The following is a 527,851-nucleotide window of genomic DNA, read 5'->3' on the forward strand; positions in this document are numbered from 1 at the left end:
AAAACCTGAAGTGGCACTGTGGCTCAGGTGGAAGAGTGCTAGTCTTGAGCTGAAAAGCTTAGGGACAGTGCCCAGGCCAAGTTCAAGCCCCACAACCGACAAAACAACAAAAACAATTAATGTTCTGGAAATGGAAGTTTTTTATTTTAGTCAGCTTTCTGTTGATGTAACAAAATAGTTGAAGCAAGTAATTTATGAAGAGAAAGGGTTCATTTTAGCCTGCAGTTCTGGATGTTTCAGTCCAAGATAGTGTTGGACTCTGAGCACCAAAACACAAAGCAAAGTGTTTGTCTCATGAGCCAGGAAGAGGAAAAGAAAAGTCTGAGGCTGGAACTAGCCAGGACAAACATAAAGGATACCTTGATACCTTGTCTCAAAAGAAAAGGGAAGAGTGCTTGCCTAGCACACAGAAGCACTTGGTTCAACCCCCAGTATTTGGGGTTCAGGAAGGGAGGAGTGAAATGGACCCCAGTCACTAGCCAGAGCAGCTAGCCCACCTGGCTGTACAGAGCCAGCTGTCTTGGCAGTCTACCTCTAACCCTAAGGCTGGCTGCATCCACTCACCAAGGACTGGAAAGTGGCTCAGCCACCAGGCTCCAGCTGGCCCTGCCAGGCCTGTCCTCACACCTCCCTGGCTGTGCTGCTCTGGGCAGGGCTGGGTTATGGAAAAAGTTAGTCCTGCAGGCTCCAACACACCTCACCCACCAAGTCCACAAAGGCTCCTTTCACATCCTCAGGGGCAAATTAAAAAAAAAAAAAAAAAAAAAACAACTGAGATTCTCCACCCAGGCCTGGGAGGTGAAATCCCAAACTTTGTCCTTGGGAGTTGGATTGCTCATCTCCTGCCCCCTTAAAGAAACAGAGAGGAAGGTACCATGGAGAAAGCCAGGGGGAGGGAGGGCGTTCCTTGCAATTCTCACTGAAACCAGGCCACAAGGACTCTCAAGGGTGGGCCTGGGCCTGCTGAGCTGTGCCCCTCCAGCCCCAGTTGACTTGGGTGGAGAAAAGAAACAGAGACAGCTCTTTTCTGGGGAAATGATTCTGGGGCAAGGCCGAGACACACAGCCAGGGCTACAGAACCCACATCCTGAGGACAGACCCCTGGACCTATCCATTCCTTTTGGGATCTCTCAGTGCCAGACCACTTGTTTGGCATCTGAGCAATTGCTGGTCGGAGAACACACTCTCCTCGTGTAAGGCTCTGGATGCCTCTATGTGTCTGTGTGAGGTCCTCAGCCATAAAATAGAGGGGGGAGGGGTATGCTTGGCGTTTTAACCTCCCAGGGGAGAAACTAGTTAGGGACTCTTCTAAAGGTTGGGGCACCTGGAGGCGCAGTACCCCACCACGACCACTAGGCGGCCTCGAGGATAAGAGATGAGTAAAGATAGCATTCAAGGGGACCATCACACCCTCAAACCCCCCCGCACATTCACAGGCCCGAGGCCTGGCTCTGTCAGGCTGAGATTTCTGTCCCGTTTGGTGGGGAGGGTCTGTCACTGTGATGGAGTCCTACTGCGTTGGCCACGTCCTGGAGGAGGACAATGATCCGCCCATGTGTCTCCCTACCTGCCAGAACAGAGCCCAGGGGGAAGAAGGGTACATTTGTGGCGGACCCCCACTTCCCGGCCACCTGCAAGGTGGGTGGAGGGCCCACCTCGCCCTCTCTCTTTTTGCTTTGCCTTCCTCTTTGCTTTTCCAGTCGGTGGCGCTGATGGAGGGGCCCAGAAGGAAGATCCTCACCTGTGGGAACCCAGCCGCTCAGCAGGTGAGCAAGCCATCCTCGGCCCCGCCCCGTCCGCCGAGCCCCGCCACGCCACGCCCCCTAATCTGCATATCTCGCCCCCCCACACTACCCGGGTTCACACCACCCACTCCTGAGCACCCAGGCCTGCTGGATCCGTCTCGGGTGCTGAGTGAGGCCCACGGCTCGCAGTCTGAACACGTCTGGGGCTGGAAAGGGGTGCACCAAATTCCTGAGCAGAACCCCAGGCTCCCGCCCATAGGTGTTCGGAGGGGGCCAGCCCTTCCCGGTGACTCACGCCCAGCCCCGGGCCGGCTGGGGGTGCAAACGCTCGCACCGGTCCTGCTGGCTGGAGAGCCGTCCGCCGGGCTGCTGGCGGCCCAGAAGCCGCCTGGCTCAGCTGCGGCGGTGTTTACTGCCTTCTGGCAGCAGTGTCCGGGCTCCGCTCGCCCCCTCCGCGGCAAGCCTTGCTGTCCTCCCTCGCTCCCAGGAGTGGGGGGACGTGGATGGGGCAAAGGGGAGCCGGACCCCTAAAAGTGGGGGGACGTGCATGGGACCTGGGGGCAAAGGTGGGGTCTGCGGGGAGGCTTGCGCGTGTGCGCGAGCGGGGGCTGTGGCCAAGTGACCTGGAATAAACCCTAGGCGACCCGGTCGGTTCCCGGCGTGCTCGCGTCCCCCCGCCGCGCCCCCGGGCCAGTTCCTGGCAAGCAGGGGTGGTCACCTGGCCCGGGCTGGAAAGAATGTCTCCGGCAGGGAGTCGGCTTCAGCGTGCTCGGGTTCCAGCTGCCGGCCCGCAGGGACACCAGCCACAAGTCCCGGCTTGCCGCGAGCGAGCGAGCGCGGGTGGCGGCGGGCCCGGGCGCGCGCCCAGGCGCGCGGCCCGCGACGGCGCGGCGGGGGGGAGGAGGGAGGAGAGGGGAGGAGGCTGCAGCCACTCAGACACACGGGAGGAAAGCCTCCCAACAACTTTAACTGTCAATCAGACTTAATGGGGTATTAAAAAATGGGGGGAGGGCGGGGAGGGGAGGAGGGAGGGAGGAGGGCAGGAGAGGGAGGGGAGGGGGGAGGGGAAGGGAGGGAGGAAGGGGGAGGGTGCCCGCTTGCTGCGCGCCGCAGCTGCCCGGGGAGCGGAGGATTGTGGCGGCCGCAGACCCAGGCGTCCGCTCCACGCGTGCTGCGCCCCGGGACCCTCTCCAAGTTGGAAAGGGCGGATCGCAGGCAGTAGATGCTAAAAGGGCGAGAGACGGAGGGGAGCCGGGATCGAGCGGCAACTCCCAGCGAGGGGCTGGCGGAGAGAGCCGGGAGGAGGAGGAGGGGAGCCGGGAGAGCGGGCGCGCGCGTTCCGAACCGGCCCGGGACCCCGGCACCCCGGACCCCGGGACCCCCGCGTCCCTGGCCCGCGCCGCCGACCCGCAGCTCGCGTCTAAGCCCTTTGCTGAGCCCGGGGGTCGCCACGCGCCCTCGGGAGCCCTTCGCGGGCTGAACTCGGGAGCGCCAAGCACTTTCATCCCCTACTTTGTTGTTTTGTTTTGTGTTGTTTTCCCCACCCGGAGAGCCGGGGTGGGTGGGGTGGCGGAGGAAGAAGCTCCACTTCCCAGTCGGCGCTTTTATTTTTTTTTTCTCTGCCTTGCACTTTGGACCCACGGGCGCGCGTGGTTGGAGCCTTTTTCCCCCCTTCCTCCCCAGCCTGAACTCTGCTCGTCCGGTAAACATTACCTGAGCGTCCCCCGCCGCGACGCGACTGCCCGGACAAGAAACTTCTTGTTCGAATCCCCACCCTCTCCGCCCGGATCTCCAGCCCGGCGCTTCGGGTTTATCTTCCCCGCTCCCGGAGGGCTCCGCTCCGGTGCCATCGCCGCCCCGCGCCTGCCCCTGCCCGGCCCCGCGCCGCGCGGGGAGGATGGTGTGGCGACGGCTGGGCGCGCTGGTGGCCTTCCCCTTGCAGCTGATCTACCTGGTGGCCAAGGCGGCCGTGGGATCGCTGCTGCCCGCCAGGCTGCGGGACCTGTCTCGGGAGAACGTGCTCATCACCGGCGGTGGGCGAGGCATCGGGCGCCAGCTAGCTCGCGAGTTCGCAGAGCGCGGCGCTAGAAAGGTACGGGGTCGGGGGTGGCGGGGGGGTGGGGGGGATGGCGGCACCGGGACAGCCGGGGGTCAAGGGGACCCGTCCTCCCTGCCTCGCGGGGTCGCCCAGGCTGCTAGGAAGGTGTGGGGAGCCCCGATCCCTGCGCCCCGCCCCGCTTCACCTTCTCTTCGCCCGCCGCCCGGGCTGCCGGCGGGGCGCGCGCGCCCCTGGGCAGAGCCGGGAGCCGCCTGCCAGCCGCGCTCGCTGTTTTCCTTGGCAACCGGCTTCGCGGCCCCCGACCGGCTGCGGCTCTGAGGACACTGGAAACGGGGTGCCGCTTTGGGGTTCGCGGGGTGAGGAGGGGGGCTCGCACGGTCTAGCCTGGCCTGAGAGCGCGAGGAGCCCAGGTGTTTGGAAATGAGGGGGAGGAAGGACTAGGACAGCCAGCAACTGATAAGGAACCCCTCACCCCTACCGACGCGCGTGTGTGCGTGTGTGTGTGTGTGAGTGAGTGTGTGCATGCACAAGCCTGTACTGGGGCTTGAGCTCACCGCTCTGCCTCATGCCCTCGCTTAGCTTTTTCTTGCCAGGCTGGTGCTCTACCACTTGAGCCACAGCTTCGCTTCTGGCTTTTGGGTGGTTCATTGGAGATTAAGGTCTCCCTGGCTTTCCCGGCTGGCCTGGCTTTCAACTGTAGTCCTCAAATCTCAGCCTCCAGGGTAGCTAGGATTACAGGCGAGATCTCCACAGCTCGTCCTTCACTTAAAAAAAAAAAAATGATGCCGACCTTGCTTGGTGAAGAGTTTGGAGAGCTGGTGCAGAGGGTGGGGAGAATAGGGAGGGTGCCCCCCCCCCCTCGCTGTCACCCAGCTCCCAATTCAGGCAGGACTGACTCACCCAGTGACAGGGCAATTGAAAGAGGGATTTGAGGCCAGCAGGCTGGGCTGGCTGGGTGAAGAGGAAGAGTGAAAACAGAGAATTAGTTTGAAATTTAAACTGTGGTGAAGGAAGGGTGGGGGGGGGGGTTGGGGGGATTGTTGAAAGGACCAGCCAAGCCAGCTGATCTGATGTGGAGCCACATACCTCTGGGATTAAGTAAATATGTACTGTTGAAAACCAAACCTGCGTGTCTTTCCAGGTTGCTTTTGTTGTGTTAAATACTGCCCTGAGATTTACAATTCCTTCGGGGTGGCTGGGACTGAGCGTGAACTTTGGAGTTTGAACTATATCAGCCAAAGCGGATGGCTGTTAACTCTTCCCTCGCTGGCCTGAGGGCCACACTGGGCGAAGTGTGGGGGGGGGGGGCTCAGCTGTCCTGGACTCCCTCGGCTCCTTGGGTGGTTTGGGACAGCTGTTTGACCTTGCAGTTGGAAGGGGAGTTGGAAAATGTTTTTAACCCTTGGACATAATGAGGGACGGGAAGAAACTTAGTCTCTCTTGATCTCTAGCACTTTCTCCATGGAAGGGTTCCAAAGCCCTTGGGGCGGGGGGGACCTGGAAGGGGGGTTCCTTGTGGACAGGATTGTTGGGGATAGCTGCGTGTGGTTCCTGAGCTGTCTGAATCTCTTGGAAACTTTCTTCTGAATCTTCCATTTGGCTCGGATCCTGAGATTTTTTTCTCTGTTCTTATGACTGGCTCAAGTAGGCTTACCAGAGGGCTGAGCCAATCTGGAAAAACTTGACTGACTGTTAACAATCCTGAGTTGATGACACGGGTGTGTATATGTGTGCGTGTGTGTGTGTGTGTGTGTGTGTGTGTGTGTGTGTGTGTAAAACAGTACAGTTTTGGCCTGAGACCCCAGGCCCCACGAGACTTGGGAGAGGCACCCTCTTCCAGAGCAATTAGAAATATGCTTTAAATTGATGGCTAAGTCTCCCCCCACCTACACCTCCCCCAAAAAAGGATCCACAGGGGCTTAAAAACTTCCACAGACACCAAAAGGATGATCACCAGGGTTCCCTGCACCTCATAAGTCTCTAGCCAATTACAGGAGCCTTTCACTTTTTGTCACTGTGGGAGGATTCAAACCCAAGTCCTGATCTACATGGGCTAGTTCCAGGACTTGGACACTGGGAGTTTCTACTCCTCCCCCCACTTCCAGGCCAGCTTGGAGTGTTTTGGAGTCCCTGTGGGCTTGAAGACAAAAGGCCAAATGTTAGGTAACTGAGTGCCTTGGGTCAGGTGTGAAGAGTGGGCTAGAGGGGGTCCTGGAGTATGAGGTGAGACCAGGGTCCCTGCAGCCTGAAGTGGTATGAGGTGTGTGGGGGGGGGATGTGGAATCACAAGGCTCCCCTCCCTTTGCCCCCCCCACTCACATACACCATGGAAGTTAGAGGCTGGGTCTGAGCACCCACTCACCCCCACCCCCCGATTTGGGGGGATTGGATCTGGAGAGGAAAACCTCAAAAAGGAGGACTATTTGAATCTCAGAGACTCAGGAGAGGCTGATAGCCCAGTTTCCCCTAAGGTCCTTGAGTTAAATGACACTTGGCACTATTCATAGCAGGCAACATGGCTGGCCCCCAAATAAGAGACACACCTACAGCCAGAATTCCAGAGGTACTCGCATGCAACTTGGTGGTGAAGGACACAAGGAGAGTGACATTTCAGATCTCCCAAGGAAAGCTAGAGTACCAGAACTGGTTAGCAAGCAGATGGTTTGTGGGAAACATATTCACTCATTCATCCCTTCATACACTGGATACATGTACTTCACACCTACTGTGTGCTTGTGTGCCTACTGTGTGCTACGTTGTTCTAACCATAGAAAACTGGTGTTCCTGAGAGAGACAGGCATGATAAGTGAGATAAACAAAATAATGGATTGGATTACAGTGACATGCTAAGGAAAAGGCAAACAGGGCAAGGGGGATAGACATGGGAAGGACTCAAATTCTAGGGAGTGACAGCTAAGGTCACTTTGAGAAGGGGACACTGAGGAAAAGTCTGAATGAACAGATAGCATGACAGGAAGGGAGTGGGTAGCGCTCTGGACAGAGGAAGGAACCAGGGCTTCCAGGAAAGATGGCGCCTTCATATTTGGGGACCTCAGCACAGCCATGGGGTGGAGCAGTGGGTGGCAGTGAAGTCAGGGCTATGGACCCCTCAGATCCACAGTCAGCTTTGCCTTTGACCCTGAGTGAAGCTGGAAGCCCTGGAGGTTTACTGTTTAGTTGGTTTACCTTGGTTCAGGTTGTACCAGTGTTGGGCCCTGGAACTCAGGGTCTGAGTGCTCTCCCTTAGCTTTTCTCTCAAGGCTGGTGCTATACCATTTGAGTCATGGCTGTGCTTTCATTTTTTTTTGCTGAAAGTTGGAGATAAGAATCCCTCAGAAGGCTGGGAGTTTGGTCTAGTGGTAGAGTGCTTGCCTAGCATCCACGAAGACCTGGGTTCAATTTTTTTGGTACCACATACATAGGAAAGCTGGAAGTGGTGCAGTGGCTCAAGTGGTAGAGCTCTACCCTTGAGAAAACCTAAGGACAGTGCTTTAGGTCCTGAGTTCAAGCCCCAGGACTGGCAATAAATAAACACTACCAAGGCATAGGAACTATTAAAGAAGATTCTGGAAGGTTACACAGGCCCACTGGGAGCTGGGCCCCCTTTCCTGGCCTTTCAGCTTTCCATAGAAGCTGCACTTTAAGCAGGCAGGGCACAGATTCTTGCCTGGTAGTGGTTGCATGCTGGTGGCGTCCTAGGTCCCTTCCACCCATCACATTCTATGCCTCAGCTGAGGGTCCTTGCAAGAGGATCACTAGTGGGACAGCGACCCGGACAGAAGAAGCCAGGGGCATCAGAGGGAGGATGCCAGAATCACTCTACCATGCACCAGTGGCTCACACCTATAATCCTAGCTACTCAGGAGGCTGAGATCTGAGGATCCACGTTCAGACAGCCCAAGCAGAAGTCCACAAAAGTTTGTCCAATGAACCAGTGAAGGGGGAGCTACTGGAGATGCGGTTCAAACAGAAGACCTCCAGCCATGGATGTGAGGGTTTGAGTTCAAGCCCACCTGTTGGCAACTGTAAAACACTGTAGGGCATCGAGTCTCTGGATGTCATTGGAATCCTTCAGCCATGATGTCCTGCCTTTATCCCGGCTCTGGGGGTCCAGGGAGCGGGAGGGAAAGCAGAGGTGCAAGTGTCCACCTTTCAGCCTGAGCTGATTCAATCCTGCCTTGAGTTCTTCTGAGTTTTAAGGATACAGAGAGCGTGGCCACTGCATGACCATGGTTGTGTGTGTGTGTGTGCATGTGTGTGCGTGTACATGTGCGTGTGTGCACGCACACACATGCATGTGTGTCGTATGTATTGGTGTGTGCGTACGTGTGTGTATATATGTACACGTGTGTGCCTATATGTACATGAGTGTGTGTGTGGTCTGTCAGTGTGCACAACTGCTGGTGGTTGTGACTGGTTTCGTACACACTGGGATTCCAGATGGGGCCGGGGCAGCATTCACAGTGATTGTGGCAACTATGACTTTGTCCCCCTGCGTGGCCACACGGAATGTCTTCTCGCTCGCTGCTCTGCCCACTCTGAGCCTGCTCAGAAGCATGTGCCACCTATGGCCCATTTCTAAGGTGCAAGTACTGTCGGGCTGCTTTGCTGGAGACCAACTTCGAACCTGGGATTCCAAACCTCAAAACCAGGGCTTGTCGTTCCAAGCAAGGGCAGAAAAGTTCTAGAGACTCAATCACCAATTCACCAGCAAAATGCCAGACTAGAGCCATGGTTTAAGTGGTAGAGGTCAGCCATGAGCAAGCAGAAGGAGCAAGCCTTAAGGCCCTGAGATCCAGAGCACCCACCGTGACCAAGCAAGCCAAGCAAGTGCAAGGACCCGAGTTCAATCCTTAGTACCAGAGGAAGAAAAGACAAATAACAGTCCGGAAGACAAAAAAAAAAAAAAAACACAGGGCTCTCCAAACGGGAAAGATAATCTATGCCTAGCCCAGCCTGCCTCAGCCAGGGTTACAGAGAGGTCAAGAGAAAAGCTGTTAAATCTGGAAGGAGTTTGATGGGATGCAGGCAGGGGCAGCTTTACCTCTACTTTGACACCATCTTTTCTTTTACTGCAGCAGGAACCGTATTTTCATAGAATCAATGGGTTGCTAGCCAAAGGATCTAGGCAAGCCCTCAGCTACCCAGGATTATTTTAAAGACCCAGCAGGCTGGCCACGCTAGGAAATAGCCCCGTAGAGCATCTTTCCTGAGCAACCAGACCAGCTCCATGAAACCTGAAGGGCCTGGATTCTCAAGACATCACCTGGGCGTCAACTGTGCACTTGGATTGCACAGGAAGGAAGAGATCATGGTGCATGACTGGAAATCTTGGGAGGCTTCTCGTAGGAGGAGATTACTCAGAAGCCTTAAAGTCTTATCTTGAAGTCTTCTGCTGGCTAGAGGAAAGAAGGAATGCTGGCTAGGAGAAGGAGTACATAAGCATTTTCAAGGGGTTCTCACAGGCTTAAACCATCCCCCTAAAACCCATCTAAGGCCCTGGAGAGGCCGCTCAGGGGGAGAGCTCTTTCTTAGTATGTGCAAGGCCTTGGGCTACATCCCTCGGGCAACAAAAATCTAACAACAACAACAAAAACACCCAAACCAAAGGGAACCATCACCCAAGTCCTTCAGATGGAAACACTGTTTCTGAAATGTGGCTTTTGCTGTGTGGGTACAGGACTTGAACTCAACGCCTCAGCTCTTTCACTCAAGGCTAGAGCTCTACCACTTGAGCCACACTTCCACTTCCAGCTGGTCAACTGGAGATAAGAGTCTTACAGACTTTCCCGCTCGGGCTGGCTTTGAACCGAGATCCTTGGATCTCAACCTCTTGAATGAGCTAGGATTGCAGGTGAGAGGCCTGCGTGCAGGGCCCAGCTTCTGAAGTGTGGTGTGGCTCTGAGCCGCCTGTGCCATGACTGTTCAAGGACAGGGCTGGAAAACCCTGAGATGTGTGTTTGTACAAGCTGGATCATGGTGCCTTCTGAGGGAGCCCATCTCCAGAAGTGGGCCAGCCTCACTTCCGTGTGGTAGCTTAGGGTTCCCTGCAGATTTTTATGTGTGTTGGGGGTAGGGCTGGGGATATCATACCTCCAGAGAAGGGACAAATGAGGCTTGAAGATGGCAATCCTTAAGTACTCTGTGTCCATCCCTCCCCTCTCCTGCTTGACCCCCTACTTGGAGCGCATGGCTAGGACACCCCCTGCTGAGCTTGTGTCTTTGCCCTGCAGGCCAGGGGCCCCTCCCACCCAGGTGCAGGGAACCCCCAGGTCCTATGTACCCTCCACCAGGCTCTCCTGCCCAGAGGTCCAGACACGTCTCCAAGGAGATCCACCAGAGTGGACTGAAGGCCTCTGCCACCTCTCCCAGCCCTGGAGCACGATCAGTGGGGCCACTGCCGCCCTACCCCCAACCTCTCCCCCCCTTCCTCCACCTCCTCGCTGTCTCTGCTCTGTACTTTTGTCTATTGGGCCAGGAGTAAAAGGCAAAGCATCTGCAGGCCTGGACTGCAGACTCACCTGGAACCATAGAAGCCCTTAGCTGTGAGCAGCCCCTCCCCACCTCTGTCAGGGGCTTTGAACTCGGAGCCTGGACACTGTCCCTGAGCTCTTTTACTCGAGGCTGGCTAGCACACTACCACTTTGACCCACAGTGCCCTTCCAGTTTTCTGGTGATTAATTGGAGATAGAGTCTCACAGTGATCCTTAGAACTCGGCCTCCTGAGTGGCTAGGATTCTAGAGATGAGCCACCGGCCCCAGCACCTCTGTGGACCTTTCTAGAAGTCTGTGGGAGGCCTCGGAGCCTGGCCATCTTCTCCTGTGCACAGGCCCCCACTCTGTTGTGAGGACCGGTGACCAGAGGCCAGCAAGGTGCCTGCGTTCCACCCCCGTGGCTGCTGAGTGCCCCTTCCCACAGCATACCACTTCCTCCATATGGGGCCTGGATCATTTTTTGCCTCCACATCCAAGTGGCTCCACTGGCAGAGGCTTGGCTCTGAGGAGACTGGTTGGCGGTTACCATGGCAACCCGGCACGCTTTGCAGGTAGTTATTGATACTTTTGCTCTTCCAAGACTGAAGAGGGCAGGAGCTTCTCATGTAGCTTTGGCCCCTGGCCCAGTATCCTGTACACAGTTGGCACTCAATAAGTGATTGGGGTCTGCATGAATGCCCAAAACACCCTTCGCAGCTCATGAGAACCAGCATTATCTAAGCACCTACTCCATGCCAAGGACCCTTTGAGGGGCTTGACATGTGGCAAGAACATAAAATCCCACAGGGCTGGACCCATGACCCCAGGGCCTGTGCTTCCTGCCAGAGGAGATTGAAGAGACCTCACAACAGTCCTAGCAGCCAGGGTGTCTCGCTGCCTCACACAACAGCAACTCCAGCCTGCCTGTGGTATGAACTCTGGGACCACAAGGGTCCAAGTCGGGCTAACACCAAGCCTTGACACTGGCTCTCACCACCACCACCCCGCTTCCTTCTCCTTATCCTCCCCCAACTTCCCTCCCACCTTGCTCCTTAGCAGACTCCTCTGCCTCTCACTCTTCCCAGTGAAGCTGGCTGTGCCCATGGGTCTCCAGTTTGCTGCCCCAGCAAGGGGAGAGCCAGCCATCTAGTACCTCCTAATGGGAAGACAGCATGGAGCTTTCCGTCACCCCAAAGACACTTCCAGAAGACCCAGGCAACCCTCCAGTTCAGTCCTGAAGACCTTATTGGGTTATTTACTGACCTCAGCAGCCAAAAGGATGGATTGGACTTTAAAAGGTTGAACAAAAATACATTGCCGGCAAAGTGGTTATCAGCAGAACTTCCTTTGAAGACTTCCAGAAGATTTAAGGGCACCATGGCCAGAACAGAAAAGAAGGCCAATCATAGTCCTGTGGCCGGCGGCCCTCTCTGGCAGGCCCTGGTAAACAGGCAGGCCAGGCTGATGCTTCAGCATCGCTGTAGTGGTAGGTGGGCATCTCCCAGTCCTCTTAAAGCTCCCATGGCCAGCACACCATGGTCTCTCTGTGGGTCCATGGCCAGTCACCATGGGGCACCCGGCCAGCGTGACCACAGAGGGCAGCCCGACTTTCATGTGGGCATCGGGCCTGCCAGACTGCTGGCCCCGCCCCGGGCTCCACCCCCAATCCTCGGGTCTCAGTCCACAGAGCCAGGCCTGCCCTGGGAGAGGCGGCAGCAGGGCCGAGACACAGGTTCAGGATGGGATGAGGCTCTGGGACACCCCCGGGACTGCTAGATGCCAGAGGTGTCTTCGGGGAGAGGAGATGCACATGTGTGTGTGGTTTCCTTTTGTGCACACACAGGGCAGGAGGCAGCTGGGAGCCCAGGAGTGAGATACTGTTAATCTAACAAAACACTAAGCTGCTCTGAGCAGAGCAGCGTGCGCGGGGCAGGACCTGAAACGGCTCCCATTTCCTTTCTTGCTTAGACCAATGTTCTCCATTTCATTTTTTGGTGTTTTTTTTTTCATAATTTTTATCAGTGTGCAGTGATTTACAAAGGGGTCTTTGTAGTGACATGTGTCCACGCAGGGGCCTGGTGAGTCCAGATCAACCTCCCCTCCCCACTGAAAACAATCCATTCTATTTTCAGACATGCAAATAAACCGCTGGGCCACATGCACCCTCCTTCTCCCTCCCCTCTCTCTGCTGCTCCCCTCCCCGCTTCCCCCCCCCTGCCCCCGTTGATCAGCATTCATTGAGCCTTTTTATGCCATCTGCATGTACAGTGTCACAATCTATTTCAGCATTATTTGCCCTCCATCATTTCCACTCCATTCCCTTCCTCTCATCTTCCTGAATAACCCCATTGTTAGAAGCATGCTGTGTGTGCACATACATAAACAGACACACTGGCATGTAGTGACACATGCGTCCTATTTAGATACAGGTGAAGATGTGCAGGTGCGTGCAGGCTCATCAACGTGTGTGCTCTTTTGGTGTGTGCTCTTCTACGTAAGAGTGGAGACATGTTTGGCTTTTCTGAGTTTAGCTTGTCTCTGTCCTCAGCATGACATGCTCCAGTTCCATCCATTCTTCTGTAAGGGGCAGGATTTGGCTTTTCTTCAGGGCTGTGTGATATTTCCTCCTTCTCCACTTTTCCATCTGTTCTTGGCCCGCTCTGCTGATCCTGTCATCCGGCTCTTGTGAATGGTGTTGTGGGATCCACAGCACACAGGTGCCTTTCTTGGATGGTCACTCACTCTTCTTCTGAAATGTGCCCAGTAGCGCTGTGGCCAGGTCGTAAGGTAGATCTGTGTATGCATGGGTGTGCCTGCACGTGCACCATTACTAGAGCTTGAACTCGGGGGCCTCAGCTGTCCTCTAGTACTGGCCTTTCACTACGCCAATTGGAGGTAAGAGTCTCACTGCTTTGTCTGTGCAGGCTCACTTCCTCAGATCTCAGCCCCCGCTCCCCCCCCCTTGGTGGCTAGGATTGCAGATTTGAGCTATTTCCAATTCCGGAGGCGTTCCCTTTGGATCTCCTTCGTGGTTGCACTAATTTATATTTCCACTCACAGTGTCTGAGAGTTCCTCTCCCCTTTCCCTCGCCCATTTTATAGATAAGAAAACTGGTTCCCAGATTTTAAATACATGCCTGAGGCCACTCAGCACTGACAGTCTCCGGATTGAGTGCTGGCTTTCTGGCCTTGCCATGTCTAGGCTAGGGTCTAAGGTGAGACTCAAGCAGTCAGGGACAGCATGAATGAACTTGGACAAGAGCAACTGAGAAAGGTTGATTTGTGTCGGGAACACAGGATAAGTCTGGCACAGCCAGAACAATGGCGTAGGACATGAAAGATGAGGGGAGTAAGCTGGAGCTTGAGTAGACCTCCTGGGACTGCAGGTGGAATCTAGACTGGACTCCCAGCCAGTGAAAGGTCACTACAAGGGTACCGAACCAGCCCTGGTTAGCAGAAACAGGGTGGGGCCTCCCAATGGAATTCTCCAATCAAGAGAGTGAAGGTCACTTTCTGCAAAGCTGGTACTAAGGAAAAGCCCCTCCCAGCCTGGCCTGGCCTGCAGGATGTGCTGACTGAGCCACTTCCTGTTGTAAAGCCTTACTTCCTGAGTCCTCCCATCCCCCACTCCCAACCCTCCAAGCCCAGGTCCTGGGTCTGACAGCTTGACGCCAGTCAACCGTGACAGCTGACCTTCCTGGTGACAGCGATTAAACCGAGTCCTAACTCCTGGCCTGGCGGGGACTTAAGCTACCTTGGCACAGCTTGCCACTCTCTCAGTCCATAAATGAGACTTCATTTATGGATGGCTTTTCTGGGACTCAGCTGTCAGGGCATGGTCCTGCACATGCAGCTTCCCAACCATTGCTGGGATAGGCAGAGGATGCTGAAAGGCAGATGATGCTGTATTAGAAGTGTATCTCCTCAAAAAAAAAAAAAAATACAACAAACAAATTAAAAAAACAAAACAAAAACCAGCTGAATTCTCCCCTCTACAGTCTGTGCTCAGTCCTACCCAGCCACAAGCCAACTGTGCTGCTCTGGTGATTTCCTCTTCCGGACTGCCCCTGCCTGTCTCTTAAATGTCTGCAGGCCCTCCTCCTCTGACGCCCCCGTGTGCCTCACGGTGAGATAACTGGCGTTTAGAAATGGCAGAACAAAGCCAGGTGTGGTGGTACATGCTTCTGGTCCCAGCACTCGGGATGCTGAGGCAGGAAGATCATGAATTCCAGGATAACCTAGGCTAGCCAGTAAGACTCGGTCTCAGAAGAACAGGAGAGATAACAGGGGAAAAGGAGAGAGGGACACAGACAGACAGACAGACAGACAGACAGACAGAAGACATACCTAGAGTTAGGGATGTCCACAGCATGACTGGGGAGCCTGGTGAGATCTCCAGCAGAGTGTGCCCCAAATGTCTGAGCCAAAAATAACAAGACAAAAACAAAACATGGGACAAGGTACCAATTGACTGACGCCTATAACCAGAGCTGAGATCTCGAGGATCATAGTTCAAGGCCAGTCCAGACAGAAGAGTTCCCTGGACTCCATCTCCAGCATGACCAGCAGTAAAAAAGCTGGGCTGAAGGCAGGACTTGAGCGGTAGAGCACCATCCAAGCATTAACAAGCAAGCAAGCTGAACTCAATGTGAGATCCTGAGTTCAAACTTGAGCACTGCCAAAACAGGGGAGCCTTTGAGGGTTTCGAGGTGAGGAGGCCGTGGACCTCCCTGCAGTCCCGGGTGGTACCCATGGCAGAGTGTAGACTTTGCCCCCAGATCTCCTACTCTCCACCCTGGCTTGTGCTGTCCTCCAGGCCTGGGGCTGTCTAGGGCACGGCTCACCCAGCATGCACAAAGGCCCTGGGTTTCATCCCAGCCCCCCCTGTTGATCCTGGTTGCACTCCAGTTAGAATGGGTTATTAATGTGAGGGGAAAGTGGTTATTTCATTCATTCCTAACACTTGTTGCCCCCTCAGCCAGGTCTGGGTTCCTGGGGTGATGGGATCCCCTGACATTCTCACCAGTGTGGTCTCAAATGATGGCAGTCTTTGTACAGACAACTTCACAGGGCGTGAGAGGGAGTGATACATATTGCCTCCCTGCATTCCAGGGGTGCTGGTGGCAGTTCTGGGGTGACCTTGGGGCTCCCTACCTCTCCCCGTACATCACAAGTCAGGAGTAATGGTGGGGGTCCACTAAGGAAGTCTGGGGGGGAGCCTCACTGGCCCAGCCTCTCACAGCAAGCTCAGAGGTCAAGCATGGGGAACAGAAAGCCTCCTGGGGTTCCCTGAGCTGTTCTGAATTCCCCAGCCCCAGCATCAGGTTTCTCACCCAGCCTTGCCACCCCAGGACATTTCTGTACACGTTTGGTCTTCCCCATGGAAGCCCAGAGAGGCCAAGTGACTCATCTGAGAGTTGCCCAGTGAATAATCAGAATAAGCAGCTCCCGAGCCCACTCCTTAGAGCCCCCACCCGCTGCTTTCCATGTGGCCCAGGCCAGGCCCAGAGCAGGGGATCCAGGCCAGAGTGGCTCTGAGTCTCCCTGGAATAAAGTGGCTGGGGGGAGGAGGGGAGTCACTCCAGCTTTGGCATCTCACCCCCATCTTCAGCTGACCCAGCAGGGAGGCCCCAGGGGAGGCAGAGGCTGGAGTCCCCCCCGGCAGAGAGGCCAACCACAGCGGGTGGAAGCTGCCTGCACCAGGCACTCTGAGGAGGAGATGGGTCTTTCTGCTGGGCCCGTGCCCACAGTCAGGCAGGAGAGAGGAGGGAGGCAGATGGTCACAGGTTAGCTAGCAGGCTGTCCGGGTGCACAGCCCCCCCCTTCCACTGCTGGCACGGATCTGGGCACCCCTCTCCCTCTTAGCACTGCCCATTCAGGCATGGTACTCCTAGCTCACTCCCACCCCTCCCCTAGCTGCCCCTTCCCACCCCCCAGTCCCCTCTGTTGCCCCAGGATCTCAGAGTCACTCATTCCTCCCAGCTCCCTGCTCCACCTCCTACCCTTTTCCTGCCAAGGGGAATCCTGGGACCCCTGTCCTCCCCACCCCAGCCCCCTTTCAGGAGGAGCGCTGCCAGGCCCCGCTAAGCTCCACGTTGGCCACATGGCCACCCCTGGGTCATAGGAGCCGCCAGCCTCGTGCTCACCCCACGTGGAGCCAGCTGGGCCTGGCTGGACCCGCTGCTCTGTTATTGGAAAGTGCTGGCTGCCAGCTAGGCGGGCATCTGGCCTGGCGCCCTCTTCCTGCAAATTAGCCTGGCCCCTGGGTGGCCTCTCCTGACCTCCCTGTCCCTGGCAGTCACCCCGGGCTCTGGGGCTCAAAGGCCCCTGGGGCATTCAAGTCCTGATCCTCCTCATCCCAGATACCCAGGATGGCCCTGGAGAGAAAGGCGCAGGCTCAGCCCAGCCACCACAGCTCAGGGACAGCCATCATGGCTTGGGCACGGCCACCACAGGCCCTGGCAGGCACAGTGGGCCACATGTGGCTGAATCTCCCTTGCCCAGCATATGGAGTCCGGCAGTCAGAACTTGCCCCATAACCCATGCCATCAGCTCCCGGCCTTGCTCCAAGTAGAAGTTAGAGTCCCACGGTGGTGTGGTGTCACTGGTGTTGTGTCATACCAGTAACACACTGGTGTCACACTGGTATCTGGCTGGCCTCCAGTTCACACAGCTCACTCCCTCCCGCCCCCATCCAAGACCTTTCTTACTTAAGCTGAAGACCTTTCTTTTTGCCAAATCAGGTCATGCCTACAGATTTCTGCCCACGTTAGAACTTGGCAGTACATTCTGTGGGTCACAGATCACCCCATTGTGCACATTGGTGAGGACTAAATTCAAGTATCAAGGGCAAAGACCAAGGAACATTGATGTGGCATGCCAGCCTGCCCATGGCAGACCCCGGGTGCCCCTGGCCCAGACACTCCGCCAGCCACCTGCCCCGCCAAGTGTTGACTTGCTGAGGTCCTGAAAGAGGCCCCAGGGGGCCTTGTCAACTCAGACCTTTTGGGGTTGGCATAGAGATACCTGAGGCTGCCCATGAACAAAACCCAGCTATTGTTGTTATTATTATTAAGAAATTGTTATTATTGTTGTTAAATACACAAAGACACACCCACACATACATACACATACACACTATGTGTGCGCACGCATGCTACTTCCCACCCAGCAAGAACATAATTGTCAGGTGACAGCTATTGAGACTATGCCCTACCTCTCCTGGACACAGACTAATGAGAACCGTGGACACTCAAGGCCTGGAGCATGTGGCTGTGATAATGGGACCTCAGGGGCAAAGGTGGCCAGGGTTTCAAGTCTGGGTAGGAGATGGCTCAAGGTGTGCCTCCTCCCCATAAATCCACTCAGAAGGTTGACTTGAGAATCAGCAGGGCCTGGGGGCTGGTTGGCTGTGCTCAGGTGATGGGCCTGTACTGAGATGGACAGGGCTATAGGGACGACATGGGAGAGGGCTCTGACACTGCCCTGCTGGATGCCACAGCTCCATTTCTGGTTTTCTAGCAGTTCATTGGAGATAAGAGTCTCACGGACTTTAGTGCCCAGGCTGGCTTTGAACCGCAATCCTCAGATCTCAGCCTCCTGAGTTGCTAGGATTGCAGGAGTGAGCTACTGAGCCTAGCTTGTTAGTATTCTTGAGTCACAGTCTTTGTATAAGGGTAAAAGGCTAACTAACGGGCTAAGTAAAGTCTGAATACTCCACACATGACTCTAAGGCTGTGTGTGTGTGTGTGTGTGTGTGTGTGTGTGTGTGTGTGTGTGTGTGTAGTATGGAAGGAGAAAACACATTTGTGAGCCAGGTGTGGTGGCTCATGCTTGTAATCCTAGCTACTAAAGAGGCTTAGCTCTGAGGATTGCGGTTCAGAGCCAGTCTGTGAGCTTCTTATCTCCAATTAACTGCTAGAAAACCAGAAATGGAGCTGTGGTTCAAGAAGTAGGGTGGCAACCTTGAGCTGAAGAGCTCAGAGACAACACCCAGGCCTAGAGTTCAAGCCCCATGACCGATCAAAAAAAGAAAGCACATCTGTGTCTTAGCATGACAGATATTAGCTGCTGCAGTCTCGTAGAGGGGATGGAAGGAGACACCAGAGGGTTCAGGACATGGAGACATTTCCACCGGGTTCTGCAGGATGCCTAGAAGTCAGCCCTTCGCATTTCACACAGAGAAGTGCAAACAGGCATTCCACCTTATGGACAGTAAGAGGCCTGCAGGAGTGCAGCCAGGGGACACAGGGACACCCAGGGGTGGCCCCGCCCAGCAGAGTCACTGTGAGTAAGTAATCCGCTGACAGCATGATCTACCGGGAAGCTTTCACTGCTTCCAGCTCCTTTGGACTTATTCCCTCTCATACAGGCAGACATCAAGAACCAAAGGCAGGGCCACTCAAGCTGAGGCCTCCCTCTACCACCTGTCACAGGAGAAGGAAGGACAGAGGCTGACCTTGGCCCCAGTGGGGACAGCAGGCCAGGGGGTATCCAGCCAGCTGACTCTCTGAGCTCTGCCCCGCACTCCTGCACGCCTCGCTCACCCTCTATGGCACTGGGTACCATGCTTGGTCTGTCAGCTGCCAGGGTCTCCACAGGGCCTGCTAGGTGGGCCTATAGCATCCTAGCCAGGGACTCTATTCCCAGGGAGGGAGGGGTACAGCAGGGGGAGCCAGTGGGTGGAGCTGCTCCTCCCAGCAGGGCCCGGGCCCTCCGTGCCATCCATCACCACAGAAACAGCATGTCCCACCAGTGTTCCAGGGCCTGTGAAACAGCCCACCAGAGACACAGACAAGCACACCCAGACTCACAGACACAGATCCACTCCGAGAAACACAGGGACTTGCACACCTTCACAGAAACACACTCACACTATGGAAACAGACAGACAAATTGGCTACCTGTGGCTCGTGCCTGTCATCCTAGCTGACATCAGAGCACCCTATTCAAAGCCAACCCAGGCAAGGAAGCCTGTGAGATTCTTCTCTCCAATGAACCTCCAAAAAAATAAAAAGAAGTAGAGCTGTGGCTCAAGCAATAGAGCTTGAATGGAACAGCTCAGGTACAACATCAAAAAGAAAAGAAAAAAACAAAACAGACACAGCCAGGCCTGTGTGCACCATCCTGAGACTTCCTTCTGCCTGACACTAAGGCCCTGTCCCCTGGCCCCCCTGCCAGCCCCCCGTCGCCAGCCCAGGACTGTACTGTGGGGCACACTGCACCTCCCTGACTCTTGGCCTATGTAGACCCCGCTGGAAATCCTCAGCCCAGAGACGCTTTTCCCTCAACACACACAGCTCCAGGATGCTGAAGGGACCATGACACCACTCGACTCCCAGGGGCCTCCCAGCCTGGGCAGGAGTGGGGAGTGGGCAGAAAGGCTGCGATGGTGCCAGGGAGACGTGGAGCCAGTCCCAGAGCCTCTCTAAAGAGCCCCAGAACTTCAGGGTGAAGCCCTCGCCTGTCCACAAGGGAGGATGGGCCACGTGCCTCCATTTCCTCTGGCACAACTCTGCCAATGGGGCCATCTTCCCCCTTCCCTGCCTACAGCTTTCTGGGCAGACCCAAAGCCCCCAGCCTCTCCATCCTTCACAAGAACCAACAAGAGTTCTTTCTTCCCAGCCCCCTTTGGATGGCATCCCATGCCCGCCTGCTTGTGCTGTGACAGCCTCAGGTTCTGGAGTGAAAGGCGTTATCCAGACTCCAAGAGGGCATTATGGTCCTCCCGCCAGCTGCACCTTACCTTCCCAAATTTCCCCTCCGCCTTGGGCTTCCCTCTTTTGATTTGACCACAACTTCCTATGACCCCCAAAGGTCCGCCTTAACAAGAGTCAGGGGATGAGATTCCCTGCATCTCAGGCTAGTTTACTCAGAAATGGGTGGGTAGAGGAGTGGATGGTTGGATAAAGGATGGTGGGTAAATGGATGGATGGATGGATGGATGAAGTAATATGGGAGAATAAAGTGAAATTTGAATGTTAGTGACTGTGGGCCAGAGATGGGGTTTGGGAGAGTTTAGTGTACTTATATCAAATTGCATTCTTGGAGAAATAACTACTTCTTCTTCTTCTTCTTCTTCTTCTTCTTCTTCTTCTTCTTCTTTTTCTTCTTCTTCTTCTTCCTCCTCCTCCTCCTCCACCTCTTCCTCCTCCTCCTCCTCCACCACCTCCTCCTCCTCCTCCTCTTCTTCTTCTTCTTCTTCTTCTTCTTCTTCTTCTTCTTCTTCTTCTTCCTCCTCCTCCTCCTCCTCCTCCTCTTCCTCCTCCTCTTCCTCTTTCTCCTCCTCCTCCTCCTTCTCTTCCTCCTCTTCTTCTTCCTCATCTGAGCCCCCTTACACTGTCCTAGATAAACCCATCCAAGTGTTTTAGTTCAACCATCAATAGTGTGTCCCCTAAAGCCTGTCTGATTGTAGTCTTTCTGCCTTATGTTTGTGATCATGGGACAAGTGTAGGCCCCTCCTTTGTAAAAAACCTTTCCTGGTTTCCAGGACTTCAAATAAACAACATAGTCAGACAGAGTGGAGGCACTCAAGCCAGTTCTAGGGGTCAAGAGAACATTCTGATTTTCTTTTTTAAAGTTTTTTTTGAAGTAAAAAAAAAAACTAATTTAGGGCCAGAAGCATGGCCTAGTGGTAGACTGCTTGCCTAGCATGCACAAAGACCCGGGTTTGATTCCTCGGTACCACGTGTATAGAAAGAGCCGGAAGTGGTGCTGTGGCTCAAGTGGTAGAGCCTTCAGAAAGCTCAAGGACAGTGCTCAGGCCCTGAGTTCAAGCCCCAGGATGGATATATATTTTTTTTTTCTGGAAACATTCCTGTTGTCTAAATTGCCCTTCTTTTTGATGGCTCTGCTCCCTGGGAACTTGAATTGTGTGAGATTTTATATATATATAATATCCTTCAAATCCAAGCCAGGTGCCAGCAGCTCACGCTGAGATTCTCGCTAGGGATGGGAAAATCTGAGCACAGACCAGGCAGAGCAGTTTAGGAAACCTCAGTGGATAGTTGGGTATATTTGGCAGGCTACTGTCATCCTAAAATAGGAGGATTGCAGTCCTTATCTCTCTCTCTCTCTCTCTCTCTCTCTCTCTCTCTCTCTCTCTCTCTCTCTCTCTCTCACACACACACACACACACACACACACACACACACACACACACACACAAAGATGCAGGGGCAACCTTCAATCTATCACACAACACCAGAATCCCGGTGTGAGCCATTTCACAGCTAAATCTGAATTGTCTCAGTGCAACTTGTGAGATTGGTTTTTGCCTTTTTTTATTATTATTTTTACCAGTTCCAGACTTTGAACTCAGAGCCTTGCACTGGATACCTTACTTGGTTGGTGTTCTAGCACCTGAGCCACAACTCTAGCTCCTTTTGTAGCTGGCCAGTTGCCAGAGCTAGCCTCAAACCTCCATCCTGCAGATCTCAGCCTCCAAAATAGCTAGAATCAGCCAAGAGCTACCTGCCCCTGGCTCATTTTGTTCTTGTTTGGTTGAACCCCCAACAGCATCTGGCCCTTGCCTTTCTGCCTCTGTCCTCAGGGCTGTTCCGTCCCTCTCTCCTCCCTCTGTGTTGATTGAGCCAACAGTAAGGGCAGTTAGTCCCACAAGTGTCTGACCCTTGGCAGGCTTCTCTTCTCAGCTTTCATTGGCCATCCATTCATAAATTTGCCCATCCCTTTGGTGCCTGCCAAAGTTACCTCCAGTGATCACCCGTCAGGTGAGGGCGTGGTTCCTTCCAGGTCCTTCTCCCATCTCTCCTCCCCACCAGCCCCCCCATCCTTCCTGATGCTGAGGTGAAGAATCTCAGCTCCAGACTTCATCGGTGAGAAGGTGGGCTCCCTCCTGACAGAACATTCTGGAATGTCTTACAGAAAATGCTCCACTATTGCTTCTAAGTCTATAGGAAACACTGGAGCAGGACCAGCAGATAGATCTCTAGCCAGAGAAATGCACGAGCAAGACTTATTTAGAACCCTGCCAGGTGCTTGATTCCCTGAGAGCTCCACAACAAAGACTTACTTGAGAGGGGCCGGCGCTGTCCCGTCTAGCAAACAGTGTTCATTTGCTTTGGGGGGGGGCAGTATTTTGGGTGCTATGAAGAATTTAGAGGAATTTAAATGACTGAATTTCTGATGGCAACTAGATGTCACTCTGGCTTGGTTCCTAAACACCAGTTGATGGGTTATTATCCTTTCCTTCTAGATTGTTCTCTGGGGCCGGACAGAGAAGTGCCTGAAGGAGACAACAGAGGAGGTTCGGCAGATGGGCACCGAGTGCCACTACTTCATCTGTGATGTGGGCAACCGAGAGGAGGTGTACCAGACGGCCAAGGCTGTCCGGGAGAAGGTGGGTGCTGGAATGGCAGGATCAGGAGATGCCCAGGGACTCCACGCTTAGGGTAGACAGCTTCTCCAGGGCACCTTCTGGAGCATTTCTCCATGAAGGGGATTACTTGCATGGGGACCAGGGATGACTTCACAACAGGAATAATAATAATAGTAATAATAATAATAATCTTTATTGTCCCCCTGGAAACAGTGAGCAATGACATTGAACCATTTTTAGTTTGGGGGGAGGACTGGGGTTTTGAATTCTCAACTTTGCACTTGCTAGGCAAGTGCTAAACCACAGGAGCCACACCTCTAGCCCCACCCCTTGGAAATTCAGACCTCAGGGGGATTCTCTCTGAGCATCAATGGCCGATGTCCTGTTGCCTCCTGGGAAAATCCTTATCCCAACTCCAGCCGTCTCTGTGGGCTGAGAGTACCACAGGGAAGTATACTGGATTTGATTATCTTCGTGTGTGTGTGTGTGTGTGTGTGTGTGTGCATTCATGTGCATGGCTGTGTGTTCACGTGTGTGTGTGTTCGTGTTCATGTATGTGCACATGGGTCCTGGGACTTGAATGTAAAGCTTTTTTACTCAAGGCTGGCCCTCTACCACCTGAGCCACAGGTCCACCTCCCACTTTTTGGTGGTTAACTCCAGCGAAGCGTCCCATGAACTTTCTGCCTGGCCTGGCTTCCGACTCTGGTCTTTAAGTGTGGGCTCTCTGAATGCGAGTGCCTGCCGCGTGGCTGGTTAAAGTGTCCTGACTCGTGATCTGTGTAAGAGCCACCTCACTTCTCATCACCCCGCCATGTCCCAGGCACATGCACCATGGCTGTCCCCAGGGCCCCCGATGTCCTGGGGGAGGCCACGAGAGGCCACAGGAGGCCATGCAGCTTCCTCAGGCCACACGATGGCCCGCTGTGGAGCTGGGCTGTGTCCCTCCAGGTGGTGCCACCAAGGCTGACAGCCGCCGTGGCCCTGGGCCCCATCCTGCCCCCAGGTGGGTGACATCACCATCCTGGTGAACAATGCCGCCGTGGTCCACGGGAAGAGCCTGATGGACAGCGACGACGACGCCCTCCTCAAGTCTCAGCACATCAACACCCTGGGCCAGTTTTGGGTAAGACCCCGAGCACGAGGGGACCTGGGACCAGGATCCAGCCAGCAGGGCTGTCCAAGGACAAGGAGGCTGATACGAGGACTGGCTGACCTGAGCGCCCTGGCCTTCCCGAGCTTCAGTCCTGGGCCTCGCCCTCAGAGGGGGTGGAGGGATTCGAATCTGCGTCTGCTCGGGGCTGACTCCTGTCCTCCCCACCCCCACCCTTCAGACCACCAAGGCCTTCTTGCCGCGCATGCTGGAGCTGCAGAATGGCCACATCGTGTGCCTCAGTTCCGTGCTGGCGCTCTCCGCCATCCCCGGCGCCATCGACTACTGCACCTCCAAGGCCTCCGCTTTTGCCTTCATGGAGAGCCTGACCCTGGGGCTGTTGGACTGTCCGGGCGTCAACGCCACCACCGTACTTCCCTTCCACACCAGCACCGAGATGTTCCAGGGCATGAGGGTCAGGTCAGCCACCTCCCCCGAGCCAGTCCACCCAGTCCACTGCATGCCTCCGCCTTGGCCTCGGGCACAGGGATCCTCCAGCAGCTAGGGTCCTGACTCTAGCTGGTGCAGAGCCCGGGGCTGAGAGCGTGCAGTGGAATGCTCCATGGAGACACAAAGAAAACAGAGTAGTAAACATGGGCCGCCTGCTGACTCAGGAGCGTGGCGGTGAGTGAGAGAAACAACGCTTTGCATGATTCCATCTGTGTGGAAGTCTAGAAGGTGCAAGACTGGCCTAGACTTCGAGGAACAGGCCAGGGAGATAGCCCCAAGGGAAACAGATAGAGATGAGGGGGGGGGGGAAACCCCAGGGAACTTTCTGGGCTCTGTGGATGTATGTCTGTCTTTCTGTCTTGTCTGTCCTGTGGCTTGAATCATGGCCTGTGCACTGTCGTTGAGCTTTGTGTAGCACTCTGCCACTTGAGCCACAGCTCCACCTCAGACTCTTTGGTGGTTGATTGGAAATAAGAGTCTCTCAGACTTTCTTGCCTAGGCTGGCTTAGAACTGTGATCCTCAGATCTCAGCCTCCTGAGTAGCTAGGGTTATAGACCTGAGCCACCAGTGCCCAACGCTTTCTGAGCTTTTATTTATTTATTTTTCCAGTCCTGGGGCTTGAACTCAGGGCCTGGGTACTGTCCTTCAGCTTTCTCAAGGCTAGACTCTTACCACTTAAGCTACAGCACCACTTCTGGCTTTTTCTATGTATGTGGTACTGAGGACTCAAACCCTGGTCTTTGTGCATGCTAAGCAAGCACTCTACCATTAGGCTAAACTCCCAGCCCCATGGGCTTTTAGAAAGTCCCCTCCCCCTCCTGGTTTGCATTAATCAAGTTGCGAGCCTTAGATTGTGCATACGTTATCACAGGTGAAGGTAAAGACACCAGAGAGGCCCAATCCTTCCCTGCCCCAGCCCCTGCAGGCCAGTGTCAGCAAGGGGAGCACGTTGCTTGGAAGCCAGGCACCTCCCCTGTCACTGGGTAACATCAGGCCTGCTGAGTTGCTGCCCCAGCCTTCCTGGCTGATCTGTTCATGGAGCCATCTTGCTGTACACCAAGTATTCAGCAAATGGCTTTGTAACAATGGATTGAAATTCCAGGCCAGTCTGGGGGGGAAAAAAAAAAAAGCCTACAAGACTCCATCTCAAGAGCAAAGTCATATGCCATCCCAACTATGGGGTAGGAGGAGAAAAACAGGAGGATCGTAGTCCAGGTATATACCTGAGCAGGAAGCAAGACCTTAACTCAAAAAGAAGCAGCACTCCAAAACTGGGGCCGAGGGGTGAGGACTAGAGGTGTGACTCAGCTGTAGAGTGCAAGCACAAGGCCCTGAGTGCAAACTCCAGTACTGTGGGACTGGTGGGGGGGAGGGGGAAATGGCTTCACCAACTTGGGTGCTACTAGCTTTCCTAGAAGACCAACTCTCCAAGAGTTTGCAAATGCATCATCACACATTCTGTATTTAGAAGACACTGTATTTATGACTTAATGACCCATGGTAGAGTTTGCCTTTTCCCCTTGAGAACTCAGTGTCTTCTTGTTTCATCTAAGTATACAAGAGATGCTCGATAATTGTGTGCTGGAGAGAAAGGGTCTGAGCAAACTATAGTTTAACTGGGTGCTCTGGAAGCCGGAGGGATGGATGCATCCCCAGCCATCACTTCTGTGTGTCTGTTTCGTCTTCGGGCATCTTTCCTCTCTACTTGAAAATGTAATTCCAGCACTCAGGAGGCTGAGGCAGGAGGATCACAAGTTAGAGGCTACGCTAGGCCACACAGTAAGACCCTGCCTCCACAAAAATTCAAGCTCCCCCTCCCTGAAGTCATTCTTCCTTACTGGTTCAGTGTCTGAGCACAAATGGCCTGAGGTAGAATCCCGGTTCTGTGTGACTTGGGGCAAGTAACTTGACTTCTCTGTGCCTTGCTTTCCTCATTTATCCAAGGGCATTTCTAGGATTTCCCAGTTTGAATGAGTGCTTGTGCAGGAATCAACTAGTTCTGCCTGCTTGTTGTTACACTCATGATGCTGAATAACCATTACCTGTGGTTGGAAAGGCAAGTCCCAAGAGCGTGGCCCAAACTCCGGGGTTTCCTACAAGAAGAGAACACAGGTTCTGTCCTGTCACCTCTTGCAGCCAGGCTGGAAGCAGACACCGATTGGTTTCCTATTCCCTTGGAGGCCTTAGTGTTTGTCTGACATATTTGGTGGTGCATTATGTTCCAGCCACACCGCGCTGCACTGGGGAGCTCGGAGCTCTGACTCACCAATCCAGAAACAGAGGCTCAGGAAGCAGTTACAGGCCGAGGCTGCATGGCTGAGCAGGCTTTACTGAGCTGGGCTCACCAGAATTCACAGCTGGGCCCATTCCTTGTGTGCCTGCTTTCTATCCGATCTGCCATGAGGGGAAAAAAATCCCACCAGCAGACACCTGAGATTGCTTCACTGGTCCCATAAGGGTCTCACCAGGGTGGATTCCCCCCCTGCCCTTCTCCTCGTAGCTGGGTCTATCTGCTGCATCCTCACGCTCTGAGAAACAGGGCTGGCTGAGGAGTCTAGACCAGCCTCCATGGAGTCCCCTCTCTGCAGACACCCAAAACTAGTCCTTCTAAAATGCCCAGCTGGCATTCTAGAAAGTGCCATTGGTACTGTAATAGGAGGGAGTGCAGGGAGGGAGCCTGGGACCGCCTGCTGCTCAGCAGACTGGGGGACTCGTTGCCCTTAATCTTCCTGGTGACACGTGGCGTCCAAGCCCCTTGTGGGATGGAGATCAGAGGCAGCAGTGCCTTCAAGCCCAGGAGGACGGGAAGAACAAAAGCCTGGCCCTCGAGCCAGCCTGCTTCACGCTTCCTCCCTCACTAGAGCCTTAGTTTCCTTATCTGGAAATTGGAGACAATATCTCTGCACAGGCCTGGCCTTCAGGGTACATCCACCTTGTGGCTGTTGAGTCAGATGCTTCTGTGTAGGCATGACAACCTCCCTGATGTCTGCTTGTCTAGTCATTCATTCATTCATTTGGAAATCCCAGGGGATACATGCTTCCTGTATTTGAATGAATGAGTCAATGAAACAATAGTCAATGAATGAATGCCAGGCAGGTATCTCCAGCAGAACACTTGCCTCTAGACAAGAATAGGACACGCTGTGAGAAGTCGTTCAGCACATTATTTGTTGAGCATCTGCTAAGTGCTGGATACTGCTAGATGCTGAGGCTTCAACAGGGAGAAAGATTAATGAGGCCTGTGGCCTTGTGGGACTTATGATATGATGGAGGACACCAGCCACTAACAAGGAACCCACCAGCTGGGCACTGGTGGTTCACACCTTGTAATCCTAGCTACTCAGAAGTCTGAGATCTGAGAATCCCAGGTAAAAGCCAGTCAGGGCAGGAAACTCTGTGCGACTATTATCTCTAATTAAACACCCGAAAACAAAAACAAGAAATGGCACTGTGGTTCAACTGGCAGAGTGCTAGCCTTGAGCAAAAAAAACTAGACGGTGGGCCATGAGTTTGGCCTAGCAGTAGAGTGCTTGCCTAGCATGCACAAAGACCCAGGTTCAGTTCCTGAGTACCGCATACATAGAAAAAGCCAGAAATGGTGTTGTGGTGCAAGTGGTAGAGCCCCAGCCTTGAGAAAGCCCAAGGATAATAAGTTCCAGCCTTGAATTCAAGCCCCAGGACTGGCACCAAAAATAAATAAATAAATAAATAAATAAAAACCCTAGTTAGTGCCCAAGTCCTAAGTTCAGGCCCCAATCAATATTGGCATGCACGCGCACACACACACTAAATCGGGAGTGGGCCAGGCCGTTGGGACAGTGGTAGGAGGCCATGGGAGAAAAGGCGTGAGATGGCAGGGACAGAGAGCTGAGTGGTGCTGAGTGGAGGGAAGGGAAAAGGAGGTCACAGCATGAGCAGGGGGCCCTGGAGGACTCTGGAAATGGGGAGCAGGAGGATGAGCTCCTTGATTTCCTTGGGGATCCCCTAAAAGATGGGAAGATCCCACGTGCAGGCCTTGGGAATTCTAGGAGGTCTGGGATGAGAGAGAATTTCACATCATCAAGGCCCTCACCCAGCAGAGGCCAGAGAGGCCCAGACGTGGGGGCCACACCAAGGCCCCTGGCAGGAGTGCAGGCCTCTACAAGGGAGACCTCCTGTGTCTGCCTGCCTTCAGGTTTCCCAACCTCTTTCCCCCGTTGAAGCCGGAGACTGTGGCCCGGAGGACAGTGGAAGCTGTGCAGCTGAATCAGGCCCTCCTCCTGCTCCCCTGGACAATGAACATCCTCATTATCTTGAAAAGGTATGAGACTGGGGGAGAAACTTGTAGGCTAGGCTCTAGCCAAACCTTCCCCCGTCCCCTGTTGGTCCCTGGTGGGAAACAGATGACCAGCTGGAAAATATGCATATTGGCTCGATTAGTCATGTCTGCCATGGGCAGGTGAATTAGTCAGTAGGGCTCGATTAGTCAGGTCTGCTGTGGGCAGGGGTATGAGAGGATACTATCTTGAGCATAGGGCAGTGGTTCTTCAACTTGGTCTCAGGAACCCGAAAGTCTTAGAAATCACTGAAGAACCCAAAAAGTGCTCTTGTTTGTCTGAGTTATACCACTATTCACTGGGTTAGAAATTAAAACTGTGGGGAGGGGTGGAGTAGGGAGGTACAGGAGTCTGGCCTAGTGGTAGAGTGCTTGCCTAGCGTGCACAAAGACCCGGCTCAATTCCTCTGGACCACATACATAGAAAAAAGCTGGCATGGTGCTGTGGCTCAAGTGGCACACCTTGAGGGGAAAAAAAACCCCCAAGAACAGTGCTCAGGTCCTGAGTTCAAGCCCAATGACTGGCAAAAATAAATAAATTAATAATAATATTTTTAAAAAACTGGGATGGGGAAAGTTTGGGTATGGTATGTGTTCATTTTGTTCATTTATAAATAGCAATAGCAGCCTGTTAAATTAATATAAATGTGGCCAAGCACTGATGATAACTTACACCTGTAATATAGCTAGCTACTCAGGAAGTTGATATTGGAAGCCAGCCCAAGCCAGAAGTCCATGAGACTTTTTTTTCGCCAGTCATGGGACTTGAACTCAGGGCCTGAGCACTGCCCTTGAGCTTTCTCAAGGCTAGCACTCTACCGCTTTTTTCTGTGTATATGGTACCAAGAATCAAACCCAGGGCTTCTGTGCATGCTAGGCGAGCACTCTGCTTCTAAGTCACAGTCCCAGCCCCCACAAGACTCTTATCTCCAATTAATCCACACATACACAACAAGCCAGAAGGGAAGGTAGAGCATCATCCTTGAGTAAAGAAAGCTAAGAGACAGTGTGAGCTCCAGTACTAGTACAAAGAAGAAGAAGAAAAAGAAGGAGGAGGAGGAGGAGGAGGAGGAGGAGGAGGAGGAGGAGGAGGAGAAAGGATGGGGGTGTTTTCCTCATTAGCAGCTTTTGTTTTTGTTTCCCTGAGATACAATCTTGCTGTGTAGCCAAGGCTCACCTTGAACATATGATCTACCTATGTCAGCCTTGGCAAGTGCAGGGATTACAGGCATGTGCCACCATGCCCAGTTCATTTATATGTTCATGTGACAAGCTCTTAAATGTTCTTTTTTTGTCAGTCACAAGCCTTGGACTCTAGGCCTGGGCGCTGTCCCTGAGCTCTTCAGCTCAAGGCTACCGCCCTACCCCTTGAGCCACAGCGCCATTTTTGGTTTTTTAGTGGTTAATTGGAGATATGAGTCTCAGGGTCTTTAGTGCCCGGGCTGGCTTGAAACCATGATTCTCAAATCTCAGCCTCCTGAGTCCCTAGGATTGCAGACATGAGCCACCACGCCCAGCAGCAGTTAAATTTTCTATAAAAAATAATAATAACTAGTCAGGAGTGATGATGTTTTACATTTTTGCAAATGCCCATGGCCCAGTTTCATTGGAGACAACCAGATTCCCATGTGAATCCCTCGTGAAGAACGAGTGGAAGCACGAAGGTCACGTGATGTCGTGTTTTATTATAAAAGCCATCTGAACTCAGAGACTCCTGAGGCCATCTCAGATACCCCACCAGTTCCCAAACCACCCTTGGTGGACCACTGTCTGCGGGAGAACTAGAGACGACCCCAGGGGGTCGGGGTGTTGAGGATTGTCGAGGTGCTCGCATCCCAGTCCCTCAGTGTTGAGGGCCGGTATAGGTGGCAGCTCCACTGCAGCGACCCCAGTCTTCCTGACAGCTTCTTCCCAGAGCCAGGAGTCTGGTCTTCCCGTGCCAGAGGCCTCACTGGCCACGATCTGGCCACGATCTGGCCAGTGAGCAGGCATCAGCTCCCTGGAAAGCCAGCTTTCCCTACCCCCTAGCTGTGGTGGCATGGAAGGAGTTGGGTATAGCTGCCCCCCCACACCCTCCCATCTTTACCTCTCCCCCTGTCCCCAGCATTCTCCCACAGGCCGCGCTGGAGGAGATCCACAGGTTTTCAGGAACCTACACCTGCATGAATACTTTCAAGGGACGAACATAGAGACGGGAAGCAGAGACTTGCTCAAGGAGTCACGGAGCAAAGGGGTCAAGGCATCTGGGCACTCACCCATGTGCCTGTCAGTAGGCACATTTCTGCAGGGGGTGAGCGGAACTGCTCAAGGAAGAATCTGGCAGCTCCCCAGGTCGGCCCCAGGACCTTGGCACAGGACTGATGGGTGTTCGCCTCCTTCTCCCAATGAGGAGACAAGAAACCAGCTAGCAGCCACCTTGACACTTTGGTACATTTCTAATTCTGTAGAGTTTATTGTTAAATGCTTATCAAATCTAATCAGCCTCAGCAGTGTGCATAGACTGTTTCCAGAAGGGTCTGCTTCCAAAAGTTCTGCCTTTCCCCTCCACTACCCTCTCACTCTCAGCTTGCACAAAACTGGTCGTACGGCAGGAATGAAAAATAAAAGAGAAAGATGGCTTTTACAAATTCCTTTGTTCAAATCATTAGCGGGCGGTCAGGAGAGAGCAAGTTCCATCACAAAACCTCATCCATCGTTTGGGCAAGTATCGGTCAGCCAGCTGCTAGGGGTGGAGGGGCAGGCAGAGGCCTAGGGGCAGAGGTCAGGACTGGAGCCAAGGCCTGGGGGCAGAAGGAGATGCCTGGCTCCTTCCCAATACCCTGGGGCGTCCCTGAAAATAGCCCCAAAGTTTGCTCCCCTCGGGCCTGTGTCGGCCCCTCGGGGTGAGCAGAGCCCATCCACCTGCACTGTCTGAAAAGCCCATGCTTAGAATTGCCAGGTGACACGAGGATCCTGAGGCTTAGAGAAATGAGGCGTAGAGAGGCCCCAAGTCCAGGAGCCCCAAGTTAGGTTCAGCCATTCACCCCCAGCCATCCAAAACATGAAACCTGGTGAACGGCAGACAGCGGAGACTTATTTGCTCCGTGCAGCTGTCGGAACATCTTGAGTGGTCTTCTGGGGTGCGGACATTGGCTTCAGGTTAAGCAGGGAGAGTCTGGGACAGTGGAGGAAGAAGAACTGCCCAGCTGCAGCAGCTGCAGGTCACAGATGACACCGGGTGACCTTGAGCTCATCAGCCTTTGACCTTGGAGGAGTTCTGGAGAATTCTGCTCCCTTTCTTCCTGGAACAGAACAGGAACAGATGTCCCTTGAGTTTTTGGCTGTTTGAATGAGGATGACAAGAAGAAGGCACAGCTGGCATGCAGGCAGCGTGCCTGTCACCCCACACGCTCCTTGCAAACCCCGCCTTTCTTGGAGCCCATGATGGTGGCAAAGTTGACTGCAGGCAGCAGAGAATCGCTCGGGTCAAAGAGCACAGCTTCAAAGTTGGAGGAGTTTGAGCTCATCCACAGGGCCCAGCAAAAGCCTCTTTTAAGTTGTCTCTTGCAGCGTCACAGTGGGGCCAGAGGCGCAGGGAGGTACAGCCCAGCACCCCAGTGGGCTGCAGGCGCTGGGGAGGCCAGAGTGGCAGAACTTGCACAGCCTGGGCCGTTGGCAGAGACTCCCCATGGGTTTCTTCTGTTGCTCTTCTGTGGCTTCAGGCCCAGTGAGCCTCGCCTGGGCCGCTGGGGACATCGGGGGAGGGGGCGCAATTCGGCCTCAGGTGAGTGGCGGGAAGCAGGCAAGGCACTTCCTGGGGAGTTGTAGAAAGGATATCCTGACTGCAGATCTGAGGCCTGCATTCGGGAATGAGTCAGACACACCATGGTGACAGGAGGGTCACAGGGATCTAACCACTGGTTACCAAGCCCTCCCCTACCCCTGCCCTCAGGTGGCCGTCAGCCTAGGGTAAGTCATGGTCCACTCATTCATGACCACCCAAAGACTTCAGGGACCCCAAAACTGGTATGTGTCCACAAGAGGTGACACCCCACCCCAGATCTCCACAGCTTCCCCCATCTTTATGACAAGAGCAGCTCCAGCACCAAGACTGAGGGCGGAAGTAGACCTGGCCAGTCTGGCACAGCCTGGGAACAAATGGCTTCTGCTTTCCCCTGATTGGCCAGCACCGCCCACGTGATTGAGCAAGCCTGCCATGTTGCTGCAGGAGGACAACATAGTATTAAACTTTAGAACAGCTGCAAGAAGGCAGGGTCATGGTGGCTCTGGGGACTGTGGTCCTGATGTCGGGGACACCTCTGAAGGGCCAGCTGCCTGCCCTTACCCCACAGCTTCCTTTCAGATGCGTCCAGGTGAGCAAATGCAGCCTCCAAGCGGGGCCGTGCTGGCCCAGGTCCAGAATCTGAAGCCAGCTCTCCCTGATGGGCAAAGCCTCTGGCTTACATCACCAGACAGTGGCGAGACACCCCACCAGGAACCACCTGTCACCTTCCTTTTTGTCCCTGAGGACGTGAATCACCAAAGCAAGGGATGTATTCCAGAAGTTTCCTTCAGGTGTATCTGCACATCCGTGACCTGCCTGGACAAGAAGGCTGTGTGTGTGCCCAGAGTGGGGACCTGTCACGCAATCTGTCATCAGTCCAGTGGGGTTGGCACCTCTCGGTGAGGAGGGAGAGATGAAGAGACCGTCTGCAGAGCCCTGGCTTTTCTGACCAGCTCTGAGCAGCCAGCAGATTTATTTCTGTGCTCATGTTCGCTGGCCTTGCTGGGGATGGAATGGAGAGCTTGCACTCAAAGGCTGCTGAGCTCTGCCTCACCCTCAGCCCTGCAAGCTCGACTCCTGGGGTTTCCATCAAATTTGATTTGGCCTGTGGGCCAGGCATGCCTCCAGGCTCCCTGGGGAACAGCCCAGCGGCCCTCCCTGGGGCCTGGGGAGCACAGATTGCCATCTTGGCTACAGAGAGACCTCTCCTTTCCCAGAGCCCTGGGGGCTTCTCCCGCTGGCAGGACCAGGCCTCTTCCCACCCCCATCCCACCCCCAGGCCAGGAGCTTTCAATCTTTTCCTGGATCTTTTCCCAGAGGAACCAGGGGAAAAGGCCTTGGGTAGATTCCCAGGAGGCTGAGTTCTGGTCCCTCTCTGGGATGCTTTGGCTGCCTGGAGGGCCCTGGGAGTGACACTGCAGAGCTAATTCTGTCCCTTTGCCTGGCATAGCAAAGGAAAGTGACAAGGCCAACCCCACAGAAGACCTGGGTCCTGGGAAATGACCCAGCTGCCATGCTTGAGGTTCCTCTCCATTCCCAAAGAAAACCAGATTTGGGGGTGGGCACTCAGCCCAGGGAGGCGCCAGACCTAAACCCCACTCTGGCCCAGAGCCAGGGGACCAGCCTCTCTGGCTTGGCCAGTGGTCAGGAATGGAGTCCTGTGGCCCTCACCACGCTACCCCACTGGGGTTGGGGGAGGGGGAGAACTTTGAGAGGCTGCTTCAAGGGCACAGCTGATGTTTGGGATAGACCAGGGTGACAGGAAGCTCCTAGGCTAACCAGAGCACCCCCCCACACACACACACAGAGCCCTGGTCAATGGAGAGAGGCCACCTCTGTCCTTGATGGAGATACAAAAGGCGCCAGTCCTAACCCAGTGAGCCTACCTGTGCCAATGCTGAGATGCAAAGAAGGGGAGACCCATCCCCCACCTGACCCCCCCAGGCCTCCCCCTTCGCCCCCTCAGGCCTCTACACACACTCAGATGTCCAGGCAATATCGACCCAGAGGAATTCTGTGCAGACACCATTTGCTTCAGGCAAATCCAGGGGACATGCACAGGACACTGGGTTTGGTCTACATTAGGGAATGCAGCCCTGTTTTCTGTGGCTCCACAGTGCACAGGCTGCCACCCTGACTGGGACACGCTGGGCCTGCAGGCTTTTCACATCGATCATCCCTTGTCCCTTCAGCCTGGGACTCTGTGTCCATCTCCTCAGCCACCACCACCTGACAATGCTGGGGCCTCGGTGGCTCAGCCTTAGTCAGGGTTTTCCTTTTGTTTGGTGGAGGAAGGGTGAGGTGGAACTTAGGTTCTGGGCCTCACCCTCTTACTTGGCATTTGAAAAAATAATTTTATTTATTGTGTTTATGTGGCACCAAGGAATCGAACCCACAGCCTCATGCATGCTAGACAAGCACTCTACCACTAAGCCACATTCCTTGCCCATTACCTGGCTTTTTTTTACTCAAACTTCGTACTCTACCACTCGAGCCACAATTCCACTTGTAGTTTTTCTGCATAATTAAAGAGTCTCATGGATGTTTCTGCCTAGGCTGGCTTTGAACCACGATCTTCAGCTTCCTGAAGTAGCTAGGATTGCAGACATTCTACCTCAGCCTTCGCTTTCATTTGTTACCCATCACCATGCTTGCCATGACAACCACAGTCACGTTTTACAGCTCCACTCGGATCTAACTCACAAGCTACAGGAGTCACCTAATAAGCTCTGCAGCCTCAAGGTGCCTAAGACATCATTCAGAATTGCACAACTCTCTATTTTAGGACATTTTCTTAGGATGGTACAGCTTAGCCATCTCCCTTGGCCAGCTAGCTCTGTCGCCCCTGGAAGCCACCGGCTCCTTTTTGCCTCCCTGGGCCATTCCTCCTCATGCAATCATGCTGAGTGGGACGTCAGAGAGGAAGACAGCAACTTCCAGCAGCACCTCTGCCACCTGGAGTTGTGTTGTGGTTTCATTTGGGTGGGAGGATAATTGGGATTTGAATTCAGGACCTCACACTTTTACTTGGCTTTTTTTTTTTTTTTTTTTTTTTTTTTGATCCTGGGGCCTCAACTCTGGGCCTGGGCGCTATCCTTCAGCTCTTCAGCTCAAGGCTACCTTTTGTGCTCGGCCTTGGCTTTGAACTGCAATCCTAAGATTTCAGCCTCCTGGGTGGCTGGGATTACAGGAATGAGCCACCAGCGCCCGGAGTCTTAAAAAAATGAATATATATGTATATACGTATATATTGTCAAGTTCTCCATGTAGGAGAATGCCTTTTGATTGCTATATAATCTTCCACAAAATGCACCGAATGCAGTTTACCTGCTGATTTTCTTCTTTTTTAAATTTAGCTGTCCAGGGATTTGAACTCAGGGCCTTGCCCTTGCTAGGCAGATGCTCTACCACCGGAACCATGACTTCCCCTCACAGCCTGTATGCATCATCATTGGTGGGCTTTGGGAGCCAGTAGGAATCCCCTGCCCAATCTGGCTGACTGGACCAGACACTCTATGAGGGCAGGGGGTAGGGTAGCCCACTGGCAGAGTGCCCAGCCTAGCCAGGATGCTTAGTGGACACCTGACATGGAAGAACGTGGAGACAGGCAGCCAACATGGCCGGCCATTTCCAGCTAAGATCTGCATCGTAGCTCAGGAATATCTTTGGCTTAACCTTAACTCCAACTTCAGCTCTTCAGCTCAAGGCTGGTGCTCTACCACTTGAGCTACAGCGCCACTTCCTATGTTCTGGTGGTTAATTGGAGATAAGAGTCTCACAGATGGCCCTGGAGTGTGGCCTAGTGGTAGAGTGCTTGCCTAGCATGCAAGAAGACCCGGGTTCCATTCCTCAGTACCACATCCATCGAAAAAGCTGGGAGTGGTGCTGTGACTCAAGTGGTAGAGCGCTAGCCTTGAGAAAAACCCAATGACAGTGCTGGCAATAAATTAATTAATTAATTAATGAGCGAGCGCACATCTGTCCCGATTCACCAGCTTCTCCGCAGGTAGACCGAGGCAGGACCACTTTCTGTGCCTAGACAGGGATCTCCTTTAAGGGCTCACTGTCTCTCAGAGGTGGACGTGGGTGGGGGTCAAGTTCTGCTTCTTCCATAGCCCAAACGTTCCTCAGACCTCTCTGTCTTTCTCTCTCTGCCTCCAGCCCTCGGCCCTGCCAGGGATAGGTACAAAGCCAATGCCCAAATGACTCCTTCAGACCAATTCCTGGGGCCATAGACAGGTGCCAGGTTTATCAGCATGCAGACACCGAGCACTAGGCAGGGGTTTGCCAGCTGCCTCGCCCTGAGACCACTTTCTTTGCCCAAGTCCCTAAGTTGGTAAGAAGGATGCAGGCACTGGAAGCCCAGCTGTCAGACACCACCGTTTCCAAGTCCTGCTGCATGCCTGCTACAAAGACACACTGCCACTGGTGTCACTGTCACCAGTAGAGCTGGGTGAGCAAGCACGCTGGGCCATTCCTGTACTCTGCTGAGTCAAAGACCAGAGAAGCATCTGGATCAAGTCCACACCCTAGTGCTAGGGCCTTGGAAAGCAAAGATGGAGCCAGTTTGTCTGGTCATTTCAGGCCAAAACTCAGGAGCTGGTGTCCTGAGAAGGAGCTGCTTTTTTCTTGAAATGCTGGTTAACTCCCTGAGTGATAGCTGGAAAGCCCAATAACTGGTTTCAGGTGGGGCTGGATCCAGGGGGCAAACACACTTTTCAGGGCATGGTCAGCACTCTGTTCCAGTTTCCCCGTTCTTCCTTTCTACATTCTTTGGGCTGACTTCTTTCCAAGACTTCTTGTTCTTATGATGGCACACTAGCTAAATCCGCTCTAGTCATTCTCTCTCTCTCTCTCTCTCTCTCTCTCTCTCTCTCTCTCTCTCTCTCTCTCTCTCTCTCTCTCTCTCTCTCTCTCTCTCTCTCTCTCTCTCTCTCCCTCTACCCCCCTCCTCCCCCTTCTTCTCCCTCTGTCTCTCCCCTTCCATCCATCTCAGTCTCTCTGTTTCTGTCTCTCCCCCCGGCCCCGCCCTCCCTCCCCAGAACTCATTCTGATTGGTTACAAGTAGCCTGGGGAGAGTCCATGTCCATATTTAAGCCAAGCACAGCAGCCAGAGGAAAGGCAGTGTTCTGGGCCAGGCCTGAGTCTGTGGCTCGTCAGTCCTTGCAGCCAAGGGAGAGAATCAGCCCACTGAAACGCACGGGCCGGGAGTCGGATGGGTGATCCCTGAAAATGAGCCAAACCTTGAAAGGGCTCTGACTGAAACAATTGCTGTTGCCAGAACGACCACGGTGAACTCACACTTGCCCTGGGACTCTCTGAGTGACAGTTGGCTGGTGCTCTGATAGCAGTCCTGGTGTCCCAGGACACTGCTCTCTCCTGACTGACACTTGGCCAGTGTGGCGACAGGCAGTTGGCAGACCCCATTCTTGACTGTTGTCCCTCCTGACCGGCTGGCAGCAGGCATCCTGGTGGGCAGTTGGTTGATCCCGTCTGTCGGTCTGTCACTGGCAGGGCTGAGGCTCTCTCAGCGTCTCTGCCATCGCCCTGCTGGAAGCAGCCTTGTACCACCATGCCCCAGCATTGGAGGGAAAATGGTAGCCGGGAAGCCAAGCTCTTCTAAAGAGCCTTTTGTCTCCACTGCCTGGCAGAGCAATTGGGCCATCTGGGGACAGTGAAGAAATTCAGGAAATGTTGGAATGGGTGGCACTGACTTAGGAGGGGTTTGTCCTCACTGAGGCTGGGCTGCGGGACGGGATCTTCGGACATGCCGCCTGCTAGGGCGAGTGTGTGAGGGGACACTGGGGCCTGGAGGAGGGGCGAGGCCAGAGCAGAAGCCGTGAGGGTCCAGCAATGGAGGAAAGGCAAGACCACAGCCACAATGACTCCCCAGAGAGGCCTTGCCCACTTCCCACTGAGAGCAAGGAAACTCGGTAATCTAGGCAGAGGAGGAGGAGGGGACTGGGCTAGAGCTGGAGGGACAAGCCCGAGAGACACATGGCAGCTGACGTCCAGATGTCAGTGGGTAGGATTCTGCTTTGTCCATGCTGTGGACTTTGTGCCACTCCACCAGGTTGAGGAATGATACCGCTCTGCTTAGAGTCTTCAGTGGCTCCTCACTTCCCACAGGAGAAAGCTGTGGCGACTCCTCTTGCTGGGAGCCAGTGGCACCTGCCTGTCATCCTAGCTACTCAGGAGGCTGAGATTTGAGGACTGAAAGTCAAAGCCAGATCCATGAGACTTTAACCACCAATGAGCCAGCAGAAAGCCAGAAGTGAAGCTGTATAGGTTGCCAGCAGTGAGTAGAAAAAGCTCAGGGACATCCCCCCAACACCTGAGTTCCAGCCCCACAACTGGCGTGCATGCACACACACACACACACACACACACACAGGTTCTTTCCAACCTGGTCTAGCCAGCAAGGGCTCCACAAATTGCACTGAATGATTTTTAGCAAGGAAGGAAGAGCATCATTCCAGGTTGGGTATCACAAGCCTCAGGCACTGAGGGCCCAGCTCGGGGAGGGGGTTGTGAGGTGACTGGGCTCTGAGAGAATCAGCAAATCCAACATAGGTGGATTCACAGTTTGAAGAAGTGTGGGGGGAATGATGGAAATCTCTGGGGAAGAAGCAGATTGCTTGGGAGGAAGGGAGACTTTGAGGGTTCTCTTGTCCCAGGCCCCCTCTCTTTGTTTCTTGCCCATCCCAAGGCGAGCAGCTTCATCCCACTGTGACATTCCGCTTCTCCATGCTTCCGAAACAAGGGAGCCAACTGAGCGTGGACAGGAGCCGTGAGCCCAAATCCACCTTTCTTCTTTTTATGTTGGTTCAGGTGTTTGTCACAGCAACAAAAAAGCCTCTCCCCAGGCAAGCATGAAAAGAAACTTCTAGTCAGGCAGCAGTAGCTCATGCCTTTAATCCTAGCTACTCAGGAGGCTGAGATAGGAGGATCAAGGTTCAAAGCCAGCCTAGACAGGAAAGAACATGAGACTCTTATCTCCAATTAGTGAGTAAAAAGCCAGAGGTGGACTGTGGCTCAAGTGGCAAAAACCAGTCAAGAACAAACAGCTGAGAGAAAGTACAAGGCCCTGAAGTCAAGCTCTGGTCCTGGCACATACAAATGTACACGAGTGCATGTATACACACACACACACACACACACACACACACACACACACACCTTGTCTAGACAAGTTTAAATAGTCTTGATTCATTCAGATTAGGGATAACATGCAGCAAAGTAAAACAACTCTAGCTGGGTGTGGTAGTTTACAACTATATTTTTAGCACTCAGAGGCAGAGGCAGGAGGATGGTAAGTTCAAGACCAGCTGGATGGCATAGTGAGGCAGCTAGTAATCTGAAGAAGGACATAAACCTTCTTTCAAGAGGATCTCATTGCTGTCAAAACAAAACATCTCCCCCCCCCACCATCCACCATGTCGTGCACGATGTATCCGGGCACACAGGGGAGGGTGGAGGCAGGGCATGTGAAGGACAGAAGGGTAGAGGCTAGAGGAAGGAGGACTTTCTTTCTTACTTTTTTTTTTCACCAGTCCTGGACCTTGAACTCAAGGCCTGAGCACTGTCCTTGGGCTTTCTCAAGGTTAGAGCTCTACCACTTGAGCCATAGCACTATTTCTGGATTTTTTCTATGTATGTGGTACTGAGGAATTGAACCTGGGTCCTGGTGCATGCTAGGCAAGCACTCTATCACCAGGCCAAACTCCCGGCCCAAAGGAGGACTTTCTTTAAGCATCAGCCGGTTTCCTCTCATTACAGGGAGCATGTCCAGGAAGGAATCTGGTGACACATGTGACGTGAGGACAGGAAGAGCTCTGTGGCACTGCTGGCGCTGGCCTGGGGCTGGAGCCGCCTCTGTTGGAGTCTGAAGGACCCTTCCAACCCCAGCACCTCTCATCAGCCCTAATCTGAGGCTCTCACCTGAGTTACAGGAAGTCACATGTGCCAAATGCTTCTCAAAGCCTGGGACCCTGCCCAGCTTGGGTTGCTACTGCCAGGCTCCCCCCCCCACTCTCCCCCCCCCCATAGTCCTTGTATCACCACCCCTTGAATCAGGACCACTGGGATGAAGAAGTGGCTGCAGCGACTCAGGGCAGTGGCCAGAAGGTCCTGGAAGGGTCAAGGGCAGATGGAAGGCCCAGAGCCCAGGGAAGGAGGCTGACCTTCCCCATAAGAACGGCTGCTCCATGTGTCTGACTCCTGCCCGAGTCCAGGATGACAGATGGCCCCCAGCTCGAAAGGTCGCCGTCTCCAGCACAGTTGTATATTTGGCAAAGGCAGCAGGCGGGGCGATTTCTGGGGCTTAGCGGATGTCTGGCCTTTGGGGGGCTGGATCTTGCCGGCAACTACTAAAGATGGGGAGAAAGCTCGGGTCATAAACAGCTGCCTGGCTGAGCGGCTGGCCTCTTCCCCCAGGCAGCCTATGGGTTCCAGGCTGCATCAAGGCCGGGGGTCCCCCTTCTGGCTGGTGGCAGCCCGGAAGCCCAGTGGGGAGGCGGGGGAGAAGGGAGAGGGGGGTCTCAGGTCTGGGTTCAGAGCAAGGTTAGCCAAATAGTGGATGAATTAAGTGAGGGAAACAGCTCCTCACACAGTGGACTTTTCCCCCAGCTAACCTGCTTCTTCCTCGTTCTTAGATCCTGGCTGCAGCCCTCAGGACTGTCACCTCTCCAGGAGATTGTCACCTGCTCTTCTTCCAACCCCAAACCATTGCCAGCTGGGCTAAGGATCTGCAGACAAAAGGCCATTCGAAATGCAGGATTCTCACCCAGCCCCAAGTTCACAGGAGGCTGGATGGCCAGATACAAGCCCCAATACTGGTGACACACACACACACACACACACACACACACACACACACACACACACACACGCACACACGGAATTTGACGTCTTGTATATCTGAGATTTTTCACCCCCAGAAATTCATCGTGGATTTTTCGGAAATGAGAACTCAGCATTGAGTTTCCTGAGGGCTGTGGAATAGGAGCAGCCCACTGCCCGGAAGGAACTTGGTCCCCAGGACGAGCCTGGAGGAGGAGGAACTGGACTCAGGGTTCCCAGAGGAAATGAACGCGGACCGCTTCTGTCCCCACCATGGCCTGCTATTTCCTGCCTCTCCTGGGGATGCACGTGACGCTGGCCGGCCTGTGATCTTGGTAGGACGAGAAGCCTGCAGAGCCCTTCACCATCACTTCTATGAAGCGGAATCCAAGCCAGCCGCCCCACTACACAACCATGTCTTGTTTCAAACCCAGCCCTGTGGAGAACTCAGCGCCCTGAGATGTGTCTCTCAGGGGGCAGTGCTGTGTAAGCTGGACACTCCCTCCTGCCTGGTCCTTGGGGTCAGAGCCTGCCTCTCACCCTATCACCCTAGACTGTGGCAGGGACCTTGGGCCTCATGTGGAAAAAATGAGAGCTTGTCTCTCCCAGCCTTCCATTTCCACAAGCCATCATACACCTTTGGTTTCCTACATGAACTGCATTTCTGTAGTAGTAGTGGTAGTTGTTTTTTGATTTTTTAGTACTGGGAGGTTGAACTTGAACCCAAGGCCTTCAGGTTGCTGAATAAATACCAGTCAGCTATATCCTGTCCCCCCAGCCCCCACTTTTTTTGGTTTGTTGTGTGCATTCTACCACCTGAGCCCCAGCTCCATCTCCAGCGTCTGCATGGTTAATTGAGTAAGAGTCTCAGAGACTTTCTTGCCTGGGCTGTTATGGAACTTCAATCCTCAGATCACAGCAGCCGGATTCCAGACAAGAGCCACCAGTGCCCAACTGTTTTTGTTTTGTGGGAGGACTCTACCTTAGCCAAGGGAAGCTGGAGGCCTCGTCAAGAGCCTGTCATGGCGGGAACAATGGGAAGCTTAAAGTAGGTGGACCAAGGTCCAAAGCATAAGGCCTGGTAGACTATGTGGAAAAAGAACCTAAAAGCAAAAGGCAAGGCTTGAGGTGCAGTATAAGTGGTAGGGTGTCCGTCACACAGATTGAAGCCCTGAATTCAAACTCCAGTATTGCCAAAAAATGTATACACACATATACACATGTATACTCATGTATGTATATACAAGCATATATGTAAATACATGAAATATAATCGTGAATGCGATTTCTGGGACAGAGCCATGTATAAACCACTCACTCTACCACCGAGCTCTACCCGACCTCCATTCAGTGGAAGTGAAGGTTGGGACATCTCCCAGAGGGACATCTCCCAGACACTGAGCGGTCTGCTCCACCCGTGTGTCACCTGAGTGGAGTGACAGGATGGAGGAGGGGAGGAGGCACTCGTGTGAACTCCTGTGACTCCTCTTCAAGAGAAACTTGTTCTCAGGGGAGGAGAAGCTCGTGGACTATAATGAGGACAAGTTCTCCAAACCAGGGGCTTCCCCCAGGGTCCATGACCTTTCTGCTTCCTATCTGTCCCACCATTCCTGGCCAGGGGCTTCCCAGAGCAGATGGTCTGTGCATGTGTTCAGTGTTTTAAAGTATTTATTTGGTATTATTCAAAACAATGGTGTCGTGACAAGGAAGAAAATGAAAAAAATCATCCACTTGCAGAGCAAGTGTACTTTTCACTTAATACTCAGATTTTTTTCACTGGGAAGATCATTCGAATGGCTTTACAAGATTTTTTTGGGTGCAGTTTAACTATTTATAGGTTCTGGAAACTTCTTTCACTTAGAGATATTTAGGTTGTTTATTATAACTCTGCATATTTTCATGAGTCATGCCCCGCCCCCTGCATCTTTTAAACCTTTTCCTTGGCATGAATTCCAACAGGTGATTAGACCTGAAGTTATTTAATGTTTTTTCCTTTATTTCTTTTCCTTTCTCCCTCTTCCCTCCCCTACTTCCTTTCTTCCCTCCCTTCCTCCCTCCCTCCCTTTCTTCCTCCCACCCACTTTCCTTCCTTTATTTTCTGCATTGCTAGGAATCAAACCCAGGCTTCCCAGATGCTAGGCAAGCACTCCGTTTCTGAGCCACATCCTAGCTTTTATCCCATTTCAATTTAAAATGAAAAACTTGAAAATTTGCAAAGCCCCCAGTAGAGAAATGAGTATACGAGTCTGGGTAAAGCTTGCCAGTGCTGGAGGTGGCCTTAAAAACACTGCCAGGGCCAGAGGGGGGCGTGTGGCATGGGGGGAGCAGGAAGGATGAAAAACATTGTTTTGCTGACTTAGTAAATATGAAATTGTCTCCCAATGTTGCCTTATTCTGCCTTTCTTTTATTATTAATGAGAATAAACGTCTCCCAATGTGATGGTTCAGAACCTGTGAACTTGGCAATGTAACTTAATCTTTGGGGCTTGATAAGCAGATAGAAACTGGAGATAAGATGGTTCCCCTTGGGTGATTGTCGTAAGTATTTTTACTTAATTTTATTAGCATACGCACATTGATAAGATATTCCAGTACACACAGTACTTACTCTGTGTGTGTGTGTGTGATGGGTTGGTACTAGAGTTTGAACTCAGGACCTCACACTTGCTATGCTAGCACTCTACCACATGAGCCACTCCACAGCACTAAAATGTAGAACTCTTAGAGAAGGCTTCAATAAATGCCAACTTCCCAACTCTAATGCAAATCATTCTTTTATGCATCAGACTCTTGTTTTTATTGTTCCTTTGGGATTTGGGGAGGACATATATTAATGGTACAAAATAATAGGCTTCATTATTACATTTTTTTAATGTTCATACTGGGGTTTGAACTCAGAGCCTAAGCATTTTCCCTTAGCTTTTTCTCTCCACCACATCTCTACTTCCAGCTTTTTGCTGGTTATTTGGAGATAGTCTCAGGGAATTTCCTGTCCAGGCTGGCTATAAACTGCAGTCCTCAGATCTCGGCCTCCTGAGTAGCTAGGATTAGAGGTGGGGAGCCACCAGTGCCCAGGTAACAAGAGCCTCTGGTGCAAGATTTTGAGGGCTTCTATAATGAACCAAACAAACCCTGTTCCTGGCAGCTCCTTGGCAGAGGCTCACTGAAGATGGGCTTACTGAGCGCCTGCTATATGCCAGGCTATGCGCTAAGGGTGGACACACCAGTGAGTTTGCTATCACTGGCACCAATACACGGAGAGGTACATTTAGCTTGTGTGATCTGTGGATGAAGAAAGTGTCCCCACGGCCACAACAGAGATGGAGCTAATTGTGCCTGGGGCTCCTCTAGTGGGGTATCAGTCAGGGACAGGACCCATGGGAAAGTGACATTCCAGGAGAGCCTAATCAAGGAGCTCTGCTGTGGCCCTGCTACTTTCTCTGACCTCAGTGGGGGCTTGGTGCCCACCATTTCGGGGCCATATCACAGGCAAGAGACATCTCCTCCAGGTAGAAGCTGGTTCCTTCCCTCCTGGGAGGCCCTGAACTCACACAGCTTGGACTTTCATGGCCATTTGGTCCCCTGGGAAGGATCCCAGCTCTGCTCAGAGTTTAGTGCACTTAGTTATACTGAGAAGACCCCCAAGGAGGAAGACTCCCCTCCAGTGCCAGCTCACTCCACGGCACCACACTGTTACTCATTAGTCTGGGGCTGCCAGGCACCGGCTTCTGCCCTCACTGGCTTCTGCCCTCACTGGCTTCTGCCTTTGCCTTCCAGGGACCTTCCTGCCCATTGCTCAGGTTTTGGGAATGGTTGCGTGGTCTTCGTGTGTGTTGGGGCCCCCAATCTATCATCACCAGCATGGTTTCACTGATCCTTAGTATCTCCAGGGGTAAGATGGAGGTTCAGTCCTAAGCTGCAAGGCTGTGGCACCAGTGGAACACTTGGTGGGACAGCTCTTGCCACCCACAGCATCTCTGTCCATCAACACAGGGGTGGATGTTGGGGAGAAAGTTAATGAAACTGAGAAGGTCAGAGAAACTGAGGCCTGCCTGATAGGGCCAGGCTTTCCAATAGAGGAAATTCAGACAAGAAATGGGTCTCGCGTCATCCCGAGAGCCCAGCTATGCTGGCATGAGTGAGATTTACCTCTGACAGGACAGACAGGGCTCAAAGGTTCGGAGAGGCCAACAGAATCACATGACGGATCCACAGAAAACTGCTGCACACAAGTTCCCAAGTCTCAGATGCTGAAGCAGGGAGCCCAGGAGGAAGAAATGTTGCACCCTAGATCTGTTTGCAAACCCCAAAGTCCCCTGCCCCATGCACCAGCCCAGAACCCTAAAAGAGCTCCCCAGCACACAGTACCCCAAAACTTGATGCTAGAGCTGGGATGTGGGTGGCAGGGAAGCAAGGCCCTGGAAACTGCCTGAAGCTCCTCCAGAGAGAGCAGAGTTGGCAATTTGGCCAGCCTGGGCTCCTTTGTCGCACAGCTGCCACCTCTAGTCGGCCACTCAATCCATCACCGGGGCGGGGGCTCCCAGCCCGGCTCCTGGCCGCTCGGCCTGGCCTGCAGTGTTGTTTTAGTCTGCCTCGGGCTGTGAGATAAACGGGGCATGAACTGGCCCCCTGGCAGGGGGTCAACCCCCTCTGCCCTCATTAAAGTGCCAATCAGGAAGAGAAATGGAGACAGGCCAGCAAGCACAGCCTGTCGCCAAGGGGCAGATCCAGGCTTCCACCCCAGCCAGCGGGGTCGGCTATGGCCCCACATCTGGCAACAACATTGCAAAGCTGTTGCTCCCTCGTCCTAGAGAGGGAACGGGAGATGGGCTCCGAGCCGCACGTCCAGTCCCCCCTGCACAGGGCGAAAGACACACGAGCCTGAGGTCGTCTGGTTTCTGCCTTGGTGACAGCTGGTGGCTGGGGCTGCACTGAGCTGAACAGCTGCCCCTGGGCACCATGTTCTGCACAGGCCACAGAGAAGGGCCAGCTTTCCAGGTGGCTGGAGTGACTGGGCCTGTGGGGATGGACGCCTTTCCCCACAAAGTGGCCTGACCACATGGCCAGTGACGTGGGCTCCTGAAGGACAAGCATGGAGCATGCTGGGCTTTTTTCAGGCTTTGATCAGGAATTGGCACAGAGTCACGTGAGGGCCAGTCCAGATATGATATGGAGGTTAGGAGCCAGAACCCCTTCTACACTAGCCACCGTGGGATCTGGCCATCACTGGTGTGGCCCTGGCAGGGATGCTTCTCCCAGAAGGAAAAGCACCCAGGCTTGGAGGATACAAAGTTCAGAAGCTGCTTAGGGTGCAGTGGGGTGGGGAAGAGCCCCCACCCCTGCAGCTCATGCAGTCATCTGAACTATTAACTGAGGCCTATAATGAGATAGAAGTGGTAGACTTAAAACCAACCACATCGGCGATTACACTCAATGTAAACAGACTAAACAATCCGGATAAAAGACAGAGACTCTCAGATGAGACACAAGAACAAGACCCATCTCTGTGCTGGTCATTAACAGCGAGCACTGAAGAATGTGAGTGTGGCTACATTCATGTCCGACACAGGAGCTTCCCAGAAACGAAGAGGGAGACATCTCCTAATGAAAGGGAGTCCATTCATCATTAAGATATAAAAGTCTTCAATGTGGCTGGGTCCACTACCCTAGCCGGCAATCCATCAAGGAAGACCCGAATCAAAAGGAGGTTTAGAACTCCACCATCTCCAGTAGAGACCGGATATTGGCAGAGCAAGCAGACCTGACAAAATTCCACAGACCTTGAAAGTCTGCAAAAAAGAATGCATGGGAGGAGGGAGTGAAGAGAGACGCCTCCATCGGCTCAAGATTTTACCTCCTTAAGGACAGCAAGAAGTTGAGCAATAGCTGGGTGGAAAACACAGTGTCAAAGGCAGCCTAAGATGTGAGCAATGAGGAAATGCAGGATAACCTGGAAGCTGCTGCTTCACAAGGGATTGGGATGAGAATACTGTGTGTATGACTTTCATATGTGTGTATGATGTGTATTTACACATACATTTAATATATCAGTGTATGATACATATGTGTGTCTATGTATAACTATATGTGTGCTATGTATATATATATACATATGACTGTGTTTTACCTTTTAAATAACATATATAGATAAAAAGCTTTTTAAGATGGGCATAGTGGTGATTCAGGCCTATCATCCTGGCAATCTCCTGAGTGCTGAGACAGAAGATGACAGAGGACTGTGAGTTCAAAGACATCTGGGCTGGAGCTGGGAGTTTGGCCTAATGGTAGAGTGATTGCCTAGCATGCACAAAGACCCGGGTTCGATTCCTTGGTACCACATACATAGAAAAAGCTCGAAGTGGTGCTGTGGCTCAAATGATAGAGCTCTAGCCTTGAGAAAGCCTAAGGACAGTGCTCAGGTCCTGAGTTCAAGGCCCAGGACTGGCAAAAAAAAGAAAGAAAAGAAAAGAAAAAAAAACTGGGCTACATAGGGAAACTTTGTCTTCAAAAGAAAAAAAAATAAGATTTTTAAACACAGATGGCAGAAGGAAGGATGAACAAATGCAGTCCTTATATTCAGTGTAAAAGGTGGACTACATAACTTGTGGGTAGGGATGTGAGAGCGAGAAGGGGAAAGTGACACTGATCGAGAAACATTATGCCCATAACCTGATTCATGGGACTGTAACCTAATAATACTTTCTTAAAGTAATTTGGTCCTGGTAAGAATCATTCTCACTTAGGCTGTTTTACATCACTCTAACAAGGTACTGAAGCAGGGTACTGAAGCTAGGAGTCGCTCTGGTTTGGCCTCTGGTAAAGACCTGGAAGAGGCAGTTGGCATCATGGTGAGGTGTGGGAGAAAGGAAGAACTCATACCAGACAGAAAGCCAGCCGGCGATGCAGGGATCAAGCTCTGGCCCACATTACAACTTGCTCTTGTTTTTCTTCTTTTCTTTTTATTTCATTTCATTTCAGACAAAGCTCTTGCTATGTAGCCTGTGTAGGGCTAGAACCAGTGACTCTCCTGCCTCAATGTTAGAAGGACAAGCTTGTGCTACCACACCCGGCAACAGGTTACTCCTGGAATGACTGGTTATTCCAGTTGTCCCACTAGAACTTTGTGGGTCCCTTGTGAGGACATGCCCCCAGTGACCTAAAGACCTTTGGCAAGTGTCTCATGTCCTGATCATTGTCTCCATAAGGACCAAGCCTCCATCAAACAAACTCTGGAGAGTGCACTAACTCTTGAGCCAAGCCCCCAGCCCTTTGGGCTTGATTTTTCAGACAGGCTCTTACACTTTCATCCAGGATTGTCTTTGAACCATGGCCTTCCTTCCTTCGCCTCCTCAGCACTAGGATGATAGGCATGTACTACCATACCTAGTGCTCATAACAGATTTTCAAGAAAAATCTCCCATAAGAGAAGCACACATTTAAACTACATTTTAAATAACTCATTGCTGCCCAATTGGTAAAATAAAAAAAAAATGGTTAGCACATTGGGTTGATAAGGATATGTGGGAATACTTTATCATTCATCTCCAGTGGCAGGACAAAATGGTATATGGAAAGTAATTTGGCAATATTATTTATCAAGATTACAAAGGCTCAAAGGATTGAGCAATTCTTCTTCTAGAACGTTGACACATCATAAAATCAGGCACGCACAAACTAATTCATTTCAGCTTTGTTTGTAGCAAGAAGTCCGGAAACAAGATAAGTGATTACCAGTAAGGTTAAATAAATATGGTTTATCTGTACAATGGAAATCACATCGTGATCCAAAATAAATAAAAAATTATTTATGTGCTGATAAGGAATGATTTCTAAGATGCATCATTAAATGAAAAAATGTAAAGTTTTTATGACAATAACAAGAGGAGAATATATAGAGCCACATGTATTTGCCAACATATATATTTGTGTGTGTGTGTGTGAGTGTGTGTGCATAAAAATACACAAGTAACAAGGGAGGGGAGGAAAAAAGATAAAGCAATCATAAAAGTAAACACAGAAGGCAGGAGGAAGCATGTAACCAATAATATAGTCTACTTCGGGTTGTCTTCCTATATACTACATTTAATCCTGTAGAGAATGTACTTCAGGAATGCCATCTTGAACATCTGAAAGGCATGGAAGGAAAGGCCAGGCCATTTACTAGACGAAGGAGGCACAGGTAAGCTGGGATGAGCCATTTTCAGGAGATAAGTTTAGAAACAATAGATGACCACTTCCGTGTTTGAGTTTGTTGATATTTTAAAGAATACATGTGGTTATAGGGCCAGGAGTTTGGCCTAGTGGCACTGTGCTTGCGTAGTATGCATGAAGATCCAGGTTCGATTCCTCCGTACCATACATAGAAAAAGCCAGAAGTGGTGCTATGGCTCAAGTGGTAGAGCTCTAGCCTTGAAAAAGCCCAAGGACAGCGCACAGGCCCTGAGTTCAAGCCCCAGGACTTCCCACCCCCCAAAATACATATGTGATTATTGTATTTTAAATATAGCTACTCATATTGTCATTTGTAAAAGCTTTCTTGAGGTGATCACAAATTACAAAGGGTCAAAGGTGTAAGGGAGTTGATTGGGAATCTTCTTTCTCCAGAGACCTCAGGTTTATGAAAGTAATTGATGTCTCCTGAAATCAACTGGTCTGTATTGAGAGGCAACAGAAAGCTGGGGTAAGGGGACCACTTATGTCCCCGCTCCCAGGCCACCGAGGACTCTAGCTACTCTGCATTTGCCCTGGCCTGCTCAATGTCCATATGTCGACATGTACAACTGTCTCTGTGTCCAGGACTTCAGCTTCTCTAGGCAGTTGGCCAGGCCCTCGATTCTGCTTGCCCTATTGCCTATCTCATATTGGTATTCAACAAACACACAGACTTCTAGAGCCCAAATAAGGAGCCATGCATGGCCCTCTGGCCTCTTTTGACCCACCCACTGGTCCCCAGTGGACCCAAAAGGTATTTCCATGAGATACCCTCAGATTTCAGGGCCAAATAGACCTGGCTAACCTTCTCTGAACCAGACAAGAACCCCCAGAGGGGAAATACCAGGGCCAGGTCTGTCATGCCAGGAAGCTGGCTCTGAGAAAATGGGGTCCCTGCTGATAGCTGCCTGTAAGCCACCATTCCTGCCACTGCTTCCTGGCAGGGCAGCCCATGGCCTTGGTATTCTGTGAGTCCCCACAAAGCTCCAGAATTAAGCAGATCCAGAACTTTCACAACCTGAGGTCAAGGAAGTTTTTCCCACCAAGAAGCACTCAAAGTGGTCACTCTCCATGGTGGCCCTTAGGGCAAAGGCTGGGGGTGCAGGGAGCCCTGGGGCAGAGAAGACATCCCACAGGGCTCTGATGAAACCCACAGTCCTACCCATGCCATGGCTGACTTGGCTCTACCCAGCCCAGGGAAGGATATCTGTGTCCTTTGACCCCATTTCCAGCAACCCACAGTCTTGGGCCGCAGCTGGCTTTTCTCCCTTAGGCAGGACAGGTGAGGAGGGAGCCAACCAGGTCAAAGGCAACCTTTCAGCCCTAGGCCAGGGCAGGTTCAGGGAACAGACCCTTCATGTTCCCTGAGGGCCAGGACCCAGATGTTGACAAAACCTTTTCTTTGCACTTCTGTAGACAGAGATGTAGATAAAGTTAGTGTCCCGGGTGGCAGCCACCAGCTTCATGGAATTCTAATGAATAATCTTGATCCAACCAGCTTTGAAGACTCAGTACAAAGGAAGAATGGAGTATAGCTTTGTCAATGTTTTGTACTGGTTACATATTAATGGAATTGTATTCTATGCAATTATATTATTAAAATTTGTTTCCCACCAGATGTGGAGGCACATGGCTGTACTCCTAGCACTTGGGAGACTGAGGTAGGAGGATCATCTGTTTGAGCCCATCCTGTCTAAAAATGCCAAAGCCAAACTTACTTTGTCTTGCTTTGCTTGTTTTTATGCTAGGGATGGGGCTTGAACTCAGGGCCTGGTTACTGTCTCTTAGCTTTTTTACTCAAGGCTGGTGTTCTACCACTTAAGCCACAGTTCTACTTCCATTTATTTTTGCTGGTTAAATGACTGCAAGGATCTCACCAAGTTTTCTGCCCCAGCTGTCTTCAAATGGTGCTACTTAGGTCTCAGCCTCATGAGTAGCTAAGATTAACAGGTATGATCCTTTTGGTGTCCAGCTTGTCTTGTTTTAAAAATAAGACTCATTAGGGAGCTAGGAGTTTGGCCTAGTGGTAGAGTGCTTGCCTAGCATGCACAAAGATCCGCGTTTGCTTCCTTGGTACCACATACAAAGAAAAAGCTGGAAGTGGTGCTGTGGCTCAAGTGGTAGCCTTGAGGAAAGCATAAGGACAGTGCTCAGGCCTTGAGTTCAAGCCCCAAGGCTGGCAATAAATAAATAAATAAAAGATTTTTAGAATATTTTAACATGACAAGACAGCTGGTGTACCCACCCACAATAGACTCTGTTGCTTAGCCTTTCTTCCTGTGGGGCTCCAGAATCGAGCTGCCAAAGGAAAGACATTTGGAATGAGCTCTAGGAGGCAAAGACAGAAGGGGTCACTCTGCTTGCAAGGCCACCTTTGGTTCCAGGCTGTGACATACAGACATGAAGGCCTAGTTGGTCCATAGTAACCTGAAGCCCATCCTCACTTCTGATACCTACCTTGCTGAAGCCAGGTCTTTGTAGCAAACTCCCACAGGACCAAACGCCAATGGCCAGATTTTAAGGGGCTTAAAACCAGGCTGGTGGCAGATGCCTGTCATCATAGTTACTCAGGAGGCTGAGATCTGAGGATCATGGTTCTAAAGTCAAATTAATTTTATCTCCAATTAATCACCAAAAATCCAGAAGTGGAACTGTGGCTCATGTAGTAGGGTACTAGCTTTGTGCAATTAAAAAGAAAAAAAAAAGCTCAAATGGCTCATGCCTGTAATCCTGGCTACTCAAGAGGCTGAGATCGGAGGATCATGGTTCCAACCCAGCCTGAGCACTAAAAAAAATCCATGAGATTCTTATCTCTAATTAATCACTAGAAAACTGGAAGTGGTGCTGTGGCTCAAGGGGTAGGGCAGTAGCCCTGAGCTGAAGAGCTCAGGGGCAGCACCCAGACCCAGAGTTCAAGTCCCACAACCAACAAAAATAAAGTTCAGGGACAGTTCTCAGGCCCTGAGTTCAAGCCCTAGGATTGGCACACACACACACACACACACACACACACACACACACACACACCTAAAAGAAAAAAATGACAGGCCTTATTTTCCACATACAGTTAAGTTTTAGACAAATTGGAACCTCTTTCCTTCACCTTTGCACCATATTTCAACACCAGGCCTGGCTTCTAAGCACTGATACCAAAACTAGCAGGTTGCTAAGCAATGGCTGTTCCCAAATGCACTGGCTCCTCTTCAGTCTCGCTCAACTTGATCTCAGGACATAGCTGCTACCTCCACCCTTTCCCCAGACACCTGTGTCCTCCCTCTGCTGCCCTCATGATTCCTCATCCTCTTGCCATTCCCAAGTTTTGAGTTCTCTCCAAGGCTGTGGCCTTCACCCACCTCTCCCTTCCTGCCTTATGTGCTGCTGTCATGTACTGCACTGTTTAAGCAAGTGCTTCTGGCTGTGTAACTGCACAGTCTGTCTCCCAGTGTTGTCCCCTGAGCCTCCTGCAGGGCCTTATGTTCAAAATGAGCCCTGTCCAGCTTTGCCCTTCCCTATGATCCTGTTGCAAGTAACCTATATGAGCCCTGGGACGGGCTGATTCAAGGTTAACTTCAAGGACATTGCCTCACCCCCTAGCTTGTCCTGTCAACACTTCTGCAGAAGTTATGAATATAGTTCATACCACTATGCTAATATAACCGTCTGATTTTCTCTTTCTCCCTCCCTCCTCCTGTCCCTTCTCTTCCCTCCCCCTGCTCTCTCCCCCTCCACACACCCATAGCTACCCCAGTAGTGGGGATAGAGATGTGTGCCACTACCACTGTGTGCAGCAATTTTCTATTTCACATGGGAACCAAATTTTGTGCTGCCTAAACAAAAAGATTATGTCACTATTCAACATGTTTGAACATGAATAAACTGCAAGTAGCCACACAGAAGGAAAGACAAAACCTAGAGAAGCATTTCATTCAAATTCTATGGCTTCGTCTTTGCAATCACTGTATCTCCCTGTTTTCTTCCAAACTGGTGCAAGTGCAGGAACACGTGGAAAAGGAGGGTTTGGAGTGGAGTTGAGTCCTGAACTGGATGGAGCAATTCCCAGGCCTCAGGACCTTCCTCTCAGCTCCAAGGTGCCAAGCTGCACCCACAACACGGGGCATCTACCCTGTGTCTGGGCATCCTCAGAAAGCATTGCCACGTAGAATACAAGATGTATTAAAGCATGCAGAATACAAATGTGCTCGTGTGAAGTTGACATATGTATTTCTGAAGCTTGGTGGGATTCAAACCCCACTAAAGGTCCCCCCCCACATAGGGGAGAACTTATCTCTACAAAACATCTGCAGATTTCAAAGACAATTGCCAAGTTCATAGTGATAATAAAAAGCAGACCTGCTTTCAGACCTTGTTTTGTTCTTGTGGTTAATTGTCTCCAGGCCAGGCATTTGTTCATTTGCCTGCACTGGAGCTACTGCTTCCCTCCCCCACCCTCAATCCCCTGGATATCACTATCTCCGGACAGCTATTCTAGTCACCCTGACCCACTCCATTCAACGCCACCCTCTCTCACTTACTATCTGCTCCTGACATCCCAACAAAACCTTTCCTTTTTAGATTTTACTTAAAAAAATTATCTTCAAGTAGTTTTGCCAAAGGGTTTCAACTCTCCATGTGCAATATATCTTGATGAGTTTCCTCTCCCACCTTTCACCCCCATCTCCCCCAACCCCTCAATTTTCCTGGTTGCATTTTCACATGTGTACCTTGAACATTATGGCCATTCAGCCTACTTGACCAGGTCCTTGCTTAGAAAACTTTGATCTCTCCTGTCCCTCCCCCATTCCCTTCCCACTTTTCACATTCTTTATGCCCCATGAAGAACCAGAGGCCTTGCCAACTCTCTTCTCCTCCCCTTCCTTCCCCTCTCCAACCCACCCTTCCCCTCTCCTTTCTGTTCTAGCCCTTCTCATCCCATGCTTGAACCCAGCTCCATGTTTACATTCAGCCAAGCCACTACCTCCTTCCTATTTCCACTAAGACAGGGTGTCGAATCTCAAACCAAACAGGTTGCAACTGGAGGTGTTCATGTATCCATTTTGCACTTTAACTAGGCTTAACAGTCAGTCAATGGACACCAGGCATAGACACCAAGTCCCTCTTGCCAGCCATCTGGGAGTCACCTCTTGCATACTCCTTTTCCCTGGATCTTCATATTCAATCAATCCCTCTGGGTCCCCTCTTCTTCCTTCCCCCCACACCCATGCTCTGCAGGTCTCTCAATCTCTCCTGCCACCACCTTAGTCTGAGTCACTGGATTATGGTAACAGGCATACTCAGAGCTCATTCCATCCTTCATCCTTGGTGCAGCCTGAGAGAGTTTTTGAGTGCCAGTCCTGGGGCTTGAAGTCAGACCTGGGCACTGTCCCTGGGCTTTGTTTTGCTCAAGGTTAGTGATTTACCACTTGAGCTACAGCTCCATTTTGGCTTTTTGGGGCTTTTTTGAGGATTAATTGGAGATAAAAGTCTCACAGACTTTTCTGCCCCAGTTGGTTTTGAACCGCAATCCTCAGATCTCAGCCTCATGAGTAGCTGGGATTACAGGCATGTGAGTCCTAGAGATATTTTTTGAGATGCCAGTCCTTTGCCCAAAACCTTCCCTAACACAGTGCATGAAGTTTGGTAGGACCCAGCCCAAGCCACCTCTCCTGCCTCATCACATGGTGGGTTCCCAGGCCCTGGTAGGACCCCAGCCTGCTGAGCATGAGCAGCTCCAGAGCCTAGGACTCCACATTCTTCTCCCTTTCCTCTCAATCTCATTCATTCTCCCCAGGCATCCTGGATATAGGTCACCATCTCCTCCTCAGGGCTGCTTTTCCCTGGCCCATTCCTGGGGATGAGTTTTGGGAAGGCTGGAGTTTGGGGAACACTTGGAGACAGGTGAGGAACATAGACAAAGCACCCCAGTCAGACTTACCTCCTATGATGCCCTGAGTCTCTACCCCACCTCTATCACTGGGATCATTCACCAGGGCTTCCATGGGTCAGCTTGGTCCAGACCCCATCCACCCATGGCCTCCAAGGACAGGGCACCAAGGAGTGCTGGCAGTTGATGAGTTAGACTGCTATACGCATGAGGTGTGACATTTTATTGACTTCTGATGGGAGTTCTGTTTGGTAAGGGCTGTGGGAGATGAAGTCTGCCTAGATGGACATGGTGCCATATGCCTGTAATCCCTACATAGGAGGCACAGGTAGAAGTTTGCAGTCTAAAGTCAGCCAAGGCAAAAAGGATAAGATTCCATATGAAAAACAGTAACACCAGCCTGAAGGGCTGAAGGAAACACTATGCCATCCAACATAAAGGCACTTGAGTATCTGAGCACTTTAGGACTTGTTGAGATCCTAGAACCAACATCCCACAAATAGCAAGGAGTAACTATTTAGAAAGCAACAATAAAGCTAAGAGTGTGGCTTAGTGGTAGAGTGCTTGCCTAGCATGAATGAAGCCATGGGTTTGATTCCTCAATACCACATAAACAGAAAAAGCCAAAAGTGGTGTTGTGACTCAAGTGGTACAGTATTAGCCTTGAACAAAGGAAGCTCAAGGACAGTGCCCTGAGTTTAAGCCCTCCAGGACTGGGGGGGAAAAAAGGTAATGGGTTGGAGTTTGGCCTACTGGTAGAGTGCTTGCCTAGCATACATGAAGACCTTGGTTCAATTCCTCAGTACCACATCCTTAGAAAAAGCTGGAAGTGGTGCTGTGGCTCAAATGACAGAGCTTTAGCTCTGAGAAAGCCCAAAGACAGTGCTCAGGCCCTAAGTTCAAGCCCCAGGACTGGCAAAAAAAAAGCTCTTAATAGGCAGATCGGCATGAAAAAACTTAGCTGGGGAGGGGGGATGTAGGAGGGGAGGGTGGGGAAAGGAAGTCTATAGGTGGGAAGGTAAACTAATACAACCACTCTGGACAGCTGACTGGAAGTTCCTTCAAAAACTAATCATGGTTCTCCCTTATGACTCAGCCATAGCACTCTTGGGCATCTACCCTGAACATCACAAGCCAGGATATACTAAAGATGCCTCCTAGCTGGGCACCAATAGCTCATGCTTATAATCCTGATCTGAGGATCATGGTTCAAAGCCAGCCCAGGCACAGAAATCTGTGAGACTCATCTCCAGTTAACCACCAAAAAATCAAAAGTGGTGCGGAAGGGCCACTCCCTCCCCACCCCACCCCCATTCTGTTTTCTTGCTCATGGCTGGAGCTCTACCTCCAGTCTGGTATTTTGCTGGTTAATTGCAGATGGGAATCTCATGGACTTTTTCCTGCCTAGTCTGGCTTTGAACCATGATCATTCAGATCTCAGCCTCCTATGTATGTACTTAGCTAGGATAACAAGCATGAGCCACTGGTGGATGGCTTACTTTTTTTTTGGGGGGGGGGGGAGACACATTTCAACAGACTAGTTCCACAAAGAGTTTCTTTTGGTCTTGACTGTTGTTCTAATTGTCTCTCAGTCAGAGAGCTGGCATGACAATTATCTCCAGACTCCTGCAGATAGGAGAGAAATGTCAACCCACATTTTCTGACCAAGCACTCTCTGGAGTTCCAGCATTCAGTTAGAAATGACCAAGCTGAGACTGAGTTCCGAAGGTTTCTTAGGAGCTTTCAAGTATCTGCTCTTTGGGTCATGGAGATGGTGTTCCAGGAACAGTAACAACCAGGCTTCCTTGGCAGTGACAGAAACCACAGTCTTGGCCTAAAGAGCAGGGGTGGGGTGAACTTGGTGGATGAAATGGAAGGTACCCATGCATACTCTTCCATGCCCTGGAGTATCTGGATGGCTCATCATCAAATAGTGCCTACCAAGGCCTTGTACTGTGACTCATACCTGTAATCCCAGCCACTCAGGAGGCAGAGATGATGGGGGAAAGCTTGTGAAATCCACCTATCTCAACTAACAAGTGGAATAGTGTAGCACAAATCTGTAACCTCAGCCAGGCAGAAGACAGGGTTATTTTTTGGTTAGGTCCAATGTTTCACTATTCCACTGATAAAGCCAGGCTGCCCAACACACCTAAGGGCATGGTCATCAACTCAAGGGGTCCTTACTGCTGCCTGACAAACACCTGTGTTTCTCTGCTTATAATCCATTATCCACTGAGATGACTCTATCTTCTCTCCTCACAGTCCCTCCTGCTCTGTATTCATTCTTGGCTGATGTCATCTAATGTCTTCCCTCCCCCTCCTCCTCTCTCAGTCTCTTCAGTATTTAGAAGTACAGGTGTTCCTTTGGAGGGATATTTCCCTTTAAAGGTGACAGATTCCTCCAGACCGTTATCCATGTTTTTAGCGACTTCATTTTTCTTTTCTTTTTGTGAACCCAGGGTGTTGTGCATCCTAAGTGCATGCACTACCACTGAGCCACCTCCCCAGACCTTTCTTCCCACATGCAGCAATCCACAGAAGCTCTTGGGAAGGTCTCCTGTGATGTCCCATGGCTGAGTCCACTATGATTTGCATCCTCCTTCTGTAGTTTATAACAGGCCCTGAGAGTGCCTGTTCTCCTGGGCTACTCCTGTCTTCCGTGGCCCTGCCCTACCTCCTCTTCATCTGTCTAGATGCTGAATGATAACAGCCATCTTGCAAAACTCAGCTGACAGCTTTGGGATGGCCAGGTGAGCAACAGTGAATCTGGAGCCACTGGAGGATGGAGCAGCTTCTGGCCACTCACTCCTGAAGCTAAGGATCCTCACGGGGGAGGGGGGTAGAAGGAGGGAGGGAGGGTACCTGGCCTGCCATGTGCTTTCCTGGGCAGAAGGCAGCAGCTGTGCTGTATTGTGAAGACTCAGCTATGTTTAGTGTCTATCACTGGTGATCTTTCTAGAATTTTTAGAACACCAAGAAACCAGAAAACACTCAGGTCTGAGAAGTCAACAATACATTTTATTCCACAGGAAGTAAAGTGGTGACTCTGATTTGAGAAGCAGGTTTACAGAGTCGGAACACACTGGTGATCATAATAGTGTTACACAGTGAAGAACCAGGTAGTTAATTTTCAGCTCATCAAGCAGCGACTATGGATTTTTGAGGCACAGATGACACTTGAAAACAACGTGGCCCAGGAGCCTTCTGAACATCAAAGGTATCTCAACGAAGCACAGGACAGCTAGGGTTGGGATGCTGGCCATTCGGGGTCAAGGAATGCTGACTACTGAAGGTTCCTCAAATCATCCATCCACTGTGCTTTCCTCAAAGGACAGCTGTGAGTGGGGGTGGGGGGACGTGGCAGGAAAATGGGTAGAACTGTCCTAGCCAAGTCTCAGACATAACCAGCTAAATGCCAATTTCAGATGAAATGGGATGTTTGAAGAGCCAGCACAAGGCCTGACTGATTGGTTCAGACCTTTGAATTTTGTTCTGACAAACCAGGAACTAATGGCAAAAGCCCTTAGACTCTTCCTGTGACCTAGCCCAGGGCTGCAGGGGAGGGAGGAGGGCTTGGGCGGCTCATGGCGGGTGCTCTCTGCCCTGCAGCCCCAGCCATCTAGTCTTTGGGTCCCTGTGCCCTTTGTAAGGCACAGATGTCAGGGTAGCAGTTGTGCCACCACAGGGAGAGGGCTGCTATTTAAAGAGCTGATTTCAGGAGAGAAGAGCAGAAGGAGGGACCTGTTCTCCTGAAGCACCAGCTGCGGGGTGACCCTGCTACCTTCACACAGTCAAGCTGAGAACCTGGCAGACTTCTCTTAAAACAGTAGCTCCTTCACCATCCAGAGAGAGAGGGCTCATGGCCCTGTGTACTCGACTCCTCGGATAGCCTCTGTGAGATGTGGCAGTGAGTTACTGATGACAAAATCCACAAGGCACCTTGTGGGTGCAGAAACCCAGGCTAGTAAGGAAGGAGGCCAGGAGGCTCACAGAAGAGCAAGTGAGAACACTGATACTATCACACTGATCCCACAGCAAGCACGAGCCAACCACCCAAACACCTGCCTACCACAGAGGCCACTTCTAGTGGTGAGATCCACTCAGTCCAGACAGGCCTCCAAGCCGCACAGTTCAAGATGGCTGTTCCTGGAAAGTACTATTTGGCTACAGCACTTATACAGAAGTTTCCTTCCTTCCTTCGTTCTCTTCCTCCACCCTTCCTCTTCCTTCCCAGGACACACACACACCAGGAGAGACTACCGGCTGAGCTTCATTCGTGTCATGGAAGGACTGGTTCATGAGTTATAATCACCAAAACCTTCCACACATCCACTGGGCCATCTCAGATCTCAGCTTCATGTGACAAGGTTCTAAAATCACAAGGAGAGTCCTTCAGAGTGAAACCCATTCTCTATTTCTCATTACCTTATTCCTTCCAGAAAGGGAGATGTGGAGAACAAGATAGGAAAAGGGAGGCTCCTCCACCAGCCTTCAGTTCTGCTTCCAGGAGGAACACTGAGATTTCACTCCTTTCCCCCCAAATTCTCTTCCTCCTTCTCCCTATCCTGGTACTGCTATTCTATCCTGTGTTCCAAAGACACATATTATAATGCCAGCCTATGCCTTCAGTAAAAGAACAAGATGGCGTATCTCCCATTGCTGGTACCTGGGAAGGAGGGCCTGAGTGCCAGGATTTCTGATTGTCTGACAGAGTTCAAAAGCATGGGCTTTCTTGTCCTTCTTTGTCAACAGAGATGGCCAGTGCTCTGATGGTCTCTGATAACGGCATCTGCTAATGCTGATGTGTATGTGTGCACATGCATGTGTGGAGGCAGGAGACAAGCTCATTCTATGTTGAGGAAAGCAGATGCATGTTGAGATTAGAAAACCGTGTGTAGATGAAGTGCTGGCTGTAAGGTGGCAAGAGGGGGCTGAGCCACTCTGCAGCCTTCTATCCTGTGGTGGCTCTGCTTCTGCTCTCCTCTCCCTGGCGTGGGGCTCCTGCCTGGGTGACCACCTGACCCCTTTCCTGTGCTTGCAAAACACGGTACTCTTCAGCTTTCACAAACCCCTTTCTACAGAGTATCCTGAATGGTATATAGTTAGTGCAATAGAAGACCCAGTATAACTTCATATTACTTTACAGGTAACAAACCTTCACGCACATCACAACCCTGCTCAGAAGCTTGTATTTACACACAGTTGTACATATTTACATGTCAACAGGGGTAATCTAAAAAGAGACTAGTCTCAGTATGTTTTCTTTGTACGTTATTCAACTGGTACCTTTAAAAAATTATTTCCCCATAATCTAGTGAATACTGTTTGCATTCAAAGCGTTCCCTGTGAGGGTTTCCTTTCCCTCGTTCCCAAGCAACACCTTTCCCCAAACCTTCTGATTCCCTCCCATTCGGGCCACGGGTCTGGGCACTGGCTCCGTTGGTCTGGGCTCTGTCTGGAGCACCTGTCCCCACTGGCCATTTTCAGGAGTCCAGTTCCAACTGTTCTTGATTTTCATTGAGTCTTAACATTAGTTGCTGTTCATAGTAAAGGCTCTTTGCATAGTTTATTTCTTGTGACAACTTGACAGCCAGGACCTCAGATTTCACATGGACCTAAAGAGGAGACAAGAATGAGCATCTGCCCTTAGCAGAAAAAAGGAACACTGCCAGAGGGGATAGGTTTGAGGATCCCCTACCCCCTGTCCGTTGCAGCAGCTCCTGTGGAAATAATATAGTTCCCCGGGGCCTGCTCTGGCTCACGAGGGTTCAAACATCTCCAGAATATCCATTTTTAATGTATTCCCTGGTGAATGTAGCCAACTCATAATCACTGGACACTTGGGGCCTATAACACGCCAGTCTGGTCGGAGGGGGTGAGGCAGTAACCCTGGGCTACACCTACGATTAAGTCTAAGGCCTGGTGGCTTATAGCACTGCCAGCTGCTCTAAAAGGGGAAACAGATCTGGGCAATCTCTCTATGAAGAGGAGCTGGAGGAGATTCTCATGTTGGGGTGCTGCTCAGACCTCACTTAGGTCAGTGACCCTAAGAAAGCCCCGTAGCCCAAATCAAGCCAGTGTATCCATGGGATGTGGGAAGGGGAGAGGGCTGCTCAGGAGAGGGGCCCAGCAGGGCCAGTGGCATTTCTGGCATTCTGGAACTCCTATCTGAAAGCAGGCAGGAGCCTCTCATGAACAGTGGCAATCATAGACATTTTAGTACTCACGAGTCCTCCACAATACTCTTTAGAACATGGTAGTTTTTATTTACAAACCCCACTGATCATGCTGCGGACTGCTTCTCAGCAGAGAATAAAAGGCATGGTTTCCATGGTTACCAGCAAACAGCACAGTATGTGCTCCATTGCTGTTTCTGACTTAAGGCACAGCAGAGGCCCCCCTCAGGAACAGAGAGCTCTGTGCCTGCCTTGGCAGTACTTCCCAAGTAGCCCAGGAGGCTCGCTCCCCAATCACATTGTGGGAGAGCGGGCACAGGTGCTCGCAGAGTGCCTGGCCCTTCCCCCTCCCTGCCTGGGTGGGAGAGTGCAAGGCTGGGGGGGGCTGCCTCCACAGAGCAGCAGAGCGGCCCCCGGACTCACCATCGGCTTCTGGTGGGACGGGCCTGGGATGGACACACCACTGCTGGTACTTGCCGCTTTCTTGGTCACCTGCACGTACACCTTCCCGTGATCTTTGGAAACGAGGCAGTGGTAGAGGTCATCGTATTTGACCTCAAGGAAAATGGCCTCTCTGTCCACATAGTCTCCACTCTTCAGGAAGTACACGGCTTTGGAGGAGATGAGCACACAGTAGCTGTCGATGTTTTCCACGGCTATGAAGCTGCACAGAAAGAGAGGGGACTCCATGGAGGCCAGGCTGTCTGCCGTGCAGGGCCAACAGAAAGGAGCACAGTGGATTCCAGGGTTTAAAGGCCTGAGCTTGGGCCCGGGTGTTCTACTTGCCACACCTCATTGCTCCGGGCCTCAGTTTTCTCCTGTAGGAGGGCTGGAGGAACCCTGCCCCAGGGCTGCTCTGAGGACTACATGCCCAGCACAGCTCCTGGCCCAGGGTGCTCCTTAAACATCAGTGAGCCGCAGCAGCCAACAGCACCAACAATGGAAACAGCTCCCTGCTCTGAGATGGGGTTTTATAGAATGGTTACTTGGCTGTAAAAATTTGGACAGTAGGTAAAAATGTGGTAAAAAGTGGAGAAAACTGTGGCAACTTTTGCTGGACAGAAAGGAAACAATGCTTTTCGGTGATAAACTGATGGAGCAGCCAGTGTATCAGAGTGAATACCGAGGCGACAAGATGTGACCGGGGGACGTTCATGGACAAAGATACTGAGAAGAAAGACATGGCTGAGGGACAACTAGGGACAGTAACATGGACATGAGAAGATGGTAGAAGCCATTGTGTTCACACACCTGTGTCCATTCCCTCCCTGATAGCACTGACAGGAGGTCACCCCATTCTGCAGGGCTGTTAGGGGTGCAGAACTCATGAGACCCTTCCGTGCTCAGAAAACTCTAGTTAGAAATCACTTTGGGGACCGAGAATTTGACCTAGTGGTAGAGTGCTTGCCTAGCATGCACAAAGATCTGAGTTCATTTCCTCAATACCACATACACAGAAAAAGCAAGAAGTGGTGCTGTGGCTCAAGTGGTAGAGTGCTAGCCCAAGAACAGTGCTCAGGCCCTGAGTTCAAGCCCGAAGATTGGCCAAAAAAAAAAAAAAATCACTTCATTGGGTAAAGTTGCAATCTTTGTAACTTTTAGTCACATCTTTTGAGCATTTTTTTCTTGGCCAGTCCTGGGCTTGGGCTCAGGGTGTGGGCACTGCCCTTGGATTTTCTCAAGGCTAGAGCTCTACCACTTGAGCCACAGCACCACTTCTGGCTTTTTTCTATGTATGTGGTACCGAGGAATCGAACCTGGGTCTTCATGCATGCTAGGCAAGCACTCTACCACTAGGCCAAACTCCTGGCCCATCTTTTAAACATTTTATGGGAAAAAAAATCCTAATGTTAAAAAAAAAATAAAACAAGAAACACACTGAGCCGGGCACCAATGGCTCATGCCTATAATCCTAGATATTCAGGAGGCTGAGATCTCAGGATCATGGCTCAAAGCTAGCCCAACCAGGAAATTCTGTAAGACATTTATATCCAATTAACTACCAAAGGGTAGGAAGTGGAGCTGTGGCTCAAGTGTTAGAGTGTCAGCCTTGAGTAAAAAAAGCTCGGGGACAGTGCCTAAGCCTTAAGTTCAAGCCCCAGGGGTCCTAGGACCAGCATACAAAATCCCTCCAAACCCCGAACAACTTCTTCCAGAGAGTTCACAGACTGAAAGTGGGGATTTATGCAGGTTAGATCCACTGCTCAGCTACAGAGTGAAGGGCAGTAACTTTGGTGGCCCCTGAACTTGCACTGACCAATCACACTGGGGCTGAGGCATCAGGAGACAAGAGAGGATAGATGACAGAACACTGGGAGCTGACAACATACTGGCTGTCAAGCACAGGTCTCTAAACCATACTTGCTCAGCCATGGAACATGGGTCCAGAAGGCGTTGGTCCTGGGTCAACAGAACCAAGGTGCTCTGAAGAGGCACATGCATGTGGGTAGAAAGCCAGCCTGCTGGTGGTCTGGCCACTTTCCCTTCAGGTCTAAGCATGGCTGGATGGACAATTGTGTACCTCTGTGTACCCTCAGCTACTCTACAGTGGTCAGCATCAGCCCCTCAAAGTTTCCCAAATGCTCTGACTTCCTCTACTTTTTGTGAGGGGGGGGCAGTTCTGAGACTTGAACTCTGGGCCCTGGCACTGTCTCTCAGCTTCTTTTGCTCAAGGCTAGCACTCTATCACTTGAGCCACAGCACCACTTCTGGCTTTTCTGTTAATGTGGTACTGAGGAATGGAACTCAGGGCTTCATGCATGCTAGCCAAGTACTCTACCACTAAGCCATATTAAGCCATACTCCCAGTCCCTCTTTCTCTTCTTCTGAATACTTCATTTGCCTTAGCCTCTCACAGTGTTGCCAACAGTGGATCTGTTCTTTGTTTGCTAGGTGAGCATTTTGGTTCTTGGTCAGAGCTCTAAGTCCTGTAAAAGAGGACTCTTGGGGGGCTGGGAGTTTGGCCTAGTGGTTAAAGTGCTTGCCTAGCATGCATGAAGACCTGGGTTCGATTCCTCAGTACCACATACATAGGAAAAAAGCTGGAAATGGTGCTATGGCTCCAGTGGTAGAGCTCTAGCCTCGAAAAAGCTCAAGGACAGCACTCAGGCCCTGAGTTCAAGCCTCAGGACTGGAAAAAAAAAAAAAAAAAGAGGTCTATCAGCCCATATCTGATAGCCTGTGATTCCCAGGTCCATACCTGCACACCCACCACTAAGTTGGCCATGCCCCGGGGATGCACTAAGTATCTGCCTGTCCCAGCTGTCATTTGCCCCATAACAAACACAAGGACGAGTACTAGCGGTTCTGGTCTAACGAGCTGGAATGTAGACTACCAAAGTCTCCTTGCCAAAATGAGAAACCCTTGGTGGTGCTCAGTTCTCAGGCCTCTTAGCTCTCTTTCCTAACACACCACCTCTGACAGCACCACCAGGAAGCTATGTCTTCCAATGAAGTGAATGGAGTCAAAACACCTGGTCCAGGAGAAAGAAGGACAGAGACAGAGAAGTGAAATGACTCCTGACACAGAAGCAGTAGCGTACTGCTGGTGGGAACTCTTGGGGAAACTAGCTCTACACTTGAGCACAGGTACTCTGACAGCCAGGGAGGCAACTCAAATGAGATCTAAAGATGGCTGCCTGCATTCATAAGCAATGTGAGAGCAGGAGTGTGCAGCACAAGTCCAGTTGGCTTTCTGGCTTCCTATCTAGGATTAGGCCTGTCATTTCCATCTATCACCCTGACCCCATGCTACTCTAGCCAGAGGGGCCAGCACTGAGTACACTGTCCATGCAGGAATAGCTTCACTAGCTTTAAAACATATGCCCTTCTCAGGGGCTGCCCTGGCTGGAGTCCTCCAGCACAGTCAAACCGTCTGGAGGGATGGCGGCACCAAGCCAGAGAAGCCAGGGAAGGCCCCAAAAGCTAGGGATGCTGGCCAAACTGCTTGCTTTCCAGGTGGCTCAGTTTGTTCAGCTCTCTGAAGAGGTGAGGCCCACATCCAGCTGCCTTTGGTTGGTATGGGAAGTCAGAGGCATCCATGGGCACACAGACTCTGAAGTAGAGAACAGTGGCTTTGTAAACCTGTCCACATCTCTGCTCTCAAGTCCAGGGGTTCCAGATCTCTACTCCCCATCACAGCCTGGAGCTGCTGCTGAGAAACACAAGTTTATACATTCACATCAAAAGGCAATCAGATCCTCGGGCATGACTCAGAGAAAAGGAACCAGCTGGTGACCCTGAAACTAGGCAGCCAACAGCTGTCTCTCCATCTTCCTTCTGATGCTTCCTGCTTCTCCTCCCCCTGCCCCCCAACCCAGACATTCTCTTCTGCCTTTCAGGTCCTCTGGATCCCCAAGCCCATGCCTGCTTCCAGGTCACTGTGTGGGCCAGGCTCTCCTTAGCCATCCTTTCTTGTGAGTCCCACAGCTCTCAGCACTCACCACAACCACAGCCCAACTACTCTTCTTCAGCTGCTCCTCCAGCCTCAGCAGCCAAATGGGCAAGAGCCAATTTCTCCTTCCTTAGATCCTGAAGTTTGTCAGCTTGACCTGTGACCATGCTAAGGCCTCCTTCCCCAGCCCCCTGGAGACTGCCCCTCCTACTTCCCTTCCCATCACTGTATGTACAGGCCACCCTACCCTTTTCCTGGGTCACTCCAACAGACTCCTAGGACTTTCTGCCTCCATTTATCTACCACATCCCTTTCTCTGCTGTCTTCAAGGTCATATTTTCAACATACACTTTTTTTAAAGTGGGACGATCTTCAAAATTTCACCACTGCCTCCTGGACAAACAGACTTAGCTTGACCACAAAGATCAGGCCTTTGGCATCTAGCCTGGGAAGTCACCACTCTAACTCTCTAGCCTGTGTTGCTTCCTTTAGGTGACATGGGCCAATCCTAGCAGATCCACCATCAGTAGACATGCTTGGTACACGTGCCTTTCTCCAGTCTCAATCTGGCACATCGTCTCCTGCAAGGCCAGGCCATTGCCACAGACCTCTGTATGAAGCCTTTCCAGGCTACCCAGGCACAAATTCATCACCTCCTCTAGTGGTCAGACTTCACAGTGATTGGGCAACAGGACGTTGGTAATAAACATGGTCAGCTTGCCCTGCTAGACCGTGGCCTTGCTGAGCACAAGGCAAATTCTCAACTTGTCTTAGTACATGGCAGGATTTAATACAGTGCAGAAAAACATCGCAAGTTCCAACAAAATTTTGCACCCAGCATCAACTTAAAGAATTCACTCCAGGGCTAGGAGTTTGGCCTAGTGGTAGAGAGCTTGCCTGGCATGCATGAAGACTGGGGTTCAATTCCTAGGTACCACATAGATAGAAAAAGCTGGAAGTGATGATGAGGCTCAAGTGGTAGGGCTCTGCCCAAGGACAGTGCTCAGGCCCTGAGCTCAGTCCCCAGGAATGGCAAAAAAAAAAAATAAAATATTCACTCCAAACTTTTGATTTTTAACTTAGTGAAAATTCAGCAAGCCACAGACTTTTATCAGAGTAGCTAAGGAATCTGAGATTGCCAATAGTTATCAATAGATTACTTTCTGGCCTGGAAAATGGAAGCTGGAACAGCAGAATACTTGCCTGGTGTGTGCAGAGTACTGGGCTCTATTCTCTGCAGTGAGAAAAGGAATGAAACAATGAAAAAAAAGACAGAAGAGGGGCCGGGAGTTTGGCCTAGTGGTTAAAGTGCTTGCCTAGCATGTGTGACAACCCGGGTTCGATTCCTTGGTACCACATACATAGAAAAAAGCCGGAAGTGGTGCTGAGGCTCAAGTGGTAGAGCTCTAGCCTTGAGAAAGTCCAAGGACAGTGCTCAGGCCCTGAGCTCAAGCCCAGGACTGGCAAAAAAAAAAAAAAAAAGACAGGAGAGAAAACAATAAAGAAGAAAAAAACAGGAGCAAGTGAATTCCATCCTATTACTCAGAAGAACTAGATCTATTGTTTTGGTTGTCACTGTATGTAAAGCGTATATTATAATTATAAGCTGTTAGAATCAATAGCATGGCTTGTGCTCAAAAAAACGCATATTCTTTCTTTCCTTTCTGTAATGTCTCAAGAAGAACGGTTAAGACACAACAAAGCATAAACACTATCCACCAAGGGGGTAGGAAAGGACACTTTGACTCTCAACTTGAATTTCTAAGCATGCATCAGAGACTACTTTTCTGCTTTTTGAAAAACTGTCTGGGGCTGAGAGTTTGGCTGGGAGTGCTTGCCTAGCATGCACAAAGACCCAGGTTCGATTCCTCGGTACCACAAACATAGAAGAAGCCAGAAATGGTGCTGTGGTTCAAGGTATAGCACTAGCCTTGAGGAAAGCCCCAGGACAGCGCTTAAGCTCAAGCCCAGGACTGGAAAAACAACAACAACAACAACAACAACAAAAAACCTGTCTGTATTAGCCAGGTGTGGTGGCTCATGCCTGTAATCCTAGCTATTCAGGAGGCTGAGATCTGAGGATCAAGGTTCAAAGCCAGCCTGGGCACTAAAAGTCCATGAGACTCATCTCCAATTAACCACTAGAAGATAGGAAGTGGCACTGTGGCTCAAGGGGTAGGGCAGTAGCCTAGAGCTGAAGAGCTCAGGGATAATGCCCAGGCCCAGAGGTTCAATCCCCACAACCGAAAAACAAACACAAAAATAAAAACAAAAACAAAAAAAACTAACAATATGCTGGGGTTGGGGGTGGGGCTTTCTGAATACAGGCTGTCTAGCAAAATGCAGAAGTGTTTTCTGTAAATTTCTCATGCTATTTGATAATATTCTTAAGTTCTTTGCTTGTAAAACTATATCTGCTAAATTTAACCAAGTATCCTAGGAGATTTAGGTAGTCACCAAAATGTTAGAACAAATACTCAAAGTAATGGGTTATTTGAGAGCATAAAATAGCCCACAGGTAATTGACTTTGAATTGTTACATTCCACCTTGAGTTTGCCAACTATATCTACAAGATCTTTAACACAGAGGCTGCTTCTCTGAGGATTCTTCTCAGTGGAAGTCAGGATGGGGTGTATCATGATTGGGCACTGTTGAGGGATCTTTTCCTTCTCACAGACCACAGACTTTCTGCCATGTTCTTCCATGGCACAGAGAATACTTTCTCTGGTCCCTTCTTTTTATAAAAGCACTAATCACATTCCTTAAGAACCTTGTTCTGAGATTCTGTTCCAGCTTCTTACCCTTACTTCTACAGACTAATAACCGATCATGTAATCCGATGAGCCCACTTCAGAAAGCAGCAGACTGGAGTAGCTTCTCAAGTCTCTTTCAAGAAAGGTCTAAACTACCCTGTACTTGGCATGAGTGGGTACCTTCGCCTTGAAACATCAAAATCAAAACAAGGACTTACTTTTCAAAATGAAAATAAGACTCTGGTCACATATGAGGCATTAGTGAGAAAGAAAATTTAATCACTCAGGCTGGGCACAAGAGGCTCATGCCTTTAAATCCTAGTTACTCAGGAAGTTGAGATCTGAGGATCATGGTTTGAAGCCAGCTTGAGCAGGAAGTCCATGGACTTGTATCCCCAATTAACCTCTGAAAAGCTGGAAGTGAAGCTATGGTTTCAAGTGGTAGAACACTAGTCTTGAACAAAAGAGCTCAGAGACGGCATCCAAGGCCCTAAGTTCAAGCCCCAGGATTGGTACAAAAATAAGCAAAAACAAAACCAAAAACCAAACCAAAACAAAAAAACCCTAGGCTGACTGCTACTTTAACATTTATTTATAACTCAGGATTCTGGCTAAAACTGAGAATTAACTAATGGTAACTTTATAACATGCCATAGAAATACCTGATTAGTTTGGAAACGAAGCCTTTCTAGCAGACCAGACCTTAATCAAGTGCCAGTAACTATCTTTTTAATAATAATTAATGAAATGAAATGAAACAAAACCAAATGCAACTTGATCTGAGAGGACAGAGCTGAAACTGCCATGGTATGGGGGACTTTGCAGGGCTTTCACTCCATCAGGAAGTAATTACACAATATTTTCCAGAAGTGAAAAGTGGGTCTAACTGGAAAAAAATGTGGAAACATTTAGTTAGAACAGTAGAACAAGGTATTAGGGACCCTTTTAAGGGGTTAACTCTGAAGGGGACTATGCAAATAATTAGGTCTTTAAACATGCTTTTAATTACAAATCTAGGATAAAAGTTGGAGGTAAAATCCCATGTTTTCTCCTGAAAACTCCTTTCTTGGAGATGACTACAGCTGAGGCTGCTTCAGAGGCACATTTACCAGCATCCCTGGTGACCTCTTTCCTGAGCCCTGGGGAAGATCAGCATCACGTGCCTCCCTCAGTGCTCACTGGGCAGATTCAACCTACAACATGTGGGGACACATGGTTTTCATCTCTCAAGTCAAAATTCATTCACGTCAATAACTATTACAAGTTCATGTGGATTTCAAGAGTGTCATGAAATCGCTCACTGATTTCACTTTGCTTCCAGTGTTTAGTTCTCCCTGGCTATGTCCTCACTGAAAGAACCCTACACAACTTTGCATTGTGGTTTTTTGTCACACACCATTCTATTACAGATGAATCTTGAGAAGACCAGAGATGGTTCAAGTTGAACAAAAGTAAGTTGGGAAAGAAATAAAAAGCAGTGCATACTAATTTATAATCTGACTTTGGGCGGGGGAGGCCTAAAAGAGTACAATGTGGACTCATGTTGATATAAATGTTTAAACTGCACCTGTCTGTCTTAATGTATTAAGTATTGTTTATCCATGCCAGGTTTTCAAGGCTTCTCCAGTGAAAGGAGCAGACAAAATTCCAACCCAGGGCTGGGAATGTGGCTTAGTGGCAGAGTGCTTGCCTAGCATGCCTGAAGCCCTGGGTTCCATTCCTCAGTACCACATAAAGAGAAAAAGCCGGAAGGAGCGCTGTGGCTCAGGTGGTATTGCTAGCCATTCTAGCAGACTATATTAGTGCCTGCTAAGAAATGACTCTCTGGATCTCTAATCTAGAGGTTCCAAGTTCATCGACAAAGTGGCATGAAAGGTAGATGATTTATTGAATCCCCAGTCCACAGGAGGAAGAATGTAAAGTCCTCCCTGGAGTAAAGCAGCATGTGCTGCGCCACCCCTGTCCCCGACCCGAGTACCAGAGCAGGGACTAGAGCTGAGGCTGTACAGTACAACAGCAGAACCTATTCATGAAGCCTGCTTCAGCTGAACCATGCTCTCCTCCCATTTGTATGTTGAAATCCTAGACTAAAGGTGTGATTAAGGTGAAAGGATCAGGGAATTGAGGCCCGGATCCCACAGATATCATGTCCTTACAACAGAGAAAACAGAGCTCTCTCTCTATGTGAGGACAGGACACTGTGTGACAGAGGCATCTGCATATCTCAATGAGGGCCCTTCCCAAAAGGGTGAGTATCTGGATTTCCATCTTTCTAGTCCAGAACTGGAAGAACACACATTTTGGTTGTCTACAGTTCTTTGTTACAACCACCCAAACAGGCTAAAAGAAATACTATCATCAAGAAATGTTCCAATTGGACTGTGAGGGGGTGGGTTGCACAAGATACTCTAGGAAGATGCTATTTTATCCAGCGAGAAATACATGAGTCCTAGATCTTACTTCCTGTATCCCGAATAAAATACTGTTTGAAGACCATCTCAGGAGCTAACCTCTGCTGGCTACTCCTCCACTGACCAGAAACATCCATAGTGTTCAGATCCTTCCTGGCTTGCTTCATGTTACAAACAAGCATTACAGAAAGAAAACTACTCTTCAAACAAAATATCTTTCTCTGGGCTGTGATTCTAATCAAGTTACAGAGTACTTCCTACTCCAAGGGTCTCTGCAGAATATACAGAAAGGTGTCACATCTACCATAGCAGCTAGGAATCATTTTATTCTGCTGAAAATATGACAAGACCCCCAGATATATAAGGCCCAGCATCGTAAGAGTAGCCAAACTAAAGAAAATCACATTTCTGAAATATTTTTGCTTTGTTTTGCTGGTGTTCTATAGTAAAAACAGGACAACAAAGTTTAAGAAGACTTTACAGGAAAATAAAAGTGCTTAAGATTAAAAATGTGTGTGTGTTTGTGTGTGTGTGTGTGTGTGTGTGTGTGTGTGTGTGTGTGTGTGTGTATGTGTGTGTGTTTGGCCAGTCTTGTGGCTTAAACTCAAGACCTAGGCATTGTCCCTGGGTTTCTTTTGCTCAAGGCCAGCACTCTACCACTTGAAGCACAGCGTCACTTCTAGCCTTTTCTGTTTATGTGGTACTGAGGAATGGAACTCGGGGCTTCATGCATGGCAGTCAAGCACTTTACCACGAAGCCACATTCCCAGTCCAAGATTCAAAATATTTCATCCATTACCTTTTGTCTTTGAGTTGTCTACACAGACAAGTCAGGTTTTAGAAACATGACAGGAAGGTCTGGCTTTGGAACAGTTTCAGAAAGACACCTTTTAGTACAGTCATGTACAAGCAGTAATGCTGATACCTGGTAAACGTTTGGAACAAGGAATCCCTTGGCCACTTCCAGGCTCTGAGTCAGACTGAGGCTCAGATCACATGAAAATTCCTCAGACTCAGTCACAAGAGGCAGCTCTGGCTCAACAGGGCTGTTCCCCCATAGCTCCTACTTACAACTCATCCTGGATGTTGTCTGTCAGTTTGAAGAGCTGCTCCTGTCCTTCTGCCTGGCTCTCAGAGTACCGAGGAAGCAGCCCCTGGGGTCCTGTGCAGCAGCGTGGTTTCCGAACTCTCTGTGCCTGTGTCCTAGAGGGGTGGCAAATAAAAGGAAACAAAGAGGTTAAGTGCCAAGGTGACAGTGACCTGAGAAGGCACTCCTTAGTGCAGAAGATGCTCCACATTCAACAGGCCCAATACACACTGTCTGTGTCCATGAGGTGCTGGAAGATACAGCTAGACTCTCTCTGCTAATGGAACCTGAACTTGAGTATTCGCAACTACCGATCTGGCTTTATTAGCCAACTTTCTTCACTCTTGGGTTCATTCCTCTGGGGAGAGGTAGTAATACCCACCTCATAGGACAGTTTTGAGGATCAACAGAGGCTGGTCTTGTGGTCACCATCTAGACTTGTACTGGGCCACACCTGCTTTTCTATTGATACCTCTAAGAGGACCATCTGTGGACTTGCAATAGGTCAGAAGATACCAGGGGCCCTAGGCCTTCATAACAACTTGCCATGCTTCGAGCTTCTTCTAAGAGGAGCTCAGGTACCTCGGTTACCATGCCTGGATAAAGGATGAGAAACGCAGTAGCCCTGTAGGAATAAGAGAAGCTCCATGGACCAGGCTCAGGCCACAGTGGGATTCTGCAGCTCCCCTGCCATAGGCCACTTGGCCATGGGCTGCCCAAAGGAATCTGCTTTGCTATGGCTTTTGGGGTCGGCGTCTGTTATCTTTTTCCACAAACCATAGACAGGGTAATTGATAAATACTTTTTGGTGTTTTCCTAGAAACAGGAGTCCATATTTGTCTTGGAAAGGCTGTGCATATTTCAGATGACTGATAAGAGTGTACTGGGTCTGTCCTTAGCCTTGTACTTATTGTACTTTTTATTATTTGTTCCTGGAACCCACTGAAGCAAAACACTTCTCTCTAGATATACCTCAAGGAGAGGAGCAGCCTTCTACACTGAGTCAGCACTTCAGAGCCACACACCAGCAGCAGTGTGGAGTTTGGCTGGCAAGGGCAAAGGGGGAAGAAACATGGAAAGAACAGTGGAACTTGCCACAGGCTCTGTGACAGGCCACCTGCAAAGCCAGTATCATTGCCAAAGTCGGGCCCAGGTCACGGTCTGCTCCACTTAGACATGGTGCCTAAAGGACAGTCCTGCACCTGGTCAAAGCCCCTGGTAACTTTCCAAAAGTTCACTGACAGGGTTCCTTGGACCTGTTCACAGTGTCTTTCAGGGGTAAGGTAGAGACTGATGTGTACTATGGGAATGGACAGGAAAAGCCAAGCTTCATTTGCATCACACATTCACATATGCCCACTGTGCCTGGCTTCAATTCCTTCTTCAAGAGTCAGGCCTATCGTCACCTTCTTGACTCCTAATTCCTGATGGAAAGCGGGGGGGGGGGGGGGGAGAGAACAGCTGGTGGAAACACTTCAAAACTGCTGCATGAAGGATGCCAGCAAGCCACCACACCCAAGGGTCCCATGGGAAGGGGTTCTGGTATTCTTCTCCAGATAGCCTGCTTGGTGAGTCACCTGACCCAAGTAGTCTCACTGGCCTCTTATCTATGAGGCTCCTGGAAGAGGTTTCTTGAGTGTCATACAGAAATCAAAAGGCTGCTCCAATAAAAACATGTATGATGGGGCCACATTCCTGTCCCCTTCTATAAGATCTGATTTAAATTCCTCACATCTCCCCAACCAGCTTCAATCCATAGTTAACACCCACCAACTGTGCCAACTCTATGAGGAGGAGGAAAAGGAATCAGATGAACATGCACTAATGTATCTGTAGGTGTAAGTCTAGTCAGAGAGCCACTAAGAAAAGGTGATATGCAAACTTGAGTGGAAAGTTTAAAGACTAGAGATTTGAAAGCTACCAGTTGTCATTAAGGCAAAAAGCAAATCAGTTGACTTTTTTCTTCCTACAGAAAAGTCAAGGGTATCTGTCTTGTCTGCTGAGTAAAGAAAGGCACGTGAAAGAAATCATCTTTGTCCTTACAAGACACTTGTGTTCATGTGAGAGAAAATTTACTGGGCTAGGAATGTGGCTTAGTGGTAGAGTGATTGTCTAGCATGCATAAAGACCTGGGTTTGATTCCTCAGTACTTCATAAACAGGAAAATCCAGAAGGGGCGCTGTGGTTCAAATGGTAGCACTGAGAAGCTCAAGGATAGAGCCCAGGCCCTGAGTTCAAGCCCTAGGACTGGCAAAAAAGTAAAATAAAGGAAAGGGCCCGGCACCCATGTGATGGGATATAAGGCAGCCTGAGAAGCAAGGTGGCCTGAAACTGCTTCTGAGTTTCTGGGTTAATATTTCACTAGGACAATGTGAGGAACAACCCACTCCCCATCCCCAATCCACAAGCTTCTAGCTATTTCTTGACTTGGTGGCTTCCCCTCAGGTCTTCCTCAAATTTTATCTTCTCTCTCAATATATTATCTTCTATTCTGTGATCTACAAACACACAGAAAAATCAGAGACTAGGAAAGCAGAGTAGCTTTCTCTTTGTTATCTGTTTTCTCACCAGGCTGAACACTACCTCTTATTTCTGAGGCCCTCCCTTGCTGAGCCGCCAAATACCAGCTGGGACACTACTCAATATGAGGGACTCACAGTGGCAGTCAAAGCCTGCTTTTTATGTCAATACACAAGAAACAAGAGCTAAATTTGGCTATGAAAGAACATAATGCTCTACTATAAGTATTTTTATTTTTATTTTTAGTGCATATACTTACTTGAACTCATGGCTCTACCATTGAGCTACACTTTCATTTCTGACTTTTTTTTTGGTGAATTGGAAATGAGTCTCATGAATTTGTCTGAATGGGCTGGCTTTGAACTGTGAACCTCAGATCTCAGCTTCCTAAGTACTTAGGATTACAGGCATGAGCTATCAGCAACCAGCTTTCTACTATGGTGGAAACATAAACAAGGAATAATTTATTCACACTCTTGATACAAGTAGAAAGTGAGCAGAAGGCTAGTTTAAAGCAACTGCCACATTCATTGGCAGTGCCTGCAAAACTAGTTTTTCGTTTCAACTAAAACTCACCTGAAAGTTCAACTTCTCAGATCAAGGTTGGTTGGCTACACGTATAGGGTGGTGCTTTAAGTGACCAGGCTTAAATTTAAACCCAAAAAAATCAAAGAATTTACTGACAACCACCAGTTCCTGTTTCCAAACTTCCCAAGCCAACGGTTTATAAAAGTGACATTCACTATGAGACATAATTGTTTGGAGTCACAGGCTATGAATCCAAATGGTGGTCACAACTATGTAACAGTCCCTAAACTTGCTCATGAGCTATGACCCAGGAATATGGGGTGCCATTTTTCTGTGACTGACTGCTCCAATACCATGCACGTTCCAGGGAGTATCTGAGCACATGAACAGCAATGCCTCCATTACCCAGCCCCACTCCCATTTTATCCAGATGTTGAGGCTAGACTGATTGTTATCCTCAATTCAGGGCCCACTAGAATCCCTAGCCTCTCCTATGAAGCCACTCCTGCTCCACCCCACCACTGCACTGTTGACCACAGTGATGTCCTGTGGTTTCCTGTTGTACAGCTGAGTTCTTCCTCTTCCTGAGGCAGCTGTGGTGCTGAACTCGTGTTTATCATCCTGTGATATTTTTCTTACACAGTCTTATCACACTTTAGAGTATGCTCTACCACATTCTTGTTACAATCTTTAGTTGTTTCAGGCTTTTAAAAATGGATATCACTAGCCTTATTTTACATCACAAACCATAGCCAAACCTCCCAACAAGGAGACAGGCAGGTTGGATCTCCAAAACCAGGAAGTGAGCACTGGGCCATGAGGTAGGCCTTTTACCCTTGATGTGAGGTGCCCCACAGCATATGAGGGCACTTTTTTTTTTCATTGTCCTGTGGTTGAGCTCAGGGTCTGAGCACTGTCCTTGGACTTTCTCAAGGCTAGAGCTCTGCCACTTGAGCCTCAGAAACACTTTTGGCTTTTTCTATGTATGTGGTACTGAGGAATCAAACCCGTGTCTTCGTGCATGCTAGGCAAGCACTCCACCACTAGGCTAAACTCCAAGCTGTGAGAGCACCTTGTAATAGTAGCTCTAAATGGCTTTTTCAGTGAGGCAGAATATGAACATGTAGGAATTATTATTTGTTTACTTCCTTGTTAGTGAATTTTATCAAAATGAGCGAAAACTACTCTATCAGATACCTACTTACAACTCACGTTGTCATGCCAATTTATTAGCTCCTTAATTTTTCATTTGTCTCTATTGCTAGCAGCAGAAATGTATTCTGATGTATTAGGGAAACTTTGTATTTGTAATTATCTCCATAATATTGGGGAAAAATGTGTATTTTGATTTTTCTTTCTCCCAGTCTACGGATAACACAGGAAGCTGGAAATATTTTATGTAAGACAAAAGCATACATGCAGAAGAATAAAATTCTAGAACTGAGAAAAAAAATGGATACCACTGCCATATTGCTCAGACTGGGTGTTTTTTCGTCTGCAGCTAGAGTTCCTCTGCTGTGCTTGTTCTTATTACCTACTATGTGATTATTCCATGAGTTATCTCCCTCTCTGTAGGGGGCATGCAGGTTATCTCTAGGTTTTGCTATTACAAATGATGATGCTATGAACATTTCTTTCTTTCTTTTTTTTTTTTTTTGCCAGTCCTGGGCTTGAGCTCAGGGCCTGAGCACTGTCCTTGGACTTTTTCAAGGCTAGAGCTCTGCCACTTGAGCCTCAGCACCACTTCTGGCTTTTTTCTATGTATGTGGTACCGAGGAATTGAACCCGGGTCTTCATGCATGCTAGGCAAGCACTTTAACCACTAGGCCAAACTCCCGGCCCTGCTATGAACATTTCTATGTATGTCTTCTAGGGAGCACTGAATAGATGGGTGCGTGTGCGCACATATTTGTCTGTGTATATGGCATTTACTGGATTGTGGAATATGAAAACTCACCTAACATGATCATTTCACTTGAAACGTGGCCAGTATAACACAAATTTAAACTCAATATAAATGACATTCACGTTACCCCGTGGGCAACCTGCTGCTTAAATAGGTAATAACACAGCATCCCACTGCTTTTCTCCCTCCATCTTCTCCTTTTGCCCGAAAGGAGTAAAAACCAGTGGAGTAGCTGTGGGTCCCCCCACTAGAAGTTCAGCATGAAGAGCAAGGTCCAAATCACTCGCTCCAGCTCCCTACTCTGTGCCAGCCTCTGTCTCTTTTGTGATTCTGCTTGCTTCTTTTTTTGTGGCCACCTGCACTGCTACAGTGTGCTACCACTTAGGTGGAGTCTTGGTGTGACCACCTGGGGTAAGGGACCTTTCATTACACAAGAGGTAAGAAGCACATTTCCTTCCCCCTCAGTTACCTGTGTCCCTTACTACAACATGAAGGTAAGTTTAAGCACAAGTCTGTTCAGTATACATGCAGGAACTCTGCCTCCATAAGCTTTTGTCTAGCCAAAGGTCTGTGGTGTATTTAATTGCTGCCAGCTGGGGGTTGTCGGCCATTTTAAGCCCTCAGCTGCTGTGGTTTATAAATTTCACAGTGTATAGGAAGAAGCAGTCCTTCCAGTCAACCAGCTAATCCAAAATGTCAGCACCAAAAGAACTTGAGCTTTGAACTCCATGACAATGTCAGGGAGGCGGCAATACAGCAGGGATGACTCTTCCCTGGAGAAGGGGCTACACATACAGTGGCTGATACACCACAGATACCCACCCAGAGAGAGAGGGCCAGGCTGTCTGCATATGGCTGCTGCTAGACAGACACTGCAAGCCCCTGAACCAAAGATCAGAGCAATGAAAACAATTTGTGTCATTTTACTTTAAGCAACAATAATTCCAAACAAGGTGACAGGAGAGATAGAACCAGTTCCTCTTGGTTGATCTTGCCTTTCAGCCTGAGGGTCAGCAGCTGGCCACCCGTGATTTGTTCTTTACTTCTATGATGAGTAGCTGTGTCACAGTTCTGTTAGTTGAAGACAGATGTTGTACAAACATCTGTACTGCTACAAGACTTATGTAGGGATAGGTCTGTCATGGCCAATGTCCATCAACCAAGTGATGTCCACAAACCATTAGTAGAAGAGTAGAAAGTATGTGAAGCCCATGGCTTCCTACCTAGCACAGAAAGATGTTTATGTGTGTTTTCATCAAGAATCCTAGATTGTGCTTAATTGAGCACAAATAATTAGGGAACAAAATTTCATCTATTTGCCCTCTTCAAATACTGTTTACTGGGAGTTAGGGGGAGGGAAATGGGGACAAAAACATGAGAAAGGGAAGCAATGTTTGTGAAGTAATGCACCTTCTACCTGGCAAATATAAGGTAACCCTTCTATTAATTACAATAAAAATTTATATTAAAGATACTGTTTACTGACAATAGCTATAAGAAACCAAGTTTTTTTTTTTAATTTTATTTTTTTGCCAGTCCTGAAGCTTGAACTCAGATCCTGGGCACTGTCCCTGAGCTAGCACTCTACCACTTGAGCCACAGTACCACTTCCAGCTTTTTCTGTTTATGTGGTACTGAGGAATGGAACCCAGGGCTTCATGCATCCTAGGCATATCTCTGGTTCCAAAGGTTCTTGACTGAATGATTTAATCAAACATTTGTCATTGCTCTAAATGGAGCTAAATAATCTACTTAACCAAGACTCTTGGCATTAGAGTGTATGATTTAGTTAAAATGTTCTGATGTCCAGTGAATTACCCTATTTGAAAGTCTTCAAAATTCACAAGCCAGGAGCTGTGTCTGGAGTTTAACCAGTAGTCATCTCCTCTCTGCCTCATGCATTCACTTTCAAAAATTGCATGGAAAGATGTTCCTTCTCCACAAACTTTATTCCATTCAGAGCAAATTGGGATCAAGTAAACTTTTAGAGGATGAAGGCTGTTCAAGTTTAGGTTTCCACCAGCATTCCTCCCTGTGGTTCTGAGACAGAAACCTACCTTCAAGAACCTATTCATTCATAACGACTGAGCTCTGGCTATGCTAAGTCTTGGAACTGGGAACATTATACCAAGCTTTTGCTAGGACAATTTGGATTTTGGACAAAAAAAAAATTGGGAAGAAAGAAACTATGCCAGTAATCACATTACTGAGAGGAAATTAATGAGTAAAGAGCCAAGCTAAGATAGCTAGAAACACAAAACAGCTTCTGTTCCCTACCTCCACCCCCATCCTATGTGCCTTTCCTGAGACACCATCAACATAGGCTGGTGCTAGGCCTTGAGGTAGACAGGGGTAAGTCAAGTATCTAGGTAGCTGGTTGGGATTCAGGGGCGGCAATGCCATTGCAGCACAGTAGCACAGAAGAGACGGCTTGACACAATGAGCCAGGTCACCTGCGGTGGAAGAGTGGTTCCACCACCTACAAACAACTTCCTCGTTCATAAAACAGATTATTACAAGCAGTAAATAAGTTGATATGTATATCATGCTTAGAGTAAGGGCTGATATGTAGAGGTACTCAATAAAAGATCATCTATTACTAAAAGCACATCTGCTGAGGGTACCGCAGGTGTATAAGAAATGGCCAGAGTCCATAACAGGCCAGGGTATAACATACAACTACTCTCACTAAAGCACCTTGCTTTTCCTTTTGCTTCCTGTTAGCATCCTGTCTACTTCTCCTTGGAGTCCTGCAGGCATATATGTAACAGCACATAAAATCCCACATTGTACTGTTGTCACTGGAAATACAGAACAAATGCTGATTCAAGAAACAATTAGAAATCCAATGTATATTGTTAGGTTTTTAGTCAGCTGACATGCAGCAGCAGAGACCAAATTCTCTGGTCAGGGCGTGGGATTCAGTGGGATTCACACCTGACTTGTTTATAGGGGTCAAGACTTCCTGTAATCTCACACATGTTATGGGGACCCAGGACATTGTAACTGTGACAGCTGGTAGGACTTATGCCAGCAGATATGCTATTGGGATTTAAATTCTAAGACAAAGCCACTTCAGAGTTGTTGGTTTTTTTCCCTGAGAAAACTGCCTCAGGAGTGAGACTACCTGCTAATTAGGCTGGTGAGGAAGGCCAGGCCAGAATCCCAGCACAGTGTTAACATTCCAGTGACTACACAGCACAAGCCTTAGATTTCTTGACCTTTCATCCATTTGCCTCCATTCTGAGGATGCTTTGCTTCAACAGACAAAAAAATGGGACACTTTGTAACTGTAAGGTTTAGTTGCATTCTAACCATGATTTTCTGAATTAGAGTTCAGTGCCTATAGGAATACTGCAAGCCATGGTCAAGCTCTATACTCACCTGCCACCTCTAATGCTAATCCCAACATAGCAAACATAGGCTCACAGACACAATTTCTGGTAAATGTGGTTTTATAGCTGTTAGGTACATATGTCAACAATAATAAACTCATTAAATAACATAAGCTAAGGGTCAGGAGTGTAGCCTAGTGGTAGAGTGCTTGCCTGGCATATACGAAACTCTGGTGCATGCTGTGGCTCAACTGGTAGAATACTAGCCTTGAGAAAGCTCAAGGACAGTGCCCAGTCTCTGAGTTCAAGCCCCAGGACTGGCAAAATCATAATAATATTAATAATTATTATTAATAATAATATCTAAGATACTTCCAGATTAATTTCTAGGAAATGATTACATAATTTCTTCTAACTTATCTACCTTCTCCCAAAAATTTCTCCCTCTCCCTCTCTCCCTCCCTCCCCCTCCCTCCCTCCCTCCCTCCCTCCCTCCCTCCCTCCCTCCCTCCCTCCCTCTCTCTCTCTCTCTCTCTCTCTCTCTCTCTCTCTCTCTCTCTCTCTCTCTCTCTTTCTCTTCTCCCAGCCCCAGTCCTGGGCCTGGACATTGTCCCTAAGCTCCTTTTGCTCAAAGTTAGCACTCTACCACTTCAGTTACAGCACTACATCTGGCTTTTTCTGTGATTAACTGGAGGTAAGAGTCTCATGGACTTTCCTGCCCAGGCTGGCTTTGAACTGTGATCCTCAGATAGCTAGGATTATAGGCGAGAGCCACTGGTACCCAGCAAATTGCTCTCTTTTAAGAGAAGAGAGGCAATTCAGGATCAGGTTGATGGGGAGAATAATAGAAGCTTCAGGAAAGAAGAAAACAGAACAATTCCCCAGCAAAGTAAAAATCAATGAGTAAACTGCCAAATCCCCAACTGGGACACCCATCAAGTAAGTGGAAATATAGCTTGTGCTTGGTTTGGTAATACTGAGGTGAAATGTGAGATGTGTGCAGTACACAGTAGGACACATAAAAGTGAACTGTTACTATTGTTATGCCAACTTAAAAAATATACAAATGAGAAAACGCAGGATTTAAAATTTTATCTTGACTAAGCATGGGGCAAAGACTTGCTGGATCTGTCAAAGGGCGCTCCAGAGCAATCCACAGAGTGCTAGATCTGTGTGTCTTTCCTAGGGTACCAGTGCCTATAACCCTGCCCTATCTAGCTCTTATTTCTTAAAGGATTTCTTTTTAAAGAGGGACTAGAGCCAATCACCTAGCAACTTAGTAAACTATACTTGATATCAAACACAAAGACTCAGAATTAATAGTCTTAGAACACTGTCATTAATTAATTCACCATAGCAAGGGGGTTATAAAATATTTGTGGTGGTAAAGCACTTTCTCTAAATGCAGTTTGCTAGGTAATCTTGTTACATACAACCAGTGCACAAGGAACTGCCCCAAGGCACCTTCCTAGGACCCCTTTCATGGAAGGACCAAGCAGACACGACAACCCTGAAGGGGTAGAGTAAGCTCTGTGATTAGTATGCTTTCACTTTTTCAAGACCTGTGGCCTACTAAGCTCAGAGGTTCCACACATAGTTTTATTATCAAATGAAGGGCTGAGATATAGCTCAGTGGCAGGGAGCTGGCCTTGTATGCTCAAGACTCTGGGTTCCATCCTCCATGAAAAAGACCAAAAATCAGATGAGAGGTGGAAGGTGAGGTGGGAAAAGAGAAAGGGGAAGTGGGAGAAGATGCTTTAAGAAAGAACACTGAAGGGCTGGGAGTTTGGCCTAGTAATAGAGTGCTTGTCTAGCATGCATGAAGACCCGGGTTCGATTCCTCGGTACCACATACACAGAAAAAAGCCAGAAATGGTGCTCTGAGGCTCAAGTGGTAGAGCTCTAGCCTTGAGAAAGTCCAAGGACAGTGCTCAGGCCCTGAGCTCAAGCCCAGGACTGGCAAAAAAAAAAAAAAAGAAAAAAGAAAAGAGAGAACACTGAAATGGAGAGCGATGGGAACAAAAGTTTATGCTCAGGTGCCATGTTCTTGTATTCAGCAGGATCTGTCTCAGCCCTTGAAGCTGAACTGTAGGTGGTAGAGAAAGATACTGAAGGAGGGTCATATGTTCTGAATGAACCCCACCAGACTGGGAAAATGTGGGGAATGCTGAATGGAAGCTGCATTGCTGCTCCCTGGCTTCCAAAGTGCCTGACCTAGACACACATATGTGATGAATAATAGATGGAGACTACTGGATCTTGGGCAGGGAGACTGGGGAAAGGGAGAGCCAGCTTGAGCCAGAGGAAGGCTGGAAGTTCGTTATAGCCCAGGAACTCCTGGAGCACAGGAATGCTGACCATTCCATAGTGGGGAACACAAGGAAGCTCCTGACCCGGGTCATGTGCTCCCAGAGGACGCTAGTGGCCTTAGGAGAACGTGCACTGTTTGCACTTTTCCAGGAAGTAAAAGAACAGTGGGCTTGGAATCCTGGCAGTTACTCTGGGCCTGAGTCCCCGCAGAGAGCTGAATGCTGTGTTGACACACAGCCCATGAATGGCTCAGAATCTTGTAACCCAGTGATGGATGCTTTGCACTCAAGTCCAAAGAGAAGATCTTCAGAGGGCACTATGTGGCTTGCACTATTTCAGGCCCGGGTTTTAGGTTCTTTTGACATAGAAACATAGGAAAGTCAATCAGTCACTTCTTAAGTCTTCATCTTCCTTCTAATGATAATTCTTCAAAATGAATGAATGATCATTCTTCAAAAGTCTACAGTCAAACTTTCTCAAAAGCCAGGGCTGCCTCTAACCAACTGGTCCCTCTAAAACAATCCCCTCAAAATATACATTAACCTGACTCTAGCTCATCAACCTAATGCCCACAAGAGTATCTTGACTCCTCTTCATTTTGGCTCTTGCTACTGTGCAGGGTGTAAGACAAGGAGAATGTCCATGTCTGTGCCTGAATGGAGACTGAGCTCCCTAGTGCTCTTTCTGCCCAGTAACAAAGCAGAATGTGAGTGCACAATGCAATACCCCTTAGTTCCTTTATGAAAGCTACTTTCTGCCTGGTGCCAGGGCATTCCACCTGGTGACAGAAGATTATTCTTTATTTGGCGATGAAATTGGTCAAGCTGCCTTTTAATTATGTGCTGCCAGTATTAACATGAACTGGACTGACTGTCATAGCCCATCAACCCTTGGCCAACTGTTTTATTTGGTCTGGATGGCAAACAACATTCCACACTACTGGATTTTTTTCTTCCAGATCCCCAGTGGCCCCATCAGCCCCTAAACCTTTTAAAAAATTACAATCTGTTCTGCTGTCTTGAGTTACATTCTGTAAATAATAAGCAACACTGATGAAATGTAAAAAGCTGAAAAAGCTGAAAAGTAGAAAGATCGGCAGTATGTCCCACATCTGTGTCACATTAAACATGCACTCCACTGACTTGTTGATTTCTCCATAATCAGTACCCAAGGGTGATGTGGGCCACAGGGCTCTGGTGTCTCACGCCAGATCAGGGTTCAGAGTCACCAGATGCAAGCAAGGAGGGGATACTGGTGGCATGGGAAGGTAGAGATTCCTAGTTCACTCTGTAGATGATTCTTGGCTGTCTGGTTTGTCTGTTTTGGATTGTGTAGGTCATTGTTGTGGCCAGTCCATGGGAGAATCAGGCCACAAGGGAACCAGGTCCTGAGAGAACCCACAACAGAACCAACCCTCTCCATAGTCCTTAGCTGCTCAAGCTGAGCCAGCAGTGGTTGAACTAAATAACAGGTGTTTTTTTGTTATTTTTTTGTTTGTTTGTTTTTTTGGTGCCAGTCCTGGGCTTGAGCTCAGGACCTGAGCACTGACCTTGGACTTTCTCAAGGCTAGAGCTCTACCACCTTAGCCTCAGTACCACTTCTAGCTTTTTTCTATGTATGTGGTACCAAGGAATTGAACCCGGGTCTTCTTGCATGCTAGGCAAGCACTCTACCACTAGGCCAAACTCCCAGCCCCTAAATAACAGGTTTTAATGACAAAATGTCTCCTTTGAAAGAGTTGACTCCTTATACATTAAAATGACTACAAGATAAAAATAGAATGGAAGGAAACTAATAAAGTCCATTTGGTAAAAGCTTAGAGGGCACTGGAGATGATCATTGCTGTCAGGTAAAATTTGACCTATATTTATCCAAGTACTTCACCAAGCATGTGTGCGTGTGCATCTGCACGGACGTGCGTGCGTGTGTGCACGCACGCGCGCGCGCACACACACACACACACGCACGCACGCACGCACGCACGCGCACACGCATATTCTATTTAGAAAAAACTGACAGAGGGATCCAGGAGTGTGGCCTAGTGGTAGAGTGCTTGCCTAGCATGCAAGAAGACCCGGGTTCAATTCCTAGGTACCATATATATAGAAAAAAAGCCAGAAGTGGTGCTGAGGCTCAAGTGGTGGAGCTCTAGCCTTGAGAAAGTCCAAGGACAGTGCTCAGACCCTGAGCTCAAACCCAGGATTGGCAAAACAAAACAAAACAACTGACAGAACATGAACAAAGTCATCATGTTTTAAACTCATAGCATCATACAGATCCCAGAATGATTGTAAGGCTCCATTATGGTTTTCTTTTTTTTTTTTTAAACAAAAAAGCCCAACAAAAATAAAAGCAGATTCAGATTCAACAGAGAGGCATAGGTGAGCCTCTGGGGACATTCCACACAGAAACAGTGCATCTTGGTGCACTACCACTCCCACTAGCTCTTGCCACTGCATTCTTCCATTGGCCCTGGGTAAGAGATTACCAGACTAGGCATTACCAAGGATAACTGTTGGCCCACCAAGGGCCACAGCACATCTCTGGTGCAGCATGCATTCTAAGGGGACTACATATTGAGTAAACTAATCCTCACACTGTCTTTTTTGAGGGTGTGTTAACAAGTATTATTTAATTTTATGGATGAAGACAATATCTTAGATAGATTCCCAAGACTATTTAGCTGGTAAGTGGTAACACCAAACCTGATCTTGAGTCTTTTCATTTACTTGGACTCAAACTCACTGAACAAACTGAGCTAGGTCTTCTTGACACTATAAAGGGTACCAAAGAAGGCAATACTGAGAGGTTTATATCCCAATTTGGTTTATGTTCTTAAGCTTAGACCATGTGAATGATGGAGGATATGAGCTCTGTGAAGAGATCAGTGGTTTCCCAGAAGGCATTGCCTCATGGCTGGAAGAAACCATGGATAAACTAACACTAAGGCATAAGAGGAAACAAACAGTAAGATAAAAGCTAGGCAACAAGTTACACCATACATCCAAAACATCCGCCCACAGCCAGCCACTATGGCATGACCCAAGTGCTAAGGCACTGGAATAGGACCTACCAGGTGACTAACCAGGCTTAACAATACCTGGAAGAAGTTTCTCACATGGATGAGAAACTGACTAAATGACCACTGTTGGAAACAGTGAGACCAAAATAGGATGAGAACAAACAAAAACAAATACACTAAAAAGAAACACATACTGACATCAGAGGTTTGAAAAGGATTGGGGCAAAGAATGTGCATAGGAATTCATAAAAGGAGAAATATAAATAGCCAGCTGAAATGTAAAAAGTTGATTTATGCTCCTAACTATCAAGGCAATGCAGGTAGTTAAACATTGAAACATTCAGCTCTCTTCCAGTGGCAAAGACTTAAAGGATTAATGATATCTTGTTCTTACTGTAGCATCTGGTCCATAGAAGCTACCTAATAAACTCATGACTGAGTTCCCAATGAATGAAGAGCAGAGCTGGCAGAAGCTAGAGACAGGGTCTTTTCTCAAGCCTTGGAAGTATAGCACAAATTATGTCAACCTCCTAGCAGGCAATTTGCAATTTGTGAACACATACCCCTAAATCCAGAAATCATATTTTTAGGGATTTATCCTAAAGAGAGGAATTATGTAAGTCTGAAAAGGCATGTAGAAGATGCTTGTAATAGCAAAAAGGAAAAAAAAATCCATCATCTGGGAACTAGGTAAGCATATTATGCAATCTTTGCAATTTAACATTACATAAACATTAAAACAGCTTACTTTTGGAGTAGAAGGATGTTTTTGAAATCATTATTAAGTGGAAAAAAGTATGAGGGCCAGGAGTTTGGCCTAGTGGTAGAGTACTTGCCTAGCACATACAAAGACCCGGGTTTGATTCCTTGGCACCATATACATAGAAAAAAGCCAGAAGTGGTGCTGAGTTCAAGTGGTAGAGCTCTAGCCTTGAGAAAGTCCAAGGACAGTGCTCAGGTGCTGAGCACAAGCCCAGGACTGGGGAAAAAAAAATTTGATATCAATTTGTGTTTGGGGATGGGGGTATAGTTCAAAGGCAGAACAGGGGCTTTGCATGTTTGAGGCTCTAGACCCACTCTCAAGCACCAGACACATGCAAAAATAACGGTGCTCCCATTCATGAGATCATATATATATATATATATATATACACACATATTATATATGCCTGTGCATATACACATATACATGTACACAGGGTGATCTCTGGTAAACTTACTAATATTAATCTTTTGGTGATTATTGGGGGTATTGAGTCCTCTTTATTTTATTGGGAAAAGGGGGAATAATAGTTATCTACTATAGTGACTTGCTGTAAGGCTTACAGAGACAACTGGAGCAAAGTTTTTGGAGCACCACCCATATACTGTATGGGTTTTCCCAATACTTTATTTTTTACATATTTTTTTAAACTTAAAACAATAAGACTATTAAAAAAAAAACCACAGTGACTCAGGAAGCATTCAAGCACAAACGCCAAAATGTCTGTCGTACATTTATAATGAAACCATGTTCACCACATATTATGCACAGCATGTGCAACCAGAGTTGTCTGAATGGTCAAGCTATCAGCAATGGCTTTCTGCTGCATTGGTGGGCGGAGGGATAGAAACTTCTCAAGGGGAGTGAGCCACAAAGTGACCACTATTACCCATGAGCCTCCTCCTTCAAGTCTATGGCCTAGCTGGGCCTACTCTACCCTGAAGGTGGCAAGGACAACTATGGATAGGTCATCTGTAGGACTCCTTCTCTGCCTAGAGACCTTACTTTTTCAGCCTTGTCATGCTTTAAACTCCGAATGGCAGGAATATATCTACTCTTGCTTGCTGTAGTCAGAGTTCAGAGCAACATGCCTTGATGGACAAGTGGGAGGTGCTGGCATGGCATACAGGGACCCAGGCCACTTACTCTTTTCTCCCTCCAGGGCCCAAAGCAAGACATGAATGGCAAGTGGGTAATGGAAGAATGGGTAAAAGAAAAACAGCCTGCCTCCAGCTTGCCCCACTGCCCTCCCACTAACACAGGGAGGGAGGCCATCTGGAACTGGTTTGAGGCTCTCCAGCTGCAGAGCCAGGAGACTGAAGGGCTTACAGACTGTCCCTTCTGATTCTCATCAGGGTGAAGTACAATTTGGAAGACAAGCTGGTTCAGAGACCAAATCAACTTTGCTTTGAAATAGTCCCCTTTTCCCACCCCGTTTGAAAGCAGAATTAATGGTCCAGGTGGTAGGAGATCAAAACAATGAAAGAAAGGACTTGGGTCACCTCAGGTGCATTTATGGCCTCCACAAAGATCAGCCGCACCCTGTGGATCAGAGTTGACACCAAACTTTCACAGCACATGTCCTCCTAGGAAACAAAACCAACAAGACTGAATCTGTTTAAATCATTGAACTGGGTGGCTGGCCTCTACAGTACCTCATATTCAAAATATGGGAAGGATTTGTTGGGAGCCAGGGAGAAGGGGCGAAGATGCTAGATCCTGCCAGACAGATGGGGTGAGAACCGCCCCCCACAACCCCACGAAATCTACTGCCAAGTACTGCTTTCACACACCTTGTACCTTTCTAACTGGTTCCCTGTGCATGGCTGCACAGCACACAGGTCAGAGGCATCAGCAGGTTATTCCTCCTTCCCAGGCCTCCCTGTGCCTCAGGGAAAAGCAGGTGCAGCCAGGAGTCTACCCACTTCTCTTCTTACAAAGGACACAAAATTTCTGCTCTAACTGGGTTTCTTTCTTCTTCTGGACCCAGGGGCAGAAGGCAGACAGTGATGCCAGCCAGCACTGACTGTACAAGGACCAACTTCCTTGGGGAGGAGGGAAGCAGGCAAGCATGGAGCAACCCCGATTTGGACAAAGGACAGTGACTCATGAAGGAGGCCAGAACTGATTCTTCAGATGCAACTTGTCCGAAGGATTGCTAGATCTAGGGAAGCAGGGCCCAGGATTCCTTCTGCAGGTTACATAAAGCCTTGGGAACTTTCTAGTGTTCTTTCTACCTTAAGGTTTCTGGAGATAAGAATCTCCATAAATTCTAGTTGGCAAAGCATCTGGCTAACTCATGGCATTTTCGGTCACTGTTAAACAGAACCCAAGAAATTCAAAGAGCAGCAGAATTTCTTCATATAATTTGACCTTAACTACACGATGAGGGAACAGCCCAAATGATGCAATACACAACAAAGAAGCACCCAAAATTTGGGTTTAGCAATCATTTAGTGGAATCCAGATGGTAAGTTATCTCCACTCTAGACACTACAAGAGCCTACTACCTATTACCAACCCTAATGCTGTCCATTAGCTTTTTTGCTCAAAACTAGCACTCTACTGCTTGAACCACAGCCCCATTTCTGGCTTTTTGGTAGTTTTTATTAGTGATAAGAGTCTCATGGACTTCCTTACCCAGGCTAGTCTCAATTCATATCCTTCAGATCTCAGTCTCCTGAGTTGCTAGGATTACAGGCGTGATCCACCAGTGCCCAGCTAATTGTAGGCTTTTTAAGCACCTTGACCAGGAAGCGTAACTAACAATATCCAACAGGCTCAGGGCTGGCCGGCCACCCTGTCTTCTCACCCTTCTAAAAGCTTTTTGTTCAAGCACCATAGAACCAAGGTAAATAGAAGCCATCCCTAGCCCCCAAGAGGGAAGATCAGAGCATGCTGAGTCTTACTACTGAGGCTTTCCTGTGCCAGCTGGATACTAGTTGAAAGTCCCAGGTGGCCAGCAGATAAGAAAGATGGCCTTGGGTGGAGGGTAGAGCCAGAAAGCACCACTGTTTTGTGAAACTGGCAAGGTTTGAGCTTAGGAAATGACAGTGGTACAGCACGTGGGGAGGATCAGAGGTAGCACAGCTCCAGGGCACAGAGCTCAGTGCCAGGTTCTCCAAAGGCCTGAGTACCTTGTGCTCAGATGCACTGCTGTTCCCAAAGAATCCTCTGGTCCTGAATCCTTCCAAACTTCCTAGCTTCACTGTGTCCTCTTTGGCAAGTTTATGGGAAGCTGATAGAGATGAAGAAGGGCAGTACCTTTTTCACACCATGAGGGATAAAGTTACCCCAACCTGCACTTGGGTCTTGTCTTTCCCCAAATAAATTGTGGTTATCAGAATTAGTCTCAACGCTACTGCTCATGTACAGGAACCCAAAGGAGGCAGAAGTAAGGCCTGGTACAACACCTCAGGTTTGACCCCAGGTTTGACTCCCACTCTTTGGTGGGAGAGTCCAGATGCAGTGTCTTGTCATCCTCACCTGCTTTGTGCTCACACTCCGGGAATCAAATTCTGGTTCCCATACCACCAGAGCATCCATCTACCTGATGTGTCTAGTCCACTGTGAACAAGCAGTACTCTGGAAAGGACAGGAGCATGTCTCACTATATGACAGGACAAGGCACCCAAAGGTCCCCTGTATAGCCAGGGTTCATGGATAAGCTAGAATACTGTTAAGCCACTTTCCTCCAAGGCTCCTCTGAATACAAGCAGTCTTTTCCTTCTGATACACTCATGCTAAATCTTTGTCTGAGCTGGAGGTGGTGTCCTCTCTGAGACCCTGGCCTATTTCCTCATGCCATTCCTGATGAACAGTCCCTTGGGGCTGCCTGCCTGTGACAGGAAGAACACTGGGATACCAGCCTTCTACCAACTCTGTTTTAGCTGGAGGCTCAGCTGTGGACAACCAGAGGACAAGGCCATTTACAGCCTGAGGTGGCTGGGTGGCAGGGAAGGGAGCTGGGACTACCCTGAGCCCCACCCCTCAACCAGACAGCTCACCCAAGTGCCACCAAGCATGGCCTCCTGGGAGATGGGTAGGTTTCCTGTTGTGTCAGCCTGTTTCCTTAAGCAACATTATACTGCAAACAGAGTGGCTTGGAAGCAAGCACATGGTGTCCCGTTTCAGGGCTGGCTGTGGGGGTGGGGGTAGGGACAGGGGATATGGAGGGAGGAAGGCAGACTGTCTTGCAGCTCAGGAGGGAATATCCCAGCACTGCGACCCCCTTGAGTCAGTGTTCCTTCCCTCTGCCCTGCCCTGAGAAGCCGCTGGAGGAACAGGAGAGCGAGGGCCTCCCTCAGTCACCTTGGATGGGCAAGTTCTGAATGGCAGCTGGGTCTATTACAAGCAGTGTGAGAGGGTTAAGCAGGCTGGCCTCAACTCTTTATAAACTTTTGCCCTGTGGATATGTACTCATTGGCGGCAGTACAAGACTAGAGCTGTATTACACGCCTTAACGATATGGTTCAACTGTCGGTCAGGCTTGGGCCTGGCACCAGGCCAGACCGCAATCAATGGGACACAGAGCCTCCCCCTTTCAGATCATCACGAAGGCTCATATTATCTCCTTTTCGTCGTGCTGGTTAAATTTATGGAGCAGAACCCTGAAGCCGCATTCCTCGGCTTGGCCGGCCCACGCGGCCCTCCCTCCCTTTGTTCCATACTGTAAGCGAGCCGTGCTCCTGAGCACTGCAGGGTTGTTAGTTCAGGCCCTGACTGTTTGCTCATGACTGAACTGAAGAGAGTTCAGTGGAAGGGCAAAAGGACAGCCCGAGTGTGAACCCCATCCCAGCAGGCCCTGGGCCCCTATATATAGGCCTGGAGCCATACTTGAATGGACGCCTTCACTTTGTTCTTACAAAAGCAAACCTTCAGTCTGCTCCCTGACAAACTTCCCATAAAACCCTACCACACAGGTCCTCACGGATGGCACCTCCACTTGAACTCAAGAGCTCTCTGGGGGCCTTAGTGTCACTGAGATAGTAGAAGAAGATATTTCTACTGCCATCTTCGATTCTTCCCAGTTCCAAGAAAGATAGGAACACAAACACTGACTACTAGCTGTCCCTGGTTTTAATATAGACAAAACAAGTTTTTTGAGCCATGGCCATCGAAGTGGGACATGAGCAGTGTGTGTGCATGTGTGTGTGTATATATATAAGAAAGGTATCTATGTGGCACTTAGGCTTTAGAGTTTACCTCTCAAAGAGGGCACTCCTAACCTAGCTAGAGTGGCCCATCTTTAGCTCTCCATAGACAATGCATAGGTGCCACGTAGGGAAGCCCACCATGCTGGAAATGCATCTGGGCTCTCTTACTGGTTAGCCAAGAACCCACAATTTCTCGTGTACATCTGCTGTTATTGGTAGTTCACCTAGATAATGAAGCCTCTGGACTGAATGTTGCGAATCTGGAATGGTTACTAGAATTTTTCTAACCAACGTCCAAGCATAACAGAGTAGGAAAAACAGGGAGAAAATGAAACAAAGCCAAAAGCAAACCAAAGACATGATAAGCCCAGGCAGGAAGCCTCTGAGGGAGCCACTGCAGCCTTCACCAACATCTTCCCACCAAGCCAGTCTTTAGCCTTCTTGACACAGCCCTAGGCAAGGGCCTGAGTTTGTCTAAAAATAAATATAGACTCACATCAGTGACTGCATACCACAGGCGCTTTTCACTTCCCGGTAGAGGTCAGCTTCTTAAGTGTGTCTAGGAGAGTGAGTGGTCTGTTTCTGCTTCAATCCGAAGCTGCAGAGCTGGACTTCCCTGCTGTAGTAACCCACGTATTTCTGAATGGAGTTTCAAATGTGTTCTCACATTTACCTCACACAGTTTATCTATGTGCTGATGTTTTAAGTTAGTTTTGTCTTTCCAAAACCTAAAGTATCTTTTTTGAGGGTAGATGGGAAGAACCATGGAGCAAAATCACAGAAAATGGAGTCCTTCTTGTCTATGGTTTTCTTGGGTATATTCTTTATTCTGGTTAGTTAAAAATGAAGTATGAAAGAGAACCACTTAAGACAGAAAACAGACAAGAAAAAAATAGGCTCATTTAGGAAATTCTCAAGTGAAATGTATAATGACTCTAGTTATTTATATACAAGGTCAGAGTTCAGTTAGCTCCAGTAACAGCCATACCTCATTGGACCCAGAGCTGATGCTCAGTCGCACAGGCTCTGGCAACGTACATAAGTAAACCAGGCTCATTTGGTGTCAGGGTGTAACGCGAGGGGGCTTGAGAAAGTATGGGTTGAGCCACTGTGAGCCCCAATGGAACAATATCTCTGATATATTAAAATTTGGAAAACTGGTCCTACTATTGAGAATGATACTCTGCCTAGGTTCAGCACAGACTTTGAGAACTTAAAAAGAGTGACCTCAATTTCCCCAACTTCCTGTGGAGCCTTTTCTCTCTCAGATCACTTTTATGACAATATTCCAGGAACATATAATCATAAGTATATAAGGAAGTCAGATTCTAAAAATGTAGGGGCACAAGTTTCCTACCAAGTAGATGTTTCCAGAGCTGTCCACACATCTACACCTGGTGTGTGCTGCCCTTTCCATGAGCTATACTGCTATTGACCCTAGCACTGTGGACAGGGCTGCTGTAAGTGCTGATCTGACATGGGCTGGCAAACTAGGAGGAAATATGTTTGGAATTTGCTTTCTAACACCACATATAGCCATCCTTGTTCAAAATGCCTTTCCAGGTCTTTGTTTTCACACTGACTTCCTGACTAGTAGCTCAAAAGAAGTAAGAATATTGAAGTACCTCCACAGGGAGGGAGCATGTGGGAGTGGACCATTTACTACAGGTTCCCTGGATGTGATATTTTATGTAGGTTGCAGTCACAGAGTCCGCCTATGGGAGCTAGCTGGCTATGCCTGGGCTGTTCTGCAGTTGTCCTAGGTGTGTATAGGGGGAGGGCTGAAGCAGTGACAGGCAGACATGGCCAGTGACTCAACCTCTTTGGGGGATTGGATGTAACCAATGTGAATGGTGTTATATCCAATTGGGGATAGGACTAGAATCACAAGCTTCTAAGAACACAAGTGCAATACAGCCTCTGACTAGCCTGTTGCCTTTCTATTTTTCAAAAACATTATCAGCGGGGCCGGAGCGAGCGGGGCCGGAACGAGCGGGGCCAGAAAGAGAAGGGGGCCAAAAAAACAAAAACAAAAACAAAAACAAAAACATTATCATATTTCCCAATGTCCACATGGACTTCCTTTGCAGTGTCCAGCTTTACCCTTCCTTGCCCCATCGTGGCAGAGCCAGTCTTAGCAATAGCCCCACTATGATGCTTCTCCAGCAAGTTTTGCAACTAAGGTTCAATATGCCACACACACATACATAAACACGTGATCAGGACAAGGCTGACCTCCTCCTTCTTGGCTAGTGGGGAGAATGACCCAAGGAGGGGATAAAAGTGATCTATACAAATCTATGAAGAAAAGTAATAATATCAGGACTGGAGTCAGAGTTCTGGTCTTGATTCCCAATCCTGATCTACTACCAGGACACTAGGCTGTTGCCAGTACCCAATGGGAACATCTAGATCAGGTGTTCTGGTCAGATATTTCCATCAAGGAGGAACTGATCTTACCCTGTGGAATGCTGTCACCTTAGCATAGTAAATCACAATGATGTCCAAACTATTTAGTTCCCTCACAACATAAAACCCCCATGAGTCCTATCCTGAAACTTAAACTAGAAAAACAAAAACAAAACAACAGAATTCTGTAGTACATTCGACTGTGAGTCTAGAGTACTCTGTATTTACTACGTGGTCCAGAAAAGTGCCTGGTCATTTCATTTACCCATCTTCATCCAGAATTTCCTAGGAGGTTCAAAGGTAACAGGGATGAACTTTCTAGGAGCAGGACAACTTAAAAAAAATACATTAAGAAGTAAACAATAATTGAGGGAATGTGCATTTTTGTGTGTGTGTGGGTCATGGGGCTTGAACACTGTTCTGGGTACTGAACCTGAGCTTTTCAACTCAAGGCTACTGTCCTACCCCTGGGCCTAGGTATTGTCCCTGAGCTATTTCTTAGGGCAAGGCTACCGCCCTACCCTTGAGCTAAGCCCTACTTCATGTTTTCTAAAGGTAAATTAAAGATAAGAGTCTCAGGTCCTTTTGTGCTCAAGCTGGCTTTGAACCTTGATCCTCAGATCTCAGCCTCCTGAGTAGTTAAGATTACGGGCATGAGCCACCTCGCCTGGTGAATGTGCATTTTTCAAAGGCTCAAAAATGTACTATACTAGTCTAAGACTGTTGCTAGAAATCACAGCAAAAAGGCTGCTTAATGAAAAGGATGTTCAAAAGAGCCCATCATAACAAGCTAAAAATGAAAAACCCTCAGTACTGAACTTAAGAGTACTTTTATGTTTGTTTTTAAACATACATAGGGGACCTTAGCCTACAAGAAAATGTTATTGTGGGGCTCTCTCAGCAGGAGTTAGGCAGATAAGCCATCAATAGTATCACAGCTTCACTGCAGAGGAATCTGTACAATTTAAATAGTTTAAGCAACAATGAGTCAGGGACCGTCACACGTCTGGAAAATATAACCATTTTTGAAGAATGCTTTCCAAACCACGTAATGCTGCTTTTAAAGCTGTTTATCAAAAGAGCCGGATGAGCAACAGTGGCCTGAAACAGTCTGTCAGCTGTTACAGGTCTCACGCTCCATCCTAATTTCCGAAAGCACTCCATCACTCTTGGTTGCCCTACCCTCGGCAGACAACAGATGCCAGTGTTTGGAGACATTCGCTACATAACTTTTTCTGACAAACCTGGCTCCAGGACAGATTTCCATGTCATGTGGGGCCTTGGCTGAACTCTGCTCGAACCCAGAGGCATCTCATTTACAGCAGACACTAACCATAGTTTGGGATCACCTGTTCTACACAAGTGGGTTCAGAGCAGGTTCACAGCTTCTGCACACCTTGTACAGTGGGTTCCTGGCACACAGGATGAGAGTGCAGAAGAGTTCCTTCAGCCAGCAGTTTCACCTAGGTCTGCAGGCCTGACTGAACTGTCAATTCTGTGTGAGAGAAGGGGAGGGACAAACCCAGCAAAGCATAAGAGCTGCCTGTCTGGCAGGCAACATGATTTAGGATAGGGTTTCAGTACTAGCGACATAACCCTTGGTTAACTTCTGCTCAAACTTGATATTAAGGGAAAATACTGACAGATACTATTTTGCTAGCCCTCACTACATATCCCATGCCTAGCTGAGTACTTTATATACCTTGTATAATTTAACTCACATAACCACCGACTGTGGAAGGCGTTATCTTATTCCATAGGAGTCAAAGGAATCTCACTTCAGATCAAGCCATGGGGTGCCCCTGGCCATGGCTCAAAAAGACAAGGTATGGGGATCCACAGTGCCTAGCAGTATAAGTAGAAGCCACACAGGGCCAGGGGTCTCTTCTGATCCTGATCATCACATCTTCCTTCAGCACTGGGGAAGAGCCATGATTTTATGTTACTTCCACATCTCTTTCTGAAATAAGGGCTTCTTTTTGAAGAAAGACCTCTTGCCCTTGGAGTGTCAAGATAAGAAAACTTTCGGCAACTTTTTTTGGAAGCTACAAAACACCCATCAGCACCCAGGATCTAAGTACAGTCACTCACCAGCTACTGGCCCCTTTTATGGTTCAAGGCAGGGTGGTGACAGGGCCATGTCACTACCATTGGGTGTGCTGTTTCTTTCATGTTCCTGGGATCTGACAAGAACCTTCTACAACCTGTTTCTTTACAACACACAGAAAAGAAGATTAACGACCAATACTAGCCTCAAAGCTGGGGTCAGGACTGGCAACAACTTCTTACTACATACATTCTTCATCATTTTGGGGATAAACAGGCTACACACACCCTAAGTAGTCGCTGTCCCAGAGTTGCTGCAATGCTTAAATGAGATAATATGGGGTAAACCACCCAGAACCACGCCTGGGTCATAGTAAAGGCTTTTAAAATGTCATAAAAGTCATTGTAACAGAAATAATGGCTACATATTTCAGAAAAAGCAAGCCAAATCAGAAGTGGAGGGGAAAGGACAGTAAGAAAGATGGATGAATTTGTGAAAAGTCTAATTATGAGACTTCCAATTATATATGATAAATCTAGTCCAGAGACCCCTCTAAAGTGAAAGCAAAAGGATATAATAGTGTGAATACAAAAAGAAGGAATGTCAACAATATTTTCAAAACTGAAAAGCAGATAGACATGTGGAACTGAAATGTAAGTCTGAGGGAGTGAAGCCAAGAGCAGGGAACTGATTATCATGGCAGAATTTGCTAGATTTCAAAATCACAGCATCTCCCAAGAGCCTAAAAGGCCTGGGCATACAGGAAGAACAGGGAGGTGTGTGTGTATGAATGGAAAAAGCAGGAAGATTTGGTAAAGTCCACATGAGAAGCAGTTACATGTGCAGGTCTCTCTCTGACCTCCATCAGGCCTGCTCAACAGAACCAACAGCAGGCCTCACCTACCAATCCACAGGAGAGCAGGAAATTGTTTAGGCCTCATCTTTTTTTTTTTTTTTTTTTTTTTGGTCAGTCATGGAGCTTGCCCTGAGCTCTTCAACTCAAAGCTAGTGCTCTACTACTTTTGAGCCACAGCGCCACTTCTGATTTCTTGGTGGTTAATTGGAGATAAGAGTCTCATGGACTTTTGTGCCCAGGCTGGCTTTGAACAGAGATCCACTGATCTTAGCCCTCTCAGTAGCTAGGATTGCAGGCCTGAGCCACCAGTGCCTAACCAAACCTCATCTTTAAAGAAGACAGAATACACACTGAAGACTCCCATCTGAGGACTATCTCTAATCAGGAAAGAAAGAGATCAAAACAGAATAGAACTAGGACAACAGCTGTACAGATGATCTGGAATGCGGGCTCACAGCCTCCGCACAGCACTAACAGAAGTTTAGGGAGAATTCCCAAGAAAAAAAAAACAAAACTGATTATTATCTAAGCCTTTTTTAAACATACCAGGAGGGTTTATGGGTAAATCAGTAATCAGCAGATAAAGACCTTTTTTTTTTTTTTTGCCAGTCCTGGGCTTGAGCTCAGGGCCTCAGCACTGTCCTTGGACTTTCTCAAGGCTAGAACTCTACCACTTGAGCCTCAGCACCACTTCCGGCTTTTTTCTAGGTATGTGGTACCAAGGAATCGAACCCAGGTCTTCATGCATGCTAGGCAAGCACTTTAACCACTAGGCCAAACTCCCGGCCCTTTTTTTCCTTTTTCTTTTTGTGGGTCATGGGGCTTGAACTCTGGACCTGGCACTGTCCCTGAGCTCTTCAGCTCAAGGCTACCGTTCCACCCCGAGAGCCACAGGGTCACTTCCCATTTCTTAGAGATTAATTGGAGATAAGAGTCATTCCCTTACTCTCTTTAGTCCCCGGGGCTGGCTTTGAACCACGATCCTCAGATCTCAGCCTCTGAGTAGCTAGGATTACAGGCGTGAGCCACCGTGCCCAGCCAGCTCAGATACTTTTTTTGGTCAGTTGTGGGGCTTGAACTCTGGACCTGGGTGCTGTCCCTGAGCTCTTCAGCTCAAGGCCGGTGCTCTACCACTTGAACTACTCTCCATTTTCTGGTGGTTAATTGGAGAGGAGAGTCTCACAGACTTTCGTGCCTGGGCTGGCTTTGAATCGTGGTTGTGGTTCTGGGTACCTAGGATTATAGGCGTGAGCCACCAGTGCCTGGTTAGAGACTTTTTTTTTTAAATAAGAAAAATAACTTACTACTTCTGCCCTACAAAATAACTTGAAAGTCAAAACACATTCAAGGGTAAGTTAGGAAATATGAATACAAAAAAAGCAAGAGAAAATAATACTAAAGTTACTGAGCCAAAAAGCCCAAAGACACACAGTGTTAGTAATCTATGTGGCTTAATTATTTATATAACCATACTAATATAAGAAATGAATACTTACAATGTAAAAAAAGATGATGTAACTACTGAAAACAGGAGAGAGGGACACACATGTATAGTACAGTGAATGAGGTGGACCATGACACATTGATTGGTCTAGAATTGTGGGAGCTAATACCTCCATACAGAAGGTGTTGCCCTCAGCAGTAGCCAATCAGGGACAGGGAAAAGGAGGCAAGGGATGGCAGTTTTAGGTAGTTGGACACAGAAAGCCATCGGTTTTAAAAATGTTAACATATATTTACTTTAATAAAATAAAACTTAAGGGCTGGGAATGTGGCTTAGTGATAGAGTGCCTAGCCTACATGATGCCCTGGATTTGATTCTTCAGTACTACATATACAGAAAAGGCCTGAAAATGGTGCACTGTGGTTCTAGTGGTAGTGTTAGCCTTGAGCAAAAGAAGCTCAGGGACAGTGCCCAAGCCCTGAGTCCAAACCCCCAAGAATAATAATAATAATAAATTAAAAAATAACATTTAACTTGAGAAGATAATAAATTTTTGTTATGGAAAAATGATTCAGACTAAAAGTCATTTTTTTAAAAAAACATCATTCCTATCAATGATAAAGTCGATACAACTTACTGAACACATACAAGGTATGAAGAGTAACTAAAGAGATCAAAGAGTCACTAGTTAATTTTATAAACAATTTGTAAAACCATTGTGATTTTGTTTTGATGGAGTTATGATAGGCTTGGTAAAGGAGTGGGAAAAACACTTAGACACACTCCCACAGATATGCAATTTTATTTATTTTTTATTGTCATTTGTGGGGCTTGAACAGCCTGGGTGCTGTCCCTAAGCTATTATGCTCAAGGCTAGTTCTCTGCCACTTTGAGCCACAATGCCATTTCTGATTTTCTGGTTGTTAACTGGAGATAAGACTCTCACAGACTTTCCTGTCTAAGCTGGCTTTGAATCAGGATCCTTAGGTCTCAGCCCCCTAAGTAACTGGATTATAGGCATGAGCCACTGGTGCCCAACTTTATTATTATTATTATTATTATTATTATTATTATTATTATTATTTTGCCAGTCCTGGGCTTGAGCTCAGGGCCTGATCCCTATCCTTGATTTTCTCAAGGCTAGAGCTCTACCACTTGAGTCACAGTACCACTTCTGGCTTTTTTCTATGTATATGGTACCGAGGAATCGAACCCAGCATGCTGGGCAAGCACTCTACCACTAGGCCGAACTCCCGGCCGCTATTATTATTATTATTATTATTTTAACAAACAGTAAATGAAATCACTAATAGCACATAAAGAGGTTTTAGAGATTTTGCTTCAATGAACTTACAAGAATGGCTTAAGAACATTAATGCAAAACCCAAATAACCAGGTGATGCACTAGAACTTGCCTAGAAGACTGCAAAGCAGTTTGGGGTCAATTACTGTAATATTCTCAAGTATCTATTGGATACACACAGTCCAGGAGGAGTTCAACTATTAAGGCAGTCAATCAATCTCTACTCTCACCTTTCTTATACTTAAATGAAAACCACAAGTTAAGAATGGGCTAACCTGAATTAATCAGAGTCCCGACAGCTCAAACTAAAACACAAAAACTCTTCAGGTGTTTGCATCTCTCCCATAAGGGATAGAAAAGCACTTTCTATGGCAGTCTGGCCTGTAATGCAGTCGGAGGTAGGCAGGTACCAGCTATTACTCACCCTCATTATGCTGCTGGGGTCAGTGGGTAAAGTTTTAGAAAGCAGTTGAGTTCTGCCCTGTCCACCCAGCTGCACTCAGCATCTTCAGTGGACTCTAGCCAGGCGTCCTGGGACCCACACTCCTCATTAGGAGAGGTGAGGTTTTACTCTAATTCCTCTTTGAAGTTTTCTGTGGTCCCTGGGATTTTACGATCCAGCTTGGGTCACTCCTGCCATTACCAATGTTTGAAGTCTGTTTGGGGAAACTGCATTAGGAGCTATCTCCGCTGTTAACACAGAACTGCCTCATAAAAACAGCTTTCCACCAGGAGTTCAAAGGAGCCTATCCAAATACTGTGGGCTGCTCCTGCTCTACCAACTTTTCTAGGGCAGAGCTGAAGTTTGGACAAGGCAACTCTGATACAGATACACTGACTCCAGTACCTGAAAGGTAGACATTGCAAAGGCAACCCAGGGGCATTCAGGCAAGATGGACTGTACACTTCCAAGCAACTGGCTCAGCACTCACCTGCCACTGAAGTTAAAATTTATTGGGACGGCAGGTTAAGGTGAAGGACTAAATTAGGGAAATTATTGTAAGAGGTCTTTCTGGCATGTGATAAAATCTTTCCAATTGTTCCTTGAAGAAACCCAGTAAAAGTCAGGAGCAAACCCGGAGGGCTGACAACTGTTGGCAGGGAGCCAAAGTGAAGCAGAAGCATCACATTACAGTGGCTCCTCCAGCCTAATCCAGATTAATCCACCATCACTGATAGGCACTATTAATCAGCAAGACGATGGATCATCACTATATCTTCACACACAAGAGCTTGTCAAGGAAATTAACCAGGTACAGGTGTATCTGTCGCCAGTAGCAAGTTTGCAGAGTCACCAAAGGTGAGAGGAGGGGCACTGTTTCACATTTTTTGCAAATCTCCAAGTTTTCATAGAGAACAGCTGTCTTCTCTTGTCTGCCTCTACATTCTGACTGTGGCAGAGCCACATAATGTGCAGATTCTCAAAAAGTCCATTGTGTATGACATTAGGGAATACTGGTATTAAAACTGCTATATATAATAGAATATATAATATATAACACATATTATATATATAATATTTGTGTGTGTGTGTATGAGTCTGAATATATGAACATGGAAAATAGGTTTGAAGTTATAGACCTAGGATTCCCCAGAGGTCTATAGATTAAAGTTCAAGACCCTCTGTTGTAGAAGGCTTCAAATGTACAAATTTTGTACTAGTTAGAAAATTATTTCCCTGATGTTATACAAGCCCAACGTAATGCTTGTTTCTGGTACAAAGTGTTAGAATAAAAATGTTTTTCCAACTCAGCTGGTCAAGGTAGCTCATGTTTATAATCCCGATTTCTTGGAGATTGAAAGGCTGGCCATTCAAAGCAAGTTGGGGCAAAAAGTCACAGAGACTACATTTAGATCAATGCAGCTGCCAGTTATAGTCATGGGTACCTATCATCCCAGCTATGCCAGAGGCCATAATAGGAAGATCACAGTCTGAGGCTAGCTCCAGGCAAAAACATGAGACCTGATTCAAAAAGTAACTGAAGCTCAAAAGGTCCATAGCTCAAGTAGCAAAGCACCTGCCTAGCAAATGTGAATGAAGCCTAAGCTCAAATCCTAGTACAGAAAAAAAAAAAGTTTTACTAATCCAATATTGTATTTCTCCTACTTGATAGATTAGCGAGGAATTTAGCAAGAATCTATCTTTGGCCAGCATTTGGGAGGGAAGATAAGGAAAGGAATACAAAGGAAGGGGCGGGTTGGTTGTAAGTTCACTGTGTGCATATATGGAAACATTACAGTTTGACCCCCTCATATTACATGTTAACTCAAAACTAAAATGAAGAAAGGCATTCCATAGATGGGAAGCAGGTAAAGGTGATTATAGCAACCAAATCTACCTTTCCTCCGTCAAAGCTGACAAGCCTTACTTGTAATGCAATACTAAATCTTTAATTCTCCAGTCGGCAGCAGGGAATTATCTTACAGTGTGCAGCTGGAAGCAGGGAGCAGGGGCTTTCTACTGGAACCTGGACCTTCTGGACCCTCTCTTTAAGGATTCCCTACAATAGTGCTGTAAGGAACCACTACCAACACACAGTAGTCATCAGACCCTAGAGAAAATGAAGCCCCTTGCCTTTGCAGGAGGTCCATAGGTGGTACAAGGCCTTGTACCCTCGCCTATACACAAAAATGTTCATTTTTCTCAGGGGGGAACTATGAACAACAGTTTTGCTTGAAGTTCAAGCCCCAGATCTCAATGTGCATATTATGTATCTAAGATTAAGTGTCACACTTAGATTTAAAAAACTGATTAGAGAACTGGATGTGGTGGCTCACACCTGCAATCCTAGCTTCTCAGGAGGCTGAGATCTGAGGATCAGGGTTCAAAACCAGCCCGGGCACTACAAAGCCTGTGAGACTCTTCACTCCAATTAATCACCAGAAAACCAGAAGTGGCACTATGGCTCAAGGGGTAGGGTAATACCCTTGAGCTTGAAGAGTTCACAGACAATGCCCAGGCCCAGATCTAGGACTTCAAAGTTCCACAACCCACAGAAACAAACACATAAAACCAAACAAAAAAGACTGATTAGCGGGAACTACAGACTTAGAATGACTAGATATTTTCACTTTTAGGTGGCAGAACTGTCATAGTTTCTATTCTATTTTCGTTGTTCAAGGACTTGCTAGATGCAATACAGGGACTGGATTTCAAAGATTTGTTGCCCTAGACTCTCATGATTTTTACTTTTAGGAGGAAGACTATGATGTTTCCATAAATCCAGTCATCTCTGCATGCCAAAAATGGCAAAAATTAGATGCTCTCCTGTCTAGAAATGATTATAATGTACCATGACCAAAAAAGTGTTCCCCCTCAACAGATAATCTTGCATAAAAATGAATCATGGGATTTCAGAAATGGAAAGGCGTTTCTCAAACACGTGTGTGCACGAACACATACTCTGCATTTCTTTTTTCAGCAGCAGATTTGAGCTTTCTCTAAGTTATGCTATAAAATGGATGGCTTTGTCTGGGGCCTTCTGAGTGAAAGTATAGTTGAACAAGAGGGAGGAAATCTGTCTCAGAAAACAGAATTTCTCTGCTTGTGCTCCTGTGAGAGAATTTTAACTTATAAGGCATGAAGACCTGTTAAAGATGTTTTTTAAAAATATCTTAGCCTGCAATTCCCTCTACATGATTTCAGACACAAGACAGTCACTGTCATTAATATGACTTCTGTGGTTTCTTCACTGACCTGTCATTTTCTTATTCCCCAGGCCACCTGCACCCCTTTTTTGGAAAGACTTGGTCTGGCAAGAACAGAAGTGAGGCTGCTTGGCTCTCAGCTTACACACAAAATGAGCAGAAGACAGATAAAGGAATGACTACTATATCCTGTGTCCCTGTGGACAACAGAAAAGACAGGACCATCCCTTCCCATCAGCTGGATACAGGCTAGTACATACACCTAAACACACACACACACACACACACACACACACACACACACACACACACACACACAAACACATATGTGCACAAAGATGAACAGTCTCAGTGTCAACCCCAGAAAAAGCAACTGCTAGTCATCTTTACCAACACTCATACATATACCACAGCGTCCATGTCTATAGAAACCACTGGAAGGTATACAGCCTGGAGTACTTACACCAGTGTGGTTAGCAATTAAAAATATTTTCTTAAAATAAATGGAATAAAGTCAAGAACCAGTGGCTTATGCCAGTAATCCTACCTACTCAGAAGGCTGAGATCTGAGGATCACGGTTCAAAGCCAGCCTAGACAGGACAGTCCCTGAGACTATCATCTCCAATGAACTATCAAAAAGCCAGAAGTGGAACTGTGGTTCAAGTGGCAGAGTGCTAGCCTTGAGCAAAAAAGCTCAGGAACAACACCTAGGTCCCAAGTTAAACCATAGGACCAACACTAAATACATACATAAATGTATGCATATATACCATACATACATATACAAATAAACATGGAATAATATATAAGGTGCATTCACAATTTTAAGAAAAAATAAGAACTTTCAAAGAAATATTGGACATTCAGTGTGCACCAAAACATGGCTCCCAGTCTACCTTCCTTTTCCTGAAAGGGAATATTATGGGAAAACCGAGAGCACTGATGTTTTGTTTTGTTTTCACTTGTGGGACTTTAGCTCAGGGCCTGGGTACCATACCTAAGCTCTTTTTGCTCAAGGCTCACATTCTACCACTTTTGAACCACAACACCACTTCCAGTTTTCTGGTAGTTAATTCCAGGTAAGAGTCTCACAGATTGCCCAGGCTGGCTTTGAACTGTATTCCTCAGATCTCAGCCCGAGTAGCTAGGATTACAGATATGAGCTACCAACACCCAGCAGCACTAATGTGTTACCTCTGGAAGTTCAGAGGTAAATTCTGCCAATGTGCTTTGTATAATAGTGACTATAACACAAAGACACTTTCAGGACTGAATGATGTAAAGCTAAATTGCATGTTGGCATGGAGGAGTTGACAGGAACATCTCTCCTAACTTTTCCTTGCTGCCTTCCTTCTTGGTAACAGTCAGGCTCTGGTGACCCAAAAAGGTCTCAGCTCCATTTCTTCTGAGAGTCAATGGGACAGTATAAAAATCATACCAAGGGCTGGGAGTATGGCCTATGGTAGAGTGCTTGCCTAGCATGCACGAAGCCCTGGGTTCAATTCCTTGGTACCATATACATAGAAAAAAGCCAGAGTGGTGCTGTGGCTCAAGTGGTAGAGCTCTAGCCTTGAGAAAATCCAAGGACAGTGCTCATGCCCTGAGCCCAAGCCCAGGACTGGCAAAAAACGCAAAAAAACAAAAAACATACTGAAAAGTGCTTTTCCTTAAGAAAATCCACTTCAGTTCCTCATCCATGAGGCCAATAAAAGTTTCATTAAACAAATCGGGCAGTGTCATGGGAGTTTTTTCTGAAAAAATACTCCCTGTAAACCTCTTCTGTAAAATGAATTCTAAAACTCCCAAGCAACAGCCATTTCTATCTACATGCACAGTACAGGGTCCTGGGATTCCAGAACGTTATCAGTCCTGATGGCTATATTCTTAAACATTGATCTGTCATCATCCTTCAACTTCCCTCTTCCTCCTTATCTAACCTAAATATTAAGGTAAGCTCAACACTCTGGGCTTTACTAAATTAGTTTAAATGTTTCAAGTGCTGCCAATTCTTATTTCTCCTGCCTTTTGGGGTCCGGACTCAAAAGATGAAGAAATGTTTTCGAGGAAATGAAACTTCTGGGCCCCATTTCATAAATTCTCGTCTGCTTCTTTCTTAGTATGCTGTGTACCCCAAAGTCTGTAACAGATGGAAGAGAAACAAGCCAGCGGCCTGGCCAGTCCCACAGTCTTCTTTTCCGAGGCAGAGCTGTTTTGGCCATGAAATGGCCGCTCCTGAGTCCCTGCAGCTTTCTGCCAGGAGATTTTTTTCCCAATGCCCAAACAGGGTACCAGCACCACCCTCATGCTGGGCCTTCACCCTGCTCACTTGGTGTGCTAGCAGGGTAGCACGCTTTTCTACAAGGTGTCAATGGCACCACAAGGGTGACTGCATCTGTGCCACTTTCATAAACTTTACTTGGGAACAGACAAATGTGGCCCAATACACGTAGACTGGAAGCAACCTGAGCCAGCAGAACGCTGCCTTGGAAAAAGCTTCCTGTTTCAGTTCCAAACCACACATACTTGTACAGTTAACAAATGCAGTAGGGGATATTGGTCCACAACATCCTTGTGGGGGCCAAAGGCTCTGCTGTCCTCCGCCCTCTTCTCCCCTACCCCCACTTGCCTTCCTAAGGACTAGGAGCCTCCATGCAAACACTGGAAGCAAGTTAGGTGACTGGAGGTGGAAAATGTCCACACACTCCAACAAGAATTGGGAAGTATTTTCATCTGAAAGAACATAAGGAAGGGGGTTCCCTATAAATACTATCATGCTCAAGTAAACACAAAAAGGAACCAGGCTTTCCTGTAAAGCTACTATTCAGATGGATTACTGGAAGGAGTATTCTTTCTCAGTTTTATGGCATGCTTTGCTATCATCTGCTTAAAATTTGGGTCATTTAAAACATAAAATGCTAAGATCTAAGCCTTCATTTGGATGAAATCTGACAAAGGAAGCAGAGAGCCTCTTCCAAGAGTAGACTCAGAGGCAGAACTCTTGGATTCTTGGGTTCTATTCCTGGCGTGGTCCCCGGGCTCAGGTCAGTCCTCGGTCAGAGTCTCACTTCTAATCCCTTCAAATCATTTGTTAGTCTCTGTTGTCTAAACAGTGGGGGAAACCCTGAGTAACACCCCTGGCTCCTATTCAATGGGCCAGGATGGCTGGAGATAGTTATATCTCACTTCCAAGAAACTGAGATTTACCCTTGGTAGAACCCCGGATGCTCCTACGAGAGCAACAGTGTCATCCCAGCCAATCTTGGAGACTCAGAAGAAACATTTCCTCACCAGCTCTGAGAACCCCAACTAACACTGTCCTTCCTTCTGAAAGTTCTTCACAGTACTCATATTAAAAATAATTCTGGTTAGGCTTCAAACCCCTGAGAGATAGAATTAAAACACAGGTATACTAATCTCCGATTTAGAGATGAAAAGAACTGAGGCTCAGATAGGCTAAGAGATTTAACAAGGGTCCAAAGCTAATAAATACAGTCTGACCTACTGTTTTCCTGGTCAAGTGCATTTTTCTGTCTAACACATGGCTCCTTGTAACCTGGACAAATGCTATTGCCTATCCTTTCAAAAGGTAAGACTGATTGCTGCTTCAGTGTCACAAGATACTGTAATCCACCCAGATCCAATTAGCAGGATCTGGATGGTGCCCCACCTACCCCTCTGGGACCGGCTGCCATGCTCTTGCTGGCATCTCCAGGAACTTCATGCCCTCCTTGGAGCCCAAATGTTCCTCACTCAGCCCTGCAGTCTGTTTCAGGGCAGACAGCTGTCTGTTCAGGGAATATGTCATTCAACTGTGGCTGCACTATCCCAGGCCTAAGGATGTGCAAGTCCTTCATGGCCATACTGTTCCAGGCCTGTGTACTTAAGAGGCAAGTCATATCACTCTTCTGGATTCAATCTACATGGAAAAGGAAAGCCACATGAACTGTGACAACCAATGGTCAATTGTCAGTGTCTCAACAGTCACAGTAAGCTATGGCTACACAGGAAGCAAGTCAATGAGGACATGACCTTTGTGACCTAGACCCTGATGGAAGTTAAGGTGATAGGATGGAAGAACCAGAGGGAAGAAAATGTGCTGGTCGTGCAGTCAAATCCTGTCAAGGTTCAGCATATAAAAGGGAACCTGATGCATACGAGATAACTCCAAATGAGGGGCAGCCAGGCATGGTTGTGGCCAGAGTTAAAGTCTAGTGTGCTGTGGCTTAGTCTGGTTCTGCCATCTCCAACAGAATGTGTGGGTACTAACCTGTCACACATAATTCTCTGAATTGTCTTGTCCTCATCTATAAATAAAGCTGAAGGATTAAATGGGTATACTCGGGAGATTATACCTTTTTTTTTTTGCCAAGTTTAAAAAAAAATTATTTTATTTTGTATTTTATTTTTTTTTCAGTCCTGGGGCTTGAACTCAGGGCTTGGGCATTGTCTTTGGGCTTTCTCAAGGTCAGCGCTCTGCCACTTGAGCCACAGCACCACTTCTGACTTTTCTATAATATGTGGTATCAAGGAATCAAACCTGGGTCTTTGTGCATGCTAGGCAAGCACTCTACCACTAGGCCAAACTCCCAGCCCAAATTTTGTATTTACTTGTTACCTTAAGGAAATATTAGAGGAAGACTTCCTGGGCTTTGAGTAAAAATAAAAAACTAAACTGGAATATCTGGTGACTATAACTGTAACCCCTCTAAACATTACAATAAAAAATTAAATAAATAAATAAATGAATAATAATAAACTAACTGGGAGCTAGTTGTCAGAGGATCATTCCTATAATCTTAGCTACTCAGGAGGCTGAGATGTAACAATCAAGGTTTGAACTAGTTTAGGCAGATAAATACTTGACAACCCCGTGACAACCCCGTGTGTGTGTGTGTGTGTGTGTGTGTGTGTGTGTGTGTGTTGCTACTGGGTGCATTAAAGCTTTGAATTTAAGCCAAGTATGCGAGTACACACACATATACACGTGAACACACACATACATAAAATAACTGGAAATAGTTTGTTTTTGTTTTTGTTTTTTTTTTTTGCCAGTCCTGGGCTTGGGCTCAGGGCTTGAACACTGTCCTTGGACTTTCTCAAGGCTAGAGCTCTACCACTTGAGCCTCAGCACCACTTCCGGCTTTTTGCTATGTATGTGGGGTACCGAGGAATCGAACCCGGGTCTTCATGCATGCTAGGCAAGCATTCTACCACTAGGCCAAACTCCCAGCCCTGGAAATAGTTTTAAAGCCTTCCTACTGTCAGTCCTTCCTCCCTCATGCAAAATGCCTCAACAAATACTCAGGATCTGCCTCAGCTCTGTATTTAAGAATGTAATACAACTCAAGTAAACTCTACCGACTCTTTACAACAGCAGCTTGCAGACAGGAAACATTCTGGAGCACACATTGTGACCCATCTGCAGTAACTTGTCATTGGTGAGTTTTTGCGCAGGAGACAAATGGATTCGCTTTAACTGGGGCTAGCTAATTTCACTTTGAACCCCACTGCAGGAGCGATAGGGAGTGGACATGGCCCAGAGGGGGCACTCTAAAAAGGCTCATTGCTTCGCACGGGGATGTGCACTGACCAGGCAAGCAGCAAAATCCCTGTAAATTCCTGAGCTAGACAGGACAGCGGACTTGCCCAGTGAACTCCAGTTTGACTAAGTCTGGCCTGGCTGGGAAAGGTAACATTCACTGAATCATTTGCTGATACACATCTCCAATTGGTCCTTCTTAGGCCACTAAACAAATAGCTACATTAAAATGGCTGGGTTCTGTGGAATTTGGAGCAAGGGCTTTGATTTCCAGTCTAGGCTGTGTCAAGACAACATACCACAGAGAACTGCCAACTTGCTTCAGAGGTGGAAGCAGCTCTTTTCTTTTCTTTCTTTCTTTTTTTAAGTAAATAAATTCAGGGGCTGGCTGATGCTTTTAAGTGGACAAAAGCTAAGAAGAAACGACCCATGTAGTATACTACAGGAATCCAGAACTTTAAGGTGGGCCTAGGGGAACCACCAGCCTAAAATCTTTGAGTGCATGGAGGTAAGGGAGGAAAGGGCACCTATCCATTCAGCTTGGTGAACAGGGGACTATTCAAATGATAAAAATCTATTCCTGTTTTCCTTTTTTCCCTTTTCTTTTCTTTTTTTTTTTTTTGCCTGTCATGGGGCTTGAACTCTGGGCTTAGGTGCTGTCCCTAGCTCTTCAGCTCAAGGCTAGTACTCTGCCTCTTGAGCCATGGCACCACTTCCAGTTTTCTGGTAGTTAATTGGAGGTAAGAGTCTTATAGACTTTTGTGCCTGGGCTGACTTTGAACTGCAATCCTCAGATCTCAGCCTCCTGAGTAGCTAAGATTACAGGCATGAGCCACCCAGCCTATTTCTATTTTTCTAGTGAAAAAGAATAAACATAGTATAATTTTCTCTCTCTCAATATACATGGATACATCTGCCTATATGTACAGACATACATAGCATACACAGATAAATCGAAATCACATGAAGTATGTGATTAACCCATCAGTATGGAAGCAGTCCAGACCTGAGGCAAACCTACTTGTGCCATGACCACTGACCTGGGGCCACTGAGTGTGGCTGTGTCTCTCACTGCCTGGGCTGTTTCAGAAGCAAAGTCCAGGGCACCTGCCACTGGCTTGGTCACAGTGCCAACCAGTCCTTTCCCGAGGCCAGATATGAAGCCACTGACACCCCCTTCTGTCTTCACACCTTCTACAGTCGAGGTTATAACACTGGTCAGTCCACCAATGATACCTAGTAAAAAAGACAAGGAAGGCCTACTGTAATCTATACAAGGGCACAAGTATGGATTCAACATCAAACCCTTCACCTGTAACGATGAGTTCAACAGTGGTCTGTTCATGTTTGTGCTAATCAGGACAGTGGACTTGCCCAAGAAATCCAGAGTCAGAAGGTACATTATTATGCAAGTGTTCTTGGGTTAAGCAAAAGCAAAGAAAAGGCTGGGATGCAAACCAGGACCATTTTTTTTTTTTTAAATTCTGAGGGTAGACAGCATATAATATAGAATAGCAAGGATGCAAAGAGTGGATTAAATCAACAGGAGATGAGAAAATAGGGTCCTCTTAAACTGGATTTTTATGAACTATAAGGCTAAATATATGTTTTTAGTTTTCCAAGGACACTACAATCAACCAATGCTACCCAACATCTAAAAAGGAGTAGCACACTTCATGCCTTGGCAAGAACAGGAATCAGCAACTACTGTAAATAATGAAGCCTTTATGAAGGCACCTCTAAAAGCTTCCAGAGCTAACTGGATCCCTCAGGGGGTCAGTTCAAAGGACCAACCAAAGACATTATAAACATTCTGAAAGTTGATAGCAATGGCTGAAAACAGCCTCCAGAGTGGCCAGGCATTGGCGAAGGCTGAAGTCACAGCACTGCAGGGAAGAGGAAGGCCCTGTCCTGGGAGCCTTTTCAGGACTTGGGCCAGAGACACTCACAGGATGTTTACCCTCAGACAGTGGGGGTGTTAGGAAGCTCTCTGGACTCTTCAGCTCTAGTGAGACAAATTGGTAAAGGAAACTCCTTGGGTGAGAATGTACAAACAATTCGCAATGGGTTTTTTTTTCTTTTCTTTTCTTTTTCACTTTGTGGTCCATTTGCTTCAATAAGGTGATAGCTTTTCCCCAATCTTTTGAACAAGGTTCTTGACAGAACAGACACAAAATAGGAGTTCAGACCAGGACCTGAGAGACCTGGCATCAAGCCCAGATCAAACACAACTCATTTTACACATAGGAGATTGAATGGATTTTGGTTCTTATTTTCATTTAAAGGTATTTTCTTCCCAAGGGAAGAATCTCACTGTAGGCTACTGCCTTGATGTAATTCAGGGATCAAAGGGTTATCTTTGGCTGAGATGAGGTCACAGGTTCTGGGCCTCAGAGTGGCCTAACTGGCTCCTGGAGAGGCTGTGCACATGATCTGAATGATGCTTGGTTGGTGGTGATATTATACCTTGAACAAACCAGCCAACTTAACATATGGCTGTGTTCATTTAAGAAGTAAGGCCAGCTATGCCTTCTCTCCATATCCCAAGGAAGCTGGATAGCTGATGGCAATTAGATAAGGTTTATCACGTTTATATTTATTAAAAAGTTACTCTACTGTCATTACAGTAATAAAGCATGATAGGGGGAGGGGTAGAGCATTTACCTGGCATGCACAAAGCCCTGTGTTTGATCTCTAGCACTGAAAAAATATGCATATATGTAAGTAATATGCATATGTACATGCATATGCATAGACATTAAATCAGCCAAACTTTACGTATAGCTGATGTTCCCTTGGAAACCGATTCCTTCACAGTTGAGCAGCCTGAGGAAGAGCAAAGACATCTGGATAGACACTCCTACTGGGAAAGCTGATGAACAAATCCTCGTAATAAACACTGCATCCTAAGCCCAATACAGATTTTTCATGATCAATATTCCTTCTTCCTCTAAATACAGATAATTACAACTGGTCAGTCTTGATAGGACATTGATAGCTACAGACGATTCCAAGGGATCTGGCAGAAATAGTTCAACTTACTAACCATTACTAGCATGGGCTAGATGCTCATGCTTGAGGTCTTGTGTGAGGTACTAAAGTATAAAGGTGATTTTTTTTTTTTTTTGCCAGTCCTGGGGCTTGAACTCAGGGCCTGTGCACTGTCCTTGGACACTTTTTGCTAAGGCTAGTCCTCTGCCACTTAAGCCACAACACCACTTCCAGCTTTTTCTGTGTATGTGGTACTGAGGAATCGAACCCAGGGCTTCAAGCATGGTAGGCGAGCACTTTATCACTAGGCTATATTCTCAGCCCATAAAGGTAAATTTGAAATGACCTTTCTGCTCTCAAGATGTTTACATTCTATCAGAGAAAGCACATAACAGACATACTCAACCAGACTCTCACTGCGTTCTAGCATTCATTCTAACTGGGACAATGAAGCTGGGAAATGTCAGTTGAGTTTGGACTCACAGGTTGAGTAGGACTTTGACAGGCAAGGAAGTGAGGCAGAGAGGAGGGCAGAAAGACCTCTGTGTGTCTAGGATTCTGACTGGAAAAATCAGCTGGGTTTATATCTCAAAGAACCTTGAATGTCACTCTTAGAAGCTGTTGAAAACAATGAGGTGACGAGGCAGATGAGTTAGAATTCAAAAAAATTCAGAAATGACACATTACCTATGTCTTTTAGACACATGGTGATGTGCACTTACAAAAGACACCCAAACATCAAGTCCACCAGTGCAGCAGCCAACTGTGTATTTGAATGCATTTGAAAGGAACAAATAGTAAGCAAAATGCAGAGTCTTGAAGCAGCAATTCCAGATTCTGGGAGGGGGACTAAGTGATAATACCTGGTGTCACCTTGGGAAGTCAGGGAATAAGAAAGGACTGCAACACACACACCATCCACCAAAGGAATGAACACTTCTACAGACTGTCATATTCCTGCTGCAAGGAGGATCATATGAGAGCTTGGAAGGCTATCAGCACACCAAGATACCAAGTCAAAATTTCTCTGGACAGGCTGGGAATGTGGCTCAGTGCCAATGAGGTCCTCGGGTCAATTTCTTAGTACCACATAAACAGACAAACAAAAATAATAAAAAAACATATAAAAGATTTCTCCAGCCAGGGACTATTTTCTCCTTGCATTCAGATGAGTGCAAAGGTATTTATGAGGGACAGTGTCCTAAGAGCCTTTTTCCTTGGCCCAGGAACAGGTGACTTACCATGAGCCAGGCCATGAATGCCAGCCACAAGGTGCTCCCCACTGGTCGCTGCATGGTATCTGATGTATTCCCGCTCTGACTGATGGCGGTTGTCCATAGTCTTCCCCAGGCCATCTGACAATGTCCCTGCAAACTGGAATGAATTAAAGACAAAAGACTCTTAGAATCCCAGAGCTACTGCTGCTTCTTTTTTTTTTTTTTTGCCAGTCCTGGGCTTGAACTCAGGGCCTGAGCACTATCCTTGTACTTTCTCGTGGTACCAAGGAATTGAACCTGGGTCTTCGTGCATGCTAGGCAAGCACTCTACCACTAGGCCAAACTCCCCCCCCCCCCCCGCTTTTTTAAAATAAACATCTTCCCTTGCTCTTAGCCAGGACTCAGTAAATACCAACTATAAAGACAGATTAATTGCTGAATTACCCTGTCAGGCCCAGAAGAGTGGCTCTCAAACATTAGACAGATACAATGTGTGGGTGGCTGACTAGGAGAAGCAAGACTGGCAAAGGAACTATTAAAACTTTAGGTGTTTACACTAAATTAAATTTACATTGAGAATCTCTGATGCAAGTATATACCTCTAAAATTTGCAACTTTTTGAATACTGACTTGACACCATAATGGAAAACTCCACACCTGATGTGAGGGGTTGGCTGCAGTCAGCACACAGGTGAACATTGGAGAATTATATAAAATTACCTTTGGGCTATGTGTATAAGGAATAAAAGTGAATTTCATGTTTAACCTTGGGTTCCCTCCCCCAGGATATCTCACTACACACATGCAAATATTCTCAAAGCCCTAAATCCCTGAAAGCTGAAAGACTTTCTGCTGTCAAACAATTTAGATTAAGTGCATCTAACCTATAGTACTGCTAATTTACCGAACAATTGAAAGTATAGCAAAATAGCACTGGGGGAGAAGAGGAGAGATTAGAGATTCTTGTTTTGGCTTTTTTTTTTTTTTAATTTTAATTTTTTTTTTTTTTGCCAGTTGTGGGGCTTGATACTCAGGGCCTGAGCACTGTACTTGGATTTTTCTCAAAGCTAGAGCTCTACCACTTGAGCTACAGCACCACTTTCAGCTTTTTTTTTTCTTCTATGTTTGTGGTACTGAGGAACTGAACCTGGGTCTTCATGCATGCTAGACAAGCATTCTACCACTAGGCCAAACTCTTGGCTGAGATTAGGGATTCTTTGGTAGTAAAAACAGGCAATATTTCAGATTACTGCTTTAGAGTTTGCTATCAAAGTTGGAGGCTAAGGTTATAGCTCAGTGGAAAAGCTCACTGGAGGACCTGGATTCTATCCTCACCACTAGAGGGAAACAACAACAACAACAACAACAACAACAACAACGCACCTGTCCAATGCACTGCCTTCTTTCACTCAGTCAACAATTACCAAGTGTCTAGTAGGTGCCCAGCCCCATTTGTCAAACAGAAAGCAGGAAGTAAATGGAAAGATGAACAGGTCAGGTCCTCTTTCAGAGGAGCAGGTGGTTTGCACCCGTGAATTCAAATACAGACCCATTGTACCCCACAAATCAGAGGATTTGATTTATCCTGATATACTTTAACCAGAGAAGCTGTCTCATTCATCAAAGCTGGATAAAAGGGACATAAAACTCTGTTTTGTCACAAGACAATCTGAAAAGGTTTAAAGTGACAGTTAATAAACCACAGGGTACTTATCCTCATCATTCAAGCATAAAAAGAGAAGGATATCAAATATATAATTAACCTTCTCAGGAAGGACCTACCAAAACAAGTGGTTTAAGTGCCAATGACCCGGGACTAACCTTTTAGAAACCTCACAGGAATGCTATTTAGATATAAAGCTCAATGGAAAGACTGAGGCACACAGCCTGCCTGGAGGGCCCAGAGCACTGGGTAGCCTACCATCTGGGAGCTCATTTCACTCTGCTTTTGCAGGGGTGAGGGTACAGGACAGATCAAATCTGCCCTGGAAACCATCAATCCTGAGGTTTCATGATCCTATTGACAGGTAAATTCTAGACACAGTAGGGCAAGAGGAAAAAACAGCAATGCTGTGAATAGCAGCTGGGGCTCAGCTCTCCCACTCGGCCCAGTGTTTTTACTCTCTAGGGCTCTGATTGCAGGTCTTTTTGGAAATTTCATCCCTATCATGTTTCTTTTTCCTTATATTTTCTATCACTCTCAGTTTAATTAGAGAATTGTAGTTAGTGAAAATTAATTTTACAAATTCCTTCGGACAATAAGAAGTACCAGGGGACACTGCAAAGCTTTAGTCTGAGATACCATCTGAGAACCACCAGAGTATATCAGGCCATGAGCTCTGACATCAGACTATATGAACTCCAGTCCTCCTGGACTTCTGGGGGATCTAGGCTAAGGCTATAAGCTGGGCACTCTACCTCTGTGCCTCCCTCTACATTGGCATGTAGCTGGAAGGATCAGCAACAGTGCTGCATTGGTCTGATATCCACTTAGCATTCTTACTATTTAGCATCTATTCAGGAGGCCAAGGATATCCTGGACACCTTCACTCTACACCCCAAGTTACTTTGTGAACAAGGCACGGGGACAGGTATGCAGCTTTTTGGACAATTAGTATTGCTTAGCTATTAGTCCAAAGAAAGACATCTATACTGCTAAAGAAAGCCTTTGGAAGGTTTACAATCATGGTCAGTTGTACTAGGATTTAACATTTTTAAATCCCATGCTTTCTAGCAGATGAATACCAGCCTCCAAAGTGAGTTTTTAGTTGTAAGGTTAATTCCCCAAATCCTTTCCAGTTCTGACAGTGGACAGTGCGTGATGGATGACCAAAGATAGGATGACTATGAAGCCCACACTCTGGGCCTAGAACAGATTTAGGTACCAATGAGGATTCAGTCAAATACCAGCCTTGGATCCTGTTTTCAGTAAGCTGGCAATCTCATTGCAAGGATACCAATTAACACATGAAACAACCAGCACCAAGAAACCAGAATGCAACTTCAAGCACTCAAGAATCCAGAAGGGAAATGTGGTCTGCATTTTGGAAAGGGTCAAAAAGTTCCTCCTATGTTCTGGAATTATGTAGGCTGCCAGTGTTCTTCGCAATGCGTCTGCCCCTCCCACCACCTCAGAGGTAGTGAGATTCAGTGCCATGCCTGTCTCCACCTCAAGAGGCCCATGGGCTCCCAGGCTACCTCCAGAGTCTTGTTCAGACCTTTCTGATTGCTCTTAAGTCTAACTTTAGTTGGACTTCCCAGGATAATATATCCTGGGAAGAAAAGGGACCTTTGACCTATTTCTGGTAGAAAAAGTTAAAAATGCCATAATACTTTTCTCCCTCAAGAAAATATGGAGGGCCAGGAGTTTGGCCTAGCAGGCATGAAGCCCTGGGTTCAATTCCTCAGTACCACATGCACAGAAAAAGCCAGAAATGGTGCTGTGGCTCAAGTGACAGAGCACTAGCCTTGAGAAGAAGTACTCAAAGACAGTGCCCAGGCCCTGAGGTCAAGCCCCATGACACGAGAGAGCGAGAGCGAGAGAGAGCATGTGTGAGGGAGAGGGAGAGGGAGAGGGGGAGAGGGAGAGAGGGGGAGAAGGAGAGAAGGAGAGAGGGAGAGAGGGAGAGAGGGAGAGAGGGAGAGAGGGAGAGAGGGAGAGAGGGAGAATATGGAGACATAATCTAGGCAGAGTACCCAGTGTGACTCCCTGTTTGAGATGTCTATCAGATATTAAAACAGTTTAATATCTGAGGATTACTAGAGAGGCTATGCTGAAAGCTTCATTGCTAACCAGGTCTGCTCCAGTACCCACCAACCACTGGTTGCTGGTGTCCTATACAAAGGCCACTTACTGGTCCAAGAATGAGTGAGGTGACATCAGAGGTCACTCTTCCCTCTAAATACTAGATTCTTCCATACGCTTCTCATGTGCCTGGATATTTTTTTTTTCCCCCAGAGACACTGTCTTAGTATGTAGCCTAGACTGGTCACCCTCTTGCCTAGGCCTCCTGAGCAGGTGGGATCGCAGGTCTGTGTCACTGAACCTGGTTAAGAACCTTACCTTTGCATCGAAAGTTGTCTATACCTAGCTCAAATTAGTGTTCTCATTTCTCTGTGTGAAGTATAAACACTACTTGTGCAAGCTAGCCAGACTAGTTCTTTGTCACTTGTGAATAAAAAGTAAAAGATGCAGAAACAGGCAATCATTGTCCAAGTCGTTCCCCTAGAAAGGCAGCTTTAAGAATGAAAACTTAGGATGTTGCAATCTGTGACCCATCCAAATGCTACCAGGTCCTACTGAGGAAGATGTTTTATAAGGACTAAACCAAAGCCAGAGAGCTGACAGCAACAGTGGTCAAAGTGGGGCCTTGGAATAGCCCACTAAGTTCTGAGCACAGAAGCACATGAGATACTTGAGATACTTGTGTAGCCATCTTTAATCCCACCTCTCATTGTTCATCCCACAGGCAGGTAAGGTAAATTATATCCAGGTCTTACTTCTTCTCCCCAGAGATGGCATGAGCACATCTAGAGTCCAGAGGAGGGGTCTCAGAGTTCCACCTTGTGGGTGCCCCCATGGCCTTGTTGAGAGACATGGAGGCCGAGAAACATCATTTCATCCATCTCTTGAACCATGAAGATAATCAGAAAGAACAGAGACACCCACAAGACTAGAATGTCACAAGGACAGTGATTTCAATCATCCAGACATTCTCATTCTAAACCCCCAAGTTGTCTTGTGAATAAAGTTTGTTTGACTGGGGAGATGTGAATTCTACAGCCATTAGAAAAAAGGTTGAAAATTATCAGGACCTGAGGCATGCATGACTCAGCTACACAGCTGGCTGTGATGTAGCATCCATCAAATGTGGACTCCCACATGGGGCCAGGCTAATGACTGGCATGTAGAGTATGAAGTGGACTGTGCCACCTGCACCCAGGATCTCATTCCAGAGGGATGTATGAGGTGCAACTGGAAGATTCTCACATGTGACTTCAAGTTTGGAATAGAACGCTTAATACCTGTGAGATTGTGGACAAAGCTTAAATCTTTGTGGGCTTCTTTTTCCATTTCTTCCAGGGGGAAATAAAAACATTACTTCCCAGCAAGGGTACTACAAGAACTGGGGAGTATACGCACAAGCACTCAGCAAAGAGCAAATTATATAAGAGATGGTGAACAGTGCTGAATTGTCTGAACTGCGAAACAGGATTGCTGGATGTCACAGGGCGTGGCGGCAGCTGGCATGGGGCTACCTCAGTGGGGAAACTGTCTGCAGAAGGGAGGGGAGATACTATACTTTGGGGAGGGGATATACTATGCTGGCAACAGAAAGGTAACTGGCAAGTAATTTGGAGATAATTTGTTCCTCTGCTGGTTTTAATCAATACCTCCACATAAGAAGGCCATTTGCAGAGCTAAGCCAATCTAACTCACCATGTAGCGAGCTCAAGTCCACAAAATACGTTAACAGCTTTAAGTGAACTGTTCTAGCTAAGACAAAAGGGACCAAGGGACAGAATGTCCTATGAAGCCTGCTGTTGCCCTTGCAAAGGCAATGATTTTCTACCCCTTTCACTGAAGGAAGCTCAACTCTTGCCACATTTTGTGAATTCTGGCCACAATCCAAAGCCATTACATTCTATAAAGCATTATTTTCATCAATGGGGTCAAAACCTCAGAAGTACTTTGAGATGCCAGTTCTTTTGAACAACTAACACATACTGTGTGTCAATACCCACTTCCAAAAATAATCTTTGTCTGTACAAATGGAAACACTGCAAAATAGCCTGACTTGGGCTGTAAATGGCTTATTTTATAAAACAGAAATTTAAGTAGATGTTGGAATGGTGCAAGGGAAAAAATTCTCCACGTCCCTCTATTCTGTCCTGTCAGTTTTCCTGATCTTTCCTGCTACTCAGCAAGCATGGGAAGGCAAAGGTACACAGCCAGTGTAATAGGAGCCTGAACTTGAGCTTCTCCCCTTTCCCTGGGTTCTTCTTTCATAATTATTTACCTAATGGGAATTTCCTCTTGCCTATCCTTTCCCCACTGAATACTTGCTTGTGACAGTACCTTTTTTTGTCACATAGGGCAGATGGTGACCAGAGTTCACAGAAAGAGGCACAAGTGCAGGACTCTGTGGTTCGAGGGAAGACGTTTCTATTCACTCAAGTACAATGTCACATAGCTGGAGTCTCAGCTATCAGCAAAGCTCCAACTCCACCTGGCACTGCCTGCAACAAGCTATGCTAGAACATGTATAATCATGTTGTCCACAACTATCTGTTGTGCCTTGTGGCTGGCATGAACCTTGTGCAGTGCCATGACAAAACAGGCAAAGGGGGAAATGTTAAATCTCTCTGCCACTTATGAACTGTAAATCCTGGTGGAAGCTACTTACCTTGCTGGGCCTCGGTTTACCTATCTGTGAGAAGCAGGCCCTTTGTACCTGAGGGTTGCTTGGAGTTCAAGAAGTCATTAAGGGAGAATGTCTGACTTGTACAAGTTTCTCAGGAACAGTTTGAGACTTAAATTGAGTCACAGCTGAGCACCAGTGGCTCACACCAGTAATCTCAGCTATACCAGAGGCTGAGACCTAGAGGATCATGGTTCAAAGCCAGCCCAAGCAAAAAAAATCTGTGAGACTCCCTCTCCAGTTTACCATCAAAATACCAGACTGGAGGTATAGTTCAGCCATATGCAAGCAAGCTAAGCAAGATGTCTTGAGTTTAAGCATTAGTACCAAAACAAAACAAAATCTTCAAATATTTATAATATGTATTTAAATATACTGGTTGCCAGCAGGAAAATCTGAGCCATATTGAGACATAAGTCATTTCCAAACTAAAGCCTTCACTATGTCCTTCTGTTTTTGGTTTTTTTTTGCCAGTCCTGGGTTTGAGCTCAGGGCCTGAGCACTGTCCTTGGACTTGGACTTTCTCAAGGCTAGAGCTCTACCACTTGAGCCTCAGCACCACTTCTGGCTTTTTTCTATGTATGTGGTACCAAGGAATCAAACCCGGGTCTTCATGCATGCTAGGCAAGCACTCTACCACTAGGTCCAATTCCCGGCCCCTGTCCTTCTGTTTGACATTGTTAACATATCCACAATTAAAAGTTATTCTAAGGGCTCGGGTAAAGCACCTATAACAAACATGAAGACCCGACTTTAAACCCTAGTACTACCAAGAAAAAAATATTTTGTGTCTTTTCTCAACACTGAGGAATGATTTTGCAATATTTATTAACAAGGGAGAGTTGAAGGGAAATGTGACTCAGGGATGGTGAGAGAAGTGAAGGGAGGGTGGTATTAAGAAAAGAAGACATAGAAAAAGTGAGGGTTAGAGGGGTGGAGGGGGAACAACCGAACAAAAACAAAAATAGCATTTGTAGATCCCAGATTCCTACCTACTAGAAGTGGAGCCAGTGGTCTATTTTCAGTTCTACCTGCAGCCATTAAGGCAGAGTCCAGGCAGGGGAACCCAGAATAAGAGTAATAAAGAATAATACAAACAAAAATAAATGTTAGCTGGGACTGACACTCTGCTGTAGAAACATCCCTAAGCCAACGACCTTGTTGTTTTTTGTTTCCTTTCCACTCTCTTAGTCCCTGAAGATCTAGAAGCCCTGCTGCCCTAGGCACGATGTTGCCATTTCAAGACCAACACTTATCAGGCCACAGACACGCCTTTTCTTTTAAGAAACAAAGTTTTCCACAGCTACCCAGTTTTATCTCAGCACACAAGGTCTAAACATACACAATGAAGTTCTGCCTCAAGACTATTCTGGGTCTGAACTAGTCTGAGACACATGCCTGCTGAACTGGCAAGTCTCTCTTGCTGTTCTGCAACTGTGACCCAGTTATGAACTCAGATGTTGTTTCAGATTAATCCGGAAGCTCAGAGTGGTTGGAAGCACTTCCATAATAGGATTTTGCTTTTTCTTTAAAAAGGCCTGGTAGAGTTTGCCATAAAGCTAAAAGCACAGAAACTAGCACAGAAACAGATACAGACTCTACAAGACTGCTTTTGCACAGCAGACAGTCACGGCTCAGCCAGATTCTCTGCGTTTTCTACATGTCAAGAGGTATCTTCAACCTCTGGCCAGCTTCCTTGTTTAGTTTCAGTGGTATTCTCTACAGCAGAAAAAGTGGTTGTATGGAAGCTGCCAGGCCCCTGCTTATGTTCTGCTGGGACCCCCACAAAGCCTGGGGCAGGGCTCTAAACAGTCTGTGTGTGCCAGCCCCAGGTTTGTCACATGGATAAGGTTTGTCAGTCAGCACAAATGGTTTATGCTGACATCAACCCAGGAGCTAGATTATGACTGAGAAAAGCCTCCCTTTGAAGTGGGCACACCACAATGCTGACATGGAGGGGGTATCTCATCCACTCCCAGAGAATGAACCAGGAAAGGCAGAACCCAAAACCACCTCTGTCACTAGTATTAACTGAGTGAATTAGGTGTGAAAAACTCTTTTTAAGACCATCTTTGTCCATGAGACAGATAGAACACTACCAGTTATAGAAAGACCTTAGCCAGAAATGTCCTTGAACACACACACACACATCCACAAAGCCACGTGTGAATGCAAAAGCTGATAGCCACAATCCATTGTTTCTTCTAATCTCCACCCCTCCCCACCTCATATGAAACCTGCACCTCAGTCTAAAGTACAAGAATCACCTCAAATCAAGCCCACTCTGGAACAAAAGAGAGATAAATATGTCAATTATCCATAGACAAAAATCTCAAAATACAGAACTTTAGAAATGAAACAGAACATTCCTCAATGGAAAAGAAGTGTAAGCTTATCACCATCCTAGTCACAAGGGCTCCATTCTTGAGAAGAACATTGTATTTCAAAAGAATGTTCTCTCTAATGCCAAAAGCCTGGGAAGCAAGGAGGGCAGTCAAAGGTGACAGTCGAGCAAAGCTTTCTGCCTGAGTCAGTTCACCTGCAAGGTCACATGGGTTGAAATGATCTGATGAGGTTTTCAGGGAAGAAGAGGTTGATGGGTCCCAGGATCTGGGGATCCAGTATTACAGCCTCGTTGGTCCTCTTAGGAGAATACTGGCCCAGAGTTTGCATGTCAACCCCTGTTGTATGTCAAAGAATGTAAAAGCAAAGACTTAACTGAGTGCTTCATTTTTGGAACCTAGTACTGTTTGTCATGCTAGACCATAATGTATGTATAGAAAATGTTACCTGGGCTGGAAGTTTGGCCTAGTGGAAAAAATGCTTGCCTCGGGTGGGAGGAGGAAATGAGGACAAAAACATGAGAAAGGGTAGCAATGTTTATGAAGCAATGCACCTTCTATCTATCAAATAAAATGCAACCCTTCTATTAATTACAATAAAAGCATTCTTTTAAAAAGAATGCTTGTCTAGCATGCATAAAGACCCAGGTTCGATTCCTTGGTACCACATACATAGAAAGAAAAAAAAAGCTGGAAGTGGTGCTGTGGCTCAAGTGGTAGAGCTCTAGCCTTGAGAAAAAAAAACAACCGAAGGACAGTGCTCAGGCCCTGAGTCCACCCCCCCCCAAAATGTTACCTATGACTTTTGCAAATGTTTTATATATGTGGGTAAGAAATTATATCTTTCACACAGTGAAAACAGACAGATTGACAGACAAAAACCTTGGCAGCTTTCCACACACTGGGTTTGGGTGGGAATTAAGAAGACCTGACTCACTTTATGTGCCTAGAGTTCAAAATCAGCAGACTGTGACCACCTGCTATGGAGCCTCACAGATTGACCACACTGGGCCTCTCCGGCCAGGATGGCTCTGTCTATGCTTAGTCATGGATAGCCTTGGTTCTTTCCTTAACCAGATCCTATACCCAGACACAGTAGAATTTCCCGCCAAAAGCTGGAGCCATCAAACCAAGGGTCCTTGATAGAACAAGAAGAGATCTGGGGCCGGGAGTCTGGCCTAGGGGTTAAAGCGCTTGCCTAGCATGCATGAAGACCCAGGTTCGATTCCTCAGTACTACAAACATAGAAAAAAGTCAGAAGTGGTGCTGAGGCTCAAGCGGTAGAGCTCTAGCCTTGAGAAAGTCCAAGGACAGTGCTCAGGCCCTGAGCTCAAGCCCAGGACTGGCAAAAAAAAAAAAAAGAAAGAAAGAAGAGATCTTTGAGCAGGGCATATAGATCCTGGAGTGGCAGGCAGAAAGAAGTGGAAAGGCAGAAAGAAGAGAAATAGCTGGCTTGACTTCAACTGTGCTGTTATTCATAATTTAGAGCTCAGCAGGTAAAGTGGTTGCCATTGATCCCCAAGTCACATTTTGGGAAATTATTTGAGCCACTTACCAGCCATCAAAGTATTTGATTATTTTTTAATTTTTTTTTTTTTGTCAGTTGTGGGGCTTGAACTCAGGGTCTGGGCACTGTCTCTGACAGTTTTGTTCACAACTAGCACTCTACCACTGAGCTACAGCTCCACTTCCAGTTTTCTAGGAGTTGGTTAGAGATCAAATAAGAGCCTCCTCAGTCTAGCTGATCCTTAGCTCTCAGCCACCTAAATAGCTAGGACTACAACGCATGAGTCACGGCACCCAGCTTGATTTCTTTTCAAACATATAGCTAAACTTAAAGTTGAGAGCATAATATACAATGAGCAGATTACTCAGAGGAATGTTTCATGGCTTTCATGCTAACTTTCTGTGTTCCATCCATGCATTCCACTTAGTTTTTCTCTGGAAATTCCTCATTTCCCACTTCTACTCAAGGATTGGCATTTCATTTTTCATAGCTGGATTAAATAAGGGGACACTTGCTCTGAATTATTCTGCAATGTTTAGATAAAGACAAGGAAGGCTTTGTGGATTTCTTAAAGCCTTAACACCTTGTTTTCCCAGAACCACAGTTCTGGATAGAATCTGTCTAGCTATTGGGGTGGGAGACAGGCTGGGTCCTTAACTCCAGTAAATACATGTTGAGCTGTTTTCATATGTGGTAAAGAATTAGTTTCCTGGACAAATCTGGTAGAATGGCTATCAGGCTGGAGACTATCCTTGGCTTTCTTAGCACATCTTCTGTGTGCCAAACCACATCATAAAAAAAAGGGAAAATTTCTGGCTGACTACTTACAGCTCTGAATTTGGTAGTGTTAAAAGAATTATAATTTCTCAAATTGGAAATTTTCAAATTTTTTGAAACGTCAAATTTTGGGTTTTCAATGGAAAGCACAGTACAAGGATTGCTTCCCTAGTTCCTAGCATAGAACCTGGAGTTTTTAGCTGTCTATATACATACAGTTGTCAACTACTTGGATAGCATCAATAAATAGTAGACTTGTTAATATGAGGTAAAACTTTTCTCATAAGTCTATATTTAGATGAGCATATAGACCTAGAACAAAGTTAAAATGCCTTCACTAAGTGTTTCAGAACTGGCTAGAAGCACTGACTGCTTCTCAGTATCTTGCTTTGGCCTGGATTGTGTAGCATCTACATAAGAGTTAATTATACAAAAGATACTATAGGAAAAGACTTTAAACTGACTCAAATTCTCCTTTAAAAATGTAGACTTACACAGTTAATTCCTGCAAAATGATTTTACAGAGAGGTCCAGACTAGGCAGAGTGCAGCTTTTTTGCACCCGGGCTAAGAACCTGGGCTCTTAATCAATTAGCCCAGTTCTCTTCCTGCTCTTGAACAGACTGCTAGACTTCTTTGAACGTCAAGGACCTCTTTAAAAAGTAGCAGTTAGGAGGAATATTGTGAAAATTAGATAAGTCAGCTTCTGTGAACACTCAGAATGATACCTTATGATGCCGTCAATATTAGTTATTATCTTTCAAAAACATACGTTATTTAGGACTGAACTCAGGGACTAACACCTGCTACACAAGCACTCTGGTACTAAGCTACACCCTCAAGTTCAGCATGTGCCATTTTAAAAGATACCCATGTAGTTATGAGGTTAAACTCAAGACTGGGATTAGAAGGAAGGCTCCAATCATGAGTGAAAAAGCCAAGGAAGAATATGAAGCCTTGAATTTAAACCCCAGTATCAATACCAATCAACCAACTCAATGAACAAAAAGACCTTCAATGGTACAACAAGTACAGTATCTAGTCTATGTTTTCTGTACAGTATCTACTCTATGTTTCATGCTGAGGAATAAATACAACTAACATATAAACACATATAGTATGACTATTCTAACTCTCCACATGGTCCAATTACTACATTGTATACAATGGAAAATCAGCTTGATAGTGAACAAACAGCTGGGGTAGCTTTGGCAACAAATTATGGGAGACAAAAGCCAAGGAAATACAAATTTAACATTGTTGTTGCTCCTTATCAGAACACATGAAAAGCCAGATATGCCACAGTCCAAGATGAAGGAAACAGGTTGTTGACTTCTGATTGGAATTTCCTTGGACTGTTACCATGTAGTACAGATTAATCTAAATGTTTCTCTGCACACAGACAAACTTATGTGAATTATAACAGAAAGATATAATAATGGCTTGTGTGGGAGCAAAGCTGCCTTTCAAAAATGTATCATTATCAGGCAGAATAAGAAAATCCCACATATTTGAAAGCACCCAGTACCCAAGGACTATAAATAAGTTACTTCATTGTTTATTGGGGGAGCAGAAATTAATAGCCTAAGCTAAAAGACCCAAAAGGAGCAGGTAATGCATGATTTTCATGTGGCTGAGGTATGACCAGAAGATGTAGGGTTTGTTGTTGTTGTTTGGTAGATCATGCGGCTTGAACTCTGGCAGACCTGGGCGCTGTCCCTGAGCTCATCAGCTCAAGGCTAGAACTCTACCACAGGCCACTGCCAGTTTTCTGATGGGTCGTCTCATGAATTTTAGTGCCTGAGCTGGCTTTGAACTGCAATCCTCAGATCACATCTTCCTGAGTAGCTAGGATTATAGCCGTGAGCCACCTGTGTCTGGCAAGATGTAGTTTTTAAATTGGAACTACCTGGTGCTTTCCGGTCATTTCAGACCATAACATCAAGTCACATCACCTGTAGCTACAATCCCAAAGTACACACAGTAGGTCAGGTTATTCCTCCCTGAGAAACCCTCTGCAGCTGGCAGTTAGATTTTGCAAGCAAAGAGGAGAAACCTGGAACATATCCATGTAGGTACTTATTGTCCAGATGTGTCCAGGCTGAGGAACCTCCAAAATTCAAGCCACTGGCCCTTCGAATTTAAACAAGTTGTTTCCAGGGGAAATGAAGCAGGTTTATCTTTAATGGCATATGGAAACCCATAAAACAATGAATAGGGGGCAATTAAAAAATAGCAAATACAGCACAAAACAAAATGGATGACAATTCAAAATTAGAAAAAATGTTAAGACTAGTTGTTTACTGGTTTTCTTTTTTGTCATTGTTGTTTGTTTGTTTGTTTTTGTCGGTCATGGGACTTGGACTCTAGGCTTGGGTGCTGTCCCTGAGCTCTTCAGCTCAAAGCTATAGCCCTACTCCTTGAGCCACAGTGCCACTTCCGGTTTTTTGGTGGTTAATCGGGGATAAGAGTCTCACGGACTTTTTAGTGCCCAGACTAGCTCTGAACATCAATCCTCAGATCTCAGCCTCCTGATTAGCTAGGATTATAGGAGTGAGCTACCACACCTGGCTGTTTTCCTGTTTTAAGGAACAAGAATGTGCTGGAAATTTGGGTAATATACTCCAAAGGTTTCTTCCTCTACCTATGTGTGTATACACATAGATGTGCATGTACATGCACACACACATTTCTACTCCTGATAGCTGGTAGGTTCCCAGGAGGGGTCCTCAAAACATCCTGACACAGGGAGGCCAGGCAGACCTACAGGGACAGCCACAGCGGGTCCCAAGCAGACGTTATTAGCAGATCGCAGAGCCCCAGCTACCCTTATCTCTGCAGATGCCAGAGGAGTTTGGTACCTTCCCTCCAGCCCTCCTGGGAAGCCAGCCCAGCAGGTGCCCATTGGCAATAGTTTTGTGTTACAGGCCTGAATGAATGATCCCCGCAGGAGCCGACTGTTTTCACAGACAGAGAGGCAGTCAAAAGTCCACCGCGTGAACTTGGAATGACCCCAGCTGCAGAGTCACTGGCGGGTTCATCTGGAGGGCAGGCACGCTTTGTTAAACAACTAATACTCTTCACAGATAACTTTCGGAAAAAGCAAAAGTGTTAACTCTTTGCAACCATGCTCTGACAAAACACCTCCACTGTTGGAGGGGCTGGGAAGAGGTGGGGGGAGGCAGTTTGAATCCAAATGAGGATCCTGAGACAGACCTGGGAGAGGGGTCAGGACTGTCACCATTAGGCCTGCTGTTTTGGCAGTGTTCTGAATTAATATGAAGAGACAAAATGTGATGGGTTTGGGGCACCTATCTGCTAAAGACAGCTTGGACTGATAGCAACAGCCCTCAGTTTGGCCAAATCCATGCGAAACCACAGCAAGGGAGTAACCTTGAGTTAGCCTGCTCTGGCTCATTCTGCCCCCACACCGGCATGGGCACAGACACGCCAGAGCCCTCCAGCCTTCCAGAAACTTACATGCAGCCAGCAAAAAGCAAACTACACTGTAAACTGAATAGACTCATTACCAGCAGCTCAGGCAGCTCCTTATTAGAAGTTGGATTCAGAAAAGGCCTGGAGTTCAGATCAGTTTATTTTGCCCAGCACAAAATCAGGCTTCCTGGACAGCAGGCAAGTGAACAGGTCCCTATCACAGCAGGTACTGAGGGGGCAGCAGCCTCCCCTCCCAGTAATGGGTCACTGCCAAGGTCCCCGTCTCTTTCTTCTGAGCTTTCCACACTGTAGAGATCTAATGTACTATCCGTTGTGCTACATGGCCTGCTTCACAGACTTTACAAGGAACCCAATGACAACAATTACAATGACAAAACGTAGATGAACATAAGAACATTCAAAGAAACCCTTAAAATTCATTTTAACCAATAGTTACACTCATTCTGGCACCAGAGTTCTCACTCTGCTTCATCACTAACTGCCCTTGATCTCCAATCACAGAGGGATATACTAGGTGGACATTTTTTTGGGGGGGAGGGGGAGGGAGGTCTTGCTTTGTTTTCAAGGAGGCACAGGGTTTGCACAGGTTTATTGGCTGGATGATCCTGCTGAAAAGCTAGTGTCAGGAGATGCCTCAAAGGAGCCCCACTTCTCTCTCCTAGCAGGTGAGATGACCCCTACACAAAACAAAACAGATCATTTCAAGGTGTTTCCCATCCCATGCACAGTGCTGGGGGGTTAGACACCAAGAGGACTATGACTTAGTCCCTTGTTCTCTGGAGCTGTCATGTGGGAGGAAAAGATTTGCAAACAGATGAAAATCTACACAAAGGATGCTGAGCAATGTCCCCATCAGCAGTGACCCCACTATTTTTTTCTCTCCTTCTCTTCTGAAGGACCAGCCTACCAGCAGTTCAAGGACAACCTGTGCCCTATTCTTTAAAACATATTGTGACAAAGGAGAGAGCAGGTCTCTGGTCTGTCAGTCACTTACATTCTGATAAGGTTAACAGCTGATATTGACCCTCTTTCCCATGCCTGCTATCTTCAACATGTTGAGGAAAATCTCAGCTGTACGAAGGTCAGGGTCTGGGAAGAGTGACTACCGTGTTCCACGGGGTTAAGTGACAAGACTCCTTAGGAAGCAATGCACTTTGTGTGGAAAGGCAAGTTAGTCTTACAAAAACAAGGCTTCTCACTAAACTCAAATTTATTTTGTAGCTAAAACCAGCTAATATTTCAGTGAACCCAGAGTAATGTTTTACACTTTACGAGTGCTCTGTGGTGGTCCATAAATATCATCTGTTCATGCCATCTGACAAAACCAAACAGGCAAGCAACACGCCTTTGCTCTGTAATTAAGAGATTCATGCACCCAAATGAAAATTTAGAGCCACTCTTCACACGTGCAGCACAACTGCAAGAAGGAGAAGGCACTCTAGGAAGCTAGACTTTCCAAAGCTGTCAGCCTATGTGAGATGCTCTTCTGACTCCTTTAAGAGGGCTTTGTTTGGCCAGGTAAGAGAAAAAGGTGTTTAGTGGTGGGAGACCTACTCCAACACTGACTGCCTGATCTTGGCAAAACCATTTAACTCATATGATTTGCTTTCCCATCACCAGAAGGAAAGTGATGACCGCAACAGGCCTCTCACCCCACAGGGTTAAGGACAGCTATATGATCCCACAGACATGAAAGTGCTCTAGCTTCCAGGGGAAAGTGGCAAATGGTCTATGGCAAAGAGCCTGGGGCTGGCAGAGCCCTAGGTCTCAACCTTTCCACTAAGCTCCTATCTGATAGTAAGGAAGCCAACAGCCTATACTGTGACTCAACCTCTACATCTGGGAAAATAACTGACTCTTTCATGGAGAAGTTTGTGAAGAGCAAATACTAATAGGAACAACCCAGAAAGTTTAAAATTTTTACAAAACCACATGGAGTCATTAGTACCTCTTATAACTTCAGTACAATCCTTGCATGTTTCCACATTACCAATAAAGAGAAAATCCCACTGGCCATAATGTCTTTTCTCAAACATTAGAAATGTAACAAAACGGGCTAGGTAGCATGTTCTACAAAAATTTCTCTTCAGAGATGATATTAGAAGCTAATGCCTCAAAATTAATGTTTCATTAATATAATGACTAGACAACTAGCTTTTGTAATTTCTCTTCCCGCTTTTTCCTGATTTCACCCAGGAAGGAGTCTCCTAGCTTCTCAGCTTAATCTCCACCTTCTTTACACCTAACAAGAAACTTTCCTCTCAGAAATGGCATAGGAGGCCCCCCACAAGTTCTGGAAGAAGGAAGTTAGGCATTATATTTCCTCTGTACTGTTAGTGAAAGTATAAGGCACCCCTGCCTTTCCTCACCAGTCACTTGAGGCCTCATGCCATCATGTCAGGACCTGCTGGGCCTCCCTATGACCGAGGCCTGGACACACTATCATAGCTATGGAGAATAGCAGGGAAAAGGCCAATCTGTTAGCTCTGGTAGTATCTGCCCTTTCCTTCAATGGTTTCTCTTAATTGGAATCCCCTCTTTCTCCAATACTGTAAAAATTACTTCCTCCTGTAGGGTCCATGATGCTACTCATCATAGTTAACATGATCCACTAGCATCTAAGAGAGAAAGCCACAATTCTCTCTACTCTGTTTTCCATAGTCCACTCTGCGAGGAAGGATGTACACATGACACAGACAGTAGAGCGCAACCATTCAAAGATGATGCCCATTTCTGTAGTGTAAGGGAAGGGCAAAGAAGTCATGTCTAGCAAAGTTCCAGAAGTAGGAGGCCCAGAAACAAATCCAAAAGAAGCTTCTTCAGTTTGGCAATGATTTCCCTCCACCAGGCCTGTTTATCCACTTGCATAAGGATGACAGTGGTGTACTACCAATAACATCTGATTGCCTGGAACTTATATAAAAGACCAAATACAAATGCCTCATCAAGAACTACTAATCAAGATAGTTAAGTGGTTTTATTCTTACAACATTCCAATTAGGAATGATTAAACTCTAATAGCTTACCCATATTCTCCTTTTCTCCAAGAAGGAAACCATACAACAAGTCAACAGCACTAGCCATAAAACATGCAGAGTAACAGATTGTTTGCAACATTTTCCACCTGGCTTCTTCATTGACGCAGTGAAGCTCTGAAGCTCTGAAAGCCATCTGCTTGAGAAACTAAGAGCAAATGTCTACAAAAAATCTGAAAAGCTGTAGAAGGGCCTAGAGGGAAGAGTGAGAGGAAAGAACAGGACTATTGGAGAGAATAAGTTTATTTTCTGACACTAATTGATAATGGTATTCTTAGACATTCATCTCTAAAAACTCAGTTATTTGAAAATAACATACTAGTTGCTCAGAAATGTTTCAGATGGTTAAGTGGAGGAAAATGGCTTGAAGAAGTTATAACTCAATACAAATCCAAAGAAGGGGGGTTCCAGGGAAGAGAGCTTTGGTCTGCTAGTGGGCAGAGCCAGAGCAGTGGCGTGGGGGTGCACAAATTCCACATGATTCAAATGTGACCTAATCTTAAGCAACATAAATGAAGGAATCACTGACAGTTCATTCAAATACTTTAGCGGCAAGCATTTGTAGTTGGAAAGAACAAACTCTTCCCATCATTTCTTCCCTCTTCAATTCTTCTATACTAGTCTAGGGATTCCTAGATGGAAATTCTGGAAGTTACAATAGGAAAAAGCCATATCCCAAAGCTTAAGACAACGAAGTTCAACTTGAGAATGAATGGAAAACTCTGAGATTCACTATAATGCTGTCTTCAATAGCTTAATGTTAGCTTCTACAAGAGAATGGCAGAGGATTATGCCTGAGAAACACTGCTGTAGAGGAAGAACTAGCAGCTAACTCCCAAATTCACTTTTTTTCCCCTAAAATTTCAGGTTAGGTTATAAGCATTCATTTTGATCACTTATACAGCAGGACACTTCCATTCCTTAAGGGACTGTGTGATGATTAAATGATACAGTGAATGTAAAGTCCCATACTTCACACAGAGTATATAACCAGTGAGGGCTTCCTCTTCACACCCCTTACTGATTTTTAAACATGCTGGCCAAGAGATATTTCTTTAAAACAGAGATTAGAAGAAGTAAGAGAAGGAAGAGAGAACTAAAAGAAAGTACAGAATCTTCTAAACACATGAGTGTATGGATCCTTTACTGCCAAGAATTAAAATTTGATCTGTTCTCAGATATTCACAAAAATAGATTAAAGTTTACTTCATGTGCCGTAATACTTTGGGGAAGGACAAAGAGTGAAATGGAAGTGGGGGGGCGGGATACACTACTGTCTCCTGGGGGTAACCAGCCATCCCAAGGAAAGCTTGAACTAAACATATTTACACTTGGGTAGAAAACCACAACTTTGCCGGAGATACAATTCCTTTGGTCCCTACATAGTTTCCACCATGTAGATGAAGTTGGGAGAGATGAAGCAAATTCTTCTGAAACACACCATGGTTAGCTCTAAAAATGTAACTTCAGAACCCTGCTTTTCACTAAAGTTCTATTAGGAAATGAAAACAAGTTTCAAACATTTTCAGTCCTTCTGTTTCTGTTAGTGGTAGTATGCTTCATCTCTTCCTTGAGGCCACTTGGTTAGGCAGAAGGAGAGAAAAGCCAAAGCCTGTGATCATTTGTGATTTTCATGCCACTATTCCCCTCCTACCAAAATATTTCTATTGCAAAGGATGGGTCAATCAGCATAAAACTTTTTCATCTACTCAAAGAATCCAGACTAAGGAAATCATTTTAGTCTTCTAGATTATTAGAGGAAAATAAACACTCTGGTCCCAAACACTTGAGTCATTTCTTTATATATGACTTGGCTATACCTTCTCTTGACTGGAATATAAATCCCTCAGATGATTTATTTAGGATCAAAGTCTTTTTTGAAAACAGAAAATCAACATTTTGTAAGGGACAGATCACTGTCTAAAGTGAATTTCATCTAACCTAAAGTTGTGTGCCAACTTAAAAATACTAAAACCCCAATGCTGATGAGAAGGCAACCACCTAGTTCTTGCTCATAGATACATGGAAAAGCTATCATGGGATAATCACCTCAACAAGAAAATGGAGCAGTCATACATAATGACAAAAACAGATACAAGTCATAAATCGCCTTCAGAATCCATGCAGGCATTTATGCAGTGCATTTTTTTGTGCAAAGATACAACTTTCGCCTTGGATAAATAGTGCTTTAGTCTTGTCTGAGACTTATAAATACACGGCCTGCAAAATACATAAACAAATGCTATTCCTTAAACAACAGGCAGATGGACACCCTTGCCCTCAACAAGGTCGCAGTATATATGACAGGAATCTGGCTAATGGCAGGGGCTGGCTCAGAATCTCTGAGTGCAGGGAAAGGATTGCTGTGATGTTTCAAAACTAGTTTCCTGAGCAAAGGGCCATGGGGAAGTTCTCTTGGAAGGGAAATGGCTCATTCACACACTGATGCCCAAACAGAGAGAGAAGTGGGAGAAAACATTACCTGCAATCCTAGCTAGACTTCATATGGAAGTATCAAAATACTTTCTCCTTCTCTACTTTCTCCTATTATCTTCTTCCATTATCTTCAGTTTTCCTAAAATCCTTAAAAATTGGAATTGTTCTCTTCTGTTCAGTTTTGTTTTTGAAACAGGGTCTTGCTGTGCAGCCCAGGCTGGCTCTGCACTCACCATCCTCTTGCCTCAGCCTCTCTGGCACTGGGACTGTGGTGACTCACCACAACTGGCTAGTGTAAACTGTTTTATTTTTATCATTCTTATTGTTATTGTTGTTTTCCAGTCCTGGGGCTTAAATTCAGGACCTGGACACTGTTCTTGAACACATTTTACTCAAAGCCAGTGCTCTGTCACTTGAGCCACAGCACTACTTCTGGCTTTTTCTGTATATGTGGTACCAAGAAATTGAACCCAGGGCTTTGTGCATGCGAGACGAGCATTCCACCACTAGGCTTTAGCCCCCGTTTTTCTGTTTTAATACATGTAAACATATGTCTTGGATAAATCTTTCAGTTAGTGATGGTATTCAGGAGGGCAGCCAAAAGAGACTGGAGGTACTCTTCCAGGAGAGTCAGGTCTTCTAGGGGATGGTAGAAAGTCACCTCACCTCACCTCTGTGAATTGGGGTTTCTTCACATATTGGGGCTACTAATGTCTAAGGTTATCATGTCATTCATCTGGCCAGATGATCATACATGATTAAAGCCACATTTACAGGCATCAGGTCCTACTGCCTATGAAGGAAATAATGATGGTCATTGTCACTCCAACACAAATGTCACACAATCATCACCATCTTCTGAGGCCTGCTTTGAGGCAAGGAGGACAAAACAGTATTCAGCTTCCCAGCTAACAAAATGATATCAAATATTAAGCCTCTGGTAGAAAGTTCACAGTTATTAATATTTCATATTCTTGGAAGAAGATAAGGAAAAAAGTCTCACGTACACAAAAGAATAAAACTTCAAGTAAGAGGAAAACAGGAAGGCCTTTAGAATTAGCTGGACTTATACAACGTCCATCCATGTCATTTCTAGTTGTGTGATCTTGAAAATGCTATTTAATCTAAGTCTGACCATAGAGATGAATGAGTGAAGAGGCTCTCACTAGGCCTGGCAAGCAAGCAGTCCAGTGAGTGTTCTAAATGCGTACCCTTGCCAACATGCAACATGGTATGTGTTCTAGCTCTGCCCTTATGCCTTTTCCTACCCATGCTGTTGGTTCCAACAAATACTACAAAGTGATTAGGGTATTTCCAATTCTTGTCAGATAAAACTGTTTTAAAATTAAAAAGTGATGGCTAAATAACACAGAATGAAACATATTTACTAAAAACCAACAAAAAATTCCATCACCTTAATAAAAATTTAGACCTACAGAGTTTGTACTGGGAAAAGTGAACCAACCTGGTAGAAATTAATTGTACAAAGCAAAAGAGCAAAAGTTAACATGAAGCAAATAATGAAGAAGGAATTCTGATTTCTACAAACAACGACTAACAAGGGTGACAATAACAGTAGCCAACAACAGTGAAAATGATTAAAGTATCTGCAGTTAGGACCCTAGTCAAAGGATACCTGGCATAGCAAGCAACAGTGCACTTTCTTCCCTTTTGGAAGACCAGGTGGCAGTGGTAAAAAACAAACACTAAGCTTCTATAGGAGTAGCAGAGAATGTTACCATTAGCTCTATTAAGATCTAAGGCTCTCTTAGATGGAAAATAAGTTTTGTTGATAATATCTATGTAGTTTTCCTGTAGGTATATAAAAATATTACCCAACTGTCATAGATAGCAGTGAAATTAAGAGTATATATAAGAGCAAATTTTCTCATAAGGATGGGGGAGTTCTTTCTAATCCTCTGGCTTGGAATCAAATTAGAAGGTCTTACAGATATTCATGTGACCTGGAAAAAATTCATGAGGCAGGAAAATCCCAGTTTCCTAAAGAAACCACATTCCTATAAGGATCTGACTGACAATAGTGCCATGACCTCAGGAGTGAGGTCTGTTGAGATTCCACTGTGGGTCACAGTCCAGTTTCCTTGCCAGGCAGAGCAATCGTAGGCTAAAATGTTTACAACTTGACCTTGCCAGGCAAAGAGGTCATGAGCCAGATGTTTACAACTTGGGGCTAACCCTGAAGTCACATCACTTCAGTTTTGGAATCCACAAGTTGATTTCTGGGACTGAGCTATGAGAAGGGAAAGCATGAGAAATACTGGGGACAAAAGGGCATAGGTTACTTTTTTGAGATCAATGTTAGATAAATTAAATGATAGAAATGAAGTGAGAAATTCCAGAAGTAGCCACAACCTGAAATTGATTTTGTGCTATGAGTAGTACATATTAATATCCATATTCTATGAAGGTCTACAACCTTCTCTTTTGTCTGTTTTCCTCAAACAGCCTCTCACTGTATAGCCCAGGCTGGCCTCAAACTTGCTCTGCAGTCTGGACTGGCCTTGAACTTGCCTTCCTCCTACCTGTGCCTCCCTGATGCTGAGATTTCCAGAGTTTGCTATCAAGATTTAATTTCTGTAGCCTTGTTAAGTAACAAAATAAATCCCCTTTAACTTCCCAATGGATTCTCATCTGCCCATATTTTCTTTGTTCTTCCCATGAGGGGGACAGGTAGAATTTCTACCACTTTCTCACAGATTTAAAAACCAAGACAGGGGCCCGGAGTTTGGCCTAGTGGTAGAGTACTTGCCTAGCATGCACGAAGACCCGGGTCTGATTCCTCGGTACCACATACGTAGAAAAAAGCCAGAAGTGGTACTGAGGCTCAAGTGGTAGAGCTCTAGCCTTGAGAAAGTCCAAGGACAGGGCTCATGCCTTGAGATCAAGCTCAGGACTGGCAAAACAAAACAAAACAAAACAAAAAACCCCAAGACAAATCCTCAAGACAAACAGAGGAAAATATTATTTAAAAGTAGGAATGGAATTACAGCTTGCTATTCTATTAATCCCAAATTTCTCTCGTTGCCCCTAAATAATGAGTTGTGTATGACCTTTCAGAGGGATGAATAACCCTGATAATTCAATTGAAACTATAAACCCTCACCCCAAAGACACATGCACACACACACCCCATATTTATAATTAATGTAAGAGGTTATAGAATCTCTCCACTCTACTCAGAGCCATCAAGAAAGGAAAAAGCACTTTGGTCCTTGAAGCAAGGACCAAGAGCTGGTTGGCTGAGGCTCAGCAAGGATAGGCTGTCTCCCTGCCCTTTTTAATCACTGGAATACTCCCCACAGGCCAAAAGTTGATTACTGTGGTCATCTGCACTTCCTTCAACTCCCCTTGTGTACACAGAGAAGCAAACAAAACATTCCCCCAAAAGGGACATTAAGGGTCTGGTTTCAACCCACAAAATTACTAGGAAATAGAGAACTCCAGTTCAACCACATACACAGAAGCAAAGATAACAGGGATGGGTGTTTAGCTGACAGAACCAACTTTTGGGACTACCATTTCCATTGGGAAGTAGTAATTTTAAGTTTCCCTGCTTTTTCATCTTAGGGGTATATGGACTAATTTTTATAGCAAATCTAAGGTTCTAGCTATCAAAATAAAATTATGAAGCCTGTGGCTCCAAATCTGATGAACTTACAAAAGGCAAGAAAAATAAGTGAATGACCACAATCGGGACAAGGTTTCCACTCAAGGAGATTCAGGCCCTGAAAAGCCCCTTATGCATTATGCATTATAACAATATAAATCATGAGATCCAAGACAGTACATTAACCCTGTCATCAGCCTTGCAGATCTGGGGGTGAGGACACAGACAACAGACTCTGCCCCTTTTTCTACCTAAGCTGTACTATCATGCTAAGCCTCATGAGTCAAGTAGTTTCCCATGGAAAAAGAACAAGTGAGACCTCCAAAAAGAGGAAGGATAAAGGCCTGTTCTTTCATCAGGGAATAGAGATTGCAAGGCAACCACAAGATAGCAACAGCATCTTCAATCTCATCTAGAAGGTTAGGTTCAGAAGTTTCCAAACAGCCAAACTGGCCCAAATAAGGTTTGAGTCTCCTACTGCCAGTGCTCACTAGTGTGTCCCGGGAGCTCGAGTGTGGAGGTCAGTGTTATAGATGAAGCAAGTACTACTCTCTGCCTAGATTGTTCAGGGTTTTCATGATGTCCTTCCCCTGTCCTCCTACAACAAGCCTGTAAAGTAGCTATGTGTCTAGTCCAGGTTGAGGTAAAATATACCACTAGTACATTGGCCTTTATACTAAAGCCCAGAGAGATAAAAGGAAAGAAATTAAATAATTAAGGAGCTTTTTCTACATTAATTAGAATTTAATATCATTAACAAAGTCTAATAAAGTCTTTATGCTGAGTAGTTACAACTAAACATTTAAACACACCTGTTTACATCAAGCTCAACAGCTATGAGTTCAAAAGCAACCTAAGGTCTGAGCAGCTGCTACACTATTCTACATGGTAGTAGGATTACGACTGAAGGCAACACCAGAAAAGAATCAAGGCAGAAACATGCAGTCTTTTAGATTTTTGGATCTGAGTTTAACTGTTTCCAAACTGTGTTTTGTTAATTGTCTTTTGCTTCTACTTGTCACCCTTTTTCCACAAGCAAGATTTCCCTATTTTGAATCACTTTTGGACTGGCTCAACAACACTGTATAGTCTTAAAGAAACTGACATGAGATAGGACTATCTAGTACCTGCTCCTGGGGTAAACTCCTAATGTACCCCTATGTCTATAGGTAGAGCCACTCTCACTGCCCAGTGGCCCACAGTGCAAGTACCCACGGGAACAGGCAAGGCTTACAGGTGCGTTCTCATGCATCACTCACTTATGAAAAGTCAATCTCCACATGCAAAGACTGGAGCAGAAGGAGGCGGAGGGAAACAATCTTCTTTCTTTCTTTCCTTTTTTTTTTTGCCAGTCCTGAGGCTTGAACTCAGGGCCTGGGCACTGTCTTTGGGATTTCTCAAGGCTAGAGCTCTACCATTTGAGTCACACCACCACTTCTGGCCTTTTCTGTGTATGTGGTACTGAGGAACTGAACCGAGGCCTTCATGTGTGCTAGGCAAGCACTTTACCACCACTAGGCCAAACTCCTGGCCAGGAAACAGTCTTTTGAGACTTCTGTACATGGTCCAACACCCTCTCCTTCCCCAGCTTCACACACAGCACCACTTCTGTTGGAACACTAACAATGGACCATCAAAATGTTCATTTAGTAAGACTAGAAAGAACCAAGATGTGAAGAAGCTGCAAAGCATGAATTATCCTACTGTCCTTCTCTTGCTAGACTCACAGGACATAAAGGGCCATGACACTATGAAGCTAAGTTTCATTTTGGACTTTCGCTATAAGATGCAGACTTTAAACAGTAAAAGACACAACTGGATTTCATGTTGTTGGGCTTCTGTTTTTGCTTGATTTGGTTCTAGAGAAGGAATCTCTAGACAAATACTCTACCAATGAGCCACACCCCCACTCCTAAAACTTCATGTTTAAAAAGCCAGTTCGGTCTGGTGCCAGTGACTCCACCCTGTAATTCAAGCTACTCAAGGCTGAGATCTGAGAATCTTGGTTTGAAGTCAGCATGGGCAGGAAAGCCCACAAGACTCTTTATCTCCAATTAACCACCAAAAAGTCAAAAGTGGAGCAGTGGCTCAGTGGTAGAGCAGGAACTTTGAGCAAAACAGCTAAGTATAGAGAGTATCCAAGCCCCAATTTGAAGCCCCATTTCTGGTACAAAGAAAAAAAAAAGCAAGCTCATTTTACTGATACTGTGAAAGTTGTATAATGCCATTGTCAGGAGGCCACTACAGGGATCTAGATGAGAGGGGCACAAGGCCTGTCAAAGGAAGTAGGAAAGAAAGGGAAGAAGAATGGCTTAGGAAGGGAGGGGTCTGGGAACAAGTTACTGGAGGGGAGGGAGAAAGACAAGGCATATAGGAAAGGAAACAAAGGCCTTAAGTACAGCTTCTCACAGTCAATTAACCACCAAAGAATCCACCATGCAGTCAAGGACTCTCAGTTAAGTCTATCACTGTAGATTTGATCACTTCCACTTCCTTACCTTGGCAGCTGAGTTTGACACCCCATGTGTAACATTTCTGATAAGGCCTCCAACATTTCCATATTTTATCAGCCCAGTAACCCCTTCAGAAACATCATTCAGAAGCCCCATGGGATTGCCAAGAAAATCTACTGATCCCAAGATTCGAGCTGCCTGGCTGAGGAGTTCCTGTGAAATGGAGAGGGGGAGAAAAATCATATCAGCACCAGTGTATGAGCACAGAGACCAATTCTCAACAAGAAGTCATAAGTCTATTTGTCCTCCATTCCCATTACTGCCAACAAGGACACTGTAACCATCAACTGCAGATACCTCCTGTCTTTCCCAGACTCTACCTCAACTTCTCCCACTGCACCAACACCAGAGACTGCTTTCAATATATTCAGAGCTACTTAGCAAAGCCAGTCAGAAGAACAGAGCTATAGAATGGAAGGTTCTTTCTAAGTATTTACTAGTCTCTACAGCATACCATCCCTCCTCTCTGTTAAGAGACAATCAGGAAGCCGGGGCAGTGGCTCATACCTGTAATTCTAGCTACTCAGGAGACTAAGTTCTGAGGATCTAGGTTCAAAGCCAGCCAAGGCATGAAAGTCCATGAGACTCTTATCTCCAATTAACCACCAGAAAAATGGAAGTGATGCTGTGGCTCAAGTGGTAAAGCGATAGCCTTGAAATGAAGAGCTCAGGGACAGCACCCAAGCCCAGAGTTCAAGTCCCACGACCCCGACAAAAAAAAAAAAAAAAAAGGAGGAACAACCCTTTATATCTTTTTTTTTTGCCAGTCCTGGGGCTTGAACTCAGGGCCTGAGCTCTGTCCTTGGGCTTTCGCAAGGCTAGATCTCTACCACTTGAGCTATATAGCACCATCTCCAGCTTTTTTCTATCTATATGGTACCAAGGAATCAAACCTGGATCTTTGTGCATGCTAGGCAAGCACTCTACCACTAGGCCAAACTCCTGACCCCTATATCTTAATGTTGAAAGCTAACAAATATGATATAATCTTAACTATTCATCAATGACTATATCTTGGCTTTATGTTTTGGTCTGTGCAATCTATAATAAATACAAATGGAAAATGTTTAACTTAATAAAAATAATTTTCAAGTTCAACTCAAGGAAAGGAACTCACAGGCTCTTAGAACACTGATATTGTTTATTTATCAAGCGCACATCTGGTAAATAAAGACTTCACGGTATTCTGTGTTATTATTAAACATCAACTGAACCATGAAAAATGTATCTAACCTAGTAGAAGCTTGAGAATGGCTCTAACAAGACAAACAGCTCGTAAGTCATGTCAGGTGTCTTAAGGGGTTTCATGACACAAATGAGCTTCACTGGACATGACCTGATCTATAAATGGGGTCTGCAGTAGTAATATCTCAGTAACAAAGATGCCTAAACAAGCAAAACAAGCACTCTGCTTATGGCCCCACTGAGCACTTATCTAAAGCTCACCTCCTGGAAATGTTTGAGGATGTCATTGATGATAAACTCCTTGGTCTCATAAGGATGGACCCGAGTGAACGGGTCCAGATTAATTACAGCATCTTCAAATCTAATCAGTGGGAATCCCAAAGTGCTTTTTAGGGCCTAGTCAGAGAAGAAATAAAATGACACATTTTAGCATGTGACAGTCTTCTAAATCCATGAAAGCTATAAATCATGTCAACCTGGATTTCCCCTACAACTGCAAAAGGAAAATATGAAGGAAAAAAATACAAGCACATATCACTCAAAGTCACATATACTACCCAGAAACTGAACCTAGAACAAATCATATTAAGAGAAGCCAGGTACAGAGAGACAAATGGCACATGCTTTCTTTCATATGCAGAAGCCAGATCTAAAATACAACTATGAATAATAGGATACACAGGACTTAATGCACTTATACTCTAATAAATTGACTAATGATGGTATACTCAGGACAGGAGTTAGAGGCAGAATTTCCCTAAACAATTGAAGTACTGTTTTTCAAAGCAAAAACTAGGAAGTAGAAACCTGTTTTCAGGGGGTATGCAAAAGGGGAAGTAGAGGGAGGAAGGGTCAGTAAATGCAGTCATTATATTCAAAGTACAGAATGTAAAAAAAAAAAAAAATGAACTATGTAACTCACAGCCGGTGACAGGAGGGAGAAGATGGGGGAGAATGAAGGAAGGGTGATATTGGCCAAGAAACACTGTACTCATAACCACAACTATTAATTAAAAACAATAATAATTTTTTAAACTATAACAAAAAAAGAGAAATAAACACTGTTGGCTTCATGGTATGTTTCTTTTTTAGTCTAAATTTCATTTTTTACTTTCTTGTATGTACCACACATAAAGAATATAAAATAGTCAAATGCATAGCTCAGTGATTTCCACCCCTCCCCAAATGAACACAAACTTAACCTCAGCCTAGGTCATACTCCTACACTGTAGGCAGTACCCTCCCACTTGCAGATGCCTAGTCACTGCTCCTTCCCTCTCTCCTTCCCTCTCTCCTTCCCTCCCTCAGAACATCTAGAAGCATAGACTGGGTTTTCCTGCTTTGAAGTTCAGATAAGTGGAATCACTGATTTGTATTTTGCTGTGGGCTCTTTACAGGAAGTATGAAATATAGCAGCAAGATTTACAATGCTGCTACAATTGCTGCAGTTTATTTGTACTACAGTTTAATATTCCATTGTATGAATAAGACCCAAATTATTCCATCACTATTACAGATTAAAAGTTGGGCTGGGAGCAGTGGCTCACGCCTATAATCCTAGCTACTAAGGAGGCTGAGATCTGAGGATCAAGGTTCAAAGCCAGCCTGGGCACAAAAGGACCTGACACTCTTATCTCCAATTAACTTCTAGAAAACAGAAGTGGGGTTTGGCTCAAGGGTAGGGTGGTAGCCTTGAGATGAAGAGCTCAGGGACAGTACCCAGGCCCCATGACCCCCCCCACACACAAAAAACAAACAGTTGGGTCACTTCAATTTTTATTTTATTCTAATTTTTGCTATTATGAACAATGTTACCATGAAAATTCTTAGACCTGTTTTTGGGCTATGATCAGCCCAACTATTAATTCACAGAATTGTGAACAAATAGAAGTTATTATTTTAAACTTTCAAGTTCTGGGGTAGTTGGTGTTTTCTTAATGCTATGGGGAATGATATCCATCAAGAGCTCTGGTAACTTGTGATTGAATGAAATAGTCTGTATGAAAATTTACAGAAAATTTGATCGAATCTGTCTGGCAGGTATAATAAGATGAATGCTATGATTTACCCAGGGCTTGGATTTTCTCAAGCTGGGATATAGCCTTTCTTGTAAATCCTGGTCTATTTTAGTTGTTCCATGTTCTTAAACCTCTCCACTGAATAGCAATACCATTCCTCCAATTTTAACAACCCCAGTCAAACTGTAGATGGTTGAGAATGCAGCTCAATGGTAGAGTCCTTGCCTAGCATGCACCTGGCACTGGATTCAGTTCCCAACATTGCCCCCCCACCCCCCAAAAAAACCTTGCTCAAATATCTATTAATCTGCCTGCCTTCCTAACTATCGAAAGTAGCAAATGGCTTAAGAAATAAAGCAATTCGAGCTGGATTCTATTTAGCAGCTGGTTGCCACTTGGTATCTTATCCTTTCTCCCTCCACCACTTACACATCAGAAAATGTCTCAAAAGAAAAATACACATTGGACCCTGAGAGTTTTTCTCCTCTCATAAATCTTGGACCCTCAAGTATGGTTGTCTTGTGGCTTTCCAATGGCTTCAAATATGCTTTAAAATTATTTTAAATGTAGCTTTTCTTGAAGTTCTCAGCTGGTTTGGCTATAAGCTCATTACAATTTCTAGACCTGACTCTATATTCTGATCACATTTTATTTAACATGCTAAGTATGTTGGTGTGTTTAGAAGATATACCATCTACTCTTCTTTACTGAATATTGAAATCATTCATTCATGCTAAGGCTATCAGTAAATCTCTATCCAGTCAGAATTTATCCTTATGGAGAGTATTAAGAATACAACTACTCTCGCCAATCTTGGGGCTTGAACTCAGGGCCTGAGCACTGTCCTTGGGCTTTCTCAAGGCTAGAGCACTACCTCTTGAGCTACAGCATTACTTCCAGCTTTTTTTTATTATGTATGTGGTACTGAGGAACCAAACCCATGCCTTCAAGCATGCTAGCTAGGTAATCCTGGCCCCATCACTCATCTCTTCTTAATCTTTTTGTGTGGGTTTCATAGGCTGCCCTTTGGAATAACAATACATTTAATTGGAATTTAATTATAAAAGGAGGGATGAAGCTGGGCACGGTGGCTCATGTCTGTAATCCTAGCTACTCAGGAGGCTAAGATTTGAGGATCACAGTTCAAAACCAGCTTGGGCATTAAAGCTCATAAGACTCCAATTAACTACAAGAAAAGGGAAAGTGGGACTATGGCTCCAGGGGTAAGGTGGTAGCCTTGAGCTGAAGATCTCAGGGACAGCATTCATACAGAAAAAGACAATCAGCTGATGAATTTGACAATGTAAAAATGTCTTGCCTAAGTGAATACATACACATACAAAGCAAAATAGAGATAAAGGAGGAAAAATGTGGAACAATACACCTGTAACTATCATCAAAGACAGAGCTTTCACCAAAAGCTTGGAAAATTAGAAAAGACACCAGGTAACTCGATAGAAAAATGGACAAATGATAGACCCACAAAGTTCAGAGAAAAGACATGGCTTTTTTTTTTTCTTCCTGTCAGTATTGGGGCTTGAATATAGGGTCTAGGTGCTATCCCTGAGACCCTTTGTACTCAAGGCTAGTGCTCTACCACTTGAGCCACATCATCACTTCTAGGTTTTCCTAAGTAGTTTATTGGAGATATGAATCTCACAAACTTTCCTGCCTAGGTTGGCTTTGAACTGTGATCCTCAGATTTCAGCCTCTTGAGTGGCTAGGATTATAGACATAAGCTACTGGCATCCAGTCAACATGACTCTTTAACAGGGGTTAGAAGATATAAAATAGAAGCCATAAGCAACAACCTACTCAGTAGAAGGCATGGAAGCCAAAAGACTTTATTATTTCTCCTCAAAAGTTTCTGTTATCCAGGGCCGGGAGTTTAGCCTACTGGTAGAGTGCTTGGCCTATCATTCACAAAGACTCGGGTTCAATTCCTCGGTACCACATACAAAGGAAAAAGGCAGAAATGGTACTATGGCTCAAGTGGTAGAACTCTAGCCTTGAGAAAGCCCAAGGACAGTGCTCAGGCCCTGAGTTCAAGGCCTAGGACTAGCCAAAAAAAAAAAAAAAAAAAAAAACCCAAAACCAAAAACAAAAAACCTTTTTGTTATCCATTCTCTCAGGCCCCCTACCCTGGTGGTGAGTGATCAACATGCTCCCGATTTTCCTCCTCTCACTGATGGAGAAATTGAGGCCTAGCAAGGTGACCTGCCTTGCTCTGAGCCACAGGAACAGCACTGGGAGAGTCAGGGACTGACAGTCATCAGTTCAGCACTTTGTCTTACCAGAATAATGAAGCATCACTTTCATCTCAGAAAATAGGAAGTGTAAATGAGTAAAGGCTTAAGCAACTTCCTTGTTTTGATCAAATATTGAAGTAGCAGCACATGCAGTAGCACACACTGCTCCACCAAGCTTGCGACCTGTGCTAAATTGCCAAGGCTTCCAGCAGATACCATTCTCTTTCTCAATAACTAAGGGGCTTTGTCTGGATCAAAAAAGTATCCTGGCCCTTAAGTAAAAAAACCATCCTTGCCTAGTTATTTACTGCTTTGGGACTTCTCGTACTCCAAAAGGCTGTGATACCGCCTACTGGTATGAATTATTCTGCCATCTTCAGGCTGATCTGGTCAAAGTGGAAGCGAGGAGGAAAAAAAAGAAAGGTCCAAACAAGGCTTTTTCTTATAACCAAATGACTAATCAAATACAGTAGTAGACAACGTGGATGCTTATTTACTCAAGTAGCAGACAGTGTCCTGTTATAAAACCAAGACAGGAGAAAGCAATCCTGTGCTCCCTAAATCCTTGATAAAAAATAGCAAACTGCCTAACCCTAGACAAAAACTGAGGAAGCCTTCCAGAAACACTGTAGAGTAAAAAAGAAATACCTGTCCACAAGGTCTCAGATCACAAGCTATTCCCTGGGCCAGGTCCTTTTGTTTCTTAGTTTATCCCACACTAAACAAAACTGTCTGGAATTCATTCTTTAAAGGTTTATTTATGGTGCATAGAGACTGTTTATGTGAAGTAGGGTATTTGCCTATTTCCCTCTTGGGACAGTGTTTAAAACTACAGGGATATTTCCTTCTCTGGCACTTTCTGAAATACAATTAACAATACTGGATCTTTTTTCCTTTTAACAAATCTGGTTTTTATTTAGGGAGGGGAAGGGAAAAGTAAAGGGTCTGAAGTTTCCCAACAAATTATTTCAAGCCTTTGAGAAGACAGTTTTAGGCTTTTTAAATAGTGTCTTTGTTTGAAAATCCCCCTTACCCCCACCCTCTCTCCAACCATTAAAATGTGGGTTTTCTTCCAAACTAGATTGCTCAATTAAAGCCCTTCTTTTGTAATACCCCAATGCCTCAAATGGGAAAGGGACTGCTGTAGGCCACCTTGTGAAACCTTTTAAGAGCTCCTGGCCTCTTTTGATCTTTAAAAAAACTAAAAACACACCTAGAAGCTACCTGGCATTTCTGCTAGCCACTGTCTTGGGATAAAGATGGCAAGGCCAAGTGGGGGAGGGTGCTGGACTTCTAGCACTACATTTGTGAAATGTAACTACTACCTCCCCCTCCTTCAATCAGAGCCAGGGATCCAATTGAGACAGCAGATGTGAAACTGCATTGAGGCCCTCTGAACAGACACTATATCTGGCAACAATGTACCCTCAGTGTAAACCTGGAGAGGCTCCCCTCGGAGATTGCTGACAGCCTATCCTGGCTGGGAATCAGGAGAATGGAGATAATTATTCCTTCACTACCAAAGACAGGGTTACCTTTTAGTCAGACTCCTGTGATTCCTGCTCTGGGAGAGGACTCCATTTCCAAAGCACATACTTTGTTATTATAGATTCATCAAAAAGAGCTTATTGCCCTTTCTAAGAGTGACTAATGAAGATATTACTCTGTTAGGAAACTCTGAATAAATGACATTATCTTATGAGTCTTAGACTTCACTAGAAAAGCTGAAGACACAGTGAAATGATGACTTTCCATAAGCCAAGATTTAAACTCTGAAGGTTAACTAAATTCCCAGGACCTTGCTTAAAGCACTAACCCCCCCTCTCCCGCAAAGACCCTTTCCTCTCTTTCTATGACTGTGCCAGGTAATTTGTTTAACAATGATTTGAAAATGTTCCTTTAAAGTATTGCCAGGTTGAGACAGTCTACCTAAAGAATTCAGCGTGTTGCATGCACATGTGCAGAGACAGAGAGAGAAAGAGAAAGAAAGAGACAGAGACAGAGACAGAGAGAGAGAGAGAGAGAGAGAGAGAGAGAGAGAGAGAGACAGAGACAGAGAGAGACAGAGAGAGACAGAGAGAGACAGAGAGAGACAGAGAGAGACAGAGAGAGAAAGAGACAATAACACAAAACTGGGCTACAGCCACCACCCTGATTTTGTCAGTCTGGGGAAGACTTCTGCTATAAGTAATCTGAAAGGAGTAGTTAAGTGTCTGTTTTGTAGTAAAATGATTTAAAAAACAAGACACCCTCAACTTGCAGGAAATGCTTAGCAGTGGTTTGCTGGGTGAGTGCCAAGTGTTCTGGGGAGAATTCTTTATCAAACCAACCCATTGCAAAGGGTCACATAAGTCAAGTGGATACTTGTGGATATTAGCAAGACAGTGGTTTCCCATGGTTTTCCCCATACGCCCATGCAAATCATTAGGCTCTCCAGTCTCCTGGGAAACATGAAATTAAAGCAGATGTGGCAGCCAGGGCAAGGAGAGAGGGCACCAACACATGATCCATCCTCAGGATGGTTCTTCTGGTCTGTCCCAGCAGCCCAGCTGTTGATCACTGAATCCACTGCAGTCTTCACGCCTGCCCTGCCCTTCTCCAAATATGATCTGATGCTGACCAGACCACTGTCTCATTACCTGTAGGTCTATTTTAGAAGCCGTGAGCTGGCAGACCATGGACCACATGAGGCCCACACATGTGTTTTGTTAGGCCCACCAGATTTTTTAAAAAGTACGAAACTTAAATTGGTTGCCAACATTTAAAAATCAGGAGATTCCACATAAAAATATCCAGATTTCCGGCTTCTCTTTAAAAATCTGAAGATCTGGCAACCCTGGGTTCACATTCTACTATGACATTATGGCTGGAGCTGAACCATACACTGACCCTGCGCTCGGCGCGTACATGGTCCCTATAATGCCCCCCTTGCTGTCCAGTATCTGCAGACACTTCACACTGCCACTCCAGACTTACTACTTTCTTGCTCAGATCTCTAGCTGTTCCTGTTCAGAGAGAGGAAGACCATGTTACAGCCTATAACAGGAGGTAACACAGGCAGTGGGCAAGAGTTTAGACAGTACTGCAAAGAGGACTTGATGACTATCTTCAAGTACAACAAGAATTGAGCTGGAAGCAATGGATGAAAGCTCTAGACTCAGAGTCAAACTAATGTTTACCTTGATCCACTCCTGTCCCATAACTGTCTCACTAAGCAGGCATACAGAACAGTATGCTGAGATTCAGTTTTCCTGTCTGTCCAGAAAGAGCAGCACTGTGATTCTTCATGGTCTAGGGGTTAGGGAAATACACTGGAAAACAATGTAGCTATCCAAGAGGCTTGCATTTGAATCTCAGTCCCCTCCCTTGCTTAAAATATACTTTGTGTTGAAAATGAAGATGGTATTCAGGCCATTTCTGTCACATTCATATCAAGATGGTCTGCATGAGTGGTACACACCTTGATGCTATGGTAGGCAAAGTCACATCCCAGTGAACAAAATTGGCAGAACTTCTAGTCATAACCACCCAAGAAAAGATGAGAGAACTAGGAAAGTGAGAAGTTCTTGAGCACAAAGGAAGATCTTACATTCATCCTGGTTCTTCTCCCAAGACTGGGAGACTTTTAGACAAGAGGCTTTTATCTCTCCCGAGGAGCTACACAGAAAACAATTCTGTTTATTCTCTTTAGTTACTCCTTGATCTTCTCCAAAGCCATATTCATACATTAAGCAAAAAGACTAATATAGTATCCATCAACAGAGCACCTGGAAAAAAGAAATAGATAAGCCAGGTGTTGGTGGTCCACACCTGCGATCTTAGCTACTCAGGAGGCTGAGCTCTAAGGATCATGGTTCAAAGGTTCAAAGTCAGTCTGGGCAGGAAAGTTAATGAGACTCATCTCCTTAATCACCAAAAAAGCCAGAAATGAGCAGCACTATGGCTCCAAGTGGTACAGTGCTAACCTTGAGCACAAAAACTCAGCAACTGTGCCCAGAGTTCAAGTTTCAGTACTAGCATGCATGCGCATACGCACACTCACACACACAGAGGGAGGGAGGGAGGGAGGGAGGGAGGGAGGGAGGGAGGGAGGGAGGGAGGGAGGGAGGGAAAGCTCAAATACCGAATGTTGATGCTACACAGAAAAAGTGATGAGCAACATATTGATGGTTTCTAAGGAAAAGTCACTCTTGAGAATGAGCACTGGTGTCAACTCACCTTAAGATCCAATGGCAGCTTATTGGAAGTAAACACACTTAGTTTGATCTGGGGAATGCTGATCTTGAGATTTTCAAAGTAGTATCGAGTTGGTGTTCCACCGTGCTCAACTGTTTTCTCATGGAGGTTTTCATCATATTTTTCCACCTCTGGAACAAATGTAGCACGCAACAAAATAACAACACCGGAAATGTTACATGATTTCATGTACTTATATTCCCACTGGAAAACTTCACTGATAAACATGCTGACATTTTTCTAAGTTTAGTTTTTGAAGGATCAATAATATGCACAGCTTCCTGACGGTGTTTCTTTGTAAAAGCAGAGGGTCTATTTATATTTTTTATCACTATACTACATTTGTGCGTTCTTTTTTTTTTTCATTCTTTATTGTCTTTAAATAGTTGTACAAAAGAGTTGTCATTTAACAAAGCAGTTTATTAATACAATATATCTTCATCAACGTTGTCCCTATTAACATTCCATTAGACTACTAACAGTCTACTAGAAAGTAGACTACCTTAATACTTTAACCTGTGACTCTATGCCACCTGGCAGATCACATCTATGGGAGAAATAATTCAAGTGAGAACCAAAGGTCAGGTGTTTCCTGGCCACAGGCTTTCTAGAATTAGTGCTTGTTTTGATTTATGTTGATTTTGATATAGTTTTGATATAATCCAGATTATCTCAATATAGTTTACAGTATGATCCAAATAAGAATCTGGAGTACAATACAGCTAACCATAATAAATACTATTGTCAATTAAATAATGAGTCTGAATCAAACAATGCCTATATGACACAATCTGAAAAGAACTGGGTTGAAGATCTGGGGACCTGGCTCAAGTGATAGAGCTCCTGACTAGCAGGGAGCCCCTACTGAGTTCAAACCCAGAATGTTAAAAAACAAAACAAAACAAGAAAACTAACCAAAATAACTGCAGAGGCCACTAAAAACTGACATAGCAACAAGTAACACCATACAAAACTGTAGGCATTGAGCCCAGCATAGTGGCTTATCTTATCTCCAATTAACCACCAAAAAACCAAAAGTGGCGCTGTGGCTCAAGGGGTAGGGCAGTAGCCTTGAGCTGAAGAGCTCAGGGACAGCGCCCAGGCCAGAGTTCAAGCCCCATAACCAGAAAACAAAACAAAACAAAACAAAAAAACTGTAGGAATTGGTTTCAAAAGGATACTCTAGGAAGATTTCTTTACTCGCTATTATGGAAGGAAAAAGAAGGGACATGGACTCAAACAGCAATATGTATGCTCTTTGTGCCTGATGCTGTACTCATCTCCATTTAGGCAGATGCTTTTCTTTGGCTTTCTATGCCTCAGAAAGTCCACACATCTCTACTTAGCAAACAAATTCATGTTAACAGTTAATACCACAACTATCACCAACTCTACTTGCTGCTATCTGTGCTCAGGAAACAACAGGCTAATAAAAGGCACACAAGGACTTTATTACAGTAAAAATCTACCATAGCACATTTCATAAGAACTCTGCAAGAGCAAACTGTAAGAAAACTTACAAAAAAAAAAAAAAAGCATGACCAATCAAACTTGAAGTCAAGCTTCTCTTCTCAGGCAGGTACCAACTTAGAAAGGGTAACTAACTGGCAGGCTTTCAAGTAGCTGCCTGAATATAAATAAACACTGGAGTTCTAACTCAGAGTAGTAAATACAGTTTAACAGACAAGACCTTGCTCATGTCCCAAATACTCTTTATTTTCCATTTTCTATCTTCGTTTCTCTTTTTACAGTTCCAAGGGACTAAATCCATGGGACTAAAGCACATGCTTTATCACTGAGCAAAACCCTCAGCCAATCTCAAATAGTCTTAAAGCTTAATTTTAAATCTACGATATAAAGAACAGAAATATTTTCCTTTGCAGTCTGTGTGTGTGTATATATATATATATATATATATATATATATATATATATATATATACATGCATACATACACTGCCAGTGATTCCTTTTTTCTTTAGCCAATATAGGCAGGCAATCATAAAAGTCTCATCATTTCTTCAGGCTCAATATTTGTTTTAGGCTTCAAAAGGCTGAACACTGACTCCTTTCTAAGCTACATATACAGCCCAGAAAAATCTACCAGGAAAACAAGCCATGTTGAGGAATCAGAAATAGAGACAACTGAATTATCTCTGTGGTACTGGTACAAACCCCAGTTTCCTGCTAGCTCCATGGCTCCTCTCGATAATGAAGAAAATAAATAGAAACCTTTGTAATCCTATTAAGGCAAAGGGTATGGATGTCTAAGGTCCCAGAGCTGGGGCTAGCTAATTCATTTTCTCAAAGAAACCAAAGGAACTGCCGAAGGGATTTCTGATTCTTGGCACTGAGTCTGTTTAATAAACAAAGGTTAGGAAACAAAGTGGTTTGCTAGATGACTAACGTAATTTCTGTTATCCTAGAGGAGATGAATCAAAAATGCAAAGCACAGAGAACTAGTGTGCTGCTTCCCAGAGGCTTACCACTGGACATTCCAGGATATCCGAGACCCTCGGGAACTACCTTGTTCATGAACATTAACTCTAGACAACAGGCAGTCTTAGGGAACAGCTGAAATGCTAACTTTGGCTTCCTAGCTCAAGCTATGAGGTGGAAAGGGGATTGGCAGGCATCCAGGGGCTACCTATTTATTTTACAAACATGAAAACATATCATCCATAGAGCATTCAAATTTACCTGACTCTGCCTGATCGTAGCCAAAGAAACTCAGCAGCTTCAGCAGAAGTTTCTCCTCAATCTGCACTGTGAATCTCTGAGCTGTGACCATCAGATGCTAGAGAGAAACAAACTCTAGGTAATAGGGTGAACATTGGAAGAACTTTTGTATATGCCATTGAGAAAGCCCCATAATCATAGCTACTATAATCATAGCCACTCAGAAAGCTGAGGCAGTAGGGCATTTGAGACCACTTTTGGGAACAGCCCAAGCAGCACAATGAGACCTTGTATCAAAAGGGGGGCTTAGGGGAATGGATCGTCAGGAGCCAGTGGTTCTTGCCTGTAATCTTAGTTATTTAGGAGGCTGAGATCTGAGGGATCATAGTTTGGAGCCATCCTGGGCAAGAAAATCTAAGATACTCTTATCTTCAATTAACCAGCAAAAGGCCAGAAGTACAACTGTGGCTCAAGTGGTAGGGTACTAGCCTTAAGCAAAAAACACTAAGGCATAGCTCCCAAGCCCTAAATGCAAGCTCCATTACCAGTAAACAAAAAGGTGAAGGGGAGGAGGAGCTAAACATATGACATGGCTTCTTTTCTTGTGTCATTTGATGATAGTGCCATTTTCTTTTTCTGGCTTTTCTCTATGTGTCACAACTAACCAAAAACTCTAGAAGGTGTTTAGCAGCTGTACTGCTGCTTCACTCCCAGAAACCTGGTCCCATTAGTCAAGGTAAAGCTTCAGATGTACATCATGGGTCACTGAGTGGCACTCTGCTCAGATCCATGGCAGCCTGATTGGGGCTACATGATGAGGTGTGTGGCTAAGGCTGCAGACAGGTGTGTGTATAATCCCATCAACACTGGTGTGACAAGAGACCAGAAGGAAGGCTCCCACTCTGGTGGAGTCTGCTGCTGTCACAGCTGGCTTAAGCATAGGAACCTCTTCAAGGCAGATAGCTTGTCACTCCTGAACTACCTGGATTCATTCAGTAAGCAGTGTGACAGCTCAGAGAGCGAATGCCTGCCCCAAGGTCACACCCATCATCCTTTTTTTTCAGTATCTTTGAACCACTCCATTTATAACACCCACTCTTGAAAATGCTATACTTCGTTACACAGACTCTGGCTCTTGTGGGCTCATACACTACCAAACTGCAAGATTACTGAAAATACAACTAAGGATACAAAATAACGAGAAAAGGAGTTTCTGCACATTTCCTAAATAGTCTATTAGTAACTCAACTCTACAGAACTATCTCCAGATAAAGCTGCAGTGCTGGTTGCAGCCTCGCGGTCCTCCCGGCTCACCTTGTAGATGTTAGTCAGTGCACTCTTGCTGGGGAACTTCACTGCATTCACCTGCACAGCAGGGCCAGTCTCAATGACCTCGTTCTCATTGCTCAGGGGGGTCACATAGAGCATGAAGGGCTGAGTGGTACCAATGAGCTGGTTATCCACCTACCATATGAAAAGGAAGCATGAAAAGATCACACCTGTAATCCTAGCTACTCAGGAGGCTGAGATATGAGGATCCAGGTTCAAGGCCAGGTCAAGCAGGGAAGTCCATAAGACTCTTATCTCCAATTAACCACCAGGAAAAAGGAAGTGGTGCTGTGACTCAATAGAGTGCTGGCCTGAAGCAAAAAGGCTCAGAGTGGCTCTGAGTTCAAGCCCCGTAGGGTAGTGGGGAGGGGGAAAATCATCAAAACCAGACTCAGCAAGTACCATGTCCATTCTACTAACTTGGCTACAACCAGAAAAACCTATTATCTCAGAAGAACAGATCCAATAACAGCAATGGGAAGAACCCTGGAACCTCTATTTCATTACTTCATTATCTTATTACCTCATTACCTCATTAGGTGATGTACTCATGAGAATAGATTCAGAATTTACTCATCCAAAGCATAAGTACGTGAGTAACACAAATAAACATTAGCTCAAATTGTTCTACAACAGTCACATATTCCATATATTATGTTGTACATGACAGGTATATACACACTTCATGTCTCAATTTATAATATCACAGAATTTAAAATAAAAATAAAATGCTATGTTAAGTACTGTGCTAGTTAACTCAGATGTATGATCTCATATGACACATGAGATCTGTGGTAACAGATCTACTAAACTTGGGTTCGAGCGCAGTGATCATTCCACAGAGGAGATGCTGAGGAGAGGTCTTGCTCAGGCTGACCAGTGACAGAACCAGTACTGAACCCAGTATGTGTAGTTTCTCTCTGACTCCAACGAAAACTCTTGAACCAGTAGCTCAAGGGCCTACCAAAGGCACATCTTTTCCATATCTATATATAGCTATATATCTATATCTATATATATCTATATATATCTATATAGATATAGATATATAGATATATATATATAAATAATTTTTTTTTTTTTTGCCAGTCCTGGGCTTGAGCTCAGGGCTTGAGCACTGTCCTTGGACTTTCTCAAGGCTAGCACTCTACCACTTGAGCCTCAGCACCACTTCCGGCTTTTTGCTATGTATGTGGGGTACCAAGGAATCGAACCCGGGTCTTTGTGCATGCTAGGCAAGCACTCTACCACTAGGCCAAACTCCCGGCCCCTAATTTTTTTTTTTTTTTTGCAGTCCTGGGTTTAAGCTCAGGGCCTGAGCACTGTCCTTGGACTTTCTCAAGGCTAGAGCTCTATCACTTGAGCCTCAGCACCACTTCTGGCTTTTTTCTATGTATGTGGTACCGAGGAATCGAACCTGGGTCTTCATGCATGCTAGGCAAGCACTCTACCACTAGGCCAAATTCCGGGCATCTTTTCCCATTATAAAGTAAGCTTCCCTCTCAGGATGCCAGGATTAAGTCCACAGCTTTAGGGGAGCCACTGCTGCCTCATTCAAGCAGCAGCACAGAGAGGACTAGGCTGCCCTTGGACACCTAACAAGTCCAGAGGGCCTGCTGTAGGAGGGATAACATCAGCTGCTTCTCACTAGATAGAGATCCATCTGGGAAGAGGCAAGTGAGATCAAGCTTGGCTTGACTGATACCTCTAAAAGATCATCAGTATACTTTGAATACCTCCTAGAGGAAGTTCATACCTACAGGCAAACTACCTAGAGGTGATAGGTATCATTTCTCTTAAAGAAAAGCTTTTACTTGGTCACATCATGGTCGCCAGCGAGTGGAAGATCTGGGATTCAAATATACACACAATCTCTGCAGTCAAATCTTTGACCCTCTCCCTTACATTCCTGGGCTCTACTTCTCCAGTCCAGCAGACGGTGCTCACTCTCAGAAAGCAAGGCTAGAACAGATACCTTTTCCTACCTGCACACAGGCTTCTGTTTTCTATCTCAAAAAAGTATTTCTCATGGACACGCAGTGGCTCATGCCCGTAATCATTGCTACTCAGGAGGCTGAAATCTGAGGATCACAGTTTAAAGCCAGCCCAGTCACTGAAGTCTGTGAGAGTCTTATCTCCAATCAAACACCAGAAAACCAGAAGTAGCACTGTGGCTCAATGGGTAGAGCCTAACCTTGAGCTGAAGAGCTCAGGGACAGGGCCCAGGCCCAGAGTTCAAGCCCCACAACTGAGGATCAAGAAGGAAATCTCATTAGAGTCATCTCTAATTAACCACCAAAAAGCCAAAAACAAAGCTGTGGCTCAAGTGGTAGAGCTCTAGCCCTGAGCACAATGTTCAGGGATAGCACCCAGGCTCTGAGTTCAAACCCCAGGATCACATAAACAAACAAGTATTATTTCACTGCCAGGCTTATAGTCTCCTCTCCCAGTGCCATGGCCTGGACAGTTCTCAAGGGGGAAAGAAAACTAAGCTAACTATAGGACTCACTTTTTTTATTTCCCACCTGATAGGGGTCTCTGTTGTTATGGTCTGATGCCCACTATTCTGAAGCTCTCGCTTCCTTATTCTGCCTGGGATTTAGGTCTGTTTCAGGTGGGATAGTAAATGCAGTACCTGCTGCCCCATGCTTACTAGAAGTGGAAGCCCAGTTACCCTCCTGTGCCTCCCTACCATAAACCGTAAGCCCTCCAAGGACAGTTACAGTTCTGGGCACTTCTGCTCTTTTCTCTCAGTAAGGCAAAAAAAACATGAGGTACTGAATACCAGTGGATCACACCTGTAACCCTAGCTTCTTAGGAGGCTGAGATCTGAGGATCATAGTTCAAAGCCAGCCTGGGAAGGAGTCTATAAGACTCTTATCTCCAAAGCTGGAAGTGGAGCTGTGGCTCAAGTGGTGGAACACTAGCCTTGAGCTAAAAGGAACCCCAGGACTGACCAAAAAAAAAAAAAAGAGAGAGAAAGAAACAAAGAAAACAAATAACAAAAAACACCCCAAGGCACTTCCTGCCACCCTCACTGAACTGTACAAGTTATTTATGTCCCACTACTGGATTTGAAATAGAATCAATTTTTAAAATGAGGGTGAAAACAACCACTTCACAGAATGACTTGGGGGAGGTCTTAGGTATTCCTTTATAGCATTTAAGTTTTTAGAATACTGAATTAAATCTGTTGGATTGATAGTGTGCCAACAAGATGCTCACCTGTACATCCTGAATGCTGAGTTCAAGCATGTGGCTGGTTGCCAGCTGGGTGTAGTGAACATTGATTCCTGTAAGACTTGCAAAGACCAGCTCTTCAGGAACTTTATTAATTAAGGATAAGCCAATTCCACCTTCTAATTTCACAAGCACCTGAAAAGGAATCAAAATATGGCCCACTGGTAGTTTTAAACCAAGTTCCTCGTACAGGAGTACAAGGAAATGAATGAGTGGAGTCAAGTCCCTCTACTTTTCACCTCTGAGCAGATGAAAGCTAGTGAAACTAGAGAATCTCATGAAGCGCCTCTTGGGCTCCACTGCCCTCATCTCACTAGAAGACTTTCCCCCCCCGCCCCAATGTCGGTTCCCCACCCAAGGGCAAAATGACCAAGAGTATAACAACACATAACCAGAGCACTGAGTACAGGTACTCTGAAGAACAAGAGGATAATGAGAATCTTTCTATTTGGGATGCAAGTTCAATGCATTTCCCTAACATCTGACATGGCGCTTTATACACAGGCATTTGAATTAAAAAAATATATAAAAAACAAAGAATGATTATCAGGTATATCTCATCCTCCTCCTCTTTAAGCTTTTCTGTCTCTCCTCAATATTCAGGGGGAAGAAAGATGTCAGAGTCAGCTGGAGAAAAAAAAATCTCATGTTTTCTTAAGTCTCTATCTTAAATCTATTTAAATCCTATTTAAATTCAAACCATCTAGCTTCTTTTTTGTCATCTTACTTTAGCACCATTTGTTCCATTCTGATTCCACATTAACTTTAGCTGTCATTTACACAATATATGCTCACATTCATACTGTGATAAATCAGTGAAGCATAACCCTACTTGGAATTCATACAGGGCAGAAAGAAACCAGAAAACCATAGTGCAGAACCCTCAGCAAATCAATGATCAAGAAAACGCATTTATCAGAAGTAGTGCTGTGGCACAAATGGTACAGTGCTTTCCTTGAGGAAAACAAGCTCAGGGATAATGCCCACACCCAGGGTTCAAGCCCTAGGACCAGACCCTCCCCTCCCCACAACATGTACACACAGAAAAGAAAGAAAACGAATCTACACTTAGAACTTACTTCCAATTCCTGCTCTGTCTCTGAACTCTTTAATTTCTGTAGCTCTTGTTCACTGACAGGAAGTTCATCTACTTCATATGATGACCGCTCACTTTTCCGATGACAGAAATCTGTTATCTGAAGTCAAACAAAACACCATGGAAAGAGGGCCACACTTCTACAAGGAAATCCATTCTAACTCATGATGGCTATCAAACAGCACTTCAGGCCCAAGAAGTCAATGGTTTCCAAGTACCATTAAGAAAGCTTTGCACACTCATGATGCAAGGTACTTCTGAGAGGCAAACTCTCCAGCCGAACACCTCGAGAGCAAAGCATGGCATTCAGACATTTGCAGTATATCAAGAACTACAGCTCGAACATTTTACCATTCTCCTCACTGGCTAAGGTGGATTTGGCATCCATCCTTGACTTCTTCCTCTTTCCTGACTCAGTCAACCACTAAATCAAATTGTACTCCTAAATAAGCCTCAACCTCTGTTTTCTCACCATCTTCCTCTCACCCATTCCTTGCAGTTATTTACTTCAACTCAGGCCTCCACCTCTCAAGTATAAAACTAAGCTGCATTTCTCTATCTCAAGTTTTGCCCAACTCCAGTTCTTCACATTTCAGCCAAGAGTTATCTAAAACACATTCTGATAGTGCTTAACACTGCCTCCAGATTGCCTAAGAAAATCAGTACATCTTTAGTGTTAGTCTCAGGCTGTTCATAATCTGGCCAGTGCTCTAGCCTTATTCCTTATCATATTTTATGTGCCAGGTGGGCTAAGGACCAGTCTCTCACCAGTGGGCCTTCATTCATCAACAATACCATCTAATTCATTGATTGTCTACCTGTCTTCCACAATGTATGGTCTAAGCAGGAATTTCATCTGTTTGTTGGCCTATGCTCAATACCTAGAACTGTACCTGATTCAAATAGCAATAACTACTGAGAATACGCTCATGATGGGCATGGAGCCACACCACCTTTCCTTCCCCTTTGGATAATCCTCACAGTTAATCCAGAGTCCTCAGCTTAAGCAGTACTTTCAGGAAGCTCTCTCAACCTCTAAATCCACAAACACCTATCATCCTATCTTACTCATCTAATACAACATTTCAATTGTCTGAATCCTGACAGTTTTGTTCCTAAGTGCAAATTACTTAAATATCCACATAATTATTATCTGATTCTTACTCTTTTTTAAGATTTTAATTACATTTTGGTTATATTTTATTGTGCATACTTCAGTTCCTACTTAGGACATAGATCAGTCCTCATATTATGGGTAAAGATACCATGTCCTCATATCTAGTATAAACATGTTCACCGGATTACTGTTGAGGACTGGCCACAGGGAGAAGGGGAGGGCAAACCATCACCTGGAGTGCTCTTGTTGGTCCATCCGGAATGACTCTGATAGACAACATTCCCGAACCAGGCCTCATTTTTTGGTTAATGAATTGTTGTTCAGGTGGAACTGGCCCTAAAAGCTCCATAGATGTATCAGGACCAAGAACGACTTCAGCTCCATCAAATAATCCAGAAAGTCCTCCTTTGGTCTAAAAGACATCAGAGTCCAGACACATAAGAAAAGGCAAAGGAATGGTCTTTGAACATGCTATCTGAAACGGGGTACTGAATTCAAATTCTCTTCTGGAGAGTCATAAATAATGGAGAGCAAAGTATCGATTATTTGATCAAATTATAAAGAGTAAAGTTATGTAAGTATGATGGGAACTTATGCTGCATGAATTTGGGGACTAACATACCCAAGGACAGTGAGAAGTAATTCCATGAAGAGAATCTTCTGGCTTTATCCTACCTTGTAATGAATTCCAGCCATTTAAGGAAGAAAGTTTCAAAATAAAGTAACCAAAGCCAGTTTTGAGTATTCTCATAATGTTAAGAACCTTAAAAATTCCAAAAATAAAACTACTACTATCATCCAGTTTTCTAATAAGTATCTAATTCTAGAGTTAAAAAAAAAAGCTGCTTGGGTCAGGTACTGAGAAATACACAGCTATAATCCCAACTATTAGGGAACACAGGTATTCAAGGACAGTGTGGGGAAAAAATTAGCAAGATCCCCATTTCAACAAATAAGCTGGGCATGGTAGCAGATGCCTGCAATCAGGAGACACAGGTGTAAGAATCATAGTCTCGGACTGGTGTAGGGAAAAAGCAAGACCATGATAAAAAATAACACAAAGTAGCCAGACCCTGGTGGCTCACTCTTGTGATCCTAGCTACTCAAGAGACTATGATCTGAGGACCACAGTTCAAACCAGCCCAGGAAGGAAAGTCCATGAGACTTTTATCTCCAGAAAACCAGAAGTGGTACTGTAGCTCACAGCGGTAGAGTGCTAGCCTTGAGTGAAAGAGTTCAGGGAAAGTCCCCCAAGTTCAAACCCCACAACTGAAAATGAACAAAAAATCAGTAACAAAATAACACAAAGCAAACAGGGCCCAATTAGGCCGATGGCTGGACAACCAACCCAAACAGTCAAAAGCCACTGCCTCTTTTAATATGTAATTCAATGCTAGGCACACATCACTGGATGCCATCTGTTCAGATGGAAAGTACATTCTTGCTGTATATCTCACATGAAAGAGAGGACTACAGGGACGTCTGGGAGACAGTGCCTTCAGCCAGAGGACAAACACAATCCAAATGTGAATCCTCTTTGTTAAGTTTTCAATACTGAATAGTAAGAATGAAACTGTGAGGTGGGTTTGCAGGGCAGGTTTCAGTACAGAGAAGGCCTTTTATGACTGCTGTAAGTTTACAAAGTACATACACAATCTAATAAGGGCAGGGCCAGAAAATGTTTTAATGTCTTCAATTACTTCATTCAGCATAATAAGATTGAAACAAGCTTATTTCCCTAACCAAAACACACTCTGGCTTGCTGAATACTGTGATTATGGGGTCATCCGCAAGCAGAGAAATGATGAAATAGACTCAAGAAACAACAAACATCAGAAAGGGATTTGGGGGAAGAGAATGCTCCGAGAGAATTGGAATTACATGGGCCTTAGAAAAAAACTAAAGTCAGGGTCAGACCCGGAACCCACCAATTATAACAAGCCCATTTTTGCCTCTAGAAGTCTGAACTGTATTGCTAATTGAAAATCACAAATCCATTCCAGATGTGTGCTTCATATAAGTCAGCAGCTTGCCTTTGATGAAAAAGCTCAGGGCAATAGAGATAAAGAAAATAAATCTCACCAAATAGCAGTACAGGCTCCTCACAGTGCCCACTGCCCTGAACTAACATCTGCTCTATGAAGGACTGTTTGGTTCTACCAGAGACCAGCTCTCTATCAAATATTCAGTCTCTGGTAAAGTCTAGGCTGGACAGAAGTTCATATACTGTCACATGTGTTATACTACCATATGCTCAAACCTCTGAGCCACCTTCCTATCCACTCATCTCAAATCCATGGCTCTGTCCCAGAGTGAAGCCAGAAAGGGTAGAAAAGCTAAAACTCTTGGTAATTTTTCCAACATATATTTGTTTATAAAGTAACTAGAGTTTATTATGAAATAGATTAGTTAGGTTAGGACACAGGAATTTGTTTAGCGGTCTTGACTGGAACGTTTGTAACAATCCAGTGCTTATTTGGATCCCATGAAGAGTGGAGAAATAACCAATGTTAAAACATGCACAGGCCATACTGCTCACCAGCTCCTGCAACACTTCACAAAACACTGTTGCAGCTTTACACGAACTTCAGGGATCTAAAGCTAATCCATCTAACTTCCAATTGCGCTTTGAGTTGATGGTTTCCTTTTCTTCATTTAAAAAGCAAATAGGTGCCACACACTGGTAGCTCATGCCTATAATCCTAGCTACTTAGAAAGCTGAGATTTGAGGATTATGGTACAAAGCAGAAAAATCTCTGAGACCCTTATTTCCAATTACCAGGAAAAAAGCTAGAAGTAGAGCTAGCTATGACTCAAGTGGTAGAGCACCAGATTTGAGTTTAAAAACAAAAACAAAGAAAAAAGGCTAAAGGACAACACCTAGAGGTCAGGAGTTTGGCCTAATGGTAGAGTACCTGCCTAGCTTCATGAAGACCGAGGTTCACTTCCTCGATACCACATACACAGGAAAAAAAAAAAAAGGACAGCACTCAGGCCCTGAGTTCAGTATTGATGCCCCAGGACTGGTACCTAGCATATGAGAGAGAAAACATCCAGAGAAACAAAGAGGGGTGGGGGAGGCCCATCATCCTTCTGAACATATTTGTTATAAATCATTTTCAAGACTACTTCCCAAGTAAGTAGCACACAGGTACACAAAATCTTCTTCAATGGTCTTTAATAAAAATGGACAATAGGCCAGGCGCAGTGGCTCACGCCTATAATCCTAGCTACTCAGGAGGCTGAAATCTGAAGATCAAGGTTCAAAGCCAGCCCAGGCACACAAGGACCTGAGACCCTTATCTCCAATTAACCTCTAAAAAAATGGGGAACTGGTGCTGTGGCTCAAGGGTAGGGCCGTAGCCTTGAGCTGAAGAGCTCAAAGACAGTGTCCAGGCCCAGAGTTCAAGCCCCATAACCAACAAAAAAATTTTTTTTAATTTAAAAAAATGAAACAATAGCTGCTACTAATGGCTCAGGAGGCAGATTTCAACATGAGGCCAGTGGGGGGAGGGTGGGTGAGGAACCAAAAAACTTCAAGAGACTTTCATCTCAACCAATACCTTGAACAGTGGTATGTGCCTGTCATCTCAGATATAACAGGAAGCATAAATAGAAGGATCACTGTTGAAGTAAAAAGCAAGACTCTACCTCAAAATTAACCAAAGCATGCTAGAAGTATGGATTGAACAGTATTGTGCCTTGGTTTCAAAGAAGGCTCAACCCCTGCGTACTTCAACTGACCTGGACCACTAAGCCATGCAGGCCACAGGTCAGTTTTCCTTCTCGGAAATTCCATGTCTGGGTGGTGCTTCGCCTGCGGTCTGGCTTACGTAGCATCAGTGGCTCATACCTGCAGAGAGACAATCATTAAGTCCTCTGGGCAAATAGCTCAGGCCTGAAGAGAAGCGATAGGTCAGGCCTTACTCCTCTACCACCTAAAGCTGTCTGCCCTTAACATCTAAAGGGCAAGTTACCCATGATCACACAGAGATCAGGCATCTCTCACTGGAAGAACAGGGCAGATCAGAGGAGGTGTGACACAGAGCTGACATTCTCTCAATCACAACTAATCCTGCAATAGTAGGACATCTGCTGAACAGATCGAGAATCTTGGCAACAGCCAATTTTTTGCCTTTTTTTTTTGTCTACTGTTTTGACTTGTCTTTTTGGAAGTAAATAAAGTATAAACTAAAAATAAATACACATATTTTATGAAAAAATAAGACATAAGCAAATAAAAATAACTTGCTCAAACTTAAAAAGCTGACTTAAATCTAGAGTTAGTCATAAAAACACACCTAAAGAGTTACTTATTAATTTCTCTCAAAATATTTTAAAATGAGAAGAAAGGTATAAAAACGTATTATAAAAGGTAGACTAGAAGTTTGGGAGAAAATATTTGCTTTCTGTAACATTTTATTATTTGAAATTTCTTACCATTTCATGGATACTGTCATAAAAACTTCAAAATATTAGGGTTGAGAGTATGGCCTGGTGGTAAAGTGCTTGCCTAGCATGCATGAAGCCCTGGGTTCAATTTCTTGGTACCCCATACACAGAAAAAGCTGGAAGTGGTGCTTTGGCTCAAGTGGTAGAGCACTAGCCTTGAGAAAGCTCAAGGACAGTGCCCTGGCCCTGAATAAGTTAAAGCCCCAGGACTGGCAAATAAACAAACAAACCAATAATTAAATATATTAAATTAAAAGCCCAACACTCACTCAGGTCTGAGAATTTGACAGGCTTCTCTCACTATGGAAAAAAATTATATATCTATATCTATATCTATATCTATCTATCTATCTATCTGTCTATCTATCTATGTATCTATTTATCTATCTGTCTATCTATATTGACATTTGGGCCGGGAGTGTAACCTAGTGGTTGGATTACTGGGTACCACATACACAGAAAAAGCCAGAGGTGGTTCTGTGGCTCAAGTGGTAAAGTGCTAGCCTTGAGAAAGCCCAAGGACAAAGCCCAGGCCCTGATTTCAAGCCCCAGGGCTAGCCAAAAAAAGGAAACAATTACATCAACAACAACAACAACAAAATATTTGCCAAGTATATTTGGCAAACAGGAGGGCTCATGTCTGTAACCCTAGCTATTACAGTGATGGAAACTGGGAGAATTGCAATTCAAAGCCAACTGGGCAAAAAGTTCTCAAGACCTCCTATCAATGATCAAGATAGGCATAGCGGTTCATACTTGTGATCCCAGCTATGCCAGAAGCTGTAGGTTTGTGAGTCATGGTCAAGACTAGCCTGGATAGAAAACATGAAACTGTTTCTCTCTCCCTCTCTCCCTCTCCCCCTCTCTCTCTCTCTCTCTCTCTCTCTCTCTCTCTGTGTGTGTGTGTGTGTGCGCGCGCGCGCGCCTGAGAGGGGCTTGGGCTCAGAGTCTGGGTGCTTTCCCTGAGGTTTTTAGCTCCAGGCTGACACTCTACCACTTGAGCCACAGCTCCATTTCTGGCTTTATGGTAGTTAACTAGAGATAAGAATCTCACAGATTTTCCTCCCTAGACTGACTTCAAACCATGGTCCTCAGATCTCAGCCTCCTGAGTAATTAGCATTACAGTTGTAAGCCACCAGCGCCCCACTCAAGTCTCTATCTTTAAAAAAATAATAACAATATGAGATACCCAAGGGACAGCAAAGGAGATTTTATTGTTACAGTATCTCACTTTGTTATCTGATATATTGAATTTATTTGTATTTGGTTATTTGAAACTTGATAGGGAAGGGGGGAAAACCAATACAGGGAGTGGGTGGTGGGTGGGGGGAGGGTAATGGGTACCAAGACATGTGAAAGGGTATCAATGTATGTAAATTAATGCACCTTCTATCTGGCAAATATCATGTAACCCTTTTATTAATTATAATAAAAAAATAACAAATAAATAAAGAACCCTAAAAAGCAAAAAAGGCTGAGATATGGTTCATGTTCTGCAAAAACCAAGACTAATTTTCATGAAGATTTTCAGGAAGAAAAAAAAAAAAGATTTTCCCAAGTATGAATTTAAAGCAATGCCTGGATCATACCTGTTGTCCGTCACTGCCGCAAGCCCAGCAATATCAAGGATGGCAGAACTCTCAGTAGAGCGCGTGGCTGAGGGCTTGTTGGGATTGTGAGGAACAGCAGAGCCCTCATGCGCCAACATTCCTGTCCCTGTCATCCTCCAGAGCTGAGAACGCTTTCCTGGCTCCTGTTAAGCGATACACACAGAGATGGAGAAACATCAGGGGTGGCCATAGCTAGCTCCTCGCTCAAGAAATTCCTTGGAGGGCAGAAGAAGTTCTCAAGTAGAATTGTAGACAATTTCTACATCATATAAATGGTTAATCAAAACTTTCATCACTATACATCCTTAGATGCACTTAGGATGAACTTTTTCTTTATTTTGCACCCAGCTATGCGCAGTTGCATCTTAAGGACAGTGGCTTTGTTTGCTGGATGCCCACTGTATAGCCCCACCAGAGCATCACACACTTTGGGCTCTACAACTCATTCACATGCTACCCATGTGCTGTTCTGGCATTTTATATTCCTTTTTTGTTGTTGGTTCTGAGTGCTGAGGATCAAACCCTCACACATGTCAGCACTGAGCTACATCCTGCATTCTATGTTCTATCATATAGAAATGTCAATATGAGATCCAGCAACAGAACTCATAAGCTGACAGACCTTGAACAAACTGCTGAATCTCTTTTTCCTTCTAACCATTTCTCTGAGTTAGGACCAAGAAAGACAGAAGTCTGCAGGGCTGTGCATGTGCTGTGGGTAGAGAATTGCAATGGTTCCAGACATTAGAAATCTGTCAAGAGCAGTGTAAAAGAAGCCAAACCAACTGTAACAAGCAATGGTACCTCCAAGTATGGCATCACTTTGGGTAACAGACACATTTCCTAGGTTTTGTTTTTTAATTTTCTGATTGAAATTACGCTCAGGCTTCAGGAACACATTCCACAGGGTGACATACTTCAGATGATGCACTGATGGTCATCCCCTGAAAGCAGATTCTGCTCCTGTGTTCCTCACCCACTGCCATCTTCTACTTTCAACTAGTTATGAACTTCCTGGCCCAAATTCTATTGCCTTCCTCTCCAAATCTAAGGCTTCTGGCAGAAACATTCACCAGAAAACAATGTCGAACTGTTATCTTTCTATTTTTTATGCTGATCTACTAGAGAAGAAATTTGCCTGTGTGATATTTTTGTTTAGAAATTTAATTTTTGCTTAGGATAGGGAAGCATAAAGATGAAAAAAAACGAAAAACACAAACTACAAATTCAAGAATTAATTCATCCAAAAAGGACATTAAGGATAAGTAAAAAAAAGTTTGGCCTACTTACATCAGGTGTTAGGACACAGCAGAAAAGGAGAGCTGAAGACTTCTGTCTATGCCCTGTGCCTGTTACATGCCTGCCCTGTACCTTAAGTAAGTAAAGCCCACCCAGATTTCCATTTCCTCAACTGTCAGACATTCTGGACTCTTACCTTCTTCTTCAGAATGACTCTTTGTGTCTTTGGCGAGACATCTAAGACGAGTTCTGCACAAGTGATGGCCTTATTGGAAGCTACAGGCCTTCCCTTTCCTTCCTGCAAACTAAGATTAAATAAATGAGCATGTGTACACACACACACACACACACACACACACACACACACACATATACACAAAGTTGTGAGCAAGAGCACAAAATCTAATAAGGAAGGAAATTTTTGGCAAACACCTATAATCTCAGCACTCAGAAGGCTGAAGCAGGAGGATCTGAAGTTTGAGGCAAGATTGGGCCATATAAAAAGGGAAGGGGGAAAAAAAGAAAAAAAAACTAAAAATCTATAGTATAGAACACTCCTTCGTAAGAAAATACATTTATAAGCTGGGCACAGTGGCTCACACCTGTAATCCTAGCTACTCAGGAGGCTGAGATCGGGAGGATGAGGTTCAAAGCCAGCCCGGGCACTCTAAAGACTATGAGACTCTTATCTCCAATTACCCACTAGAAAACAGGACTAGACACTGTGGCTTCAGGGGTAGGGCAATAGCCTTGAGCTGAAGAGCTCAGGGACTACAACTAAGCCTAAGGGTAGGACAGTAACCTTGAGCTGAAGAGTTCAGAGACACCACCCAGGCCCAGAGTTCAAGCCCCACAACCAACCCCCCAAAAATAAAGAAAATACATTTATCCTCTCCAGATAATTCCAGTGGATAAAAGATTCCAGTTATAAAAGAATGACTAAACTAATTTTAAAGCCCCCAAGAAATATACAAAAATCAAAAATCAAGGCAGACATCCCAAGGGACCAGAGCTCTACTCTGTCAGAATATCAGCATCATTGCTTCAGAAAGTCTTGGCAGGAAATCAGGGGTCCTTTCAGGATAAAAAGAAATCATTACTCTCCAATTCAATTCTGTTGTGTTTCACAGTGGCTGAAAAATCCTAAACCCTCTGAATGTTGCAGCCTAGCTATATTTTAGAATATTTGGGTGAAATTTTTCACTTACCCTTATAATCATAAGAAGTATTGATCAGTTTAGCTAAAAATTAGACTTACAGCCAAGTGCTAAGTCTTACACCTGTAATCATAGTTACTTGAGAGGCTGAGAGTGAAAAGAAGTCTAATGAAAAGTTCACTAGATTTCATCTTGAAAATAAGACTGGAGGTGTTTCTCAAGTGGTAAAGCACCAGCTAAGCAAAAATGAGGCCCTGAGTTCAAACCCTAGTCAAAAAAAAAATGCTTTCATAAGACCAAAAGCCTAGGCAACCAAAAGAAAAAAGTTAGATAAATTAGATTTCATCAAAATAAAACTTGTTCTTCAAATAATACCATCAAGAAGATAGACAATTCATACAACAAAACTACTTGTAAACCATGTATATGTCATATATAACTATTTACAAATTGTCAGGTATTAGATTACATAAAGAATTCTTACACTTCAATTTTAAGATGAGTAATGAATTTCTCCATAGAAGACATTTTTCCATAGAAGATACACACATGACTTACAAGCACATGCAAAGATGTTCAAAATCATTAATTAAGAAATATAAAACCTATATGTTAAACAAGGGGGAAAATAAAGAAAGAACAAAGGCTGGGTGTGGTGATGCACCCCTGTAGTCCCAGCCTCAATAGTCCCATTAAAGGAGAGACAGAAATAAGATTTGTGGCTAGCTTGGGTTAAATTAATGCAAGACCCCATATGAAAAACAAACTAAGCCCTCCACTGGGACTCCTTACTTAAAGAGCTGAGTTAACTGCTGACATTTACAGACAGGAACAAACATGGCTAGTAACCAGACTTACAACGGGCTTTTTAGGGATTAACTGTAAGCCCATCATACTGTTAAGTACCACAATCTCTAAAATCTCTAAAAAAACAAACTACCAGACATTGGCACAATCATAACATGAGAAATGTTGCAGCCCCAACATTAATTACCCATGGGAAATATAGTAGACAGGGAAAGAGCTTGGCTACAATGCCACTACTGGCAGTAACAACTCTCCTCCAGGCAGATAAGGGCAATAAGAAGGTAAAGAGATGATTCTGCTGGCTAGGCCAAAGAGATGAGCATCTCATTCCCACAAAAAATTACTTACCACATTTTAGAAAGGAACATGACATGAATTAAGATTCAGCAATAACCTCATAAGAGTTGTTAAGAATGAGGATGGATTAATGGGGGAAACCCCTATAAAATGAGAAAGTTTTGCCTCTCTGGACAAATTTTAAGCTAGCAAAAACCAAAGATTTAGACCCAAACGACCTTGCAAGCTAAACTCAGAGCTGAGGATCTCATAACGAATGCAGAAATGGTCCTCCATACTATGGTTTCTTGAGAAAACACTTTACGAAATTTAAAACCCATTAGAAATAGGAACCGGTGCTTTAACATGAACAATAATGTAATTCTGAATTACCCTGAAAATGTGTATGTAGCAGCAATGTAAATGAAATTTTCATAATAGAGCTGCCGATTATCCTGGAAATCATTCATGTTGCAGCTAATCTCAGAGGAGCCAGCCCCCTTCACAGTCAGAGTGATGAAGGCTGGCAGGGTAGGCTCATCCCAGGCATAATCCAGCGATGTCCTGGGCTTTACTTCAGTCCGCAGCCTGGGTTCCACTACACCATGTTGAGTGAAAACAACAGGGACCTATGGAAATAAGGGTAAAGGACAAAGGGACACTGATTCAGAATGATGGTGTCACTGCAAAGTGAGTCGGGCATCTGAGGTTCCAGCTCTGATCCTTCCCAAATGAATCCACACAGGGAATAACTCCCAGTGAGGGTTCCATCATACCTTCTCAAATGCTCTTTTAAAAAAAAAAAAAAAGAATTTATTAACATTGATTTTTACATCATATTTCAAATGCCATGTTTAACAAATGAGTATTCAAGAAGGGAATCTCTATATACAATCACTGGCACTTAGTTTTTAGAACATAATCAAAATTAGGCTAAGGGTTTGTATATCACAGATACATATTAATCTACGTAATAAAACATTATGTCTATAGAGTCATAGGTTTTTATGTCTATGTAGCTGTGTTTATATTTCCAATACCATGTCCATAGCATTGGGTATGCAAATATTGAGTCCTCACTCTTGTACTGTTTGGATCTAATAGCCACATATTAAAGATACCATGCGCCTTTTGTTCCTTTGGTCTTGTCTCACTCAATTTGTTTTTGTTTTTATAAGGGGGAGGGTAGTTTGAATTTAGGGGTTTGAATTTAGCCATTTCTCCAGCCCATTTTAATTTCTTGTTCAGATAGGGTCTCGTGCTTTTGCCTTGACACACCTTGTACTGCAATCTTCTTATCTCCATCTTTCAAGCAGCTGAGATTACAGGCTACAAATGACCTTCTCATTGGAAAGGTATTTCCAATTACTCAGGAGGAAGAGATTGCATGAATTGCATTCTGAGGCCAGTAAAGGCAAAAGTTAGCTAGACTCATAAAACACCTACACATGATGGCATACTCTAGTGGTCCCAGCTACTCAGGAGACAAAGGTAGGAAGATCACAGTCTAAAGCCAGCCAGGTGAAAGCATAACACCACATCTTAAAACCCAACTAAAAAAAACAAAAGGACTAGTCTAGGAGCGTAGCTTAGTGGTAGAGTGCTTACCTAGCATGCACAAATCCCTGGGTTCAACATACACAGAAAAAGCCAGAAGTGATGCTGTAGCTCAAGTGGTAGAGCACTAGCCCTGGACAGTATCCAGGCCCTGAGTTCAAGCCCTACGACTGGGGGGGGGGGGGGCAAAAGGACTGTGGGTATGGCTCAAGTAGGAGTGTTTGCCCAGCAAGTCCAAGTCCCAAAATTCAATCTCTCACACCACCACAAAAATGAAGAGCAGCAGCAAAAACTTCAGCCAAAATATTCCAGGGAAGCAGTTCTATCCTTCCATTTGGCCACATGTGGTGAGGTACAGTTATTCAAAGGAGTAATTCAAAACAGAATCTAAGCCAGATGCCAGCATCTTACATATGCAATCCTAGCTACTCAGGAGGCTGAGATATGAGGAGTGTGGTTCAAAGTTATCCCAAACAGGTTAAGTCCATGAGATTCTTATCTCCAATTAGCCACTTGAGCTATGGCTCAAGTGGTAGTGCTCTAGATTTGAGCAAACACTCAAGGATAAAACCCAGACCATGAGTTCGAGCTGCAGGACCAGCACACACACACACACACACACACACACACACACACACACACACACACACACACACACACACACACAAATAAAGCTTCCTTTGAGTGTGTTACCCCATTATCCCACCCTCTCACACAGGAAGCAGTCCACTGGCTCTCAATGACATCTGGTACCTTAGAAAAGTTGTCGATACGGAAAGGAGGGGGTAACTGGTCAGTGTCACTAAAGGAGATTCTGTATGTAGCTCCTCTCAGGGTGATTTCCACTCGCAGGAAGAAGCACTTTCCCAGGGTATCCCTGCACAACACAGAGGCAAAGGAGGCAATGTTATAAGGAAGAAACAAGTACAATCTGTTTTTTCCTTGTGCTTTGCATAATAACCACATTGTTCTGTGTACCCCAATCAATACCATGAAACCTCCAGCCTACTATACATTACTTTAATCAAACTGAAAAAGTAGAAACTAATAACAGGATGGTGATTTTCTATCCCTTCAACATTTAACTGGTATCCTTCTATAAAGAACTGTGAGGCTAGGCACTAGTGGCTCACACCTATAATCCTAGCTACTCTTGAGGCTGAGATCTGAGAATCACAGTTAAAAGCCAGCCCAGGCACAGAAAGTCCATGAGACTGACTCATCTCCAATTAACCACCAGAAAATCAGGAGTGGTGCTGTGGCTAAAGTGGTAGAGATAGCCTTTAGTTGAAGAGTTCAGAGAAAGCACCCAGGCCCAGGGGTAGGGTGGTAGCCTTGAGCTGAAAAGCTCAGGGACAGTGCCCAGCCCAGAGTTCATACCCCACAATCAACAGAAGAAGGAGGAGGAGAAGTCAGAGAGGAGGAGGAGGAAGAAGAGGAGGAGGAGATGATAAATATACATTAGTTGGCATCAGTGACTCATTCCTGTAAGCCTAGTTACTCAGGAAGCTGAGATCTGAGGACAGGTAGTGGATCATTGTGCCTAGTTGCAGTTCTACAAACTGAAAACAGTTCTGAAGATTATCTGTACAGCAATGTGAATATATTTATAATAATGAATTGTATTCTTAATCTATTTTAGCATAATTTTAAAAGTTTCCTTTAGACTGGGAGTGTAGACTAGTGTAGAATGCATGCCTAGCATGCCTGAAGCCCTGGGTTCGATTCCTCAGTACCACATAGTGGTAGAGTGGTAGTCTTGAGAAAGCTCAAGGTCAGTGTACAGGACCTGAGTTCAAGCCCCAGGTCTAGGAAAAAAAAGTTTTAGCTAGGCATAGTGATAGACTACCTATAATATTAGCTGCCTGGGAGACTGTGTAGGTGGCTCACTTGAGCCTAGAAGTTCAAGGTCAAACTAGGCAACATAGGAAGAAAGCCCTACATACACATACACATACACATACACATACACATATACACATACACACACTCACATACACACATACACACACACACACACACGCCCCTCGCAATCTCAAAAAAAGCACAATTACTTTTTAAACATTTATTAATTTATTTTTTCGTCAGTTATAAGGTTTAAACTCTGGGCCTGGGTACTATCCCTGAGCTCTTCAGCTCAAGGCTAGTGCTCTACCACTTTGTGCCACAGTACCACTTCTGGTTTTCTGGTGGTTAATTGGAGATAAGAGTCTCACAGATTTTGGTGACCAGGCTGGCTTACCATGATCCTCAGATTTCAGCCTCCTGAGTAGCTAAGATTACAGGCTGAGAGTTAAGATAACTGGCACTTGGCTAACTTATTTTTTATTTTTTGGGCCAGTCCTGGGGCTTGTACTCAAGGCTTGGGCACTGTTCTTGGACACTTTTTGTTGTTCAAGGCTAGCTCTCTGCCTCTTGAGCAACAGTGCTACATCCAGCTTTTTCTGTGTATGTGGTACTAAGGAATTTGTGCAGGCTAGGTGAGCACTCTACCACTAGGCTACACTGCCAGCCCTAAATTATTTTTTAAAACAACATTTGATTAAAGTAATGAGGTAGGGTAGGTAGATGAAGAGACAAGGAAATACTTATTTTTAATAAATATAAAAAAGGGATAGACTCAGAAAGTTGAAAGCAGAAAGCAACTGCAAAAGCAGTTGTCCCTCCATTTAAACACAAAGTTACAAAAACTGGGAGACCTAGAAGGGGCTACCTAGCTATCTTAAATATGCCCTGTCCTTTGAAATAGTAAAATTCTGGCACCTCTGTAAAATGGATTAGCAAAAAGGAAGTCCTCAAGCTCACCTCTGTCCCTGTGATTCAGGTAGGCTTGGAATCTATACTTGACAACAATGAGCAGTCCCTGTCTTGATTGTGTGTTGCTAGAGGACATGGCCACAAGCAATACACCAGCTCAGAAAGAACACAGGCAAAAGGTAACAGTTTCCATTTGGAGTCTGACTCCCATTTCCCGGATGGGGAGTAGGAAATATTTCTCTTCTTTTCCATTTCTCCCTATTTTAATCCTGCTTTATCAAACTAAAACTGCCACCTTGTGAAACTTGCTTTTGTAAGATACCCTGAAACGCTTTTCACATGTGGATTTCTAAGACCTGATATTATATGGAACTTGGGAAGCTAAGAGAACCTTCATCTACTCATCTGTAACTGTAGGAAGAAAGATTAAGTCATTGTTGGCTAGATGACTTAATTATTCTAGCAAGGACCTGAGGGTCACTGGCAGGATAACGAAAGCCAGACAATTTACTAACAACATCAAGTTAGAGAAGAGTGTACCAATGCTAAGAATAGACAAAAATATTTGTAATTGTGGGACCATCTAAACACAGACAGAATTTCCAGAGATGCAGGCAAGCATGCTATGAGCACATTGCTGCCCCTTGGACTTACTCCCTTGTAGACCACAGAATGTTACTCAACAGTCTTGACTGCTAACAACCCCTTTAACTCATTCCATCAAAGTGCTCACTCTTCTCTAGATTTTTAAGCTATAACGATATCATCAGAGCCAGAAATACTTCAGCCAACTTTACAAAGAACAGAATGGGCTTGTTATTTACATTATTACATCTCAAACAGGACTTTTTGTTTCTATGTCAAGCCTTGAACTTACCTCATGTTGATATGGAAGGAATTATTCTTGTTGACTTCAAAGCCTCCAGACCAAATACAGTTGGGAACATCCATCAATCTGACACATAATAGCTGATCATAGTCATTGCGAGGCCAGTGGAACACCACACTGGAACCAGGCAGGGTGGAAATGTAACCCTCAGGATTGGCTGTTCCCTAAAACATACAGAACCACTGGCTTTAATCAACAAGGCAATACTCAGCTGAGTTCTGACGCTGAGCCTTACCTTCTGTCAGGAACTATTTGGGTTACATCATAACTCACAATCTTGATGAGACATGACATTAAAATTCACTTTTGATACTAAGTAAGCACTGGCCATTCTTCAAAACCAAACTACTTACCTGTCCCCTGGCAAACTCCCTTTGTGCAAATGCGAGCTTGTGAGATGACTTGTTATCTAACAGGTAACGGGGTGCAAAGATGACCATACAGGTATCAATATATCGGCCTCGGCCTTTCTTAACATCAATACCTAGAAATAACAAGAGCCATTTGCATGAATTACTCGTAAGACAGTAAATTTTTGGTCCACCAAAAATAAACAGGTATTATAATAAGCTTCTCTGAGAAAACAATAACATCACCAGTGAAGATATAGAGCCTTTCAAGAATGTGATATAAATGGCAAATGTATGCAAAGTTCAGTACTATTCTTTTTCCAATTTGGGTCTAAAACGTCTCAGGGACAACATCAATAATCCCTGAATTATTGCCTCTTCACAGAATATGAATCATTATAATAGCAACTAAAATATACAAGTGATCAGCCACATATACCTAATATTTACATTTATGAAACTAAGATAATTTCATATAATGCATTCATATTTACACATGAACACAAACTGTCCTAGAGAACCTGCCTTTGGCAGGATGTGGTAGGAACTGAGGAGCATTTAGTTGGATTTGTTCTAACTGAATTCAAACTACTTCTTTAGTACTTTCTTTAGTCCAATGTCCAAGATTTTTTCTCAATCACAATACAACAAAACAAGTCTTTAAAAAATACTATAGACTGAAAAAATAATAAAACAGAAAGAAATCTCAAAACAAGTTCCAAGTGAAAAAAATGAAGTAGCACTGAATTGCCTTTAAAAATTTGATGACACCTTTTTAAAACCACAAAATGTGGGATAAATCATCCATTCATTCAGACAATACAGGTAGCAACTATATTGAAAGCATTGGCTTGAGGTCCAGCTATATAACAATAAAAGCATCTGTAATAGAAGTAGTAAACATATCCTTTCACTGGCTTGTAATAAATAAAGACTTTATATTTCATCCTCAAAACTTTGAGCTACAAATTTAATTATGTCTATTACACAGAGGAAACAAAGGCACGGGGTGTTATATAACAGAGCTAGTAGACGGTATGGCTGGGATTCAAACCAGGTACCTGCCTATAGCCAGCATCTCCATTAAGCTTTTCATACTTTGATAGGACATATAGGTATACAAAAGATTCCAGCTGAGTGGTCAAATCTAGAGAAAACCATAAAAATGAAAGAATTTGCCTTTCTATAGGATAATCAGATACTCCGATTTTCTAATACAATCCCAGTTGTCAATTCCAATGCATAATGTACTTGTACTGGCTTAGAAATTCTGGTGTTCCTTTACTATAGCTTGAAAATACTTGAAAGACTGAGCAAATCACAAAAACATGTATCCCTGAAGCTCTTTTGAAAAGGAGAAGATATGATAGGAGAAGATCACAACCCAAAGGCTGGTTCCAAATAAATGTATGAGACCTTATCTGGAAAAATAACTAAAGCAGATTGGACAGGGCTCAAGTGGTACAGTAAATAATTAGCAAAGGCCACGGTGCTAGAACTGGCCAAAAAAAAAAAAAAAAAAAAATCCCAGGGTACATAATCCTAGCATATAGGTCTACATGATCACTGCATATTTTTTATCTGTTTGTATAGATACCTTCACTGAAGGAATTTCAGGGTCCTTAGTACTAGCTGCTTAAAAAGGAACAGGTTCTATTCCTCACCTTTGCCTACCCAAAGATGAGAAAATGTAGATTATCTACAGTTTGAATAGTGAATAAAGTTTATTACTTTTTATGTTGTGTGTGTGTGTGTGTATTTCCCTTTCCCCAGTCCTAGGGCTTGAACTCAGGTCCTGGGCACTGTCACTGAGTTTTTGTTATTTTTAAACTAAGTTCTACCAGTTAAATCATACCTCTACTTCTGGCTTTTTGTGGGTTAACTAGAGATAAGAATTGCATAGACTTTCCTGCCCAGGCTGGCTTTGAACAGCAATCCTCAGGATCGCAGTTTCCTGAGTAGCTAAGGTTACAGCATCCAGCTAAAGTTTATTTCTTTAAAGTATCTTAATGCCCACTATAGGAATACAGATACAAATCCATTTTTGAAATTTTTGAAAAGGCTAAGATATATGTAGGAAGATCATGGCCCAAAATTGTGAAACTCTATCTGAAAAATAACTAAGGCCAAAAAGGCCCAGGGGAGTACCTCAAGTCCTTTTACAGCAGGACTACTGCTATGTGCACTGTCCAATACCACACCTGCCTACTAATGAAACATGGCTATTCACATTTAATTTTATGAAATGACTGCATCCCTCCATCACACCACCACACTTCTCAGAAGCTGGGGCTGGGAATGTGGCTCAGGGATTGAATGCTTGCCTAACATGCATGAAGCCCTGGGTTTGATTCCTCAATACCACATAAACAGAAAAAAACAGAAGTGGCACTGTGATTCAAGTGGTCAAACTCTAGCCTGAGCAAAAGAAGACAGTGCCCAGTCCCTAAGTTCAAGCCCTAGGACTGGCAAAAACAAAACAAAACAACTCAGTAGCTGTGCATGGCTTGTAATTATATGTGGGAGGGTGACACTAGAACTCCATCATCACAGGACAACATAACTCTAGTATTTCAATGCTTAAGAACCTTGAAAAAAAGAGGGATACACTGCTAATATTTTAATCCTAAGGCATCTATAAGTCAGATAGGTTCTACAAGTGTTCTCAGAGGCCCTGTCTGTCTCTGGGCTACCTCAAGAGGCTGAGTTCAGGGACCTCTAATGACTACAATACAGAGTGCATTTTTTAATATATTTTACTTCATATTCACAGGTCACCATCCTGCTTCTAACTCACTCCTCCTCTCTGCATGTAGGCAAGTCATTTCATTTTCTACTTTAGTTTCAGAGAGAACAATGTTTACTCTCTTAGGGTTTACAAATGTTAATGAAATGTTAATGGTGAAGAGAAATCATCTCCTGAAAAACAAGCATTCAAACCAAACTGATGCCATCCTGAGTCACCAAGTTCAAAAAGGGCAGTGTTTAAGTGGCTCCTCCAATCTCTAGGAAAATAGGTATGTGTTAAAATCAATGCATGTAGCCAGGGCAAAATGCTTGACTAGCATATTTGTTCAAGCCTGAGGTCAGTGGACAACAGTTCTGACCTTCCCACTGCCCCACAGGTAACCCACCAATGTTATAGATCAGCCCTGGGCGGTTTCCTTGCTGGATGACTTTCAAAGCTCGGACACCACTACCACCATCCAGGGAGAAGCCCTGACACCAGCCCGGCATGCCTTCCGGATGAATCCCCTTTCCGATTCTCATCGTGCAGCTGTGGGGCAGAAAAGCGAACATGTATACATTCATTCACAAGAAATCATATCTACCTGCTCTAACTAGGCAACACTATCACCCAGACTGACTATCACCCAGTTGCATCCCTGATACAAACACTAAGAGAATTAATCAGTGTCAAAACAATTCCTGGAGGTAGCCACAGTCCACAGTATGTACAATACTCTGGCATTTACAACTGAACATTTTAGAAGAAAACCCCAGAATTTTATGGGCATAACACATGAGGAAAATGCTACCATTTCCATTCTTTCCCTGAATAATCAAGGAAAAAAACCTTTGAAGAAGAAAAAAAAAAAAAAAAACCTGAGAAAGACAAATAAGGAAATGAATCTGATGATGTGATGAATCGCTTCCAAGGACTGACTCAATCCCAATGGCAAAGTACTATTGAATTGTCTGGTGTCTTATCTGATTGGACTCACAAAACGTAACTCCTAATCATGTACTCTAGCTCTATCACTAATAAGCAATGTAACCTTGAGCCAGTAGCTCTCTGAGCTTCAATTTCTTCATGTTAAGATATTACAATATTTCCTGTCCTACCCCAAACCACTGGAAAGCTGGGGAGGATGAGATAGTCTACATGCAAACACTTTGGGAAGTGGGAATTCCATGGATAACTTGTGACAAATGTTAAGTCCTAGATCTACAATGGCCAACAATTGTTTAAGGAACAGTAAGGCTGAGGTACTGACCATACCAGTGGCTAGCTGTGTCCCCAACACTGTTTAGGCTGCAGTCATCCCTGCTAAACACATCTGCACCACTGAAGTTCAGCACTCGGACGCATTTCTGCTAAGCTTTCAGCAGAATTGTCTATATAACAGTACGGGGTCTTCTCAATGCTAAGACACTCACTTACTTTTGGATTGGGGTTAAATTAAAAAACCCCATAAAGAGCAAAATGCCAAAACTAAGAACAAAAGAGAATTAATGTTCTACTATACCTTAAAAGAACCTGTCATCTAACCTCCACAATATTTGGTTTTCCCTGCTGTAAGCATGCAGTGACATTTTTCCGGATGTGTAACTGTCTACTCTGGATTTCAAAATCTTCCACAAACAGCTCTGACTGGAACGGTGAGGCTGAAAAGCAGCCTATGTGCTTCCTAATGCTAGCTCTGCAGTACTAAAAGCTTCAGCAGATGGGAAACTACAGAGGAGGAGTGCCAGGTTTCTCTTCATGAATACAGCTACTTCAACACATACTAAATAAAACTAACTTTTATTATACATGACTTAGTCTCAGTATCAAATAACACAAATTAGATGTAGGAAAAAAATCCTATTATGTCATGATTCTGTCCTATGACAAGTCAAAACTGTGATCTATAGATTGCTTCTATTTCCATGGATAAGTTATAGCCATGTCCAAATTTTCCTTCTCCAGGAGCTGATTCCCCCTTCCCGGAAATTACTATACTCACAGGTTTGGCTGTTCTTTATCAGCATAGCAGAATAAGAGAGGACTCAGGCTCCTGGCCAACTCATGTTCCTCAAACTGGCCTGCAGCATCCGTCTTTGCATTGTCCTGTCTGAAGATCAGTGGTAACCCTTTAGGAAGGAGGAGGAAAAGTTTATATCATCCCACCCAGTCTGCCCATAAAAGATTAAAATGGAAAAAGGATGAAAAATCTTCATGGGGGATCATAGAGATAATGGAGGTTATCCAGTGGGCCCCCACCCACTGCCTAAAAGACCAGTTCTGACTATGGTGAAGCATGCACAAGGAGTTTAGAAGCTCACACTATTGACGTAATCTGCTTATGTTAGCTCTATTTAGGAAGGACATACTCAGATTACATCTGAACTCCCATAACCACGGCCAAAGGCCATTTGGACAGACAGCCTCAGTACATACCTGTTTTGTTAATAAGCCAATATGGGGCAGAAATGAAGATCTTTAAGGACCCTTCTGCTCGACACACAATCCGGATGGTAAGGTTCAACTGCCGCCGGCTGACATCATAGAGTCGCATTCTCACCATATAGTTTTGGGTCCCAGGGGGAATGAGCAATTCCTTACAAAGGGGAAAGTTCTCCAATGACACCCCTAAAAAAGGTTTAAGCTTATTATCTTTGTGGATTGGCCATGGAGTTGTATTAAAAAAAAAATAGCTGGGGGGGGAGGGTAATGGGTACCAAGACATGTGAAAGGGTATCAATGTATGTGAATTAATGCACCTTCTATCTGGCAAATATCATGTAACCCTTTTACTAATTACAATAAAAAAAAGAAAATAAATAAATAAATAAATAAAATAGCTGAAGGAAAACTAAATTGAATTCTTTTTAGAAAAATTTCTGAGGATCTAACTGGTAAATATTTCAAAGGTCACTTTTCCCAAGCTGGAGTAAAGAATAAGTATGAAGCAAATCAGACAGCCTGGATGTCTCATCCTAAAGTTTACGCTGTATAGTGACTGTATTATTTATAAAGCCCATTCACAAGTCCTAAATTCTAATCCTAGAATTCCAAAAAAGCTACCAAAAGGAATTATGATGATACATTTGCTACCTCATAACCCCTGGGCTTACTGCTTGAAACACAGCAAAGTAAACATAGGTTCTACAGCCAAACTATTTGTTCACAACCCCAGTTTGCCTTATCATCTAGTTGGAGTGCAGCAAAGTGTTTTAACTTTCCTAGGCCTGTGGAATGTGACACTAATTCTATCTATATGGCAGGATTGTGAGAAGAAGAGATGTCCCAGATACAGATGATGTCAAAGACTAGGAACACTGGTGAAAAAACACGTACATTCACATGGGACTCAGTAACTGCTTGAAAAAAATATCAGAAAACTGCTTAAATACCAAAGACCCATTGACTTTAGAATAAGCAAATACCATTGCACTACTTTTCTAAATTAAGTTCAAGGACTTATATAGTCACTGAAATGTCACCTTGACATTATGGGACATTATGTAAAATGGGGACAACCCCAGGTCTCTGCTGGGCAAATCAAACAAGACAATACAGTGAAAGCACTTGTGCACTGTATCTCTTACTGCTTCAATGCAGATGATGACAGTCCTCTGCCACCAAACATAAAATACTCCTGAAAGTGCTTAAAATACAGTTCTGGACCTTGACTTCATTCACTCTTACAACTCAAAATTACTTGATGCATTCAACATTCTAACTTCCATTTCACAAATAACTACGGCTGTAAGGATCCCATAAGATCATGTGTATGCAAACATGTGGCTCATAACTAGGGTATAGTGAGTACTCAGCAAATGTTTACCCTTTCCCTCATAGGAGATACATAGGACCTTACTCACACCACAGCTAAGGAAAGCACACAGTTTGAAAAGTTGCACTGGGGCTGGAAATGTGGCTAGTATGCATGAGGCCCTGGGTTCAGTTCCTCAGTACCACATAAACAAAAAATTTAATTTAAAAAAATTTTAAAAAAGAAAGCATGCACTGACTTCCTATGATCATATCGTATGAGCCTTTTAAAAAAGGTGGGGGAGGGGAGTGCTCCAAGCTAAGTGTGATATCTCACCTTTCCAATTCTTGAAAAAGCACATAATACTGGTGTGCATCTATTATCCCAGCTACTAGGAAGTATAACTAAGAAGATAGAGATCCAAATAGGGGATACACTAGGCCTCCTTGGCACAGGTCGAAACTTTCTTAATAAGGACCAAGAATCACAACAAATCAGAGAAAGGCTGGATAAGTGGGACTGCATTAAACTGCGGAGCTTTTGTATGGCAAAGGACATAGCTAGTAAATTAAGTAGGAAGCCTACAGAGTGGGAGAAGATCTTCACCAACCAAACAATGGACAAAGGCCTCATATCTAAAATATATCAACAACTCAAAAAATTGAATCACTCCAAAACTAACCTCCAAAGTAACAACCATTCCATTAAAAAAATGGGCCAAAGACTTAAAGAGAGTCTTCTCTGAAGAAGAAACAAAAATGGCCTATAGACACATGAAGAAATGCTCAACATCTCTGGTCATAAAAGAAATGCAAATCAAAACAACTCTAAGATTCCACCTCACTCCAGCTAGAATGGCCAGGATCAGGAAAACGAATGACAACAGATGTTGGAGGGGATGTGGCCAGGAGGGATCACTACTACACTGTTGGTGGGAGTGCAAACTCGTTCAACTACTATGGAAAGCAGTGTGGCAGTGCCTCAAAAGGCTAAACATAGAACTTCCCTATGACCCAGCAATCCCACTACTTGGCATTTACCCAACCATCCAGAAACAAGGACATACTAAACCCACTAGCACAACAATGTTCATTGCAGCACTATTCACCATAGTGAAGATATGGAACCAACCTAGATGTCCCTCAGTTGATGAGTGGATCAACAAGTTGTGGTATTTGTACACAATGGAATTCTATGCTGCTGTCAGAAAGAATGACATTGCCCCATTTGTTAGGAAATGGAAAGACTTAGAAAAAATCATATTAAGTGAAGTAAGCCAGACTCAAAGGAACTTAGGCTCAATGGTTTCCCTCATTCGTCATAATCAGTAGAAACCTTGGGCTCTCCTAGCAGAGATTTGCAATAGAGCAAAATCTTGATACATAAGGACATATAATGTGAAGCTAATTGAAAGGACTTCCAGGATAGTGAAACAAAAGCCATATAATGAATGATTGTTGTCCTTAATGTACTATGTTGTCTCTCATCTCCTTTGCTGTCCCTTGGTTATCTCATATTGGTATAGTATCTCACTTTGTTATCTGATATATTGAATTTATTTGTATTGGGATATTTGAAATTTGATAGGGAAGGGGGGAAAACCAAGATGGGTGGGGGGTGTGTGGGGGGGGGGGAAACGGGTACCAAGACATGTGAAAGGGTATCAATGTATGTGAATTAATGCACCTTCTATCTGGCAAATATCATGTAACCCTTTTATTAATTACAATAAAAAATATTTAAAAAAAAGAAGAAGATAGAGATCCAGGAAAAAGGCAGGATCCTATACCAAAGAAAAAATATCAAAAGCAAAAAATACTCAAGAGGTTGACCACCTACCCATAAAGAACAAGGCCCTGACCATGAATCCCAATACAAACAAAAAGAGGAAAGACGAAGCAAGTTAGGTGTTTCCTTTGGAAACCCTTGGTTTGTTCAACTTGTTCTTTTAAACTGCATAATTGTTTTAAATGGCTCTTTGAGAGCAGGATGTCCACAGAAATGATATTGTCACAGGATTACTACAAATGAACTTATGCTGACAGCCTTACCTAGTTCAATATTTTGGGATGTATCTGCTGTATGAAGAGCTACTTCTTTGCCAGGCTTTAGGGTCCCATTAATGGGCATTCCTTTTACATAAAAGTCCAGTTCACAAGGCAACAAGTTGCAGATTACCACAGTTGGCAAGAGATAAATGGTATGCCCAGGCTGCCTGAAAATCTGTTTGGCACTATCAGAAAATATGTTGGATGGCATGTAATCAGGATAATTTTCTTTTTTGATAGCCACACAAAACCTATGAAGACAAAATAGTGCATAAATCATTAAATTACATTAAAATGGTATAATGTCAGTAAAATATTTGTACTTTTTAACCCAAATGCATCTATACAACAAGTATTACAGATTTATAATGGTCTGTTTGATGAATTTTGGCAATTACACACTCATCTATAACACCACTCAAAGCAAACTATAAAATCTTTCACTCCAAAAAGCTCCATGATGTCCTTTTCCATATCAGGCAACCACTTTCAACTAGTTATGTCTGTTCTCAAACTGCTTATAGCAAATTTGCATTTTTCTTTTTTTCTTTCTTTTTTTTTTTCCCCCAGTTGTGCAACGTGAACTCTGGGCCTGGGCACTGTCCCTGAGTTCTTCAGCTCAAAGCTCCCGCCCTACCCCTTGAGCCACAGGCCACTTCCAGTTTTCTGGTGGTTAACTGGAGATAAGAGTCTCAAAGACTTTTGTGCCCGAGCTGGCTTTGAACCTCGATCCTCAGATCTCAGCCTCCTGAATAGCTAAGATTACAGGCATGAACCACCAGCACCAGGCTTCAGATTTGCATTTTTCTAATCAATGATTATGGATATCTTTTCATTTGACTAATTAAAATTTGTATATTTTCTACTGTAAATAGTTCAGATCTTTTTCCTATTTCTATTAGGTGCATTTTATTGTTGATTTGAAGTTCTACATAAAAATTCTTAAATGGGCCAGGAGTTTGGCCTAGTGGTTAAAGTGCTTGCCTAGCATGCATGAAGACCTGGGTTCGATTCCTCGGTACCACATATATAGAAAAAAGCCGGAAGTGGTGCTGAGGCTCAAGTGGTAGAGCTCTAGCCCTGAGAAAGTCCAAGGACAGTGCTCAGGCCCTGAACTCAAGCCCAGGACTGGCAAAAAAAAAAAAAAAAAACACTTAAATGTACATAAACATAAACATGTTTATTTTCTTTTTTTTAACCTTTTATATAGGTGGGTCTCTTGTTCATTACAAAACGGTGCTGCCATTTTCATTGTTACTATTGGTATCTTTTTTTTATTGTCAGAATAATGTATAGAGGGGTTATAGCTACATTCATCAGGTAGTAGGTACATACTTCTCACACACTGATACCACTGCTCATGTTTTTGTCCCAGTTTCTCTCCTCCTTCCCCTCCTTGTTTATATATTCTCAACTCTGTAGCTTATCTATTCCTTTCCTTACTTCAATTCACTAATAAACCAAAACTTTTAATTTCTTAATTTTTTCCCCTATAGTCTTTGGTACTTTTTGTATTGTTTTACATGGTTCTTAGTTTCACATTTAGGTCTATGATCTATCTTAGATTAAATTCTGCAAATGCAGCCAGGCGCCAGTGGCTCATGCATATAAGCCTAGTTATCCAGGACAGTAAGATGTGAGGATCATGGTTTAAAGCCAGCCTGGGCAAGAAAGATGCCATTTCCAATTAACCACATCAAGCCAGAAGTAGAATTGTGGCTTAAGTGGTAGAAAGCAAGTCTCAAGCAAAAAAGCTCAGAGATAACACCTGGGCTTTGAGTTCAAGCTCTAGAACCAGCACACAATTGTTTTTCTTGTTGTGGTGGTGGTGGTGTTATTGCTTTGTTTTGTTTTCACACAATTGTTTTTGCAAATACAATGAGAGAGGAGTTGAAGTGTTTGTTTTCATAGGGCTAGTCCGTACCAGCAATGCTTATTGGGAAAACTCCTTGTTCTACTATATTAACCTCAAATCTTAACAGAAAACCCTTTTGAATCTCACTGATCTACATTTCTGTCTTTATACCAATAACACATAACAGTGGCTATATACACTGTCTTAAAAACAAGTTTTGTGGGCTGGGAGTTTGGCCTAGTGGGTAGAGTGCTTGCCTAGCATGCATGAAGACCCGGGTTCGATTCCTCAGTACCACATACATAGAAAAAAAGCTGGAAATGGTGCTGAGGCTCAAGTGGTAGAGCTCTAACCTTGAGAAAGTCCAAGGACACTGCTCAGGCCCTGAGCTCAAGCCCAGAACTGGGGGGGGGAGAACAGGTTTTGTAAGTCCTCTAGTTTTGTTCTTTTTTTTTTTTTTTTTTGCCAGTCCTGGGCTTTGGCTCAGGGCCTGAGCACTGTCCTTGGACTTTCTCAAGGCTAGAGCTCTACCACTTGAGCCTCAGCACCACTTCCGGCATTTTTCTATGTATGTGGTACCGAGGAATCGAACCCGGGTCTTCATGCATGCTAGGCAAGCACTTTAACTACTAGGCCAAACTCCCGGCCCCTAGTTTTGTTCTTTTTGAGATGATATTGAATAGTCTGAATTCCTGGTTTCCATATAAACATACAAATTAGTTCCTCTATTTCTTCAAGGCAGCCTACTAAAGTTTTGACAGAGATGGTATTACATCTTGAGATCATTCCTTGAGAATATATATTCTGAGCCAGGAATAGTGTTGCATGCCTATAATCCTAGTACTTGGGAAGCTACCACAGGAAGATCTCAAGGTCAAGGCCATCCTAGGCTATATATCAAGTTCTAGGCCAGCCTAGGCTATTTATCAAGACTCTGTGAAAAGGCAAATGGTACATGACAATGTCAATGTCACTGAGGCATAATACATACCTGAAGAATCTGCTTTTCTCTGTATCCATCGAGTGGCACTCTCGTTTGCTGCTACTAACCTCTGTCGGCTTCACTACATTGGTCCAATGTATTGGAGTCTTACAGAAGAACACGCCAAATCCTTTGGGCCGGGCCTGCAGCCGCCAAGAGGTAAGGTGTAAAGGCACGGCAAATGCATCACCTGGCATGATGGCAGGAAGCACCACTGGCTCTGCACAGAAATAGAGGTCAGCACTCAGATGACAGCTTTCTTCCCCAACACACTACCTCAGGATAAAAAATAGGGGCTAGCACTCAGGAGACCACAAACCCATTTCAAACAAAAATAAGTGTCAGCACTTAGGAGATGGTTCTCCTCCACAAAACACTGCTCAAAAAGAAGAGTCAGCCCACTACCCAAACACTAACTATCTCGGGAAAAATAACTGACTGGGTATACTGACTGCTTGGGGACATGCCCACTGGAACAGTCAAGGCTAGTGTCAACAAATATCCACACTTGAGACAACGCGTACTATCTGGGGCTGATGGGCTGTCCAGTCGTAGTTCCATTGGCGTTTCTAATCTGTTCCGCACAATGAGGGCTGACCGGACAGTGATCACTTTCCGTGCGCTGCCTTCCATAGTCACAGCAAAGACTACTCGGACAGGTGGAAGGGCAGAGAACTGTGAAAGAGAAACAGAAACAAACTAGCTGTGCTTCCACAAAAACACACAGACTACAACAAGGTCACCAGAAGAACAGAAAGCAAAATCATTATTGCTACCACAGCTCATTAGAAAAATTATCATTCAACCCTAAAACAATTGGGCTCTAAAGAAAGCAAATTAATAATACTAATAATAATAAAAAAAAAAACCAGCCACGCAAGAGTGGTGACACATGTATAATTCCAGCATCAAGAAGGCTGAGAAAAGAGGGTTTCAAGTTCCAAGCCACCCTGGGCAACATAACAAGACTGTCTCAGTAAAACAAAACCTCTAAAAAAGCCAATAATCCCAGTCAAATCTAAAAGGTGTTAAAAAAAACAGATGTAACATCATAAAGTATTTTACACACACACACACACACACACACACACACACACACACACACACACACTCATTCCTAGACTTCTGGACATATTATAAAGTAATGCACCTACAACCTGATGAATGTAACTGTAACCCCTCTATACATTATCCCAACAATAAAATAAAATAAATTTAAAAAACAGAATTTCACCTAAGACTGGCAATAACCTATCCAATTTTCCAAATATTCTTTATATACAATGTCCTCAGATTCCCACACATGAGGCCTTGTGTGGAAACTTTAGACTTGTTTTCAACATTACTGGAGAACAAAAATAATAATCAACTCAAGCAAGGAAAATTAGAAACACTGAAGTAGGACTTTGCAAGACATTAAATGATTTAACTCCTATGGCATTTTCCTACAAGATTTGAGAAAACATTTCTAAACACAAACAATGGTCTGGGCCAGTAAGAGTTGTCTGTGTGGGTATGACTTTCACAGAACACTGAACTTCTTTTCTCTAAGCATCACTCAACCTATTCTATAGGCCCATGAACTGCTCATTGCCATAACCATATAAAGACTAACATTTTTATTACAAAAGAACTTTAAAAATAAACTTCTCTTCATAGTATCCTTCCAGCATCTGTTCAATACTCACTCTTTCATAAACAAGATATCAGGTTTCAGAAACTCAAAACAACAAGGGCAAATTATTTATTTTTGGTCTTAGGTTATAGCTACTATTATTATTTTAGGTCTAGATTTGGGAAATGAGAGAACATGTTATATATATCCTCCTGAACCTGGCTTATCTTACTCAAAATGATATCCAGTTTCATATATTTTCCTTCAGATGATCTAATTTTATTCTTCAGGCCTGAATAATGCTCCATTGTGATACATACATTCCATCCATCACCTGTTGAGTACCTAGGATGTTTTCATAGCTTGTCTATTACAAATAGCACTTCATAAATATGGATATGCAAGGGGTCTTCAGGGCATTTCTTTGGATATATGCCAAAGAGTGGCATAGCACAATAATATAGTAGTTTTTTGTCTTGTGAGAAACCTCCATTCTGTTTTCTATCAACACAATCTAAGGGTTCCTTTGTTCCTATAGCCTCATCAGCATTTATTGTTTATTTTTAGGCCAGTTCTAGAGTTTGAACTCAGGGCCTGCGCACTGTCCCTGAGCCACTTTTTGCTCAACACTACCACTCTACCACTTGAGCACCACAGCACCACTTCTGGCATTTTTTGCTTATGTGGTACTGAGGAATTAAATCCAAGGCGTCATGCATCCAAGGCAAGCACTCTACCACTAGGCCACATTCCAGCCCCTAGTTTTTTTCTTTCATGATGATATAGCCATCCCAACTGGGGTTAGAGGGAAATTCAGTACTGTCTTGACTTACACTTTACTTATGGCTAAGGATATTGAACATTTCTTTATGTGTCTACTAGCTATTTGTATTTCTTTTGAAGGATCCATTCAATTCACTTGTCTGTTTATTAACTGAATTATTTGTTCTGGTATTTAATTTTCTTAGCTCTTCATATGTTCTGGGTATTAATCCTTTGATGAATAATTTTCAAAGATTCTTTCCCCCAATCTGTAAACTGATTCTTCCTTCTGGTTATTGTTTCCTTTGATATGTTGAAGACTTTTTTTTATATTTTTTATTGTAATTAATAAAAGGGTTACATGATATTTGCCAGATAGAAGGTACATTAATTCACATACATTGATACCCTTTCACATGTCTTGGTCCCCATTACCCTCCCCCACACCCCCACCCCTCATCTTGTTTTCCCCCCTTCTCTATCCAATTTCAAATAACCAAATACAAATATATCCAATATATCAGATAACAAAGTGAGATACTGTAACAATATGATATAACCAAAGGACAGCAAAAGAGATGAGAAATAAGATAGTACATAAAGGACAAGTTGATGAGTGGATCAACAAGATGTGGTATCTGTACACAATGGAATTCTATGCTGCTATCAGAAAAAACGACATTGACCCATTTGTTAGGAAATGGAAAGTCTTAGAAAAAATCATATTAAGTGAAGTAAGCCAGACTCAAAGGAACTTAGGCTCAATGGTTTCCCTCATTTGTCATAATCTGTAGAAACCTTGGGCTCTACTAGCAGAGATTTGCAATAGAGCAAAACCTTGATACATAAGGCCATTTAGTATGAAGCTAATTGAAATGACCTACAGGATATTGAAACAAAAGCCATATAAAGACCTATTATCTTCTTTCATTTGATTTTTGCAAAAGATGAGACATAGAGATCTAAGTTTTAGTCATCTACCAAGGGTTGTTGAGTTTTCCTAACATGAGAGTACAAAATTGGTTATAGAGTTAACATGTATACTTTTTAGTAAACTGAAATATCTAGTTCTAAGGTTTTTAGGGACATTATCATGAGGGATATTGAATTTTATCAAAGATTTTTTTATCATGTGATTTTTGTCCTTTATTCTGTTTAGATGCTGTATTATGTTTATTAACTTGCATACACTAAATCATCATTGCATATCTAAAATTAAACTTGATCCAGTGTATGATCTTGTGAATGTGTTACTGAAATCAGTTTTCAAGTATTTTATCGGAAATTTTATATCTCAGAGCAAATTAGTCTCTAACTTCTATTTTTGTTGCGTCCTTGTCCAGTTTGATATCAGGGTAATAACTAGCTTGACAGAATAAGTTTGGTAACATCCCTTCCCTTCTATTCATAGAAGAACTGGAGAGGTATTGGTGGTCATCTTTTTGATGTGGGAGGAAAGAAGTCAGTCCTGGGACTTGAATTTGGAGCATAGGCAATGTCCCTGAGTTTTTGCCACTTAACAGTTTTCTGCTGGTTAACTGGAGATAAGAATCTCAAGACTTTTCTCCCTGGGTTGGCTCTGAACAGCGATCCTCAGATCTCAGCCTCCTGAGTAGCCAGGATTACAGTCATGAGCCATGGACCCCAGCCTGGGTTCATCCTTTCCCCCCCCATTTTTTTTTTCTTTCAAGAAATAGAAGATATCTATCTGGTCTTGGGCTTTTTTTTTTTTCATTAGACAATTCCTTATTACTGCTCCAATTTCACTGCTCATTAGAGAACAGTTTAGATGGCTTATATCCTCTTCACTCAATTTGGTAGGTCCTACATACCTAGAAATTGGACATTCCAGTTTACTAGAACATATTTTGGAAGTACTCTTCAATGATCCTCTGAATTTCACTAAGTATCTGTTGTGATATTCCCTTTTTCATCTCTAATTTTATTGATTTGGGTCTTCCCTCTATTTCTTTCAGTTACTTTGGCTAAGAGTTTGTCCATCTTGTTTATAGTATATTTTTAAAGAACCAACTCTTTTCGCTGGTTATCAGTCTTTTACTTACCATTTCAATCCCCCCCCATCTTTCAAATTTTATTCCTATATACTAACTTTGGGTTTTACTTGTTCTTTTTTTTCCTAAGAATTTGAAATGTCTATAGGGTCCTTTATTTCAAATCTCTTTTTTTAAAAAACATCACAATAAACTTTCCTCCTAACATTGCCCTTGCTTGTATCCAAACATTCTGTTGTGTTTTCATATTCACTCGATTGTAGGAAAATTTTCTAATAATCATTACAAGCATATTGTTCAAATAGGTGCCAGTGGTTCATGCCTGAAATCCTAGCTACCTGGGAGATTAAATCTGAGGATCACAGTTTGAAACTAGCCTAGGTAGGAAAGTCCATGACTCTTCTCCAATCCATCAAAAACCTTGAAGTATAGCTGTGGCTCAAGCAGTACCACCCTTGAACTCAAAAGCTCAGTGATAGCACTTGGGCTCTGAGGACTTTGTGTGCGTGCGTGTGTGCGTGTGTGTGTGTGGTTGTGTGTGTGCGCACGCAAATGTGTGCGCTTGTGTACATATATATATATACATATATATGTATATTTCTTCTGCTCCATGTATTTGAGCATTTTTCTGTAATTGCTCTTGCTGTTAATTTCTTGCTTTATCCCATTGTAGTATGCTAAAATACAACACATTATTTCAATTCTTTTCAATTGTTAAGTCTTATTTATGTCCTAAAATAGGATCTATTTTAGAAAAAAGTTCCATGGCTGCTGGAGCTGCTGGGTAGACTAGTTCACAAATGTCTGTTAAGTTCTACAATATTCTATAGTCCATAATGTCTACTGAATCTAGTGTTATTTTTCTTTGTGATTTGTGGACTTCGTGTTTGAATGATCTATTGGTGAGAATAGGATATTAAAGTCACCCTATACACTGCACTGGGGTGAATTTGTGTTTTTATGGCAACCAGTGTTTGTTGTATAAAACTGGGTGTAACATTTGGTATGGTATGCTTAAAACTATTACCTCTTCTTAATATTGTTCCCTTTATGTATACGAAATAATTTTCTTTCTTTTTTTCCCTATTCCTGGGGCCTGAACTCAGGGCCTGGGCACTGTCCTTGAACTATCTCAAAGCTAGTACTCTACCACTCAAGCCACAGCACCATTTCCAGCTTTTTGTACCTGTGGTTCTGAGGCATCGAAACCCAGGGTTTCATACATACTAGGCAAGCATTCTACCATTAGGCCACACTCCAGGCCCCGTGAAATAATTTTTGATTCATCTAATTTTGGTTTGAATTCTTCTTTTTCAGATAGGAGCAGAGCTGCCTCATGCCTGCTTTCAAACTCCATTTGCTCATATTTTTCCAGCCAGGTGCTGGTGGTTCATGCTTGTAATCCTAGCTGCTCAGGTGGCTGAGATCTGAGGATCATGCTTCAAAGTCAGCCCAGGCAGGAAAGGGCATGTAACTTTGTGAATCTCTTGTCTCCAATTAACAACCAGAAAACCAGAAAGGGCGCTATGGCTCAAGAGGTAGGGAAGTAACCTTGAGTTAAAGAGCTCAGGGACAGCACCCAGGCCGAGAGTTCAAGCCCCACCATCTTTTCATTTGTCTTTGCCTGTGAGGTGTGGTTCTATAGGCAACAAATGGTTGAATCCTATTTTTCAATCTAATCCACTGATTTATATTTTTTGATATGGAGAATTGAGACTATTAACATTCCATTTATTACTAAAAAATAATTTCTGTCATTTTGGAATTCCATATTAATTAAATGATTCTTCCCTAATCACTTTTGTTGTTGTTGTTTCTTTTTTTGGCCAATCTAGGGGCTTGAACTCAGGGCCTAGACACTGCCCCGGGCTTCTTTGGCTCAAGGCTAGCACTTTACTACTTGAGCCACAGCACCACTTCCAATTTCTCTATTTATGTGGTATTGAGAGATCGAACTCAGGGCTTCATGCATGCTAGACAAGCATTCTACCACTAAGCCACATCACCAAAGAAAGCACTCCTTTTTTTTTCCCCTCGTAATCCTCATTTGCTTAGCTACCTGTCTAGTAAAATTTATTTTTCCCCATATTTCCTTAGTTGTGTTTATCTTTTTTTCTGTGTACAGGATTTCTTTAGGTATTTTTGTAGTATACATCTTCATGTCATGAATTCCTCTCATTTCTGTTCATCATGAGAAGTTTCTGTTTATTATTTAATTATAAAGGAGAAGTTTGCTGGACACAGTAATGGTGGGAGGAGGTATTTTATTTCATTCTATGGTCTCCTTGTTGTTTGAGTGTTTGTTGAGAAATGTGCTAATGTTCTCAGGCTGTATCTTAAAATGTGCTTTGGTACTTTTCTCTTGCAGTTTTCAATATTCTTCCCTTGTATGTTAAGTTAAAGCTTTAAGAACAATATGATATGGAAAGCATATGACTTGTTTGTTTGTACTTGGGAAAATTTTCTGCTACTGCATTACTTAATGTTTTCCATGCCTTTATTTTGTATTTTTTCTACTCCTTCTATGTCTATGATTCCTGTGTTCAGTCTCTTTTTCTTGATTGGTTGTGGGGCTTGAACTCAGGGACTGGATGCTTTCCTTGAGGTCTTTCACTCAAGGATAATACTCGACCACTTTGAGCCACAATTCCATTTCCAGTTTTTGAGTAGTTAATTGGAGACAAGAGTCTCACAGGGACTTTTCTGTCCAGGCTGGCTTCAAACTACAATCTCAGACTCCTGAGTAGCTAGGATTACAGGTGTAAGCCACCAGAGCCTGACTGTGTTTAAGTCTTTTAATGGTGTCTCAAAAGTCTTGCATGTTCTGTTTGTATTTTTAGATTATTTTTCCTTATCTAGATGTTTTCATTCATCCATGTTGTCTTCAGAACACGGTATTCTATCTTCAATTTCATTTAGTTTGGGATCTGTCTTAGCTCAGGTTTCACCTGATTTTATTTGACTTGTTGAGCTTTTCATCTCCAAAATTTCAATTTAACTTCTTATTCACAATTTCTATAACTTTACTGAATTCTACATTCATATCCTGAATTGCCTTACTAATTTCATTCAGCCAATTCATTCATGAATTTTTGTGTCATCTTTAATTATACTTATCAATCTTATAATCATCCTTCTGAATTCTTTGTCTGGGATATCATCCATTTCACTTTCATTAAAATTCATGCTCATCAGGGCCGGGAGTTTGGGCTAGTGGTAGAGTGCTTGCCTAGCACTCTACTGGGGTTCGGTACCACATACATAGAAAAAAAAAAAGCTGGAAGTGGTGCTGTGGTTCAAGTGGTAGAGCTCTAGCCTTGAGAAAAAGTCCAAGGAGTGCTCAGGCCCTGAGTTCAAGCCCCAGGACTAGCAAAAAAAAAAATTATGCTCATCAACTTGTCTTTTGAAAGGTATGCCACACATATCTATATGGACATAGAGATCTAGATAGAGATAGAGAGATAGAGATAAAGATAGAGAGAGATGAGATAGAGATATCTTGAATTTTTACACTAGAATTTGAAAATCTGAGGCCAAGTTGTCAGTTTTTAGGTGGAACCATCTATAGACTTTCAGTTCAACTTTTCTCAATATTCAGATAAGACTGTGCAGCATCAGGGTTAAGGTGTAATTTCACTACTAGACTACAGGTTACAACTTACCTACATGTTCAGGAGAATAGGCCTGATTCCCAGTACCACTTAGAGATAGAGAAACTATACAGAGTCTCTTGTAGCTCCTAGTATACAGCTTGATGCTATGTGATATGAAGGGTGAAGCTGGTAGGTTGTCCACTTCTGTGCTTTTGTCATTTCAGAAGCTTCTCTACTTTATATACAAGCAGCTTTTGCTGGCTACAAGAAGGTCTGCAGACTACGGACTAGACAAGTTTTCACTTGCTCTACAGGTTCCCTAGTTTGTGCTTCAAGTAACTACAAGCATCCAAGTCAAGGAATGTACCCCAAACGATTCAGATAGCAAGAGAAGCGATCACAGCTCTGAGCTCTGTATTGCTGAAAGAGAACTGAGAGACTAAGGCACTTTCCTGCCAGTCTTAGTGCCCAGAAGTTCACTACCCTACGGGAAGCAGGAGCCTAGGGACATCAAATCATACAGTTTGTAGATAGTGGGCTTGGAACTGTCAGTCACACATGACAACAAACTCATGCAACTAGCAGATGGCTCCTGGGGGGTACTCGGTGCTTTCAGAACCCATCCAATAGTATATCACACTGTGAGCAGGCACTTGTATTTCAACCATGACCTCACATCCAAATATGATTTTCTGATGAGCTTTTAGAGGGGCACTACCCTAAGTCTACAACATCATCAAAGCCCAAGTCTCCACTGGTCCTAAAAGCCCTCTCTAATCAAGGCTGATGACATCTACATAGTGCTGTGTCCAGACTGGCCTGAAATTTCACATTTCAAAACTTAAAATCCTCATTGTGAAGAAATTACAAATAAAAGCTTGGCAATTTTTTAAATATCACCATGCCATGTTCCTAAAACCAATTCAGGGCAGGTGGAATACAGAATCTCACCATTTGTTCTTCTTGTAACATGGGCCCAATGTATGAAATGCGTAAGATTTACATGACGTGGGGCCGGGAGTATGGCCTAGTAGTAGAGTGCTCGCCTAGGATGCATGAAGCCCTAGGTTCTATTCTTTGGTACCACATACACAGAAAAAGCCAGAAGAGGCACTGTATCTGTTTGGGTCAATTTCTGTTTTTAACTTTGAAAGAAAAGAGATATTGGGCCAAATTACTTTCCAATTCTTCACTACAATATTCAGTAGCATGTAAAAGGAAAAATACTTCCTTACAAGTTTTTAGAAAAGGAAGATGATCATTAATAGACAAGGACAGAGATAAATACCAATTATATGTATTCCATAATTCCCCTGATCATCAAGAAACATATATTTAATAAACACAGCAACAACAGGCAGTTATACTCACATAAACTTGGGGATGTATAATATTTGTTCTGCTGCTTGGGCTGCCAATCTAAGAAAGATTCAAAGTCAAAGGGTTAGCAAATCTAAGATAAAAGGCATATTTTTCTTTTTATAATAAGAATCATTAAATTCAATAATGATATGACTTGCTTAGGAGGATGGTATTTGGTATTTCAGGTAAAGTATATCTACTACAAAGATAAAACATCACTTCTTAAAAGATTTGAAGAACATGATATTCACTTTACAACCCTTCAGTTTGTGAACATCTCTCTAAGACAGGGCCAGGAGTTTGGCATAGCGGTAGAGTGCTTGCCTAGCATGCATGAAGATCTGGGTTCGATTCCTCGGTAACACATATAGGAAAAAGCTGGAAGTGGTGCTGAGGCTCAAGTGGTAGAGCTTTAGCCTTGAAAAATCCCAAAGACAGTGCTCAGGCCCTGAACTCAAGCCCAGGACTGGCACACAAAAAAATAAATAAATAAAAAATCTCTAGGACACATCAATGCAATGCAATGGAAAGGCATCTATGGGAAAAACTGAACTCTTATTGCTTGACATGAATTTATTGAGAAGTAATTTGAAAGGAAGAGCTAGTTTTTTTGTTTTTATTTTTCTTTCAGACAGTATAAATACTAGACTGCAACCATGAAAAAGAAAAGCTATAAAACTGCTTTCTGCACAAGTATTTTCCATAAGAAAAATCACATTATTCACAAACTACAGTTTCTCCCTCCTCATGGGCTCTCCCTAAATGAGCACAATTACCCAATGCAATAAAAATATCAGGAAAAAGCACCTATGGCAACTACATCAACATTCACCTCCACACAGCCAATAGGGAAGCCACCTACAACCCTCTCCACTGGCCCTGCACTCAAGACTGCAGACTGGGGTAACACTAGGGTAACAGTACACAAATACAGGCTAGCCAAAACTAAAGGCAATGGACATCTCCCTTCGTACCTTAAAGAAGTATTTGGGGCAGGGCATGGTGCTCATGCCTGTAATCCCAGCTATTAAGGATGTAGAGATCAGAAGAATCATGGTCCAAGGCTAGCCCAGGCAAAAAGTTAACTGTGACAGTATCTCAACAAGTAAGGTAGACATGAGGGGCCAGATACAGAAGACTATAGCCAGGAGTACCAGTGCAAGCTAGACTTATTTTTAAAAAGATAAATAATAAAGCAAAAAGGGTTTGAGGTAGGCTCAAGTGTCTGTCAGTAGGTTGCCTAGCAAACAAAAAGCCTTAAGTTCAAACCCTGGTGCTAGCCAAAAAGCAAACAAACATGATTTGGGGACAAGGAACTGAAAAGATCATGGAATCACATTGTAAGAAATATAAACAGCATATAAATTAGGAAGTTTAACATGATGTTAAATAGTCAATGTAAAGGCTCTCTGAATTCACAGGATCTGCATCCACAATTCAACCAACTCCATCTAGACAACGTACTATGCAGTGAGGCCTATGATAGTTACATGTGACCTGAACATATACTCTTTGTTTCCGGTCCTTATTTCCTAAACAATGCAAAAACCATTTACCTAGCATCTACCCAGGTATTGTAAGTAATCTGAAGAAAACTGGATGATGTGTGTAGTTTATACACAAACATTGTATCATATAATGTAAAGGTTCTGAACATCTGAGCGGTTTAATACAGGGAAATGGTTGGAGTCCTGGAACCCATGCTCCAAGGATGCTGAGAGGTGACAATATTTGCGAACTAGTAATAGCCAATCACACCATCTACTTATAAAGTGCACCTGCCAGGTGAGCTGATGTGTTTCTGCCAGTATTACATCTGTTTTCACCAAAATTAACCATATGGATGCCTATGGCTTAGCCAACATAATGTGAAGTCTTCTTTGTCCAACTAGCAGAAGCATTATATTAAAAAAAAAAAAAACCCAGTAAGACTATTTAATTTAGGTAAAATTATTATAGACTTAACTATCTCACAGCCTGGCTCATAGTGGGTGAGATCACAACAAAGCTGTACCAATAATCACTCATTCCACAACCACTCACTGTAGAGGAAGATGAATTTTTATCTGGTGCTGCATATCGGAAAAAGGTCCCAACTTTGTCCACAGACACTGGGCTTACTTGCTCCCAGCCATTTACTCTGACTTGCAGCTGATGGATCCGTAGGTCATGGGTATGTCTGTCAGGAAGAACACAGACAGAGAAATCACAGTGTCAAAGGGAAGGAAAATGGAACAAAGATTTCAATATGTTGTGCTATATGATATAAAAAGCCAGTCAGCTAAATTGTTTGGTGATCATCTAATATAGGGGAAAATCAAGAGAAAAGTTGAACTGGGCTGGGCTTTATGTTTATGGCACAAATTGAAAGGTCTGGAGAATCCACACAAGGGGGACAACTTGCCCTCTCCCGTATAAGCCATGAAGTCCTGTACACTTGTAGGTTTGCTCCTTCCAGCTCCCCCCCCCCCCCCCCGGCAACCTTCATAAACTAATGGTACTAGTGAAGCCATTTCACTGCAGTGGCAAAAATGTGCTAGCAAATGAATCATACAGCCATACTACATACATTCATACGTACACACATATATATACACACACATACATATATACATCTATACATATATAGTTTTTCTCCTTGGTTGCTTTGAATATCCTACTTCTCTCAGAACCACATCTAGTAGTTTGGCTCTAGCTCTACTTGACTGGAGACCAGTAAACAGACAGAACCCTCAGTTTCACAGCTGAAATTGGAGCAGAAGGCAGTGGGCAGAACAGAAGGAACAGGAGGAAATTGCACATTTAATTCTATTTTAGATTTACCTAATTCAAGCCAGAAGTCTAAAACAAGGAACTGAATTTGAGGCTGACAGGAAAGTAGGGGGTAGGGAAGAAAAGCATGAAAGGCATGGAGTGGGTTCAGAGTGCCAAGGGAGGAATATGCCAAAAGAGCCATTGATGTTGATGAATGCAAGCAGAACGGTGGGACCTGAAGTGGGTTACAGAGCATTAAAACGTAAAACAGAAATAACAAGGAAGTCAAGCCTTTTCCAGACAGAGGCAGTGCTTATTCAGAGCCACTGAATTCAGTATTATAGCTCTCCAAGAACTATATGACTATGTCGGAGGAAAAAACTGTATTTCCAAAAGTGGCCACCAGGAAAATGTCCCCAGAACAGCAGTCTCCCTTCACCCCTGTGCTGGGGCTAGAACCTAGGGCCTTATATATGCTAGGCAAGCACCCTACCACTAAGCTACATCCCCAGACCAGGATTTTTACTTTTAGCAGGTTTTTCCCCCCGTGTAAAACCCAGAAACCCATACACTCCACAATTCTTGCAGAGGAAAAAGTGCCTAGCATGGGAGAGGCCCGCAAAGACGTTAGCACCAGGAGAGCAGCATGTACCTAACAAGGCAGGAATCAATCTCTTCATTCCATTTCAACCTGAAAGCCATCAGAAGCTCCAATAACCTCTTCACCTATCTGACTTCTACGTCAGCCTATTCATATCAGAAAATAGTTCTTCCACTTTAAAATGTGTGTAAATGATGAGATACTTCAACACTTTATTAGACATCCTAGTCTCATTTACCATACACAGAATGTTTTATCCCTTTGGTGGGCTATTTCAGGGGTGCATTAGCCTGTGGTTCCTCTTAGTGAACTACACTTACATGGATCAGAATTTCTTAGGATTTTAGCCAGACGCGATGGCTTACGCCTGTAATTCTAGCTACTCAGGAGACTGAGATCTGAGGATCGCAGTTCAAAGCCAGCCTAAGCATTAAAGTCCATGAGACTCTTATTTCCAATTAGCCACCAGAAAACTGGAAGTGGCACTGTGGCTCAAGGGGTGGTAGCCTTGAGCTTGGAGAGCTCAGGGACAGCGCCCAGGCCCAGAGTTCAAGTCCCACAACCAATAATAAATAAATAAATAAATAGTTTCTTGGGGTTTTATGCTGGTCCTAGGGTTTGAACTCAGGGCCTGAGCACTATCCCTAAGCATCTTCTCCCCCCCCGCCCCGCAACCCCCTGCCAGTCCTGGGGCTTGAACTCAGGGCCTAAACACTATCCTTAGGCTTTTTCAAGGCTACTGCTCTACCACCTGAGCCACAGCATCACTTCAGGCTTTTTCTGTATATGTGGTTCAAGGAATCTCTACCACTAGGCCATGCTCCTGGCCTCTCCCTGAACTTCTTTTGCTTAGGGCTAGCACTCTACCACTTGAGTTACAGCACCACTGCCAGCTTTTCTAAGTTGTTTATTGGAGATAAACAACGAGCTCAGGCTGGCTTTGAACTCAGATCTGTGATCCTCAGATCTCAGCCTCCTGAGTAGGATTATAGGCATGAGCCACTGGAACTTGGAGGTTGGATCAGAATTTCTTTCTTACCACAAGTGGTTCTACTTCTAGAGATTTTCCACCTACTACAATGATATATGGCATAAAAGTACTCTAGGTTTCAGTTAACATGCTGTGAGAACCTTGGAGAATAACATGTCACATATGCATCACAGATACCAGGCCAGGATGTAATAAACTTAAATGCCACCATATGTCTAGGCTTACATGTTTTGTAAAGCATACAGCTCATCCCTTCATACATTACATGAATGAATAATAAAGTAATTTTTCCCAAGATAACAAGGCAGCCTACCTTTAAAAAAAGAAATAGCAATCTTCAAAACACCTTTTACAAATAAAATATTGACATCATTAATAAGTAAAAAGGCAAAATGCAAGGAATAATTTTTCCATTTTAATTTTTAAAGATAAAGAATAAACAAGCATTCGTTTGTTACCTGTGTCGTAACTTCCCTCTGGCTTCAAATTCAAAGGGAATCTCTTCACCAGTGAGGACTTCTCGCCACTCACTAACATTGTGTGTATCATCCAGAAATGCTCCGTTCCCTTCTGGAACCATCCCTGGACTCCCACTGTGAGACAGTGCTGCCCTGGAAGCAAATCACATACTAATAATCAGCTATGTCTTGTTCATTCTCCCCACAAGAACGCTATGCTAAGGAGCAGCCTTAGAATAGATGCACAGCATCAAAGAGGCCAGTGACTATTATCTCATAATTAGTCACCACTTACCTCAAGTTTTAGAAATAGCCAAAAGCTGGTTCTGGGCATGGTCATGGGCATCTCTAAGGCCAACACTCAGAAGGTGAAGCAGGAAGAGCTTGAGTTAAAAGCGCAACAAAGAAAGACTATCTCCATTTACCCCCAATTTTGTTGGTCATGGTGGTCATGGGGCTTAAACTTGTGGCCTGGGCACTGTCTCTAAGCTTTTTCACTCAAGGCTGGCACTCTACTTCTTTGAGCGACAGCTCTACTTCCGGTTTTCTGATGGTTAATTGAAGAAAAGAGTCTCATAGACTTTCCTGCCAATGTTGGATTCAAATTGCAATCCTCAGATCTCAGCCTCCTGAGTAGCTAGGATTATAGATGTGAGCATCAAGTGCCCAGCTAATTTTTTTTGTCTTAAAAAGACCCAGGTTCAATTCCTAGTACCATATATATATATATATATATATATATATATATATATATGCTGGAAGTGGTGTATTGTGGCTAAGGGGTAGAGCGCTAGCCTTGAGGAAAGCCCAAGGACAGTGCTCAGGCCCTAAGATCAAGCCCACAACTGGCAAAAAAAAAAAGAAGGAAAGGAAAGGGAAAGAGAGAAAGGGAAAGGGAAAGAAAAGAGGAAAGAGTGAAAGGGAAAGGAAAGAGGAAAGGAAAGGAAAAAGGAAAGGAAAGGAAAGGAAAGGAAAGGAAAGGAAAGGAAAGGAAAAAGGAAAGGAGAAAGGAAAGGAAAGGAAAGGAAAGGAAAGGAAAGGAAAGGAAAGGAAAAGAAAAGAAAAGAAAAGAAAAGAAAAGAAAAGAAAAGAAGAGAAATAGCTGAACCAGGTACCAATGGCTCACATCTGTAATCCTAGCTACTCAGAAGGCTGGAATCTGAGGATTGAAGTTCAAAGCCAGCCTGGGGCTGTCTTTCTACCTTAGTAGCTATGTCTTTTTCTGTGCAGAAACTTTTTTTTTAGCAAGTCTCATTTGTCAAGTCTCTCTCTAATCTATTGTGACCCTGGGATTCTGTTCAAGAAGTTTTTGCCTGTGTCCATCAGTTCCAGTGTCTCTCCTACTCTGTCATGTAGCAGTTCAGAGTTTCAGGTCTGATATTGAGGTCTTTGATCCATTTTGAATTAATGTTCATGCATGGGAAAAGGGTGGGATCAATTTTTAGTTTTCTGCATGCTCAGTTTTCCCAGCACCAATAATTAAAGAGGCTGTGTTTATTCCACTCTATATCTCTGGCTCCTTTGTCGAATATAAGCTCACTATAAGTACGTGGTTTTATTTCTGGATCTTCTATTCTGTTCCATTGACCTTCTGGTCTATTTTTATGCCAATACCATCCTGGTTTTGTTATTATGGCTTTAGATGAGTTTGAAGTCTGGTATTGTAATACCACCTGCATTGCTCTTTTTGCCTAGAATTGCTTTGGCTATTGTAGGTCTTTTGTTGTTCCATATGAACCTTTGGATTACGACCTCAACTTCAGTAAAGAATGACCCTGGGCTTTGTATGGGGAGGGGATTGCGTTGAAACTGTATATCAATTTTGGCAGTATTCACAATTTTGGCTATTTTCACAATGTTGAGTCTCCCTATCCATGAGCATGGGATGTCTTTTCATTTCCTGATATCCAATCTGATTTCTTTCTTTAGGCTTTTATTGTTTTCATTAAATAATTCCTTTACATCCTTAATTAAATTAATTCCTACATCTTTTATTCTTTTGAGGGGTATTGCAAATGGGATCATTTTCTTGATTTCTCCTTCTGTTTACATTGGAGTACAGAAGCTCCTGACAATTTTTTTTTTTTTTTTTTTTTTTGGCCAGGCCTGGGGCTTGAACTCAGAGCCTGTGCACTGTCCTTGGGCTTTCCTCAAGGCTAGAGCTCTATCACTTGAGCCACAGCACCACTTCTGGCTTTTCTATGTATGTGGTACCAAGGAATCCAACCTGGGTCTTCGTGCATGCTAGGCAAGCACTCTACCACTAGGCCAAACTCCCAGCCCCAAGGCTACTGACTTTTGAAGGTTGATTTTGTATCCTGACACTTTGCCAATGTGGTTTATTAGTTCTAAGAGTTTGGAAGTGGAATTTATTGGGTCTTTCAGGTATAGCATCATGTCATCTGCGAATAGGCATAGTTTAATTTCCTCTTTCCCTATGTGAATCCCTTTGATGTACTTCTCTTGCTTTTTTACTCTGCACAGCCAGCCCTGGGAATGAAAGTCCATGAGACTCTTATCTCTTACTAGCCACCAGGAAACCAGAAGTGGCTCTGTGATTCAAAGTGGTAAAACACTAGCCTTGAGCTCAAGAGCTCAAGGACAGTGCCCAGGCCCAGAATTCATGACCAACAACAACAAAAAAGAAAATAGCTGACCATGGTCCTACCTAGTCACTTGCCTCCATCAGGGCAGCATGGCATGTGTAAATTACAGCGTGACTCTCTAAAGGAGCCTCTGAGTGAGTAACCAGTTTCCCTGACCAGCGGTTGAACAGAAGTACTTCTCTTCCACAGCAATCATGCTTGAGGCAAGAGAAATTAAATTTCAAATCAGCTGACTTTGTTACTTGTTTCATATACCCAGGCTCAAGCCGAGGTCACTGTGTATTTGAACAGCAGTTGTCACAAAAGGTTCTCACTGAACTCATTTGGAGTCACAGTATGTTTTAGAAATCAAGGTATTATTTAGGCGTGACAGGGTGGAGGACATTTTCACAACCGTCTTAGAAGAAAAATATAAAATGGTAAACAACTACATCTAGCTTTAAAAAGAGGGGTAGGGAGAGTAGCTTATTAGAAGTGTGCTAGCCTAATATGCAATGAAGCCCTGGATTCAATTCCTCAGAATCATATAGACAAAAAAGGCTGGAAGCGGTGCTATGGCTCAAGTGTTAAGAGCACTAGGCTTGAGCAAAAAAAGCTCAGGAACAGAACCCCGGCCCTGAGTTCAAGCCCCAGGATTGACAAAAAGTACACTGAAATCATGATTGACTGGTTCACACATAGGACCAACTCCTATGACTGGATTCTAGACAGATTCAGAAATTCCTATCTGTCTCAGTAAAAAAGGAAAATTATTAATTCAATTATAATCCCGGGGCCTCAATAAAGGCCACCTTGCTCTGGTGACAGAGATGGCTCTGGGAGACAGTCTGAGTGATCCTTACCTGGTGGGTGTGGTGGTCAGTGTGGCAAACCACAGCGTACACCCTGTGTGGTTCCTCAGAGCAAAGGGAATAAAGGGCTGCCGGCGTTTGGGGGTTTTCACCTCTGCTATGAGAAAAAGAACAAGGCTGTTAACATCTGCCTCCATCTGCATGGCAGAGACCATCCCCATACCAGTGCACAGGGTCCACTGCTGACTCTTGTGCAAGTAGGCTGAAGGCAGAGAGAGGGAACAACCACAAGTCAGTGAACAGGGTAAATGAAAGCTCCATGCATTTGCTAGCAGCTGTAGGGCATCTGTCCTCCCACAGAATCAACCCCATGTGTCCCACAGCAACCACAGGTCTAACTGCTCAGAACAGGGCATCCAGACATGGTCTGACTAAAACAAGAAAGATACTGAAATGGACTACTGCTTTCAAGAAATATACTCTAAATAGGTAACCCAAATTGTAGCACCATGTACCATATGCACTTATTTAGTTTTTCAAAAAGTCTTTCCGTAAGGAAGTCTCTTTTTATAGAATGCATATTAATTTTTTTTAAAATCCCTCATCACTCTCTTAGGATGATAGCTGGATTTTTCTCTCTGGAAAATCAGGAATATATTATCCCAAGTTTTCTTAAATGAAGTTTTTGCTCATTTTTAGCATAGGCATCACAACCAGCACAATAAGGTGAGCAAATATGGACAAAAGAACAAAATACATGGCATAGCTTCACCAACCAGCTCAGACCTGGGAAACTGCAGAGAATAAACAACCAATACAAAACTATACGCAACCCAACTCCAGAAAAAAGGTGACTTAACTATAAACCCTGCAAGAAGTCCAAAGAAGGCTCTCTGGTACCTAGGCTGCCTTCAGACTAATCTGCAGGCCCTTCTGGCTGAGTGCCTATATCACCTCCAATGCTACACAAAGCATGCAGGAGGCAGAGGCAAGACAAGAGTGGGAAGGCTCCTGGGTGGTTGGCACAACACACACAGCCATTGCCAACCCAGCACCCAGCCCGGTTCACTCTGTATCCGACCTGAAAGCACAAAGACAGCCTGAGAAAGACTTCAAGGTCAATGGTCTGCACCAGGGCAAAAAATGACATCTAGAGAGGCAGTAAACACTGACAAGGGTGGGCACTGGGGCAAAGCTAGGGTCAGCCTGGAGGGTGGTGTGCTGCCCACTGACAAAACACAACAGCAAAGAGCCCTGCTGTGATCATGCCTGCCTTTCAATTGGCAATGGCTTTCTCTGCTGCTTTTGTATCTTCTACAGTTCTTACACGTTTACACTGTGAAACTCACAGCAAGTCCCACTGGTACCACCAGTGGCTGAGGGAGACCTAAGACAGCCATAAACTATGAAGGTGAGCAGTCTCCTATGTGTCCCCATAGTTTTGTGGGGCTACTTCCCCAGGAGATATCCCCAGCACTATGCCTATTCTCATACCAGTAGCTTCACATAGTGATGCTCATTAACTAGAAAATGAAGGAGTAGCAAAGCAAGAGGAATAAAACACCCATGAGCAGTCCACTGGGTAACCAGTATTCATGCAGCACTGTAGAAAGCACCACCTGCCATAGGAGCAAAGAGACAAAGGCCAGGAGGAAAAGGTCCAGATGTGCCTTCATATCCACTGGGGGCAACATTGCCAGCCTCCATTTGCAAACTTGACTTAAGAAGACCAGGTATCAGGTGACTGTGATCACTTTGTTTGTAGGGGTCCATAAGGGCATCTACAAGCACACATCTTTAGAATTTCAGAGCATGGCAGCACACTGCTCAAGTCCCTTCACTCTCCGTGTTGACCAAATGTAACAGTACAGGCATTAATCACCCACTTCTCTGAGGAGAAAACTACAGAGCATGCACATGAATCTAGACCGAACATTAGAGAATAAAACTGACACTAACTGTACCAGGATTCAAATAAACAGGGTCCTTTGGCTTTAGCCTATATCAGAGAGAAAATTCCCAAATCCATTAAAGATAGCATTATTTCCTGATGTCTTAAAACAAAATCAGCTTTCCATGATCAAATTGAGTATCTCTATGAGTTAAGATAACGTAAAGTTCTTTTACAAAATGGTTCAGCCTCAAATGGCTCCAGCTGAGGAAGTTTCTACAGCTTGGATTTGTTTCCTTGTGTAGTTTGCCAACTGTAAGACTACAATTTACATACTATAGAGCCTCTCAGTCTATCAGAACGGATCTGGTTTATAAATGATAAGAAATACATAAAGCCTCAGGTCTGCTACAGCAGAAAAGTACAGAGAAGCTCAGGTTTGTTCACGAACAAATGAAGATAAGAGCCCTCCCTCAAAGATCTAACCCAATAATAGCTTCCAGGAAAACCAAAACCAAACCCAGCATGGAAAGATACTCACATGCTGTTGTTGTAGTAGCTGTGTGTTTGTTTTGTTTTGTTTTTTAATATAAGATCTTACTATGTTGCCCAAGCTGGTGCTGAACTCACAATCCTCCTGCATCAGCCTCCCACATGTTGGGACTACAGGTATGTACCACCATATTGGGTTCAAATGCCTTTTTATATTACGGATCATGAGTCATGATCCAAACTAGTCACACACAAGCATCAATCACTAAGATTAAATGGTGCTCTATAAAACAAAAGAAGACAGGAGCACCTTGGCACTGTAGTTCCCCAATCACCAATCAAATTCTCAAGAAACCCTAAAAGGTAAGGAATACAAAATTAAAAAAAAATCTCCCCACCCTACTTTTTGTACTGGAGTTTGAACTCAAAGCCTTGCATTTGCTAGGTTGGCACTCTGCCACTTAAACAAGCCCTCCAATCCTTTAGTCATTTTTCAGATAGTCTTCTCGAATTTTTTTTTTTTTTTTGGCCTGGGCCTAGCCTTGGACCACAGTCTACCACACATCTGGGGAAGACTTTGATCTGTGAGATTATACCTGCCCTGAGAATTGTTTGTTTGTTTGTTTTCCTGTCTTCTAGGTTTTTAAAGCCACATCTAAAGAAATTAACACTTCTAGTTATTCACTGGGAAACTTTTTCTGATTAGTATTCCTCCTATTTTATAGACCCCCTGCATTCCTAACAATAAATACTCACTGGGTACAGAGAATTAGCAGCACTAGTTGACAGACTATGGTGCTTTTCCATCTACATGCTTAATTGGCTTTGGTATTTCTGCACCATATACTGTAGAATTTACTCCATTTACAAAATTAAGGGAGATAGAAGACAACTCTTCTGATATAATAAAGCACCACTCTATTCGTTGTTTGAAAGTGTTCTTTCATGCTATGTTACCATTCAGTTCTGATCAACAAAAGTAATTGACATTCAAGGCAGTTCTTAAAGCAAGAAAATGAAGCAAGCCCTCGCTTGGCTATACTGTACCTCTAGCATAGATCTGGTGCTCTAGGTTAGTCAGACTGGCTGTACTCCTAGTTCTAAGGTAGACAAGGGGAAGGCCTGGTAGACAGGAAAGACAAAGTTAGAGGGTAAGAATAAATATAGTGAATAAGACTCACCTCCAAACAAACAAAAAAAAAAACACAAATAAAGAACATTACAAAAATTGCAAGCATCATGCAGGTGCAGGATAATTCTTCATGTGCTTACTAAAAGCAGAGAACGTTCTTAACAAAATGAGCACATTTGTTACACTGCCTTTGATGATGACGACTGTGCCAAAGCAGCAAGCTGCTCTTTTTCAAAACATATTAAACATTCTCTACAGCAGAATAACTAGCCTTCTGAGGATTTTTTTAATTTAAAAGCATTTCCTTAACTGGCACAGAAAAGCTACAGAAACAAATCAGTATGGTTTTTTAAGGGAGGTTGTCCCACTCAAGGTAGAAAAAACCTAAGAGCAGTAGAATCCTGGTCCCAGGGCCTTGCCCACTTTAGGAAGAGTCAGTCTGGGTTCCATTAAACCATCTCTAAGGATTTATCTCATCAGACTGTTTAAATTCTAAGTTGAACATGAACTTTCTCACAGCACATTCTAAGTGTAATATTTTCATAAAGTGATTTAGAATATAAAAGTAACCCATTCAATGAAGTTCATTGCCATCCAGGTTTACCCAGAGAATCTTAGCTTTTAATAAAGTAGGCCCACAATTATGTAAAAGTGAGATACTATCCCTGCCAAAGAAACAGCACAAGAGAGAAATCAGCAGTTCCTTAGGCTGAGTTTCATACTAAGGGATACTCAAGAGGCTGGTCTGAATAAGAAGCACAACTTGGGACTGAATATGACAAAATATTCAAATAAGATCTCAAAGTTTATGATCAGTTCAGCAAGGTTGAAGCCAACAGACAGAAGCTCAATAACCATTTTTGTGGCTCTATTAAAAATATTATGATCTTGGCCTACTCAAAGAATATAATCCTAAAATTTCCACAAAGACACTTAGAAACTTAGATTTATTTAGTCATGTGTGATTAAAAAGATGTATCACAGGTATATCAGGCAGAAACCTTTTATTAGCACTGGTATTACACAGTGACCAGGCAGCTTATTAACTACAGAAGGGTGAGAGACAGGGGAGCATGTCCTTTACTCCCTTCTTAAAGATCAAATCTTCCTCATGTTTGTACAGACTCTTTACTTAAGATACCTCTACATAAATAACATTTTTCAGAGACACCTTGGACATATTACATATCACAAAGATTACTTAGCATCTTCTGGATAGACTGCTAGGTTTCATGACATACAAACGGGGAAGACTGGAGTAAAAACCAGAGCTAAAAGGCCCTCGCTCCTAAGCAACAACCTCAGGACTCAGAACAGCCTGCTAGAAGTAGAGGGTTTGCATATACACCCTGAGGAGAGCCGAACCAGAACAAATACTTTAGACACTAAGAAAGCCCATTTTCCCATGACATGTTTGCATACCAGATGGAATATTTAAGTATTCATGAGCTATGTGAAGTCCAGCCAAGCTTCCCCAAAGAAACCACACTGAAAGAGTTGGAGCTGAGTAGAATTTGGATGACAATGGCTTGTGGAACAACTAAGACCATGCAGTTGTCCATCACAATTTCCCCCTTTCTGAGGAATACAGAGCTCCATGGTAAGGCACTAAATAAGGAAAGAAAACATCATCCAGGGAACAAACTGGAGAACAAACTGACTCCTCTTTCCTCAAAAGGCTGGATATTCAATTCCTTTATACTATATGAACAATATAGGGCCTCTCTTTTAAAAATGTTTTTCCACATGGGATTCTTCCCTTCCTCTTTTCAAGAAAACATACAAACCTTCTATTGCTAGCTTTCGACGTTAGAAAAGATGTCTTTAAAATCTAGTTTAAAAAATAATCCCATTAACTGGAAAAAAAAATCTGCTAAGGAAAACATAGACCAAACAACAGCTGATCTTGACATAGTCTCAGTATACCAGCTCAACTGCAACAGCACCAGATTGTAGGAATTTCAGGTTGCAGATCCTTTCTCCTCAACATAGATGGAACTAGAGCCCATATTAAAAATTCCATTGATTGTGCCAGAAAACTCTCTTGCAAAGACTAAAACAGAACAACAAAAGACAATTTCCCATAAATTTCTCCAAAAAGAAGGGTGGTTCTATGTGAATTTTTCAGTGAAGCATTGTATTGTGGTCAACAGTGATTCAGACAGACCTGGCAGGTAAAAATCTTACTTTGTCCAAAGCATGGAGGATCCACTGAAGAGCCCATCCATTCTTCTGACTTGGCAGAATCCATTTCCTTGTCTTCTTTACAATAATCTGCCATCCATGATTCCTTGGTACTTATATACTGATCTACAAAAGAAAAAAATCCACAAAAATAGTAAGAAAAGACGTAGAGAAGATTGAAAGTTCACATCAAATAATTTCAATTTAGCTTTTTTTGAGTGCCCCCTACATGCTAGACCTATGGTTGATACTGAGATGGTGTGTGCCCTGGAGAAACACACATCTACATAGAAGAAATTAGTGTGAACAAAACAAATACCACGACAAAAACAAAGTTAAATGGGGCTAAAACAAAGATGGCTAAACAAAGATGCCCCAGTGGCACAGAAGAGGTAAGATTTACTGTTTTGGCAGAAGTGAAGGAATATATACTAAAATCCAGAGAAGACTTCAGAGAGGTAAAGATTCAAACCTTTGTTCTGAGTCTGAAAGAACGAATAGCTCAGCAATGGCCAATGAGATTAAAAATGGAGTGACAAGCTAGACACAAGCTAGGCTCACATCCTAATCTGAGCTACTCAGAAGACTGAGATCTAAGGATCAAAGTTCAAAGCCAGCCCAGGCAGGAAAGTCTATGAGAGTTGTCTCTAATCAATCACTAAGTAGCTGGAAATGGCTGTGGCTCAAGTGGTGGAATGCCAGCATTGAGCAAAAAAAGCTAAGAGATGGCACCCCAGCCCTGAGTTCAAACCCCAGGACCACCACAAATTAAAAAAAAAAAAAAAAAAAAGAGTGACAGTCTAGGGATTCACATAGGCAAGGATTCCGTGAAAGTGTATGTCCAGTGTAACTATTGTTACTACAACATGTTGGGGTGGAGACAATGTAGAAAAATCTAGAAAGAAAGTGACTTAGTTTGTGAAGAACACATCATGACAAGGGAAAAAGTTTGGAAACTGAGAGATCAGTCAGAAAGCTTCTAAAGAATAATTAAACCCACGAGGCTGAAATCCAGCTGCAATTTTCCATGAGCAGATTTATTTTTGGAGAGAACTGTAAGGGGAACAGTAGGTTAAGAAAATAATTCTGATACACCACACCTGAGTGAAGATCTTTTATACTTGGAACAAGAAAGAGTGGTTTCCAGTTTCAATCCCAACACATGCCACAGCTAAGATTTATTTAAACACTAAGCAATATTTACGGTTTCAGAACACTATTAGAAATAAGAAAACTGGATTTAAAAAAAAAGCTTATCAAGGACAAAAAAATCTTCTAGAAGAGATATTTATCAGAAATACTAACAAAAGTACTTCTGAGGTAAACTCTTATTTGCTTGTTTTTTATTTTTTGGCTTCCCAAGACAAAATTTCACTTTCACTACAGATCCCAGGCTAGCCTGGAACTTGTTATGTAGCCTGGACCAGACTCAAACTCATAATCCTCCTAGACTCAACCTCTGAGGTGCTAGGACTGCAAACATACAATAATTTTGGTAGACTTTCAAAAACCTTCAACAATCAAAAGTTACAAGCAAAACTATCAAAATTATCTCATTTAGATTAGCAAATTATGAGGAAAAAAGTAGTCAAAATATACAGTTTAGAAGAACTGTAAGGTTACTTTACTATTACTTGGGTAATTTTTATTTCCTTATTTTTTGTTTTTGTATTTTTTTTTTAAGATTTTACTTATTTCACTCTACCACTAAGCCACATTCCCAGCTCCCTGCCCCATCCCCCCAGCCCCAACCCCACCCTACCCCGCCACCCCTTTTTTTGAGACAAGGTCTTGCTATGTAGTCCAGGCTAGCCTCAAACACTCAATTCTCCAGTCTTAGCCTCCCAAGCGCAGGGATTACAAACACGAACTACATGTGATGATCATGGGAATATTAACTTTAAAGCAAACTGGTGGTGAAATCTGATTTACCTAAAACAGTGCTTTTAAATCTTGGAGACCAAAAAATTTAAGAGTTTCATTCCACTATCCACTCTTCCCTTTGTTTTGACAAGGATAAAGCAGTGATATTCTAACAGTCTTAATGAACACACACTGAGGTCACTGTTTGCCCTGGTGTGCACCACTCACAGATGACATATTCTATTACCAAAAGCAGATTATGCAAATCACCAAACCAAACTGAGGGTGAGTGTTCATAGTAAGTGGTCATGCTACATGAGAATAGGAGAATGTTAATCTGCTTTTAAGTGACAGAAACACAAACAATGGAACCTTCTTGTTCACCATCAAACTCAGGAATGCACATTTAAGAGTCACCACAGGAACTTTCAGAACACAACTCATTAGTCTGGTACCCCTTAGACAAGTCATTTCCAGAGTTAAGTAAGCATGGCATTGATGGGCAACAACATAGGCACCTTGCTTTGCTATCAAGACACATTCAAAACCACACGAGAAAGATCACTCTGTGACTAGCCTGAGAAAAATAAATGTCATCTTGCTTCCAGGGCATTTAGTGACCCAAGAACCAGGGACTGTGAAGAAAAAGTGAAGCAAGCCACTTATGGTTCCCAAGGAGTCTCAACTCTTGGAGACCTGGCATGGGATGCCAACTCTAAAAATGGGGTTGAAAGGATTCCTGAGTCTAAGGTTCACTGGGAAAGAAACAATGATGATTGATGATGCAAGGCATAGAGCCAAGCATTTGCTTACCTAATATAATCTTCTAAACCAAGGAATTGTGTACAGAAAAAAAAACAGCTTGTGACAGGCAACTTTCCACTCACCGATCAGTACAGAAGTGATATTGATATCCAAACGGGGTTTGGCCTTGGCCTCCAGCTTTAGTCGCCGGGGATGGAGACGACTAGCTGCCTGCTGTTGCCAGGATACAGAGCATGGCCATGGCTCAATAAATGGCTCCCAGCCTACAGGAAACAGGAAGTAAGAGATCTGTTCAGCAAATACCAAAGGTTTACAGAGAAACAATATTGACAAGTGCTCAGCAAGAACATACCAAAGCATTCTAGCTCACTTTCTCAAAAAAAGCCCCCCCTCTTGCCAGGTACCAGTGGCTCATGTCTATAATCCTACCTACTCAGGAGGCTGAGATCTGATGATGATTTGAAGCCATCTCAGGCAGGAAAGTCTGTGAGATTCTTATCTCCAATTAACACCTGGAAAAACTAGCGGCACTTTGGCTCAAAGTCGTAGAGTGCCAGCCTTGAGCGGAAAAAGCTCAGAGATAGCACCCAGGCCCTGAGTTCAAGCTCCACGACTGACAAAAAAAAAAAAAGCTCCACTTCTGTCTGCAGATCACCTTACAGATGTCAGCACTATTATAGACATAAGTGGACCAGCATAACTCCCATTATGGTCTCCTCTGTATTACAGAGCAGACAGCCCCTGTTCTTGAGCCACTCAAGTTGGCAAACTTCAGTAGTGATTACATTTGGCTCTTCTGGTAACGCAAACAAATCTATTGATTGAATAAATAGATAAATATGGATTCTCATAAGCTTAACTTTCTCAATGCTTTTCATCTTAAATTATTATATGTACAAAGGAATTTAAACAATTTCTACAGCTTGAAGAAAACACAAAAATTTGTTTATACCAATGATTCCATATAAGAAATAGAAAATTACAAGTTCCCTTGAAGGCCCTAAATGCCATTCCCCCATCTACTTTCTGTAGCCCTCTGCTTCAACCTGTTTAAGTCTGCTAAATGTATCCCACCAAAGGCTTAGGGTTGGAAATAGAGTCCCCAGTGTGGTAAGTGAGAGGTAGGAGGACTGAATTTGAGGTCCTTAGAGCATTTAGGGCATACCCTTAAAAGAGAGTAACAAAATTCTTAAAATAACCCTAAGCTAATTCTTTTAAGAATGAGTTGTTCCAAAAGGTTGAGCCTGGTCCATGTGCTGCTCATGGCTTCCTGTGTCACTGTGTGGTCTCTGAATACCACATGCACCTTTACCATAAAGCCAGTTGTCACAGGCCTTCTCTAGAGGCAAAAAGAAAAAAAGGGAGGGGGGGGGAAAGGGAGAACGGGAGATTTGGACAGACTTCCAGACTCCAATCCCATGAGCTAAATAAGTCTCCTTTCTTTATAAAGTAGCCTATTTCAGGAATTTTGTTTCAGGAATGAATAATAGACTAATATAAGAGGAAAAAAACCTGAAAATGCCTTTCAGTAATACCTAGGTTTCACATTTCTAGAAAAACTTTGCTCCGATCAATTATGTTTTGCTTTAGGGAGTAGTAAAAGAAAGAAAACCAAAACACAGTAATGTTTCCATATCTCTGTTTTGAATCCAATAGATCCAACAGAAAATGAGGAGGTAAGAGATTAAATGTGGTCATGGACATAAAAATTCTCTTGAAATTTAGTCATAATTAATACCAAACAAATTCTTCACCACTAAGCAACATAAAGTTCTAGAATGAACAAATAGCTGGGCTGGTGGCTCACATTTGTAATCCTGGCTTCTCAAAAAGTTAAGATCTGAGACTCTTAGCTCAAAGGCCAGTTTATGTAGAAAATTCCTCAAGATTCTATCTCCCAAATAACCAGTAAATGGTTATTCTGCAGGTATGACTCAAGTGATAGAGCACCAGCCTTGAGCAAGCAAGCTGAGTAAGTACAGGCCTTAGGTTCAAACACCAGTGCTGCCCCAAACTAAAAGAGAACAGTGAAAGCTTCTGTTTTCAGAAAACAGAAAATCTTTGTTCTGTGATTTAAGTATTAATTTGCTTTTAATCTTCTCTGTTTCATCTCACCCTGGCTCTACCTTTTCCTCATATAAAATGTATGTGGCAATGGGCCCAGGCAAACATTTAAATTTATTTTTAAACTCTACAATAACATGTGCTTTATTTTACCTGACAGAGCACGGTTATAATAATCCCCAGAAAGTGTGAAGTGGGCGTAGCCTTCAGGGCTGGTCCTCACATGCTGAAGAAAATTCAGACCTGCAATGAAAGCAAACCTTACTGTAGCAGCAGAGCAGAAGTAACCAAAACTCGTCTTTGTAAGCAGATCACATTCAAGCTAAAACTGAGAGCCCTACAAAAAAAGTATATAAAATTATGTTATTCTGGCCATTGTGCATTTAATCAATTTTAAGTTTTTAAAAAATACTGCATGAGGGGCCAGGAGTTTGGCCTAGTGGTAGAGTGTTTGCCTAGCATGTACAAAGACCCAGGTTCGATTCCTCGGTACCACATACAGAGAAAAAATCTGGAAGTGGTGCTGTGGCTCAAGTGGTAGAGCTCTAGCCTTGAGAAAGCCCAAGGACTGTGCTCAGGCCCTGAGTTCATAGCCCAGGACTGGCAAAAAAAAAAAAATAATAAAAAAAAAAAAAAAAAAATATATATATATATATATATATATATATATATATATATATATATTGTCAAGCATGTGTGAAGGCCTGGCTTCGACTCCCAGAACCACAAAAGAGAAAGAAAAAGCAGAGCTAAAGTCCAGAACTAACTTTGTACACAAGGAAATTGGAAGGTAAAAGTACTGATAGATTTTCACTGCTGTCCTTGACTGCCTCATCCTAACTTCTTACAGGGCCTGCAGGAAGGCCACAGCACTCTACCATGGCTACAAAGTTAGTGGCGGCCCTCCAGAGGAGACACAAAGGGAAGCTCCTAACAGAATTTGTATTTTTAAATTTTTATTTTATCCTCACAAGAGAGACAAATTAGAAGCACTGTTTGTCATCTTTTAAATGTCTTTAGTAACAGACTTCACTATAATACTGGTACATCAAAGGTAAGCAAATGGAGAGCTCAGTTTTATTTAAAGCTATTAATATAAATTTTATCAATGGCAATTTCTATTCTTCTTCAGCTACAGACTACAGGCAAGTAAATAAAAATTTCTAGGAAAATATACAGAATGAAAGACATGTAAAATTATATACCCAGGGTATTTTTTATTTTTGTTTTGCTTTGGGTTTTTTTGCAAGTGCCAGAGCTTGAACTCAGGACCTGAGCACTGTCCTTGGGTTTTCTCAAAGCTAGAGCTCTACCACCTGAGCCACAGCACCACTTTCAGCTTTTTCTATGTATGTGGTACTGGGGAATCAAACCAGGGTCTTGGTGCAAGCACTCAACCACCAGGTCAAACTCCCAGCAATATACCCAAGTTTTATCCATATTAAGTAGAGGAGAGCAAGAATAAATTTTAAAGGGGGACAGGATAATGGCATTTGCTGGGAAGTGGATGAAGCTAGAGCGAATCATGTTGAGTGAAATAAGTCAAGACCAAAGGAACAAAAGGCGCATAGTCTCCTTGATGTGTGGATATTAGATCCAAACAGTACAAGAGCGATGACTCAATATTTGGGTACCCAAGGTTATGGACATGGTCTTGGAGATATAAACCTAACTACAGAGACATAAAAATCTATGATGGGCTATATACTCTATAGACATAATGCTTTATTACATAGATTAATATGTATCTATGACATACAAACCCTCTGTTTAATTTTAATTATGTTCTAAAACCTAAGTGCCAATGATTGTATATAGAGATCATCTTCTTGAATACTTGTTTGTTAAACATGCTATTTGAAATATGATGTAAAAATCAATGTTAATAAATTCTTTAATTAAAAAAAAAATTTTAAAGAGGGGGGGCAGGGACCAGGAGTTTGGTCTAGTGGTAGAGTGCTTGTCCAGCATGCACCAAGATCCAGGTTCGATTCCTCAGTACCACATACATAGAAAAAAAAAGCTGGAAGTGGTGCTGAGGCTCAAGTGGTAGAGCTCTAGCCTTGAGAAATTCCAAGGACAGCATTCAGGCCCTGAACTCAAGCCCAAGACTGTCGAAAAAAAAAAAGGGGGGGGGGGGGGGGCAGAAAGGGATGACATTGTCCAAAATGAAAAACACTCTTTACCTGACTTACATAATTGTAACCTTCTGTACATTACCTTTACAGTAACAACTGTAAAAAATAAAAAATAAAAACTTTTTTTTTTTTTTGCCAGTCTCAAGGTTTGAACTCAGGGCCTGAGCACTGTCCTTGGACTTTCTTTTTTTTTTTTTTTTTTTTTTTTTTTTGCCAGTCCTGGGCTTGAGCTCAGGGCCTGAGCACTGTCCTTGGACTTTCTCAAGGCTAGAGCTCTACCACTTGAGCCTCAGCACCACTTCCGGCTTTTTTCTATGTATGTGGTACCGAGGAATCGAACCCGGGTCTTCATGCATGCTAGGCAAGCACTTTAACCACTAGGCCAAGCTCCCGGCCCCTCCTTGGACTTTCTTAAAGCTAGAGTTCTACCACTTGAGCCACAGCACCATATCTGGCTTTTTTTTTTTTTTTTTTTTATGTAGATGGTACCGAGGAATCGAAACAGGGTCTTTGTGCATGCTAGGTAAGCACTCTACTAGTAGGCCAAACTCCTGGCCCTGTAAAGTTTTTAAGAAGGGGTCAGGTTCGGTAATAAAGCACCTAACCTAACATGTGCAAGGCCCTAGGTTCAATCCCTAGCACCTAAAAATAAATAAAAGTGAAGAAGACAGGCCTAAATAATCCAGCTACCACTGAACTGTTCTCAAGGTGCCTGTGAGCCAGGACAGCACTCACGGGAGAAGGTCAGCTCAGCAAGAGGCACATCACAGTCCATGCAGTCGTCAATGAGGCAGATGCACACATTCTCCGCTTTGATCTCCACTCCAGATATACGTGGGGCAGCCACAGCTCCCAGACTATCTCGGCTGCTGGAGGTCAGGGAAAGAGACTTCAGAGGCTCCGCATTCTTGAATAACCAACTTGCTGCCTTTTTTAACTGACCTTCAAAGAAATTAGAAGATGAACAATTTTATCAATTCCACAGCTACCCTGGCAACTCACAGATAAAACAGAGAAACCAAGTTTTGTAGGGACCTATTGGGCAACCCAGGACAGCTTTGATCCCAGAGATATTCTTAAGATTTAAGAAGGAGGGCTTAAGACCAAATGGGTCTATAATCCTACCTACTCAAGAGGCTAAGAGCTAAGGATCATGGTCCAAAGCAAGCCTGAACAAGAAAGTCCAAGACTCTCACTTCCAATAAACTTACTCAGAAAAAGCTGTAAGTGGTGCTGTGGCTCAAGTGGCAGAGCACTAGCCTTGAGCACAAAGAGGTTCAGGAACAGAGCCCAGACCCTGAGTTCAAGCCCCAGGGCTGGCAAAAAAAAAAAAGGGGGGGTGGGGGTAAAGAGAGAGGGGGAGGGGGAGAGAGAAAGAGAAAGGGAGAGAGGGGGAGGGAGAAAGAGAAGGAGGAAGAGAGATGGAGGGAAAGAGAGGGGGAGAGAGAGGGGAGAGAGGGAGAGAGGGAGAGAGGGAGAGAGGGAGAGAGGGAGAGAGAGGGAGAGAGAGGGAGAGAGAGGGAGAGAGAGGGAGAGAGAGGGAGAGAGAGGGAGAGAGAGGGAGAGAGAGGGAGAGAGAGGAAGAGAGGGAGAGAAAGACCAGTATGATACTAGGAATAGAACAGGGAAAGCAGGAAATGGGAAAGGAAAGGAAAAGAGGGGAAGAAGAACAGGAAGGAAAAGGAAGACATAGTATAGTACAGTGTAAGTGGTTATAGGCATGGTTATGGAGCAGGTAGCCTAGTTCTAAATCGTAGTTTTTGAACTTAAGTTGTTGGGTTGGGAGAGTTGCTTTTTTTTTTAATCTGTGTCCATGGCACTTACAGGACTGATATGAATAGGAAACAAACAAGTTCCTGTCCAGTTCTCAGCCTAAAGCCTGGAATGTAATAAAGGCTCTTTTGAACAGTGGCTATTATAGCTTTTACTATTAATGGAACTAGTAAGTAGCTAAGTTTAAAAAAAAACAAAAAACAGAAATCCTAAAAACTCATTAGAACTTACAAAAATAATAAGCCGGGTGGGGTGCCTCACACCTGTAATCCTAGCTACTCAGGAGGTTAGCCTTGTCACTAAAGTCCTAAGACTCTTATCTCCAATTAAATTCTAGAAAACCAGAAGTGGCGCTGAGCTCCAGGTATAGGGCAGTAACCTTGAGCTGAAGAGCTCAGGGACAATGCCCAGGCCCAAGGGTAAGGCAGAAGTCTTGAGTTAAAGAGCTCAGGGGACAGCACCCAGGCCTAGGGTTCAAGCCCCACGACTGACCAAAAAAATAAAAATTAGAATAAAAATGGTAATAACAATAATAAATAAAAGTCTACTGGGAGACTGGGTGCCAGTAGCTCATGCCTGTAATCCTAGCTACAGGCAGGAAAGTCTGACACTTTTATCTCCAATAAACTGGCAAAAAGCCAGAAATGAAGTGGTGGCTCAAGTAGTTGAGCAAAAAAAGCTCAGGGATAGTGTTCAGGCTTTGATTTTAAGTCCCAGAACCAATACAAAACAAAACTTTTAATTATTAAAGAAAAAGTAAACAGCAAAGGAAAAATAGACATTAAGAGGTATAGAATTGGGGCCTGGAATGTGGCCTAGTAGTAGAGTACTTGCCAAGCATGCACAAAGCCCTGGGTTCAATTTCTTGATGCCACATACATAGAAAAAGCCGGAAGTGGTACTATGGGTCAAGTGGGTAGAGTGCTAGCTTTGAGAAAGCTCAAGTTTAGTGCCCAGGCCCTGAGTGCAAGCTCCAGGAATGACCCCTCCCCCCCCAAAAAAAACAAGTATAAAATTAATTTATCCAAAAAGCAATGGTGACTATGTAAAAAGGAACAAGATAGGAAGTGGCACTGTGGCTCAAAGGGTAGAGCATTAGCCTTGAGCTGAAGAACTCAAGGACAATGCTGGGGACCCAGAGTTCAAGTCCCACGACCAACAAAGAAAAAAAGAAAAAAAAAGAACAAGATAACTAGTCTACCCTAATTTTTTTTTCAGGACAAAAAACGTGATGGTTGATACAAACCTTTAGGTAAAGAGACAAACCCTTTCTTTCTTTCTTTCTTTCTTTCTTTCTTTCTTTCTTTCTTTCTTTCTTTCTTGGGTTGGTCGTGGGACTTGAACTCTGGGCCTGGGCACTGTCCCTGAGCTCTTCAGCTCAAGGCTAACATCCTACCTGTTGAGCCATAGCACCACTTCCAAGAGACAACAACCATTTCTACACAACAGGCTGGAATGTAACCTAGATATAATCTTTCTAGAAAGCCTTTTGTCAGTGAAAAATCTGAAAATGTTTTTTTCATTCTTTAACCTAATATTTATAACATTAAGTCCTTCCCTAAGAAAATACTCCAAAATGTAGACACAAGTTCACACCAAAAAAGAAAATAATATTGTGTATATAATATTGAAAGAATATGAAACAAGTGGGCTGGGGGAATGGCACAGTGGTAGAAAGCCTGCCTAGCATGCATGAGGCCTGGGTTCATTGCCCAGCAAGAAAAGGGAAAAAAGTGAACAATGGTTAAAATTATCATCCATAAAGTCATTATAAAAAAGAATAGTGGCCAGGTGCGGTGGCTCACACCTGTAATCCTAGCTACTCAGGAGGCTGAGATCTGAGGATTGAGGTTCAAAGCCAGTCCAGGCACTAAAGACTTTGAGACTCTCATTTCCAATTAACCACTAGAAAACCAGAAATGATGGCTCCAGGGGTGGGGTGGTAGCCTAGAACTGAAGAGCTCAGAGACAACGCCCAGGCCCAGGGATAGGGCAGTAGCATTGAGCTGAAGAGCTCAGGGATAGCGTCCAGGAGAGTTCAAGCCCCACTGACTGACCAAAAAAAATAGTGTTTATAAGTAATTTCAGTGTGCTGATACAGTATTAAGTATGTCATGATAAAAATATAATTTCATAAAGAATTATTTAAAAGGCACTCAAATTATACTTACAAAATCAGTCTCTGCTACCCAGTGAACCTAAAACCACAAGATTACGAAACCCTTTACTGCAGTGCAATCTCCAGCTAACTAAGCGCTGACCCTGTGACATCTGCAGTCCGAGGTACAACAGCAGAATTCAGCACAGATTTGTCCCTTTTTCACTGTTTTATGAATGGAAGACTTGCTCTTGGTATGGGAACAGAGGAGGGTGTGGAAGGAAGTATACTGACAAGATAAAACAACAGCTAAAGGGAAAACAGTGTCAAATTACCTTGGCATACCAAAAGGGCCTTGCGGCAATCATCCATGCTGAAGCCCAGCTCCTGAAGTCTAGCCAGCTGTAACTCTAGGAAATAATTTTATGTAAATTAATCAATAGTCCAATGTAGGAATAAAAGAAATTCAGAGGTGCTGAGTAAAGCACTCATTTCTCAAGGCTCCAACACAGTCCTCCATCAGGCACGAACATCTGGAGTTTCATTTCCTCATGGTGACTATGGTTTTAAAAGCTTAAACCTAAAATGTAGTACTATTAAAATAACTTTGGAGGGAAATTCTCAAAGTTTAAAACTAACCTTGGGAAATTACTTAAGTCTGAAAGAAATCATAAGAGAAAATATTTAAACAGCATTTACAATGTTATGTTTGTTTCTTAATTTAAAAATATATATCAGTCATATTTATGATTTACAATTTTAATTAAAGAAATAATTTGACTCTGAAACATTTGATTATACTAAATAAAATCTAAAAACCTAAAAAGCAGCGGGATTGGGGAAACTGAGAGGCTTACAACTAATTGGCCACGTACCCAAGACAGGATCTAAGGTGTGTCTTCTCCCTTCTCTGGCTTCCTCTGCACCTCGAGAAGTTCCTGAAGGGTAACTGCTAACAGAGTCGGCTTCCAAGACTGAGGAGTCTGGCACTGCTGCACTTGCTTGCTCTGGGATAGATTTTGCAATAGCCAGAAACAGCTGGACATCATTATAGGACAGCCTGATGTCCAGGGCTTGTAACTGGATCTAGCAAAATACAAAAAGTTTTCATTTTTTAATTACATCTTGTTCTGCAAGCACACCTCATACAGACATAATTCTTATTTCAAGTTCTAAACATCTAGCAGATACAAAGATCAAGTCAGGTGCCAGTAGCTCATGCCTATAAACCTAGCTACTCAGGATGTTGATATCTGAAGATAGAGGTTCAAAACTAGCCCAGGCGTGTAAGTCTGTGAGACTCTTTATCTCCAACTAACCAAAGTGGTAGGTACAGTGCTAGCCTTGTGCAGAAGAGCTCAAAGAGAGCACCCAGGCCTAGAGTTCAAGCCCAAGACCAAAATAAATAAATAAATAAAAGATTACAAAGATCACCAGGCACAGGTGGCTCACACCTGTAACCCTAGCTACTCAGGAGGTTGGGATCTGAGGATTTCGATTTGAAGCCAGCCTGGGGCAGGAAAGTCTGTGACACTCTTATCTCCATTAAAAAATGTAGAGCTGTGGCTTAGTGGTAGAGCATTAGCCTTGAGCAAAAAAACTCAGGGACAATGCCCTAGGACCAGCACAAAAAAAAAAAAAAAAAAAAAGGAAGGGTGGGGATTACAAAGATCTTGAAGTTAAACAAATAATCATTAGGTTAGATATCTCAACTGTAAGATAAAATGCGCAAAAACTGTACCAAATTTTAAAATACTAAGTTAAGATAATGATTGGAGCAATTACTGCTACTGCAGGCTATTTCCCTACTTTAGTCACTAAAGCACAGGATCATCGAATGAACAACTCCAAGAAAAACAAGACTACTTACTGGCAACTTTTTGTTATTCTATCCTTCATGGACCTATTTAATTTTTTAAATCTCTGAAATCTCTAAAATGAACTAACCCCAAAACTTGATGTCTTTTTACTTTACACACAAGCTTGTATGACCAAGTTTGCTACTAATACTTTCTGACATTCATTCTTCCTCAAAAACAAGGAACACAACTCCCCAGACCCTGTGAGCAGGTGACTTTGGACTTGAATCATGACTCAGTCACTTACTTTTCATGAGATGCCACTAAGATTGAAAATCAACATGACTTTTCGCTTTTAATCTCCTGTGATTCAAAGACACTAAGTATATCTCTTCCCCACCCCACCCCCAACCAGAGAAACAGAAACACATTTTAAAGCCTCCTCTGCTTGGCTTCACCTCTGATCTTCCTCACCTCCCCAAACACCTCTCCATTCTTCCTTTGATTTCACTCTGACTTGGCTTTTTGACTTGGGAATGCTCTCCCTCTCCTCTCTGCTAATCTACCTCTGCATCCTACCCTTCAGCTGAACTTCTCTGACCCTGTGCACCACCCACAAGGAATATTCCGAGTTTAAGTTCTACTTCCTATAAACTTGCATAGAACTTCAAGATGACAGCAAGCAATTAAAAGGTCTTTTATCTTCCCCAAGATTCCAAGATCCTAGACAATATGCTATTTATTTTTTATCTGCTTCAGTAACTAAAATGGTGCTAGGCTGTGAATAAGCAAGGATAGCTTACTCAAGAGGTGTTTTTTTTTTCTTCATTACCTCTAGGACAGGTGGGAAATCCTCACTATTGAAGGCATCCATCAATCCAGAACTGTTCTGATAAGAAGAATTCCCCACCAGCTCCACTTGGATTTGTACTGGATCAATGATTGAAAGAGCCGTATCCTGTTCATTCCCTAATCGGCATGAGAACACCTAGGCAATGAAATGCAATACAGTGAGGATTACTATTTGACTTAGAAAAGGTCCCAACTACCAACATAAAAGGACAACCTCAGGAGCATTGTGTTATTGTCAGGTGCATCACAACTGTTTGCAGATCCCTGTGAGGACACAGACACTCCCACTCATTGCTGGGAGCATGGACAAAGTTCACCAGAGAAAAGGGCAGTTGTCAACACATCCAAACAACATCAAAGACCACACACTCTTTAACCCAATCATCCCACTTCTCTAGTAACTGAGGAAATAATGCAAAAGAGAGAACATTTCATAAAAACATTTTTTATAGTTAAAAAAATAAGCAACTGGGATTATATCAAATCTTCTCAATGGAGTACTGTCACCATTTAACAATGGAAAGTAGTGGCTACCAGGCCAGGTTCCTACCAGAGCTCAGGTCCCACTGTCTTCCCCAACTACTGTGCTTCCCATAGTAGATTGAGGTTTTATGTGTAACAGTAAAAGGCCTGGTTTTGGCTAAGGTTAGCCAATGAACAATTCTTCAAATGTTTCTCACATATTTTTCTGGTTTGATTTCTTACACACACACACACTTTTAATCAATACTGAGTATATTTTTTCAGGTTGATCAGCAAGTTACATAAAGGTGTGTTGGTATGTACATTACTCTGTTCTCATTTGAGCTGAAAGAAATATGATGTACAATGGGCATTGAGTAAGGATCAAGTTGTCTTCTAAACATTTTAATGTGTATTCATTCATATTAATCTCATGGTGAGTTCAAAGCTCACTGTTTTAGTTTTTTAGAGAGATAAGTCTCACCCTGTAGCCTAGGCTAGCCTGGAATACTTGATCCTTCAGCCTTAGCTTCTTCAGTGCTAGGATACACCCATATACTACCATGCCAGGCCACAAAGTTTTTTTAAACATGATCACATCTGATTGTAGATTCTTTATTCTGTTTTGCTAATCAATAAAGTAGATAAAAAATAAAAAGATCATGTGAAATATAGGAAGAGAGTTACAATACAGATTATGTGAATATACAGCCTAGCCAAAATAATATTGCTTAGTAAGATATGGGTGGCACATTCCTATGATCCTAACATTGAGGAGATTAAGGTGAAAGGATCTTATGTTTGAGGCCAACTTGGGGTATATGGTGAGTCACAGATCAGCCTGGGCTACACAGTAAGACGCTGTCTCAAAAAAATTATAATATTCATTATTAATTATTATCATTATTATAGTATGACTTTCCTTTAAGGAAAAAAACACAGCAAAATTTTTATACTTCCTAATTTTGTAATTAAAAATATATTCATTATTAAAGCTGAATGAAAGGCACACAGGGTCCATCACATTATCTTGTGTACTTTGTCTAAGCCCTGAAATGTTCCAGCATGACAAAATAACAAATAATTTCACTAGTGAGCAGACAGAAGGAAGTGAGAAAGGGGGTCCATCCCAGGACCAGAGTAAACTATGTGTTGAGAGAAGAACAGGTGAAAGAAAAAAGGCCCCAAGCTTGATCAAAAACAAGTGACACCAATGTTGTTTGCCACATTCAAAACTAACACATTGTACTTTATAAATTCTGTCCTATGACCTATCAAAGAGACCTCAGAATTCCACTCCAACTGTGCCGCCAAAATAACAAGACTGAAAGAATTCCCAAGAATCTCAAATATTTTGCCATGTAGTTTTTCTAAGACTTCGGAACAGCAAAGTTTCATTTTCCTTTTTCCTTCAGGGGCTTCTGTTACACAAAACCCAACTGTATCTGACAGTTCATTAATCAATCACCAAGATTTCCAGTCAAAGCTGGCACTGTGGTGGCCTGGTCAGCAGATGAATTGCTATTTCACACTGCCCCAGCATGTAGTTCCTTGCTCCTTAACTAAGATTTCTTTCCAGTACAGAAACAAGTGGTCAAGAAATAAAATCTCCACATTTTATTCTGCCATTTTTGCTATATTCAGCCTCTGAGCAATACCAATGGAGAAAAGAAGACACAAAATAATCGGTGATAGGGCTAGGAATGTGAATCAGAGTACATTATTTGCCTACTGTGATCACCAACACAGCAGGAAAAACAAAAACAAAACAATAAAAACAATAAGAAAAATCCAATCATAAAGGGAAAAGAACCCCAGAGCCAGTATACACAGTGTAATAACAGGAATATTAGCTGGGATCAGATACTTAAGAATATGCAAGAGACATGATCTGCCATGTTTCCCCTCACCTCCACAAGAAAGGGTAGTTCTTGTTCAATATCACATAAAGAAATGTCCAGATTACAAAAGATACCCTGCTACAAATTATCTCCTTAAAGATATCCTATCACTACCCTTCAGGTCATACATGGCTCTCTAGTTGCTCTTTTATAGATCAGAAATCCTGGAATAGAATATATAACATGCTTAGCAGCTATTCTAAACAGGTTTGCCTCCACTACTGCCAAGTACAGCTGGCTCTTCACAGGACTGGGCTTGGTGTGAGGAAAGGAGATAGGGGCAATGAGGATCACAGTCTTTCCTGCACAGACTCACCAGGGAGGAAACCTGAACTAGACATTCAACACAGGGCCTGACAGGAATAGGGACTAGAATGGTGTCCTTTAATTCCTGAGGAAGGGAGGCAGTATAGCCCCTCTGCATGTTCACAGTGGAGTAATCTAGTAGAGGTGACAAGAAAGGGAAGGTTAGAGGGAGGGGTCCTCTCACTCTATAAATTGTAAGAGATGAGGAAGCAAAATTTTTTCCAGATGCTTCTCTCTTGAGTCTAGCAGATAGTGTTGTGACCAACACACAGACTGCTTACCTCAATGCCAAACAAGCTTCCTGAAAAGGGGCGGTCAATGAAGCGGGGCTTGTAGGTGAGCACTGTGGTGCCTTTCAGAATAATGGCGTTGGTATCAAAGCAGGACACATCTTCAACCACCACAAACTCAGTACCTGGAAAGGACAACATGGTCAGTCAAGGTCAAGCTAGAAGACTGAAAATAGCAGGCAGCCAAAAGGAAGGAGCATAAAATCACCACATGAGAACACTGACCAGACAGAGACTTGGTCTCCAGATAGCTGCCTACATTCTGCTCACTATCATTTTGTACAAACCTGTTTCTGGTCAGGTGCAATTGAGCCATCAGAGCACTATCCTGGCAGGAAAGACTGAGATGCAGTTTCCCTTGTTAGCATATACATTTAAGATAGAGGGATAACTGCATTTTCCTGGGAGGCCTAACAGATACATTACCAAAAGATGGTTTAAAACTTTAGGTAACAGACTCAGATAACAACCATTGGTCAGGCTGTCTAAGGCACTACAATAGCTTCTCTATAAGTGATGTAGACCCAAATGAAGTAAGAATGTAGTAATAAGATTTTTTAACATTAGTAGTACAACCCACTTTCAACTCATTTGTAGAGCAGAAAGGTCAAACTCTCAATTACAATGTTTTTACCAAAACTCTATGTATGGGCCAAGCTTTTATAACTGAATCCATTTAAAATGTATCCTGTTAACCAGTTTCATGAGAACAACTAGGGAGTAGGTAGAGGATATCACAAATCTAATAGTAAACAGCTAAACACATAGAAATGTTCCAGAAGAGCCTAATTATTAGTAAAAGCCATAGTACACTCTTCTAAAGGAAAATATCTCTTTTGGTAAGAATAGTTCATTCCCTTTTTACCTTCAAAACTAAGATTTTTCACATACTAAAATTGTAAGGCACATCTGTGGGGGTCTTGAAGATTAAACTAAAAAATTAAACCAGATTTTATATTAGGAAAAATTATCCTTGGCCAAGGAGCTGCTCAGACTGGATAATTGCACCAGGGAGGTGGAGGGGATAAGACACGCCCACAGCCTTCGATGGGTCTTGCTGCCCATGTCTGAAAATGGAGATCAAGAATCTTGACACTTGTGGGTCTGTAAAAGATGCATATGAGTGAGTCCTCTCATCCAGAAGTAAGAGGAACCAAGAAACCATCCTGTAAAACAAGCATGGAGCTAACATCCAAGCTAAGCATTCTTGTATGACAGATAATCACCTGTTACATTAACCTTGACCTCCAGGTGCCTTTCATTGGACACAGGAAGGGAAGACCGCTTAGTAACCACTCCACTTTTAACAGTTTTGGGAACTACAACAGATTCGCTGCTAGAGTTTCGATGCCGAAAAGGAGTAACATTTTGTTTCTTAATGTCACTGGGAGTGTAGAGAAAATCATGGACCAACAACAGCCAGTCAAATATGAGAAAAACACGGAGGTTGTTGAGAACTACTGTGAAACAGGAAGAATCCTTTGTTGATCTAAAAGAAAGAAGAGGGAGAGAAATAAAAATCAGAAGTTTAATACTTGAACAGTCTGCAAATGCATTACTCAGTTTGAGCAGGCAATATTCCAAGGTGTTGTAGGTTTGGGGCTTGTTTCCTTTTCTTTTTTTTAAGGCAGGTTATCTCAGGCTAATCTCCAACTCCTGGGCTCAAGCAATCCTCCTGCCTCAGGTGGGACTATAAACACATATCACCATGCCTGCCTTTATTCCAGTATTTCTTATGCTGACAGTCCAAGCACCAATAAACTCTGAACACTAGTTTAAAAACACATAGAGGAGTCTACTGTCATTTCCTACATGGGAAATGTTTTTCTCTTTTTGCCTTCATCTCCTCAATTTATCTTTTATTCCTAAAATAAATCCTTGCTAAATTTCTAAAAACCCACACAGGTAGTATATGCCTTCTTGAAGTTAACATTTTTTTTAATCAAGAGGTATACTAGAAGAAAGAAGTCCAGCATAGGCCAGAGATTTCAACTAACATGACTGCCAGAAGAGACACACCTGGCAGTGTCTGCAGACATTTCTGAGTGTCAAGATGAGGTAAGGTGGAGGCCAGGGATGCTCCTAACCTATCCCACAAAAACACAGGAGAGTCTCATAACAAGAAATGATTTGACTCACAATGTCAACACAGAGGAAGTACTCCTAATCTAAAATGCACATCTGAAACTGAAAGCATGTGGATTTTAGAATTTATTTATTTGTAGGTCATGGGACTTGTACTCTGGGCCTGGGCACTGTCCCTGAGTTCTTCAGCTCAAAGCTACTGCCCTAACCCTGGACCTGAATGTTGTTCCTGAGCTCTTCAGCTCAAGGCTACCACCCTAACCCTGGAGCCACAGCCCCACTTCCTATTTTTTAGTGGTTAATTGGAGATAAGAGTCTCAAGTTCTTTAGTGCCAGGGCTGGCTTTGAACCTTGATCCTCAGATCTCAGCCTTCTAAGTAGCTAGGATTACAGGCATGAGCCACCTCGCCTGGCTGGATTTTTGGAACAGAGATTCTTTACTGGCAAAATCATGCAAATATGTTACAGAACCTGAAACACAGGTTCTGGCCCCAAGCATTTCAGATAGGAGACTACCAACCTGCAGGGCTGAGACTAAAATTGCTGGTGTAGTATCAGGAGTGCAGGCTTTGAAGTCTGCCACTCACATGTGCTACCCTGGGTAAGTCATCAACCTGTGTACTCACTCACAAATGGGAAATCCTACTATTGTAAGGGAAGAACCACTGACATACAGCAAGTGTCAGATAAATGTGGGCATCTCTTTGTCCCTGTGTCTGTGTCTCTGTCTCTAACTCTGCCTCTTTCTCCCTACCCCTCATGTCTAGCAATACGTTTTAATAAACACCAAGTTTATGCACTATACTAGATAGTTCACCTGGCTGAAAGTGACCTGAGCCTCCATCATTTAGACTAAGAAGGAAAACAAATGGGATGGCATTTGTGTTGGCTCAATTCCTGAGGCACCCTAGTTGTGGAACTGGGGTAGGGGAGGATAGGGGACACAAAACTTGTAATACAGTTCTCATTACTCCAATTTCCATACTTAAATGCAAACCAAAGAAGGACCCTCAGGCCTGGCCTCAAACTATGGCGTCCTCAGGGTTGGGCTTGCAGTTTCCTGAACCCAGTCCCCTGCCGTATTTGGAAAAGGCTGAGTGAGCATTGTTTCTTAGGCTGATTTCTCCAGTCTCTGCTTTGTCTTAATACTGGCTCACCGCCTCTAGTAAAAGGGCAAGATGATGTTTGTCTCTGTACAGACACGGCATCTGTCACAGAAACAAATCCTTTCGTAATGGAGAAAAAATGTTGCTCTCAGTAAAAATTTTCCACCCCATTTTGAACATAGATTGTCAGAGCTCGGCACTAACTGGAAAGTCACAGTGTGTCAGATCCCTTTTCTGGAAAATATTTCAAGCCTTTAAACACTGTGAAGTGATTTATATTTGACATACAAAATCCCAACAGAAGAGTAATTCTTCTTGAGACACGGAAAGCGTTCAGAAGTTCCAATCAAGAGAACAGTTTACGCCTCTCACTAACAATGGTACTTCTGTTAAGAGTCAGGCTAAGACTTATTATTGGGGACTACAAGAAATTATATACCTTTAGAATATGAACAGAATAATATTTCAAGACTGTGCATTAAAATCATGAGGTGGGAGGCAACTAGCCAATAGTTTAGGAAATTAAGATCTGTAATAATAAAGCACATGGAAAAAAGTTGTCTCAGCAGATGGACCAAATATATGCAAGTCTCCTATTCCAACAACTACCTTCCAGCAAGGAGCCACCACTCTATATCCTGTCATATGGCTGCAATCCAACAATTGTCAGGTAGGCCTCAAGCTTTAGAAAAACTAAAGTCAGGCCCAGGTTCGAATTCTACCTACTGGCCTTTCAGGCAGTGTGATCTCACAGCAGGCACACACCACACCCTTCTCTGCTGTGCTCCTCTGCATCAGTAAAGGGGGAAAGTCGGCCTACTTTGCAGATTTGAGAGGACCCAGCAGGAGGCTACCACTAACATTCCTATTACTGAACTTGTTTTTTTTTTTCCTGCCAGTTCTCAGGCTTGATCTCAGGGCCTGGTCACTATCCTTGGGCTTTCTAAAGGCTAGTGCTCTACCACTTGAGCCACAACATCACTTCTGGATTTTTCTGTGTATGTGGTACCAAGGAATCAAACACAAGAGCTTCATGCATGCTAGGCAAGTACTCTACCACTAGGTCACACTCCCAGCCTCTATTACTGAACTTTTAGATAAACATTCCTATAAAAGCTTAAGCGTTTCCTTGACACCTCTTAAAGGCATACAGAGAAATCATGACTTCCCTACCTGCCCCCCCCCAAAAAAACTATAAACTCTGAGGAATTCTGAATAACACATTGACATGTCAGTCACACAAACATATAAACACAGTAATTCAAAGCAACAGGGGGGGGGGTGAGACTGATTTGGAATATATTGTAAACATGTATGGAAAGGTAACAATGAAATCTCTCTCTATATCCCATGTAAGCTAATATAAAAAAATACATATATGTCATAATCATCTTGATTATCTTTTTTTTCTTTTTTGAGAGGCTTTTACTTAGTGGCTTATGACATAAAATACTAAGACAATGGAAATGACATAGAATCAAGAGCTGCTGGGGGAGGCGGCTCATGCCTGTAATTCTGGCTACTCAGGAGGCTGAGATCCGAAGATCAAGGTTCAATGCCAGCCTGGGCACAAAAGGACCTGAGACTCTTATCTCCAGTAAACCTCTAGAAAATGGGAAGTGAGGCTTGGCTCAAGGGTTGGGTGGTAGCCTTGAACTAAAGAGCTCAGGGACAGTGCCCAGGCCCAGTTCAAGCCCCCCCCCCCCACACACACACACACACAATCTGAAGAGCTATTTTTGTTTTGGGTTTATTTGTTTGTTTGTTGTGGGCCTTGAACACACACACACACACACACACACACACACACAATCTGAAGAGCTATTTTTGTTTTGGGTTTATTTGTTTGTTTGTTGTGGGCCTTGAACACACACACACAATCTGAAGAGCTCTTTTTGTTTTGGGTTTATTTGTTTGTTTGTTGTGGGCCTTGAACAGTGGGCCTGGTGCTGTCCCTGATCTCTCCAGCTCAAGATTATCTCCCTACCCCTTGAGCCACAGCCCTACTTCCTGAAGAGCTCCTTTTAGATCTTCATTTCAGGACTTCTTGAGGTCAGACTTGATTCTTTAGTTTGCAGATCTAGCTCACTTAATCATAAAGGCTCATAAAATATAAAATAGCACAAGTAATATCAGTAATAATAATAACAGCAACAAAACAACAACAGTTTCTATGGGTACCAAGCAATAAACCAACCAGACCATTTTATTCTTACCCTTACCCAATGAAGTAGAAACAGTTTTTTTCTTCTTTTGTTTATTAGTTTTGGTTTTGTGTTTTTGTCTTTTGCCAATCCTGGGGCTTGAACTCCTGGGTGATATCCCAGAGGTTTTTGCTCAAAGCTGGTGCTCTACCACTCAAGCCACTCTACATCAGGGTTTTTGTAGTTAAATAGTGATAAAGAATCTCACAGACTTTCCTGTGAAGGCTGGCTTCAAACCAAAATCTTCAGATCTCAGCCTAGTGAGTAGCTGGAATTACAGATGTGAGCTACCAGCACTCAGTCTGTTTGTTAGTTTTTAAGTAAAAGAGAAAATTGAATCTCAAAGAAGCTAAGTAGGAACTGGAGGCATGGCTCAAATGGTGAAACACTCTTCAAGAGAGAAAAGGCTGAGCAAGAGCATGAGGTCCTGAGTTCAAGCCCCAGTACCGGCATTACATGCACATGTACACATGCGCGCACGCGCACGCACACACACGCACGTGCGCGCGCACACGCGCGCGCGCACACACACACACACAATTATATCTCAGTCAAAGACATTAGATAATTTGTGCAAAAATACATAGCTAGAAAGAAGAATATCATGGGTCAGAGCCATGGTCTGTCAAATTCCAAAATATATGCTGTTTCCATAATTAGTGGTGCCTCTCATAATACCACAGAGAAAACATATTGTAATTCAAAAAGGTAAAAATGTTGTATTTGTGGAAAAGTAAGTTAGAAGGACTGAAGAGGTAAGTATTCACATCAAAACCACTACTAATTATAAAGCAAACATTTTTGTTTTGTTTTGTTTCTTAAACCAACCTAATTCTTCCTTCCTCAAGTCATTTTACAAATTAAAGTTTACAAGGAGGTTGGTTTTAAGGATGGGGTTCAATTTGAAACTAAATTTTTTTAAGGCAACAGAGACATCTTTTGGCCACTCAACTAAACTGCAAGAATGAGCCACTATTCCTTTGCTGCTGAAAAAAGCCCACATGGACTTGGCCTGCTGGCCACGAAAGGAAATGTCACCAGAAAGAAAGGTGAAGCATATGGTTCCACTACCTGAAATGAAGCTCAATCTGGATGGACCCCTGGGTGGTGCTGCTGTTCTTGGAAGGCTGAAAGATACAACTGAACACGTTGCTGGTGCCGGGGCTCGTCTTCTGCCCAGCATAGCGGGTATCGAAGGCCATCATGGAATGGGAAACCAAGTTAATAGACTTGGTCTGGTTGGAAAAACTTTCATAGAGCAGTTTACATTTCTTGAAATCAAATCTAAAAAGGAAAAAGCAAACAGAAACATTCAAATAATTCTAGTTTACAAAATTATTTAAGTTTAAGATAACAATAATGGCCAGCTACCAAAGAACAAGCAGTGATTTAAAAAGGAAAAAAATCCAAAAACTACATGTTTGCAGAAAACCTGCCTTATCAGAGAAGCCACTCCCCTCTCCCTTTTTCCTTTATAGAAGCAGACGCAAGAATATTCTACTTGGCTCCCAGTTGAAATTGATAAATAAGTATACCTTAGAACTAGAATCATCTGTACAGTTATTCTTATGGATAATTAAACATAAAACAGACTGAATGGCACTTCATTCAATTCACAGAGCAATGTATGAAATTCTGTGTGTTTGCTGAGGTGTATACATGCTAGAGTCAACAACTCATTCAAGTGGTTTGATATTTGGAGTATGTCTAAATCTGAGCATGCATCTTAAACAGCTCATGAAGAAATAGTTTAAGAAGCAGCAAAAGGTGATTCTTGGAAGAAATTTTGAAATCTTCAATTTGATCTAATATGGACATGTTAATCTTACAGAACCTTTCATATTGCACTAATTTATTAAAGCAACTATGTATTGGATTTTGCAACTTAAAACTAAGAGGCACAATGGACTTCTTTAAAATATTTTACTTGATTATATACATAAACGTTTTTTCAGAATTCACATGTGATCTCTATTGAACTTTTAAATGGTCATGACTTGTGTTCATGTGAACATTTGTGTTTTTTAACCTGTTTATCTACACTTATAGATCTCCTCAGTAATATTTGAGTTGCTTTCTGTTTGCATTTTTTGGTTGTGCATGCAGAATGTGCATTGATGCCTGTGACCTTAGGTTTATTAAAGGCTGGATTTATTCGGGCAGTATTAGAAAATTTATCATGAGTCAAGAGATAGTCTTGAGAATTTTAATAGGGCCAAAACAGAGTGGTGATTAAAACAAAAAAGATTGTAATGATGTGGAGCTTCTACATGAAGTTAGTGAGAAACAAGGTTTATTTCCTCTTAGGAAAATGGGCAGCTCTCTATGGTCTAATATGTATTTTTAATGTTAATCCTGACAGTTCACCAAATAGCTAGTCATGGAGAATGTAGGCAATTAACATCCCTCCAGGAATGGTTCCTACTTGTATATTATTTGGTTTCTTTTACTTACCTGCTTAAATACTTGAATAAACCATTCACCAGTTTTAATCTTATTTTAACCCTTTCAGATAAAATAATCTACATTCTTGACAGTGGCACAGAAGCTTTTCAGCATTACTGTTTTTAGTGTGCTGATAAAAACTGACAACATGGTTTTCTTTACTTAGACAAACTAATGTAATTTTTACCTTATTTATCTGTATGAAATTTCAGCAGTTAATTTGAACATTTATTTATATGATGTTTGTACTTTTAGGTCTTTAATACAGTGTTTCTACCTCTCATTTGTAACTGTATGCATTATTCTTGAAACTAGGTAAAACTCACTGAATCGTTGTCCTTTTTATTATTGCCTCTGTATAAATGTATATTAAGGTAAAATAAAACTGACAGTGTTTCTTGGTTACAGTTGGGTCCATATTCAGTGGCTTATTATGCCAGATACTCCCTTAGTAAGTAAGACTGAAAACTTGGTCATTCATATCTTTTGCCCTGACTTAGGATTTAAGGCTCTCAGTGACTGTCAAACAGGCTCTCACAAGCTTAGACTGTTCAGTAATGATCTCTCCCCTCTTGCATTAATAATATTGTATTTTGTGTAATATTTTAAGAGTTTATAGTGTGATTTTATTCTTGTTATCTCAGCTGTTCCTCCAAGCAGGTAGGTTTATTCTGCCCTCTCCTCTTTTATTTTTTTAAGTGAGACAGGTTCAAAGACAGTATGACTGATCTGAAGTCAGGAACTAGGCAAGTGGTAAAAAGTCACTTTTATAATCCCAGATTCATTCTTCTTCCTCTTGTATAACAAAGGTGTTGTGGTAGGTGGTGCGTGTACAACAATGAAGTCTCAGCAGCAGAGAACAAACTGTAAATTCATGGGTTCTGATTATATATCCATTATCAAGGCTAATGGTTTTAAGAGATTTTTGCCTTGATTATAGCAATAATAAACAAGTGCTTCATGTTTCAAAAAAAAAAAAAAAAAACAATAATGGCCAGGAGTTTGGCCTAGTGATAGAATGCTTGCCTAACATGCATGACCCAGGCTCAATTCCTTAGTACCACATACATAGAAAAAGCTGGAAGTGGTGCTGCAGCTCAAGTGGTAGAGCTCTAGCCTTGAGAAAGCCCAAGGACAGTACTCAGGCCCTGGGTTCAAGCCCAGAACCGACCACCCCCCACATACACACACACACAAAAAGGTAACAATAACAAAATCAACATATGTAAATAATTATTGAAGGAAAATGGCCAGGAGTGTGGTCTAATAGTACAGTGCTTACCTAGCATGAACAAAGCCCTGGGTTCAATTCTTGGGTACTACCCACACAGAAAAAGCCAGAAGTGGTGCTGTAGCTCAAGTGTAGAGCGCTAGCTTTGAAGAAAGTTCAAGGACAGTGCCCAGGTCCTGAGTTCAAGGCCCAGGACTGGCCAAAAAAAAAAAAAAAAAGAGGAGGAGAAAGAGAAAGTAGAGGAAGAGGAGAAGGGGAAAAATGGGAGGAAGGGGAGGAGAGGAAAGAAGAAGAATGAGCAAGGAGAAGGGGAGGGAAAGGGGGGAGGGGAAGGAGAGGGAGGAGGGGCAGGGAGAAGGGGAGAGGGAGACCCAAGTTGGTTTCAAAATAGGTTTTGTGGCACTGTAGCTCACATCTCATTTTTTTTAGCTCCAGAGAGATGAACTTGTTCATAGGAACTGAATAACAATGCCCCTAAATTATCTTATTCTTAATTCACTATCATTCTCATTTCCCATGAGAACTCGAAGAAGGCTGCATACTTGACATAATCTCCAACATATGTCAAGGATCTTTTCTAGTTTGCTTGGATGTTTTTCAAGTATGCCCAGATTTGTGCATATGATTGTTGTACTTGGCTGGGCACAGTGGCTAATACCTACAATCCTAGTTACCTGGACAACAGATCAGGAGGATTACAGTTTCAGGCTAGCTCAGGCAAAAAGTTCTTGAGATCACAGGTCAGCAAAAGTCAGAAGCAGTAGTACATGCTTGTTAGCCAGCTATAGTTCTCTGCTGGTGTGATCATTCTGTAGCTCCAACATGTGCCAGAGTGTTTACTGCCACCTGAGCCCATTCAAGGGCTCTGATTTTGTTATCTGTCATGTTAATGCTCTATCAGCCAGGCATAGCATGTTTATAATCCCAGTAACTCAAGACACTAAAGTGGGGGTGGAGGGTGGGAAGAGTAGGCATGGGGAATTGCTTACAAAGCCTAGGAGTTCAAGGCTACCCTAGGCAATATAGCAAGACTATATATCAAAATAATAGAACAAAATAAAATAATGTCATTCTGAGTGACTAAAGGAGAAAAGCAACCTGACACCCAGGATGAGCACCTAGCTTAAGGAAGAAACACTGTTATCTGGGGCTAATACTACAGCATAACCTAATATATGCTGGCTGTGGATTTAAACCTTTAAGAAAGTCCTCTGGGATGAAACTCAGTGACAGACAGTACAAACAAGACCTTGGGAATCATCCCCAGCACTGCAAAAAAAGAAAAGACAAACCAAGAAGCACTGGCACACCTGATCCATGTGGGCCACCCCTGATGCACCATGTGCTCTTTCCTAATGCAGACAATATGATGACATCACAGAATTAGAGTCATACCTGGCTAGGGACCCAGTGCCTTCTTTTCCTTTTGGATCTTTGAGCTCCAGGCTTACATTTACCATATCAATGAGGAAGCACATGCAAGTGTACACTTCTCCACTCAGAACAGTCTGCAAAAAGAAAATACTCATTAATATAGAGACCATGAGGGGCCGGGAGTTTGGCCTACTGGTTAAAGTGCTTGCCTAGCATGCATGAAGACCCGGGTTCGATTCCTCGGTACCACATACATAGAAAAAAAAAGCCAGAAGTGGTGCTGAGGCTCAAGTGGTAGAGCTCTAACCTTGAGAAAGTCCAAGGACAGTGCTCAGGCCCTGAGACTGGCAAAAAAAAAATATATAGAGAGAGAGACCATGATACCACCTAAAAATGGACTATAGATCAAGAAGTATAGTTCATTTCTGTGCTGCCTAGAAAAGGACTCCAGGTGAATATGAGGAATTACACAAAGGTTAATAATCAGCTGAGCCCATAGGAGCCACAGAACATGAGGCCTCACTCACATGAATTCTTGGATCTTGTAAATCATAAGGTCGCATAAACTCCTCTATGGGCTCTCCAAGGTTGTTCTCCAATAAGCCTCGGATCAGCTTGTATTTGTACAGATCCAGGGAACAGTGAACTGAGGAAAGATTGCCATGGATAGATATGTCTGGAACAGCATGACTTATTTCTCTAAGAAAAAGAAAAAAGTTCACTTCACTAACTTAACTCATAACTACTTTAGCTCACACCTAAACATAAGAGCTAAAATGTACCACTTAATTTATTAACCAGTTAATTTCTAATTTTCAATGTAAAAAAAAGTCATATATCTACAAATAAAGCAAGTAGGTATGATTGGGTATCATGCTTCAACTACAAAAAGACTCCCCAAATCAAATATATACTAAATGAGTTGGGGGGCATATCTTAATGGAAGAGGACATACCTCGCATGTGTTCAATCCCTGGCACTACATGTATATACACATACAAATATGTAACATGAGCTAACCAACTAGCCTATTTCATAAGGGAAATCTCATGGGATTCAGGAATAACTTGAATATTACATTTTGAAAAACAGTAAGGAAAAATGCCAAACTCCTAACTCTTCAGACTCAGTAACTAAAAAAGAAACAAGTAGTTCCTATTATGTGCAGATAAGATATTAACTAGGAAGAAATCTAAACAGATTATTCATCCTAGCTGGGATGAATAAAAGTAGACTTGAATATACCCAGGACTGAAGTAAATGTATACCTCATGCCAACCCCAAAGACCTTGCTCTGCCCTTTGTGAAGTGGCATCATGGATTTAAGGGGAAAGAGAAGTCTTATTTTGGGAAGATGATGAGGCACAGTGGTAAGAGTGCTTGCCTAGCATGTGTGAGGCCTTTGGTGTGATTCCCAGTACCACAAAAAAAAATAAACAAATACATAAATAAAAAGTACATACAGTGAAGTTTTAAAAGACTGATGATGTAAACAATAAGGGAAACTGGAAAGCATTATCAAGAGCCTTGCCAGCTCCTGCTCTGAGGGAGCAAGCTGGGTGCTCAGCACCACCTTCCAACAAGGCTAACAGCACATCTGTCTGCTCATACACACTGATGGAAAAGGCAAAGAGTTTACATAAGCAGAGAGACAAGGCTTTTTTTTTTTTTTTTTAAAGTACTGCTTGGAAAGAAAACAAAGTGCTCAATTTCCAAATAATGAAGTTCTGCATTAGCTGAATAAACCAGGAAAATCAAATATAGCTCATGCCAACCATAACTGAATGCCAGCCAGGGAGCACTTGAATAACAAATTCAAGTGAAATGCAAACATCCCAGTGAGGGTGGCTATACTGCAGCATTAATCCAGAGAGAAGCTAAAAATGTGGCATGAAGTGACTTCTCCAAACAGGAACTGGGAAAGGAGTGGCCAAAGAGAGCAAGTGACAAGACTGTTTCTCAAAATGGCACCAATACAAAGCTCCTTCTTTGCTATGTAGCCACACCTCACTTTCCCTTTTAAGTTGGGATACAAAATATGGCTGCCTTTTCCTAAACCCATGCCCTACACTGTGTAGACAGCAGTCCTCCTTCCTGGGCATTGCCCGGGAGGAAGGCTCCCAGAGGCCCTGAGCACTGACCCTGAGAGCCAGATTCTCCGCTCTCAGGTAGGATCTAGGAATGCTCGCTTTCAACAAATTTCCCAGGCAAATATGGAACTAATGAGAAGGAAGGAATGTTCTTAGCTACAGGAAGAAGAATCTGTGTTTTGAGGCCAACTAGGAGGGTAAATTGGAGCCAGTCCTTAGTCCATGGTGAATCATTAATAGCAAGTCCAAAATCAACTATATTTGGAACACAAAATGAAAATGCTCACCTCCTCTGGAATACTTTACCTACCCCCTTTATCTCCCTATTACCACCCAAATCCATGTCCCCTTTTCTCTATTCCAAGGCATTTGTATACTCTTGTACAAAGTTTCTATCACTGAACCAAACCCAAATAGAGCCATCCATGTACCTTCCTCATCATCTATGTACATCTCTCTACAAAACATAAATCCCACGAGGGCAGTTTTCTCTTCCTCAAGGCAGTCCTTATACCCACACATGGTTCCACTTAATACTTGCAGAGGCAAGGAAATGAGGGAATATTTATGCTCTTCCTGACTAGTCTTAACAGCACTGATTCCTAAGTAATTAAGTCTACTTGTAGTAGCCAGGCACTGGTGGCTCATGCCTGTAATTCTAGTTACTCAGGAGGCTGAGATGTGAGGATCATGGTTCAAAATCAGCCCAGGCACAAAAGTCTGTGAGACTCTTTATCTATAATAAACCACCAGAAAACTGGAAGTGGCACTATGGCTCAAGTAGTGAGCGCTAGCCTTGAGCTGAAGAGCTCAAGGACAGCACCCAGGCCTAGAGTTCAAGCCCCATGACCGACATTAAAAAAAAAAGTATACTTGTAATAAACACTTATTCAGATCAAATACTCACTTGTCCAAATTTCTTTCTACCTGCAACTTCAGTCTACAGGGCTCAGTTAAGAGGCTTCCTCCTGTCTGTCGCACAAAATAGGAGGGAAAGACCAGATCTCCACTACTTTCCTCTGAGGCTTTCGAGTATTCACGTGGACATCTCTCTGCAGCAAAGATGTCCATGTCCTGTAGATCTACAACAATGCAGTCCAGCAGGCAGACATGGTCTTCTATGAACACCCAGAGAAAGAGACAAAAAAAAATTGAATCTAAAAGGAATGGGTCTGAATGAAATTAAAGAGTAAAGTTGGTTCTATCTTTGAAAAAGATTTAAAACATCCTGCTTTCCTCTGTCCTTCACTATTCTAGAAGTATAGAAGTCCATAAAATGACCTCCCCAAGCTAAGTTCTGTTTGTTCAGCATGTCCTACTGTAGCAGACTACAGGTGTTATATGCTATCAGTAGCTCATGGCTGGCCCGAGACACAGAGATAGAGTAAGATGAAAACTGGATTTGTGTGTAGCTCCTCTCTAGAGACAGTACTACCCAAAGATTACAAATTGTCCCCATAGCATAATGGTTTTTTGTTGCTGTTGCTGTTTTGCCAATCTGGGGGCTTGGGCACTGTTCCTCTCTGGGTTCAAGGATAGTACTCTGCCACTTGAGACAGAGTACCACCTCAGCTTCTTCTGAGTAGTTTATTGGAGTTTTCTGGCTTCAAACCATAATGCTCAGATCTCGGCCTCCTGAGTAGCTAGAATTACAGGCGTGAGCCACTGGCACCCAACATAATTTTCACTTTTTTTCAAATGCTACAATTAGCTGATTCCACTCCACGGAGCAAATCTACCTCCTTAACTCTCACTGTGATACTGTGGCTCAAATGGAAGTATGCTAAAGAGCTCATGGACAGAGCCCAGGCCCAGAGTTTAAGCCCAACAACCACCAAAAAAAAAAAAAAAAAAGAAAGGAAGCAAGCACATGGGGAGAACGGGAGGGTGGTGAGAGAGAAGAGGGGAGGGGGAAGGAGAAAAGAAGAGAGGAAGGGAAGAAGGGTAGGAGGGAGGCAGGCAGGCAGGCAGGCTGGAAGGCAAGCAAGCCATCTCACTGCTGGCCCCTGTCCACAGAGTGAATCCCCCTCAGCCTTCTGGAAAGATCTCATGAGTATCCTGCTTCATTATGCATTTCTCCTCTTTTACCTGGACTACTGGAACTGTGGCCAGCAAATGGTGTGGCTGGCTGTGCTCGCTGCTTAGTGAAGCCACTGAGTACACACTCACTCTTCAGGCTGCCCATACCCATTCCAGCAGAAGTCGTCATAAACAGCCCTGGTGACTGGGGTGCCTTGGGGTCCTCTGTGCTTGTAGTTTTTCTCATATTGTGTTTGGGTGTACCAACTGGGGAAGCTGAAGGCACAGATTCCTGGAAGGGACAAAATAAAACCAGAATGGAAGAATGGGATGACAATATCTTTACCTTTATTTTTTTCAATGTCTGAGACCGGAGCTCAAACTGTACCTGACACTTTGGTTCACTGGTTAGCCCTTTACTAACTAAGCCACGCCTCCAACCCAAGTGACAATATCTTTACTGTCACAGAAGTCCTGTCCCAGTCCCTAGATCTTTCCTGCCTTCAGAGTCCAGCTCCTATAAACAAGAGAACAGTAAGGCCATAGAACTGCCTACTACAAGATCTTGTGAAGATGCCACAGGGAAACCAGGACCTGATGAAAACTACTGTGGTACTGCAGGAACATAATAGCTTAAGAGCAAATCTGATTGCTTCAGGTCATTTCATTTAGGTAGCAATCAACAAAAGCACATTTCTCAGCCATGTAATATATTGGTGGCTTAAGAGGGCACACTATTGTTACAAGAAAATGTATTTGGTAGGGCTGGGAGTTTGGTGTAACGGTAGAGTGCTTGCCCAGCACACACAAAGACCTGGGTTCGATTCCTCAGTACCACATACCTAGAAAAAGCCAGAAATGGCGCTAGCCTTGGAAAGCCCAAGGATAGTGCTCAGACCCTGAGTTCAAGACCCAGGACTGGCGAAAGAAAAAGAAAATGTACCTGGTAGAATTTAGTCATGGTAATTAATGTGTTTATTAATTAATTGACTCTACAGAAATCCTACAGGGTTTATATTTTTCATCTCTACGGAAATGAAACAAAATGGAAAACAAGCAGATCGGCCTTTCTATTCTGTTCTGTTCAAGGGCATGAAAAATAACAAGGGCTAATGCAGAATAAAACAGATTGTGGGGGCTGGGAGTTTGGCCTAGTGGTAGAGTGCTTGCCTAGCATGCACAGAGACCTATGTTCAATTCCTAGGTATCATATACATAGTAAAAAGCCAGAAGTGGTGCTGAAGCTCAAGTGGTAGTGCTCTAGCCTTGAGAAAGTCCAAGGACAGTGCTCAGGCCCTGAGCTCAAGCCCAAGACTAGCAAAAAAAAAAAAAAAAAATAGATTGTGCATTTCCAAATTTCCAATGAAAAGATTAGACTCTTACATAGTGCTTTCAGATAATTACTAACACAGAAAACACTGTTTCACCAGAATGAACCAAAATTGGTTGTTAATTCTCCCCAGTGTCCTTACCCATCTTTGCTATATCTCTATATGGCCTCTACATCCTGACAGTACCCAGACAGCATCCAGATGGTCCCAGGTAGCCATGTGACATTGGGAGGCCTAAGAACATGGGTTCTCCTGGCAGCATTGCCCCAGAGCTTTCCTGCGTTCAGCATTGAAGAAGCACTTATCTTGATTAGTAAAAGAAACCATTTCTTATTTCTTGAAATTTTTATTTTCTAAAAGGCAGATTACTAGATAAATGCTATCCTTTAAGCATTTCAATATTAAAATCTTCCTTCTTTGCTCAGTTTAAACTCCTGAGTGTTGGCCTGTAGTTTATCTCTATATCCTCTCTACAAGTAATTTAAATAAATCAATGGCTTGGGTTTGATGACGTGAAGCTTTTCAAAGACTCAGTAGTTATGGTTTAAGTGCAAGCTATGATTGAGAAAAACGAAAGGCAAGAATACAGAAAAAATTCAAACCTGAACTTATCAAGACATGGGTTTATATAAAACTGCCACAAACAGGAATCCTGGAACTTGAGGACAAATAAGCTCTGTTCGAGGTTTGAAATCAAGAGAATTCTGTAGCTAATGGAACATACTAGAACACACTGGACACACTTCGCTACTAGGCAAGTACAATAAAACCCAAAAGATGAAAGTAGAGAAGAAGGCCATTTCTCACTGTGTGGAGACCCTGATCATTGGGTGACTACAGGTGGGAAGGTAAACCTCACAAGTATGTTTATCAGATTGCAAATAAATGCTTGAACAAACACCACACTCCAAATAGCCCTTATGGAATTCTATAGAACCACCACTGCTATGTAACAAGGCAGTTTTCCAAGGATTTAAGGAAATAAAATAAGATCACTAAAAAGCAATGCCCAAGGCTAAAAACATTCTTCTTCACAGATCTTTAAAAAAAAAGCTTCTCAGCCAGGAGCAGGTGACTTACACCTATAATGCTAGCTACTAAGGAAGCTGAGATCTGAGGATTGCAGTTCGAAGTCCCCTGGGCAGTCTATAAGACTCTTATTTCCAATAAACTACTCAGAAGTTAGAAGTGGCACTATGGCTCAAGTGGTAGAGAACTAACCTTGAGCACAAAATGGCTCAGGGAGAGTGCCCAAGCCCCAAGTTCAAGTCCCAGGACAGGGGACAGGAGGTGGGGTGGGTGAAGAAGAGCTTCTCAGCTAGAAACCAATGGCTCACACTTGTAATCTTAGCTACCGAGGAAGCTGAGTTCTGAAGATCTTGGGCAGCAAAGTTCATGAGACCTTTATCTTCCATTAACTACCAAAAAATTAAAAAAAAAAAAAAAAAAAAAAAGCGGAGCTGTGGCTCAAGTACTAGAGAGGGACAGGGCCCAGGCCCAGAGTGCAAGCCCCAGAAACAGCACCAAAAGAGAGAGAGAGAGAGAGAGAGAGAGAGAGAGAGAGAGAGAGAGAGAGAGAGAGGGAGAGAGGGAGGGAGGGAGGGAGGGAGGGAGGGAGGGAGGGAGGGAGGGAGAGGGAGAGAGGGAGAGAGAGGGCGGGGGGGGGGGAGGGAGGGAGCTTCTCTACATAGTAGGGCATGCGCAAAAACAAAAACATAGGTAATACAGCAGGCTCTCCAAAGTACGGACATCCTTTAACAAGTTGTTCAATTTCCTTTGTAAGCACACATGACTATGAACTGACTGCTCATAAAATCCCATAAGGTTTTTTAGAAGAATCAGGATATAAAACCCACATTATACCTTGAAAGGAAAGCAATTCTTGTACACACTGTCACTTAAAATCAAATCCTCAAAAGTAAACAGAAAGAAAATTTTTCATTCAAATTATACAAAGTATGTGTTATTAAATGGCATAACTACAGAAACCCTTAAGCAAAAATCTTGGAATATTTTGATAATTCTTTCTAGGCTAATTGCAGAGTATGCCCATATATAGATAGATATGATATAGAAAGTCATTCTATTACCTTTTTCGGAAGGGGAGAGAAACAGAAAGAAGACTGCTGAGCTTTCTCTGGCTATAGGTGATCCCTTCAAAAACATCTGGCCTGTAAACTGACTCCAGTATGGTCTATAAAGGGGTGGATTTCCATGAGGGTGACCCCTCCGAATAATTTACTGACAGTTTAACAAAAACAATATTAGAAGCTGATATCTGGTCTATGGACAGTGATTATTACAGGAAGGGGACAGACAAGTAGCCAGGGAGGAGGGTAGACAGATGTAGTCATACTATTCCTTCTGTGTATGTGAAAATGGAACCAGGGAAGGTGAGGGACATGCTAGTGTTGAGATAGATAGGAAAATGATGGCAGGGTGATAGATCGAGATACACTGTACACAGAAAGTGACATGTTGAAGTAAAACCCCTTTGTACAACTATTTAAAGATAATTTTCTTAAAGAATAAAAAAGCTGAGTGCTGGTGGCTGATGCCTATAATCCTAGGTACTCAGGAGGCTGAGAACTAAGGATCGCAGTTCCATGCCAGCCTAGGCAGGAAAGTCCTCAAAACTCATCTCCAATTAACCACCAAAAATCTGGAAGTGGAGCTATGGCTCAAAGTGGTAAAGTGCTAGCCTTGAGTAAAAAGGCTAGGGACAGTGTCCAGGTCCTGAGTTCAAGCCAAATACCAACCAAAAAACAATTTTTAAAAATTGGCCTGTCCTCAAAATAAACATTTCATCACAAACAAATAAATTCAACGTCTAAGTATATGATTAGAAAGCTGAAACTTTCAGTCATAGTGCTTAAGACTCCCAAGAAAGAAGAGAGGCTAAAATTAAGTTCAATCACCAATAGCCAATGACTTAATAGGTAATGTCTATATAATGGATCTTCCATTATAAACCCTAAATGATGAGTTTAGAAAAATATTGGGGGTTGGGGCTGGGAGTTTGGCCTAGTGGTAGAGTACTTGCCTAGCATGTACGAAGACCCAGGTTCGATTCCTTGGTACCACATACTTAGAAAAAGCCAGAAGTGGTGCTGAGGCTCAAGTGGTAGAGCTCTAGCCTTGAGAAAGATCCAAGGACAGTGCTCAAGCCCTGAGCTTAAGCCCAAGACTAGCAAAAAAAAAGAAAAAGAAAAAGAAAAATATTGGGGTGGTAAGATGCATCCCAATAGGTTATAAGAAAAAAAAGTATCAGGTAATTTACACCTGCAAAAATGTTATGTATGACTATATTGTTAAGATAAATGCCTTTGGGTAAACCTTGAGCCAAAGGTTTTCCTCTGAAAAGTCATATAATGTAAAGAGCTGACAGTACTAAAGGAAAGATTTTCAATACAGAACATTCTATAGAAAGTGGGGGGTCAGTTCCATTGTCTGTTTGCTAAAATGAGTATCCGCATGCATCTACTTCCACTTAAAAGGTTCAAGCAATAAAATATCCAAAGCAAAACTCAAGCCATAAACCCCACAAAATGAACAGCAGGTGTGAGTCCTCTCTGAACAGCAAGTTAAATTTCCAACCGGTGCCCAGAGACAGAACTGAAAAGGGCAAAAGGTGTATGCTCACCTTGTCTTGCAGGGAAAAGGTCCCAGCAGATCCAGCAAAGAGAAATTTGTTCTTTACTTTCAGCTTCCCCAAATTCGCTACAATCAGATTATTTGATCTGGAACTCTCTGGGATGAGGAGGACAGGAGCACCAGCCTCAATATCCAGGAGAACCCGTGAACAGCGCTGAGCCTGGTCTCTCACCTAAGAATGAAGAACAACTCAGAAACTCATTCATGATTTGACTTTATAATTAAATAACGACAGCTTCACCAAATTTTCATGAATTTTACAACCAAAACTACACAAAATTTACTCTATGACCACTTTAGTATAAATGAAAAATCAGTAACAAAAGGATCATGAACATATTTCTAAAAAATCTGTGTCACAAGCTGATAAATGTTAAAAATCCATGAAGCAATTTTAAAATAATGTCTTAAAAAGATGTACAGAGCCGGGCAAAGTGGTTCACACCTGTAATCCTAGCTAATCAGGAAGCTGAGATCTGAAGGTCAAGGTTCAAAGCCAGCCCAGGCACAAAAGGAGCTGAGAATCTTATCTCCTATTAACTTTTAGAAAAGGGGAAGTGGGGCTTGGCTCAAGGGTAGGACCATAGCCTAGAGCTGAAGAGCTCAGAAACAATGCCCAGGCCCCAAGGTAGGGCAGTAGCCTTGGGCTGAAGAGCTCAGGGACAGCGCCCAGGCCCAGAGTTCAAGCCCCAAGACTTCCCCCCCTTTCTCCCCCCCCACCAAAAAAATATTTTTAAATATTTTAAATATTTTTAAATATTTGTAACTAAAACTTGGATAATAACCAATAAACTGATTTTGTGATTATAAGCTATTTTTATAAAAGAAAAAAGGATGCTACTGAAACAAAAAAGCCATGCATGGTAACATATGCTGTAACTCCAGCTACACAGATGTTTTAGACAGGAAACCATAGTACCAAGCCAGCCCAAGGCTGTTTAAAAATAATTTAAAGCAAAACAAGTTGGAGGTATAACTCAAGTGGCAGAATGCCTGCCTAGTAAGTATAAGAACCTACTATCAGAGGGTAGAGCACATGAAAGAAGGTCTTCAGCTCTTTCAGTAACTATATAAATAGGCAGAATTAAAGGTTCTTAGAGGACTGGCTTTTCCTCCAAGTCCACATTGTTCACAGTAGGACTATAGTCATTGACCCTCTACTAGATTCATGCAATTGACACAGCAAAACAAAAACATAAAAGACTCAATTGTCAATTCTGCTTACCTCAGGAAGGTATATATGGCTAATTACTCAATAATAACAAATATCCCACTTTCTAATCCACAAAGTCCTCACAAGATTGATTGATTAAAACCACATATGTAAAAATAATTATTTAAGTATATATAAAATTCTAACATGGTATTTAGCAGAGCTAATTTTTAAAGTTTCAAAATTATCTATAGCTTTGATACACAATATCAATGTAGGGATAACTCTAAACAGAAGTCTAAAGGGGAAGAAACAAAATGTCTACATAAGGATGCTCCTAGGGTAGGGACAGTAGCCTCAGCACTTGGGAGGCTAATGAACCAGGATCCCAAGTTTGAGAACAGGCTGGGCCACACAGTGAGAGCCTATAACAAAAAAAGATAATCATTGCTGAGTGTGGTGACTCACACCTATAATCCTAGCTACTCAGGAGGCTAAGATCTGAGGATCGTGACTCAAAGCCAATTCAGGCAAGAAAGTCCATGAGACTCTTATTGCCAATAAACAACTCAGAAAAAGTTGCAAGTGACACTGTGACTCAGTGCTACCTTTGAGCCAAAGCAGAGGGACAGCACCCAGGCACAGAATTTAAGCGCTAAGACTGGGGATGGGGGAAACATAATCATTGAAAATACTCCTCATAAGAATGGGGAAAAAAATGAAATCAACTTAAACATCAAAAATTGAAGCCAAGTCTGATTGCTCAACTTTGTGTTCCTAGCTACTTAGAAAATAAAGATATGAAAATCACAGAGGCCAAACCTAGGCTAAAAGAAGTTCAAGAGACTCCATTTCAATCAATGGCCAGTCTAGTGGTGCACAAGTGTTACTCTAGCTATGGGATAAATATAGGCATGAGAATCCCTGCGTAGGCCAGCTTAGACATACAGTGAGACCTTGCCTTGAAAATGAGCAACATAAAAGAGGCTGGAGGTATAGGACAATCAGAAGACTGCTTCCCAGCAAGCATAGAGCCTGAGTCCAATCCATAGTACAGCCAAAAATAATTAACTAGTGAAATTTAAGGTTAGGCCCAGTGATGAGCCTATAGTCCCAATATTCAAAATGAATGAGCATTCAAGGATGCCATGGAAGATTTTAATCTATTTGGGAATACATCCTAACAGTCTAAGAGAAGTGCCAATCTGACGTTCAAAAAGGACTCAGAACTGTTATTCCAGTTTCCTTCATCATTTTCACAGAAAGTTAGACTTCAAATGTAATTAAAATAGGATACAATAACAAGAAGTAACACCTTCCCAGTACAATATGATTTTAGTATGTCACCTATTAGCAAACACATTGGTAGTTATAAATTACCTTCACATTTATAAGTAAGATTTTCCAGATTTGCCTCTGGTGGCTTAAAATTCCTATTGAAGTTGGAAAAGCAACCTAAAGCCCTGACACTACCCACCGTCTGGCCCTCAATTGCAGCTCGCTGGCGCCCCAAGACATCCTGCAGCTGAGTGAAGTGCTGAATAAAGGCCACCACCTCAGCCTGGAAGCGCTGGGTGTGCACATACTGCACTGAGGCCATTTGCAGGCTCACACGAATGTCATGTTCTCTCCGAAGCAGAGGGTCAGCTTGTCCATACCTAGGAATCAAGACAGAAATGAGACTCAGCATCAAGGCACAAGTTAATACTGAAGAAAAACTGGGTCGAATGAGAGGCTTCTCTAGAAAATAGCTCTGACTGATAAAATGGAAAACTCTAAAGCTTCTGCAAAGCACCAAGAACAGTAATGTAAAAGCCTCCTTGGTGTCCAGTACACAGGGCTACAACAGGCAGATCTGGGTCTTGACTCCTGAATGCACTCAGAGGTCCTCAGATCTTAGTCTCCTGAGTAGCTAGGATTACAAGTGTAAGCCACCAGCACCCAACAAGTGATCAATCTTAATTCTAAAATTCTATTTCATTTTTTACCCTTCAGCACCAGGGATTTAACTCGGGACCTCCAGCAAGTGCTCTATCACCAAAATTATCATTAGAAGGCTAGGAATGTGGCTTAGTGGTAGAGTACTTGCCTACCATGCATGATTCCTCAGTGCCACATAAACAGAAAAAAAACAGAAGTGGCACTGTGGCTCAAGTAGTAGAGTACTAGCCTTGAACAAAAGAAGCTCAGGGACAGTGCCCAGATGCTGAGTTCAAGCACCAGGACTAGCAAAAAAAGAAAAAAAGAAAAAAGAAAAAAAAAACATGAAAAAAAGAAAAAACAAAAGCAGCAATAGAGGCTTAAAATGGATGTATGATAATACTAAATGACTGCAAGGTATGGGGGGTTTGGGGAGTTTCTCTGTGTGTATGTGTGTGTGTGTGTGTGTGTGTATACACACACATATGCGCATATACACAAATACATGCACTTTGAACGCAGGATTTCACCTATGATAGGCAAGTGCTCTACCACTGAGCCTGTATTTCCAGCCTACAGACATGGGCTGAATCAGTTTTTGTCAGCCATGACTGAACACGAGCACATGAAGAGTGGAAGTCAGGAAGACTGCTGAACACTGTCTTAAACCAGTCTAGTCAGAATATTCAAAAGGGCCACAACACCATCATCTGAAACTGTCTTCTGAGAAAAATATTATTTAATAAGGAGACAGGCCTAAAGGTACCCTTTAAATTCTTTTTCTCTAAAAGAGAAGAAGGCCGGGAGTATGGCCTAGTGGTAGAGTGCTTGCTTAGCAAGTACGAAGCCCTGGGTTCAATTCCTTGGTACCCACACACACAGAAAAAGCCAGAAGTAGTGCTATGACTCAAATGGTAGGACACTAGCCTGGAGAAAGCCCCAGGCCTTGAGTTCAAGCCCCATGAATGGCAAAAAAAAAAAAGTGGGGGAGGATTCAATATAAATAGTACTTATAAATATGAAAACCTATACTCTAGTTTGCTTCTCACCACCAACAGTGTTCTCAGACTGGAATCACTCCAAAACTTAGAGCTACTGGAAATTTCATCCCCTCATTGTTTATAAAGGGAAACCAAAATACAGATGTTAAGTGAGCCATCTCAGGTCACAGAGCAAGTCCATGAACACTAGCATGACAGCCCAGAGCATGTAACAATCAGAAATTTTTCTCCAGAGTTTATGATGTCAAGTCATCCATTACAATACTGATCCCCATTAATGAATTTAATATAAACAGGACTCCTCACAACCTGATCTAATTTTATCAAAATACATAATTTTCTTAAATTTGTCTTATTGTTTAACTAATGGAAGTTTTAAACAGAATCCATTAGAACAAACTATCGAGAGAAAAGATGGTTTTGTTTTTTTTTTTTACTTAAAAATCTGGAAGATGAGTGCTTCTTCTCCACTGGTGGTGAACCGTTCTCTGTAGAACTCTCCATGGGAAGTTAGGTCACTCAGAGACAGACTCCCGATGCTGCCCTGCAAGGCTAGGTCTCCCTCTAGTGGTGGGAAAATTACATGTTAACACAACACACACCTTTAATACCACGGATTAAAAACAGCCAGGCGCAGTGGCTCATGCCTATAATCCCATCTACTTAGTAGGCTGAGATGTGAGGTTCATGGTTCAAAGCCAGCCTGGGCACTAAAGTCTACGGGTCTCTTATCTCCAATTAACCACTAGAAAACAGGAAGTGGGGCTGTAGCTCAGGGGGTAGGGTGGTAGCCTTGAACTGAAGAGCTCAGGAACAGGGCCCAATCCCCCCACAAAAAAAAAAAAAAAAAAAAACTGATGTACATATAACTTTCACTTTTTTCATTTTTTTCTTGGAAAGTACTAGGATTTTAATTCAGGGGCTTGCGTTTTGACTCAGATTTTTCCCCTCATAGTTTGTTAGTGCTTTGCCATTAAGTCATACCTTTAGACCAGCATTTTACTGGTTGACTGAAGATAAAAATGTCCAGGACTTTTCTACCTGATCTGGCTTTGAACCACAATCTCAGATCCCAGGCTTCTGAATGGCTAGGATCACTTTCTTTTGCCTGGTGCCAGTCCCAGGGCTTGAACTCAGGGCCTGGGAGCTGTCCCTAACATTTTTTGCTCAAAGCTAACACTCTACCACTTAAGCCACAGCTCCACTTCTGGCTTTTTTTGGGTACTTGAGATAAGAATCTCACAGACTTCTGTTAGCAAGCTTGCTTCAAACTGCAATCCTCAGATCTCAGCCTTCTGAGTAGCGAAGATTACAAGTATAAGCCACTAGTACCCAGATAGATTTCACTTTCTAATTAATGTCAGAAGGAAAGTTTAATATTCTAAAGCAGACACACACACACACACACACACACACACACACACACACACACACACACACACACACAAGCTAGATAAGATATACACAATATTGGATTGAACTCTGGGCTTGTACTTCATCAGTAAGTGCTCTACCAAATTAAACCACACCTGGGCAGGGAGTTTGGCTTAGTGGTAGAGTGCTTGCCTAGCATGCACGAAGACCAGGGTTCAATTCCTCAGTACCAAATACATAGAAAAAAGCCAGAAGTGGTGCTATGGCTCAAGTGGTAGAGCGCTAGACTTAAGAAAGCCCAAGGACAGCGCCCAAGCCTGAGTTCAAGCCCCAGAACTGGCAAAAAAAAAAAAATTTAATGCATTACTTTAAAGAATATCTATGTCCAAGTTCAAAAGGAACTGAACTAATACAGTAATATCATATATTAACCATTACAAGGTAAGAATTAATGTAAATGCATTTGCAAGGAACAAATATGACAGAAATATGAGTTAGAACAATAAACTAGGCATTAGTAAAACATGATAAGTTCTATTAATTATACTATGAATAAACTAAAGGAGGAAATGTCAGAAATGTGTCAGCTATTCAAACAATGTTAATTGGGTTTTAGAATGATTTAAGATAAAAGAATAAAATCAGTGAGGTTGACAGACACAGGAGAAGTCTTGAGAGGAGTGAGATGGCAGGGGTGAAGCCCCTGGATGGCAGAGAGAAGAAAGAGAGGATGATAGGGCACATGTAACCAGAGCATAAACCTAAGATGGATCAATCTTAGCACTGTGGATACTGAAAAGAATATTCTGAACTGCTTTCATAAAACAAAATTTATCATAATTATTACAGAAGACAGGTGCCAGTAGCTCAGGCCTGTAATCCTAGCTTACTCAGGAAACTGAGTTCTAAGGATTGCAGTTCGAAGCCAGCACAGGCAGGAAAGTCTATGAGGTTCTTATTCCAATTAATCACCAAAAAGTTTAGACATGGAGGTGTGGTGCAAGTAGTAGAGCATTAGCAAAAAAGCACAAGGACTGTGCCCTGAGTTCAAGCCCTAGGAGTCACACACATATACCTGTACACGTGTGTACACACACACACACACACGCACACGTAGCCACTCAAAAGTTGAGATCTGAAAGATCACAGTTCAAAGCCAGTCTAGTAAGAAAAGTCTGGAAAAACTCCATCACCAAAATAAGTATCAAATAAAGCAGAATGGAGGTGTGGTTCAAGTAGTAGAGCATTAGCCATGAGTGAGAAAGCAAACAAAGTGAGTCAGCAAGCAGGAAGCAGTGAATTCAAGCTCTGGTACCAGCAGACACACAAAAAAATACAGATGCCTGGGCCCATTCCAACTATCAGATTCTGGGGATAGAGGTGGGAAAAGGCAGGGGAGGAGGCAGTGCCAAGCTCCCACATTCTTTAACAAGCTATCCAAACAATTCTTATCCACAAACTAGTATTTGGGGACCAAATACAAACCAACTTCAATCCAGCCACCCACTCACACCCCACTGAGCATGTGAAGACAATTAGACTTATGTAGAATGTTCAAATACTTCCCAAATCATACAAGTTTGATTCTCTCCCTCCCCAGCCCTCTGCTTACCAATCATTTCCAGGTGTGCTACTAATTTGGAAACATTTGCTTTAGCAAGCTCACTGGTGGTCTTATTGAGCACAAGGGAGAGTGAATGAACCTAGGAACACAGCAGATGAAAGAAGGAAATTATTACTGGGGGGGTCAAGAGGTGTCTGTCAGAGAAACAACAGAACAAAATCAAGAATGGTACAGAAAGGCCTGAGAAGGAGAAGAAAAACTTTGCATTATGCTGGCTGCATTCTAGCCCAGTCAAGACAGGGACCCAGAGCTGAGAAAGGGGGGCCTACATACCAGGTTCCATAGAATCTTTTCTCCACTTCCCTCACCTTTTATTAGTGAGGCTGGGCATTGTAAAACAACTTGGCCCATGTTTGTATACACTGATAATATACTTGGATATTATACTGCAGTAGCTCAAACACATTTGTGAACTCCACTCTAAAATCTGTCAAAGCCAGATGATGAAAATGTCTTAGAAGGGCCGGGAGTTTGGCCTAGTGGTTAAAGTGCTTGCCTAGCATGCATGAAGACCCAGGTTCGATTCCTTGGTATCACATACATAGAAAAAAAGCCGGAAGTGGTGCTGAGGCTCAAGTGGTAGAGCTCTAGCCTTGAGAAAACCCAAGGACAGTGCTCAGGCCCTGAGCTCAAGCCCAGGACTGGCAAAAAAGAAAAAAAAGAAAAAAGAAAAAAAAGAAAATGTCTTAGAATCCCTCCTAGTGCCTTTGAATAAGTATTTAACACACTGTGCCATCAACAGGGACCTTATCTAAAAACACAAGCAAAGGTTCTTCTTTCCTAAGGACAACTACATGCAGAAGAAAAGCCAAACCCTGTGTCTCAGAAACAACAGTTACTAACAACTCAGTTGAGTATAGATCTGGCAAACTTTTCTGCCTTAGCTGGCTTTAAGCCACAATCCTCCTGACCTTAGTCTCCAAAGCAATTAGTTGAGTAGCTGACAGAATTCACACATCTGTCAGACTAGCTAAAGGCTGGAGGCATAGCTCAAGCATTAAAGCACCTGCCTAGCAAGGACAAGGCCCTAAGCTCAAAACTTGGCACCATAAAAAAAAATAAAATAATTAAAAAAAAAAAAGAAAGGAATGAAGTTTTATAAACCATTCACTTCACTTCTCTACAGTCTACCAATAAAAAGGTATTTCTGGAATAATCAGGAAAATCTGACTGTGGACTGTTAAAGTGTTATATAATAACAAAACATTTTTGTTTAATATAGCCGGATGGAACAATATACTGTAGTAATGTAAGAAAATGTCTATTGTGTTCCAGAAATGAAACTAAAAAATGTCAAAGGGCCGGCCGGGAGTATGGCCTAGTAATAGAGTGCTTGCCTAGCATGCACAAAGCCCTGGGTTCAATTCCTCAGTGCTAAACACAGAGAAAAAAACTGCAAATGGTGCTGTGCTCAAGTGGTAGAGCATTAGCCTTGAGAAAGCCCAAGGATAATGCCCAGGCCCTGTGTTCAAGCTCCAGGACTGGTGAGAGAAAGGGAGAGAGAGAAAGAGAGAGGTAGAGAGGTACAGGTAGAGAGGGAGAAAGGGGAAGAGGGAGAGAGAGGGAGAGGGGGAGATGGGGGGGAGAGAGAGAGAGAGAGAGAGAGAGAGAGAGAGAGAGAAAAGGAGAGAGAGAGAGGGAGGGGGGAGGGAGAGAGAAAAGGAGAAGGAGAGAGGGAGGGGGAGGGAGACGGAGGGAGGGAGGAAGGCGGAGAGAGGGGGGGGGGTTTCAAACATTTTACTAGGCCAGGAGTGTGGCCTAGTGATAGAGTGCTTGCCTAGTATACATGAATCTCTTGGTTCAATTTCTCGGTACCATATACACAGAAAAAGCAGGAAGCGGTGTTGTGGCTCAAGGGGTAGAGCACTAGCCTTGAGAAAGCTTAAGGACAGTGCCCAAGCCTAAGTTCAAGCCCCAGGACTGGCAAAAAAAAAAAAAAAAAAGAATGAGCAGATGTGATGACGTATAGGGCTGTGTTTGGGGAACTCATTCATTATGCTATTTTCTCTAATGTGTATGAGACTCTTCACAATAAAAATGGTTTTCAAAACCCCTTACTACAAAAAGTACATTATTGGCCTAGTGGTAGAGTGCTTGTCTAGCATGCATGAACACCCAGGTTTGAATCCTTGGTATCACATACATAGAAAAAGCCGGAAGTGGCACTGTGGCTCAAGTAGCAGGGTGCTAGCTTTGAAGAAAAAGCCCAAGGACAGTGTTTAGGCCCTGAGTTCAAGCCCCAGGACCAGCCAAAAAAAAAAGAGTACATTGTTAAGAGGCATTCATCACCACTGAGGTCTCTGCAGAGCCCCTTTGAAGCACTTTCCACTCCTCAGCTTGGGCCACCACAATAACAAAATCAGTTATAAGCACATCAAATCCAAACCAAGAAGGACTAAGGCTTGGCTATTTCCATTCATCCCTGGACCTGGGGACCAAGCCCTAGATCACAACACCGTCATGCTGGCTCTTTCTCATCTCTGTCCTACATCTCTTCCCCCTTTTGAGGAGAGGCCCACTGAAGACAATAGCACCGCAAAGAACATGACTCTCCTCCCCAATTTCTCTTCAGCAGTGAGTACAGATCCATACACACAAAGACCCTCATTCCCCAGATACACAAATGTTGTCAGTTGCTGTAGTTACAACAGGCCTGGGTACCCTCAAATGATCACCTCAGTCTAACTACTTTCATGTCTTACTGTTTCATCACACAACAAAGATCATAAACCCAAGTGCTGTCTCTTATAACTGTACAGAAGCATTTACTTACAGTAAGTACCAAGGAGAAGTTACAAGTACGGTAATCCTGGAGGTAGCAAGCTAGCACTCTACCACTTGAGACACAGCTCACTTCTTGCTTTTTGGTGGTTAATTGGAGGTAAGAGGCTCATGGGCTTTCCTGTTCAAGATGGCTTCAAACCACAATCCTCAGATCTCAGCCATCTGAGTAGCTAGGACTACAGGCATTAGCCACCAGCATCCAGCTTTTCTCAGACATTTATATCCACCTTTAATAGGACACCTAGAAGACTAACTAGTTCCCTGCCAACAAAAAGTATTTTCCAGAATAAATGTAAAATACTCACATTTAAATAAGCACACTAAAATTTACTTTTAGGAGTTAAGGGAGCCTAGGAGAACAAATACCTTGAGATCCAGCTTGGTATTGACAGGGTCCTGAAGTTCAGACTCCATTACAAAGCTAGATTCTGACTTTACATTTTGTACAACATCCTCAGGTGGCACCTTCATTGCATGGTTGTCTGCAGTAGAGCCAATTCCAAAAAAATCCAGTATCACCACCCAGGTCTGCAGGGTGATCAGCACATCCAAGCAGTTAAAATCAACATCAATGCTCCGGTTAACTCGACTGTAACTGGAAGAGAATTCCGGATGCTTCTTATCCACCAGGAATATGTTGATGTGGACCAAGGAATCATCAAATTGACTCTTCCCAGCATGGACCTTGGGTCCGTCTACTGTTGGGGAAGGAGGGGGAGTTATAGGGCAGTCCTTGTCCTTGACTTCCTTCTGCATCTTCCGGGACACAGAGGTGGGCCTCTGGTACAACTGGAAGACGTTAGGTGCTTCTTCCATGTGGGAAGGCAGAGACCGAGGCATGTCGGGATACTCCACATTGGATACAGAAGGACAAGACTGAGAGAGATACTCTTTCTGTGCTAGGCTTGATGGCTTAGGAGCTCCTCGAGACACCATTAGGTTCTTATATTTGGAGTCTGGATTCTTTTCCAGTAAGTCTTCCATCAGAAGAGAGCGCAGGGCAATCTGAATGGATAAGGTATGAGGATGGTCTTTACTGAACTCTACCTCAAAATCCTGAAACTTTAAGCTCACAAGACCTTGGGCTCCCAAAGTCAGATCTGCACTCAGCTGTACCTGGAGCTCTGATATACAGAAATTGGCTTGAATCTGAGTGAAGGCCTTGGCTTCCTTCAAAGACAAGGACTTCTGGGAGGCACTAGAAAGGCTGGAATGGCTGAACAGCCCATTCTCCTTCCTATCAACAGCAGGTTCTCCACAGGTACTGAGGGTAGGCAGAGGAGAATTAGGGCAAGGGGAGGAGGGAGCACTAGCTGGAAACTTATTCAGATCTTCACTGTATACCAGGTTGTCCAGCGTTTGCAATACCTGCTCATACACGTGCTTGGCTAACACCACCTGCAGGCAAGGGAACAATTCAATTAGTCCACAGCTATCATTAACTCACTCCCCCTCCATCTCCAGCTGCTACTTCTGTGTCCCAGGAGGCTTTAAGATAGTAGATAATAAAGTCTTTTGTTTCTTTTCTGATTGCACTTCATTCTGTCCTTCTATTCACAGAGGCCTCCCACAGTACAAGGTCATGTTCAGTAAGTGCTGACTTCATACCTGCATCAGCAAAGTCACCCCAATCACAAAAATGAGGTGAGTACTGCAAAAGGCCTAGTGTGGGCATGCCAGGAGTCTGGGCTTCTAAAATTGGCTAACCATTACCCATCAGAACAACACAGGATGCTTAGTACTTTTTAAACAATAATGATGAAAAACTGTGATTGTTTAAGGTTTATACTTTCTCTTTCTCTCTGACTCTGTCTCATTAACTGCTAATTAAATTATCACATCAAAGTTCAACAGTGGAATAGAGCATTACATGAATGGCTGACAAGGAGTTTGACAAGGGTGGATCAGGCTCTTGCCACCCACACACATCAGCAATTGCGGCATCACTAGGAGATACAGACATTACATGTCTCCTGACATAACGTAGGATGGGTGCACAGAACCACCTTTGAAATATTCTAGCCAAAAATGAGACAAAATCCAATTAAGCCTGAAGAGTTCACAGGAAATACAAGGCCCAAGTTAAGTGACACACAAACAGCTAGCCCAGGACTTGAGACATATTCCAGGGTACCTGACCTCATTTCCACAATAAAACAACGGCATGGAAGCAAAGAGAAACTCAATTAACAGAAATTCTGGCATTCAAATGCAATATATCAATCTCTTTGGATCATGATTTAAACCAACCAAAGGGGAACACATTTTTAAGGTAATCAAATGAACTATCTAAAAATGGATTCAAACTTAAAAGATATCATAGAATTGTCATTAATTCAGAAAGGCATGCTAGTACCATTGCAGTTATGTGGACAAACACACAGACTTTGCTGAGGTACTTCCCAAAATATACCATGATGAATATAATATGAAATCTGGGCTCAGCCTTAAAATATCTCATTTCAGTGACAGAGCACTCCTCTGATGTATGTCAAGGCCCTGGCCCACCTCAGCACCACCACTCCATTCCCTTGATGAAAGACAGATCAAACAATATGGTAATCCCTAGGCAATGGTGATGAGGAATAACAAGCACATAGGCCTTCTGTGCTGCTATATGTTTACATCTTTCATAATAAAGTGATTTAAAGAATTAAATCTTGGGCTGGGAGTATGGCCTAATGGTAGAGTGCTAACCTAGCATGCATGAGGCCCTGGGTTTGATTTCCTGGAATCACATACACAGAAAATGCCAGAAGTGGTGCCGTGGATCAAGTGGCAGAGTACTAGCCTTGAGCAAAAAGTTTCCAAGGACAATGCCCAGGCCCTGAGTTCAAGCCTCAGGACTGGGGAAAAAAAAAAAAAAGAATTAAACCTTAGCCAGGTGCTGGTAGCTCATGCCTGTAATCCTAGCATCTCAGGAGGTTAAGCTCTATGGAATGTGTTTCAAAACCAGACAGGGCAGGAAAGTCCATAAGACTCTTATCTCCATTAACCACCAGAAGTAGAGCTATATTCAAAGTGGTAGAGTGCTAGTATTGAGCAAAAGAGCACAGAGATAGCATTCAGGCCCTGTGTTCAAGCCCCATAACCAAAAAAAAAAAAAAAAAAAACAGGTCAACAGACCTAGATACCCAGTGGCTCTCTCCTGTAATCCTAGCTACTCAGGAGGTTCAGATCTGGGGATCAAGGTTCAAAGCCTGACTGGGAGGACAAATACAAGAGATTCTTATCTCCAATTAACTAGCCAAAAGACAGAAATGGAAGTATGGCACACTTTGTAGAATGCCATTCTTGAGCATAAAAGTTAAGGGGCGGCATCCAGTCCCCCAGTTCAAGCCCCACCAGTACCAATAAAAAAAGAAAAAGAAAAAAGGAGGTTGGGGTTTGGATGTGTGACTCACATGTTACCACACCAGACAAAGAACAAAAGGATCAGATACCAAGTTCAAGTGCTGATTTGGGGATGGGGGAGCATGGAGTGGGCACACAAGAGGAGTCAACAAATTGCTTTGAGACAAGGGAAGAAGGGTAGGGAGAGTGACAGAGGGGGTGAAATTTAAAAGAATATAGTATAAATATGTGGAATGTAATCCATGATAATACCTATCACTTGCTTGATTCAGGAAGAAAAAATAACTATGGTAACTACTAAATAAGACAAATTTGGCCTGAGCAGGAAGAATTAGGGGAAGTTTTCTCACCTACAAAACCTCAACCTAGGACCTCCTGAAAGCAACAGGCTCACGTGTTGTGTTAGCCACACACCCAGGTACCCTGGAGCAACTGCTAGACAGACAAGTGACTACTTAAGAGACCCAGACTAGAGTCCACTGTCTTAAGACCCTGCTTGTCTTTGTTTTTATAATGTAATGTTCTTTGCTCTGGAGAAGTGAGAAAGAACTATTTCTTTTGAAGAAGAAAGCTTGTGACATATAGCACACATATAGCACACACATACACAAGTTCCTATTCTGGTCCAATCAACTTCAGAAAACAAAGACCAATTCTCCTTCTAAAGATTCTATCAAAGCGGGTGTGATGGCTCATGCATGTAATCCTAGCTACTCAGGAGGCTGAGATCTGAAGATCGAGGTTCAAGGCCAGCCTGGGCACTAAAGACCATGGGACTCTTATCTCCAATTACCTACTAGAAAACTGGAGAGGCACTGTGACTCCAGCGGTAGGGTGGTGGCCTCGAGGTGAAAAGCTCAAGGACAATGCCCAGGCCAGGGGTAGAGCGGTAGCCTTGAGCTAAAGAGTTCAGGGACAGGGCCAGACCCAGGTCAAGTCAACCCATGAACACAGAAAGAAAGAAAGAAAGAAAGAAAGAAAGAAAGAAAGAAAGAAAGAAAGAAAGAAAGAAAGAGAGAAAGAGAGAAAGAGAGAAAGAGAGAAAGAGAGAAAGAGAGAAAGAGAGAAAGAGAGAAAGAGAGAAAGAGAGAAAGAGAGAAAGAGAGAAAGAGAGAAAGAGAGAAAGAGAGAAAGAGAGAAAGAGAGGAAAGAGAGAAAGAGAGAAAGAGAGAAAGAGAGAAAGAGAGAGAAAGAGAGAAAGAGAGAAAGAGAGAAGAGAGAAAGGAAGAAAGGAAGAAAGGAAGAAAGGAAGAAAGGAAGAAAGAAAGGAGGGAGGGAGAGAGGGAGGGAGGGGGAGGGAGGGGGAAGGGGAGGGGGAGGGGGAGGGGGAGAGGGGAGGGGGGAGAGGGAGGGGGAGGGGGGAGGGGGAGAGGGGAGGGGGAGAGGGAGGGGGAGAGGGGAGGGGGAGAGGGAGGGGGAGGAGGGAGGGACAGAAGGAGAGGGGAGGGGGAGGGGGGAGGGAGAGGGAGAGGGGGAGAGGGAGAGGGAGAGAAAGAAAGAGAGAAAGAAAGAAAGAAAGAAAGAAAAGAAAGAAAGAAAGAAAGAAAGATTGATTCTATCAATAGCTCAGATAAGTATGTTTTTCAGGCTAGACCAAAACTATCCAAAGGGACAATATCATATCTTCCTGTCAATGACAGTCTTTGACAAAGAAGAAGAAGAAGGAGAAGGAGAAGAAGAAGAAGAAGGGTTATTCCTTATTTCTGAATGACAACAGAACTAGGGATCTGCCTTCATACAACTCACACCAACTTCATATGATAAAACCACAGTAAAAGGTTCCAAGTTTACTGGAATAAGCTATCAAATACATAGTAATAATGTTCCCTTGAAACCATGTATCTTTCCTTCTAATATTTAATTACACAAATGTGTAGCAAATTAAAAGTCAAACATATTTATGTTAGATAAATGTAAGTACAGGTTGAGCCAGGCACAGTGGACCACGCCTGTAATCCCAGCTACTCAGGAGGCTGAGATCTGAGCATCGAGGTTCAAAGCCAGCCTGGACACAAAAGAACCTGAGACTCTTATCTCTAATTAATCTCTAGAAAAATGGGAAGTGGGGCTTGGCTCAAGAGTAGGGCAGTAGCCTTGAGCTGAAGAGCTCAGGGACAAGGCCCAAGCTAAGTTCAAGCCCCAAAAATCTGGAACTTCCCACAAGTTCATACAACACATCAAAAGTTACTTCCAATTTCTGATTTTCAGACTAAGGATGCTCACCTAAAGAAATTTTTACAAAAATTTCAAAATCCACAAGGTACAAAAATCAGATTCTGGTCTCATGCCAGACTTGGTGTCTCACACTTCCAATCTTAGCTGCTCAAAGGGCATAAGAGGATCACTATTCAAAGCCAGTAAGTCAATGGGTATTTACCTGAACTGGATTGACAAATTTTCCTTCAATCTTCATGATGCTAGAGGTCTCCAGGTCATCTGGACTAAGGGAAAAAGTCAATTCCGATTCTCTCTCTATGGGGATTTTCTCCAGTTTAAACTGAATGGTAGTGTTATTCAATATGTGAAAAGCTGAGAGGAGAGAGAAGAAATGAAACTATAAACACTAATATCTACTACATTATCAATGATATCATTAATTAGTATCACGAATTTAAAACAAAGAGTCCAGGAGCTCAACTAGAACCAGAGGGCAGGCTGGCCAATACCTAGGGGTCTATGACTGAGACCAAACTACCAATAATTGTCAGGGAGGGAGGGAGAGAGGGAGAGGGAAAAGAGAAAGAAAGGGGGGGGGCGGAGTTTGGCCTAGTGGTAAAGTGCTTGACTAGCACGCACGAAGACAGGGTTGATTCCGCAGCACCACATACATAGAAAAAAGTGGGAAGTGGTGCTGTGGCTCAAGGGGTAGAGCTCTAGCCTTGAGAAAGTCCAAGGATAGTGCTCAGGCCTTGAGCTAAAGCCCAGGACTGGCAGGGGGGGAAAAAAAGGAGGGAGGGAGGGAGACAGAGAAGGACAGGGAAAGAAGGAAATGGGGAGAGAGGAAAAGGGGAGAGAAAGGAAGGGAAGGAGCGGGAGGAAAGAAGGAAGGGGAAATTATAGTGACATGCTCTATTTCAAAGTTTCAGAATAGGGTATGATAAGCAGTTGGGCATGGTAGTGCACACCTATAACTCCAGCTGCTCAAGAGGCATATCTTGGGAAGCCTGAAGTTCAGCTCAGGAAAAAAGTTAACAAAATGCCATCTCATCTAACAGATGGGCATTATAGTACATACCTATAATCCAGACTATGGGATTTCTTTATCAGTAAGTAAGCCATGCTTTCAGGTGAGTAAGTAAACTCACCTGAGTTCTCTGCATGTCAAGACTAAGAGACTTGACCGCTTGTATTCAGCAGATCAGATCCAGAATGCAAATCCAAAAGTTCATTCCTAGAACCCCTGGCCAACCCACCACAGAAGATGGCTGAACAGCAAAAGGAAAACATTGTACATAGACAAAATGCTGTCCTCTATTTATGTTTACCTCTTAGCTATCCTAGACTATGCTTAACTAGTTAAGATTCACAATTTAGAACAACATGGATATGATGAATCAATTTAACCAGCACCTTCACAGAGTGCATCTCCTGCAGTACCTATCGGTGAGTAGCACTAGAGAAACAAAATATTTACTTTGCAAATATGACATTGAATGGCTAAGGATGAAGAAAAATGTACCAACCCACTCAGAAGCATGATACTGAAGTTCTGAGTTCCTCAAATATGACCTGGGTCATATTTGTGTGGGTGTGTGGGTGGGGGGGTGTTCATGTAACTTGAACTCAGGGCTTGAGCACTGTCCCTGAGCAGTTCTGCTCAAGGATAGTACCTTATCACTTACAGCTTTTTGCCAGATAACTGGAAATAGGAGGCCCATAAACTGTTCTGCCCAGACTGGCTTTGAATTGAAATCTTCAAACCTCAGCCTCCTAAGCAACTAAGATTACAAGTATGAGCTATGGGCACCTGACTAAAAACAGCTTTTGTTGCTATTTTTAACAAACTACTGCATGAGTTGTGTTTTGAACCTTGCAACTGAATCAAATAGATGCCTGTTGCTCCTCACCTTGACCTCTATGCAAAGATTCAAAAAAATCATGTCTGGTGAAATATGCTTCCTCCTGGCTGTTGGCGCTGGCAGACCCAGAGGATGGGCAACATGTCCGACTGACTTCTGAACTGGCGCCATCTCTGTTGGTCAACTGGGTGCAATTCAAAGAATACAACTTAATGTCTTTGATATCCACCTGCAAACGGTCACTTCTGGATTCGTCATCTCCAGCCACGAAATTCTGGATGAATATCTGTCCTAGGTGTCCCACCAGTAACTCAGGGCTCCCAGGCTTCCGGGGAATGGAGACAACTGGAGATTCAATGTTGATGTTCAAGATGAGCTTCACTGTGTCCAAGTGAGGCGAGGCGAGACCAAACCCATGTACCTCGTCCTCCTCTAGGATAAAGGGCTCCCTGGTCTTCCTTGGCATTTCAAAGAGAGACACCATCTCACTGTACTCGGCTGTCTTGGTAGCTAAGACGGTGGTGACTTTGGTGGCTGCACTTTTCAGCATACTTCGAAAATTTTCTTCCAGTTCATCCATGGATAGTGTCAACTCCTTCAAGAACTTGGCAGAATGGTTGTAATGCAAGGAAGCCATCTTCAGGTTGAGAAAACATTCCTGCTTGGATTTCTCAACAAACGTGAAACTTAAAGCTTCAGTCAAGGCTGCATCTTCCGCTCTGACAAACACAGACTCAAAGTAGCCGATGTCGCTAATGATATTTTCATAGCCCACAGAATTCCCAATGCTGACAACGTACTGGTTCTTAACATTTTCTTGTGTCAGGTCCATAAGCTGCAAACAGCCCAGAGAGCCATTCATGTCAAACGCGCTGCCCATCGACACGTTAACCTTGGTGCCTCCTATGCTCGCCGTAGCAATTTTCCGGCCATATTTGTCCCCATTTGCCATCCCCACTGTCCGGAGGAGCAGCAGGTTAAGCCTGTGGATCTCCACCGCAACCTCCGTGTTCTGTTCATAGGTAGATTGGTAAGCTCCTTGCTCACTAAAGTTTCTTTCCAAATCAGTCATTAAAGGCTGGGGACTCAAATCATCTTTCTCCTTGGGGAAGGATTTTTGAAGGAAACCAATCAGCTCCACAATTGTCTCTGGATTTAAGATAATATCCAAGTTGTTTACCTGCAGAGAAACCACTTGAAGTGTGCTGTCTAAGCTCATGGATGGGCACTCGGAACTCACAAACTGATACTCTAGCTTAATGAGGGACTCTTGCTCTTTGGTGAGAATCTTTTCCAGGGAAACACTCATGGCTGATCGGTCATTCACAGACGCCATATCTGTAACCGTGTGAGATCCAGAAACAGGAGATTGGGCCCTGCTGTCCCGCAGGCTTCCCGTGGGAATATCAAAGCTCAAGTTCTTATGAGACGCCATCAAAAGATCAAAATCAGCACCATAGGTCTGCATGGTGTCCACCAGGAGCAAACCATGCACAGTGAGGGAGACTTCGGCATCATAAGGCCTCTTCACAAAGTGAGCATTGGTGCCAAATACCTTGAGCACAGAAATGTAGCGGCCATTGCTCTCCACACCAAGCTGCATACAGTTAACTTTAAATTCAGCCAGGAGGAGCTGTGACTCTACCAGAACCTCACGTGTATGTTGCTCCAGCATCACAATGCTCTGGGTTAAGTTCATTACTGAGTCCTGCAGGCTTCCCCGCTGTCCTTCTTGGGGGAAAATCTTCTCTTTGATCTGAGTATCCGAAGTCTTCATTTCTGGTGTGGTGAGGAGAGCAAAGCAGTTCTTCAGGGCAGATATCTTATCTTCGTTGATGTGGATTTTTAAGTCTGGCAAGTTGCCTGACAGCACAGCCCCTGGGTATTTGGGGTCTGAGGTATAAATTAGCCTTCGTTCTAACTGTAGATGAACATTGAATTTCTCTACCACGTGGGTGGGTCCCACATCAATGTCCTGCACGTGCTTCCAGTTGTCTTTCACTCGTCCCACCATGATCTGCAGGTCCATGAAGGACAAGGAGTACCGCTCATACATCTTGGTACTCATTAAATGGGCCTGAAGCTGCTCCTCACTGAACTCCACTCCAGAAAAGGGAGGTGTTTTCTCTCCATTGCTGTTGCTTGTCTCTGGTGGTGGGGTACTGGGAGGCGTGGCCAGAGGGGTCTTATACTCATCATCACTAAACTGATTGTCTTCAGAGGCTAACCTGTCCCCACTCTTCCTCCTGGTGTCATCTGCAGGGGAGAAAAACAAGAAGACTCCAAGTCTATGTCTGTTATTTCCTCTTGCCCAACTCTATAAATCATGAATAATGCCTTCACCCAGCCCCAATGAGGAAATTTTAAAAAAAGGATAAAGTCCAATATCTGCCATTTGTGCAATTATGTTTGAAGACAAAACAGAAAAAAAATGATTGTGAGTAAAGCTGGATTCCCAGTGCTGCCATCTGTTGTCAGCATACTCTCAGCCTCAGAGCACTGTCTGACTATATGTTTTCCTCTCTATACATATTTCGTACTTTTCCCTTTGCCTCAGTGTTCATTCTCTTTTCCCCATCAAAAGCAAAGAAGAGAGGTATCATCTGTTTTGTTCAATATAGCAGCCAGAGCTCAGACCCAAGTTTAGTGAGCAAAAATACTCGATGTAAAACTTAAATTTAAAATCCAACTGCTTCAGCCTCTTAAGGGATTGCAGGCATGTGCCACCATGCTCAGCTAAACTATCTGTTTTAAAATGAGAACTACATAATAATAAAGCTATCGATTTAAAAGTAACAGGTAAACTTTTGCTAAGCTTTCATTGATGCACAGACAATGCACATGGTCTGGTTTCATGGCCTCACTCCAGCACTAACCTTGGCTATTGGTCAACAGCATTCTTCCTAGATCCACAACAACTAAAACAGGATTCTTGAACTTGAAATCATCAGGAAATATCACCTGAGGAGCAGAAATATCTAGCCGCACAGACCATCGTTTGCTTTCTTCCTGTAAGAATGAAATACAAGTCAGTAACCTTGTTGCCATCTGATGTACAACACAGCCTTCCTGAAACCCCAACCAGGCACCGAGGGTTCCAGTCCCTGAGATTGCACTCAAGTGCTGGAGGATTGCAACCATTACCACAGGCAAATGTCTAAAGTGGAGGTAAGAATTAGCAAATCATCGATTTGGGCTGTTGTTGGTCCTTTGGTTAATGATCCATGGCTTAAGAAATATTTATTCCTAGGCCGGGAGTTTGGCCTAGTGGTAGAGTGCTTGCCTAGCATACACAAAGAAATATTTATTCCTAGGCCAGTAGTGTGGTCTAGTGGTAGAGTGCTTGCCTAGCATGCATGAAGCCCTGGGTTCAATTCCTTGGTACCACATAAGCAGAAAAAGCCAGAAGTAGTGTTGTGGCTCAAGTGGTAAAGCACTAGCCTTGAAAAAGCTCAAGGACAGTGCCCAGGCCCTGAGTTCAAGCCCCCGGACTGTGGGGGGAAGAAAGGGGAAGAACACTTAATACTTAGCTGGGCACTGGTGGTTCATGTCTACAATCCTACCTACTGAGGAGGCTGAGATCTAAGCGTCACAGTTCAAAGCCAGTCCTAGCAGAAAAGTCCCTGTGAGACCCTTATCCCCAATTAACTCAAAAACTGGAAATGGAGCTGTGGCTCAAAATGGGAAGAGCACTAGATTTGAGCAGCACCCAGGCCCTGAGTTCAGACCCCACAATCAAAAAAAAAAAAAAAAAAAAAAAAGACTAATACTTCATAAAAGTCAAATCAGAGTTGAAATCCAAATATTTCTACTTACTCATGGATGTTGGTAAGCATGAACTTTCATGACAAAACATCTTGGGGAATAACACTGGTTTTGATGTTTGAAATACAAATAATATACCGACATGGATTTGGTAATGGTTTTCCTTGTAACTGAAATTAACCTCAATTTATGTGGCAAAAGTTCGTTTCTGAATCCCTTTTTGACTAATAACAAGAGGACATACAATTTGTGTATGTGTACACACACACACACACACACACACACACACATGAAACCAGACTAGATCTCCATTCCACACACAAACCGCAGCATTCTACTCTGTGTACAAGGACTGCCCTCCCCAGCTCTGGACTACCACATTCCTGGCCACTCCATCTACTGCTGCATCTTGGCAGCACACTACTTCTCACTGTCAGAAACTAGACTGTATTGATGACTTTCTTCTCCTTGTCTAGAATGTCCCATCGGTACCCATCATAAGCTGGGACAGAAGTGAACATCACTGTAGTTGCTGACCTTCTCAAACCATGAGTAAGACAAAAAGGGGAAGCTCTGATGTGAAATATTCATAGAATACCCATTCTAGAAAATGGCACACAGACAAGTGACTGGCATCTGACCTGCTCCGTCATTCATCTTTTTTATTAAACCTTCTGTGTTAAAGACTTGACATTTCTATGTTATGCTAGCTGATCTAGCTGATAAGGAGGTCTTTATTTTAGTTCCCTAAATTGGTGTCATTGATATGAGCAAGTCTGTCTACAGCAAGCAATGAACTGTCAGGAAAATGCTTGACATTTCTCCAGGCCCTGACAGTATTATGTGAGGCACTTACAATGAAGTCCCCCACTAGTAACCGGTCCAGGGTTTGTCGGATCTCTGCCTTGGTCTGCATCTTCAGCTTGTTATACTGTCTTCGAGCTGCTTCAGCCACTCTCAATTCAAGTTCTGACTGATAACCAAAACCTGTAAAATTGGAGCAAGGACAAAATTCGAGAAGCCTCCAGCAGCTCTGCACAAAAAACACTGTGATGGCTCTTCTCACCAAGACTTTCCACCACAGCTTTAAAAAAAAAAAAAGTAATGAAACACCTGTGACTCCAAATGACCAAACATAAACAGGAGCACAGGAACAAGGCATGATGGGTAGCAAAACCATAGGACCAAGGAGGAACAAGAGGGAAGGGAATTAGTAAAATTCCTTGAACCATTTTCTAGAATATTCCAAACCATTATATATTAAAACCTTACAGAGCAAGAAAAGGCAAAAGTGGACTAAAGGACAGTTCTCACTTTTTACAACAGAAAGAACAGAATTTTGAAGGAAATGCCTCTATATTCTAACAAGGATAGCTGCTATTTACATGAAGTCTCCAGTGCTGGACAAAAGACTAAAAATTTAGTGTTACATTTCAGGGAAGGAGAACACTGTCACAGGCAGGAAGGAGCCCATTTGTGAAAAGTCTTTTCAGTCTGTCGGTAGAGGGTTTTTTTTCCCATACATATCATTTCTTTGAAAACAAAGGGAGCATCAGTGATATTAAGGATTTTGTAGTATTACATACTACATCAAACAAGTAAAAGAGACCCATGTTGCTGTGGCCTAAAATGATATGATATCCTTTAGCATTCCTCCTTTGTTCACCAGGGAATCACCACTATAATGGAATGTAGCACATGAAATACTCCCCACTAAATGGACACAAGGACACTGAGGCCCAGGAGAAGATAGCATCCCAGATTCTGAGGACAGCCCTACCCACCTATTTGCTGGTCTCTTCTACCATTCTTAGACCATTCAAAGGCTTTATAACATTATCTAGAATATCAGAAATGTCAAGATTTTTTTTTTAAGTAACGTAAGATCAAGCAAACAAAAAATTTAACCTGAGGTATGAACCTTTCCCTTGTAGAAAAAGTCTGCCACTTTTTTAATAGCTTGAGGATTGTAGATGATGTTCAGAGGCCTCGTGCTGACATTTAGCCGCCTCTCAAAATGACTGTGTGCTGGATTTCTCTCATACAGCATCTCAAAAACTGGGTTGTCTGGGTCTGTAGCTAAAAGAAAGAACAGAAGAAAGAAAAATGGGACACAGCAAAAACAATCACTTTATTCTTATCAGTGCTGTGAGAAATTCTGTGAAAAAGACATTTTCTTTATTATTTTCCAATCAGTACAAAATTATGCAACTTTTTAAAAGAGATCCTAATAAGGATTGGCTCTTAATTTGGAACAGGAATCATTAAGGATGGGCTACTGTACTGCACTGCTCTAAAATGGAAAAAACACTCAGAGGCCCAGCAAGGCTGTCGTAATTATATACAAGTTAAAGGTAGCACCTGGCTGCCTCCATGGACCCAAAGACAAACCACTTTACTCAAAGCAGAAAACATTCCCTCTTTTACATATGATCTGGAATATAAGAGTGTTCTGAAGGAGCTTTAAGAACATAGGATAAATTACCAGGGTATTGGTCACTTCTGTCTGCAGATGTAGTTTGGAGACCAAAAGATTGTGAGACTCTGCCAACTTCTTTTTGCTGTTAAACATTAAAAAAAAAAATGCATCAATGAGAAGGCAAGAGGGGATGGTGCACTATAGATATGTACTCTCACCCTTCAGTGTGGAACGGACTAAAACTCACTTCACACCAGATTAGTGACTACTCAGAAACTTATTCAACTTTGTGCTTTTTTCCAAACCTGGTAGGGCCAAGACTCTTTCTTCCCAGAGATCAAAATGCTACTTGACACTCAGCATATCTAACAAACTGTTAAACGAAATTTAAACCAAGAATGGCCTCTCATCTTCTAAACAATCCCCATCTCCCTAAAACAAAAAATTATGGACAGGTAAATGGTTATTGAACCATTTGAACCATACCCCAGACAACTTTGTAAGATTAAAGATCTCATATTAATTAAATGGGGGGGGCATGTAAGTAATATAGAGGGGAGGAGGAAGAGGGAAAGAGAAAGATTAGGGCCAGGCAGTTGTGGCTCACACCTGTAATCCTAGCTATTCAGGAGGCTGAAATCTGAGGATCTAGGTTTGAAGTCAGCACAGACAGAAAAGTCCATAAGATTCATCTCTAATTTAACATCAGGAAATAAAGCTGGAAGCAGAACTGTCGCTTAATTGGTAGAGTATTATATAGCCTTGACCAAAAAAAGAAAACCTCAGGGACAACACCTAAGCCCTGAGTTCAAGTCCCAGGACCAGCACACACACACACACACACACACACACACACACACTAGCCACACTGAGAAAAAAATCTGGACAGTAATCCTAGCTATTCAAGAAGCTGAGCTCCAAGAGTATCAGTTCAAAACCAGCCAGAGCAGAAAGTCTGTGGAACACTTATCTGCAATTAACTAGCTAAAAAATGGAAGTAGAAGTATGGCACTCAAGTGGTAATTTCATCAGTCTTGGGCAGAAAAAACAAATGAGAGTACAAAGCCCAGGATTCAAATCCTAGTACCAGCACAGAAAAAAATTAAATATGAAAGGAAGGAAGGAAGGAAGGAAGGAAGGAAGGAAGGAAGGAAGGAAGGAAGGAAGGAAGGAAGGAAGGAAGAAGAAAGGAGAAGGAAAGAAGGGAGGGAAAGAGGGAGGGAGGGAGGGAAGTTCCGTTTATCAGTGACACTGGGATGTCACTTAATTGAGAGAATGACAGCCTAGCAAGCATGAGGCCCCTGAGTTCAATCCCTAGCACTGGAAAAAAGAAAAAGAATTAAATTACCCCTAATAATGAATAGAGGTGAAAATGCATAAAAATGGTTTGCTACAAAACAAATTTAAACATTGACCTTAAAATGCAGAAAACACTGGTGCTTACAGCATTCTCTTTCAAAACAGATTCATAACTATCCCATGGTGACATCAACACAGAGAAGAGACAATGCCACAGACCTCATTAATATTTGTTCTCCAACAAATTCAAGAAAGTACCTAGCCCCAGTCTGTCCATCTCAAGGTGATCACATGTCAGAATAAATCAGGTTAATATTAGTTTGTTGCCCTATAACGCATAGCTCACTAAACCCACAGGGGCTGGTCACACTGCAATACACACCGGATTAGGAAACACCAGAAGAGGAAACATGGTTCCTTCCGTGGCCAGGTCTCGGAGGAACAGTGCACCCAACCGGACTAAAAGCAAGGAAGAATTTCTTCGAGGAAGAGATTCTGCCAAGAGTTTTACATCTACAAAAGATAAATATAAGCAATGATATGAGGCCTTTTGACCATGATGCTTATGTTTCCAAAAACATCAGATATTGTTTTATAGAGTACTAGTGGATACTGTCAACTACTTTAGGGAACCAGAACAGTAACAAAAAACAAAAACAAAAACAAAAAAACACCTATATACATGACTACATAAACATAAACCAACTAATAGAAATTTTCAGGAAAAATTATTTTAGAACAGAGCCTTCACAATTTTAAGTTCCAGCAACCTGTTTGTTCACATTAAGTTTATGAAAGTTCAACTCTCTAACAAATAGCCTTGTTTTCCCCCAGCCCTAGGGCTTGAACTCTGGATCTGGGCACTGACTGAGCTTCTTTTGCTCAAAGCTACCACTCTACCACTTAAGCCACAGCACCACTTCCAGTTTTTGTTTTTGTTTTTGTTTTTTTTTGGGGGGGTGTTATTGTTGTTGTTTTGTTTTTGCCAGTCCTGGGGCTTCAACTCAGGGGCTGAGCACTGTTCTTGGGCTTTCTCAAGGCTAGAGCTGTACCACTTGAGCGACAGCGAAACCATTTCTGGCTTTTTCTATGTATGTGGTACCCAGGAATCAAACTAGGGTCTTCATGCATGCTAGGCAAGCACTCTACCACTAGGCCAAACTCCTGGGCCACTAGTTTTTTTCTTTATAGTTTATTGAAGATAAGAGTCTCACTGACTTTCCTGCTGGGGCTAACTTTGAACCATGATCCTCAGATCTCAGCCTTCTGAGTAGCTAGGATTACGGGTATCACCACTGATGCATAGTGGCTGCTGCTGCTTCTTTTTTTTTTTTTTTTTTTTTTTTTGTGGGTCATGGGGCTTGAACTCTGAGCCTGGGCACTGTCCCTGAGCTCTTCAGCTCAAGGCTACTGCCCTACCCTTAGGCCTGGGCGTTGTTGATGAGCTCTTCAGCTCAAGGCTACCACCGTACCCTTGAGCTTCCCTTTTCCTAGTGTTTAATTGGAGATAACAGTTTCCAGGTCTTTAGTGACCAAGCTGTCTTTGAATTACGATCCTCAGATCTCAGCCTCCTCAGTAACTAGGATTAGAGGTGTGAGCCACTGTGCCTGGCTTTTTTTTAAAAAACCCTATTAAACCATAAAACAGAAACTCAGAAATGCTACTGTTCTGTAGCACGCACCGGTGACTCATTTAGTCACATTCTCAGGTATAGTTACCTACTTACAAACGTGCTTTTACCAACCCCAAAATCAGTACTCATGGTACTTTTTTGGCCATTCAGAAGGAAAGATTCAAACAATATTGAGTCACTAAACATAATCATTCCAAAGTGAGTTCAAAGCAGACAGTGTTCTGCCCCCCTGGGATAGCTGTCATGCTGATCTATTTGGAGTGCTGGGTTTGTATATTTTTGGCCTGTTTCTTTTGTTCAGAATTTTGCCATTTTCAGTAGAGTGCCATTTTCAGTGGAGCTGGAAGTATAGCTCAGGGACAGAGCTCTTTCCTAGAATGTACATGAGATCCAGCCCCATAACTACTAGATAGATAAATAAATAGGCCAATGTACTGCTGGAGCCCAGGGAGGCTGTAATGTGCATACACAGATTAGCTTTACATAGGAACATTCAATTAGCTTTGTTCAGGCAGGAGTGACATGACAGCGCTGCAGGATCTGAGTTCAAACCTGATGAATCAGCAACAGATATATATATATAGATATATATATAGATATATATACATATATAAATGATACCTTCAAACACAAACTCACATTAAAAAATAATAATAATAAAACTAATCATGTTCTGGTTGGTATATGACTGTTATGACCAGGGGCTCACAGGACGCCAACCCTGCATTTTCTCTCGGCACAGTCGTGTATCAGTGTTTGTGATAACTTTCTAACTACAGCTTTGACAGATGGGAAGAATCAACTGGAAGCAGGAAGAGCAGCTAGCTCCTCCCAGCAGTACCTGAAAACTCCAGTTGCATAAACGCGCTTTCATCCACTTGAGGTGCTCCTTGTTCCTTGTGTAGCAGAGTCACTGTACCCCGCTGCAGCTGTAAATTCAGTTTGGCAAAGATGTGATCTCGCTTTGTGTATGTATTCATACATGAGGCATCTGCAGTGGGGTCAAAAAACTCCTCCGTGCCTACAAGGCAAGAACAGACTTGGAGAGAAAACATGGAAGAACAGAGCAAGCATAATCTGCTATACTGGGGCTACTGAACCATATTTCTTCTTATAGAAAGAAAGCTAAAGACAACAGAAGACTAGTTTATTTGCTAATATAAGATGACCTTGTCAACTTATGATCAAACCAAAAAGTGCAATAAGATACAATACAAGATAATGCTGTCCAACAGAGAAGTGTTCTATGTTTAGGGTCACTGCGGGGAGTGGCTACTGACCCTGTGTGACTATTAATCATACATGGCATATGGCTAATGTGCAATGAAGAAACTGGGTTTTCAGTTTTATTTAACTTTATTTAAGTAGACTTTTTGTGGTTGTGTATCACATTGAGCAGCTCAGTTTTAAAGAAAACCTCCATGACCCAGGACCTGATTATGAACACCTAGAGTAAACAAAGGTACATTTTAAAAAGTCTCAAATTTAAAGGCTTGCTGGCATCTTCCTATCACTAGAAGCTCCACATTTAGGTGAGCCTTTCATTCTATATATACGACAAGATACATTTTATCTATAGACTCTGCAGTGTTTTATAAGTCCTATAAAAAAAAATTTGACTATCTAGATAGGAAACACTTTACTTTTTCACAGGAAAAAAAAAGCAACTTAGTTAGAAATATGAAAATGACAACTAAATTAAAATCACTGGACGGCAAAAGGATCTAAATTTTCCTTTATCTTCTTTTTTTTTTTTTTTTTTTTTTGCCAGTCCTGGGCTTGAGCTCAGGGCCTGAGCGCTGTCCTTGGACTTTCTCAAGGCTAGCACTCTACCACTTGAGCCTCAGCACCATTTCCGGCTTTTGTCTATGTATGTGGTACCAAGGAATCGAACCTGGGTCTTCGTGCATGCTAGGCAAGCACTTTAACCACTAGGCCAAACTCCCGGCCCCTTTTCCTTTATCTTCTAAAGCTTGGGCAACTGTTTACATGGGTCTCATCTTTTCTTCAGATCTAGAATTTTAGCCTGGAGTTAAGCAAACACATGCTTTAATTTCTCTCATCACTCCAGTCTGTCTGTCTGTCTTTCTTTCTTTCTTTTTTGTGCCTGTCCTGGGGCTTGAATTCAGGGCCTAGGCACTGTCCCTGGACTTCTTTTGCTCAAGGCTAGCACTCTACCACTTGAGCCACAGTGCCACTTAATGCTTTTTCTGTATAAGGAGTCGAACCCAGGGTTTCATGCATATTAGGCAAGCACTCTACCACTAGACCACATTCTTAGCACACAGCTTCACTTTTAACTCTTCAGATGATCGACACTACTTTTACAGAATGGTTTTGCTACTATATCTTTGATTTAAGTTAAAAAAATAACAAAGCTGAGTGTGGTGGCTCACACCTGTAATCCTAGCTACTCAGAAGGCTGAGATCTGAGGATCGCAGTTCAAAGCCAGCCTGGGCACTATACACTGTGAGACTCTTATCTCCAATTAATCACTAGAAAACAGGAAGTGGGGCTGAGGGTCTCTGGGTAGAGTGGTAGCCTTGAGCTGAAGAACTCAGGGACAACACCCAGGCCCAGGGTATGGTGGTATCCTTAAGCTGAAGAGCTCAGAGACAGGGCCCAGGCCCAGGGCTCAAGCCCCATGAACCCCCGCACCCTCCCCCCCTCAAAAAAACACCTTAATATCTTCTGGTACTGGTCACTTTCTGGTTCTGACCATGGCAGCCTACCAAATAGATTTCCCAAGTCACCAACTAAATTATGCAGACACATGACTTTTTGGCTTCCCTTTTTCCATCCAAGGCCAACAGTCTACTTTCACCATGGGACAACAACAGAAGGTATGACACTGCCCCTCTGTACCCATCCCTTTTAAGATTAAAAGGGACAAAAAATTTTAGGGAGGAAATGAGGCAGGATACACAAATGAGACAAAGAAATTGTACTATTTTTAACAAATATTAAGAGGGCTAGACTCAGAAGTTAAAATTAGGAAGTAAACTAAAAAGGGCAGATCAACTCTTCTCTCACCAACCCACCCCCTTTTTTTTTTGCCAGTCCTGGGGGGGGCTCGAACTCAGGGCCCAGTCACTGTCCCTGAGCTTTCTCAAGACTAGTGCTCTACCAATTGGGCCACAGCATCACTTCTGGCTTTTTTCTGTGGTAACCAACAATCAAACCCAGGGCTTCATACATGCTAAATAAGCACTCTACCACTAAGCCCTACTCCCGGCCCACAAACTCCCTTTTTAAGAGTGCATTACTAGGAGACAGAGTAACAGCCACAATGTGCTTTTCCCTTAGAAATGGTTTTTTAAAAAAATCTGGAACTCCTCTTGAGCTGAAAGAATGAAAGGACATAGCTAACCAGATCTTCTGGGGAGGAGGGCGGGGTGTCTAGAAAGTGAGACACACCTATCTTAACCAACCAAAACTACCATCAGGAAACAAGTGACTGACATAAATTACCCAGATCAAAAAGTATAAAAGCAGGGCCTGGTGTTTGACCTAGCAGTAGACTAACATGCACAACAAAGCCCTGGGTTAACACACACACACACACACACACAGAAAAAACTGGATGTAGTACTATGGCTTAAGTGGTAGAGCACTAGCCTTGAGAAAGCTCAATGACAGTACTCAAGCCCTGAGTTCAAGCCCCAGGACTAGCAAAAAAAAAACAAAAAACGCTATAAAAGCCACAGATGAGAGCTGCTATTTTGCGTCTAATTCCTGTTACCTGCATGAAGAACATGAAATGTTTTTCATTTCTCCCTAACTCTATTATACTAATAAACAAAACCTTACTAAAATTTGAAAAGAAAAAAAAAGTACCTCTTGACTGGTATTCAAACTTTTGAGTTTCAGAAGAGGTGCTGTGGCTCAAGGGGTAGGTCAGTAGTCGTGAGCAGAAGAGCCCAGGGACAGTGCCCAGGCCCAAAGTTCAAGCCCCACAACCAACAAAAAAAAAAAAAAAAAGAAAAAAAGAAAAAAGAAACAAAGAAAGAAAAAGAAAACTTTTGAGTTTAAAATTTGTGAACATTCTTAAATTTAACTGGCTGACAATAGCTGTCCCTCAAATCGTCTCAAAACTATGCATACAGTGTTCCTATTTATTCATGGAGTTGTAAATAGAACCTCTTTGATTACAAATATTTCTTCTCTCTGCCTCATAAACATGAAACAAACTGTTTTCCAAATGTCTCCTTTGTTTAATTTGAAAACAACCCTGGGCTACTCCCTCTACTATAGCAAGGGAGAAGCCTAGGCCAGCATACCCAGGATCTCTTCAGGGGTCCACTGCTCATGGGGCTCAGCCGACAGTCCTTCCACTGCTTTCCCCTCAGGGCTCTGCTGCCCATACCAGCCGCCCCAGCCAGGAAACCAGGACTGCAGGTACTGCAGCATCCCACTGCCTCCGCTGGCATCGGGGTCCCCAGGAGAGGTTCCTGGAGAGTCAAACTGAGGCTCCCGTAGACTCTGTATGATCACAAAGGAGAAATGTGAGCACCGGAGGACAGAAAAAGCTGTGATGTGGCCAGGCCCTGGTGGCTCACTCCTGTAATCCTAGCTGAGATTTGAGGATCACAGTTCAAAGCCAGGCAGTGCAGAATCTCAAATAAATTACTCAGAGAAAGCCAGAAGTAGTGCTGTGACTCAAGTGGTAGAGCACTAGCCTTGAGCAAAAAGAAGCTCAGGGACAGTGCCCAGGCCCTGAGTTCAAGCCCCAGGACCACCAACAGCAACAACAAATATGTTAAATATCACCATCTGTCCCAGGCCGAAGCAGAAGCTATTCCAAATTCAAGCACTCAAGATTCCTCACCTCTGCTAGTTCTTCCTGCTTGTAAAATCGATCATGAACCAGTTCTCGAAGAATCTTCAATTCCTCAAAGCTCTGTTCTTCCTCAATCCGACAGATTTCTTCCTATTTGGGTGAAAGCAAAACAAACAATGCAAACATTGGTGCTTTGGAAAACTGGACACTCTCACACATAGCCAAGGAGCCAACTGCCTGGACACTTCACTAATGAGGACCCAGAAGACAAGTAGTTCCGTGACTGCTGCTGCTATCCTCAACTTGATTTTCCTGTAATTCAACAGATTGCATTGGTCTCTACAACTACACAAGAAGAAAGGCCACAGAACAGTGGGTCCACACACTGCCACAATATCCAGTCCTGAATACAGCACCCATGCTGTCAACAAAGAACTTCCTCTACCTCAGCTCAGACAATCAGAGGAGCAGTGTATCACTGTTGCTGCCTGAAGATGGGGAATGTGAGGGTCAAGCATACACAGTAAGTGTGCACTCCCTTTCTAGCTCCTTCATGCTTCCTATGGCATACTACCAATGATGTGGTCATTAATAAAGAGCTAGTTAGTGAATAAAGAGCAATGATAACCAGCCACTTGCCAAGTTAGAAAAGAAGTAGAACTAGTCATCCAGAACTGGTTTTTGTACCCTAATACTAAAAAAAGATTATCAGGCTTACTTGGCCACCTTGGTGGCAATTCATATTTTCTCTCCTGCCATGTCTGTCTTTACCCTTAAGAAAATTATCCAAACCTAATGTCCAATTGATTCCATCCTTCTCACAGGTCCCTGTGTCAATACCATGCCTGACACTGAAGACAAAGCCATTAACTGAGTAAGAAACTTGGTGTTGACAGGAAAGGTAAACACCCCATGGGATGAAGTACTACTGCATGTTAACAACACATGGTGGGTACGTTCTTCCCTGAAGGGACAGTATTGGAAGGCTCCACTAAAGAAACGATTTGCTAAAAGATACTACCTGAGCTCTGGGAGTTTGGCCTAGTGGTTAAAGTGCTTGCCTAGCATGCACAAAGACCTGGGTTTGATTAAGTGGTGCTGAGGCTTAGGTGGTAGAGCTCTAGCCTTGAAAAAGTCCAAGGACAGTGCTCAGACCCTGAGCTCAAGCCCAGGACTGGCAAAAAAAAAAAAAAAAGATACTACCTGAGTCAAAGTTTTAGGGATGGCCTAAAGTGCCACTTAAAAACTGACATTTGCTGGATGCGGTGGCTCACGCCTGTAGTCCTCAGGATACTGAAGATACTCAGGAGACTGAGAACTGAGGATCATGGTTCAAAGCCAGCCCGGGCACAAAAGTCCGTGAGATTCTTATCTCCAATTAACCACCAGAAAACGGCAAGTGGTGCTGTAGTGGTAGAGCACTAGCTGAAGTGCTCAGGGATAGCACCCAGGCCCAGAGTTCAAACCCCACAACTGATAAAAAGAAAAAGAAAAAACAAAAACAAAAAAAAAAAACAAAACGATATTTATGAAAACGAAACAAATCTACAGAACAAAGCAATCACCTGCCATCCTCTAAGAGATAACAGGCAAACACATCAGGGGAAGGGACAGACCCTCAAGGACTCTAGCAGAAGTGGTTCTGGGGTATCTAGCCCACAGGTAATTAAAATGTGGGTTTGCCTGTACCATCCACAGCATCCAGTATTCTGCTTCACCTCCATCATCAAAAATCCAAGATCAGCAAACTCAACTGCGATTAGGAAAAATGTAGATCAAAGTTCAGAGGGTTAGTTACAAACTTATTTAGAACTAGGATCAGAATTTGAAGAGACACCAGTGACTACAGGAAATTTTCCCTAGACCCGGCACAAAGAACTAGAAAGGAGTATGATCAAAAAGGGCTGGTAGCCACCTTTTCCTCCCTATCCCAGAGCCTGGTTCTTCTGGGAACAGACAGTGAAGGATGCTTCTGGCCAAGGTGAGACTAGTGACCTTCTTCTAAAATCCTCCCACCCTACTAAAGCCAGCTCAATCTGGCAAAAAGATACAGCTTGGACTTATTTCTTCACAGATCCCAATTTCTTCAGTTTCTGAGAGAACATCATCCTTTGAATGTAAACAAGAAACAGAGCAGTCTACTCACCTTGTCATCTGCAGATAGAACATTTCCTTTTAATTTGCTAAAATACTTGTCCGTGTAAAATACAGCATCATGGGCACGGCGCAACAGGAAGTCCCAGGTGCAGCGCTTCCTCTGCTCTCTGATCTCATACAAGTTAGCATTCAGAGCAAAATACCACCATTCTCGGCAGCTGCAATGATGCACAACAATGCAATGCATTACTTCTCACAATACACTCCAGCCACCACTCCAGGGTAACCCACATAATACCTTCCTTTTGTTTCTGACTTTGTTTTTTGTTTTGTCAGTTGTCAGGCTTGAACTCAGGGCCTAGGCTCTGAACCTGGCTTTTCTACTCAAGACTAGCCCCCTACAACATTGAACCACAGTGTTATTTCTGGTTTTCCCAGTGGATAATTGGAGATAAGAGTCTCAAGGACTTTCCTTCCTAGGCAGGCTTCAACCTGCCATTCTCAGATCTCAGCCTCTAGAGTAGCAAGGATTACAGGCATGAGCCACTGGGACCCTCCTTTTCTGATACATCTTCCTCTCATAAGATATGACTGATAAGATATCAGCCATATCTTATCAGCCATCTGGAGTGTCTTAGGGTCATTATATTATTAAGCTAAACCCAGTATGTAGGGAAATTAAATCTGCTGCTGAAGAGATTACCACTTGCATATCAATAACAACACAGGACTCAACAGGCTTGTACTACCACAGGATTAGCCTGCTCCTGAGAAAATCAAGCACTGACTATAAGGTTACTGTCATCTTGAGATAGTTACCAAGGATTTTACCACCACAGATGTTTAGAATATACATTTTAAATACGTTTTAAGGGCAAGTGTTGTTGACTCAAATCTGTAATCCCAGCTACTTGAGGGACAGAGATCAAGAGGACTATAGTTCAAGGACAGCCCAGGGAAAAAAGTTTACAAGACCTCTTCTTAACCCACTGTTAGATACAGTGACATATACCTGTCATCCTAACTACCTGAAAGACTGAGATCAAAAGGATCATGATTCCAGTTCACCCCAGGTAAGAAAGTATGAGAGACTGTCAGGGGCTCAAGGCTCGCACCTGTAACCCAGCTACTCAGGAGACTGAGATCTGAGGATTGAGGTTCAATGCCAGCCCAGGTACGAAAATCCATGAGACTTTTTTTTTTTCCCGCCATTCCTGGGGCTTGAACTCAGGGCCTGAGCACTGTCCTTGGGCTTTCTCAAGGCTAGTGCTCCACCATTTGAGCCACAGAGCCACTTTGGGCTTTTTCTGTGTATGTACTACCAAGGAATTGAACCCAGGGCTTCATACACGCTAAGCAAGTATTCTACCCTACACCACATTCACTGCCACTCTGTGAGACTCTTATCTACAATTAACCATCAGAAAACTGGAAGTAGCACTGTGGCTCAAGTGGTAGAATGCTAGCCTTGAGCTGAAGAGCTCAGAGACAGTGCCCAGGCCCAGAGTTCAAGCCCCACAACTTAGGGCAAAATAAATAACCAGTGGGAAAAAAGAACTGGATCTGTGGTTCAGTGGTAGAGCATCTGCCTAGAAAGTATGAGGCACTGAATTCAAACTCAGTACCTCAAAAATAAATCAAAATCAATAATGACATTTTATGGCCCTTAAACATTATTTCTATGACCCAAGGGTCATTCATGTGGTTTAAAATTTAACCTACTGTACCAAAGTTAAGCCGATTTGTATCTTTAATACAGGTAAAGGGTGATGAGACACATCTGTAGTCTATGGAAAAACAAAGGTGCTACAAAGGGTGCTTTATATAGAGCACAGGTACATCCTTACTTCTTGGACACTGCCACCTTGGGCTTCCACTTTCGGAACTTCACCTGCCTCTCCTTCCGCTCCAGCTCCTTGAGGAATCCCATGATTTGCCGGTACTGAAGCTTTGTATTAGAAATTAAGAGATACTGTGTTAGAATAAATACATTTGGCCTGGAGCTGGTAGCTCATGCCTGTAATGCTAGCCATTCAGGAGGCTGAGAAGTCTGTGAGACCCGTTCCCGCAATGAATCACAGAAAAGCCAGATGTAGTGCTATGGCTCACATTATAGGGAATTAGCCTTGAACAAAAAGAGCCCAGGGATAGCACCTAGGCCCAGGCCCAGAGTTCAAGGCCCAGAACCAGCCAAAAAAAAAAAAACAGAAGGAGAAGAATATTTGATTCTTTCACTAAGACCTATCCAAAAGGATAATTTGTATTAGTCAATTTGCTAATTTCAAATCCAGTGCAAAACATCTGTAGAGGGGGGCAAAACTCTCTGAATACTGTCATGTACTTACATTTACTCTCATGTTCTCTGCTTGGTACTTTAAATCATGAAATTAATCTGAGATGACATCAATTTATGTATAACTGAAAATGGGTTTGTACTGGATGTCCAAGACCCACACCTATAATCCTAAACTATTCAGAAGGCTGAGATCCAAGGATTTCAATTCAAAGCCAGCCCAAGCAAGAAATTCTGTGAAACCCTTATATCATATATCATATATATTTTTTTCTTCTTCTTTAAATTATTTTTAAACCAGAAGTGAAATTGTGGCTCAAGTGGTAAAGAGCTAGTCTTGAGCAAAAAAAAACGAACTGCACCTAGGTCCCAGGTTTAAGTCCATTGACCAGCACCCAAAAAGAAAAGAAAAGAAAGTGTGTTTTGCAACTAATATAATTTTGAACTGAAGGGAACCAGACCCCAGCCCATGCTTCCTGCCAAGGACGCCACTAAGTAGCCAGACCACCATTAACATTTCATTACACCCAGTAAACTGTCTAGCAGGAGCCTGAGCCAGAGTTACCTGAGACAACTTCAAGGGAATGGTCTCTAACTGAATGTCACATTCGATTCGGGGCGTGTGCCGGGATCTCAGCGGCTCCTTGGAGCAGTTTCTCTTCAAGAGGGCAGATGCACAGACAGGCTCTAGGACGTAGTGGTGACTGCGGCTCTCCATGCTCCTGGCCATGGCCTCCTGCATGTCAAGGGAACATACGCTCTGATCAACTGGCCTTCTTTCTTCCTATTATTCAACACAGTCAAGCTAAGCCACAAGCTATGTCCTAACAGCAAATGTTATCTAATTCCAGCATGTTATATCAGAAGCCACAAATAGGATAAAATTATACTCTAAAGCTCCCTAATATTTTTTTACATGTTACTTACATATAATGAATTCACATGGTTTAAAAACTTGAAAGGTAGCTGGGTACCAGTAATTCTAGCTACTCAGGAGGCTCAGATTTGATGACCCAGGTTCAAAGTCAGCCCCCAGGTAGGGGCCCCAGGTTATATCCAATTAACTTCTTTAAAAAAAAAAAAAAAAAAGGTCGGGACTTTGGCCTAGTGGTTAAAGTGCTTGCCTAGCATGCATGAAGACCCGGGTTCGATTCCTCGGTACCACATACATAGATAAAAGCCAGAAGTGGTGCTGAGGCTCAAGTGGTAGAGCTCTAGCCTTGAGAAAGTCCAAGGACAGTGCTCAGGCACTGAGCTCAAGCCCAGGACTGGCAAAAAAAAAAAAAAAAAAAAGTGGGGCTGGGAGTTTGGCCTAGTGGTAGAGTGCTTGCCTAGCATGCAAGAAGACCCGGGTTTGATTCCTTGGTATCACATATACAGAAAAAAGCTGAAGTGGTGCTGTGGCTCAAGTGGTACAGCACTAGCCTTGAGGAAAGCCTAAGGACAGTGGTCAGGCCCTGAGTTCAAGCCCCAGGATTGGCAAAAGAAAGAGAGAAAGAAAGAGAAAAAGTGGCGTTGTAGCTCAAGTGATAGAGTGCTTGACTAGGACACAAAGAAAATAAGAGGTAGGCCCTGAGTTATAGACACTGAACCAGGGAAAAAAAAAATTTTAAGGTGAGAGCCAGCTGCATGGCAAATGGAGACAGGAGGAAACAGTTCAAGGCTAGCCTGAGGCAAAAGCTCTTGGGAGGGATGGGGGGGGAACAAAACTGATCTGGGGATGTGGCTGTGGCTCAAGTGGTAGAGCATAAGAGCAAACCCCTGAGTTCAAACTCGAGTGTGGTTAAAAACAAAAAATTATATTAAATTTAAAAACCTACTCTCATTTTCAGCTACCCACCCACTTGCCCTCACTAAATTTAAAAACCTACTCTCATCTTCAGTTACCCATTTGTCCTCCCTAGAGGCAACCAATGGGCCCATCAGCTGCTCAGACCTCCACCAGAGGTAGTGTGTATGTACTTGGGAAAATTTGTAATGTTCTGTTTTCTTGCACAAATGCTATAAAAGCTGTTTCATCTTTTTTCTGTTTAATGCTTAATACTACATCTTAAGAAACTATCAGGCCGGGAGTTTGGCCTAGTGGTAGAGTGCTTGCCTAGCATGCACAAATACCCGGGTTCGAGTCCTTGGTACCACATACATAGAAAAAAGCCGGAAGTGGTGCTGTGGCTCAAGTAGTAGAGCTCTAGCCTTGACAAAGTCCAAGGACAGTGCTCAGGCCCTGAGCCCAAGCACAAGACTGGCAAAAAAAAAAAACAAAGAAAGAAAGAAATAAACTATCATATATTCATCATAAAAACTTTACTAGCACTGGGCATGATGGCTCATGCCTATAATCCTAACTACTCAGGAGGCTGAGATCTGAGGATCTCAGTTCAAAGCCAACCTAGGCACAAAAGTCCGTGAGACTCTTATCTCCAATTAATCACCAGAAAACTGGAAATGGCGCTGTGCTCAAGGGGTAGGGTGATAGCTCAGGGACAATGCTCAGACCCAGAGTTCAAGTCACACAATCAGCAACAACAACAACAAAAACTTCAATAGCTACATAAGCTTCTACTATCTATATAGTAGAAAATTCAGTTCAAATCCTACGACTGACAAAACAAAAACAAACAAAAAAAAAAACGTATATACATACAAAATTCATTTGATCAAATTAGCAAAACCAAAAGCATTCTGTACAACAGCCTGCAAACCAAGGACAACCTTGAGTGGAGTTTTGAAAAGTGCATCTACTTTCTCCACTTCACTTAAATGTCTATAGCTCTTTTACAAAATGATTAAACTAAGTATTGCTATCCTTCACAAAGATTACTTTATATCTAATTCATAACTTTTTTTTTTTTTGCCAGTCCTGGGCTTGAACTCAGGGCCTGAGCACTGTCCTTAGATTTTCTCAAGGCTAGAGCTCTACCACTTGAACCTCAGCACCACTTCCAGCTTTTTTCTATGCATGTGGTACCAAGGAATCGAACCCAGGTCTTCGTGCATGCTAGGCACGCACTCTACCACTAGGCCAAACTCCCGGCCCCTAATTTATAACTTTCTAATAGCTCTTAAAAGAATATGGGGGGGCGGGAGTTTGGCCTAGTGGTTAAAGTGCGTGCCTAGCATGCATGAAGACCCGGGTTTGATTCCTCTGTACCACATACATAGAAAAAAAGCCGGAAGTGGTGCTGAGGCTCAAGTGGTAGAGCTCTAGCCTTGAGAAGATCCAAGGACAGTGCTCAGGCCCTGAGCTCAAGCCCAGGACTGGCAAAAAAAAAAAAAAAAAAGAATATGGGGCCGGGAGTTTGGCCTAGTGGCTAAAGTGCTTGCCTAGCATGCATGAAGACCCGGGTTCGATTCCTCGGTACCACATATATAGAAAAAAGCCGGAAGTGGTGCTGAGGCTCAAGTGGTAGAGCTCTAGCCTTGAGAAAGTCCAAGGACAGTGCTCAGGCCCTGAGCTCAAGCCCAGGACTGGCAAAAAAAAAAAAAAAAAAATCACTAGAAGTGATTTTTCATCACAAAATAAGGCAGCAGAGATCTCTTCAAGAACGAGATCACATGGTGGTCAAGAGAACAGATAACTGTAAAATGCCATAAGTAGAATACTACATGGAATTAAGAAGCAGTAAACTAGCCAGGTGCCAGAAGTTCATGCCTGTAATCCTAGCTGATCAGGAGGCTCAGATATGAGCATCACAGTTTGAAGCCAGTCTGGGAAGATAGTGAGCATCTTATCTCCAATTAAGCATCAAAAGAGCCAGAACCAGAAGTGGAGTTGTGGTTCAAGTGGTAGAGTGCTAGGCTTAAGCAAAAGAAGCTCAAGAATAGCACCTAAACTCTGAAGTGAACTCAATCTTGAGTCCCAAGACTGGTACACACATGCATGCATGCATACACACACACACACACACACACACACACAGAAGCAATAAACTAGCATCATAAACACACCTTAAAAGCTTAACTTTGAGTAGAAAAAAAGATATTTAGATACAATATTTTTCAAAGTTCCAGACAAAACAAAAACATGAGGCAAAAACACTTGAGAGTAGATGCTGGTGAGGAAGAGGGGGATAGGACCCACTTCAGAAGACAACCAGCAAGGTAGCAATCTACAACACTATGCTACAAGGTTCTCTTGCAAAGCCCCAACCATCCAACCATACCTGTAACTCCGCCTGAGGCAAATCCCCCAGTAAAGTGCAATCGACATCCCAATAGATGCTGAACTCAGCCACATCTAATTGCTTTTTCCGCATTAATTTATGTACCTGAGATAAGAAAAATAGGAGAGAAAGTAGATGATTATCTTCAGTCTTGAGTATATATGCATTCTTCCAACAAACTATGTGTGAAATATCATGTGTCAGGTATTTGGCAAGGTGCTGGAGGTATCAAACTGAACTACAACATGGCTTTGCTCTTACAGACTTTAAAAATCTAACCATCAGGGAATATAAACATAAAAAATAATAGCATAGGAGCAGCACAAGAATAATATACAAGAGAGACCAGGAGTTTGGCCTAGTGGTACAGTGCTTGCCTAGCATGCAGGAAGACTAGGGTTCGATTCCTCGGTACCACATACATAGAAAAAAGCTGGAAGTGGTGCTGTGGCTCAAGTAGTAGATCTCTAGCCTTGAGAAAGTCCAAGGACAGTGCTCAGGCCCTGAGCCCAAGCCCAGGATGAACAAAAAAAAAAAGAAAAGAAAAGAAAAGAATAATATAAAGGATGCTGTGAGCAAACAAAACTACCACTGTGCAGATGATATCAAAGCACATGCAAGCTTCACATAAATGCTGTGTGAGAAAAGACCGAGCTGACACAAAGGCCTCCTGTCTTCAGAGGATGGTGAATAGATCTGTGTAACCACAGCCCTAGATAACAAGAGGCGACAGTACTGATGCAAGTGTATGGATAAATATTTGGCCTAGGGAGTTACTTAAGTAGTAAAGAAAATAGCTTGGAATGTTACGAAGTATTTTGGATCATTTTCTATTCCTCACCTCCTTCCTCCCACAATAAGAAAAGTTATCATCAAAGCAGCTGGTGCTGGTGGCTCACACTTGTAATCCTAACTACTCAGAAAGCTGATATATGAGGGTGGAAGTTCAAAGCCAGCCTGGGCAGAAAAGTCTTACCTCCAATAAACTACTCAAAAAAGCCACTTAAGTAACACTGTGACTTAAGTTATAGAGTGCTATCCTTGAACACTCAGGGCCATGAGTTCAATCCTCAGGAACAGCAAAAAAATAAATAAATAACCAAAGCAAAAAGGATTGGAAGTTATGACTCAAATGGCAGAGCACCTGCCTAGCAAGCTTAGGACTTCAGTTAATATAATACTGCCAAAAGAAAGAAGACGGTTGCAGGAAAAATCAGCAAGCCATTTTAATCAATTGGACATGGATGATGAAAAATAAATGGAAAGGACTTCTAGAAGTTGGTGCAGGATAAAAACACACCATGGAGCAGGAAGGCAAGCTTTGTCTTTAAAGAGCCAGGGTCTTACTCTACCATTAGAGCACAAGCACCCCCATAATATTAATGAGTACAGCTGGGGTCCAATCAGACTGGTTTACAATAACAGATGGGAGGGAGCACATGAAGCTGGGGGTGAGGCAGGCCATCCTTCCAGCTACTGCTCTACACCTGATCTTCCTAGTACCACTTCATCTCTCTGCAAGATCTTCCATTGCAACATGAAGTTAATTGTGAGTGAAAACAAAGGAGAAGACCTGAGAAGATGGCTTAGTGGTAGAGTGCCTAGCATGCATGAAGCCCTGGGTTCAATTCCTCAATACCACATACACAGAAAAGACTGGAAGTGGCACTATGTGGCTCAAGTGGTAGAGTACTAGTCTTAGGCAAAAGAAGCTTAGAGACAGTGACTGAGTTTAATTCCCAGGACTGGCAAAAAAAAAAAAAAAAACTAAGGAAAATTAAAGGCATTAAACATGTAAAGCACTAAGGATAGTACCCAGCACATAAAATGCCTCAAAAGCTATTTGTTGATTGTCTTAAACATAAAAACTATAAGATGCAACTATTTTGGGCCAGGTTGCTACACTGAACACCAGTGGACCAATCCAAAAATGAACAGGGAGTTGAGGCCAGGAGTTTGGCCTAGTGGTAGAGTGCTTGCCTGTCTGTTCTCCTGTATCTTTTATAATTAACGTGAGTTCTGCAAATCAGCCTGGCAACGTATCAAATCTGGCAACAAGTCACAGAAAGTGTGACAGAAGCACAACTGAAGTCTTATGAATGGTATTTGAACTGGTAGTGATCTTCTGGGCCTGAATGTTAACTTTTAGGACTTTTACTAACTCTGGTCAGTGTCAGAACCATTTAGCAAAAGACAAGTTAAGCATGGTGGGACATGTCTGAAATCCTAGCACTCAGGAGGATCTCAAGTTCAAGGCCAGCCTAGCCTAGAAGACCCTATCTCTGGGGGGAAAAAGGGCGAAAGGGTGAAGTTTTATAAAAACGCTACAGAGGCATCCCATAATTAGTTTAAGAATTGTGAATATGAACAATCAAAAAGATATACAACTGAAGATATGGAAAACATCAACATCACAGGTGGCAGCTGGAACTATGAAAAAGTAACATACAAGAAAATCAACAAGGAAACCCCTTCTATGCCTCAGTTTCTTTGTGTACAAAAGGAAAGGTCCATAGCCAAAGGCTGGAGAATTTTAACTGCTTCCCTTTTTCAGCAAATGAGTTGTATTATCCATAGACAAGAGATGTACACCCCACACTCCATTCTGACATAGCCTAAGTGAAGAGAGGCAGAGCCCCAGCTCCCAGACCTTTGCTTTCTCCCCAGCTTGTACACAAACTTCATACTCACAGGCTCATTCACAGCATTCTGCATGGACACATTCTTAATGCATACGCCAAAGGCAAAGGGATGAGAAGGATTGGTCACACCATCTTCAAAGCGTAAATGGACATCTTGAATTTTTAGCTGCAAAAGGGAGAGAAAAGAAAACAGATACCTGCTGCAGGTGAAACACTACAGGTAGCAGCTGAAACTCCCCTCTACCCGCCCACTCCAGTCACAAAAGTAAATCACAGAAAGCTTTTTTTGTTTGTTTTTTTCTGGGTCATGGAGCTTGAACTCGGCCTGGGCACTGTGCCTGAGCTCTTCAGCTCAAGGCTACCACCCTACCCCTAGAACCACAGCACCACTTCCCATTTTTTAGAGATTAATTGGAGATAAGAGTCTTAGGTCCTTTTGTGCCCAGGCCAGCTTTGAACCCTCCTGAGTAGCTAGGGGTAAGCCACAGTGCCCAGGGAGGGGGGGGCTTGAACTCTGGGCCTGGACACTGTCCCTGAGCAGCTCAAGGTTATCGCTCTATCACTTGAACCACAGCACCACTTCTGGTTTTTTGGTGGTTAATTGGATATAGAGTCTCATAGACTTTCATGCCCAGGCTGGCTTTGAACCGCAATCCTCAGATCTCAGCCTCCTGAATAGGTAGGATTACAGGCATGAGCCACTGGCAACCGGCTAACAGAAAGCCTTTTATACAAACCGAACGCACATATATTCATATGCTAAAAGTCCTTAAGAGAGCTGTCATCACAAACAGCACATGTATGGCAGGTCTTTGTGACTAGTGTTGTCTCAAAAAAAAAAAAAATCTACCCACTCAGGAGGCTGAGGCAGAAAGAGGCTCTTGTTCAAAACCAATCTAAGTTATATATCAAGACCCCATTTCACATATCAAAAATAAATAAATAAATAAAGTAAAAAGGGAGTAAGAGGCCAAGATTTTGAACTCACACAATGACAGTTGCTGGAGGGGTTATGGAGAAAAAGGAACCCTACTGCACTGCTGGTGGGAATGCAGACTAATTCAGCCACTCTGGAAAGCAGTGTGGAGGTTCCTTAAAGAACTGAAAATAGATCTTCCCTATGATCCCGCCATACCACTTCTGGGTATCTATCCTGAACAGCATGACCCAGGATATTATAAAGACACCTGCTCAGCTATGTTCATCTCTGCACTATTCACAATAGCCAGGCGATGGAAACAACCCAGATGCCCTACTGCAGATGAATGGATACAGAAAATGTGGTATATATACACAATGGAATTCTACATAGCCAACAGACAAGATAAAATAATGGCATTCGCAGGGAAGTGGATGAATCTAGAGCGAATCATGTTGAGTGAGACAAGTCAAGACCAAGGGAACAAAAGACGCATGGTATCCTTGATATGTGGTTATTAAATCCAAAGTGTACAACAGCGAGGACTCAGTAACTGCATCCCAAAGCAATGGACATGGTAATGGAAATACAAACATAACTATATAGACAATAAAACCTATGACTCTAAAATCATAATGTTTTATTTCATAAACTGATATGTTTCTATGACATACAAACCTTTAGCCTAATTTTGATTAAGTTCTAAAGACTAAGTCCCAGAGAATGTAATTAGAGATTTCCTCCTTGAACAACTGTTTGTTAAACTTGTCATTTAAAATATGATGTAAACATAAGCCATATAATTAATCATTGTTGTTCTTAAGGTACTATGTTGTCTCTCATCACTTCTACTGTCCCTTGGTTATCTCATATTGTTACACTATCTCACTTTGTTACATGATATGTCGGATATAATTGTATTTGGTTATCTGAAATTGGATAGGGAAGGGGGGGAGCAAGATGAGGGGTGGGGGGGAGGGAAATGGGGACCATGTGAAAGGGTATCAATGTGTGGGAATTAAGGCACCATTTATCTGGCAAATATCATGTAACCCTTCTATTAATTACAATAAAAAATATATTTTAAAAAAAAAGGAGTAAGAGGAAGCTACAATACTTTCAGGAAATCATTTCAGAAGATAACAAAAATATTTCACAGTCACAGATAACAAACAGGTCCTGTGCCTCTTGTTCAACTTGGTTTCTGTGGCCCCATATCTAATTCCAAGAATATCAGCAAAGAGTATAAACTTTCTATATATCTACATATGTATATTTATCCTTGACACTATGGTGGGCTAAAGCAAAGATATTCTACTTCAAGAATTAAAAAAATAGTTACAGGCAGGGAGTTTGGCCTAGTGGTAGAGTTCTTGCCTAGCATGCATGAAGACCCGGGTTCAATTCCTTGGTACCACATACATAGAAAAGAAAAAAAAAGCTGAAAGTGGTGCTGAGGCTCAAGTGGTAGAGCTCTAGCCTTGAGAAAGTTCAAGGACAATGCTCAGACCCTGAGCTCAAGCCCAGGACTGGCAAAAAAAAAAAAAAAAATAGTTACAGTCAAGAGCTGGTACTGGGCACAGTGCCTCACGCCTGTAATCCTAGCTACTCAGGAAGCTGAGATCTGAGTGTCAAGGCTCACAGTCAGCCAAGGCAATACAAAGACAAGAGACTCTTATCTCCAATTAATCAATAGAAAATGGGAAATGTGGCTGTGGCTCAAGGGTAGGGCGGTAGCCTTAGCTGAAGAGCTCAAGGACAGCATACAAACCAAAGTTCAAGCCCCAGGGCCCTTCCCCTCCCCCCCAAAAAAGAGCTGGTGACTCACGCCTATAGTCCTAGCTACTCAGAGGCTGAAATTTAAAAATCGCTGTTCAAAGTCAGCCTGGGCAGGAAAGTCAAACTGGAAGTAGAGCTGTGGCTCAAAATGGTAGAGTACTAGTCTTGAGCAGAAAGGCTCAGGAACAGTATTCAGGCCCTGAATTCAAGCCCTACAACCAAAAAAATGCAAACGAACAATGGTAATGGAGGGACCGGTGATGGAATGTGTACTAAGCAGCTCCATTCCCAGCACAGGGAGAGGGATGGAGGGAGAATGGGATAAATATGGCCAATATACATATGTAAAAAAGACGCAAATCAAAACAACTATGATGGTTATATTAGAGATTTGGCTATTATCAAAAGAGACAATACAAGTGCTGATGAGGCTATGGAGAAATTTCCTATACATTTCTGATGAAACTGTTTTGATAATCAATTCTGATCATCCATTGACTGGATTGACAAATACCCAGGACACCCAGTAAGACATACCTGAGTGTGTCTGTGATAGTGCTCCCACACAGTAGGTCATGAGGACTCTGGCCTGAAAAATGGGTTAATCCCTTGACAGATCATGATATGGTGGTATTATTGGACATGGTAGAAGAGAAGGGGCAGGCCTAACTAAAGGAAGTAGCTAGGGGTTTGGCCTGGATCCTCTATCTTGCTCTGGCCCCTTCTTATTCACTTTCTTTGCTTCCTATTTTCCTTCCTTGCTTCCTGTACAGAGGAGTAGGTAGCCTCAATCCATGCTTCCATTACCATGACGCCCAGCCTCACCACAAGGTTGATGGACTGACACTATGAGCCAAAATACAACCTTACTCCCTCAGGTTTTTTGTCAGGTATTTAGATCAGCAAAACCATTTTTCTAAAGATCAGAAGTTGCTAGGATTGGGCTAGGAATGTTGCTTAGCGGTAGAGTGCTTACCTAGCACACATGAAGCCCTGGGTTTGATTCCTCAGTAATACATAAACAGAAAAAGTTGGCAGTGGCACTGTGACTCAAGTGATAGAGTGCTAGCCTTGAGCAAAATAAGCTCAAGGACAATGCCCAGTCCCTAAGTTCAAGCCTGAGGACTGACCAAAAAAAAAAAAAAAAAAGTTGCAAGGATGACCTAATGTATTTATCAAGCAACAAATAAGCACTACTATTTTAAGTCTTTTACCCATTTCCTCCATGGGGATTAGGAAGTGTTTCTCTTCTCCACTTCTCTATGTTGACTCTTACTGAAATAAATCCTTGATAAGACTTTCAGAATAAATAAATAAAAGCCTATAACAATAGATAACTTTCTGAAACAGAATTCAAAGCAGTCATCTGAAATGTACCAATCCTTTTGCCAATGTTATATAAGTGTGAAACCATCAACCTCTGTGTTTTGGGGGTATGGAGAATACCTTAAACTCATTAGACCTGGGTTGCCTTGACACTACAAAAAGACATTGGGCTGGGCCAGTGGCTCATGCCTGTAATCCTAGCTACTCAGGAGGCTGAGATCTGAAGATCAAGCTTCAAAGCCAGCCCAGGCACAAAAGGACCTGAGACTTTTATCTCCAATTAACCACTAGAAAACGGAAAGTGGGGCTTGGCTCAAAGGCAGGGTGGTAGCTTTGGGCTAAAGAGGTCAGGGACAGCGCCCGGGGCCGAGTTCAAGCCCCAGGACCCACCAAAAAAAAAAAAAGACACTGGAAGTCAAGAGCATGTGCTAACTTTCATGACATCCATGAAAATGAGCATGGCTCCTGATTTGATTTTCGAAGGCAAAGCCAAACTTTAACTACAGTAGAAAACATGGCAAACAATCCTAGCACTGGACCTCATAAACTGCCTGACACCAGGTACAGTGGTGAGAGGTTACACACCTTAGTGCACTGCCCATAATTTACTATGTAATACATAGACATCATGTCCCCAACCTCTCATTTTTACAGATGAAGAGACTGAAATCAGGGGAGCTAAATGATTTGAACTGGAAGCACAATCATGAAGGCTTAGGTAACCTGGCTTCTGAGGAGACATGTCCTTTAGCAATATTCAAAAAGCAAGTGCTGTTTAAGGGCTGGGAGTTTGACCTAGTGGTAGAGTGCTTGCCTAACTTGCACAAAGACTGGAGTTCCAATTCCTCAGTACCATATACATAGAAAAAAGCCTGAAGTGGTACTGAGACTCAGTGGTAGAGCTCTAGCCTTGTGAAAGTCCAAGGACAGTGCTCAGACCCTGAGCTCAAGCCCAGGACTGGCAAGGAAGGAAGGAAGGAAGGAAGGAAGGAAGGAAGGAAGGAAGGAAGGAAGGAAGGAAGGAAGGAAGGAAGGAAGGAAGGAAGGGCTGTTTAGAGAAATGGAAGGGCTGTTTAGAGAAATGGAAGTGAAACAAACTCCTACACACATCAGCTGAAACAAGAAAAACCTGCATCTGCACCAGAGCCCAGGACTTGCTTTTCAGGTTTTCCCTGTGGCAAGGCCTCCAAAACCAACACCTTCACTGAGTTAACCCATAAGAAACAAGGAAGCTTTTTGCTTGAGTAAGACACATCTGAACTTGAAAAATCCCTTTCATGTTGATGCTTCATGAAGTTCAACAGGACTCACTTCAATGTTCTCCACAATGCTCGTAACCACTGAGGCCGTCACTGAATACCAGTAGGACTCCCCTTTCTGTTGGCGTTCGTTCTGCAAGGGAAAGGGCCACCACGGTCAACACACCCCAGTGCTAAGACACTTGAAACATCACCACAACTGCCCCCATGATAAAAGCTCTGTGCCTTGCCTTCCATTTCTCCTCCAAGGCTTGGAGCAGTGCTTTCTTGCGTTCCCTTTCCAACAGCTTCTCCTTTTCATCATTGAAGTCCTGTATTTTCTCAGGGGCTCCAATTAAGTGAAGGCTAGAGATGGAGATGACCCAAGGGTCCACATGTGGGCGGTAAAAGGGGATCTGAAGGGTCACTTTCCCAATTAAGCCTGGGAGGAGAGAGAAAGTCTTGTTAAATGTTTGTACACCTTTTAGCTCTATTTCTTCAAACTTTCCTAGTTCACTTTAAGGAGCATGTATTACTTTTCTTTTTTGTTTGTTTTGACAGTACTGGGATTTGAATTCAAGGCCTTGGACTTAGAAGGCAGATACTTAGCCCAGTGCCAGTGGCTAACACCTGTATTCCTAGCTACTCAAAAGACTGAGATCTAAATTTTCCTGGGCAGAAAAATTCTGACACTCTTACAGCTAATTAACCAGGAAAAAGCTAGAAATAAAGGTGTGATTCACCTTTACTTGTAGAATGCCAATCTTGAGCAAAAAAGCCTAAACGAGTGCAAGGTCCTGAGTTTATGGCCCAGTATCCACACACATATACATTAAAAAAAAAAAAAAAAAGGCAGATACTTGGGGCCCAGGGTGTGACCTAGTAGTAGCATGCGCAAAGCCCTGGGTCCAATGAAATAGTGGAGGTGTGTTACAATGTGAGTCACAGGGACCAGCCACTCTCTATTTTATTATTTTTTTTTAATTTAGTTATTTATTGCCAGTCCTGGAGCTTAAACTCAGGGGCCTGGACACTATCCTGGGACACTTTTTGCTCAAGGCTAATACTCTGGCACGTGAGCCACAGCACCACTTCCAGCTTTTTCTGTGTACATGGTCCCAGGGAATCAAACCCAGGGCTTCATGCATGCTAGGGAAGCATGCTACCACTAGGCCAAACTCCCAGCCTTTTTTTGTTTTAATTTAAAAAACTAACAAGAGGTAGCCAGACACTGATGGCTCATGCCTGTACTCCTAACTAATCAGGAAGCTGAGATCTGAGGATCATGGTTCAAAGCCAGCCTGGGCACTAAAGACCATGAGACTCTTATCTCCAATTAACCACCAGAAAACCTCAGCCTTGAGCTGAGGAGCTCAGGGACAACGCTCAGGCCCTGAGTTCAAGCCCTAGGACTGATTTAAAAAAAAAAAAAAAAAACTAACAAGAGGGACCTGGACTGTGGCCTAGTGGTAGAGTACCTGCCTAGCATGTACAAAGCCTTGGGTTCTATTCCTCAGTATCACATACACAGTAAAAGCCATAGGTGGTATTGTAGCTCAAGTGGTAGAGCGCTAGCCTTGAAAAAAGCTCAAGAACAGTACCCAGGCCTTAAGTTCAAGCCAAGGACTGGCAAAAAAAAAAAAAAACTAAAAAATTTAAAAACTAGGGGCCGGGAGTTTGGCCTAGTGGTTAAAGTGTTTGCCTAGCATGCATGAAGACCCGGGTTCGATTCCTCGGTACCACATACATAGAAAAAAAGCCGGAAGTGGTGCTGAGGCTCAAGTGGTAGAGCTCTAGCCTTGAGAAAGTCCAAGGACAGTGCTCAGGCCCTGAGCTCAAGCCCAGGACTGGCAAAAAAAAAAACAAAAAAAATTTTAAAACTAACAGGGGCTTGGAAGTAGCTCAGTGGCAAAGCACTTGCCTAGCAAGTACAATGTACTGGGTTCAATCCCCAATACCAAAAGGCTGAAAAAAGAAAATATATATAGAAAGATATATAGATAAGATAGATAGATATGTACATATAGTTTAAAAAACAAATGGGCTAGGAATGTGGCTTAGTGGTAGAGTGCTTACCAAGCATGCATGAAGCCCTGGGTTCAATTCCTCAGTACCACATAAACAGAAAAGGCCAGAAGTGGCACTGTGGCTCAAGTGATAGAATGCTAGCTTTTAGCCAAAGAAGTTCAAGGACAGTACCAGGCCCTGAATTCAAGCCCCAGTACTGCAAAAAAAAAAAATTAAACTGAAGTTTTTTAAAAAAAAGAAAACAGGCAGCAAATTGAGTGTGGTGGTATACACCTGTACTCACATGACTTGGGAAGCTGAGATAGATCCAGACTAGTCTGGAATACATAGTAAAAACTCTAACAAATAGATAAGGGGGGCACAGGGCACTGAAGGCTCATGCCTGTAATCCTAGCTACTCAGGAGGCTGAGATCTGAGGATCATAGTTCAAAACAAGTCAGGTAGGAAAGTTTGTGAGACTCATCTCCAATTAGCCACCAGAAAAACAGAAGTGACTCTGCTTAAAATGGCAGAACACTCATCTTGATCAGGAAAGCTCAAGGACTGAACCCAGACCCTGAGATCAAGCCCTACATACCAACAAAACGAAAAGAATGGACTTTCCAGCTGTGGTGGCTCATGTCTGTAATCCTGGCTCACTATACCACCTAGGCTAGCCTGGAATTCACCAAGCTCCTACCTCACTCAGCCTCCCAAATAGCGCTAGATTACAAGTCTGAACAACTGTACTCAGCTCTTCAAAGACTCCTAGGTTGACAGACTAGTAATAGGTAATTTGTTCAAGGGCATCCAGCCAGAGTGGCAGAAACAATATAAACCCAAACATACTGTTCCAGAACCCATGTCTTGGGCAAAACTCTGTCAGTACTATCAAAATGAGTCTCTGAGAAAATAAACCTCTTATGTCTAGAACTGAGACCCCCTCGTATCACCACTTAAAGAGTACTTACTATATATGCAGGCTTCCTCAGAGATCTGATTTAATAAGTCTTGGAACCCCCACCCAACACTTCAGGTTATCCTGACATAGGCAGCCCAGAGGCCACACTGCTCTAAACTCTGTTTCTTATCCTTCTGTTCTTGGTCACAGAGCTACAAGTCTCTGTCTCCATGTCCCTAATATCATGAGACCCAAAACATTCTGCCCCTCCTTCAATTCTACATACCAGCTTTGACTTCAAATGGTAATTCCAGTTCTTTCAGGGCATCTTTCTTTAATGGGAGGTTTTCTAATTCAACAGCACCTGAAAACAAAAGAGCATCATAAAAGTCATCCAACCAGTATCTTTTTTTTTTTTTTTGGTGGGTCATGAGGCTTGGTCTCTGGGGCTGAGCACTGTCCCTGAGCTCTTCAGCTCAAAGCAACTACCCTACCCTTGAGCCACAGACCCACTTCCTGTTTTCCAGTGATTAACTGAAGATAAGAGTCTCATGGTCTTTAGTGCTTGGGCTGGCTTTGAACCTTGATCCCCAGATCTCAGCCTCCTGTGTAGCTAGGATTATAGGAATGAGCCACCACGCCCAGCCCAACCAATATCTTAAGTGCCCACTGTGTGCACAACACTGAAGAAAGCTGGAGAAGACTATGGGCAAGAATGCCACCAACATATGTTTTATCTGTCGCACTGCATCCCTGACCACCCATTCTGAACTGTACATGTCAGCTGGAGCTCACCAGCCTTCTAGAGTTGAAGGCTCAAACTTTCTAAAACAGGCTAGATGGCTTTATATGGTGCCTACTTCACAGACTCTCTTGTTTCTCTCCTTATCCCACCCCTCCTCTGCCTTCCATCCCACTTCTTTTTTTTTTTTTTTTTTTTTTTTTTTTTTGCCAGTCCTGGGCTTGAGCTCAGGGCCTGAGCACTGTCCTTGGACTTTCTCAAGGCTAGAGCTCTACCACTTGAGCCTCAGCACCACTTCTGGCTTTTTTGTACATATGTGATACCAAGGAATCGAACCCGGGTCTTCGTGCATGCTAGGTAAGCACTTTAACCACTAGGCCAAACTCCCGGCCCTCCATCCCACTTCTTGACACAAGTTTCAATATATTGCCCAAGCTGGACTCAAGAACCCTTCTTAAGTAGGTGGGCTACAGGTGTGCAGCAGTGTGCAGCAGATATTTGAAATGTAAAAAGCCATCCTGAACCAGCAAGTAAGACTTGGCCTAATGGCCAGTTTGCAGACTCACAAACACATACACAATTTAGGCTAACATGTCCTACAGGACTATGAACATCTAACTTCACTAGGATAAGAAGCAGGATCCTAAGCCCCACCCCACACGCACACCAAATCAGAATCTCTAGGATTAAACAGGTATCTGCCACTTTTAACAAACAACTCCTACCCTCAACCTTCCCTTCACCCTACTCCACAAAAAAAAAAAAAAAAAAAAAAAAAAAAAAAAAAATCAGCTGGGCACAGTGGCTCACACCTGTAATCCTAGCTACTCAGGACACTGAGATCTGAGGATCTAGGTTAAAAGCCAGTCTGGACACTAAAGTGCATGAGACTCTTTTTTTTTTTTTTTTTGCCAGTCCTGGGCTTGAGCTCAGGGCCTGAGCACTGTCCTTGGACTTTCTCAAGGCTAGAGCTCTACCACTTGAGCCTCAGCACCACTTCCGGCTTTTTTCTATGTATGTGGTACCGAGGAATCGAACCTGGGTCTTCATGCATGCTAGGCAAGCACTTTAACCACTAGGCCAAACTCCCGGCCCCAGTGCATGAGACTCTTATCTCCAATCAACCACTAGAAAACCAGAAGTGGCGCTGCGGATCAAGGGGTACAAGAGGTAGGGTGGTAGCTTTGAGCTTAAGAGCGCAGGGACAGCACCCACACCCAGAGTTCAAGCCCCACAACCGACCAAAAAAAAAAAAAAAGAGTATGGCACACAGAACATTTGAGAGCCCATGAACTAAATAAAACTTATCACCAAAAGGAACTGTGCTAGCTCAAGCCTGTAATCCAGGCTACTCTAGATAGAGGCAGGAGGATCATGAGTTTTAAAGCCAGCCTCAGGAAATTAGTGAGATCCTATCTCAAAACCAAGCAAAGGAAAACAAACAAAAGGGCCAATAGTATTGCTTATAAGGTCCTGAGTTCAATCCCCAGTACCACAAAGGAAAAAAACAATAGAGCTGATCACTGGTGGCTAAGCCTGTAATTGTTGCTATTTAAGAGTCTGAGATCTGTGGTTTGAAGCAAATCCATGCAGAAAAGTTCCCATGAGACTCTTCTCTCCAATTAATCATCCAAAAATCACAAGTAGCACTGTGGCTCAAGTGGTAGAATGCTAGCCTTGCACACAAAGAGGCCCAGGGACAGTTCCCAGGTCCTGAGTTCAAGCCCCACAATCAACAAAAAAAGAAAGAAAAGTGTATTCTTCCTTCCAGAGACTGCCTGTACATGTTCTCTTCTACACCTCCATTCTGAAGCATAACAACTGACCAGAAAGACAAGGCAGGACCAGGAGTACTGCTCAGAGTCCTGTTCAGATCCACCTTCATGATGACTTAAACCCAGAAATGCACAGACCAGGGGACAGGCAGAGGTTATTTTCTGCTAGTTTGGACCTGAAATGTTCCCTGATACTATATGTTAAGGGCTTGGTCCTGGCACATGGTGCCTCTAAGAGGTGGTAGAACCTTTAAATAATGGATTATAGTAGAGGGCACGCTCTCATAGGGAATACTAGGACCAGGGGCCTTTCTTGTCTCCATCACCCAGATGCCATTGCATGGACAAGCTTCCTCCACTAAGCTGTTATGTCCTCTACTAGGCACTTCCACTTTTTTTTCTTGCTGGTCATGGGACTTGAACTCTAGGCCTGGGGGCTATCCCTGAGCTCTTCAGCTCAAGGCTACCGCCCTACCCTTGAGCTATAGCACCACTTGCAGTTTTCTGGTAGTTAAATGGAGATAAGAGTCTCAGGACTTTAGTGCCTGGACTGGCTTTGAACTACTCAGCCTCCTGAGTAGCTAGAATTACAGGCCTAAGCCACTGCGCCTAACATTTCCATTATTATATCCTGTCTTGTCACAGGGCCAGAGGCAACAAGACCAAGGAACCATGGGCTGAAGCTCTGAAATTGACTCTAGTTAAACCTTTCCTTTTTTTTTAGATCTACTTTTAATTTTATTTTATTTTATTTTTTATTGTAATTAATAAAAGGGTTACATGATATTTGCCAGATAGAAGGTGCATTAATTCACATACACTGATACCCTTTCACATGTCTTGGTACCCATTACCCTCCCCCCCACCACCCCCACCCATCTTGGTTTTCCCCCCTTCCCTATCAAATTTCAAATAACCAAATACCTTTCCTCTTTTTATGTTGATTATTTCAGATATTTTATCACAGTAATGGAAACTGACTAACATTCTTTCCCAGTCATGCAAGCTATTCATTCACACATGCATACTAAGCTCAACTAAGAACAGGACACTGAACTAGTCACAGAGAACTTGAGAGAAGGCAAGGTTCTCAGCCCCAAATTGCTGGAGGCAGCTACTATTTTTTGGTCAGTCCTGAGGCTTGAACTCAGAGCCTGGGGCACTTTCTTTCACTCAAGGCTAGGGCTCTACCACTAGAACCACAGTACCTACTTCTGGTTCTCTGACGGTTAGCTGGAACTAAGATTCTGGGCTGGCTTTAAACTATGTTCCTCAGATCTCAACCTCTTGAGTAGCTAGGATTACAGATATGAGCCACCAGTGTCCAGCAAGACAAGAAAAAAATCCAAGTACACAACTGGTACTGAGATTTGAACTTGAGGCCTGGGCTGGCTTGCTTGCTCAGGTAGCACTCTGCTACCTGAACCACATCTCTAGCTCAACCTTCTGCTGGTTATTTTGGAGATGGATCACACAGATTTTTCTGCCCAAGCTGGCCTCAAACCTTAATGCCCCACATCTCAGCCTCCTGAGTATCTAGAATTATAGGTATGAGCAACTGGTGCCTTGAGCTGAAGATCTCAGGGATAATGCCCAGGCCCAGGGGTAGGTCAGTAGCCTTGAACTGAAGGCCCAGTTCAAGACCCATGACCCACAAAAAATTTAAAAAAAAAAACCACAAAGGGGCAACTGGATCTTTGACCTTACAAATACAGTCATGTCAAAGATCAAAGTTCGGATTGCTTGCCATGTCACAGGCAGCCTCTACTTTCTGCCCTGATCCAGTCCACATATGAAAGCTGGAGCACACTGGTGTTAAAGTAGTAAGCACAGCTGCCTTTGAAATATGAAGGCTTTCCCCCTCACTCCAGACTTCATTCTCCCTTGAGTGTGGTGATATACCCCAGGCCACCCACCAAAATCCTTTTAAGCCCACTCAAAAACTATTCTAATAGCTTTGCCCGGGGCCTGTGGACAGACAGAAAAGCACCCCTTCTGTGTACCCCTCTGCACAGTGATTCTATTACTAGGGTAACATCACAGATGGTTGTATAATTTGCCTCACCAATAGGGTAGCAGCTCTCTGAGGGCAGAAACTGAATTAAGAATTCCCACCACCCTGTCACTAGGGAGATCTCACCATACTACATGCCAACATTATTTTGTTTCTTCCCCTCCATTCCTGGTCCCCTTTCTTCCTCTCCCTTCCTTGCCTTTTCCCTCCCTTCTTGCTTCCCTTCTTTTCTCTTCCCTTTCCCTCCCTTCTCTCCCTTCACCCTCTCTTCTGTCTCCTCACCCTGCCTCCTCTTTTCCATCAGTTTTTAGCACAAAGCCTTGCCCTCAGCCAGGGGCTGAGTAAATATCTGCCCCATGTCTAAACATAGCCAGCTCTTATACTCGCAAGGCTTGGCTCGTACACTGGCTTCAGTATGTCTGGGACCATTAAAGAGCAACCAGACATGAACTTGATACTACTTCTGCACTTTGGACACAACCTCTTCACCTTAGCTTTCCCCTTAACTTCTTTCCAAGGATGGGAAGAAAAGAAGAAAAGCAGTGTTTTGTTCCCAAAACACTGTAAAGGCATAGGGAGGGGCAACCATCACTGACCCACAGCCTATCACAGCCAAAATTTGCCTAGGTGACAGAGTCATGAATTCTTGGAAAGCAATGCTTTTGGAGACATGGTAACCACTGTACTCTATCTTCACACCATACCAATAGGTCATGGCTACTTCTTTCTACCGGCCTGTCCTGCCCACTGGCTACACATCAGGACTCTTATGCTTCTGTTAGATCAGGCCTCCTCTCCACCTCCTGTGATTGTGTGCCCCCACAGTGAATGTTAAAGCGTCCCATTTTGAAATGGACCAAGTCTATTTAAATGAAAACAAGGAGAACAATGCTACAATTCTATAATCCTATAATCCTAGGAGGCTCACACCTGTAATCCCAGCTATTCAGGAGGCTGAGATCTGAGGATCTCGGTTCAAAGCCAGCCTGGGCGACTCATCTCCAATTAACCACTAGAAAACTGTAAGTGGCGATGTGGCTCAGGAGGTAGGGTGGTAGCTATGAGCTGAAGAGCTCAGGGACAGCACTCAGGCCCAGAGTTCAAGCCCCCCCCCCCAAAAAAGTGAGAGCACAAGGCCCTAAATTCAAGCTTCAGTAGTAGCACGCGCGCACGCACACACACACACACACACACACACACACACACACACGGAAAAAGCATTTATTACTAAGCTGTGTTTGTCAGTAAAAGCAAAAATGTCTCAAAGTGGAGATACTTTACTAAGCAAGAGCTCAAATAACTCAATCAAATTTTGGGGGGGGTCATGGGGCTTGAACTCTGGCCTAGGCACTGTTCCTAAATTCTTCAGCTCAAGGCTACCACCCTTGAGCAAAAGCCCTCACTTCCCATTTTTTAAGATTAATTGGAGATAAGAGTGGCTTTGTGGCTTTGTAGGCTTTGTATTGCCCGGGCTGGCTTAGTACCTTGATCCTCAAATCTCAGCCTCCTGAGTAGCTAGGATTACAGGCATGAGCCACCACACCCGGCTCAAATATTTTTAAACTACCACTAGGTACCTATTACATACCAGCAAGCTAAGATGGTTAAATGTTTCATTTGATTCTTACAGCAATTCTGTAAAGGTATATTATTGCCCTTTTTCTAAAGAAACAGAGGAACAGGATTTCAATATTAGCTATTACTCACACAGTTACCCATAATGATAAAACTGTATTTGAAGCCAAAGCCAATGGCATTTTCACTACACAGTAGCTGCCTCCATAAGGCTTCCAAAAAAACTAACTAGGAGCTAGTTGTGATGGCAGAAAAATGAAGAGATAAAGGCTAGCCTGGGGTATATAGCCAGACCCTATTTCTCTCCTTCCTTAACACCCTCACAAAAAAAACTAACTAAAGTTAAGCATAGTCCCCAACCATATGCACATACCACAGGAGTGGTGGTGCATGCCTGAAAGTCTAGCACTTGAAGGTAAAGCAAGAGGCTCAGGAGTTTAGAGGCAACCTTAGCATATGCAGCAAGTTTCACACCAGCCTAGACTATTTAGCAAAATTCTATCCCAAAAAACAAAGCTGCAAGTAACATGAATTGTCTTGTACTAACCACCACTGTTAGAAGGGAAAACATGTATTTAAGTATATTATACATGTATTTCAGTATAAAGCCATGTAAACGTAAGTTCTCATTCTCAATGTAATGAAATAGGTTTAGTAATAGAAATGTTATGTGCCAAACCATTGTTTTTCAAAAAAGAAATATGTGTACTCACCTTTGAGAAGGGCAACGGAAAGCTGGTCAGTGTTCAGATTATTGACATACTTCCCCAAATAGGTATTGAGAACCCAGGCTACGAGACCTTCCAACATGACTACTTCCTCAGGAAAAATTGCTTAAGATTCAGGGATCATTCTTTATTTCTCTTTCTCATGGTCACAGAATCTAAATAAATAAATAAGTAAATAAATGAATGGGGGCAGAGATAATCAATAAAACAAACAAACAAACAGACCAGAAGGTTTCCTAAAAGCTGAATTCCAACTCTACCTGGCTGTAGGTAGATACATGGTGAGCCAAACTTACAGGAGATGGAGAAGAAGCATTGTTAGATTCCCTGTCCCAACATGGAGAACCAAATCAAGAGACCTATGTTTTTCTGTAGCTGTAAGGAATAGTCTCTGAGAAATTAAGTAAGGTACCTGCTATTGGAAGCCGTGTGTCTTTTCACGGTAACTGTTCACTGAATAGCTGGCTTTTAGGTCTCACCTCAATATTAAGTTTTCATGGGGATAGGATTTAGCAAGGATGAAGACATACCATGGCTTTAGAGTCTTCTATACTTTGTGTGTGTGTGTGTGTGTGTGTGTGTGTGTGTGTGTGTGTGTGTGTGTGTGTGTTAGTTCTTAGGCACTGTCCCTGAGCTTTTTTGCTCAAGGATAGCATTCTACCATCTGAGCCACAGTTTCTCTTCGAGCTATTTTGGTGGTTAATTGGAAATAAGAGTCTCACAGACTTTCTTGTCTAAGTTGGCTCTGACCCCTGCAACCCTCAGATCTAGCCCCCTGACTAGTTAGGATTACAACTGTGAGTCACTGGCACCCAGAACTTCTATGGTATCTTTTTAGTAGAGACTATGAAAACAGCTCACCATCCTATAATGTATAAGACAGCCCACTTCCAAATGATGCAACCACAGGTCAACAGAATCAATGTGAATCCTAATGAAGATGAAAGCAAAATGCTCTAAGACATACAAATGAAATTCATATTCTACAACAATTTTATTAATATTTTTCTTAGTTAGGTTTTACATATTTGTTCATTGGGATCATTAAAATCATAAGTGGGCCAGGTACTGATTGCTCATGCCTATAATTCCAGCTACTCAAGAAGGCGAAATCCAATGAATCTTAGATTGAACCCAGCCAAAATAACTAGCAAAAAGCCAGGTTGGAGAAGTGGCTTGCTTAAGTGGTAGAACTCCAAGCAAGAAGTAAATAAGCAAGTAAATAACATGCTTGCATATAGGAGTTACTACCCACCCACCCCCAAAAAAAGAAAGCATGTAAATGAGAGGAAGAAAGCCGTGCTTCATCTACTAACTTTAATGTCCTAGACTAGTGTTATTGGTACCTGGACGTCAGATGATACTGACACAACAAGCCATTTTAACAATGACAAACATCAGAAATTCTATGATTACACCTCAGAATATAGATTCAATACTCAATTGCTACTGACTGTTACCAGGATTGCCAAAAATGTATTCGAGGACTGGGAAATGTGGCTTAGTGGTAGACTGCTTGCCTAGCATGCATGAAGCCCTGGGTTCAATTCTTCAGTATCACATAAGTATAAAAAGCCAGAAATGGCACTGTGGCCCAGAGACAATGCCCAGACCCTGAGTTCAAGCCCCAGGACTGGAGAAAAAAAACACATTCAATCACTTTTTCCACACCCTTACATTTTTTTCAAACATAAACACATATTTAGTAAAAACTGAAGCAACTGAGGAAAAACTCTGATTAGCAACTAAGAGTCAATTTGAGTTAATCCAAGTGAATACATTTATGATACTTTAGAAAATAACTATAAAGCTTTTGCCTAAGGTTAAACAGATGGTTTTTGGTATTACAAAAGGCTAACAGACGACAATCTGAGACATATTTTAAGTGGGTTCTCTGATCCCTCCAGTAGTAAATCCCAGTTAGAACCTTGGGTGCTAATCTTGCTCTGAGCCAACCGTGCTGGTCATCAGACACCACACCAGACTTTCCAGACTGGCAATGGCATTTGTCCCATTAGGAATCTAGCTTATTTTCAGGATCCTTTCCAAGGACTTTGCTCCACCTCTAGTGATTCATCTTTGTGCCAGAGGATATACTCATCCCAAGAGAAAGTCTGACTCCAGGAAAAGGGCCAAAACACAGTAAGTTACCTCAATCTCTAGAAAACATTTGACTTTTGACAGTAGCAACGTGCATTTCCTGGCAAGATTAATTTTTGGTCAACAATAAGTTATTATTTTTTAAAGGATTTGATAAATTACCTGCCTAATTTTTTTTCCAAAGGAATCCACAAGTGATTCCTGAGTTACTTGGTTAAAGTAGTTGGAAGAACAAATTACAATCCTTTCACATAATCTGAGTAAAAGAAACATTCCTCGATTGTACTTTTAGCCAGGTAAATCTATGAAAGCAAAACATGGAAGTGACTAGTAGCCCACACACACAGGCAAAGCGCCAGTTAGAGTACTCTTTTATTTTTGTTGTACTTCTGTTAATTTCAGCCCTAAACACCAGCTCTCCCTCAAACGTCAACTACAGATGCTCTCCCAGTCAAGGGACAAACTCTCATTTTGTACACACACCTTGAGGCCCTACCATGCTTTACCCCTGGAAAGGGAAAGAATGCAAAGTACAAATCAAAAAAGATAGGATTCTCCTGGTGAGACACTCAAGTCAGTAAATTGAGGCCCAAGGTAGAAAGCGTCCATTAACTTGGCTAAGCATCCAGACCCGCCTGGAGGCCTTTCAAGGATTCCCTCAAGGAATCGGGTTTCAGGGAGGGCTGCCAGACTGGCTAGGATCCCAGTGAGTTCACACTCGGGGGCCGCTGCACCGCACGAACCCCCCGCCCCTCTGCCTCCATCCCCAGTGGGACAGGTGACACCGGGGATGCTCAGGGCTCGCTCCGTCCCCGGGCTGGCTCACAGCCCGCCGGCGATGACCTTGAGCCAGGCCCCGCCCCCGGAGCCCGCCCCGCCCAGGGGGACGTCAGACCCCGGCACCCGGCGCTCCTCCCCGGGCGGCTGGAGCCCGGCGCGGCGGGCCGGTGCCGGGGGGCTCGCAGGCTCCGGGCGCACGGGGAACGCGCTGCTGAGCCCTTCAGCTGGGCACCCGGAAAAGGCTCTCCTGCTCACACCCCAAGTCGTTCGCTCCAGGGGACGGGGACCCCACTCCGCCGAGAGCCCGGACGCCAAGGCTCCGGGAGGGGGTCCCCGGCGGGCGGGCGCCCGCGCCCCAGGCCCCCGAGGCGGCCTCAGGACTCGGCCGACACCCGCGGGGGTGCAGACCGGGCTTCGCACACCGAGGCTCGGACGAGAGACCAGAACCGGCGCTCCCTTCCCGCGGGCGCCGGGCTGCGGGGACCCGGGGACGGCGCGGGGGCTGAGTGGGCGCCGGGGGCCCCGGGAGCTCGGGCAGCCCGGAGCCAGAGCCCGGGGCGCCCGCCGAGACTCGGGGTCGGGGGCCCCCGCGAGGGCGGCGGCCCGGGCCGAGGGGTCGCGGCGTCTCCCGGGCTCCCGGGACGCCGGGGTCCCGGGCCCGCCGCGCCGCCCTCCCTGAGGTGGACGCGGCCACCGCCGGCCGGGACAGAGCCGCGGCGACCCCCGGCCCCGCCCGGCCCCTACCTGTCGGTGTCCCGGCCGCTCGACCCTTCCTGTCGGTGCCCCCGCTGCCCGTCGCCTGTCGCCCGCCGCCCGCCGCCCGCCGCCCGCCACGGCCCGGCACTGCGCGGCGCTTCCTCTCCGCCGCTCCTCAATGGCGCAGGCCGGAGCGCTCGACTCGACCAATCGAGTGGCGACGCGCGGGCGCCTGGGCAGCCGAGCGCCGAGTCATCGAGGAAGCGCCCCCTGGCGCTGGCCGCCGGCCCTGCGGGGGCTGAAAGCTCAAATTGCCCCACCAACCGGCAGCCACATTACAGCCAAAGCAGCTGGGGAAACTGAGCCCCAGGAAAAGGGCTACTGGGATCCGGTGCAGACTGTGTTAGAACCCAGGATTCTTCGAGCGACAACGCCCTCCATCGGTACAGGCGAGCTGGAATTCAATTACGCCTTTTTCTGCTTAAGGTGGTTTCCCCTGTTCTTCCAGTAAAACCTTTATCAGTAATCTGGGCGCTGTAGCTCACCTCTGTACTCCCAGCTACTACGGGGGCTGAGATCTGAAGATCGTCGTTGGAAACCAGCCCAGGCAGAAAAGTCTATGAGACGCTATGTCCATTTAACCACCGAAAAAGCTGGAAATGGAGCAAACTGTGGCAAAAGTGGTAGAGCACTAGTCTGGAGGGAAGGGGTAAAACTAAACTCAGAAACAGCACCAAGGTCCAGAGTTCAAGCACCAGAACGAGCATCAAACACACACACACACACACACACACACACACACACACACACACACACACACACACACAATCTCGGGATCCTGAAGCAGGATTATGAGTTCAAGGCCTGCCTGGGCTTACAGTCAGAACTCATCTCAAAACACCACCACCACCTGAATAACAAGCCTTCCTACCAATCCACACCAAGGTCTTACTGGATTTGCTCTCTCCTCTTTCCCATGCCCACTCTGTCTCAGTGAGCTGAATTCAGTTCCTGTCTCAAGGCCTTTGAGTTTGCCTTTTTTCTTTATTGAGGATGCTATTCCGCTAGATAAGCACTGTCCAAGAGAAATGCAGCACAAATTTCCATGAATTGAATAGGAATACAGGTTTGGTTTTGTTGTTCCATTGTGTTTTGGGCACCGGGTTTCATAGCCCAAGCTGGCCTCAAGCTTGGGATCCTTCTATTTCCACCTGAGTGCTGCAATTACAGGCATGTACCACCATGACTGCTTTCACATAGGTACTTTTCTGTTTCCTAGTTGATACATTCAAAGTGAGATGTAGTTGGGAGATGGAACCCAGTGGTAGAGACCTCACCTAGCACATACTAGACCCTATACCAAGGAAAGAGACAGACAGACAAAGAAAGAAAAGGCAAAGTTATTTTTACTCTGCAGTTAAATCCCAAAATACGATTACAACATAAAGCTCTCAAGAAAAAAAAAGGTTTTTTGTCAGTTCTAAGAATCAAATCCAAGGACTCATTCATTGCTAGGCACTCTACTATTTGAGCTATACTCAGACTCCTTTGAGGTTTTCATTTTTGTTGTTGTTCATTTCGGTTTTGAGAGTCTTACAACCAACTTTGTTTGCCCGGGCTGACCTTGAACTCAAGATCTTTCTGCCTCTGCCTGTGCCTCTGGAGTAGGCACCACCATGACCAGAAAAAAGAAAAAGGAATATATTAGGATTGTTTTGTTTTGCTTGTGGGGTGTTTTGGTTGTTTTGAGGCTTGAACACAGGGCTTAAGGGGCTGTCCCTGAGCTCGTTTTTGCTCACGGCTAGTGCTTGACCACTTTGAGCCACAGTGCCACTTCTGGTTTTCTGACGCGTAATTGGATTAAGAATCTAGGAGACTTTCTTCCCTGGATTTGCTTTGAACCTCAATTCTCGTATCACAGCCTCCTGAGTAGCTAGGATTATAGAAGTGAGCCACCGGCACCTGGCTAGGATTGTTTCGTAATACATTTTTTAAATCCAGGAATAACTTACACTTATTGCATAGCCACAGCCCCAGTACTTAACAGCCCCATGTGACCAAAGGCTGCAGTATAGCTCTGGACATTCAAACTCTATCAGAGGCCTAGCTTCATAGGGGACTTTACCACCATCTCAAGGTCATAAATTCAGTTGGTTGTTTTGTTTTGTTTTTGTTTTTTCTTTTACTGTGGGTTATGGGGCTTGAAAGGCCTAGGTGCTGTCCCTGAGCTCTTGAGCTCAAGGCTACCGCCCTACCCCTTGAGCCACAGCCCCACTTCCCGTTTACTAGAAGTTAATTAGAGATGAGTCTCAGGTCCTTTTGTGCCCTGGCTGGCTTTGAACCTTGATACTCAGATCTCAGCCCCCTGAGTAGCTAGGATGACAGGTGTAAGACACCACACCTAGCTTCAGTTGTGTTTTCTTCATAGAACCCAAAGCTGCCAGGAGCCAGTAGCTCACACTTATAATCCCAGCTATTCAAGAGGATCTGAGGATCGTGATTTGAAGCCAGCACAGGCAGGAAACTGTGAGACTTTCCAATTAATCATACAAAAAAATTGGAAGTAATGCTGTGGCTCGAGTGGTAGAATGCTAGCCATGAACAAAAGAGCCCAGGGACAGTGCCAGGCCCAGAAGAAAAAAAAATAAAGATCCAGTGCTGCCTGAGATTGTTGTACATATTTGTTTATACATCCATCAGAATTCCTCAAAAAGCAGAGAATTTTACCTTCTTCATAAATTTTCTTCAACATCTAAACATTGCCTAGCACACAACAGGCTCAATCATGTGTTATGACCAATGACTGAATAGATGAACACAAGCACACTTTGCTCTTGCAGAATCCCAGGAAGAGCAAGAGCAGCCCGGGAGGCTCCTGATGAGGGCTGGAGTAATGCATCTGCTATAATTCTCTACCTTCATAACGTGGAGCTAATGCTCATATTGGTGGGCTGGCTCGCTCCTGAATTCCTGGGACATGGGATCCACCACCTAGAATCTCAAAGCCAGGTCCTTTACGAGCCACAGTGTAAGAACATCTTAGCCTCTTCCAGCAGTGGCTAGGCAGTCCCTCAGAGCTAAATTCCAGAATTTTTTTTTGGTGGGTCATGAGGCTTGAACTTGGCCTGGGTGCTCTCTCTGAGCAATTCAGCTCAAGGCTACACCCTACTCCTGAGCCTGGGCGTTGTCCCTGAACTCTTCAGCTCAAGGCTACTCCCCTATCTCTGAGCCAAGCCCCACTTCCTGTTTTCTAGAGGTTATTTGGAGATAAGAGTCTCAGGTCCTTTTGTGCCCAGGATGGCACAAAAGTATTGAACCTCAATACTCAGATCTCAGCCTCCTGAATAGCTAGAATTACAGGCATGAGCCACTGCACCTGAAATTCCAGATTATTTAACACAAGAATATAACTATACCTGGAAGCAGTGTTGAAAATGTAAAACCTTTGCTATGTCACAGTTCACTTATTGCAGCTTCACTGTATCATGGGTTTTAAAACATATATTCATATAAATATATATATAATTCTGTATCACAGACTTTTTGCTGTATCATAGGATTTTATAGTATATAGGCATTTGCATATTTGTGATTTTCATTATTTTTGCCTAAAAATTTAAAACATGTTAATTAAGGTTAATAAGAGAAGTGAAAGGTTAATAGGGAAAAAAGGGTTTATAAAGCCTTAAAATATATATAACTAGAGCCAGGAGCATGGTCTAGTTGTAGAGTGCTTGCATAGCATGCATGAAGCTCTGGGCTCAATTTCTCAGTACCACATACATAGAAAAAGCTGAAAGTCATGCTGTGGCTCAAGTGGTAGAGCCTTGAGACAGTCCAAGGATACTGTGTGTGTGTGTGTGTGTGTGTGTGTGTGTGTGTGTGTATAAAATAAATATAAGGATGCTACTTGTGAATTTTCACCTATTGCAGGAGTCTCTGGAACATAATTCCCATGATATGTGAGGGATTTCTGTATAACCAGGCATGTGGCTGCCTGGACTCCTCTATAGTACCAGCAATTTAGAAGACTAAGGAAGAAGGATCACTTAATCCAGCCTAGACAACATCAGAAAAACCCCCATCTTGAAACTAGAACTCAGGCACTGGTAGCTCATGCCTGTGATCCTAGTTACTCAAGAGGCTGAGATCTGAGGATTGAAGTTGGAAACCAGCCCAGATAAAATAATTCATGAGATTCTATCCCAATTGGTCAGCAAAATGTTAGACAGGAGGGGCCGGGAGTTTGACCTAGTGGTAGAGTGCTTGCCTAGCATGCATGAAGACCATGATTCAATTCCTCAGTACCACATACATAGAAAAAACTGGAAGTGGTGCTGTGGCTCAAGTGGTAGAGCTCTAGCCTTGAGAAAGCCCAAGGACAGTGCTCAGGCCTTGAGTTTAAGCCCCAGGAATGGCAAAATATATATCAGACAGCAGGCATGGCTCAAGTAATAGACCACTAGCTGTGAGCAAACAGCTGAGCCATTCAGCCATGAATTAGTCATGATATGAACATATAGTTAAGTTTTTCTTTGGTTAATACATAGATGTCTAGGAAACTGAAGGCACAGATACTTCTTGGCAGAATATTGTCTAGCTTATTTGCTTGTTTTATGCCTGTACTGGGGCTAGATCTCAGGACTTTATGCTTTCATTCAATTTTTTGCTCATGGCAACCATGTGATTGGAGAATTGAAACAAAGGGTGTGTGAGGGGGGTAAGTACTTTCACTCAGGGACTGGGTTGTTATCTCTTAGCTTTCTCTTCTCAAAGCTGGCACACTACCATTTGAGCCATGCCATGCCTCCACTTCCAGCTTTTTGATAATTGGAGACAAAAGTCTCACGGACTTTCCTGCCCCAGCTGGCTAGGAACCATGATCCTCAGATCTCAACCTTCTGAGTACCAGCAATACAGGTATAAGCCACCAGTATCCAACCTTAACCATGGTTAAACATTTTGAATCCCAGATCCATAGCCTGAAGAAGAATGGCACTGTCACATGGAGAGAAAGACAAAGGGACAAAAAGCAGACCCCAAGGCAGGAATGGTATCTCCCACATGGAGGCTGAGGATAGAGGTGAGGGAGGATATTCACACTGCTTCTGTTGAAGTTTCATTGGCTTCCTTCATATATATATATATATATATATATATATATATATATATATATATACACATATATATATATAATATAATATGACTCTATCACTAAGCTACATTCCCAGCCCCTCAGTGGCTTTCTTATGAACTTCTAAGGCTCTGATTATCACAAGCCTCTGGTAGCACACAGCTAGGTTCAGTCACCACCAGTTCAGATAAGCTCCAACTATCAAGCCTAGCCAGGCCTCAGTCTGTCCTCCTCTATAGTGCCTGGCCTGTGGGGCAGAGTGAGGTGACCTAATATGACTTTCCCAGCTCTTAAGCCATGCCATGTCTAGGTCACTTCCCATGCTCCTTAGGCCACTATCCCCAGCCCAGGTCCTGCCCCCTTCCCCAAAATGGCTGCTCCCTTGCAAACTAGCAAGAGCTACCTCTCTGTCTGTCCTTCCTCCTTGCTCTGCATTTCCTCTATGCACTGAGCATACCCTGCCCACCTTGCAGCCTGCCATGTATTTCTCTACACAGCTCCTCTTGGCAAGTGACTTGATTGGGAGGCAAAAACAGGAGGATCAAAGTTCAAGACCAACCCCAGCAAAGTTAGTGAAACCCTACTTCAAAAACAAAGTCAGGCCCTGTAATCCTAGCTCCTCAGGAAGCTGAGATCTGAACATCACAGAGGACTGCGAATGTGGTTTCACGGTAGAGTGCTTGCCTAGCATGCACAAAGCCCTGGGTTCAATTCCTCAGTACCACAAAAACAGAAATAGCCATAAGTGATGCTGTGGCTTAAGTGGTAGAGCCTTGAGAAAGTCCAAGGACGGTGCTCAGGCCTAAGTTCAAGCCCAAGGACTGTCCAAAACAAAACAAAACAAAACAAACCTGAAGTGAAGCCATGCTCATGTAGTAGAGTGCTAGCCTTGAGCAAAAAGGTCAGGGACAGCATCCAAGCCCTGAGTTCAAGCCCCAAGACTGACACACGCGCGCACACACACACACACACACACACACACACACACACACACACACACACACACACACACACACAAACCAAGTCAGGCGTGGTGTTGAATGCATGAAATCTCAGCAACTCAGTAGGTGGAGGTAGGAAGATTCAGGTCTGTGACTTGGTCAGGCAAAAGAAACAAGGTGTTATCTGAAAAACATGCTTTTTAGCAGCAACCCCTGGGAAATAAGACAGCAGAGAGGCCGGGCCATGCTGTCCTTGTCCCACAGCACTCTCTAGCAACTCTCACTGAATGATTCTGAAATCAAAACGAATATAGTTGGCTTCTTCTGTCCTGCCTCACCCAGGGGCACAGGCCCAGCTGGCTTTACCCAGTGTGAGAATGGTATGCAGAGAGGAAATGGAACCATTAGCCAAGGCACAGGGTGTAGGGCATGGGGGTTAAAGGTCCAGAGAGCCATCCAGCTGCAGGTACCAGGGAGGGAAGAAGACCAGAAGTCATCCGGCGGGGGGCCAGTGAGATGCCTCACATTTTTATGATGGTCTGTTTCTCAGGAATGTCTGTAGATGACATCCCACGGGCAAGCCCACCTGCTGCCAGTGTGAGTGGTTTCCCGGAACCCAAGCCAACACACTCCATCCACTCCTTCATGACCTCTTCTGTTCTGTGTTCAGCGCTTTTCACAGGACAGCTGACTGGATGTGATAGAAATTCTAACCACCACCATAGCATTTGTTTTCTTTTTTTAGACAAAGTGTTTATTTTTATTATTTTTTTTTGGTAGAACTGGGGATGGAAACTCAAAAGGCTTGCTCAAATCTCTACCATCTCTCTCTCTCTCATACACACACACACACACACACACACATTCCAGCCCCTTTTGACCTTGGATGTTTTCAAGGTAGGATCTTACTTTATACCTCCTTCTCACTCTTCTCGATGTTGTTGGGTGGACTGGGTATGACAGGTATGCTTTGTCACACCCAGTCATTGGTTGAGATGGAGTCTCCTGAGCTATAACAACTGAACTGGCTTGGAACTGTGAAACCCTGATCTCCTGTGTGGCTAAGATTACAAGTTTGAGCCACCATGCCCAGCTTACATGTTTTGTTTGTTTGCCAGTCCTGGGACTTGAATTCAGGGCCTGAGCACCATCCTTGGGCTTTCTCGAGGCTAGAGCTGTTTGAGCCACAGCACCACTTCCAGCTTTTTTCTATGTATGTGGTACTGAGGAATCACACCTGGGTCTTCATGCATGCTAGGCAAGCCCTCTACCATTGGGCCACACCCCCAGCCCCTGCTTAAATATTTTACAGACAGTCTGGTGGAGTGAGGGTGAAGACAGGAGGTCCAGGAACCAAGCACCTGGGTGGGTGGTCTCCTCCACACAGTTTTCGAGATCATCCAGAACTACGGCGGTCATGTACAGTGAGGAGGAGTATGCAGACAGAAAGCCAAATGTCCGCTGAACAAAAGTGGCAGCCAAGGCTTTAAAGTCTGTATTCCACTTGGGACATTACCCTGCTTTTGTTGCCAAGTTAGAGGCATGGGAAGAGGTCTTTTTTTCCCCCTACTTTCCGTCTCTTAGTTCTCCTGCTTATGGCTTCTAAAGGCTAATGCTGGCACCACAAACTGCACAGTGACCATCCCAGGAATTAGACCTGTGTGTCCTTCTGAAGGACCAGGGATGACAAACAATGCCCCGCAGGCCTCCTAGCAGGGTACAATGCATGTACATGTACATGTACATGTCTCACTGCTATAAGTAAGCCTAACTCCCTCTTCCTGACAAAATATTCTGCAAAATTGCTGGTTCACACCTACAACCCTAGCTGCTCAGGATGTTAAGATCTGAGAGCTATACTTCAAAACCAGTCTAGACACAAATCTGAGAGACTATCACCAATTTACCTGCAAAAAGAAAGAAAGAAAGAAAGAAAGAAAGAAAGAAAGAAAGAAAGAAAGAAAGAAAGAAAGCAAGCAAGCAAGCAAGCTGGAAGTGGCTCCGGTGGCAGAGGGCCATCCTTGAATGAAAAAAGCCAAGTGACAGCATGAGGCCCTGAATTCAACTCCCAGTACCAAAATAACAACAACAACAATAACACTGTGATTTGGAGTTTGGAGATGATAAGGAGTTGGAAACTCATCCGTAAAGTCCCTTGAGATAGGGTCAAGATTTAAGCTCTAACTGGCAAAGCATTTATAAGAAGAACCTAATTAAAAGTTAGAATTAAAAAGAATGATTGAAGGGCCGGGAGTTTGGCCTAGTGGTAGAGTACTTGTCTAGCATGCACAGAGACCCGGGTTTAATTCCTTGGTACCACATACATAGAAAAAAGCCGGAAGTGGCTAAGGCTCAAGTGGTAGAGCTCTAGTCTTGAGGAAATCCAAGGACAGTGCTCAGGCCCTGAGCTCAAGCCCAGGAATGGCAAAAAAAAAAAAAAAAAAGAATGATTGACTTTTAAATATCTAAAAAATGCTCAAGACTTGGGAAGTGGTAGAGATCACTGTTTGAGGCCAGCAGAGGTTGAGACTCCTGACACCGGGGGCAGTGATTATGCCTGCCACCCAGGGACACAGAGAAGCACACAGAGCAGGACTGCAGTCCAGGCTGCACAGGCATACAGCAAGAAAGACACTATTTCCAAAGTAAGCAACACAAAAAGCGGTTGGCAAAGGAGCTCATGTGGTAGAGCACAAGGCCCTGAGTTAAAACCCCAGTGCAGGCAAATCAACCCCAAATGCGACCTCAACTCTCAAGTCCAGAAGGACCATTGTGTAATGTCTTTCAGTAAACTTTGCTCAGCCACAGTCATGTCCAGAAACACGCTGAAGTAGGGGAGAGATAAGCCTCACATCTGGCAGTCTTAATTCCATTACACTTTCATGCTCAGTAATGGTGATAATAAGCTATCAGCTAAAAATAAATTTTACAAAGCAAATAATAATAATAATAGTAATAATAATAATTAACTTCTTAGCCAGGCACTGGTGGATCATACCTGTAATCCAGAGCTATACTCAGGAGTCTAAGGTCAAAGCCAGCCCAGGCATTAAAGTCTGCGAGACTCTTTATCTCTAATTAACCAAAGCGGGGGTGGGGGCGGGGAAGCAGGAAATGGAGCTGTGGCTCAAGTAGTAGAGTGCTAGCCTTAAGCATCCAGTCCCTGAATTCAAGTCCAACACCAGCGCATGCTCACGTGTGTGTGTGTGTGTGTGCGCACACACACACACACACACACACACACACACGGAGCCAAACGTCGGTAAATACGCCTATAATCTTGCCACTCAAGAGGGTAAGATCTGGTTTAGAGCCAGCCCAAGCAGAAAACTCCATGGGATTCTTAGCTCCAATTAACTACCCCAAAACCAAAAAGGCCAGTAGAGTTGTGGCTCAAGTTGTAGAGCTACAGCCTTGAGTGAAAAAAGCTAAGGGACAGGGGCCGGGAGTTTGGCCTAGTGGTTAAAGTGCTTGCCTTGCATGCATGAAGACCCGGGTTCGATTCCTCGGTACCACATACATAGAAAAAAGCCGGAAGTGGTGCTGAGGCTCAAGTGGTAGAGCTCTAGCCTTGAGAAAGTCCAAGGACAGTGCTCAGGCCCTGAGCGCAAGCCCAGGACTGGCAAAAAAAAAAAAAAAAAAAGCTAAGGGACAGTATTCAGGCACTGAGTTCAAGCACATCCCAATACTGGCATAACACACACACACACACACACACACACACACACACACACACACACTAACTGGGCATGAAGGCGCAAGCCCGTAATGCCAACAGTATGGAGACTGAGACAAGAGGATTGACAGCTTAAGGCTAGCTTGGGTCACATTGTAAGTTCAAGACCAGAATAGACTACATAGTAAGACCTTGTGCCAAACAAACACACACACAAGCACGAGCACACACACACACACACACACACACCCCTTTGTCTCCAACCCCCTCCTACCCTTTGTTCTGGGAAACTCCTGCTCATCCTTCAGGAATGCTTGTGAAGTCACCTCTAGAGCCCTGCCATGCCCCCTCTCTGCCTCTTCTGTGCTCCTGGAGCCCTGGTCCATCCTGGCTTCCAGGACTGGATCTCATGAGCACTGCTGTCACGCAGGACCTCCTGGAGGCAGAGAGTCTTGCTCTCCTGTGAGGAGACTGCTTGTGAAAGGCAGTCCTGCAGAATCCCCACCTCCATATAAGCAGGCTGAGGAAGAGATCTGGCCTACCTGAGAGTAGGAGCAAGGTGTATGCAAGGTGTATTTGGGCTGGCTGGCTGGCTGACCGGTCCTGACCAGAGAGGGGCGACAGGGCTACTCGGCCCCCAGCCAGTACAGCTGTCATGGGAAGTCCTTTGGGGATAGTTACACCTCAGTCCTGCTGGGCTGCACTAACCATCCCCAGCTCTCCTCACACAAATTTGGTGGCAGGACAGCAGGCCAGTGGACCAACTCAGACCCCAGAAAAGCCAAGGACCAATGTGTACAACAAACAAAATTTATTTATAAGCAGAAATGCTGTCCAGCCTCCAGTGCAAACTCTCATTGTCTTGGAATCAACACAAGCAGGGAAAATTGAGGCCACACCCAGAGTCTTTCCATTGCATGGTTCCCTTGTTCTGCTCAGTAATCCCAGAGCCCCAAAGTACTTCCAGAACTGGCCACCAGGGGGCACACACACCCCACTGCCACAAGGTCCAAAGGCAGGCAAGTGCAAAACCCTGATTCTCTAAAGTAGAAGTCCTTGTCTTCATGCTTGGGGCCATCATTCTGCAGACAAGTTCCATGAACAAGGGATCAGTCCAAGTACCTGAGATTGGACAGGGCCCCCAACCCCTTCTTTCCAGGTTGGCCAAATCTGTAGGTAAAAATCACTGGTTTCAGCCACTTCTGGATTGGCCACTTAACTTGACAGGGTGGGCTGGGCAGACCCACAACACACAACACACAACACACAACACAGTCACAAACTAGCTATCCACTTCTCTCATTCAGTACCAGAATGGCTCTGCACCTCCCCTGGGGCCAGAGAGATGGGGAGCAGGAGGGAGCAATGCTGCTCCAGAGAAGGAAGGAAGGTCCAGGCTGAGGTAGGTGGAGAAAGATGAGTGCAGGGCCTCGGACCTCTCCCATGGAGGCCAGTCCCTGCGAGGATGAGGTGTGGCCAGGGTGTGGTCAGCAGACGGTCACTGAGGGCTGGAGTCGGGGTACCCAGAGTGAAGGTCCATACAAACCGGGCAGACAGCACGCAGGTTGGTGGTGTGTGGTTCCATCGGCTGGCTTCCCATCCCTGCCCTGTGGGCAGCAGTACTGGGCAAAGTTGCCTGCCTGTGCCCTCTGGGCACCTTTCACACCAAAGTTTGAAAGGACAAGCCAGAAGTGAAGATTTGGAGTCCTGAGCAAACTTGAGGGAGCTCCTGATCCTACAGGGGTGTGCCTCCTACACACTCCCATAGGGGACAGTCAGGGGTCCCAGCATTCAGGGGGAAACAGTCCTTCCTCCTGGGTGTCACAGAGTCCCTCTCCCCACCAAGAGCCCCTGAACCCAAGTTCGCACGCCCAAGGAGGGGTACTCACAGAGGGCCAAGGAACTGGGCTCGGAAAGAGCCTCAGTGCCCTGGCAGAAGGGAAGCTAGGAGGAACGGGGGCTCCTTTGTAGGACTGTCCTGCTGGGGGGCGTGAGCCAGCTCTGGGTGACACGCTGTACCAGCCTGGTTAGCTGTCCTTTGTACCGGCCTCAGGCACACCAAGAGGCAGGGGCTTCTCCTCTGAGCTCTGCAGCAGCGTCTCTGGGGTCTCTGTCTGGGAATGGAAGGAGCACTCTTCCTTGGAGAAGGGGACCTGCTCATCCGCCACCTCCGGGGAGTCTGCCGCGTTGGCATCTGCGTCCCCCACCGTGGTACTGGCTTGGGAAGAGCACCTTGAGCCATGTTCCGAGCTGCCACAGACATTCACGATGCAGGTGACTTTAACCTGCGTCCCGTGGCCACTGGGGGACTCTGAAAAGCATAGATGGGAAGGGTGTCAGTCCAGGAGGAAGCTGGAGTAGAGGGCAGGTGTTTTTGCATCCTACTTTGTGCCCAAGGGCAAATTAAGACATGGGAAAGAGTGAGGAGGAGACAGGAACCCAGATTCTAGCCCATTCCTGCTGGGCACATGTGCTTTGTGTGCCTCAGTTGCTTCATCAGCCAAAGAACAGCACCCCAGCTTTACAAAGCTCATGCATTTCAGAGTTGACAGGGAGCACTTAGTTAAAGCAGATGAAAGCACGTTAAGAAAGAGCTTACAGAGGACCTGAGTGGAAGCAGTGGCAAAGCCCAGACCTTCTGGGGCAGCCTGGGGCCCAGCCCACCTCCTGACTCCCTCCCAGAACTTGGAGAGGAGAGCCTGGGGAAGATTGGAGCTGGCCAATCTGCCGGGCCCACAGCAGCTTCCCAAGGGCCAGGAAGTCATTTGTACACCAGGCTTCCACAACACCCAAATTCACCCAAGGTTCCCCAGCGCAGCTTCTGCAATCATGGAGGGACTGTGGGGGCGGGTAGGGCCCAGCTCTGGGCTGTCACATGCCCACAGTAGAGACAGATGTCAGGGTGGGAGGGGACCGGGGAGAGCAGAGTAATGTGAGGCCAAGGAGCAAGTGAGGTATGCTGGGGAGGAGGAGTGGAGAAAGGGCAGAGCCTCTGGGGGCAGGCAGAGGCCTGTGTAACACGGTGCCAGGGGCTAAGAAGGCAGAACAAATCAGAGTTTATATGGGCACATTCATTCATTCACTCATTCATTCATTCCATAAGCATACTGTAGGGACATCTGCTCTGCTTCAGGCACTGGCCCAGGCCCTGGAACACAGTCTTTCAGCCTGGCAGGACATTTCCCTGAGGAGGGTGTGGTTTGAGAGGAAAACAGAAGTGGAAAGCAGTGTGTCAGCTTCTACATGGACTCACCTAGTAGGTGTGCAGCAGCCAGAGGGGAGTGGGCACAGCAGCAGGGGCAGAGAGGCATGGGGCTGCAGAGGGATTGGGGGTGTGGTGGTGGCTGGGCTATCAGCCCAGGAGACTGTCAGGTGCCCAGCAGAGCACAGTTTACTCATCTCTCACCAGCCCTGCCAAAGAGGTGCCATGACTCATCTGCAGGTGAGGAAATTGAGGCTCTGTGAGGTTAAGAAGCCTGCTGGAGCTGGGCGCTGATGGTTCATGCCTGTCATCCTAGCTCCGTAGGAAGCTGAGCTCTGAGGATCATGGTTCTAAGCCAGCTCAGGAAGGAAAGTCTGAAGAGACTCTTACCTCCAGTAACCAAGAAAAAGCTGGAAATGGAGGTCAGTTCAAGTAGTAGAACACCAGCCTTGAGCAAAAAAGCTAAGGGACAGCACTCAGGCTCTGAGTTCAAGCCCTAGGACTGGGACACACACCTGCATTCCTAGCTACTCCAAAGGCTCAGTTCTGAGGATCATGGTTGAAAGCCAGCTTGGGCAGGAAAGTCCATGAGGCTCTTATCTCCAATTAATCACACGCAAAAAAAGCTTGAGGTAACACTGTAGCTCCAATGAGGAAGAGTGCCCAGGCCCAGAGTTCAAGGCCCAGGACTAGCAAAAAAGAAAGCAGAGGGGCAATGTTGGCTCAAGTGGTAAAGTTCTAGCCTTGAGCAAAAGAAACTGAAGGACAGCATTCAGGCCCTAAGTTCAAGCCCTGGAACTGGCACATATACCCACTGCCTCCTCCCCAAAAAAGGAAGGAATGCCCGCGCCCACAATTGGCCAGGGCATTGACTTTCAACTTGATGTTAGTGGGAGAGTGATGTGCTGCCTGTGCCCTATGCTTAGAATGTTGGCGGTGGATCTTTTCAGGGGGTAGTGCCACACCACAGGGTGCTCTACCACGATACTGGCCAAGAGTGGGAGCCTCGGCTCCCACTGAGCTTCAGGACCACCAAGGAAACTCGAGGTCCTGAACGGGCCACGCTTCCAGGGGCAGGTAGGCACCATGTATATTTCTCTCCTAGGAGTCTTTTCAACCTCCAATGGATTTATTGTGATGAGCCCTCCGGCCCCCCACCATCCTCAGTCCGAGCTACCTCTCACCTGAGCACCTGGAACTGGCCGAGGCTTCCCTGGGCCCTGCGGCCTTGTCTGTGGCTGGTTTCTGTGCTTGGTGCCTGGTAGGTATCCCCTTGTCCAGCACGCTGGCCGAGCTCTCCAGGGAGCTGCTGCTGGAGCTGGGGGCTGTGGTCAGCAGGTGCTGCTGCTCCTTTTCAGCAGGCAAGTGAGGCTGGGAGGACGAGAGAGAGCAGTCAGCATCCCAGCCCCTGCTCGCCACCTTTGCCATCCAAGCTTCACAGTTCACATGATGCATCTGCCCATGCCACACATTTCTGAGGCGTGTGATTCCCCATGGCTTGGGGTCTCAGAGCAGCCCCCAGCTGCCTTGTGGGAGCCTGAGCTTCAGGAGGGACAGGGCTACTCAGCCTCATTCATGTAGCAGGAAGTGGAAGAAAAGTGACTTGCCTAAAGTCGCCTCAGTCCTGGGAGAATGGCCAAAAGCATGGATTCTGGATCCAGACACTTGAGGATAAATCTTGACTCTATCATTCACTTGCTGTGTGACCTTGGCCAAGTTACCTAACTTTTCTGTGCCTCCTAAAAAGGGAGTTAGTAATCTATGCCATAGGGTATAGATAGAGATTTACCTCTCTACCACTTGAGCCATTGCACCACTTCCAGCCTTTTCTAAGTAGTTTATTGGAGATAGGAATTTCATGGATTTTGCTGCCTGGCTTCAAACCAGAATCCTTAGATCTAGCTTCCTGAGTGGCTAGGATTACAGGTGTGAGCCACCAGCTCACCCAGCTAAACCAGAGAGATTTACCAAATGCCCAAGGCAGTGCCTTTTAGTATAAACATAGGAAATCCCACACAGGAGTTTGTTCGGTGAGAAGGAGACAAAGCACTGTCACATACAACCTGAGAACTGAGAATAGTTTTCTTGTTTCTAGTTGTTTGCTTGTTTTGTGCTGATAATGAGGCTTGAACTCAGGGCCTGCCTGGGTACTGTCCCCTAGCTTTTTTAGTCAAGCTGGTTCCCTACCACTTGAGCCATGACAAGATTCAAGACCATCTGCTCACACTGACTAGACAGGGGCCCAGGGTCTCCTTTGAGGCTCTGGGTGACCAGAGAAAGAAAAAAGATGGCTGCATCTTGACCCTGGACTTTCAGGGTGAGCATGATCCACGGAGTAAATGGATCTGCTGGTGGGTCATGCCTCATGTGGTGGGGGCAGGTGAGAGAGGCAGAAGCTCAGCATTTGCTACAGAGATGGCTTCAGGGTCCCACCCTCCATGAGCTAAGACCCCTGGCTTTCCTCCAGTGTGTGGGATACAACTCCAGCTGGGGAAGGCCGGAGGGGCAGAGATGCCACCAGCCAATCACTGTAGCCCGAGTCCTGGCCCCACCCACCACGTGTGGTGGCCTCATCCAGGGCTGAGCTCTGTTCTCTGAGACCTGCCCCACAAGATCATGGAAACTCAGAGCAGCTGAGTCCTGTGTGTAGAATCACACAGGACTGATCATGGAGAGAGCAGGAGGAACCCAGACCAGTATGCTAGAACTTCAGGCTGCCCACAGCACCCTCTTGCTCCCCTTACTGCCTGGCAGGCCGGGTCCTCCAGTTCAGAGTGATGGAGGACATTCCAAGTTCATAGCCAGAACTGGACCACAGGCCAGCCCCCCCGCCCCCCCCCCCCCAGCCTGGAGAGGGGAAGAGCATCCAAATGTCAAGATCATAACCTCTAGAGAAGGGGCTTTTCTGGCCGGGCCCAACCCTACTGCTGGTGGCTATAGCCAGGCAGAACAGAAATTCTCAAAGGTCACAAATGCTACCTTCCCCAGGAGTCACAAAGTTTAGATGCCACCAGTGTCTTGTTCTCTTAGCCCCATTAGGGGGGAGCAATGAGGAGGCTCATGTAAAACAGGACCCAGTCCAGGTACTGGTGGGTCCTCTATAATTGTAGCTACTCAGCAGGAGGCAGAGATCCAGAGGATGACGGATCGAGGCCAGCCTGCAAGAACCAACCACAACAGAAAACAAAACAAAAACTGGCTATGGCAGTGCACAGGACTGGTGGTCCAATAGGATTGGAATCCAGATATAGGCAAAGGTGCAAGAACTTACCAACAACACCCATGCCCTGAGTTCAAGCCCCAGGATGAACACATAGAGAAAGGGGAGGGGGGAGAGGGAGAGGGAGAGAGAGAGAGAGAAGAAAGGATGGAGGGAAGAAAGAATGAAGGAAGGAAGGGAGGGGAAAGAAGAAGAGAAGAGAAGCGAGAGAGAGAGAGAGAGAGAGAGAGAGAGAGAGAGAGAGAGAGAGAGAGAGAGAGAGAGAGAGAGAGGGAGGGAGGGAGGGAGGAAAAGCCGGACTGGAGGAATAGTAGCTCAAATGGTAGCGCATCAGCCATAAACAGAAAAGTTGAGTGAGAATATGAGGCCCAGAGTTCAAGCCCCTTTGCCAACACACACATAAAAGATAACCAGAGGGTCTGGGAATATGGTTTAGTGGTAGAGTGCTTGCCTAGGATGCACAAAGACCCAGGTTCAATTCCTCAGTACCACATACACAGAAAAAGCCAGAGGTGGCCCTGTGGCTCAAGTGGTAGAGTGCTATTCATGAGCAAAAGGAGCTCAGAGACAGTGTCCAAGCCCTGAATTCAAACCCTGGGACTGGCAAAAAAAAAAAAAAGTACAAAGAGGGCTAAAGGTGTGGTTCAAGTGGTAGAGTATCTACCTAGCAAGCACAAAGCCCTGAGTTCAAATCCCTTACCTCAAAAAAAATCCCCAAACTGCAAGATCCCAGCAAGATCCAGCTCATCTATCTGTCCTAGCTTCCTGCCCAAACCCTAAACGGAGCAGAGAGCTTCACAGAGAAGCTGACTCCTGCAGGTCTGTGTGTATGTGTGTGTGCTGCATACATAAGTGCGCGCATGTGTGTGTGTGTGTGTGTAGGCTGAAGGCATGTGCACTTGCACATACACATCTTTGAGTGTACAGCCATACATCTGTGCTTGAGAGTGGCAGTGTTCAGGGTAGTGGGACACTCGTAGGTGTGTGCCCTAGGCTTCCCCCATCAACTGTGCCACCTTTGGGAAGTTACTTAACTTTTCTGGGCCATAGATCATGGGCTGTGAAATTGAGTTCAACGACCAATCACCTGGCGGGTGTATTATAGCAAGGCCAGGAGCATAAACAACATTGCCCAACATAGCACTGCATCTGTTAAGTCCCTGACAAAGGCTCACACTGGTTGCTAGCTTGAACTCCTGCATGAGCATGTACAGGGGTGGTGTGGGCAAGGCCACACGTGTGCATGTGCTGCTATACTCCACAAGCAAGCTCCCAGCCCCTTCCCTGTTTCCCTTTCCCTGTGAGTAGATGCCTTTGGGTCCCTGCCGGTCCCACCCAGCTGCCCACTCTGCCCCCCTCCACACTCAGAGACTGGGTGGCTCCACTGTGTGAATGCAAGCTCAGCAAAGGGAAGAGGAAGTGGGGGCCAAGGGGCCACACCCAGAACTTCCCAGGCCACTGATGGGGCAGCAGTTGGCTAAGAAAGAGTGGGTGACTTGGGAGTAAGGGGAGGAACTCTTAGATGCCACCAGGCAGCACCAAGGAACTGAAGTGGACACAAAGTGGGGGGCAGGGAGGGTGAGAAACACTGAAATACCCTAGAGCAGAGCAAAGGTGCTGGGGCGGTGTGGCCTGGGGCAGGTCACGTTCCCTCTCTGAAATCAGAAGATGAAACCAGCCTGTCTGATTTCAAAAGCCTTATGGGAACCTGGGACCCAGGGCCACGCAGGGCTCAGCACACCTCCCCAGCCTGGATGGACACAGAATCCTGGACAGACCCAGAAAACTGGCTGCCGTAGCTGTTTGACTTAAAGGCAGCTGGAGTTTGGGGCGGGGGCAGCAGGACACTCACCACCTTGGCTTCTTTTGGTAGGCAGAAAAGCTTCTCTAGGAAGACAAGAGAGGGGACAGGTCAGCGAGTGGGCCTCCTGTGGCCACTCTGTTCTAACAGGAGAGTGATGTGAGCCTGAGCCGACTTTGTGGGGCGAGCCTAGCTTTGGGGAGCAGTCACCAGGCACGATGCCCAGAAGACCCTCCAGGTCTCTAGCTCCTCTCTCCTCCCCTCCCCTCTGTCCACCTCTGGGCAGCCATCAACCTGCCCACCCACCTCCCTGCACTCCTCCAACCTCTGCCTCTTCCTCAAGAGGGATCCCCACATCCTGTGCCACCCTCACCTTCTAGCACCCCCACTAAGGAAGTGCCCTGTGCCTCAGGCTCCCAGCTACCCCCCCCCCCCAAAGCAGAGACTGTGCTAGACTCCCTGGAGTCCCCAAATGCGATAAAGGAAGCAGGGAAGGAAACATACTTTTCTTCTGGGTCAGAATGACACAGTTCACCAGTCCCACCAGCAGCAGACCCAGGGCCGTCACCCCCACAATCAGTCCTAAGAGGAAAAAATGTACATGGAATTCCTCCCTCCATCCTGGCATCATGCCCAAGGCAGCTGGAGGTGTCACAGGGAGGGGTGAGCCTAGGCCCAAGGCTCTCAAATTGAATGACAAGTTTAACCTCCGCTGGCCACATTTGGCTTGAGGCCACCAGTTACATAGACACTTCTGGCTTGGTGCCATCAATCCGCCCCCAACAGAGATCACCAGAAGTCAACCAGGTCCGGAAGGCTGATTGTCAGCCTATGGTGCCACCAGAAACAGTGAGCAGGACCCAGCTTGTCCCACCCAGGAATTCTAGTCTCCATGATGGCATGAGATTTGGGGGAGGAGTTCTGTCCACTGCCCGCAGTGGACACAGCAGCATCTGAACACGGGAAGGGAGTGTGGAAGGAAGGAGGAAGGGAGAAAAGAGAAGAGGAAGAAGGGAAAGAGGGAGAAAGGGAGGGAGGGAGGGAAGGAATGGAGGGTGGGAGGGAGGGAGGGAGATAACGCCTGGCCCTGGAGGCTCATGCCTGTATCCTAATTACTCAGGAGGCTGAGACCTGAAGATTAAGGTTCAGAACTAGCCTGGGCAGAAAAGTGCAGGAAAGTTTTATTTCCAATTAAATACCAAAAAGCCATAAATATAGCTGTGGCTCAAATAGTAGAGTACCAGCCTTGGGGGAAAAAAAAAAAAAAAGAGCGCACGAGGTCCTGAATTCAAGCTCTCTACTGCTAGTACAAAGAGAGGTGGGGAGCTGAGTGGAGGGTGGAGAGAAAAGAAGGAAAAGGGTAGAAAGGGAGACAGGAAGATAGGGGAAGGAAAAAAGAAAAAAGAGGAAAGGAGAAAAAGAAGGAAAGAGGGACCGAAGAAAGAGGAAAGCTGGGCGCTGGCGGCTTACACTTGAAATCCTAGCTACTAAAGAGGCTGAAATCTGTGGATCACAGTTTGAAGCCAGCCCAGGTGGAAAAGTCTTATCTCCAAAAAGTCAGGAGTGGATGTATGGTTCAAAGCACCAGCCTTGAGCAAGAAAGAAAGCTCAAGGACAGAGCACAGGCCCTGAATACCCCAAACCACAAAAAGGAGGGAGGAAGGAAAGGGGAGGGATGAAGGAAGGGGAATGAGACAGAGGGAGGGACCCTCCTGACTTACCAATGGGAAGAGAGATGCTGGTTCTGCTTGATTCCACTGGGGGCCTGGTGTCATGGGGGAAGAGTTGGGAGGTGCTGGCCACCGGGCTGGGTGCTGTCCTGGGCTCCACAGTCTGGGGCCCCAAGGTCAGGGGCTGGGATGTGTGGTCTGCCTTTGGGCCTGCGCTCAGGGTGGAGAACAGGCAGATGGCATCCATGCTTGCATTGCCAGGGACAGCCAAGACGCCACAACTGGAGGAGAAGGAGGCTTGGTCAGGAGGACGGGGGCATTGGCATGGGAGAGTGGGTGGCCTGTATGGTCCCTCCTGTCTCCAGATTCTCCTCCCTGAGAGACAAGGCTACCTCTGCTCACGGCACCTGCGCCTGCCCCAGGACCCTTGCGCCACCCCTAGAGAAACCAGCTTTAGCAATATTGGTGGGCAGGCTACTCCCCCTAAACCCTCCGCCTCAGCTCTTCAGAGCCAAGGGCTCAGCACTCACACACGGTGGGGCCTGCAAGTGTCTGTGGATGAAATGGTGTTGGAGAATGTCCCGGGGGAGCAAGGGGTACATAAGATGTTTGCATTCGCAGTTCCTTCAAGAGAAAGAAAAAAGCTTGTTGACAACGCCAGCACCCCCAGAGCCATGGGCCTGTCACTTCTGTTTGTACCGCTGTGCTGAAGCACACACGCATGTTCACACAACCCCTACACACATGAACACGTGCACACACATGCACACAGGGCTGGTCTCTAAGCTATGCAGTCACCATCTCCTCAGTTCCCAGCAGCTTTGGACTTAGTTCGGTCCATATCTAGGCCCTGGTAGACAGACAGTAGGCACCTAATCAGGTAATTGGCAGAGAGTATGGAAGGCAAGTGGGTAGACAGATGCGCCTCTGGTGATGGCTGGTCAGTATCCTAACACTGGAGAACCCCGGGGTTCATACCTTTCCTGGCCACGCCATAGCCGGGGCCACACTTGCGCAGTGGCATGCACTGCCGGCAGTTGAGGGGCTTCCCCAGCATGCAGTACCAGCCCGGCCTGCAGGTACAGGCCTGGTTCCGCTCCCGGGTGCAAGCTTGAATTTCGATCTGGTCTGGAGAAGTAAAAGGTCAGCCAGGCTCATTCCTGTCTCCACAGTGACAGTTCCAGCCTCCTGGCCAGCCTCCTCTCAGCTCTGGGCCATAGGGCTATAGCCACAGGGTCAGTGGAAAGCATCAGAGTATGGGGTGATGGCAGGGAGGAGAACGCAAGGAGGAGGCTGGCAGCGGGAGGCCTTGTTTCTCTCCGTCACTCACCAGGGCTGCAGGGTGCATTGCAACTCATGCACGTGGAGAGTGAATTCCAGAGCCTGGTGTAGGTGCTGTTTTCACAGTCTGCACATATGGTGTCGATGGTCTCCGTACAGAAATGTCTCACATGCTGGCCTAGAAAGCAAGCACCGGAGGCTCAGCAGGACAGAGCTTCTCCCAGGACCCTGGTTCAGCCAGGCGTCCATAGTTCCCAAGTTCATTGGAGGAAACCCATGGCACAGTTCCAACTCTCCCAGGGGTGCCTCACATCTGGCAGGCCCCAGCCATCTCTCCACCCCCACCTCTGAGACCCCCCCCCACAGCAGTCAATAATATTTTAGTAAAATTTCGCTTGGGGCTCCTTTCTTCTTGACAACTGGTAGTGATTTTCTATTTAGGGGTAGGAACTTCAGGGAAAAGGAGGTGGTGAGAAAGTAGTCCCTGCCAGATGCTAGTGATTTATGATTGTAATCCTAGCTACTCAGGAGGCTGGGATCTGAGGATCGTGGCTTGAAGCCAGCCTGGGCAGAAAACTCAGTAAGACTCTTAACTCCAATAAACTACTCTGAAAAAAACCAGAAACAGTACTGTTGCTCAAGTGGTGGAGACTAGCCTTGAGCAAAAGAAGCTTAGGGAGAGCACCCAGGCCCTGAGTTCAAGCCTCAGGATTCAAAAAAAAAAAAAAAAGATTCTTATGGGCCATGTGTTCTACACACATCCAAGCTACTGGCCCAGGAGCTTCCAGACTCTTATAGAATAAAATCTGAATTCCTTGCCATGGGCCCTTTCTATCCTTATCTCTCAAACTCCTCTTCACTCACACTGAGACAAACACACTGATCTGGCTATTCCTCCAGCTTCCAAAATCTCTCACTCCAGTGCTTTTGTGCTTACTGGCATGCTTCTCCATCCATCTAGATTTGTACAGCTTGCAGCTTGCTCCTTTACTTCTTGTAGGGCTTAGCCCAAATATCACCTGCTCAGAGATGCCTCTCCCGGGCCACACACATAAAATAGCATACCCTGCCTCACTGCGACTTTTTTTCCCAGCATTTTCTGGCAGGTAGGGCCACACAGCTATTAGAGATGTGCCTCCATGAGAGAAGGCCAAGGATCTGTGCATCCTGAACTCTGTACAGTCCCAGCACTGGAACACACACTAAGTGCTTTATAGATACAGAGTGGTTGTGTGAATGTAGCTGGAGGGATAGAGTCTGGAAGCAGCTACATGTAGAATGGGTACAGTATATTATATATTCACCATTTAATTATATGCTGAGCACCTATTATGCGTCAGGCACATGCCATGTGCTGGGAAGTCAATGGAAGCCATAGTCTCACTCCTAGAGGAGCACATAGTAGGACAGAGGTGCTAGGCAGCAACTATACACATCATGCAAAAATGAGCTGTCATGGGGCCAGGAGTTTGGCCTAGTGGTAGAGTGCTTGCCTAGCATGCACAAAGACCCGGGTTCGATTCCTCGGTACCACATACATTGAAAAAAGCTGGAAGTGGTGCTGAGGCTCAATAGGTAGAGTACTAATCCTTGAGAAAGTCCAAGGATAATGCTCAGGCCCTGAGCCCAAGCCCAGGAATGGCAAAAAAAGAAAAGAAAAAAAAAATGAGCTGCCAGGGGCACAGAGTACTCAAAGAAGACATGCAACCCAGCTGGGCAGTGTAGGGCAGGGAAGGGGAACGGGTAAGTGAGATTGAAAGACTAAGTGGAGTTATCAGAGAAACAGAAGTATGCCAGATGGAGGGGGCAGCCGTGCAGAGGTCCAGAAGCAAGAGCCAGCACAGGCTGTATAAAGCGTGCCACGGACTGAGTTGAGAGAGAACCAAAGGTCACAGGTCAGCCCTGCCCTGGATCCCTCCAGGACCCCAGCACTGCCCCTCACCAGGTGGGCACATGCTACAGCACTTCCGGGCCGTGTTGTCAAAGTATTCTTTCAGCTGGCACATGCTTCCAGGTTCCGGGATGTAGGGCATCAAAGTCACCTGTCAGGAGGAAGGCAAGTCAGCCATGTGCATTGTAGCCCCTGGACACGACAGCTCAGACACCAGGCCAGTCCTGTCAATGTCTACCCTCTTCCTGCTAGATGGAACTTGCTTTTTTTTTCTTTTTCTTTTTGTGGGTCATGGGGCTTGAACTTCGGGCCTGGGCACTGTCCCTGAGTTCTTCAGCCCAAGTACAGCCCTACCCCTTGAGCCACAGCCCCACTTCCCCTTTTCTAGTGATTAATTGGAGATAAGAGTTCCGTTGTCTTTAATGCCCAGGCCGGCTTTGAATCTCGATCCTCAGATCTCAGCCTCCTGAGTAGCTAGGATTACAGGCGTGAGCCACTGCACTCAGTTGAAGCTTTTCTTTTTGAGCACGGAGGGGGTCAGGGAAAGGAGTATCCAATTCTTTCTTTCTCTCTTCCCCTCTCTCTCTTCCCCTCTCTCTCTTCCGTGCTCTCGCGCGCGCGCTCTCTCTCTCTCTCTCTCTCTCTCTCTCTCTCTCTCTCTCTCTCTCTCTCTCTCTCTCTCTCTCTCTCTCTCTCTCTCTCTCTCCTTTTTGCCAGTCCTGGGGCTTGAAATCAGGGCCTAGGTACTGTCCTTGGGCTTTCTCAAGGCTAGTGCCCTACCGCTTGAGCCACAGCACCACTTGTGGCTTTTTCTGTGTATGGGGTACTGAGGAATCGAACCCAGGGCTTCATGCATGCTAGGCAAGCACTCTACCACTAGGCCACTCTCCCAGCCCTCTGAGATTCTCTTTTGCCTCCTTGCCTCCCTCCTCAGTCTAGCCTGCTCATGTCCACAGGTGGAAGCACTGAGCTGGGAGTAGACTGACTGGCCCAGGCTTCCCAGCATGACTGGGGGCGGATTTGGGCTCTGAAGCTGCCCAAATGGCAGTGAGTTGGCCACATTAACCCAAGTCCTGGGCACAAAGCTAACCTCTGCCCAGGGAGCCAGCGATGCAGGTCATTGCCAACCTTGCAGTCTCAAATGCGTATCATCCCAGGGGCCTCAGGAAATCGGCATCGGCCGTAGCAGAGCATGGCAAACTTTCTGGGTCACTTACTGCCTAGAGGAGCTGAAGTTCTAAGGGCTTCAGTGGACCCAGCCAGTGAAAGACATTGTCCACACTGAGATCCCTGTTACCAGAAGGGTGCTTGTCCTCAGAGGCTGCTAATTGGGGCACAGGGGTTCTCCAGCTGTCTTCTGGCCTTAAGATGGGACAGACTGATACACTCCCTCACCAGGAGCTTGGCCAGGCAAGTTGACTCAGAACCCTTTGGCCTCTTTGGGTCCTGCCCCTTCTGGCTGCCCCACCCCTTCCTCTGAGAGTCCTCCCCTGTCAATCACAGACATAGAAATACCAGCCTCAGGCTCTTTGACTTCAGTCATGTGACCCCAGGGAGACTTCACTACAGCCTGACAAGGAAGGACTCCTCACCACAGGTCTACAATGGATCAGGAAGCAGGAAGCCTATGCTCAAGAGCCAGTAAATGATAGAAAAATCCCAAGCCTGTCTGACTGCTCATGATTTCAATGTCTATGCTGTGGGCCTCCATGAAGTGTGAGCAAAGTGCTGGGCGTGATGGCTCACGCCTTTAATCCTAGCTACTCAGGAGGCTGAGATCTGAGGATCATGGTTCAAAACCAGCCCAGGCACTAAAAAGTCCATGAAACTCTTATCTCCAATTAACCACCAAAAAACTGGCACTGTGGCTGAAGGGGTAGGGTGGTGGCCTTGAGCTGAAGAGTTCAGGAACAATGCCCACATTAGAGTTCAAGTCCCACCACTGACAAAAAAGGAAAAAAAAGAAAAGAAAAAAGAGTGAGCAAAGCAGGAAAGAAAGAGGAGAGAAGAGGGTGGGAAGCATGGCTCAGTGCAATGGTAGAATATCTGCCTAGCAAGAATAAGGTTCTAACAAATCCCAGTGCCACCAAAAGTCAAAAAAGGGAGGGGAGACAAATCAACATCTCTAACATAGACATCTGGAATGAGACACAGAGTCTCCTCTCTCTCCACTAGAATGTAGAACACTACAATGCCAGTTCCAGAACTCCTGGCCACACACCCCTGCCTGAGCTCCATCCTTCCTTCAAAAGATGACTGGTCCCTTCTGAGACAAGCATGAATGAGCCACCATCTCCAGGCTGTAAGCACACTCAAGAGTTGCCATGCTCCTCCACAGACAAATAGGGGCTTGTGTGTGTTTACACATGCAAAGAAGAGGATGTACACACAGCCCCAATGCACACAGACGTCACCCCGAGATGACCGGGGTCGTGATAGGAGCTGGCTCATGCCCCATTATCCAGACAGCTGCAATCACATGGCCATAATAAATGTTTGGTGAAGGAATGACTCAAATGTTTATTGAAGGAATATCATCCTCTCCCTGAAAAAGGGTAGAGAGGCAGGAAGACAAAGTTTCGATTCCTCATTCTACCACTCACCCACTATGAGGCCACTGGAAAGTGTCTCAACCTTTCTAGACTTCAGTCAGTCCCAATACATGGTGACAGTAAAGATATTCAAATACCTAATAGCTGGCATAACGTGGGTACTGTCCAGTTACCATAGACAACAGCTAGAAAGAAACCAGTCAGGGGGCAGAGAGAGTAGCCTAGTGGTAGAGTGCATGCCTAGCAAGCACAAAGCCCTGGGTTTGATTCCTTGGTGCCACATACACAAAAAAAAACCAGAGTGGTGCTGTGGCTCAAGTGGTAGAGTGCTAGCCTTGAGCGCAGGGAGGTTCAGGGACAGTGTCCAGGCCCTGAGTTCAAGCCCCAAGACTGCCAAACAAACAAACGAAAAAGCCAGTCAGAAACCAAGTGCTATTGGCTCATGCCTAAAATCTCAGATCTCTCAGGAGATCTGAAAATTTGCAGTTTGAAGCCATCCCAGGTAGATAAATCCAAGACACTCTTTTTTGGGGGAGGGAAGGGAGTAGGTGTAGGGGGAGTCAGTTATGGGGCTTGAACTCTGGACATGGGCCCTGTCCCTGGGCTCTTCAGCTCAAGGCTAGCGCTCTGCCACTTGAACCACAGCACCACTTTCTCCAAGACACCCTTCTTTGTAGTTGTTAGTTGTGAGACTTGAACTCAGGGCCTGGGTGCTGTCCTTGAGCTCTTTTGCTTAGGGCTAACACTTCACCACTTTAAACCGCAGCTCCATTTCCAGTTTTCTGCTGGTTAATTGGAGATAAGAATCTCACAGATTTTCCTACTGTGGTCCTCAGATCTTAGCCTCCTGGGAAGCTAGGATTACATGTGTGAGCCACCAGTGCCCAGCCCAAAACACTTTAATATCCAATTAACTGCCAAAACAAAGACCCCAGAAATGGAAGTGTGACTCAAGCAGCAGAGCACTAGCCTTGAGCAGAAAAAGCCAAGCAAAAGCATGACGCCCTGAGTTCAAGCCCCAGTAGTAGCATGCACACAAGCAAACACACAAACACACACTCACATACACAAAACAAGCCAATCAGGTCTGGCAGCTACAACACTGGGCACCACCAGTCTCTCTGGACCTGGCCAATTGCCATGGTCCCTGTGGGAGGCTCTTCTCTTACTTTCCCTCCCCCTCCCAGCATTGGGAACTATTACTGCAGCAGGTGACACAGGCAGCCTGTCTGTCTCCCCTGCCTGTCTCCTCTGCAGGCAGCACTGACTGCTCTGATGCTTTTCTGTCCAGCTTGTATCCTATCAGGGAAGGAATGCTGAGCAATGCCAAGCTACACAGGGGCTTTGTTCCAGTGTCACTTCTGGCAAAGGTGGGGTTCTGACCTGAGCACCTAAACCTGGCTGCACTTGCCATCTGGCCTCTCTGAGGCCACCCCTGCCCTGGTCAGTCAGCTCTGGCAGGGTCTAAGAAGATGTAACACCCAGAGTCTAAAAGAACAATCGAAACTCCTCGCAGACCATAAAGTCCCACTTACACGCACACACTCACACATGTGCCTAAATGTGTGCACAAGTGCACTTGCACTCAGTATTCCTCTCCCAATCCAATACCAAAGACAGCTCTCACGCACCCCATACCAAAGGACACTGCCTAAGCCAAGCACAGGGGCGCACGCTTGAAATCCCAGCACTTGGGAGGTTGAGGCAAAAGGATCATGAGTTCAAAGTTAGCTTGGATTGTATAGCACAGCCTGTTCAACAACCTAAAGCAAACAAGAATCAGATCCATCACCCCTAACCAGTGGGTGGGACCTCAACTGCCTTTACCCAAGGTCCTGGGGTTGTTGCTCTCCACCCTGGGGAGGTGGGGGGGGGGGTGCCTCAGGATCCAGGAGGATGTGCCACTAAAAAGGAAAACAGCAAGGAACTTTCCCCAGGGGTCTAAAACACTGTTGCCAAGCAGAATCTGATCATTTGACTCTGTGGATAAAGCCAGATGACCTGGGAAGGGCCAGGGAAGGGCCCCACAAAGGAGGGTTGGTGTGGGGAAGCTATGCCCCATAACCACAGGACCTTCATAATACCTTCCATAGACATTAACTGCTACACAAAGGGCCTGGTCATCCCCCCACCCTACACACACACACACACAGCCCCCAGACAAATTGGGCCTCTCGGCAGCCTTTTCCTCAAGTGCCCTGGACAGTGGAACCAGGTGGGTGGCTCCAGTGAGCTGAGAGAAGTCTGGCTGGGGGTGGGGACAGGGTTTCCCGGCAGGGTTGGGCCTGAGCAGCAGCGGATGGGAAAGGGCTGATGGGAAAGGGCTGTCCGTGCCGGGCCAAGTTGCTCCGGGAGGCAGCAGCTGGACCCCCCTCCAACCTCCTCCCTCCAAAGTGCCTTCTGATCCCAGGATCATTTGAATAAGCTCCCCCCATCTTCCTCACGTTGTTTGGTATAGCAGAGGGGGTCAGTCCTCCCTTCAATCTCCAGGCTTGTTTATCCTTTTGGGTAGAGGAAAAAAAAAAAAACACTAAACCACTACTCTTGTCATGGCCAAACAATGAGGAACAGAAAGCCCCTAGGCGGAACAGAACAAAAGGTCACAACTCCCCTTCTTCCCCCAGCAAGCAAGGCTCTCCAGAGCAAAGGCTGAACTGGAACTGTGGCTAAGTGGCATAGCAAGGAAGCAAGCAAGATAAGGGGGACTCAGAGGTCCCCACAGTGTGCCGATGGCCTCTGGGAAATGCAGGGCTAGGGAGGCCTCTGGGAAATAGAGGGCCTCCAGTGATTTGTTTTGAATTAGACAAGCTCAGGCTGACACCCCACCCACCCTATAGGGGATGTGAGTCTAAAAGGAGGAAGTTAAGATGGACAAAACTTGACTCACTCAGCACTTTTTTTTTTTTTTTTTGCCAGTCCTGAGGCTTGAACTCAGGGCTTGAATACTGTCCTTGGGCTTTCTCAAGGCTAGAGCTCTACCACTTGAGCCACAGTGCCACTTCTGGCTTTTTCTATGTACATGGTACTAAGGAATCAAACCCAGGTCTTTGTATGTGGTAGGCAAGTACAGGTCTGTTTTTCCAAACATGGGGCCTAGATGAAAAATCAAAAATCATGGGCAAAGTGACACACCCCCTGAACAGGTGGCAATTTCTGATCCCATGGGGAGGGAACTTGGGGGAAAAAAAAGCATATAGATGAGAGCTATGTGGTTAGAAAAGACAAACAGGTAGATAGTTTTCAGAGAAAGGATGAATGGATGAGAAATGACAATGATAATGGTAGTGATGATGATGAAAATGACACAGTCTAGGGTTGGTGATAGGTAGATAGACATAAATAGATGGATGGATGATAATGGATGAAAGGAAATAAGGAACAAAGTTATCCCTGAATCTGCTAGGTGCCAGTGGCTCACCCCTGTAATCCTAGCTATCAGGAGGCTGATACCTGAGGATCATGGTTCAAAGCTAGCCCTAAAAGTAAAGTCCTTGAGACTCTGATTTCCAATGAACTATTAAAAAAAAAAAAAAAAGCCAGAAGTGGAGCTGTGGCTCAAGCGGCGGAGTGCCAGCCTTTGCTCAGGGACAGCACCCAAGCCCTGAGTTCAAGCTCAGGACTGGCACAAAAAAAAAAAAAAAAAAAAGGACTAAGGCTAAGAGGAACCCAAGGAGGGGGCATTGAGTCCCTTCTGCTTTTATGAACAGACCATGAAAGATCAGCCTGGGCAAAGAGGGAGAAGAGAGATGCTCCCCAGCTCCATGCGTAGTTTCATAGCTTTCCCAAGTCTCAGAGATCCCCTTAGATGCCAGCAGCCTGGGGAAATGGGCACAGGGCCAGCCTCCCAGGGAGCTCCCTGCACCTAGATCTGCCAGCTGAGGCAGGCAGGGGACAGCATTGTGAGCGACAGCCAGATAAAGAGAAAACAGCCCTGGATAAGCACTATGGGAACAAAGGTGCTGAACCCTGGAGCAGACTCACCCAGAGGACAGGGCCTCTCCCTTGTGAGGGGGCAGTGAATCAATCAGATGTCACAACAGCAGAGGCTCTAAATGGAGGACCCCAGGAGCCTCTATCGGGACACTGATTAACAGGTCTCCTAGCTCTCTTACACTGAGAAGTCTATACTCACATCCTGATCTTCTTCTTCCTCCTTCTCCTCTTTCTTTGCCTGGGGCAGATGTTCCAGCTGTGGGTACAGGCAGAAACATCTGCCCAAGGATCCCAGGACCCCCAACACAGCTGGAAGGCATCTTTAAGCAATAGAGAAACCACAACATTTACATAACAGATTCCAGAGCCCTGGGGCATGACAGGAGGTAGCAGAAGCATTTGAGTCTTGACCTTAGGGCTGCACCCCCATGCCCTGTGGGGGTACAGCCACATGGGGCCAGGCCATCACAGCCATGCCACACACAGCAAGGCCTGTCTGCCATCAGAGACAAACAGCATCACGTCAGGAAGGGCCCACCACATCACAGGTGGCTCCTGACACGTCCTACCCCACCCCACCAGCTGCCGCCTGTGATGTTGCTTTAGATGTGAGTGGGCCAGACAGGAAGCCCAGGCTGGGATCCGGTTCTGTAGCTTTGTGCTACAGATGCTGGGGTACAGGCCTTACAACTAAGTAAACCTCAGTCTAACAACAGAGAATGCCCTAGCCCCCTATCTCTGCTCCTCCGTCCCCTCCTTGAAGCCAGTTACTCTCCTTAACACCAGCCACTCTCACTAGCAATTTGCAGAGAGACCAAAGCCACCTTCCAACATCCAAGACTGAATGCAGCTCCTTAGAACCTTCCAGCAGCTTAGCACTGGTGGCTCACACCTGTAATCCCAACTACTCAGGATGCTGAGATCTCAGGTTCTTGATTCAAAGCCAGCCTGGGCAGAAAAAAATCCTTGAGACTTTTGTTGTTGGCAAGACTTTTCTTGTTGTTGTTGGCTGTGGGGCTTGAACTCAGAGCTTGGGTGTTGTCCCTGAGCCTCTTTGTACTCAAGGTTAGAGATCTACCACTTGAGCCACAGTGCCACCTGTGGTTTTTGAGTAATTAATTGGAAGTAAGAGTTTCATGAGGACTTTTCTTCCCAGGCTGGCTTTGAACCACAATCCTCAGATTTCAGTCTTCTGAGTAGCTAGGATTATAGGCATGAACCACTGGCACCAGACTTTCCCTGAGACTTTTATTTCCAACTAACCAACAAAAAACTAAAACATGGAGGTGTGGCTCAAGTAATAGAACACTAGTGATGAGCAGAAAAAGTCAAGTGAGACCAGAAGGGTGGCCTAGGTAGAGTACTTGCCTAGCATGCACAAAGCCCTGGGTTCAATTCCTCGGTACCACATACACAGAAAAAGCTGGAAGTGGTGCTATGGTTCAAGTGGCGGAGCTTTAGCCTTGAGCAAAAAGTGTCCAAGGACAGTGCTCAGGCCCTGAGTTCAAGCCCCAGGACTGGCAAAAAAAAAAAAGGAAAAAGAAAAAGTCAAGTGAGAATAAGAAGACCTGAATTAAAGCCCCAGTACACACACACACACACACACACACATACACAACCTTCCTTCTCCCTGCCTCAGGCAGCACAGCCTCCTTAGTGGAGTTCCTGGGCAAGAGGTGCCTGGTCAATAGTTATTCTGCCTCTCTGTCCTCAACTCCCCTGATATCCGGCCTCCTCTGTGCCCTGTCACCTGTTGATGTCTGCCCAACCCTTTCTTCCACCATCATTTCCCTGAGTCCTCCGAAACCTGGACAGGGTCACAAGTCCTTCTTGGGAGCTCCCGTGACGAGCTGCCTGGGTTACCTCTTGACTCCATACATTCCTCCCTCTAGGGATCACACATTCGCCATGCTCTATTGTAATCTCATCTTCTAGCCAATATGGAGCTAGAATCCCAGCCCTGCCATCCTCTCACCTCCATTTTATTATCTGTAAGCAAGACAGAGCCATGTGTTGGTGGCTCACACCTGTAAGCTACTCAGGAGGCTGAGATCTCAAGACCTGAGTTTAAAGCCAGCCTGGGAAGACAAATCCAAGAGACTCTTACCAGCAATTAATCAGCAAAAAGTCAGAAATAGGCAGGCACTTGTGGCTCACACTTGCAAGCCTCGCTGCTTTAGGAGGCTGAGATCTGAGGATCATAGTACAAAACCAGTCCATGCAGGAAAGTCTATGAGTCTCTTATCTCCAGTTAACCACCTAAAAAACCAGAAGTAGAATTGTAGCTCAAAGTGGTAGAGTGCTATCCTTGAGCAAAAAACACTAAGGGACAGCACCAAGCCTTGAGTTCAAGCCCCACAAACAACAACAGCAATAACAAGTGTCAGAAATGGGGCTGGGAAGGAGGCTTAGTGGTAGAGTGCTTGCCTACCACTAAGAGTGCTGAAGCCTTGGGCTTGATTCCTCAGTACCACATACACAGAAAAAGCTAGAAGTGGGGCCGGGGCTCAAGTGGCAGAATGCTAGCCTTAGGCAAAAGAAGCTCAAGGACAATTCCCACACCCTGAGTTCAAGCCCTAGGAATGGCCAAAAAAAAAAAAAAAAAAGAAGTCAGAAATGGGGTCTCTGGATTTTAAAGCTGGATTGGTGAGGTCCTTGCTAATCTGGCTAGGGATGGGACAGATGGGGTTCGGAGGCTGGTGACCCATCCTGGAATGGATGGAGGCTGAGCTCAGACCAGGTCACAGACCCCAGGCCCCTCTTTGCCCTTCTTTCTCCTTGTTTCTTCCTGCAGCCTTGGCCCTCCCCCACGAAGGCCACCTCCAAACAGACTCGCAGAGGTCTCAATTCCCTGAATCCGCAGCCATAGCAGCTTGACTGCATCAAGGCCCAGGTCAGGTCAGGCTGAGACCAAGGCCAAGCCAGAAACAATACCCTGGGGGTTGGCATTCAAGGACCCAGCACTCTGGAGCAAGAGTCACCCTGTGCTGTCACTGTCTCCATGGAACACAGCTGTTCACTAGGCTGAGTGTTTCTCCAGGGCCCAAGAATCAGACCTCCGGCCCCTTCCAGACAGGCTGGCCAGCCTGGATATTCTGATTGCTGCAAGTGGACATGTGCGCAGCTCAAGTGGCACAAAAGCTAAGAGAGAGTGGCAGGCCTGGAGTTGATGCCTCAGCACAGGCATACGCACACGCATGCGTGCATACACACACACACACACACACACACACAGATTCACTGTGCACACTTCCTCCTCTTCCCTCCAGAGCTCCAAACCACAGCAGTGTCACCGTCGGTTGTGACGTCACAAGGCGTCACTATGGAAAAAGGCTGTGGGTAACAGGGTGGGGGTGGGAGTGTGGCAGGGCTGCTACAGAGGAGACAAACCAACTACCCCACGCACAACCACAGCCATGGGGCAGGTGACCGTGCCAGTGACATGACAAAGTCTCTCTGTGCTCAAGGAGTACTTCAGACTGTTGGTTCTGCCATGGACATGACAGCGCACACTGCCCCTGCATCTGGGAAAGGGTCTAGCTGCAGGCCTATGAGAAGGGCTAAGGGACACAGCAGCAAGGCCCTGGGAGCCCCAGGGCCCCAGCTCTGCCTGTGGCTTTGGTTGTTGCAGCAGCTTCTCATGAGCAAACTGACCGCCACCAAGTCTTGCTCCCTCTAGGACCCAAGCAGGGAAATAATTCCAGCCAAAGCAAGTGACACTGGAGTGAGCAAGATGATATGCTGGTGGCAAAAGCCATTAGCTCCCCTTCCTGGGGAGACCTGAAGCCCCAGCCCCACCTTGCTATCAAGCACACTCAGAGCGGCCCTGTTCCAGTCATGCATTCACAGGCAGTGATGTCTCAGCCCAGGGATTTAATGTCACAAAGCAAACCGAGCCAGTGATCTCTACTCTTCTAACACCCAGATCTTCTTCAGGGTCACTTTGTCCTTCCTGAAAGTCACTTGGGGACAGCTCCAAAGAACCACAGGGCTTCCCCTCCCCCACAGGGTGGCAGGTCATAGAGCCCTAGCTCCACTGAGGCTAGAGATGGAACAGGTTTAGAGACCACCTGGACCCTGGTGCACCCATCATGCAGATCGGCAAACTAAAGTTTTCTGTATTTCATCAAAGGCACCCTCCTCACCCCAAAATGACATACAGCACCTCTGCAAGGTATGGAGGCAATGACTGTGTGGGAGCTGAAGCCAGGCCATACGGCAGGTAACAGGACAGGCCAGGTCAGGGCACACTGGGTGGGGCAGGAAGCCAGCAGGAAAAGGCAGGTAGGAAGGAAGTTTTTCGTGGGATGCTGGGCAGGAATTCTGGGAAACTGAAGACTTGCCACCCAAGATCCAGGACCTCATGGCTCCCAGACAGAGAATCTGAGCCCACTGTGGTACCAGCCTTAGCCTCATGCCCACAAACCTGCCAGCTATCTGGGCAGCTTCCTTGTAACCTATAAAGTACTTTTAGCCCCAGAAACATGCAGTGAGATGGCCATGAATCCATTTTACATAGCAATGCATTGGGATGGGGAGTAGAGAGGGTGGGGGCCTGCCATCTTGTACAGCACAGTGAGTTGATGTGTGTGGCCTGGGTCCTGCCCCATAGAAGCTCTGCTGGCCTGACAGAACAGGAGCCTGTCTGGAACTGGAAGCTACAACATGTATCTGCATGCCATCTCACCTCATGGACCTCTCCCTGCCCCAACCCTGGCTTGGCTCCTGGCTTGCTTCTGCATAAACTGCATGCCCACTGAGGCCTGAGTCGCCTCCAGTAGACAGCTTGTCAAGAGCCAGAGTAGAGTAGGCACATGGAGATGTGAGTACTTTGGGGAGAGGACTCTGGTCTCTGCTGACCTCCTACAACATGAAGAAAAACCAGAGGAATGCCTTGAGAGACAGGCAAGAAAGAACCCAGCCAGCCCCCTTCTGAGTCCTCATCTATAAAATCAGGTCAGGCACCAGTTACTGGCTACTCAGGAGGCTGAGATCTGAGGATCATAGTTTGAAACCAGCCTAGACAAGAAAGTTCACAAGACTCTTATCTCCACTTAATTACCTAAAAGCCAAAAGTGGAGCTGTGGCTCAAGTAGTAGAGCACCAGCCTTGAGCAAAGAAAGCTAAGGGACAGTGTCCAGACCCTGAGTTCAAGCTTAATACTAGCGCGCGCGCGCACACACACACACACACACACACACACACACACACACACACACACACACAAATTAGGTCATTATAAAGGTCAAAAAATTTAATTTATTTTTTCCAGTCCTAGGGCTTAATGAACTCAGGACCTGGGTGCTGTCCCTGAGCTTTTTTATGCTCAAGGCGCTTGAGCCACAGTGCCACTTCTGGCTTTTTCTGTTTATGCGGTGCTGGGAAATCAAATCCAGGGCTCCATGCCTTGTAGGCAGGCACTCTACCATGAAGCCACATTCCCAGCCCTCAAATAAAAAAAATTTGGAAGCTGGATACCGGTGGCTTACGCCTGTAATCCTAGCTACTCAGGAGGCTGGGATCTGAGGATAAAAGTTCAAAGCCAGCCCTGGCACAAAAGGACCTGAGACACTGATCTCCAATTAACCTCTAGAAAAAGGGAAGGGTGGCTTGGCTCAAGGGTGGTAGCCTTGAGCTGAAGAGCCCAGGGACAGCACCTAGGCCAAGTTCTAGCCCCATGACCATCCCCCCCCCCACACACAAATGGTATTTGTTCAAGTTCTTTTTTGGAGGAAAGAGGGGGTGGTATTGGGATTTGAACTCATGGCCATATGCTCTACCATTTATGCCACTCCCTTTATTCCTTTTTTGCTTTCATTATTTTAAAAATAAGGTCTTTTTTTGGGGGGGGGGTCAGTCATGGGGCTTGAACTCTGGGCCTGGCTGCTATCCCTGAGCTCTTCAGCTCAAGGCTAGCGCTCTACCACTTGAGCCACAGTGCCACTTCCCGTTTCCTGATGGTTAATTGGAGATAGGAATCTGACAAACTTTAGTACCTGTACTGGTTTTGAACTGTGATCCTCAGATCTCAGCCTCCTAAGTAGCTAGGGCTATAGGTGTGAGCCACTGGCACCTGGCATAAGGTCTTATTCCCCCTTCCCCTCAATGGTCTGGCCCACAATCTTCTTTATGCCTCCCACATAGCTGGGGTGACAGGCACACACCACCTCATTCAGCTATTTACTAGCTGAACTTGTGAACTTTTTGCCTGAGCTAACATCAAATCTCCATCCTCCAAATGTCAGCCTCCCAAGTAATTTAGATCACTGTACCCAGCTTGTTCAAGCTCCTTTGAAAACCCATTCTGTAGCAGGGAGTGATTCTATGACCAGGAGCTCCCATTCCTCACTATCTGACTGTCAGAAGTGAAGTGAGTACATAGAGGCCAGTGACACTGCCTGTGACATGCACTTCAGGGGAGCAAGAGCAGCTCGTAGGTAGCTATTATAGGCTACATAGTACACAGAGCAGAAGGATACAAAGGGATGAGTGAAATCAGGAGATGTCACTAGAGGAGCATTCAAGGCACAAGAAGAAAGTGGTGCAAAGGTCCTGAGGCCATGTGTATGTATGGCATGTTTACAAAAGAAAAGCAGCCAGCTGGGCATAACACTGAGGATTAAGTGGACAGACAGACAGACATAGCGCTGAGTAAACATCATACACACATACTACTGTGAGCAGCAAACTATTCCCATCCTCTGTAAGCACCCTAGCTTCTTCTCTGAGAAGCACTGGTGGGAAGGGCCATGAGGGGACACTCAGTCCTGGGCAGGAACAGCGGCTCTTGAAAGCCACTGGGCCAGGGCCCCAAGGTCCACACAACACTAATTTGGCTCAGGTCCCAAGGGGACTTGGGGCAGAGGGTGGGTTGGAAAGGTCTGGATTAGCTAGCAGTAGTGTGGCTCCATCAGAGGGCACCCAGCCTGCCCTCATTGACATTCATAAATGAATGAATGAATGAATGAACAATGTGGTCCACATTAGCTGGCAAGCAGAGCTGGGGGAAGGGGCAAACACCCAACTTCGCTGAGTCCCCACTTAGAGATGGGACAACTGCAGGCATGGGGAAAGTGTAGGAAAAGAGCTTTAGGTCAGGTGGAACCACATTCAAACCCTACCCTCTCACCACCCCCAGCCCCACAGCCTCAGGAAATGGCATGACCTCTCTGGACCCTTCCCACATCTCAGCAGGAACCACCCACCTTGTAGAAGCTGCTAGTAAGAGGTTACAGCTCAACTCTGTGGCAGAGTGTCTAGCACAGCTCCTGACACAACACGTAGGTGGTCCCAAACCTCAGGGCTATGTGCTGCTACCCAAGAGGAGGAGGAGGAACCCACAGTCCTGGTTTTCGGGACCCTTCTATGCATTGACACAACTAGATTTAACAAAAGAATGCATCCAGGCACTGGTACCTCACATCTGTAACCCTAGCTACCCAGGAGGCCTGAGATTTGAGGATGCCATTCATGAGACACTTAACTCTAGTTAGTTAGCCACCAAAAAAAGCCAGAAGTGGAGCTATGACTCAAGGCTTAGAGCACCAGCCTTGAGCAGAAAAAAGCTAAGGGACAAGCTCCAGGCGGCTGGGACAGGGCAGCTAACAGTTCATGGCAATACTCTAGGCGGCGAGAGTCAGAGAAGACTGGGCTGGTCAGAAAGGGAAGGAAGTGGAGAAGAATCCCTCAAGCAAGTCTAGAACTCCTTCCCGGGGTCCCTCAGAGTCCTGTCCTGCCCATCCCCTTGCCCTGTTACCATGCCATCAAGGCTGGCCCAGGCAGACCCAGGCTCCCTCCAAAGCCAGCACCCGTGGTATAACCTGCAGTCAGGTGGGGCTTTACAACTGCCCACATCTACACTCATTCAGCTCCGGTTTAGTTTACCTCCGACTGTCCCAACCCCCTCCCCACCCCACCCCCAGCACCCACTGTGAGTGAGTCAGTTCAGCCCTTGACAACTGGACTCCTGGGCCTTTGAGTGAGTGAGTCACGTCTTGTCACCACAGCCAATGCCACCTCCCATGTTCCTCCCTTCCACATGGGTCAGCCATGAGATGCCCGTGAAGAGCTCCTCCAATTTCCTGAAACGTGACTTCTCTGGGCCTCAGTTTCTCTTCTCTGTGAAAGAGGGCGATGCTATCTTACCAGACAGTGAGGCCGTGCAAAGGGCAGGATCTGCTCCCTTTGCAAGAATCAACCCCTGCTATCGTGGAGGGTGAGGTGACTACTGAGAATTTTCTGGGGCTCCCTGGCCAGCATGTCGTCCTGCTCAGTAACTTCCCTCAGCTCCACGGTTCCCAGAGCCCACAGAAAACAGGCCCGGAGGCGGCGGCCACTGTCCGCCTCAGGAGGGAACGGGGCCCCGTCGGGTGCTCACGACACCCCAGGCGCCCGGCTCTCGAGAGCGGGCGGGGGCCAGCGCCCTGCCCAGCCCCTCCCCGCAAAGATAAGCGGGGGTCCTGAGCCCAGCGGGGTTCTCCCAGCCCCAGTACCCCAGCCAGGCTCGTGGGGAAACCGCGCCGGCCCGGGCTGCGGACACACCCGCGTCCCACCCGGACGCACGCGTGCGCAGCCCGGTGCCCGGCGGGTCCCGGCGGCGCGGCCACGGACCGCGACTCGGCGCCCCAGCCCCCAGGTCCGTTGTGGCCCGGGGGGGGCGCGGGTGGGGGACACCATGGCACCGGAGGGCGGGGCGCAATGGCCGGCTGCGCGCCCCCTTCTACCCGCCCCCCCAGGCTGTCCGAGTCACCCACCTGGGCGGGCACGCCGTGCGCCGCAGCCCAGAGCTGCAGGCCGACGACCAGCGCGGCCCAGGCGGCGTCGGCGCGCACCATGGTCCGGGTGCCCGGGCTCGAGGACTGGCGGCTCCCGCGTCCCTGACTGAAAGCGAAAGCCTGAGGCAGCTGCAAGCCTAGAGCCCGCGGCGGGCGGGGGCGGGGCGAGGGGCGGGGCGGGGCTGGGGAGTGGGCGGGGCTGCGAGGTCGAGGGCGGGGCCCACGACCGCGGACACGCCCCCTGCCCGTCCTAGCCTCCAGCGGCGGGCCTCCGGGCGTTTCCACCCGGGCTCTCCTTCATCTGAGCCTGGAGCTGCTTCCCACGCCTTCTCCCGGCCACGACACGCACTGACTCGACCTCCACTACCTTTCTCCTCCCCTCTACCCGCCCTACCTAGGGCAAGAGGAACGCCCTGGGGACAGGCGCCCACCTGGAGTGTGGCCACCGCAGGCTGGGCCTCTCCACCTGCTCTGCCTCCACTTCCTCTTCCTGTCTCTCATCAGCTTAATCAGCTCCCCTGGGGGGGTAGGACACTAATTTGCCCCAAAGTTGACACCCACTCTGGGGATTGACATGTACTAGATCACTCACTCAGATCCTAGAGCCAGACCACCTGAGTGTGAGTCTCTGCACAAGTCATGGGGTTATTCTGAAGATATACCTACTGTATGTGTGTGTGTGCTTAGAGTCAACATCTCTGAAATACGTTTGTGTCCATATTGGATGTGAATTCTTGCTCTTGCTTAGCTTTTTCTTGGCACTCTACCTCTGAACCACAGCTCCACTTTTTGGCTTTTTGCTCATTAATTGGAGAAAATAAGAGTCTCATGGACAGGCTTCATAGCCTGCTGCTTAAATCTCAGCCTCCTGAATAGCTAGACCTGAGGCACCAGTACCCAGCTTTCTGATGTATAATGTAATGTATTGGCTATTCATGCTGGTTTTCATTTGTCTTTAAGTATTCATGCAGCCCTTCAGATGAACAGATCTTGCCTGTTCTCCTCTCTGAAAGGAGAGGAGATGGCAGGTAAACTGAGGCTATGAGAAAAAGCCACACAGGAAGCTAGCAGTCCCAGGGACACTGGCTTTCAGGCCAAGGCCAGGAGGGCTGATTTCCCAGGGATTGACTTCTTTGCTGAGCAGGGGCTCTAGCTGCCCCCATCCCCTCTCAGGACCAGGGCCATCCCCAGTGCCAGAGCCAGCCCTGAGTGACCAGACATATTCCTCTAACATACGGGACATTTATCCCTCGCCCCCACGTAACCCCATCTCCTCACTGAAGGCTGCTAAAGAGGTACAGGGAGACCTTCTCTGGGCCACCAATCCCCATGAGAGTGGCCACAAGGATGGTATTTCTAGATGTAGAGTGAGAAACTGGGAAGTGGCCCCTTGGGAGGTGGAAAATCCCACCTGCTGACCAGGAACTTGGGGAACCACCTGGTTTCCAGGAGTTTCTACAACATGAGCTAGAATTGCTGAAACTTTAACCCTGCAGGGAAGGACAGCCACAAACACGTACACACATTGCTTCTGGCTCTCGTGGAACCATTTTAGAGGAGCCTTTGGCTCCTAAGGGAAAGCCAAAGGCCACGAATGAGGGGCTACCTGGTAGAAGCAAGACACAACGCAACACATCCTTAGATGTCTGCCCACCCACCTCCAACCCAGTGGGTCTACCTAATTCGCCCCTCCAGCCAGTGGATGGCACCCTCAGGAACTTCAACCCTAGGAGTCTCCTGCCATGAGTTCCTTCCTTTCATCCATTCTCTGTTATTTATAATGCATAACCACAGGCTGGGTAGGTTTGGACTTGGGGCTTCCTGTTGTCTTGCTTCCTGGTGTGGCTGGTACTGTACCACTTGAGCCATACTTCCAGCCCAGTCTTTTGGTTGTTAGTGTTTTGTTTTGTTTTCATCTCCTGGAGTTCATTTCCATAACCTTTTCTCCCCCCACCCTCTCTCTCTCTCCAGTCCTGGGGCTTAAACTCAGGGCCTGAGCACTGTCCTGGGACAAGGCTAGTGCTCTACCACTTAGGCCACAGCACCACTTCCACCTTTTTCTGTTTATGTGGTGCTAAGGAATCAAACCCACCCCCAAGAGACATCTTTTGAGAAACTGTCCTGAGGTTGTGGCAGGTGCTGTGGGTTAGGTGGTTTGCACAGTTTAATTGTGCTGTGCTGGGCAGGGCAGCTTCCACTACTTGGGTGGGCTTTCTGCAGTGTTCTTGTCCCTACCCCCATAGTTCTCAGAATCTGCCACAAAGCCTGCTTCTTCTGGCCTGGCCCCCAGAGGCCCAGGGCACCCTTTCCTGCAGCTTCTCAAAGGAGGCCCCCTCATATTTCTCTATCCAGCAGTCCCCGGAGCAAGCCATCTCTCTGTTCCAGGGTCCCCCTTATTTTAGCTCGGACGACCCCTTGGTGACTCACATCCTAGAATCACTGAGCAGGAAAGAGAATCTGGTGTCTGCCAGGGCCTTCCAACTGTCACCTGCAGCCACCCTCTTTCCACCTGCCTTCTTGCTTGCTGCAACTCAGGCTCAGTTGGTCATTCCACACTGGGGCCTGAGGCACTGGGTGCAGAAATACTCAGCCATTCGTGTCAACTCCTTCCAAAGCAAAGAGGATCCCAGGAGGGCAGATTCCATCTTCCCCCTCCCCCACCCCCCCAAAAAAAGCCTGAGAGAGAACCCTGTTGTTTTGAAAAGGACCAGAGAGACTGCAAGCTCTCACCTACCCAAACCTCTGGGTATCTCTTCCAGGGATCCAGCCCTCCAATGACCCTTAAACTTACTGAAAAAGACTTTCAAGAGGGGCTGGCTAAGACTCAGGACAATCTCCATTCTTTCTCTGTATGAGGCCTCACTTACCAGGCAGGCACTCTTCCACTTGAGCTGTCGTCCCAGGCCTTTTTGGTTTCTTCAGACAGGGTCTCACACTAACTTTTCCTAGCTGGCCTAGAACCACAATCATCCTGTTTCTACCTCCTGAGACTTGCAAGTGGGTACTTCCTTAATTCCCCTTTTCCTTCATTCCTTCCCTCTCCTTCTCTTTGTCTCTCTTCTCCTCCTCTTCTTCCCTCCCATCCCTCTCCTTTTTCAAAATCAGGAGCACCTGCATTCCTAACACGCACCTATGTCCAGTGCTAACACTGAATCGTCCTTTCTCACTGCCCTCACCTGAGTTGTTTCTCTCTAACTCATTTTCTTCCTTCATGTGTAAATGAATGCATATCCCAGGAATGCATCCTGGCTTCACCCCACTGAAGATGGAAAAATACAATACTGGGCACCATGGCTCACACCTGTTATCCTAGCAACTCAGGAGGCTGAGATTTAAGGAACAAAATTTCAAGTCAGAGAAGACAGAAAATTCCATGAAACTCCAAAAAAGCCACAAGTGGAGCAGAGTGGCTCAAGCAAAAAAGTTCAAGGACAGCACCCAGGCCCTGAGTACAAACCTCAGGACTGGCACAAGCACGCATGCACTCACACACACACACACACACCTACACACACACACACACACACACACACCACAAATCATGTCTACACTGAGCATAGATACATTTTTATCACTATTGCTCAACATACAATTATTCATATAACATTCACACTATATTCAGTATTAGAATGCTTTAAAGTATACAGGAGGAATATGCAAATACAGTGCAAATTTACATAAGACATTAAGCATCCATAGGTTTGGGTGTCAGGGGAAGGGTCTCCTGCAGTCATTCCCCAGTTGATTACCACGTGGTGACTGTACTATGTTCTCCACCTTCTCTCCCCCCCACCCCACCCCCATCAGTGGTGCTTCTGAGAACTTTCTGAGCTGACTTCTGCTGTGTGGGGCTGAGCTCTGTGCTACCCTGCTCATCTTGTTTCCCTGTGTCCTTGTCCCAAACTTCTAGGTGTTTTCATTGTCTAGCCATGGCCATGCATCTGTCCCCAGGCACAGGATGACAGTTTTTCTAGGTGGTAAACCTAGAAAGTAGAACAGGCAGGTGCAGGGAGGGGAAGGGGTGTGTTTCATTTTCACAAAGTCCTGACAACTCCTCTCCCACGGGGCTGCACCCGGATATGGCAGGCGGTGCAGCAGACTGCATGCTCAGTTTGGCTTTCCTTTTATAGACCTCAAAGCCTCTCTCTCTCTCTCTCTCTCTCTCTCTCTCTCTCTCTCTCTCTCTCTCTCTCTCTCTCTCTCTCTCCTCGCTCTGCCTCTCTGTCTCTCTCTTTCTGTCTCTCTGTCTCTGTCTCTCTCTCTTTCACTCTCTCTCTCTCCCAGCCTCTCTGTCCTGGTAGGCTGGCAGGAAGATGTGTCCCTCACCCTGCTCCCTCTCACCTCTCATTTGATCATGATCCCTAGTGGTAGGAAAATAGAAGAAACAGTCCAGGCTGGCTTTGAACCACCATCCTCAGATCCTCAGATCTCAGCCTCCTGAATAGCTAGGCTTGCAGGTGTGAGCCACTGTGCCCGGCTAGGTGAGGACTATTTACTGAGATAGAGCAGCAGCGAGGGACACAGCCTTCCCATGAGCTTGGAGACTGTGTGTCCAAGCTGGAACAGGAGCTGGGTTTTATGAGGTCTGAGCAAGGAGGCACAGGTGAATGCAAGATCAAGGGAGATGGGGGAGTTTCAGCTGGGCCCATGATGGAATGTTTACAGCTAGATTTAGATATATTGCCCTGCTGGAGTCAGTCTGTGCTTATGCCTGGTATCTGTGTGCACCTAGGAAAACATGGTGGGAGTCATTCCCCTAGGTATTTCACAATTCTGTGGGTGGTCTCAACACAGAAATCTTTCTCTGAGTAATCTTTGCCTCTGGTCTTGTGGAGGAATGTCAGGTACAGAGGGCCAGGTGAATCATAATTCTCCTATGTTGCTATACCAGGCTCCAGGACTTTGGGTTTAGTTTAGGTTGTGCTAGGAGCCAACTCAGAACCTTCTAACTTGCTAAACACCTCCTGTACCACTGATCCACACTCCTGTCCCTCAGGGTCTCCTTTAATTTTCATCCCATCTCATCTCTCATCCTCATCCCTGCAGCTTCCTGTGTCCCAGTGGGGGCTGTGGGTGTGGGCCCCAGGATCCTTGCATTTCCATATCAATTTCACCAATGCTGCCTCAAATTCCTCCAGGGTGTTCAGGCCAGTCCTGAATACGTGCACGCGCACGCACGCGCGCACGCACGCGCGCGCACACACACACACACCTCCTAGCCACTATAGACTTCCCCTAAGGCACACTCAGCCCTGTTCAGCCCCTTTGTTGGGTGCGAAGTGGAAGGCAGTTATTTCATTTGCATTTCTCTGCACATTCGTGGGGCTAAGCCCCTCTCCATTATTTCTTAGTCATCCGCGGTTTCCTCTTCTGTGAACTGCTGGCTCACAGTCTTTCATTGTACTTTTATTATTTCCTGTCTTCTTGTAGTTTTGCAAGCATTCCTTGTATAGTCTAGATATTAATCCCTTGTTGATTTTTGATATCACTAATACTTCTTCCCTCCTGCCATTTGTGTGGAACCCTTGTTTATAGTGTTCTTCATTGCTTTTCAAAAAAAAAAAATCCCAAGTTGGGGGTTGGTGGCACACACTTGTAATCCTAACTATTCAGGAGGCTGACATCTAAGGAATGAGGTTCAAAGCCAGTCCAGGCAGGAAAGTCCACAAGACTCTTATCTCCAGTAAACTGTTCAAAAAGAAACTGGAAGTAGAGCTGTAGTTCAAGTGGTAGAGCACTAGCTTTGTACAAAAGAAGCTCAGAGGGGCCGGGAGTTTGGCCTAGTGGTTAAAGTGCTTGCCTAGCATGCATGAAGACCCGGGTTCGATTCCTCGGTACCACATACATAGATAAAAGCCAGAAGTGGTGCTGAGGCTCAAGTGGTAGAGCTCTAGCCTTGAGAAAGCCCAAGGACAGTGCTCAGGCCCTGAGCTCAAGCCAAGGACTGGGAAAAAAAAAAAAGAAAAAAGAAAAAAGAAGCTCAGAGACAGCACCCAGGCCCTGAGTTCATACCACAGGCCAGAACAAAAAAAAAAAAAAATTCTCAATTTTAATGTGGTCAAATTCAACTTTTTTTTTTTTTTTTTTTGCCAGTCCTGGGGCATGAACTCAATACTGGGCACTGTCCTTGAGGCTTCTCAAGGCTACTACTCTACCACTTGAGCCACAGCATCACTTCCAGCTTTTTGTATGGTGTATGTGGTACCAAGGAATGGAACCCAGAGCTTCCTGCATGCTAGGCAAGCACTCTACCACTAGGCCACACTCCCAGTCCAAATTCTTTTTTGCTATTGTTTTGGATTAGAGTTAAAAGGCCTTGCCCTACTTATAGATGATGAAGATATTTTTCTGTATTTTCTTTCATTAGCCTTGTTTACCTTTTATATCTAGATCTTTCATAATTCTGGATTATTTATAATCATCTAAAAACCCATATTTTTTTTTCTTTTTTCTTTCTTCCTTTTGGTGCCAGTAGTGGGACTTGAATTCAGAGCCTGGCACTGTTACCTGGCTTTCATGCTCAAGTCTGGTGCTCTACCACTTGAGCTACATTTCCACTTGCAGCTTTTTGCTAGTTAGCTGGAGATAAGTCTTCTGGATATGTCTCCCCTGGGCTGGCTTTGAACAGGGGTTCTCAGATCTTAGCCTTAAGAGTAGCTGGGATAATAGCCCTGAGCCATTGGCGCCTGACTTCCTATTTTCTTTCTTACCCTATGGCTAAAGGAGCCACCCTTTCTTCATTTATCCTAAATAACAAGGGTTTATTTCTAAATGACTGCCTCTGTTCATTTTATTCTTGGACTAGTTCCATTTAGCTTTCATTAGTAAGCTTTCATTAGTAGAGCTTTCTAGATTATCTAGTCTAGTAGAGTGTATTTCCCAACTGAGATTTAACTTGAGATGTCACCATACTGACAATAAATCTAGGGGACAATAATTGCACCATGGCTCTCCCCAATCCATGAACATACTTCACCATTTCTTCTGCACTTCCCCCATATTTTTTTTTTCTTTGCCAGTCCTGGGGCTTGAACTCAGGACCTGGGCACTAACCCTGAGCTACTTTTACTCAAGGATAGCACTCTACCACTAAGCCATATCCCCAGCCCCTCCCCCATCTTTTTTTCATATCTATTTTCATTTTTCCTTTGGATGCTTGGATATAGCAGGAGGAAAGGAATGTCTCTGTAAATCTTCATCTCTATCGCTGGGACCCGCCCATTCTCATCACCTAGATAACTGCTAGAATCTAGGGCAGCTGGATGATAAGGCCTGAGAGGCCTGATGTATAAAGTATTTCAAACAACACACCCGAGTCCACAGCCAGTAGAATGAGGACACTAATCTAAAACTAATCTCTTTCTAGCCAGTCTCTTTGTCAGCCAAAGTTGGCTTGGTGCAGTGCTTTCCAGAAAATAGAGATGGAGAACTTGGGTTCTTTGCATACCCAGGACCAGGCTTCCCACTGGACCAGGGAAGGGCTGAGCTCCTGGCCCGTTTTGTTTGGTGGATGTAAATTCTGTGTGATCTCACCCACCGGCCTCTCCTCCATGTTTCTGCATCTGTACCTCTGAAAGCAATACGCTCCATGAGGCTACAAGGCCAGGGAGTCATAAACCCCATGTCATCTCCAGGCCAAGCCCTCTGGTTGCCTTGCACAATTCCCTCAGCCCACAAGCCAGCATGTTTTTTTCCCTATTAGTAAGGCCTCAACTCAGAGCCAGAACAGCTAGACAGCTAGGAGACAGTGGATGGAATGTGGAGGCCAGGCTGGACACGAGGTAGCTGTGGACCCATGTTCCTCTGGGGAACACAACGTGAGTCCTAGCCTTGATTCATCCCTGGCGCAGGGAGCACGTCATGCTGACGTCACCGACCTCATTTCCCCAGGAGGAAGAAGAAATAAGCAATATTTCCCCAGGTTCCATTTCCCAGTCTTCACTCAGGCAGATATTGATGAGTCTGTGTCTGATAGAACCCTGGCCAGAGCTGGGCAAAGTGACTCAGCAGGCCCAGTGCAGACCTATTAAATACTTCCTGTATGCCAGGCAGAGCTGCCCCCTCTCAGTCCATAGAGAAGTCCCAATCCTATACCCAAGAACCTTTAGTTCTTAGAGACCAGGGAGTATTTCATCCTCCAAGAGGCCCAGCAAAAGAGGCTGAGAAAGCCATCATGTCCTAATTCAGTCCATCTCTTGATATATGACCTTGATCTTGAACAAATCCCCTGACCCTTCAAAGCCTCTGATCACTACACTGTACCAGGCAGGCATACAGCTTCTGAATTTCAGGGATGTGAAAGTCCACAGAGCCAGGCACCTAGCAGGTGTTCAATAAATGTAGTCTGGGAACCTGATACCTTCCCAGAGTAGAACCCTAAATCTCCTGGGGTGCCGGGTAGGGCTTCCCTGACAGCGTTTTTTTTTTTTCCCTCCCCTTCATCAGAAGAAATCCCCCTTGAGTCCTGGGATCCCCCAGAACTCTATCAGGAAGCCAACATAACTTCCCACTGCATGCCTGCCCCCTTCCCTGTACCTGAGGACAAATCTTACCCAGGAAATCATAAAAATCATAAATCATATCTCTCTCTCTCTCTCTCTCTCTCTCTCTCTCTCTCTCTCTCTCTCTTCTTTAGAAACAGATTGTCAGACACATTCATTATAAAACATCTGCAGCAGGACTGGAAGTACGGGCTAGCAGTAGAGTGCTTGCCTAGCATTCATGAAGCCCATACCAATTCTTTGGTACCACATACATAGAAGCCTGACGTGGTGCTGTGGCTCAAGTGGTAGAGTGCTAGCCTTGAGAAAGCCCAGGGACAGTGCCCAGGCCCTGAGTTCAAGCTCCAGAACTGGCAAAAAAAAAAAAAAAGTAAATAAAACATCTGCAGCAGTTGTTCACTTCTTCCCACCCCACCCATTCCTCCTTCTCCATGCCCTAGCCATGCCCCCAGCCTGCCCCACCTCTGCCCCATCCACACCTATGTGTCACCATGTGACTACTACCAACTAATATTTCAAATACTTTGGCTGTCACGTTTTTGGGAGAAGGCTGAATGCCAGCACCCAGGTTACATAGTCTGTGCCTTATAAATATTTATCTATTTTTTGTGCCAATACTGGAGCTTGAACTCAGGATCTTGTGCTCTCACTTAGCTTTTTCACTTGTTTTGTTCATGGCTGGTGCTCTGCCACATGAGCCACACCTCCACTTCTAGGTTGCCACTGGCTAAACAGAGGTAAGAGTCTCACGAATTTGTTATGCCTAGGCTGGCTTTGAACTTTGATTGTCAGATGTCAGCCTTCTGAGTAGCTAGGATTACAAGTTGTTTTGTCAGTCCTGGGGCTTGAACGCTGGGCCTGGGCATTGTCCCCGAGCTCTTCAGCTCAGAGCTAGTGTTCTACCATTTGAGCCACAACACCACTTCCAGTTTTCTGGTGGTTAATTAGAGATAAGAGTCTCACAGACTTCTGTGCTCAGGCTGGCTTTGAACTGTGATCCTTAGATCTCAGACTCCTGAGTAGCTAGGATTACAGTCGTGAGCCACTGGAGTCCAGGTTACCACTATTTTATTTAACTAGTTAAGGTATGAACATCGTTCCAGCATTTTTTTTAACCAATCCTGGGGCTAGAACTCAGAGCCTGGGCACTGTCCTTGTGCTTTCTCAAGGTTAGAGCTCTACCACTTGAGCTACAGTGCTACTTCTGGCTTTTTCTATGTATGTGGTACGAGGAATGGAACCTGGGTCTTCACACCTGCAAGCACTCTACCACTAGGCCAAACTCCTGGTCCCTGGTCCAGCATCTTTCTTTTGGAATCGGTTCACTGGGCACCTGGGTTAGAAGCCATATGCGAAGATCAGGAAGAGCCCAGAGTGACCACTTAACAGCTGTGTGACCTTGGCAGAGTGACTTAACTCCTCTGTGCCTTGGTTTCCTCACCTGAAGCACAGGGTACTGAGAGTAACCACTTCCCTGGGCCCCTGAGGTTTATAGTAGATGGTACAGAAGCCTCAAGAACATGTTATTCTTATCTTTGCCTTCCTTCTGAACAGGCCACTTCCTGGATGGCAGAGATGGAGCCCTTTCACACTTCTTGCCAGTCTGGCTCAGAAGGGCAGGGTGGTCCTCGAGGAAATGTGGTGAGGGTCCCTGGCCCTAGAGGTCCTGGTTCATCTTGTGGGTGACCAGTGCACACAGAGGGTCTTCCACCCAGACCCAGAGCTTTCCAGACAAGCTGAGTATATGGGTATTTCCCCAGTGCAGTGTGATCACGTACAAAACCTGCTCTTGCCTAATGTGCTTGCAGCTCTGAGACTTCCTGACCAGACTCTGCAGCCCTCCTGGGGCCCCTTCCTGCCCTGGGAGGTGCCAGTTCCTGCCATCCTCCTTGGGGAGACCAACCAGGACCTCTGAGGGCCCATCTACCTCTTGAAAAACCTAAGGGTGCCTCCAGTGGTCTCCTACCAGCCAGCCTTGGGCTCCAACTCTGCCAAACTCCAAGCTCCCTGGGGGGCCTCACTATGTAGAGCACACACACTCGAGACAGAAAGCCTAGCATCTAAATCCCGTCCAGGAGACCTTGGCATTGCACAGGTTTACCTAGCTTCCTTGGGCCGGTCAAAATCTTTGAGAAACAAACGGGGAAGCAATATACAAAGGATTCAACGTAACGCTTGATATTTGCCAGGCACAGATGGCTCATGCCTGTAAATCATAGCTACCTGGAAGGCTGAGAATGGAAGCATCACAGTTAGAGGCAGCTCTTGTGGAAAAGCTCACTCCTGAGACTTTTGTCCCCAGCAAGGGTTGTGTGTGAAGGATTGACTCCTGCCTTAATCCCCCAGGCCAAGCAAAACACCAGGTATGCGCCTAGGTACTTGTCCTCAAGCAAGTCACTCTAGACCTTGAAGAAGCTGAAAGGCCCCTCACCCCAGGCGTAACATTCCATTCTGGGCCTGGCCAAGGGCACTGCCCTTGGCACCCAAGAGATCCTAGCCTAATTTTTATTTTCGTGTTTTTTTTTTTTTTTTTTTTTTTTGTGCCAGTCCTGGGCTTGAGCTCAGGGCCTGAGCACTGTCCTTGGACTTTCTCAAGGCTAGAGCTCTACCACTTGAGCCTCAGCACCACTTCCGGCTTTTTTCTATGTATGTGGTACCGAGGAATCAAACCCGGGTCTTCGTGCATGCTAGGCAAACACTTTAACCACTAGGCCAAACTCCCAGCCCCTAATTTTTATTTTCTACTTCCTCGTTAAGACCCATATAAGACTGATCCCAAATCCACTCCCTCACACAACCTCCAATCCTGTGGGAAAGGTGCTGCCCCTAACTGTTCTTCAATAAATTGTCCTTTCCTGTGCAAAGAAGCCTACTGTGGGTAGATCATGGCTCAGGTAGACACCTGGGTAAGAAGGCAGATCCTAGGCTGAGACTCACCAGTGGAAAACAGGACTGGAAGTGAGACTGTGCCAGGGTGGCACATAGAGACCCTGAATTCAAACTCCAGCACACCCCCTACACACACACACACACACCCTTGACATTTGTCTGTCATCAAAACCAGAGGTCTAAGTTCCCTTCCTACCAGTCTGGGTCTTGCTCCCACTTAACCAAGAGAATAAGGCAAAATTGTGTTCTTGAGGTGTTGAAGGCTTCCAGCTTCCCAGAGACTTTTCCCTATGGTTTCTGCTCTCCTGGACTTCACTGGAAAATTGCGGAAAGAGACTGGCCACATGCTCAGGTTAATGGAGTGCTGGTGTCTCTTGCCTATAATCCCAGCTACTCATCAGGCTGAGATTTGCGGATCACAGTTTGAAGGCAGACTTGGTAGAAAAGTCTGTGAGACACTTACCTCTAATTAATCTCCAAAAATGCCAGAAGTGGAACTTTGGCTCAAGTGGTAGAGCACCAGTCTTGTGTGAGTGAAAAAAAATCAAATGAAGCCTGCTGTCAGTGACTCACAGCTGTAATCCTAGCTACTCAAGAGGCTGAGATCTGAGGATCATGGTTCAAAGCCAGACCGGGCTGTGAAAATCTCATCTCCAATAAACTACTCAATAAAGAAGAAAAGTGGTGCTGTGATTCAAGTGGTAGAGTGCGAGCCTTTCCCAAAAGCAACTCAGGTGCCAGCCTTGGCACCAACCTAAAAGGAATGCTTTTCTAGGGGAATGAAGTTGGCCCTCTCACGCAGGAGGGGAAATCTTCAGAGGAAGGGGCCATCCTTTTGTTTGCTTGCTTTTTTTCTCCCCTCTCTCTTTTCTTGTTTTGTCAGTGACTGGTTAGGGAAGGCTTGTGACCTGCCACTATAGACAGATAGCCCTGTTTGACAGATAGGAACCTCACAGCTATGGTGTGAACCTGGTGTGTCTTTTCCAAGTCTCATGCTGAAATTCGACTGCTGGCTGGTGTGAGATGGCACCTCAAAGATGTGTGGGGGCTACTAATGGTCTCAGGAATGAGTTCTTGCTCTCTCAGGCCAGGGCTAGTTACCTGGGGAGGGGGCCACCTCCTGTTTATCCTCCCTGTGTGCCCACCTTCTCTTCCTTTTTCCCACTTGAAACATTATGAAACCCATATCAGAGGCTGCCACCCAGTCTTTGACTTCCAAGCTGCTAGAAGCAGGAGCCAGAATAAATAAACAGTTTTTCCTCATAAATCACCCAGCCTTGGGCATACTGTTGTCAAAGCAACATAAAACCACCTCAGGAGCTCACAAATGATCAAGTTGGCTGGCTTGTGAATGGCAGAGCTGGGATTTAAACCTGTTCTTGCTGGAGAAGAGGCCTGTGAAGAACGACAGTAGATTGGCCCTGTCCCAGCAGCTTCACACCTTCTCAGCTTAGCACTCAGTACCTGGTGAGCAGGGTACAGGTGACACAGACCCCGTCATGGATACTCAGGCTTTACTGCTGGGAAGGAGGGTGGAGATGGAGAGACTGAGGTTGTCACTCTGAGGAATCAGCCCTTTGGTCCAGTTTAGGGTCTGGGACCAGGCCTTGGAGCTTCTAGAAAACATGACATAGCAGACCTGACAAAACTGCTTTGGGAAACAATGGTTTTATTTTGAAGGTGAGCGCTGATTGCTTGCTGTCCTTATCTCCTACAACTGCTCAGGAAGGGGGACAAGGGTTCTTTACAGCCTGCGAATTGCTCCCCAGAGGAGCAGAGGCTTGTCCATCTGTTATGACCACTTGGTAGGTAGTAGCTGGGGCAGTGGCCCAGATGAGGAGGGCAGAGTACTCCTGGAATGGGCAGGGTCTGTCTTTAACCCTTAGTGGCCATTCCCTATCGGGGAGTCCAGGCTAGCTAGGGAAGGAGGGAGGGAAGTTGTGGAAGACTCCAGGGTAGCCCTGAACTGTGTTAAGCGACACCAGGAATTCCTGCCGCTCATAAGAAGCCCAGAGATCATACAGCCCTCAGTCCTCTCCTGCTTTCCAAGATGCAGGTCTTTTATGCTAACTGGAAAAAGGAGGTTGCTGCCCAGCAAAACCCAGAGGGAATGCAACTCTGAAAAGGCCCAGGAACTGTCCATAATACCATCAGCAGCCTGATGACCCGAGTGGTAGCTACAGGCGAAGAACCTGCCTGGATGGATAAGGAAGAGCCAGGGGGTCTCCCACTCCTGTCCTTGATTGTGGGTATGGGCAGTGGGGTGAGCAGAAGCAATCCATGCCCTGGCAGAGGAGGCTCCCCCACCTTCCTGCTCAGAGGTTTTCAAACCCTCACTTTCCAGTTCTAATCCTTCATTGTTAAAGGAGACCTTATGGATTTTCAGAGTAGCAAAAGTTTTGAAGGAGGGGGGTCGTGAGTTTGGCCTAGTGGTAGAGTGCTTTCCTGGCATGTCAAAGACCCTGGTTCGATTCCTCAGCACACACATAGGAAAAGCTGGAAGTGGTGCTGTGATAGGGTTCTAGCCTTAAGAAAACCCAAGAACAGTGCTCAGGCTCTGGGCTCAAGCCCAAGACTGGCAAAAAAAAAAAAAAAAGTTTTGAAGGAGGCTAGACACTGGTAGTTCATGTCTGTAATCTTAGCTGCTTAAGAGGGTGAGATCTGAGGATTGTGATTCGAAGCCAGCACAGTCAGGAAAGTCCTTGAGACTCTTATCTCTAACTGACCACTAAACTGTGGCTCAAAGTGGTAGAGCACTAGCCTTGAGCAAAAATTCTCAGGGACAGTGCCCAGGTCCCAAGTTCAAGCCCCATAACCAAAAAAAAAGTGTTGAAGGGCAAGGTGCTGGCTTACATCTGTACTCTGAGCTACAGGAGCCCAGGAGGCTGAGATCTAAAGATCAAAGTTCAAAGCCAGACCGGGGCAGACAAAGCCTCAAGACTTATCTCCAGTTAACCATCAAAAATCCAGAAGTGAAGGCATGGCTCAAATGATACAGCACCAGTCTTGAGCAAAAAAGCCACCCAAGAGTATAAGGTCCTGAGTTCAAGTCCCAATACCAGCATTAAAAAAAAATCAAAGTGGTGATATGTCACTGGAGAAGAAAGTATCTTTTTCTGTTCAAATGTGTGGCAGGTGATCACCTTGTCACACACCTCCATCATTCAAGAGGCTGAGGCTGGAGGATTGAGAGTTGAAGGCCAGACTGGGCTACATAGCAAGAGCTCATCTCACAAACAATAGAGGGAATCTGTGGCAATGCCCTCCAGTCAAGGATGACAACCCACACTGCTCAGCAGGAATGTGGTGTCCCCTGCTCATCACGTCACAGCTGTGGGGATACGATTTGTTCTCAGTGCTGGCACAAGGCAAATGGGTAAATATCATTTGAGCTACTCATGCCTTTTCTGGCCTTTGTCCATCCAGGTCCTGGTGAAACCACTTCTTACAATGCCCTAGCCACAACAACTTTCCCCCGAACAGCTGGGTGGTTTCACAAGTAACTGACCTCGTGATTCCCGACTCAGTTCCTCTGGAGAATGAGTCCGAGAGCTAGAGCACAACCCAGCTCCCAGGTCTAAGCCCTCAGGTAAGGCCAGCTCTTCTCTCACGGCCAGCTGCAGACTGCAACATGTCATCCATCACTTGTTTGTTAGAAGAGGTCAAGAGGCCAGGTATCTGTGGCTCACGCCTGTAGTCCCAGCTACTAAGGAGGCTGAGATCTGAGAATCACGGTTAGAGGTTAGGCCAGGGAGCAACAAGGCTGGATGTCTTTGTGAGAGGACGGGGGATTGCTTTCCAATATTCATACAACCTGGTCAGGCTGCAGGACTGAGGGTCTGTGACTTGAAAGCTACAGATGTAAGGATGACACCGTTTCAATCTCAGGGCCCAGCAGGAGGCGCCACTGTGCATTCAAAGATCCCATGCAAGTCTGTTCCCCCATCATTGTGTGGGGAACAAGCCTTGGGGCCAAGCAGGATAAGCTGACTTCCAGCAGCTATAGGTTCTCTTGACATGTGGCTTGAAAAATGTCAGATGTTCTGAGACCAGAGAAGTGATCCTGGGTCCAGCACAGGGATGGTGGAGTGGGATGGGTGGGTGGGGAGCCGGGCTGGGTCTGGAAGGATGCAGAGTGCCCACCATGAGGCCTCCAACCTCTCACTGCCCTCTGGACTCAGAAGAGGCCTCAAAGCCTGACTCCTTACCCATCCTGGCCATGTTTACAGTAACTGGGGGCTGATGACACACCAGCAAGGCCCAGTGGCTGTCACCTCCGAGGCTCAGGGAGAGAGAAGAGGCCGCAGGGGAGCCAGCAAGGAACATGGAGCCAATCTCACAGCTTCTCCTTTGGTGGGTGCTGCTTCTGACCATGAGTTCCTGGTGTCAGGCAGGAACACAAGCCAGGATGCTCACCCTGGTCCATCACTAGGTACCAGATTCAGTTCAAGCCCTGGTGGCCTCTGACCTCCGACCTGGAGGGGCGCCCAGCTGCCTGGGCCTCACTTCCCAGAGGCGGTCATAGGCCAGGAGTCCTCCCTCCCTTCCTCCTCCACGGAGAACATGACGTCCTCGCAGCTGCCCAGGGGCGGCTCTGTCTCCTGCTCCGGGTAGTGAGGTACATGGTCTACTTCTAGCTCTGCCTCCAGCTCAGGCTCCCCAGGTCCCCCTAGACCTCGGCTCTCAGGTACCTCAGTCTTCACGGTCCCCACAATCACCGTGTCGGCCTTCATGATGTAGATTTTCTCTGCAAGGCAAGAGAAAATGGGGGAGCCAGTTCAGGCAGACCCAATGGGCTGGACACACCCTGCACAGGTCTGGGCCCTGCTAATTAATAAGCAACTGCATTGTAGGGACTTCTGGAGTGGCCTTTCCACAGAGGGAGCCTGCAGGCCCAGACAGCTACACTGCCTGAGAAGCCGGGAAGGGAAAAGCCTGGACTTGGGCCAGGGTAGCTGGCTCTGTCCAGCAGGCCCAGTGCCAGCAGCTCAGGCTCAGATCAGGGTCTGGCTCCCAGCTGTCCCAGGCTCTGAAGATGGAATGAGGAAATTCAAGAGGGAACTTGAGAGCAAGACTTGGGTGGGGTCTCCCGCCTCTCTGGGTAACCCAGTTTCACCCCTGAGATTCAGGAACCTCAAAAAAGATTCTCATAGAGCCCTGGTACCCTCAACCTCATTGCTTAATATCAGCTTGTCAGGGGTGTGTGTGTGTGTGTGTGTGTGTGTGTTTGCGTGTTACCCCAGTATTGGGGCTTGAACTTAGTCCTTGAATGCTGTTCCTGGCTTTTTCACTCAAAGCTGGTGCTCTACCACTTGAGCCATACCTCCACTTCTGGTTTTTTTATAAGTGCCAGTCTTCAGGTTTGAACTGAGGACCTGGGCTCTGTCCCCAAGTTTTTGTGCTCAAGACTAGTGCTCTGTCATTTGAACCACAGCTGCACTTCTGGCTTTTTGGTGGTTAATTCGAAATAAAAAATCTGGGAGACTTTCCTACCCTAGCTAGTTTTGAACCATGATCCTCAGATTTCAGCCTTTTGAGTAGCTAAGATTACAGGCGTGAGTTACTACCATATGGCTCACTTCCCGTTTTCTAGTTGTTAATTGGAGCCTCAGCCCCTGGAACAGCTAGGATTACAGACAGGTGTGAGCCACTGGCTTGCAGCTTGTCTATGGCCTTTCATTTGGTTGGTTGGTTGGTTTTATTCCAGTATTGGGCTTTGTACTCTTGCTTCACCTTTCCTGCTCAAGGCTGGCTGGCACTGCTCTGCTTCAGCCGCACCTCTACTTCTGACCTTTCACTGAATAATTGGGGATAAGAGTCTTAACAGACTTTGTTCTCCAGGGAAGCTTCCAGCTGCAGTCCTCAGACTTCAGCCTCCTGAGCAGCTAGGATTATCGACACCCTAGGGAAACAGAGAATTACTAGAAAGGACAGAGAGAACTGGAAAGAACAGGGGGACAGAGCCAGGCACCGGTGGCTCACGCCTGTCATCCTAGCTACTCAGGAGGCTGAGATCTGAGGATTGAGGTTCAAAGCCAGGCTGGGCATGAAAGTCCATGACACTCTTATCTCCAATTAACCACCAAAAAACCAGAAGTGGTGCTGTAGCTCAAGGGGTAGGGTGGTAGCCTTGAGCTAAAGAGCTCAGGGACAGTGACCAGGCCAAGAGTTCAAGTCCCACAACTGACGACAAAAAAAAAAAAACAGTGGGACAAGTTGTGTCTCCCAAGATCTACCCCACAGGAGCAGAAGCTTAGGCCCATACCCCATTGAGGCCATGGCCCGGATCTGGAGTCATTCAATGGGGTTAGGCATAGCGAAGATAGAAGGCAGAGGTGAGGGGTGAAGGGTCCCCAGGCTATGACACAGTCCGGGAGAAAACAGAGGAAAGACAGATGAGAGGAGGGGAGATGTGCGGAGGAAAAGGGCTTGCACCTTGGCTGGCCCAACCCCACTGTGGGCATATCCTGAGGCTGCCCCAGGTGTCTGGGTCTGGCAGGAGTGAGGAGGGCAGGGAATTGGGTACTGGTTGAAAACTAGCAGAGGCTGCTCCCTTGGGACAGTGTCCAGGCCAGGAGTCACCCATGTCCTGGTTTCCTGGGGGACCTCCGAAACATTCCCTGCCCAGCCTTGGGGGGGGCACCATCCGGCTGGTGGCAGGCCAGTGCCACTGAATGGAGTTGGAGCTGGTGTGGGGCCCCTTCTCCCCACACTTCCAGGGCCTCACCCCGAGTTCCTGGCAGTGCCCCGAGCCTGCAGTCAAAACACTCCAATTAAGACTTCCCAGGAAACTGGCAGGCGTCTCTGGTGGTATTTCCTCAGGAGGCTTTTCAAACAAAATTTACTTCAAGTTGCAATTCCGGAAAGGTGTTCAAAGGCAAGCCGCCCTGGCCAGAGAACTGGGCAGAACAATTACAGGGCCCCTGGTGCGGTGGGGAAGTGGGGGGAGGAGGACTCCCAGCCAAGTTGAGTTGGGGAGGAGTGGGGACACTGGGTAGGGAAAGCCTGGGGTGTCAAGATGCATAGATGAGGGGTATCTGGCCACCTGGTTGGCTGCAGAGTGGAGAGGGCAAGGAAGGCTCCCTGGAGGAGGAGGCACTGAACACACCTGGAATTTACTAGCCTCAAGGGTAAGGACTTGGTTGTTTTAGGCCAGGAAGTGGCTCCTGTAGAAGAAGCTTCGTCATGAGGGAAGGATCTAAAAATTAGAGAAGCTTCTGGTAAGTGAGAGAGTGGACAGGTACAGTGGGAGGCAGGAGCCAGCCATGACCCACCTTGAATGGCAGACCTAAGGGCCAGGCAGAGGGGGGCAGCCAGCAGCCAGTGAGACTCAGATGCCAGGGAGACTCACCCAGAGAGAAGTAAAGGAGGGTCCACAATCACAGCAGGCACACACCCGATTTCGGGTCCCCTTCTTGCTCTGCTTGACCCAGAAGTCCCCTGTCCTTCCTCCCCCTCCTCCTCTTCCTCCCTGCACCAGAGGCAGGCGCACAGGACCTCACAGTATATATGGTCTCCCTCCCTTCTGGGGGTCCTAATTGGGGGTCTGTACCAATCCACCAGTAACTAAGAGGCTTTCCTTTCCTTTCCCTGGTGCCTTACACTCACTTTCAAATAAACCTTGCCTCTACTCCCCCACTTTCTCTGCCTCCTATTTCTTTATTTGGCCTGGAATCCTACATATCACCCTAAGGGTAATGGGGGTTTGAAGACGCGGTGGAATGTGGATGGGTTTAGATCTTACAGAAAACCTCTGGTTGGCTGGGAGTTTGGCCTAGTGGTTAAAGTGCTTGCCTAGCATGCATGAAGACCCGGGTTCAATTCCTTGGTACCACATACATAGCAAAAAGCCAGAAGTGGTGCTGAGGCTCAAGTGGTGCAGCTCTAGCCTTGAGAAAGTCCAAGGACAGTGCTCAGGCCCTGAGCCCAAGCCCAGGACTGGCAAATTAAAAAAAGAAAAAGAAAAAGAAAACCTCTGGTTGTACCAGGCTGGCAAGAGGCGGGGCCCACGGAGCCACAGCAGACGCCCATCCTGCTGGGGGCAGCTGGGCCTGTGGTGCCCTTGTGGATGCCATGATAGGGAAACAAGGAGAGAGGTGCCAGGTACCAGCCCATCTTCCTCCAGTCCCCAGGGTCCAGGGGCCCCTCACTGAATACCAGCAGGTGCTAGGCTGTTTCTTGACCTAGCTCTGTGGCACCCTCCTGTCACCATCCTGCCTCCACAGGCATGTGGGGGACCCCGAGACCTTAGGCTTCCTACTCAGGGCCCAGAATCCTGGTCCCCTACCTCTCACCAGCCTCACCAGAGACCCCCAGACAGGGTGACTCACCAATCCTGTTGTTCGTGTGCTCTGTGGACACTCGGGGCTCCGGAGGGTCCCTGGGCACAGAGGGCCCTTCCACCAGGCTGGTGTCCAGCAGTGGCAGGCTCTCCGGGCAGACCGCCCCTACAGGGGTGCTCAGCTCCACGGGTGGGGGGCCGGGTGCGCTCAGTGAACCTGGGCCAGGCTCTGCCACCAATATTCTTGACTCCTGTGGATAGGGAGTGGAAACTGAGGCAGGGAACCCCAACTCCTCTCTAGCCTCCAAAGAGGGAAGTCCTCCTTTATTCATCTCTCTGGCCCCAAGTGAGTTTCCTCTCTGCTTCAAAGCTGCCATGAGTCACTCTGGGCTTCCCAGCCTAGATCAACAACCTGAGGCACCCATGTGCCTTCTTTCTCTTTCTTTCTTTTTCTTTCTTTCTTTCTTTTTCTTTCTCCTTCCTTCCTTCTTTCCTTCCTTCTTTTTTGGCACCAGATCTGAGGTTTGACAAACTCAGGGTCTAGGCACTCTCCCTGAGTTTCTTTGCTCAAGGAAGGCTAGCACTGTACCACTTGAGCCATAGCTCCATTTCCAGCTTTTTGGTGTTTAATTGCGATAAGAGTCTTACAGACTTTGTCCTATATGGGCTAGCTTTGAAATGTGATCCTCAGATCAAGAAGACCAGGCATGAGCCACCGGCACCCAGCTTCTGGGGGATTTTCTCAATACTAGGATTTGAACCTAGGTCTTCATACTTGCCGGGTGAACACGCTACCACTCGGGCCAAGTCCCAAGCCCACATCCATTGCTTTTAATTTGGGCTTCATAACGACAGTGGTCAACATCCCATGTAGCATTTCGCACGTGCTCAGCCCTGTTCTAAGACACTAATATGCTGATGTACACAACTACCCAGGAAGGTCTCCTTTACAGATGGGGAAACTGAAGCACAGGGAAGTAGAGTGAGTTGTTCAGGGACAGTAAGTGTCTGGCCAGGATCTAAATGCTGGCAACCTTCAAGACCTATCTTAACTTTCCTATGACAACTTCCTGGGATAGAAGCCACCATATGTTTAAAATAAAAAAAAAAAAAGCAAGGAAACTGGGATCATGGCCTAGAGGTAGAGTACTTACCTAGCAAGCACACAGATCCAGGTTCCTCAGTACCACATACATAGAAAAAGCTAGAAGTGGTGCTGTGGCTTAAGTGGTAGAGCTCTAGCCTTGAGAAAGCCCAAGGACGGTGCTCAGGTCTTGAGTTCAAGCACCAGGACTGGGAAAAATAAAGCAGACCCTAGACTGTAATCCTAGCTACAAAGGGGGAGGCTGAGATCCGGGGATCATTGTTCCAAGTGATTTCTGGTAGGAAACTCCCTGAGGGTCTCATCTCCAGCTGACCTCCAAAATGCTGGAAATGGGGCCAGGAGTTTGGCCTAGTGGTAGAGTGCTTGCCTTGCATGCATGAAGACCCGGGTTCAATTCCTCGGTACCACATACATAGAAAAAAAAAAGCTGGAAGTGGTGCTGAGGCTCAAGTGTTAGAGCTCTAGTCTTGAGAAAGTCCAAGGACAGTGCTCAGGCCCTGAGCTCAAGCCCAGGACTGGCAAAAAATAAAAATAAAAAAATGCTGGAAATGGAGCTGTGGCTCAAGCAGTAGAGACTAGCCTTGAGGAAGAAAGCTCAAGGGCAACATCCAGGCCTGAGTTCAAGCCCCAAGACTGAAAAAAATCATTATAGGAAACTTTCTTCATGTATAGAATACTGGAATGCTTCAATTAAAAGCAAGCTGGGTAGGGGAGTGGAGGATGTGGCTTAGTGGTAGAGTGCTTGCCTAGCATGCATGAAGCCCTGGGTTTGATTCCTCAGCACCACATAAACAGAAAAAGCTGGAAGTAGTGCTGTGGCTCAAGTGGTAGAGTGCTAGCCTTGAGCACAGAGAGGCTCAAGGAAAGTGCCTAGGCCCTAAGTTCAAGCTCTAGGACTGGCAAAAAAAAAAAAGGCAAGCTTAGCACTTGTGGCTTCCATACCTGTTATCCTAGCTACTCAAGAGGCTGAGACTTGAGGATCAAAGTTTGAAGCCAGCCTGCATAGGAAAGTCCGTAAGAATCTTATCTCCAGTTAACCACTAGAAAACCAGAAGTGGCACTATGGTTCAAAGTGATAGAGCACTAGCCAAAACAAAAAAAAAAAAAAAAAGGAAGAAAGAAAGAAAGAAAAGGAAGAAATGAACGGTTTGGGCTAGCCAAGTAACTCAAATGGTAGAACACCCACATAACTAGCATGAGGCCCTGAGTTCAAACCCTAGTACTGCCAAAAAACAAACACAGGAAAAAAATGTTTTTAAAGGAAGAGAAAAGAAAGAAAGAGTATGTAATGGAAGATTTGATCAACGGAAAAGAAAAAAAAACCCCACAGAGAATGAGCCGCAAGAACCTGTCACACGCAGGTGTCCTGCCTTGCACCTCCCTCAGCTGAGGACAGCGCACTGCCCTGTTCCCATGTGCCCCTGTGAAGCTGGGCACTGGGCAGGCTACCAGTTCAAGCTCCAGGAGGACCCAGAGCAGGGCCTCCAATGTGGATGGGTGGCTGTAGTGTTTATAGAGCCCCTGGCCCTGCACCTGGCATAGGGTGGGTACTTCCCCGGGCATGAGGGATGCAGGTGACCCACACACAAGGAGGCAGCTCAGGGGACCTCCGACTTGTTTGGGCTGGAAGGACTCTCTGAAAAAACTTCTAGGAAACACACACACATGCACGCGCACACGCACGCGCACACACACACACACACACACGTCCTTTCTAGGGACCAATGGGTGCTTAATACTTAATGCCAATACTGGGGCTTGATCTTGAGGTCTGGGTTCTGTCCCTTAGCTTTTTCATTCAAGGCTGGGTGCTCTACCACCTGAGCCATAGCTCCATTTCTAGATTTATGCTGGTTAATGAGAGACAAGAGTCTCCCAGGCTTTCCTGCCCCCCAGGCTAGTTTCTAATCTTGATCCTCAGATCTTAGCTTCCTGTGTAAGAGGGGTGAGACCCAAGCATCCAGCCTGGGACTGTTTATCATAATTTGTGCTTTTTGATTTGCTATCCAGCTTCATAGATGAGCGCTATTTGTGGAATAAAAGAGAAAATGAGAAACTATATTATTCAGACTTCTTCTTAGCCAGATATAGGCCCCAAATGCTCAGAGGAAAAGCTGTCAGTAAACCTTTCTGGAAATCCCCTCTGGCTGAGCCAGGAGCTGGACACAATTGTGCGGTAGGCTTCCCCACAGAGGGCTAAGGCCCTTGGGGCCCCAAGCCAAGCCACTGGGCTCATAGCTTCCTGCAGGGGCAATTCTGGGCACTGGGGGAAGGAAAAGGACAGGGTGCCCAGCCCCCTCTCCCCCTCCCCCAGTAGCCTTGAAAACACAGATCTAAAAGGAATGGAGTCAGACTCAGGGATGCGGAGGGTACTTACTGACAGAGTCCTGACAGGTCTGGAATCTGTAAAATAAAGTAAAATAAAATAACATTTAAAAGGCAGAAGAGTAGAAATTCATCAAGGATCTAGAGACTTCTGCCCTACCCCACTCTACATGCTGGCAGATGGCTCCCCAGGACTGCAGGTGGACTGAGGGGAGGCCCAGGGTCACGTGGTCTGCAGAACAGTTAAAGGTCTGAACATCAGTAACCCTGGGCTCGGGGCTCCCCCACCCCAAGTTTAGTCCACATGGGGCAGCAGAAGAAAGAAATCATGTCTCTTTCCCGTCACTCTCAACTTTCACTGTGTCTAGGCAGCTAGCACCCTGGATCTCTCCTAGCCCCCAAACACATGCAAAGCCTTGTTCAGAGACTGGAGGCTCCCCTCGGGAGAGCCCAGAGCACCCCTCATTCCTCCCTGGGGGCTTCAAGGCACTGACTGAGCTGGTGATGGGTGCTCAGATTGTTCAGGCTGCAGCCCTCAGTCCCTGCCCACAATCACACCTGGCTGGCTCTTCCATACAGGCCACCCCTTTTTACAGGCCCAGGAGGTGTGGATGCCATGATTCTCAGGGCAGAACCTTTATCTTGCTCACCTCAGCCCCACAGCTGTGACTAGCACCCATATGTCACTGTTCCCTCCTATCAAATAGGGGCTGCAGCTCCGGAGCTCATGTGGGCATTTACCATGGGCCAGGCCCTGGTGGCTCATACCTGTAATCCAAGCTACTCAGGAGGCTGAGATCTGAGGATTATGGTTCAAAATTTCATGAAATTTTTTCTGCTTAGGGCTAGCTTCAGATCATGATCCTCAGATCTGCCTGGTCTGGGACACTGTAACCTTTAAGGAGATCCAGCCTCTGTGGACAAGGCATGCATATTGTTTAGGCAAATTGCTAGAGGCAACTGACAGGCCAGCTAAGCAGTTTCTAGAATGTGCTTGGTTTCTCACAGCTCACGGAACTGGTGGCCCTGAATCCTAGCAGACACATTCTCTGCAGACTGATCAAGCAACCAGATAAAATGCCACACTGACTGCACTGTGGTGTGAACACACTATATGTATATGCACTCTTGGTGGCTTGAGAAGAACTCAGTACTCAGTACTTGTCATTCACCACTCAGTTTGTAACGTGAGCTCATAGTAGTCACAAGTATTTGCAGAAGACAGAATGATGCCAGGAAAAACCAAAAAACAAAAAACCAACCCAGACATTCACACAAAATGCCAAGACTGAGTCTGAATTTAACAAAAGTATCTTGGCAAATGTCTCAGCTCAGAAGTTCTGGCCTGTTCCTCTGAGGTGGCCACTAAGGGGACTCCCAGGACAGAGCTTCCAGAGACCCTCCCTCCCTGGCCTGGAACAAGTTTAGAAATGGTGTAGAGCAGCTAACTGTCCAGTTCTGTCTACAACCAACTACTAGTTGTGGAAGTAGTCAGGGGTGTGTGTGTGTGTGTGTGTGTGTGTGTGTGTGTGTGTGTATGTGTCTGTATGTGTGTGTGTGTGTGAAGGTACAGAGGCAGACACTGGTGGCTCATACCTGTAATCCTAGCTACTCAGGAGGCTGAGATCTGAGGATTCCAGGACAGGAAAATACATGAGACTCTTAACCTCTAATGAACCACCAAAAATGCCAGAAGTAGAGCTTTGGCTCAAGTAGTAGAGCGATAACCTTGAACATAAAATCTCAGGGATGGCACCCAGGTCTTGAGTTCAAGCTCCAGGACCAGCACACATATTTAAAACTGTCAAGAGCAGGCCAGGAGTTTGGCCTAGTGGTAGAGTGCTTGCCTAGCATGCACGAAGACCCAGGTTCAATTCCTCGGTACCACATGCCTAGAAAAAAGCTAGAAGTGGTGCTGAGGCTCAAGTGGTAGAGTTCTAGCCTTGAGAAAGTCCAAGGACAGTGCTCAGGCCCTGAGCTTAAGGCCCAGGACTGGCAAAAAAAAAAAAAAAAACAAAAACTGTCAAGAGCAACCAGGAGTTTGGCCTAGTGGTAGAATGCTTGCCTAGCATGCATGAAGCCCTGGGTTCGCTTCCTAGGTACCACACACACAGAAAAAAGCTAGAAGTGGTACTGACTAGAGTGCTAAGCCTCGAAGAAAGCCCAAGTACAATGCTCAAGCCCTAGGACTGGCAAAAACAAACAAACAAAAAACCCAAAACTATCAAGGGCTAGGACACTCCTTGCACACAGTAAGGCCTAGCAAAACCCAGGGTGCCAACAGCATGACATTCCATCACAGAAGGAAGAAAACCAGCATTGGAATCACAGAAAGGTGAAAAGAAGGATCTAGAAAATTCTGTTCCCATCCCAAACCAAAAATACTTTGATAACAATCCAAAACAAATCTCACCAAGCGCGGAGGTCAGATTGCTTCAGGGCTTTTCCCTTCAAATTGTTGCTTCAGCCTGCTCCTTTAGTTTTTTGGAATAACTGCAATCTTACTGGAAACGCACCCTGTACCCTAGGGGTCGGAGTTTAGGACACACTGAACGTGGGTGACTCTGGGTTAAGTATGTGGTTGCCCTGAAGGCAGGGTGCACTCAGTGCTGGTATATGGTTCAAAGCTCTGTCCCTTCCATTTCTGTCACTCTCACCTCTCAGAGCCATCCTCTCCTAGCTGGAATATTCATCCTCGCTATTGAGGATAGAGGATTACCATTGAAAACCAGGCCAGGGAAGAAAAAAAAAATCCCTAAGATTCTTATCTCCAATAACCAGCAAAAAGCCAAAAGTGGTGGCATGTTTAAGTGGTAGAACACCAAGTTTAAGCAAAAATGCTAAGCAAGAGCTCCTGCTCCTGAATTCAAGCCCCAGTATCAGCATGGGGTTAAAATATAAAAAAGAAATCTGGGGGCCAGGAGTTTGGCCTAGTGGTAGAGTGCTTGCCTAGTATGCACGAAGACCCGGGTTCGATTCCTCGATACCACATACATAGCAAAAAGCCAGAAGTGGTGCTGTGGCTCAAGTGGTAGAGCCCTAGCCTTGAGAAAATCCAGGGACAGTGCTTAGGCCCTGAGCCCAAGCCCAGGACTGGCAAGAAAGAAAGAAAGAAGGAAAGAAAAAAAGAAAGGAAGGAAGGAAGAAAGGAAGGAAGGAAGGAAGGAAGAAATCTGTTACATGCTAGAGTTGTAGCTCATCCCTGTAATCTTAGCTACCTGGGAGGCAGAGATCAGGAGGGTTACAGGTGAAAGCCAGCCCAGGCAAAGTTTACAAGATCCCACATCAGGTAATAAAAGGCAGAGTGCAGTGGTGCACACCTGTTATAAAAGCTCCACAACAAGTGCAAACAGGAGGATCACAGTCCAGGCTAATCCAGGCATCAATTTGAAAGCCTATTCAAAAAAATAGAAAAATAAGGGCTGAGGTGTGGCTCAGATGACAGAGCCTCTGTCTAGCCAGCACAAGGCCCTTGGAGCTCTTAGCTAAAGGCTAGTACTCTACCACTTTTCTTTTTTTTTTTTTTTTGCCAGTCTCAGGGCTTGAACTCCGGGCCTGAGTGCCATCCTTGAGCATTCTCAAGGCTAGAGCTCTATGACTTGAGCCACAGCACCATTTCCAGCTTTTCCTATGTATGTGGTACCAAGGAATGAACTCAGGGCTTTGTGCATGCTAGGCAAGCATCCTACCACTAGGCCATACTCCTGCCCACAGCACCACTTCCAGTAATGGCTAGCCATTACTGAGGGGAAGAGGGCCAGCCTGCAACGCCTTACTCAAGTATTCTACAAACAGAGCACCAGGAAAGGAAAGCACAAGGAAACCTTGAGAGGAAGAGACCAGAACAACTTCTGGAGTCTTCCACCAAAGACAACACAACCCAAGTGTGCCCACAAGGAAATGTCAAACACAAAAACAGGCGCATCAGGTGGCCAGCTGGGTCTTCCGCCTCCCAGAGAGGAGGTTTGGAAAGCCTTGAATCTCAGTCTCCTAAGGTGCTAGGATTACAGGCCATGCCAAGGAGGGCATAGCCCTATTGCTTGCTAAACACATGGCATGGCCAGTGACTTTGCCTTCCGTGCCTCAGGCTGCTTATCTGTGAAATGGGGACAAGTGTAGAAGACCCAGCATCATAAGCACAGCATACATCAAGCAAGATCCTGCATGTGCTGCACAAACAGCTACCACCTAGGTGGTGGGCAGGGGGCCAGAGCCAACACGGCACAGGTGGTGAGTATCTCATGGCACCCCTGCAGACCAGGGCTCCCTGGCTCAGGAACGAGAGCTCTCCCCAGGGAGGTCTCATAGGAGAAGTGGGGAAGGGACGCCATGGAACCAGATGCTGGTCACCTTATCTTTTTCTTTTTTTTCTTTTTCCAGTCCTTGGGCTTGAACTCAGAGCCTGGGCACTGTCCCTGAGCTTCTTTTTGTTCAGGGCTAGCACTCTACCACTTGAGCCACAACACCACCTCCAGCTTTTTCTGTGTATGCGGTACTGAGGAATGGAACCCAGGGCTTCATGCCTGCTAGGCGAGCACTTTACCACTAGGTCATATTCCCAGCCCATGGTCACCTGATGTTTACAGCTGGGACATTTGTCTGAAAGCTCAAGGGAGCCAGGATAATGTGTGCTCAGACAGAGCAGCAATCAACCATGGCGGACCCTTTGTGCCCCACTGACAGGGCATCTGCCCTGTTCGACCCAGGACTACCCTGTGCTTGCTCACCCAGGCTGCAACCTTCCTCCCCTCAAGCCTAAAGTCCATATCACAAGGCATGAGGATGACAAACTGGCCAGGCTGGCATGCTCAACACCTGTCCCTCAAAGGTCCAATCTCTTCGGATGGGTACCAGTACTGGGACGTGAATGCAGTCCCTGAGCACTTTTGCTCAAGGATGGCGCGCTACCACCTGAGCCGTTCCTCCACTTATGGCTTTTTTTGGTGGTTAACCGGAGATAAGAACCTCACAGACTTTTCTGCCCATGTTGGCTTCAAACTGGGATCTTCAGATCTCAGCCTCCCAAATAGCTAAGATTACTACCATCCCGCTTCAGGACCAGTCTCTTAAAGGAACTGCTTTCTGTCTTTATTTTTGTAATAAAACTGCTTTTATGAAGGTTTACAGGAAGAAAAAAAAAACTGACAGCAATGGAAAGTCAAATATTAGAGAATGTCAAGAAAGCAGGCCCTGGTTTCAATGAGATGGGGCGCCTGCTGCCAGCTCATGGAAACAGGCCTGAACGCTCTCAAAACACAAAAACCCCCTTGTACAGGGAACACACTTGTGAAACTCTCCCTGTTCAAAACACGCCCTGGCAGCCTGGGTTTTCTATGTCCAGGTCAACAGCCAACCTACCACCAGGCTCTCTGCGGGGCCTGGGGGCATCAGGAGCCCACTGGGCACAGAGGTGGAGGACAGGGCTTTAGGAAGGAGGGAGGGAAGGACAGAGGTAGCTCTTGACAATAATAGCAGCTGGGCAATTTCCCCAAGAAGCATCATTGGGCTGGCTGCTTCCTGACCCCAAGGGGCATGGGGAGGAGTCAATATATCTCTAACGGGAGGCAGCCTTGAAAAGGCCTTATAGTCCTAGCACATAGTAGATGCTTAACAAGTGGAGTGCTCTGTAGACTTGGCCCCATGGTTTTTTGTTTGTTTTTGTATGTGAGCGTGTGTGTGTGTGTGTGTGTGTGTGTGTGCGCACGCGCACGTGTGCACGTGTTTGTGCCAACAATGGGGTTTGAAGTCAGGTTCTCCTGGTGTCACTCAGCTTTTTCATTTAAGGTGGGTGCTCTACCACTTGAGCTAGACCTCTACATTTAACATTTTGCTGACTAAAGTGGAAATAAGAGTCTCATAGATAGAGCCAGGCACTGATGGCTCACACCTGTAATCCTATCTGAGGATGAAGCCAGCCTGGACAGAAAAGTCTGTGACAATATTTTCTCCAGTTAACCAGCCTAAAGCCAGAAGTGGAGCTGTGGGGCTCAAGGCTCCGGGACAGCACCAAGGCTCTAAATTCAAGCACTAGGACTGGCAAAAAAAAAAAATAAATAAGTCTCACAGTCTTTCCTGCCGGGGCTGGCTTTGAACTTCTATCCTCAGATCTCGGCCCCCTGAGCTACCCAGGCCTGGCCTAGTCTTAAATTGCATGGGGAGAGGGTCCTAGGCCCAGGATGACTGGGTACAGCTGGTAAGGGGCTCAAAACCACCTGGGACACGGATGATCTAGACTCCTCATAAGGATGAAAACCGTTGGCCAGTCATCAACAGACACTACTTCCTGGGTGCTGCCCAAGGACAGGCTCCTCCCCCTACAGAGGTGGGGGAGGGGCAATGAGACAGACTGTGCTTCCCAGGTCTGCCCGGATTACACTACATGCAACCTTCAGAGTAAGTCCCATCATCTGAAGGAAACTGAGTCACAGAGGCATTAAAAAAACAAACAACCAACCCTAAAGGTCCTGGGGTTGGTAGGTGGCAAAAGCTGGGGTCGCATGCCTTCCACCCTACCCCCTTTCCTCTGCCCCATACTGAGCAGCCAGGTAGTGGTAGAGAGGGTGAGAGGAGCAAGAGAGAGGAGAGATAGGAAGAAGAGGAGGGATGACAGGAAGGAGGGAGAAAGCAGAGGAAGGAAGGCACTAGAGGACCCCAGTCCTGTGAGGAGGGAGTACAGAGAGGGATGGATTTCCTGCCACCTCCCCACCACTGGGCCCCCTGAAGCTTCACACACAGCACGCTCCAGGTAAGGGCCACACCCAGGGCCCAGGGCGCATGTCCGCCCAGCCTTTAGACTGCTGGCCACTTACCCACAAGCTCCAGCTTGGGTCGGAAGGTCTGGGCAGGGAAGCAGAGGTGCAGCTCTGTAAGGAGACAAGGAGGAGGGCTGGGGTCGGAGCACAGGGGGTGCACTGGCAGGGATCTAGTCAGTGGCCACAGAGTGGCCATTCCCCGCCCCCCCACCCCCTGCCTTCTACTCACTCTGCCCAATCCGCCTCCGACAGGCCCTGCGATGACACAAGAGGAGGAAGCCAGAGCCAAGGGCCACCAGCAGCACGGTGACCACCCAGAACAACACAGGCCCTGCAACACAGAGTAGGGGCCGGGAGGACAGAGCAGCAGCTGGGTCAGGAACAGCTCTCCTCACTCACACCATCAGCATTCCAAGGACCCCTCTCCCCACCATGCTCACTCAACACACTGTCCCCCGAGAACCCACACAGTTTTCTCCTTCAGTGCTAGGAATGGGACTCAAGGCCTCACCTTGATCAGCTTACTCAGATCGTGCTGTACTCCCTGAGCCGCAACTCCAATCCAGCTTGTTTTTGGAGGGGTGGGGGGGGGAATCATGGGGCTTGAACTCAGCCTGGGCACTGTCCCTGAGCTCTTCAGCTCAAGGCTACCTCCCTACCCTTGAGCCAAACCTGTTTTCTAGAGGTTAATTGGAGATAAGAGTCTCAGGTCCTTTTGTGCCTGGGCTGGCTTTGAACCTTGATCCTCCTGAGTAGCCAACAGGTGTGAGCACTGTACTGGTGCTTCAGCTCAGGGCCTTGCTTTCTTGCTTGTTTTTCACTTTTCTTTTTCCTTCTCAAGACTGGCACTCTACCATTCAAGCTGTAGTTTACCAATTTTTTACTGTAATCCAAGCTACTCAGGAGGCGGAGATCTGAGAATTGTGATCAAAGCCAGCCTAGGCATGGAAATCTGTGAGACTCATCTCCAGTTAACCACCGGAAAAACCAGAAGTGGTGCTGTAGTTCAAAGTGGTAGCACATTAGACTTGAACTCAGTGACAGTGCCCAGGCCTAAAGTTCAAGCACCATCACACACACACACACACAGGGTCGGGAGTGTGGCCTCGTGGTAGAGTACTTGCTTAGCATGCGGGAAGCCCCTGGGTTTGATTCCTTGGTACCACATTCCTTAACACCACATACTCAGAAAAAGCCATGGGTCGGGAGTGTGGCCTAGTGGTACAGTGCTTACCTAGCATGCATAAAGCCCCTGGGTTTGATTCCTTGGTACCATTGACACAAAAAAAAGCCAGAAATGGTGCTGTGGCTGAAATGGTAGAGAACTAGCCTTCAGAAAGCTCAAGGACAGTGCCCAGGCCTTGAGTTCAAGCCCCAGGACTGGCCAAAAAAGAAAATAGAACCTCTTATCCCATATTGTTACAGTATTTCACCTTGTTATCTGATATATTGTATATATGCTTATTTAGTTATTTGAAATCGGATAGGGAAGGGGGGAAAACAAGATGAGGGGTGGGGGGAGGGAAATGGAGACCAAGACATGAGAAAGGGTATCAATGTCTGTGAAGTAATGCACCTTCTATCTGGTCAATATCATGTAACCCTTCTATTAATTACAATAAAAATATATGGAAAAAAAGAAAACAGAACCTCTGGAACCAGCCATTGGAGGTTCACACCAATAATCCCAGCTACTTAGGAGGCAAAGATCTGAGAATTGCAGTTCAAAGCCAGCTCAGGTAAGGAAATACACGAGACTCCTATTTCCAATTAACCAACAGACAACTGGAAGTGGCACTGTGGCTCAAAGTGGATTTAGGTGTAGGGTGTGTGTGGCTGATTCAGCAGCTTTTCTCACAGGGTTTGGGCCACGGTGTGAGGCTGGATGACCTGAGCACTACTGCCACCTAGTGACAGCAACTGACAACTGCCGGTGCTAGGGGAATGATGGGTACCACAGCTCCCCAACATACAGGATGATGTACTGGCCACCTACCACACACACTGCACAGCCTCTGTGCTTCCATCTTACAGCCGAGAAAAATGGAGGCTCAGAGGAATTAAACACCAAACTGAGATCATGAGGTCATTCAATAAATACATTCTCAGTGGTAATTAGAAACCAGTGGGAGGTGATCAGAACCTGGATCCAGAATGGGTTTCCGGGTGGAGGGGAGAAACACAGTCCTGCTGGTCTTCGAGTCCAGCAGGGGGCTCAGGGTGGCGGCTGTGCTGCAGGGAAAGAAGCCCAAAGCAGGAGTGACCATCAAGATAGAAAAGCAGGGCGCATGCCCTGAGATAATACTTCTACAGAGATTGCAAGACAAGGCCTGGCAACCCATGACAAAGACAGGAACTGGGGCTTTCTGGCTTTCCCAATCCTATAGGCACATAGCTGGAAACACATTCCCCAAAATGACCCATGGGCCCTTCTAAGAACACAGCTCCTCCACCCCAGGTTGCTGCAGGCAGAAGACAGGGGGCTGGGTGTCACCTGGAAGGTGCCTTGCTGTCGTCTGGAGGGGTCCTCGAGGGAAGTGGATCCATGGTTGTGTCTCTCTCAGCCACACCTGCAAGGGGGATGGGAGCATCTTCAAACCAGTGCCAAGCAGCTGGAGTTTTCAGGAGAGACACAGCCGAGACAGGGGGCTGTTTGTACAGCAGGACTTCTGCAACTGTAGTTGAAATGATAAGGCTTTTCTTTCAAGAGATCAAAGCAGAGACGCTGTGGCCATCCAAGAAGGGGAGCTGAGCCCCCAGACCTTCTAGTTTAAGAGCAACCTGAAACCTCCTGGTGTTTAAAACGCCGCCTGTGGTGTGGCATCGCTGATTCCCACCTGTTATCTGAGATACTCAAGAGGATGAGGACTGAGGAGCAGGGTTCAGAGACGTCCCCGGCAGATAAACCCACGAAGCTCTGCTCTCCAATGAGCCAGCAGAAAGTCAGAAGTAGAGGTATGGCTCAAGTGCTAGAGCTCCAACTTTTTAGTGAAAAAAAAAAGCCAAGCAAGAGCTTGAGGCCCTGAGTTCAAGGCCTTAATGATACCTAAAATCATTGTCTTTGAACTTCAATTTTTTTTTGTCACTTGTGGGCGCTGTCCTTGAGCTCTTCAAGGCTAGTGCTCTACCACATTGAGCCTCAGCTCCACTTCCGGTTTTCTGGTAGTTAATTGGAGATGAGTCTTGTGAATTATTCCTGCCTGGACTGGCTTTGAATGCGATTCTCAGATCTCAGCCTCCTGCGTAGCTAGGATGGCAAGCGTGAGCCATCAGCGTCCACAGTTGGAAACAACCCAGATGCTCCATGTACTCATCCATCAGACGGTGACCATGTTAGGAAAATCTCCATGGCTGATATGAAGGCTTGGAGCATGCCAGTGTCTACACTAGATCCTGCATGCTTCTGAGGGCACCACAGGGCTCAGAGTGGCCCTGACTTGTTCTGCTGAGAGACTGGCAAGAAGCCAATAGTGCTAGAGCAAGAACACCTCCTTCCTCCCCCAGAGGTCTCCAGCGCCCTCTACTGGCCAGTGCGCATACCACGTGCACACATACAAACGCATTGCAAACACGCTTTGACGTCCACCCCTTTAACATGGGGCAGGTACAGAGCAGGTGAATTCAGAGAGGGCAACAGATGGATGGAATGTGCACTTCTAGAAGTAGTTTCCTGTTCCCTGATTTCACCTCCATTTGCCCAGCCTTCTGTGTCCACCGTACAGAGAGAATGATGTCTTCTGTTTCTCTGTGGACATGTGTGATGTGTAGGCACCCTGCCTCCTCCTTCAGAGGGCCAGGTTTTCCTTACAAATCTAAAGATCTTTGACTCTCACTCATGCTTCAGTCAAGAGGCTTGCTTGCTTCCTCACAGCTGTCCTCTACCACTCAAGCCACACCCCCAGCCCTGCTTTTTGCTGGCTAGTTGTAATGGTATCTTATAGGTTTTTCGGCCCAGACTGGCTTTGAAACTTGATCCTCAGGACCTCAGCCTCCTGAGCAGCTAGCATTACAAATGTGAGCCACCAGTGCCTGGCTCACTCCTACTTGAGAAGTATGAAATCTGCTGAGGATGCCGGTCTTTGGGAAGTGGCTTTCTTAGTAGCTCTTCTTCATGGTGGGTCTTCTTCTTAGGCTCTCTGAAGGGAGTGAGAGCTGGAAGGTTTGTAGTCACAGTGGCAGCTCCAGGCTGGTAGCTGCTTTTCACCCTAGATATCTGTCCAGTGTCATTAGCTGGTCAGCTATTGTACCAGTCCTGCAGAAGGACCGGTGTCCATGCCCTGCCATGGTCTCAGGATCCCACCTGGGCTTCTCAGTATGCACCTACAATCCCCCTTCACACCTTCATATCACATAAGCCCCCAGGCCTGTCTGTGGGTGACCCCAGCACTTGTGAGCAGGGACCTTTACTTTCCTCTAAAGCCTCATGGAACAACTGGGTGACCATTCCTCTACTTGTACCCCTTGTTCTCAATCTTCTATAACTTTGTGGAAATTCTCATCCTCGTGAGCCCATTCTTCCCTATCCCTCCCAGAATAAATGGTTTATACATTTCTATTACCATCCAATAAAGCAATCTTGCAAAAGAAATCAAGACTGGGCCAGCCCAATCATTTCAGGAAAATTAATTCGTTTTTTCAGGGGGTCATTACAAGGTCATTACATGACAAGACCTTATGCTCACTTGTCTTGCTTGCTCAGCTAGTGCTCTTCCACCTAGACATGCCTCCCCGTCCAGCTTTTTGCTGGTTATTTTGAAGGTGGAGTCTCATGGACTTTTCTGTAGGCTAGCTTCCATCTGCAACCCTTCAGATCTCAGCCTCCTGGGTAACTAGGATGATAGGCATGAGCCACTGGTGCTAGGCTGAAGAATTTGGTTTAAAAATCATCAGAGATGGGCGCGGTGGCTCACGCCTGTAATCCTAGCTACTCAGAAGGCGGAGATCTGAGGACTGTGATTCAAAGCCAGCTCAGGCACTAAAAAGTCTATAAGAAGGGCCAGGAGTTTGGCCTAGTGGTAGATGGCTTACCTAGCATGCACAAAGACCCTGGTTTGATTCCTCGGTACCACATACATAGAAAAAAGCCAGAAGTGGTGCTGAGGCTCAAGTGGTAGAGCTCTAGCCTTGAGGAAGCCCAAGGACAGTGCTCAGGCCCTGAGCCCAAGCCCAGGACTGGCTCAAAAAAGTCTATGGGACTCTTATTTCCAATTAACCACTAGAAAACCAGAAGTGAAGCTGTGGTTCAAGGGGTAGGGCAGTAGCCTTGAGTTGAAGAGTTCAAGGACAACACCCAGGCCCAGAATTCAAAGTCCCATGACTGACGGGGAAAAAAAAAATCATCAGAAGTGGGACTAGTAACATGGCCTAGTAGTAGAGTGCCTGGCTAGCATGCACCAAACCCTAGGTTAGCCTCCTCAGTATCACATACACAGAAAAAGCCAGAAGTGACGTTGCGGCTGAAGTGGTAGAGTGCTAGCCTTGAGAAAGCCCAAGGACAGTGCTTAGGCCCTGAGTTCAAGCCCCAGGACTAACAAAAAAATCTTGAGATGTAAGCCAGGCGCTAGTGGCTCATGCCTGTAATCCTAGCTACTCAGGAGGCTGAGCTGTGAGGATCATGGTTCAAAAGCCAGCCAGGCACAAAAATCCATGAGACTCTTATCGCCAAATTAACCACCAGAAAACCAGAAGTGTCACTGCAGCTCAAAGCAATAGAGCATTAACCATGAGCTGAAGAGCTGAGGGACAGCACCCAGGCCCAGAGTTCAAGCCCCACAACTGACCAGAAAATAAAAACAAAAATAAAAATCATCAGAAACTAGGGCTGAGGACATGGCTTAAGTGGTAGACCACCCATCTCCCTGATAAACATGAGCCCTCAAATCCCAATATGCAATATGCAAGAAGAAAGCAGAAGAAGAGGGGGAAGAGGGGGAAGGAGAAGAGGAAGAGGAGGAAAACAGAGGGGGAAGGAGAAGAGGAAGAGGAGGAAAACTAAGAGGGAGGAGGAGGAGAAGGAGGAGGAGGAGGAGGAGGAGGAGGAGGAGGAGAAGAAGAAGAAGAAGAAGAAGAAGAAGAAGAAGAAGAAGAAGAAGAAGAAGCAGAAGAAGAAACAGAAGAAGAAACAGAAGAAGAAGACAATGACAAACAGAAACAAATATCGCCAGACTCCCAACAAAATGCCAGCTCTGTGTTTTACTCCACTCACAAGTTCAAGCTGCTACTCCATGAACAAAGCAAAGCCAAAGCTGGCCTAGGGGCAGCAAGGCTGTTGAGAGGAGGGTCCAGCAGCAGGGCTACGCCCTGTGTAACTGGGCAGGGGAAGGACCGCTCACCCTGCACTTTGACAAGCATCCCTGGTGCAGACAGGGCAGAAGGGGCAACGCAGGTCCCGAAGGCTGAGCAGCAGCCTGCCCCATTCAGGAAGTTACCAGACTCACACTAGCTTCTGCAGCCAACAGGCCCTGCTGCAATATGGAGGGTCCCAAAGAAGGAGACAGAGAAGCTGGGGCCCATCACCCTGGCAACGGCCTTACCTTCCACATCCCAAAGCCCCTGTGCCACAGGCAGAGCCCAAACTGCAGCCCAGAGAGGGAAGGAAATGGCCAGGCCACACAGGAGGACATGAGGGCGCCGAGGCTCACACACGTCATTCTAGCTGTTCAGGAGGCTGAGATCTGAGGATCACAGTTCAGAGCCAACTCTTGGCAGACAAATCCTGGAGACTCCAATTAACCAAAAACAAGGGCAGGTGTGGCTCAAGTGGTAGCATGCCAGCCTTAAGCAAAAATGCTAGGCCATAGTGGTTAAAGTGCTTGCCTAGCATGCATGAAGACCCGGGTTCGATTCCTCGGTACCACATACATAGAAAAAAGCCGGAAGTGGTGCTGAGGCTCAAGTGGTAGAGCTCTAGCCTTGAGAAAGTCCAAGGACAGTGCTCAGGCCCTGTGTGCTCAAGCCCAGGACTGGCAAAAAAAAAAAAAATGCTAGGCCAGAAGGCAAGGCCTGGGTTCAAGCCCCAGTACCAAAAATAAAACCTAAGAAGGAAGAGAGAAAGAGAGTCCTAATTCACGTTTGTGTGCGTGCGTGAGTGCGCGCGTGCGTTGGTCCTGAGGCTTGAACTCAGTGCCTGGGTGCTGTCCTGAAGCTCTTTTGCTCAGGCTAGCACTCTACCACTTTGGGCCACAGCGCCATTTTCAGTTTTCTGAGAGTGAACTGGAAATAAGAGTCTCAAGGACTTTCTTGCCCTGACTGGCTTTGAACCAAATCCTCAGATCTCAGCTTCTTAAGTACCTATGATTACAGTGAGCCACTCATGTCCAGATGAACTTTCTCACCCAAGGCTAGTGCTCTACTACTTGAGCCACACCTCCACTTCCGGCTTTTTGGTGGTTAATTGGACATAACAGTCTCATGAGTTTTCCTACCTACACTGACGTCAAACCAGGATCTTCAGATCTCAACCTCCTGCGCAGCAAAGATTTCATGTGTGAGCCACTGTTGCCTGGCCAAGATTTGCTTTTCTTAATCATGAGAGCCATAGAAACAGACACAAGAAAGAAGAAATAGAAACAAGCCAAATGTCCAAAACCTGCTTAGACAAGACAAGCTCCATTCTGCCAGTCATGGGAGAGATGGAAAGAAGAGATCCGAGCTTGACCCTGTACCAGGGAGCTGGGCAGCTCTCTATAGGCATGGGCAGGGGCCACCCATTCTGCCACAAAGCACCCTGAATAAAGGGCAGGGACAGTACCACCACACCTGCCCCGGGGCCCAGTCCCCTAGAGTCTTAGAAATGTAGAGAACTGGGGCCAGGAGTTGGGCCTAGTGGTAGAGTGTTTGCCTAACATGCATGAAGACCTGGGTTCAATTCCTCAGTACCACCTACATAGAAAAAGCCAGAAGTGGTGCTATGGCTCAAATGACAGAGCTCTAACCTTGAGAAAGCCCAAGGACAGTGCTCAGGCCCTGAGTTCAAGCCCCAAGACTGGCAGAAAGAAAGAAACAAAGAAAGAAAGAGAAAGAAAAAGAAAGAAAGAAAGAAAGAAAAAAAAAAGAAAGAAAGAAAAAAAGAAAGAAAGAAAGATTGAGAACAAACTGACTAGAACTAACTGTTCAAGAAAGAAAGAGAAAAACAAAAGAAAGACTGAGAACTAACAAGCTGACTAGAACTAGCTGTTCCGGAGGCTAAGATCTGAGGACTGCAGTTTGAAGCCAGTCCAGGCAGGAAAATCCCAGAGACTCTTTTCTCCAGTAAACTACCAAAATGCCAGAAATGGAGCAGTGGTTCAAGTGGCAGAAGTGCTGACTTTGAGCAAAAAGAAGCTCAGGGACAACATCTAGGTCCTGAGTTCAAACCCCAGGACCGGCACCAAAACATGAAAGGAAAGAAAAGAGATGCTGAGAACTGAATGAAAACTTTCTGAGCCCCAGGAACTCTGCCCTGGACCTTCTTCCATCCCCACTGTGACATGGCAGTCCCTGTCCCTCAATGCCTTATCACCCCAACCGTGACCACCTGTGGTTGCCACTGCCCGGGGAGACAGCCGTGGACTGGGGACATTACCTGGATGGGGACTGGGAGTCCTTGAGAGACCAGAAGTCCCTCCCAGCCTGAGGGCGCTGCTCCCCTTGAGATGAGAGGTCCCAGACATGGTCTGAGGAGCAGAGCTGTGGGAAGAGAAGCCAGGGATGAGGCTGTTGAGTCCTGATGGGGTGGGGACTGTGCTCATGGATCACCATTTCTATGGGGACGGCACCCCAGAACATCTTCTATCTCCGTCCCTACACAGAGACCTGGGAATAAGAGCTATATTTGCTAGGCCTCTGGGAAAGCATTCGGGGTCCAATGATGGAGCCGTACCCTGCCCTCAACACCTGCTGACCCCAACCGCAGCCAGAGCCAGGCTGTACCTTGCACATACTATGAGGGAGGGCAGATAGGAGGGGACAAGAAGAGAGGGGAGGTTGGGTGTCACCTGGTGGGGGTCTTGTAGTGCTGTGGGCTGGTGTCACTGGGGTCAGGGAGAGAGGGAGGCTGCTGGCAGACAGTGTCCTTCTCTGCTGTGCCTGGGGAGGATAAAAGGTGGCTTCAGATTCAGAGCTGGCATCAGGGAGCCCGGAACAGAACAGTTACCACTCCAAGCCAGAGTCATGGGAGGAGCCGAGTTTCTCCCCATCACAGCCTCTGTGACCAGGGGCAGGGACTAGCTGCAGCCCCCTCTCAGAGGCACCAGGGGACCAAGCTGGACTAGCCCCCCACCATTCCCCTCCAGCCACCACTGACCTGCTCAGGGATAAACATCGCTCAAGTCACACCTGGCACATTTTCCTTACCAAGTCAGCTGAGCCAGGAGCTGATAGCTCATGCCTGGTATCCTAGCTACTTAGGAGTCTGTGATCTGCGGATTGAGGTTCAAAGCCAGCCCAGACAGAAAAGCCTGTGAGACCCTCATCTCCAATACCTGGAGCACCAAAACAAGTTCTATGCTCTCATTTTACAGGTGGAGACAGGCCCAAGGGGTAGTGTAGGGAGCAGAACTCACAAATAAAAAACCTTGCAAAGTTCCAGGGAGCTGAGGTTCTTGTGGGTGGGGGGGAGAGTCATGGGGTTTGAACTTGACCTGGCACTGTCCCTGAGCTCTTCAGCTCAAGCCTAGTGCCCTACCCTTGAGCTAAGCCCCACTTTCCAGTTTTCTAGAGGTTAATTGGAGATAAGAGTCTCAGGTCCTTTTATGCCCAGCTGGCTTTGAACCCTGATCCTCAGATCTCAGCCTTCTGAGTAGCTAGGATTACAGGTGTAAGCCATTGCCCGGCAGATCTGAGGTTCTGACCAGAGCTTTCCACTCAGTCCCCACCCTGCCAGGCACAAGGTTTTGGGTGCCTCCTGGTGAGTGTTATTCTGTGATCAGGAGCAGCTGGGGGTGGCGGGGTGACCCCACCCAGCCTAAGCTCTACTCAGCTTTCTGTGGGAACAGCTTCTCCATCTGGTACTGATCTGATAGTTTGGGTGTGGCAGTGATATGTCGGGGGGCACACTGAGCAAATCTAGACAGGGTTAAATATCCACAAGTGCTGTGTGTGTGCAGCCACGGGCGGGAGGTGGGCTGACTTCCAGGATGGGGAAGGCCCCTTAAGGAAGCAGTACTGGAACACAGAATGCATAGGATTAACTAACTGAATGGCAAAGGAAGAGAGTCCCTGACAGCAGAAACTGTGTGTACAAAAATCCTGTGGCAGGGAGAAGCAGGCACATCTGTGTGCTGGGAAAAGCAGATCCAGGGGAGCCAGAGAGTAAAGAATGGGTGTGAGAGCTGAGTCTGGACCCAGGAAGGGCCTGATTCCAGGAAGATTGCGTGGATACAACTCTCCTAATCCTCCTATCAAAGACTGCCAACAGGGTGGTGGTGGGGAGGGAAATGGGGACCAAGACATGAGAAAGGGTATCAATGTATGTGAAGTAATGCACCCTCTATCTGGTGAATACAATGTAACCCTTCTATTAATTATAATAAAAAATATGGAAACAAAAATGACTGCCAATGGCCTGGACTTCATGTACCAAATAAGCTAAGGGAGCCTCTGGCTCCCAGCTACTCAGGAGGCTGAAATCTGGAGGATGAAGTTCAAGTCCAGCTGTGTAGAAAAGTCTGGGAGATTCGTTTGTTTGTTTTTGTGGGTCTGGGCCTGGGTGCTGTCCCTGAGCTCTTAGACTCAAGGCTGGCACCCTACCCCTGGAGGTAAGCGTTTCAGCCTCCTGATAGCTGGGGTTACAGGTGCTTCACCGTGCCCAGCTTAAGTCTGGGAGATTCTATCTCCAAGATGACCAGCAAAAAGCAAGGCTAGGGGACATAGGTTAGAGGCAGAGAACCAGCTGACCACGCTGGAGGTCCTAAGTTCAAACCCCACTACTGCAAAAACAACTAAAACAGGAGACTCTGATAGGTGAAGGAAAGAAGCCATGTAGGGACTTGGAAACTTGCAGGGTGACAGGGTGACACACTGGTAACTCTCCAAATATTTTCTTTGCTTCCTGAGTGCCAGTAGCGGAAGCTGCTGCAGTATGCCAAGCAAGGGCATGCGGGTATGAGTGGATGAATGTGCATACGAGTGTGTGTGTGTGTCCACGTGTGCTGTACGCTGTGTGTGCACAAGGTGTGCGAGTGTGGCAGAGAGACAGGGGATAGAATGAAACAAACTTGGCAAAAGGAGTCACTTAGGACTGGGGAGGGCTGGCTGTGGGGAGGGAAGGAAGGGAAGTTGAGGAAGTGAGGTCCAGAAGAAGGTGGGGCTGTGCTGGTCCTTTCCTTCTCTGTGACCTTAGTCCTATCCCTGGCATCCATAACAATCAACATCCCACCTTGAACCCCCAGGACAGAGACGGGAGCTTCTCTCTCAGTGTGTGTATGGCGGGGGGAGGCGTGCAGGCAGAACTGACTCAGGGCACAGGAGGGGCAACATGGGGCCTGGGTGCTGAGCTTGCTTGGGGCTCACCTGGGAACTGGACCACCATCCCTGCAGAGCACACTGAGTGGGGCCAGCAGCGGGCACAGGAGTTGGCAGCAGACGTTAAACAGAACATGCCAGGGCGGCACTCGCAGATCCGGGAGGAGTTTCCAGAGCACGGTGCCTTTTCCACAAGGTCATCTGAAGGACACCAATGGGAAAGACAGAGGTCAGGGAGAGACATACAAGAACTCAAGAGCTGCCTGGCCTTCTGGTGGGCAGGGCACCTGGACACTAAGGCCTTCTTTTAAGTATACCGGGTATTTCTAAACTTCAGCCCTTATCCCTGGCAAAAACAAAAGTGAAGCTAAAAATGAGCTAATACAGACTGGGTGTGGTGGCTCCTGCCCGCAATCCCAACTACTTGGAAACCAAGTGGCTCTGGGCCAACCTGGAGGGAAAAAAAAGTTAGGGAAACCCACCCTTCCCCAATAAATAAGCCGAGGGCCAGGAGTTTGGCCTAGTGGTAGAGTGCTTGCCTATTATTCAAAAAGCCTTGAGTCCTTTCCTTGGTACCACATACATAAAAAAAGCTGGAAGTGGTGCTGTGGTATAGTCTTGAGAAAAGCCCAAGGACAGTGCTCAGGCCCTGAGTTCAAGCCCCAGGACTGGAAAAACAAGCAAACAAATAATTAAAATGAATAAATAAATAAGCCAAGCATGGTGCAGCCCAAGCCACATGGGAGGGACAAGGTCCAAGTCCAGCCCTGGGCAAAAGGAGGAAAATATTTCTTTTTGCCAATCCTGGGGCTTGAACTCAGGGCCTGGGCCCTGACCTTGGACACTTGTTGCTCAAGGATAGCACCCTGCCACTTGAGCCACAGCACCATGTCTGGCTTTTTCTGAGGAATGGAACCCAGGGCTTCATGCTAGGCAAGCACTCTACCACTAGGCTATGCTCCCAGACAAAAAAAAAAAAAAGAGGGAAATCTTATCCAAAAGATAACTAAAGCCAAAGGACTGGCTCAAATTGGAGCATGTCATCTAGAAAGTACACAGCTCTGAGTTCAAATCCCAGTATTATTTTTAAAAAAATATATATATATATCAAAATATAAAAATTAATCAGCACAAGTGAATGAATGAATGCTCCCAACTAGGCAGAAAACCATGGGAAGTGAAGAACATACTGCTAATACAACAAAAGGCAGTCTGTGATTCCCCATGCCCACAATGCTAAGAGGGAGGCAGACAGAATTCCCCAAGAGTCCTGTTCCATTTTTCTGGAAACTAAAACTGGAAAGCAAAAAACCAACCAACCAACCAACCAAAACCACAAACCACCCGGGCATGGTGGCTCACGTCTGTAATCCTAGCTTCTTAGAAGGCTGAGATCTAAGGATCACAGTTCAAAGCCAGCCCGGGGAAAGAAAGTTCATGAGACTCTTATCTCCAGTGAATCATCAAAAAAAGTTAGAAGAAGAGCCATGGTTCAAGTGGTAGAGTACCAGCCTTGACCAAAAAAAAAAAAAAGCTCAGGGACAGTACCTAGGCCCTTGAGAACCAGTAAAAAGAAAAAGAAAAGGGGCCAGGAGTTTGGCCTAGTGGTAGAGTGCTTACCTAGCACGCCCAAAGACCTAGGTTTGATTCCTTGGTGCCATATACATAGAAAAGCCAGAAGTAGTGCTGTTGCTCAAGTGGTAGAGCGCTAGCCTTGAGGAAAAAGCCCAAGGACAGTGCTCAGGCCCTGAGTTCAAGCCCCAAAAAAACAAAAAAGAAAGAAAAACAATCAAGTCTACTCCTTTTATTTTAATGCACAAAGGATCTGAATAGACATTTGTCCAAAGACACACCAACAGCCAACAAACACCTGAAAAGATGTCACCATCATTAGCCACAAGGGAAATACAAATCAAAGCTGCACTGAGATACCACTTCCTACCCACCCACAGGGATGGCTAAATTAAAGAGATAGTAACAAATATTCATGACTGCTATAATTTGATTCCTGAATGTTCCCCAAGGCCTTGTGTGGCAGGCCTGGTCATTGGCCTGTGGTACTATTGGTTGGTCGTAGAACCTTTAAGTGGGTGGGGCTAATGAGAGAAAGTTAGGTCATTGGGGACGTGGCCTAAGAGGGAATATTAGGTCTATAGCTCCTTCCTGTTTACTCTCTGCTTCCTGGCTGCCATGTGGGAAACAGGTTTCCTCCTCCATTTGCTCTTCCCATGAAGCACTGAGCTGTCATGGCTCAAAGCAATGGAGCTTTGGGCTGGAACCTCTGAAAACATGAATCAGTCTTTTCTCTCTATAAATCAGTTATTCCAGTCACCTTGTTTGTCATCATGGTAGAAAACTTGTTTAGTGTTAGACAATGTAGGGAACTGGGAGCCCTGAGATGCGTTAGTGGGAGTGGATATGGCAGTTCCTCAGATAGTACATACCCAGCTACCTATGGTCCAGCAAATGAACTCCCAAGCACACAACCCAGAGAACTGAGACCGTGGGAACCTGAGGACCTGGGCAGGAAAAGCCACAGTGCCATTCGCCATATCCCAGAGTGGAAGCAACCTGGAGTTATCTGTTGACACATGGGTAAACAAGTATAGATCTGCACAGCTCCAGGAAAACCCTGTGTAGAAGACCCCATGGTGAGATTCTAAGGCTAAAGAAAGGCAGACACATTGAGTACTGCACAGGGCACCAGTGATGGGGATTCTCAGATTGCTGTCCAAGATAGCAGCCAGACCAGAAGTGATTTCATCTAAGCTACAATATACCAGTGAGGCTAACAGCAAAGCCCCTGGGAGCCAGGGAGCAGTCAGAAAGCTGCACTCACCATTGTTGTCAGGGGGTGTGTGTGTATGTGCAGATCAAGAGCCTTGAACTCAGGGTCTGGGCATTGTCCCTTGGCTTTTTTGCTCAAGGCTCGTACTCTACCACTTGAGCCACAGCTCTATTTCCAGCTTTTTTTGGTGGTTCATTGGAGAGAAGATTCTCATAAGCTTTCTTGCCCAGATTGGCTTTCAACTATGATTCTCAGCTCTCAGCCTCCTAAGTAGCCAGGATTACAGGTGATCTACCAATTCCCGGTTCTTGTTTTTTCTTTCTTTCTTTTTTATACTAATATTGGGGCTTAAACTCAGGGTCTCCAGTTCCCATTTGGCTCTTTCTGTTCAAGACTGGCACTCTACCACTTGAGCCACTGCTGTACTTCCAGCTTTTCGCTAGTTAATTGGAGATAAAAGTCTCACAGACTTTACTGCTTGGCCTGGCTTCAAACCAGGATCCTCACATCTCAGGCTCCTGAATAACTAGTAAGGACTACAAGCATGAACCACGAGGGCTAAGGACCAGCCCTGAGTTCAAGCCTCACCATAGACAACAAGAAAAGAAAGAGGAAGGGGGCCAGGAGTTTGTCCTGGTGGTAGAGTGCTTGCATAGCATACATGAAGACCAGGGTTTGATTCCTCGGTACCACATGCACAGAAAAAGTCAGAAGTGGTGCTGTGGCTCAAGTGGTAGAGCTCTAGACTTGAGAAAGCCCAATGACAGTGCTCAAGCCCTAAGGTCAAGCCCCAAGGCTGGCAAAGAAAGAAAAAGAAAGAAAGAAAGAAAGAGAGAGAGAGAGAGAGAGAGAGAGAGAGAGAGAGAGAGAGAGAGAGAGAGAGAGAGAAAGAAAGAGAGAGAGAGAGAGAAAAGAGGAAGGAAAAAAGAAAAAGTAAAGGAGGGCTCGGAAGGGGTTTATTGGTACAGTGCATGCATGCACGAAGCCCTGGGTTCAATTCCTTAGTACCACATACACAGAAAAAGCCAGAAGTGGTGCTGTAGCTCAAGTGGCAGAGTACTACCATTGAGCAAAAGAAGCTCAGGGACAGTGCCCAGACCTTGAGTTCAAACCCCAGAACTGGCAGAAAAAAAAAATCTATTATTTATTCATCTTAGAAACTACTGGGCAGAGGTCCCTGGGGAACAGCTCCTTACCTCTCAAACAGCTGACACAGGCTGTGCAGCGGCCCGCCTCATTCAGGTAGTAATCAGGCTCGCACTGCTTCCTGCAATCAGCAGACTGTGGGCAGGACTTCGTTGAGGACCACCCTGGGAAAAGAAGCAGAGAAGTTGCAGGCTGGGCCACTAAGGCACAGACCTTGCCCCACCTTGTCCTTCCTGTCATTATTCTTGGCAAGGATCCTGTTCTCAGCAGGAATGGAGTTGGGGATCAACTGGAGAGCCCTGAGGACCTTATTAGCCCAGGCTGATGGAACCTAGGCAGGAAAGTCTGTGAAACTATTTTTTTTGGGGGGGGGGGGCACGGGGCTTGAGCTCTGGGTCTAGATGCCCTCCCTGAGCTCTTCAGCTCAAGGCTACCATCCTACCCTTGAGCCATTGCACTAACTGAAGATAAGAGCGCTAATTGAAGAAGTCTGAGCTTGTCAAACTCAAAGATCTTCTGACTTTCTTCTTCCCCTAACTCGACCACCTACAACCATGCCAACCCAGGAACACTGATAGCAGAGGGCAGACAAAATGTCACAAATTTCCCTACAAGACTAAAGGAGGGGGTTTTGGTTTTCCTCTGTGGCTTGCCTGGAAGCATGGGGTCAATAAAACTCCAGCAAAAAGGCCCCACCCACCAAGCAGGCCTGGGTTGCTTGGCACTGGGCCTGGGGAGGGGAAGATGGAGGGGGAGGGGAGAGGAAGAGAGGCCACTCCCTCCCTAAGTCTCAGCTCAGTGGAGAGCGCTGGGCTGGGAGGGGACAGGGAGGACCGGAAAGAAATAGAAAGCAGGAGATTTTTCCCCTGTGGCTGGTATAAATATTTTTCTTTACAAGCACTTTTTTTTCTCAAGTGCCTATCCTGGCGCTTGAACTCAGGGTCTGGATGCTTTCCCTGATTTTTGTGCTCAAGGCTACTACTCTATTCTTGAGCCACAGCTCCACTTTCAGCTTTTTGGTGGTTAACTGGAGGTAAGAGACTCCTGGACTTTGCTGCATGAGCTGGCGTTGTACTGAAATTCTTTGATATCAGCCTTCTGAGTAGCTAGGATTACAGGCACGAGTTACTGGCACCAGACTGCTCATTGTATTTCTTGTTAGATATGCCAGCACCTAGAGTGTACTCTCCTTTACTAATAAACTTTATATTCTCAATTTCCTTCCATCCTGAAATTGTGTAACTCTGTGTGTGTGTGTGTGTGTGTGTTGGTACCAAGGCTTGAACTCAGGGCCATGTGCTCTCGGCTTTTTTCATTCATGACTGATGCTCTATCACTTGAGCCACAGCTCTACTTCTGGCTTTTTTCTGATTAATTGAAGATAAGAATCTCAAAGACTTTTCTGCCCAGGCTGGCTTTGAACCGTGCTCCTCAGAGCTCAGCCTCTTGAGTAGCAAGAATTACAGAGTCACTGGTACCAACATTCCTAAAATCCTCGTTTATGACAATGTCATAAACTCAGCCTAAGGTCCAAACAAGGAGCCTCCCTCCTGGGCTCTTCTTATAGACATCACCGGAATCCACGACTTTGGGAATAGTCCTTAGAAACCTGTAGCCAATCACATTGACTTCTGGCTCCATTGTCCTCCCCACACACCCTAATCAAAACCTGAGGACCAACACCCTGCCATGTCCCAACTCCAGCTCCCTTCTCACCCGATGGACAGCGGTAACAGCACTGCCCCAAAGCCTGGTCATAGTAGAAGCTGGGATTTCCGGCACAAGTGGTCTTCAAGGGTTGCTCCTGGAGGGTCAGAGAAGCTGGTGAGAAACCAGACAGATCCTAGACACCTCCCCAACCCCCAGACTCTACAGCCCCACAGACCTAGCATCCACCACTGTCAAGGCCAAGCCTGAGATTTGGCTCACATTACAGAAGATAAATCAGGTTGAGAACTTTGTGTGTATGTGTGTGTGAGTGTAAGTGTGTATGCAAATACTGAGGCTTGAACTCATGGCCTGTGTGCTGCCCTTAGCATTTTTGCTCAAGGCTAGCACTCTACCATAGCTCTACTTATAGCTTTTTGGTAGTTTTTAATTGGAGATAATCTCAAACCAGGCTTGGTGGCTCACAACTGTAATCCTAGCTACTCAGGAGGCTGAGATCTGAGGATTGGGTGTACAGCCAGCCCGGGCACTAAAGTCTGTGAGACTCTTCTCTCTAATTGGCCACCAAAAAACCCAGAGTAGCACTGATTGAGCTGAAGAGCTCAGGGACAGCGCCCAGGCCCAGAGAACCCCACAACAGGGGAAAAAAAAAAAACGGCTAGAAGTTTGTCCCAGTGGTAGAGTATTTGCCTAGCATGCATGAAGAGCTGGGTTTGATTCCTCAGTACGATATACATAGAAAAAGCTAGAAGTGGTGGCATGGCTCGTGGTAGAGCTCTAGCCTTGACAAAGCCCAAGGACAGTGCTCAGACCCAGGACTGGTTAAAAATAAAAGAATCTCAGACTTTACCTGGGCTGGCTTCAACCATGATCCTAAGATCTCAGCCTCCTGAGTAGCTAGAATCACAGGTGTGAGCCATAGCTCCTGGATTACTTTATTTATTTTTTAAAATTGGTTGTGGAGCTTAAGCTCTGGGCCTAAATGCTGTCCCCAAGCTCTTCAGTTCAAGGCTAGTGCTCTACCACTTGCGCCACAGTGCCACTTCCAGTTTTACGGTAATTAAGTGGAGATACAAAGCTCATGGACTTTTGTGCTGGGCTGGCTTTAAACCTCGATTCTCAGATCTCAACCTCCTGAGTAGCTAGGATTACAGGCGTGAGCCACCGGCGCCCAGCTTCCTGGCTTCATGGCTTAAAGTAGTTGCACAAAAGGGTTTCAGGGGCCTGGGAGCCTAGTGGTAGAGTGCTTAGCTAGCATGCATGAAGCCCTGGGTTCAATTCCTCGGTACCACTTACACAGAAAAACCCAGAAGTGGTGCTGTGGCTCAAGTGGTAACCTTGAGAAAGCCCAAGGACAAGTGCTCAAGCCCTGAGTTCAAGCCCCAGGACTGGTAAAACACTTGAGCCACAGAGACACTTTTGGCTTTTTGTCTGGTACTGGGGAATTGAACCTAGGGCTTCATGCATGCTAGGCAAGCACTCTACCACTAGGCCACACTCCCAGGCCTGCAATGCATCTTGAGCAATGCCACCCCTTCCATCTTTTTCTACCCTCCCCTCTTCCATCCTGACCCTCAAGTTACGTGGTTCAGGCATCACATAACGTACCTTTGCCTACCCTTCCACCTCCGTCCAACTGCCCCCACTGGCCTTGACCACCCCTCAGCTCTTTGCTTTGAGACAAAGTCTCATTGTTGCTCAGGCTGATATGTTCCATCTAAGAGATGTCTACTTGGCTGGTGCTGGTGGCTCACACCTGTAATCCTACCTACTCAAGAGGCTAAGATCTGGGGATGGCAGTTCAAAGCCAGCCTAAGCAGGAAAATCTCTGAGACCCTTATCTCCAACTAACTACCAAAAAAATGGAAGTAGCACTGTGGCTCACTGGCAGAGTGTGCTAGCCTTGAGCAAAAATGCTCAGGGACAACGCCCAGGCCCCATGACTGAGAACAAAAGAGATGTCTCCTATAAATCACGCTGAGGTGAGCACTGGTGGCTCATGCCTGTAATCCTAGCTACTCAGGAGGCTGAGATCTGAGGATCTTGGTTCAAAGCCAGCCCAGGCAGTAAAGTCCATGAGACTCTAATTTCCAATTAATCACCAAAATCCAGAATTAAGAGTAGAGTGCTAGCCTTGAGTAAAAAAGTTAAGGGACAGCATCCAAGTGAGCCCTGGCCCTGGCGTCCACGCACACACGCTTGCACACACATGCATGTATATACACCTGCACACACGTACATACACATGCATGCATATACACCTGCACACACGTACATACACATGCATGCATATACACCTGCACACACGTACATACACATGCACGTATACACACTGAAATACGTAAAGGGGGTAAAGGTTAAAATGCTTTTTAGCTAACTTCCAAATTAATATACATATTGAGAGAGAGACAGAGAGACAACAAACCACAAATGAAATGATGGCACGTTAAGGTTTCCAGTGCTCTGCGGGTAGGTGGCAGGTCCAACTAGGTGTCTGTGGCTGGCCACTAGAGGTGCCATCTTCCTGCTGTCCCTAGGGGCAGTGACTCTCTGCTGCCCCTGTCCTTTTCAGCCCCACCAAAGAAGAAATAAAGAACTGGAGGTCCTCACTTCCGTGTGGGATTTATGGAGGGAGGGGACAGGCCCCCTCGCCCCCCAAAGGGGCTGAGCTTTGGAGCCTCTAGCCCTTCCCAGAGCTGTAGGTAGGGCCTAGGTGTGAGCAGGGGCTCACAGCTCAGCCTCAGACCCCGTGTCCCTCCCCTGCCTCCTGCCACACAGCCACAAGGGGACTCACTTTGCCTATAATGCTGTCGCCTTATAAGTGTTCCCAAAATGGGTTCAACTTAGTGTGCACACACTGGGGTAGGACTGGGCGCAAGGACAGTCACTGAATCCAGCACTCCCCTCAGGAACCCTACTCACAGCCCTCTTCAAAACCACATTTGCTCAGGATCTGACTGCAGCCAGCTGACCCTTGACCCCTACCCAAGGGGTTTTTCACCCAGAACTCCCCTGTGGAGATGTCACTGCTGGGAGAGAAAGCCCACCTTTTCAGGATACCTATGCCCCACAAACCAGAGCGGGGCCTCCGGGTTCTGAGCCTCACCCCGACAGCCCTCTCTGTGGTCACCAAAACGGGCCCAAGGCCCAGAACCCCACACACCTCCCAGCCCTGTCCTGAGGTCTCCCTAGGTGTCACGCTGACCCCAGTACTGGGTCCTCTTCCTGCCCTAAGGGCCCTTCTTCGGTTCACCCTGTCTTTTGGCAGAGATCATGGCGTCTACGGCAACTGGAGGATTTAAACTTCAGAACTTCCACCACCCACCGCCCCCACTGCACGGCTGGACAGGCCACCAGCACTCGTTGCCCCTAACAAAGACAAACGCAGCTGGCTCTTGGCTGTGGCACCTACCTGGCAGGAAAGAGGGATCAGAACGGGAGGAGTGGGTGGGGGGAGCCCAGGGACTGGAGGGGGGCTTTTGGGTGGGGTTTCCCCCAGCAGGTTCAAGTGGAGCGAGGTGTGAGCAGAGCACAGGGCTGCTGTGCTCCATCAAGATGAAAGGAAACCCGGCGTCTCTAGGCCTTCTATGTGTAGGTTAGTTTGGTTTTCCCTATTAGACCTGGTAAATTTCACTTTCAAAAAGTCCCACCTGGTCTCCACCAGTAGAAGGAAAAAATAAAATAAAACAGGCTAGGCCTCACCTGTGGAGGCCAGGGGCTGGGTGGGGAGGTCAAAAGTCAAAAGCAAATTCCCCAAAGAGTCCAGAGCGGGGCCCAGTCAAGGTGAGGCCGTCCTCTCTCATCACAGCATTTCACTCTCGCCCTCGGCCTTCGGTTCCTCAAGAGGAAGCACAACGCCATGTTGGCTGGGACCTTGCTAGAAATAACACCAGGCCCCACTCCAGCCTGACTAATTGAAGGTTTTGGGAATGAGAGCTGGTGTTTAAACGAGCAACTCGAGGAGCCCGGGCACGCTTTAAAGTTCAGGAAATACTAGAAAGAAGTGTCAAAGCTGGATGCAGTGCCTCTCACCTGTAATGTCAGCTTCTAAGGAGAATGAGATCTGGAGGACCACAGTTCAGAGCTAGCCCTGGTCAAAAAGCTGGTAACTCCAATGAGCCAACAAAAAAGCTAAGCTGGAGGCATGGCTTGGGTGGTAAAGTGCCAGCCATAAGGCCCTAAGTTTAAATCCCAGAACTAGAAGAAAAAAAAATTTGCTTCAGGTGGGGAAGTTACCAAACCTGCCTGAACCTTGTTACAAGCAGGATTTGACGCCATTTGCACACAGTTTTCACCACCAAACTGCTTACTGAGGCGGGGGTAGAACGCTGCATGGAGGGCTTTGAGACTCCGGCCCCCCTCCAGAGCCGCTGCTGCTTGAGCTGTTTGCCTGCCTCTGGCTCCCACCTGCCACTGGTTCTGTGTCACCTGCGTTTTACCCCAAATCTGCCAGTTTATCCACTGTCCACCTGGAAGTGATCCTGACTGGCTAAGAGTCTCCTCTCCAATTAACCACCAAAAATCCGGAAACTGAGCTGTGGCTCAAGTGGTAGAGTGCCATCCTTGAGCCAAAAAAAAAAATCAAAGGAAGAATGTGAAGTCCTGAGTTTAAATCCTAGTATTAGCACACGTGCACAGGCACGCACATGTACACACACACACAATGCAAAAGGGAGGTAGAAAAGAGACTCAGGAGAGTTGGGAAATGAAGTATGAAAGCGACAGGGACAAGATCATTTCTATCTATCCTGGGCTTTCAGTGATGAAGACAGAGGGAAAGGCCTGTGCTGAGGAAGCCAGGTCACCTCCAAAAGTGGAAAAGGCAAGAAGTAGAGTCTGACCAGGCACTAGTGGCTCACACCTGTAATCCTAGCTGCTCAGGAGGCTGGGATCTGAGGATCACAGTTGAATGCCAGTCAGGGCAGGAAAGTCCATGAGATTCTTATTTCCAATGAACCACCAGAAAACTGGAAGTAGCACAGTGGCTCAAGGTGGTAGAGCCCTAAGCAAAAGGGTTCAGGGAAAGCACCCAAGGCCAGAGTTCAAGCCCCACAACCAACAAAACAACAACAACAAAAACAGATTCTGTCCCACCCACACTTCCAATGAAACCGTCCCTGCTGGCATTTTGGTTTTAGCCCAGTGATAATCACTTTGGACTTACGTATCATGGAAGAAGAAGGAAGTAACTTAGAGTTGGGCATGGTCGTGCATACTGTAATCCAGCCCTGGGGAAGCGGAGGCAGGAGGACTAAGAACCGAGGGGCAACCCAGACAACATAGCACACCCCGTCTCAGAGCGGGAGAAAAGGACTTTATATTGTTTGAAGCAGTTAAACCTGCAGGTTATGACATTTACGATAGAAACCAACAGGAGGACAAAGAAGAACCTGAGGATCTACTGGGGAATGGAGATCATTTTAAGTTTGTCCCCCAAAAAGAAGTGAGGTCCTCAGAGTAGGCGCTTCCAAAGAAAAGGCCTAATGCAAGGTCACTGGGGTGTCACCCGATAGGGATTATTGTAGCTTTTTTTTTTTTTTTCAGTTGGTCATGGGGCTTGAACTCAGGGCCTGGGCACTATCCCTGAGCTCTTTTGCTAAAGGATAGCACTCTACCGCTTTGAGCCACAGTGCCACTTCCAGTTTTCTGGTGGTTTTTTGGAGAAAAGAGTCTTTCTTGCCTGGGCTGTATTTGAATTTGGATCCTCAGGTCTCAGCCTCCTGAATAGCTAGGATTACAGTTGTGGACCACCAACATGTAGCTAATGTAGTTCTGTGTAGGCCCCTGGCTAGATCCCCAGAGAGCAAGGCTGAGTCCTGAATATCCCTGGCTTCCTGTCTTGCCACATCCTCTCTCCTGCACATTCTGGCCATGATGACATCTGCCATATTGTGGCTCAGCCAAGTGGGGAGAAAGACTCACAAGGACCAGGTGAGGCCCTCCAATTTTATACTTTCTTCTTCTAAAACTGAATGAAAACAACCTCTTTGCTTTATAAAGTGTCCAGATTCATGCATTTTGTTACCACAGCAACAAAATAACATGAATATGGCCCTCTTCCAGAAATGACACATGAGCCAGGCCCCGGCACTGGAGGCCATATACCAGCCAGGTGAAACCAGCTGGTTACGTTTCATGAGGGTGGCTCCCATAACAGGCCCATTAGAGATACACAATTTTAAAAAAGGTGGGGGGGGCGGCACTGGGAGTTTGGCCTAGTGGTAGAGTGCTTGCCTAGCATGCACAAAGACCCAGGTTTGATTCCTCAGTACCACATACACAGAAAAAGCCAGAAGTGGTGCTGTGGCTCAAGTGGTAGAGCTCTAGCCTTGAAGGAAGCCGAAGGATAGTGCTCAGGCCCTGAGTTCAAGCCCCAGGACTGGAAAAAACAAAAACAAAAACAACTTAAGGTGTACTTAACTGCTCTGTGTCATCCAATGCTTCTGACTGCAGAAAACAAAACAAAGCAAAAGAAAAAAATGCATGAGGGATTGTAGGAGGTCTTAATTTTCAATTGCTGGACATATCAGAGCCACATCCATCCATCTATCTATCTATCTATCTATCTATCTATCTATCTACCTATCTGTGGTACTGGGGTTTTAACTCAATGCCTGTCATTTAGTCAAAGTTCTACCACTTGGGAGCCAGATCCCTAGCCCTTCTTGTTTTCGTTTGTTTTTTCGAACATGACCTTCCACTCTGGGCCCTGACTAGCCTCAGACTGCAAACCTCCTACCTCTCCTCTCAAGTAGCCGGGATCATGGCTGTGCACCTCCATATTCCTCCTTCCACTCCCTCCCTCCCCTCTCTGCCCCTTCCATCATGAAATGACCATGGAGAAGATGCTCAGTATCCCAGGACCCAGTGCCCCCTCCTGGGACCTGGGCTTCCTAGGCTTCCCAGGCTCCATACACAAGTCCTGTCCTCCACTCCCAGTTTGCCTCTCCCTTGGACCACCGCAAGGGCTGGCTTCCTGCTCCCCACTTGTCCACAGCAGATGTGATGGCACTTTTCTGGTACTGCCCACCTCCTTCCCTGCCTCGCCATCCTTCAGGCTCCCTGCCCAGCCCTCCCTGTTCCCCAAGTACCTCAGGAACCTGACTCCCCAGGCTGGATGCTCTTCTGCTTCTTTTCCTTCCGGTGTGTGACCATGTCCAGAAGCTGTTCTGTTTCCCCACCCAGGGTATTGGCCTGTCTGTCTGTCTGTCTGTCTTTCTCACCATCAGGCAGTATTTCTAGATGCTGCCACTAACAAATATCAGTTTGGTGGAGACCAATGACCCTGTGTACGCGTGCCTACAGCATCCAGAACACCCCATGGCATACTGTCAGTGCTCAACAAATGTGTGTGGAATGGACTGGTAAGAGCAGACCGAGGAGGGGCTGCAAGCCCAGGCCATTTGGGAGAGTGCATGTTGGAAGAAAGGGCATGAGATTCCTGGGTACAGGCCCACAGCCCTGGGGAAGACTTCTTCTGAGGAAGGGACAGTGGGGAGACTTGCTTCCAGAAAATGCAGTGGCTCAGTGCTTAGTGACTCACACCGGGAAGCCTAAAAATCACCAGCCTGGGCAAAAAGCTGTGATACTTTTTTTTTGGGGGGTGGGGTCAGTCATGGGGCTTGAACTCTGGGCCTGGGCTCTGTCCCTGAGCTCTTCAGCTCAAGGCTACCACCCTACCCCTGGAGCCTCAGTGTCACTTCTGGTTTTCTAGTAAAATGGAGATAAGAGTCTCGTCTGCTTTAGTGCCTGGGCTGGCTCTGAATGGAGATCCTCAGATCTCAGCCTCCTGAGTAGCTGGGATTGCAGGTGTGAGCCACTGGGCCAGGTCTGTGACACTTTTATTTCCAGTTAACCACTGAAAAGCTGGAAGTGGAGCTCAAGCCCCAGTATAGACACACACACACACACACACACACACATGAATCACAGGTACCCAGAAGCCCGCGGAGGTCAGTTATGAGTGGGAGCCTTGGCCACTTCCAGTAAAGAGGCCCTGGCCCTAGCAGGGCTGTTCTCAGGCTGAGTAATAAGACACCCCACTGCCACCCCCCCTGCTCCAGGGAGCTCCTGACACCCCAGCCTGGTCTCCACCACAGTGAGTAGTCACTGCTCTTTGGGGTTTTGTTTGGGGTTTCTGGACAAGTTTTTTCTTTCGGCCACTCCTTGGGCTGTGCTTATGTGCTACCGAGGAATCGAACCCTGATCTTCGTGCATGCTAGGCAAGCACTCTACCGCTAAGTCAAACTCCCGGCCCTTCTGGGCAAGTGTTCAGGAGGAAATTCCAAGCCAAACCCCAGGCCTGCAGAGCCCCGCCCCAGGCTCCACCCCCTGAGCTCTAAGCCCCGCCCCCAGGGTCCCTGCACTTCCACACCTCTCTGGCGCCGCAGCCCCTGGCCCGCCCGCTGACTCCGAAGCCACGCCCTTAGAGCCCCGCCCTCCCGCCCGCTGACCCCCGAAGCCACGCCCACAGAGCCCCGCCCCCTCTCGCTGACCCCCGAAGCCACGCCCATAGAGCCCCGCCCGCCGTTATGAAAATTCCAATCAAGCTGGAGTTGAGGGGAGGGGAAGCTGGGATTAGAGGAATTCTAAATTAACAGAAGTCTCTAGAAGGAAGACTCCCCTCCCCGCCCCGCCCTAGGGTCCCTGGGTGAAGTGGATGGCCCTGGGGGAAAGTCACTCTTGTCTCTGGATGTGCACCACCGGGATCCTGATAACATGACAAAAATAGGGGACAATTCTTCCTCAGAAAAGAAGGCGCTTCTTGCAAAATGGGAGACTTCTGGAGGTGTGTGTGTGCCAGTACCAGGGCACTTTCATTGGCTTTTTCTTCAAAGCTGGCACTCTACCACTTGAGCCACAGCTCCACTCCCAGCTTTTTGCTAGTTAACTGGAGATAAGAGGATTTTTTGTTGTTGTCTGTCTGGGTCTGGGCACTGTCCCTAGGCAGCTCAAGGCTACCCCCCTACCCCTCCAGCCACAGCCCCATTTCCAGCCTGGGCAGGAAGTGGGGCTTGAACTCTGGGCCTGGGCACTGTCCCTGAGCTCAGCAGCTCAAAGCTACTGCCTTACCCCTCCAGCCACAGCCCCATTTCTCATTTTCTAGTGATTAATTGGAGATAAGAATCTCAGGTTCTTTAGTGTCTGGGCTGGCTTTGAATTAGGAACTTGGGCACTTTTCCTGAGCTCTTTTGCCCAAGGCTAGCACTTTACCACCATGAGCAACAGCACCATGGTTGGTTTTCTGGCAACCCCACTCCCAGCTTTTTGCTGGTTAACTGGAGACAAGAGGCTCTGAGAATTTGTCTGCCAAGGCTGGCTTCCAGCCTTGATCCTCGATCTCAGGCTCCTGAGTAGCTAGGGTTACAGGCGTGAGCCACGGTGCCTCGCTAGAGGTTTTTTTTTTTCCTAAGACTTAAATTCAAATTCTGACTTGAGTTTATTTTAACTATGATTACTTTATTACTAAACCTTCACCTGGAAAACCAAAGGGAGAAGAGACTGCACCATGCTGGGCAGGCAACTCTGCCCAAACACCACCTAGACCTTTACCCAGTAGGGGTGTTCAGCTTCTTATTCAATCAGAAAATAAAATGAAAACAAGTTATCTCCCTTTTTCCCTGGCCACAAAACAGAAGCTCCTGGAAGGCGATCTGGTCCTAGCTTTTATTCCAAAGAAATGAACAAATAAAAAGCTGTGGTGGGGCCGGGAGTTTGGCTGGGAGTGCTTGCCTAGCATACATGAAGACCTAGGTTCGATTCCTGGGTACCACATACATAGAAAGAAGCCAGAAGTAGTGCTGAGGCTCAAGTGGTAGAGCTCTAGCCTTGAGGAAGTCCAAGGACAGTGCTCAGGCCCTGAGCTCAAGCCCAGGACTGGCAAAATAAATAAATAAAAATAAAAATAAAATAAAAAATTTGCGGTGGGAGCTTCAACTCAAATTCACGGGCACACAGACCGGCCCTTCCCAGCATCCATTCTGCCTGGACTGTTTCCCCTGCAGAGCTGGGCTCTGGCTGCTTTGCCAGTTCCTGTTGAATAGCTGTATGGCTGTGTCTCTCCCCCTGCCAGCTGCTCACCTTCTTGGCTGCTAGAAGGTACCAAGTTTTCCTAGTTCAATTCCCAAACTCGTGCCACCACAGCCCAGCCTCCAGGAACAAACACCCACCACAGGCCCCAGGACACTCAGCCACATCCCACTAGCACCTGGCCGCCCTAACACTGTCCCCTCTCCCCTCCTCTCACACCCGGCCACGGTCCAGCAGGCGGACAGCTTAGGGACCCCGGGCAAGCAGCGATCAGAGCCGGGCAGAGGCAGACTCCATCCTTCCGATCAAGGCAGGGCCCACCTCTCCTGCACAGGACCCCACCAGCCTCATCTGCTCTGGGGGACCCCAGACAGGCCCTCAGTTCCACCAGCATGAAGGAAGGAGTCCCCCAACCTGCCCGCTCGGGCGCACCTCCCCGCTTTGGGCCGTCACCCCGGCCCCCTGCGCCCCAGACCCACTCTCCGGACGCCGCCCGGGCTGCGGCCACCCCTTACCTGTGGCAAGGCCTGGAGCGTGCCCAGCAGCAGCAGTGGCACGGCGGGGGAGAGGGCTGGCATCTCCAGCGGGACGGACGCCGGGCAGGGCCGGCGGCCCGCGCCCACGTGCCGTGCGCTCCGGGCCCGGGCAGCGGAGCCGCCCCGCCGCCGGCCCGCCGCGGTGAAGTCACCGCAGAGGGGCGGTCCACCTGCGGCTCCCCGCTCCCGCCGGCCGCGCGGAGGAGGCGAGCACGTGCGGAGCCCAGAGGTGCCGAGAGCCAGGCGCCCCGCGACACTCCCCGGGGCGGGTCCAACGCCCGCCCCCCACTGGGGCGGGAAGAGCCTCCCGGCCCCGACGGGAGGTGGGGCTCCCGGGGTGCCTGGGGTCCTGAGGCCCCAGCTCCACCTCCACCAGCCCACGGAGGAGTGGGACCGAGCAGCGTTCCGCTCCCACACCATGGGTAACCTGCACTTGTGTGCCAACCGTGGAAGAGACTAGGGAGTCTGGAGAGTGTGAGAACGCAGCCACATCCACCCATGCCCATTCATAAATACCGCGGAGGAATGACGCTGGGGGTGGGTGGGAGGCCGGAGGCTGGCCACCAGGCTGGATCGGTGGACGGCTGGGTGATGCAGGGAAGGAAGGAGGGAGGGATGCTGGATGGGTGGATGGGTGGATGGGAAGGAGAATGGAGAGATACGTAAATGGACGTATGGGCAGGTGAATGGTTGGAGAGATGGATGTGTGGAGGGTGGATGAATGGATGGATAAGGTAGGTGATAGATGAATGATGGGTGGATGGATAGATGGTGGCTATGGATGGATAAATGGATAGAGGGGTGGACAGGCAGAGGGAGAGATGGATGAATGGAGGGATGGATTGATACATGGTGAAGTGGACATATGAATGGATGGACAGATGGATGGATGGATGGATGGATGGAATAGATAGATGAGTGGACAGACTCAAGGACAAAACAGAGAATGTTCTTACCAATCCCTGCCTGCTGAGGCATTCTATCTGGAAGAGAAGAGGTAACTGATCTCTTGCCTAAAAGCAAAAAGCTCTGAGAATTTTATTCTGATTAGTTTCTCCTCTGGATGAAGCTGCTATACCTTTCCAGAGTTCCCCATGCCATAGCTTTTCTCCTTGTTTCTTTCATTCTGCCTTCCATGCACATTTATTTATCATCCCCTGGGTAGACAACAGGCAGAGAAAACAGCCACACCCACCCATGCCCATTCATAAATACTGCCAAAAAATTACTCTATGGGTGGGTGAAGAGTTGGGGGGCTGGCTGGCTGGCTGGTATGTCTTCAGACTTGGAAAGGAAGACTGAGGAAGGGGAAGCAGCTCCTCACAGACTCTCTAAAGAGGTCCCATTGCTTTCCTGAGCCCAGTTGCTCGAGCATCTTCTGCCTTAAGGCACAGTCATCTCCCACCAGAACCCTCCTGGCTAGCTCTCGGCAACTGACCACCCTCACCTGTCATCCTGAGCTTCCTTTCCAAAGAGCCACTGGGGCCTTGACCCTGCAGTGACCACAGAGCTCAGCTGCCCATGACAGCCATAGAGCCAGGTAGGGGTAGAGCAGCCCAGGATGCTGGCTTGCTCACCTGACTTTATAGAGTCTCCTACCATAGAAGAACTGGTGATCAGAATAAACAAGCACTTGTGAAACACCCAGAACAAAACAACAACATCAAAATAGCTTACGAAAGGGGAAATACAAACAAAAACTGATTACAAGTTAAGTTTAATCTCTCTAGCAATCGAAGACATGCAAATTAAAGTAAATCTTCCATATTTTTTATACCTATTAGATCATCAAAGGTTTTTTTTCTATTTATAAAAGCAATTTGGGGCAGGGGAATCAAGCCCTTTTATTCTGGTAAAGCCAGAATACTCATTTTTAGTCTGCTAGCAAATGTTTCCAGAAAGCAGTACAGCAATTCTTGGCAAAAGCAAAAAAAAAAAAGTTTACAACTTGTGGCTCAATTGTTTTACCAGTAAAGAAAAACCAAGGGGGGGGGAGAGAGAGAGAGAGAGAGAGAAAGAGAGAGAGAGAGAGAGAGAGAGAGAGAGAGAGAGAGAGAGAGAGAGAGAGAATATATATACATATATATTTATATATAAACACAGTAGTGTTTCCTAAACTGTTATCTATCCAAGTTGGAAATGCCATTGATATAAGGAAAGAAAGGAAATTGAGGTCTGTCTGTCCCACACTAAAAATAATAATTCTGGCGATGGCCACATGTCTAACCCAGGTTACTCAGAAGGTAGAGAAAAGAAGACTAAGGCTCAAGGCCAGTCTAGGGAAGGGAAAAAAATGTCATCCACCCTATCTTATAGAACAAGCTGTCTGTGATTCACACCTGTAATTCCAGCTATTCAGGAGGAGGTAGAGATGGGGGAATCTCTATGCAAAGTCAGCCCGTGCAAAAGCATGAGACCCTACCTGGAAATTAACCAAAGAGGTTTTTTTTTTCTGTTGGTTGAAGGAGTTGAAGTCTCCAGTACTGGCAAAAGTAGTGGTGGTGGTGGTGGTGGTGGTGATGGTGGTGGTGGTGGTGGTGATGGTGGTGATGGTGATGGTGGTGGTGGTGGTGGTGGTGATGGTGGTGGTGGTGGTGGTGGTGGTGGTGGTGGTGGTGGTAAGCCAAGTGCCGGTGGTTCACGCCTGTTACCCTAGCTACTCAGGAGACTGAGATGATGATCCTGGTTCAAAGCCAGCCCAAGCACAAAAGTCTGTGAGACTCTTACCTCCAGTGAACTACTAGAAAACCAGATGTGGCGCTGAGGCTCCAAGCGGTAGAGTGCTACCCCCTGAGCAAAAAAGCTTAGAGACAGCACCCAGCCTAGAGTTCAAGCCCCACGGCCGATAAAAGAGAGAAAACAAGTATTCATAACTGATGCTGCTTCTGAAGATATCGTAAACATTTCTCTCCCTCCTATCAAGCGCGCAGGCTTGAATCTGCACAGATCCTACTTTCGCACCCTTTCTGCAGACGTAGAAGTGAGCCCGGCAGTGAGAGAGTCCATAGAGAACCAAGTCCCACAGTGCTCAGGGCCACCTTTGCTCTCTCCCCCACCTTTGATGCTGCACAACAGGCCAGGGCTGCTGTGCACCTCTGCCCACCTCCACCCTCCACTCACACAACACAGCCAGTTCCTGACTCCCTTTCACCCCTCCCTACCCCCCCCAGGTGTGCTAGCTCTTCACACTGTCCCTGTGCTTCTTTTGTGCAAGGTTGGTGCTCTACCACTTGAGTCACAGCCCCACTTCCACCTTCTGCCAATTGACTGCAGGTAAGAGTCTCAAGAACTTGCTAGGGCTGGCTTCAAACTGGGATCCTCCAGGCTCAGCCTCCTGAGTAGCTAGGATTACAGGAATGAGCTACCAGCACCTGGCTAGTTGTCTTAATTTCGACGTTCCTTGTAGCTTTCCAGGTACTGGCCCTCCACCAGCCTTCTTCCCAGTCAAAGTGAGTGTTAATATCTGTACTTTTTTTTTTTTTTCAATGCCTCAATTCTAGAACTGATCTTATTGTGTTAAGACCATAACCAATGGCGGTGCGGCCGTACTGCCTGAGAAAGCATGGCACTTGGCATGTGTCAGGGTGCCCCAGCTCTCATCTCCAAGACACACTAGTGACAGAGGCCCTGGGTGTCTCCAGCAGGCTCCAGGCAGTTTGTGAAGTCCCAAACCAGGTGTGAAAGTGCTTTGAAGAGTGGGAGGGGAAGTCCCTTAGGGTCTGCCACCCTGGGCCAGGCTGCTGCTCCCAAGTCCAGAGACGCTCTGCAGGCCAGGCTGGGAGGGCCATGCATACGAGACTGAGTGCAGCGAGCACACATCCTGTTCTCAGCAGTAGCTGAGATGAGGAGCTGGCACTGGGGGATGGGAGGAAGCCCTCCCAAGGGGACAGAAATCGTGTCACCAATGAGATGCTGAACAAGACACACAGGTCCCGACAAGGCTCAGGAAATTCAGGGACTTCCCCTACCAGCTGGGAACCCCAGCCTCAAATGGCCCCAAAATACCCTTTGCAAATAGAACTGCTTTTTGGACTCAGGCAGAAGCAGGCAGATAAGAGGCTGGAACTGGAGAGAAAAACACAGTGGTTCTGTTCTTAGGAACTTCTTTGAACTCCTTCCGGGGACGGGCCTTCTCTCAGTCACCACTGGCCCCAGCTGGACCATGTGTCAGGCTGCCTCCAATGCATTCCCCCTGCTTTCTGGTTTGGGGGTCCCCTAAAGGTCCTCAGAGTGACACTGTGGGAGCTGATGGGGGACTTTAAAACATCGGGTGACTCATACTATAATACTAGACGCTCAGCGGTCTGAGCTGGAAGGACCATGGTTTGAGGCCATGAGGAAAGTCCATGTATTTTTATTATTTATTTATCGCCAGTCCTGGGGCTTGAATTCAGGGTCTGAGCTCTGTCCTTGGGCTTTCCTCAAAGCTAGCGCCCTATCACTTAGGCCACAGCACCACTTCCAGCTTTTCTATGTATATGGTATCACCGAGGAATCCACCCTGGGTCTTCATGCATGCTAGGCAAGCACTCTACCACTAGGCCAAAACTCCTGGCCCAAGACCATGTATTTTTTAAGTCTCTAATTAATTAGTCAAACACCAGAAGGGGAGCTGTGGCTCAAGTGGTAGAGCACCGGCCTTGAGAGGAAAAAAAGCAAAAGGACAGCACCCAGGCCCCAAGTTCAAGCCCCAGTACTACACACACAAAAAGAAGTACGACCTAGAGCGAGAGAGGACCTAGAGTAATGGGGACAGCCCTCCTCACTGTGGAACCCCAGTCTCTCTCTCGAGTCCAGTTCCATTCACAGGTGCTCTGGCCGCTCAGCTCAAATGAACGCACGCACACCTGTCCCAGGCTTGGCACCTCTCTGTGGTGGGGAGGGGGAGGCTAAGAGGCCCCTGGGCTGGCTGACACTTGGCCCGCTTCACAGCTAACATGCCAAGCGTTCTTGCTATATACTAGACTCTTGGTGACACATTCAATCCTGGCACCAAAATTTTAAGTCCGTATTGCCATCCCCACTTTATAAATAAAGGACAAAGGCAAGCTCAGAGTCATCAGGTAACTTAACTGAGATCACACCACAGAGAGAGGCAGAGCTGGGATTCAGTCCCAACTGTGTCTAACCTTCACACCCATGGTGTTGTAGCTCTGGCCCAGGAGAATGAGCACAAGGGGAGGAGTCCTGCTTGGCCTGTGTGGCTGTTAGCAAGTCATTTTTCCTCTGACTTAAAATGACAGTAAGTACTTATCAGGCAGTTTCTGTGGGTGGCTCTGACTCAGGCTCCCCCAAAGGTGGTAGTCAAGCTATGAGCAGCTCTGACTGGAGCTGGGAGCATCTACTTCCCAGAGCTGCACTCGAACTGTGGGCCGAACATGTCCCCCCTCTCCAGACAACAAGACAGAGCCACCAGGCCACATCGCCCGTGTCCCACCCTCAGATATCACACTGTGCCACCTCTAATGCCCCACTGTTCCCAGATCAGGAGGGGCTGCTCCTGGATGCCAGGGGCCCAGGACTTGGCTTTCCTCACTGCCACAAATGGCCTGTGGAGGGTCCTCAAGTAAACAATGGTTTTCTTGGAAAGATTTGGGACATACAAAGGAAGAGAACTATGAAGGGGCCCAGGACAGTGACTCATACCTACTATAATACAGAGACAGGAAGATCAAAGTTCAAGGCCAGCCCTAGACAAAGTTAGCACCAGAAGACTCTATCTGAAAAAGCAAAAAGGCGGGGGGCATAGCTTATATGGGTAGAGTGTCTGCCTAGCAAGCACAAGGCCCTGAGCTCAAACTCCACACACACACACACACACACACACACACACACACACACACACACACACGGGAAGGCCACTCTCCCCATCCCCTAGGCCTCCACATTATCCTTAGCCCTTAGTGCCCAGGACCACAGCAAAAATGCTGAGGAAGTCTGGCTTCCCTTTCCTGGTTACAGGACAACCCCATTCCAACCAGGGGGTGATTCACGCGAGGGCTTGAGGGACTGTGGCCAGCTCACAGGAAAGAACCTGAGGCTGGGGTCTTCCCAGAGCCCTTATGAGAGTCAGGCGGGTGTCCCTGACCCCTCCCCTTTGACCCCCCAACATGAACTATCCTGCTAGCCACAGCCGTGGTGCCCCTGTAGAAGGAAGGCCAAGGTGGGGCTTGGCTGCAAGACCTCAACAGCCCTGATCTTCCTCTACCTCTATTCTTAGGAGTATGAGACTTGAACACAGCACACAGCTCCAAGGGCCCAAAGCTGAGATTTCCCCTCAAGGGATCCCTGGTTTGCCCAGACTCCCAGCTCAGCAGAGCTGCTGGGGGTTGGAGTTGAGTCATTCAGCCACTCAGGAAACCAAGCCTGGTTGCGTTTTAATCACGGACTCAGAGGTATCAAGCATAAAAAAGAAACAGTCAACTGCGGCTGGGGACGGCTCAGTCCCATGGGTGTGGCCCTGCAGGGCCCTGGGCCCGGGTCCTCTCCAGCAGGGTCTTTCTTCTCCTTCCAGGGAGCTCTGTCCCCTGGCTACAGAGGGAAAACAGATAGGGAGAAGGAAGGAGGCTGGCCTCACTCGTGTGTGTGTGTGTGTGTGTGTGTGTGTGTGTGTGTGTGTGTGTGTGTGTGCATGTGCAAGTCCTGGCTTGAACTCAGAACCTGGATACTGTCCTTGAGCTTTTTTGCTCAGAGTTAGTGTTCTACCACTTGAGCCACAGCTCCATTCCCAGCTATTTGGTGATTAACTGGGAATAAAAGTCTCATGGACTTTACTGTGCAGGCTGGTTTCAAACCATGATCCTCAGATCTCTGAGTAGCCAGTATTACAGGCATGAGTTAGCATGTGCCCCGCTTCTGCTGGCCTCTGGACAGGAAACAGGACAGGGATTTGCCAATGGACTGGGAAAAGCCATAGCAGAACACATTTAACAGGCACAACAGCCTGGCCAAGGGGCCTCATAGCCCTGGTTGCCAGGGGACTTGCCCTCGACTCAGAGCCTCTGGTGTGAAAGAATGTGCTGTCTGGGAATCAGCCTATATTTCTGTTATCCATTGTCCTCCTGCGGCAGGAAGATCTGGACCTCCAAGATCCTGCCCTAGAGAGACTGAAGGATCTAAAGGATTCTGTCTTCAAATCATATTGACAACTCAGAACATTCAAGACACCAGCTCACTAGTCCTGAAGTACCACCACCGAGTTAAGTTACTGAGGTCTCCCTTAATATGGAGTCATTTCTGGGGAAACCACACACTCAGCCACTGGCAGGCGTCAGCACTCCACACAGGCTATTTTCTCAGAAGAACCTTTTTAGAGAAAAGGCCAGAAAATCCTAACAGTCACCTGCCCAGTGAGTGTGGGCCAAGTGCTTGTGTTCAGATCTGAGCTTGTTGCCTCAGTCAAGCAAAGCCATTTGATCTTGGCCCCTGTAGTGATCCCCACCGACCTCCTATCTGTTCCTGCTTCCACCAGCCTTGTCCCTGCCACCGGGCCTTTCTACCTGCTGATTCTTCCATTTCTTCCACCTGAAAGCTGTCTTCAAACCCCTGCTGTAATCCTAGCTACTCAGGAGGCTGACATCAGAGGATCACAGCTTGAAACCAGCCCAGGCAGAAAAGTCTGTGAGGTTCTTATCTTCAATTAAGCAGCAAAAAGGTGTGGCTCAAGTGGTAGTACACCCGCCTTGCTTGAGAAAACTATGGGACAGTGCCTAGGCCCTGAGTTCAAGACCAAGTAGCACGCACCCGTACACATACATACATACCCACAGACACACACAAAACATATGCCAAAACTCATATACTCTAAATAGGACAGGTTTATTGTGTAACAATTATTCCTTAATAAAGCAATATTCAAACACAGTTTGCCAAGCTGCTCCTTCTCATCCCCTCCGCCCCCACTACCAAGGGACCTTCTGTTCCCCATCCCCCACTCTGATGTCACCTGTCCATCTCCTCATAAGAGTCCCATTATTATCGTGGGCCTGTGGCCCCCTTTCCCTGAGGATGAGATGCCTCGGACCTGGGCCTGCAGGCGCTTGGCACAAGGCCATCCTTGCATGACGGACAGCACACCAAGAGCATTGCAGACTTGAGTCCTGCCTTCCATCTCCCACCCGGCTACACAGTAGAGGCCGGAAGGGCAGACAAGGCAGCAAGGGCGGAAGTCTTAGGTGCGCACCTCTGAACCTCTGGGAGCGCCGAGGCGGGCCGCGTGCCAGGCGCATGTGCAGCTGGTCACTCAGAAACCCCCGCCGGGCTTCCCCTCCACGGGCGGCAGGGCCTGCTCTGCCCGCCCGGCCAGCTCTGCCAGCCCGGCCAGCGCCGAGACGCCCAGCCAGAGATCCTGGAGATGGCCCCCATTTTGTCTTAAGCAGGGTCCAGCTCTCAGAAAGTCATCAGGTCTGGGGGGAGGAGGGAATTTTATTTTTGTTTTTGCAGCTCCTGGGGCTGGAACTCTGGGCCTGAACATCGTCCTGGAGCTCCTTTTGCTCAAGGTTGGCGCTCTACCACTTGAGCCACAGCACCACTTCTGTTTTTTTCTGCGATTTTTTTTTTGGAGATAAAAGCCTCACAATCTTTCTATCCCAGCTGGCTATGTACTGCAGTCCTGCATCTCAGCCTCCCCAGTAGCTAGGATATACAGGCAAGAGCCACCGGAGCCTGGCAAAACCCAACAGTTTTCACTCATCATCTCCATTAACAGGGCAGGATGTCACCAGCTCCTGCTTGCACCAAATGGGAGCTCTGAGCCTGAGAGGTGGAATGGGGCTGCTAGGGCTATACCTGACTGCAAGGCCCTGCCCCAGTCCACTGGGACTCGCAGGTCAAAGTCACACTAAGGTATCTGCTTTGGGGAAGGGAAGGGGAATCACAGAAACAATTGGTGGGACAAAGGGTAAACCAACACAAGGGTGATACTCACTAGACACCAAAAGAAATGTACTCATTACCTTCCTTATGTAACTGTAACCCCTCTGTACATCACCTTTGCAATAAAATTTGAATTAAAAACAAACAGATCACACAATTTCATTAGCTTTGGATCATCTGACTTCTCAGAGCCATCACCCAGAAAGCAGAATCCCAGCCCTGAGCTTCAGATTCCAATGCATCCCCCACCCCTCATGCATGGCTGTCCTAGTGGCTCAGGCCTGCACAAGGAACCAGAGACCTCCCAGCTGGGGAGGAGCGAGGGACTGAGCCCAGAAAACTTAACTGTGGGGGTTCATGGGGATGAGATCTGAGGATCATCATTCAAACCAGCTTGGGAAAAAAACAAACCAAAAAAACCCCATCCAACTCTTACCTTCCATGAACCAGCGAAAAGTAAGAAGTACTAGTAGAGATGGCACAAGTGGTAGAGTGCCAACCTTAAACAGAAAAAGCTAAGCAGGAACTTGAGGCCCTGAGTTCAAGCCCTAGTACTAGAACAAAAATGGGAGGAGGAGGGAGAAAAGAAAAAAGCAGCACTCCAGTGACTCATGCCTGTAGTCCTACCTATTCAGGAGGCTGAGAGATGAGGATTGTGGTTCAAAGCCAGCCTGGGCATGAAAATCTATGAGACTCTTATCTCTAATTAACCACCAGAAAACTGGAAGTGGTTCTGTGGCAAGAGCACTAGCCTTGAGCTGAAGAGCTCAGAAACAGTGTCCAGGTCCTGAGTTCAAGTCCCACCACTGACAAAAAAAATGGAGTAGATTGTGGGTGTAAAACTGAGAGCGCAAGCAGCATGACTGGCAGAGCCCTGAGGCAGTGTGCTGGGGCCCGGGCACCAGGAAGGCTGGCTGCCTGCCTCCAGCTGGGCCAGGAAGGTGACTGACCTGGTGAGGGCCACCTAACCTCCCTGTGGTGGGATGGGTAGTCAGGGAGGGCTTCTCTGAGGAGGGAGCAGCCTGAGGCAGAACAAGGACAAGCACAGTTGAGGGGACTTCCAGCAACTCCAGAAGGCCCTGATGTCATCGCCAGGCAAGGGGACAGAGTTCAAGGGCAGACCAACAGTTCAAGGGCCAGGCCAGGCTGCTTAATCAGCAGCTGAAAGCAGGGAGGCTGTGCCTGCAGGCAGCCCAATCAGACTGAGAAAAGGAGATGGCTAAGAAATAGCGGTCGTGAATCATCTCACTCCTGACTCAGAGCCCCGCTCCCCTGCCCAGGAGGGGCCCCCCAATTTCAAAATGACCAGGTCAGCCCGCAGGGCCCCTTGCTGGGAGGGGACAAAGGGCTGCATATCCAGTGTGGCAAGGCAGTTTATTTCTGCAGCATCTGGTCCCCATCTTCCCCAGGACTCAGATGAGAACAAGCAGCACCCAAAAACTGTGTGTGTGTGTGTGTGTGTGTGTGTGTGTGTGTGTGTGTGTGTGTGCGCGCGCGCGTGCACGTGCTAGTGCATGCTGGTTCTGGGGTTTGAACTCAATGTCTGGGCACTGTCCCTGAGCTTTTCTTTGCTCGAGGCTATCTCTCTACCACTGGAGCTATAGCTCCACCTGGGATCATGGTGATCAACTGGTGATTAGTCTCTCATGGACTTTCCTGCCCAAGCTGGCTTTGAATCTCCATCCCAGCCTCTTGAGTAGCTAGGATGACAGGTGTTAACCATTGATTCTCAGCTCCAGAAAAATTTTTACACAATGAATGCTTCCAGTTAAAAAGAAATAAAAGCTTTGGACTAATACCAATAGGATGTAGCAATGAAATGTAGTTGGAGTATGCAGATTGATTGAACAAAAGAAGTATACGAGGGGCCGGGAGTTTGGCCTAGTGGTAGAGTGCTTGCCTAGCATGCACGAAGGCCCAGATTCGATTCCTAGGTACCACATACATAGAAGAAAAAAAGCCAGAAATGGTGCTGTGGTTCAAGTAGTAGAGCTCTAGCCTTGAGAGAGCCCAAGGACAGTGCTCAGGCCCTGAGGCAGAATACTATCTGTGGATAGAGAAAGCCAACTGAGAGCATAAGGCCACGAGTTCATGTCCCAATACTAGCACACATGCACATACACATGTGCACACACACATGAACCTAAGACCTGAAATCTGTACTCTGAAAAGCTTGTGGCCTTGAGCATTTTGGATGAGGGATTTTTTTTTTTTTTTTTTTTTTTTTTTTTTTTGCCAGTCCTGGGGCTTGAATTCAGGACTGGGCACTGTCCTTGAGTTTTTTCAAGGCTAGCATCCTACCACTTGAGCCACACCACTACTTCTGGCTTTTTCTGTGTATGTGGTACTGAGGAATTGAACCCAGGACTTCCTGTATGCAGGCAAGTACTCTACCACTAGGCCACACTCCCAGCCCCTAGATGAAGGATTCGTAATGCAGTGGCTATTTACCAGGGCTGTGAAACAAATAGACTGGGTAGTCTCACAACAGAAATCTATTTTCTCACAACTTGGAAGCTGGAGTTCCAGGAGCAGATGCTGGCGAGTTTGGGATTCTCCCCGGGATGCTACCCTTGACTCCTCACCTGGACCCCCAGTGTACATTCTTTTTTTTTTTTTTTTTTTTTGCCAGTCCTGGGCTTGAGCTCAGGGCCTGAGCACTGTCCTTGGACTTTCTCAAGGCTAGAGCTCTACCACTTGAGCCTCAGCACCACTTCCGGCTTTTTTCTATGTATGTGGTACCGAGGAATCGAACCCAGGTCTTCATGCATGCTAGGCAAGCACTTTAACCACTAGGCCAAATTCCCGGCCCTCCAGTGTACATTCTTTTTGTGTGCATTCCTGCATCCTTCCTTCTGCTGCTGGCTCTTCCTGACCTCTTTGAGCTCAGGGCATGAGCACTTTGGGCTTTCTCAAGGCTAGAGCTCTACCACTTGAGCTATAGCACCACTTCTGGCTTTTTTTTTTTTTTTTAATATATATGTATGTGGTACCAAGGAATCAAACCCAGGTCTTTGTGCATGCTAGGCAAGCACTTTACCACTAGGCCAAGCTCCCAGCCCCATTACCACTTTTTAAATGGCTTTTTCCAAATATGGCCACATTGGAGGTTAGGGGCTCAATTCAGTCTATAACACCCCTTTGTTTCACAGCCCATTTTATAGATAGGAAACTGAGTTAAGAAGGGACTTGTCCAGGTGCATATGAGGAGGAGAAAGTGTCTGGAGATGTAGCTCAGCAGTGAAGCACTAATCTACATGCGCGAGGCCCTGGGTTTAAGCCTCGACACTGGGGAAGGAGGTGGGAGGAAGGAAGGGGAGAGGGGAAGGGAGGGCTCATTTTCCTGCTGTCCCTAGAATAACACTTCTCCATGGCTTTTTCCCAACCCCTTATCATCCAGAAGGAAGAAGGAAGCCTGGGGTCTGGGATCTAAAGATCTGTCAGCAGGTGACATCTTTGTTCCAGAGCTGTCCTGGTATGCATGCCTGTCACCCTCTCCCCCACTCTCTGTAAGGCAATAGAGCTTCTTGATGGCCAGCAAAAGCAACACTAGACTCGAACTCAGTTCAGCACCCCACACACAGTATCAAGACGGAGCTATCAACACCACAGGGAGACCCCCAGACCTGATGGTAGCAGAAGGAAGGCCATCTGGGACCCCAGGTGGCACTGCTCTGGGGTAGCTCTATGATCAGCTGGTGAACCCAAGTGCCCTTTCAGCTCGCATCAGAACTCTGTGGTGCACACACCTCTCAGATGTGACACATGGGGTGCTTGGGGCCTGTCCTGTGACGTCACCTCTGGCCCTGAGACCACTTCCTCCCCACCTTCCACGCCCAAACCGTGGGGTACACTGGGGCTGGCCAGCAGAAGTCATTCCTGGGCCTTTCCCAGGCCCCGTGGGGCCAAGTGGGGAGGCAGATGGTGGCCTGGGAGGTTGGGGTTCGAGTGACAGCCACAGGCGCTGCTAAAACCACAAGAGAGAAAGACCGAAAAAATCCTCAGCAGTCAGAATGAAAAGTGAGACTGAGAGAAACCCAGTGACAGCCTGGTGGCGGCCCCTGCGGGTCCCAGTGACTCAGACCTGGGGCCACAGTGACAAGGATGGTGCCTCTGTGGCACGTGTGTGTGTTACCTGTGTGCGTGCACGGCTCAGAAACATCAGGGATGGCATTGTTAGAGCATGTTTGCATGTACACAGACGTGCAAGTGGACAGGGTGAGTGTGCAATGAGGGTGTACCCTGGGCTGTGAGTGCCCTGTCTGGGATAGATATGCACATGGAAGGCTGGTGAGTGTAGTGGTTAGGTTTTGTGTGAGGCTGGTGTAATACAAAGGACCCCGCCCCCACCAACCTCACAGCAATGGGAACAATGACACCCCATCAGGGATGACCAGGGACCAGACAGGCCTGCTGAGCAGCCACCCATGGAAAATATGCATCTAGCTCAGCACCAACCCCAGGAGGAAAGAAAAATTGGGCAAGTGGACGAGATGGTCTGAGTTCAAATCCTGGCTTAGTCAATAACTAGCTATGTGGCCTTAGGCAAGTCAAATAAATCCTTCTTACCTCCTCAGATGGTTTTGGGGTTCAATGTGGAGCTCTCAGACTAGTGCCTGACATGTGGTAGGCACCATTTATCTTTCTTGTGAAGGAAGAAAGGAGGAAGGCAAGTAAAAAAGGAATGAAAGAAGGATAAGGGGGGGGGGGGCTGGGTGTTTGGCCTAGTGGTAGAGTGCTTGCCTAGCGTGCACGAAGACCCAGGTTCGATTCCTCGGTACCACATACGTAGAAAAAAGCCAGAAGTGGCGCTGAGGCTCAAGTGGTAGAGCTCTAGCCTTGAGAAAGTCCAAGGACAGTGCTCAGGCCCTGAGCTCAAGCCCAGGACTGGCAAAAAAAAAAAAAAAAGATAAAGGGCAGGAAGGGGAAAACGAAGGAAAGAAGGAAAGTCTGGAAGGCCCAGGCCCCTCTGGACTGGGAGGTTAAACCTCAAGTGTGCCAGGACGAACAAACCAAGTCCCAGTTTGTAGGAGAAGGGTGTCCAGGTGTGTGTGGCATGGAAGCTGGCACTGGCAAGTAAGAAGACAAGGCCCAGGGCAGGACCTGCATCTGGAGGACTCGGGGGGAGGTGGTAGACGCCTTGGCTCCGACCCCTCACCACCTCTCCAGTGGCAGGAGCCTGGTGTCAGGGTGCTGGGCTGCCATGACTAACACTAGAGGTGGGGGGTCTCCAGTACAAGGCTGGAGGCTCAGAGCCCACAGCTTCCGAGGCCTCTGCCTTAGGCTTGCAAATGGCTATCTTTCCTGTGTCCCCAGTGGTCATCCTTGTCCCAGGAGAGCTCCGTGTGCCAATTCCCTTCTTTTTTTTTTCTGGTCTGCTGTGGAGCTTCAACTCTGGGCCTGGACACTGTTCCTGAGCCCTTTCATTCAAGGCTAGTGTCTACCACTTGGAGTCACAGCGTCACTCTGGTTTTCTGGTGGTTAATCAGGGATAAGAGTCTCATGGGGCCTGGAGTTTGGCCTAGTGGTAGAGTGCTTGCCTAGCATGCAGGAAGACCAAGGTTTAATTCCTCAGTACCACATACATAGAAAAAGCCAAAAGTAGTGCTGTGGCTCAGGTGGTAGAGTGCTATCCTTGAGAAAGCCCCAGGACTGACAAAAATTAAATAAGTAAAAGAAAAAAAAACAAAGTACTGGGGAGTTTCAATTCCCTTCCCCCTTCATACATATTTCTTTTACCCCACTAATACAGTAACATATTATTCAACCTAACACATATGAGAGATAAGGAAACAGTGCTAATTATTAATGCCGGGGAGAGACCCCTGAGCGGGTCTCCAGTGCACTGCTCAACCTTGTTTCCTTATCTCTCCTTCCCAAGGCTTGGGCTCACTCACACCTTCCAGGACCAAGCTGGAGATGGGCCCAGGGGCGGCACATGGCTCAGGGCCATGGAGGAGTCCCGGTGATGGACTCCAGCTTTATGGACAGAGCCCTGGAGGCCCCCAGCCAGGAGCAGCCAGCTAGGCCAGGACACTCGGACACAGAGGGCCCCAGGACAAATTAGTCAACGTGGGGGAACAGGAGGTGCGGAGTTTTATTTACAAATGGATCATGGAACCCCTCCTCATCCTGAGGCCACGGGGCGGGGGGGGGGGGTGCCGCCTGTGAGGACTGGGCCTGGCCACCTGGTGGATGTGCCCTCCTCCTCCGGCTTTTGCCAGGGGCCCTGTGGTACCTAGGGTTCTGACCAGATGGGAGTGGAGTCTGGGCCTCGCAGGGTCTAGAAATGAATGGGGAGAGGTCAGAGGGCACTGTATGGGGGCAGGTTGTGCCCAGTCCCCGGCCTCAGCCCCCGCCCCCTGAGTCTTGGAGCCAGGGTTATCATGGAGGGCACAGGGTAGATGATGATATGGGGGTGGACGAGGCCCTTTGCATGTCTTCTCCCTGCACTCAGACCCTTCCCTCCCAGGGCACCTGAAGGTCCATACCAGGCAGGAAGGGGTGGTGGCTGATGACAATGTCCGATGATGGCCCTTGGAAGAGATGGAGGACCAGAGATCCAGGCTCTTAGGAGCTGAACTTCGCTCAGACTTGGGAGGGAGGGAGTCCCAGCCCAGTAGACAGTGCTATGGAGACAAGGGAGGGACCCCTGGGCTACTTGGGTGCTCCTGGGCGCTTCCTTGTGCCCGTGCTCTACCCTGGTCACCCAGCACCTGAGTGGCACTTCACAGAGCCCTCTGTACCCAAGGATGCGCCTTATGATCAGCCAGGGCCAATGCCTTCCCTTCTCCCCGGCCCCAGCAGCCTGCCCTCATCTGGGGGGTGTCCTCGCCTCCCACTGCAACCAGGAAATGTGGGGAGGCTGTCTCACCAATTTTCATGGTGGGAGTGTAAGGATTTGGGTTCAAATCCAGCCCTCCCACCAGCCCTGCCTGTTCCCTGTGTGGGGGGTGGGGCCAAGACTGGGACCCAACTTGAGGGTGAAGGTGGACACTCATCCAGGGCAGCGGAGGGCAGGGTCGCCCACCTGCTCCAGGCCTCAGCCCCGCATGGGTGAGGAGAGCATGGGAGGGTCAGTATCGGAGCCTGGCTAGACTCTGGGCCTCCCTGGGCTTGCTCACCCTGGGCAGGGCCAACGTGTCAGAGGAGTCGTAGCTCTTCCGCCGATGGATGTGGTACTTGTGCGGAGGATCCAGGATGGACAGCGGGACGCTCACCCTGTGCAGGGGTGTAGGGAGGACACGGTGGGGGAGAGCCCAACCTGCTGCTCCTCCCCTCTCAAAAGCAGCAGGACTCTGTCCATCTCCTTTATAATAACAATCGTGATAATAATTTTTAAAAGCAGCAGAGTGCAGCTCTGGCCACTCACCTGACCAGTGCGGGCTCTAGCAGGGTCTCAGGGCCCCGCTGGTCCCGTGGAGTCCCACATAGGCGGCAGGGGGCACCGGGATCCACAGGTACCGGGAACAGACGCCGGTTGAGGCGGTAGCAGTAAACACCTGAAGCCCCAAGAGCAAGTTCCCTGACCAGGGGCCTGGGGCAGGGGCTCGGGGCTGTGTGCATGCACACAGGCCACCAGCTTTCTAGGAAGCAAGGGCCCTTCCTTCTCCTTCTGGAACCCATGAAGCCCACGGCTGTGGCTGTGGAGTAACCCCTTCCAGGGTTCCAGAGCCAGCCAGTGGGCTCAGCCAGCTGTGACAGCTGCAGGTCACACAGGCAGGCCCCATCTCCATCCCTGCCAGGAGGATCCCACACCCCAGGATTTCCCTTGAGGCCCCCAACAACTGAGAGTCCTCCCAAGACCTCGACAAAGGGAGCTGGGCCAGGGCAGGGTGAGGCTCGGCTGTCTGGCCTGGCAGAATTGGACACTCACAATGGTGGTCATTGTCCATGCTGTCCCCTTGCAGGCCTTGGAACTGCCTTCTGGGAGAGGAGAGCACTGAGCAGGCAGGCAGGCAGGCAGCAGAGCAACCCAGCCCCCCGCCCCGCCCACCCCGGCCTGCCACTGCTCACTCGGTGTAGCCTTGAATACATTCTTCCTTGTTGGCTTCCCGGAACTTCTGCAGCGTGGAGAAGAAACCCTCAGATTCACTGGTGGTGGGGGAGGTGCTATCCAGAGACTCCGGCGTGGGCAAAACACCAGGAGCTGAAGGGCCAAGGCCACTGACTGAGGGATGAGGACACAAAATCCTGGTAACTGGTGGGCCTTGCATGATTGCAGCTTTGCTTAGCACAGGTCTGCTCTGCTGCTCCTAATTATCAGGGGACACAGTTCTTGCAGGGCCTGTCCCATAGGCCAAGCATTATTCTGTAAGCTAGATGACGAACTCCTTTTCTTAATGTAGTCACGTTCTACATGAGGACAGGCGACACGTGCCTGTAATCAGCACTCAGGGGGCTGAAGCAGATGGGTGCTGGTGGCTGAAGTCTGCAGGATCACTCATACAACCACTCAGGAGGCTGAGATCTGAGGAGCATGACAGAAAAGTCTTTTTTTTTTTTTTCCCCCTGTCCTGGGCTTGGGCGCAGGGCCTGAGCACTGTCCTTGGGTTTTCTCAAGGCTAGAGCTCTACCACTTGAGCCACAGCACCACTTCTGGCTTCTTTCTATGTGTGTCGTAATGAGGAATTGAACCCGGGTCTTCGCACATGCTAAGCAAGCACTCTACCACTAGGCCAAACTCCCAGCCCCATAGAAAAGTCTAACTTTTAATGTGGTCCTCGTAAGACCTTGGTCAGCTCCTACAAGGGTAAGTCCTTACAAAAAGAACAAGTCTGGCCTTAAGCTCTCCTGCTTCCACTCTGGCCATATGGCTGCCCTCTCTCTCTTGCACATGCCACAGCCACAAAGGCGACCTGCTGGACTGTGATGTGGCCACAGAGCTGCAGCAAGGCCAACCAGATGCTGGCACCAAGCTCTGAAACCTTTAAACAAACTTCATTTCTTTATGAAGATCCCAGCCTCAAGTCACTGGTTAGGGAAAAGAAGACAACTATGGCAATGTTGAGAAGCCAGGATACTCAAGTCTGGAATTCAGGGGACAGATGTGAGCTGGAAGAACAAGAGATAAAAGTGGGGACCGAGGGCCACACACCAGGGGCTTGTGCCTGTAATTCTAGCCATTCACAAGTCTGAGCTGGAAGTGTTGACCCATGACATGACACACATAGAAAGGCCTATCATTGCAACTGAGCCCTGAATGCCAAGGCCCTGAGGTAGTCAAAAGAACACCTGCTTCAGTAACGGGCAAAGAGGCCAGTGAGGCTGGAAAAAAGAGGTGGGATAGTCAGAGGCCAGACAAACCAGATAGCAGAGGTCAGGTGGTAGTTTGTACATCTAAGGATTTTGGAATTTATAGTATGTGCTGGGGAAACCCTAGGGACATCTGAGAAGGGAAGTACTGTGACCTTGTTCCCACATTTAAAACTTGAAAGCCAGGCTGGGCACTGCCATCCTAGCTACTCAGGAGGCTGAGATCTGAGGATCACGGTTCAAAGCCAGCCTGGGCACCAAAGTCCATGAGACTCTTATCTCCAATTAACCAGCCAAAAACCAGAAATGGCGCTGTGGTTCAAGTAGTAGAGCATAGCCTTCAGCTGAAGAGCTCAAGGAAAGCGCCTGGAGTTCAAGCCCCAAAGACCCGACAAAAACAAACAAGAACCAAAAAAACCTTTGAGGGCCAGGAGTTTGGCCTAGTGGTAAAATACGTGCCCAGCATGCCCAAAGTACCACATATATAGAAAAAGCTGGAATTGGTGTTATAGGCTCAAGTGGTAGAGCTCTGGCCTTGAGAAAACCCAAGAACAGTGCACAGGCCCTGAATTCAAGCCCAGGACTGACAACACCCCTCCCCCCCCCAAAAAAAACCCCAAAACCTTTGAAGCCTAGTGAGGTGGCTCACGTCTATAATTCTAGCTATTCAGGAGGCTGAGATCTAAGGATCAAGGTTCAAAGCCAGCCCGGGCAGGAAAGTCCATGAGACTCTTATCTCCAATTAACCACCAGAAAACCAGAAATGGCTCAAAGTGGTAGAGTGCTAGCTTTGAGAAAGCTCAAGGTCAGTGCCCAGGCCCTGAGTCCAAGCCCCAGGATGGGAGGAGGGGGGAACAAAATAGACCTATAAACCATTCTTATGAACCGACCACAAGTGCCTATCTCTGAAGAGGGTAAATTAATATGCCAGAAAAACATCTGCCTATTTGTTTATTGTAGCATTGTTCACAAGAGCCAAATGACAGAATCAGCTTTATTGTACAACAGATGAATGGTTAAAGAATGTATGAAGTCAGGCTCTAGTGGCTCATGTCTGTAACTGTAGCTACTGAGGAGACTGAGATCCAAGGATCCCAGTTCAAAACCATCCTGGGGAGTAAAGTCCATGAAACTCCTATCTCCAATTTATCACTATATATATATATAATATATATATAATTTATATTTATATATTTAGAACCTGAGTCTAACTGAAGGACTACTTAAGAAGAGACAGAGGAAGAAGGGAGAAAGAAAGATAGAAGGCAGCTATATATGGAAACCTCATAAAGAGCCTCAATAAAAGTTGATCAAGTGTGGGTTGGGAGAGAGGAAAAAAAAACACAGCCTCTGTTGAGGGATGGTTACTAGCAAGAGAGGGTCAGGCTGACCCAAAGAGTACAGTACTAACTGATGCATATTTGAAATAAATATGGTCGAAATGGATGAATTTGGTCAAAACAGACTGTCACATGTCAAAAATAGAAGGGAATCTGTTGAAATCATTTTAGGAAAGATGGGGAGAGCAAGGAAGAATGACAGAGAGGGTGAGACTGACTTAAATAATATACACGACCACTTGACTATAGACATGAGTAGAAATGTCACCATGAACCCCATATGGCTAATGGGCACACACGTGTATGCATGCATACACACACACAACCACAGAGGAATGAAAGCAGTTCTGAGGACTGGGGTGTGAAATATGGTCAGGAGAGTGTTTACTGGGTTTCAGTACTACAAGATGGAAAGGGTCTAGCAGTGACCAATGGTGACAACACTGTATGATAACATTAATGTCTCAATGCCACCAAACTATGGCTTTTTTTTTTTTTTTTTTTGGTGCTGGTCCTAGGGCTTGAACTCAGGGCCTAGGTACTGTCCCTGGGTTCTTTTAAACAAGGACAGCAATCTACAACTTGAGCTACAACTCTACTTCTAGCTTTTTTGGTGTTAGAGTCTCATGGACTCGGCTGCCTGAGCTGGCTTTGAACCCTAATTTTCCGATCCCAGCCTCCTGAGTAGGTAGGATTACAGCCACCAGCGCCTGACTTTAACTGTACACTTTAAAATGGTCAAAATGGGCTGGCAGAGTGGCTCAAGTGGGACAGCTCCTGCTTAGCAAGCATAAGAACCTGAGTTCAAATCCTATTATCACCCAAGGAAGAAGACTGGAGTGGCAGATGTTGCTCTGTGAGAATTTTAGCAGAGCGGGTAGTAACAGGGCAGAGGGGCTGGGAGGAAGGGTGGCTGGGAGTCTGCTGAGGTGGCTAGGGTGAGAACTGGGCATCAAAGTGAAGAGATGGCCCAAGTGGAGTCACAGAGCAGTCAATAGCAGCTCAAGATACAGCAGCCCTGACACCGCCTGGGCCTGTGGCTAGTTTAACACAGGCCACGTGCTCTGGCTGGCTAAGAAAGGCCTTACCTGCATTGCAGTCACAGCCCAGGTATGGCTGGGGGCGCCAACTTCTCTCAGGTACTGCAGGCCCCTGGCTGAAGGTCACTGTGGGCTGGAGGAGGCCAAAAGGGTAAGGACTAGGACAGCAGATGCAATCCAGGGGATACACTGCCTCAGGAGAACAAGGAAGCTATTCTAACTCTAATCCCGGGGCTCAGCTGATGGGTCAAGAACCAGAAGATGAAGATTTGTCCAGTTTTTCTTTTTTCCTTCCCTGCTGGCCATGGGGCTTGAACTCAGGGCTGGGTGCTGTCCCTGAGCTTTATTGCTCAAGGCTAGCGCCCTATCACTTTGACTCACAGAGCCAACTCTTGATTTCTTTCTGGTGGTTAACTGGAGATAAAAGTCTCCCAGACTTCTGTGCCTAGGCTGACTTTGAACCTCAGTCCTCAGATCTCGGCCTGCTGAGTAGCTATGGTTATAGAATGTGAGCCACTGGAACTCCTCTGTGGCCCTAGGGTTTTTTGTTGTTGTTTTGTTTTGTTTTTGTGGGTCAGGAACTTGAGCTCAGCCTGGACGCTGTCCCAGAGCTCTTCAGCTCAAGGCTACTGCCCTACCCTTGGGCCAAGCCCCATTTCCCATTTTCTAGAGGTTAATTGGAGATAAGAGTCTCAGGTCCTTTTGTGCCTGGGCCGGCTCTGAACCTTGATCCTCAGATCTCAGCCACCTGTGGCCCTAGTTTTCATGTGAGACTTTGCCAGTACAATGAGCCCATCATCTTTTCACTCCCTGTGCTACCTGCAAAAATAATATTCCTCACCTCCTGATGCCACTTATGACACTTCCATAAAACCTCTCTCTCACAGGGGCCACTGACCAGGAGTTCATACCTCTGTCGGATAGGAAAACTAAGGGTGGATGCTCAAATTTTATTTATTCATTTTTTATTTATGCCAGGCCTGGGCACTGTCCTTGGACACATTTTACCTAAGGCTAGTGCTCTGCCACTTGAGCCACAGCGCCACTTCTAGTTTTTCTGTGTACGTGGTACCGAGGAATCAAACCCAGGGCTTCATGGATCTAGGTGAGCACTCTACCACTAAGCTATGCTCTCAGCCCCATAGATGCCCAGATCTCTGTTACCTTGGATGGCTTGCTCCGTCCGGACCTGGGGGGCCATGCCTTAGTGGGCCTCAGGATTCCTGACCCTGCTAAAGGTGCTGATTCCTTCAGTTCACTGGGAACGGGCAAGGAAGCTGGTATGCCCAGAGATTCTGAGTATTGATACTTGGCAGGTGGAAGAGAGGCCACACTGGAGCTGGTGCTGCCAAGCCAGGCTCTATGGCAGGGGTCATCTCCAGAGGTGTCTTCTATGTCCCCTTCTTGCCCTCTGTCCTGTGAGCAGGAGGTGCTGGGGAAGGCTAAGGAAGAATCTGGATACATCGAGGTCCCTGAGTTGCAGCTTCTGGGAGAGCCCAGGCCTGACTGGAAAGGAGAAGCCAGGTCACTGCAGGGTGGCCCAGCCAGCACCCACCTGCCTGCACAGGCACCGGGGCAGGGTCCCCATCTTGTCTCTGTAGTGTCCCTCAGCCCAGTCCCCTCCCAAGATCTATATAAAATGAGTGTGTTGGGCAACACACTCAGGTGATCCTGGCCACCACCCTGAGGCCCCTCCTCCACCCCCTAGTGTTCCCGTGGTAGCCACTCACCTTTGCAAAGGCCTTGGCCACTGAACGATGTACAGCTTCCTGCCCAACCCGTAGCTGCTTCAGTAGCTCCACGTTGGCCAGCCGAAGCTGCTCGAGGTCTTCGGTCCCTCCCAGGCTGGGCTCAGCGCCCAGCTCCCACCTAGACATTGGTGACCCCTCACTGTAGGTACTGGGGGATGGGTCCTACCTCGAGTCAACATGGCATTATGAAGACTGGGGTGGGCACCTTGGTGGCAAAGGCCCAGATTCAAACTCCCTGCTGGAATTGCAGCCGTGGTCAAATTACATAATTTCTCTGTGTGTATTTCTTTCACCTGTTGAGCAAGGTAGCAGTAACAACCTTACAGACTGTCCTAAGTTTTTAAAGAGACAGGAGTGTCTGGGCATCAGTGGCTCACACCTGTAATCCTAGCTACTCTGGAGGCTGAGATCTCAGGAACACAGTTTGAAGTCAGCCAGGCAGGAAAGTATATGAGATTCCAATTAACCACTAAAATCTGGAAGTGGAACTGTGACTCAACTGGTAAAGCACTAGCCTTGAGCTTAAAAGTTAAAGGACAGTGCCCAGCTGGCTGGCACGCACGCGTGTGTGTACACACACACACACCCCAAGCAGGAGTGCTAAGTCACACAGAAAACACATCTTTATTGCTAAACGGGAATCTGGCCCCCTCCAAAGAACAACTTTCCCCCAAGGCCTTGTCTAGAGCATTAAGACTCCCTGACTTCCGGAGCAGTCAGTGTCAGTCTGCAAATGCTCATGAACTTTCAGGTTCCTAAGGGATTCCTAACCCTCCCTCCTTCCCCACTTCCTGCCTCCTTCTCCATTTTGGGGACTGGTTACTGTTCTTGACTTAGCGCCGGTGCTGAAGTTCGATAGGCGTGCACTACACCCTCAGCCTAAGTCCAGAGAGGTTTGTCGCCTGCCCGAGTCAACCAGACAGCAAATGGCAAGAGCAGGACTGGAAGCCGGGGTTCCGGAGGCCAGGAAAACCTTTCCCTGCAGCGTGGGGAGGAACCGGGGAGGCCTTCCCGGCTCGGGGCCAAGGGATTTCTGGGCGGGGAACGGCAGGGCCAGACGCCCAGCCCCACCTTCGCCCGGCCCGGAGTCCGGGCCACACCCGCCCAGCCCCAGGGTCCCCGCCAGCACCGCGCCGCGCTCGGGAAGACCGACCCGGGCGCGGAGGCCAGAGAAGGTGGCGAACGGAGGACAGGGCAGCAGCGGTCACGGGGCAAAGCTGGGACCCCGGACCCGGGAAGAGGGGTCGCACGTGGGACTCCCCACCCCGCCCCCTCCCTCCCAGCGGCCGCCGCACTCACCGCCCGGAAGCCACCGGACGCTCGGGCAGGCGCCGCCCGCTCCGCGCCGCTCGGGTCCCCCTCGCCCCGCCCCAGGGCGAGGCCTCCCCGCGGCCTCTCTGATTGGTCACTGGGGAGGAGCGCTGACGCCTGGCGGGTGTTACCCTGAGTCTAGGAAGGGCCGTTTCAATTTGGGGGCGGGGCCAACGGCATCTCCACAGCTGATTGGACGCGAGGTCCCCTTTCGGGATGGGCGGAGCCCGGAGGAGCGGGTTTTGATTGGTCAGCGGCGTTCGCCGCGAGGCGGCGGCAGTTTTGGCCTGGGAAGCTCCGTGTTGCCACGGGCGGGAGCGCTTCTGTGTACGTGTGCTCAAGGCTTTAGGGAAGGCTACTTTGTTTCTGGAAGTATTCAAGCGAGGCACCAGGAGGAGGCTGTAAGAGGAGAATAAAAACCGCCTACAACCCACTCTGGTGGGCACTTGCCTGGCGCTTCCCGCGGGCCTGTGCATGTGCATGAAGGCCAGAACGGCCCCATTTTACACGACAGCAGCAAAAGGCATTTTAAAATCAATCTCCCATCCCTACCACCACCTCCAGGTGTTAGGATTCAAGTTAGTCTATTTCTCCTCTGAGCCGCCAGGAGGTTCCTCAAAAGACTAAACACTGACCTTCCCTATGACCCAGTCACACCGCTCCCGGACATCTACCCTGAATATCATGAGCCAGGGCACCATAAAGACACCTGCACCGCCATGCTCAGTGCTGCACTAGTCACCACAGCTGAGCCTTGGAAACAGCCCAGATGCTCCACAACAGATGAGTGGGTCAAAAAATGCAATACCTGGCCGGGAGTTTGGCCTAGTGGTTAAAGTGCTTGCCTAGCATGCACGAAGACCCAGGTTCGATTCCTCGGTACCACATACATAGAAAAAGCCAGAAGTGGTGGTTCAGGGTAGAACACTAGCCTTGATGAAAGTCCAAGGACAGTGCTCAGGCCCTGAGCTCAAGCCCCGGACTGGCAAAAAAAATAAAAATTAAAAAAAAATGCGATACCTATGCCCAGTGGAGTTTTACACAGCCATTAGAAAAAGATTATGTCATTTGCAGGGAAATGGATGCAACTAGAACAAATCACGTTAAGTGAGGTAACCCAAGACCAGAGAGACAAACAGTGCATGTTTGCCCTGATATGCAGAAGTTAGATCTAAAATGGACTGTGATATGTGACAAATTATACAGGATTCTAAATACACACAGATGAAGAGGATAGAAGAGAAACACAAAGACACAATGCCTGTATGTCTCTCCATATTTATATAAAGTAATATATATATATTCTAAAATGAACTCCAAGATATGGAAACAAAGTTTTTTTTTCAGCTTTTAGTACTTGATAACTCTGCCTTCTTTACCTTATATATGATGCATTAATGTGTATCCTTTCAGGAGTGCGGCGGGCACAGAACTCAAGGAAAAGGGGTGAAGAGTACAGCAGTGGAGCTCACTGGACACTGACAAATGTGAACTATATACAACTGGTGGGTGGAGACAGGAGGGAGCGACTGGGAGTGAGGGGACAGAAGACAGTATACGAAAGGAAATACACTCATTACCTGACTCATCTAATGGCAATCCCTCTGTACATCATCTCTGTCATAGCAATAAATTAATCTTTTAAAGATATACCTATGCACAAGTTTCCAAGAGCACTTGGTAACTCTGCCCTGCCCCCTGATGACAGAGGGCTGATACTGACCTGGCATATGCTTCAGGGCCATTCAAGCAAGATTTTTACAAAGTTCTGTCTCTTGTGCCAAATGTAGGCCCAGATGCCTGGAATAACAGGGAAGGATGGTGGCAAAAGCAGCAGAACATCTGCTTAGCAAGCCTGAGGTTTTGAGTTCAAACCACAGTACTATTATCTTTAAAAAGGCAATAAACCCAAAATTAGGGTTTTCCTGGGACATACACATCAAGCAGGGGATAACAGAGAAGAAACATGCTATTTATGACTTTTTAATGGAGCCCAGGCTTCCCCCATGGTGGGAATGTTGGGGAAGGAAAGCAAACTAGCAACAGGGTGGTTGTAGTTGACCTTCCAAGGTGACAACTCAGCCAACTTGGAAGGAGAGAGTGAATCAGAGTGGCTGCAGCAGAAGTCAGCAGACCAGCCAGGGAAAAGGGCAGGGGCTTTACACAGCATGTGCTTAATAAAGCCAAGGGACCAGAAGGAACTGTGTGGGAAACCAGGAGAGTGGGGTGAGGGCTGTCATGGGGGACTCAGGCCACAGAACTGGGAGAAGGAACATGAGCTGAGCTCTAGGTACTAAGGCCACCTTGGGCTACTGCCCAGAAACATTGTAGAGGGCAGAGGAGGGCAGGGGTCTGCCCAGGGTGGTGAAGTGAGCAAAGGCCAGGGTCTAGGAAGACCTAGGAGACCGGAATGATGGATGACAGGAGGCCCTCCTTGTCTACTGTAGCCTGGGCATCTAGGAGGATGAGGCTGGGCTGGGAGCCTCTGACACAGTGGAGTAGGCAGGCAGGGGTGGTGCCTCAAAGGGGACAGGTGAGCAGGGGCAGAGAACCCACTTCCCAGGGCCCTTCAAAAGAAAAGGGGGTGAGAAGGTGGTCCCAGCAAATTCTCAGAAGGCAAACTGGGACAGAGGATCTGCAGGACTCCATCTGGGAGTCCTGGCCTCTGTAGGTGAGGTGGGCATTTGTTTTCAGGCTGGGCGGCCAGGTGCCAGTGGGCTCACACAGGGTTCCAACTGGGTTTTATTTTACTTTCCAATATTATCAGCAATGGTACAGGAGTAATTCAGACACATAGATCACCTTACATACGCCAAAGGGAAAACTCACTGCGTCAAATAGGTCTTGTGCTCCAGGAAGTGAACATAAAAACAGCAAAGTCAGCAGCGATAAATCAAAGTGCCTTGAGCCACACACTTCTCTCAGAAACCATCTCTCATGTGGTAGTACAAACTTCATTTCCCTTACTGTAGAAGAAGCTCAAAATTTCACTCAGTCCCAATGGGCTACACTGAAAACAAATTCATTTTTATTCTAAATAGTTTTGCTTTTCAAAAAGAACACAAATTCTTTGGGACTGTGTGACACTGATTCTCCTAACATGCTTCAAGGTGACCCCATCGGCCCAGGCTGGCACACTCACCCTTCATAATCCCACGTGATGACAAGCAAAGCAGGTGGCAAGAGCAGTCCTCTGGGACTACTGCCACCTCCCGCACTCGGGACCCACTGTGGGTCTCTTTTAGGAAGGAGGTAAGCTCTTGTCTCAGCAGTCGCTCTGCTCGGCCTCTTCTCCAAAAGCTCATCTTTCTGGGATGGTGTACACTGGCAACTAGAACCTTCCCCCTTTAGACCAGTGGCAATTCCAAAACATTTCTCAAAGTCAATATGAGGCCCAGTATATCCGAAGAGGCTGCGAACTCGTGAGGGTAAAAGGCGGGTGGGTGGGAGAATGGGGGCTGGGTTCCCCAAGCTGTGTGGCTGTCATTTGCAGTCACCAGCACAGAGAACCAGTGGCCAAGGGTAGCTTGAAGCAAGGTGGGGATGCAAACTAGCAGGTGGGATGGGGGCTCTCAGGCCCACAAACCTCTCAGCACAAGTCTGCTGGAGGCCCTATTCTGTATTAACTACATTCCCCAGCCATCCTGGGCAGGGACTCCTGCCCCAACCTGATGCCCAGTCTCCATCTTCCACCATCCCTCCTACTACATGCTTTAACCGCTTGACTCAAAGCAGCCTTCACCAGGCTGAGGGCTGAAACCAGAACGAGGGACACAATGGCAAGAAGTCCCTTCTCCTTCGCGGTAATCCCCTCCCCAGCTCTGACAGTACCACCTGCTCTGACACCCAACAACGCCCCCTCCTCTGAGCTCCTTCCACTACTCTGGTCCCCTCAGGCACATGTCCTTATCAAGACAGAGCACTGAAGCTGAAGCCGGCCACACAATACAAGTTACAGTCCTGCCAGATGAGCCTTGCTGGAACTAGGTCGGATGCTTCTGGAAAGGAAGTTCAGTCACTCCAACGTAGCCTCTGGGTTCTGTGCACTGAGGTGCAAGGTGGGCAGATTTGTATGAGTGGAGAAGGTAGGGGTGTGTGTCTGATCCCCTGAAGGGCAGGGCTGATAGCTGAGATCCCTCATCTTCAATGAAGGGACCCTGAAAGCAGAGAAGGGCCTTGCCACGACTCCTTGATATATGCTCTCTGCTTGATGATACATCTCTCCTTTGGGGTGGGAGACAGAGGGTCTTCCTGCAACAGCAGGCCAGGGGCTGGGAGTAATTGGTGAAGGATTCAAAACAGCAAGAGACAGTGGGTGCTTTCTTCCTCTCCAGTAGTGGCCAGGGACTCAGGCACATGCCCTGGGGGCCGAAAGCTCCGTGGGTGGGTGGCCCCGCCCCCAATGCCCACTATCTGCTGGGCTGCAGGTACTGGTGTGTGAACATGTTGAGTTCGCTGTCCAGCCAGCCAGCTTTATTCCTGAAAAGACATGGTTACTTGGTACCAGACCATCCAGGCCAGGTCACGCCAGCACCCTCTGCCACAGGCCCTTCTAAGGATACTCTGGTAGCCCCTCTCCCTACCTCACCCCCATCCCCAGCCTGGGCTCTGTCCCTGAGCTTCTTTTGATGTACACAGCCACAGCTCCACCTCCAGTGTTTTTGGTAATTTATTGGAGATAAGAGTCTCATGGACTTTCCTGCCTCAGCTGGATTTAAACCATGAACTTCAGATCTCGGTCTCCTGAGTACCTAAGTAGTTATGGTTACAGCATATAGATGTTTTGTTTTATTTTGGTTTTTGGTGCCAATACTAGGATACGAAATCAGGGCTTTCTTGTTTGGCTTTTTCTTGTCTTTTTTTTTTTTTGTGTGCCCATCCTGGTGCTTGAACTTAAATGAAGACTGCCTGTCCCTAAGCTTTTGTGCTCAATGCTAGCATTCTGCCACTTGGGCCATAGCCCCACATTCCCCATGTTTGGCTTTTTAGAGGCTGACTGGAGAGAAGAATCTCATAGACTTTTCTGCCGGTGTTGGCTTTGAATTGTGATCCTAAGATCTCTGCCTCCTGAACAGCTAGGATTACAAAGCATCCACGCCTGGCTGCCTTGGCTTTTTCACTCAAGGCTAGCCCTCCACTATTTTTTGCTGGCTAACTAAAGATTAAAGTCTCAAAGACTTTTCTGTCCAGATGGGCTTCAAACCAAAACCCCCAGACTTCAGCCTTTGAGTAGCCAGGCTTACTTGTATGAGCCACCAATGCCCAGCTTCCAGTGGTCATGACCCTCTTTATCCCCTTTTACAGATGAGGAAAAGAAAGACTCATGTCTGTTTTCCTGAAGTCCAGGGGCAAGTCCGCACAGGAAGCCAGCTTTACTGCATGACAAGTGCAGACTGGGCACCAGCTCACAGTGCTGCCACAAGCAAGCAGCAGCAGAGCAGTCTCCCCAGAGTGCCCCTGGGAGGGGGATGTCTGCCTGGACAATGAAGGAAAAGTCTGCCAATCTGATGGGGGCTGCAGCTGACACCCTTTGGCTCTGGCCGCTGGGGGCCTCTGACATCAGAAGCAAGACAGGAAGTACAGATGCCCACGTACTGATGTGATCATGCTTTCATCCACAAACCTGCAGCAGTGGCTGTCGTGAAATCCTACTCCCACCTCACAGGTAAGGACAATGAGACACTGGAGCTGCGGAAGTGCTGGACTGGAAGCCAGGTCCCCACCCCTCCCACTCATGTTCTTCCCAGCAAAGTGGTGATGGAAGCTCTGTGCATCCAGAGCTTCTGTGCTCCAGTCCCATCCCTGTGGGTGGACATAGTGCTTTCTGGCCTCAGAGAGAAACTGGACAAGGTATGGGCAGTGGGTCCAGAACAGAGCCTGCTGGTACCAAGTGCACATGTGCTCCACATCCCCTGTGCCATTTTTCATGGTTTGTCTTCCTGTTCCTCAGGGCTGGTGAACACGGAGCAAGATAGCACAGGTACGGCGCTAGGGCTGCATGGCCTGGGCCTACTTTGCCCCTAACTACAAGCTCACAAGGGCCATGTAGATGTGTCCTGCTGAGCTTCCAGTGGTGGCACTACCTGTCCCCATAACTCTCTGACCAGTATCTGCCAAGTAAGCTCAAGTCCGCCCAGAGATACAGGTGTCTACTTTCAAGACACAAGACAGCAGGTGAGCCCCGAGCTCCTGGGCTGCAACCTGGGCCTGCTGCTCACGCCCTCTAAGCCAGCCTCACCTGAGCAATTTCGCTTTGCTCTGGAGTGAATCAAGAACTTCAATTTTCTTGTTCATGGCAGCAATCTCCTGCTCCAGGTTTTCCCGAGTGACATCAACTTGCTGGCATAGATGTGCAAATGTCCCAGACAATTCCCTGAGGGAGACAAAGAGCTGAGCGTGTGGCTTTTTAGGCAGGTTACCTTCAGGGCCAATCTATCCAGAGCAGGGCCTGCCACAGCCCAGCAGCAGCTCCTCCCTGCACACCAGACCTGCTTTGGGTCATTTACTTCGCCTGCTGAAATGCTGAACCCTGACCCCAGCCCAGCGGGGCATGAAGTGAGGGGACAAGGCACTACCCTCCAAATTTCATCTGTGTCCTATTCTGAACGGGGAGACCCCAACGAGACAGCACCTGGCCCAAACACCTGGAGAGATAAATGAAAAGGTAGGCTGACGTGGCCGGCGGAGGAGCAGGATGGAGCACAGATTGGGGAATGGGTCCCTCAACTCACAGGGTACCATTGTTTTTTTTTGGTTGGTTAGTTGTGGGGCTTGAATTCTGGGCCTGGGCACTGTCCCTGAGCCCTTCAGATCAAGGCTATGGTTCTACCACTTGAACCACAGCATCACTTCTGGTTTTCTGGTGATTAATTAGAGATAAGAGTCTCACAGACTTTTGTGCCTGGGCTGGTTTTGAACCGCATACCTCCGATCTCAGCCTCCTGAGTAGCTAGGAGTACAGGTGTGAGCCACCAGCACCCAGCTATGAGTAGGTTTCAATCTAAGATTTCACTGCTGCAGTCACAGCCCAGGACCCCTCAAGGGCCTTTAAAACCACATTCTAGGCATGTGCCTCCTCTTCCTGTTTCTCCCCCTTGGGGAATTGGGACTTAACTGGGTTCAGACCCAGGACACTAGGTGGTCTGAGACCCCTACTCCCATCCCCAACTTCAAAGCTGATAAGGCCCAGGACCCAAAATGCCTTGGACCCTGTGGTTCCCATGTTTGGCAGGAAAGGGACTCAGGTGACCCCACCTAGAAAAGCATCCTCCCTTGGGACCAGGGCCACTCACTGCTGGACTTGGTGGCTGCAGTTGGAGCCGGTATAGCTGATGATGAGCTGCAGCTTCTCGCTGGCATACTCAACAAACTGGCGTTTGAATGCCCTCTCCTTGGCCTTGGTGGTCCAGGTCAGACGCTCATAGACATAGAGGAGGCCATACAGCCCAAAGGAGAGGGCGATGAGCCGCCAGCCCACTGCCTTCCACACCTGCAGAGAGTCAAAGTCAACTGGGAACAGAGGATCTCTGTGACCCACCCCTGTCCCCTTGGGCCTATCACTCCCAGGACTGCCCCAGAGCTTCAACCAAGGAGATCCTCTCTTCATATCTCCTTTGATCCCATGGAGGCCAAGGGGGCGAGGACTATCTCTAGTTGAAAACTAGGGAATCTGGGTGTTGGCCATGAGACATGATGTATGCCAAGTGTGGGTTAAGACCAAAGCTGTGAGCTAGGTAAGCAGGTCTGCATTGTCTTGCAGTGCTGGGACTAGGACCCAGGGCTTCATGCATCCTTGATCACAAAGCTACAACACTAGTCCTGCTGGCACTCCACTCTGTGACAACCACCAGCAGCTCCTGCTTCAGGAGCTGGCTGGTCACAGAGCTTAGAGCTGGGCGTCGAAGTATGTCCTGCCCATCATCTGGCTAGGTGACTTCAGGCTACTTTCTTTCTTTTCTTTTTTTGCCAGTCCTGGGCCTTATAACTCAGGGCCTAAGTCCTGTCCTTGGGTTTTCTCAAGGGTAGTGCTCTACCACTTGAGCCATAGCACCACTTCCAACTTTTTCTATGTATGTGGTACTGAGGAATCGAACCCGGGTCTTCATGCATGCTACTTTACTACGAGGCCAAACTCCCTTCATGAGTGGACCCTTCAGGCCACTTCAGGCCACATAAGTTTCCTTGTTAACCTAAGAGACATGGCAGGGGACTAGGAGTTTGGCCTAGTGGTAGAGTGCTTACCTAGCATGCACAAAGACCCAGGTTCGATTCCTCAATATCACATACATAGAAAAAGTTGGAAGTGGTACTGTGGCTCAAGTGGTAGAGCTCTAGCCTTGAGAAAGCCCAAGGACAGTGCTCAGGCCCTGAGCTCAAACCCAAGACTGGCCAAAAAAAAAAAAAAAAAAAAGGAAGAGACATGGCAGGGTCATGTGGATGGACACATACAGTGAAGAGCTCCATAAGCATTGAGTGTCAGTGTCTCAGCTCATGGCAGCTGTCATGTCTGCTAAATGGAACTAGAGCATGTGCGACCTGTGGCCTGAGGGTGGGGCTGTGCACAGGACAGTCACGCTCTACCACCAATCCACCTGTTAACATGCACATATCAAGAAAAGCTCAGGTCTCAGGGCTTTCAGAGTCATGTCTTCTGTCAGGACATGGGGAGATCTGCAGTGAACTGCAGGGGCAGCCTGCTCCCAAGGCCTTGGGGTAAAAAGTGGGGCGAGGCCTAAGGCTCAGCATGGCTGCTTTTCCACTTAAGCCCCATGTGTGCATTTAACAAGCCACCACAGGTGTTCCTCATCTGGAGAATAGGAGCAGTGCTGAGCTTCCTTTGACAGTCCATGCCTGTCAGAGAGCTGAGGTCCCCAGAGGGCCATCTCCAGCATGGGGGCCTGGCGTTCCCAGCCTGGCCCTGCTCCCTTCCTGAACAGGAGTTCACTCACCACTCCTCCAACCACAAGGATGCCCATGGAGGTCCTGGATGTGAGAGAGGCCAAGCCGGTAACCATGGAGACCATGAGTTCCTCCTGGGTGAGCGAGCCCTGTGGCAGTGGGGGCATGCTGGGGTTGGCAGGCGTCAGGGGCACAGGACGCTGAACCTGGGAGAGAGGCAGCAAAGGGTGAGAAAGATATGGCAGGTTTCTGGTTCAAATGAACCCGCAGACAGCCACGAGGCCAGGGGAGACAGGACAGAAGGAGAGAATGAGCCAAGCACTGACTGTAATCCTGCTACTCGAGAGGCTGAGATCTGAGGATCACTGTTCAAAGGCAGTCCATGCAGGAAAGTCTGTGAGATCTTTTCTCCAATTAACCACCAAAAAAGCTGGCTCCAGAGGTAGAGGACTAGCCTTGAGCATAAAACTTCAAGGACAGTACTTAGGTCTTGAGTTCAAGCCTCGAGACCAGCAAACACACATATACACAAAAAGTGGTACTGAGGATTGAGCCTGGGGCATTACACATGTAGGGCAAACATTTTACCAATTTAAGCCATACCCACTTTTTTTTTTTGTCAGTTGTGAGGTTTGAACTCTGGGCCTGGGTGCTGTTCCTGAGCTCTTCAGCTCAAGGCTATCACTCTACCACCTGAGCCACAGCACCACTTCTGATTTTCTGGTTGTTAACTATAGATAAGAGTTTCATGGATTTTAGTGCCTGGGCTGGCTTTGAATCACAATCCTCAGATCTCAGCTTCCTGAGTAGCTAGGATTAATGACGTGAGCCATGGCGCCCAGCTCCCATTTTTTAAAAAAATGTTTTTTTAAGTATTCAGTTACTTTAAAATTAGAAAAACAACTCAGCTCACATTTGTAATTAGAGTAAGTCTAGGCTGAGCTATGGCAATCATATGGCTGTGGCCACACAGAGGCCCACAAGGCCACCACGGTCTGCTCTGGGGCCCGCATAATACAACAGAGTACAACAGAGCGCGTGTCTGCTGGCAGGGGACAGCCTGACCTCCCTCAGGGCCCCAGGGGGAGGAATGCTGCTTGCCTGGTCATTGTAGCCCATCAAGGCCCGACGGCTGTTCTTGGGGCCCAGGAACCTATTCACCAACATGGTCCATCCCAGAGAGAAGTGGAACTCTATGTCCTCCTGAAAGTCAGCACACAGCTTGTCACAGTTCAGATCGTAGCTGAGGGAGAAGCACTGGCGAGGGACCAGCATGTCTATCTGATTCCGCATAGACACAGGAAGGAGGGGCTTCAAGCCATCTGTCAGGGACACAAGTGGGGAGGGAGCACATCAGCCAGGCCTGGGCCACACCAGTGCCACACCACAGCAACAGTGGCCCTGCCGCTGCTGCCAGAGATGCTGAAGCCACGCTGCAACAAGTGGGCCTACGGGACAGCCTCACTGTGTCAGGCCTGCCAGCTCTCCCAAGAGCTATGCAACCCAGGGCACCAACCTGCCAACACTCGGGCCTCGTGTACCCGCAAGACCAGGCTGAAAGCCCTCCGCCTGTGAGGACCCATGGGGCAACCCGGGATGGTTTCTCCACTCTATGCATAGAATGAGCTCGGGACACACCCAGACCTCATGGGTGCAACGTGAAATCATCACGGAAGGTAACATCTGACCCCAGGCAGTCCCAGCGGTCCAAGTCCCCAGCTCTCCTGTGCACTGACCTATCATGTCCTGCTGCATGGTCTGTAGGGAGCTGGTGATGGCTGTGGAGCAGCGGTCAGACATGTTTCGGCCCAGCCCTTCCTCTATGTGGCGATGCAGTTCCTGCAGCAAAACAAGGAGGTTAAGAGAAGTAGCAACAGTCTCCCAGGAATTCCTTCTGTGAGTTAAAGGATGAGGAGGCAAGAGGCTGGCCAGCCAGGTCCACCAAGGGGGCCCAGGAATCTACCTCCATGGCTGGGGCCCTGACACAAGCTAGCCCGGGACACGTCTGTATAGTGACTCTGACCAACAAAGAATTCCAAGAACTGACTCACGTTTTTCCTCCTCCTCCTCCTCTTATTTTATTTATTTATTTATTTATTTTTGTGGGTCATGGGGCTTAAACTAGGCCTTGGTGCTGTCCCTAAGCTATTCAGTTCAAGGCTACCACCCTACCCTTGAGCTAAGCCCCACTTCCCGTTTTCTTTTCTTTCTTTTTTTCTTTGTTTTTTTTTTTTTTTTTTTGGTCAGTCCTGGGCTTGAGCTCAGGGCCTGAGTCCTGTCCCTGGACTTTCTCAAGGCTAGAGCTCTACCACTTGGGCCTTAGCACCAGTCCCAGCTTTTTTCTATGTATATGGTACCAAGGAATTGAACCCAGGTCTTCGTGCATGCTAGGCAAGCACTCTACCACTAGGAAAAACTCCCAGCCCCCCCACTTCCTGTTTTCTAGCAGTTAATTGAAGATAAGAGTCTTAGGTCCTTTTGTGCCCAGGCTGGCTTTGAACCTTGATCCTCAGATCTCAGCCTCCTGAGTAGCTAGGATTACAAGCATGAGCTACCACATCTGGCACACATTCTTTTTTTATCCTGCTAGTCCTGGAGCTTGAACACAGCATCTGGGCACTGTCCCTGACCTTCTTTCACTCTATCATTTGAGCCACAGTGCCACTTGTGGCTTTTTCTGTTTATGTGGTACTAAGAAATCCAACCCAGGGCTTCATGCATGCTAGGCAAGCACTCTACGATTAAGCCACATTCCCAGCCCCTGACTCACATTCTTATAAACCTTGAGAACCACAGGAGAGGGGTGGAAATCCATCTGGTATTCGTCCACCAGCACAGAGAGGCGCCTGATCTCCTCGGCCATTGCTGTCGACACCTACAGCCAAAGGAAGCACTGTTAGCAGTCCTGCAGCAGGAGACGATAAGAGTCTCCTTTGCTGCAAGCAGAAGTCTCTTCTGCTCACCTAGGGAACCAAAGCTTTAGAGGCAGAAGGATCTGAGCAACATTCAGCTGACCCACAGTAGAGGCCCAGAGGACAGGCCCTCACCCAGCTCCCTGTCCCATGATGGGACAATGGAAGCCAAGGAGAAGCTCTGTATTCCTGAAACAAAGCTGCCCCTTCCCTCCAAAAAGCTCTGAAGGTTCCTACCACAGAGATCTTACTTGCCATCTTTCCAGCATCTTGGACTCAACCCTGTGACCAAATGTTCCCACAGTGCCTCCTTGTTTCTCACCTGTCTTTCTACTTCCTCCGTAATCTGCTTAATTCGAAGTTTATAGTCTTGAGCCAAGAGCTCCAGCTGTTTGTCGATAAACCTCAGCCGCTCTTGCCGTTCTTCACGCATTTCCAGGCAGTAAACCCTGAGAGCCAAGAGTGCTGGTCAGAAGACCTGTGGTACCTGATGAGCAAGCAGGGTCGCTGGGAACCCCCTTAACCCACCATGGTCCTGCTGGGGGCAGGCTCCCCACGAGAACCCCAGGTACCCCTTCTCCTTCTGGGAGGGAGGGAAACAAGGTAGTGAGAAGAAGGAAAAAGTTCCTCCAACTAATATGGGAGAAAGAATGTCCTATCTTTTTACCATCAGGAAATGGAAGGGCACTACTATCTACCCGACACCTGGGAACCATGGAACTGTGGAAGGGGAAGCTAACAGGCCGTGCTCAGGTAAGGTGAGAATAGCTGCTCCCAAGACCAACAAAGTCAACTGAAGGTGCACCGCCACTTAGGCACACAGTTGTGTATCTAGGAAGCAGCCTTAGAAAGCCTTACAGAGGGACACAAAGGGACCCACACATGTCCACTGTGTGGGGTTTGCAGCACTAGGAAAAGCAGGATATAAAGACTTTCTTAGGAAGCTGAGCACCACTGGCTCACACCTGGAATCCTAGTTCCTTAGGAAGTTAAGGTCTAAGGATTGAAGTTCAAAGCCAGCTGGGACAGAAAAGTCCATGAGACTTTTTTTTTTTTTTTTTTTGGCCAGTACTGGGGCTTGAACTCAGGGCCTGGGCATTGTCCCTGGGCTTTGCTCTACCACGTGAGTCACAGAACCACTTTTGGCTTTTTCTGTGTATGTGTTGTTGAGGAATTGAACCTGGGCTTTTTGCATGCTAGGAGAGCACTCTACCACTAGACCACGCTCCTGGTCTCCATGAGACTCTTAACTCCAGTTAACCTCCAAAAGCCAAAAGTAGAGATATGGCTCAAGTGACAGAGCTCCAATCTTGAGAGAAAAACTAAGGGAGACTCAGTTCAAGTCCCAGTAGTGGCATGAAAAAATGTCTTACAAATGTGCTCAGGTTGTGTAAGCCTGTAATCCCAGCACTCAGAGGGCTCTGACAGGAGGATTGTGAGTTCCAGGCCCATCTGAACTTTCAGCAAGAACATATCTCCAAAATAAAAATAAGTAAATAGGGGGTGGGAGGAGGGAAAAGGAGACAAAAACATGAGAAGGGTTATCAATGTGTGAGAAGTAATGTACCTACTATCTGGCAAATATAACTGTAACCCCTTTATACATTACAATAATATAAAAATAAATAAATAAATAAATAAAAATTTTAAAGTGCGGGGCTTGAAAATGGCTGCAATAATCCACAAGATGAGGACTGGAGTTCTCTACCACAGGTGCAGCTCTGCCTAGGCCAGCAGGGTGATCATGCACATGGGGTACCCCTCCTTGTCAGGCTGTCTACCTTCCTCTGACATGGCCTGGGTGTACCAAGGCAGGGTAACACACAGCCATCTTCCAGCACATGGGCTCTTACCGCTGCTCCTGAGCTGAAATGTGTAAGGAGTCCATGATGAAGCGAACGGCCTCTGCAATCTGCTTGGCCCGGACTGTGTGCTGCTCAAACTTGGTCTTTACTGCTGATTGGGAGATGCATTCCTAGACAACACAGGGGTGCAGAGGAGGAAGATATCAAGAGGACCTATGCCACAGGCCAGGCTCTGGCTTTTACTGCCAAGGACCTGGCCAGTGAGACATTGGAAGACATGGAATTGCCCACACCAGAATCACAGGCTTACCTCAAATCTTCTCTCAAAATTCTGAAACTCAAACATCCTCACTTGAAAACCTTCAGCAAGAGCGCCCCCTAAGAGAATTGCATGGAGTTAGCTAGGAAATAGCTTGGCAGGAGAGGAAAATGAAATCTCAGAGCCACACCCAGCAAGCACTGCCCAGACAGAAGGGGCCTCACACCCAGCTCAACTCATTCCATCCCTGGGAAATTCCCAATGCCTGACTCAGCGGAGACCCAGCGTCTGGAACCTCAGGGAAGCAGAGGGCTCTCCGCAGTGTGTTTACCTCCTTCTGGCATGCCCTGGGCTTTCTGGATCCTGGCATTGAGCACTTCCTTGGCAGACACAAAGAAGATGCGGTCCCCGGCCTGGGCTCGATCGACCACACCCAGCTCATCCACCAGGAAGCTGGTGCAGCGTTCCATGTGCTGCCGCCGCACCTGAAGCCCAAGCAGAGTATGACTAGAGGGGACAGGGACTCCTGCTGAAGCCCATAGCCCCCACCCATTTATTTTATTTTATTTGCATTCCTGTGAGTTTGAAGTTACTAAGCAGGTGCTCTACCACTTGAGCCATGCCCTTCAAGTCCCTTGGCTTTATTTTCTGAGATATAGGGCCTGCCTGGACTGTGATCTTCCTATTTATGCAGCTGGAATGACAAGTGTGTGCACACACCACTGCATCTAGCTTTTTATTGGATGAGATGGAGTCTTGCAAACTTTTTGACTGGGCTGGCTTCCAATAACAATCCACGTGAGCTCTGCATCCAAAGTAGCTAGGAATATGGGTATAAGCTACGGTGCCAGTTTTTTTTTTTTTTTTAATGGACAATATATTCACATGGTTCAATACTCACAAGGCATGAGCACACACACACACACACAAAGTGAAAGGTCACTCCTCTGCTCTCTAACACCAGGAACTGATGTGAGGAGTGAGAGGTGGAGGGGCAGGTTGTGGCATAGACGCCTCTGAAAAAGTCTACATGTGGGTTCTACACTGTCAAGCAAACTCCTTCCAGGGCCTGTTTCAGACAGAATGAGTACCTCAGAAAAGCTCTGATGCCCTAGACTGTTCAGAGAACTCAGGGTCAACCACTTTCTGTAGACACACCCCACATAGGAGCTTTGAAGTTCCCCCACGAGTCTACTCCCTGCGCCACCAGACGGTGAGAAATGGGCTCACCATCAGCCAGAACACGCTGGATACAGTCAATCCAATCTCCTAGCCTTTTCCTTTCACTTCACACAGTTGAGAGTTAAGAAGCAGTATTCTCCACCCCTCCTGTAAGCTTTTCTCTTGAAGTCTTTCTAAAGCTGAGCCAATTCTGTATGTAATCATGTTTTATGAAACAAAATGAGCGCCTACCCCAACAAAGACACAGGCTAGGGATGCTCTTCAGGCTAAGTAGAAGAGGGGAAGGCAGAAAGGGGGGTTTAAGGTGAAGGGGGGAAAACACTGCAGGGACACTGAGGAGTCCAGCCACCACACTAGTTCACAGAAGCCACCAGATCCAATGTCGAACGAGGTACCCACCTCCTCCATGTACTCAGGCTCAGAGGCAGATGCATCCCAGCGGTTGTTCAGGATAAAGATGTTGGGGCGGGAGAGGCGCTCACTTACTTTGTGGAAGAACTGCTTCTCCTAGAGGGTGACAAGACCTCAGTGGAGGGGGACATGCCAGGTAGCTGCCACCCCGCCAAAGCTAGCCACCACCCCTCCAGGCACATGGGGACGTAAGTAACAAGTTACCGTCTGCATGAGTGTGGACTCTGAGTTGGCCACCAGCACAAACACATCAGCGTCCAGGCAAAACTTGTCAATCCAGCTATCCAGCTCAGTGGTAACATCAATTCCAGGGCTACAGGTGACAGGAGTAAACCAACACTGTCATTCAGGGATCAGCCCTCTATTATTACTACAAACAGCCCTGGGGCCTGGGACCTAGCTGGATGAGAAGGGTATGGAAGGGACGTAGGCCTGCTTGGTCCATGTTGAGGCATTCTTACTTCTTGTCTCATGTCACTCCAGATTACTTGCAAATGGGAGTATTTGGTGACTTGCATCTATCACTTCTACACAAAAGTAACAACTTATACTTTTGTGTGAAGGATAGCCAATGTAAGTAAATGCTACTGTGCTGTATTTCTTGATGTGGTCATAAAGTGCTTACAAAGCAGGGACACAAGTGTTCCTGAAAGAAGAATAACAGCCAGGCATGGGAGGACATGCCTATAATCACAGCTACATAGGAGGCTGAGATCTAGAGGACTGCAGTTCAAAGTCAGTCTAAGCAGAAAAGTCTGAAAGACTCCCATCTCCAAAATAACCAGCAGAAAGCTATGCTAGAGGCATGGCTCAGTTGGTAGAATACCAGATGAACAAGCAAGCTAAAGCAGAGCAAGGGCAAGACCCTGAGTCCAAATCCTGGTACTGGGGGAGGGGGGGAGAAGGAGGGGGAGGATATAAATACAAAGGCTTGAAAGAATGTCTCAAGTGCTAGATTATCTGCCTTGCAAGGAGGAGGACTACCTTAGGTCTGATCCATAGCAACACACACACACACACACACACACACACACACACACACACGCACACACGCACACACGCACACACACACACAGTGTCCACCACCAAATGCCCTCCCACAAGACAAAGCACCCAGGCTGGAGATCAGGGATGGGACTAGGAGCCCTTCCTGCTCTGAACCCCAGCATCCCACTCCAGGGACAGCTGCAGGGCACCAATGCTGGAGAGTATGATGAGGACACAGGGAGAAATGAGGATTCAGGAGGATCTAGTTGAGTCATCTGAGAGGCAACAATATGCAAGCCAAAGCAAAGGCAGAACCCAGGGGACTCAAACCTGGAGCACAGTGCCCCAGGAAAAAGACTCCTGCCCTCTCACCTGTCCATCAGCACCAGATCATCTTTCAGCAGCGGGCACTTGGAGTTGGGCCACATCACACTCACAAGGCTACCAGCGTGCAGCTGCTCATCTTGGTGCAAGGCGTGGGCCAGCTGGTTCACAGTCTGATGGGGGAGGGCAGAGAGCAGGCTGAGGAAGAGCCACCCGCCAGAGGTCCCATGCCATCTGCCATGCACAGCACAACCCCAACTGTCTACTCTGTGGTAGCTGCCCACCTGATTATTCTTTTTATTTCACATACAGCTACGAGCTGGGAGCTGTCAAGAAGAACCCACTTCGGGCTGGGCACTGGTGGCTCTGTAACCTCAGCTACAGATTTGAGAATAGAGGTTGAAGCCTAGGTAGGAAAGTCTGTGAGACTCTTTCCAATTAAGCACCAAAGAAGCACCAAAAATCTGTGACTCAAGTGGCAGAGTGTTAGCCTTGAGTAAAACAGCTCAGGAACAGCACCCAGGCCAAAGAAAAAGAACCCACTTCATTCCCCTTTGAAAGCTTCCTTCTAGTATTACTGAGGCTGAATTTGTTCTGCATTGGTTTGATTTTCTTCATTTTTTTCTTTTCTCTCCCTCTCTCCACCCCCCCCCCCCCCCCTCTCTCTCTCTCTCTCTCTCTCTCTCTCTCTCTCTCTCTCTCTCTCTCTCTCTCTCTTTTTCTCTCTCTTTCTTGAGTTTCATTTGCTCAAGGCCAGTACTCTACCACCTGAGCCACAGCACCACTTCCAGCTTTTTCTGTGTATGTGGTACTGAGGAATGGAACCCGGGGCTTTATGTATGCTAGGCAAGCACTCTACCACTAAGCCACATTCCCAGCTCCATATTATTTCCTAATGAATCAAAATGAGCACCTGGCCCCAAAGGGGAGCTGACTGAATGTGCTGCCTATCAAAAAACAACAACAGCAACAAAACTGTGTCAGCCTTGGCTGGCATGGCAGAATTCCAGAGTGAATAAGGAACTTATCTCCTGGCAGCGTCCCAAGGAAGACCAGCGTGCACCCGCCTCCCTGTGCAGTCAGTGCTCAATGGATTAGCCTGCTTGGCCTCAGCAGGCCAACACAGCTGGACCTGTGACCCTCCCCCACTCTCTCACATCCTCCATAGAGCAGGTGGAGGCAGGGAAAGGCAGGAAGGAGCTGGTGCCCCTACCAGGTGGGTATGCTGCTTGCTCCCAGGCCAGGCTTGAAGCCCCTGGCACCCACCTTGACACTCTTCTTCTCCTCTGAGCCCTCTGTGAGGAGGAAGGCATCGTGGCCATCTGTGCCCCCCACCCGCAGGAAGCAGTTGGTGGTATGACCAATCCCAGAAGGCAGCACTTTGTCCCAGAGCATGGCGTTGATCACGGTGCTCTTCCCATTGCTCGTCCTAGGAGGAAGAAGAGCAGTCAGCACACGTGGGCTTCCGCAGGCCACACCTCTGCTCTCCACAACGCCACCAGTGCCCGGAGAGCACAGAGAGGAGGGCTCCTGCTTATGAAGGTGCCCAGGCAAATGTCCCTCAGCCTGAGCTGGTGCTGTGCCCCGGCTGATCACTTCAGAATGCTCGGCCAGGGCTCCTGCAGTGCAGCATCAGCTCAGCCTTGCAGCTGCCCTTGAATCAGCCACCAGCCTGCAGTAGCTGGCATGGAGACTGCTACCTCCAAGTACAGCCCACTCTTCCCCAAACTTTACTGAACTTTTACCCCCTGGCCTCCAGCCCTCCCTGAACCCCACCCCTCCCTGAACCATGACCCTCCCTGGAACCCCACTCTGGACTAACTTCCTATTAGCCCCCCCCCAACATGAAGTAATCTATTTTCAGGATGTAGAACAGAACCTAAGGATCATGGAAATCACCCTGAGATAGAAGAGGACAAGGGACCAGGAGAAGAATCTGAACTGAAGTAAGCAGGAAAAGAGTCCTGTAAATGGTCCAGATGGCTGAAACAGACAGATGCCATGTAACACTGAAGCACCAGGTCCTAGGAAATTCACTGCATTATGTGGTCATGAAGAATACAGAATTGCAATGGGGTTCAACTCCTGCTAGCTGTGGTCCCAGTGCTCAAGCTGAGTGAACCTCCCTGAGCCAGGAATCGAAGACAGCCTGCTCAACACAGTGAAAGCCCATCTCAAAACCCACAGGGAAATGGGAGCGGTAGTCCTCACTACCCACTATGTTGAACATGAACTATACAACTTGCGAATGAGGCCAGGCGCCAGTGACTCACACCTGTAATCCTAGCTCCTCAGGAGGCTGAGATCTGAGGATCACAGGTCAAAGCCAGACTGGGAAGGAAAGTCTAGTGAGACTTATATCTTCAATTAACTACCAGAAAACTGGAAGTGGTGCTGTGGCTCAAAGTGATAGAGCACTAGCCTTGAGCAAAAGAGCTCAGGGACAGAGCCCAAGCCTCTAATTCAAGCCCCATGACAAAACACACACACACACACACACACACACACACACACACACACACACACACACACACACCCCAAAACACAACTTGTGAGCGGGGGCAGGAGAGAAAAACTGGGATAAAGCAGGGAATGGGTAATATTGTCCCAAATGGAATGTACTCATTACCTGACTAATGTAATTGTAATCCCTCTATACATCACCTTTATAATAACAATTTAAAAAAAAAAAAAAGGTGGGGAGTTTGGTCGAATGATAGACTTCTTATCTAGCATGCATGAAGACCGGGGTTTGATTCTTCAGCACCACATACACAGAAAAAGCCAGAAGTGGTGCTGTGGCCCAAGTGGTAGAACTCTAGCCTTGAGAAAGCCCAAGGACAGTGCTCAGGCCCCAGGACTGACAAAACAAATAATAATAATAAAATAAAATAAATAAGGATAAGCCAGGAGCTGGTGGCTCATGCCTACAATCCTAGCTACTCAAGAAGTTGAGATCTGAGGATCACAACTCAAAGCCAGACTGGACAAAAAAGTCCCCATGAGACTCTTATCTCCAATTAACTACTCAAAAACCTGAAGCAGCGCTTATAGCTCAAGTGGTAAAACACTAGCCTTAAGCACAAAGAGGCTCAGAGACAGTACCCAGGCCCTGAGTTCAAGCCCCACAACTGACAAAAAAATAATTAAACATTTTTAAAATTCCATGTGGAATGTCACTTCACACCAGTAGCACAGGAAAACTCAGAAGGCTGACACCTGAGGACTGATATTCAAAGCCAGTCTAGGCAGACAAATTCTTGAGAATATCTTCAATTAACCAGCAAGTAAACCGAACTTGAGGTGTGGCTAAACTGGTAGAACATTAGTCCTGAGTGAAAAAGCCAAGCAAGAACAAGTCTTGAGTTCAAGCTGGATCTAGTAAAAGTGTACACACACACTATCAAAAACCTCATCTCAGGGTGAGGAAAGAAAGAAGCAAACTCAAGTCTCAGCTTCTCAAGGAGCTATTATGTCTTCCCTTTCGTTTTCTTTTTCTTTGAAACAGCATTTCATGTGTAACTCATGTTGGCTTAGAACTCACGATCCTCTGTGTCATTGTCCTGCTTCTGCCTGTCTCCAGTGTGAAAATTACAAATGCATGACACCTCATTTCTCTTTGTTTCCTTTTTTAAAAATCAAGATTGCACATGTAAAATAAAACATGCAACTAGTTGTCTTTGAGTCTGTCTCCCTCTCCCCCCGTTGGTACCAGGGTTTGAACTCAAGGCCTCACCTCATGGTTTCCATCAGTTACTGTTTACAGCTAATGGTTACCACTTAAAGCCACTCCTGAGCCCAGCATTTTCTTTAGGACTTTTCTGCTGGGCTAGCTTTGAATCAGATCCTTCAGGTCTCAGCCTCCCAAATAGCTACAGGTGTGCGCCACCAGTGCACAGATAGTTTATTTCTCTTAACAAGCTGATCCAGCTTCTTGCTAAGCATACCATATTTCTATCTTCTTTTCTTTGCCAGTCCTGGAGCTTGAACTCAGGCCTGGGCACTGTTCTTGAGCTTTGGCAAGGCTAGTGCTCTACCACATGAGCTACAACGCCACTTCTGGCTTTTTCTGTGTATATGATACCAAGGAATTGAACCCATGGCTTCGTGCATGCTAGGCAAGAACTCTACCACTAGGTCATATTCCCAGCCCCCCTGTTTCATTCTTTATGGCTGAATAATATTCCATTGTGTATATATACATACACATTATCTTTATCCATTCATCTGCTGATGAGTCACAGCTGGTTTTCATATTTTGGCTACTATGAAAAGGGATAGATACAGTAAATATGGGTGTGTGGATGCCTCTCCTGTATTCTCAGTGATTCCTTCAGAGGAGTGGTATAGCTGGACCATGTGACAGTTTTAATTTTAGTTTTGAAGACCCTCCAGACCCTGATTTCCATAACGGTGGGATTAGCTCTCACCAACCATGTATAAGGGCTGCCCCTGTCCCACAGAGGGGCTCCCTCCCCTGGGCTGCTCCCTCCCTCCCAGCCAGGAAGAAACCCTGAGCTCCTCCAGGACTCACCGGCCAAAAAAAGCCACTTTCATGTGCCGCCGAGCCAGCACCTCACTGATGCCCCTCACTCTAGACAGGTAGCCTTTGACGTCCAGCACCTGTTCCTCTGTGGTCACCGGGTCCAGTTCTGCATTCCTATAAGTATCTGGAGGCAGAGAGGAAAGTGGGTTACTGGAAGTCACAACAGTTCCATGATCACAAGCCTGGAGAGGCCACCTGAACCCCAAGTCTGCCTCTGTGGTGCCAGCTGTCACTGCGCTGGAGCTCTGCTCTCAACTGTGGCCAAGATGTAGCCAGCGAAGAACGGGGCTGGGGAATAGCCTGGATCCCATGATGGTGGTGGCTGCCTCCTAGCCATGTGATACCAGGAAAAATGAGTGTTTGCAGGTTTTGGTTTCTCACCCCCAGAACAGATATCACAGCGGCTTCTACTTCACATGACAAACTCAAAGGCCCCGCAGCGGGTCTGAGCGGTGGAGTGAGAGCTGCCCCTTGGCTGAGTAGCCCAGTCACTTGTCAGGCATGGTCTCATAGTGTTCAGGGCACAATCAGTTACTGGCAGAAGCAGGATTTGAACCAGGCATCCTGGCTGTGGAATCTGGGCTCCTAATCATTTTGTGTCACTTCACCAGGTCCTTCCTGACTGGGCCCTCCTGGCCTCTTCCATCCACTTTCTTCCCCTCCTGGCCTCACTTATCACACTCTCACTCCAAGCCTGCCAGCTCCTCACCCTCTGGGCTTTGACCATGAAGCAATCTGGCTCACTCCCACTTGGCCTCAGGATTGTGGAGCCCAGAAGCCCTCCCTGACTACACCCCACCTGAGAAGAGTAGGCCCACCTTGTCAGTGTACCCACAGCACACTGTACTTCTCCTTTCCCCTCTAAACACTTCCCTTTGTATGGCTTGGCTGTCTAGCTCGCCTGTGTGTACCCCACAAGGGCTGATTGAGCCATCCCAGCACCAGACAAGAACACCAATGCTAGCTCCACGAATGGGTGTGTGGATCACTGCCACCTTCCCACTGGCCTCACAGGGAACAGCTAGGAACCCTTACAGAAGCAAGCCCCAGGCAAGGTCCTAGCCTGCATCAGCAAGGCTTCACCTGAACACACTCTTACAAACACCAGAGTGGCAGGCCCCAGCCTGGAGAATGCTCCTTAGGCATGCAGAGTATGTCAGGGGGCATGTTAGAAGCCAATGAGCTAGTACCATGATAGGACGTGGCTAAGCCAACGCCCAGCATACCAACACTCCTCCCATACACAGGTGGGGATATGGGAATCGCCTGGGCAATGCCCCTGGGAGGAGATTGGCCACGGGACATGTGAGCCAGGGCCAGCAGGTGACCCCCCTCTCACTTTCTGCCCAGGTGGGAAGCAGGCCCTTCCCTCTCATCCCCTCCTCGGAGCAACTGCAAATATACTCAGGCTTGCTTTGCCCTTTCCATCCCTGTGACCAATAAGCAAGAACCTCAGAATGTCCCAGGGGGAAATTACGACACAAGTGTGTTTGTCCACAGCGTCATCTAAGGAAGTGACTCAGGCCCTCACAGAGGTTGGACTGGGCTCTAGGAGACTACAAGCCAGGCCACCAGTGTGGCCTAGTGGTAGAGTGCTTGCCTAGCATGCACAAAGCTCTGGGTTGGATTCCTCAGTACCACATACACAGAAAAAACAAGAAGTGGTGCTGTGGCTCAAGTGGCCTTGAGAAAGCTCAAGAACCATGCCCAGGCCCTGAGTTCAAGCTCCAAGACTGGCAAAGAAAAAAAGGGAAAAAAAATATGAGGCTGAGAGCCTAAATGGCTTGCTCTGCATACGGAATCCTAGCACAGGGCCACACAGAGCACAGCCACTGCTCATTCAACCTCAAACCATATACCACTAAAAGTCAACAGATACTTAAGGAACACTCTTAAATCAAGCCCCACACAGAGGGAAGGACACAGACTGGTGAATGAAACTAGGCATCGATTTTTTTTTTTTTTTACAGGAACTCCAATATAGCAGCCTGGCCATGTAAGGCGATGAGAAGTTAAGAGGCCCTAACTGAAAGCAGGCTTTCCTTGCTGACAGAGCAAAGATGAGAGACTGGGCTCAAATTAGTAACAAGCAGAAAAGGAATGGGGGCATAGCTTCCTATTTGTAGTTCTATCAACAATCTAAAAATAGCAGAGAAGGCTCCCAGCCTGCCTGGGATAACCAACACTTGAAGCACTTGGTATTATGGCAGCCAGACCTGGGCCGAAGATGTGGGCCATGGAGGTAGAGACACCTGGGGAAGCCAGCTTGTCACTCCTGAGGTATCGGCTCTCAAACCTGAATCCACTGCCTTCTAGATGGAAATAGGATCCACCTACCCTTCATGACCAAATCAATACACATACATGGAAGTCTTAATTCTTTTTTTTTTTTTTTTGCCAGTCCTAGAACTTGAACTCGGGGCCTAGACACTGTCCCTGAGCTTCTTTTGCTCAGAGCCAGGACTGTACAACTTGAGACACAGCACTACTTTCGGCCTTTTCTGTTTATATGGGACTGATGAATCGAACCCAGGGCTTCATGTATGCTAGGCAACACTCTACCACTATGCCACATTCCCAGGCCAGAAGTCTTCATTCTTTTTTTTTTCGCCATTCCTGGGCTTGAGCTCAGGGCCTGAGCACTGTCCTTGGACTTTCTCAAGGCTATTGCTCTACCACTTGAGCCTTGGCACCACTTCCGGCTTTTTTCTACGTATGTGGTACCGAGGAATCGAACCCGGATCTTTGTGCATGCTAGGCAAGCACTCTACCACTAGGCCAAACTCCCAGCCCGGAAGTCTTCATTCTTAATAAGCTATACTTGTGTCCTCCTCTTGGGCCAATCTCCTTGAGCCCAATCCACAGAGTTCCAAGCACAGAGCACAGCTAAGGGTGACAAGCTGCCCGAGCATGAGCTCCCCAAAGGCCCAACGGGGCCTGGCTGGGCAGGTGACTATCTTACCTTCAAGGAAGGTGGCACTCTCCTGGATGTAGGCTCCCAGCTGCTCAAAGATGCCATTGATCTTCTTCTTGGCAGTAACAAAGTGCTTCAGTGGGGACGCGTTCACCTCAGCCATGTGTCTCTTGTCCTTCTTGACTGTGACGATGGAGTTGCACCGGGAGAAGAGCAGGGACATTGCGCTGCAAGGAGAGACTGTGTAAGGCCCAGAGACTCTCCTGCCCTATATGGGGCTTTTCTAGGGGCATGGCAGGGATGAGAGAAAGAACCAGGACCAGTCTGGCTCCCCCGAGAACACAGGGCCCTCTAAGCCTTGCTCAGGTAAGACCCAATGTGTCACAAGGAGGTCTCAGGACACTTGGCCCAGTCTTCCTGTCACACCTGTGGGCACACAAGCACCTGGAACCAAAGCCTTGAGTTCAGCTCTACTGCTGGCAATTCCTTGCCTGCTCAACAGGGCCCAACACCTCACAAAGAGACGAGGAGGAATTACAGGTAACACGTAGAAAAGATCTGACTTATCTCCCATCTACCATCCATGTAAGGAGAAGCACCAGACAGCAAAAACAAAGTGACACCACCATCTTCCCAATACTCTGCTGCCCCGGAGCACAGCGGCCCTAGTTCTAAACGGGCTTGGCATTGGTATCTTTTAGCAGAGCTTACGTGCACTGTTGAAACTAAAGGAAAAAAAAGAAAAACCACGATGACCATTTGGGAGGGGAGTGGCTAGCACTTTAACCACTTGAGCCACAGATCCACTTCAGACTTTTTGCTGGTCAACTGGAGAACAGTCTTTCAGATTTGTCTGCCCAAGCTGACTTTGAATCACCATACTCAGATTTCAGCCTCCTGAGTAGCTACGATTATAGGCCACCAGACTGCAGCCCATAGCTGCCATTTTGTAATGAGCACTGTTCACATTTTGTTTATGGAGTCTCTCATTTATGTGTGTCTCTTGCCTTTTTTTTTTTTTTTGCCAATCTTGGGGCCTGAACACTGTCCCTGAACTTTTGTATTCAAGGCTAGTGCTCTACCACTTAAGCCACAATTCCACTTCCAGCTTTTTGGTATTTCACCGGAGGTAAGATTCACGTGGACTTTCCCACTCAGGCTGGTTTTTAACTGCTCCTCAGTTCTCAACCTCCTGAATAGCTAGGATTATAAGCATGATCAACAGCACCCAGCTTCTTGTTTTCTTTTATCACTGACTTGATTACAACATTCTACATACCTTTAGTCAACGGTAATGAGGACAGACATAGAAAGAGGGTATGGCTGGGAACACTGGCCCCTAAAAGTAGAATCCTGCCTTGTCCTCCTCAGAGTTCCAACCACAAAGAACGCTATCTCCCCAGCACAGTCTGCAGACCCTGGGAAGGGAAAAGGGAAAGGCTCCTCGCTGGACGCCTTAGGCGCATGTGCAGCCGTTGTGTGGCAAGTCCTCACCCTCCCTAGTCACCGCATCTCAGTGCCACTGGCCCCTGCTACACTTATCTCCAGCTGAGAAACAAGAAGGTGTTATTCATAAGCAATCACAGGAGAAACTTTCAAAGGTTGCAGAACAAAGCCTTGAGAGGCAGACAGAAAGCGCATCCAGAAAAAGCCTATCGACTGAATGCCAGAACTGATGCTCAGGAATCAACCTCCTTAGGTGGGCAGACAGAAAACTCCACACGGAGATGCTACGGTAAGCATGCTCAAACCCACTCTTTCTCCTGCAGTTACAGTCCCCATTTGCTTCCCCTCTCCTCCTCCAGTGAACATCACAACTATGAGAAGTGTCTTAACCAAGAAGACAGCAAGGCCCTGAGCAAAGGCACCAGGAATAGAATGACTCTTCAGCTCCTCTCAGTCAGAAAAGAAGAATCACTGAGATCAGGGGTCACGGGGGAAACAAAAGGGTTTGGGATGGACAGCATATCATGGATCTGAGAATGAGGCAGAGCTGGGTGCAAGTCAGGATTGTCCTCTTCATGGGCTGTATGAACTTCAGCAGGTGATTTCACCTCAGAGCCTTGGTTTCTTCATGCGTACAAGTAGAAAGCAACATTCTGAGCACACAATGAGAGCCCAGAGGTACCTTCAGATGGCTTAAACCAACAATAATAATAAACTCCACAAGCAAGATCACAGGATGTTCCCCCACCAACATCAGCCTTCAGGGAAGGCAAAGGCACAAACCCACCACTCTCCTACCTGTTGCCAGGAGACCGGCAGTGCCCAGACCTGCAAATGACTTGCTTGCAGGAAACAAGTTTCCTGAGAGCAAGCAGGCTTTTTGAAGCAAGTGCTTCTAAGTCTGATCATTGCCTTCAAGCTCCAAGGACACAAACACAGAAGCACTAGTGTTCCAAGTGTGAGAGTCAAGGGCATGCGCACTAGTGAAAGCTTGGTTATAGGTTACAGAGTTACAGGTTACAGGCCTGCTGGGCATTCAGCCCATCCAGGAACTACTCTGCCCTCACACTACCCGCCATGCACTCCACCACACGAAAGCTGCCAGTGATGTCTTTATGTTGTCAGACTTTTTTTCCTCTGGCCTGCCATATTCCGAAACTGAGGTTCTGCATTTAATCCTGCTTTCTGCCTGGAATCCTCTCTCTTTTTTCACCCACTAGGTCCAGTCATACTCAAGTGAGCTCAATTGTCACCCACTCCACACAGGACACACAACCTTACCTTTTTTTTTTTTTTTTTAAATCATACCCTACGTCCCTACAGAAACCTACAGAGCCTCCAGAGAGCCAGTCATAGCCAGAGTTCTGGGGTAAGTACAAACTCCCTAGGGGGAGCCATCTCACACCTGCCATTCCTGAACACACAAACTCACTTTTTCCTACAAAGCAGTTTCCTGCTAAGTTATTTGATGAGTCAAGAGTTAAAACTGAATCCCTCCAAAGAGCAACTAGATATATACAAACGCACAAAGTTACAAAATACAAAAGCCACAACTGGGCCCCACTATCTCAAGGCTTTGCCTGCCTGGCTCTCCACTCTCCCAGAGTGGTGAGAGGCAGCGGGCTTCCTGTGCCTGTTCTGGAAAGCCCTCATAGGCCCCAGGGCAGCACAGGGCTGACCACAAGCACACGGGGCCTGTCCCCTAGACACAGCTGAGGCAGAGGGCCCAGTTCCAACATAGTTACACACTAGTTGACACACTGAAGCATCTGTGTCAGCCTCGAGGTGCTTTGAGACCCTGGCTTCAGAGCATTTTCAGAGACATTTTCCGAAATGGACACAAGCTCACTGGGTGCACCCACAGTTCCACAGTATAAAGTCAATGTAAAGCACAACATGCCACCAAACCTCTCCACGGGCACACGGGAACACAATAAATGCTTGGGAAGAGATTTAAAAACAGAGTAGCCAGTTTAAAAACTGAGTGACCATATTTGATCCGCACTGAACAAACATATTCAATAAAGACACTTATCTTCTCGGTAACAAGCTTTAAAATTCTGAATCCTATTTGGGAAAAGTTCATCTATTCTGGGGAGCAGTCCCAATGATTATTAGCCTTAGCCTGGAAACAAACTGAAACAGAACAGAAGCTGCTAGTGCTACTCCAGTTGATCAGAAGCTTTGCCTCAACCTAGGCTATTTATTAGTTGAGGAGTATTAAGTATTTGGGGGTACAGGCAGAGCAGTAATGCAATGCACTACCAGGTGTGTTTGGATCCCAAGCAGTGTCCCGGAATCCACATCACCTCCTTACCCAGTTTTATGTACAGCCAACTCCTAGCAGGGAAAATAAAACGGATCCACGGATCGTCTGCTGGCACAACTGGAACAGAGGAGATGCTGAGAAATTGAAACAAAAGAGTATACAGGGTAAAGGGGCAGGGCAGACTCTTAGAAGAGCTGTGATAAAGAGCCAACCTCTGCTGGGTAAAGAAGGGGAGGAGAACCAGTGCAGCAGAGAAACAGATAAGGGAGAAAGAGAGACTAATGCCTCAGGAAGCCCAGGAGATGCTGGCCACTTTCTCAACTGTCTACCAACAGGCTTTCAGTGGTTACTGAATGCCTGTAGGAGTGGAGAAGACGTACAGTAGTTTTCTAATTTTTTTTTTCAACAGTTTGGAAGCACCAGCTCTCAGCAACAAGGACCTCATGAGGACCCCTCCAAGAGACCTGGCATCCAAGGACAGAGGCAAGAGCATGGGCCTTCTAACTCAACCAGATCCAGTAAACACTTACTTTTTTTTGGATGGTAAGAAACCTTCACAGGGTGGGCATTGTGCACATGGCTGGAGTCAAAAAGATGGAAAGAAGTTGATTTCTCCTCTGTGCTGTTTCAGATTGTGGTTGGCTCGTGATTGTGTTGACTCCACCTGTCTCGGTGTATAGGAAATTAAAAGAGGTCAACAGAAGGGGCAAAAGAAATCAAGTTATGCACAGCAAGTCTAATCAGGTTTTAAAGCCAAACAAACTCATCCCCGAGGGAAGCTTACTCATCGAGGCACTGGGAAAACAACCCAAAGGTGTAGGAACAACCCTGGGTGTGTACAAACACATGTTTAACCATGTGCTGGTGCAAGGCTTTAGGGAGGGAGGTCCCCTGCAGGGGCCCAGGCCAAGGCACACAGAAAGCCAGGAAAGAGCTGGAGGTCCCAGAACCAGGGCAAGGCCTGGGCTTGGTTAGTGGTGAACAGCCAAAAAGAGATGGGAAGGGTGACTGGAGGAAGCAAATTGGAACCGACTGAACGCCAGAGGGTCCCATGAAGAATCTTCATTCTCTATTCTAAGGGACGATCAGAGCCCTCTTCTGGGAGGAGGGAAAGAGATGATGGAGAATCAAAGGAAGACAGCAGCTTTGTCTTTCCACATCCCCCGAGCGTCACGGTGGTCATCATTTTCTGTGCTAGGCCCCAGGGTTAGGGCTGAACAGGGACAGTCCCTGTCCCCAAGGGCCTTACAGTGCAGGGTAGGGGAAGACAGGATGGATGCAGTGGGCGTCCAACGTGGGGAAGGGCAGGGCTCTCGGGCAGTGAGCAGAGACATGGAGGCAGGGCAAAGAAGGGGGAAAAGATGAAAAACGAGTAGGAGACCGGGGCAGGGATGCGGCTGTGACTGCAGGGAAGCGAGGGCGACGGGGCTTCCTGGGACCCCAGGCCCCGGTGCGGCGACCCGCCCCTCCTCCGGGCCGCCGAGGGCCCCAGGCTAGGGCCGGAGCGTGGGGAGGACACCCGTCTGACCTTCTCCGGAGGCCCCGGGTCCCCAGAGTCCCACCCGCCCAGGCCGGGCTGCTCAGGACTCTCCAGGTCGAGGCTGGCCGGTCCCACCATCCCGGCTCGCTCGCCCTCTCACCTTCACCTTCCCGGCCTTGCGGCGGCCATCACACCCACTACGTCACTTGCGAGCGCCTCCCTGGGGAGAGGCCGGGGGCGGGGCCGGCGGGCGCGCGCGCGCGCGTCACCGGCCGCTGCAGTGTGGCTGCTTCGCCTAGGTAAAGCCGGGAGATTCCGAGATCCGGCAGTTCACCCCGACTCCTCCTTATCTTAAGGTCCCGTGGCTCCGCGCTTCGAAATGCGCCTCGGTGATCCGGTTCACCGCGTCCCGAGTCGATGACGTACAACACGCAGTGCAAGGTGGGAGTTGTAGTTTGGGCCGGCGTCTGCCAGGGCGGGGCAGGGCGGGGCGGGGCGGAGCCTGGAGCTGTCAAAGTGTAAAAGACAAGGGCAAGAATGAGAGAGTTCGTTGATTGCCCCTAAACACCTGATCCCGGGGCATCTGCCAGCACTGGAATGCAGACTTGTATTTGATCGTTTTAGAGAAGCACCCTCCACCTGGTTAAGTGCCGTGACTCATCTGGGGAGCCTGAGGCAGGTTGCCCTTGACTTGCCTTTGAGGAAGTTCCAACAGCAATAAGCACGCTTCAGGCTCCTAAATGTCAGCCACTGAACTGGGCACCACCTATCCATCTTTGTTTGTTTGCTTGCCAGCCCTGGGGCTTGAACTCGGGGCCTCGGCACTGACCCTGAATTTCTTGTGCTCAAGGCTAGCACTCTACCACTTGAGCCACAGCACTACTTCCAGCTTTTTCTGTTTATGTGGTACTGAGGAATCAAACTCAGGCTTCACGCATGCTAGGCAAACACTCTACCACTAAGCCACATTCCCAGCCGTACTTGAACCTCCGCAACGGTTCAGGAGGGGAGGTAATCCCAGCTCAGGTGTCAGTCACTGGCCCCTCATTATTGCTAGACAGCAGGATACAAAGGAGACAGCCTCTGCAGGAAGGGTTCCAGCCAGGGCCCTCCCTGCAATACCAGCCACCCGCCAGCTGCTTAAGGCTACCCAGCCTCTCAACTTTGGCTAGGGAAAACAGATGTGCTCAAGATGCAGTATGAACATTGGAAAGCTTCTTGCTACTATTTTTATACTGATGACATGTTGGAATAATACTTGGTGTGGTGTAACAAGGAGTGGAGACAAAAGGAGAGAGGAAAGGTGGGGAAATGCAGTCATTCAATGCACAGTCGTGTTTAATGTAATAAGGAGTGACTTGGGGGATGAGAGGAGTGGGGAAAATGGAGGAGAATGATAGAAATGGTGATATTAATCAAGGTGCATTGTATTACCAATGGTGGTGGGTCTCACCTTTAATACTAGCTTCTCAAAAGACTGAGATCTGAGGATCAAGGTTCAGAGCCAGCCTGGACAGGAATTAATGAGTAGAAAGTGAGCTATGGTTCAAACTGGCAGAACACTCATCTTGAGTGAAAAAGATCAGGGCACCACCCAGGCTCTCAGTTCAAGCCTCGTGACTGGAAAAAAAAAGGTGGCTGTTTTCTATTTAGGACTTTAAGATTTTATAAATGGCTCACATTTTATTTGTCATTTTTTAGCTTTACAGCCAAGATCTCCTTAAGAAGCCTAGTGGTTAACAATGGTTCTCAGGCCTCTACTAACTCAACTCTGGCCACAGCTCAGGAGGCAACTCAATACTCCAGGGACCAGCCTGCTTATCCTCCTCTCAAGGCACCAGTGTCTGATTGTTTGGAACATCTGACTGTAGACTGTGATGCCACATCCAGTCTCCACCTCAGGGTGTAGCCCAGGTCCTTGGGTTGAACTGTGCACTGGGGACTGAATTACAAGCTGCCAGGAACTGTCCTTGATTGTTTGGGCTCCCCAAGGGATTCTCCGAGGGCAGGAACTTTCCATTTCTCTTTTCCAAAAAAAAAAAAACATTTCCTCAACTTCTGTCCACTTCCTCCTATGTGGGGGCGGGAGGTGGTTACTGAGGCTTGAACTCAGCGTCTGGGTGCTGTACCTTAGCTTTTTCACTCAAGGCTGGCCCTCTATCAAGCAAGCCATGCCTCCAGCCCAGGTTTTGCTGGTTATTTTGGAGATAGAGTGTGGCTCTGAACCAGGTCTTTGCCTTCAGAGTCATTGGGATTACAGGCATGAACCACACCATTGCTCAGCTTGACAATAATTTTGACCAAGCACAGCCAGAAGAAAAAGACATTCAAACATATCGACTTTTAATTCCCACAAATCACAAAGCGTAGTTGATGTGAAGAACTCCAAAAAGCCAATCCCGTGTCACCATGAGTTGTTTAAATCGTTGTTGGGGCTGGGAAGGTGGCTTCGTGGTAGAGTGCTTGTCTTGCATGCATGAAACCCTGGATTCAATTGCTCAGTACCACATACACAGAAAAAGCTGGAAGTGGTGCTGTGGCTCAAGCAGCCGAGTATTAGCTTTGAGCAAAAGAAGCTTAGGGATAGTGCCCAGGCCCTGAGTTCCAGCCCCAGTAGTGGCAATAAATAAATAATAAATAATTGTGATCTGCTGTTTCTCTGCCCTTAATTTTGGTCTCTTCAAAAGTATACGATAGGAACCGGGAGTTTGGCCGAGTGGTTAAAGTGCTTGCCTAGCATGCATGAAGACCCAGGTTCTATTCCTCGGTACCACATACATAGAAAAAAGCCGGAAGTGGTGCTGAGGCTCAAGTGGTAGAGCTCTAGCCTTGAGAAAGTCCAAGGACAGTGCTCAGGCCCTGAGCTCAAGCCCAGTACTGGCAAAAAAAAAAAGGACACGATAATAAAATGAAGCTGAAACACATACTATAAAGGGGGGCAGTAGAGGGGAGAACAGAAAGACGGACACAGGAGTGGAAGGATAAAGAATAAGCAAATAGTCATTATATGCAATGTACTTTATATAAACAACAACACAACTTAAAGGTATGAATGGAATGGGGGAAGATGAGGGAAAAATATGGACAGGGTGACATTGATCAAGTCACACTGTACTCATAACCTGACTTGTGGAGTTGAAACCCCTTTGTACACTACTTAATTGAAAAAATACATTAAAAAAAAAGCAAATGGCGCCCAACAAGCAGGGTAAAAAGGGAAGTGCTTAACTGGGCATGATGGCTTACATCTGTAAATCCTACTCAGGAGGCTGAAATCTGAGAAGGTTTAAAGCCAGCTTGGGCAGAAAAGTGGAAGAACCCATCACAAATTAACCAGTAAACTATCAGAAGAGGGGGTATGGCAAGTGGTAGAGCACCAGCCTTGATAGAAAATGCTAAGGGACAGTGCCCAGGCCCTGGGTTCAAGTCCTAGTTTGGGGATGCGTGGGTATGCCCACTCACATGGAAACAGTAAATGTGCTTAATTTGAATAATGAAATATTAGAAGTCAGCGGTGGTGTATTTTCAAGACAAAACATTTGGTTCTGAATGGAAAATTATCTATGACTACTTGCATAGTCACATGTGGACATGACAAGAGTCCATACATTGGAAAGCCCTGTAGATAAACAGGAACAATTAGAAGGGAGTTGATTAACAGGAAGAATAAACAGCAATAAAATGAGAAACTGGGTAGAAATTGTATATATGCCAGGAAGCATAAAACCTTCCCACCACAAAAGCACAAAGGTGGGGTGGAAAATTCTAAAATGCATCAAGCTTCAAGAAGGACCTGAATTCAAATTACCCAGAAGGCAATGTGACTTAGTCAAGGTCTGGGAAAGAATCCCATAGTGTTCAGGCCAATGAGGAACTAGAGAAGGACTCTCCATGCACTAGGGATCGTTTGTCCTAATCTCACGGTGTATGCCTGCCACCAAACACCCAATCTTGCAAAATCATCATGAAACTCTTGGGATTGTTTGTTTTGTGGGTCGGGGGCTTGAACTCGGCTTAGGGGCTGCCTCTGAGCTCTTCAGCTCAAGGCTACTGCCCTACCCTGGACCCAAACCCACTTTCCATTTTCTAGTGATTAATTGGAGATAAGAGTCTCAGGTCCTTTTGTACCCGGGCTGGCTTTGAACCTTGAAATTCAGATCTCAGCCTTCAGAGTAGTTAGGATTACAGATGCAAGCCACTGCACCTGGTGAAACTCTTGTTTTTGCTGCCCCTTCCTGCCTCCATCCTTAGAGCTTGGATGGGTGTGTTTCTCACATACCATGAAATTTTTACATCTGTTGAAAGGCAGCCTATTTTCAGGTTGGATAGTGTTATTTTTGCTAGTCCTGGGGCTTGAACTCAGAGCCTGGGTACTGTCTTTGGACACATTTTGTTCAAGGCTAGCACTCTGCTACTTGAGCCACAGTCCCACTTCTGGCTTTTTCTGTGTATGTGGTACTAAGGAATCGAACCCAGGGTTTCACACATGCTAGGCGAGCACTCTACCACTAGGCTACACTCCCGGCCATGGATAGTGTTATTTAAAATTAAAAGAAAAAATTCCACGCTGGGCACCAGTGATCACATCTGTAACTCAGTTGGGATTACAGGCATGAGCCACCAGCACCTGGCTTCACCTCATCTTATTCTTAAGGTTACTGTGCCATTTATCAGTCCACAAAAACTATATTTAGATTTCTGTCCCTGTCCCACCCTCCACTACCGACTAACCAGTACCCTGACAGCATCATACTGTTGTGTGACCTTTGGCCAATTACGTGTCCTGGGTCTGCTTTCTCATCTGTAAAAAGTAAGTAAGGTGGCCATCAGTTGCTCAGACCCATAATCCTAGTTACTCAGGAAGTTGAGATCTTAGGATGGTGGTTCAAAGCCAGCCTGAGCAAGGAAGTCTGAAGCTCTTATGGCCAACAATTAATCATCAAAAAGTAATAAGTGGAGGTGTAGCTCAAGTGGTAGAGCAGTAGCCTTAAGCACAAAAGTTCAGGAATGGGGCCAGTTTGCCCTAGCGGTAGAGTGCTTGCTTAGCATGCACGAAGACCCAGCTTCGATTCCTCGTACCACATACCTACAAAAGCCAGAAGTGGGCCGGGGGTGGTGGCTCATGCCTGTAATCCTCACTATTCAGGAGGCTGAGATCTGAGGAGCAAGGACAGACAGCCTGGGTACAAAAGGACCTAAGACTCTGTCAATTAACCTCTAGAAAATGGGAAGTGGAGCTTGGCTCAGGGGTAGGGTGGTAGCCTTGAGCTGAAGAGCTCCGGGACTACCCCCAGGTGGAGTTCAAGCCCCACAAAAAAAAAAATAATAATAATAATAAAGGCCAAGTGGCTCAAGTGGTAGAGCCTTGAGGAAAGCTCAAGGACAGTGCTCAGTCTCTGAGTGCAGTCCCCAGGACTGGCCAAAAAAAAAAAAAGTTCAGGAATGATACTCAGGTCCTGAGTTCAAGCCCCAGGATTGGCATCCAAAAATGAAAATAAATAGCCTTTGTTCCAGAGGTCCATGTGCTAAGAACTGTGCCACCTCCACCTCCAGCAAGGGCTGGGCAGATGTTAGCTCTTATTATTAATAGATAACCTGAAGGATAGGATGGGGTGGAGGTCCCAGTTCTGTCTCTTCTCCCATGTTCACAGTTACTGGTAAGGCCGTCAGCCAGGGTTCTAGAGGGGAGATGATTCAGGTCTTCCCTGATAAGCACATGGGTGGCCTGACTCACAGCGAGGGTTCTGGAATGCACCCACGCTGTGGAGGTCATGTGATACTGGGTTTGGGAATCAGGCTCTGACACCTGCCCAGACAGGTGCACACACCTCCCAACTTAGTGTTTTGAACAACCTTTAATAGAACTCTCATGTCTCTGTTCTTCCTCCTGAGGTCAGGGGACAGGGTTACCCAGTGCAGTGTGGACAGCTCACTCCTCTCCCCAGCAAGGATCAAATACAGGATCAAACCGTGACAATGGATGCTCTTCTTGTCCCCCAGAAGGAAGTCTGAGCCACTGTCTCCAAGAGACAATATTGTGCTCTTGTGCTCTCAGGATGGGAGCCCGGCAGAAAGGGCTTCTGTGGTCCTGGGCTCAGAGGCGCCTGCATTTTCCATGAGATACAGGTCTCTGTGGAAGCTGGAAGCGGAAGCCAGTGGAGCAGCAGGAAGTTCTGCCTCCAGCATGGCTTCTGCCTGTGGAGTCTCTCTGGAGAGCTCTGGGAGCCTTCTGCTCAAGTCTGTCCTCACGGGAGAGGCAGAAGAAGTGAAGTGTGTATTCCAGGAAGGTGGTTGGGGAGGATTAAAGTGATCAGTCTCCCAGCGCTGGGCAGGAGACCACAGAAAGGCTCCCAGCCTCAGAGCTGGGCTCTGTCTCTGGCCTGTGCCAAATCCTTCCATCTGGCAGTTCTGAAAGCAACAGTCATTCAAGAGCCTGGACCAAGGCTGGACCAAGATTCCTGGGACCACGAGGCCCTAGGGGCTGCTAAGTAGTGGTGGTCTGCAGAGGAAAGACCCAAGGGAGTGAGCCTGCCAGTTAGGGATCAACAAATGACACGGCGATGTAGCGGGTTCCCCGGGTGGTGGGGAGCCCCTCGTGGTAGTGAGTGAGCCGTCCTGGGTGCATGAGGGCCCAGCCCTTCCGTGGGGCTCGGATGGAGCAGTTGTAACGCAGGAAGCGACAGCCACCACCCTGGAAGACAGGAGTCCATCAGTGCGCTTGTAAGGCTGGGCCTTTCTCAGCTTTGTTATCTATTCTGTTCTCTGGCCTTGGAGGGACTGGGGGGGACTGCTGTCAGCCAGGGACTAACCAAAGGCTAAGACCTGTACTGTGAATGTGACCAATGGAGCCTCAATTTCCCTTCTGTAACCCTGCAGGGTTGTGAAGAGCTTAGGGCTAGACTGGAGTGTGGCTCAGTGGTAGGAGGGCTTGGTTAGCATGCAGAAGGACATGGGTTTAATCCCCAGCTGAATGAAGGAAGAAATGAGTAAATAAGCAAGTTAATCTTTTTTTTTTTGGCCCAAGACCAGGACTCAAATTTACTATCTGATGCTTGCTTTTTACTCAGTGGCGGGCACTCTACCACTTAAACCACCTCAATCCTAATTAAAAGGAAAGTGCTTAAGCCAGGCGCCAGTGGTTCATGCCTGTAATTTTAGCTGCTCAAGAGGCTGAGACTTGGAAGATTGTGGTTTGAAGAGAGCCTGGGGATGAAAAGTTGAAGAAGTTCCATCTCCAAATTAATCAGCAAAAATGCCAAACTGGAGGTATGGCTCAAGTGGTAGAGCACAAGCCAAACAAGAGAAAGAAAGAAAAAAAGGAAGAAAAAAAGAAGCACAAAATCCTGAGTTCAAGCTCCAGTATAGGTACAAAATGATAAGCTGGTAGCTCATGGTTGTAATTATAGCTACTCGGGAGGCTGAGATCTGAGGATCACACTTCAAAGCTAGCTCAATCAGGAAAATCCATCTCTTATCTTCAATTAACCACCAAAAGTGGTAGAGTGCTAGCCTTAAGCAAAGAGAGCTCCAGGACAGTGCTCAGGCACTGAGTTCAAGCCCCATGATAGGCACAAAATAAAATAAAAAGAGCTTACTTATTCAATTGTACCTCAGACACTGTTTTGTGGGTGTCTTAGATACCCCGGGCTCCCCCACACTAGATGACAATAGTACCCTCCCAGCAGTGACAACTCCAGGGGACATTACCAATGTTCCCCTGGCTTAGGGGCAAAAATCTCTCCCAGTTGAGATGCTCAGCTCAGAGCAACAGCTGATATACACAAGCTCTCCCAAGTTCTCAGCTGCTCTAAGGGTGTCCATTGGGCTGTTTGAGCCAAGTCCAAAACTAGACACTTAAGGAGGAAATGGAGGCACAGCCGGCTCCCTAACGGGCCATATGCAGGGACCCCAGAACTGGTTCTGCCCCACCTGGTGCTCTTCCCCAGCTCCTTGGCTCAGCCCAGGCCCGTGCCCACATCCAGGCCAGCAGCACCCCACCACGCCCCAAGCAGCCTGCCTTCCTGAGGAAAACCCCAGGCTGTCCACCCCAGTGGCAGGCACTCCTTCGGTGCTTATCGGGCTTCCTGTGAGCAAAGCTCTGGGTGAACTCATTTGTTCTCCTAACTCCGAAGACATGAAAAGACAGAAGCGCAGTCAACCACTGAAAAACCAGAGGTCGGGGCCGGGAGTTTGGCCTAGTGGTGGAGTGCCTGCCTAGCATGCACGAAGACCCGGGTTCGATTCCTCGGCACCACATACATAGAAAAAAGCCGGAAGTGGTGTTGAGGCTCAAGTGGTAGAGCTCTAGCCTTGAGAAAGTCCAAGGACAGTGCTCAGGCCCTGAGCTCAAGCCCAGGACTGTCGCAAAAAAAAAAAAAAAACAGAGGTGGATGTGTGGGTTCAAGCGGTAGAGTACCAGCCTTGAGTGAAAAACCTAAGGAATCGGGCCCAGGCTCTGAGTTCAAGTCCTAGTACATGCATATGGGGCTGACACAGTAGAAGGGAGAATCTAGAATCAGGCACTTTGGTCTGGAACCTTTTTGGAGTTTGTGTTTGCTACCTTTAGAGTCCTTCCCTCCTGATAAATTACGCCCTGGTCCCACCTGCCAGGAAGCCCATCCTGTGTACCTAGTACTTCTTTTCTCAGGCTTTCTAGCCCTGTCCCAGAGTCTGAGCCTTTCTGCCATCATCACCTGTGTGCTACTTACCAGCCAGCCTCAGTCCTCCCTCTGGCCCACTCCCCCACCTCCCCTTCCCCCCACCTCTACCAATCCCGGGCAGGCCCTGCTCACCTCATAGTCCTCCCCGACCCGGTTCAGGGCGATATTGATGGTGAAGGTGGAGGCATCGTGGTGTGGCATCAGCGAGGGCTGCTCATCAGGCTTGTATCGGACAACAAAGGCCAAGTCGAACTGGGCCTGTGTCAGGGCAGGGAACAGGGCACCTCTGTCAGGAGAGGCCTCAGAGGACCAGGATGGGCAGAAGGTAGCAGCAGGAACATCAACCCCCAAAAGAAACAGCCCAGCCATAGAAAAGGTTCTCAGAAAGAAAACAATCTGGGGACCGGGAGTTTGGCCTAGTGGTTAAAGTGCTTGCCTAGCATGCATGAAGACCCGGGTTCGATTCCTTGGTACCACATACATAGAAAAAAGCTGGAAGTGGTGCTGAGGCTCAAGTGGTAGAGCTCTAGCCTTGAGAAAGTCCAAGGACAGTGCTCAGGCCCTGAGCCCAAGCCCAGGTCTGGTGGGTTGGAAAGGCAGTAGAGAAGTAGAAAGAAAGGGAAGAAGAAAGGAAAGGTAGGGAGAGAAGCAGGAATGAATGAACCTAATCCTCAAGACCCTTTTGAGCAACTACTGCTTCCCTGAGGACGGGGTTTAGGCAAACCTGAGCAGGTATGTAGAGAAAGGCACATGAATAAAGAAGTGAAGTCTGTGACAGGAAGAAAGACGGAGGCTCAGAGCACAGATAGACCACTGGCAGCACTGGAGAGACAGCTTGCATGTCTGATGGACAGGCATAGGAGCCATGGAGTCAAACCAGACAGGATTCAAAAGAAGTGTGTGTGGTCATAGACCAGAGCAACTTACTGGGATCATGGATACCTCCCCAGACCCCTCCCCCAAAGCCCCGCCCCCAGGCTCCACCCAGCATGCTGGGAGAACCAATTTGCTTAAGGCCCAAGTTCCAGCCCTCTTCTCAAAACCAGGCCTGGTCCCCCCTATCCTGCTCCCTCCAGAGGCTCCTGACTGCAGCCCAGGCACACGTACCCTGGTGTAGTACCCGGGGTAGAGCTTCTCCGTCAGGGGAGCAATGTACTCCACTAGGAACTTGTGCCACTCCCGCTCGAAGTTGATCTGGTTCATGTGGATGTCGATGGTGGGCACGTTTTCATAGCCACCCTGGATCCGGTTGTCCTGGAAGTGACCACACACAGCGTGGCAGGCAGCAGTCTATGACAGCTTCCGAAACCCCGTGTCCTGGGACACAGGCACCAGAGCCCTCCCCTAAAGCCGACCGTGGGACTGAACTGAACTGCATTGCATTACATGGGGTTTTATGGAGAGCTTTTGCTGGAGTCATTATAGCCCTGATTCATTCATCAAATGAGAGGATAGCCTAGATGGGCCACGTCAGTCAGATGGTTCTTTCCTGTTTTTTATTTGTACCAGTACTAGGGCTTGAACTCAGGACTTGGGCATTGTTCCTTATCTGTTTCCACTCAAGGCTGAGGCTCTATCACTTAAGCCACAGCTCGACTTTCAGCTTTTTGGTGGCTGAACCTAAAAGGATCCAAGGACATGGACTTTCCTGCTCCAACTGGCTTTGACTCACAATCATCAGATATCAGTTTCCTGAGAGGCTAGGATTACAGGTATGAGCCCCCAGCCCAAGGCTTTGGGTGAGCTTGCTTTTTTTTTTTTTTTTTTGCCAATCCCGAGGCTTGAATTCTAGGCAGTGCCTGGGCACTGTCCCTGAGCCTCTGTGCTCAAAGCCAGCACTCTACTACTTGAGCCACAGTACCACTTCTGGCTGTTTATGTGGTACTGAGGAATCGAACCCAGGGCTTCATGCATGCTAGGCAAGCACTCTACCACTAAAGCCACATTCTCAGCCCTCTGCTACAGCACAAAGCCCAGTTAAGCAGGGCCTCAGATCCCTGACCCACAGAAGCCCAGAGATAACAAATGGTTTTAGTTTTGGTGGTAGAGATGGACTCTACTTGCAAGGCTAAGCAAGAGCTCCATCACTGAGCTCCCCCGTTCCTGAGGGCTGTTTTAAGCCACTGAGCCTGTGGTCACTTGTACACTGTAAAAACTAGCGCAGAGCCCCACAGGAGGCTCAGGCACTGAGGTCCTCAGTTCTCTAAAGCTTGAAGAACTCATGAACATTGCAGCTACCCTATTTCCTGGCATCTGGAGACTTGCTGTGCCACCAAAACGAATGGATCAGGTAGGTGCACAGAAACACGGTTAATCCAGCTGACAGGTCCAATGGTGCCCAGTCTACGGCACATAGGACTTTGAAAAGTAAGTGTGTAGTGTGTGTGCCGGGTGCAGGTGGTTCACACACCTGTCATCCTAGCTCCTGAAAACTGTCTGGGTCGCTAAAAGAGCCCAGATTGGTGGCATGGGGTAGATGGGTAATGTCCCTACAGGCCCCCAACCCCAGTGTCTGGAGGGTCTACCTTGTTGTCACCCAGGGACCACTGGCCATAGTGCTCCATCTCCTCCACCAGTTCATCACAGGCCGCCTCCGTGAAGATGGGGAACCAGTACACATCAGGGCAAGGCTGGGAACAGGGAGGGCTCAGTCACAGCACCGCCCGCTCTTCAGGGGTGGCACCCCCTGCCTGCCCTCCCCACACTGAGAGTGCTTCTGGGAAGCAGGGGCTCAGTGGATGCTGTGTGGACTGAGAGAACTGTTGAAGGCAGAGCTCAGACGGTATCACTCAGCCCAGCTGGCAGAGCCACCAGCGTCACCAGCAGGAAAGGAAGGCGCATGCTCAGGGAGGAGGCTGCAGGCACAGAGAGGATTCACCCACAGGTCCACTCGGGGATATCCCCCCTCACGCTGCTCCACAGAAGGGACCTGAGGTCCTCAGAGCCCCTGCAAGCCTCAGTGATAAACTACCAATAGGACAACAGAGCCACCTCCCCACCTCTTTTTGTGGTGGTGGTTGTTGTTGCATCAATACTGGGGCTTGAACTCAGGGCCTCGGGCTGTCCCCTAGTTTTTTGCTCAAGGTTGGTACTCTACCACTTGAGCCATGGCTCTACTTTAAGCTTCTTGCTGGTTTATTGGAGATGGACAGTCTCACAGGCTTTCTTCCCCGGTGTGGCATTGAACTGTGATCCCTAGATGTAAGCTGCTTGAGAAGCTAGGATGACAGGTGGAGCCACCAGGGCCTCACCCGCTCATTCCTCTTGCTCCATGTACTGCCAGAGTGGACCCCACTTCCCCGTGGCAGCAGTGCAGAGGACTCCGCGGTCCTTACCGTCTCCACCAGCTTTCCCTCCAGGGCCTTGGTGTAATTCTCATGGATGTACTTTTCCTTCCAGTCCTGCAGGAAGGGAAAGCGGGTTGGGGATGTGAGTGGATATGACCATGCTTGGGGTAAATGGGTGCTCACCTGGGCCCACTGAAGGTGTGAGCTGTCCACACACATATGCACATGTATGCTGGTGTATTGTGTGTCTGTGCTGGTATATACAGGTGCTCACATCGGCTGCAAACTTCTAACGCCCTGATGCGTCCTGCCGTCTCCTCCTACCTCCATACAATGCCCTCAGAAGGCAGGGTGGGGTGACACCCATGTTAGAGCTATGAGTCCCCAAAAGTTGAGAGGCGGCAGTCACAGCTGATGCCAGGGCGCCTGGTCCCCCACTAGATGGTGCTGTCTCTGTGCCCACCCATCACAATTCTTCCCTGGTTATGGAGGGAGAGGGCAGGAGACCCACAGACCCGTGGGCTCCCTCCCCTCCCTCCCCTCCTCACCTGTCCCCAGCATCCAAGATCTCACCTCGGGGTTGCTGAACACCTCCCAGAGATCGCTGTGGAGATGGGTGGTCTGGTAGTTATCCAGGGAGAGCAGGTGGCCAAAGGAGTGCCGGTTGGTCAGGAACATAAACACTTCCTGGAAAGAGCAGCCCAGGGATGGAGAGGGCTCTCCTGGAGAAGGCCCTTCCCACCTCACCCCTATAGCCTGTGGGTGGAGAGGGCCCTCCTCACCTCACCTGTACAATCAGTGGATGGAGAGGGCCCTCCTTACCTCACCTCTACAGCCCATGGATGGAGAGGGCCCTCCTCACCTCACCCCTGCAGCCCGTAAATGGAGAAGGCCCTGCCCACACACCACTAGCCTGCTCCATCACCAGATTCAAGTGCAGATTCCCAGCACCTGGCTCTCCCAGCACAGGAAATGAGATCAGGGAAAGTGTCTAGAAGACTGCACAGATAAGGGAAGAATAGGCTTGTGCTCTTCTCTCTCCCCGCTCTCTTTTTTGCCAGTCCTGGGGCTTGAACTCAGGGCCTGGGCAAGGTCCTTGGACACTTGTTTGCCTAAGGGTAGTGCTCTACCACTTGAGCCCTTCCTGCATGCTAGGCAAGCACTCTACCACTAGACTATGCTCCCAACCCTGCTCTTCTCTTCTTTTTGATTATTTCAGTGCTAAGGATTGAACCCAGGCAGGGCCTCATGCATGCTGAACAAGCTCTGATCTTGAAGTTTTGGTCACAGAAGAAAATCTTAGTATAATATCCTATTATAAAGAAAAGAAAAAAGGAAAAGCAGGGGCCAAGAGTGTAGCCTGTGGTAGAGTGCTTGCCTAGCATGCAGGAAGACCTGGGTTTGATTCCTTGGTACCACATACAGAGAAAAAAGGCAGAAGTGGTGCGGTGGCTTAAGTGATGGAGCACTGCCTGGAGAAAGCCTACGGATAGTGACTAAGCCTTGAGTTCAAGCCCCAGGACTGGCAAAAACAAACAAACAGTGGCTCACACCTGTAATCCTAGCTAGTCAGGAGGCTGAGATCTGAGGATCACAGTTCAAAGCCAGCCTGGGCAGGAAAGTCCGTGAGATTCTTATCTCCGATTAAGCACCAGAAAACCAGAAGTGGAGCTGTGGCTCAAAGAGTAGAGCAGTGGCCTTAAGCAGAAGAGCTCAGGGACAGTGTCTAGGCCAGAGTTCAGGCAACATGAGACAGAGTGCAGAGTCAGAGTAAGGTGCAACCAGGAAGCAGATGCGTGGAAACTGGGTCCACTCACTGGTCCCGGCACCCCTGAGGACCAGCTCCACCCAGCTCCAGCGGGGACACGGCAGCCCACCAGGCAGGACAGAGCCAGGGCCCCACTCACCTGCTGCCGGATGTTGGCGCAGAAGGCCATGTCGGCATCCAGCTTGCTATGGTGGAACAGGTCCTTATGCTGCAGCTCCGCCCGCAGGGCGCTGCCCTTGATCAGGTAGACATTGGAGATGTAGGGCACGTTCCATACGCCACTGAGGGGCAGAGGGGAGAATGTAGAGTCACAGGCTGGCAGGTACAGACGCAGGCTAGGAGGACTGGTTTCAGAGTGACAGCATTCTCCCACCCCAGACAGCTGGGCCTTGGACAAGTATCAGGAAGTCCTTCTGTATGTCTAACTAGAGTGTTCCTTGGTTGAAGTTCAGCAGAAATGGGGAGGTAACCAGGACAGGCATGTTGGGAAGGGAGGTCCCACTGGCCAGGAGTGAAGACAGAAAAGGACAGCCCCCTGGCGCAGGTACTCACACTCTCCGGCCCTGCACGATGTCCACGTAGTCCTCAGAGCGGGCATAGTAGCCATCCGCACTCAATGCCCCCCAGAAGTTGGACCAGAGTCTCCCGTGGCGGGTCATGAGTGGGGCAATGACATTCCTGAAAAAGGAAGCCGCTCAGAGAAACTGCACATAGAGCTGGGCTCAGGGAGGGGCAGGGGCCTGGCGCCTTCCTGCAGGGGGTCTCCGTAGGCTTGATCATCAGGGGAGGGGGACACCATTTGTGATCAGCCCTCACTGTCAGGGTGAGGACCCCACAGCCCAAAAGACATGAGAGGAAGCAGAGAGAAACAGGGGCTTCCTGGGCCTGCCCCTTCCTTCCCTGCTTCCCTCCCCTCCAGACCCCACAGCCCAGGCCTCCCTAGTGGGAGTGGGGTGGGGCTGCCCTATCCGTTCCCTTCCACCAGCAGTGGGAACAGGGCTGGCTTACTTGTTCTGTTCAATCAGCAGCCGCAGGCTGTCCACCTCGGTCAGGGCCACGTCAGCATCCACGCTAAAGTAGTAGGTGCAGGTGCGGTCCTGGCGGCAGAGGTCACTGTAAAGAAAGAGCCACTGAGGTTGGCTGCTGCCCACATCTGTCACCATGGTTTGGCTTCACACACTAGCTGAGGAGCCCGGGAGAGGCCCGCATAGCCCCAGTGCAGGCTGGGATCTTGGAGGTCCCGCCTGTGCCGCCATCTAAGCCCGAGCTCCTGTTCTCACACGAAGACCTACAGCTTAACAAAGGACAAACACTAGTTCTTCGAAGAGTGCAGGTCACCACAGGCCCCTCAGACACTGCATGGGATGGGTATAGGACCAGTGGAGAGCCATGGGTCACCTGAACTATGAATCTGGTATTGAAGTTTGAGCTAGTTTCAAGCTTATGACAACTTGTTCAGCTGGCACTCTACCACTGGAACCATGCTTTCAGCCTATTTTGGCACAGTTCTGTGGTAGATCACTTAGGTTCCATTCCAAGCAGTGCCAAAATAAATACAGAAATAAAAACGCATATCAGCCAAGCACCAGTGTTCTCACGCCTGTTATCCTAACTACACGAGAGGCTGAGATCTGGAGGATCATAGTTTGAGGCCAGCCTGGACAGAAGAGTCTGTAAGCCTCCATCTCCAAAATACTTAGCAAAAAACCTGGCTGGGCGCATGGCCCAAGGGGCAGAGTACTAGCTGAACAATCAAGTCAAGCTAGAGAAAGTAAACAAATGAAAAAGCAGTTCTGGGACCAGGAGTGTAGCCTAGTGGTAGACTGCCGGCCTAGAACGCATGAAGCCCTGGGTTTGATCCCTCAGTCCCACATACACAGAAATAGCCAGAAGTGGTGCTGTGGCTCAAGGGGTATAGCACTGCCCTTGAGAAATCCTAAGGATAGTGCCCAGGCCCTGTAATCCCAGCTACTCAGGAGGCTGAAGCCTGAGGATCATGATTCAAAGCCAGCCCAGGCACTAAAGACCATAAGACTCTTATTTCCAATTAACCACTAGGCTCAAGGGGTAGTGGTAGCAATAAACTAAAGGGCTCAGGGACACCGCCCAGGACCAGGGGTAGGGCAGTAGGAAGAGCTCAGGGACAGCACCCAAGCCCAGAGTTCAAGCCCCACAATTGACACAAAAAAAAAGTATTCCCTTTTGCTCCCCTGGTTCAGAGCTTAACAAATGATGCCTGGCCCAGAATTGCCCACTGTCTGGTTTTGTATAGCCAGTGAGCTAAAAACAGCTGAGAATGACTTTCCATCCTTAAATGACAGAGGGAGAGAGTAAGAGCACATGAAAATGATGCCTTCCTCTGAGCAGCTTCAATTTCAGTGTCTGTAAATACAGCTTTGCTGGACCTCAGCCAAACTCATTCATTCTGTATCATTTGGGGCTGCCTTCCAGCTTCAGCCGTGGCTGCAGAGGCACAAAGCTGAACTACAGATTTACTTATGTCCTATCTTTCACAAGAAGTTTGTCAATCCGGAATCTGGACCCCAAAAATTTCTTCTACAGTCAACACAAATTATTTGCATCTGTTGGATGCTAGGTTGGCTCACATCTGTAATGCCAGCTTGTCAGGAGGCTGAGGTCTGAGGACCACAGTTCAAAGCCAGCCCAGGCAGGAAAGTGAGACTCTTAGGTCCAAGGAACCACCAGAAAATCAGAAGTGGTACTGTGGCTTCAAGTGGTAGATGGTTAGCCTTGAGCAAAAGAGCTCAGGGACAGCGCCCAATCCCTGAGTCCAAGCCCCACATAAGACAAAGAAACAGAATTTATGTTCATCCTTTCTAGTTTTCAGGTAGTACTGGACTTTGAACTCAGAGCCTTGTGATTCCTAGGTTGAATCTATCACTACAGCTGTGCCTCCAGCCCTGACTGTCTGGTGATTTTTAGGATAACATCTCATTTCTAGCTCAGACACACTTCTGAGCTGCAACCCAACTACTTTAAGCTTCTCATTGTTTCTAGGATCATAGAGGTAAGCGTTCTGGAAAGTGCTCTTGGGCTAACCAAAGTATGTACCACTGCATCCAGTTCTCTGTGAGACATGGGGTCTTTTAGCCTTTTCTGTCTCAATTCAATCCTCCCAATCTTAGCTTCCCACAGAAGTAAAAAGCACACATCGCTGTTCTCAGCTATAGGTTGAGAAGGGGTCTCTGGAACTTTTCTGCCTGCGCTGGCCTCAAACCTTCACCCTCCTACTCTCAGTCTCCTAAGTAGCTAGGATGATAGGGTCACCAGCACCTGGCTTTTTCTTTTGAATAATAAAGGTAAGAAACAGAGTTTGTTTCTGTCCACCTTTACCGACTCCAGCCCTTCCTCTTCCCTTAACTGACTGCCTCTTCTGTGTTGTTCGGTGTGCCAGTACTAGGGATTGAACTCAGAGCCTAAAGCTCCCTCCCTTGGTTTTTGCTCAGGGCTGGAGGTCTACCACGTGAACCACACCTTCACTCCTGGTTTTTTGTTAGTTGGAGATAAAGTCTCTCGGATCTGCTTGGGCTGGCTTCGAACCGGGATCCTCAGATCTCAGCCTCCTCAGTAGCCAGGATTACAGGTATGTGCCACCAGTGCTGCCATGGCTTCTTCATTTGCTTCTTGAATCAAATGCTCAGCCTGCCCTGGAGTCCTGAGCCCGTGGGGTAGAGACCACTTCCCCCCAGTGGACAGATGGGGTCTGTGAGGCCCAGAGAGGGGCGGACTGGAGGAGACCTCAGGACCTTGTGCAATCCTGTCTTCTGCCTGCCACAGTCAAACTCCCCACCACCACCAGCCAAAGGAACCCCACCCCCACTTACGCGCCCATGTTCCTGGCATCCGCGCTGGCCATGCGTACCTCGGGGCCCACCAGTTTCACAGACTGGTACTCATCCCCATGCTCTGCCAGGAACTGTTCCACCTGGGCCCTGTGGTGCTGCTCCTGAGGGGGAAGGGGGAGGGAAAGGTGAGGCGGAGGGCAGAGGTCCCATCCCCCCATAGACCGCAACCAGGCTTCACCTCTGGAATGTTCCAGACCTCTGCCCAGTGCCTTTTCCTGGCCATCCTTTGACCAAACCAGGCCCTACAGGCCTCTCAGAGCCCCCAACCCTGCAAACCCCACATCCAGAGAGTCTATTGACCCTAAAGGTCTGGGTGTGACTCCAGTGTGTTGTGTACGTGTGCACATGCAAGTCCTAGGGCTTGAATTCAGGGTTCCTTTGCTTTTTCACTCAAGGGTCCTGCTTTTACCACTTGAACTACAGCTCAACTTCTACCTTTACCTGGAGATAAGAGTCTCTAACACCGGTGGCTCACAGCTGTAATTCTAACTACTCAGGAGGCTGAGATCGGAGGATCACGGTTCAAAGCCAGCCTGGCCATGAAAGTCAGTGAGACTCTTTTTTTTTTTTTTTTTGTGGGTTAAAGGGCTTGAACTGAGTCTGGTCACTGTCCTTGAACTCTTCAGCTCAAGGCTACTGTCATACTCCTGCGTCTGGGTGTTGTCCCTGAGCTCTTCAGCTAAAACCACCCTACCCTTGAGCCAAGCCTCATTTCCCATTTTCTCGAGGCTCATTGGAGATAAAGTCCCAGGTCCTGGGCTGGGAGTTTGGCCTAGTGGTAGAGTGCTTGCCTAGTATGCACAAAGACCCAGGTTCAATTCCTCAGTACCACATAAATAGAAAAAAGCTAGAAGTGGTGCTGCGGCTCAAGTGGTAGAGCTCTAGCCTTGAGAAAAGTCCAAGGACAGTGCTCAGGCCCTGAGTTCAAGCCCCACACCTGGCCAAAAAAAAAAAAGTCCTAGGCCTAGGTCCTTTTGTGCCAGGGCTGGCTTTGAACCTTGATCCTCAGATCTCAGCCTCCTGAGTAGCTAGGATTATAGGCGTGAGCCACCACACCGAGCTCCAAGACTCTTATCTCCAATTAACCACCAGAAAACCAGAAGTGGTACTATGGCTTAGAAGTGCAATCCTCGGATCTCAGTTCACTGAGTAGCTAGGATCACAGGCTTGAGCCACTGATGCTGGATTGAAACACACACACACACCCCCTCCAGTGCTGGAATGACAGGGGTGCACATCACACTTAGAGACTACTGGCCCCCAGCGATATTTAGGCCTATGCCATGGTCACACAGCCAAAAGAAGCAGTGGTGCTGAGAGTCAAGCCACACCAGTCTGGCTCCGGAATCAACCTAGTGATTTGGAGATTGAGTTCACCACTCTACATGGCCCAGGCAAATGTTCTCCAGTTGGACCCTCAGAGCTGCCACCTTACAGAGCTGAGCCCTTAAACAAGGCCACCCCCAAAGGCCCTAGAACACCAGCCACTCACGTGGTTGTGGATAAAAAGCCGCATCTGTTTCCGGGGGTAGTGGAGGCGCAGAAGTCGCTGGAAAAACAGGGACAGGAACGGCGTGGGCTGCTCAATGAACACACCAACCAGGACCACGGGCAGGGCTTCATCCTGTGAGAGCCGGGCCGGGCAGGGCACATGAGCTCAGTGGGCTCAGCCACTGCACTCCGGAGCCCCAAGTGTGACCCCGGGGGAGCCACAGCCACAAGCAGGAACAGTGGCCTCAGAAAGACCAGAGTCTGGGCGCCTCAGTGCCAAGCCCTGTGCAGTTGGGCAGGGGAGGGGCTGTCAGGGCACAATGGAGGTTGCCCAGAGAGGGAGCGGTGGCAACCCAGGCTCAGAGGGGGTGGGAGGTGGCGTTCTATTGAGGGAGCCTCCTGTGGTGTTCAGGATGGGCTGGGGAGAATGATGGCTCCTGGAATGGGGTGGGGACACAGGGGCTGCAAGAGCCAGAAGGAAGAACCCAAAACTTAGGCACATGGAAGATCAGAGCCTGGAGAATCTAGGGGGGCTTTCCTGAGGAGACACTTGAAGGGAGAACAAAGGAGATAGACCCCAGACGGGAAGGTGACCTCGTTTTCTCCCATCAGAGATGGTCTATTCAGATATTCAGAACAGTCTATTCAGAACCACCCATCCTCTTCCTTCACCTCTAGGAACTGTACCCGAAGGTCCCCTAGGTGGACAGCCTCACCCCAATTCCCTTGAGGCTGCGCAGGCCCTCCTCACACACAGTGCAGCCCGTCTCGAAGGTCCAGAAGCGTGGGATGTAGTTGCCAAGGTAGTTCAGCTGCAGCTGTGAGAAGTCATGGGGTTAGGAGCTGACCCTGCCCATTCCCAGCTGCTAGGCCCATCTCCATCTGGATTGGACAGGAGCAGGCCCCACCCACTCCTAGCCACTAGGCCCATCTCCATCTGGATTGGACAGGAGCAGGCCCCACCCACTCCTTACCTCCAGGCCCATCTCCACCTGTATTGGACCAGAGCTGGCACCACCCTGCCCACTCCCAACCACCAGGCGCAGCGATCTCCCCTAGGAGACATCTACCCTATGAAATAGCTGTGCCTTCTTGGAGGGAGAAATGGGGATGGCTGCTTTATCAGGCATTAGTGGGCCCAGGCATCTCCCTACCTTGGTGGGGCCATTGCCATGGATCAGGACCGGGAGGGTGTCATAGGCCAGGTTCCGTGCTCGCACATGGCCCATTTCAAACTTGAGTACCACTTCATCTAAGGGTCAAGAAAGCCCAGCCCAGAGTCAGGCAGGGATGCAAGCCTGGGGTTGACGGTCAGTGAGCAGACTATGGCCTTGGGCAGGGTCACTTGACCCCCTCTGAGCCTCGGTTTCCCCATCTGTGCAGGGGAGTGTCCCAGAGGGACCCTCTCACTTATGCTCTGACCCCATCAGTCAGTATATGAGAAAATAGGTAGGGAAGCAGGGAACATAAGCTCACTCAGGAACCTGAGATCTGAGGACCACCGTCCTGAGCCAGGCCAAGCGGAGAAATCTGTAAGATTCTTCTCTCCAGTTAACCACCAAAAAACCAAACGTGGAGCTGTGGCTCAAGTGGTAAAGAGTGAAAAAGCTAAAGGGCAGTAGCCACGCCCCAAGTTTAATCCCTAGAACTGACACCAAAAAAGAAAGACAGAAGAAAAGACAGCAGAGAAGAAATGGCTTTAGGAACTGCACAGCTGTTAGGAGGAGACTTTTCCTGGGGAGAACCCCCCCCATGCAAGGACCTCTAGTGACCCCACTTCTCTAGCATGGCCCATGAACCCCAGAAGCCCCAGGCAAAAAGGGGAAGATGTCTCTGCATTTTTCTGGGAGAGGAGCCAGCACGTCATCAGATTCTAAAAGAAGCCGTATGAGCCACCAGTGGGCTGGTTCCCATCATGTTTGTTAAGATGGGAAATTGAGGCCCCGGAGTCAGATGAAGGTGACGTGCTAGGGTCACCGGGAAATGTAGCAAAGCAGCACCACGGCCAGCCAGGACATGAGGCTCAGCTCCAAGGTTTGTGGCCTCAAGACAAGCGGCCACTCTGGATCATAAGTTATCTACCAACTCTTCCCTGCCTCTGTCCCCACCACCAGCCCAGGAATCCTTCATCAGAAGATAAGAGGGCTGCAGACGGTGGAGAGGCCCACCTGTATGGACATGGTAGTAGAACAGGGCAGGGGGTCTGGTGTCTGTTATGGACCACCCAGCTTCTCCTAGGCTCAACAGGCCCCTGCCCTACCTCCCAGGCTCTGCCCCCACGATGTCCAGATGGGCAGGAGATTGACAGTTTCCCATCAGAAGGACCAGGGAAGATCCTTCCTGGGTCTCCTGTTAGCCTCAGGCCCTGACTGGAACTCCCTTTTCTGGTGGCCCATAACAGGTTCTGCCTCCTTCTACAGCCCACCTCAGATGCTGCCTTCTGTAGCCTTGCCTATCTCAGGCTCCACCCCCTTCAGCCCATTCCAGGCTCCGCCTCCTTCTACCAGCCTGGAAACTCTTACCCCTCCTACAAGAGGCTGCTTACCCAAAGCCCCATCCAGATTCTGGAAGATTCGGCAGCGGTGGTCCAAGGTGATATTGATCTGCTCCTGCAGAACAAGGGCACCAAGTTGCAGCAGGGACAGGTTAAGGACAGGGAGGCTGGGCCCCAGAACCCACTGCGTGGGAAGTCTGTCCCCATGTTCTGCCTTGCTGCATCAGGGCAGCCTGGAGCACTGAGAAAACCAGCCAGTATCCAAGGTCCTGGGATCTATGGGTCTAGTGGCAATATTCAGAGAGCCAAGAATTTCGGGACCAGAAGAAAACTAAGGAAGCAGTGGGTTCACACCACAATAATACCACACACACACACACACACACACACACACACTCACTTATAAAGCACTTTACCTAAGGACCAGCGACATATGACACACATACGTTTTTGTGTGTGTGCCTTCGAGTCCTGGGGCTTGAACTGAGGAACTAGGCACTGTCCCTGAGCTTTTGTGCTCAAAGCTTGTGCTCTACCAAGACTTTAACCACAGCTCCTCTTTCAGATTTTTTTCTTTTTTTTTTGGCCAGTCCTGGGGCTTGAACTCAGGGCTGGAGCACTGTCCTTGAGCTTTCTCAAAGCTAGAGCTCTACCACTTGAGCCACACCACCATTTCTGGCTTTTTCTATGTATGTGGTACTGAGAATGGAACCCTGGTCATCATGCATGCTAGGCAGGCACTCTACCACTAGGCCAAACTCTTGGTCCTCTTTCAGCTTTTTTGGTGGTTACTTGACAATAAGAATCTCATGGACTTCCTACCCAGGCTGGCTTCAAATCATGATCCTCAGATCTCAGCCTCCATAGCAGATCTAATTAACTAGCAAAAAGCTGAAAGTAGAGATGTGGCTCAAGTGGCGGAGTATTAGCTTTGAGTGAAAAACCAAGGAAGAGTTTGAGGCCCTAAGTTTAAGCCCCAGGACTGATATAAAAAGAAAAACAGTGATCAGTGGATGTCTTGTTCATAAGCCTCCTGGTGTACAGAAGATTTTTTTTACAACAGCCTAAATAGATTAAAAAAGCAACCAGCCAGCAATGCAGGGGTTCAAAGCCCCAGGGAACTGTCCCCTAGCCGGTGAGATCCAGGGTCAGGATTTTCCAGAATCCTTTCCTCAGCCCACCTCCTCTTACCCTCTTCTCTGGGTCCAAGAAGATCTTGGTGTAAAAGAGCTGGTCACTGTCGCTGTCCTGGCCGTCCCATTCAGCCACCATTTTGCTGAGGCTGGAGGCATAGCCAATGAAGCCTGGGGAGGGAGGACACAGAGATGGACAGCTAAAACAGGGCCCCCTCCCTTTCTTGCCCCTCCCCTTCTTCATCTACAGATCCTGCTTCCTGTCAAATCATGCCAGTCAGTGTCATCAGTGAACACAAAACTGTACTCATGCAATGCTGAGAACCCTAGAGGTGGTGAATAATGGGTCAGACCAGGAGCCCTTAGAAAACACAAGGGATTGATAGGGTCCTGGCTTGAAGCACCTTGTAGACAAAGTTTTGAGAAATGTAGTCTAGGAAGACAGAGGCTGAACTCAAACCACAGCGCGTTCTGGGGAACTGAGCATTGGAAAATGGGCAAAGTCCACCCAGGTTCCCTGGCTAGGGAGACAAAGACAAGAACAACAAGACATGTGACCCCTGGCTAGGGCAAAGGCCAGAACAAGGGCAGGGCAGCCCAAGCGGATGGTGCCAATGCTGGGCCAGTAAGACACATGGCTAGCAGGGCAGGGCCTCCTTTGGAAGGGACAGATTCTGGGGGAAACCCTCCATTCAGGAGAAAACCAGAGTGCTCAGTGCAGCCTGAATCCTTTCAGAGCCACTTGGCGGCCAGACAGAACTGGGAGAGGTTGAGGACAGAGGCTAACAGGGCAAGCAGAATATAAATATAAATCACTGGGCACTGTGGAGCACACACCTGTAGTCCTAGCTACTCAGGAAGCTGAGATCGGAGGATCAAGGTTCAAAGCCAGACTGGGCAGACTCTTATCTCCAATTAACAACCAAAAAGACAAGAGTGGAGATGTGGCTCAAGCAGTCGAGGCCTTGAGTGCAAAAACTAAGGGCCAGGTCTGGGAACCTGGCCTAGTGGTAGAGTGCTTGCCTAGCATGGGAAGCCCTGGGTTTGATTCCTTGGTATCTCATACACAGAAAAAAGCTGGAAGTGGTGCTGTGACTCAAGTGGTAGAGAGCTAGTCTTGAGAAAGCCCAAGGACAGTACCCAGGCCCTGAGTTCAAGGCCCATATTGGCACAAAAGAGAGAGGGAGAGGGAGAAGGGGAGGAGGAAAGAGGGAAAGAAGGAGAGAGGGAGAGGGAGAGAGAGAGAGAAAGAGAGAGGGGGGGGGGAAGCTGGAAGTGGTGATGTGGCTCAAGTGGTAGATCTCTAGCCTAAAGAAACCCAAGGCCCGGAGTTCAAGCCCCAGGACTGGAGTCAAAAAAAAAACAACGGAGGAGGAGGCGGAAGAAGAATAAAGGTGGAGAAAACAGAAAGGAGGAGGAAGGAGGAAGAAGGTAGAAGGAAGAGGAAAGAGGAGGGAGAGGAAGGAGGAGGAGGAGGAAGGAAGGGGAAGGAAGGAGAAGGATTGAGGAGAAACAATACAAGTAAAAAATGCCAGGAGCCCGCGAGGATGAGGCCTGGGGGGGGTAGGTGTGGCCCACAGGGCGGATGCTGGAAATCTTTCTGAAGATTCAGGGGATTTTGAAGCAGGAATGTGATCCACAGTGGACACAACGTGGGAGAAGACCAGGCATGAGGCAGAGAACTCCACTCCTTCCGTTTCAGCAGCCGCTAGAAGAGGTGACAGGGACTCCCCAATAGTGGGGGTAGGTTGGGGATCTCAATTTGAGATCTGTGAAGTACTGGGGTTGTCACCAAGGGGGCTCTTCCCCAAAGCAGCCACCAGCTGGCCGCCTGTGCTCTGTGCCTGACCTCTCACCTCCGGAGCCCAGGAACCTCTTGCCATCAGGGGCCACCGGGTACTTGACCTCCAGCCTGCGGTCTGGGTAGATGAGCTCCTCCGCAGAGAAGACCACCTGGCTCTTGGCTTGCCGGAACTTCTTCAGGAGCTCCCGAGGCCCAGAAGCAAACACCACATCATAGCTATAGTCAGAATGCAGGAAGAGTATAGACTCACTGATAGAGATACACACACACACACACACACGTGCACATGCAACAGTCACACAACAGTCTCTAGCCTGCTAGAGCCTGCTGTGTTTTTTGCTTTGTTTTATTTTGGTTTTTGCCAGTCTGGGGCCTTGAACTCAGAGCCTGAGCACTGTCCTTGGGCTTTCTCAAGGCTAGAGCGCCACCATTTGAGCCAAAGCACCACTTCCAGCTTTTTTCTATGTATGTGGAACTGAGGAATTGAACCTGGGTCTTAGTGCATGCGAAGCAAGCACTCCACCACTAGGCCAAACTCCCGGCCTCTCGAGCCTGCTGTTTTCTCCACCCAAGACAGAAAGATGGTCTCAATGACTACATCTTTGTTACACTCAACACATGGCTTTTGCCAAATACTGAGAAGCCTAGCTCCTCAAAAGGCTGAGATCTGAGGATGGTGGTTCAAAGCCAGGGCAAGAAAATCCATGAGACTTTTACCTCCAATTAACCAGCAAAATGCTGGATTGGAGGCATGGCCGAAGTGGTAGAGCACCAGCCTTGAGGGAAAATACAAAGCTTAGGGATAGCGCTTAGACCCTGAGTTGAAGCCTCAGGACTGGCACCCAAAACAACAACAATAACAACAACAACAACAACAACAACAACAAAACAAGCCATCAACCTGTCTGTGAAGAGAATGACCAGGTCCTTCTTGTCCTCAAGTTGCTCCAGAGCTTTCCTCAGCAACCGAACCTTCTGCCCACCACCTGCTGATGTCTTCTCCACATTCCAGTCCTCCCCAAGGCCCAACACCTGGAGACAAAAGCCTCTTAATGTCAGCTTTTGTTAAAGAATTACTTTTCCACTCCCCACCTGGACAGTGGACATCTTAGCTTCTGATTCTCCCATATCTCGGGCTACCTCTGTAGATAAGTTAAGGATCTTACACTATAAAGCTGACTTGGTGCCCAAGACTGTCACATGACCCAGCCTGGCCAATCAGAATGCCCTATCTTTCCTGTCCTGCCCACAGCTAGGTCTAAGCATGAGACCCAACCAGAACTTATCAAACTTGTCCCTGGGACTCTTCTTTCACTGTTTTGTGGAGATTTCTGTGGCTGGTGATCTGACCACAATGTGGACAGAGCATGCCTGTAAAGGAAAATAAGCAGAATTCCTAGAGATACAAAGCCTGAGCCCTGATCTCCTGAAACCCTAGACCTAGCTATACCGCGAGCAACCTTCTGCTCTTTAGCACCCACTCATGTGAACAATATGCTTTTCCTTCTGGACCCACCACTCTATCCCCAGTGCCAAACACTCACAACAGGAGCTAAGTGGAGGAATGCCTCCCCACAGGGCTAAGCCTGCACACGGAGGATACCAGGCCCATATCCTCAGTGGACTAGGCATGCTCCTTTACAACAGTGGTTTACAAGGAAAGTCTCCACAACACTCCTGACTTTTTTGTTGGTAATTTATGAGCGGTAAGAGGCTCACAGACTTTCCTGCCTGGGCTGACTTCAAACCAGGATCCTCAGATCTCAGCCTCCTGAGGAGCTAGGATGACAAGTGCGAGCCACCAGAGCCTGGCTTCACATCCCCCTCTTGCTCTCCTCCTAGGACTTGCTCATGCAAGTTCACCGTGCCGGACTTCCAGAAGCTTCCCTGTGACCCTGCTAGGTCCATGTCAGGAGCCCAGGATGTGGGGGAATAAAGGATAATAGCTTCCGGGTACCCTCTCTCCTCAGTCTCTGTCTTGCCTAGGAAGTAGCTTACCTGGATCTTATAGTTAAAGAACTGGGCTGAGCGCTTGAAGCGACGGAACCCCTCAGTCTCCTTGGTAGCCACCGTGAGAACTAAAAGGTTATCTGTGGACAGAGAAGGGGAGGGAAGATGGAAATGAGGAGGCAGGTAGGCAGGATCCTGCCAGCAGTGACCTATCAAATCCTGGCAGGACAGGTGGTGTCTGGAGGTTTCTCAGCAGGTTAATGATGGCACTGGGTCCCTCGGGGGTTCTTCCACCCTGGTAACTGTCGTGTCAAATCACTGCCCACAGAAGAGGTGTTCTGTACCCTGTCCTGTGGGGCTGAGTCTCTAGATTTATGGGGCTCAGGCTTTGCATGGAGAAGAGGGAAAGATTCTGATCTCCGGGAATTCTCTGGGCAAATCCAAGCACAGAGGTCAATTTTTCCCATGTCTGCATCCACAGCATTCATTACTAACCTAGCATCTCCAGCATCTCCATTCCTGTAGTCAGAGTAGACATCGCTAATCCACTCCAACAATCTTCCCACAAGTCTAGAATGGCCCTAGATTTCCCAAGAGAGTAGATTAGGCTGGGCTGGTTCAGAGCTGACGCTGGCTTGAAATCCTTCCATCCATCAACTCCTGCTCTTTTGGCCAGATCAGCTGTTGCTACTTGGGGAGGGAGGGTGGTATTTGTCATGGGACTTCAACTTAGGGCCTTGTACCCCCCTTGACTTTTTTTTCCCTCAAAACTTCCAATCTACCACTTGAGCCACAACTCCATTTTGGCTTTTTGTGGCTGTTCTGCCAGTCCTGGGGCTTGAACTCGGGGCCTGAGTACTGTCCTTGAGATTTCTCAAGGCTGGTGCTTTTCCACTTGAGCCACTGCACCACTTTCAGCTTTTTCTGTGCATGTGGTACCGAGGAAGTGAATCTAGGGCTTTGTACCAATAGGCTACACTCCCAGCCCATTTCTGGCTTTTTGCTGGTTAATTAGAAATAAGAGCCTCACAAATATCTGTCCAGGCTGGATTGCAACCATGATTCTTACATCATGAATTAACAAGGGAGCAGCAGGGATAACGCTCATGCTCTGAAGTGTAGTGTTCCCACTACAACAGAACCTTCTAGAAGCACTCTCCAGAAACATCTGTGGAAGCTGGAAAGTCTAGTGCTGGTCTTGTCTGTTTAGAACTGCAGCTCTGCCTGGTTTTTCACTTTGTTTTGTTTTTGTGGGTCATAGGGCTTGAACTTGGCCTGACACTGTCCCTGAGCTCTTCAGCTCAAGGCTACCGCCCTACCCCTGAACCAAGCCCCACTTCTCGTTTTCTAGAGGTTCATTGGAGATAAGAGTCTCAGGTCCTTTTGTGCCCAGGCTGGCTTTGAACCTTGATTCTCAGATCTCAGCCTCCTGAGTAGCTAGGATGACAGGCGTGAGCCACTCTTATCAACTGTGTAAACAGGGGCAAATCCCAAGCCTCCCCAAGGCTCAGTTTCCCCCTTGTGAAGTAGGGTTAGTGAAGAACCGTCTTCTGGGCTGCTGGACCGGGTGTGAAAGTCCGCGTTTGGCGCATGCTAAGAGGCAGCACAAGAGGCCAGCGCCTCCTTTGGCACTCAAGGACATCAGGCTAGGTGCCATGCTTCTGTAACCTCTTCCTTCCACTCTTCCACCCTTGTCATTGGAGCTTCCTCCTTCTCTCCATGGCTCCCTCTGTGTCCTTTTTTTGTCTAACCTTCTTCTAGGACTCAGGGCTAATAACAATGTCAGTCCTTCCCTGCCACCAACTCCCTGGCTTCTGAGCCTCAGGGACAATAGCACTCAGTTTGCTGCAAAGAGCCTTAGTTCCCTCAGAGCCTAGGACCACCGCCCAACACACACACACACACACACACACCACACACACACCACCCACACACACTCTTCTCCAGGGGAAGAGACCCAACCAATAACCAGCCCAGAGACACATAGATAAGACCCTCCCTTCCTCCACCCCAGGATCTCAAGAGTCCCAGCTAGAACAAAGGGGACTAGCTGGCCAGAGTTGGCAGAAGCTGGGCAGTGGTGGGCCCTCTTCAGAGCAGGGGGCTGGCGCCAGGCAGCCCAGCAGGAATTGGCAGGACCAGTGCTGGCTCAGAACCTGGGCGAGGGGGAGTGATACCCTAGGCAGGTGGAGAAGGAAAACCCTTGCCCTCCTGACCACAAGGGCCAGGAAAGAAAAGGCCTATTCACATCTGGGACAAGAATCCCCCACAGCTTCTGCCAGGTTGGTTGTTTCTCCCTAGAAGCAGAACCCCAGCCACTAGTTGAGGCCCTGTGGCCAAAAAAGGGGCTGCTGGGGACAGGAAAGGTGTCGTATTTCATGGCTGAAAAAAGCTAATATAAGCCTCTGTGTGTGTGTGTGTGTGTGTGTGTGTGTGTGTGTGTGTGTGTGTGTGTGTGTGTGTATTGCCAGGTGGCCAGGGAGGGGGAAAGACAAAGAGACTGTGTGTCTCAGCCTCCATTCCTGCTTTCAAGTAACAGAGGCAATAATGCATGTAATTCCCTTATAGTAAATAATTGCTTTCTGCATGTCACATGCTACTGCACTTTACATACACACACATACTCTCTCTCTCTCTCTCTCTCTCTCTCTCTCTCTCTCTCTCTCTCTCTCTCTTTCTCTCTCTCTCTCTCTCTCTCTCTCAATTGGAGCCAGAATCAGAATGGTGTGTAACTTTCCCCCATGAGAGAAGAAGTCACAATACGAGGATTTGTGGCAGACCCCAAATCTTCTCTGAATGTGACAGAATGTGACAGTGGTTAGGCAACCTGCTGGAAGGCATGCCATCCCTCATACCCCCATCTGTCTCAGGAAGCTGTCTAACTGGGCTGGAAGAGAAACCCCTGGCTAAGCACACTCCCACACTCAGTGTTCCCCTCTCTAACCAGTCTCCTCCGCTTTCTCTGCTCTGTCAGGGCCCTAACAAATCTTGGGTTCCTTGAGCCATGCAATGGCTGAGTCTGGCCAAGGATCCAGCCTAGTGGGTCTCAAACCTGCTAGCACCCTCTGAATGCTGATGGCTTGCATCTGTAATCTTAGCTACTCAAGGGGCTGGGATCTGAGGCTCCAAACCAGCCTGGGAAGGAAAGAAAGTCAATGAGATTCCTATCTCCGAGTAACCATCAAAAGCCACTAGCCTTGAGCAAAAAAGCTCTAAGACAATACTCAGGCCCTGAGTTCAGACCCCAGGACAGGCACAAAAAAAAAAAAAAAGAAAGAAAGAAAGAAAGAAAGAAAGAAGGAGAAAAAGAAAAAAAGAGTCTTGCAGATTTGTTTTGTCAGGTTGGTTCTGGACTGTGATCCTCAGATCTCAGCCACCCAAGTAACTAGGATGACAGTCTAAGCCACCAGCACCTGGCTTTATCACTACATGTAAACCCTGGGAGGGAAGTAGTACTTTTATTGCCCTTTCCCTTCTTTTTGCCTCTACCAGAGTTTGAACTCAGAGCCTCACACCTGCTCAGCTTGTCTGCTTGGCTAGCACTCTACCACTTGAGCCATGCCCTGAAGTCCAGCATTTTGCTGCCTTTCCTGCCTGGGCTGGCTTCAAACTGTAATCTCACCCTCCTAATAGGATCACAGGTTGAGCCATTGGTTCTGCCTTTTTTCCTCCTTCTATAGGTAGGGAAACTGAGTCACTAAGACACTAATTACCTGCCTAAGATCACAGATCTTAGAGTAAGAAAGGAATTGTTGGCTCGTCTTTCACGTGCCTACACTCTCAACCTCATGGCTTTCTGAGTGAGTACCAATATCGAAGACTCAGCCAAGGATGGAATGCACTTTCTGGGGCTTTTCCAGGTCTCCCCAGAGTGGGCACCTCACTCCAGTCAGTTGGGAAAACCTTTTCCCACTCTCCTGTCTGTCCTAGCAGAGCTCTGGGCAGCGTGCAGGGTGTCAACGTGGAAGATTGGAAGATTTGGTTTCCCAGCTCCAGAGCCCGCCCACCTGCTTTTGACTGCTCTGCCAGACACCCTGGGATCCAGGCCAGGGCCAACGTGGGCCTAGACCCAGAGAACGCAAACCTCTTCACCTACTGCCCCAAGTTCTGCAATGATTTCCCCAAATCGATGAACCCCTGGGCCAGGGTCAATGGAAACAAAGGAGATGGCAGGGCAGGGTGTGAAGCTCCCTTTATACTCAGTTTCCCCATCCACACTTGGGATCATAAGGGTAACAGTATCTTCCTCCAGACTCTTTTTTTTTTTTTTTTTTTTTGAGGGGGTGCCAGTCCTGGGGCTTTGAAGATAGGGCCTGAGCACTGTCCCTGAGTACTTTTCTGCTCAAGACTAATGTTTTACCACTTGAGCCACTCTTCCATTTCTGGCTTTTTGGTGGTTAATTGGAAATAAGTCTCAAAGACTTTCCTGCCTTGGCTGGCTTTGAACCTGGATAATCAGATCTCAGCCTCCTGAGGTGTGAGCTGTTCAGGTGAGAGGCTGGACACATATACACACTCAGGTGGGTCTGGAGGAGGAAAAGGGAGCTTCTCCAAGCAGTATTTCCAAACAAAATCCTCTGGGCAGAGGTGGGATCCAGCAGGGATAGGCTGAGGGTAAATGATGCCACTCCAGCCAGCAATAGCAGAGACAGATGTGCAATCATTCAGGGCCTCCCCTTCCCATCTACAAAATGAGCCTCGTGAGTCTGTGTGGGGCCAGGTGTCTACGGTAGTTCAAGCATCGTCCAGACGACTATGAGTTCCAAGCCAGACCAGGAAAAGTTACTAGCATTCTCAAAAACAAAACTAAGCTGGGTGTCAGTGACTCGTGAATATAAAACCTAGCTACTTAGAAGGCTGAGATCTGAAGATTAAGGTTGGACGCCATAATCCTAGCTATTCAAGAGGCTGAGATCTGAGGATTGCAGCTCAAAGCCAGCCCCGGCAGGAAAGCCCATGAGACATCTCTAATTAACTACCAGAAAATTGATAGTGGCATTGTGGCTCAAAGTAGTAGAATGCTAGCCTTGGGCAGGAAAGCCCAGGGACAATGTCCAGGCTCTGAGTTCAAGCCCCAGGACTGGCATGCCCGTGTGCACACACACGCATGCACACGCATGCACACACACACACACACACACACACACACACACACACAAAGGCAGGACTGTCCCTGGTCTGCAGGTAGAGATCAACCAAGTTGAGCAACGTGGTTTCAATCACACAGACAAATTGAAAGTGGACCTGTGGCTTGGTGGAGTGGTTACCTGAGTTCAGTTAACATACCTAAGGTTTGATCCCAACATTTCATCTCTCTCTTTGTCTCTGTCTGTCACTTTCACTTACACACACACATACACACCCCTCTCAACTTGAAGTAATAACCTGTCATTAATACTTCCTTGCCTATGACGTTTACCCCAGCTACCTCAGCATCATCCTGACTCCAGCCTCCTTCATCCAACCGGCTGCCCTTCTCTGCTAGTGACAGGGCACCTGAAGCCCTGTCATGGTTTTATCCATCTCTGACTCACCTGTCTGGGCTTCATCATGGGCAGCTGCAGTTTCTCTCCTGGGTTGGTCTGGGGTGAAGGGGACCCACATCAGCAGAAGCAGGGGAAGCCAGGCCCAAGAGAGGAAAAACAAGGTATATTATAGGGCTCTGGGCTCCTGGCCAGTTACACTCCCAGCCCACTGCTGGGTGTTGGGACCCATGCATTTTCACAGATTTCTTTGACCTGTCTTTGCTGCATGGCAGTGGACTGGGTCCAGGAGAGAAAAGGTCCCATCTCCAATGGGCCTGGCATTGAGCCAGGCTCTGGAAGCCCACAAGATCTTTTCAGGCTAGGGTACCTAGTCTCTTTTCGTTGTTGTTCTGTACTGGTCCTGGGGTTTGAACTCAGAGCTTAGGCACTGTCCCTGAGCTTCCTTTGCTCAAGGCTAGCGCTCTACCACTTGAGTCACAACTCCACAACTTCTGGCTTTTTTTTGGGGGGGGGGGTAGTTCAGTGGAGATAAGAGACACACAGACTTCCTTTCCCAGACTGGCTTCAAACCACAATCCTCAGATCTCAGTCTCCTCAGTAGCTAGGATTACAGGAGTGAGCCTCTGGCACCGGGCTAGGACACTTGGTATTGTAGAGACTGAGTACTGTTGGCAGCCAAGTGACCTTCAATACAGTCTACCACAAAGGAGGAATCTAATAAATGCTGGTTCCCAGCCCTTTTGCCCCAAGGACCACAAGGCCCGGTTCTTTCTACTACTCCAGACCCCATACCCCACTGGCTCACGGGCCCTCCCGACCCTCCCAGGAGAGTGGCCCAAGGGGAACAGACACTGCAGAGGTTGTGGCCAGTCTGGCTCTGCTTCTCTGTGATGTCCATTTTGCCCTCCCTTGGGGTTTTCCAGTGCCGGTCCAGCTGCTGTGGGGGTGGCCTGCTTAGGAAAGGGCAGGGCTGGGAAGACAGGAACACCTTCTCGGGAACTCAAAAAAACACTTGCAGTAGGACAGAGCTGGACCAGGAGTCCAGCCCACCTCAGGCTATCTCTAACCAGGGATAGACAGCCCTGGGCAATCGATTCCTCTGGCTGGGCCTCAGTTTCCTCCTGTGTAAAGTGGAAAAGGACAGGCAGAGAGGACTGGATGGAACTTGGAACTTTTCCACCATGCCTTCCCAACATTGCTCCCCACCCCACCAGGCCTGTCACCCATCCTTAAATGTGATTCGACCTGATGATACTGAGCTGGGAGGGGGAGTGAACCCTGTTCCAAGGCCCTGAAGCTGTGGGACTCTGGATAAATTGACAGTGGAGCCTCAGAGGGCCAAGCTGGAAAAGTAGGGTTACCAGAAGGATGGCACTCGGGAGTGATTCACAGTGGAGCCCCCAACAAGGAGCCGCCATCGGCTGTTACTGGGAATGGTGTGATGATCGATTATTGGCCGAATTCAATGGGGTCCTGGGCTGACACGTGGGATCCCAGGGGCAGGGAGGGATCCCAGGGCCCAGTGAGGGGACCCAGCCCCCTCCCCCCTCTCCTCCCTCCCCCCTCCCCCGCCCTCCGTCCGGGTGCAGAGCCCTAGGGCCCGACCCCCGGCTCCCCCACCCTCGCCGCCAGCCCTGCGCCCCCCCCCGCCGGCCTCCCGCGTCCCCCACCCAGCCACCCCGCGCCCCCCGGCCCCGCCAGCTCCGTGCGCCCCCGGCCCCCGCTCCGCGCGCCCCCCGGCTCCCGCCCCGGGCCTCCCGCGCCCCCCTCACCCTCGGGCTTGGCGCCGTCCTTGGCGTGCACCAGGAGCAGCCAGCCCAGCGGGGCCAGGAGCAGCAGGGCCCGCATCGCCGGTCCGGACGCGATCCACCCCGCCATCCGCCGGCGCGGCGCTTCTCCGGGGCTGGAAACTTCGCGACTGGGCGGGCGGCCGCTGCCACGCACCGGCCCCGCCCCGGGGGCGGCGCCCCGCGCCCCGGCCCGCCCGCCGCCGCCGCCGCCTCCCCGCGCCCCGGCCCGCCCGCCGCCGCCGCCGCCTCCCCGCGCCCCGGCCCGCCCGCCGCCGCCGCCTTCCCCCGTCTGTTTTCTTGCCTTCCTCTTCCTTTTCTGTGCGGGTCCTGGGGCTCGGACTCGCGGCCCAGGCGCCGTCCCTGGGCTTCTTCGCTCAGGGCTGGCGCGCTGCCACTTGAGCCACAGCGCCCTCCGGGCGGCTCTTCGGAGACCGGGGTCCCCGCGATCCCCAGATCTCAGCCTCCCAAGTAGCTAGGATGACAGGCGTGAGCCACTGACACCCCCCCCCCCAGCCCATGGATGCCTCCTGGGTTACCTAGGCAGTGGAGACAATGCCAGAGAAATGCTGGGATGTTCAAAGATGCTGCATCTATTATTTAGACAGATAATTTATACTATTTCTAGGTAATTTTAATTTTCTTCTTCCTTTTTTTTTTTTTGCCAGTCCTGGGCTTGAGCTCAGGGCATGAGCACTGTCCTTGGACTTTCTCAAGGCTACAGCTCTACCACTTGAGCCTCAGGGCCACTTCTGGCTTTTTTCTATGTATGTGGTACCGTGGAATGGAGCCCGGGTCTTCATGCATGCTAGGCAAGCACTGTACCACTAGGCCAAATTCCCAGCACCATTCCTTTTCTTATTCTTAATGTTTCACAGTGAATGGTCTCTATCTGAACAGCTACAACAAAACCAGCACGTGCTAGTTTTAGAAGCAGTGCCATCTCTGGGAATCTGGGGGTTCCTGTCTTTGTGAGATCTGCTCACTCTACAGATGGCAGAAGCCATGCCCAGAGGGAACCAGCAAGACGCTCTAGGTCACACCCCAAGTAAAAGGAACAGACTTGTATGAGCCTGACTCTCAGCTGGGAGCCCCACTGAGACTTATGCAGCTGGTGACAAAACTTGATGCCAAAAGCCACCGGATGTTTTTCAATGAGGAGGATGCAGGCTGAGGTTTCAACTCCTTGAAGAGAAAGCAAAGGCAGGAATGAGCAGAGAAGGAACCATTCCATTTCCAAATCTCTCTCTTACTCCATGTTCATTACCCAGTGTGTTAGGCAATATTGCACTAACTTGCAAAATGAGGAGACTGGGACTCAGAGAAGGGAAGCAATCTGCCTGAGGTCACAGAGCTGATGCAGATGTGTGTTTCTGCTACTGGGGCTTGATCTCAGGGTTTTTATACTGTCACTTAAGCTTTTCTTGGGGAAGGCTGGTGGCCCTCTGCTATTGGAGCCACAACTCCATTTCTTTTTGGTGTTTAATCCCAGAGAAGAGTCTCTGGGATTTGTCTGGGTCTTCACATCTCAATCTTCAACTGCTAGGATTATAGATAGTTATAAAGCCACTGGTGCTGGGCTGAACCCAGTTCTAACTAATTTGCTAGAGTCTAAGGAGAATCTTGGCAGTGATATAGATAGAAAGATGTCCTGGCTGGGTGCTGGTGGCTCATGCCTGTAATTCTAGCTACTCAGGAGGGTAAGATCTAGGATTGCGGTTCGAAGCCAGCCTGGATAGAAAAGTTCCTGTGAGACTCTTATCTCCAATTAACCACCAGAAAACCCTAAGTGAAGCTGTGGCTCCAACTAGTTGAGCACTAGTGGTAAGCAAAAGGCTCAGGGATAGCTCTCAGGCCCAAAGTTCAAGCCTCAGATCAACAAAAGAAAGAAAAGAAAAAGAAAAAGAGAGACAGGGAGTGTGGCCTAGTGTTTAGAGTGCTTGCCTAGCATGCACCAAGACCCACCTGGGTTTGATTCCTAGGTACCACATTCATAGAAAAAGCTGAAAGTGGTGCTGAGGCTCAAGTGGTAGAGCTCTAGCCTTGAGAAAGCCCAAGAGCAGTGCTCAGACCCTGAGTTCAAGCCCCAGGACTGGCCAAAAAAAAAAAAAAAGAAAGAAAGAAAAAAATCCTTGAGCAAGTTGTAAAGCAGGGAGGAATCAATTCTGGAGGCCACCAGCTTCTGAAAGATATTTGCTTGGGGGAAGCCCACTCTCCCTCCCTTTGGTGTCTGTTTCCTGTTTGCTGGAACTTGAACTTGGTCCAAGCTTCATCCTGAAGGCCTGTCTCTTTAACCAGCAGTGGCTGCCACCCAGACTTCACTCCCTGTACGTGCAACACGTGCTGTGCACAGTTAAAGGCACAGGGCTTTACTGGGAAGGTGACCAGACAGCCAGGCGGGCCTAGAGGCAGCTTTCCTGAGCCATAGAGGCTTTTCGTGTCTTCAGCCCCTTATATTACTCATTTCCTCTGTGGGCTTAAGGGCCACAGCCTCAGTGAGGTGGACACTGTTCCACCTCTCACTGCCACATAGCCCCACTAATAATGACAGTAGAATTTAAAGATGCAAATATATACATATGTTAAAATTTCCTTCTCTTCCTCCTCCTCCTCCCCCTCTTCCTCCTCCTCTTTTTGCAGGTATTATGTTTTGAATTCAGAGCCTGAGCACTGTCCCTTTGCTTTTTCCACTCAAGGCTGGCGCTCTACCATTTGAGCCACAACTCTACTTTAGGTTTTTGGTGCTTAATTGGAGATTAGACTCTCATGTACTTTTCTACCCAGACTGGCTTCAAACCAAACTCCTCAGAATTCAGCTTGGTGAGTAGCTAGGAATACCAGCTTGAAGCACTAGCATCCAGCTGGATGATAATCTTTCAAAATGGCAAACTCTCCTGGGTCTGCTCCCAGTCCACAAAAAGCCACCGCAGATGACTGTTTAATTTTCAGCCAAACTGTGAATCCCTGTCTGGCTGTTGGAATGTCCAGAAGCCAATGTGGAAACAATTGACCATTGTCTGTCCCTGAGCTGAAATCAATTTTTTTTTCTCAAGATACAGAGCAAAATTCTTTTTTCTTTCTTCCCTTCTTTCCTTTTCTTCCCTTCTGATTTTCTTTATTTACCATTTACAACTTAAAGGCCTTTCAGAGTATGAAACTTTCGTGTCATATATATATTTTTTTTATTTTTATTTTTTGCCAGTCCTGGGCTTAAGCTCAGGGTCTGAGCACTGTCCTTGGGCTTTCTCAAGGCTAGAACTCTACAACTTGAGCCTCAGCACAATTTTCGGCTTTTTTTTATGTATGTGGTACCGAGGAATCGAACCCAGGTCTTCATGCATGCTAGGCAAGCACGCTACCACTAAGCCAAACTCCCAGCCCCTGTCGTATGTTCTTTAATAACTTAAAAGTCACATGTATCTGGAAATGAATAGTTCTGAGCTGGATTTGTGCCCCCAGTCTGGGGTACTTGAAGCCAGACAGGTCTGGAAACGTTGTCAACAAAACTTTTCCTAGGAGGTCCAGTTCCCAGTGGTTACTTTTTCTTTGATTTTACTTTTTCCCCCCCTCAATCTCAGTAAATATGATTTTTAACTGTATTTTTTTTTTGTCTTTTCTTTTTTGGCACTGGGGATCGAACCCAGGATGTTGCACTTGCTAGGCAAGCGCTTTGCCACTGAGCTACATCTCAGCCCAGTAAATATGATTTTTATAGAAACTATAATGAATTTTAAAAATTACTCTTTAGGCTGTTGAATCCATCACTTTGTAAATGAGGCCCAACATGTGTTCAGTTTGGCTAGCTCTGTGATTTACTTACTCCTTTTATTTTTTTTATTATTATAAACGTGATATATAGAGAGTTTAATGACATAAGTCATATAATGAGTGGATTTTTTTTCTTTTTTTTTTACTGATCATAGGGCTTGAGCTCTGGGCTTGGACACTGTCCCAGAGCTCCTTTTAGCTCAAGACTAGTTAGTGCTCTATTGCTTGTCTAGCATGGATGAAGTCCAGAGTTCAATTCCTTGGTATCAAATACACAGAAAAAAGTCAGAAGTGGTTCTGTGAATCAAGTGGTATATAGTCCTCGCCTTGAGAAAGCTCAAGGACAGTTCCCAGGCCCTGAGTTCAAGCCTCAGCACTGGGGGAAAAAAAGTCTCAAGGACTTTCCAGCTCTGTCAGGCTTCATACCTAGATCCTTAGATCCTAGCCTCCGGAGTAGCTGGGATTGTAGGCATGAGCCACCCGTGGGTATATGTTGTGAGCATTAAATAGGGTGAAAATATTAGCATGATGGACATAATAAATATCATATGAAAATGGTATATGATGAATATATTGTGGAATGCTAAACGAATATGATATAAAATAGTGATATAATGATATGAGAAGAGTAAATGAAATACAGTAATGAAATGAAACTAAAAAATAAATACAAACTTGTACCTAAAGGCTTACAGACATGGCAGATAAAAATGATGTAAGGAGGGCCGGGAGTTTGGCCTAGTGGTTAAAGTGCTTGCCTAGCATGCATGAAGACCCGGGTTCGATTCCTCAGTACCACATACATAGAGAAAAGCCAAAAGTGGTGCTGAGGCTCAAGTGGCAGAGCTCTAGCCTTGAGAAAATCCAAGGACAGTGCTCAGGCCCTGAGCTCAAGCCCAGGACTGGCAAAAAAAAAAAAAAAATGATGTAAGGACACATATGACTGTAAGCATAGGAATGGTCAGCAGAATAGACAGAGCAAGCAATTAGCACATCTTTGGGCACCACTGACCAAAGAGTGTAACCAATCCAGGCCAAGCAAGGACCAAGGCGTAACCAATCCAAATCAAGCACAAAGGAGTTTGGGCCAGAAAGGAGCAGGCCAAGGACCACATAAACCAAGGACCCAGAATGAAGGACGGCACTTCTGCTGGCCTTAACCCAGACTGCGGTTGGAGGATCTTTGGCCATGCAGAAGCTGCTCCTTGCCCGAGAAGACCGACGAGGCAGGACCGGGAGCTGCGTCTAACATCTGAAGGGCCCTGGATGTGGGGGAGGTGAGTGCAGCGGGCGGGCTGGATAGGCAGATTAGGATTAGGCAAGTTAGGACTAGAAGACAGGAACTAGAATACAGTGTCGACTCTGCTAAGCCATGTGAAATCCATAAACTATGCTGCATCGTATTACGAATTACTTCGTCTGCTGATGACAGTATATTTCTATATGGACAATGTCACCCCTTCTCTGCTCTCTCCCAGTATTTTTTAAAACATGAGAGGGGAATGAGGGAACAGAGGGAACAGAGGACACTGAATGGAAGGAGATGACACTGAATGGAAGGAGATGTCATGGTAACTCCTCTATACATCAGCACCTGTATAACAATCAAGTCGGTTTGGGGTTTTTTTGTTGTTGTTGTTTTGTTTTGTTTTTTGTCAATTTCCAGGTCTGAGCACTGTCCTTGGGCTTTCTCAAGGCTAGAGCTCTACCACTTGAGCCTCAGCACCACTTCTGGCTTTTTCTATATATGTGGTACCAAGGAATCGAACCCGGGTCTTCATGCACGCTAGGCAAGCACTTTAACCACTAGGCCAAACTCCCGGCCCCTCGGCTTCTAATTTTTAACAAGAAATTTGCAACGCTCCCCGGTCGGAAGCCAGCGGCCCAGCCCGTGCAGTTGGGCCCCGCCCCCATTGCGTTGACCCCGCCCCGGCGTGGCTCCGCCTCCCGCGTTCAGACAGTCCCGCCCCCGCCCGCCCCTTTCCCTATCTGTCGTAAAAGACTCGGCGGCGCTTTACGGCCGGCGTCGTCTGACGGCGGGGAGGCGACCGGGAAGGAGGGGGAGGAAGCGCCGGTGGCGGCGGCTGAGGGGTCTGGGGCGGGCGTCGCGGTGGGCGCGGCGGTCGGGGCCGCAGGAGTGAGGCGGGGGCGGCGGGCCCGGCGGCCGCCCCCGCGCCGTCGCCCGCACCCGGCGGCCCGATGTGGCTGCAGCAGCGGCTGAAGGGACTGCCGGGACTGCTGTCGAGCAGCTGGGCCCGCCGCCTGCTCGGCCTGCTCGGCCTCCTGCTGCTGCTGTGGCTCGCGGGCTCCGGGACGCGGCGCGCGGCGGGCGGCCTGCGCCTGCCGCCCTGGGCCCGCGGCGAGCCGGGCGCCGCCGAGCCCGCCGCCTGCCTGGAGGCGTCCACGCGCGCCTGGCGCGGCCTGCGGGCGCGCGGCGAGGCTGCGGCCCTGGGCCCCGGCGTGCCGGCCCTGGTGGGCAACGGCTTCCTGGCCCTGGACACGCTCGCCAACCGGCTGTGGGTGACCCCCGGGGAGCGGGAGCCCGCCGTGGCCCCGGACTTCGTCCCCTTCGTGCAGCTGCGCCCGGTGAACGTGCTGGCCGAGGCCGGAGAGGCCGTGCTGCTGCTGCGGGAGGGGCTGCTGCGCCGGGTGCGCTGCCTGCAGCTGGGGACCCCGGGGTCCGGACCTGCGGCCGCGGGTCCGGGACCTGCCTCGGCCTCTGGCCTCGCCTCGGGGTCGGGCCGTGACTGCGTGCTGCTGCAGGAGGACTTTCTGGCCCATCGGGGCAGACCCCACGTGTATGTGCAGCGCATCCAGCTCAACAACCCCACGGAACGCGTGGCCGCGCTGCAGACTGTGGGGCCCACCGACGGCCCTGGCCCCAAGGCCTTCACCAGTACCCTGGAGAAGGCCGGAGATCACCAGTTCCTCCTCTACTCGGGCCGCTCCACGCCCCTGCCCTCGGGGATGGTGCACCTGGTGGTGGTGGCCGCCAAGAAACTCGTGAACCTGCTGCAGGTGGCTCCCAAGACGCAGCTGGATGAGACCGTGCTGTGGGTGGTGCACGTCTCCGGCCCCATCAGCCCCCAGGTGCTCAAAAGCAAGGCAGCTAAAGAGCTCAGGGCTCTGCAGGACTTGGCCCGGAAGGAGATGCTGGAGCTCTTGGAGATGCCCTCTTCGCAACTGCTGCAGGACCACCAGCACCTTTGGGCCCAGCTGTTCAGCCCAGGTGAGGGGGGGTTGGGGCTTGGAGGTTGCACTCGGTCTGCCAGATGCCCTCTCTAGAGGTGACACTGAAGATGTCCCTTGAGCTTGGTGCTTGATTGGGCCCTTGGTTCTCTGCTGAATGACTTAGGAGCTATGAGACTTGGGATTCAGGTCTCTGGGCCTGCATTTAGTGACAGTATATTTAGTAACATCTACCGGAAGACTCTAATGAGATTGATAGGACAAAGTGAGAGGGAAGGTCAAGTCTTGCTACTTGGTTCTGGGTTAATTTGGGGTTATTAATGCTAATTTGAGCAGGTAGAGTTTTTTTTGTAGGGTCAGTTCAGAAACGTAAAAGCAAGCCAGGTGCCTCTTAGTGATTTACATTTGACAGTTAGCTACTCAGGAGGTTGAGATCTGAGTATTGCAGTTCAAAGCCAGCCTGGGCAGAAGAATCCATGAGACTCTTACCTCCAGTGAATCACTAAGTTTCTTTCCTCCTCCCCCCAAAAAAATCAAAAACAAAAGCACCCAAACCCAGAAATGGAATTGTGGCTCAAATTGGTAGAGTGCCAATTGTGAGCAGAAAAAGGTAATGGAGAGATAGCACCCACTCCTGAGTTCAAGCCCCTGTACCAGCACAAAGAAGGAGGAGGAGGAGGAGAAGGAGAACAACAACAGCTAGCACTCAAGGGGATCCCCAGGTTGTCTCCTCAGCCGCAGGACAGACTTGGCTGGTGTGCCTGGCCGATCACCATGTGCCCTGTGCTAGCCAAAGTTCTCTCCTGGGAAGGTTTAAGAAAAGGGAGTCATCTTCACAGTGAGCATGGGGTTTTGCTTTCCTGCATCATCTTACATTGATGTTCAGGGACTTTACTCAGCAGGTATTTTTCAAATGCTCCGCTTGATCCTGTTCTGTGGAGACCGGGGAGGAGGGGTGCAGTGAGTAAAGCACAGTTCTTGGAGCTTTAGACAGCTCTAGAATTGTGAGGGAAGGGGGCAGTGGGTTGCAGCTAACCCCAAGGGACTCCTCCAGTGCAGAGACAACAGCTGAGACCCAAGCGACGTGAAGTAGCTAGCCATGAGATGGGGAGAGGGTGTGCAGGCTGGGTACTGTGCAGGATGGGAGCCGGTTAGGCGGAGTAGGGGGCAGCTGGTGAGAAATGCCAGGGTGGCAGTAGTACCTCGAAGTCCTTGGTCAGAGCTGTGAGTTTTACTCTAAGGATGGGAAGCAGATTGGGGGTGTGAGATTCCCCTGGCTGCTGTGTGGAGGGACAATAGTGGACAAAAGCAGGCAGGTAAGAGGGATTTGAAAGAGCCCAGGTGAGAGAAGAGGTGGCTGGGACCAGGGTTGTCACCTTGGAGAAGGAAAGAGGTGGGTGGATGGTGATACTTTTCTTGGACCTGAAAGGTAACTCCCAGCTTGTGGGTGTGAGCAGGTGCTTGAGAAAACCTGGCACTTGGTTTGAGGCTGAAAGAGTTCAAAACATGTCAAAATGCCTGCCAGCTGTCCAGGTGACAACCAAGAGGGTGGCTAGCCACATGTGTGTAGAATTCATTCAAAGTTGGTAGATCTCTGTATGCTGTCCAACATGTGTGCACATATGTTTGTGTGTCTGTTACCCGAATTCCTACAGATGTGGCATTAAAGGCTACAGCAGTGGAGAGGCGGGGCTGGCAGGAAGCCCAGAGTGTTGGAATGGGACTTCTGGTTTTAGGCCTGTGGGCCGTTGGTCGTGTTAGACAGGCAGGATGATTTCATCCCGTGCTGGAGGGAGATGGGAACTGCTGTTCCCATCACTGAGGCCTGGCCCCCGCTCCCCCACTGCCTCTGACCTGCAGCCTCTGTGACACCCCAGGTGTGGAGATGAAGAAGATCACTGATGCCCACACGCCATCCGGCCTGACAGTCAACCTGACACTGTACTACATGCTGTCCTGCTCACCAGCTCCGCTGCTCAGCCCGACCCTGAGTCACAGGGAGCGAGACCAGATGGAGTCCACGCTCAACTATGAAGACCACTGCTTCAGCGGCCACGCCACCATGCACGCCGAGAACCTGTGGCCCAGCCAGCTGTCCTCAGCCCAGCAGATCCTTCAGCTCTCTGACCTGTGGAAGCTGACCCTCCAAAAGCGTGGCTGCAAGGGGCTGGTGAAGGTGGGCGCGCCGGGCATCCTGCAGGGCATGGTGCTCAGCTTTGGGGGGCTGCAGTTCACCGAGAACCACCTGCAGTTCCAGGCCGACCCTGATGTGTTGCACAACAGCTATGCGCTGCACGGCATCCGCTACAAGAACGACCACATCGACCTGGCTGTGCTGCTGGACGCTGAGGGCAAGCCCTACCTGCACGTGTCCGTGGAGTCCCGAGGCCAGCCCAGCAAGATCTACGCGTGTGAGGCAGGCTGTCTGCATGACCCCGTGGAGCTGACCTCGGCACCTGGTGGCCACACGTTTTCGGTCATGGTGACCCAGCCCATCACGCCCCTGCTGTACCTCTCCACCGACCTCATGCACCTGCAGGACCTGCGGCACACGCTGCACCTCAAGGCCATCCTGGCCCATGACGAGCACATGGCCCAACAGGACCCCGGGCTGCCCTTTCTCTTCTGGTTCAGCGTGGCCTCCCTCATCACTCTCTTCCATCTCTTTCTCTTCAAGCTCATCTACAACGAGTACTGCGGGCCTGGAGCCAAGCCCCTCTTCAGGAGCAAGGTAGGACACCCTCCTAGCACTCCTGCAGAAATAAAGAGGCTTCCATTAGCTCAGTTCTGTGTCCAGGAAAGGTGGCCTGACTGAGGGCAGGAATGGGGCGGCCTTCCTAGCCATTCCTGACTCTTTCAAGGATTAAGTTTTTTGAGAGGACATGAGAAAGTAATTCGTAGCAGGGCTGTCCTCCAGTTTACAGGGGAGAAGTTGGAGGCGGGTGACTATCTTGTCCAAGCTAAGGTCGTGAGGTCATCACAGTAGAGCAGAGGCTAATCTAAACCCTGGCTTGGGATCCAAAGTCTCCCATACCAGAGGCTCCAGGTATAAGATGTTTGTGAAATCTGGGTCAAGAGTTACCTGATACTGGGGCTGGGAGTTTGGCCTAGTGGTAGAGTGCTTGCCTAGCATGCACGAAGACCCAGATTCGATTCCTTGATACCAAATACATAGAAAAAGCTGGAACTGGTGTGGTGGCTCAAGTGGTAGAGCTCTAGCCTTGAGAAAGCCCAAGAACAGTGCTCAGGCTCTGAGTTCAAGCTCCAGGACTGGCAAAAAAAAAAAAAAATAAGTTACCTGAATGATACTGGTTGCATGTGGCTTATATCTGTAATCCTAGCTACTCAGGAGGCTGAGATCTTAGGATCTGGGCACGAAAGTCTGAGACTCTTATCTCCATTTAACCACAAGAAAACTGGAAGTGGCACTGAGGCTTAAGTGGTAGAGTGGTAGCCTTGAGCTGAAGAACTCAGGGACAGCACCCAGACTTCAAGCCCCATGACCAACCGAAAAAAAAAAAAAATTAGAGCTGTGGCTCAAGTGGCAGTGGGCTATCCTTGAGTGAAAAAGTAACACAAGTGTGTGCGCATGCGTGTGTGTGTGTGTGTGTGTGTGTGCGTGTGTGCGCACGTGTGTGGTGAGGGGGTTGAGGGGGATACCACTGGCCCACATCTGTAATCCTAACTACTTGAGGCTAAGATCTGAGGATTGTGGTTCAAAGTCAGCCAGGGCAGGAAAATCCGTAAGACTGTTTCCAATTAACCACCAGAAAACTGGAAGTGGAGCTGTGGCTCAAAGTGGTAGAGCACCAGCCTTGAGCAGAAGAGCTCAGGGACAGCGCCCGGCCCTGAGTTTAAGCCCTGTGACCAACAACAACAACAAAAGAGAGAGGTGTGCAAATGTAGGCATGTGGCTCAAGTAGTAAAGGTGCTTGACTAAGATGCCCTAGACTGTAGGTTCAAACACCAGTACCACCAAAAAACAAACAAAACCCCAAACCCATACCAGTGTGTATGTTGGCATACCTGGGAAAGATGACAAATTGGATGCCAGCCAGGACTGCGTTACCTGACTCGTCTGCAAAAGCTGTGGAGGAGCCTTCCCTAGCTGGCCACCTCACACCCAGCCTTACTAGAAAAGGTCCTCATTGGTGGTGTGGGACCCCCATTCCTGCCTGTGCAAGCCACGTCAGCGGGGGACTGACACATGGCCCCCCTCACCCTCAAGCTGGGCTGTGCCACAACAGCCTGCGAGGCCACAAGGCAGTAAGTCCAGTCTAATTCTGGCCTGGTCCTGGGCCAGGGTGAGGCCAGCCAGCAGGGCTTTCTCGGTAGCCAGCCCCCATTATGTTTCGTCTTTTTTTTTGTAGGTCACAGGGCTTGACTCAGGGTGTGGGTACTTTCAGTGAACTCGTCTGCTCAAGGCTAATGCTCTACCTCTTCCAGCCACAGCTCCACTTCAGGTTTGCTGGTGATTAATTGGAGATTGGAGGCAAGAGCCTCACAGACGTTCCTGCCTGGGCTGGCTTTGAACTGCCATCCTCAGATCTCAACCTTCTGCGCAGCTAGGATGATAGGCATGAGCCGCTCTGCCCGGCTCCCTTGTGTTTCTTCATGGCCCCGGGCTGGCGGTGATCAGTGACGTTAATTTGTTAATTTGTTTCGTTAACTGTACAGGAAGACCCCAGTGTCTGAGGGAACTGTGAGTCCTGCCCTCAGCTGCCATTTGCACAAGACACCCAGCACAGGGCATCCTGCCGCTGCTGCGTGAACAGGAACTCGGGAAGCACCCACCCTCTGTGCCTTGTGGGGGACTGTGAGGCGGAAGCATTGGAGATGAGTTTGCACTGGAGCGGGGCGGGGCCAGCCGACTTCTGTAAGCTTTCCACTCAATAAAATGAACCCATATGGAAAATACTTGAAATTAAGCTCACTCCTCCCCCCCTTCTTCTGTCCCAGGAAATAGGCCGTGTTTTGAAAGACTCCTTTAGGAAAACTTGTGTTTTTTTCCTAACTTAAATGTGTTTTTTTCTTGAATTTCTAATTTATTTTTGTGGAGGTTTCTCTGGATGGCTTTCACATCCACGTTAGAGGGTGATGAGTGTTAGCAGTGACATCTGAGCCGTGTCCCTCCAGTGGCACCGGAGGCCCTACGCCGCCAGTCCTGGGGTTGGGCCTTGGCCCTGTCCTGCCAGGGTCCCTTGTGACCAGGAGTTTCGATCACCTCCTATCATGCACTTGCAGGGTCTGTGGGTTTGTACTTTCCAGCTTTGGGGGTGTTTGACTTTCTAGCAATGGATGATTGTTGGTTTTGAAATACCAAAGCTTTTTTTTGTTCTGTTTTTAAATAAATACCTTTCAAACTTTCTTTAGTGCTTGGTGTGTGTGTAACAGCCCTGGACCCCTTCGTCACCCACTCCCTGTCATGGCAATATGGGAATTCAGAAGCAGGACACACCCCCTCGCCCCATGAAGATTCTGACCCCTGTCTTCTGTCCCTTTTCAGAGGAGCCATTTCTGGGCTGGTGGGGTGTTGGCATGGCCCCTCCTTCCCAGCTCCAAGCGGATTTTTCTAGGCATGGGGCAGCCATAGGAAATACTAAGCAGGCTCCCCTCTCAGGGGAAGGGGGCTATCCATTCCAGGGGCAAACATGGGGTGAGCCCGACCTGGCAGCCCCTGATGCAGTGGTCCTACATCCCAGGCCTTTCTTAAGCCCTGACTTAGGGAGCCCAATCTGCTCCCTGAGGAGCTGCTGGTCTGGCTCTGGACAGGAAGTGAGGAGCATAAACAGGTACGCCAGGCTCTCCTGTTCCCTGTGGTCTAGTCCTCAGCCCTCCCACTGCAGAGGTGACATGGGTCTCACAAACGCACACCTGTTGAGGCTGGCCCGCCCCTCTCCGGGCCTGGGAATTTCAGGGGCGCAGCAGGGTTGTTTACAGTGTGACATATAAGCTGCCACACACCAGTAACCACCGAGTAGGGCTCCAGCTCTCTGTTGAACTTGGAACTCAGCCTGCAGGCTCCCACGGTTGTGACGATGAACCTGTCTTGAGTGCATAAGAAATAATGAAATGGCTGAGCTTTTTTGTGTATGCGTGTGCAGCTACTGAGGCTTGAACTGTCCCTTTACCCCTCAAGGCTGGTGCTCCACCAGTTAAGCTATGGCTCTCCTCCTAGCCTTTCTGGTGGTTAATTAGAGATAAAAGTTTCACACATTTAACTGCCCTGGTTGGCTTCAAACAGATCCTTAAATCTTAGCTTCCTGAGCAGCTAAGATTGCAGACATGAGCTACCTGTGCCTGAATTTTTTTTTAAAGCACTTTGAACTTGAGCTACATCTCTCTCTCTTTTTTTTTTTTCTTTCCCCAGAGGTCTCAGTCTCTGTCTTGCCTGTGGCAGTCTTGGATTGCAGTCCTACTCGTCATGCTTATCATGAGTAGGGTTATAGGTCCATTCCAACACACCTGTGTTATTTGTTATCGTGTTATCTCCCTTCTTGCTGAGCTGAACTTGAAACTATCCTAGTCTCTCCTCCCTATATAATGGGTTACAGATGTCAGCTACCATGCCTAGTTTGAAAAAATAAAAAGCTGATTTGTGGGACTTGAACTGAGGGCCTTGGGGCTGGTCCTGAGCTTTTTCTCTTCAAGGCTGATACTCTACCACTTGGAGCCACAGCTTCATTTCTGGTTTTCTGGAAGTTAATTGGAGATAAGGGTCTCATGGACTTTCTTGCCATGGTAGGCTTTGAACCAGGATCCTCACATTTCAGTTGGTGAAAGTCTAAGGGCAGACTCCTAGAGCAGCTGGGTGAGCTATCTCTGCATTGCTAATCACCATGAGGAGCTGGAGCAGCAGTAAGGATGTGTAGGATTGCAAAGAGACAGGATGGGGCTGGGAGTTTGGTCTAGTGGTAGAGTGCTTGCCTAGTATGCATCAAGACCCAGGTTTGATTCCGACATACCACATACATAGAAAAAGCCAAAAGTGGTGCTGTGGCTCAAGTGGTAGAGCTCTAGCCTTGAGAAAGCCCAAGAACAGTGCTCAGGCCCTGAGCTCAAGTCTGGGACTGGCAAAGTTGGGGGTGGGGGAGGCAAGTGTTTGCTTGTCAGGAACCACATCTGTAAGGGAAGGTGAGCTCAATTATCCCCAGCTCTGATCTCTAAGGGCAAGGGGTAGCTGGCTCCCATTCACAGCAATGGCAACATTAGAGGTAATGACAGGCCCGGCTGAAGGCTGATGCACACTTGTAATCTTAGCACCAGCGGCAGCAGGTTCACCACTCAGCCAGCCCTTGCTGGGGGCCTTAATCACTTCTCACTGATGACTGACATAGTTTCAGTCAATCCTTATAAGCTTCCTCCTAAGCCAAATGACAATGATTTATTGCCTCATTTTACCATATTGAGACCTACTGAAGTGACTCATTCAAGGTCACAGGGAGGTGGTTAGTGGAGCCTGGGGGTAGGGGGACCCAGCAGAGTCTGCACCCTCCCAGGACAGGCTAATTATTGGCCTTCCTAAAGAGAAGCATTATAAATCTGATCTTAGCTCCTTGCGCTCCCTCAGAAGCCACAACAATCATTTCTCCAAGGAGCCCTGCTACCTTTGAACAAGAATGGTACTTAGAGACAGTGATTTGAGTGCTCATTTATACTAAGTCATTTTAAAAAGCTAACCTGTGTGCTATGTTTCAATATAACTGGTCATTTTGCGATCCTAAGAACTTTATTAATTTGAAAGCTCTTTCTAAGAGCTTACCAAGGTCCTAAGCACAACCACCCCACCCCTGCTTTAGAACCCACCCAAAGAGGGCCCTGGCTAGCATTAAATTGTGATCTCCACAGTGCTGGTCATTTCAGAACACCTGGCCTAGGGAAGGGAACAGGGAATCATTCTCTGCTAGAATGAGTTTGGGACAGACATGAAGAGCTCAACCATGGATAGCTGGCTCTTGGCTCAGGATCTTCAAGCCTGGGGTCAGGGTTTTCTGAACTAGGGGTCAAAAGGCCTGAAAGAATCCCAGGACATAGAACATAAGAGGTGACCACAGGGACAGGCCTGACAGGCCAGTGGAGTGTTGGGAGCCGAGTGCAGGGTCAGGCTGGCCCATGAATCTGCATCACTGAGTAAATGAGCTGTTGTGTGATGCCCTGCCTGACTTTCAGCTATATCGTCGGTATTGTGAATCACTTTCTGCTGAGACTTGATTACCATTGAGTACACATGTGTTATTGCTTTATCCCTCTCTGCTGAGACCTATAGTGAGAGTAAACACTGGACCTCCCCGCCCTGCCCACCTTTGTGCTGATAGGCTCCTGCACCCTATATTAGCTGAATGGACTTCCTGCCTTTATGGGTCTCCCTGACGCATCTTATTGTCCTGTGGCGAGGGAGGGCTGGGTGCGGGCGGTCAGTCGGCCCTCTCCTTTCTCGGCTCATCCTGGTCAAGGCGTGTTCTCCCTATCCCTCCCGCGGGTCGGGAGGGACCGAGGACTAAAAACCCCGACATTCTGGTGCCCAACGTGGGGCTTGAAAAGAGTGCTCATCAAAAGTGAAACTGTCGGCGAGTTGAGCCAAGCAAGGTACGAGGAAAGGGTCTCCCCGAAAAGATGGGGCAATCTCACACCAAGCATGAGGACCCAGCGCTCAAGGTGCTGAGAAATATGCTTAAAAGCCGAGGTTTGGAGATCTCGGATCCCCAGGCTGAGAAGGTCTGGGAGGCCTTAACACACTCCGCTCCCTGGTTAATGACAGCCAATCTTTACTTATGGAATGCTCTCAGGATCCAGTGATCCGTTTTCCACGGGCCTCCAGCAGGCTGCTGTCCCTTCCCCCTAGAGGTGTGGGCATTGGGACTGGCTGTGTGGAAAAAATTGGAAGAAGGTCTCTCAGAGCCTCCAGTAGCAGTAATTTAAAAGGCTACCGAGTATCTTGCCACCTTTATAGAAAGAGTAGAGCGGAGTCTTCAATATCCGACATCAGGAACAAGCTCTGGAATAATAAATTTCAGCTAAGTTGCCTTGTTAGAAAGCTTTGTTTTAAAACTTGGTTCTCACCTGCAAGAATAAGATTGGCAAAACTCTCTTCACATTAAGATTCCCGGAGAAAGCTACACTGTTGTAGCCAAAGAGAAGTTTTGTGAAGTTGTTAATGTTTTAAAATTTCACTCATGATATGTAATCCTGGCAACCCATTGGTAAAATAGGCTAAGCTTTTTAGGGTTCCTAACTAAATACAGAGAATGCCCCTGAGTCAACTTGAAGACGTTACAGAAGATGGATCTTCACCCATCAACCCCCTTAAAATGAAGGGACCAGCGTCATTTTTTGGAAAGTGAGATAGGATAAATTAGAGACATGGCAGACAGTAGGATAAATTAGAGACATGCAAGAGTAGAGACTGCACTCGTGGAGAATGATTACAGGTTCAAGTCTTCTATGCCTGCCTAGAAAATCCTAGCCTCATTGAATCAGGCTCCAGATAAATGAGTTTCCCCTGAGAAGAATCGCAGCCAGGGACGGGTACGAGGGGATGCTGCTCTGACCAACTGAAGACAGGGCCTTCAGCTTGATCTGAAGAAGTTCCCATGACAGGTAAGGCAGAGTCAGCGGTCCACCCAACCTAAGACAGGTGGATTCGCTTCTTTTAAAATAAAGACATTTCTGCGAATGTCCGGGCTTTTAGTCCTTGGTCCCTCCTGACCCGCAGAAGGGATGGAGAGAACAGGCCCCGACCAGGATGAGCCGAGAAAGGAGAGGGCCGACTGACCGCCCGCACCAGCCCTCCCTCGCCACAGGACAATCAGACGCGTCAGGGAGACCCATCAAGGCAGGAACTCGTTTATTGAGGAAGTCCATTCAGCACAAAGGTGGGCAGGGCGGGGAGGTCCAGTGTTTACTCTCACTATAGGTCTCAGCAGAGAGGGATAAAGCAATAACACATGCGTACCCAGTGGTAATCAAGTCTCAGCAGAAAGTGATTCAAAGTTAGGCATGGCGTTCATACAGGACAGATCATTTCTTTGTGTGGTTATCTTACTCAGTGATGCAGATTCACGGGCCAGCCTGACCCTGCACTCGGCTCCCAACAGTGGAGCTTCCAGAGAGGCTTTGGGATGGATTTGCTTTTGTAAAAGGGTAACCTAAGGGCCTGGAGTTTGGCCTAGTGGTTAAAGTGCTTGCCTAGCATGCATGAAGACCCAGGTTTGGTTCCTCAGTACCACATACATTGAAAAAGCTGGAAGTGGTGCTGAGGCTCCAGTGGTGGAGCTCTAGCCTTGAGAAAGCCCAAGGACAGTGCTCAGGCCCTGAGCCCAAGCCCAGGACTGGGCGTGAGAGGGGGAAGCCCAACCGTTCTCTGCATTTGTCACCTTTGCAATCACCTCAGGCTCCAGGAAAAACAAGATTGAGGTAAGCTCGGGTGTGGAAGGCGAACGGCTCCTCCCACAGACCACGCCTGCTCTCAACGTCTGAAAGCAAACAGGAGACACCATTTCCAGAACTCCCCAAGGAGGAAGACTGAGGCCACACCTGGACCTGAAAATGTTCCTTATTGTTGTTTTTCAATTATGCAAACCCTGCTCCCAATGCTGAGCCCCCGGGGGGAGTCTGAAAACCGAGATTTTCTTTCTTCCGCATGCATCAAGCCACAGTCCATGACCATCTCGAATGAGAACTACACTTCCCAGATTCCTTTACGGCCGCGCATGCGCGTGCATGTCGGCAATGCTGAACGACTCAGATTGTAAATGCGAGCGACAACTCTACTAAAACAGCGTTGAAAGCGGCTCCTCGTCGAAACCCGCTCCAGTAAAGTCAACATTCAGCCACTACCCAGGACTAGTAGGGTATGTGACGGCCACTACACACCACACAGAAAACCAGATCTACCTTTACACAGCATCAGTAGCCCTGCAAGCGCAAGGCCTCAAAAAATTGGCTTCAGACTCAGAGTTGTTCCTCTCCACGGAAATCTTTAGTAAAAGGCGAAAGATTTATACGATCTGAAGAGAAACCAGAGTATGCCTCCCTCCCCTCGGCACATGGTTCTCGGATAACGGGTAGCCCTGATTCGCTCATGGTGACTATTTTCACAAAAGAATTAGGCATGTCTGACTTTTCTACCGAAGACACAATTAAACCTTGAATGCCATTTTTGCAAAAAAAAAAAAAAAATCGGATAGAAGGCAAAAGGGAGAATGGAATGGCTTTCAAGTGGGAAATGAGTTGCGCAGTGCACGATGGGTATGCAAACGAGTCTCCTTTCCCCAGGCTCCGGTTTCCGGAATACCGCCCAGGTCGTGCTACTCCCTGCTAGACCGGCCGGCGCCACGAGGGGGCAGCGCGGAGACCACACCACCGCGGGCGCGCGCCGGGCCGGGTCCCGGGAGAAGTGTTGACAACTGGCCACAAGGTAGCTTTAGGCCAAACGGTGTTTGCAGACAGGGTTTTATCTCCCGGGGAGACACCCAGCGGCTTTCGGAGTGAGTGAAGTGCGTCCCAGTGTTTCCAGGCAGGGTCCTAGCCCTTGGCATCACCCGGTGTCTCAGGAAGCAGAAATCTCTGACCTGCTCCAGGGGAGTCTGAGCCTCCTGGTGGGCAGGTGGAAAACCACCGTGGGGCGCCTTTCTGCCTACAGTGCAGACTTGGCAGAGAAAAGCAGGCCTGGGAAGTCAGAACAGGGAAGGTCCCCCCCCCCCCCCACATTCCTCCAGTAAAAGACAGGGCGCCTGGGGAGACAGGAGGTGGGGGACAAACAGGAGATTGCCAGGAGGGAGCAGACACTGACCCACTGGTGTCTCACCAGGAGTCAGAGGGAAAGGGTCCTTGTCTCTTCAGCTCCTTGAACCTGTGTGTGTGTTGGGGAGGAGGACAAACCATTGAGCAAATCTTGGACAAGTACCTCCAAAATGAGCTGAAGCCCAGAGGAGTCCATTTCCCACCCTGACACACAGCAGTTGAACCTCTTGCCTTGGTCCTGACCTCAAGACCACCCAAGAGGCTTCACTCAAGGGGTAGAAGCCCATCTCACTCCAACATCTGCAGCCGCAGGCTCTCGTCCCTTCCCCATGGAGGGCTCATCTGCCATGTGAGGGCCCCCCTTCCTGCAACCCCCTCAGCAGCAGCATTTGCCTCCCCTTCTCCTTTGCGTTCCATTTCTGCTCTGGAGCTTAACCTCCATGAGTGGTGGTGTTAAAAGGTGGAGAAGAGGGGCAGGGCGGCATATACCTGTAATCCCTGATACTCAAGGACAGAGGATGTCTAGTTCCCAGTCAGCTCTGGCAAAGTTAGGAGGTCCTATCTCAAAAATACAGTACAGAGCACCAGGCATAAAGGAAGGGAAGAAGAAAAGAAGGAAGGGAGGGAGGGAGGGAGGGAAAGCTAAGCAAGAGCACAAGGCACGCACACACACACACACACACGCACACACACACACAGAAAAATACAAAGAAAAAATAGAAAACATACAAAGAACTGAGGGAAGAGGTGACATTGTTCCAAAAAAAATGGGCCAGGAGTTTGGCCTAGTGGTAGAGTGTTTGCCTAGCATGCACAAAAACCTGGGTTTGATTCCTTGGTACCACATACATAGAAAAGCCAGGAGTGGTGCTGTGGCTCAAGTGGCAGAGTGCTAGACTTGAGGAAAAAGACCAGGGATAGTGCTCAGGCCCTCAGTTCAAGCCCCAGGACTAGCAAAAATAAAATAATAATAATGATAATGTACTTGCTGAGCATGGTGGCTCATGCCTGTAATCCTAGCTACTCAGGAGACTGAGATCTGAGGATCTCGGTTCAAAGCCAGCCCGGTCACTAAAAGTCGAAGAGACTCTTATTTCTGATTAACCACTTGAAAACCAGAAGTGGTGCTGTGGCTCAAGGGTAGGGTGATAGCTTTGAGCTGAAGAGCTCAGGGACAATGTCCAGGCCCAGAGTTCAAGCTCCATGACTGACAAAATAAAATCTCAGTCTAGGCATTTTGCGATAGTAGAGGTAAGCTAGACCCCTTGCCTGACAAGTTGGCCACAGAAGGCATTAGCGAGGCCTCACCTGGAGGTTAGTCCAGCTGACATTACAGGCACGAATCGTCATGCCTGCTAAGAAATTTCCTTCTATCATCACTTGGACTTGAACTCCGGGCCTGGGAATCGAGCTCTTCAGCTCAAGGCTACCACCCAACCCCTTGAGCCACAGCACTATTTCCGGCTTTTAAGTAGTTAATTGGAGATAAGAGTCTCAGAGTCTCTTGGACTTTAGTGCCCGGACTGGTTTTGAATCGAGATCCTCAGATCTCAGCCTCCTGAGTAGCTAGGATTACAGGTGTGAGCCACCGCGCCTGGCTTGAAGACATTATTTTTTTAACATTGTGTTTTGTTAGTTGTGCAGCTTGGGTGCTGTCCTTGAGTCATTGTGCTCAGGCCAGCATTCTACTGGTTGAACTGCAGCTCTACCTTGAGACTGGTTTTGGTCCGAGGCCTCTCAGCTGTGGCAATGAGGGTAGACAGTGTGTTTCAAGAGGTTTGTCACTTAGCCATCCCTGGCTGCCTCTTCTTTAACCCTAAGCAGCAAGATCGCAAGCATGGACTTTCATGAAGAGGACAGGGTCAGTACTGCCTGCCTCGTGGTCAGAGCCACTATTGTGTGTGTGTGTGTGTGTGTGTGTGTGTGTGTGTGTGTGTGTGTGTGTGTGTGTGGTGCTGTGCAGGGATGATGTTCAGTACAGAGGAGGTGTGGTGTCTGTGAGCTGTGAGAGGAGCTCTGGGCCGCCATTTTCCTCCTCCAGGCTGAGCTGCTGCCTCTGGGGCTACCTCCTTCCCAGTCCTGCATCACGAGCTTGAGCCAGCCAGGCTGGGAAAGCAGAGGAAGGAGAGGTTCCAGGCATGAATCATCACGACAGTCAGGAAAACTTGAGGCTCACCAGACACAGGGATGACACCAGGCCCCCACACACCGCTCTGGACTTCATCCCCTCTGGCCTCAAACAACCAGAACATCATGCAGAAAGTTGCAAAAAGTGGCCATGCTGGTTAGGAGTTTGGCCTAGTGGTAGAGTGTCTGCCTAGCATGCGCAAAGACCCAGGTTCAATTCCTCAGTATCACATACATAGAAAAAGCTGGAAGTGGTGCTGTGGCTCAAGTAGTAGAGTTCTAGCCTTGAGAAAGCCCAAGAACAGTATTTAGACTCTGAGTGCAAGCTCCAGGACTGGCAAAAAAAGGTGGGGGGAGGTGGCAGGGCGCAGTGGCTCACGCCTGTAATCCTAGCTACTCTGGAGGCTGAGATCTGAGGATCAAGGTTCAAAGCTAGCCCAAGCACAAAAGGACCTGAGACTCTTATCTCCAGTTAACCTCTAGAAAATGGGAAGTGGGGCTTGGCTCAAGGGTAGGATGGTAGCCTTGAGCCAAGAGCTCAGGGGCAGTGCCCAGGCCCAGGGGTAGGGTGGTAGCCTTGAGCTGAAGAGCTCAGGGGCAGTTTCTAGGCTGAGTTCAAGCCCCATGACCCCCCCCCACAAAAAAAGATTTGCCAGCCTTCTTCCTAGCCTGGCTCTTGGGAGACAAATGTCTTCTGTTCCATGCCTCCACCCATCCACCCCTCTACCCATCCACACATCCCGCTGTACATCTGTTAATCCATCCATCCATCCATCCATCCATCCATCCATCCATCCATCCATGTATCCAGCTATACATCTGTTAATCCATTAATCTATCCCTCCATCCACCCATCCATCCATCCCTTTACCCATCCAAGCATCCAGCTGTATATCTGTTAACTCATGCAACCATTTATCCCTCTACCCATCTAAGCATCCAGCTATGTGTATGTTAACTCATCCATCCATCCATCCATCCATCCATCCATCCATCCACCATCCATCCATAATCTACCAGCTGTACATCTCTTCATCCATCCATCCTTCTACTCCCTACATCCATTTTATACCTATTAGTTCATCCATCCATCTATCCACGCACCCATTCATCTATTCATCCATATATCTGTGCCTCCATCCATCCACCCACCCATCCATCCATCCATTCATCCACCACCATCCATCCATCCATCCATCCACCATCCATCCATCCATCACCCCCTACACCAATACATCCCTCCTCCATCTGGTAAGCTACCCATACACTCATCCATCTACCCTGCATGCTTCCATCCGCCCACCCACCCACGCCACCACACATATCTACACACGTACCTCCATGCATGTGCACACACCTGTACCTGTGCCCCATTCATCCGCCCCATTGTTTTTGTGAACTCTAGCCCCTGTTTTGAGCCTTCCACCTGAAACTTCCTGGGGTTCCGGCAGGAGGGACTCACATTCCTGTTCATGATCTTCAGAAGCCCCAGAGAAGCCCTGGTGGCTCCCTGCCCAGCCCCACAGGACCTGCCTTGCCTGGCAAATGCAGGGTCGCCTGCAGGATGCCGCTGCAACTCCTCCAGCAGGTGGCGCCACAGGCTTGTGGCTAGCTTTAGAAAATTGCTGTGACCCAACCCCAGCAGTAATGGAGGCAGGGAGACTCTTAGTGAGAGATCTTGGTCCTTGGATGAGTGAACCTGGGCTGTCCCCTTCTGATGTGGAATCAGCTGCACACAAGTTCAGATCCACTACTTCCTGTCCTCTGATTCTTGTCGTGTGTGTGTGTGTGTGTGTGTGTGTGTGTGTGTGTGTGTGTGTGTGTGTTTATCCCAGTCCTGGAGCTTGAACTCAGGACCTAGGTACCGTCCCCCACCCTCAGCTGGCACTGGACTACACTGTACTACTTGAGCCGCAGCACCACTTCTGGCTTTTTTTTGATGCTTAATTGGTGATAAGAGCCTCACAGACTGGCTTCAAACTGCAAATCCTCAGCTTTCAGCCTCCTGAATATCCAGGATTAGAGACATGAGCCCCAGGGCCCAGCTTCTTGGGTTTTTTTTTGTTTGTTTGGTTTTGCCAGTCTTGGGGCGGGGTGCTGTCCTCAGGGCCTCTGTACTGAAGGCTAGAGTTCTACCACTTGAGCCACAGTACCACTTCCAGCCTTTTCTGAGTAGATTCTTAGAGATGAGAGTCTCACAGACTTTCCTGTTAGTGCTGGCTTTGAATTGCATCCTCAGATCTAAGGTTGGTGAATCGCTAGAATTATAGGCATGAGCCACTGGGTGCCCAGCTGTGTGTGTGTGTGTGTGTGTGTGTGTGTAGACAAAACAAAACACCAACCTGAGAGCTGAGGATCTGGATTCCAGGTTAGCCATGGCAAGAAAAATCTGAGACTCTTATCTCCAAACCATATTTCAAATGACAGAGCACCAGTCTTGAGCAGGGGAAAAAAGTAGTACCAACACACACACAGACACAGACACAGACAGACGACAGCCACACACACACACACACACACACACACACACACACACACACACACACAACACCCCTACATGGGAAGGTTTTTAAAATGTAGGTCTCTTGGAAAGATCAGACAGAGCCCACTGGAAAACAGGTACCCAGGGCACCTGGCCCAGGGGCAGCAGACTATTACGGAATAGGGGCCAGGTGCTTCTCACCCCTGGGAAGGCCCCAAGCAGTGAACAGACGTCAGTGGTGTCAGGAGGGAAGGAGCTGGGGCCAGACGGCATGGACAGCCAGACAACAGGGAGAAGGTGGCCTGGGGCTGGCCGGCATAGTTTGAGGGTCTGGGGATTGACATTGGAATCTGTCCATCACCAACACCCCACAGCATGGACCCTGCTTTTCCGCATTCCGTGGCAGAGCAGCGAAGACCGTCTGTCACATGATGCCAGCGGCCCTGGGCTTCCTCTCCACCTCCTGCTTTTCTGGCAGGTGTTACTGGGAGTGGGGGGCCGGCGTCCAAGTGATGGAGTCAGCTGACTCTTGAGAAAAGCGCCCCACAGCTGTAGGCTGCCTTCTTCACCCCACGATCTTTTTCATTTACTTAATTTTGTGCCAGTACTGAGGCTTGAATTCAGAGCCTGGGTCCTGTTTCAGGGCCTGAGCACTGTCCTTGGGCTTTCTCATTGCTGGTGCTCTACTACTTGAGCCACAGCTCCCCTTTTGCTATTTTGATGGTTCACTGGAGATAAGAGTGGGGCAGGGAATTTGGCCTACTGGTAGAGTGCTTGCCTAGCTTGCAGGAAGGTCCGGGTTCAAGTCCTTAGTACCACATATGTAGAAAAAGCTGGAAGTAGGGCTGGGAGCTTGGCCTAGTGGTTGAGTGCTTGCCTAGCGTGCACGAAGACCCAGGTTCCATTCCTTGGTACCACATACCTAGAAAAAAGCCAGAAGTGGTGCTGAGGCTCAGGTGGTAGAGCTCTAGCCTTGAGAAAGTACAAGGACAGTGCTCAGGCCCTGAGCTCAAGCCCAGGACTGGCTAAAAAAAAAGTCTCATGGTCTTTTCTACCAGGGCTGACTTTGAACTGTGATCCTTGGATCTTAGCCTCTTGAGTAGCTAGGATTATAGGCATGAGCCATGAGCTTCAGGCTAGCTTCTTCCTTTTGTGTCCATGTCCCCAAAGAGCATGGGTCTCGACAGTAGCATTCTTGACCCCTAATGGTATCCTGCCACAGGTGGCTCAGCCACTAGGCTTTTTAGGACATGTGCCCAGACTTGGATATCATCCAGAGGAAGGTGAGGGGCAGCAGCATCCCCAGGCCTGGCTAAGGCCTGGCTGCTGCCCTTGCCAACTCAGTGTACAGCTCTTTGGTGGAGCCTTCCACCAAAACCCATACAAGGCCCCAGGCCTGGGCTCACCAACTCGGGTCACGAGGAAGCAGGGGTTCCTCATCTCCAAGGAAGGAGCAGGGACACGGAGGCCACACAGAGCTATTTTGAGAAGGTGTCGAAGGCCGGAATACTAAAATTAGAGTCTTGGTTCCTAAAAAGACCTTGAAGCCGCGGAGGCCTGGGCAAGGGGAGAGGGCTCTTCAGCGCGGAATGTGACCCCAGGAAGCGCCCGGCGCTCCTGGCCAGTGAGCTCAGCCTGGACTGCCCGATGGACGGCCGCTGGTCATGGGTCCCTGTGCCCAGCTCCGCCTGCAGGTCCTGGGCTGCGTCCATGCAAACAGCAGCCATGGCAGAGCCGCCCCCCCAATCCCATCTGACTTTATCTTTTTTTGACTGTCCTTTGTGGTTGCTGCCTGTTCAGGAAGAGGTGGTCACTCTGGAACCTGTGGCTCCTGGGTCCAGCCAAGTGGATGGGCCCAGTGGGCCTGCGGTCCTCAGCCCAGCCAGGCCTGGGCCTGCATCCCTGGGTCCTTGGGACAGCTCTGTTCATCGCCTCCCAGGACTTGAGGCCTACAGTGCTTCAAACTTGGGGGACAGGGCTGTGAGGCGCTGAGTCCTCATGAGGCGACTTGGAGAGAGGCACAGAACATCTCTCAGCCCACCTGAACTGAGATGACACAAACTCATTGTAGGGCTTCAACTCAGGGCCTGGGCACTGCCCCTACGTTCTTTTTGTTCAAGGCTGGTGCCCTACCACTTTGAACCACAACTCCAATTCCAGTTTCCTGGTGGTTAATTGGAAATAAGAGTCTCACAGTCTTTTCCTGCCTGGCCTTGAATCAACCTCAGTACTCCCATTTCAGCTTCCTGAGTAGCTAGGATTACAGATGTGAGCCTCTGACAGCTGGCCTATGCACTGTTTCTCTACCACTGCGTTCTCAGCTTGGTAGTCAAATATGATAGCCGGCCTTTGCCATTAAGAAAATAGCAAAGCAAAACAAAAAGAAAATTGCTAGTTCTTTCTTTTGTGTCAGTCCTAGGGTTTGAACTCAGGGTCTGGAAACTGTCCCTGAGCTTTTCTACTCGAGGTTAGCACTCTATCACTTGAGCTGAAGCTCTACTTCTGGCTTTTTTTGGTGGCTAACTGGAGAAAGAGTCTTACAGACTCTGTCATGCCTGGACTGGTTTTAAACTGCGATCCTCAGATCTCAGTCTTCTGAGTAGCTGGGATTACAGGCATGAGTACAGGTGCTCCGCTCTCTGTGTCTCTGTCTCTGTCTCTCTCTTTCCTTCTTTCCTTTTCTTTTCTTTTTCTCTTTTTTTTTTGTTTTTGTTTTTTTTGGTTGTGGGGCTTGAACTCTGGGCCTGGGCGCTGTCCCTGAGCTCTTCAGCTCAAGGCTACTGCTCTACCACTTAAGGCACAGCACCACTTCTGGTTTCATGGCAGTTAATTGGACCGAAGTATCTCATAGACTTTCCTGCCTGGTTGGCTTTGAACTGCAGTCCTCAGATCTCATTCTCCTGAGTAGCTAGGGTTATAGGCGTGAATCACCGGCGCCTGGCTTTTCTGTTTCTTGACTTACAGATTTCCTAGAGGGCAGAGACCTTCGTGTTCCCTTTGTGGAAGAGAATACAGAGCTCACAATGGTTGTGGTAGCAGCTTTGACAGGCCTTGTCTGAGCTAAGCCCAGGAATCCTGGAGGGAGGGGCATGTCCCCCAGAAACAGGAGGCCTTGCAGCCTTTCCTAGGGACCTCTGGTCCTCGGTGGGCCTGGCCACTTCTCCTCCACCCTTTCCTGGGACTCCTAGGAGGGAGAAGCCCCAGGCTGGCAGAGCGCCACCTGCCTGGGAGCGGAGGGACAGCAGGGGAGCTGTGTACGTGCAGGCAGTCACCGTAGACGGGCAGTCTTGCTCTGCAGTCAGCTTCGTGCTGGATGGAAGGCTGGGCTCTGAGCACACCCCTCACGCCCCTGGATCATCTGGATGGCACGCGGGCAGAATCCAAGGAATGTGCTGGAGCTGCTGACAGCACTTGAGATGGCAAGTGTGACTTTCCCCTGTGACTTCCTCCAGAGCCATGTGAGGAGAGGCACAGATGCCAGACAGCAGCGTCCTCTCGCCTCCTCCCGCGCCCAAGTCCTTCTCAGCCCCAGCTCTGGTCCTGAGAAGCAGCCTGACCCAGAACAACACAGGGATGGAATTCCAGGGGCATCAGGAATCACCTCCTCTGTCATCTGGTGGAGCCAGGGGGACGAGCACAGAATCACAGCCATGGCGAAATGACAATGCGTCAGGATTGAACTGCACAACTTGCTCATCCTGTCTCAGTCACCAAATTCCTGCTTGACAGATTGGGAAAACCCAGGCCAGGAGGCCTCTGAGTGACAGGCTCAAGAGTCACGCAGCTGGTGGGTGGAAGAGGTGGGATTAGAATGCAAGCCTGAACTTCGCTTCCAACAACTCCCCCTACCAGCAACCAGGAGCCCTGTGGCCCAGATTGTAATTATTATTACTGTTGTTGTTGTTAGTTTTGGTGCCTGTCCTGGGGCTTGAACTCAGAGCTTGAGCTCTGTCCTGAGTGTGAGTTGCATACGTACAGTGTTGTGGGTCGGCCCAGCCCCCGTGCCCCGGCATCTCACCCTGAGCTCGGTGTGGCATGGCTGCCTGTGGTCCACAGAGGAGGAGGGTGGACCCCAGTGGCTTCTCCAGAGGTGGTGTAGTGCAGCAGCTTCTCAGGCAGGTCCCCCAGGGCTCACAGCGTGGGGAGGCGGCAGGCGGCAGTCAGGCTCGGGCCCAGGCTGTCTGGGGCATCGCCCTGGGGTTCTCAGCCTGAGGCAGCCCCAGGCAGCCTCCCACGGCATGCTGATGATCTTGCTGCAGGTAAAGCAGGGCCCACGGATGGTCAGAGCCGAGGCTCCCTGAGTTTCCTTTTTGCCCAAGGCTAGCGTTCTACCACTTGGGCCACAGTGCCACTTTTGCCTTTTTCTTTTGCCAGGCCTAGGCCTTGAACTCTGGGCCTAGGAGCTGTCTCTGTACTCCTTTTGTTCAAGGCTAGCACTCTACCACTTGAGCTACAACACCACTTCTGGCTTTTTCTCTCATGGACTTCCCTGTCTGGGCTTGCTTCATCACTGGATTTTAGCCTCCTGAGTAGCTAGGATTACAGGCATGAGCTATCAGGATCGACTAAATAATAATTATAATAATTATTATTACTATTTTGCTGTTTCCAGGGCTTGCACTTTTCCTTGGTCATGGTTGGTGCTTTCCCACGTGAGTTTGGGATTTAGGTGATTAACTATAGATAAAGCCTTTTGGATTTTCCTGCCCAGGTAATCTCATCTTCCCTCTGCCAGTCATGTTGTAGGAATATGGTGAGGAAGAGGCACCAGGCCTGGGTCAGAGCTGGTGCCTGCGAGATGGCCACTGTGGATACGTGTTTCTTTCTAGAATAAGTATGCCTGAGGGGAACCAGGATCAGGACAGACTGAAGACGACTGGAGCAGGAGTTGGCCTGGCTCATGGGGCTCCTGCCTCAGCCAAGCCTGGCTGTCTGGCCTTTCAGAGGCATCTGGTAGCAGAAGGAAAGACCATCTCTGCTCCCTATTCATCCCAAGGCTCCAGCTAAGGCCTTGAATCAGCTTTTTGTTTTGTTTTGGTTTAGTTTAGATCCTGGGGCTTAAACTCAGGGCATTGTCCCTGTGCTTCCCGCTTAGGCTAGCTTTGAACCATGCTCCTCAGATCTCAGCCTCTTGAGTAGCTCAGTGGACAAATACTTCTTCCCACCCTGCCAGGGCGAGGGTGGCTCTGTGGGTCACATCAAGGTGGCCAGGCTGGGCTGTAAACAGACAGCAGGAAGCGCAGAGTGGGTAGACAGGAGAGAGGATGGGCACAGCAGGCGCCGGCAGGCCCATGGTGACAGCTCAGGCTTATCAAGGCCTGGAGGCCCCAGCTCAGAGCTCAGGCTGTGGGGCTTTATCAGCTGTGGAGTGACAGAGGTCAATTCTGTGGCCACTGCAGGTGCTGACAGTCTGAAGCTGGGGGAGGCAGAGTCTCCTCATGGCCTCCCAGCTCCCGGCCCCCAGGGAGGGTAGCCAGGCAGGACATCAGAGAGGAGGAGCTGAGCCCCAGGACTGCCTTTTCCTTTTCCTTCTCATCAAAGATGGTTTTCATTTTTAGTGCTGGTACTGGGGTTTGAATTCAGGGCCTCTTGTTTAACATTCCTGCTCAAGGCTAGTGCTCGGCCACTTGAGTTACACCTTCCCTTCTTGATTTGGCTGGTTAATTGGAGATAAGAGACTCCACAGATTTGTCTGCCTGGGGCTGGCTTGGAACTAAGCCCCTCTAAACACCAGCCACCTCAGTAGCTAAGATTATAGGCAGGAGCCACTGGCTCTCAGCCCACCCAACATTTAAAAAAAATGTGTTTACAAGTGGGTACCAGTGCAGGGGCTCGCGCTGTTCAGGAGGCTGAGAGCTGAAGATCAAGGTTTGAAGCCTATTGTATGCAGACTCTCAGGTGGGACTTGAACACACAGCACCGAAGTCACTAGCATTCAGTGAATCAAGCTGGGAATCGTTTTTAATAGCTGTGCAGTGACTGCTCTCCACCTTCAGGCTGATAGAGAGCAGTCTCAAGCTTCAGCAGGAAGGAACCTTTAGAGGTAAACACCACATGCCTGTGGCCGTCACCATAGGACACACGTAAGCTGGCCTACGTCAAAAACCATAAGGATGAAACCACCCTGGGGTGGTAGAGCAGGTTAAGCATTTTCACAAAACCAGTTTGGTGACGAAGCTTGCCAGGTTATTACACAGCCCAACTTCCCTTTTATAGATAGTCAAATCTTTGATAATAGAGGAGGATCTGGGGGAGGAGCCATTACAGGAACCAGAGCCGGATTAAGACCAATCAAGATGACCATCTCCCCAAAGCATCGAGATTTTTTTTTTTTTTGCCAGTCCTAGGCTTGAGCTCAGGGCCTGAGCGCTGTCCTTGGACTTTCTCAAGGCTAGAGCTCTACCACGTGAGCCTCAGCACCACTTCCGGCTTTTTTCTATGTATGTGGTTCTGAGGAATCGAACCCGGGTCTTCGTGCATGCTAGGCAAGCACTTTAACCACTAGGCCAAACTCCCGGCCAAGCATTGAGATTTTGTGGCCGGGACTGGTGAGGTCTTGGGCAAGAAGCTGGAGGAAAGGGGCTTTGACAAGGCCTGTGTGGTCCTTGGCCAGTTTCTGGGAATGGCTGAAGGACACATGGGATACCAATGCGAAGCAGTCCTGGGACTGTTTTGGGTGACTTCGAGAGTGGTGTGACGCCTTCTTGTGATGCTCTCTGGAGGCCCCTCGGTCCCCAGCCCCTGTGTTGAGCCTCCAGTGTTCGCAGCTGAGTGGGGGCTCTTCCCTATGAAAGAAAAGAGGGTGCTGTTGTCACCCTCACCTCCAATGTACGCCAGCGACTCTGGGGACTCCTCATCATTTCACCTTTTCTGGATTTCTCACTCTTGCATACATCACCCTTCCTCCTTCTTCCTCTGCCACCTCCACACCTTTGCAAGTGGATTCCTGGCCTCTTCCCTCTCCTCCCTCTCCTCTGGTCTGTTGAATGCCATTTGGCTCCTCTTTTGGCAGAGGTCACTGTCCTGTAAAGTTTTTTAGATCAATAAAGTCAGTGGACTTAAAAAAAAAAAAAGGATCTGTAAAAGCTGCCAAGCAGTGGCCACACAGACAAAACCTAAGGTAGGACTCAAACCCACTGGGGCCTTCTAGATGGGTGACGTCTTACCTTCACCCAAGGTCAGGGTGTATAGCGGTGTCTATTTCACACACAAACCTCCCCAGTTTGTTTCAACAGGTGCCCGAACACAGAATGCTCACCTCCAGGATTTTCAGACAGACTCCTGCTAACATTGACCGTGGGAGGTGTCTGGCCTGGAAACGTCACTGCCCTTCTCTGGGGCTGAGAGAAATTTCTCTCAGTGGCCACCCCCTTTGGAAGGTCAAGGCTCACCTGTTCTGGGCCTCCTGAGATCAAGGCCTGAGGCTGGAATCCTGGATGAGCCCCCAATGTTGTATCTCACACTCTTGGATGGGTCTTGAACCCAGAGCACTCAGTGAACTGAGCTAGGTGACTTTTTTTTTTTTTTTTTTAGTCTGTCATGGGGCTTGAACTCTTGGCATGGGCGCTGTCCCTGAGCTCTTTAGCTCAAGGCTACCACCCTACCCCTCGAGCCACAGTGCAACTTCCAGTTTTCTGGTGGGTAATTGGAGATAAGAGTCACTGTCTTTAGTGCCCAGGCTGGTTTTGAACCTTGATCCTCAGGTCTCAGCCTCCTGAGTAGCTAGGATTACAGGTATGAGCCACCATACCTGGTAAGAAAGACTGTCTTATGGTGATAAGGTCATAGGACAAGGCCACACAATCCTTCAGATAAAAAAATCCACCAGAGGACAGTTCTGCTCAGACTGGTTAATTATGCAGGTGCCCCAACCCCTCCCCCACAATCTGGACATTCACTTCAGTACAAGTCTGTCCACTTCTCGGGAGATCTGGTTAAATCTCCTTTCTTTGCTGCCCAGTGTCTATTGGGACTCTGTAGCCTGGGCTCTGGAACTGACACTTTAGATAACCGTGTGTGTATGTGTGTGTGTGTGTGTGTGTGTGTGTGTGTGTGTGTGTGTGTGCGTGCGCGCGCGTGTGCGCGTGTGCGTGTGCACGTGCACTCTGGGCCTGCATCCTGTCTCTGGGTGTTTATGCTGAAGGCTAGGCTCTATCACTTGAGCCAGGGCCCCACTTCCAGCACGGTACTTTAATTAGAGGAAGAGTCTTGAGGTTTTCTTGCTCAGGCTGGCCTCAAGCCGTGATCCTCAGATCTCAGCCTCCTAAGTAGCTAAGCTTAATAGTCACCAGAGCTTTGCTTAACAATCTTAAAAAAAATTGTTATTATTAAGGTGCTGTCTAAAGAGGTCATGATTTCGTAAGTCAGGTAAATAAGGATCCTTTTCTTCTTGGACACTGTTACCCCTCCTCTGCCCTTTTCCCCGGCTTCCCCCTCCTGTCCCAGCCCACAAGTTGCAGAGTTCATTTTTCCATGTCTACTGAATACTGTGCTTACATTTGGTTACCTTTCCTCCCTCCATTTTTGTGTCTCCTTCCCTATTTGCCCCTAAAAAAGAAAACAAAGGTAGGCACTGCTGGCTGATGCCTGTAATCCTAGCCGCCCAGGAAGCTGAGATCTGAGGATCGTGGTGCAGAGCCAGCCTGGGCACCAAAGTCCGTGAGACATTTATCTCCAGTAAATCACCAGAAAATAGGAAGTGGTGCCATGACTCAAGTGGTAGAACACGAGCCTTGAGCTAAAGAGTTCAAGCCCCATGACCAACAAAACAAAAACAAATAAGAACAATAAAATCTTCCTTTCTATTTCCTGGAATACATTTTGATAAATAATAGTATTGTAAATATTCAGAGGAGTTATATCTTTTTTTTTCGCCAGTCCTGGGCTTGAGCTCAGGGTCTGAGCACTGTCCTTGGACTTTCTCAAGGCTAGAGCTCTACCGCTTGAGCCTCAGCACCATTTTTGGCTTTTTTTCTATGTATGTGGTACCGAGGAATCGAACCCCGGTCTTCGTGCATGCTAGGCAAGCGCGTTACCACTGGGCCAAACTCCTGGCCCCAGGAGTTATATCTTTATGTTATGCCTTCCTCCTTTAGTCTCGCTGTGCACAAATGTCTAATCCTATATATTTTATCATGTCCCGGTGTACTTTGGATCTAGCTTTCACATATGAGAAAACACAAGCCACTTCTGTCTCTGATCTTGGCTTACCTCACTTAATGTGATTTGTTTTAGGTCCATCCATTTCCCTGCAGATGGCATAACCTTACTCTTTCTCATGGCTCTGTAAAATTCCATTGAGTATAGACACCATCTGTTTGGAATCCACTCATCTGTTGTGGGGCATCTGGGCTGTTTCCATATTTCAGCTATTGTGAATAGTGTGGCATTGAACTTGGCTGTGCAGGTGTCTCTATGGTGTCCTGGCTCAGGATACTCAGGGTAGATGCCCAGGGGTGGTATGGCTTGGTCATGGAGAAGAGCTAGGTTTAGTTTTTTGAGGAACCTCCACGCTGCTATCCAGAGTGGTTGTACTAGTTTACATTCCCACCAGCAGTGCAGTAGGGTTCTTTGCTCCCCACACCCTCGATAACATTTGTTGTTGCTTTATTTCAGGATGATGGGCAATCTTCCAGGGTGAGATGGACTCTCAGAGTTGTTTTGATTGCATTTCCTTTGTGGCCACGGGTGATGTCCATTTCCTCCTGTGTTTCTTTGCCATTCTTACTTCTTTTGAGAAGTCTCCCCTTGGCACCTTTGTCGGTTTAGTGATTGGTTGGTTTCTCGGGTTTGGGAGGGGTTCGTTTTTTGAGCTCCTGGTATAGTTTGGATATTAGGCCTTTGTCAGATGCATTGCTGGTAAAGATCTCCAGGTCTGTGTGAGGCACCCAGCCTTGGGCAGCCAAGAACTAGCCTGGCTCATCCTCCTGCCCCCTGAGCCCATCCTCCTGGAATCTTCTTCCCTGGTGACATTCCAGATGGAATGTGGCCCACAAAAGTGATGGGAAGAGCAGGCAGAGCAGGAGAGGAAAACAGAAAACAGGAACGTCGGACGCCAGGGGCTTATCTCTGTGATCCCGCTTGGCTGCGGGAAGCTGAGCTCTGAGGATGGCAATTTGAATACACACTAGGCAGAAAAGCATGTGAGACTCTTATGCGCTTAAAGGGAAATAACCATCAAAAATGGGGAATGGAGCTCAAGTAGTAGAGTGTTACCCTTGATTGAAAAAGCCAAGCATGAGTGCAAGGCCTTGAGTTCAAGTGCTGGTACCAGTGCACAATCTCTCTCTGTCTCTGTCTCTGTCTCTGTCTCTGTCTCCTCTCTCTCTCTCTCTCTCTCTCTCTCTCTCTCTCTCTCTCTCTCTCTCTCTCACACACACACACACACACACACACACACACACACACACACACACACACACGGAAAGAAATGTCTTATACTATATCAAATAATGTCCCCTCACATTTGTGTCTGCCTGGACCGTCAGTGTGTGTCCTCATTTGGAAACAGGACTCCAGCAATGAGCCTTAGCTGAGGTGAGGCCCCTGGACTGGGATGGAGCCCCAGGCCAACATAAGTGGTATCCTAGGAAGTGGGGAGACACAGCTGCAGAGAGGCCCAGCGGGAAGGCCTTGCGAAAATGGAGCCTGAAGGGGAAAATGCAGCCCCACGTCACCGAGCACTGAGGGCTTTCTGCAGCCCCCAGAAAACCTTCTGAGGCTAGAAAGATCATTCCCCTGGAGCTGGAGAAGACTGAGTCACTTGTCAGCACCCTTAGCTCACTCTGGCCTCGAGGGGCGGCCAGAAAAGAAATCCTCTTTACTTACAGCCCCTGACTTGTGGGGCTTTGTTATGATCAGCACAGGACCCAAACACGCGGTGTGCACAGGGTCTTTGGGAGCTTGCTGGGCTCTGTGGTGCATGTCTGGAACCCCAGCTCTAGAGGGGCTGAGTCTGGAGCATCACTGGCCTGTCTCAAGGGAATGAAAACATAATAAAAATGAAGTGATTTTTTTTTTTGCCAGTCCTAGAGCTTGAACTCAGGGCCTGAGCACTGTCCTTGGGCTTTCTCAGGGCTACAGCTCTACCACTTGAGCCCCTAGCACCATGTCTGGCTTTTTCTGTGTATGTGATACTGAGGAATTGAACTTAGGGCTTCATGTATGCTAGGTAAGCACTCTACCACTAGGCCAAGCTCCCAGCCCTGTGATTGTTATGTTAAAGATACCAAGTTTGGGGCAAATTTGTTACACAGCATTAGCGAACGAATACAGACCAATATTGGTAGTGGTAACAGTAACAGTAGTATTTGTGCTGGTACTAGTCTTGAACTCAGGGGTCTCATACATTTTCTGCAGTTTGGTTTGCTCAAAGCTGGTACTGTACTACTTGAGCAACACTTCCAGCTTTTCACTGGTTAAATGGAGGTAGGGTCTCATGGACTGGCACAACCCTCAAGCTCAGCTTCTAGAGTAGCTAGAATTGTAGGCATGAGCCACCATGCCTGGCTTCATTACCTCTTTTCTAAATGAGGAGTGTGAAGGTGTTCAGTTACCCATCCCACAGCTCTTTATTGAGCACCTGCTGTATGCCAGGCGGGGTTTGAGCACTGGAGCCACTGTAGGTGCAAGGCATTCAGGACCATCCCTTCAGAGAGCTTGAGATCCCTCCATCTTGTCTTCAGGTTTTTGTTTTTGTTTTTGGCAGGGGTCGTGGGGCTTGAACTCTGGGCCTGGGCGCTGTCCCTGAGCTCTTCAGCTCAACTACAGCCCTACCCCTGGAGCCAGAGCCCCACTTCCCCTTTTCTAGTGATTCATTGGAGATAAGAGTCTCAAGGTCTTTAATGCCTGGGCTGGCTTTGAACCAGGATCCTCAGGTCTCAGCCTCCTGAATAGCTAGGATTACCGGTGTGAGCCACTGCGCCCGGCTGTCTTCAGCTTTATGCTCACTGGGCCCCCCAACAACCAGGGACTTAGCACCCCATAAAGCACTTCCTCTTACCTCATCTTCTACCCCCAAGGGGAAGAGAGGACAGTGAGGCAGGGATGGAACAAGGGGGAGGGAGGGAGAGAGAGAGAGAGAGAGAGAGAGAGAGAGAGAGAGAGAGAGAGAGAGAGAGAGAGAGAGAGAGAGAGAGGGAGAGGGCGCCTTCTTCTCCTGGTCACACAGGTAAGAAGACTGCTCTGAGCCTGCAGGCCCTGCAGGGTGGGTTTGGTTTGTTCAGATGTGGGGTTCAGAGGTGGGGGGGTCGGGGGTTCTGGCCAGCATCAGGAGGCCTGGGCTCCTCTCGGATCTGGCAGATGAGCAGACCTTTTTGTTTTTCACAGGATGTTGAGCCCCAGCTGTGTGCCAGGCACAGATGGCCCAGGCGAGGTTGGCTGCTCTTAGAAGAATGGGCAGGAGGTTCTTGAAATGGCCACATGGCCCCAGTGCCGGGCCCGCCCACACCTCCCCACGGCCTGGGCAGTCACGGGGCCTCTTCCCGGACACCCGGCCCCACTCCAGGACAGTTTGTCCTCCTCGGAAACAGCTCTATTAATACCCTGTGTGTACCTTCCCGCCAGCCATTCATGACACCCGCCCTCGTGTGTGCCCCAGGCCATTCACAAGCCCAGCCTGACCTCCAGACCTGCTGCCTCCACCCCTGACCCCTACGCATGGGGGGATTCTGACGACACCACGAGAGGTCCAGAGAGGCCCAGTGCTGGAGGCTCACACCTGCAACCCTAGCTACTCAGGAGGCTGAGATCTGAGGATCCTGGTTCAAAGCCAGCCTGGGCAGGAAAAAGCAATGAGACTTTGATCTCCAGTGAACAGCAAAAAGCTGGAAGTGGAGCTGTGGGTCGAGTGGTAGAGCACCAGCCTTGGGTAAATACTGCTTCAGTGGGACAGTGCCTCGTCTCTGAGTTCAAGCCCAAGCAACAGCAGGTGTACACACACACACACAGAGTTGGGGTGAAGATCAACAGTTGTCAGGGGTGAGAAGATAAAGGCTGTGTGACGTGGACTGGTCATAACCTACACTCTATAACTCAACTTTATTTAGAAGGAATGTCTTCACACCTGTTCCTAAGAATCCCGGGTGAGGGTGTAACAGCTTTAATTCAAAGCAAAATGGAGACCTGGTTCCCAGTGGTGACAGTTCAGGGCAGGTGTCCTGGGAACGAGAGCATACAGGGAAGCATTCTGCTCTAGAGCTCCACCGGGAGTGAGCCTGGCTGGCTCATTCATTTTGGATTCCTGCCACAGGGCCTTTGCATCGGTGGAACATCCTTCCCTCCTTGTTTCCCCCAAGTCTTGCTTCCATCACCTTCCCTGACTCAACAACTCTCCTAGCAATAAGTCCCTCTTTGTATCACCATTTGTGTGCATGTGTGTGTCTGTGTGTGTGCATATGCGTGCCTGCGTGCCTGCCCGCTGTCCCTGAGCTCTCTTAGGCTAGTGCTCTACCACTTTGAACCATTTCCAGTTTTCTGGTGGCTCATTGGAGATAAGAGTCTCATGGACATTCCTGCCCAGGCTGGCTTTGAGCCATGATCTTGAGATCTCAGCCTCCTGAGTAGCTGGGATGACAGGTGTGAGCCCCCGTGCCCAGGAGTACATACTTATTGGAAGAAAGAGTGGCCCATTTCAGGGCTGGGAGTTTGGCCTAGTGGTAGAGTGCTTGCCTAGCATGCACCAAGACCGGGGTTCTAGTCTTCAGTACCACATATACATTTAAAAAAGCCAGAAATGGTGCTGTGGTTCAACTGGAGGAGCTCTAGCCTTGAGAAAGCCCAAGGACAGTGCTCAGGCCCTGAGTTCAGTCCACAGGACTGGCAGGAAAAAAAAAGAAAGAAAAAGCTGGAAATAGCTCTGTGACTCAAGTGAAAGAATGCTAGTCTTGGGTAAAAGGAGCTCAGAAACAGTGCCCAGGCCCTGAGTTCAAGCTCTAGGACAGGAAAAAAAAACCGCATAGATTTTTCTATCCTAGCTCCTTCCTCCCTCCCTCCCTCCCTCCCTCCCTTCCTCCCTCCCTCCCTCCCTTCCTTTCTTCTCTTTCTCTCCTTCCTCCTTTCTGTTTCGCTTTTGGAGGCAGCAGTCACTCCATCTCCCACTGGCCTGGCCTCCTTGTGCGGTCATCTAGATGTCGCTTTTGTTACGCTACAGGGAAGATGGCTGCCGTGTTGCAGGTGGCACAAGGCTGTGTGGGGACACTGAGGCCAGGGAAGCGGGTGGACAGTGCACAGAGAAGGCAGGCCATGCCTGAGGCAGAGCCAGGAGCCAGGCCTGTGTTCTTCTCTCAGATGTGTGGAGAAACTGGTGCATGTGGAGGTCCTGTAAGCAGCCTGGGGGCGAAATGACCTCATTCGCATGTTCAGGTGGGCACTGAGTGCCTGCACGTGGCCAGGAGGGGGCGCCGACAAGACCCAACCACTTACAGCCCCGTTACCTGGGGACAGAAGCACTCTGTGGAGAGGAGAGCCGGCTCTGCCCATAGTCCTCTCCTCCTCCAGGTCACCAGTTCTAGTCCCGAAAAACCCAGGATGTCTCCATCAGGGTGCTGGTGGCTCACGCCTATGACCCCAGCCACTCAGGAGGCCGAGACCTGAGGATCTGGGTTCAAAGTCAAGCAGATAAATCTTCAGCTTTATCTCCAGCTAACAAGAAGAGAGTCCAAAGTGGAGATGTGGTTGAAGAAGCAGAGCAAAGGCCTTAAGTGAAAAAACTAAGCAAGAGCTTGAGGCCCTGAGTTCAGGTTCCAGTATCCCTCCCTGCATCCCCCAAAACAAAGACTCCAAACCGGGCCTAACCTCTTGATATTCGTAGACTCCTCTTGGGCCTTGTGGGGAGACATGTGTGTCCACATGCAACTGGAAGGCAAACTTTAGGCTTGTCCCTCCATCCCTCTGCCACCTCCTGCCCACTGGAGTTGAGGGAAAACACACACACACACACACACACACACACACACACACACACACGGAAGAAACCAGCAATAAAAGCAGGCTTTGGATGTTTCTGTCCTTCTCTCATAGTCCTTTTGCAAAGCTAATTGTTAAGAACATTTTCTACATTTTTGTCTGTGTTGGCGGGGTGGGGGGTGCTCACAGCAAGGCAAGAGGCGGGAGAAAGTGAGAAAGTGTTCAGAACATTCTGAAATCAAAGGGCAGAGACAGCGTGGCTTCTCTCAAACAAGACAGGCAGTTCTGAGAACAAGGCTGGCGGTCTCTCCAGGGGACTGTCAGTGAAGAATTTGGAAAGTGGAAGTGACAGAAAGCTAACTTAAGTTGGTTTAGTCAATTGAGAAGAGGCAGATTCATTGGTTCACAGAATTTAAAAGTCCAAAGTAATCTAGCTTCAAGTATTGATGGCTTCAGAAACTTCCACCCTGCCATGTCAGTTATGGGGACAATATGGGTAGAGTCCCTTCTTAAGAGATTGTAGCAATGGAATGGAGAGAGATGAAGAGGGGTGAGAGGGAAAGGGGAAAAGGTAGAGAGAAAGGGAAAGGGAAATTATATATATATATATATATATATATATATATATATATATATTGCCTTTTCTTCCCTGTCCGAGGCTTTCATAGACATTCTTTCTCTGTTCTTCATTCATAACCAAGTACTATTAGCTCATTTCTGTATCCCTAGCTACTCAGGAATCTGAGATCTGAGGATCTCAGTTCAAAGCCAGCCCAGGAAGGGAAGTCTGTGAGACTCTTACTTCCAGTTAACTAGAAAAAAATTGGATGAGAAGGTATAGCTTATGTGGTAGAGTACCAGTACACAGGTATGTACATGTGCGCGTGCACACACACGAGACAGAGAGAGAGAGAGAGCACATAAAAGTAGATTTATTTAGTTTCTTTGTCTGAAAAATGAGGAACAATAGTGGTACTTTTTTCACTTAATACCAGTCAGATGCTAATTTTTCTTGCGTGCTGGTCTAGGGCTTGAACTCAGGTCCTGGGTATTAACCCTAGACTTTTTTTTTTTTTTTTTTTGCTCAAAGCTAGTGTTCTATCACTGAGCCACAGGTCCACTTCTGACTTTTTTTGCTGGTAATGGGAAGTAAGACTCTTGTCTCAGCCTCCTTAGTAGCTGCGATGACAGATGTAAGCCCGTGGCACCTGGCTCTAAGTTTATGTTTTCATGTTTAATAGTTTATGTGTTAGTGTATGTTTTAATAATGGCTGTCCCACTCAGGTTTTCTGTGTAAGGGGGATTTAAGCTGCTTTGTGTCTTCCTTCCTTCTTATTCTTTTTTTTTTTTTTGCCAGTCCTGTGCTTAAGCTCGGGGCCTGTGCACTGTCCTTGAGCTTCTTTTGCTCAAGGCTAGAGCTCTACCACTTGAGCCTCAGCACCACTTCTGGCTTTTTCTAAGTATGTGGTACCAAGGAATCGAACCTGGGTCTTCGTGCATGCTAGGCAAGCGCTCTACCACTAGGCCAAACTCCCAAGTCTACAATTTTATTTATTTATTCAGTGAAGGCCATATCTTTCTGTACCCCAGGCTTGGCCTCCAACTCCCCGTTCTCCTGCCTCAGCCTCCTAAGGGCTGGCATGGCCACAACTGGCTCTGAGCCTTATTGCTTCTCACAGATGGGCAGCTCAGACTCAGCTGTGGTCTTGGGTAGTCGGGTGACCCAGGGCCACTGGTGTTGCACAGCAGAGAGCCACCACTAGGCCAAACTCCTGGCCCCAGCCCTTGTCGTTGTCCTGAGAGTTTTTGGCTGGGGTGGGGAGGGGAAGGCTGGCACTTGGAGAGGCTGCTGAAGGCATCGTGAATGACTTCATCTCTGGGCTGGGCTGTCAGAATTCCAGTCCAATCAGTAAGGGGCGGAAGGGTCAGCGTTCCACACGTCCTTTGTCATCTCCGGCAGCAATCAGCTGACCTTGGACAAGGAGCCTCACGAGGAAAGGCCCATAAGGCTGCAGGTCAGGGACAGTCCTGGGACTGGAGGGGGGGTCCCAGTGGTGTCTTGCCCCTTGCAGCAAGTGGGTCTTTCTGGCCTGGCAATCTGGTTGGGAAAGGATCTTGAGAGCTGATGGCAAGTTCACGTGGGGTGGCCAGTCAGCACCACGGACAGCGCCAGGCACCATGCAAGGAAGCCTGGGCGAGGCTGAGGTGCCTTTGAAACTCACCAGGGGCTGGTGGCTTCACCCCTGTAATCCTGGCCACTCAGGAGGCTGAGATCTAAGGATGGCAGTTCAAAGACAGCCCAAGCAGGAGAGTCTCTGAGACTCTTACCTCCAATGAACCACCAGAAAACTGGAAGTGGCACTGTGGCTTGAAATGGTAGAGTGCTTGCCTGAGTGAAAAAAAGCTCAGAGACAGTGCCCAGGCCCTGAGTTTAAGCCCACAGCTGACAACAACAACAACAAAACTGACAGGGAGAGGAGACAGACAGGTGATGGAGGGCCGGGCTTGGGCTGTGGTGGGTGAGGCACCCCCTGCACCCCACTCTTGCTCATATTGGGCCTGGGGAATTCTGGGATGGTCCCTGCCACTCCCAGCTATGGTT

The 527,851-nt window shown here is 47.0% G+C and overlaps 8 protein-coding genes, 1 long non-coding RNA gene and 1 other non-coding gene across 23 annotated transcripts; 2 read left to right on the plus strand and 8 right to left on the minus strand.

Annotated features, from left to right (window-relative positions):
• Positions 1–2,833: 2,833 nt before the first annotated feature.
• On the plus strand, positions 2,834–31,160 carry Dhrs3 (dehydrogenase/reductase 3). Of its 2 annotated transcripts, none has more exons than XR_016536011.1 (6): positions 2,834–3,837; positions 22,493–22,636; positions 23,621–23,740; positions 23,949–24,187; positions 28,421–28,518; positions 30,638–30,723. XR_016536011.1 is itself a non-coding variant. In XM_090335785.1 (6 exons), exons 1-6 carry the CDS (start codon positions 3,643–3,645, stop codon positions 30,720–30,722), a joined length of 909 nt encoding a protein of 302 aa, XP_090191911.1. In that variant the 5' UTR covers positions 2,837–3,642; the 3' UTR covers positions 30,723–31,160. The 2 variants fall into 2 exon arrangements, 1 of the variants encoding a protein (XP_090191911.1); XM_090335785.1 differs by having other exon boundaries at positions 2,837–3,837; positions 28,393–28,518; positions 30,638–31,160.
• A 9,454-nt stretch (positions 31,161–40,614) lies between these two features.
• On the minus strand, positions 40,615–48,126 carry LOC150062493 (uncharacterized). Its single transcript, XR_016535882.1, has 3 exons — positions 48,017–48,126; positions 40,930–41,043; positions 40,615–40,665 (listed from the first exon to the last, which is right to left on the minus strand). It is a non-coding gene; the product is annotated as an uncharacterized LOC150062493 (long non-coding RNA).
• Positions 48,127–58,230: 10,104 nt separating this feature from the next.
• Vps13d (vacuolar protein sorting 13 homolog D) lies at positions 58,231–304,945 on the minus strand. 6 transcript variants are annotated; one of them, XM_090335788.1, is made up of 70 exons: positions 304,819–304,945; positions 301,180–301,349; positions 294,647–294,724; positions 291,703–291,893; positions 291,525–291,605; positions 286,239–286,355; positions 283,548–283,652; positions 279,950–280,120; positions 278,939–279,039; positions 277,141–277,309; positions 275,043–275,144; positions 274,495–274,696; positions 271,055–271,234; positions 268,962–269,092; positions 267,347–267,422; positions 266,770–266,940; positions 265,718–265,848; positions 263,973–264,105; positions 261,145–263,352; positions 259,455–259,606; positions 254,090–255,121; positions 250,928–251,018; positions 248,379–248,505; positions 246,498–246,678; positions 243,857–244,039; positions 238,952–239,174; positions 237,771–237,981; positions 235,301–235,472; positions 234,795–234,907; positions 230,795–231,007; positions 225,555–225,817; positions 224,320–224,453; positions 221,350–221,505; positions 219,594–219,804; positions 219,054–219,128; positions 215,583–215,789; positions 212,863–212,952; positions 210,768–210,908; positions 208,021–208,143; positions 205,749–205,823; positions 202,370–202,472; positions 198,922–199,074; positions 196,161–196,296; positions 194,127–194,174; positions 185,298–185,448; positions 184,783–184,993; positions 181,940–182,187; positions 178,571–178,762; positions 178,137–178,263; positions 176,541–176,683; positions 173,410–173,540; positions 173,045–173,220; positions 170,164–170,287; positions 168,247–168,482; positions 165,810–165,918; positions 164,354–164,517; positions 162,056–162,164; positions 158,544–158,723; positions 157,178–157,294; positions 156,084–156,233; positions 152,844–152,993; positions 151,551–151,647; positions 148,834–148,982; positions 140,610–140,744; positions 139,149–139,316; positions 113,073–113,205; positions 109,881–110,076; positions 72,038–72,169; positions 61,832–62,072; positions 58,231–60,847 (listed from the first exon to the last, which is right to left on the minus strand). In XM_090335788.1, the coding sequence occupies exons 2-70, from the start codon at positions 301,274–301,276 to the stop codon at positions 60,716–60,718; spliced, it is 13,158 nt and encodes a 4,385-aa protein (XP_090191914.1). In that variant the 5' UTR covers positions 301,277–301,349; positions 304,819–304,945; the 3' UTR covers positions 58,231–60,715. The 6 variants fall into 6 exon arrangements, with proteins under 6 accessions (XP_090191914.1, XP_090191912.1, XP_090191913.1 ...); XM_090335786.1 differs by having other exon boundaries at positions 202,370–202,475; XM_090335787.1 differs by lacking the exon at positions 304,819–304,945 and adding an exon at positions 302,056–302,127 and having other exon boundaries at positions 202,370–202,475.
• Positions 304,946–316,365: 11,420 nt separating this feature from the next.
• Positions 316,366–342,943, minus strand: Tnfrsf1b (TNF receptor superfamily member 1B). The gene is made up of 10 exons (XM_090335792.1): positions 342,825–342,943; positions 327,638–327,737; positions 325,745–325,873; positions 325,393–325,542; positions 324,945–325,038; positions 324,466–324,695; positions 323,249–323,326; positions 322,796–322,830; positions 318,908–319,094; positions 316,366–316,832 (listed from the first exon to the last, which is right to left on the minus strand). Exons 1-10 carry the CDS (start codon positions 342,903–342,905, stop codon positions 316,549–316,551), a joined length of 1,368 nt encoding a protein of 455 aa, XP_090191918.1. The 5' UTR covers positions 342,906–342,943; the 3' UTR covers positions 316,366–316,548.
• A 15,794-nt stretch (positions 342,944–358,737) lies between these two features.
• On the minus strand, positions 358,738–400,727 carry Tnfrsf8 (TNF receptor superfamily member 8). The gene is made up of 15 exons (XM_090334027.1): positions 400,287–400,727; positions 398,117–398,291; positions 394,513–394,547; positions 389,791–389,878; positions 388,125–388,238; positions 384,189–384,341; positions 381,674–381,764; positions 381,262–381,365; positions 375,193–375,268; positions 374,842–374,930; positions 372,928–373,029; positions 372,756–372,809; positions 365,999–366,024; positions 362,566–362,767; positions 358,738–358,982 (listed from the first exon to the last, which is right to left on the minus strand). Exons 1-15 carry the CDS (start codon positions 400,725–400,727, stop codon positions 358,738–358,740), a joined length of 1,995 nt encoding a protein of 664 aa, XP_090190153.1.
• A 14,541-nt stretch (positions 400,728–415,268) lies between these two features.
• Positions 415,269–424,009, minus strand: Miip (migration and invasion inhibitory protein). Of its 5 annotated transcripts, none has more exons than XM_090335797.1 (9): positions 423,867–424,009; positions 422,547–422,860; positions 421,981–422,322; positions 420,865–420,949; positions 417,198–417,351; positions 417,058–417,104; positions 416,554–416,683; positions 416,306–416,402; positions 415,269–415,810 (listed from the first exon to the last, which is right to left on the minus strand). In XM_090335797.1, exons 2-9 carry the CDS (start codon positions 422,691–422,693, stop codon positions 415,283–415,285), a joined length of 1,530 nt encoding a protein of 509 aa, XP_090191923.1. In that variant the 5' UTR covers positions 422,694–422,860; positions 423,867–424,009; the 3' UTR covers positions 415,269–415,282. The 5 variants fall into 5 exon arrangements, with proteins under 5 accessions (XP_090191923.1, XP_090191919.1, XP_090191920.1 ...); XM_090335793.1 differs by having other exon boundaries at positions 417,058–417,107; XM_090335794.1 differs by lacking the exon at positions 423,867–424,009 and adding an exon at positions 423,721–423,823 and having other exon boundaries at positions 417,058–417,107.
• A 3,775-nt stretch (positions 424,010–427,784) lies between these two features.
• Positions 427,785–453,675, minus strand: Mfn2 (mitofusin 2). 2 transcript variants are annotated; one of them, XM_090335799.1, is made up of 20 exons: positions 453,472–453,675; positions 452,362–452,495; positions 451,880–451,965; positions 448,165–448,343; positions 445,191–445,326; positions 441,923–442,085; positions 440,705–440,829; positions 439,550–439,658; positions 439,334–439,441; positions 438,084–438,237; positions 437,804–437,871; positions 437,542–437,663; positions 436,011–436,137; positions 435,547–435,651; positions 434,513–434,615; positions 433,878–434,098; positions 432,827–432,982; positions 431,171–431,367; positions 430,117–430,251; positions 427,785–428,357 (listed from the first exon to the last, which is right to left on the minus strand). In XM_090335799.1, the coding sequence occupies exons 4-20, from the start codon at positions 448,337–448,339 to the stop codon at positions 428,288–428,290; spliced, it is 2,274 nt and encodes a 757-aa protein (XP_090191925.1). In that variant the 5' UTR covers positions 448,340–448,343; positions 451,880–451,965; positions 452,362–452,495; positions 453,472–453,675; the 3' UTR covers positions 427,785–428,287. The 2 variants fall into 2 exon arrangements, with proteins under 2 accessions (XP_090191925.1, XP_090191926.1); XM_090335800.1 differs by lacking the exon at positions 451,880–451,965.
• A 5,472-nt stretch (positions 453,676–459,147) lies between these two features.
• On the minus strand, positions 459,148–487,175 carry Plod1 (procollagen-lysine,2-oxoglutarate 5-dioxygenase 1). Of its 2 annotated transcripts, XM_090335801.1 has the most exons (20): positions 487,023–487,175; positions 485,299–485,346; positions 479,813–479,904; positions 478,716–478,846; positions 477,867–478,030; positions 476,069–476,181; positions 474,929–474,992; positions 473,538–473,635; positions 473,100–473,201; positions 472,385–472,516; positions 470,872–470,993; positions 468,035–468,139; positions 467,579–467,704; positions 467,166–467,307; positions 465,832–465,945; positions 465,307–465,372; positions 464,497–464,601; positions 463,079–463,225; positions 462,104–462,229; positions 459,148–460,002 (listed from the first exon to the last, which is right to left on the minus strand). In XM_090335801.1, exons 1-20 carry the CDS (start codon positions 487,126–487,128, stop codon positions 459,847–459,849), a joined length of 2,259 nt encoding a protein of 752 aa, XP_090191927.1. In that variant the 5' UTR covers positions 487,129–487,175; the 3' UTR covers positions 459,148–459,846. The 2 variants fall into 2 exon arrangements, with proteins under 2 accessions (XP_090191927.1, XP_090191928.1); XM_090335802.1 differs by lacking the exon at positions 485,299–485,346.
• A 5,666-nt stretch (positions 487,176–492,841) lies between these two features.
• Kiaa2013 (KIAA2013 ortholog) lies at positions 492,842–499,362 on the plus strand. Of its 2 annotated transcripts, XM_090335804.1 has the most exons (4): positions 492,842–494,034; positions 495,872–496,170; positions 496,246–496,725; positions 498,672–499,362. In XM_090335804.1, the coding sequence occupies exons 1-4, from the start codon at positions 493,005–493,007 to the stop codon at positions 498,687–498,689; spliced, it is 1,827 nt and encodes a 608-aa protein (XP_090191930.1). In that variant the 5' UTR covers positions 492,842–493,004; the 3' UTR covers positions 498,690–499,362. The 2 variants fall into 2 exon arrangements, with proteins under 2 accessions (XP_090191930.1, XP_090191929.1); XM_090335803.1 differs by having other exon boundaries at positions 495,872–496,725.
• Positions 499,363–504,904: 5,542 nt separating this feature from the next.
• LOC150062501 (U5 spliceosomal RNA) lies at positions 504,905–505,020 on the minus strand. Its single transcript, XR_016536112.1, has one exon. It is a non-coding gene; the product is annotated as a U5 spliceosomal RNA (small nuclear RNA).
• Between the last annotated feature and the right edge of the window lie 22,831 nt (positions 505,021–527,851).

This window comes from Megascapheus bottae, chromosome 6 (assembly GCF_031878675.1).
Source record: "Megascapheus bottae isolate mThoBot1 chromosome 6, mThoBot2.hap1, whole genome shotgun sequence".
NCBI lineage: Eukaryota > Metazoa > Chordata > Mammalia > Rodentia > Geomyidae > Megascapheus > Megascapheus bottae.

Bases quoted from the DNA above. Each gene is read 5' to 3' on its own strand.
- Dhrs3 (XM_090335785.1), top strand. From the start codon at position 3,643: ATGGTGTGGCGACGGCTGGGCGCGCTGGTGGCCTTCCCCTTGCAGCTG. The intron at 22,637-23,620 runs GTGGGTGCTGGA...TCCTGCCCCCAG, and splicing joins CCAAGGCTGTCCGGGAGAAG to GTGGGTGACATCACCATCCT. The intron at 24,188-28,392 runs GTCAGCCACCTC...GCCTGCCTTCAG, and splicing joins TTCCAGGGCATGAGGGTCAG to GTTTCCCAACCTCTTTCCCC.
- Vps13d (XM_090335786.1), bottom strand. From the start codon at position 301,276: ATGTTGGAAGGTCTCGTAGCCTGGGTTCTCAATACCTATTTGGGGAAG. The intron at 237,982-238,951 runs GTAAAAGAGGAG...GGGTGTTCATAG, and splicing joins CCACAGTTCCAGTAGTCCAG to AAGACCATGTCTGCCTGCTG. The intron at 165,919-168,246 runs GTAATTCAGAAT...ATTTAATCTTAG, and splicing joins GCTACATACACATTTTCAGG to TTTGCAGGAAGGAAAGGGAA.
- Tnfrsf1b (XM_090335792.1), bottom strand. From the start codon at position 342,905: ATGGTGCGCGCCGACGCCGCCTGGGCCGCGCTGGTCGTCGGCCTGCAG. The intron at 325,039-325,392 runs GTATGAACCCCG...TTTCTCTTGAAG, and splicing joins CTATGGCGTGGCCAGGAAAG to GAACTGCGAATGCAAACATC. The intron at 323,327-324,465 runs GTAAGTCAGGAG...TTTTCCTCTTAG, and splicing joins CAGCATCTCTCTTCCCATTG to GACTGATTGTGGGGGTGACG.
- Tnfrsf8 (XM_090334027.1), bottom strand. From the start codon at position 400,727: ATGGTGTGGGAGCGGAACGCTGCTCGGTCCCACTCCTCCGTGGGCTGG. The intron at 384,342-388,124 runs GTAAGGAGCTGT...GGTGTCCTTCAG, and splicing joins CTGTGTCAGCTGTTTGAGAG to ATGACCTTGTGGAAAAGGCA. The intron at 372,810-372,927 runs GTGAGTAGAAGG...GTCTCCTTACAG, and splicing joins TCGGAGGCGGATTGGGCAGA to AGCTGCACCTCTGCTTCCCT.
- Miip (XM_090335793.1), bottom strand. From the start codon at position 422,693: ATGTCTAGGTGGGAGCTGGGCGCTGAGCCCAGCCTGGGAGGGACCGAA. The intron at 417,108-417,197 runs GTGAGCAGTGGC...CTCCTCTCCCAG, and splicing joins TGTATTCAAGGCTACACCGA to AAGGCAGTTCCAAGGCCTGC. The intron at 416,684-417,057 runs GTGAGTGTCCAA...TTGGGGCTTCAG, and splicing joins CATGGACAATGACCACCATT to GTGTTTACTGCTACCGCCTC.
- Mfn2 (XM_090335800.1), bottom strand. From the start codon at position 448,339: ATGTCCCTGCTCTTCTCCCGGTGCAACTCCATCGTCACAGTCAAGAAG. The intron at 442,086-445,190 runs GTGAGTCCTGGA...TCTTCCTCCTAG, and splicing joins AAAGTGGCTTTTTTTGGCCG to GACGAGCAATGGGAAGAGCA. The intron at 430,252-431,170 runs GTGAGTGGCCCT...TGTCTCCCTCAG, and splicing joins TGCAGCCACCAAGTCCAGCA to GGAATTGTCTGGGACATTTG.
- Plod1 (XM_090335801.1), bottom strand. From the start codon at position 487,128: ATGGCGGGGTGGATCGCGTCCGGACCGGCGATGCGGGCCCTGCTGCTC. The intron at 465,373-465,831 runs GTGAGATCTTGG...CCCTTCCTGCAG, and splicing joins AGGTGTTCAGCAACCCCGAG to GACTGGAAGGAAAAGTACAT. The intron at 460,003-462,103 runs GTGAGCAGGGCC...CCTGTCTTCCAG, and splicing joins GGGTCGGGGAGGACTATGAG to GGTGGTGGCTGTCGCTTCCT.
- Kiaa2013 (XM_090335803.1), top strand. From the start codon at position 493,005: ATGTGGCTGCAGCAGCGGCTGAAGGGACTGCCGGGACTGCTGTCGAGC. The intron at 494,035-495,871 runs GTGAGGGGGGGT...GTGACACCCCAG, and splicing joins GGCCCAGCTGTTCAGCCCAG to GTGTGGAGATGAAGAAGATC.